This window comes from Rhineura floridana, chromosome 6 (assembly GCF_030035675.1).
Source record: "Rhineura floridana isolate rRhiFlo1 chromosome 6, rRhiFlo1.hap2, whole genome shotgun sequence".
NCBI classification, from domain to species: domain Eukaryota; kingdom Metazoa; phylum Chordata; class Lepidosauria; order Squamata; family Rhineuridae; genus Rhineura; species Rhineura floridana.
The window spans coordinates 4,096,095-4,665,984 of NC_084485.1; the positions used below are offsets into that span (position 1 = coordinate 4,096,095).

Here is a 569,890-nt window from a genome sequence, read left to right on the forward strand (position 1 = left end):
GTGAGATGGGTGTATTTTATCATCCTATTGCTTAATCTATACGCAGAACATATACAGAAAGCAGGATTGGACCAAGATGAAGGAGGTGTGAAAACTGGAAAGAGAAATATCAATAATTTAAGATATGCAGACGATACCATACTACTAGCAGAAACCAGTAATGATTTACAACGGTGCTGATGAAAGTTAGAGGAAAGCACAAAAGCAGGATTACAGCTGAACGTCAAGAAGACTAAAGTAATGACAACATAAAATTTAAAGTTGACAATGAGGACATTGAACTTGTCAATACCTTGGCAGTCATTAGCCAAAATGGAGACAATAGTGAAGAAATCAGAAGGCGGCTAGGACTGGGGAGGGCAGCTGTGAGAGAACTAGAAAAGGTCCTCAAATGCAAAGATGTATCACTGAACACTAAAGTAGGATCATTCAGACCATGGTATTCCCGATCTCTATGTATGGATGTGAAAGTTGGACAGTGAAAAAAGCGGATAAGAGAAAAATCAACTCATTTGAAATGTGGTGTTGGAGGAGAGCTTTGCACATACCATGGACTGTGAAAAGCCAAATAATTGGGTGTCAGAACAAATTAAACCAGAACTATTACTAGAAGCTAAAATGATAAAACTGAGCTTATCATACTTTGGACACATAATGAGAAGGCATGATTCACTAGAAAAGACAATCATGCTGGGAAAAACAGAAGGGAGTAGAAAAAGAGGAAGGCCAAACAAGATGGATTGATTCCATAAAGGAAGCCACAGACCTGAACTTACAAGCTCTGAACAGGGTGGTTCACGACAGATGCTCTTGGAGGTCGCTGATTCATAGGGTCGCCATAAGTCATAACCGACTTGAAGGCGCATAACAACAACTGTCTCAGAGTCCACTCCAGTGTTGGAAGTAAGGTTCAAATGCCAGTTTGGTCAGATTCTGTATGTGAAATGGCTGGCGGGGGGCAGGGGAGGAGGTGCCATGTTCACCTTTGCCTCAGGCAGCCAAATGTCCTGGTTCAGCCTTGCCCCTTTCTCCCAGGAAGCTGCCTTAGACCAAGCTAGATCGCCGGTCCATCTAACTCAGTGGGCAATATTCAGTTAGCTGGTCCCATAAGCACAAGTATTTCCGCTACGCAATGGGACTCTCTTCTTCCTCCTTTCCCCCCAATGCATGTCCCCAAATCTGCTCCAGAGGGTTGGGGAAAACCCTTAGAACAGATTGTATTGTCTCCACTGACTGGCAGCAGCCGTCCAGGTTTCCAGCCAGGAGACTCTCACAGCTCTGCCTGGAGATGCCGCGAATAGAACCTGGGAACCAAATATTCTGCCACTGATCTACAGTGCAGAGCACCCACGGTGGCTCAGTTATTTTGGCAGCTTGAGAGTAAATTAAATGTATTGCAGCAATAATAAATTTTAAAAATGAACAATTCGCTTCACTTTCACAGCAGCCAAAGCCAGCTGCCTGGGACAATTGCCACACTTTTTTGGCGGGCTGGACCTGCACCTCTGCCATGAACTTAGCAAGAGCTGCCTCTCGCAGGCCCTGCGCTCAGGTCCTGCTTGTGGGCTTCCTGTTGGGGCATCCGGTCGGCCACTGTGAGAACAGGATGCTGGACTAGATGGGCCACCGGCCTGATCCAGCAGGTTCTTCTTATGTTCTTACGACACCCATGGCAGAGGCCCATTCATCCAGCTGGGAACACTTGTCAGAACAAAAGTATCTCCTTGAAAATACAGGTGTTGGGCACCTGTTGTATCTCGACAGAACAGCCACACTGAAAGCCCTTTTCTGAGTTACTGTGGAGTGGGCTTCCAATACCTTTGGAACTCACAGAGGAAGGTCTCCCACAGGCTGCAGTGACCTACTGGGTATATAAGAGGTTATATACTGGGTATATAAGAAGGCCCATGAACTTCCCAAACAGAGGTTGGCTATTATCAAAGGTGCTATGGACTTCGAAGAAGCACGGATACAGGGCGATAGGGACAAACGAGCTAAGCGGAAGGCACAACAAATCCTCATCGCGATCATCTTCCATCTGGAAACCTATGTCCTCACTGTGGGCTGTGCGGATCCAGAATTGGCCTCCACAGTCACTTACAGACCCACTGTTAAAAACCTTATCTCGGAAGACAATCTTACGTGGCCACAAGTGACGCCAATTAAATGATGATATAAACGGTAAGGAGGTCTCTCAAGTTCACCTTGCGCAAAAAGATGTAATGCAGGGATAAAAACACCAGCCTACCTTGCAAAGATTATTGTGATCATGAAGCATTCAGACCAAGCTATGTGTAAGTGCTACATTGTTATGATCCTATCCTGTGTCTCTTCCTCGTTCCCCAACACTCAAATTGCACATGGCAGGTTCAAACTAGAGGGGAAAGGATGGCTTGAACACTAGAGGAGCTGAGACCACAAGCCAGTAGCCTTCTTGGCCTAGAGGGGAAGCAAGCAGCTTCAACGTGCAAGGAAGAGACGGGTGGGGTGGGAGGGTTGCATGAATGCTTTCCTGGTGCGTACAAAGGCTGACTATACCAGCATGTGTGTGCATGCTTTGTATGTGGTGCTGGGCTGCCTTTTCCGGCTGCCACTCAAGCCCACCCAGCTGAGGGCTAATCTCCACAAGGCAGAAAGCTCAGGGGAAGTGAGGGCCTCTTGCACTCAGGGTCACTACCGCAGCCATGCCTGGCTTTGTGGCTTCTGCCTTGCCTGTTTCCTCAGGGAGCCCAGAGCTCCTCACGTAGCTTTTTGCTTTTGAGCTGCCTTCCGCCTTCCAGTTTTCTCTCTTGGCAGACTCATATTTTATTTATTTACTTAGTTATTTATTATTTGATTTATACCCGCCCTTCTAGCAGGAGCCCAGGGCGGCAAACAAAAGCACTAAGACACTTTAAGACATCATAAAAACAGACATTAAAATACATTAAAACAAAACAACTTTAAAAAAAGTTTACCGAAAAGATAACAGAGATGGTGCCTGTCTAATATTTAAGAGGAGGGAATTCTAAAGGGTAGGTGCCATTGCTCTAAAGGTCTGTTTCCTATGTTGTGCGGAATGGACCATTGTGGCTAGTAGCCATTGATACCCTTCTCCACGAGTCTGTCTAATCCTCTTTTAAAGCCACCCAACAGCGACACTCTCCTTCTCCTCTTGTGCATCGCAGCACGTGCTGATCAGAATCAGAGGAGGGAGAACTTTGCCATTGTGGTGGGTCTAGCTCTAGTTTTTGTTAGTGCGCGTGTGAATGCCCGAAGCGAGATGCCCTGGTTGCCCGGTAGTAGCCAGACGAAAGGACTGAATACAGACAACAGCTTTCTGTTAAGTGGAGCCTTGACTGTTCCTGAGACACAGACAAAGATCATCCAGTTTCTCTTTCACTACAATACACTACACCCCCCACACCATGCAGTCTCTGCTTCAAGGTTTTTATAGACTGTGCTGAGTCTCTGCCAGCTGCGGCCTCCCTGGCAAAACATGTCCTTGAGCATAGCACGTCTCATTAACCTGTTCATGCCTTCTGTGGAACATGCTGACACTCACAGCTACCAACAGCCCCCACCTTCCACGAAGACATGTTCCATACACTTTATTACAAAGTTATAAGTTTACAGCATCACATTCATTTGTCATTTGTTTTCACACAGTCAATGTAGAATATGTCACTGTCATCAATCTGCTTATTCCTTTCTGCAGCCCATGTACATTCCTTGTTGTTTTGTGTTCTGAGAGCAGTGACTTGAAACCTCTCTGGAGGTTGCCCTTTGGTAACCCTTTCAGACCTTCTCAGTATTACTTGAGGCTCTGCCTCCTGTTTGTTTTCTATGTCTGAAAAAGTTACTTTTTTGAACTACAACTCCCATCAGCCCCAGCCAGCATGGCACTGGCTGGGGCTGATGGGAGTTGTAGTTCAAAAAAAGTAACTTTTCCAAGCTCTGGACCCTCTAGTTCTTCTTCCTCTTGTTTTATGTTATGTTCATTGGCTAAATGTGTCACATCATGTGTGTTTCCCAGTTCCACGTATTGTGTTGTATCCCAGTCTTGTTCCTGGGCTTTTATGCTTCTAATCAGAACCACTCTTTTCGGCTTTGTTAGCCAGACTCTGTAATAAGCGTTCTGAAACCCTAGCATGTGTCCTTCTGCTGCCCTGTTATCCAGCTTCCCAGTCCTTTTACTCTTGGGACAGTGTACCCAGCACTTAGCTCCAAATCTAACTACGTGCTGCAATCTGGGTTTCTTGTTGTACAGTTTTTCATATGGAGACATGTTGATAGAGCTATGAAACAGCCTGTTTTGTAAATAATTAGCATATAGCATACATTCTCCCCAAAACATGTTATTTAACTCAGAATCTTGTAACATGGCTCGTGTCGCCTCCTGCAGTGACCTATTTTTCCTCTCTGCTATCCCGTTCTGAAACGGAGAAAATGGGGCCGTCAATGCATGTTCTATCCCTTTCTGTAAGAGGAATTTTTCCAGAGCTTTACTTGTGAATTCACCACCTTGATCTGACCTTATAGTGCATATTTGAGTACCATGTTGCACTTCCACCTTCTTCACAAATGCTTTCAGCTTTCCTTCTGCTTCGTCTTTAGTATTTAGTAAATATACAGTACTAAACCTGGTGTACTCATCTACTATTACCATGTAGTATTTTGCACCACCCTGTGACCTTTGAAATGGTCCTGCCAGGTCTATGTGTATTGTCTGATATGGTTTTGTCGTGTTGCTCACAGCCTCTTTTCTTATGGGAGCTACTGTGGCCTTTGTCCTATTACAGACTTCACATTCTACATACTTTCCACATTCCTTGAGTGCAACATCTCCACAATACTCAGCCGTTTTACTTATTGTACTGAAATTGGCGTGACCCAGCTTTCTGTGCCATAGGTGCACACAGTTTTCATGCGGTTTCTTATTCGCTATCAGAGTTACACGTTCTTTGGGACTTAGTGTTACATAGTACAACGCATTTCTGAGTCTCCCTGTCAAACAGACATTTCCCTCTTTCGATATTTCACATTTCCTATTCTTGAACGTTATTTCATACCCCATTGCATTCATTTTTGATACAGACAATATATTGCTCTCTAACTCAGGTACATACAAGACATCTGTCATGATAGTATTCAATACACACATTTTTACAGTTCCCCTTCCCTTCACCCCTCTTTAGTGCCATCCGCCAGAAGCACTTGTTCTGTAGTGGGAAGCATTGTATGGAACAAAGTCTTGTCTTTTGTCATGTTGTGGCTAGCCCCTGAATCAATCACCCATTCTATGTTTTCTTTGTACTCACAGTCCTTGTCTTTTCCTTTGACTTTCACTAGCCACGCTTGCGAAGGCTTGCTTCCTTGCCCTCTTCATCTTGAACCACAGTCTCTCTGTAAATGTTTATTAGAACCACAAACAAAACACGTTTTTACTCCATAGCATTATGTGTCAGTCTCTTTGAAAATAGTCCCTCTTGCCTTCCTGTTTCGCTTCTCCCCAAGCTCTTTGTTTTCTTCTTTTCTTCTTTCCCATTCCTGGATCAGTTTTCCAGATATGTACTCCACTGTGAGATTTCCATCTGGCATAGCTTCCAAAGAGCTTATCATAGGATCCCAGGAAGAGTTTAACGAAGAAAGAATAATGTAGACCTGTTGCAGTTGCGTGTGCACTACATTTCTCTCTTGCAACTCAGTGAGAATCTTCTTAATAGTTAATAAATGCTCTGACATCGTCACCTCATCAGATAGTCTTAACTGATATAACTTACGCGCCAAATAGATTTTGCTGCTCGCTGTTTTTCGCACATGAATTTCTCTCAGCGAAGTCCAGATCTCTTTAGCAGTTGGTTTATCCTGGATATGAAGCAGTTGTGAATCATCCACTGCTAGGATCAAATATGAACGTGCCCTTTCATCTAATTGTTTCCATGGCGCCGGTGGAGGGTCTGCCGGTGGGTCTAGTTCAATCACTTGCCACAAATCTTCTTTTGTCAAGAAAGCCTGCATTCTTAGACGCCAACAGGAATAGTTCAGTTCAGTGAGGCGTTCCAAAGGCATTCCTGCTGCTAACGAAACAGCCATATCTGCAGACATTGGATACTTTGTCTTCTCCGTTCAAACGTCTCTCCCACACGCTCCAGCCAGCTTCTGCTTGCTGCTGCTGAATACTCGGCTTGTCTCTTGGACCAGTTAGAGTCCAAGGGCTACTCTGGGCTACCTGGTGGGCTATTTGTCTGGGCTACCTGGGCCCATAACCCCTGTTAGTGCACGTGTGAATGCCCGAAGTGAGATGCCCTGGTTGCCCGGTAGTAGCCAGACGAAAGGAATGAATACAGACAACAGCTTTCTGTTAAGTGGAGCCTTTACTGTTCCTGAGACACAGACAAAGATCATCCAGTTTCTCTTTCACTACAATACACTACACCCCCCACACCATGCGGTCTCTGCTTCAAGGCTTTTATAGACTGTGCTGAGTCTCTGCCAGCTGCAGCCTCCCTGGCAAAACATGTCCTTGAGCATAGCATAACACTCACAGCTACCAACAGATTTTTATTTATTTATTTATTATTGCATTTATATCCCACTTTTCCTCCAAGGAGCTCAAAGTGGAGGGCATGGTTCTCCCCCTCCTAATTTAATCCCCACAACAATGCTGTGAGGTAGGTTGGACTGAGAGACAGTAACTGGCCCAAGGTCACCCAGTGTGCTTCATGGCCTAGCGGAGATTTGAACCCTGGTCTCCCAGGTCCTAGTCCTACACTCTAACCACTAGGCCATACTGCTCGAATGTGTATGCCTGAGATGCTTGCAGTGGGCTCCTCTCCCTGTTTATGGGATAAGACAAAGCTGCCAAGGAGAAAGGCCTCAACCTGCCCCTTTCCACTGTTTCTTAACACATTGCCCCAGGCCAGGTCAAAGGTAATGCACTTCCCTTGGCTCTCTTTCTTTCTGAATAAACCTTTGTTGCAAGTCTCTTCCATATTCCCCTAAACTGCGTCAAGGCTGGGGGGGAAGAGGGGGGAGAAGAGTTGACTTTGGTGCCAGCAACAAAGGAGACTATGCCAAGCATCGTTTCAAAACGTTATCATAAGGCCAAAGAGTTCGGGAGACCCAGACCTTCATTCTGCCCATTTCCCAGCTGTGGGCTCATGAAAATGGCTACTAGGGGTGCCGGCCGCCAGAGCAGGTTATATTTATTTATTTCCTAACCTTCTGCCCCATCCTTCCTCCCTGAAGGAGGCCAACCCAGAAGAGCCCCCGTAGCAGCCTTGCAGCTGTCACTCGACAGAGGAATGTTTTATCTGCAACTCTTTTTAGAATGTTTTCCATTGTTTTACAATGCTTGTCCTTGATTTTGTTGTTAAAATGTTTTGTTGTAAATGTGTTTGCCGCCATGGGCTTCTTCAGGAGAAAGGGCGGGATATAAATTTAATAAATAATAACAAATAAATCTCTCCACAAAGAAATCACGATGAATGCTCAGCAAACAGGTTGTCTGGAAGCAACCTTATACTCTGGTAGCGCACCCAGTTCTCTCTCTTTCAGCAGGCAGGTTGGCATCTCACAGGGCAGGCCCCTCAACTCCTTGTTGTGCAGAATCCTTGTTCTTCAACCCTGTCTCTTACGCTCAGTTATACCAGCAGTTGCAGCTGAAGTCCCCAGGATTCTTGGGGCTTTGTCCTTCACCTGTCCTGGAGAACTAATCCTTGAAGAAGGGTCATATTACACCACTCAACTTCTGGAAGGTTTCATCCAACACAGCCTCTTCAGGAGGCGAGATCTCTAAGAGACTCCCAGACTGAGACTAGGACTCAGCTAGGCCCAAGAGACTGCAAGGTTTTACAGACTGAACTAGGTAGTTCAGGAGGCATATGATCCCCAGACACACTGAAGAACAATTTGATATATTGATATAGGTTTGTGCCCTAGACTTTTATTTCAGACTGTTGCTTGTAATACAGAAGTTCCTTATTATAGCCAAGAATCGCAGTTATTAACAGCCATTTTTAAAGAACCCCCATTAATGTAAAAGTAAAAAGGATCTTGAAATATTTTTTTACATTTTTATTATTTTAACACATAACAGTCAAAAACAAATAATACAAAACAGTACAGATTCCAAGCAATACAGTATATGTAAAAAACGTCAGGAGGAGAACAAACATAAGGAAAAGAGATGTACAAAAATCACAGTCAAATTATAATCTCAGTGTGTCCGGGGACGTCTCCTCTGTCGTCTAGGGCCATTCACATGCCTGAATAAAAGGAAACCAATCAATACGATCCATGCCTGACCTTCCTGGAGCTTGAAATATTTTTTAAAAGGGTGGGTAACCTTTTTATTTTTAGTTGAGGCCCATATTATGCTGTGGAAAGCTGTTGGACGCCACTTTCCAGAAGTGGGAGGGGCCAGACCTACATACAGTCACACACACATACAGAGCTATATCCCATGGAAACAGGCACATTCAATTTTTTGTAATTAATTAATTTAAAATATTTCTATCTCGCCCTTTTCTCCCACATTGGGGCACTCACCATGCACTCATCCACAAAGTTGATATAAAAAAACCCCTCCATCACTTTTTATCTCTCCTGACTGCCTAAAAGCTAAAAAGAACTCGGAAATCCCAGCATAAGAATCCAAATAGTGTCAATGCACAGCTGAACAGCAAGTTCTTATAGGTATTAAACGCTTCAAAATGCAGTTGCATCCTTAAAATTGCATGACTGCAATTGCAATTCTGTCTCCCCCCCCCTTCTCTTTGTGTTATTTTCCCTGCCTGCCTGCTTACCCTCTTTCTTACAGTTACTAAAAGTTCAGGGCTGCCTGCTGGCTGCTTGTGGGGGGGCGGGGGGAGGCAGAAAGCTTAGAACAAACCCTGCCTCATTTGGCTCATGTTTAAAAGTAGGTTGGTGTTCAACTAACTTGTCCCATCTCCCCCCTCCTCCTCCTGTACACGCCCTGCACCCTCATCAAATCCAGAGGGTTGGGGGAACACCTAGAACAGATTTAGGGAGTGCACAGAGGGGGAAAGTCCCATTGCACTAGCAATAATTCTTGTGACGGTGGGGCCCTGATTCAGTGCTACGTTGGACGTGGTTAATGGTCAGTCGATCAAGAAAGCTGCAGCAGACAAGGAGGGCTGATCTAAGCTAGTTAGGAATTATTTGTACATTGCTACTAAAGACCATACCAGCCTTGCCCAGCATGTGCTGGCTAGGACTAATGGGAGTCCAAATCATCTAGAGGGCATCAGGCTGAGAAAGGATGCTCTAAACTGACTCTTGGCAAAATCCAATGGAAGGTTCTTTGCACTGTTGTTGTTGTTGTAATGTGCCTCCAAGTCGACTGTGACTTATGGCGACCCTATGAATCAGAGACCTCCAGTAGCATCTGTCATGAACCACCCTGTTCAGATCTTGTGAGTTCAGGTCTGTGGCTTCCTTGATGGAATCGATCCATCTCGTTTGGCCTTCCCCTTTTTCTTCGTTTAGATAGTTTGGTAGACAGTGCTGGGAAGGAGTCAGTGGTCGTGGTGCACGTTGGCACTAACGACATGGGGAAATACAGCCGTGAGGTCCTGGAAGCAAAATTTAGGTTGCTAGGTAGGATGCTGAAAGCCAGGACCTCCAAGGTGGCTTTCTCTGAAATGCTACCGGTTCCATGCGCAGGACCAGCCAGACAGGCCCAGCTTCGCAGTCTCAATGCATGGATGAGACGATGGTGTCGGGTGGAAGGGTTCGGATTTGTTAGGCACTGGGGAACATTTTGGGACAAGCCGGGCCTGTACAAAAGGGACGGGCTGCACTTGAACCAGAATGGAACCAGACTGCTGGCACTTAAAATTAAAAAGGTAGCAGAGCAGCTTTTAAACTGACTGAGGGGGGAAACCCGACAGGAGCTGAGAAAGGTCCGGTTCGGAATAAACCTCCCCCCTGGGATAAAAACCAAAGAAATGATGAAATTTTAAAAGGGGTAGGCCTAGAAGTAGGCATTGTGAGAGCAGGGGCACAGGATATAAATTCAGAAGAGCAAAATTACCACAGGCCTAACCACAAGTGCCAAAGACACTTGAAGAGAGACACTGCTTACAAGTGCCTGTACGCTAATGCTAGGAGCCTCCGAACCAAGATGGGAGAACTGGAGTGCTTGGTCTTAGAGAAGAGCATTGATATAGTGAGCATAACCGAGACCTGGTGGAATGGAGAAAACCAGTGGGATACGGTTATCCCTGGATATAAACTATATCGGAAGGACAGGGAAGGACATATTGGTGGCGGAGTCGCTCTATACGTGAAAGAAGGCATTGAATCCAGCAAGCTCGAAACCCCAAAAGAGGCAGACTCCTCCACAGAATCGTTGTGGGTGGTGATACCGTGCCCCAGGAGGGACTTAATACTGGGAACGATCTATCGTCCCCCTGCTCAAAATGCTCAGGGAGACCTTGAGATGAGATATGAAATTGAGGAAGCATCCAAACTAGGAAATGTGGAAGTAATGGGTGACTTCAACTACCCAGACATAGACTGGCTGCATATGTGTTCCAGTCATGACAAAGAAGCAAAGTTTCTAGATATTCTAAATGACTATTCCCTAGATCAGTTGGTCATGGAACCGACCAGAGGGACGGCAACCCTGGACTTAATCCTCAGTGGGGACCGGGACCTGGTGCGAGATGTAAGTGTTGTTGAACCGATTGGGAGCAGTGACCACAGTGCTATTAAATTAAACATACATGTAACTGGCCAATTGCCACAAAATCCAACACGGTCACATTTGACTTCAAAAGAGGAAACTTCACAAAAATGAGGGGATTGGTAAAAAGAAAGCTGAAAAACAAAGTCCAGAGGGTCACATCACTCAAAAATCCTTGGAAGTTGTTTAAAAACACTATATTAGAAGCTCAGCTGGAGTGCATACCGCAGATCAGAAAAGGTACTGCCAGGGCCAAGAAGATGCCAGCATGGTTAACGAGCAAAGTCAAGGAAGCTCTTAGAGGCAAAAAGTCTTCCTTCAGAAAATGGAAGTCTTGTCCAAATGAAGAAAATAAAAAAGAACACAAACTCTGGCAAAAGAAATGCAAGAAGACAATAAGGGATGCTAAAAAAGAATTTGAGGAGCACATTGCTAAGAACATAAAAACCAACAACAAAAAATTCTATAAATACATTCAAAGCAGGAGACCATCAAGGGAGACGATTGGACCCTTGGATGATAAGGGAGTCAAAGGTGTACTAAAGAACGATAAGGAGATTGCAGAGAAGCTAAATGAATTCTTTGCATCTGTCTTCACAGTGGAAGATATAGGGCAGATCCCTGAACCTGAACTAACATTTGCAGGAAGGGATTCTGAGGAACTAAGACAAATAGTGGTAACGAGAGAGGAAGTTCTAAGCTTAATGGACAATATAAAAACTGACAAATCACCGGGCCCAGATGGCATCCACCTGAGAGTTCTCAAAGAACTCAAAGGTGAAATTGCTGATCTGCTAACTCAAATATGTAACTTGTCCCTCGGGTCCTCCTCCGTGCCTGAGGACTGGAAAGTGGCAAATGTAACGCCAATCTTCAAAAAGGGATCCAGAGGGGATCCCGGAAATTACAGGCCAGTTAGCTTAACTTCTGTCCCTGGAAAACTGGTAGAAAGTATTATTAAAGCTAGATTAACTAAGCACATAGAAGAACAAGCCTTGCTGAAGCAGAGCCAGCATGGCTTCTGCAAGGGAAAGTCCTGTCTCAGTAACCTATTAGAATTCTTTGAGAGTGTCAACAAGCATATAGATAGAGGTGATCCAGTGGACATAGTGTACTTAGACTTTCAAAAAGCGTTTGACAAGGTACCTCACCAAAGGCTTCTGAGGAAGCTTAGCAGTCATGGAATAAGAGGAGAGGTCCTCTTGTGGATAAGGAATTGGTTAAGAAGCAGAAAGCAGAGAGTAGGAATAAACGGACAGTTCTCCCAGTGGAGGGCTGTAGAAAGTGGAGTCCCTCAAGGATCGGTATTGGGACCTGTACTTTTCAACTTGTTCATTAATGACCTAGAATTAGGAGTGAGCAGTGAAGTGGCCAAGTTTGCTGACGATACTAAATTGTTCAGGGTTGTTAAAACAAAAAGGGATTGCGAAGAGCTCCAAAAAGATCTCTCCAAACTGAGTGAATGGGCGGAAAAATGGCAAATGCAATTCAATATAAACAAGTGTAAAATTATGCATATGGGAGCAAAAAATCTGAATTCCACATATATGCTCATGGGGTCTGAACTGGCGGTGACCGACCAGGAGAGAGACCTCGGGGTTGTGGTGGACAGCACGATGAAAATGTTGACCCAGTGTGCGGCAGCTGTGAAAAAGGCAAATTCCATGCTAGCAATAATTAGGAAAGGTATTGAAAATAAAACAGCCGATATCATAATGCCGTTGTATAAATCTATGGTGCGGCCGCATTTGGAATACTGTGTACAGTTCTGGTCGCCTCATCTCAAAAAGGATATTATGGAGTTGGAAAAGGTTCAGAAGAGGGCAACCGGAATGATCAAGGGGATGGAGCAACTCCCTTACGAGGAAAGGTTGCAGCATTTGGGGCTTTTTAGTTTAGAGAAAAGGCGGGTCAGAGGAGACATGATAGAAGTGTATAAAATTATGCATGGCATTGAGAAAGTGGATAGAGAAAAGTTCTTCTCCCTCTCTCATAATACTAGAACTCGTGGACATTCAAAGAAGCTGAATGTTGGAAGATTCAGGACAGACAAAAGGAAGTACTTCTTTACTCAGCGCATAGTTAAACTATGGAATTTGCTCCCACAAGATGCAGTAATGGCCACCAGCTTGGATGGCTTTAAAAGAAGATTAGACAAATTCATGGAGGACAGGGCTATCAATGGCTACTAGCCATGATGGCTGTGCTCTGCCACCCTAGTCAGAGGCAGCATGCTTCTGAAAACCAGTTGCCGGAAGCCTCAGGAGGGGAGAGTGTTTTTGCACTCGGGTCCTGCTTGCGGGCTTCCCCCAGGCACCTGGTAGGCCACTGTGAGAACAGGATGCTGGACTAGATGGGCCACTGGCCTGATCCAGCAGGCTCTTCTTATGTTCTTATGTTCTCCCTTCTGTTTTTCCCACCATTATGGTCTTTTCTAGTGAATCATGTCATGTCGTGATGTGTCCAAAGTATGATAACCTCAGTTTCATCACTTTAGCTTCTAGTGATAGTTCTGGTTTAATTTGTTCTAACACCCAATTATTTGTCTTTTTCGCAGTCCATGATATGCGCAAAGCTCTCCTCCAGCACCACATTTCAAATGAGTTGGTTTTTCTCTTATCCGGTTTTTTTCACTGTCCAAATTTCACATCCATACATAGAGACTGGGAATAGCATGCTTTGATATCCTGTGATAAACAGTGGTTTGAACAAAACAGCATTTGCCAAGTTTGGACATTTACAACAAACTGTGGTTTGTTCCTTACCAAGAACAGAAGTGTTAAAAAATATCTTCTATTCCATACAAGATAGGGATAGGTGGGTGGGGTTATGTAACTCAAAATGTTTTAAGCATTTATCCTCACAGTCACAATGGCTATGAATTTGGACACTAATTCTAATCCTAATTTTGCATGCCTGGAGGAGGAAGGTGATTCGGGGACCCTGCTGGGGATAATAAAATAGATTTCATGGACCCTGTAAGGATCCAGATTTGGCAGACACTCAAGGAGCTGGGAGAAAACATGAATGCGCTTCATCAGCAACCTATTCCTGCTTTAATGGCTATTTTAGCAGGAAGGGTGAAAGCCCAAGCACAGGATACAGTGGGAAGAGTGTCCTTTCCCCTTCCTCTCCCTCCTGTTTCTGACATGCCAGTAACTTCAGTTGCAGCCCGAAGTGAGGAACAGGAACGGGTTTTGCAGGAGGTGCGTCAGCATTCATAAGGAGGCCCGGTTCTATCTGCCCTTGTAAAAATTGTGGCAAAATTGAATGCAGATTTGTGGGGCAGACCAACTGTGAGGGCTACCATAGGGGAACCGGGAATAGTACTCCAAGTTCTGATAGATACTGGAGCAGCGGTAAATGTTTTAAGTCCTGAGTGAGTAAACAGCGGTTTCCCAGTTGGGCAAACTGTGAGTTTAAGAGGGTATGGAGGCGAGTTTCAGGAGGCTGAAGTGTGGCAGGAGATCCCCTTTTCAATTGGAACTGTGCAGGGAAAGATAGAAAGTGCTTTACGTCAAGGGAGAGAAGAGGGTATTCTTGGGACCCCCTTTCTCTGTTAGAATCAAATCTCTGTAGATTTCGCTAATGGGCTTTTGTGGCAAACGGAGGAGGGACCAGTAGAAATCTCAGCAATACACAGATGTCTTGCCCTTAAGGTGCCATTACCTGTTGCTCTGTCAGCAGAGGATCCGTGGACTCAGGGATTTCCTGAGGTTTGGGCTAAAAACAAAATGGAGTGTGGGAAGGTAGAAGGCAGTGTTTTGACGACAGCTGTGATGACATTTCTGGGGCAGCAGCATATTGAGATGGCAGCAGAGATGAGGAACTTTAAAAGGATCTTTGCACAGCTCAATCAACTGTCTGGGCAGGAGCTCCAAGGGGTCAAAGCGGCCCTCCAAGTGAGTCCTAGCCCCCCCACTAAGCAATGCTGCTCCCACTAGTTTGATACTCTCCAAGCCGCACCTGAAATCTCCCCCCCCCAGCAATCCTCTGCACCTATTTTGAACAATGGTCCCTCCCAGAGCTTGGAAAAGTTTTGAACTACAACTCCCATCAGCCCCAGCCAGCATGGCCACTGGATTGGGCTGATGGGAGTTGTAGCTCAAAAAAGTAACTTTTCCAAGCTCTGGTCCCTCCAGACACTTTTGGTCCCCAAAGTTAGTCCTAGCTAACCTTCACCAACCAATGCTGCTCCAGTCATTTGATGAAAACCCTGAAAACAATGCAGAGAAATAGACCGAAGCGAGAAAAAAATTCAGAGCAGTCACTGAAGCCTACAAAGTTCTGTCAGCTGGGGATTGAGCCAGGACCTTTTGCAGGCACAGCAGTTGCTCTGCCCCCGAGCCTCTAAACTGGGGAGCGCTGAGTTTCCCACTGGATATAAAAGGAGTCTAGGGGGACCATCTCCCTTCAGAAAAGCTGCTTAATGGAGAACAACCAGATTCATTAGAGAAACAGAGGTATTTAGCCGAAAGGGATGCTGGAGGGACAGCAGGGCCTCCAAGTTCTGAAGACGCCTCCAGAAGACTCAGGAGGGGCCATTGCCCGGGGTCCAGGGAGGAGGGTTGCCAAGGCAACAGGTACCCGCCCTCCTTTGTGACATCTCTCATTGCCGGCTTAAAAGCCACCAACTAGGGATGTCCCGTGTGGGGTAGTCAGGAGAAGTGGGAGAGAGTGGAGGTGGAGGAGAGAGAGAAGGAGTGGTTGGAATATGAGGAGAGGAGGTTTTGGTCTATTTATCTTTTGGTTTATTTTATTTTTGTTTTTTATTTATATTTTACTTATATTTTATTTTTGTTTATTTTTATTGCCACATTCAGCCCTCTACGACATCCTGAGGCTGCCCGTCACAGACTGCCCCTGGTGCCCAGAAGACAACCTGCTCCACCATGAGAACGCAAGGCTGTTCTTCTGCAGTCGGGACAAAGTGAAATACGCAACGGTTTGCCCACATTCAATGCATTTAAAAGGCCTCTCTCCCATATGGACTTTCATATGTATAAGCAGGGTTGATAATTTATAGGTTTTATGTCCACATTTGGAACATGTGTGTTTTCTTTCCCCTTGACGCTTTTGGACTCTTTTTATGGGGTTCTTCCTGCTGCTGGACAGGTGGATCCTCTGGTGTTGGCTAAGGGACATATTGATTGAGAGTGATAATGGATATTGATAGCTATTATTTTTATTATTTATCAATTGATTTATGCACCACTTATATGCCAAAATGCCTTCGGTTTACAACATAAAATCGATTATAAAATACATACATAACAAAATACCAAATTACAATTCAATTAAAACCTCCTTAATTAATATATATAATAAAACAAACCAGTGAAAAGCCAAAAATTTAAACAGTTAAAAATAAACAGTCTAACCAATTAAAAGCAGATGTTCAAATGCAGGGAAAGCATACCTAAACAGGTGTGTCTTGAGGAGTTGGCAGATTGCCAATGCAGATGTGTGTTTGAACTCTGATCATGCGCACGGGTGTAGTCGTTCAGGGGATGTTAGACCGCTTACTTTGTGGGGAGTCTCCAGCATCCTACGAGCCAATCAGCATGAAAGGAGAGTGTGTTAGCCACTGAGAAGAGTCTTCCAACTTGCTTCCTTGTTTTCTGTTGATTGGAGCCACTTAGAGTGAAAGGAATTCCTACTAGTTCTTGCTTCAGAAAGCCAAGTTGCAGAGAGTGAGATTTCTGTAATTGCAGAAGAGACAGTGAATCCTGAGGATAGCATTCCATCTAGATCCTCATGCAGTTTGGTAGCAGCAGGAGCTAAATGTGTAGACACGGAATTCAGTAATTCAAGCAATATTTCTGCCAATGATAGAGAAGCACAAGGCACTGTTCAAGCCTGGCCAGATTTTTCTATAATCTCAGAAGGGGGCATGCCATGGCTGTGACTCTCACGAAGGGATTCTGCACTTCTGAATTTCTACTGATGCTTCTTGCTTGTCAGGATAGAGAATCAAAAGGGGTGGGTGAGTTTGTGTAGAAACTAGCTACTGCAGAACAATGAAGTTTACATTAATCGCTCCACCCAGTTTTGCCTCTGGCCCCACCCATCACTGGCATGTGGGCCTCAGAAGGTTTCCCAGAATTGAAATGTGGCCCTTGGACCTTTTTTCCATGCTGCTTTATTCCGGAGGAAGGGCATACAAGGCATGATGACACTCTATGTTAAAGATGACAAAAAATCAAAGTAGAAACACCCCTGCCCCCCCAAAAAGGCACACTTCTCCACAAAATCCCTGCGGGTGGTAAATACCAGTCCCCACAAGTCATTTAGTCCTGGAGACATACTGTTGTCCTGCTGGGGTATGTGCCCAAGGTGATCTTGAGATGGGCAGCATCCAAAGGAGGAGATGTTGAAGTAATGGGTGACTTCAACAACCTTCACATAGACTGGGCACGTGCATATTCATGTCGTGACAAAGAGGTGACATTTCTAGATCCAATACACTTTTGACTTCAAAAGACAAAACTTGCCAAAAGTGAGGAGGTGATAAAAATGGGAATGGAAAGGGAAAGTCAGGAGGACCAAATCTTCCAAGAGGCTTGACTGTTATTCAAAACCACAATAAATAATAAATAAAATAAATAATAACAAGCTAATGGAATGTGAAAAAGGCAAATTCTATGTTGGGGATCATTAGGAAAGGGACTGAAAACAGAACAGCCCATATGGCCATGCCATTATACGAATCCATGCCGCAACTGGACCCCCTGCCTGGCCCTGGCTCCAGAAAGAGGGTACAGGCAATCTTGCAGCCTCTTGCATCAGCTCCTGGCTGTGTCAGGGGGCATAAAAGCCCAGCTGCCTTTGAGGAGTCCCAAGGGTGAAGGTGCTACCCTCTGCCATTTTTTTTAGACCAATCTAGAGGAGATTGGTAGTGGGGAGGGCATATGCTGCATGTGTAGTTCCTGCTCAGGGTGAGAGCCTGTGCAGTAAACTGAATGATAGGAGAAATTGCCAGATGTCTTCAGAGTAAGAGTCTGCAACTGGCAGAAGGCTGGCCCTCCCTGTGTGTGAGATGGGGGGGGTAATAGATATACCCTGTATGAAAGTTACTGAGTGGGTCTGCCTGTTCCCAATTCTCTCAGAGGCCTACTGGGATAACTGGTTCCAGTAGGTAGGCTCTTGCGGTGTCCATATTAGGTGTTTAAGAGTAAGGAGGAACATGGGTGATGCCACTGCAATTTCAATGAACATGGGTAGAGGGAGGTATGGCCATGGGGAGGTGGTGAACTACCATAGAAGATGAGGACAAGGCTATCTACGCCTCGTTCCCACTCCTCTCATGGACGGGTTCCTCACTGCTCATCTGCTGAGCCCAGCAGATGAGCAACTGTGGCCTGTGTGTGCTGTTGTTTAATGCCAGATCAGTACACAATAAGACCACACTTTGGTGTGCATTACTGAGACCTGGGTGGGTGAGGTGGAAGGAATTGATTTGACCCAGCTTTGCCCATCTAGATACTCGGTGCAACACCAGCACAGGCTGCAGGGACGGAGGGGGGGGGGAGGAGTTGCTGTGGTCTACAGAATTTCCATCTCTGTCACCAGGAAACCAGTCTCTCTTGGAGTTGGCTGTGAGGGCTTGCATCTGCTGTTGGGCCAAGGAGACAGTAAACTAGGGTTGCTGCTGGTGTACTGTCCAACCTGCTGCCCAGCAGCTTCTCTGACCAAGCTGGTGGAGCCTGTCTCAGCTGTGGTGTTGGAGGAGCCCAGAATGATCATATAATAAACAGATGGAACTCAAAAAGAAGCAGGCTTAAACTTATTTATTTGTTACATTTATGTCCCACCTTTCCTGTAACGCAGTGATTCCCAACGTTTATGAGTATGGGACCCCCTTTATAACTCAAAACATTTCGTGACAACCCCCCCCCCATGCTAATTGTAATTTTAGACTCTGTTAATTGAAAAAATGGTGCATGGCAAAATCACATCTCCAAATATCCCTTTCCATAAAAAGCTCCATAAAAAGACAGGGAGGTGTTGCTTTCTTTTCTTAACGCAAAGGTCCAATTAAATTGGTATCCTCCTCTCCCCCCACACACAAACACAGTCTGAAGATGTGCAGTCCTGTCTTCCAACACCATTGGTTTACAGTGTTGGACTAAGATCCAGGTTCAAATCCCCACCCAGCCATGTAGCCCACTGGATGACCTTGGACCAGACACAGTCTCTCAGCCTGACCTATTTCATAGGGTTGGTGTAAGGATAAAATGGAAAGGGGTCAACCATGGGCACCACCTTGAGCGACTTGGAGGAAAGGTGGGATATAAATGCAATAATTATTAAATAAATAAATACATTTCAGCTGCAATAACCTGCTGAGCTTTTTAATGATGAAGAAGAAGAAGCAATGTGATAGTGGTGGGGATGATAGATTGTGAAGACAAAAGGATGGATAAATTGAATAGGGGGGCTAGTGCTTTTAGGCCTTGGGATGATCATCAGAATTGATGACTTGGTTAGCGTGCATTTGGGGAGTGAGAACGGAACAGAAGACAGATCAGCGCACACAGACAGAAACACACCTGCCCCTCCTGTAAGCATCTGCAGGCAGGCATGTATTTGGGCCCGTGGGAGGGGGGGAAACCCTCAAGTACTGCAGAGTCTTGTAGAGAGGTTGGGGGGGCAGAGTGTAGGTGGAAGAAAGGAGGGACACTGGCGCACACACACAGCTGCAGAAATGGGGGGCAAGCAAGTCCTGAGCTTCCTCACTGCTCCTTGGCTCCGTCTGGGCTGAAGGCGAGATCTGGGCAGTAGTAAGAGTAATTTTTAAAGGGAGATGGCAGTGAATCAAGAGCCAAGAAAGGCAGGCAGGCTGGCTGCCAGGAAGGAAGGGGGAAAGCAGCCTTTCCTTGCAGCCTTGCTTCTTTTTGCTTCACGAAAAGCCCTCTCCTCTCGTTCTGAGCAAGGGTATCAGCAGCAGTGGCAGTGCTAGGAGACGGGAGTCGGTGATAGTAATTCCCCTCTTCTTTGTGGTAGCGCCACCCACAGCATCCTTTGGCATCTGCCACGTGTTTTATAGGCAGATACCTGCCCCGGTGCGCCTGAAAGACACTCTGGTGCTTCAGTAAAAGTCCTCTCCTCTCGTTTGGAGCAAGGTGTCATCTGCAGTGGCAGTGGGGAGCAGACAGTGTCCAGGGAGGGAAGACTTTTTTTTTTTAATTCATTTCTTTATTGTTCGTGGCCCCCTCTGGATTACTTTGCGGCCCTCCCGGGTCTCCAACTGGTCTCCAACTGTGGCTAGCCAGATGCCCCTGGGACTCTCACTAGCAAAGCAATATGGAGATAACCTCCCTTATTGTTTGCCCCCAGCTTCTGGTAAGCAGAGACAGAACGCCTCTGAACATGAGGTTTACCACTGATAGGCCTATCCGTGAATTTGTCTAATCCTTTCCAAAAGCCAGCTCTTCGGGCACTCTAGGTTGTTTCTAAACTTTAAGGGGCACTCTGGTGATATTACAGGCCGCGGTGGACGGTAGGAACAGTAGAGGACGCCACTCAGTCCCAGGCTATCCAGAGCTCACCTTAAACTGAGCCTGGAAATGCAGTTGTGAACCTCTGCAGAACCCCAGAAGCCTGGCTCAGTTTTCTGCTGCTGACAAAACTGCCTTTAGTTGGCAACTCATAGCATTTGTCACTAGCTGAAGCCCCTCATTTCTGATGAGCCTTGGATCTTACCAACACTGACTCTGAGTGGCTGGGATCTCTTGACATTGCATGCTCTACAGTGGAAGTTTTCCCTATCTGGGAGGCACTTGATTGATTTTAAGTCTAATCTCCCTCCAGATTTCAAAAGTAAGCTCTCAATTGTTCCTGCATTCTGATTGTCTTGGAAAGCATAAAGCAACATTGATTGGCAATTATGGTAAACCCGTTGCCAGTTCCTAAACAGTTTGTCAGCTAAAGTAAATTGTCCCCGAGGGTGGAGCTGAGCTTGCAGACTCAGAGTAACAAAGCAAGAATTTAGATTTGAGCTACCTAGCTTATCATAAATCTCCAGAATCCCATTCTGAGCCAAAACCACATTTATTTGTATTTCATCCATGACAAAATGTCTGAAATGTAAATACAAATGATCCATTTAAGGCTGCATACATACCATACAGTTAAAACACATGCCTTCTCCCCCCCAAATCCTGGGAACTGTAGTTTACCCCTCACAGCACCCTTAACAAACAACAGTTCCCAGGATTCTTTGGGGAGAAGCCACGTGCTTTAAATGTATGGGGTGTGATACAGCCTAACACTGAGGGGTATGTGTTAACAAGCAGCTCTCCTGACCTTAGAATGCACCCTCCATAGTAGCGTCTCCTTTTCCGAAGAGTCCCAACCCAAATTAGACAACCATTAGACTAATTTTTTTTTAAAAAGCACATGTCGATCCTGGCTTTAATCAAGAAGGAGATATGCTGAATTAACCGGTCAAAAACAAAAAGCAATGGTTATGGATGGTCATTCTATTCAAAGATATTTGGGCCAGGAGATACACTACTTGAATCATGTTTCCCATCTGATTGCCACTGATCATATGACGACTTGTGAGTACATTTATTCATGCCTCTCCTGAGGGTCTTATCAGCAGATCAGCTCCCGGGACTGCCCCTAACAATGGAGAGTGTAGCAGAAGACAGCAAGCTGAATACCACGGCCAAGATTACCTTCCTTTCACACACAGAAACCTTTGCAGCCGCCCATAGACCGAGCAGGTAACCATGGGAAAGTTGGATGATGCAGGGTTAGGAGGGGGGATATATTTCAGATTCATAGGTGCCTAGGTGACCAAGCACCCAGGATTTTCCCATCCCTGGGAAAGAGGATGGATGCGGCCTCTTGGAACAGTGTGCGTGTGCAATGGATACTGGGGTGAATAATTCCTTTACCCACAATTCTCTGAGTACAAGGAACCAGTTGCCCAAGATGGCATCTCTGTGCTAACCATCATATAATTCAAAGGGTAAAATTCTAACCAGGTTTGGTTTGAAGGGCAAGAACGGCTAGGGGGTCCCCACCCAACATCTGGGAAGAGACTCATCCATAACCTTTATTTCAACCATGCAATATGAACCATTAGGATGTGTTAATTTCAGCTCTCTCCACTGTCCCTCCTCCTCCTCCTCCTTTATTACATTTGTATACCACCCCATAGCCAAAGCTCTCTGGGCTGTTTACAACAATTAAAAACAAATATACACATTTTAAAACACTTAAAAAAACAATTTAAATGTTTTTAATTTATATGCCCCACTCCACAACTATGGCGAGAGGCAAAGTCGAAGGAGACTCAGAAGCTGTCCCATTCATTTCTGTAGGTTTCTGTCTTCATTGGGTTGCTTGGCTTTTCCTCTGTTCACTTCACACACTTGACAAAAATTCATGCAACAACCAGCCGGCTCGTCTTCAGGGTCCAACAGGCCTCCGTGCAAGTTTATCACTTGAACAAGATAGGGAGCAAGCAGATGGCCTGGGAAAGAGAGTAGGGCCAAGATGGGTGTAAAAAGGGAGATAATTTGGGACATGTTCTCTAGAAAAGAGGGTTTATTTGCCTGAGTTTGGCAATGACATTAAGGGCAGGCTGAGCACTGGGAAAAGGCAGGCGATGGCATCAGAAGGAAAACAGAGAGTTTTGTCCAAGTCGACTCTAAACTGAGGAACAAGGTGCTGGGAAAGGTTGTCCATTGATGGAAGCTTTTCAAGATACCTAAAAAATGCATTTTCCCCACCTGCAGTTAAAGGCACAGGAATTGGGGCTGGTCCATGTAAGCTGGCAAACCAAGTTCTGGGACAGAATGAATAAGAATTGCTTTGCACCGGTAGAAAACAGAAAATGATTCCAGCTAATGCTGCGTGGCCTGCAAAGAGATCTAAGAAGTGGACTTCCCACCCTGTTCAGAGGACAAATTCCTCTGAAGGGGCAGTCTGAGAGTCTCTTGCAAAACACATACACAAATACACACAGAGAGAGAATCTTGTGGCTCCTGAAAGAAAGACTAGCAGGTTTTTATTGTGGAAGATGCTTTTCTGAATTAGAGCCCACTTCATCAGACAAATGAAGTGTTATGTAGCACACATACACAGAGAGAGAGGCAGAGCAAAAGGCAATGAAATGCAAAAGGTGCTGCGTGAGATATGTCTATCCAGGGGTGAACAGAAGGCAGATCAGAATCTGCTGGTAGATCTCTGAGTGATGTGCAGTAGATCAAGGAGGATTCTGATTCCCAATTGTTTAACAATAGCAACAATAAAAATACTGTAGATGGCTGAGCTGAAAAAAGTTTTTTGGGGGTGAAGTTCTGGTTCGTGGATCACAGGGGTTGTGTATCAAGCAAAGTAGATGTGAGACGCCTGCTCACCCCTCATCTATGCAAAGCTCAACGACATGCCAAATAAGCACCGTGACCATCCACAATAGCAGTAATTGGGTATTATTATTTGTGTTACCTGGACAGGATGGGTCTCAGTGAAGGGGAAAGTCAGGAATTGTCAACGACTGTATTGGTGGGACAAGAGGCGTAGCAGTCAGAGTGCTGAACTAGAACCTGGGAGATCAGCGTTCAAGACCCCACTCAGCCATGAAGCTCACTGGAGCTTCACCAGTCGCTGTTTCCCTCAGCCTAACCTAAAATGGGGAGGGAGGAGAACCGTGTATGCCAGCCTTGAACCCCTTGGAGAAAAGGTGGGATATAAATGCAGTAATAAAAGGAGGAAGCAGCTGCAGGGAAGCAACACAGGGCTCAGTTAAGGGAGGCTCTTTCCCCTGGTATTCAGTGCTATATTGCCTCTGACCATGGAGGCTCCATTTTTAGTTATCCTGGCTAACCACTGATAATAGATGTAGCTTATATGTCTAAGAGGCTTATTTTCTATGCCTGTCTGGAACTGGATTTTCTCTCCTGCTTTTGCCATCTTATTCACGTTGGATGTTTCTCCCTCTATCTCCCCTCCCCCTTTCTTCCAGCAAATCTCTGAATGATGATGAGAATAGGAAGCTTTTTGGGAAATGCAATCAGAGCCATGGGCACAACTATAGAGGTAAAGAGGAGGCCTTTCCAGTGAGTTTTTGTTGCATGCTGCCTCTGTGCTAAGACCCAGAACAAATTCTTCTGCAGGTGAACTGGGGATGGGCCAACATTGGAAAAGTTTTCCTCTTTGCAGGAAGTGATCCTGTTTGACATTTTTTTCCTGAGAAAACTGGAATGTGAGCAGAGATTTTCACACTGCGGGGGAGTGAAATCAAATGGGGTAAACTCAGCTTCAGTTGGCAAAACTGAGTAGTAAAGGTTTTCCTGGACTGCATCGCTTTAGGGTGCAGGGCTGCTGTATATCTGAATGCTCTTCCACTGGAGAAGAGGGAATACACTGCATGCAGAAAACTAGCAGCGCTTTAGGTCTGCCTGCCATGCTCATTTTCTATGTACAGGGAGCTGTTTTATTGGGGGGGGGAGCAATCCTGGAAAGGCTTGATCCCCCCCCCATCCATCTTTTCTGTTGTTGCAGAGAAGATGAGCTTCAGCTAGAGATGTGTTTTTCTCAACTGTTTGCTGTGGTACTCAGTAGGGACTGCAATGAATGTTAACAACTCCTCCCCTTGCCCTTTTCCCTCCTCTTTTACTTAGTGACAGCAACCATACGTGGACAGGTATGCTTTATTGTCGTCTTATCTCCCTTGCTGTTCTCATAGAATAGTAGAGTTGGAAGGAGCCTGCAAGGCCACCGAGTCCAACCCCCTATTGTTGTTTGTTTATTCTGTTTCGTTTTAAAAACAGATGTTGTGCTTTTACAAGGATCTGAACTTCTCAGCAATGTTTGAGAATCGAGATTTGCATCGGCTGTCATGTTTCAATGCATGGCCGAGAGATCAGAGCCCCTCATTTTTTCATAGGGGCTGCCCTGCTGGATTTCAGCCATCTCCATCCAGTTCAGCCTTTTGCTTCCAGCCATTCAGCCAGCCCAGTGCCTCTGGCCACACATAACCTGGGCACAATGGCCATGTCTTTCCCCTGCCCTTTGTCCGTAGCACCTGGCATTTCGAGGTAGACTGTCTCTGCAAGCTAATATCCATTGAAAAATCTCTCCTCCATTCCTTTTTAGATCACAATAATGTCCATCAGCACATCTTGTCATATTTCCTAGGGTTGATCCCTCTTGTAGTTGTTATTGTTGTTGTTGCTGCTGCTGCTAATAATAATAATAATAAATACCCAGGAGCAGTCCCAGGTCCTGTGCTTGGTCACAAGGGTAGGCTGTGAATGCTCTGAGAGCTGGGAAAATAAAAGATATGTTGTGATTTTAACAACAACCCCTGCGGTCCTACTGGAAGGAAGGGTGGGATATAAATCAAATAATAAATAACAATAAAACTTTTTGTACATTTATATACAACACTTAGAAATTCCGAATATGAAGCTATATATACACACCTGAAACAAAAATGAATAAATTGTTGTTGTTTGAACTTGCCTTACAGATCGACCCCATCAGTGGCATGTTCATGAATATTTACAAGCTTCAGGAATATATGCAGGTAATTCCACAGTTCCAAGTAAACCCTTTTGCACATCATTGTTATAGATACCTCTCAGACCCGAGTCGTGGTATGGGACCAAGTGGGCAAAGCAGAGGCAGCCTCTTACAGGGCAATCCATTTGTTACTCTGAGCAGGAAGCAAGCCTAAGAACATAACAGAGCAGCCCTGCTGGGTCAGAGCACCTTCTTTCTCACAGTGGCCACATAGAGATGCCCCAATGGGAGGGCCACAAACAGGGGGTGAAAGCAAGAACTCCATCCTGCTGTTGTTCTCCAGTGACTGGTAATTGTCATTGTGGCCTAATGCCTCTGATCACTAAGATTCAATTACCAACCACAGCCAGTAGCCGTTGATAGCCTTATCCTCCATGAATTTGCCTACTCCTCTTTTGAAAATGTACTGCCTTCATGTCGACCCTATGAATAGGGTTTTCATGGTAAGCAGTATTCAGAGGGGGTTTACCATTGCCCTCCAAGCTGGTGGCCATCACTGCCTCCTGTGGGAGCAAATTGCATAGTTTAACCATGCACAGGTACTTTCTTTTGCCTGTTCTGAATCTTACAACATTCGGCTTTATTGGATGACCCGAGTAGGCTCTAGTATTATGCGAGAGGTTGTCCACTGTCCACTTTCTCCACACCATGAATAATTCTATCAAACTCTTATCATACCATTTAGTTTTGAAGCTCTTTGGGTGGTGTTCAACACAAATCAGAGAAGATCGATGTTAATGGGCACAACTACGCTTTTGTGGCTTTTCTTATTTTCTCTTTACCAAAAGAAGCGGAGGGGGAGAAGAATCAAAATCCACTAATTAAACAACATTTAATGGCTACTGGTCACATCTCAGTGGAAGCAGCACAAAACAACAATGATTAACTTTTATATAGCACGACACTTTGCACACATTATCCCTGTGGTCCTTTCAACAATACCGTAAGAGAGAGGGAAATAGTTATCCCCATATCACAAGGCCGACACCAAAAAGGGTGGCCTGCCGAAGGTTACGATCTGAGTTCATGGCAGATCTGAAGTGGGGGCCCTTATATCTGCCTGCATGGTCGGAGGCAGCATGCTTGTGAATAGCTGGAAACCACAGGAGGAGAGAGTGCACTCAGGTCCTGCTAGCGGGATTCCATAGATATCTGGCTGCCCACGGTGAGAACAGGATACTGGACTAGATAGGCCACTGGGCCTGATCCAGGTACAGGGCTCTTCTTATAATCTTATATATGAGTAAAGGGAAGAGACCGCAGCCAACTCAATGGGGGAGTACATGCAGATGGCCCCAAGTTTAATCCACAGCGTCTCCAGCTAGCAGCAAACCCTCTTGATTGCACTACGCAGTTCCCGACAAGCTCCATAGTGCAGCCAATCCCAGTGGGGCTTGCTGTCAGTGCTAATCACTTGATCGGCAGGGTCAATGAGCCCCATTTGCCAAGCAGCAATTAGGAGCTCATATTAAGCACCCGATTGTTCCTTTGGAGTTGTGTCCTTAACTGCCCCAGGCCTGATGCCACGTATGACATCGTGTGGGAGAGGTGGCCTTGATTTGGGGAAAATGGCCTTGCAGGCCAAACTGGGGCCTGTACTGGGCCTGCAGGGCAGAGGTTCCCCACTCCTGAGATAAAAGGATCAGGTGGCACGTGAAAGGAAAGACCTTCTCTGCCTCTGACTGATAATCTGTTGCCAGTCAGAGTGAGAACTCTGAATTTTGAAAAGGCGTGAATCTTCTCTTGTGCCATCTAAATGGATACAGATACAAAAGAACACAGAAACTATATCTTCTTCACTGTTTGGGGGGGGGGAAACGGGACGCTTTGACTTAAAAACATCAAACCAGCAGCAAATTCCAACAGCATAGAACTGCATAAAATATCCCCTTCTCTTATAGAATATCTTTAACAAACAGACGACAGTCTATATGTCTGATGGCTACACTTGTCAGATGATGTTCATTAATCCACTGACTGATTGGGTTCTTTCTCCAGCACCAGTTCAAAGGCATCAAGATATGAATGTCTTCATTTCTCAGGAACAGTCTCCTCTCCCTTGTAAACAACAACATTCTTGTCTGTTTCGTATACTTTGACTTTATAAAGAGTCCCCTTAGGAAGGCACTTCTGGAGGTTTTCCCAGATGAATACAGCAACATTCTCTGTAGTACTGCAAGGAAAAACTGTGAGAGTTAGCTATTCTGCCCTTCTAGTGTAGATTTCTGTCATCTTCACACACACCTCAGATGTTCCTACTCCAGAGAGAGAAGCTGCTGCAGATCACTGCACAATGAGGTACCAGAGTCCTCTGTTGACGTAACCTTTATACCCTTCCACACACATCTTTGAATGTTTTTGCCAATTATTTTTGAGTTTCATAAAACTTTTTTTGCGCTAATCCAAAACAGGTTATCTGGGCACTCATATTAGAAACTGCTGCCGAGGAAGATTTGCCCTCTTCAGTAAGAGTAGACACTGGCAAGGGCTACCCCAGCCACAAGTACTGCAACTGCATCAAAACAGATCCTCCACCCAAATCAGTGTGGTGTTAATCAGGCAGGATGGCTGCACATCTGAGGATAAACCATAACCTTGGCAAAGGAATCCGACAAGCTTCAGAAAGACCAGCTGAGAAATAAGAGATGGAATGCCCATCCCAGGTAACTCCTAATGCTCACTGCTGCCCTTTAATCCAGCTGTACAAAACTCCAAGCATGGCTGTTCCATATGGTGCAGGGCATGGATGATTCCTTGGTTTCAACACAACCAGCTTCTAGCCCTCATTGCTGGCTACAGCTTACAAGTGTGCAGGCACTATGCCTTAGAAGCTAACCTTTCCCCCTCAAGCAATCAACATCTCACTCACTCACGCACCCAGCCCCTCTTTCCATGAGTACAACATCTAACGGTACTCTGCATTTGTCTCTGCTGAGTTTCATTTTGGTAGTTTTGGCCCAAGTCCCATTCTGCCAAGGTCATTCTGAATTTTATTCCTGTCTTCTGAGGCATTAGCAACCCCATTCCAGTTTTGTGTGATCTGCAAATCTGACAAGGATTCTGTCCAAACCATCATCTAAGTCACTAATAAAGATGCTGTTGAGTCCCAGGACTGAACCCTGCTTGGACATTTCCCCCAGTTTGATGAGGAACAACGGGTGAGCTCTCTTTGGGTTCTCCAACCCACTGTAGAAACTACCCGACTGTATTATCACCTGCCCAGAGGTGGGCAACCTGTGGCCCTCCAGATGTTGTTAAACTGCAAATCCCACCATCCCTAGCCATTGGCCAAGCTGGTTGGGGCCAATGGGGCTGGAGTTCAGCAACATCTGGAGGGCCACAGGTCGCCCACCTCGGATGAAGACTGCATGCTATCAAAATATCACGGGGGACTTTGTCAAACGTTTTGCTGACATCAAGATTAAATTATGCCTACACCATTCCCACAATCCACTAAGCTAGTTACCTAATAAGAGAGATATAAGATTAATCGTGCAAGAGGAACAGCCCCGGTTCATCATGAAGTGGGGGAGGTTCGCCTACCTTACAACATTGGCAAAATAGGAGACATCCTTATCCAGATTCTTGTGATCAAGAGGCTCCATAATAGCTTCCTGAGAAAGACAGAAGGGAGGTTGAGCAGCTGTGTCCATGGCCAGTGTGGTGTAGGGGTCAGAGTGCTGGACTAGGACCTGGGAGACCTGGATTCAAATCCCCACTCAGCCACGAAGCTCACTGATTGACCTTAAGCCAGTCACCATCTCTCAGCCTAGCCTACCTCACACGGCTGCTGTGAGGACAAAATGGGGAGGCCACCTTGAGCTCCCTAGCGAAGGGTATTAGTAATAATAAATAACAAACATGTAATTCAGAGCTTGGAAAAGTTACTTTTTTGAACTACAACTCCCATCAGCCCCAGCCAGCATGGCCACTGGATTGGGCTGATGGGAGTTGTAGTTCAAAAAAGTAACTTTTCCAAGCTCTGGATAATTAATAACATGTAAATAAAAATGAACGAAAGCCTGCTCTGTTTGCATACTGGCTGTTGGTTCTTCTTATAGGTGCCTAATTATGTCTATTTCAGTGGGTTGCTTCTGATCAGGTTGCTGCATCTCATGATCTGCATCTCATGTAGGAAGGTGGGAGAGAAATATTTCATTGCTCCAATTCTTGAGTCCCCAACATTCTTGCACAGGATTCAGAAGAACTCTCATGCACAGAAGTCTCCCACTGAGGAACCTTTCCCAGAGTAGCGACACATATTGCTCCGGAGGATACATCCCCGCCACTAAGATCGAGGGAGACAAGCAACTCATCGGCCACCTACCTCTGGCCTTGGCTTAGGAGGCTGATGCATCCCCTGCCTCTTCTCACAAGCCCTCAAGGTTGCGCTCACCGCCTGCCCACCCCCACTCATTCAATGAAAACACAGTGTTGTTACCTCCATGTAGCCTTTCAGATCAGTGAGGTTGATCACCATCCCTGTAATAGGATCAATCTGCAAGACAAACGCAAGCAGAGTCTGAACTGAGAGTTGTTGGCTGCAGTCCTAAAAGCAAAGGCATCAGGAAGGCCCACTGTCTGACATCCACGGGGCTTCTGAGAAAAACTGGCTCAGCTTACGGTCCAAAACTGTATGCAACTTTCTGGCAAATATGGCGACATCCCACGGCCAATGAGCAAGATGGGGCAGGTTCAACGCAAGAAGGGGAACTGCCACGTACCAAGAAGAGAGTGCCACAACAGCTCCTCTTTCACGAAACACACCTAAGTGTGGAGAAAGTGGACAGGGAAACGTTTTTCTCTCACACACTCTCTCTCCTAACACTAGAACTCGGGGCCATCCAATGAAACGGCACACTGAAAAGTTCAGGAGGGACAAAAGAAAGGACTTCACACAGACAGCATGCAGTAAAACTTTGGAATTTGTTGCCACAAGCTATAGCGATGGGTACCAACGTGGATGGCTTTAAAAGAGGAACAGACAAATTCATGGAGGATTATAAGGCTATCAGCAATGACTATACTCCACTCCCACTGTTGGGGGCCTCTGAAGACCGGTTGCTGGGAACTGGAAGTGGGGAGAGGGCTTTTGCACTCAGCTCCTGCTTGTGGCCTTCCCACTGGGACATCTGTCTGGCCACTGTGAGGACAAAGTGCTAGAGTAGCCGGCTCTTGGCCTCATCCAGCAGGGCTCTTCCTATGAGCAGGAAGGAGCAGAAAAGCTACATATTCCATAATGGAACCAGCAAAGACATTTGTCTGTCTGTGACCACCTCTCAGCCTTAGTCCATAACAAAGATGAACAGGTTGGTAACCAAAATCTCACACTGCGTAACGACTCTTTGAATAGCCTGTTTAAATACCAGCCTTAGCAGAAGGCCTTGCCGCCCCAGTGAGAGCCAAAATGTAACTTTTCTGCAGCTCACACTTTGCCAAGTATGTTGGACTTTGATCTCTCACGGTTGGTGAGAGAACATGAGCTCTGCCTGATGGGGAGACTTGTTATAAGCCACAGACGTAAGATTTTGCAGCCCTGATGTGGGAGAAATTCTGTTTTAGACAACAAAGAAAAGTGTATGCACCCTCACAGCACCCTCGACAGCTGCAAGAAATTAGGGAAGCCTGTCTGGAGCTCCCAGTGATGGACGGAAGTTTGCTATGTTCGAGTTTGTTATCAAAAAGTTTGACGTTGCAATCAAAACTGAGAAGGGAGATTGCGGGGAGCGGGAGGGAGAGAAATTGTTTTAACTGACTGGCTTTTCTTCTTTCAGGCATTTCCTTTGCGCTAAGTCCGCCTCCCTGCAAGACACAGTTCTAAATCAAACTGCAGACCAGATCTATTCAAGACAGTAACGTCAGAATTTTACCCTTCAGCTTTCTGGAAAAGCTCTGGAACTTTTCTCACTCAGAAAAGGCAATTATCTGATTCCCAGTACAATTGGGTCTAAGAAATCAGAAATTAATGCCTGGGCTTTTTTAAGGCAAAGGGATCCGGTAAAACAGAAACAACATTACTTCCGGCACGCTTGATGCTTTATGCCCCAAACTGGAAAACTCAAGGCATGAGGCTTCCCTGTCCTCTACATATGTCCCCTTGTAACTCCCTCATAGCCCCTAACAGGAAGCTAGCCCCGTATGGTCTACTCTGATTGCCAGGAGCTCTCCAGGTTCTCAAGAAGAGGATGTTTCCATCACCTGCTAACTTAAAACCCTTCCGCTACAGATCACAGAAGAGTAGAATAGGGAGGGGCCTATAAGGCCATCAAGTCCAACCCCCTGCTTAATGCAGGAATCCAAATCAAAGCATTCCCATGTGGGGGACTGAATCTGGGAACCTGTGCATGCAAAGCAGGGGCTCTGCTGCTCAGCTCTGGCCATTTGGCAATAATCTGGACCACTTTTGTCTTCTCCTCCCCGTATTCTCTCCATGACAAAAACCATCACGGCAACAGTTTCACATCTTTGAGTAATGAAGAAACAACTGCCAGAATCACAAGACGTAGACAATTATAGCTTTCTTGGTGTAGAGATCACCCTTGGACTTCACCTGGAAAGGATGCCCAGTCCCAGTTCTGAAGCTGGAGGAGGGAGGCACCACAGCTTGGAAGCAAGGAAGGAAAGCCCGGATGCACATGGCAAACAGTTTTGTGCCCTGAAAGTGAACCCAGGGGTGTTGGAGAATCCAGAATCAGAAGCGAGTTTGTTGAAGGCAGTATGTCTCCGAATACCAGATGCTGGAGCCCACAGGAGGGGAGAGTTCTGTTGCACTCAAGTCCTGTTTGTGGGCTTCCCAAGAAAGGGCATCTGGCTGACCACCGTGAGAACAGGATAGGATGCTGGACGAGAGGGGCCACTGGCCTGATCCAGATGTTCCCTTCCCCAACATGAAGGAAACCCATTTTTTCCACCCTCAACACTAGCAGTTCCCGAGAAAAACCTCCATCTAGGTTGAAATCCAAAAACCACAGTATGGGCAGTACCTTTACTAAGGCCAAAATGTTGCAAAGCGAAGACTGGATAAAACCCAGGTTGGTAGATAACTAGAACCTAGAAATATCATGCTGGAACCGGTACTTGGACACCTTCTGGACTTTCATGCCTTCTTGGAATTGTAACTGTCATGAGCCAATTTTCTGTTATGATATGCAAGGATGTAAAGAGGAATGTTGTTTCCATTTAATTTAATTTTTGTATATTGTATTGTTTATATTGTATATTATTGTATTTTTATACCTGTTTATTTTTTTTGTATAAATAAACTAATAATAATAATAAAAAATAAAAAATGTAAAAGTAATTACTGACCATGGGCAGATTGCAAAGGAGGGGGGGGAGGGAGGGAGGTTTACTATTTTGTTGTAAGTAGTGTGACTGTGTTCCTCTTTATTAAAATATTTTTTAAAAAAATCATGTTGGTGCCTAAACATCTGAGACATATTGCAAACTCTTGAAAAGACCACGCTTACCTCTCCACGCACAGTTACTTCCACTGGGGGGGAGGGACAGGGGAAAAAAAAAGAAAAATACCAAGTTAGGGTGGGTGTCAAGATAAGATAAACAATTAGGATAACATACACAGAGATACTTATCAATTTCAGGAAAAAACAAACAAAAACCCTTTCTATCTCATCTTCCTCTGCCGGGACCGGGACCTGGTGCGAGATGTAAGTGTTGTTGAACCGATTGGGAGCAGTGACCACAGTGCTATTAAATTAAACATACATGTAACTGGCCAATTGCCACAAAATCCAACACGGTCACATTTGACTTCAAAAGAGGAAACTTCACAAAAATGAGGGGATTGGTAAAAAGAAAGCTGAAAAACAAAGTCCAGAGGGTCACATCACTCAAAAATCCTTGGAAGTTGTTTAAAAACACTATATTAGAAGCTCAGCTGGAGTGCATACCGCAGATCAGAAAAGGTACTGCCAGGGCCAAGAAGATGCCAGCATGGTTAACGAGCAAAGTCAAGGAAGCTCTTAGAGGCAAAAAGTCTTCCTTCAAAAAATGGAAGTCTTGTCCGAATGAAGAAAATAAAAAAGAACACAAACTCTGGCAAAAGAAATGCAAGAAGACAATAAGGGATGCTAAAAAAGAATTTGAGGAGCACATTGCTAAGAACATAAAAACCAACAACAAAAAATTCTATAAATACATTCAAAGCAGGAGACCATCTAGGGAGACGATTGGACCCTTGGATGATAAGGGAGTCAAAGGTGTATTAAAGAACGATAAGGAGATTGCAGAGAAGCTAAATGAATTCTTTGCATCTGTCTTCACAGTGGAAGATATAGGGCAGATCCCTGAACCTGAACTAACATTTGCAGGAAGGGATTCTGAGGAACTGAGACAAATAGTGGTAACGAGAGAGGAAGTTCTAAGCTTAATGGACAATATAAAAACTGACAAATCACCGGGCCCGGATGGCATCCACCCGAGAGTTCTCAAAGAACTCAAATGTGAAATTGCTGATCTGCTAACTAAAATATGTAACTTGTCCCGCAGGTCCTCCTCCGTGCCTGAGGACTGGAAAGTGGCAAATGTAACGCCAATCTTCAAAAAGGGATCCAGAGGGGATCCCGGAAATTACAGGCCAGTTAGCTTAACTTCTGTCCCTGGAAAACTGGTAGAAAGTATTATTAAAGCTAGATTAACTAAGCACATAGAAGAACAAGCCTTGCTGAAGCAGAGCCAGCATGGCTTCTGCAAGGGAAAGTCCTGTTTCAGTAACCTATTAGAATTCTTTGAGAGTGTCAACAAGCATATAGATAGAGGTGATCCAGTGGACATAGTGTACTTAGACTTTCAAAAAGCGTTTGACAAGGTACCTCACCAAAGGCTTCTGAGGAAGCTTAGCAGTCATGGAATAAGAGGAGAGGTCCTCTTGTGGATAAGAAATTGGTTAAGAAGCAGAAAGCAGAGAGTAGGAATAAACGGACAGTTCTCCCAATTGAGGGCTGTAGAAAGTGGAGTCCCTCAAGGATCGGTATTGGGACCTGTACTTTTCAACTTGTTCATTAATGACCTAGAATTAGGAGTGAGCAGTGAAGTGGCCAAGTTTGCTGATCAGGGTTGTTAAAACAAAAAGGGATTGCGAAGAGCTCCAAAAAGACCTCTCCAAACTGAGTGAATGGGCAGAAAAATGGCAAATGCAATTCAATATAAACAAGTGTAAAATTATGCATATTGGAGCAAAAAATCTGAATTTCACATATACGCTCATGGGGTCTGAACTGGCGGTGACCGACCAGGAGAGAGACCTCGGGGTTGCAGTGGACAGCACGATGAAAATGTCGACCCAGTGTGCGGCAGCTGTGAAAAAGGCAAATTCCATGCTAGCGATAATTAGGAAAGGTATTGAAAATAAAACAGCTGATATCATAATGCCATTGTATAAATCTATGGTGCGGCCGCATTTGGAATACTGTGTACAGTTCTGGTCGCCTCATCTCAAAAAGGATATTATAGAGTTGGAAATGGTTCAGAAGAGGGCAACCAGAATGATCAAGGGGATGGAGCGACTCCCTTACGAGGAAAGGTTGCAGCATTTGGGGCTTTTTAGTTTAGAGAAAAGGCGGGTCAGAGGAGACATGATAGATTTGTATAAAATTATGCATGGCATTGAGAAAGTGGATAGAGAAAAGTTATTCTCCCTCTCTCATAATACTAGAACTCGTGGACATTCAAAGAAGCTGAATGTTGGAAGATTCAGGACAGATAAAAGGAAGTACTTCTTTACTCAGCGCATAGTTAAACTATGGAATTTGCTCCCACAAGATGCAGTAATGGCCACCAGCTTGGACGCCTTTAAAAGAAGATTAGACAAATTCATGGAGGACAGGGCTATCAATGGCTACTAGCCATGATGGCTGTGCTCTGCCACCCTAGTCAGAGGCAGCATGCTTCTGAAAACCAGTTGCCGGAAGCCTCAGGAGGGGAGAGTGTTCTTGCACTCGGGTCCTGCTTGCGGGCTTTCCCCAGGCACCTGGTTGGCCACTGTGAGAACAGGATGCTGGACTAGATGGACCACTGGCCTGATCCAGCAGGCTCTTCTTATGTTCTTATGTTCACCTTCAGTCCCTCCCAAAGGCTCATTTAACAGATCCACAGCCAACACAGGAGGTCTGGAGATACCAAATAGTTACAATTTATTCCCCCTTCTTATACCAAACATCTGTTGACTTCCACAAAGGGCATCTTGTAATTTAATGATTTTCCTCTACAGGGAAATAATCTTATTTCAAGAATGCAAAATTCACATGGATTTTGCAAAAAAAACAAGTGTGCAGAGTAGTCTTTTTCTTTCCAATCCACATTAATTTTCCATTCCAATGCAAGGTTTCCAACACATATGCTTTCACAGAAGGTAGAAGAAGATATTCTCCAAAGGAATATCACCTGCACATGAATACCTCCTCCATTATATACCACATCGAATACACCAAGCTTATCAGGCATAAGTACAAACAAGCCCGCTTTAGAAGAGTTTAGTCGGTAAGGCTCTTGGCTCAAATCCTATCCTAATACCAGGAGTTTTAAAACTACACCCTGCTGTGGCTGTAGATGAGTATTCAGGTTAGCTGGTCTTCACCTTTGTAGTTGTGTCCATGTCCATTGGGGTTATTGCATTTCCCAAAAAGTTTCATATTTTCTTCATCACTCAGCAAGTTGCTGTGGAGGGGAGAAGGACTGCATTAAATAATTAGTTACTAGTGCATATTTTCACTGATTTAAATATGTGCGGTGGGCCAGCTTTTGTTTTTCCTACAGTTTTAACACCAGTTTTATACACATTTCAGGCTAGTTTTTCATTCCATGCATGTCCATCACCACAGAAGAAAGCAGAGCTTGTTCTCCCTTTTCTTTTTTGACAAAGACATTTTAGAAGAGCACTGCTCTTCATGACCAGCACTTCCTTTCCAGAGCTTTTACTTGCATGATTTTTAAATCATAGGAATCTAGACTGGGTGATTCAAGGACAGCTCGCAATCAAATATAATGAAAAGGCAAAAAAAATAGTCAGGCTCTTTTAGAGGATGAAAAAATACACGTAACTAGCTGCAGAAATAATTTGGGGAACATTTTCACATGTAAGGATTGCAGTCATTCCTGAAGACATTTACTCACAAGTAGGCCCCACTGAGTCCAACACTGAATATTTCTTAGTAAAAGTGCAAGACCTGAAGAAGCTACAAAGTCAGCCCCCCCACCCCTGATTTGGGGGTAGAGGACAAAAGGGAAAGGTGACGTCTAGGTCCATCATTCCTCTACCGCCAACACTGCAGAGATGCAGGACTGAGAAACGCAGCTGGCTGCACCTCCCTCGCTCATGTCCACTTCATGTTTGGAAACACAGCTCTCCACTTTCACTCTTTTGCATGTTTCCATGAGACACAACAGCATGTCCTAATCCTCACACCATGTAAAGGGGTGAATTAGCACTGAGCAGGTGAGCAAGATACAACTGTGGTTGGTCAGTGGTGAGAGGGAAGGATGTACTTTGCGCATGCTCAAAGGTATTTTCCCTTCTCCCCAATTTCATCATGACTCACTTTGGTATTGCAAGCAGATTCCAAGGCTCAGCCCTAGTATAAATGAAACCTTGGGGAATTTTTTTTTTTTTTAAAAAAACCCAGCACATTTATCTTGCTCTGCAACAAAATGAGTTGGACACACTGTACATGCTCAAAGATACTGTCCATAATCCTTATACCTTGCTTGACAGCTCACTTTTGGTATGACAACCATTCTGAGGCTGAGCCCCTGCACCAACTTTCACACACACACAGCCACACTCCAAGACATACAGGAAAAAAATGTCAACCAATCATCATCCTTTCTTGTATGCATACAATACACTCTGAACACTTCCTATACATGCTTGCTGCTGTGGTGTCGATGTCGAAAACACACACTGTAATTTTTTTAAGAAGTGGGATACCTCCATATTGCTTATTTGCTCAGCACTTTGCACATACTCAGAGGCACTGTCTCCTTTAACCTTAACGTCACATAGAACTAGGAGTCTCAACCACGACCTTGTTGCAAAAAGACTTCTAGGCTGAGCTTTGGTGTACAAGCAGGCAAGGAGGGAGCACACACGCAACGCCACCCCACCCCGGGGGTAAAAAACAACAACCACTCCTGCGCATGCGCACAAACACAGCTCGCCCCCACCCCACATTTTCAGCAAACAGCCAAAAAGGAGCGCTTCTTGGTTATCTTTCCCCCGCGCCCCCGGCACCTGTGTAGCCGGTGGGAGGCACTGAAGCAGACGTAGCGGGAGACCCTAGCCAGGCGGCTAGGCCCAGCGAAGCGCAAAGGCGTCTCCATAGCAACGCCAGGCAGGCGACACTCTCTCGTTTTTTTCCGCCGGGCCTGCGCTTCAAGGTTTCACGGCGGTACTGAGCCTGCGCAGGGCGCCGAGGACGCATGCTCAGTAGCGGCCATTGACACCTCCTTATCTCCCTCTGCCCTCGAGGGAACAGCTTTGTTGCTGTTTGGAAAGTTTGTGCAAGAGCTGCAGAGCCGGTGCCAAGACCAGTCTCCCAATGCATCCACTGCCCTTACGCATTACACAGATGGTCTTTGTGGAAGAAAATGTTAGAAAGATTAGAGTTGCATGGTAGGCGCCCTGAGATTAATTTGTTATGTGCCTTCAAGCCGATTACGACGTATGGTGACCCTATGAATCAACGACCTCCAAGAGCATCTGATATAAACCACACTGTTCAGAATAGGAGGCCTTTGAGAAGTAGGCCCAAGGCCCTCTCAATTGACTTAGGGTGGGTGTTGAGCGATTCCTCAGCGCATTGCCAAACTCAGCCCCCTCCCAATCTGAAAAGTGCCTCTCCCATCTCCCTCCTTCCAAAAGGAAGCCCAGCGTCTCCGCATGACTTTCTACATAATCGCCTGCCTGTAGCTGCTTCTCTCTCTAAATCAGCCGCTTGCGGATGCAGTGCTCCCTCGGTAGGAAGGGCACGTGGCTCCCTCTCTGGCTGTTGCTGAACAGGCCTTGGAAAGCAGAGGCACGTTTCAGTCAGTTTGCAAAGGAGTCATGTTGCTGGTTCAGCAAGACTTCCCTTTAGTATGGAGAACTATTACAAAATGTGGTACTTTCTGAGGTAAAATCTCTGTGTGTGTGTGTTGGTAGCCAGTCTGCTTAATCCCTTCTGAATTAAAGACACAGACACTGATTTCAGTCCAGCTTGTCCATGAAATGTGTACGTAACTACTGTCCAGCCCTGTGAGGTGGCCTTGCCACCCGCCTATCTGAAGAGCAGTAAACCACAAATGCTGGCAGCCAATCAAAACTCCCTTCCCCACCTCTGTTTTTTCCGTTTCAGAGTTGTGTGTGGTGTGCATCCCTCAAAGCCGCTGCGTCTCCAAAGACTCCTCTGCTTTCTAAGCGAGTGAGTATATATATATATATTTAATTGCTGGATTTAACTGAATCTACTGAAAGGGTTAGGGTTAGGATGAATAATTTTTTTTTTAGGTTGAATAATTGTATTATTCTAGACACTATCCTACAAAAGAGTGGTGGGCCTCAGCCACTACCCCACTCCACTAAGACTTGTGACACTCACAAGCAGCATTTGAAAGGAAAACGAAAACCCCAACCAAACATGCAACACAACCCGCACACCTCCCAGAGGCACATGTGCCCAAGAGAACCCTCGGCAGGGTTCCGCTACATCCCTGGAAACGCCTGCTACCAGCTTCCCACCGGCACCATCATCACCATCCCCACCACCATGCCAATGGCACGGAGGACAAAGCACCATCCAGGAGTGTGTCCAGAGATCCACCCTCTCCTCAGTCCAACACCCGGTCCACGATCCACAGTCCACCATCCATGACATGGTTCCCAGTCCGCAGTCCACGATGCAGTCCACCATCCACAGAGCCATCCGTGGAGAAGACTCCCATGCCATCCATCGCAAAGCCCATTCATCTGTCCCAAGCGCAGAGATCCATCCAGAGAGCGGCCATCGCTCCGTCCATCGCTCCGCCCAGGCCCCGGTGAGCAGCCACACCCCCACTGCCCCTTTGACGTGAGCAGGAAAGGAAGATGGGACAATGGAGAGGTATAAAATGAAATCAGGGGGATCTAAAGGTTTTGTTTTATTTTTTTTATTTTTTATCACAATCAATTAAAGCAGGAAAGGAAGATGGGACAATGGGGGACAATGGAGAGGTATAAAATGGGACAATGGAGAGGTATAAAATGAAATCAGGGGATCTACAGTACTGTAAAGAGCACGAGATGCCACACACACACTGCAGCTACTCCAAGAAGGTCTTTCCACACTCCAAGCATTTATAAGGTTTGTCTCCTGTGTGAGTTCTGTGATGCAAAGTAAGGTGGCCGCTCTGACTGAAGCTCTTTCCACACTCCAAACATTTATAAGGTTTGTCTCCTGTGTGAGTTCTGTGATGCAAAGTAAGGTGGCCGCTCTGACTGAAGCTCTTTCCACACTCCAAGCATTTATAAGGTTTGTCTCCTGTGTGAGTTCTGTGATGCAAAGTAAGGTGGCCGCTCTGACTGAACCTCTTTGCACACTCCAAACATTTATAAGGTTTGTCTCCTGTATGAGTTCTGTGATGCAAAGTAAGGTGGCCGCTCTGACTGAAGCTCTTTCCACACTCCAAGCATTTATAAGGTTTGTCGCCTGTGTGAGTTCTGTGATGCAAAGTAAGGTGGCCGCTCTGACTGAAGCTCTTTCCACACTCCAAACATTTATAAGGTTTGTCTCCTGTGTGAGTTCTGTGATGCAAAGTAAGGTGGCCGCTCTGACTGAAGCTCTTTCCACACTCCAAACATTTATAAGGTTTGTTCCCTGTGTGAGTTCTGTAATGCAAAGTAAGGTTGCTGTCTAATTGTTTATAATGTTTCTCTGCTTTTTGATGAGTTCTCCCATACTTATGAATTTTCTTTTGGATTTTGGTTGCACTTATGTTACCTATCCAACAAGGTAAAGTCTTTCGTGATCTCTCCCCCAGGGGATCTCTTTGGTGCATCTCTGCTCTGTCTTGGTTCTCAGAGATATATGGATACTGGGGTAGTTCTTGAGGATATTTTATTCACTGGGGAAAAAAGTTACTTACACCAGACAGTGAGAGCAAAGACCCAAGTGTGTACAGTAGGTACATTCTTCCTGGTGCGGAATTCAAGCGGGGTTACAGCATTCATTGGAGCAGTGCCCAAAGTTGCCACCTTCACCTACCTGGTGCCCCCTCCAGCTCTTCTGGACCCTAACTCCCATCAGGCCCGGCTGACTCCTGGGATTTGTAGTCCAAAACCGCTGGAGGGCACCAGGTGGGCGAAAGAGATGATTTACTGACCGCCCCACCGGTCAGTTCTGAGCTGCATGAGGAAGGTCTTCCTTTCTCTCTGCCCCCAGCCTCTCCCCGCTCAGCCTCACTGAATGACACCCCCCCCGCCCCCACGCGCAGCTTCAGATATGAGGAGAGAGGGAGAAAAGGCCTCCCTCTCCCCCTTTGGGCATCGACCATCCCAGGAAGGCCGCCTTCTCGCTCTCCTCAAGCAACCCAACCATCTACGACCCTCGGGAGAGTGTCCCGGGAGAGGCCGGAGGAGGCTGCGTCGGCACTTCCCGGAGGGGAGCGGGAGGCACCGGTCTGCCTTTGGGGAACAGCATCTAAGGTGGGATTCCCCCTCCACATGTTGCAGGAACTCCCGCAGCCCGGCCCGATGACGTCAGAAGGGCTGGAAAGGGGCGTGGCCGAGGAGCCCGGGGAAAGCCAAGTCGCCCCCCAAACCAGACTCTGAAACTGTGCGCCCCTTGTTTCCAATCGGCGGGAAAGAGCTTACACCAGCCGGGGTGCAAGAATTGCTAGTCGGGCGGTATATAAGTTTTAAAAATAAATAAAAATAAATAAATGCTCCTCCGCCCTCGCTTCCTCCCCCCCACCCTGCGCCCCCCGCCCGCTCAGCCTTAAGACCGAAGCCTAGAAAGCGGGGAGCCATCGCTCCAGGGCAGGACCTCGACTGGCGCGGTGCGCCGGCGCTTTGCTGTCTATTCGCCCCCCCCCCAGTTTGCGCGGCTTCCCCGTGCAGACAGTCCCTTCCTCGCATGATCCTGTTCCGGAGCTTAGGAGCAGCGACAAAAGAGCAGAGTGCTTCTGAGCGCGTGCAGAGCGCATTCCTGTAGCTAACGAAGAACGGTGGCAACAGCAGCAGGAACTGCTGAAAGAAGATGGGGGGGAGCAAAACAAGCAAGGGCACCCTCAGCCAGCCAGGGAAACCGGAGGCGTGCCTTTTGCGCCCCGCCACCCTGCCCTCCCTTATCTACCGCAACAAAGCAAGGGTACTCGGGGGCAGTACAGCGTATCGCCGGCAGAGGGCGCGGGACCGAAACCGCTCTGGCCGGCGCAGGCGGGGCTGCTGGCTCATACGTCACAGTCGGCCGTGAGCGGGCGGGGCTGAGCCCTGGGAGGAGGCGGAGGGGCCTCATTTGCCTTCGGCAGAGACCATAATGCATCACATGGACGAAAGACGCGCTTTCGCCGTGGTCTTCAGCTTCGGGGTGGTGTGACGGGTCTGGCTGCGTCCCAGTGAACAACCGTCGGGGCGCGTCTTCCGTGGCATCCGGTGCACACTTGTTCGTGCCGAAAGGCGAGCAGCACCGTAACCTCAGTGGCGGGCGGCGGTGAAGGGGCTGGTCTTGTGGGGGTTAGTTAGTATACTCTGGTTTCTCTTCAAATCGTATAAATCTTTCGCCTTTTACTAAAGATTTCCGTGGAGAGGAACATTTATGAGTTTTTGACCAATTTTTTGAGGTCCTGCTTCTGCGGGGCTGTCTTTTATCAGTTTAATGATAGAAAAAGCATTCAATGTAGACGTGCTGCTGTGAAGTCGATTTCGAGTTTTGGTAGTCGTAAAGGTAAAGTTTTGGATTTTGGTTTCACTTATGTTACCTATCCAACAAGGTAAAGTCTTTCGTGATCTCTCCCCCAGGGGATCTCTTTGGTGCATCTCTGCTCTGTCTTGGTTCTCAGAAATATATGGATACTGGGGTAGTTCTTGAGGATATTTTATTCACTGGGGAAAAAAGTTACTTACACCAGACAGTGAGAGCAAAGACCCAAGTGTGTACAGTAGGTACATTCTTCCTGGTGCGGAATTCAAGCGGGGTTACAGCATTCATTGGAGCAGTGCCCAAAGTTGCCACCTTCACCTACCTGGTGCCCCCTCCAGCTCTTCTGGACCCTAACTCCCATCAGGCCCGGCTGACTCCTGGGATTTGTAGTCCAAAACCGCTGGAGGGCACCAGGTGGGCGAAAGAGATGATTTACTGACCGCCCCACCGGTCAGTTCTGAGCTGCATGAGGAAGGTCTTCCTTTCTCTCTGCCCCCAGCCTCTCCCCGCTCAGCCTCACTGAATGACACCCCCCCCCGCCCCCACGCGCAGCTTCAGATATGAGGAGAGAGGGAGAAAAGGCCTCCCTCTCCCCCTTTGGGCATCGACCATCCCAGGAAGGCCGCCTTCTCGCTCTCCTCAAGCAACCCAACCATCTACGACCCTCGGGAGAGTGTCCCGGGAGAGGCCGGAGGAGGCTGCGTCGGCACTTCCCGGAGGGGAGCGGGAGGCACCGGTCTGCCTTTGGGGAACAGCATCTAAGGTGGGATTCCCCCTCCACATGTTGCAGGAACTCCCGCAGCCCGGCCCGATGACGTCAGAAGGGCTGGAAAGGGGCGTGGCCGAGGAGCCCGGGGAAAGCCAAGTCGCCCCCCAAACCAGACTCTGAAACTGTGCGCGCTCGGGAGCCGCTGCGGTTGATTCCCCCCCCCCTTGTTTCCAATCGGCGGGAAAGAGCTTACACCAGCCGGGGTGCAAGAATTGCTAGTCGGGCGGTATATAAGTTTTAAAAATAAATAAAAATAAATAAATGCTCCTCCGCCCTCGCTTCCTCCCCCCCACCCTGCGCCCCCCGCCCGCTCAGCCTTAAGACCGAAGCCTAGAAAGCGGGGAGCCATCGCTCCAGGGCAGGACCTCGACTGGCGCGGTGCGCCGGCGCTTTGCTGTCTATTCGGCCCCCCCCAGTTTGCGCGGCTTCCCCGTGCAGACAGTCCCTTCCTCGCATGATCCTGTTCCGGAGCTTAGGAGCAGCGACAAAAGAGCAGAGTGCTTCTGAGCGCGTGCAGAGCGCATTCCTGTAGCTAACGAAGAACGGTGGCAACAGCAGCAGGAACTGCTGAAAGAAGATGGGGGGGAGCAAAACAAGCAAGGGCACCCTCAGCCAGCCAGGGAAACCGGAGGCGTGCCTTTCGCGCCCCGCCACCCTGCCCTCCCTTATCTACCGCAACAAAGCAAGGGTACTCGGGGGCAGTACAGCGTATCGCCGGCAGAGGGCGCGGGACCGAAACCGCTCTGGCCGGCGCAGGCGGGGCTGCTGGCTCATACGTCACAGTCGGCCGTGAGCGGGCGGGGCTGAGCCCTGGGAGGAGGCGGAGGGGCCTCATTTGCCTTCGGCAGAGACCATAATGCATCACATGGACGAAAGACGCGCTTTCGCCGTGGTCTTCAGCTTCGGGGTGGTGTGACGGGTCTGGCTGCGTCCCAGTGAACAACCGTCGGGGCGCGTCTTCCGTGGCATCCGGTGCACACTTGTTCGTGCCGAAAGGCGAGCAGCACCGTAACCTCAGTGGCGGGCGGCGGTGAAGGGGCTGGTCTTGTGGGGGTTAGTTAGTATACTCTGGTTTCTCTTCAAATCGTATAAATCTTTCGCCTTTTACTAAAGATTTCCGTGGAGAGGAACATTTATGAGTTTTTGACCAATTTTTTGAGGTCCTGCTTCTGCGGGGCTGTCTTTTATCAGTTTAATGATAGAAAAAGCATTCAATGTAGACGTGCTGCTGTGAAGTCGATTTCGAGTTTTGGTAGTCTTACAGGTAAAGTTTTTATGAAGCCGTGGCCAGTCGCTTTTTCTTAACCTCAGAGGGAGGCAATGGTAAATCGACTTGAAGGCAGTCCATGCCATTCCTGCCAGGTCATAGTCCAACACCTTAACTGTTACATCACACTGGCACCAAGTATTACTGCACAATAAAAAGTTTCAGTATGTAAATAAATCAACCATGTTTCATAAAGACACCTCAGTCTCCACTGGCCTTCTTCCCAAGGATATAAAACCCTGGGTAAGTGCAGGGACCCCTGGAGATCTCTCTGCGATTAGGGTGGTGAGCAACATAGTGTTTTTTTTTATACGTTTAGTTTAGTAATGATAATATTGGGAAAAGTTGTTTGTTGTCCTTGCATTTTTATCTGTATCTATAACAACAATCAGGGCCGGTGCCAGGCATGACCAGGCCCTTAGGCACCAGCCTACCCCGGGCCCATGGCCCTGTAGCCCAACGCACACACCCCAATACAGGCAGCACGGGGCTAATAAGCCTACCCACGTGCCCCACCTATCTCTCGTGACGTATGAATGACATATGCGCATAGCGCACATGCCCTGAATCAACCAAGATGGTGGCAAGCGCATCAGCCCCTTAGGGAAGCCCGTGCTGCCATTGTGTGTGATGGCAGGCATATGCACAGAGCATGCACACTGACGGGAGAGGTAGGTGGGGCGTGCATATAGGCTTATTGAAGCCCATGCTGTCTGTATTGCGTGTGTGTGCCTGGGAGCTCTTTCTTCGTGACCCGTGGCAGGTCGGGTTCCAGGACCCAACCCTGCCACGGGTCATGGAATGGGAGCACCACCCTAGGGAGGGGACCTTCACTGGCCCCTCTGGGTCACAAGGGCGCTTGCCTAGGGCGTAACCTGGCCGCCCCCTGGCACCAGCCCTGACAACAATAATTCAAGGCTACCAAAAAAAGTGACATACAGTTCCTGGGGGGGGGGATGGATATTGTCTGTATTGAGGGGGTGCCTGGGAGCTCTTTCCTCGTGATTCGTGGCAGGTCGGGTTCCAGGACCCAACCCTGCCACGGATCATGGAATGGGAGCACTGTGACGTCCTTCCCTAGTTCTCCCTGTCAGGTTCCCACCTGCTTGTGGCTACTGCCTTTTACTAGGCACCACCAGGGATACCACCAGTCCCGACCGTCCTTTATATGGTTTCTCACTCCGCTCTAGCACAGATCTCACTAGATCCCCCTGCTAGGCAGCACCACCAGTCGCGTCCTATAACCGATACTCCCAGAGACTTTGCCTGAGTCTCTCTCTAGCTGGTTACTTTTGTGACTTCGTGCTTATGCTGTTCCTAACCCCCTTGTATCTTTATAGATAACGCATACAACTCTGGGTTGCTCTGGATACTTGACTTGTTATTATTCCTCCCTTCACCGCTGCCACCATTAGATACTGTTTCTGTTCAGCCTTCGTAATTACCTTGCCCTCCCTTCTGGTATGTATATTCCCCAGCCAAGGATCAGGCCTTTGGTAAACCAAATAAGTATTTATTAAATATCAGAAATAACAAGATTAGTTTTGGAATGTTTCACAAGCGTATGGTTTCATCTATTCCTGTTTTGTACTTGACTTATTATTAATCAGAACTCCAACTCCCTCTTTCTCCACACTCCTGACCTCCACCCTCAAACACCTCTTTCTCCACACTCCCAACATCCACCCAGATTCGACTGTCATTCTTCCATTTATACTCCCAGCCATTCAAACGCTCAGCCAATCATCCAGCATTCTACTGCTCATGTACTCCCCCTCCTCTTTCACTCCACTTACCATATGTCTTCTATATAAACAGCACTTACCATATTTACCCTACAAGCAGGAACATCACATTCCCCCCCCCTTAAAAATAACAGCAAAGTATTATTCGTGCTCTAGGATTCATACGATGCGTTAACAATAAAAAAACAAGTCTCTTTGGGGAAAATGTCTTTTTTGCACCCACGTCTGGGTCATGTCACTGCAGTCCCGGCCACCTGCCTTGAAAGTCCATCGGCCAATACATTGTCCTTGCCTTTGATGAACTTGAAGTCCACCTGGTAATCTTGTAGAGCCCAGGACCACCTCTGCAGCATAGTGTTATGGTTTTTCATAGTCTGTAACCATAACAATGCTCGATGATCCGTCTCACTGTAAATCTTCGTCCCCACACGTATGGGCGCAACTTGCTCAGTCCCCACACGACTGCTAGGCACTCCTTTTGGACCGACGAATAATTCTTCTCCCTCGATGTCAGCTTGCGACTAAGATACACCACTGGATGTCTGGTGCCTCCTCTCTCTTGTAGCAAGACGACTCCCAGCGCTAGGTCCAATGCGTCCGTAGCCACGATGAATGGTTGCTCGTAATCTGGTGCTATTAATACAGGCCCTTGGCACAAGGCTTGCTTCAGAAGGTCAAAAGCCTTTTGACATTCATCCGTCCACATCACACCCTCAGCACACTTTTTCCTTGTTAGCTCATGCAAGGGGGTTGCGATTTCCCCAAAATCTTTTACAAATTTATGGTAAAAACCAGCCACACCTAAAAATGCCCTAACTTGTTTCTTAGTTAAGGGGATGGGCCACGATTGTATTGCCTCAACTTTGCTCCATAAGGGAGTTATTTTCCCACTCCCCACCTTGTGTCCTAAATAGATCAGTTCATTCAACCCAAACTGGCATTTCTTGGCTTTTATTGTTAGCCCTGCTTTCTTAAATGCCTCTAATACTGCTGTCAGGTGTTGGACATGCTCAGGCACCGACTTCCTGAAAATGGCCACATCATCTATATAGGCCACTACGAAATCTGACACGCCTCGCAACACAGTATTAATTAGTCTCTGAAAAGAACTTGGTGAGTTCCTTAGTCCCATGGGTAAAGTCACAAACTCATATAACTCATCTGGTGTACTGAAGGCAGTTTTGGCTCTGGATTGCTCGTCTAATTCCATCTGCCAAAATCCTTTACACAGATCTATGGTAGAGATAATGGTTGCTGGATGGTAAGTAGTTGTCTTTAAATGTTTTAGACCACAACACTTCCACATACATTGCATCACTTCTCCCATGAATACACTGCCTTGATCCGTCAACACTTCATGAGGGAAACCCAGTCTCATAAAGATTTTTAATAAAGCCTCTGCCACTACAGGGGCTTCCACGGATCTTAGTGCTTAAGCATCTGGGTATCTGGTGGAAAAATCCACCACCACCAATAGATATTTCTTGCCATGCCTTGTGGGTTTGGAAAAAGGGCCCACCAAATCTATTCCCACTCTATAAAAGGGTTGTCCTATTATAGGAAGGGGCTTCAATGGTGCTTTTGTCTTTACTCCACTTTTCTCCACCTTTTGGCGTATGTCACAAGATAAACAATATTGTTTTACGTCTTTAGAAATATTTGGCCAATAATAGTGTGCAGCCAATCTTTTCTTGGTCTTCTTTATTCCAAGATGCCCTGCACATGGGACATCATGGGCTACCTCTAGCAATCTGGCTCTGTATTTGCTAGGTACCATCAATTGTTTCACTGGTTCACATTCATTCTCTCTCTCAGCAGGCATCCACAGTCTATATAAAATCCCATTCTCACACACAATTTGATTCCTCAGATTGTCAGTAAAGGGAATTTTTTGTGTAAGGGCTTGTTCCTTCATTTGCTTCAAACTTGCATCCTTATCCAGCTCTTCCCTGAACTGCTCTGCCTCTTCACTAGAGACCATTTGATACAGTTTGTCTCTTTTAGCAGGCCTGCCAGGGGTTGCTATGGCGACCTTAGGCTCGATAACAGGTTCCACCCTGTTTTCTTCGGCCTCTGTTAACATGGTTTCTGTTGCTTTGCCAAGTTGTTGTCTGGTCACCACATATATTTTTCCTTGTGCCCCCATAACATCTCTTCCCAGTATCACTGGTTCTTGTTGTTGGGCATTAATACCTACTTTACATATTTCCTCCTTTCCTCTCCACTTTAATTTTATCAGGACTATGGGTATGCTTTCTGGTTCACCCCTCACTCCTTGGATTGTCACCATTTCCTGAGGTACTATTTCCTCAGATTTTATCAAATCTGGCCTCAGTAACGTCTGAGCGGCACCAGTATCAAGCAATGCCCAATAATTTGCCCCTTGCACACTCACTTCTTCCCTCAGACTCGAATCAAAGTCTTTTACATTTGTCCAGTTTATCTGGCAGAACTGAACCTTCTTTGTTTCTAACTCCCTTGGTTCTTGCCCTTCCCTGAGCAGGATTACCAATGGGGTTGGCAACCTCACATTGAAAACGTAGGTGCCCCGGTCTACCACATTTATAACATAATTTCTCCTCCATTTTAGGGTACACAGATCCACTCTGGGGTGTCCTGTGCCCTTCAGACTTTATTGGAGGACTCACTCGCTGTGGTACCACATCCTTTCTGCCACCATTATATGGTCTGGGTTTAAACTCTCTTGATGTTTTCCCCACCCAGCCAGTTCTATTGGAGACAAAGTGATCTGCCAACTCTGCGGCCTCTTGAACAGATGTAGGGGAACGGTCTTTGACCAGGAGCCTTATTTCTGGTGGTAACTGATGGTATAATTGATCCAGTATCATGAGGCTTTTCACCTCTTCCACTGACTGAGCTTTGGCACTTCCCATCCACTTTCCAAATATGTCCATCAATTTTGCTCCCAGTTCAACAAAAGACCTCCCTGCTTGGATCTGACAGTTTCGAAATAACTTCCTAAAGTAGTCAGGTCCCAGTCTGAATCTTTTGTACACTGCCTCTTTAAACTCGGCATATGTGATGGGCCTGTCTGAGGGGAAATATTGGTATACCTCTGCCAATTCCCCTTTGATCAGATTTGATAAATATTGCATATATTTATCTTCCGGTAGCCCCCACATCTGAGCTGCCTTTTCAAAGGTGTTGAGGTAAATCTGTGGGTCTTGTCCAGGTTCAAACACCGCAAAATCTTTTGGTGTAACCTTTATTTTGGTTTCATTTCTGTCCTTTCTTGTTTCATCAAAATGAAACTTCTCTCTTTCAAATTTTAACTTTTCCACCTATATCTCAGCATCCAATGCTCGTTGCTCCTTCCTCAAACCCCATTCTCATCCTTTCAGTATCCATTCTCATTCTCTCAATTTCCAACTCCCGCTGTTTTTCCTTCTCTACACCTTCCATCCTCAATCTCTCAGTTTCCAACTTTAACTTCTCTCTCAAATACTCTATATAAGCTGGATTGCTTGAGTACGCTTCTGGGTTCTCTTCTCTGACAGGTTGTTTTTGTTGAACAGATGCGAATGCTATCAATGCTACTCGCAATTCATCTACCCCTTTACCCTCGTGAGGTAAATGGAATGTTATGCACTTCTCCACCAGCTCCTCTCTTTTCATCTTTATATATTCAGTCATGTTTTTAGGAGTTCACTCGCACTTTGCCACACACTCTTTGCCAGTCACTCTCACAAGTAATCTTTATTTGTTATTTCTTTTAGCCACACCACTTTTAGGGACTCTCTAGGGTTCGAATCCCACCGCTACAGCCACCACATGTGACGCCCTCCCCTGGTTCGCCCTGTCAGGTTCCCACCTGCTTGTGGCTACTGCCTTTCACTAGGCACCACCAGGGATACCACCAGTCCCGACCGTCCTTTATATGGTTTCTCACTCCGCTCTAGCACAGATCTCACTAGATCCCCCTGCTAGGCAGCACCACCAGTCACATCCTATAACCAATACTCCCAGAGACTTTGCCTGAGTCTCTCTCTAGCTGGTTACTTTTGTGATTGCGCGCTTATGCTGTTCCCAACCCCATTGTATCTTTATAGATAACACATACAACTCTGGGTTGCTCTGGATACTTGAATTGTTATTATTCCTCCCTTCACCGCTGCCACCATTAGATACTGTTTCTGTTCAGCCTTGGTAATTACCTTGCCCTCCCTTCTGGTCTGTATATCCCCCAGCCAAGGATCAGGCCTTTGGTAAACCAAATAAGTATTTATTAAATATCAGAAATAACAAGATTAGTTTTGGAATGTTTCACAAGCGTATGGTTTCATCTATTCCTGTTTTGTACTTGACTTATTATTAATCAGAACTCCAACTCCCTCTTTCTCCACATTCCTGACCTCCACCCTCAAACACCTCTCTCTCCACACTCCCAACATCCACCCAGATTTGACTGTCATTCTTCCATTTATACTCCCAGCCATTCAAACGCTCAGCCAATCATCCAGCATTCTACTGCTCATGTACTCCCCCTCCTCTTTCACTCCACTTACCATATGTCTTCTATATAAACAGCACTTACCATATTTACCCTACAAGCAAGAATATCACAAGCACCACCCTAGGGAGGGGACCTTCATTGGCCCCTCTGGGCCACAAGGGCCCTTGCCCAGGACCCAACCTGGCCACCCCCTGGCACCGGCCCTGACAACAATAATTCAAGGCTACCAAAAAAAGTGACATACAGTTCCTGGGGAAAAAAGTTACTTACACCAGACAGTGAGAGCAAAGACCCAAGTGTGTACGGTAGGTACATTCTTCCTGGTGCGGAATTCAAGCGGGGTTACAGCATTCATTGGAGCAGTGCCCAAAGTTGCCACCTTCACCTACCTGGTGCCCCCTCCAGCTCTTCTGGACCCTAACTCCCATCAGGCCCGGCTAGCTCACCTGCACTGGCTGGGACTCCTGGGATTTGTAGTCCAAAACCGCTGAAGGGCACCAGGTGGACGAAAGAGATGATTTACTGACCGCCCACCGGGATATATACCGCCCCCTCCATATACCGTGGAGCTTCCCTCTCCACTATGGGGAACCTCATGCCTGGGACAGAATGTGGCCCTTCAGGCCTCTCGGTTTGGCCCTAAGAGCTCTCCTCAGGCCACACCGCTATCTCCAGGCCACACTGCCTCACTGGCTCTGCTTCACGACCCCAGTGCTTTAGCCTAGCTGGAACGTGTCCTTGAACTCTGATAATGCCTCTTGCTTGTCTGGATGGAGGACAGAGAGGAGTGTGCGAGTGTCTGTAGAAGCTAGCCCACTATTCAGAGGTAATTACAGCCATGAGTGGCTGTATACTATCGCCAGCGTGGATTTTTCGCATTCCGCAATGTTAAATTGAAAATACCCCCCATTCCATTCTAAAAACATATCATAAAAAATGACCTTAAAATACATTAAAACAAAATGTTAAAAACATGTATTAAAAACCTTTAAAAAGGGTTAAAAACATTATTAAAAAAACTTATTAGCAAGCAATTCTAACACAGACGCAGACTGGGATAGGTCTCAACTTAAAAGGCTTGTTGAAAGAGGAAAGTCTAAGGCTCCGAAAAGATAGCAGAGATGGCGCCTGCCTAATATTTAATGCAGCCTTTCCCAACCAGTGTGCCTCCAGATGTTGTTGGACCACAACTCCTATCAGCCTCAGCCAGCATTGCCAATGGCCAGGAAAGATAGGGATTGTGGTCCAACAACATCTGGAGGCACACTGGTTGGGAAAGGCTGATTAAGGGGAGGGAATGTCACAGGGTAGGTGCCACCACACTAAAGTTTCGTTTCCTATATTGTGCAGAATGAACCTCCTGATAAGATAGCTTCCCACCCAAATTTAAACCAAAGCTGTCCCTTGCCACATCCACACCAGACCTTTATTTCAGTTAGACAGTCATGGCTTCTCCCAAAGAATCCTGGGAAGTGGAGTTAGTGAAGGGTGCTGAGAGTTGCTAGGAGAGGCCCTGTTCCCCTCACAGAACTTCAATCTGAGCGGCTGACTGTTAAACCCCTCTGGCCACTGGAGCTCTGTCAGGGGAATAAGAGGCTCCTCTCAGCACCCTTCATGAACTACACTTCCCAGGATTCTTTGGGGGAAGCCATGACTGTCAAAAGTGAAATAAAGGTCTGACGTGGGTGTACCCCCCCGATTAGGCAAGCACAGCAGCTGGGAGTCTGGCTTTTAGAACACTGACAGTTGGTTATTACTGAGCATGCTCAACGTTATCATTGAGTTCCATGTAAAATTTCTTAAATTAATTAAAAATCAGCCAGACATTTTTTTAACTTTTAAACTGCAGACAATGAAGGTCAAAATATGGGGCAAGGTCAGTAATAGGATTACAGGTACTCTGTGGACATGGCTGCTTTTTAATTAATTTCAAGAGATTATTTTATTTATTTTATTTTATTTATATACCGCCCTAAGCCCGAAGGCTCTCTGGGCGGTGTACATAAAAGATAAAACAAGCACAATGTATAAGTACAATAAATACAATAAATCAAGAACCAAAAACAAACAAACAATAAAAGAACCAAACAACGTCCAAAATACAAGACAATAGTGAAATACTGTTAAAATACACTTTATGAGAACTCTGACAGAAAAAAGTCCAAAAGGGGTCTGGGTTTTTCCTATCTTTCTTTCTTTACATTTTGAACTCTCAATTCTCTCTGACTCTTTTGTGTATTGACATGAAAATTTAGAGGGTTGTTAAACACACGTTTCTGAGTTCAGGACTATAAGTTTTGTAAGGTTTTGTTTTGAAATGAGCTTATGGGAAGCATCAGAATGGAAAGGGGGGTATTTTCAATTTAACATTGCGGAATGCGAAAAATCCACGCTGGCGATAGTATACAGCCACTCATGGCTGTAATTACCTCTGAATAGTGGGCTAGCTTCTACAGACACTCGCACACTCCTCTCTGTCCTCCATCCAGACAAGCAAGAGGCATTATCGGAGTTCAAGGACACGTTCCAGCTAGGCTAAAGCACTGGGGTCGTGAAGCAGAGCCAGTGAGGCAGTGTGGCCTGGAGATAGCGGTGTGGCCTGAGGAGAGCTCTTAGGGCCAAACCGAGAGGCCTGAAGGGCCACATTCTGTCCCAGGCATGAGGTTCCCCATAGTGGAGAGGGAAGCTCCACGGTATTCTGGGCCCCTCAGCTGCCACCACTCAGGCAGCCAGGTTATTTATTTTTATTATTTTATTTTTATTTATTTTATTTTTATTTGTTAGATTTTTATACCGCCCCACTAGCATAGCTCTCTGGGCGGTGTACAACAAAGAGTACAAATATATACAATAAAATTCCATAATATGATACAACAGAAACATATAAAAGAATAAGAAATCTAAAATTAGTTACAGCAGACTTAAAACAAATTTAAAGTTAGATTAAAATGCCATAGAAAAGAGGAAGGTTTTAACTTGGCGCCGAAAAGATAGCAATGTCGGCGCCAAACACACCTCATCGGGAAGACTATTCCACAGTTCGGGGGCCACCACTGAGAAGGCCCTAGTTCTTGTTACCACCCTCCGAGCCTCTCTGTGAGTCGGAACTCGGAGGAGGGCCTTCAATGTGGAATGCAGTGTACGGGCAGATTCGTATCAGGAGAGGCGATCCAGCAGGTATTGTGGTCCCGCGCCATATAAGGCTTTATAGGTTAAAACCAACACTTTGAATCTGGCCCGGAAGAGTATTGGTAGCCAGTGCAAGCGAGCCAGAACAGGTTATGTGTTCAGACCGCTTGGTCCTCGTTATCAATCTGACCGCCATGTTTTGCACTAGCTGTAGCTTCCAAACTGTCTTCAAAGGCAGCCCTACGTAGAGCGCATTGCAGTAATCCAAATGCGAGGTTACCAGAGCATGTACAACTGATGTGAGGTCCTCCCTGCTCAGATAGGGGCGTAGCTGGGCTACCAACCGAAGTTGGTAGAACGCATTCCGTGCCACCGAGGCTACTTGAGCCTCGAGTGACAGGGAAGGATCTAAAAAAACTCCCAGACTACAAACCCGCTCCTTTAGGGGGAGTGTAACCCCATCCAGGACAGGGTGTATATCCACCATCTGATCAGAGAAACCACCCACCAACAGCATCTCAGTCTTGTCTGGATTGAGCCTCAGCTTGTTAGCTCTCATCCAGTCCATTATCGCGGCTAGGCAATGGTTCAGCACATTGACAGCCTCACCTGAAGAAGATGAAAAGGAGAAGTAGAGCTGCGTGTCATCAGCGTACTGATGACAACGCACTCCAAAACTCCTGATGACCACACCCAACGGCTTCATGTAGATGTTGAAAAGCATGGGGGACAGAACTGACCCCTGTGGGACTCCACATTGAAGAACCCACGGTGTCGAGCAATGTTCCCCAAGCACTACCTTCTGGAGACGACCCGCCAAGTAGGAACGGAACCACTGCCAAGCAGTACCTCCAACTCCCAACTCCACGAGCCTCTCCAGAAGGATACCATGGTCGATGGTATCAAAAGCCGCTGAGAGATCAAGGAGAATCAACACAGTTACACTCCCTCTGTCCTTCTTCCGACATAGGTCATCATACAGGGTGACCAAGGCTGTCTCGGTGCCGAAACTGGGCCTAAAACCCGATTGAAATGGATCTAGATAATCGGTTTCATCCAATAGCGCCTGGAGCTGGCCAGCAACCACTCGTTCCAAGATCTTGCCCAGGAATGCAACATTCGCTACTGGTCTGTAGCTGTTGAGATTTTCTGGGTCCAAGGAAGGTTTTTTCAGAAGTGGTCTCACTGCCGCCTCTTTCAGACAGCCAGGGATCACTCCCTCCCGTAAAGAGGCATTTATCCCTTCCCTGGCCCAACTAGCTGTTCCATCCCTGCTAGTTTTTATTAGCCAAGAGGGGCAAGGATCGAGTACCGAAGTGGTTGCACGTACCTGTCCAAGCACCTTGTCCACGTCCTTGAGCTGAACCAGCTGAAACTCATCCAATAAAACATGACAAGACTGTGCTCCGGACACCTCAATAGGATCAACTGCTGTAAACTGGGAGTCTAAGTTCCGGCAGATGCATAAGATCTTATTCTGGAAGTGTCCAGCAAACTCATTACAGCGGGCCACCAATGACCCTACCATGTCCTGAGGGCCACAGTGAAGTAGCCCTCGGACAACTCTAAAAAGCTCAGCTGGGCGGGAAAGAAATGACTTAATAGTGGCAGCAAAATGTTTTTTCGCCGCCCTCACCGCTCCTAAGTACAGCTTAGTAGAAGCACTTACCAGCGCATAATTGCATCCGTCGGGAGTTCGCCTCCACCTCCGCTCGAGCCGCCTCCTATCTTGCTTCATCGCTCTCAGCTCTGGAGTATAGCATGGAGCTGCATGAGCTCTACACAGGAGAGGGCACGCAGGAGCAATCGTGTCAACAGCCCGGGTCATCTCCGCATTCCACAGTTCGACCAGGGCTTCGACAGGAGCGCCAGTCTTATCAGCCGGAAAATCCCCCAGAGCCCTTTGAAAACCTTCAGGATTCAGTAGTCTCCGGGGGCGGACCAATTTAGTAGGTCCCCCACCCTTGCAGAGGGGAAAAGCCACTGTAAGTCTAAACTTCAGCAAGCGGTGAGTTTAGAGGATCTGTTGCTGGGAGGGAACAGGCAGGGCAGTCAACACACACAGCCGTGGGCATTCTTCAGAGGGGGCAGTCCATGCAGCAGGCTAATGCTCTGCAGGAGCCGTCTAGCCGCTCGGTGACATTAAGGAGAAAGCTGAGGCCCACGTCTGGGAGGTGCCTTTCAGCAGCATGTGGTGGCATCAGCCAGAACAGGAACGCAGCAGAGAAGAATTGGAGCAGCACGAAACAAAGGCAAATACCCAGGACCTTGGAGTCTGGCACCAGGCTCCTGCTCTCTGAGTGCTGCACAGGAAGGACAGCGCCTGGCTCTGTAAGACGGGGAAGAGGCACACCCAAATCGAAGCAGCTGGCTGCAGGGGGAGGCCAAGAGCCGAAGACCCTGGGGACTCAGGACCGGAGGAAACTGCTGGAGCAATGGCTGGCTTCCCGAGGAAAACGCTACAAGCACCCACCAATGACCCTGCCTCCTACAAGGCTGCCAAAGGCGAAGGCGGGCCCAGAGCACTCCTTCTGGGATTGCATGGAGGAGGAGGAGGAATCGCAGCAGCAGCTCAGGCTGGCCAACAGGATTGCAGGCACCTTGCGGGAGTGCCTGCAGCTTGCAGAAGAGAGGGGTCCTCCAGAAGAGCTCCTGGCCACGCTTTCCCGCATTCCAGAGGCAGAGAAGTTGTCCCAGTTCTGGGTCTGCAAGGCAAAGCTGCTGGCCCGGCAAGGCCCAGTTGAAGCTGCTGGTGGTCCTGGGGCTGGGCTGCCTGAAGAGTTGGAGGATGTCACTGTCGATCCTCTGAAGGGTTCAAGCAAGACAGCCGGCGCCGTCCCTGCTGAAGCCTGTTTTCCCAGTCAGGAGCAGACAGAGACCAGTCACCAAAGCGATGTGCAAGCCCTGGCTTGCAAGCCTATCTCTGCAATCAAGCTGCAAGTTCTCTCACTGCACAGAGCAAAACAGCCAAGTGCAAGGCCAGGCATGAAGCTCTTGACTCCAGTGCGGCGTTCCCTATGGATAGAGCGGGCTGCTGCTTGCTACCCACAGATGCTAAAGGACCATGACCCTGTGGTGTCTTCCCTGGATGAAATTATGGCAACAGATAATGGTAGCCAGTTTGTCTTTTGTAAAAACGAAGCTTTACCTGAGGAGGTGGGAATGGATGGCTTTTTGACTGGGCTGCATTGACTCAGGTAAAATTTCAGCTCAGTGACAACAAACGTGCCAACATCTCTTCTCCTACCCTGGCACTTGGCACTCCCTGTTCCTCTTTCTATTAGAGCTGTGCAAATAGACTGGAAATGTATACTTATTGTATAGAACCTTTTCAGAATATAAGCATCTTTATTCTTTAAACAATTCAACTTATCAATGCAGACTGCTTTAGAAAATGGCAAGAAATGTGGTGTCCATCTCCCAGCAAGATTTCTCCATGAGCAAAAGGAATGAGGGGGAATATCCACAGAAAGGCATTGTCTCGTGTCCTTGAGTCCTGCTGTGGTTTCTCTGCTGCCACAATAGATTGAGGGGGGCTTGATGTCCTGCACCTAGCATTGCTAAACCTCCCTGTAGGCCCCTTCCTTAAACTGTCCAACTAACTCCAAGGCATGTGCCCATGATTGGTATGTCACTTGGCTTGACATTTTGTGTAGATTTTCTGGGTTTGGGGAACTGTGTGGATTATTCGCTGTTCAGAGTTTTGCACTCTTGAGTGATGATGGCAATCAGGATGCCTTTAATCTCAAAGCTCCCCTTGGCCTTGCATGGCTTTCTTTGTTCCTCATACTTTGTGTTGTTTGTTCATAAGCACCTTTTTAGAGCTGTTGCTGGCTTCTCTACAAGAATCCACTACCTTGCAAGCATGATCCACCTGCTATCTCTCTTTGGCCCTTGGCAGCACTCTTCTTTCTCAAACAATCTATTCCAACTTTAACTTTTGTTAAAGTAAAAGCTGAGGGCCTTGTTTGGGGTGCAGGGGCCCAGCGATGAAGCTGCTGTCCCTGCCACCTCCTGTTTGTTTTATCTTTTATGTACACCGCCCAAAGAGCCTTTTTGGCTTAGGGTGGTATATAAATTAAATTAAATAAATAAAATAAATAGGTTAGACTGGCCCAGGCCGGGTTATTCAGTGAGCAAAAATGATGCAAATAGGATCTCTTTTAATTGTGCTATCAACCTGCTTACTTCCACTCTGACTGGGGCATCTTGCAGCATGGGGAAGAGATGGGGGCACATCACAGCTGAAGTTCACCCATAAAGGAGCATTATCTCTTGTTTATTACAGAGACGCCTGTTGCAGGTTTTGCTGCTGAGAGCAGCAGTCAGTTAGTGCGGCCACTTGAGTCACAGCTTGTTGATCCTGAGGAGGCAGAACTAGAAAGTGAGGTTCAGAAAGGAGGCCCTGTGCATGAGGAGGAGGAGGGCATGAAGCAGTGCCAGTTGCCCACAGCCACATCTGCAGAACAGCAAGTACCATGGTTTGGCTTTGAGAAAGCTTGTACATTTGTGAGCCAGAGTGGGAAAAATGTTGTTGTACGATGCAATTACTGCCTTCCAAGGATCAAAAATCTGAGATCAGCTGTTTCCTCCTCATCCAATGTGAAGAAACATTTTGAGGTAAGCCTTTGTCATGCTGGTCCTCAAAGAGTGTCCATTGTCTATTTATGTTTAAATTGTGAAGTTCCTCTTCCATTTTTTCTTGGATTCATGCTTTGTTCTTCTTCCTCAGAGGGCACACCCTGAGAAGCTGAGAGCAATTGAAGAAGCAATAAAGGCAAGGAGACGTTGCCTTCCTGAACCAATGCATGACACCCCTCCTCCCAAAATGCTGAAGCAGCAGCAGACAACCCTTGAGAGGTGGGGATCTGGCAGGGAGCCTGTCACCCAGAGCAATCTCGACAGGAGACTCATTGATTTCATTGTAGAGGAGACATTACCACTTCAGACTGTGGACAAACCATCATTCATTAACCTGGTTCGCACTGGACTCCCCAAAGATCTCACCATCATATGTGCCAAGACTCTGAGAGACAGAATTGAGAAGAGAGCATGCCACATGAGAGAAACTCTTGCAAACCGAATGGGTGCTGTGGCATATATAGCAACCACTGCAGATTGTTGGACCAATGGCAAGAAGAGTTACTTTGGGGTAACAGCCCACTGGATCAACCCAACTACCCTGAAACGTGAGGTCAGGGCCTTGGCTTGTAAGCATCTGAAGGGGCGCCATACATACGATGTCCTTTCAAAAGCACTGCATGATGTACATGTGCAGTACAGGATCCACAACAAAGTTATGTGCACTACTACAGACAATGGCTCCAACTTTGTGAAAGCGTTCAGAGTTTTCATGGCCAAAGAACCAGTGGAAGCTGCAGGCACCAGTGACGATGATGGTGATAACCAGGAGGAGGAGGAGGCTGAGGTGGAGTTTGTGCCTATCTGTGAGATCCTGGACACAGGACCTGAGGCAGAGGAAGAAGCTGCAGACTCAGGAGAGGATTTTGTTTTACCACCACACCAGAGATGTGCTAGCCACACCCTCAACTTTGTGGCAACACAAGACATAGAGGCCATGCTTTCTGACTCCTCCAAAAGTAGTCTTCTTGGTCCTTTCAAGAAACAGTTTCGTTCCTTGATGGGAAAGTGCAGCAAGTTGTGGTCCAAGCAGAACCAGTCAGCGCAGATTGCTGAGTATATCCATGGGCAATGTGGTGTGTATCTGAAGGTACCGAATAAGACCAGGTGGAATTCCACCTTTGATGCGTTGAAGCAACTACATGAGCTTCTGTCAACTGTGCCACTAAAAATGCACGCCATAATGGACCGCTGCTCCTTGTCCAGGATCACAGCTGCTGAGATTGAAGTGGTACAGGAATACACAGAGATTATGGAGCCACTAGCCCAGTCCCTAGATATCCTGCAACGGGAGAACGGCATGTTCATGGGGTATTTGCTACCAACGCTCTGCAATCTGGACCGCAAGCTAGAAGGACTGGAAAACAAACCTGAGAGGTACACATACTGTTTTCAGCTGCTGAGAGGTGTGCGTGAAGCCCTAAGAAAGCGGTTTGCAGCTATCTGGGAGGACAAGAGGCTTCTTCTGGCAGCCTGCCTACACCCTCGCTTCAAACTAGATTGGCTGGAATCGTGTCAGGCCACCACCCATACCAACAAGTAAGAACATTAGGGAAGCCCTTTGGGTGGATTACTCCAAGGGAAATGTTGTCTCAAGGGAGGCATCAGAGGGCTTAAGGTGGTAGGCAGGTTCTGGTCCTTTTCTTCCTGGGGCTCCTCATCACAACCTTGGGTTGCTGCAGGTAATCCTTAAGGGTCTGCTGTGCTGCCCCATGAGTGTGGTGACTTGGTCACCTTCCTACCTTCCATGTCATCATCCACAGGCTCAGGCTGGACCCTGAACCAGGGGACATGACAAGCATCAGGAAATGAAGAGCAGATGATGGTTTCCTAACATATATGTGTTAACATATCCTCTCTCTTTCTTAGATACACAATGGAAGCCTTGCTGAAAGCTGAAATAAAGATGGGTGTACTTAATGAGGACAGTGATCAGTCTTCAGATAAAGACCAGGAAGGAGATGACTTAGAAGATGACTTCTTTAACTTTCTGCCCCAGGGCAAGAAGTCAGCAGTGGACACTGCTGAGGAGGAACTGGTGAGGTACCTGAGGTCTCCCAGCAGGGAAGTGTCATCACTCCATGGCTTTCCACGTGTGCTGCGGTGTTTTTTGCAGCACAACACAGGCATGCCTTCAAGCGCCGCAGTAGAACGCCTGTTCAGTACTGGTGGCAACGTAATGACTGTAAAAAGACATTCCTTGTCTGACGTGCTCTTTGAGCATCTTGTTCTTTTGAGACATAACAGAAACATATTATAAAAGCATTTCAAGTGTAAAATTTGATTTCCAGTGTTGCGGTATCATCATTGCTTGGGGGGATGTGAGATTCTGTTATGCCATTATGTTAATCTTACGGATAAAACTTTTTATTCTACTACTCTCTGTGTGTGTGTGTTTATTTTTAATATTGTTTTAGGCTTCTTAGATGTGCAGCAGCCAAGGCCAGCACCTTGTAGGAGTTTTTTTTAAAAAAGTAACTGAAATGTAACGGTAGTGATTACTTTTGAGAAAAAGTAAAGTAATGACTTCCGGGAAGGGTGACTTCGCTTGTGCCTGCTTTTGGGACGGGCTCCCGCCTCAAAAGAAGCTTATTCAGATATAAATCAGTCAGAACTTTTTTTTTTTGACTGATGAAATTTCTCCCGGGCAGGGAGAAACGTAGAGATCAACCTCAAAAGCCTGTTTTTGTTGGGAGGACTGGATTTCATTAATTTATGAGATAAGGTCCAGCCAACAATGCCGGACGGACTTCCGAACAAGCTCTATCTGTTTAAGCGATACGTTTATCTTTTCTTTAAAGAGAGAATGGACTAACAGGCAAGCACCCTTCTTTCTATTATTTTTTTTACTTGGTCTAAATTGTTGCAGCAAAAGGAGATTTGTCAGATTGATCAGCTTTGGACAACTTCTGGGTGAGCTATAACTCTTCTCTGTTATTCACGAAATTAACAGCCTATCTCTGTTTCTGTCGCAAAAAGCTGTCCTGGAAGTGCATTCTAAAGATATGAACAGAAGAGGGATTTCTATTCCTGATTTTTATTCCGAGGAATATTATATTGTCTGGGACTATTCTCTTTTTGGTCTATTTTATTTTGACGAATCTGCTTCTTCACGATGCCACTAACTCTTTTGATGCTGGGAACTAAATTTGTTTTGCATTCTTGAACATAGAGAGATAAGGCAGGCTGCTCTGTTTATACTGTGATGTCATCAAGCCTGGAATATTAACCCAATTGTTGCTGAAATAAGAAGTGGTTCTTCTTTATTTTTGTTTTGCTTTGTTTTCGTGGTTTTAAAAATGGCAATCAAGAAAGTGGCTGAGAATCTGGAAGTAACTATGTTTCAGAAAATAATGGATGAGATTGAGATAACGAAACAAACCCTGCGACAGGGTAGTAAGGAGCTGAAAATTGAACTGAGCAAAATGACGCAGGAGCTTAAAGAAATAGGGGATCCTGTGAGAGAGGAGAATGAGATCAGAGATGAGAAAAGAAAAAATAAAGGGAAGATACAAGCCCTGGAGATTGGAACAAATGTGGAATTGGAAAAAGATCTGGAGTTTATGGATTTTAGAAATAAAATCTACTGTTTGGAATTTAACGTTATCTCTGAAGAAATTAATGAAGATATTAGAGATAAAGTTATCAATGGCTTGGATAATCTTTTGGACTGGAATGACGTGATGGAGTTTGATATAGAGAAAATCTATGGAATTAACTGTAGCCATGTGACAATGGAAAAATTCTCAAGAGATGAGCCAGTGCATTTTGTAAAAAAGAAGAACAGAGATATGACTTTACAACAGCATTTCAGCAACTTATTCAGAATGGATGGCAAGAAAATATTTGGGATAGAGGAAATTCCCATCAGACTCTTATTATATGACTATGGCTACGACAGCAAGATTATTATGGAATACTGATAATGGAAGATTGGACACTGAAATTACTGGACTTAACAGGACTATTGGAGATGGAAGATGGAACTAATAGGGATAATGGAATAATGGCTATTGAAATTATTGAACCTAACAGATTTTGATGAGATGGATTAATCGAAATGTTTATTTGGACTATGGTTATGACAATAAGATTATTATAATTATTAACGAGATGGATTAATCGACATGTTTATTTGGAGAAAAATTGATAGATATATTTCTTAAAGAATTGAAACCTCTCTTTGACTTTTTGTGGAAAGAATAAAGTAATGTTTATGAGATTTGATGATTAATTAAGATAACTACTGGAGGAAAGCGATTTTATAATATGATTTAAGAGACAGGATTGTTATATATTGTAGACCTATAACTGATTTGATCTGTGACAAATGGGAAGTCAATATTTTATTTTATTTTGTTTAATTATTTTTGTTTTGTTTTGTTTTTCGTCTTTGAATGTTTTATGATTTTGTTTTGTATGTTTTATGAAAATTTGAATAAAAATTATTGTAAAAAAAAAAAAAGAGAAAAAGTAAAGTAATCAGTTACTTTCAGAGTAATTGTAACGGTAATTACTACTTTTTGGGCCAAGTAATTGTAACTGTAATTTATTACTTTTTAAAAGTAATCTTCCAAGCTCTGAGCAGATACTACTGGGTATGTTTTCACTAGCCGATTTAGTCCGAGTCGAATACCTTTATTATGATGGATTTAATGCTAGAGCGATGATCACCTTTAAAGACTGGAGCTTAGCCAACGCCTGCTATGCTCATAGAGATGCTTTTCTCAGGCTTAACATCTCTGTTTTGCGAGTCTTTGAGAATGCGGCTCCCCCCTCGGCGCTGATCTCCCTCTCCCCCAATTATCCACACAACACTGAAGTGGAGGAAGTGCCTAACTCCACAAACTTAATAACAGCGGATATGAGCAAATATTTTCTCCACTCATATGTTGAACATGATACAAGTGCCCATATGTTGACTGAGGATGTCGGGGATGTAAGTAAAGCTCAGCCCTCCGGCAACGAGACAGGCTTTTTTGACAAGGAGGAACTTAGATTTTTCAATTCGTTTGGAGCATTACCAGCTGTAGCCCAAATGGAAATTATAGCACGGCTGGAATCCCTAACATCCCGCCTGACATCACTTTCTCTCGCTAAAAGTGGATCAAAAAAAGAAAGCCTCAACGCTGTAATAAAACATTCAGTTCCAACTCCAAGAGAGACCTGCCCAAAGGTCTTGAAGGATGTGCAAGATGGAGTGCCCGGGGCGTGTAGGCTCCATTGGAACCTTTGAAGATCCTGTAGCTGATGTTACTGAAAATAATAATATAGTGTTTTTAAACAACTTCCAAGCATTTTCGAGTGATGTGACCCTCTGGACTTTGTTTTTCAGCTTTCTTCTTACCAATCCCCTCATTTTTGTGAAGTTTCCTCTTTTGAAGTTAAATGTGACCGTGTTGGATTTTCTAGGCAATTGGCCATTTACATGTATGTTTAATTTAATAGCACTATGGTCACTGCTCCCAATGAGTTCAACAACACTTACATCTTGCACCAGGTCCCGGTCCCCACTGAGGATTAAGTCCAGGGTTCTATCCTCTCCCCCATGCTATTCAACATCTATATGAAGCCGCTGGGAGCCATCATCAGGAGATTTGGGCTGCGGTGCCACCAATATGCAGATGACACCCAGCTCTATCTCTCATTTAAATCCTCACCAGAGTTGGCTGTAGAGACCATGTCCAAGTGCCTGGAATCCGTAAGTGGTTGGATGGGAAGGAACAGACTGAAGCTGAACCCTGATAAGACTGAGGTACTGCTTGTGGGCGACAGGGAAAGGTTGGGAGATTTTGACTTGCTGCTTAATGGGGTAAAATTACCCCTGAGAGACCAGGTCCGTAGCCTCGGGGTTGTTCTTGATTCCAGGCTGTCCATGGAAGCTCAGATTTCAGCTATGTGCCGGGCAGCCTGGTATCAATTACATCTTATACGAAGGATACGTCCTTACCTTCCTGTTTATCTGAAAATCTCATAAATTGGGAATAAGTCTGCATCAGTGACACTGGATGTATTGACTGCTTGCCTTGGAGTAAAGGTGACTTTCTCCACTTTGGAATATGGTGCCATACTTCAGCATCCTAGTATTTGTTGTGCCAGCATTAGTTCTGTGCTGCTTGATCTCATCAGTGGAGGCAGACAGTTCTGGTGCACTGGGCCCATTTCCATTCCTGATCCCTGCAGAATCCTGCAAGATGTTGATTCCAATCAGCCCGTTGTTGCGCAGAGACTGCTGAGGGGGTGAGCCTGGAGACACTGGTGAGGAAGGTTCTCACAACAGATGCCAGCTTTTACTGCTGGGGGGTGCATCTGGAGTCCCATGTTGCACAGGGAGTATGGACAGACAGAGAACTGAGTCAGAGCATCTAATGGCTGGAGCTCTGAGCGGTGAGACTGGCCCTTCTAAACTTTGCACTGTGTGTCACTGGATCCCACATCCCTGGACGTCGTCATCATTTTATTACTGTTGTTAATTGTTGTTTTTATTGTTTGTTTTATGAGTGAGGAGTGTGTTGTGTGTATGTCTGTGTGTGTGTGTGTATGAATTTTTTGTGTTTTAGGTGTGCTCTGTCTGTGTGGATTAATGTGGTATGAATGTTGTGTGATTATTTTGTGGTATGAATGTGTTGAATGATTTATGCATATGCAGTCTCATGATTGGAAGGACTGACTAACCCTAGGGTTGTGTACTGGACCTGATTTACCTTTTATAACATTCTGATCTCTATCATCTGGACTTGTTGATTGGCGGAGGAGATAGGGGCATGTGTAAATCAGGGAGGGAAGAGGAGGGAAGGGCTGGGGGCCAAAGTATAAGATTGGGCGGCAGGCGCTGGAATGGTGCTGGGGGCAGACCATGTCAACGTAGAGAAACAAGGGATAGATACATAATATCCATCCCTTGTTCCAGGTCTGTCCAGAACCAGAAGGAAGCTGGGGGACGCAGGATTCCTACTGACCTTCGACTGCTGATGTGTAATGCCAGGTCTGTAGCACAAAAAACATCTATCATTCATGACTTGATCTTGGATGAATGTGCAGACCTGGCATGTATTACGGAGACCTGGTTGGATGAAGCCTCAGCTCCTATTCTTGAGGCTATGTGCCCACCGGGTTTCCGTTACGCACAGCAGCCGAGGGTCGGAAGGCGGGGAGGGGGAGTGGCAGTTATTTACCGAGAGTCGCTGCTCTTTGCCAGACCTCCCCTTCGTGGGACTAGCTTCGTTGATTGTATGTACTGGAGGTTGGGCTCTAAGGGCAGTTTAGGGATCCTGCTCGTGCACCACCCGCCCTGCTGCACGGCAGACTCCCTGGCCGAGGTGCTCGAGGTGATCTCGGACGTGCAAATGTTGTCCCCAGAGCTGTTAGTTCTGGGTGATTTTAACATACACGCTGAGGCCACTCTCATAGGAGCTCCTCGGGATTTCCTGGAAACCATGGCTTCCTGGGAACTGCGCCTTAGTAATACTGAGCCCACCCATGTAGCCGGTCATGCTCTCGACCTAGTATTTGTCCCAGGGGGGGAGGGTAGTGTGCTGAAGTTGGGGGCTAATTCTTTTACCCCTGTGTCATGGTCAGACCACTATCTGGTAAAGATGGATTTCTCGATGCCGCACGCCCTCCGCAGGGGTAAAGGTCCTATTAGAATGGTCCGCCCCAGGCGCCTGATGGATCCAGATGGTTTCCTGACGGCTCTTGGGGAATTGGAACCTGCTGAAGGTCGCCCGGTCGAAGCCCTGGTGACGGAGTGGAACAAGAGGATCGCCGGGGCGTTAGACCGAGTGGCTCCGAAACGTCCTCTCCCCCTGAACAGAACTCAAGTAGCACCATGGTACACACAGTTGCATACTTTGAGGCAGGAGGTGAGACGACTAGAGCGCCGGTGGCGGAAGTCTCGCTCCGAAGATGCTCGGACACAGGTTAGAGCAGCAATAGCTGCCTACCAGGTGGTGGTAAGGGAGGCAAAGAGGGAATTCTTTGCTGCCTCTATTGCATCAGCAGAGTGCTGTCCCAGGAGGTTGTTCCAAGTGGTCCGAAGCCTGGTCGGTCCAGTTGCTCAGGAACCCTTGGAACAGTCTAAGGCCTCCTGTGACAAATTGGCAAAGCACTTTGCTGATAAAATCGAACACCTGAGGAGCTCGATTCCGTGCGCCGTAGATACAGTGAGTGAGCTAGAGGTGACCAGTTGCAAACCAGTCAAATGGGATCGATTTCGGCCTCTTCCTTCTGAGGATGTGGACAAGGTACTCTCATCTGTAAGGTCTACCACTTGACTAAATGACCGTTGCCCATCGTGGCTCCTTATGAGCTGCAAAGAGAGATTGGGTGAGGGGATCAAGGCAATGGTTAATGCATCCCTGCAAGGGGGTGTTATGCCACTAGCCCTCAAGGAGGCTATTATTAAACCCATCTTAAAGAAGTCCTCCTTGGATCCCCAGATCCTAAACAACTTCCGCCCAACTTCGAACTTACCATTCTTGGGCAAGGTCATTGAGAGAGTGGTGGCAAATCAGTTGCAGACACACTTGGATGAAACGGATTATCTAGATCCATACCAATCGGGTTTCAGGACTGGACATGGAACTGAAACAGCCTTGGTCGCTCTGTTCGATGATATGAGGAGGGCACTGGATAGGGGAGAATTCACCTTCCTTGTCCTCCTGGACCTCTCAGCGGCTTTTGATACCATAGACCACGGTATCCTTTTAGATCGCCTGGAAAGTTTGGGATTGGGAGGCACAGTTTTACGGTGGTTCCACTCCTTTCTCTCTGATAGGCATCAACAGGTAGCATTGGGTGATCAAGTTTCAGACCCTTGGCCTCTCAATTGTGGTGTGCCACAGGGTTCTATCCTCTCTCCCATGCTATTTAACATCTATGTAAAGCCGCTGGGAGAGATCATCAGGAGATTTGGGCTGCAGTGTCACCAATATGCGGATGACACTCAGCTCTATCTCTTATTTAAGTCTTCACCGGAGAGGGCTGTGGAGACCTTGTCCAAGTGCCTGGAATCCGTGAGTGGATGGATGGGCAGGAACAGGTTGAAGTTGAACCCTGATAAGACCGAGGTACTACTTGTGGGAGACAAGGGAGGGTTAGGAGATGTTGACCTGGTGTTTGATGGGGTGAAGTTGCCCCTACAGGACCAGGTCCGCAGCCTTGGGGTTGTCCTTGATTCCAAGCTGTCCATGGAGGCTCAGATTTCGGCTGTGAGCCGGGCAGCTTGGTATCAATTACACCTTATACGTAGGCTACAACCCTACCTCCCTGTTCAACAGCTCCCACTCGTGGTGCATGCCCTGGTCACTTCTCGATTGGACTACTGTAATGCGCTCTACGTGGGGTTACCCCTGAAAACAACCCGGAAACTACAACTTGTGCAGAATGCAGCGGCGCGCTTACTTACCAACAGCCGCCGCCGGGACCACGTTACGCCAGTACTACTTGATCTACACTGGCTGCCGGTTGTTTTCCGGGCCCGATTCAAGGTGTTGGTATTAACCTTTAAAACCCTGTACGGTTTCGGCCCAGCTTACCTGAAAGAGTGCCTCCACCGCCACCAACTATGCCGCCCAACTAGATCAGCCTCAAAAGGCCTTCTCTCAATCCTGCCAACCAAAACAGCTAGGTTGGTGGGTACTAGGGAGAGAGCCTTTTCTGTGGTGGCCCCCACTCTCTGGAACTCCCTCCCATGTGATCTTCGACATGCCCCTTCCCTAGAGGTATTCCGCAAGGCCCTGAAGACGTGGCTATTCCAACAGGCCTTTGAGGTCTATGGGAAGGGTAAATCTCCATGATCTTGTCATCTACCATATGCTGCTTATATAATTGTTTTTATACGTATTGATGACTGTCCAGTATTTTTATTGACTGTTATTAATATGACTGCATTTGTTATTGTTATAGTTTATCTCATTTAAATGTACGTCGCCTAGAGTGGCTATTTGCCAGATAGGCGACAAACAAATTAATTATTATTTATTTATTTATTCATCTGCTCCTAGTGGTAGTACATGCCCTGGTCTCCTCTCGATTGGACTACTGTAATGCGCTCTACGTGGGGTTACCCTTGAAAACGGTCCGGAAACTCCAACTGATACAGAATGCGGCAGCACGTCTTATTAAGAACGGCCGCTGCTGTGATCGTATTACGCCAGTGCTAATGGACTTGCACTGGCATCCAGTTGTATACCGAGCCCAATTCAAGGTGTTGGTATTAACCTTTAAATCCCTATATGGTTTCGGCCCAGTTTATCTAAAGGAGCGCCTCCAACATCACCAATCATGCCGCCTTACAAGATCAGCCACACAGGGCCTTCTCTCAGTCCCACCAGCCAAACTAGCCCGGTTGGTGCGGACTAGGGAGAGGGCGTTCTCAGTGGTAGCCCCCACCCTCTGGAACTCCCTCCCATTTGATCTTCGGCATGCCCCGTCCCTTGACATCTTCCGCCGGGCCTTAAAGACCTGGCTCTTCAGACAGGCCTATGGGGTTTCTGGGGAAGGTTAACTTAATGCTGCCACTGTTTTAAAGTTGTTTTAATTGTTATTGTTTAGGTTTTATTGTTATTGGTTTTTTCTAATTATGTATTGTATGTCGCCTAGAGTGGCCGATAACCCGGCCAGATAGGCAACTAACAAATAAAATTTTATTATTATTATTATTATTATTATTGTTAGGGTTGCCATCCCTCTGGTCGGTTCCATGACCAACTGGTCTAGGGAATAGTCATTTAGAATATCTAGAAATTTTGCTTCTTTGTCATGACTGGAACACATATGCGGCCAGTCTATGTCTGGGTAGTTGAAGTCACCCATTACTACCACATTTCCTAGTTTGGATGCTTCCTCAATTTCATATCTCATCTCAAGGTCTCCCTGAGCATTTTGATATCCGCAACCTTTGCACCAGGCAGGCAAAACACCTTGCGGTCTGCACGTCCATCACACACCCCACTGTCTATGTTCCCACTACAAGGATCTCTCCACCTCCTGGAGATATATCCTCGGCACGAGAGGATAGCTGCTCATCCCCCAAGGAATGGGTCCCTTCTAAGGGATCGTTTCCCTCTTCCTCAGCTGGATACTCTCCTTCCCCGAGACCATCGTTCTCCATGATAGCAGAAGAGCTATCATCCTTGGAGTGGGACACAGCTATAACATCCCTGAAGGCCTCCTCCACACACCTCTCTGCCTCTCTCAGCTTTTCCAGGTCAGCCACCTTGGCCTCAAGGAAATGAAGTCATTCCCGGAGAGCCAGGAGCTCATTGCACCGAGAGCATACCCATGACTTCTGTCCAACAGGCAGATAAGTCGTACATGCTGCAGGCGGTGCAAAACACTGGAAAGCCCCCACACCCCTGCTGGCTTCTTACCTGCATAGTTTTGTTTAAGGTTTATTACGTCAATGGGTTGGGGACTGCGGTTTAGTTGAGGTCAGAGAACAGATGGGCAGAGTGGGGGGCTCTGGCCTCCTCGCCTTGCTGCCGAATTAAATGCTGGTCTAAGCCAGCTAAACGTTTGGCCCAGAAAGGTCGTGCTAGGGGAGGTTTAGCGTTTCTAATCTCTACCGAGTTTAATGTCATAATGTCGGAGGTCACGTGTCTGACTCCCGAAAACTGCAGGCTCTAATTATCACTCCCAAGTTCCCCCTTGCCTCTCCCTATCCTTCCCCCTATCCGTTGATATGTATAAATGTTTATTTTCCCCCTTATGGGCTGTCCCTTCGATCCCAAATGTGGCAGGATTCTTTCGAATTTATCAAACTAATTCAACAAAACTACCCAACACATACTTTAATAATAGGTGGAGATTTTAACGCTAGGATGGGTTCCAGTTTTCCGAAATTACCAGACCCACCGGTCCTATGCGTGGGAGATCTGGCTTTTCTGCCCCGCTCATCTTGTGACAAGGTGATAAATACTAATGGCCATGCACTATATAGGCTACTACTTAGTGCACACCTCTTGTGCCTCAACTGTCAGGATGTATGGTTCTGATGTTTCTGAGGATGAGCTAGGAGAGGGGGGTGGCTGGGCTGAGGCGTCTGAAGAAGAGGGGGAAAATCTTGAACAGACAACAGACTCGGTGCTCACGCACTCCCCCCCTAGGAATGTGCTGCAGTTACAGACAGAGAGGGAGGAGGAGGATCAAGGTCGTTCGGCTGCAGAGAAGGGTAGAGAGAAATCGCCTGAAATGTTGGACCAACCCCCCCCACTTCCTACCATCCTTTCCGAATCAGAAGGGGAGGAGGCAGCCGCCCCCCCATCGCCCCATACCCGAAGACAGTTAAAAAGGCGCCAAAGGAAAGAGGAGGGAAGGGGCATAGATGTGGGCAGTTTGAGGCGGAGTGAGAGGATCCGGGCCCGAAAGCCCCCTTGATAAGGGATGGGGAGGGCTGGAAACTTTGTTCTATCAACTCTCTTCCATGCCGCGGGTTTTGGTTCGTGTTAAGAGTTCATGAGGCGGAGAAGCCTATGTCTGGAAATTACTCTAATAAAAACTGATTTGCTTTCATTAAGTGATTCTGTTCTTGAGTCCCAACCCGGGCACGACAGTTTGATAGAACCAACTACTCAACCCTCCTTACTCCCACCACTTGAACGTGACAAGATGGAAAAGGGAGCTGCTGGGGGGGGGGTAAACCCCACTTCTGAGACGGAAGAAGTGAAGCTACTGAGGTCGAGCGTGGCAGACCTACAGTCGGACGTACAAAGCCTGTTAGCAACAGTAAGAACCTTGAAAGTGGACAACCAGAGCCTGAAATCCACAATAGATCGAATGCGGGCAGCCCCTGCAGCCACCGTGGCCAAGATCCCAATTGGATTACCACCCAAATATGCAGGCCAGAGCGATCAGATTTCCACTTTTGTGGCCCAATGTGAGATGTACCTGGACATTAAGGATGCAGAATTCCCCAATGACGCTGCCAAAGTGGCATTTGTGATCAGTCTATTGGAAGGGGAAGCTGCCAAGTGGGTCACCCCCTATCTGATCTGAAAGGATGCCATCCTGGGCAGGTATGGAGCATTTATACAAGCCCTGACCGAAATGTTTCAGGATCCCCAAAGAGCCGAGACGGTGGCTAGGCAATTGAGTGCCCTGAAGCAGGGAAAAGGAACTGTGCTGGAATACACCAATGCCTTTAAGATCTTATCCCAAGAGACTGGATACAATGACTCAGCACTGATGTTTATGTACCGAAGTGGACTGAATGCTGAGATATTGGATGAGCTGGCCACAGTTGCACCTCCAACTGCTTTGCCTGGACTAATACAGCTGTGCCTACAAATTGATCACAGACTAGAAGGAAGACGGTTAGAGAGAAAACAAGAGGTGCAAAAATATTCAGCCTCAGTATCCCGCAGTAAAATCCCTTCGACCCCCAGGACGTCAGGCAACGCGGGGGACAGCTCGGGAGGGGCGCGGACGAAGCTGTCGGAGGAAGAAAGAGACAGACGTTGCAGAGAACGTCTTTGCTTTATTTGTTACAAGCCAGGCCACCTAGCCAGGGACTGTGATCTGAAAGGAGACCGAACAGGGCCGTCGGGAAACGGAAGCACCCAGTCCTAGTGCAGGCCGGAGGACTGGGGGCAGCGCTGTGCAGAGGGCCTCCGTTAACCCATCCCCCCCTAAAAGGAGGTCTAGTATTACCCATTAGGATTACAACTTCCACAGGAGTGCAGTTCAACTCAACAGCGTTGATCGACAGTGGAGCCTCTACCAACTTCATTGATACCGCCCTAGTCAAACGCCATCATATCCCGTATCAGAAATTAGAAGCCCCCTTATCAGTGGAGACGATAGATGGCAGACCACTGAAGTCCGGGGGGGGGGTTACTAGAGCCACTGAGGATTTGAAGCTAGAAATCCCGGGGCACGAAGAGTTCATTTCCTTGTGTGTGACAGACCTGTCTAACTTTGAGGTGATTCTGGGAATGCCATGGTTGATAAAGCATGACCCAAAAATAGCCTGGAGAGAAGCAGTCGTGTGGTTTACGTCACAGTATTGCCACGAAAATTGTCAGCCAGAGAAAGCAATAAAAGCCCTAGCAGGAGCGGTGCAAGAGGTCAAGGAGGTGACCCTCCCCTCGAAATACCGGGACTTTGAGGACGTGTTTAGTGAAACTGAAGCTGAGACTTTACCTCCCGTCGGCCGTATGACTGCGCTATCCATTTGGTGCCAGGAGCGAGCATTCCTGCAGGCAAAATCTACTCCCTCACAGAACAAGAGAGAGTAGCTCTGAAAGAATTTTTGGAAAAGAACTTGCAGCGGGGATTTATTCGTCCCTCACAGTCGCCTGCAGGAGCCCCCCTACTCTTCGTGAAAAAGAAGGGGGGTGAATTACGACCTTGCAATGATTATCACGCCCTCAACCAAATTACCATCCCGAACAGCTACCCCCTGCCCCTGATTCCAGAGTTATTAGATCGCCTGCGTTCTGCCTCAATTTTCACAAAGTTGGATCTGAACGGGGCATATAATTTGGTCCAAATGAAGGAGGGACATGAATGGAAGACGAGTTTCAACACCTCTTATGGTCAATTTGAGTACCTGGTCATGCCGTTTGGGTTAAGTAACAGTCCAGGAGTGTTCCAGAAGTTCATGAACGAAGTGTTTAGAGACCTCTTGGACCAGTACGTGGTTTGTTATCTGGATGACATCCTGATATTTTCAAGGAGCCAGTCAGAGCATGACCAACATGTGAGAACTGTGCTGGGAAGGCTGAGAGAGAATCACCTATATGCCAAGCTGGAAAAGTGTGGCTTCGACCTGTCTTCCCTGGACTTCCTTGGATACCGAATCTCAGCAGGGGGAGTGAAGATGGACCTTCTATGGAGGAAATTTGATAAGGCAGGTATTGATAAAAGATTACTCTGGCTCCTTCAAATTTTACATCACGACACCAACTTAAGAATTCGTCTTGGCTTTAATGGAGTTTTATCCCAAAAAATTCCAATGAGAAAAGGAGTCAAACAGGGTTGTATATTGGCCCCCTTTTTATTTAATTTTTTTATAAATGACATAGTTTCAACCATGGCCTCCCCTGCATTTTTTCCTCCTTCGATCAAAGAAAGGAAGATGTCGGTCTTACTCTATGCCAATGATTTGCTTCTCCTTTCGCAGAATAAGTTTGGCCTAAAACGAATGCTTTTATATCTTCAAGATTACTGTGACTCTCAATTTCTCCAAATTAATTACACAAAATCTAAAATAATGGTCTGTGGTAAATACAGTAAAACCAAATCCAACTGGCTTTTAAATGGTCATACTATGGAACAGGTACACACTTTTAAATATTTGGGTGTATATATTAACAATAAATTGTCTTGGTCACATCAACTGGCCCATATTAAACTACAAGCCCTTAGGGCCTTAGGCCTCCTGAAAAAAAATTTCTATTCTAAGGGTGGCCAATTGCTGAGACCTCTGTCCAAACTCTATGTATCAAAAATTATTCTGTCAATTATGTATGGGAGTGAGATTTGGGGTCCTTCTTTGCGTTTAGCCTTAGAGCCTCTCCAAAATTCCTTTTATAAACAAATTCTAGGTCTACCTAAAGGCACCCTGGCTGCTCATTTGAGAATAGAACTCAATTCCCCTTCCGTAATGGCAAGGATTGATTTAGCGTTTCTCCACTATTGGAAGAAACTCTCTGTTATTGATCCCCCTTCTTTGGTTAAATCATGTTGGGAGGATCAATTGGAAAAAGGGGGTTGGGCTATGAATTTCCCTCCCCTAGGTGTCCAGTACCTCCTTACTCCTAGCTCTCTTACTAGTTAATTCAAAGACTTTGCGTAATCAGATCTATGAGCATGATGTGCAACAAGAGAGAGCAACGATTGAAAATTCCAATTTCTCTAGATGGTTCCCTCACTTTATATTTAATCCTGTTTGACCACATTATTTGGATATTTTGACAAGGGCTCCTCTTCGCAGAGCTTACACTGAACTTCATTTCCAAGTGACGCCCTCGTCATATTTGCAAGGTAGATACCATGGTATCCCATACGATAAAAGGCTGTGTATAGCAGGGTGTAAGGTGCCGGATGATTTGGTACATTATATGTTAGATTGTCCAATGTTTTCCCAACCAAGAGCAAAATTTTTATTTCCACTACTTGGTGTGAAAAAAGATTTTAACAGTTTCCAAAAAGTAATTTTTTTGCTGTCTTCGGTTCAGTCTAATATTGTAATTTCTATTGCAAATTTTGCTTTGGCAGCAAAAAAGCTTAGAGTTAACTATATTAATCACAGTTATTGTAATTAATGTTTTAATTTCCGCATTTCTTTATTTTAATCCAGAACTGGTTATTCCTTTGTTTATGTACATATGTTGTAAATTCTTTTGTAACAGCCTATGGCTATATACAATTTATTAATAAACTTGTCCAAACTTGCTGCCGAATTCGCTCTGCTGCTTAACTTGCCCTGAAAATATTGTAGAGATGGCAAGGCAGTTAGAGCTGGAAGTGGAGGCAGAAGATGTCGCTGAACTTATGGCATCCCATACTGAACCCCTCAGCAAAGAAGATCTTCTTGAACTTGAAGAGGAAAGAGAGGAAGAAAATGTGCCAGATGAGGATGAGACCATTGAACAGCCTGAAGGCCTAACTTCAAAAGTTCTCTTGGAAGCTTTCTGTCATCTTGATATCTCCATGGCTCTTTTTGAAAAGCATGATAGGGACTTTGAAAGAAGTTCCAAAGTCAGTGCAAACATTTCGGGGGCTTACGCCTGTTACAAAGAAATCTACAGGGAAAAGAAAAGAGCTACAGTTCAAACCTCCATAGACACCTACTTTCTCCAAAGGCCAGCAGCAGCACCCAATCAATCTCCCAGACCACCAACATCCACTGATCCATCTCTAGCATCGACATCAGCCCCAAGCCCTACTCCTACTTCAGGTAGTCCATTCAAGGGCTCATCCAAACGGAGCAGGATAATCCAGGTTTTCTATACCCGCTCTGTCATCCGAGAGTCCTCACTCTCGGCCGCACATGTAGCCCAAAGATGCGGCATTCTTCTCGCTTTTTTCCTATCCCCGCCCCTGACACATCCCACTATGTTCCCACTATGTTCCGATTCGTTGGGAAAATATGATGTCTGCTCCTCTCTCCCCTTCCACCTCGATCAGTTCTGCGCATGTGCGCTTGAACGCAGAAGTTTGAATTTCCTGATACTTTATTAGTTGTGGGTGCAATGGAGTTAGCAGAGTTTTTGGCTCTTGTTCACCTCCACTTACAGCTTTTAAATTTCTGCCTTGTGCAGCTGAGGGATGTTTCCCTTCAGTTCATGTTGGCGGAGCAAGAAAGGGAGGCGAAGGAAGATGAGCTGCTTCAGATGATATGGAAGAAAAGCCGCAAGCAACCACATGACCGCAACAAACATAGGGGCTCCTGTTTGCATAAGTTGGCAGTCATAGCCCAAAGCGAATTTGGAGGAAATATCCCTCGCCGGGTTTGGGTTTGCGATCCTGCCAAGATCCTGGTGGGAGACGGAAGTCCTGCAACACTGAGAGGATGATCTATGGCTAGCCAACTTTTGTATGACTCGGGATAACTTGTACGAAACGGCAGAACTTCTTCGACCCCATCTTGAAAGACAAGGAACCAATATGCGTGATGCCATTCCAGTTGAGAAGAGGCTGGCTGTTACTGTTTGGTGGCTGGCAACAATGGAGTGTTACCGGGAGGTAGCGGTGAACTTCGGACTGGGAAAGTTAACCATGGGAGAGATTGTCGTGGAGGTGTGCCTGGCGATAGAGCATGTTCTTCTATCCAAAACTGTTAATATTGGAAATCCTCAGGAGGTAACTGTCAAAACTTTTTCATTGCGTGTGAACAGTGTTGGTATTATAAAGGTTACTGTTATTGTGATTGGACCAGCGCTAAAGCGAAACAGTGCAACTCCAATAAAGCTTGCTTTCCTGTTTTTCAGATAATGGACGGCTTCCTGAGAATGGGTTTCCCTCAGGTGGTAGGGGTTGTTGATGGATGCCACGTTCTGATAATGGCTCCCGGAGGACAGGGTGAGGAATATATCAACCGCAAGGGTTTCTACTCAATTTTACTGCAAGGGACTTGTGACCATACTGGTCGTTTCACTAACATTGAGGTTGGTTGGAGTGGCTGAAATCATGATTCATTTGTTTTTTGCAATCTTTCAGGCAATGGATTCCAGAGTTTTCGTCCCCGGTAATCCCACCATAACTATCAGGGGTGTTCAGGTGCCTCCCCTCATCCTTGCTGATGCTGCCTACCCAATGCACAGTTGGCTGATGAAGCCCTATGGGGGCCATCTAGACAACTTCCAGATGGGTTTCAACCGGGTGTTCAACTGCTGCAGAAATGTGGTGGAAAGAAGTTTTGGGCGTTTAAAGTCAAGATGGAGATGTCTGACAGCTCGCCTCCCTGTTGCCGAAGAAAATTTTGTTAGTGTGGTCACTTCCTGCATTGTGCTATATAACATCTGCGAGAGCAGAGGACACATTCTACACGAGGAAATTGACGTGTCGGACCAATTGCAACTATCAGCATATGAGGAGCAGTTCCGGCGAAGTGACAACTCAAATGCACACAGGGGGAATGCGGTTAGAGCAGCTATTGCCCGGTTTATAATAGAGAACAATCTTTAGGTGTGTGTATTCCTCACCGTAAATGTCTGCTCGATAATGGTGTGTGTTCCCCCAGTCCGTTTCCCAGGTGTTGTGCCCCATTAAACGTTCGCAATATACACACAGTCTGATATCATATATACTATCTGGGGTCTGGGAAGTGGGGGGGGTATGCAGGCCCTCCCGTAGCCTGTGGGGGCCCCGAGGCAAAAGCATAGTTGGCTGATGAAAGGGCAGCAGGCAGCACAAAGAACCCACTCAGGCAGGGGATTCGCACCTCCCGCCTAAAAGCCTTGCACACACCCGCTTCACAGCTGATGAGCAGGCAGCAGGCAGCACAAGGAATTCACTCAGGGGATTCAAACCTCCTGCCCAAATACCTCATACAAACCCGCTTCACAGCTGATGAGCGGAGAGGGGGAAAACTGTCCAGCCACTCAGCCGGGGATTGGGGGATTCCCCAAGACCAGCAATCAGCTTGCGAGGCTGCATGGCTTCAAAGAAGAAAAAGACACCGCAGCCCAGCTTCTCATCGCACACAAACGACACCTACGGTTACCGGTGTCCCCCACCAAACAGCAGCATATCTGCTTGGCATGTCTTACAGAACTGCGCATTCGCAATATAGCAGAAAAGTTATTCCATTTGGCAAGCGGCTTCTTGCATATTTCCTTTTCAGCTCACCAAACACTCCCTCTGGTTACAGTTACTCATAGCCTCCTCCAAGTACATATAAATGTCTGTGGCTAGGCAACCGGGGTGGACCATCCTCTGAGTGAGGCCATGGGGCAACCCCCTCTGAATACCGCTTATCATGTAAACCCTATGCATAGTGCAGCCATAAGTCAGGATCGCAGCTTCTTCCGTTCCTATGGGGGAAAGGCTATAGCTCAGTGACAGAGCACCTACAGCAGCGTATCTGCTTGGCATGCTTACAGAACTGCGCATTCACGATATAGCAGAAAAGTTATTCCATTTGGCAAGCTACACACTACAGCAGCATATTTAATTGGCATTTCTTCCACACCTGCGCTTTTGCAAGATAGCAGAAAACTGATTGCATTTTGCAAGCGGCTTCTTGCATCTTTCCCTTTTCCGCTCGCCAAACACTCCCTCAGATTCCAGTTATGTCTGTGCCATAGTGATATGTGTTTCCCCTTCAACTGTACCCTTCTTGCTTCTCTGGGCACGGGGGGCCCACAACTACAGCAACATATGTTGCCAACATTGTCAAGACCCCCAGACCCTCAAGGTACTGGGTTCATGCATCAGACTCAGACCCCCACCCTTAGGGAAATGAGACTGGAACCAAAAAGCTATTACTTCACCCTTGCCAAGGCTGTGTACGCTCACAACAACCCTGCAAGGTAGAAGGTAGGCTGCCACCACCCCTGTATACTGGTCCACTCAGAGCCAGGGGATCTCTGAGCCCAGAAGATACATAAAACCAAGGTCCTAAAAGGCAAGAGTCACAGTTACACTCCTTGCCAGGCACCTCTGGTTTAACACTTAAAATCCAAGCCTTTAACTTCTTAACCCTCTTTGGTAGTTAGTGACTGAGATTGGTCAGGGTACTGAATCCAGAACCACCCCTTCTCTCAATTGAACACACCAGGTTAAATAGAAGTAGCTTTATTAAGATATATAAGTGCACATATCATATAGCAGCAAGTAATCCTTTAAGACCATTCACCCAACAGGGGTTTAGGTTCTTACAAGAGAATTCATACACACAACAAGAAAATAACAAACTAACTCACCTAACTACTTACACACGAGGTAGTTGGTTGCGTGGCACCTCTCCTAAGAGAGATGGATGTTCAACATAAAGCAATGGAACCAGACATAGGTTGCCTTCCCATAAGCAACCCCTGGAACCATAAGGCAGAAAGGTTTGGAACTCTGGTGCCAGTCAGCATAGGCAGAGAACAGAGAACAAAGGCTATGGCTCTCTAGCCCTATACTTAAGGGAAAAGGATCCTAACGGTCCAAGATTAATTGACCAATCAGGAATTGGCTGATGTAACTTTCTTCTCGATGATTCTCACATTTTCGCGCCTTCAGGCCCCCCTCCCAACTGTGTTTTCCAACTGTACAGGCCAAGGATGACCTTGGGTACCAGGCACTTGCTAATCAGCAAAGATAAACAGGTGCAGCTTGTTAAGGCTTCTCTAACCATCTTCAGCTGGGAAGTGAAACTCAGATTTGCAAATTGGCAAAGGCTTGTCTTTTCCAACTGTAACCGTCTCCCAGAGTCCCTTACGGGAGCCAAAGTATTGCTATTAGATTTTTTAAATAACTCATGACCATTACAAGTTCATGACACGCCCCTTTTTGGGAAGATGATGTCAGAACTCTGGATAGTTCTGCGTCATCACCACAGCAACCAGGGATAAGGGAACAATCAAAAATTCCATCAATATATCGACATTGCACTATATACAGCATTAAAAAAAAAAGAAAGGATTAATACATTTTAAGCGGGTGAGCTACTTCTTGACTTATGCCTTCTAAATATATTCAAAAAATCCAACAAAATTACAAAATAACAGCAAGAAAATTAAGGGACCCCTAAAACACCCAAGAAAAGAAGACTTTATTAAAAAATAAAGAAATAGAATAAAAAATGGGGTAATCCAAAAGCTGGACCAGGTTCAAAAAAAAGGTCATAAGCCATAAAATCCTATAAAAGTCCATAAAACATGTTAAAAGCGTAAAAGAGTAAAACAAGGTCTAAAAACAGTCCAGAGGTCATCGGAGCCGGGAAATCAGTCAGTAAAATAGGCATGAATCAAATATCAGTCAACTGGAACAGGTAAACGAGATAAAGCGTCTTCAGCAACCTCAAAAGCAGGAGTGCAAGTCAAAACCAGGTGTTTCCTAGAAAAATATTGCTTCATCATATTCACATGGTATACTTTAGGTTTCTTATGGGATTTAGGGTCAGTTAGCAAATAATTGGTGTCACTCAACTGGGCCTTGACAATCAAAGGGCCTTCCCAGGCCACCGATAACTTATTGTCCACTTGGGCCTTTAGTACCAAAACTTCCGACCCCTCAACAAATTGTCTTTCTTTAGCTTGAGCATCATAATGGGCCTTCTGCTGTTGTTGAGCCTCCCCCAAATTCTCATGAGCGACAGCCAAAACATCTCTTAGAATATTCTGTAAATTGTGGAGGTAAGTTACTACCGACACAGGCATAGCTTCCAACCTTCCTTCCCACTCATTCTTGAGCAATGACAAAGGCCCCACCAGATCCCTTCCAAAAACTAGCTGGTTGGGGCTATAGCCCAAGCTGGCAGAGGGAGTAGCCCTATAGGCAAACATCAGGAAAGGTAAAGCTACATCCCAATCTTTAGGATGTTCTAACACATACGCCCTTAACATTCGATTAATGGTGGCGTTCATTCTCTCACATAACCCATTCGAGGAATGGTGCCCAGCAGTCGTAATGTGGTGTTCCATGCTAGCAAGTTCCCAAAGTTTTTTAGTTAACTTGGCCACAAAACTCGGCCCTCGGTCTGACAAAATAGTCTTGGGGAACCCCCAACGCGAAAATAACTCTAACAAAGTTTTAGCAATGACTGGGGCAATGATGGAACTCAAAGGAATAGCTTCAGCAAATCTCGTGGCAAAGTCAATGACGGTCAAAATAAATCTTCTCCCAGTCTTAGTCAGATTGAAAGGGCCAATCACGTCCACAGCCACTTGAGCAAAGGGTTCTGCCACAATCTGGGACACTTGTAAGGGTGCCTTGGGGTGATCACGCGCATACCCAAGTTGTTGACAAATATCACAGGATTTTACATATTCTTTAACAGTCTTAGCCACTGAGGGCCAATAAAAATGTTGGGTAACAGAAAACAAAGTCCGTTTCACACCTAGGTGCCCTGCAGTCACAACATCATGGGCCAGCCGCAATACATCCAGGCGAAAAGGTTTTGGCACGACTAGTTGCCTGACTGGCTGCCAGTCCGTGAAATTCCCCCCAGGAACATGTTCTCGATAAAGCAAGCCTTTGTCCCAATAAAATCTCACTTTCACAGTCTCTGATAAGGCAGGAGGGCTTCTCCCAGACTCTTCCCTGCAGTTTTGCAAACTCTCATCCTTCAATAAAGCTGCCTTAAAGGCTTGAGAGCTGGCTGCCGGTAATTTACATTCCTCTGTCTCCCCCACACTGGGTTGCAAGGAGTTTTTTCCCTGTTGTTCGGGCAGGCTCACAGCTCTCCCCTCTGCAGCCCTCTCTTCCTCGCCATCCAGAGGCCATTTCTCCACACAGTCTTCTATAGGTTGTAACAAAGTTTGAGACCTGGTAAGAACGTTTATCTCAGCTCCACGTACAGTCTCTTGATGACTTAGGAACAACAGGTCAACTCCTATTAAAACATCCCATAAATGGTCATCCGAATGAACTATAACTCTATGGCGTCCAGTCCAGCCTCGGTATGAAAGCACCACATCGGCTACGGGCACTTGCACTGTCTGCTGTCCATACGCTGTGACAGCCACTTGTAACTCTGGAACATATTGCTCCGGCTTGACCAGCTGCTCCGCAATACTGGTAATTTCTGAGCCCGAATCTATTCTCCCCATGACCTTAATACAGTTAACATATATGGGTTCGGAAAACTGCGTTTGGACCCATTCTTTACATTCCGATGAAAGGGGTCCTGGGGAGTCTTTCTCTGGAAACAAGCTGTTCCTTACTCCTCCCTCTCTGTCCCCTGACACAGTTTGTACAACACTCACCGGCAGGGCTCTGACTGCAGATCCACAAGGAGTTGCAGGGCAGTCTTGGGAGTCTGGGGCAGAGAGTACAAAATCCGATTCTGCTTCGTCATTCCCCTCTACTGACGACCAAGGAGAAAGTTCAAAGGGTTCCGCTCCAGGTGACTCTAAGTCTCTTACATGCACAACTGGGGCAACCCTTGGATTCTTCCCCCCAACAGGACTGGGCTTGGGCAAGATTTCAGAACAGGAATTAGCCTTATGGCCGGTTTTTCCACATTTAAAGCAAGTTATTTCTACAAGGGGCTTCTTTTGTATTGCAGCCTCTGTCAGGGCGGAAGGTACTTTGGAGTAGCCATGCCCTCCCTTCACTTCCCTCGGCGGTTGCCATGGTTTCTGCATACCTGAAATCTCTCGCCCCGGCGGTTTCACAGGAACGTTCTCAGGTTTCCGAAACAGAGTAAACTTTTCTCCAGCTCTGTTTTTAAACATACGATCTGCTAGCACGCCTGCTTCAGCCAGCGAACGGGGCTGCTGGTCTCTAACCAGAGCCATCAGGTCTCGAGGGAGACGTCTGTAAAACAGTTCTTTAGCAAACAGATCTAAAACTTCCCCTCGAGTTGCAGCTTCAGCCGTGTCTGCCCAGCGCTCCACATTCCTGCCCATCTGCACAGAAAAAGCTGAGAAGCTTTCCCGAGGCTTCTTTTGATCTGCCTCTAAACGTCGAAAACAGTCCTCTGCTGTTAAAGCAAAGTGGGACCTGGCCAGAGCATAGAAGTAATCAAAATTATCTGCATACTCCACTGGCAGAGAGTTCAACAATTCTCTCAATTCGCCTTCAGCGTTAATGCGTAAAGCACTCATCCAGTACTTTTTAAGCACACCTTGGTCTCTACAAGAGTGAGCAAAAACTTGAAAAAAGGTAAAGATGTCATCTGTCTCACGAAAGGTCGGAAAAGATTTTTTATGGAGGTCTGGTCTTCCTCCTCGCGGTTGTTGCAGCTCACGAGCAAAACTTTTCCTACTCCGCCGATCCTCCTTCATAGCCTTGAACTGTAGGGACAACAGCTTCATTTGCTTGGCTAGGTAACGCTGCATACTTCTAGGCAGCTCTTCCCCATCAGAATCTTCTTCCTCCTCATCTTCACTGTCCTCCTCACTTTCCTCAGTTTGCTTAAACACGATCTCCTTGTCATCCGCAGAAGGCTGAGGTATAAACGACAGAGCAGCAGCGCCTTCCTCCAGCTGAACAAGCTGACTAGGCAACGCATTGTCTGCCAGGTGCACATCCTCGGCTCCGTTCTTTTGAGATCTGGTTTTTATCTTTTGTGACATTCTGCACTGACCAAAGTAACAAACGGTTGTGTCAGAAGTCTCTTTCAAATTTACAATTTGCTGCAATGCACTTATCTCACACAGCGTGTTCACTTAAGAGCAGGAATGGCTTCGATCCTCACCGCTGCCAGCCATGTCAAGACCCCCAGACCCTCAAGGTACTGGGTTCATGCATCAGACTCAGACCCCCACCCTTAGGGAAATGAGACTGGAACCAAAAAGCTATTACTTCACCCTTGCCAAGGCTGTGTACGCTCACAACAACCCTGCAAGGTAGAAGGTAGGCTGCCACCACCCCTGTATACTGGTCCACTCAGAGCCAGGGGATCTCTGAGCCCAGAAGATACATAAAACCAAGGTCCTAAAAGGCAAGAGTCACAGTTACACTCCTTGCCAGGCACCTCTGGTTTAACACTTAAAATCCAAGCCTTTAACTTCTTAACCCTCTTTGGTAGTTAGTGACTGAGATTGGTCAGGGTACTGAATCCAGAACCACCCCTTCTCTCAATTGAACACACCAGGTTAAATAGAAGTAGCTTTATTAAGATATATAAGTGCACATATCATATAGCAGCAAGTAATCCTTTAAGACCATTCACCCAACAGGGGTTTAGGTTCTTACAAGAGAATTCATACACACAACAAGAAAATAACAAACTAACTCACCTAACTACTTACACACGAGGTAGTTGGTTGCGTGGCACCTCTCCTAAGAGAGATGGATGTTCAACATAAAGCAATGGAACCAGACATAGGTTGCCTTCCCATAAGCAACCCCTGGAACCATAAGGCAGAAAGGTTTGGAACTCTGGTGCCAGTCAGCATAGGCAGAGAACAGAGAACAAAGGCTATGGCTCTCTAGCCCTATACTTAAGGGAAAAGGATCCTAACGGTCCAAGATTAATTGACCAATCAGGAATTGGCTGATGTAACTTTCTTCTCGATGATTCTCACATTTTCGCGCCTTCAGGCCCCCCTCCCAACTGTGTTTTCCAACTGTACAGGCCAAGGATGACCTTGGGTACCAGGCACTTGCTAATCAGCAAAGATAAACAGGTGCAGCTTGTTAAGGCTTCTCTAACCATCTTCAGCTGGGAAGTGAAACTCAGATTTGCAAATTGGCAAAGGCTTGTCTTTTCCAACTGTAACCGTCTCCCAGAGTCCCTTACGGGAGCCAAAGTATTGCTATTAGATTTTTTTAATAACTCATGACTATTACAGGTTCATGACAAACATGACTTCCCATTCAGTGCTTTTGTGCTTCTGCAAAACACCGCATGCCTTCGTCTGAACCGTTTTTGCCTCTTGCGTGTTTCTTCTAGCTATAAAATGCACAGTATTGCGTATTGCGTTTGTGGAATCTATTGCTTTCCTGACGTGAGAACTACCAAAGCTTTTTGTTTGTACTCAGTGCAGGAGTTATTACTGGAAATGCAATGCATTACTGACCAGGCTTGTCTAGGAGGTCAGAGTTCATGCCTCTATTGTTGTAGGCCAAATGCTGCTGAAAACATGCATGTAGCGCAGTTTCGCTTTTGCGTGACAACAACTTCACGGCCTTCAGCTGGTGCAAAAGTGGAGGATCCCACGATGGAAGCCATGGCTAGCGGGTGACCACGGAAGGGGCGCTACTGGAGAGCTGAGGAGCTCAGAATGCTCCTCACCTTCGTTAAGAGGGCGGGAAAAGCGGAGTGACTAATGGGGAGCACCCCCCTCGTTACTGCTCCAATTTTTCAAGGGGTGGCACGTCAGATGGGCGAGGCTGGATTCCAGCACACGACTGCACAGGCGCGCTCCAAGGTACTGACAATTTACCATCCACCCAAGCAGCATTCAAAATGGGTAAAACAGCAAGCTGTTCTTATCTGGGGGAAAGGATGTCTGTTCAATCATGACCGGGTGAGCTTCTTTAAGAGGCAAGAATAACAATGATATGTGAAGTTTTTACACATATTGGGTAATACATCAGAACTAAGGCAGAAACTTTAATATTGCTATTTAACACTGAAGATTTTTTTCCTTCTTGGAACTAATTAATACAGTTTTGTCTTCATAAAGGTTTTAACTAGAGGCTATATAAAATACTGAACCAAAAAGAAAGGGAAAGAACTTGGGAATGACTCCCGCTTCAATATCTTCAAAAGTTTATTCTTGAAAATAGGCGTATTGTATACTTGTAACTCTTTGATTCTTACTCCACCTACAACATAGTAGAGGGGCTTTTTTACCTTTAGAGATGTTAGATAGCTTTAACAAATAATAATAGTAGAGAATTAATAATAATAATAATAATAATAATAGTCCCTAATTAAAGCCTGTTTATATTGGATTCTGCAGCAGAGACCTCTTAGCAGTATTTCAAACCAATTCAACAGCGTTTTCTGTCTGGGTAGGCAGATGTGAGGGTTTAGCTAAAGGAAAGCATGGTGTGATTAGCAACCAAGGACACATCAACAGCAGCAAGCAGTCCGGGCACATTTTATATAGTTTTAAAAGTAAATAGGATGTTCTTTTAGTAAAACGGACCTGGAAAAAACTGCTTAGTCTGCAGTGTTATACTTTATGGGTTGAAAAACTTTGATGTTTATTTCCATGTGCTTCAGTCAAGATAAGGTTGCCTACCCAGAACTTTTAGAGGCTTGTGGAAAGGGCTGAAACGTGATGAAAGGTAGTGTAGGGGGTTCTCCAACTTGTTTGCCCACTGGGCCCACTTGAAACAACTGAACATTTCTGAGGTTCACCAGTCACGAAATGGAGGTACAAGGGCAGACCCAATCACAAAATGGAGGCAGAGGTTGGCATAATCAGCTGGTAATTGCTGGCATAATTTTGTACTGATACCTAGTTCATCTTTGGGAATGGTTAAATTCCTTACTTGGCTTTCTTTGGTGCCAAGTATGTAGGATTAGAAATTAGAAAATTATCCTTGCTGTTGGGATCTAGCATCTGCCTGTAGAAGGTGCCATATTGTATCAGAATAATCCACTGAGTTTATGTTGATCTCTTCTCCTCTGTTAGGCCTTAATTTGTGCTTGCTATTTGTAGCTCTACATATCAATTAAATGTGAGCATCTTATTCCCCATTTTGTGAAGAAACGCTACTCTACTGGACAGTCTTGCCAATCCTCCTTACTGAGCATGTTAACCTGCACTTATAGGTGGTATTGCTAAGCATTTCTGCAAGTGTAGAGCCAAATAAAAATTCAGTTTGATAAATAAAATATATCTAAAATCTCTTGAGTATATAAACACTATAAATCAAGTATCATAATTAACATATTCCCTAATGCAACTAGTGTACAGTACTTTGTTCTCGGTATAAAGGCTTTTACTTCTAAAAAATTGCAAGGTTGTTAGCATGCAGTTTTGTTCAGGCAGTATAAATGAGTTCTTTTAAATCAAATTAACCTCTTTGAATAGTGGCAAGGTGACCCATTGTTATGATTAATAGAAAATATGAATCTGAACAATAATCATCACCATCATCTTTATTGTTATGGTCAGTGACCAGCATGTATGAATCTGAATAGGATAATATAAAGATAACTACATCTTTACTTGCAAAATCAGTCATTCAATTGCTCCCAAAGATTATAGAACCTTGATTGTATAGAATTTAATTTGTTTATAACCATTTATTGTAACTCCATCCTTTGCCTGATCTTAGTTGGCAAGGGTCTTTCCTTGTCTAGAACATTTAGATATGTTTCAGTTCAGAAGATAATACTCCCCTTTGCACAGATTTTGGATTTGGACTTGGCACAAATCCACATGATGATTGAACCAAAATGGACCAGCTGTTTGCTAGTCAAGGAAAAGGTACTGACAATTTACCATGCACCCAAGCAGCATCCAAAATGGTTAAAACAGCAAGCTGTTCTTATCTGGGGGAAAGGATGCCTGTTCAATCATGACCAGGTGAGCTTCTTAAGGGGCAAGAATAACAATATGTGAAGTTTTTACACATATTGGGTAATACATCAGAACTACGGCAGAAACTTTAATATTGCTATTTAACACTGAAAAACGCACAGCCTCCTCTCCCCAGAGCAGCTTACTTGTCACCTAGGTTAATGTCATTTAGGAGCTGGGCAAAAGCCTTTTTGTTTTCCCAAGCTTTTAACATCCAATATATATTTCCAGTGGTGTTTTGAACTGAAGAATTACATATAAATGCTTTAAATATGTTTTTTAAAAAACACACCTCAGATGAAATCGCACAGGATTATTGTGAAAATAGATAGGGTAACTCTATCTGTACACCTGAGAGGAAAGGCAGCATGCAGACTCAACATAAGCAACACTTTTGAAATCATTAGAAAGTAAACTTGTTCTAACTTCACAACGTAAGGTACTCTCACATCCCTGATGAAACTGTTAAGAATAGGATTGTATAACAGGTGGTACAGAAATATTCCTCATTGTGTTTCCAAGGTGGCAATATAGGAACCTGACAGGCAGTCTCACAACAATCACCTAACATGTAACACTAAAAGAAAATGGAATAAATGTCCTCTTAACTACCTGTATTTATTGTCACAAGATTTTCACTGGAGACCTCTATTGGATAAGCATCAATAACTAGGGTCACAACCTCGGTTTGATAACTGACAATCAACAACGCTAATCTAATATACAGGATTGTTCCAAGAATTACAGTAACGCAAGTGAAGCGCTTTGAATGTCAGAAATGTTAGACAGCTTTAGCAAATAATAATAGAAGAGAGTGAGCACTGAGTGTGTTTGAATGACAGCATGGACTAGGCCACGAAAACGTGCACCCCACTAACAGCGCAGTGCCAGGCGTGTTTATTCAGAAACAAATCCCATTCAGCCTCACATAAAGAAAATCCCACATATTATATATTATCTGTGTCTGTGCTAATATAAGCCTCCAACCACAGCACCCCATTTCCCTCAAGTAAAAGAGACGCTGCTGCTTCGTTTGGCGTTTAATGCCGAATCAACATCAGCAGCACACCTATCATCGCCACCTACTGACCGAGACGCTTCTCTTTGGGCCGCAGCACTTTATAGCAAACGCGGAGCACTGCTGACGTCAGAGGCCTTAGTCTCCGCCCCGTTACTCTCTCGATCGCTTTCTTCCAATACCGAAAAAAGGCAGGCAGTGAGCAGGGCAGCTTTGAGTGAAGCATTGGGGACCTCCTCGCTCGCGCCAAAGTTGAAGTGAAGGAAGGAGGAGAAGGACGTCGCGAAAGGGACCCGGGTAGGATTCTCTCGGGTAGGCGGAAGTTTCGTTCTTCACCATGAGGCCCTGCTCTCTGTGAGCAACTGGAAAGGGCTTCCCCCCTCCTTCCTTCTAAGTCTTTGCTGCCAATAATTCTCGTTTTAACTTTTATTGTCATCCATCTCACATACCTCTTAAAAATGTATTTTTCTCATCATGCTTGTAAAACATGGTGACTGATGGGCAAAACATTCAACTCCCAACTAAAGCTGCAATCCAGTTCATGTCTACTCAGAAGTAAGCTCCACTGGGTTCAATGGGACTTACTTCCAGGTAAGTGTGTACTGCTTTGAAGCCTGCATGCATGTAGAATCATAGCATGTTAATAAAGCAGAGCTTGGAAAAGTTACTTTTTTGAACTACAACTGCCATCAGCCCAATCCAGTGGCCATGCTGGCCGGGGCTGATGGGTGTTGTAGTTTTAAAAAGTAACTTTTTCAAGCTCTGTAATAAAGTTACCATTAGACACAGCCCTATAGCTCAAGCATGCCCATTTGTTTTCCACTGCAATAAATACAGGAATTTATTGATCTTTTAATACGTTTCAGGTGCGAGCTTCCAACTTGCAAGGTCTTGTTTATAAAAATAGCCACGCTGGGATTACTGAGGCTACTGTATCAATCACCTTTGATAATTTTGAGAAGAAGCGGAGTCCCCTAGGATTTGAGAAGCATGACGAGGTAACAGTCACAAGGCAGGTGAGCTACTGATGGATTCCATGAGTTTCTAAGTATTTTATATCTTTTAACAGAACTGTAAATAGACCAGTATATTCTGAAATCCTTTATTTTGGCACATGCCAAGTACTTTACTTGCCTAAGTACTGTCACATCAGACTACAAAAAAAGCTGTGATACATAATGGGCCCTTGTTTCTTTCTCCTCAAGGTGGTGATTGGAGGCAGGAATAAGTATCTAATCAATGGTGTGAATGCAAACAATTTTGTTGTTATGTGCCTTCAAGTCTACTACGACTTATGGCAACCCTGTGAATCAGTGTCCTCCAAGAGCATCTGTCAAGAATCACCCTGTTCAGATCTTGTAAGTTCAGGTCTGTGGCTTCCTTGATGGAATCAACCCATCTCTTGTTTGGCCTTCCTCTTTTCCAATGAGTTGATTTTTCTCTTACCCGCTTTTTTCACTGTCCAACTTTCACATCCATACATAGAGATCGGGAATACCATGGTCTGAATGATCCTAACTTTGGTGTTCAGAAGCTGCAAAAGAGATTTGCATTCATGAGAACAGGGCTTTTCATAAGGCAACTTCCAGCTCAGCTTTGCTGTATCATAATTTATGAGCAATTGCATGGGTGGGGGCATGGGGAATATATCAATAAATGCAGAGTAAGCAATTCTATGTATATATGCATATAAATATTTAACTCTAGTTTTAGTAGCTGCCCAGAGCATGTCAAAGAGGCTTTAACACTTTGTGGGGGATTGGATGGGGCTGGTATGAATGGGCATTAGGCTAATTCACAGAGGAGTATCCATGGTGGGGACTATTCCCAAAGGTTCCATATGGCCTCCAGGATGCCAGTTACCAGGACTAGCGCTGTTGCGCACATGTCCTCCTGTTTGTGGGCTTCCCATTGAGGCATTTGGTTGACCTCGCTGAGAAACAGGATGTTGGACCAGAGGAGCGTTTGGTCAGATCCTGCATCTAGGCTCTTCTTGTTCACCAATTTTAATGAGGGTTGCCAACTAATCAAAGATTTCTTCTGGCACCTTAAAGACTAACAAATCAGAGCTTGGAAGATTACTTTTTAAAAGTAATAAATCACTTTTTATTACATGTTACATATTACAATTACATGGCCCCCAAAAGTAGTAATTACCATTACAATTGCTCTGCCGGTAACTGATTACTTTTTCTCAAAAGTAGTCACTACAGTTACATTTCAGTTACTTTTTAAAAAAACGTCTACATGGTGCTGGCCTTGGCTGCTGCACATCTAAGTAGCCTAAAACATTAAAAATAAACACACGCATACAGAGGTAGTAGAATAGTTCTTTTTATCCATGATAGCAATGGTGGTCTCTCCGCAGGTAAGGGAGGTGGGGAGGGAGGCAGAGGCCACTATTATTTATTTATTTATTTATTGCATTTATATATTGCCTCATAGCCAAAGCTCTCTGGGCGGTTCACAGCAATTAAAAACTATAAAAACAAATATACAAATTTTAAAAATCTTTGCACGTTAAACCAAGTGCAACTCCCCCGCACTCAGCCAGCAAGCTTTATTTATTTATTTGTTTGTTTGTTTGCTTGCTTATTTATTTATTTATTTATGAGATTTGTTAGACGCCCATCTGGCAGAGGTTAATCTGCCACTCTGGGCGACTTACAACCAAACACAAGTACATCCCATATAATCTCTCTCACTCAACCACCTCCCGGACCCTGCCCTGCCACCAACTAAGGGACACTCACCCAAGCAAACATTTTCCCCTGAGATGCAAAAAAGTTAAAATACTGCAAATGCAGCACAGTAGCCAGAGAGGGTGGTGGAGGCCACTTTGTGTGCCAAGTGCAAACACAATATTCACACACACAAACACACATTGTCCTCTTTCACCTCCACAGTTCTTTATCTCCTCCTTTATCCATGTTCTTGCCCTCTGTCCCCTTTTCCCCTCCATTCCATACTTTTCCACCACCATCCATTTTTTTAAACAATTGTTTTAACCACTCCACCCCCTCTCCACCTCCTTCCTCGTCACCTCCTACCCACCCACAGACCATGAGGGAAGAGTGACGCTGCACAGAAGCCCACTTTGGGGCACATTATTTTCATTCACAAATCAGAGGAGTAGAAGACTTCCCCCCCCCCCAAGTAATGCCCAAAAGTAATGCTGGAAACATTACAATTACTCCACAAAAGTAATAAAATTACTCCTAGTTCTATTACAATCAAAATGTAAAGGAATTACCCACTTGTTCCTTAAAAAGTAATGAATTACAAGTAACTTGTTACTTGTAATGAATTACTTCCAAGCTCTGTAACAAATGTATAATGGAATAAGCTTTTGTGGACTACAGACCACTTCATTGGATGCATAAAGTATAATCCTCAATTGGCAGGTATATAACCAACCAACATTTTCCAAAACAACAGGCTGGGGGGGGGAATCAATTCTGATTTTTTTCCTGCTGAAAATCTTGCTTTCGCTCTGGCTCCTTGTACTGCTCTTTCTTCTCTACCTCCCTGTTTAAAAAATATTTGGGCATATTAATCCTGCCATTTAAAAGCCTGCCATATAATGTTTATCATGTGACAATATGAAACACTCTTGTGTATTTCTGACACTACTCTCTCCACATGAACAAGGCAATCTTATGTGAGTTTACTCAGAAGTAAGTCCCACTCACTGTGTCCAATGGGGCTTACCCCTTGGTAAGTGTGGATAAGGATGTATCTTTGATAGGAACACCCCCAGGCCCTTGCTTTGCTTACATCCCATCGTCCCCCCTACACACACACACATACTGCTGAAGGTTCTTGCCTTCCTGCTGTGCAAGATTGCGTTCACTGTCTTGGAAACAGACTGTGTTGCACTAGCTTCTGGACCAAGGGGCATGAGTAATCTCACTATTAGAAATCAAGATTGTGAGACTGAGGTGTTGCCCGTACTACAAAATAGCTGCAATTCAAACACATTAAGCAACAATTCTCATCTGGCCCAATGTTGCGGCATGCTTACATGAGGGTATAATTCCCACCATGTGTTTGTACTGGCTGCTAGTTAGCTACTGGGCGAAATTAAAGGGGTTGGTTTTGGTGTACAAAGCCCTATCCAGCTTGGGACTAGGATACCTAAAAGATCACTTCACTTCCTTATGCACCCAGTCGGTCACTGCTCTCCTCCTGCAGATGCCATCTCATCAGGAGGTCTGTTCCGCACAATGCAGGAATTGGGCCTTTAGTGTTGTGGCACTGACCCTTTGGAATTCCCTCCCCTTAAATGTTTGAGGAGAGCCAGTGTGGTGTAGTGGTTAAGATTTTGGACCTGGGAGACCAGGGTTCTAATCTCCACATAGCCATGAAACTCACTGGGTGACCTTGGGCCAATCACTGCCTCTCAGCTTCATGAAAACCCTATTCATAGGGTCGCCATAAGTCAGAATCGACTTGAAGGCAGTACATTTATATTTTTAAATGTTAGACAGGTGCCGTCTCTGTTGACTTTTCAGCACCTAGACACCTACTGAAGACCTTCCTCTTCCATCAAGCCTCTTAAGTAGAGACCTTTATCCCAGTCTGCATCTGTATTGGAATTGCTTTTAAGATAAGATTTTTTAATTTTTTATTGCTTGTTTGCAGTCCTGGGCTGCTTTGGGAAAGAAGGGCAGGATACAAATTTAATAAAATAAATATATAAATATTCCTGTAACTCGGAATAAACCTTTATCCATCTGATGGAAGTGGGCTGTAGTCCACAAAGGCTTATGCCATAATAGTTGTTCCTCTTTAAGGTAGCACAAGACTCTGCTGTTTTCAATGAGATGAGGCTTTTTGCAATTTGGAAAGTGATGGGCAAATGCATTGAAAATTGTGTGGGACGAACAAACAATTAAGGGGAAGACATGCCGCAAGCAAATCAGGAAGAATGGTCATTATTGTATAACCCGCTTGCAAATGAATCAGAACCAATGCTCAATAAAGACCCAGTGTAGGTGAACCACTGTGTAAGCTCTATGCAAGCAAATCAGGATGAATGCTGAATGAACAGGTTGCCTGGAAGAGCCCTGGGTGCAACCTGACTCATTCTTGTGCAAATTTTGTGCAGATAGTCCCAACTTTAAAAGAATCGTCAGCATCTTCACAAAAGGCAAAATAGGGACAGCTATTGACCAGGGGTGGGTAACAAAAATGGTGTGTGTGTGAGAGAGGGGGGGGAGGGAAAGGGAGAAAGGGGTCCAGTGGCTCATGATTCAAATTAGGGTACCACCACTAGGGTTGCCAGGTTCAGGGCCTGAGACTGATCCTGTATCTTTAGGAGAAGAGAAAGTCAGCCAAGTGCAGGTGTTCTTGCAACCCTGTAATGGGAAAAACCACAAGGTGGAATTCTCCCTCCCCCCTGCACAACTTTTAAAGCTACAGAAGACCTCTTGGTTGCCAGGCCCAACAGTTGTAATAGTGTAGCGGGTGGCGGCACAGTGGGTAGTCCGGGCAGAGCTGGTGCCCAAACTGCTGATGCTATTCCCGGCAGGATCATGTGGTTTCCAATGTTTTGCTGTTGGAAGACCAGTGTGGGGAGCTCTGGACTAAGGCTGGCAAGACCATGCTCAAATCCCCACTCAGCCATGAACCTCACTGGGTGGCCTTGGCCAGTCACCATCTCTCAGCCTAACCTTCTTCACAGGAGTGTTGTGAGGATCAAAGGTCGGAGAAGAATCATGTATGCCACCTTTGGAGAAGGATGGGATAATGTAATAAATAAAATCCTTTGTACAAATAGCAAAGTCATTTCCTTATTTAGCCAAAAAGGCATCATCCACACACAAGAGGGAGGTGTCAGCAGACTCTGTTGAAACTCCGAGGCTTGCAGAGGTACAAATATCTAAAAGCCAAAGGTGAGGGAAAAAGCAACACTGAAGCAGCTCAGTGAGGACTGAGCTTCTCAGTGGAGACGGGTTGCTGGGAGGTGAGGTGTAAAGGGGAGGGAGGAACAGACCAACCTGGAAAATGGGCATAATTGGGTGTCTGAACAGGAGCACCCCACCCCGAAACATGCTGTTGTAGGTCCCACTTGTTATATAAACTAACCATGACACAGTGCAACATATTCCTGAAACTTTTACAAACATTTGAAGTTAATATAATTTATGTATTTATTTAGAAAAAAAATATAGACCACTTAATCAAAAAACAAAGACTTCTAAGTATGGTTCCTCTATATGGTATCAGACCATTGGTTCCTCTAGCCCAGTTTTGCCTACTCTGGCTGGCAGTGCTTCTCCTTGGAGTCTGAGGCAGAGGGGGCTTTCTCTGCCTTCCTATGTGAGAGCCTTTTAACCGCAGATGCCACGGACTGAAACTGGGGCCTTGAGTGCTTCCAGACGGGAAGCTTTTTGTGGGATTGGCGCTCCTAAAGATTTTTGCAGCATGCTTATACTATGCCATTGATGACAAAACGCCAGCCTTTCCCCCATTTAATCCAGATTTAATATTTTAATGGAAAATCTGATAAGTAAACAAACCCCTCAACACTTGTTTACCATTGGCAATATCTCAATGACTGGTTTGCAAGTTGAGCCCCCCTCTGGAAGCCCTCCCCTTTCTGCCCGAAAAGTATGTGCTGTGCTACTGAGCCAACCTTCCTGAACCTGGTGCACCAGGCTGGAGATGGCTGCACAAGAGCTATAGGATTTCCCCACCTCAAAGCTTTTCAAAGCTTGTAACATTGTGCTCCTAAGCCACCATTGAACCTTATGCTGATATCCTGTACCTGATTGTGTCCCTTTATTTATGCCAAGTTCAAGGTTCTAGTTTTGGTGTACAAAGGCCTGTACGGCTCTGGACCAGGATACCTGAAAGACCGTCTTACCCCTTATATACCCAGCTGATCACTGCGCTTTGCGGGTGAGGGCCTCCTGCAGATACCAACTTATCAGGAGGTCCATTCCGCACAAAATAGGAAATGCACCTTCAGTGTGGCGGCACCTACCCTGTGGAACTCCCTCCCCTTAAATATTGGACAGGCGCCATCTCTGTTATTTTTCTGGTGCCTTTTGGAGACTTTCCTCTTTCAACAAGCCTTTTAGGTTGAGACCTATCCCAGTCTGCATCTGTGTTGGAATTGCTTAATATGTTTTTTTAATAATGTTTTTAACACTTTTTTAAAGTTGTTTTTTTAATAATGTTTTTAACACTTTTTTAAAGTTGTTTTTTTAATAATGTTTTTAACGCTGTTTTGTTTTAATGTATTTTAAGGTCTGTTTTTATGATGTTTTAAAGTGTTTTTAGCGTTTCCGTTTGCCGCCCTGGGCTTCTGCTGGGAGGAAGGGCGGGATACAAATCAAATAATAATAATAATAATAATAATAATAATAATAATAATAGTAATAGTAATAATAATAATAATAGTAATAATAATATTTTCACACATACACACAAACCCAACAAGGCCTTTTTTGTTTGTTTCTAACTTCCACCCTAGGCGCTTCTAACATGTGCAGTGTGATGAGACAAACTGCAGAGGGTGCCCTATGACTGATTCTTTGCAACAGATTTCCACCCAGAACGGCACATCCGTCAGTACATTAAAAAGAAAGAAAGAAAAGTGGGTGGTTCGATGATTAGCAGGACCACAAACACAGGACCACATGAAATCATTCTAGGCAAGTCTCGTCATTCTGCACTCGGGCGGCCAACTGTGCCAGTTGCCAGTAAAGTCTCTTAGAATGTGATGGTGCAATCCCCCTCCAATGGCTACCCTCCTTGCTCTCGTTTTTCGTGAGTCGCTGTGGTTCTTAGAATTACACTGTGTACTGTAGGCTGAGATGAAGTGGTTCTCTGGAGAGCAGCAGCAGCAGCAAATGACTAAATTATTTTAAATGCACTCAGAGATGAGTTCATAAGAGGGAGACTCCATTTATTTGGAAATAGGAAATGAAATTCAAGTCAATAAACTCTTCACATCAAGCATAAATCTGATTTTTTTGGGGGGGGGGGGAGTCCTAAGAGAAAGACGCCATTTATTTGGAAATTGGAAATGAAATGTACATCAAAGAACTCTTTTAACATCAAGTGTAAGCCCGATTCTGATTTTTTTTAGTCTGAAATTTGCAGACACTTTAAAAGGCTTGAAAGCAGCTTGATTTCATAGCAGTTTTGTTATCTGAATCTGCACAACAGCTGTCCATTTGCGACTCTGACTGTACCGTTAAGGGGGGTGATGCACAGCTCTGGTGATGGATTCTAGCTGTTGTTAAGAATGACAAAGCAGAAGGAGATGGAGCGGAATCCAAAATAGCATATAGACTACCTTTCCCCAACCTGGTGCCTCCAGTTAGTGGGGGCTGATGGGAGTTGTAGTCCAAATCAGCTGGAGGGCGCCAGGTTGGGGAAGACTGATATAGAGCTTCCTGTGGTCAGTGTGACATGCTAATTAGTGGGAGGGGATCCGAGACTGGGATTTTCTGCCCAGGCAACAAAATGATCTCAGCTAGACCTGCTGGAAGAGGGCAGTTTCCTGAGTCATATGATGCTACTTCACTCTTGTACCAGGGACATTATGTCTTCCCCAGGGCCGGCACCAGAGGGCAGCCAGGTTGGGCCCTGGCTGAGGGCCCCTGTGTCCAGAGGGGGCCCTAAAGGGTCACTGCTTAGGGTGGAAGGGTGGCGCTCCTGTTCCGTGATCCGTGAGAGCATCGGGCTCTGCAACCTGACCCTACCACAGATCACAGAGTGGGACCTCCCAGGCACACACCCCGCAATATAGACAGCGCGGGCTTCAATAAGCCCACACACACGCCCCACCTACCTCTCCCATCAGTGTTAATGCCGTGCATGCATGCCTGCCATCACCCAAGATGGCGGCAGAGGCTTCCCTAAGGGCCTGATTATTGGCAGGCTATGTGCATAGGTAGGTGAGGCGTGTGGCCAGGCTTATTAGCCCCATGCCACCTGTATCGGGCACAGTGTTGGGCTGTGGTGCCACGGGCCCCAGGGGGGCTGGTGCCCAAGGACCCAGTCATGCCTGGCACCAGCCCTGCTCTTCTCGTGGATGCCACCCCAGTTACAAATGGCAGGGGAGGCTGTGCCTGGGGGTGTCTTTCCCCAGCCAAGCTGAGGGGTTGCCCTTCAGGACGAGGGGGAATGGCCGTAGCTCAGAGCACACGTTTCACATGCAAAAGGACCCACTTTTAATCTCCAACGGCATCTCCAGGTAGGGCTGGGAGAGACCCTTGTCTGACACCCTAGAGAGCTGCTGCCAGTCAGTGCAGACAGTACTGGCTTGGTAAATAAAAGGTTGCTTTCTTTGTCCGTATCACAAGACTGCTGGGTCAGATGGCGCTGGGAACATGGAGCCAGGGGTCTGGCCCCAAGGTAACAGGGGAGAGCAGCCTCTCTGAAGCTCCGTGGGGTGGGTCAGTCCTGTCGGCTCTGACAGTATCCCATTTCTGGAGAAGCCTTAGGGTTGGATCTGTGTACTGCGGCCTCTCTCCCTAGCTGTGTGGCAGGAGCTGATATGGCTGCTATATGGCCCCAGCCTACAGGAGTCAGCAACCAAGCAGCCAATGGGGCAAGCCCAGCACCTGCACTTGAGCCAGGTTAGTGGGGTGCAGAAAACCTGACGGGGGGGGATGCTGTAAAAGGGACACAAAGCTTTGCACGGCTGGAACATTCTGCCCAGAGGCATGCTCCTTCTGGGAGTGTCGATTTTGGCCCCCTTCCCTGCCTCTGATGTCAGAGTGGCCTTGCTCCACAGCACCCGCATTTCAGTTGCTGCAGAGATGCCCTGTTGTGTGGGGCACTTGATGATTCTCTGGGGCTGTCCGGCTGAATCAGGTCAAGGGCCCACCCAGCCCAGAGGCCGTCTCTGACAGCAGGAGGGAACAGATGCAGTGGGGGGGTGGAGATGGGGAGAGAAAGGCAGTCAACAGGGCACCCCTCCTGTTTCCCCTGGACATCCTCCTCTGCTGGGAAGAGGTTTAGGCGTCATCTTGAGCACTGCATCCAGTTCTGGACACTGCACTTTAAGAAGGATGCAGACAAACTGGAACAGGTTCAGAGGAGGGCAATGAGGATGATCAGGGGACTGGAAACAAAGCCCTATGAGGAGAGGCTGAAAGAACGGGGCATGTTTAGCCTGGAGAAGAGAAGACGGAGGGGAGATATGATCATAAAACCATAGAATAGCAGAGTTGGAAGAGGCCTATAAGGCGATCAAGTCCAACCCCCTGCTCAATGCAGGAAAATATGTTCAACGATAGCACTCTTCAAGTATTTGAAAGGCTGCCACACAGAGGAGGGCCGGGATCTCTTCTCTATCGTCCCAGAGTGCAGGACAGAGAATAATGGGCTCAAGTTGCAGGAAGCCAGATTTCGACTGGACATCAGGAAAAACTTCCTAACTGTTAGAGCCATACCACAATGGAACCAATGACCTAGAGAGGTAGTGGGCTCTCCAACACTGGAGGCCTTCAAGAGGCAGCTGGACAGCCATCTGTCGGGAATGCTTTGATTTGGATTCCTGCATTGAGCAGGGGGTTAGACTGGATGGCCTTATAGGCCCCTTCCAACTCCACTGCTCTATTATTCTATGTTTCCATTCTATGTTTAGGAAATGAAGGAGAGGGAATATGCCTCCCAAGCAGCTTCAGGGAGGGGAAACAGGTGCCTTCTCTTCCAAGAATTATTCTGGTTCTTTCATAAGCTCTTTATTTTATTTAATTTATTGAATTTATTAGTCGCCCATCTGGCTGGCTGTCCAGCCACTCTGGGCGACATACAAAATAGGTATACAATACCTAGACATTAAAAATGTAAAAACAATGAAGATAAAATCTAGCCAACCCCAAAAGCCTGCCTGAAGAGGCTTGGCGGAAACTCATCATGGAAGGGGCATGGCGGAGATCATTTGGGAGGGAGTTCCACAGGGTGGGGGCCACAACTGAAAAGGCCCTCTCTCTAGTCCTCACCAGTTTGGCTGTTTTGACTGATGAGATGGAGAGAAGGTCTATTGAGGCTGATCTTGTTGGGCGGCATAGCTGATGATGCTGGAGGTGCTCCTTTAGATAGATTGAGCCGAAACCGTATAGGGATTTAAAGGTCAAAACCAACACCTTGAATTGGGCCCGGTAAGCAACTGGTAACCAGTGCAACTTTTTTAGCACTGGAATGATACGATCTCGCCGGCAGCTGCCTTTAATCAGGCGCGCCGCCGCGTTCTGTACCAGGCATTCCAGGCCTATGGGAGGCATGGAGTCAGGGTCAAAAACAACAGCCCTGTGCATCCTGTGTAAATAGTGGATGGCAGGCACTACAACTCACTGTCAACAAGGTGTGGAATTGCCTGTCTGTCACTGGCTTAGGAGGCATCTAGGGAAGTTATTGCCAGTGATGGTGAAATGGAACCCCCATGTTCAGAGGCAGTCTATCTCTGAGAGCCAGTTGCTGGAGGGCAAGAGTAAGAGAGGGGTACGGCCTTTCTATATCTTGCCTGTATGCCTCCTAGGGGCATCTGCTTGGGATAGATCCTTGTTTTGATCCAGCAGAGTGTTACGACAGGACCCTTTGTAACACAGAGCTTTTCATAGACTGTCTTGTGAGGGCAACAACGACCACTGGGAGGCTGCACTCCCTGCCTCCCAGGAAGGACATAATGGGAAAGGGGGTGGGGTGGGGGGAAATTGTAGGTGCTTTATAAGTGTTAAATAACAACTTCGTTAAATAACAACGCGATCCCCCTGGACCTTGGAATGAGATGACCTAAGAAAGGCATGCATAGCTCCATTCCCTGGCCTAGTTCTCAGTGAGGTGGTAGACTTGTATCTAGGTGATGCCATTTCATGCTGCAGGCAGAAGGGGTGTGTGTGTAATATGATGGAATGCTCCACAAGCAAAAAATAATTAAAAATAAGATGAACATGCCAGGAGAAGGCAAGGTTTCTTCTAGCCTACCCTTCTTCCTGATATGCTAGCTTTCTATGCGCAGAGGATTTTTTTGTGTAGAGGAGCAGTCAGACTTGCAATCTGAAGTGGTACAGCCCACACAAAGGTTGACCATCCCAGTGAGGACTAGGCACCTGACAAGTTTAGGTAACCTCAAAGGGTGACTTCAATAGTGAATGACTGACCATTGCTTTATCTGGGCACTTAGCATATATTTAAAAACCCATTCTGTCTTGCCAATTTATAGGCATAAAAAGTCACATAAGGTTTTAAAAAAGATATCATTACACTATCAAAAACAGCTAAACAAAAATAAAAATACAATACACACAAATGAAACCAGCCAGGTGGCACAATACCAGTCCACGAAACATCAGGAGACTCTTCCACTGTGTTCTAAAAATGAGCATTGACCCACTTGACCAGGAATAAATTGCTGAGCATTGGAACTGGTGGGGGGAGGGGCAAGGAAAGCCTCCTATGCCTCCCCCCCAAAAAGGAGGACAAAAGAGGATGCAGATTTGCAAAAAAAAAGAGCTTATGCTAATTCATATGTGTAGAAGCAAATTTAGAAACAATTTCTAGAACTTAAATAGAAACAGTGCATTTCATGCATCCTAGTGGGGATCAGGAGGGACCAGCTGATTGGCCTGCCCATCCTTCTATCCAGGTGCTAAATGCTGATGGGCCTTGATGGTTTCCCAAGGCCCCTCCTGCTTCCCTCTTTCATGGCTCTTTATCCTTAAACTAGATTTGGACAGTGCAGCCCTTCCAACAGCAGACTGCTTCTCTATAAAACAGGGCACATGGTTACCCTAATAGGAACACTTAACGCTAAGGCTGTGCACCAGAACTGGCGCTGAAGCCTGGATCCTGGAGCAAATCAGGCAGATTTGGACCAGTGTGGGTTTTGTCTGGATCAGGTGGAGACCGCCCTGGAATTCCTCAGGTCAGGTTGGCCCACTAGGATGGATCCAGAGCTGCCAAAAGGGCAACCTCTGCAAGGTCTGCTGTGCCAACGCTTCCCTGCAGGGAATGCCCTGGCAAAGCAGCATCCAGCAGGCGGGGGAGCCGAAGGTTAAAAATTCTGATCTCTGCAGGGGACTGCTTTGTCGGCACCAGCAGGGCTGAATGCTGCATTTCCTTTCACACCCCGGATTAAACAAGTTGTTGGGTGGGAGGCAGGAGAAAGGTGACAAAGCCGGGTTGGATCGGGGCTGATTCTAAGCGCTGGAGGGGGGAGGGGGCTGCACAGCCCTACTTAATGTAGTGCACTCATCCTGTGGAGCCTACTTCTACAGGCAGCGCCGGCCCTACCCTTAGACAGAGTGGTGCAACCACCTTATGTGGGGGGAGGGGAGCAGCAGCCCTCAGCTGTTTCTCCGGAGCCTCCATCATTCCCTCTGTTGCTGGCCTGTAGAGAACATAACAAAGACAGCTTGGACTTTGCATATCCCAGAGACTGCCTCTCATCATATGAGCCCTCCCCGCTGAAGATTGTCCAGAAGTGCTCTGTTCAGAATCCCTCCCTCTAATGAAGGAAATGAGAATGCAAAGGGCTAGGAGCAGGGCCTTTCCGTAGTGGCACCCAATCTCTGGAACACTGTAATCAGGGGAGCCAGCTGAGTCCATTCCTTCCTGACTATCAGAAGACTAGGAATGTCCTTATTAGGAGAGGGTGGGTTAGGGTTGTAGAACCAAGACCTGGTTCTGCTGAGTTCTGTATGCTTCAAGCTGGATTCCTGCATTGAACAGGGGGTTGGACTCAATGGCCTTATAGGCCCCTTCTAATTCTACGATTCTGTGATCCTATCTGTTTTCAATCATTGTTTGGATAACTCCTGGTTTTATTTATCCCACCCTTTTTTCAGGGAGCTTCCTCTGCAATTTGATATTCACAACAATCCTGCAAGGTAGGTTACTGAGAGACAGAGAATGGCCCAGGTCACCCAAGGAGCTCCACGGCCAAGCAGCTTTGATCCCAGCTTTCAGTGAACTGGATTTTTAAAATTGTTGTTACATGATTTTGCTATACCATAAACCACTTCAAGAGACCATCTGTGCTTTTAATATGGAGTGATTTTTTCTTTAGAAATAAATCAGGGAAGGAAATAAGTGTCTATGTGGACTGACTCACAAGCAGCTCTTTAAAAACAAATGACATTTATACTTATTAACCCATTTTGCGAGGGGGGGCACAAAAACCAGAGCTCTGGCCAGTTTTACTGGTTTTATTGACTTCTTGCCTTTCCAAGCTGCCCTTCCTTACACAGCTCTAGCCGCTTGGCTGTTTCCCACCTTGCTTTACACCCATGCCTCTTTCTCTTTTCCAAAGCAAAGTGGGAAATTCCCAAGCAGTTTAAGGAAGGACAGCTTGCAAGGAAATGAAGGGAAGGCAGTACATCTCATCGTTGCGGGGGAAATTGTGATCCGGTTACCAGGGTGGCTGTTCAGTCTCTCCCAGCCCTACCTGGAGATGCTGGGGATTGACCCTAGGACCTTCTGCCTGCAAGCAGATGCTCTACCACTGAACTTCGGCCCTTCCCAGCATTTTCGTTCTTACGGTCCTGGGTGTTTAAACTGGACTAGGCTGGACAGCCCTTCAAATAGAGGGCACTTTCAGATAGAGAACTGTCCTCTGTAAATTAGGACACATGGGCGTCTTAGACCAAAAGTTCACACTACATATTTATTCCACTATTATTCCACTTTAAACAATCATGGCTTCCCCCAAAGAATCCTGGGAAGTGTAGTTTGTGAAGGATGTTGAGACCTGTTAGGAGACTCCTATTCTCACAGAATTACAGTTCTCAGTGTGGTTTAACAGTCATTTCCTCATCCCAGAGGACTCTGGGAATTGTAGCTCTGTGAGGGGAATAGGGATCTCCTAACAATTCTCAGCACTCTTCACAAACTACACTTCCCAGGATTCTTTGGGGGAAACCATGTCTGTTTAAAGTGGAATAAATGTGTGGTGTGAATGTGGCCCAAAGGTCAGTCTAATCCACTGCCAAGGTCCTAATGATAGACCATCTAGGTTTCCCGAAGGTAGACTGCATCTGAACTATGCGTTCCCAACTCTTATGACTAACAGCAGCCTAAGAAGAGCTGCTGAATCAGAGAATCAGAGTAGCCAGCCAGATGTGGCGTGTTGGTTACAGCAATGGACTAAGACCAGCTATGAGACCCAGTGTGGCGTAGTGGTTAAGGTTCTGGACTGCGACCTGGGAGACCAGGGTTCGAATCCCCACACAGCCATGAAGCTCACTGGGTGACCTTGGGCCAGTCACTGCCTCTCAGCCTCATGAAAACCCTATTCATAGGGTCGCCGTAAGTCAGAATCGACTTGAAGGAGGTACATTTACATTTAAGACCAGCTATGATGCTCACAGAGTGATCATGGGCCAGTCACAGTCTCCTGACCTAATCTACCTCGCAGGGTATTGTGTTTTCCTCCTTGGAGGAAGGTGGGATATAAATGGAATAATGAATAAAGTAAACGATTGTGAACGATTGTGATAAATCCACAAGCAAGGCATGAAGACAACAGTTATCTCTTGCGCTTTGGTTCCACAGCCAAACTGGCATTGAGAGGTGCCTCTGAACAGGGAGGTCCCATGTGGTCATCACATCAGTTGTATTAGCCAGTTGAATCCTCCATGAGTTTGGCTAATCCTGGAGACGTAGAGAAGAGCGAGAGGAGTGACTTCTGGGCTAGAAACACAAAGACCCAGAGTCCAGTCTGTTTACTTCATAAAGAAGGTTAAAACAGGATTACTGGATTCTGGGGAAGTAGAAATCCCTGTCATCTACACACTCTGGGGAAAGGGGTCTGACAAGCAAAATAGTCGAGCGATACATAATAATTAACAATAAATAAATAATTGGGTGCTAAAGGGCTCTTTAAAGAGAGGAAAAAATACCCAGAGGATAGAATTAGAAGCTAAGCAGCATCAAAACAGAAATAGCAACATGCAATTTTGTTTTAACTTGGAGGTCGATTATCTACCAGCACACGCTGCCCAGAGAAGAGGGTGGATTTCCCAGTCAGGGTTACCACCTTCCCCCTACCCCACCCCAGCCGCTTTCCATAGACAGATCTGCAGCTGTAAAAGGCACAAGGTCTAACAAGCTGAAATCAACAGAGGAACCTTTTCCAGCATTTAGCTGCTGAATGTCTATCTTTTGTGTGCGGTTGTTAAAAGATGTAGAGCCTTGGCCCAGAAAAGGAGGCAGTTCATTTTCCTAATATTTCAGCTGTACCAGATAGGAGACTCAGTAGGGTGGTGCAAAGTGGTTAGAGCCGGGATAGCCAATATGGTGAGAGCTCCAATCATCACTGAGTATTGGCCATTTTGGTTTGGACTGAGATAAGTTTTAATCCAAAACATCTAGAGGGCACCACGTTGACTACCCCAGAGTTAGAGTCTGGGGCTAGTACTGGGGGGGGGTAGCAGAGTTCAAATTTCCTTGAAGCTCGCTAGGTTATCTTTGAGGCCAATCACTCTCTCAGCCTAACCCACCTCACAGGGTTGTTGAGGATAAAAAGTGGGACAAGAATGATGTATTGTGTGCTTGATCTCTTCAGAGGAAGGATGGGATAATGTCATAAATGAAAGAGAATATTTACCTCCCTGATGCGGGGACTGGGATAAAAATGTAATTTAAACAATAATAAATCTCCAAGGATTTACCCAAGACCTTCTCGGCACACACTGGAAAAGTATTTATCTTTCAAGGAACTCAGGCAGCATACCTGGGGATTATTCCAGTTTATCCTAACAACAACCCTGTGAGGTAGGCTCAGCTGAGAGAGGGTGACTGGCCCAACATTGTTCAGTGAGCTTCATGGCTGAGTGGAGATTCAAATCCAGGCACGTCCATGGCAGGTCAAGCACTCTGACCATTATAATACATTCTCCTGAGACCAATCAAGAATTCACCTTGACAGCCAACTTAAGTATCAGAGTGTGAGGCTTTTCCTTCTCAGGAATCAAGGGGAGAGGGCATTTTCTGCTTGGTTTGGGAGTTTTTGCCACTCATTCTAACCCACCCACTTGCTTCCACTGTCTATCAGGCTCTGAGCATGGCCATTCTCTGCCCCCATGAGATACCACCAGGCTCTGCCCCTGAGCCTGACATCTTGGGAAACAGGCCACATCCATGCTATACATTGAAAGCAGCATTATGCCAAACTGTCATGGCTTCCCCCAAAGAAGTGTAGTTTGTTAAGGGTGCTAAGATTTCTTAGAAGACCCCTGTTCCCTTCACAGAGCTACACTTCCTGGAGATCCTTGAGAAGAGGAACTGATTGTTAACCACTCTGGAAGTGGTAGCTCTAGGAGAGGAATAGGGGCCTCCTAACATCTCGTGCCACCCTTAACAAACTACAGTTCCCGGGATCTTTGGGGGAAGCCATGATGGTTTACAGTGGTACCATACTGCTTTAAATGGAGCCTCGGAAGACCTGGAGAACAGGGCTTTAAGCAAAAAGCTACAAAGTGGATGAGCAGAGCTCAGCAGAGAAATGAAAGCCTTGCATACACAAGTTTAGTGGTTCAGTCCCTGCCGCCCCCAGTTTTAAAAAGTGGCAAGTAGGAAGTAGTGAGAAAGCCTCTCTACCCAAGCAGGGTAGACAGGAAGACTGAAAAGCATCGTAAAAAACGACTTTAATAATGTGTGATGTCCAAAATTAGCCATACTTAGAGAAGACCCATTGAAATAATTGGACTCAAACAAGAGTTTGACTGCATAATGCAAGGCTAGCACCTTCCTAGCAAAAGGAGCAGATAAACTCAGGGTAAGAGGCCATGAGAGCCAGTGTGGCCTAGTGGTTAGAGTGTTAGACTATGACCTGGGAGACCAGGATTTGAATCCCCACACAGCCGTGAAGCTCATGGGGTGACCTTGGGCCAGTCACTGCCTCTCAGCCTCAGAGGAAGGCAATGGTGAAACCCCTCTGAATACTGCTTACCATGAAAACCCTATTCAAAAGTTCATCATGAGTCGGAATCAACTTGAAGGCAGTCCATTTCCATAGGAGCCACCCCTCTGCAGTTGCAGTGCTGTCCACTGTCCAAGACAGTATGCTGGGAATCACAGGTGGGGACTATTTATTTTTTATTTTATTTATTTAATTTAATTTATATACCGCCCTAAGCCCGAAGGCTCTCTGGGCGGTGTACATAAAAGGTAAAAGCAAGCACAATATATAAATAGAATAAATACAATAACTCAAGAAACAAAAACACACAAACAATACGAAAACCAAACAACATCCAGAATAGAACATAGTAATAAAATACTGTAAAAATACACTTTAAAATGCCTGGGAATATAAAAAGGTTTTCACCTGGCGCCGAAAAGATAGCAGCGTCGGCGCCAGGCGCACCTCATCGGGGAGACCATTCCACAGTTCGGGAGCCACAACTGAAAAGGCCCTATTTCTAGTCACCATCCTCCAAGCTTCTTGATGGGATGGTACTCGGAGGAGGGCCTTAGATGTTGAGCGCAGTGTACGGGTAGTTTCATATTGGGAGAGGCGCTCCACCAGGTATTGCGGTCCCATGCCGTGTAAGGCTTTATAGGTCAAAACCAGCACTTTGAATTTAGCCCGGAAACAAATAGGAAGCCAGTGCAGACGGGCCAAAACAGGTGTTATATGAGCGGACCTTCTGGTCCGCATCAACAATCTGGCCGCTGCATTCTGGACTAACTGTAGTTTCCGAACTATCTTCAAGGGCAGCCCAACGTAGAGCGCATTGCAGTAGTCCAATCTAGAAGTTACCAGAGCATGAACGACTGAGGCGAGGTCGTCACTGTCCAGATAGGGACGTAGCTGGGCTACCAATCAGAGATGGTAGAAAGCATTCCGTGCCACTGAGGCTACCTGAGCCTCTAGAGACAGGGAAGGGTCGAAAAGAACTCCCAAGCTACGAACCTGTTCTTTCAAGGGGAGTGTAACCCCATCCAGAACAGGGTGAACATCCACCATCTGGGCAGAGAAGGCACTCACTAACAGCGTCTCAGTCTTGTCTGGATTAAGTTTCAGTCTGTTAGCTCCCATCCAATCCATTATCGCGGCAAGGCAACGGTTTAGTACGTTAACAGCCTCACCTGAGGAAGATGCAAAGGAGAAATAGAGTTGCGTGTCATCAGCGTACTGGTGACAACGCACTCCAAAACTCCTGATGACCGCACCCAGCGGCTTCATATAGATGTTGAAAAGCATGGAGGACAGTACCGATCCCTGTGGGACTCCACAATGGAGAGTCCAGGGTGTCGAGCAGTGTTCCCCAAGCACTACCTTCTGTTGACGACCCACCAAGTAGGAGCGGAGCCACTGCCAAGCAATACCCCCAACTCCCAACTCCGTGAGCCTTCCCAGAAGGATACCATGGTCGATGGTATCAAAAGCAGCTGAGAGATCAAGGAGAATCAACAGGGTCACACTCCCCCTGTCCCTCTCCCAACAAAGGTCATCATACAGGGCGACCAAGGCTGTTTCGGTACCAAACCCAGGCCTAAAACCGGATTGAAACGGATCAAGATAATCAGTGTCATCCAAGAGTCCCTGGAGCTGGCCAGCCACCACCCGTTCCAGAACCTTGCCCAGGAACGGAACATTCGCCACAGGTCTATAGTTGTTCAAGTTATCTGGGTCCAAGGAGGGTTTCTTCAGGAGCGGTCTCACTACCGCCGCTTTTAGGCAGTCAGGGACCACACCCTCTCGCAAAGAGGCATTGATTACCTCCTTGGCCCAGCCGGCGGTTCCGGTCCTGCCAGCTTTCACCAGCCAAGAGGGGCAAGGATCCAGCACCGACGTGGTCGCCCGCACCAGTCCAAGGATCTTGTCAACATCCTCAAGCTGCACCAACTGAAACTCATCCAATAAATGAGGACAAGACCGTGGTCTGGATGCTTCATTGAATCCAACTGCTATAATATTGGAGTCTAAGTCCCGACGAATGCAAGCGATCTTAGTTTGGAAGTGTCCAGCGAACTCATCACAACGGGCTACAGATGAATCTATAGTATCCCGAGGGCCAAGATGTAAAAGCCCTCGTACAGTTTTAAAAAGCTCCGCTGGGCGGGAGAGTGATGCCTTAATACTGACAGCAAAATAACTCTTTTTTGCTGCCCTCACCGCTGCTGTATATCGCTTAGAGCAGGCACTTACCAAGGCATAATTGCATTCGTCAGGAGTTCGCCTCCATCTGCACTCAAGCCTCCTCCTCTCTTGCTTCATCGCTCTCAGCTCCGGGGTATACCATGGGGCTGCATGAGCTCTACATAGGAGGGGGCGCATGGGAGCGATCGTGTCAACCGCCCGGGTCATCTCCGTATTCCACAGTTCAACCAGGGCTTCAACAGGAGCGCCAGTCTTCTCAGTTGGAAAATCCCCTAGAGCCCTTTGGAAACCCTCAGGATCCATTAGTCTCCGGGGGCAGACCAATTTAATAGGTCCCCCACCCTTGCAGAGGGAAAGGGTCGCCGTAAGCCTAAACCTCAGCAAGCGGTGATCTGTCCATGACAATGGGGTAGATGAAAAATCCCCAACCTCCAGATCACCATCTCCCTGCCCAGTGGCGAAGATCAAATCAAGGGTATGTCCCGACACATGCGTCGGGCCAGTAACAAACTGAGACAGCCCCATGGTTGTCATGGACGCCATGAAGTCCTGAGCCGCCCCAGATAAAGCAGTCTCGGCATGAACGTTGAAGTCCCCCAGTACCAACAGTCTAGGGGACTGCAACAATATCTCCGAGACTACCTCTGTCAGCTCATTTAGGGAATTTGTTGAGCAGCAGGGCGGGCGGTACACCAACAAAATTCCCAACCTGTCTCTCTGGCCCAGCGCAAGGTGGAGACACTCCAGACCAGTCGTCACCTGTACAGGGTGCTTGGAGAGTGAGAAAGAACTCCTATAGACCACGGCAACCCCACCTCCCCGACCTTCGGCTCTACCATAATGCTGAACCATGTACCCAGGTGGGCAAAGCTGGGAAAGAGCAACTCCTCCCATATCACCCACCCAGGTCTCGGTTATGCACGCCAGGTCTTGCGCTCAGGTCTTGCTTAAAGGCTTCCCATTGGGGCGTCTGGTTGGCCGCTGTGAGAACAGAGTGCTGGAGTAGATGAGCCCCCTTTGGCCTGATCCAGATGTGGGTCTTCTCTTGTGTTCAAGGCTGTGTACAAACCGTACATTCACAACCCATTTAAAGCACATTACTTCCCCCAAACAATCATGGGGAATGTTGTTGTTAAGGATGCTGGGAATTGTAGCTCTGTGAGGGGCAAACTAGTTTCCAGGATTCTTCAGGTGAGGGGGATATGCTGGATCTGGCCATGGACAAGGATGCAGTGATTCCTAGCAGCCAATACAATGGTTGTGCAACTGGGCTCGGGGGTTTGTGTATATAGTGCTTTTTGTGACCTTAGTCCTTCAGGTCCTCTTCTGCTATGTTCCTACAAGATTGGGCAGGTCAATCTTAACAGTACTCAGGGAGAGTTGACGCTCCAGGACCCTGCAATCTGCCTGGATCTCTGCAGGGCTGCTGGTTCCCCCTACAGCCCACTAACCCTCCCAACCTCTCTGCCTCAAGATCTTGCCCCAGAAGCAACTTAACTTTTGGAAGCAGAATAATATGTTATGCAAAATAAGTAGTGGTTTGTATATGATTTTCATAATTTATTTTCATTTCAGAACAGGTGCTCTGTTGGCACAGATTTTATCTGAGCCAGCACCTGGCTGTGTGGACTGCTGCAGCTGGCTAGCAGGATGGAAGGTGGGCCAGGCTGAAGATCAGCTGCTCTGTGGATCCCTGAATCACCTGGACTGTGGGTTGCCAGATAGGGCCTTCTGTGCCCCGGTCCTAGTGGGAAAAGTCTAGGTAGCCCTGACCTGCAGCATAGTTGGCAATGCCCACCCAGCTCTTGAGTCATGCCCAGAATGATGTGTACCAAAGGGTCACATTTGGCAGCTGAAGATGGGCATGCCTGTCCCACGACCTGATGAGCTCTTCATATTTGGGGAGATGCAGTGAGAGAAAATGAGCAGCGTGAGTAAGCTTCCTCTGATGGCTAGCACAACCCACAACTTTCTCAAAACGTGCACCTTTCTACCACCTACTGGGGGAACGGGGGGGGGTACAAACCACAAAGCTGTAAATTGTTCTGTGTCATGCCAACCTAGCTCTGAAACAGTGCAATATTTAGAATTTCAGACCTCACAATGCACTCATATTATTAAAGTGACTAATGTGACGGCATTTGGGGGTGAATAATCAGCTTGAAATCTATCTAGCAAAGTGGCTCCATTCGGTCGTGGCGGGGAGACAGGTAAGAGGCGGAATGAAAATTGCAGCATCCTCCAGGCCCACAAGGTCCATCTGAGAAACTGTGTTCTCAAGCAGTAATACTAAGTAGTAACAGCCCTTGATGCAAGGGAGAAAACAGTAAGCAGTGGGTGCCTGCAGGAGGCTCTGCCCTGCCTGCATCCAGCTCCCTCCTGCTGCCATCCACCCCCAGCTCTGCCCTGGTTTTGCCTCTGCCATGTTCTGCTACAAAGGCAGCCTGGCTGGCAAGCAGGGCTGCAGCTGCCACACACGTGCAACCTGGCCTAATCTGAATAGGTATGTGTGTGTATCTAGATAGACCCATACATATGCGGTGTTGTTTCGCCAGAAAGGGGGGACGCGCCGGCGACAGGAGAGGCGTTTTGCAGACAGAGCTCTGGATGGAGAAGGCCTGGAAAGCTACAAGGCAAGAGAAGAGGGAGAGGGAGAGATGCTTGCAATTATTCTCCAGCCAAACCCTTCCAGCAGATTGCAGTCATAGCAACCGCGATGGGTTGTCCCAGCCGGAGTCTGCAGAGCAATAAAAGGAGAGTGGGACAGAGTCAGAGAGAAGGCAGCCTTGCCTTGCATCGCTTGGCCTCGTGCTGGGCAATGGGGGGGGGGGCTGGCATTGGCACAAACAAAGAGCAACTTGCAGTCCCTGCAGCGCTTAGCCCCCCTCCCCAACACACACACACACACACACACTTTTGTAAATGCTTCCTGACACGCATTTCATTCTAGCCAGGGCTGACTTTGCAAGTTTCCCATCTTCCTCTTGCCTTCTTCCATGCGACAAAATTATACACGAGAGGAGAGACAGGTTGGGAACTGGATTAACAAACCATCAACAGATTTCAGAGCCAGCGTAGCATGGTGACTAGGAGAGCAGACTGTGAAGCACAAAGTCCCAGGTTCAAATCTTGCTTCTGTCATGCACTTACACGGTGGGCTTGGGCAAGACATTCACCTATCCTTTGCACTGGGCTACCTTAAAGGGCTGTTGTACAGCGTACTAAGACTGGAGACGTAATATAGCATAATATAGAAGAGGAGTACCTCTCTGTCGCCTTTGGTCAAATGGAGGATGCAGGTTTTTCAACTGGTGCAAAAACCTGCAAAACCTGTTTGCTGAGTTGAAAGTGGGATGAGTGTACACAGCAGGATAGATAATCAAACTGCCCTTCACTATCTGGAGAGAGTCAAAACCTATAATTCTAAGACAATATATGCCATGTGCTTTAATGCTCAGGAAGCACCTTAAAAATGCTTAAGGATGGTTATGATTAGGTTTAAGCTCTCCAGCTGATTCCTGCATGCAAACAGAAGCAGGGGGCAGATTTGGGGAGGGGAAGATATAGAGAACAAAGGAAGCTGTTCATCCATCTGGTCCAGTTCTGTCCACTCTGAAAAGCAGAGGATCTCCAGGCTTGTCTCAGGCAGAGGATCTCATCACTTGCTATGAGCAGCTACATACACACCACACATTTAAAGAACATTCTTCCTCCCAAAGAATCCTGGGGATTGTAGTTGGTGGTTAAGGGTACTGGGAATTGTAGCTCTGTGAGGGCTAAACTACAGTTCCCAGGATTCTTGGGGGGAGAAAATAAGCTTTGATGTGCTGTAAATGGAGATGACAGGGTTTGGACCTGGAATCTTCTTAATGCAAACCATGTGTTCTGTCAGCACACTATGGCCCTTACCCTGGAAGAGCCTTCCCCAGCACATCTGGCTGGGGCTGATGGGAGTTGCAGTCTACAACATCTGGACGGCATCACATTGTGGAAGGCAACCCTGGTGGAACATAGGAGTCTGCCTCCTACGGGGTCAGAATATTGTTCCATCTAGGTCTCCAGGGTTCACCATTGCCAGCTACCTGACTGTTTTAACTGGAGATGTCAAGAACTGGACTTGGGATCTTCTACATGCAAGACACATGTAAGGCCTTTCCAGATGATGCGATTTCCCCACTGTGCAGCTATGGAGAATTGTTGTCCCAATTGTTGTGGGTATTGCTTTTTTATGCACAGGATGCCCTGTCCAGTTCAGGGCAGTTTTAGCTCCACATTGTCCACATAGACTATAACAGAAGTACCAAAACATCAAAGGATGGATGAAATGTGTATCTAACAAATTGATGCAAGTGCCAAAATTGGGTCAGCCAAAATTGGGGAAGATGATTTTCAGTGCTCTTTTGTCATAGACTCCTTTTCCATGGGGCCTACAACCTCACAGCAACATGCGCTTGAAGGCTCTTCCACTCCTATTCACACTAGGGTTGCCAGGTTCATGGCCTGAGACTGATCCTGTATCTTTAAGAGAAGGGAAAGTCAGCCAAGTGCAGGTGTTCTTGCAACACTGTAATGGGAAAAAGCCACAAGGTGGAATTCTCCCCCCTTTAGGACTTTTAAAGACACAAAAGACGTCTTGGAGGCCAGTCCTGGCAACCTGTATCTTTAAAAGTTGTGCAGGGGGGAGGGAGAATTCCACCTTGTGGTTTTTCCCATTACAGTGTTGCAAGAACACCTGCACTGGGCTGACTTTCCCTTCTCTTAAAGATACAGGATCAGTCTCAGGCCATGGACCTGGCAACCCAAAACCTCATCAGTGCTGAACTGCCTTCCTCCTCTCTTGCTTAGTTACATCCTGCCCACACGCCACACCCTGTGCAGTCCCTAATAAGAATATAACAAAAAGAGCCCAGCACTCTAACCACCACACCACCCTGGCTCTCTAATAGTTAACAGGCCTATTTCAAGAAGAGGTGTGGTACCCTATGCAAAACACTCCTTCAAGAACTACAAGTCCCAGAATGCCTTCTGGTATTTTCTGTGCACAGAGGGGCCAACAAGTGTGGGAGCCAGGGGTGTAGTTGTCCAGGGTCTCGGGGGTCTGAGAACCCTTACTTTTTTGGGAGCAGGGTCCCTGTGTCTCCAGCATCCTGTGAGCCAATCGGCATGAAAGGGGAGTGTCTTAGCTGTTGAGAAATCAGAGTGAAAGGAGGGTGAGTCAGCCACTGAGAAGACTCTTCTCAGTAGCCAACACTCTCCCCTTTCATACTTATTCACTGCTATAGGATGTCTAATGCAGGACAAGGCATTAACAAGGATCTCATTCTCAACCTCACAGCAAAAAAGGGGAGGGGGCGTGGCTATGACTAACATGAAGGAACCCTCTGAATTTGCCACTATACTACTGGTGGCAGCAGGAGAGAGGGATAAGCATCATAATAATGAGGGGCAATGTGCTCCCAGAGACAGCCGGAAGGAACTGGTGCTGCTGACAGGCCCCAGCACTTTCCAGGAGCAAATGAGTTTGACCTCTGGTCTCCAGAGTGCACTGAAGAACCTGCACATGGTCCCAGGCCAGGGCAGATTGTCCCTCATGTATAGTGAATATATGTATGTGCTCCATTGCTGCCATGTCTGATTAGATACTAGAAAAACAAGTCAGGCAGCCGGAAGAAGCTTAAAGAAGGGGAACTAAAGGACACTAAATGGCACCAGTTAATCCTCCAGTTTTTCCTAGCAGAAAAGGCCTTTTGTAGGGGAGGAGAAGGGGGTGGCATGCATGCCACGCTTGCAGCGGGCCCAGACCCACACGCTGCTCGGGCCCTGAAACTCAGCAGGAGCTCAGGGAAAGGCTCTGCCCTTCCCCAGAGCCTGAAGGAGGGGGCTCTCTCCTGTTCCAGGAACTGTTTCCCAGCAGAAAGCAGGACTGTGGACTCCTTCCGTTCGGTCCCTTTACCCCAAAGCTGTCCACTGGCAGCTGCACAAGGTCTTCCCAGGCCCTCCCCGTAAGGTCCCTTAGATTGAAGATGCCGCAGGTCGAACCTTGGCCTTTCTGCAAGCAAGACAGGTGCTTCCAATGCTGACCCATGGCCTAACTTTCAATGGCCTTCAGCGCGGCTAGCATCACTGAGGAGTTTTGGTTGGCGAATGATGGTGGTTTGAGGACAGAGCTGAAGAGGGTTCGATACTTATCCCACTTTCCCCGCAGCTATAACAGGTTTCACAGGCTTTCTGATAGTTCAAAAGCCTGAAAAACCTGTTTGACAAATGGTAAGAGTGCAGCAAAATAAGCCTTGTGTTTACACCATGGGAAATAAAACCCTCCCCCCATCACTTTCAATCCTAAAAAAGAAAAGAAAAAGAGGCTCCAGAGAAAGCAGTGATCCAGTGGAGTAAGTTACTGGCATTGGGTCTTGTCTTGGTCTGGGAGTGTAGCTGTAAGCATCACCATTTCGAAAATCAGTGTGCACCATGTCATCAGAACGCTATCAAAGGAGGCCTGGGGTGTTCCAATTTTTGGAAAAGGATCTGTGTTGGAAACCCACCCCTGGAAGGAAGCTCTGTGCAGTTGCTGATTGTGGAAGGAAAGGCACTTTTCACATGCTCAGAGGTATTCCTCTCTCTTACGTAATACCATCTGAAGTTGGTTTTCTCAGAGAAAGGAGGGAGCGAGGCCAAAGGGCCTTAGATAAAAGAAGGTGCAACAAACCCACTTCCCCCAAATAGCGGACTTTTTGTGATAAAGAATGTGACGGAAATGCACTGGAAAGTATGGCATAACAGCACATCTTTTGACGCAACTACGTCTAACCACTCCACAACAAATCGGAGTGAATGCTCATTAAATAGCCAACGGCGTCTAATCTCCCTGCAAACAAACCAGGGTGAATGCTCAACAACAGGTTGTCCAGAAGCGCCCAGAGACGGCTACTGCCAAACCCACCCACTCCTCAGCCTGCTGTAGACTTTGCAGAACCTGCCTTGTGGACAGTCATCTGAGTCTTTGCAGGAACAGGCCCTGAAGACTGGCATTAGAGCGTTAATCTCATGCTGGGCTAGAAGGAACTGGCAAGATGCCCCCCCTTCCTCCTCCGCTGGGAGACCCTGTGAAGCCGGCATCTTGCTGCACAGAGGAGGGACTGGCGCTCTCCATGCCATCTTTAGCATTCAGTTCTGCGCTTGACTTCCCTAGAGCATTTCTGACCAGGGCCTTGTTAATTCTGCAAGAGTAAAGGTGCTGTGGACACCTTGGCCTGGGGCAGCTTCTCTGCACGGTGGGAGTTTCTCCCCTCAGTGACTGCCCCATAACCCTCTGTCCTCTCTCTTCTTGTTTGGGTGAAAGAGGAGGCCAGGAAGTAGCAGAATGGATGCTTGCAATAATTATCCAGGCAGCCCCTTCAAGTATAGTGCAACCATAGCAACAGACACATGTTCTGTCCCAGCCAGAGTCCGCAACCCAGCCAGGGAGAGACACACAAAATTAACCTCTTCAGGGCTACGAATTATCCAAAGCACAGTTCTTTTCTGACCCAGAGGAAGGCTTCCATGCTGATCCCCCAGGGAGGGGGGAAGCATTTGCAACCTGAAAGGCAAGATGCCACATCATGTGGTCCCAAAGGTGCACCCAGGATTTCTTGCAAAAATATACATAGATCAGACTTTGCCATGTTGGTGCCCTCCAGATGTTTTAGATGACAACTCCCATCAGCCCCAGCCAGCATGGCAGTTGTCATTCAAAGGATGTCCTGCCCTCCTCAAGGGCTATAAATACCTCAGTCTCCAAGGAGAGGAATAGATGGGCCTCCAGACAGAAGTCATCCACCCACCTTGGGATGAAGTGGGCAATTGTTCAGACTAATCCTGGTTCCTGGTTAGCCGGATAACAGGCTGCCTACAGACTGGAATCCCTGCGATCCGGCTGGTGCCGTCGCAAGGTTTCACTTCTCAAAAGTGTAGAACTCTTTTCAGCACACTCAGCTTCCTTCTCTGGTTGTTCTGGGGGAAAAAATAATAATAAGAAATAAACCTGACTTTACGATGGACATCTCTGAAGCATTGCCAGGAAACCCCCTCGTGGAACATGCACACGCCACAGGTGCTCCAGACGTTCCTTGGGGTTTTAGGTTCCTCCTCTATTTTAAAAATCAAACAAACCATCTCCTTGGAAAACCAGAAGGGGAGGATTGGCAGCAGGCTACAGACAAGCTGTACAGGTGAGGTGTGAGGCAGGCAGGAGGGGGCCGTCAAGTCCTCCCCACAGAGCCCTAGCAACAAGGCACAGAGCTAAACATGTTGGCTTTCACTGAACTCAGCCCTCAGATAGTTCTGGACACAAGAAGCCAGGAATCCCCTCCAAAATTTCAGAACTACCAGGCTTGAGTTGCTTTTGACCAGCTAGATGGAACTGTTTGCTAATATATTCTGGTCAGATTTTTAAAAATTTAGCTCATCCATGCTAGTCTAATCTATGTACAGTATATATAAGTTCATCAACAAACACATATGAGCATTTAATATCCTCCTGCAGCAACCTCAGAAACAGCAACCCCCACTGGTAGGGCAGAAGGTTAACTGGATTTATGTCCCAGTTTAGTCACCAGCCCAACTAGGGAACTTCCAGGCTGCCACTATTTGCAGGTGGCATTCAGTTACATACTGGCAAATCCAGGTTGCACAATTCAAGTTGATTTGGAGCTTTTGCACAACAGACCCACTCCCCCTCACTGGATTTTTTTGTGATGCGGAAAGGCACTGGCAAGTGTGGGATAGTGATTGTTTGATGCAATGTAACCTAACCTCTCTGCAAGCAAATCAGAATGAATGCCCAATAAATAGTTGACATAATCTAATCAATATAAAAGCTCACACAAATTAGGATGAAAGCTCAACCAATAGGTTGTCTGGAGGTGACCGTGGTCTTGAGCAAGCTCATTGTCCTGTGGGGCTTAGTTTTCCCCATCTGTAAAATGGGAGAAATAATAACCAAGGGGAACTGGGAACTGGCTTGAAAAGCATTTTGATATTTTAATATGACAATATGGAAGTTACAGTATTTTCATGTTTTATGGTGAAGAATTGTGCATTTTGTATGCATGTCTTAAAGGTGTTCAATATGTTTCAATGTTTTAGAATTTGTGATGATAACAGTCTTAAAGTTTGACACTCAAGAAAGTGTTCTTCACTTTAAATTAATATTTCTAACATATATGTTTTCTAATACATAGTGGAAGAATTGATTGTAGGTATTGTTTATGACAGCTGAGATGTGTGTTTTATAGATTTGTAATAATGATTAATCAATAAAATGTTTTAATGCTTTTTATTAATCAGTAAATGCTTTTGAAAAGGCACCTTGCATACAAAAAAAGTGAGGAATTATTTTAAAGACTGAGAGACTCCTGCAACTAAAGCATTGAGTTGCTTGAGTTAATATGTGAAATCCACAGCACTGCCCCTTTTCCCCATTTGGTCTTCCTGTCCTCTTACAATCCAGGCCCACACTCCACATTTATCTACCCATAGATATTGCCAGGTCCAAACCCTACATGAGCTGTTGTAATTTTAAGAGCTGCATGGAGGGAGGGGGAAAATCTACCAGCTGCACCAAACCCTATAGTGACAAGTGAAGCAAGGGATTTTCCCTTTTGGGGTAACCTTTAAGAATCCTCTCATGGTCTTACCCGATGAACCTACAATCCTGATTCTTGTACGTTCTCTTCCAGCAACCCCTTCCTATCACTGGGGTTCTTCTTCCAAGTGGGCAGAACTGTCACTTCCCTCCAAGGATCAGATCTGTTTTAATCACACTTTCGCTGCCGCAGTTAGAACGCTTGTGAACGTTCCATGGCATAAAAGCAACTCAACAGTGGGAAAAGCCATGGATGACACGGCAGCTATGGGGCAAGCATAGCCATCTGACGGCATATTTTCTGTGCTGCTCTTAAACTATAGCTCCTGCAGCAACATGTAGTGGGGTAGGGCAAGCCAGAAACTGAAATAGAAGCAGGAGCAGCAATCCAAATTAAAGATAATGTCGCTAAACTTTTCTTATCTCTTCCCCATCCAATGTGGTGATTCTCTTCCTATTACTTCTCACACATCTCCAGGTCGCCCCAGCCTCTGACACCCTGCAGTGGCAGCTGATGGCTCCATGTCAGTGGGGCAATAGAATCTGCTCTGGGTTTTAGCCTGAGCTTTCAAGAAGCTCTCTAAGGTGCTGAAGCTGAAGTACCCTGGACAGCTCCTTGAAACCCCTGGAGTGGATTCCACTGCCCAACTGACATGGAGCCAGCATTCACCACTGCTCCCTGGAGAGGCATTTGTTGCATTATTTTACTAGGTAAAGCCCTGAGCTCACTCACAGGGAACAACAGAAGGTTTCTGCCTATCACACGGGGCAACCAGTATAGCCAAAAGTTGGAACAATTAACAAGACAGAGCCAGATGGAAGAGGGGAAGGCAGGGTGGTGAGGAGGCTTAGATTTAAAATCTAAGCAAATAAAATAACAAAGCAGACAGAATTCTTCGAATGCAGCCAATTTTTAAACTAATGTCTAGTAAAGGACACTGCAGCCAGGGGCAACTGCCCCCCTCCCCATTATTATGATATTTGCATGGCCTGGAGAGCTCATCCTATTAGCATCTTTTTCAGCCATTCTTGCTATGGTGCGCTTACTGCAGAGCGGAAGGGAGCAAGCTGACTGCACATGGCACACAGGTGCATCCCACCCACAACAGCAGTCGTAGGGCTGAGGGGCACCAGCGCTCTGGTGTCTGTCTGGTCCTGTTTTGTTTTCAGCCTGTGTTGCACGGTGCATGAGGGAAGCTGGGTATCTGAATCATTCACAAGTGTCAGTTGTAGTTTGGCTAGCCCAATACTCAACCCAGCATGTTAGGAGACGGGAAGGGCCCTAGCTCAGTGGCAGAGCATCACCGTTGCATGCAGAAGGTCCCAGGCTCAGTCCCCATCACCTCCAGGTATGGAAGGGAGAGAAAGGCCTCCGCCTGAGAGCCTAGAGACCGGCTGCCAGTCAGTGTAGACAATACTGAGCTGGATGGACCAGTGGTCTGCTTCAGTATAAGCAAATTCCCTTCATGTGTTGTTCTTAAGCAGATACAAAGGTTAGCTTGTACAATTGTACAACTTCAGAATCATCCCCCACCCTCTCCTTTGGGTCATAGCTTCTTCCTGAAATTTTTGGGTTACCTCCAGCATAGAAAATTTAAGCGCCTCAATGCCACTGTTGATGCTTACCAACTCCAAAGCAACCTGTTGTGTGTATGTGTGTACATATATGTCAGACTGATCTGAATTTGCTTGCATTGGCTGCCTGTATTTATTTATTTATTAAACTTGTATACCGCCCCATAGCCGAAGCTCTCTGGGCGGTTTACAATAACTAAAAACAAATACAAGGTGCTGGTTTTAACCTATAAAGCCTTATATGGCTTAGGACGACAATACCTGATGGACCGCCTCTCCCGACATGAACCCACCCGTACACTACACTCAACATCCAAGGCCCTCCTCCAGGTGCCTACTCCGAGGGACGCTGGGAGTCTGGCAACAAGAGACAGGGCCTTCTCAGTGGTGGCCCCCAAATTATAGAATGTTTTGGGTGATGAGGTGCGCCTGGCGCCAACACTGTTATCTTTTCGGTGCCAGGTCAAGACTTTCCTTTTCTCCCAGGCATTTTAGCATGTGTTTTTAAACTGTTTTTAATTTTTTTTAAATTGTGTTTTTAAATTGTTTTTAATTTTTTTTAATTGTGTTTTTAAATTGGTTTTTTTTGTGTTTTAAAATTTATTTGTTTTTATTGTTTTTAATTGCTGTAAACCGCCCAGAGAGCTTCGGCTATGGGGCTGTATATAAATGTAATAAATAAATAAATACATAAATAAACTTCTTGCTTGCCCCACTAGCATCCCAGCAGGTCAGGAGTGAAGTACAACTATGTTCTATTTTATTTATAAAAACATGTAGATACCTCCTATTACAATCTGTCACAAGGTGTTGCACAGGTTTAAAAGATTTTTAAAAAGTAACATTGCAATAGAAATAAAATAAAACAGATCACCCCATGGGCTTTATTACTTAATTCCTGGCATTAAATGCCAGAAGAGGCTTGAGCATACAGCTATGTTATTAACAAGTGCCAAAATATCATCAGTATGGGCATTTGTTGGAACTCTGATGGGAGATGATTCCATAAGATGGGCGTCCCCCCCAAAGAAGGCCACCCCCCTGGTTACAGGCACAACCAAAAGGGCCTCCAACGCTGGGATAGAGCAGTAGAGTGAGGCCCTTCTGCTTTTCAACGCAACCCCAAATGTGCATGACAGATGCCTAGAGGGAGCGGCGTGCGGGGAGGCGGTAAGAGAGTCCTGTCTGATGTAGGTTTCACAAAAATCCTGGTGCTCTGTTGTGAAAAGCTCCACTCAGGCAGGAATTGTAAAAGCAATTTACCCCCATTTAAACAAAGCAAAAATCTAATGACATAGTCTTAACTTGCCATGCTTCTCAAAGATGACAGGCTCACATGGACAATGGTGTAGCTGGAGAGCCCAGGCACGGCAACTTCTGCTCCCTTGTAAGAAAGGCCTGACCCTGGATAGTACCTTTAAATCCACTTTTGAAGCTGGAGATGAGTCAGCTGTTCCTTCTTCCACCTGCTCCTTCCCCATTCCTTTGGCCTGCCCCCCCCTCCACCTCTGCTGCCCATTGAGAGACACACCTGGAGCTTGCTGGCTGCAGCAGGGTGGAGAGGGAGGGTGAGGAACAGGCCAAGGACGGAATGGCCGGGTGACACCACAACTGGCTCGTCCTCATCTCCCAGTTCAAGGGTGGATTCAAAAGTCCAGGAGGAGTCACCAAGCCACATTCTCTGGCCAACCTGGCTGCTTTGTATTACCTGCAGGAAAGAAAACAGCAGCGACACTCAGGTGCAGCAGGAGCTGTATGGCATCTGAAAGGCGAACACATACATCTGGGCATAAACATTTGCATCTGACAAAATGGCTTCCAGCCCACAAAGTCTGCCAACCCAGAATAACCTCTCTTTTTTTTGCTGTTTTGCTAACATAGCTCCTATCTCTCTGGCATCAGCTAATGGTCCAAGACATTTTACTGTCCGAATTCAAGCCTAGATAGTGCAAGCACACACACATGCATGCTAGGGTGAACACTTTAAAAATTCTTGCTACACCATCCAAACACCAGTCCCTACTCTCCAGGAATAGGGAACAGGTGGCCCTCCAGGTGTTGCAGGACTCCAACTCCCATCAGCCACAGCCAGCATGGCCAATGGTCAGGAATGATGGGGGTTGGAGTCTAGCAACCTCTGGAGGGCCACAGATCCCTCTGGTTATCCCCTTCACTCCTGTCTGAAGCAGGTCACTTCACCTTGCTGCCTGGTATAGCCAGCCCTGTCTGGAACTTGCATTATCTGAGAGGTATGCCCCATGGTCCATTCACAGAGGATGCTGGTCTGCAGCAATCAGATCATGCAGGAGCTGTATCTTAATATTTTTTGTTGCATGGCAAGAAGAGATTATGGGGTGCTCATCTTACTAGACACAGTACTTCCAGTAGTGTCTCCATGTCGGTGGGGCAGTGCAATCTGCTCCAATTTTAGTCTGAACTTTCAAGGACCTGTCAAGGTGCTTCAGCACCTTTGAAAGTTCAGACTAAAACCTGGAGCAGATTCCACTGCCTCACTGACATGGGGCCACCAGCCACCACCAGGTGCTTCACTGGCACCTGTAAAATAATTGCTTACTTGGTTTGCATGTGCAGTTGGGCTGGTTTTGCAGAGGCTGATAAATACCTCTCTGGGCATACGGAATAACAGGAGGTAATGATCTGCGCAGGAATCCTCTAGCCTTCATCAAATACATATAAAACTGTATAGAGCAGCCTTCCCCAACTTGGTGTCCTTCAAATGTTTTGGACTACAACTCCCATCATCTCTCACATTGTCCAGGTGCATGCAATCATCTTTTCCACATGCTCCTACAATTGGCCATGCTTTCAGGGGCTGCTGGGAGCTGCAGTCTGAAACATCTGGCTGGGACTTGGCTGGTATATAAAAACAACAAAATGGATCTCTACAGCAAGCCAGTTACTTATCTCTAGTTTGCACTTCAAAAAACTCCAGCAGGTGCTCCTATTTCTGGGAACCTGAAAAGAAAGAGAAGATGTTTTGCAGTACAGCTGAGCATCCCTCCTTGGAACATAGATTTTTGTCGTAATAACAATATTTATTTATTGTTTATTAACAACATATCTATATTGCCCTTTATTTTAAAAAATCTCAGGGCAATGTTCAAGAAAATATCAAAACAAAAACACATTAAAACCCAAAATTACAGTAAATGAACAATCAAATTACAACATTAAGAACCATCCGCATTAGCAAAAACAAGTCAATTAAAAAAACACACTGAAAGCTGGGTAATAAAAAATCAGCAAGTGCTTTGGTGTGCAGGTAGGTATGTTAGGGTGTTACAGATTATGCTTGTCTTACCTGTATTACTTAGAATATTTATATAGTGCTTTTGAACATTCAGAGCACTTTGCAGATATTATCTAGCAGTCCCCACACCAATCGTGTCAAGAAGACCCCTGTTATTATCACCCATAACGCAGGTGTGGTCATTATGCCTGAAGCTATCTTGTGTGTTCATGGCAGAGATGACATTCCAGCCAGGGCTTCATCATGCAGAGATAACCAATGTGGCGTTCTCCAGGTGTTGTTGGACTACAACACTGAGTTGAGCTCCCAGCCAACATGGCCAATGGCCAGGGATGATGGAGGTTGTAGTCCCACACAAAACCTGAAGGACACCGTGTTGGCTAGCCCAGCTTTATGCGGCACAAACCTTGTATGTTTCTTGGAAGTAAGTCCCACTATGTTCAATGGGACTTACTCTCAGGTAAGTGTGCATACTAGGACTGCAGTCTTTACCACCATACTACACTAGCTCTCAGATGTATTTCTTTTTCATATTTACATCGCACCTTAGGAGGAAACAAAACCCCTTATTTCCACCAATATACCCCTCTGCAAAATCTTAGGTATTTCTAATAGGTTTTCTCATGCTATTCATCGCTCTAGAGTCATGCTGTTTATTACACTTATTAGCAAAATGCCCACCATTACGATGTTGTGTGTGTTTAAGTGAAGAAATGTAAAGAGCTGTGTTTGGGATGACTGTTAAGATGGAAGCTAACTCTGTCTCCTGCCCCTGGTCACCCCCATCCTGGCACAGCCATAGAGATTGCCCCTAACATATCGCCCCACTTCTTCCTCTGCATTAACCAGCCCTGGCTCTGTTTCTCAGTCACTTGAGGAAGTGATGGGTTGTGGCCCAGTGGTAAGAGCACCTAGTTTACTTGTGGAAGGCCTTGGGTACAATCCCTGGCATCTCCAGGTAACAATGGGAGAGACCCTGGTCTGAAATCCTCAAGATCCACTGCCAGTCAGTGTAGGTAATACTGAGCTAGATGGACCAACAGTCTGACTTGGATTAAGGCAGCTTCCTAGGTTTACTTGTATAGGTTCTTAATTCTTTACCAAACACATTTTCATCTTTCTGTCAGAAAGTAACCCAGCACGTGCACAAAATGAAACTTTGAAAACATTCAAATGGTAATACAGATAAAAATGTTCTGCCTTCAAGTCGATTCCGACTTATGGCGACTGGCCCAAGGTCACCCAGTGAGCTTCATGGCTGTGTGGGGATTCGAACCCTGTAGTCCAACACCTTAACCACTACACCACACTGGCAGTAAACATCAAACAAAGAGTGGAGAGATAAATAATGCACGTCGCTCACAAAATGAGTTTCAGCTAAGATGAGCGAGTAGGGTCTTAATGACATGTCTTGGATAAGCAATGAGGTGGCCTGCTGTGCCTCTTTAGGATGTCTGTTCTGCAATAGGAGTGCCATCACAGAGAAAACTGTACTGACCATTTTTTCAAAAGGAAAGGGTCCCTAAACCTTCATGGGGGAGGGAAAATATAAATGTCGCCCCATATAGAGACCACTAAGACATGTTTTACTGTAGCTATGTTTTGTGATGTCATGGCAAAAGCAGTGTAGGAAAGTGGGTGGGAGAGATGGTTGAGCTGCAAGCCAAGCACATGGCAAAAGCATCACACTTTCACTTTCAGAACGATAATTTCATTGCATTGGGTCACTTCCATGGATTACATGAAATAGCAACAGCAACAAACTTCTGAGCATGTGCAAAGTGCTTTTCCTCCCCAAATGAATAACCACAGTGATCCTCCCCACATCTGGTACTGGGTTACTTGACGTTTGGCCTCTCTACAACATTTCTTATCAGGGCTAGCTCCAAGTTTGAGTGGGCCTTTTTTTAATGTTGATGGGCTCTCACAGCTTCACCACAGCCTCCCAGGGAGAAAGTGGGCTAAAAGAACCCTCCTCCACCTGGATGTGGCTAGCATTGTGTGTGCGAGGCATCTTTTCTATAGTGTACCATGTCATCACATTAGCTCCCACCTGCAGTCTGCAGTGGTCAGTCCAAATGTAGGCCGACCTTCTCACCTGATGTTTGGGGGAGAGGGGGAGGACACCAGGCCTTAGAAAGGGCCAATTATGTTATTTTATTTAAAAATTGGCTGGACATTTTCTTCTCCCTTTAATAGCAACTTGAGCCACTGAAATTAGTAGGCAAAGCTTTCCATGACATGATACTTATCCCCTGCTACTGTCTTTTGATCAAACTGCTTATCAACAGGAAGCGTGACTAGTAAAAATAAAAGTTAGTAATCTTAGTTTTGGGTCACTGCGACATTTCCTTTTCTTTAACTTTCCACTATTTATTTATTTATTTATTTTGTTCAATTTTTATACCGCTTGAAGCCAGAGGCTCTCTGGGCGGTGCACAATAAATAATTATAGCAGGAACCAAAGTGTTAAGGGAATGGATGCATGGAAGGAAGTAGTTCTGGGGAACACCAGCAGAGAATGGAATCCTGGGGAAGGGCAGCAGCCATTTTGTGACCAGATGTTTCAAGACTGGCCTAGTGTGCAGTCAAGGTTTGTTTGTTCCATGTTTCAGTCTCCTGTGACATCATTTTAAAGAGCCTACTGCTGCTGCAAATGTGAGAGTCCTCACAACCTTCTAATCATAGTGACCCGCAATTTGTAATTGGTGGATTGAGGCGGAGAGACGCGTTTCTACCTCTTTGATCCAATTAGTAATATGCTGGCCCTCACTGTTTCCTTTTTGCCTGAAGAGGTCTGCATTACGCAACTGATTTACTGAGGCAAAAGCTTTTGTAGTCAAAGGCCAATATAATATTTCAACACCAACCTGATGCCCTTCAGAGGATGTGCTGGCTGGGACCGATGGGAGTTGTAATATGATGGTGATATTCTGCCCCAGTGAGCAGTCAAGTTGCCATATTTTGCACCAGATGCAGCTTCCCGGCCAACCTCAGAGGCAGCCCCACATGGAGCACATTGCAGTAGTCCAACCTGGAGATTACCAACACATGGACAACAATGGTCAGGCTGTTCTGGTCCAGAAATTGCCAGATTACCAGCTGAAACTGGTAGAAGGCACTCCTAGCCCCAAAGATCATCTGAGCCATTAGTGACAGAGATGGATCCAGCAGCACCACCAGACTACAGATTTTACAAATGTGGGAACTACTCCAAATCAGTACAAAGTTGGGCTACTACACCACAGTCATAAATGTGCAAAAATGTTCATTCTCTCAACAATATCAGAGACCGTGGTCTGTTTGGGACTAAGTCATTACCTGTTGGAACCAACTATGAATTCAGGCCAGGGATGCAAAGGAACAATCTCCATTGGCAAGCACAGCTTGAGCAGGGCAACAGGAAAAGGCACCAAATTGTAAAAACTGCAGACTTTTGACTGCAAAAGATGAATCAGGAATGTATCTTGAGCATGCTCCTGATTCTTCTTCCTTTTCATTGTGGCTTGAACTTTCCCTGTACTTTATGTCATATATGATGTCAAGCCAGAGAAATGTGAGCATGGTTTGCCCAAAATGGCCTGGTGGGCTTAATTTGGCCTGTGGGTTGGAGGTTCCCACCACTGCCCTAAATCATATCTTTGCTAGCTGCAGGTGCCCCTCCCCTCCACCATTCAGATAATATCTGTAAGAGGGTCCATCTGTTCACGTGAGCCACAGAGGCCAACTGCACAATTCCTTCTGTTTACTATTTCAGGATGGGCTTCTGCTGAAACATACAGATCATGGCCAAAGTCAGAATTTGAACTCAGGTCCCGCTCTAACACATTGTCTACATAGCACATGGTGGCCGAGTACATTTACTCCAGAAACACCAATACATCTTGACATGCAAAGTGCACCTCTGAATTGATGTTAGATACAAGTCCTCTTTGGATGTCAACAGTTAAGAGCAGATGAGTGTTGAGTGGGGCCCTGCCAAGTTGTCGCTTCCCTTGGTGCCTCTGCATACAGCGTGAATCTCCAAAGGGAGCTTTTGCATGTACAGGCTTCTAAGTGATCTGGAATCCTGAAGGCCTATATTTACAGGTATGGAGAACACACCAGTGGGCGATGGGACCATGCATAGCAGCCTTTTCCCTTGGCATCCAAAGGTACAAACTTTGTGTGTACAGGCTTCCATACAATCTGGAACCCATCAGGACTCCTTCTGTTTTGAATCTGCAAGTCTTCCATGGTACGTAAGGTGAACAAACAAATGGGAAGCAAGATCACACTGAGTAGACCCTTCCCCTGGTATCTTCACGTGCACAGGCTTTCATGCACTCTGGAGATCACATATGAGTCCTCTAGGAAGACTCCTTTCCTTCCTTCAGATGTTTATACTGTACACACAGATGGCTGGGGCTACTCAGTGTGGACCCATCCTGTTCGTAGCAACTTCTCTTTTTAACACTAAAAAAATGCCTGAAGAGGGCTGTAGTTGCTCCTGATTTTTTCCTAATGTGAAATTCAAGGCAAACTAGGAAGGTCCAGCTCAGGGCTTATTTCTTCTAAAGCTCCAAATTCCCAATTGCTCACAACATATATTGCCCCATGATAGATAACTTCTGTGGGATTTCAAGCTAATTTTAAGATAACTTTTGGGTGTGTGTGAAGCTTTATTACTTAAGGTATGGGGGGAAAGCTGCACTTGAATAGTGCAATCATCTATCTATCTATCTGTCTGTCTATCTATCTATCTATCTATCTATCTATCTATCTATCTATCTATCTATCTATCTATCTATCTATCTATCTATCTATCTATCTATCTATCTATCTATCTATCTATCTATCTATCTATCTACCAGAAGTAAATCTCATTGTTTTTAATGGAGGCTACTCCAAAGTCAGTGCAGATAGGACTACCACTTTGAAATGAGCCCCCTACACAAACATGCAGTTAGCAGTTAAAAGGGAAGTGTGTTACAAGAAGTGGAAAAACCCACTAGATGGGTCTTATGGGGCACAGCGACATCCTTCTCTCTCCTGGAGCTTTGGATGCTTTTCAAATGATGGTGGATGTCCTGAGTGCTGGTTTGCCGGGCCAAGAATGCTTACTCAGAGGCTGGCCTTGCCCCACTGCTGACTGAAGGGAACTCAGATCGCCCCCAGGAATTTCCTATCCTTGTCTGGTTCTATCTAGGGCTCACCACAGAAGGTGCGTCTGCCTCGCGCCTTAGAAAGGTAAGTCAAATGGAGAAGGGACAGAGGACGGTGGGTGGAACAAAGACTTTTGATCTGTTTAGACCTGTGTAAACCATTTAGCAGGGACTATTATTTGGGAGAGATTGCAGGGAGAAGGCAGTGGGTTTCAGTCACTGAATTCTAAAAATGAGAGGTAAAGGGTTCCTGTTCCCATCCTTCCTCACCCTGCAATTCCAAATTAACTAGTGAGGGCGAAGTACTCTGTACACATACAGAGATCAACTACCAACCAAGGTTATGTTATGATTAACAACATCACAGTGATTTCAATGAGACTTCCTAGTAATTATGCATAGGATTGTACTGCACCTAAATTATTCACTGTCAAGGTCCCAAATTCCAAAGTCCGTGGTAGCATTTTGCACCTGCTCAAGGGCACTGCGCCTTTTAATCCTTTCCATGTCTTAGAGGTTGGCCCCTAATGTTTTCACTCGTATACCTGAGTGGTGAGGAGGAAGCACTCTGCACATCTTCAGTGAGCACCGTTACTCCCTGGGATCCAGCGCGGAGCCATTCCTACCCACCCACCCCCATGCTTGGCAAGGAAATTCTGCACATACTCGCAGGCACTGGCTACTTTGTTATTATTTCACTGGTTCTCTCAGCCCAAAAGGCTAGGTGGCTTGAGCCCGAGGCCAGTAGGAAGGTGCGGTACGTAGGTTTATTTGCTGGGGGGCCCCTGTGCCCCAAACAGGAGGACGGCGTACTTTCACGGGCACCTGTCTCTGCAAGGGGGGGAGGGGGAGGCAGTGGGCCGGGGGGGCAGCTTCTATCCTCGCGCGTCCCTCCTGCCCCAGGCCCGCCTCCTGAGCCCTCTGCGCCGTGCTGTGCGCCCGGGCGGGCCACCTTGGCAGCCGGTCCGGCTTTGTCCACGCCTCCCGTCCAGCCAGCGGGGCGCCCTTCTTCTCCACGCTCTGGCTCCGAGCGCCCCCTGTGGCCGGCTCGCTGTCCCCGGGGCGCCCCTCCCTCTCTGCCTCAGAGCCAGCCAGCCGCTCTGTCCTTGCCCCAGCGCCGCGTCCCGTCCCTCGCCAGCCAGCCAGCCAGCCGCCGCGCCCCGTCCGCCCAATCCCTCGAGGGGGGCGGGGGCCACCAGTGCCGGCAGCCCGTCCTTGCGGGTTGCGCCCCGGGCGAGGACGAGGCGCAGGGGGGAGGCGGCGGCGGCGGCGGCTCTAACAGGTGGGATCCCACGGCGAGGGGGCGGAGGAGGCAGGCACGGGAGGGGCAAGGAGGAAGGAGGGACGAGCCCACGCCGCCTGCCAGGCGAGTCGGTGTCACCGCCACAGGAGCGGCTGCTGCTGCCAGCGCCGCCGGTGCTTTCCTAAGCGCCGCTGTCCCGGCCGCCTCCGTCCCGCCCGCCGTCCCACGGCTCCTGCTCTGCTCACCAGCCGGCTCCTCCCTCCCTGCCTGCTCGCCTTCGCCACGCCACGCCAGGCAGGGCGCAGCGCTCGCTCTCTTCCTCTCCGCCCGGGACAGGGGCTCGCTCGCCTGCCCACCCGCCATGCCGAAGCCGCCGCCGCCGCTCCTGCTGCGGTCAGCCAGCGGTAGCCGCCCCGGGGACAGCGAGCTGGGCCGGCAGTTCCGGGACTGGTGCCTGCGCACCTACGGCGACTCGGCCAAGACCAAGACGGTGACCCGGAGCAAGTACCAGCGCATCGCCGAGGTGCTGCAGGGGGGAGCCGGCGCCGGCAGCGGTGGGGAGAAAGGCAAGTTCCAGTTCTGGGTGCGCTCCAAGGGCTTCCGCCTGGGCAACGGCACTCGGGAGTCGCCGGCCGCGGCGGCGAAGATGGGCCAAGTGGTGGTCTATGTGCCGGTGAAAACGGGAACGGTTAGTGCTCCCCGCGGCTGTCTGTCCGTCCATGTGCCGTGTCTGTGTCCTCCTTCCCTGGGCTCCCCGACACTGCATTGCCCCAGGAGGGGTGGGCGGAGGGGGGGGTGCCCCGTCCGTCCCGTCCCGTGGCGCATGGCGAGGAGGGCGCGCCGAAGCCAGACAGGCGCCTGCGCCTCCAGCCGCGCCCCCTCCCGCTCTTGTCCTCCCCCCTCCCGTGGCATAGCAGGAGGTCATGTGGGGGTGGGGGGAGCCGAGGGGCTTGAGGCGGTGGGGGGGGGAAGGGAGGAGATGACTGCGCTCTCCCATTGCAAGCGCTCCCTTTTGCCCTTTCGGGACTGTCCCTCCCGAGAGTACCCTCCACTCCCCCACCCCCAGGAGGTCATTTTGGGTGGGAGCGGAGGGACTCGAGAGTGGGAGGTGCCCCGACCCCCCTTCCTCGCCTGCTGCTCCGGGCGCCCTCTGCTTCCAGCTCGGTCGCTGCCCAAACGAGCGCACCCCCACCCCTTCTCCACACGTCCCACTTCCTCGAGCTCAGCAGGAGAGGGAGGGAGGGAGGGGAGGGGGCGTCTGCCTGACTGCCTTTGCCTGGGGCAGCCCCGCTCTGCTCGCCCATCCCAGCTGCCTCTCCCTGCTCGTGCCACCGGGTTTTGGGCAAAATCTCTCCCCCCTCCCCCTGGTCAAAGCAGGCGTGCGGGAAAGCTAGATGGCTGCCCTCCTCCCACAGATGTGGGGCGGCCGGGCGCTCCTCCACCTGCTTCCCCTCGGCTGCCCCTTGCCCCGCGCCTCCTCGGAGGAAGAAGCCGTCACCCCCCGCCCCGCCCGTTCACTTTGCCGCTTGCCCGTGGCGGCGGGGGCGTGTGCACCGCTCCGCCCCCTCGCCAAAACGCGCCGGGCAGGGCGCAGGTTGCGGCGTGGCCGCAGCTTGGCCACGGCTGGGCGGCGGCCTGCTGAGCTGGGTTGGGGCGGCTTCCCTCCCGCGGCTCCCAACGCTGCTCCCGCCCGTCCCGCCGAGCGGCTTCTTCGCTTGTGGCGCCCGGAGGAGCCCTCATTGTTCCGCTCCTGCCGGCTGCACAGGCGAGCCCGGAGGACGCTGCGCCGCCCGCCCGCCGGCCCAGCTTCCACACCCCCTTCGCCTCGCCGCCGTCCCAGCAGGCTGCTGGCCCGGGGAAGGAGCAACCAGTCGAGCAGCCCCCCTGCCGCTCCCTCCGAGGCTCATTGTTCCCGAGCCTGCCTTGCAAAGGCCAGGTCTCCCCCACCCCGCGAGAACCATTTAAACTTTCCGCTTGCTGCAAGCGGGTGGTGTGCGTATGGAGGAGGGGGGCGCGGGAAGCGAGCTGCCTTGTGCATTTCGCAATGTGCATCCATCCTCTGCTCTCTCGCTCCCTCTCCCGCCCCCGGCCCGTTTGCATCCAGCCTTCCTCCCCTCCTCAGCTGGCTGTGCCAGGGTGGGGTTTGGCACAGTAGAAAAGAAGGGTTGGGGGCTGTTCTCTCCCGCTAGCTAGCTAGCAAGCTAGCAGCTCTCCCCCACCCCAGCCACCGACCCACCCACCCTTGCGAGCCAGCCCGTCCCTTGCACCATCTGCCCAGGAGATTGGGCGCCTGGCAGACAATTGGTCGGAGATGGCCTTGCTGGAAAAGTGCACTTCTGTGGGCCTGTCCCCTCCCCAGGAAGGCACCCGCTTAGCACTGCTGCTGCTGCGCTCAAGGGTTGGCAGGGAGAATATTCTCCACAGGGAGGAAAAGTGTCTAGCGGAGGAGGAGGAGGGATGACTTATTTATTTAATATTTCCCCTCTTCTCTCCTCCCTCCTCCAGCTCTTGCTGCTGCCATCACGAGGGCACAGGAGGGTTTTCTAGGCTAGGGGGATGGTGCCATTGAGGGCAGCCCATCTGTGGCAAATGGTCCCAAAAGCAGGCCTTGCCTCCCATCTGGCCTCCCTATTAGGGCGCAGGGACTTTCCATTCTCCCTTTTCCTCCAGAACGCAGAGAGTGTTTCTGGGTTAAGTGTTTGGGTTGCGGTTGTTGTATGTGCATGTGTCTGGTATATTTTGTTTCGTTTTTGAAAGGGTGATTGAAACCCTCCCCCATCTATATTCTATCCCCTGGAAATTCTGCAAATGTGCACACCTACCTGCTGAAAAAACCAGAACCCTAACCCTCTGCTTGTTTTTCCCCTTGCTCGTAATACATCCTGCTTTTCCAAATGACGTGCTTGTTTGGGGACTCCCAAGAGGCATGGACAGTCTCTGTCCCCAGAGGTTTTAGATTGTGTGGTGCATGCATGCTCTCCCCCCCCTTTCTCTGCTGCTGTGTCATTTGGGACACCCTGCGGTCTGCAAGTCTGTTTTGCACGATGAGAAGCTCAAGCTAGGGAAATCCTGCGTGTGTGTGGTGGGGAGAGGAGTGAGCCCCTGAGCCCAATATTTGCTTCTTCGTGCAAGATCCACCACACATCTAGACTCCTCTAAATCAACAAGCACTGTTTTGGCCTCTTGGGGTTCAGAGGAGTTGCCAACTAGCCAGTTCAATTTCCAGAGATTGCAGTGCCTGCAGACAGCAGGAAGGAAAGAAAGAAATGGCTGCTGGGGGTGGGGGTATGAAACCCAAAATGGCCCAGCCCCTTTGCCATCTGTGTGGGTCTTAAACCCACCTGCCCAGCTCTTCTGCTTCCTAGATTGCTGCCAAGTTCCCCTCTCCCAATATTTGTGTGTTTACATATGTTTGCTTTTAGCTTTTACGTTAGTCAGAGGGCATATAACTATATGTGCGTACATTTATAAATGAGTTTGCATATGTAAAGGAGCCATTGCTCTTTAGGTAGCAGTCCTAACAGGGCTGTCCTGTGACATTTCAGTCTAAGTAGGAAAATCCAAGGGGGCACCCCTCTTGGACTTGATGGCCTTATAGGCCCCTTCCAACTCTACTATTCCATAATTCTATGATTCTTTTCTTCCCTTTAGTAAACATGGGGGTTCATAGTCCACACATTCTCCTGCACAAGCCCCCTAGAGATGAACAGCCCCCCCCCCCATTCACCGGCCCTTTCCCCGGTACTTAAACGTCCACTTTACTTGAAGAAGAGAGTTCTGATGCGATGCAAAGCATGGTTATCATTTTTGATTGTGTTTGTGTATGGGACGGAGGAGGCAGATCTGCAAACCTAGAATTAGGTCACTATGCCTTTCTTTCTGAAAGGGACTTTTTTCCCAGTGGCTTGTGCCCTGAGGCTAAGTGGGTGGTTCTGCCCTGCTGCTGGCCTCCTGATTTCCATGTTGACCATGCAACAGGGGGAAAAGGAGGCAGGTAAAGGCCTTTCCCCTTACAATATTAAATACTGTATTTCTCACTCCCTTTAGGCTTGGGTGGGGTAGGGGCCCTAACTAAGACATCAGCCTCCTTCTGGGGGTCTTTGGTTAAGTGAGGCCCTCTTCCATCCCATTGCGCCCTCTGTAGCAAAAAAGTGCAGTGACCTTGCTGGGGGGCACCCCACTCTGTGACCTGTTGCTTGGAGGGTTTGCATTGCCTTTGCTTGCTGGGGTGGCGGTGGAGAGGCCAGGAGGGCAAGACGCTGTGGAGATGCTGCTAACGGGGGCAATTAGCTCTGCCAATTAGTAGCACAAATGGTACTCGTGCGCAGGAGGTTGCCATGGAGCTTTCCAGCCAACTTCTCTCTCTCTTTTCTCCCCCCTTTCCCCTCCCCCCCCCTGCTTTCTGGCAGTGGCCACTTTCCTCTGGGGTTAGAGTGTTCCCACTGTCACCGTGGTGAAAAGCTGCGCTCCTCTAGGGCCTGCATCCAGAGTGAATGTCCTTGGGTTTTGCAGACAAAGAGGTTGAAAATTCAGGCGGGGCAGCTGAGTAGGGAGAGCCCTTTGCAAGGTGCTGTTCAGTGTCTGCAGGTTGTCACCAGAAAAATGAAGTCCAAAGAGATAGGACAGGAACAAAAGAATGTGTTGCGGGAACCGGCAGGAGCAGGGATAAGATCTTGCCTCGTGACGAGAGCTCTGGCTTTGCTTGCGGGCAAAGGGAGCCCTGCATTGGCTGGGGGGCATGCCTTTCGTTGAGCAGAGGAGAGAAGACATCTTCGGCCTGACGTGGCTACGTTTTGTGCTGCTGGCCTAACTTTCCCCTTGCCCCTCCCTCCCCCAAGCCTAGAGTGGGCCTAATCGGCTTCAGGTGGGTTGGGACGCTCTCACTTTCTGCGTCTGGCTGAGCGCTGGAGGCACCAGATGGCCGGGCTTTTGGAGAGCGGGGTGGGACAGGCAGCCAGACCTATGTCTGGCACTGAAACTCTGGATGTCATTTTCCCAGACGACGGTCTTCACCCCCCCCCTTCCTCATGTGAGAGCACCAGACAAAGGCCTGGTCAGGGCTGCAGCCTTCCCCCCCCTGCATCTGTGTGCATGGTATCTGGTGCAGAGAGGCCCTCGAGAAGCCTCTGGGCAATTCTGGAGTGCAAGCAATCGCCCTCACCCGATGCTTAGTTTCTGATGGCGCAAAAGGTCGTCTGCACTTTAGGCTTTCCATCCATCCTTGTAAAATCCCAGATTTGTGGTAACTGACTATAGTTCCTCAGGTTAGATGGAACTGTACTCTGCGTGTGGTCAGTGGTGCTGCCTTCACAATCTCAAGGGCTGAGGCCTGGTTCAAAATAAGGCAAGCTGTGTATCCTCAAAGGCATTCTGCTGCTGCTGTTTGGTTTCATAGATTTTTGGGCTGAGTCCTTGCAAACACTGGCTCAGATTAAGCCCTGCTGTACATGCTCAGAGGCACTCTTGTTATAAAAAGCATCACAGATTCTGCCTTCTGCCCAGATCCAGCCTTTTGTTGTTCAAGCTGCTCTTGTGAATTAACACCAGCCTTTCCCAGTCTGATGCCGGCCAGCTGTTTTGGACTACAACTCCCATTGGTCAACACTGGCTAGGGCTGATGGAAGTTGTAGTCCAAAATAGCTGGAGGGCATCATGTTAGGAAGATTGAATTCGGGTAAACGGGAGTGCAGGGTTTCATGTGGTTACTTGTGTAGAGCCAGGGTTTATGAAAATACTAGATTTTGGATCCATAGTTCACAAGACTGAGAGCTAGTTCTTTTGAATGGGGAGTCTTTCCCGGGAAAGGGTTTTCCTCCAGTTCCCCCCTCCTGCAATACTCCATCATCTGACCTGAGCATAAACTGTGAGAATGGCTACAGTGCAGGCAGGCTTTCTGGATCAATGCTATATTTCACCTGGTGTGTGTGGTGTCAGCTTGTCACGGTTATAGAACACAGGCCAGCCTAGCAGGAGAGATTCATATTTCTGACTGGCTGTGATGCAAGCTTGCAGGGTGAGTCAAAGTGGACTGCAGGATGAGACATGGCGAGGGCGTTGTGTTATGACGGACACTGTGGGCGCCACCTGGGATTCAGGGGGTGCATGCTTGCTTTCTCTTGCTTCTTTCTTGCCCTTGTCTTCCCAGCTCCAGAGTTTTCTATGGCTGCCACAGAAGTTTTTCCAAGTGGTATGGGCCATCCGGAGTGTGGGTGATTATACAGTCGAGGGGCAGCCAACGTGGAGCCCTCTAGACTTGCTGGTCTACAAGTTCCCATCATCCCTGACCATTGGCTGTGATGCCCGGGGTTGATGGGAGTTGTAGTCTAACAACATCTGCAGGGCACCATGTTGGCTGTCCCTGTTGTAATAAGCTCAGGCCATTAGTCAGAAGTGCAGTGACAGATGGGGAGCTGAGGACCCATTTGGGGAGCTGGCGGGGTGTGTGTTCATAATCCAAAGCTGCAACAGCCTCAGAATTACACAAAGTCTTATGTCGATCAAGAACTAATTTATGAAACAAGTTCAGTAAAATGAAAAAATTGCACTATCTTGCTGAGGCCTATTCAGATGTAGGCTTTATGGAGGGCCTCACCGAGGAACAGATGGAAGGAGGGGTGGTGGTCAGGGGCTTGGGACCTCTGCTGTCCTGCAACATGGACTTTAAAAAAGAAAAGACCCACGCCCCAAAAACCTCTTCCCAAAGGATCAGGAACTGAAGGATCCCGCCTATTGAGAAGTACCTACTGGGGGGGGGAGAGATAATTAATCCAGGGTGTAGATTGGGGCTCATAGCATGGAGAATCCCACAATAGTTTTGAAATGGATGATCTTGGAGTCTGTTTGGATTCCCAGCAGCATGTGACTTTGTGCTGTATTTTAAAGCCATGCCTCTGCTTATACTGAACTCAGTGGCCACAAAACAGCAATTGGACTCCCCCCTGCCTCCCCCTCCATAGCAATATTTTGCATACCTACAATGAGGTCACAAAGGGCTGTGCTGCTGGCTGGGGTGTGTGGTCCAAAGCACTTGGATGGCACCGGGTTGGCAAAGGCAGATTGAGCTGATCAATTGGTCTAAAATTCAATGGAGGGGGCAACAGATTTCTTAAAAGTAATTATAATTACATAATGTAAGCACTTAAAATCCAACCATGGCAGGCACCTTACATCTCTCACTTAGGAAAATTGCCTCTTCTGATATGAAACCTGGAAAGTTGTCTTAGACCAGGCCAGAATACCTTTGCCCATCAGACCAAGTGCTGCCTACTCTGACTGACACTGGCTCTCTGTGGTCTTGGTCTTTTCCATAATCTTCTACCTGATCCATTATTTATTTATTTATTTTGTTTAGCTGGAGAGGGTGAGGATTGAATTTGGGACCTTGCGCATTAATGCTTTCCGATTGAGCAATAGTGCCTACCATGACACACTCCTGTATCCACTAAAGAACAAAGAAAGAATGCTTGTTTTCTTCAGAATTATTGCTTTATTCATATGCAGATTTACATAGATTCAGTCAATTTAATCTATTAAAACTCAGATTGACTAATATTTCTTTAATGACAATTTGACTTCTTCTGCACTCTTGTAGCTGCCCTGTAGAATCCAGTGTCCCAAGAACTTCATTTATTTTGTGATAAAGCAAGTTCCTAGTCCTCATGGGGCAACCTTTTCCAGCCTAACCCTCTCCAGACTGATCCTTGGCCATGCTGCCCAGAGCTGGTGGGAATTGGAGTTCACAACTCAGGAGGGCACCAGGTTGGGGAAGGCTGTGTTAGGTGGGCCTACCCTACCACCTTGCCAGTTTGAGGACTTGGAGATGGGGCGACGTCTGACTAAATCAAGGAAGTCAGAGTGGGGCGGAGCAAGGTTTCCAATGATGGAATCACAAGCAAGAATGGCCAGATCTGCTTCATTTGCATAACCTGTTCAGATAGTAGAATTTATCCTGGGTATGGCAAATAGCTCCTTTTCAGCGGTCTGTTTACTGCGCTTAACTTGCCCTTTTGCAAATCATGCATCTCACATTTTGGAAGGGATGTGCTAGTTTTGTGTTTGGTTGTGTACATAAAATATATAACAAATATATGTGATTAAGTGGCCAGGCTGGCAATTAAAAAAAAATAAAAACTGCAAACATCTTTCTGCCATTTTCATTTTTTTTCTCAATTAACTTACAATGCCAAATCTTTTGATTAATTTCCCCCCCAAAAACAAGCTGAAGAACATCATGCAGCTGCCTGCTTTCTCCTGCTTGCTGAAAGGGCCTTGCTCCATGTCCTACCACCAAATGAAGAATAGTGGCTATGTGAGACGGGCCCTTCTTAGTTGTGGCTCCCAGACTCTGGCCCTTCCCTTAGAAGCCTTCCTAGCTCTAGAGATGTAGAAGTAATGGAAATTTTGAAGCCACGGAAAAAACCCATTTTTGGGGGGGGGGAAACAATGGACATTTTCAGAAAAATGGAAAAGATGCAATATTAGCACTTTTTACAGATTGAAAGTCACTTTGTTAATTCAGGAACATAAAATGTAATTACGTACAAGTTGGTTTGGTGTAAAATCACATTTGGTATATTTAAAGTACATTTTATTCAAACAATTATTACAAATTGATATTTTTAAAATTTTTACTTTTTTTTGTAACAAATGTAGCTACAAGCTCCTGAACTGTAAGGGACCTCTTTCGTTTTGCCAGTTTATGAGGAGCAGGCAAAAAACAATTAAAAAAAAAGAAGACGAAAACATCAACATTAATAACAAAGAAAAATATTTATGTCTCCACTAGTCCTCCAGTGTTAAGCAGACATAAAGCATCCATTCCCATAAAAGGAACAGAGAAAAATGGGGGGGGGGACCAAGATTCAATGAAACATTTTATTCATGCTAAAATAAAACATTCCATAATCCATTTTTTCAATTTTTCAGAAAAAACAAAACAAAAAAGGCTTCTTTAAAAAATGGAAAAAATTTGTTTTTTTCTGAATTTTTCCTGTTTTTTTCTGGGCCTTCACATCTCTACTTAGCTCTTTCCCTTTTGGTTTTCCAGTGGCTTTTAAAAGATAATGTTAAGTGGGCCTGCCACTTTGCCATTTTGAGATTATTATCTGCCTTTTTGTCTTTTTTTGCTTTGCCACTCTTCTTGTTTCATTTGATGTTTTGCCCTCTGCTTTGAGTGACCATCCCTAACCAAGTGCTCTAGATGCTTTGGACTACAGCTCTTCCCCCAACCCCAGCCAGCAAGGACAATGGTCAGAGATGGTGGATGTTGTAGTTGAAAATATCTGGAGGGTACTAGATTAGGGCAGGTTGGCTTTGGGGGTGTGGGGGTGACTGTCAAAAAGCAGCTTACAGACCATAAAAATAAAAAAAAATTACTCAGAGTAAGAGGTAAAACCATTAATATTTGTTACCATATTTGCTGCTAAACTTCACAGATGTAGGCTTTTAGCATAATGATTAATCCAGCCTGAATGCTTGAGGTTTGGGGTACATTCTTGGTTCAGTGTTTTATGCAGTATCTGGAAGTCAGTAGTGGAGCTCATGTTTTTCACAAGGAAGGTCCCAGGTTCAGACCCCAGCACCTCCAGTTAAAAGGATCAGGGAGTCAGGAGTGGGAAGGAAGACTTCTCTCTGCTTGAGAGCGGAGTGCTGCTGCCAGCCAGAACAGAATGCATTGCTCAGCTAGGTGGGGGCGATGATCTGACCTGGAATAAGGCAGCCTCATAAATACCAAAGACAGATGTGGGGTACTGTGGTTCAAAGCTTGCCTGTGGGCATGCAGACTCTATGGCTTGTGCTGGGGTGGCACTAGGAGGGCGATTGGATGCCAGTCTTGGGCTCTTCTGCCCAGTGGAGGTTAGAGAGGCACCCCCTGCCTGACATCTCTGTATATATTGGAAGAGGCCAAGCGACTGGGGGTGTTCCTGCTTCATCCTCCTGTCCCTACTGGTAAAAGATTAGTTACAAACCCCTCAGGCCAACAGTGATAGGGATATTTTGGTCTTCGAAAGCTTAGTAGAAACTCAACAGAGGCCCTAACTAGGAGAGTTTCTTTTGGAGTCTTTGGGCCTCGGTTCCTCCACCATCTCCTCCCACTGGCTTTGTCTAGCTAAGCCATTATGGACGTGAACGAGCACCCTGTGAATCTTGGAGCTCCGCATCTTGCCGTTCAGCTAGAGCAGACAGGTGGACAGTGGTTTATTTACTTATTTATTGCATTTATGTACCGCCTCATAGCCGAAGCTCCCTGGGTGGTTTACAACAATTAAAAACAAGTATACAAATTTAAACCATACCAAATTAAATCCCATAAAAACCGATAGGCAAGTTAAAACACATGCTATCCAAATACTGTTAAAAATACCTGGGAGAAGAGGAAAGTCTTGACCTGGCGCCGAAAAGATGACAGTGTTGGCACCAGGTGCACCTCGTCAGGGAGATCATTCCATAATTTGGGGGCCACCACTGAGAAGGCCCTCCCTTGTTGCCAGACTCCCAGCCTCCCTCGGAGTAGGCACCCAGAGGAGGTCCTTGGATGTTGAGCGTAGTGTACGGGTGGGTTCGTGTCAGGAGAGGCATCCCATCAGGTATTGTGGTCCCAAGCTGTGTAAGGCTTTATAGGTTAAAACCAGCACCTTGAATCGAGCTCGGAAACATACAGGCAGCCAATGCAAGCAGTTTGAATTTCTTCTATGGAGAAACTGAGGCAACCCACAAGGATGGACAGGGGCATCTTTGCTTGGGCTCCACTCTTTGGCTTCAAAAACAGCTTCATCACTGATGTAGCGCAGCCTTCGCCAAGCTGGTGCCCTCCAGATGTTTTGGACTACAACCCCTATCAGCCCCAGCCAGCAAGCATGCTCCAATTGGCAAAGGCTGGTGTGGCATAATGGCAAAGTGACAGAAGCCTCCTGTTTGAAATGTTGCCTGTGGCTCTGGACATACGAAGTAGCTGTCTGCCTCCCGTCTGCAGCATGGTGAAAATAATATGGGTCTACTTTACAGGGTTCCTGCAAGGATTATTGAGATAATGTATGTGAAGCAGTTTGAACATTTCAAAATGCTAAGCGGCTGTTGTGTATTTCTTCAATCTTCCTCATGGCTTCTGCATCTGTCCCATCCTTCCCTTGGGAGAACAGGGTTGCACTAAAGGCAAATGCACACAGGAGAGAACCACTGTGCTATTTTTGCAGTTAGTTAGGTAGAAGCCTCAATGGGGTGAATCCTGTAAAGCCAGCCAGTTCTTTTATTGCCAGTAATGCTAAGTCTCTCTCTCTCTGTGAACAAGGAGGTTGCCAATCAAACTGTAGCTGTGCTGTTGTCACAGTGAGTGTGAGCAGCTTGCAAGTGTTGCAGTGGCGGAGGAGTCTGCTAGTATTTAGGATATAAAATGGCATTTTCCTGATTATTTGCTGTGGAGACCATAAGATGTCCTCCTGCATGGCCAAGCCAACAGCCAGGATAGGCACCGAGACGTTCATGTGCAGAGAGCATGATGGCAACGAAGATCCATCAGTTGTTTCTGGTTCCAGCAAGTGAACTTCAGAGGCTGGTTTTCTGGCTGTTGTAGATTCTCACGTTGTTAATGAATCCTTTCTCAATAGCCATTTATTCTGGGTGCTTGTTGCTGAATCCCATGACAAGGAGTGTCAGACATCAGTTATTTATTTAGGAAATGTATAAACTGCTTGTCCAAAAAACACATAAATCTCCAAGCAGGGTACAAGCCCAATTACATATAAAACATGAAGTAAATCCACCAACCAATTCAAAAATAAATACACATAAAACCGTAATTAAAAACAAAGATAAAATCAAAAGATAATTGAATTATTTACATCCAGTCAGATGTTTTGGACCACAACTCCCATGAACCTGTGCTGGCTGGGGCTGTTGGGAGTTGTAGTCCAAAACATGGATGGAGTGTAGCTGAGGACATTCAAAGTCTGAAGATGCATTTCCTTGCTCCCTTAAAGAACGTGCCTGTCATTTTGAGTCAATGCTCCCCAGACTTCGCATCTGTAAAGCGAATTCTTCCCTCTCATTTCTTCCTCTGCACCCCTCATGGTTTATTAAACCTCTGTTATCTCCATTCCTCCCCCCAGCCCCAGCTAGAGTGTCAATTGTTAAGCTGTTCTTCATAGGAAAATGCTCCATTCCCCACATAATTGTGCTTGCTGTCTGTTGTTACTCTTCTTGATGTGTGGTGACTAGAAACGGAGTGCACACCATATTCTAAATCTTAACATACGGCAGACTTCTGTATAACATCCCAGTGATTATTTTAGTCAAGAGCGGTTGGCTCAAGTCTCTTGCAGCCGGTGCTCAGCAGAGAGCAGTGGATCTGAAATCAGAGATCACAGATTTAGAGGAGACTTGGGGATAATCTAGTTCAGCCTTCCCCAACCTGGTGCCATCCAGATGTTTTGGACTAGGGCTGTGCTGGCTGGAGCTGATGGGAGTCATAGTCCCAAACATCTGGAGAACACCAGGTTCGCGGAGGTGGACTAGTCCAACCTTGTGCTCAAAGACAGCACTTCTTGGACAAGCCCAAAATTGTGTTGAAAATGTTTTTATGCAAACCGCTTGAAGGTGTTTACAAGTGGTATACAGATTCCTTTTAATAAGTAATGTAAGCATCTGGTTGGCCACTGAGAACAGGATGCTGGAGTAGACAGGGCCCCTTTGGCCTGATCCAGCAGGGGTCTTATGTTTTTGTGCCGCCATCTGTTGAAGACCAGCTTTCTCCTTCTAGAGTGGCTGTGGAATCATGTTCTTTTTTTGAGGCTTTTGGAAAAGTATCTGGCTAGGATGATTTTAGCTTCATAATGTCTTGGGCTCAAAGGGTTTTAGCAGCTTCAGGACATCACTTGCTTGTACACTGAATGGTCTTCCTGGCTGCCCCCAGAACACCATATCACTCATGTGGTCCTTGGTGTGTGTGTGGGTGCTGAGTGATGGAGCCCCTGCTCTGCATGCAGAATGCCCCAGATTCAGTCCCCAGAATCCCCACTTCAAAGGAACCAAATAGCAGGGGACGGGAAATGCCCTGCTCTGCCCAAGACCTTGGAGAGCTGCTGCCAGTTAGATAGAGCCAGCTATACTGGGTGAAACAGACTGACCTGCTGTAAGGCAGCCTTCTTTCTGCCTAAGTGCAGTGCTTCTCACTGTTCATACACTCAGCTGCCCGTCACTGACTACACAGGAGTCAAGTATAGATGACTGGTTGCCATTTTTCCCCCTGAGCACTTGAAAATTGCTGAGGACTTTGGTGGACTGCTTCATCATTTCTCTGCCTGTTGTAGTAATTGTAATGTGCTGTGCTAGATGCTGTATGTATTTTTAATTGTTTTTTTATTGCTTCTTTTACTATATTTTATTTTACTGTATTACAATTTGAATTTTAATAAAAATTGATATGAATATTTAATGCCATGTGGGCACACCAGGGACCACCTGAATGGAGCTTGTGGAACTCTGGTGGTCCAGGGACCACAGTTTGAGAAACCTTGATATAGATAAATCACATGATGAAGCTGGCATTTGTGAACCTATTTATTTATTTATGATAGCCAGGGCTAGGGAAATGGAGGGTTTAAATAATAGCTTGGTTTTTGTTTATTACATTTTCTTCAAGCATACGAGGTCCCCCCACATTATACCTTCACATCAACCCTGTGAGATAGGCTCAGAGCTAGTGACAGGCAGGCAGGCCCAAGATCCATCAGTCTGAGGTTCATGGCTGAGTGAGGGTTTGCAACCCAGGTCTCCCAGTCCTAGTCCAACACTCTTAACTACTATACATACTGGCTGTATTTTTAATGACATACTGTCCCTTTCACAAACCTGATGCCCTCTAGATGTTTTAGACTACAGCTCCAGTCAGCCTCAGCTAGCACAGCCATGCCACCTTCTGCTGATGCAAACTGTGGTCTAAAACATCTTGAGGGCACCAGGTTGGCAAAGGCTGATGTAGCTGCAGATCTTAAGATGTACAAAGAGAAGATCCCTTCAAATGCTGTGATCCACTAGTCTCAGAATCAAAGAAGAGAATCGAAGTCATTTTCCCCAAACGGCGTCACTGCTAGAAGCCACTGGGACCAGATCCCACAGTGTCTGCCCTAAAACAAGGTCTGTCTCCTTGTTGGCTTCCTTTGTCTAGCTTCCTGCGGCCTGCCTCTCTTCCTCCTTCCCCTTCCTTTGCTGCTGTGAGCTTCGCTCTCTTTGTTGCTCAGATGCCAAGAATGGGCAGCGGTGCCATTCTGCACGCAGATGCTCTGCAGTGAGGCTGCCTTCCCCTACGCCCTCTCTTTGTGCAAAAATGCTTCTGAGGCCCTTTATCGTACCCATGGGACACTTTCCTTACCTGGAGGTGTGCAGGACTTTGCATTGCGGTCCAGTTTGTTGCATGCCAGAACAATCACTTGCTCTCCTCTTTTTACCTGCGCAAATATTTCTCTCTGTGTGTGTGTGTTCTGCCACCCCCTCCCTGCCCAATCCCTTTTGCTCCAGCAGAAGCCCTTGAGCTTGTGGCGGTAACAAAGGTCAGTGTGGGCTGGGAAGCACAGTCCTGTCTCCTAGCAACTGGATCCTGCCTCTGACTGAGCCTTGTGTGGGACACTGAGAGCATCAGTCACACGCTGCTGTTGCTGCTGCTGCTGCTGTACCAAAAAAAAAATGCTGACTACCAGGAGAGGATAGAAGGATCAGGCCAGCCACACACACACACACACACCCCAGCTTTTCAGGCACTTAAGGAAGCTCAGGCTTTTCTAAAGCAAGCAGAGTCATCTGCCCAAGCCCTAATCAAAGCTGCAGTTTAATTGCTTCTCGCCTGCCTGCCCTGCTTCTTCAGGGTAAACAGATAGCCTATTGGCTGGCAGCAGGAGGTCTTGTGCCAGCTACCTGGAGAGGAGCACTCCTGCATTATTGATGCGCGTGGTCCTACTGGACAAGGGACGCTGCCTGCATTTTTCCAGAAAGCCACTGGAGGAGCACGCAGCTCTTGGGGTCATCCTCTGACCTCTCCTCCTCCTTTGCCCTCTTCAGCTTCCCCTGTTGCCTCTCAGCCTCTTTGCAAGCCCAAAAACGGTTTCCTCTGCTTGGGGGAGGGGGGGGTCTCGACTCCAGCAAATGAGGCCTCCATTTTAAAGTCTTGACACTTCTAATTTTTGTTTCCTAATCCCTCACTTCAGACTTCTAATTAATAACTCAGCAATTGGTCCCGCTGGAGTCTCCTCGGTTTCTGTTTGTACAAAAGTATAACCTGTCGGTTGCCAACTTTCTTCTCCCGTGGGCGGGAGACGGGGGAGAGCCGGGGAGACTGCTGGAGCTCTTCCCTGCCTTTTCACACCAGGCTGTTCCTTCTGACTGCATCTCTCTCGCTCTCTTTCAGCAGAGTTTTCTGTTTTGTTGCTCAAATATTTAGGCTGCATTCACACTGTACATTTATTCCACTATTATTCCACTTTAAACAGTCATGACTTCCCCCAAAGAATCCTGGGCAGTGTAGTTTGTGAAGGGTGCTGAGAGTTGCTAGGAGAGTCCTAATCTCCTCACAGAGCTACAAATTTCCAGAGTCCCCTGGGAAGAGGGATTGGCTGTTAAACCACTCAAGGAATTGTAGCTCTATGAGGAAAATAGGAGCCTCCTAACAACTCTCAGCCCTCTTCACAAACCACACTTCCCAGGATTCTTTGGGGGAAGCCATGAGTATTTAAAGTGGAATAATAGTGGAATAAATGTCTGGTGTGAATGTGGCCTTAGTTAATTTTATTTACCCATCTTTAAGGTGCTGCATGACTATGGGAAGGGGCAGGCTGGAGCTCAGTGGTAGTGCACAATCTTTGCATGCAAAAGGTCCCAGATTCAATCCCCAGCAGCTCAGGTAGGCCTGGGAAAGACTCCGGTCTGAAATTGTGTCGAAGGCAATATGGAACTAGATGGAGTCAGGCAACTTCCTGAGTCTCAGGACCTGGCAGTTGCCACAGGTTTCTCCACCCCCCCCCGTCCACCCCCCCCCCCCCAAAAAAAACATTTTTCAATGATAGCTTGAGCTGCAGACATTATCTGGTCATAATGCTTATTTTATGTCACGCATCTTCTGTGAAAAGCATCCAGTAGCGTAGTGGCAAATTCAGAAGTGCAGGTTCCCTTCATGATAGTCATGCCACCTCCCCTCACAGTCACACCCACTTTCCCTTGCTCTCCCTGTCACCTTGCGAGTCCACACTCTACTACAACAGACATCCCTAGGAGCCAATCAGCATGAAAGGGGAGGCTGTGTTAGCTGCTGAGAAGAGTCTTCTCATTGGCTGACTCACCTCCTTTAACTCTGATTGTCTCCAACTAGCACGAAAGGACAATAACTCTTCTCAGGGGCTAACATGCTCCCTTTTCGTGATGATTGGCTCATACATAGGAACCTGGCTGGAACTGTGCTCCCAAAAAAATAACAGGTCTATGACCCTGGACAACCATGAAAACATCACATTGCTGATTTCTCCAGATCATATTGCTGTTATAGGTGCAAGCCAGGCCATTTTTCCTCCTTGCTGGTCAGTTGGAAACAATTCTTAAAAACCCTGAGCGGTGCTGCTGTGGGTAGGAAGGAAATCTTGATCTCCTCCTTATTGAACTTGCCTTCCATTTCTTCTTGGTGCGAGAGCTTCAGAGTTGCCTGGCTTTGCAATAGCCACTAAAGAAATGTTGTTGCTGTTTTTAAATTAACATCCAGCATCCTTAAGCTGAGGTGCCTTGTCTTCTTATAGCCCATGTGACTCTAGGTTCCATCCCAGTTTAGTGGTTACTGAGTTTGTAGGGAAGATTAACATTAGGACACAAAAAGAGCCTGACTGCTGGATCAGACCGAAGGTCCATCCTGGCCAACCGGATCCTCCAATATTCATAATGCAGGGAATGAGGACAGCGGCCCTCACCCTGCCAAGATCTCCAGCAACTGGTGTTTGGAGACATGCTGCTTCTGATGCCTGAGGTAGCCCATAGCGCACTTGACTAGTAGCCATTGATTGAGGTTGTACTCTGACAGAGCAGAAAGTTACTGCTGCCATTATTACTGAAGAATAGACCTGGGAGGTTTAGCTACCTGAAGTTCTCGGCTCCCCAAAGTGAGGACATTCTGTCATTGGAAGTTGTGCATTAATCTCCTAGCAAGTGGCATATGTTGGCTTCTGCTAATACAGCTGTAAACCTACAGATTTTTCATCAACTAACTCTCTGGTTTTTAGATGATTAATTGATTAATTGAATTTAAAATGTATGTATTGAAAGGAAGTACCTTTGATCTTTTAAGATTCAAAGTAGGGTTTTTTTTTAATTTGTTGACAAATGCAACTGATTCCCTGGAAAACACTGATTAAATTTATTCCTGGCCTGCAGCAAAGTCAATCCATCCTCTCTTAGAGCATGTAAAAAGCAAAAACACATCACCTAAGGTTTAACTCTTGCCACTGAAGTCCAACCATAAGAAATACTGATACATAATTATACAGCTACCAGAGTGGCTTTATACTATATTATACTATAGCCAGCATGGATTTTTCGCATTCTGCAATGTTAAATTGAAAATACCCCCATGCCATTCTGATGCTTCCCATAAGCTCATTTCAAAACAAACCTTACAAAACTTACAGTCCTGAACTCAGAAACGTGTGCTTAACAACCATCTCAATTTTCATGGCAATACCCAGAGTTCAAAGTATAAAACAAGAGGGGGGAAATCCAGACCCCTGTTGGACTTTTTTCAGTCAGTGGTCTCATAATTGGTTGAAATTAATTAAAAATCAGCCATGTTCACAGAGTACCTGTAATCCTGTTACTGACCTTGCCCCATATTCTGACCTTCATCTTCTGCAGTTTAAAAGTTTAAGAAATGCCTGGTTGATTTTTAATTAATTTAAGAAATTTAGCATTGGAGTCAGTGATAAGTGTGGGCATGCTCAGTAAGTACCAACTGTCAGTATTGTATAAGCCAGACTCACAGCTGCTTGGCCTGGCTAATCATGTGGCCACACCTATGCCAGACCTTTATTTCACTTTAAGCTGTCATGGCTTCCTCCAGAGAATGCTGGGAAGTGTAGTTTGTGAAGGGTTATTGTTATGTGCTTGCAAGTTGATTTCTACTTATGGCGACCCTATGAATCAATGGTCTCCAGTAGCATTTGTTATAAACCACCCTGTTCAGATCTTGTAAGTTCAAGTCTGTGGCTTCCTTTATGGAATCAATCCATCTCTTGTTTGGCCTTTCTCTTTTTCTACTCCCTTCTATTTTTCCCAGCATTATGGTCTTTTCTAGTGAATCACGTCTTCTCATGATGTGTCCAAAGTATGATAACCTCAGTTTCATCATTTTAGCTTCTAGTGATAGTTCTGGTTTAATTTGTTCTAACACCCAATTATCTGTCTTTTACGCAGTCCATGGTATGTGCAAAGCTCTCTTCCAACACCACATTTCAAATGAGTTGATTTTTCTCTTACCCACTTTTTTCACTGTCCAACTTTCACATCCATACATAGAGATCAGGAATACCATGGTCTGAATGATCCTGACTTCAATGTTCAGTGATATATCTTTGCATTTGAGGACCTTTTCTAGTTCTCTCACAGCTGCCCTCCCCAGTCCTAGCCTTCTTCTGATTTCTTGACTATTGTCTCCATTTTAAGAACATAAGAACATAAGAAGAGCCTGCTGGATCAGGCCAGTGGCCCATCTAGTCCAGCATCCTGTTCTCACAGTGGCCAACCAGGTACCTGGGGGAAGCCCGCAAGCAGGACCTGAGTGCAAGAACACTCTCCCCTCCTGAGGCTTCCAGCAACTGGTTTTCAGAAGCATGCTGCCTCTGACTAGGGTGGCAGAGCACAGCCATTACAGCTAGTAGCCATTGATAGCCCTGTCCTCCATGAATTTGTCTAATCTTCTTTTAAAGCCATCCAAGCTGGTGGCCATTACTGCATCTTGTGGGAGCAAATTCCATAGTTTAACTATGCGCTGAGTAAAGAAGTACTTCCTTTTGTCTGTCCTGAATCTTCCAACATTCAGCTTCTTTGAATGTCCACGAGTTCTAGTATGATGAGAGAGGGAGAAGAACTTTTCTCTATCCACTTTCTCAATGCCATGCATAATTTTATACACTTCTATCATGTCTCCTCTGACCCGCCTTTTCTCTAAACTAAAAAGCCCCAAATGCTGTAACCTTTCCTCATAAGGGAGTCGCTCCATCCCCTTGATCATTCTGGTTGCCCTCTTCTGAACCTTTTCCAACTCTATAATATCCTTTTTGAGATGAGGCGACCAGAACTGTACACAGTATTCCAAATGCGGCCGCACCATAGATTTATACAACGGCATTATGATATCGGCTGTTTTATTTTCAATACCTTTCCTAATTATCGCTAGCATGGAATTTGCCTTTTTCACAGCTGTCGCACACTGGGTCGACATTTTCATCGTGCTGTCCACTACAACCCCAAGGTCTCTCTTCTGGTCGGTCACCGCCAGTTCAGACCCCATGAGCGTATATGTGAAATTAAGATTTTTTGCTCCAATATGCATAATTTTACACTTGTTTATATTGAATTGCATTTGCCATTTTTCTGCCCATTCACTCAGTTTGGAGAGGTCTTTTTGGAGCTCTTCGCAATCCCTTTTTGTTTTAACAACCCTGAACAATTTAGTGTCATCAGCAAACTTGGCCACTTCACTGCTCACTCCTAATTCTAGGTCATTAATGAACAAGTTGAAAAGTACAGGTCCCAATACCGATCCTTGAGGGACTCCACTTTCTACAGCCCTCCATTGGGAGAACTGTCCGTTTATTCCTACTCTCTGCTTTCTGCTTCTTAACCAATTCCTTATCCACAAGAGGACCTCTCCTCTTATTCCATGACTGCTAAGCTTCCTCAGAAGCCTTTGGTGAGGTACCTTGTCAAACGCTTTTTGAAAGTCTAAGTACACTATGTCCACTGGATCACCTCTATCTATATGCTTGTTGACACTCTCAAAGAATTCTAATAGGCTACTGAGACAGGACTTTCCCTTGCAGAAGCCATGCTGGCTCTGCTTCAGCAAGGCTTGTTCTTCTATGTGCTTAGTTAATCTAGCTTTAATAATACTTTCTACCAGTTTTCCAGGGACAGAAGTTAAGCTAACTGGCCTGTAATTTCCGGGATCCCCTCTGGATCCCTTTTTGAAGATTGGAATTACATTTGCCACTTTCCAGTCCTCAGGCACGGAGGAGGACCCGAGAGACAAGTTACATATTTTAGTTAGCAGATCAGCAATTTCACCTTTGAGTTCTTTGAGAACTCTCGGGTGGATGCCATCCGGGCCCGGTGATTTGTCAGTTTTTATATTGTCCATTAAGCTTAGAACTTCCTCTCTCGTTACCACTATTTGTCTCAGTTCCTCAGAATCCCTTCCTGCAAATGTTAGTTCAGGTTCAGGGATCTGCCCTATATCTTCCACTGTGAAGACAGATGCAAAGAATTCATTTAGCTTCTCTGCAATCTCCTTATTGTTCTTTAGTACACCTTTGACTCCCTTATCATCCAAGGGTCCAATCGTCTCCCTAGATGGTCTCCTGCTTTGAATGTATTTATAGAATTTTTTGTTGTTGGTTTTTATGTTCTTAGCAATGTGCTCCTCAAATTCTTTTTTAGCATCCCTTATTGTCTTCTTGCATTTCTTTTGCCAGAGTTTGTGTTCTTTTTTATTTTCTTCATTCGGACAAGACTTCCATTTTTTGAAGGAAGACTTTTTGCCTCTAAGAGCTTCCTTGACTTTGCTTGTTAACCATGCTGGCATCTTCTTGGCCCTGGCGGTACCTTTTCTGATCTGCGGTATGCACTCCAGTTGAGCTTCTAATATAGTGTTTTTAAACAACTTCCAAGCATTTTTGAGTGATGTGACCCTCTGGACTTTGTTTTTCAGCTTTCTTTTTACCAATCCCCTCATTTTTGTGAAGTTTCCTCTTTTGAAGTCAAATGTGACCGTGTTGGATTTTCTTGGCAATTGGCCAGTTACATGTATGTTTAATTTAATAGCACTGTGGTCACTGCTCCCAATCGGTTCAACAACACTTACATCTCGCACCAGGTCCCGGTCCCCACTGAGGATTAAGTCCAGGGTTGCCGTCCCTCTGGTCGGTTCCATAACCAACTGGTCTAGGGAATAGTCATTTAGAATATCTAGAAACTTTGCTTCTTTGTCATGACTGGAACACATATGCAGCCAGTCTATGTCCGGGTAGTTGAAGTCACCCATTACTACCGCATTTCCTAGTTTGGATGCTTCCTCAATTTCATATCTCATCTCAAGGTCTCCCTGAGCATTTTGATCAGGGGGATGATAGATCGTTCCCAGTATTAAGTCCCTCCTGGGGCATGGTATCACCACCCACAACGATTCTGTGGAGGAGTCTGCCTCTTTTGGGGTTTCGAGCTTGCTGGATTCAATGCCTTCTTTCACGTATAGAGCGACTCCGCCACCAATACGTCCTTCCCTGTCCTTCCGATATAGTTTATATCCAGGGATAACCGTATCCCACTGGTTTTCTCCATTCCACCAGGTCTCCGTTATGCTCACTATATCAATGCTCTTCTCTAAGACCAAGCACTCCAGTTCTCCCATCTTGGTTCGGAGGCTCCTAGCATTAGCGTACAGGCTCTTGTAAGCAGTGTCTCTCTTCAAGTGTCTTTGGCACTTGTGGTTAGGCCTGTGGTAATTTTGCTCTTCTGAATTTCTATCCTGTGCCCCTGCTCTCACAAAGCCTACTTCTAGGCCTACCCCTTTTAGGCCTACCCCTTCTAGGCCTACCCCTTTTGGTTAATGACTGTGCCGAGATAAATCCTTGACAAGTTCAATGTTCTCATTGTCAACTCTTGATGTTCAGCTGTAGTCCTGCTTTTGTGCTTTCCTCTTTAACTTTCATCGGCATTCATTTCAAATCATTACTGGTTTCTACTAGTAAAATGGTATCATCTGCATATCTTAAATTATTGATATTTCTCCCTCCAATTTTCACACCTCCTTCTTCTTGGTCCAATCCTGCTTTCCATATGATATGTTCTGCGTACAGATTAAATAAACAGGGTGATAAAATACACCCCTGTCTCACACCCTTTCCGATGGGGAACCAATCAGTTTCTCCATATTCTGTCCTTACAGTAGACTCTTGTCCAGAGTATAGGTTGCGCATCAGGACAATCAGATGCTGTGGCACCCCCATTTCTTTTAAATCATTCCATAGTTTTTTGTGATCTACACAATCAAAGGCTTTGCTCTAATCTATAAAGCACATGGTGATTTTCTTCTGAAATTCCTTGCTCCTTTCCGTTATCCAACATATGTTTGTGAGTTCTTAGGAGACTCCTATTCCTCTGAAAGAGCTTCAGTGGCCAGAGTGGTTGAACAGTGAGCTGCTCTGACTGAAGCTCTGTGAGGGGAAAAAGGCGTCTCGTAGCAACTCTCAGCACCCTTCACTAACTACTCCTCCCAGGATTCTTTGGGAGAAGCCATGACTACCTAAAATGAAATAAAGGCCTGGTGTGGATGTGGCCAGGGACAGCTTTGGTTTAAATTTGGGTGGGAGGCTACATGTGCCTGCTGTAGAATAAAAAGGTGGGGAAAATGCTGAAAAATGATGATAGTTTTCCTTTTGGAAAGGAAAGGGGCTTCCCCTCTGCCCAATGACCACCCACCCAATCTCCTCCCTTCCCCCTTCCTCCATACCCCAGGTCAATTTCACCTAACCTAAGCATCATTGCACAGGATAAATCCCATTAAACTCAAAAAGCATGCAAATGATCAAGCCTGCCCTCCCCTCCTTCTCCCTCCCTATCCCCTCCTTCTTGCCCCTTATGATTGCACAGGAGTAAATCTCATTGAACTCAATAAGCATACAAATGATCAGACCTGCCTTTCCTTCCCGTGTCCCCTCCCCCCTCCCCCCATGGTCGGTTTTACCTGTCTTAAACATGATTGCATGGAAGTAAATCCCACTGAATGCAAATGATCAAACCTGCCTTCCTCCTCTCTTCCTGCTTGCTCCCATCTCCCTCCTCCCCTCTGCCTTTGCTCTTCCCCCCTCCTCCTCTACCCCTGTCATTCCTTCTCCTTCCCTCCCTGTTCCCTGTGGTCAGTTTAGCTATCCTAATCATGATTGCAGGGAAGTAAATCCCATTGAACTCAGTAATAATAATAATAATATTTAATTTGTGTGTCGCCTATCTGGCAAATAGCCACTCTAGGTGACGTACATTAAAATGGAATAAAATACAATAATATCAAATCAGTCATATTAGTTACAATAAAATATTGGACAGTCATCAATACCTTCATAAAACATTTACATTTACAGTATATAATAGATGACAATTCATGGAGATTAACCCATCCCAAGGATCTCAAAGGCCTGTTGAAATAGCCACGTCTTCAGGGCCTTGTGGAATACATCCAGGGAAGGGGCATGTCGAAGATCAAACGGGAGGGAGTTCCAGAGAGTGGGGGCCACCACAGAAAAAGCCCTCTCTCTAGTGCCCACCAACCTAGCTGTTTTGGTTGGTGGGATTGAGAGAAGGCCTTGCGTGGCTGATCTGGTCGGGCGGCATAATTGGTGGCGGTGGAGGCGCTCTTTCAGGTAAACTGGGCCGAAACCGTACAGGGTTTTAAAGGTTAATACCAACACCTTGAATTGGGCCCGGAAAACAACCGGCAACCAGTGTAGATCAAATAACACCGGTGTAATGTGATCACGGCGGCGGCTGTTGGTAAGTAAGCGTGCCGCTGCATGCTGTATAAGTTGCAATTTCCGGGTCGTTTTCAAGGGTAACCCCACGTAGAGCGCATTACAGTAGTCCAATCGAGAGGTGACCAGGGCATGTACTACGAGCGGGAGCTGTTGAACAGGGAGGTAAGCATGCAAAAGATCATTCCATTCTCAGCAAACTTGCACAGGATCCCATTTCTTACCTCCCAGATTAAAAAGCAGAGAAGTTCACTAATAGGCAAAAAACTTTGCAGTTTAAAAAGGTACCTATAGCCAACAGATACTTCTATCAAACTTTAAAAAGCAGGGAAATTGGGCAGCTATAGTGAATGCACCAAGGGAGCAGTAGACCTGACCTCCTCTCTGAGATATCGTACTGCCCTTCATATGTGTAAAAATGCAAACACAATTTGGATTGGTCTTTCAGCTTGGAAGAACTTGGTAACGTGTGCCTCTGAGCATATGGTGAGTGGTAGCAACACCTGCAATCAGCCCAAATAACAGAAGCAAGACGTGCTGTGCTGATCTTGTTTTAGCAGGGAGGAAGTAACAATATTAAGACAGTTGATATAGTTCTGATAGTCATTTTAAATCTGATTTACTTTGCAATCTTAGTGAAGTTTCCTATAGTAAATCATTTTCTTTTGCTTCTGTTTCTGTGAATATGTGAAGTACAGCAACACTTTGCAACACTAAAAAAGCTCCAAAAACAATTGTGGAATAATGGCACTGACTATTCTGGCAAATAGTTTCCAGTGGACACGAGGAGTGCCTCAGTTTGCACAAGATAAAACAGTGGGAAGTGAAATATATTCTAGAAAAATTCTAGGTGTGCTCTATGTTTTTAATTGACCATCCCCACCTTTCCTTAAGTGGAGTGGTTTAAGCATAGCAGGCGGAAAACATGCATCTTGGGCAGGCCAAGTTTGTTTTTTCCAACAGCTAGAGTCATTGTTTAAGCAGCAACATATTGTAATCAGTCTGATTTTACATCAAACTGCAGTTTCAGATTCAACTGTTAATGCACCCAAAATAGAAATAGAACATAACCTCCAGTTTGAAACACAAAAGGCTGTCTTCACCATCATATGACACTGACCAATAAAAAAAGGCTTTGAAATTAATAAAAATAAATTTGACACAGATTTCTATGATGAATAATGAGAGAAATATAATTTTCTAGGTTAGATTCTGTGTAGAAACAGAAGTAACACAGAAAAGAAGCAAAGGAGGACACCAACAAACATACAAACGTGTAATTCTCCATCTTTGGAGATGGCAGGTGTTGCCACCACTCAGGGCTGGTTCCAAAGGGTGGCCAGATGGGGCACTGGCTAGAGGGCCCCTGGGGCTACAGGGCGCCCTGAGGGGCCCCTCTGCTCCCCTTCCGCAATTTGCAACAGGATTGCTGCCGTGGATCGCACTGTGAGAGCTTCGGGGCTCCGCCATTCCCTTGCTTAACCTACCTTGTTCTGTGGTTGCGCACGCAGTAGTGCCCTTAACAAAGATGGCAGCTGAGGTTTCCCTAAGGGACTGAAGCCTCTGCCGCCATCTTGGTTGATGGCATGCATGCGTGCTGTGCGCATGCATCCCTGCCTTGAACAAGGTAGGTTAAGCAACCGCAGAACATGGTAGGTTAAGCAAGGGAATGGCGGAGCCCCGAAGCTCTCGCTGTGCGATCCGCAGCAGCAATCCTGCCGTGAATCGCGGAAGGGGAGCGCTGGGGCTGGGGCAGGCTTATGCAGGGCCGGCCCTGGCACCACTCACTATATGATCAGAGGCACATGTTATCAAATTCTTCCAAGCTACACAGGAAGTAGATTGGACTGTGAAAGAGCAACCAAATTGTGTTTGCATTTTTGCAAATTTGTATCTCAGAGAGGAGGTCAGGTCTCCTGCTTCCCTGGTGCATTCACTATAGGAGCCCAATTTCTCTGCTTTTTAAAGTTTGATAGAAATATCTGTTGGCTATAGGTACCTTCTTAAACCGCAAGGGGTTTTTTTGCCTATTGGTGAATAATTTATATAAGATTGTATAATGCTCTAACACTTCTTTTTATTAGCTCTAGCCAATCAGATCTGGACACACAGATAGAAAGGAAAACAAGTATCCATGAATATCCTAAAGCATGATGTACAGTTTAGCTTTAGTTTTCCCCTCTTATGAAAGGCTAGGACTGGCGAGGGCAGCTATGAGAGAACTAGAGGTCCTCAAACGCAAAGGTGTATCACTGAACACCAAACTCAGGATCATGTAGACCATGGTATTCCCAATCTCTATGTATGGATGTGAAAGTTGGATAGTGAAAAAAGCAGATAAGAGAAAAATCAACTTGTTTGAAATGTGGTGTTGGGGGAGAGCTTTGCGCATACCATGGACTGCGAAAAAGACAAATAATTGGGTCGTACAGCAAATTAAACCAGAACTATCACTAGAAGCTAAAATGATGAAACTGAGGTTATCATACTTTGGACGAGATGACATGATTCACTAGAAAAGACAATAATGCTGGGAAAAACAGAAGGGAGTAGAGAAAGAGTAAGATCAAACCAGAGATGGATTGATTCCATAAAGGAAGCCACAGACCTGAACTTACAAGATCTGAACAGGGTGGTTCATGACAGATGCTCTTGGAGGTCGCTGATTCATGGGGTCACCATAAGTCGTGACAGAGTTGAAGGCACATAACAACAACAACACGGTTATGGTGTTGCAGCTTATGTTAGCCTTCCCCCCCCCCCCGGCCAATCTCCAGGGCTTTGAACATGTTTTAGATTCCTGCATTGAGCAGGGGATTCAACTCAATGGCTGTATAGATCCCTTCCAACTCTACTGAACTATGATTCTGTGTACCTGGCATGACTTCCAGGAGGGTAACCACTTCCTGGTTGCTTTTCAGAAATTACTGCCTTCCTTTTTTTAAGATGATTTTAGCAGCTGCATGGCAAGCAGAAATACAATAGGTGCAGCTTTCACCACAATGACCCTTCTGTGATAAGAATCTTTACCTGTTGGCTTTTTGCCTGTCTTGCACCTATGAAAGGGACAGAGCTATTCAGAAGAAAAAAGTGACAACCTCAGACAAAAGCCTCATTTATCTCCATGGGACTAATCAAGAGTAAGTGCTTTTGGGATAGCAGATCATATCCCTGAGGTTTAATAATAGCTGCCTCCCATCTGGGGTGCAGTGTTGATTAATCAGCTAATACCTTGAGCAGCCCTACTCACTCAGGTCAGTTTTTAGCAGACACAGTACAGTATTTTGAAACTGCGTTGCACTGCGTATGTTTTAATAACAGAAGGACTTGAGTGGGTGAAATGTAGCTCTTGAAAGAGCCCAAACTATCTCAGAAACCCAACCCAATAAATACATCTCCCTCCCCCAAACATACTTATCTGGTTATTATTTCTCTTTGGCTGGCTTCTTGTTATCCCAAATTTGAGTCCTAATTTGAGTTTTTTCCTGTATCCAACAACTTTTACTCTGCCTTTAAACTAAGATTGTATGTCTCACATTTTCATATGTTAAGCTTGGCATTTGCAGAAGGAATGGCCATTGTTCATTTGCATTAAAAACTATTGCTGTCATTCCCTTGTGAATCTTTTCTAACCTGTCAGTGTCTTCCTTTAACTGTGATGTGCTGTTGTGGTTATTAATAAAACAACAGTCCCAAGGAGTACACAATGTAGTCTTGTTTTTTGGGGGTGGGGTGGGGTGAGAGTGGAAATAAGAACATAAGAAGCAGCCATATAGTGAGTCAGACGCTTGGTCCATCTAAATCAGGATTGGCTACACTGACTGGCAGCTGCTCTCCAGAGTGTCAGGCAGGGGATATTTATTTATTATTTGATTTATGTCCTGCCTTCCTCCTAGCAGGAGCCTAGGGCGGCAAACAAAACCACTAAAAACCAGAGCTTGGAAAAGTTACTTTTTTGAACTACAACTCCCCAGCCCAATCCAGTGGCCATGCTGGCTGGGGCTGCTGGGAGTTGTAGTTCAAAAAAAGTAACTTTCCCAAGCTCTGCTAAAAACACTTTAAACATCATAAAAACAGACTTTAAAATACATTAAAACAAAATCTTTAAAAACTTTTTAAAAAAAGCTTTCAAGACATCTTTAAAAAAAAGGTTAAAAACTTGTTTGCTTGTTTTTAAATGTTTAAAAACATTAAAAAGCAATTCCAACACAGACACAGACTGGGATAAGGTCTCTACTTAAAAGGCTTGTTGAGAGAGGAAGGTCTTCAGTAGGCCCCGAACAGATAACAGAGATGGCGCCTGTCTAATATTTAAGGGGAGGGAGTTCCACTACACTAAAGGTCCGTTTCCTATGTTGTTCCTATTCCTAGCCGTACCTAGAGATGCCATTGGAGCAGAACTTGGAAAAGTTACTTTTTTGAACTATAACTCCCAGCAGCCCCAGCCAAAATGGCCTTTGGATTGGGCTGATGGGAGTTGTAGTTCAAAAAAGTAACTTTTCCAAGCTCTGCATTGGAGATTGAACTTGGGAACTTCTGCATACAAAACAGATGCTCTGCCACTGAGCTATGCCCTTCCCCTAAATGGTAGATACAACAGAGGTAGGATAAGGCAAGGATGAAAAGGGATGGATGAAGGAGGCAAGTAGATGCAGTGACATGTATGGAAGTTTCATTTCAGCCAGAGATGGAGAGTAAACATGGGAAAGGCATACAGCATACCAGATGGAGCATCACGTGGGGAGAGTAGAATGACAACATCGCTTCTTAATAACTGGAAACAGTTCTGCTCCTGAAATCCAAAATGGCATTGGCCTTTTGTGTTGCAAGATTACCTGATTTTCTATAGCAAGTGGTGGAAGTTGTGATGCTCTGAGGTTTCGAAGGGCACTTTCCTTGTGCATTAGAAAGAGGGAGCCGTGTGGGGCTTAACGGATTCTGATGCAAAAGCTGCTTTCATCCCACACCTAAATACCAGCAGAAGCAAATCTCCTGAAGGCTCAGTACATAAGGCAATCAAAGACTTGTTTCCTGAAGAAACAGAAGAATTGAGAACTGTTTTGTGCTCAAAACATCCAGGTGTTTCCCATCAGAGTGGCACCCTTTGGATGATGCAGTTCTCATTTCTGCCCGAAGAATCTTTTAGTTATGGCACAGGCACTAATGCAGGTGGTGAGGAGGCAGGCCTTGCTGACATTTTAAGAATTGTGATAACTGACCTGTCCTTCAAAAAACTTATTTTATACTTTTAAGTACTGACTTTGGGGTTGGAGTTGCTACACTTTTGTTGGTGCTTTCATAAATCGCTAGTGGATTCTACCAAGCAGAATGCAATGTATTCTGTCACCAATGTTGGACAGTGTTTAAACTTCCTCTATTGATAATTTTAGTTTTCATTTTTATTGGTGTTTTATGTCCAGTGGCTAAAATGATAAGATTAAACTGAAAGGAGCTTTTCCCACATGCACCCTGCCTCTCTGCCAAGGTTGAGTAAGTTGTTAGCTGGCTTGCCAGCCCACATATATTCTTGCATTTAGGGGCTATTTGCTCCTTGTGGGACTCAGATGATTGAACAGTCTACCCAGTCCCTTCTCTCCTCCCAGTCTAATTGCCAGTAAGGTTAAGTCCCACTGATGTATGGACTGAAGGAGAGTCCATTAAGACAACTTGCCAGGCCTTAGTTGTAAGAGCAAGACAATTGGCATGGTAGAGTAGGAGTAGCCTAAGAAGAAAAATTAAGCACAACTCTGGATGGTTTATGCACGTGATGGAAATTGCTGTACAAAATGTGCCCTCAAAGGAGGATAATCCCAAAACATGTCGGGCTTGAAATAAAACTTTCTTCAAGCACTTGGAGTCCCTTCCTCTCTCTCCCCACCTCCATTATAAGGTTAGCTTTAATATATCAGATCAAAGGTTAAATTAGTCGTTCTGCCTGGGAAGGGACTTTGAACTATTGCTCAGTGCTTTGCATGCAGAAGGTCCCAGGTTCAAACCCCAGCATCTCCAGGTAGGGCTGGGAATGCTGCCATCCTGAAACCTTGGAGAGTCACTGCCAGTCAGTGTAGGTAATATTGAACTAGATGGACAAAGGGTCTGACTCAATATCAAGCAGCTTCCTATGTCCCTTTTTTGGGACAGATATGATATCCATTAGATCATCCCTATCCTTGTTGATGCTCCCAGAATTGTAAAGGGTGATGGGGTGTGTGTGTCTTCTGTTTGAGGTAGCCATGCTGATTCTTCCTCAGAAAGGCTTGTTCTGCTATGTGTTTCATACTTCTTTAATCATGTTTTGCCCCAATTTACCCGGCATGGAAGGTAAGCCAACAGGGATACAATTTCCTGGCTCCCTCTTTTTAACCTTTCCTTCGTCTAGTAGTGAGGCTGGCTCTAGTGAGAAGTTGGCAGAGCTTGGAAAAGTTACTTTTTTGAACTACAACTCCCATCAGCCCCAGCCAGCATGGTCACTGGATTGGGCTGATGGGAGTTGTAGTTCAAAAAAGTAACTTTTCCAAGCTCTGGCAAGTTGCATATATTTGTTTACACTGAAGAAGTGGAGAAAGGTGTGTGTGTGAGAGTGAGAGAGAGGGTTTGTTCCTCCACACACACCCTTTCAAATGTCTCCTAGGATAGCAATTAGTGAAAGACGTTTAAAGAACCTGAGCACAATAGAACTTTGGCCCAACTTTGGCCTGGGCTAGGGTTGCCAGGTCTCCTGTTTTTGCTCGGAGACTCTGGTTTTTGGGGGTCCTCTCTGGGTGAGTCACCTGAATCTCTGGACTCTTAGCTTTCATTTTAAAAAAAAGTTTCTCGGTGGTCTGGTTCAAGAGATATAAACCAAAATGTCAGCTGCCCCCCCAACTTCTGTTAGTACTGACTGCTCTAATCCCCACCCTTGCAGGTTTTTAGCCAATAAGTGAAGTCAGGGCTGTGATTGACGAGATATTTTTATTATTATTATTATTAAATTTTATTTATACCCCGCCTTTCAGCAAAAGGCCCTCAAGGCGGCTTACAAAGAAAAATAAACACAGGTATAAAAGTACAAACTACAGTTCCCATGATTCTGTGGTGGGATTCATGTGCTTCAAATGTATGTTGAATGTGCTTTAAATGCATGGTGTGGACCTGCCCTTGGTATGCTGTGCATTCATTAGTGAATTGAAAAGAACAATTTTAAAAGATATTTTTGTAAACAGGGGAAGGACTGTAGCTCAGTGGTAGGGCACATGCTTTGCATGCAAAGGTCCAAAATTCAGTGTCTGGAAAAGATTATTGCCTGGAAGTCTGGAGAGCCAATGCTAGTCCATGTCATCAGTACCAAATGGCCTGAGTTAAGGCAGATTCCTTTGTCCCTAAAGAGCAAACAGTGACTCTGAAATTTATTTATGTATTTTACTTAACAGCATTTATATACCACTTTATTGGTTGTTGTTATGTGCCTTCAAGTTGATTACGATTTATGGCGACCCTATGAATCAGCAACCTCCAATAGCATCTGTTATAAACCAACCTGTTCAGATCTTTTCAGGTCTGTGGCTTTCTTTATTGTAAAAAAATATTGTTAAAAAACCTCAGAAAGAATTAAAACAATGAAATTATTCGCAAAAACAGTTAAAAGCAGGTATTTAAAAACCTTCAAAATAATAAAACTAACAATGAGTTAAAAACAGATAAAAAGCATAATAGCTTCTACATGCCTGGGTAGGCTTGCCTAAGCAAAACAAGTTTTTTGCAGGTTCTAAAAAGAGTACAATGATGGGACCTGCCTAATGTCAATAGGCAGGGAGTTCCAAAGTGTAGGTGCTGCCACACTAAAGGACTGATTTCTTACAAGAGCAGAACAAGTACTATGTGGCACCCCTAACATGGAAAGCACACCTTGAGCTCGGTCTGGTATTATTATTATTATGGTTTATATATTTATTTATTTATTATGGTTTATTTCTATGCCGCCTTTTGGCCAAAAGGCCCTCAAGGCAGCTTACAAAAAATAAACACAAATATAGAAATACATTTCAATAAAAACAGTACAATTTACGAAAAGTAAATAACAAGGTAATGACATTATTAAAAAGCAACAACAACTTTCAATGAAAATACAATGACAAATCACACTTTCCTAACACTTTCCTAATAAATTCCTAAGAATTAGACAATGTCTACTAATTCTTGCATCAATATGTTGACATATTACCCTTTTTGTTTGTTTTAATTTTCTGTTAAACCAATCTAGTGGAGATTGGTGGTGGGGAGGGCGTGTGGTGCATGTGTAGTTCCTGCAAAGGGTGAGAGCCTGTGCAGTGAACTGAATGGTAGGAGAAAGTCGCCAGATGCCTTCAGAGTGAGAGTCTGTAACTGGCAGAAGGCTGGCCCTCCGTGGGTGTGAGACAGGAGGGGGAGTAGATGGGCCCTGTGTGAAAAAGTTTGAATGGGTATGACTGTTCCCAATTCTCGGCTGATAAGACAGCTGTGTCCGTTTCTGGACCGGGATAGCCTGACCACTGTTGTCCACACACTGGTAACCTCTAGGCTGGGTTACTGTAATGCACTCTATGTGGAGCTGCCCTTGAGGTTGGTCCGGAAGCTGCAGCTAGTGCAAAATGCAGCGGCGAGACTGCTCACTGGAGCAGGGTATCACCAACATGTCACCCTGCTGCTGGAAGAATTGCACTGGCTGCCCATTAGCTACTGGGCAAGGTTTTAGTTTTGGTGTACAAAGCCCTATACAGTTTGGGACCAGGATACCTGAAAGACTGTCTTATCCTTTATATACCCAGCCGATCACTGTGCTTTGCAGGTGAGGGCCTCCTGCAGATACCATCTTATCAGGAGGTTCGTTCTGTACAATATAGGAAATGGACCTTTAGTGTGGCAGCACCTGTGGAACTCCCTACCCTGTGGAATTCCCTCCCCTTAAATATTACGTAGGCGCCATCTCTGCTGTCTTTTCGGCGCCTTTTGAAGACTTTCCTCTTCCAACAAGCCATTTAAGTTGAGACCTATCCCAGTCTGCATCTGTGTTAGAATTGCTTTTAATATGTCTTTTAATATCTTTAACCCTTTTTTAAAAAAAGATGTTTTTAAAGTTTTTTTTAATGTTTTTAACGTTGTTTTGTTTTAATGTACTTTAAGGTCTTTTTATGATGTTTTAAAGTGTTTTTAGTGTTTCTGTTTGCCGCCCTGGGCTCCTGCTGGAAGGAAGGGTGGGGTATAAATAAAATAATAAATAAATCAGAACATGATACCACGGAGGTGTCCTGCTGGTCTTGCATCTGCCAGTCCTAATACAGGAAAAGGAGCAGAAGCAGTCCTGCTTTTGCCAACATAGTTGGTGTCCACGGTAAGCAGTACTTCAACTTGATCACAGGGATGAAGCGGCCAATGTTCTGGCTCTTGTAGGTTGTTGCAAAGGGGAAAACAACGGGCTTGGAGAGGAAAGAAATAGAAGCCTGCTTGGCATGGGTGGGTCTGCTTGTGGGAGAGATGGAAATGACGGGCTCGGAGAGGAAAGGGGTGGAGGTGTGCTTGGCATAGATGGGTCTGCCCGTGGGGGAGGCCCTAGTGCTGGAGCTCATACCATCGGAGAGTTGGTATGGGTCTGCTATCACGGCATGACGAGAGGCCAGTGGGGAGGGTGACGGCAAAAAAGATGCGGTGGTGAAGACAGGCAGTTGGCGCTTGGTGGCTCTGGAGCTTTCAAAGGTAAAGGTGGCACAGCTGCCCCTCCACTGAACTGGACAACAAAAAGCCGAGCAGGGAGGGCGGCGGCAAGAAAGACGCGGTGGTGGAGACGAGCAGGTGGTATTTGATCACTCCAGAGCTTTTTGAAAATAAAGGTGGCACAACTGCACAGTAACTCTGCTCTGCACAGACTCTGAGTGGCAAAGGTGTTCAAAATAAAGCACCAGCAGCTTGTCCGCTGCTCTGTCTCCACTGTCTTCATGCTGCCGCCATCTTTTCCATGATTTTTCTGGTAGTAAATCAGTAACCAGTACAGATTTCAGAGCAGAGGTCTTATGTGCTGACAGGGTCTCATCTCAGCAATCGTGCCATAGCATTCTGCACTAACTGCAGCCCCTGGGTCAGCCTGTGCTGCATGGGGATTTCTGTGTTCTTGGCTGACTGGCTGCCAGGTTTTTTTTAGTTTTGGTTTTTGGTTAGGAACCCTGACTGGTTGTGAGTTGCTGAGTTTTCTGCCTTACTGATATGAATCTTGTTGTAGATGGTATGGTATTGCATTCAGTAAATCATCACTGTCTTTTCTTTTTCTATTTGCATGTCATTTATCTCTGACCTCGCTCCCTTATATCCATAGAAGCAACCACAGTAGTTCCATGTGCTCAGATCAACCCCCTTAAACCCACTGATGATGCAGCTTGTTTGCGTGATGGTTTGTTTCTTGCTCAATAGAGAATTCATATACTGGGAAGTATGGCTTCAACTGCTGTTGTTCCCAAGTTACTGACTATGAAGGTAGACCAAGCCATCTGTGCTTTCTCTCTGTCAATTATAACTCACTGGAATTGGGTTGGATGTCAAAGTGAGTTTATAGTAGGGTAGGCAGAAAAGGGTAGAGAATCTTTTCAAACCTCTCTCTGCTGTGAAGAGTCAAGACTGTAAAGAAGTTTGGAGCAGCCATGTTAAAAGGCAGGCAGGACATTCCAGGCAGGGGGTTGCCAATTCCCCTTTGATATTGATATCTTTGCAGAGGTCAAGCTTTACCAACAGCACAATCCTGACCATATCTACTCAGAAGCAAATCCTTCTGAGTTCTATGGGGCTTAGTCCCTTAGTAAGTGTGTTTAGAATTGCTGCCTTCATGGGCATCGATCTTTACTCCTGAGTGCTCCCATCTAACACCTCCACAACACTAGGCTCCCTTCTTTTTATAATGGCTTTCTGGTGACTGGCCTGGCCTGAGGGCACTTAAACCTTTCTTGCCAGAAGCAAGTAGGCTAGATTAAGTGTTCCCTATCCAGGCTCGCTAAGTAGGTGAGAAGGAATGATCCCATCACTTCAGCTGAACCTGGGAACACTCTCATTTACCTAAGATTTCTGTCATAATTTCAAACCAGAGAACTTATTTTGTTTGAGTGGTATGCTCCAAGCAACTGTGGTTGATGCTTAATGTATCATGCTTAATGACATCACTAAGGCCCGCCCCTGTGACATCACTAGGGCCAGCCCCAAAAATCTCAGCGTTTGGGATGCTTCTGACCTGGCAACCCTAGTCTGGGCATTTGGCATTTGACCCAGATCATCCTGCCTTGGGATACTGGGTGGGTGGAGCAGACATGTGTGCATGTTGACTCAGAAGTAAGATCCAGTGACTTCCCATGGGACTTACACCCAAGTAAGCACTGAGAAGATGGTAGCATTAGATTGCAGTCCAATGCAGCGTTAAGTGCACCTAAGGCCACTGATTTATTTCAGTGAGCACAAATTTACTACTTAAGATACTTACATACTGTGGCATACATAAAAATGAGCTATACATAAGATAAAACAATAAAAATCATAAAAGAAAAAAAGCCTTAATTTAAAAAAACACTGAATGCTCCCGACTTTCTTTGGGATCAGGCTGTGTGTGCTGTTCCTGATTCTCTCCCCAACCCTACACCTTTAGTGTTACCCATTCCAGAGTTCGGCTTCTCACCTCCCTTCTCCCTCCCCCTCCCCACTATCAGCCAGTGCCACAAGTGCTGGGAACATTTTCACTGTTAGGTGTGAGGCTTTCGGGGACAGGACGGGGGAGAAGGACCCTTTTTCCTCCAGCTATTCAAGCAGAGAGTTCAAGATTTATTTTGCAGGTTGATCCTGTTCTGGAGGCTGCTTTGGGTTCATGGTACAGGATGGCAAGCAGAAACCAGGCTGATCTTTTCAGTCTAGGTTTGCTGGGACGTGATTCTGTGCCATTTGATTGAGCCATCTGTTCCTGTGGCATCAGAGCTGGATTTATGAATGTTTCTTTGTTACCCTTTCCAGTTGCTGAAGGGAATTTCCACACATTCCCCCACCCCGCCATACACTAACAATCAGATTAAATATTTGGGGGGGGGGTGTCTCAAAATGTGGATGTTGTAAAGCAATTGAAGGTGTGCTTATGGAGTTTTGTGTGTGAATTATTATTTGGCCAAGTCACTGCACAGATTGCTTTTATAAACAATAGCTACACATGAGATATATGATAAAGCAGGACTTTTTTCATGGAGTAAAAAGTCCTGCTAGGGTTGCCAGTTGCCCGGGGGAGAGCGGTGGGAGAAGCTGTGGTTCGTTTATACCTTGATATGCAGGGTTTGGTGCTTATTAAAAGTCACAGTTATGGTGGCAGGTTGAGAAGTTGGCAACCCTCAGTGCTCCTGTGAATGGCCTGAGTGATGATGATAGTCATTGATCATCTCCTGCAAAAACCTTATAATTGTGGGTGGCAGTCGAGGAGGGGGAGTAATGAGGTATGATCTTAGCCAGTCACAAGATAGTGGTTCACAAGAGCAGTCACCCACTGCTTAAAAAAACGGGCTATCCCAAATTACTGTAACTATTATAACAAAAGTAGGTATCTTTCTTATGGTATTTGTCCATAAGAAAAAAACTCCAAAACTCACAGTTGGGCAATATCTTTCTTTGGACCAACCAAAATGTCCCAACAGCATGCCAAGCTTTTGAGTTCTCCAGAACATCAGGCATGATGTTACACAAAGGAAGGAGTGAGGTGGGGTTGGGAGGGAAGAGGAAAAATTAGAAAACAAAGAAGCACAAAAAAATGAGTCTGGATGTTGTAATCCTCCTCAGGTCAGCTTGTAGGCTCAGCTCCAAGATGGAGACTGCAGGCTGAATAAGTCCCTCCTGGGTGCTACGGATACAAGTTCCACGCCTGGGATTTTGGGATGGTGAACCAATGGCCGATCCCCATTTCTGAGAAATTAAAGTCCCAGGCCTTAAATGAAACATACGGGTTCCTATAGAGCAAAGGTTAAAGAGAAATATGGCAGTCTTTAATTTAGCAAAGCCTGGAATTAATTTTGGATGGTGTTGTTGTTGTTATGTGCCTTCAAGTCGATTACAACGTATGGCGACCCTATGAATCAGTGACCTCCAATAGCATCTGTCATGAACCACCCTGTTCAGATCTTGTAAGTTCAGGTCTGTGGCTTCCTTGATGGAATCAATCCATCTCTTGTTTGGCCTTCCTCTTTTTCTACTCCCTTGTTTTTCCCAGCGTTATTGTCCTTTCTAGTGAATCATGTCATTAAGTGCCCAAAGTATGATAACCTCAGTTTCATCATTTTAGCTTGTAGTGACAGTTCTGGTTTAATTTGTTCTAACACCCAATTATTTGTCTTTTTCACAGTCCATGGTATGCGCAAAGCTCTTCTCCAATGTACACCAATGGATGGTGTACCAGTGGGCAAAAAAATAGGACACCCATTTTTTTCCTAGCTCAACTAACTGTAGCAACATGATTCAAAACCGGTGTGATGGGGTGATGAGGCGGAGGTAGGGGAGAGGGCACAGAGTCAAAAGCAGGACCAGTAGCTTAGGGTTTTATTTTTAAATTGAGGCTCCTACTGTAGCTCTGTTCCCCCTCCATTGCTGGAGGCTGTATTGAATAGGAGTTTTTGAGAATCGCATGTAGGGAGGGTGCAGCTGCGCTGAGGTCCTGCTTGTGGGCTTCCGGGGGGGGGGATCTGACTGGCCATTTTGAGAAGAGGATGCTGGACTAATGGCCTCCTTTGGCCTGTTCCAGCAGCCAGGGGTCTTCCAATAACTCAGCCAGTTTGGAAATGCATGTTTCCAGTTCAACAGATTTTGAGGCACCAGTTTTAAACTGGCATGCATTTAAATAAATGGGCACATGCAAATGAGCAGCAGCTTTCTTTCTCAGGACAGGAGGGGGATACAGCAGCAACTGGGATGGTGTTGTTGTATAATGGTCAAGGCAGTGACTGAGTTTGAGATCCTAGTCTTAGCCAGCTTTCAACTCACTGACTGGCCTCTTTCTCTCTCTGTAATGTGGGGATTAATAATAAATGCTAATAATAATTTGTTGAATGTATATATCCTGCCTTTTGGGCTCAGCAGACACACATGCAAGATTTCAATCCACAGTAATAATAATAATACTGGTTTCTGAGATACAGAAAATAATTGTATAGATATGAATGATGATTATGATGATGATGGAGGTATCCAGCTGTGTCTGTTAGTTTCTTGCGGTGCATTAAGACTGTAGCATTTGTACCTCACGCTGCAGAATGCTGCCCCTTGCTTCTGTTGTGGGGTGATGTTATCTGATTTGGGAAGAGCACCTCATAACTTTTCTTGTATGCACTGACAACCCCTAATTGTTAAAAAAAAAATCAGGTCTGTAGGGTACCACAGATGTCACTGTTAGCATTTCAAAATGTCTCTGAGATGGGCAGGTCATCAGATCTGCTTGCTCACTCTTATATTTTAATCGTGGAACATTCAGTCTGTGTTCATTTCCCTCTGTCAAATGTTGAGAGCTCTGTAGAATTTGTAAAGAGCAGAGTGCCTCTGAGGATGTGCAGAGAGATTTTCCATTGCTACCGAGAAACCCACGCATTGCACGCTGGGATTAGGAGTAAGTGCTTTCTAGGTCATAGTCTGAGACTTCTTCCTGGCATGCTTGAACCCTTGCACCTTTCATGGTAGACAGACCCACAGCTGCGAGAAGGAAGAGTGCCTTTACCTCCTGTTCCCGTGATTAGGGTCGGCGTGCAACCCTGGGCTCCTTGCAGGATGGGAATCCTGTGGACGGCACGCCTGGGCATTTGGCTGGCTCTGCTGAGCTGTTCCCATCTCAGCAGAGTGATGGGAGTTTAAAATGTGGTCAGAAAACAAGAGGGCCTGCTCACTGCCAGGAAACGATTTTTTTGTTGTTGACAGGAAGTGGAATCCAGCTGGTATCAGCCCCTTGCCTCGGGCTAGAAAGCCGTTATATCTGGAGTCCTGCAGAGCGGAGGCCACGGATGGGAGAGCTGCAAGCCCCTTCCCCCTTGTATCTTAACCCATGCCCTGGCCATGCTAAGCTTCTTACAGCCCTCTCCTCCCAGCCCTCTCCGTTGGCTGGAGCTGGCCGAAGACTTCTCTCCTTGGTCCCTAGGGAGGGTTGCCATCTGTGCCCTGAGAAACACCTTCTGTTTTGTGGGCATTGGGGCAGGAGCGCCTCCAAGACGTAGCTCATTCTTGGGGCTCTAGTTTTGCTGGTTTTCCCAAAAGGTGTGCCCAAAGGTCTGTCCATGAAGCAGCTCCTGGCTCTTGCTTTACAGATATTTGATTGATTGGCATTTGGCAGGAAAGGTGGTGGGGGGGTCTGTGGCCCATAGGTTACTCATTTACACAGAGGTTGGCTGCGCCTACCACATTTGTCTCTTTTGAGAGATGCTCTCAGCTTGGGAAACTGGAGGGGAGGGTCTTACGATGCCTGGAGAGGGGGTGTAATCTGTGCAGGGTCAGGGTTGAGGTTACTGGCAGAGCAGTCTTGCACAGATCCGATGGCAGCTGCCTGCACATTTTCGAGGAAAACAAGCTCTTGTTGTCAGCATCCAAGATTGTGTTCGCGTAAACAAAGGCAACCAGCCCTGGGTAAATTCTGCAGAGGTGTTTCAGGAGGTGTGCCTCGCTCCTCTGTCGTACTCTTGTTACATAAAATTCCCTCAAGGAGGAGCATGTTCAGCGAAACACAGGGAGTCATTATTTAGCTTTCCAGACAGTAGCTGGTTTTTCTCTCGTGGTGGCTGGCCCAGAGACATCCCGGGCAGCGGGCAGAGGTGAGGATCACATATGCAAGCGATCTGGGCTGCTCTGCTGTTCGAGAGAGGAGCCTGCAATCTTATTTCCTCCGCCTCTCTTTAATAACTCCTCCCTCAGGGTAGATCTAGAGCGGTTTCTTATTTTACAGCCTCCACGAGGAGGCTGCTGAAAACCACCTCTCTCCTCAGTGGTTAAGGAAAGAGGTCCCGATTCTGCAGCTCTTGTGCCTTCTGACTCCATTGAAATGCGTGGACTTTGTGCTGTGCGCAACCACTGCCCATTTCAAATAGCACATGGCACTGTGATTCCCAGTGAGAGTCCATAAAACGTGTATTTTCATCCCAACCTTTTCATGCTTGCACAGTGGGAATGGTTAAAGAACACTAAAAAGGCACGCGTCTTTTGCTCTTGCCAAGATAGTTTAAAAAGTGGAGCAGTGATTTGGATGGGCCATAGCTCAGTGGTAGAGCATAGCTGCAGAAGGTCCCAGATTCAGTCCCCAACATCGCTAGGTCGGTATCTGAAACCCTGGAGAGCTGCTGCCAGTCAGTGCAGACAATACTGTACTCGATGGACCAACTGGTCTGACTCAGTACAAGGCAGCAGGTCCCTATTCAAATTAGCAGTGGCTGCTGGCCATCAGTGGAGCTGGCTGCTAGGAAGTCATGGGGGCGTGGCTAATGAGGTCACAGGCATGACCAGCTATTCTGGTTTTCCAGCCAGTCTCTCACCTTTGCAAAGATGCTGTGGACACTATTGGGGTGGGTGGGTTATCAGTCTAACAGGTTTTGTCAGTTCATGGACTTGTGCAGTGGAACGTCCCCCTTCTCTCGCCGCACACACTCTCCCCAAATCTCCTCTGGGGGGTTGGGGGAACCCCTAGAACAGATTAAGGCGGTGTACAAAGGGAAGGGGCAGGAAGTTCCGTTGCGGAAGTGGAAGTCTTTGCGCAGACAGAACGCGTTAGATGGATGCCATCCTGTGTTAGTCAGAGTGCTTCCTATTCAGAATAACACAGAGGTGAGTGTGGGATCAACGTTGGAATGCTTGCTTAAACCACACACTGAAAGGATTGGGAGAAACAGCTCCCCTTGCATCATCTTTTGCCACTGCTGTGAACAAGCGTGGAGATTTTAAAGCATTTTCAAACTGAAAATGGAAGTGGACTGCCTTCAAGTTGATCTCTCCTTATGGTGACCCTATGAATAGGGTTTTCATGGCAAGGGGTATTCAGAGGGGGTTTACCAGGGATGGTTCCAAATGGCGGCCAGGTGGAGCACTGGGTGAGGCCCCCTGGGGCTGCAGGGGCCCCTCTGCTCCCCTTCTGCGATTCGCGGCAGGATCGCTGCAACGGATTGCACGGCGAGAGCATCGGGGCGCCATTCCCTTCCTTAACCTACCTTGTTCTGCGGTTGCTCATGCAGTGCTGCCCTTAACAAAGATGGCAGCTGAGGTTTCCCTAATGGGGCTGAAGCCTCTGCCGCCATCTTGGCTGATGGCACGCATGCATGCTGCACGTGCGCATCCCTGCCATGAGGCAAGATGGCGACAGAGGCTTCAGCCCCTTAGGGAAACCTCGGCTGCCATCTTTGTTAAGGGCAGCACTGTGTGTGCAACCACATAACAGCTGAGAAAGGTAGGTTAAGCAAGAGAATGGTGGGGCATGCGATTTGCAGCAGTGATCCTGCCACAAATCACGGAAGGGGAGTGCCGGGGCCTGTGGCAGGCTTGTGCACAAGGGCCCCAGCATGTCTGGGGCTGGCCGTGGCCCGGTTTACCATTGCCTCCCTCTGAGGCTAGTCCTCCCCAGCTGGCTAGGGCATGCTCAGCTTGCCACAGCTGCACAAGCCAGCTCCTTCCTTGCCCGCAACTGCCAGCTGGGGGGCCACTGGGCTCCTTGGGACTGTGCAGTTTGCCCACGGCTGCACAGGTGGCAGGGCACATAACCCCTGAGCCACTCACTGTGGAGGTGATCTTTAGCTGGCCCTTGATGCCCAGGAGACACGAGTAGGGATTTGAACTCACAGACTCTGGACTCCCAGCCAGGCTGTCCTCATTTAAGTGCTTGGCCTAAAATATAAAGTGCTGACTTCAGTCTGTCATGAACAGACCAGAGCGGTGATAGTTATTCCAGATTGGGGAAATCCAAAAAGAAGCACATAATCATGAGGATCATTATATGTATCCTATGAAGGATTCAGAGAAGTCGGGAAAGCCCTGACACACTTGTGATCTGAGAGGTGTGACCCAGAATCCCCTGTGACACTGGAAGGGATTCTACCCAGCGGGCTTTTTGGAATGCACGATTCTTCCTTCTTGGTGCTTGTAAGGGGATATAGCCACCCAAGGGACTGTGTGGCCAGCCAGGGAGTAGAGAATCAAAGTTTAGATAGCAAATCTTATGTTTAAAGGCTGAAAGGACTGGGTATATTACGCTGAGATAAAAGATGGCCAGAGTGGGATGAAACTTCCAGTTTGCCCAGAGGAATACATGCATGTCAGAAGTAAGAGAGAGGGGACAGTCCATGGAGAATTAGGGCAAGAAACAGTAGGCTGAATTTTAAAAAAGCCAAAGCGACACATTTCCTGGAGTTTGCCTTCCGGTAATATAATGCATTGATTTTTTTTTTTAAAAAAAATCTGTTTGAAACAACATATGATCTGTAGTATCATTATCTATATACTGTGCTTGAATTTTAATTTTATGGCAGACAGTGTTGCCCTTCGGCCTTAAAGCCCTTCCCGTTAATCTCAGATGCAGGGTGGCTCAAGTGGTGAGGCGGAAACACTCTCTAGATGCTGCCCTTTATTGTAAATATTTAACATGTCTCATAACTGAACCTTGACAGTGAAAACAGGTTATTGGGCTGAGCCCTTTTGGGGGGGGGGAATTTGCAGAAATTAAACAGGGGCAAGTCCCCCGTCCCCCTCCCAGAGATATAGTGAAAGCCTAACTATTTAAATTTGTTTCTCTTACGCAAAAGGCACAGGAGCTCTGCCAGAAGATGCAGTGGCAGCCTGTGGGGAAAGGCACTCTGCACATCCTCAGAAGCATACATTACATTACATGTTTATTTATTTATTTATTACATGTATAGCCAAATAAGGAACAGATCTAAGGCTTTAAACTTAGTTGACAGAGAACCAGAAGAACCATGGAGTGAAGTCAGAGACATTATCAGGGAAGAATGCAAAAAGACAATACCACTAGCTAAAAAGAGAGAAAGTCCTCAATGGATGACTGAAGAAACTCTTAAAATGGTTAAAGAGAGAAGGAAAGCGAAAGGAGACGGGAACACAGTTAGAACCCTAAATGCAACAATACAGCGACTAGTACGTAGGGACAAAGAGAATTATTATAATGGTTATTGTACAGAAATAGAAGAGGACAACAAAAAGGGCAGAACAAGAGCCCTATTCCAAAAGATTAGAGAAATTAAAGGGAAATTTAAACCAAGGGTGGTGGTTGTTATATGTCTTCAAGTCGATTACGACTTATGGCGACCCCATCATTCAGCGTCCTCCAAGAGCATCTGTCGTGAACCACCCTGTTCAGATCTTGTAAGTTTAGGTCTGTGGCTTCCTTGATGGAATCAATCCATCTCTTGTTTGGCCTTCCTCTTTTTCTACTCCCTTCTGTTTTTCTAAGCATTATTGTCTTTTCTAGTAAATCGTCTTCTCATGATGTGTCCAAATTATGATAACCTCACATCATTTTAGCTTCTAGTGATAGTTCTGGTTTAATTTGTTCGAATACCCAGTTATTTGTCTTTTTCGTGGTCCATGGTATGCACAGAGCTCTCCTCCAACACCACATTTCAAATGAGTTGATTTTTCTCTTATCCACCTTTTTCACTGTCCCAACTTTCTCATCCATATATAGAGATCAGGAATACCATGGTCTGAATGATCCTGACTTTAGTGTTCAGTGATACATCTTTGCATTTGAGGACCTTTTCTAGTTCTCTCATAGCTGACCTCCCCAGTACTAGCCGCCTTCTGATTTCTTGACTATTGTTTTCATTTTGGTCTTCTGGCTGGCCACTGTGAGAACAGGAAGCTGGGCTAGGATGGACCACTTACGTTTTTACACAGAAATAAACATCTTTGTATAAAGAACATAAGAACATAAGAAGAGCCTGCTGGATCAGGCCAGTGGCCCATCTAGTCCAGCATCCTGTTCTCACAGTGGCCAACCAGGTGCCTGGGGGAAGCCTGCAAGCAGGACCCGAGTGCAAGAACACTCTCCCCTCCTGAGGCTTCCGGCAACTGGTTTTCAGAAGCATGCTGCCTCTGACTAGGGTGGCAGAGCACAGCCATCATGGCTAGTAGCCATTGATAGCCCTGTCCTCCATGAATTTGTCTAATCTTCTTTTAAAGCCATCCAAGCTGGTGGCCATTACTGCATCTTGTGGGAGCAAATTCCATAGTTTAACTATGCGCTGAGTAAAGAAGTACTTCCTTTTGTCTATCCTGAATCTTCCAACATTCAGCTTATTTGAATGTCCACGAGTTCTAGTACGATGAGAGAGGGAGAAGAACTTTTCTCTATCCACTTTCTCAATGCCATGCATAATTTTATACACTTCTATCATGTCTCCTCTGACCCGCCTTTTCTCTAAACTAAAAAGCCCCAAATGCTGCAACCTTTCCTCGTAAGGGAGTCGCTCCATCCCCTTGATCCTTCTGGTTGCCCTCTTCTGAACCTTTTCCAACTCTATAATATCCTTTTTGAGATGAGGCGACCAGAACTGTACACAGTATTCCAAATGCGGCCGCACCATAGATTTATACAACGGCATTATGATATCGGCTGTTTTATTTTCAATACCTTTCCTAATTATCGCTAGCATGGAATTTGCCTTTTTCACAGCTGCCGCACACTGGGTCGACATTTTCATCGTGCTGTCCACTACAACCCCGAGGTCTCTCTCCTGGTCGGTCACCGCCAGTTCAGACCCCATGAGCGTATATGTGAAATTAAGATTTTTTGCTCCAATATGCATAATTTTACACTTGTTTATATTGAATAGCATTTGCCATTTTTCCGCCCATTCACTCAGTTTGGAGAGGTCTTTTTGGAGCTCTTCGCAATCCCTTTTTGTTTTAACAACCCTGAACAATTTAGTGTCGTCAGCAAACCTGGCCACTTCACTGCTCACTCCTAATTCTAGGTCATTAATGAACAAGTTGAAAAGTACAGGTCCCAATACCGATCCTTGAGGGACTCCACTTTCTACAGCCCTCCATTGGGAGAACTGTCCGTTTATTCCTACTCTCTGCTTTCTGCTTCTTAACCAATTCCTTATCCACAAGAGGACCTCTCCTCTTATTCCATGACTGCTAAGCTTCCTCAGAAGCCTTTGGTGAGGTACCTTGTCAAACGCTTTTTGAAAGTCTAAGTACACTATGTCCACTGGATCACCTCTATCTATATGCTTGTTGACACTCTCAAAGAATTCTAATAGGTTACTGAGACAGGACTTTCCCTTGCAGAAGCCATGCTGGCTCTGCTTCAGCAAGGCTTGTTCTTCTATGTGCTTAGTTAATCTAGCTTTAATAATACTTTCTACCAGTTTCTACCAGTTTTCCAGGGATAGAAGTTAAGCTAACTGGCCTGTAATTTCCGGGATCCCCTCTGGATCCCTTTTTGAAGATTGGAATTACATTTGCCACTTTCCAGTCCTCAGGCATGGAGGAGGACCCAAGGGACAAGTTACATATTTAGTTAGCAGATCAGCAATTTCACCTTTGAGTTCTTTGAGAACTCTCGGGTGGATGCCATCCGGGCCCGGTGATTTGTCAGTTTTTATATTGTCCATTAAGCTTAGAACTTCCTCTCTCGTTACCACTATTTGTCTCAGTTCCTCAGAATCCCTTCCTGCAAATGTTAGTTCAGGTTCAGGGATCTGCCCTATATCTTCCACTGTGAAGACAGATGCAAAGAATTCATTTAGCTTCTCTGCAATCTGCTTATTAGTACACCTTTGACTCCCTTATCATCCAAGGGTCCAATCGCCTCCCTAGATGGTCTCCTGCTTTGAATGTATTTATAGAATTTTTTGTTGTTGGCTTTTATGTTCTTAGCAATGTGCTCCTCAAATTCTTTTTTAGCATCCCTTATTGTCTTCTTGCATTTCTTTTGCCAGAGTTTGTGTTCTTTTTTATTTTCTTCATTCGGACAAGACTTCCATTTTCTGAAGGAAGACTTTTTGCCTCTAAGAGCTTCCTTGACTTTGCTCGTTAACCATGCTGGCATCTTCTTGGCCCTGGCGGTACCTTTTCTGATCTGCGGTATGCACTCCAGTTGAGCTTCTAATATAGTGTTTTTAAACAACTTCCAAGCATTTTCGAGTGATGTGACCCTCTGGACTTTGTTTTTCAGCTTTCTTTTTACCAATCCCCTCATTTTTGTGAAGCATTCTGAAGATGCCTACTTCATACTTACTTAAAATTTCTTCTTCCTTATAATGTGTAATTGGATATACAACTACACTAAATTGAGAGGGGCCCTCTGAAATGTGTTTTGCACAAGGGTCCACAACAAAGTATGGTTCCCGCTGAGTGTATTTCTTCAACTGTGAAGCACATAATCAATATTTCTCTCAGCTCCCCAACCCCATTCCATGACTACACATTTTACAACTGCCTCTGCATTTGTTTGGGGGGAGCTCCAAAATTGTTTGCCAACACTGATAAAAATGATAAAAATACAGTGAGCATTTTAAAAACTCATTTAAATCATGGCAACATCATGACTACAGAAATAAAATGTGGTTTGTTTCTGATGCCCTGCTCCTAAACACTTTCTCAGGGAAAGCACATTTTCCGTAGAACAGTATAATACATTTTAAAAGTAAAAACCAGATAAGTGTTTTATTTTTCATTCAATTTACAAATGAGCATTTCTAACCATGTAGGAAGCTGCCGGGACTTTTTTTTTAAATTAAGAAGAAAGAGAGGATTCTGCATCTCGCCCCTCCTTGAGGGGCCCCTGATACACCCATGATGGTTAAGGAGCTGCGCCTGTTTGCTGCTGCCTCTATCATCATCTGCCACTCCTTGGGGGGGTGTCATTTTTGGGGGGGGGCTAGTATGCGGGCTTCTGTACTATAGCCCCAGGCCGGGCTCTAGCTGCACCCCTACTAGTGAACGCCCCTTCCGCAATCTGCGGGTGAGACCAATTGGTATTTGAAAAGATGCCTCCTCAGAGAGGTGCGCTTAGTTGCAATTCCTCCTCGGCAAACCCGAGTTTGTTGCCTGGTACCGTGTGAAGCGCCCACGCTTTGTTCCCGTACAAAAGTATTAGCAATCTCACTTGGACTGTTTTGGAGAATAATTGGGGGGGGGGATGGGGTGGCTTGTTAGGCCTGATCCGCCGCGCCCACAGGAGCCCCATTAAGGAGGCGGGGAAGCTCCCCCAGAGCAGAGCGCGTGTATGTTTTGGGGCGGCGGGGGGGGGGGAGAGAGCGAACGGAGAATAACAAAGGGCAGGTGGCTGGCGCGGCAGGTGCGTCTGGGCAGGCGGGTGCGTAATTGGAGACGCCAGGGAGGGCTCCCCACCTCGCCCGTAGTCACGGGGGGGAAGGAGGAGAGGGGGCTATGTCCCGCCACGAGAGGCCTTTCCGCAGCTGCCTCCCTCCCCTCCCCGCGCCTGGCCTGCCTTCCTCAGCCCTGCCCTGGCGCTGCCAGCTGGCGAGTGTCTCCTTCCTGCGCGCAAAGGAGGGGGAGCCCAGGCCGCCTGTCCCAGGCGGTGACAGCCAGGAGAGGGATCGCTGCCAGGTCCCCTCCCCCCGTTCCCATGGTTACCTTCATTACCTGCTTGGCAAAGGCCTGGGGTGGCGCTGCCCGGTCCCGCGGGGCGTTTGCACGGGGGATTGGCAGCGGGGCTGTCGCCGAGCCTCGGCTTGCCTTGCAGCCAACGTGGCCGCCGCTGTTCGCCCTTTTTTCTTCCCGGCGGCTTATCTGGCGGGACGCCTTGCCTGGCTTGACCAGCTGCAGGGCTTCGCTTGGAGCTGGGCCTCTCCGCCCCAGAACCTCTTGGGACGCCCGCGGGGATGGGGTGGGGGGCTCAGCCTTTCAGGCCAGAATGAAGGGTGCTGCTCTTTCCAGCTCTCCGCCCAAGCCTTGGCATCCTTCCTCTGGCACCGAGGTAGGACAGGGGAGGAGGATTCCAAGCTGGATTGAGCCATGGCATCTTATTGAGATGGGCAGTGTTCCGCTGGTCAAGGGGAGGACTGCATAGGAACCATGACCCTGAATCCCAAGGCATAGGGGCTGGTTGTTGTGTTTACTCAGTGGCCAGCCAAATTCTTTCTGCAAATGCTGAGGCACTAGGGATCCAAGAGTGTGCTTGTGCTATTTTGTACAATGGAGCAATTAAATGTGTTTGGCATACAAATGGAGTGGGAGAACTTGAGTCCAGGTGCCGCCCCCTGGGGGCAGCATCTGTGGGCTGGATCCAGTTCTGCCCACCCAGATCTCCGCCAGCCTGCCTCAGTTCTTCCCGCCCTTCTTTCACGTTGCAAGGAAACTGGTATCTGCAGCCATTAAAGGAATAAAAGAACTGTGTGTGTGGACCTCAGAAGCAGGACTCTTACCTGGCCTTCCTTTTCTGTCCTTTGATATACACACACCTGCTTGTAGCCTGATCCTGATTGTTACCAAGAAATAAGTACCACTAAATTTAGAGAAGCGTATTCCCAAGGGCTGCATATAACTGTAGCCTTAATTCAGCTTTCCCTGATCTAGTGCCCTCCTGATGTTTCACTCGGCTACAACTCTCATCAGCCCCAATCAGCACAGGCACACTGGCCGGGACTGATGAGAGAGGTACCCAGAACATCTGAGGGGGGGCAGAGTGGCAGAGGCTGTCTTGGTAGATCTGGAGTAGCCAACAATTCCTACTACCCTCACTCAGGGCAACACCTATCTCATCACAGGGCTCCCTCTCACTCTCCTGCCAACTAGTTTCCTCTGAAGGCTTTGACACGCAGTGGAAAATTTTGAAGCGGGTAGGAGGATGGACTCTGGGTCAGGATACCCAAAGAGGTAGGCTGCAACCTGGATTGGGGTTTGGCAGGCTCTTGGTCTTGTCTGTTACTCGACTAAGCATCCTACAACGTAACCCTTGTTCAGGTTAGGCTCAGATAGGAGTAGTCCTCTTTAGGCCTGTAGAGCTAGCTCCAGACAAAGCACATGGGTCAAGGAAAAGATGTGTTTTGCATGTGTTTTAAATTGTTTTTATATTGTTTTAAATTTTAAAATTGTGTTTTAAATTGTTTTTAAAATATGTGTTTTAAATTGTATATTTGTTTTAATGTTTTTGATTGCTGTAAACCACCCAGAGAGCTTCAGCTATGGGGTGGTATACAAGTGCAATAAATAAATAAATAAATAAAAGAGGCGGCCTGCTTGACCCAAGCCTCAATCTCTCTCCCTGCCTCTGTTAATCTGTTGCAGCATATATAGGGAGTCTTGTGGCACCTTAAAGACAGACATTTTCTTTGGTTGTAAGCTTTTGTGGACCAGAGCCCTCTTCATCAGATGCCTGAAGTGTTATTCTGTTAGCAGATGGGTACAGAGAACATTTCCCCCCCTCCTAAACGCTGAGGCCCAAAGCCATGAACTTCAAGACATTATTTTTTATGCAGAGCCCAAATGTGCGCATTTAAACATTTCAAAACATTCTATTCACAACACCAGCTGTTGGTGATCATGCTGTCTTTCTAACTATGCTATGCTAGCTTAACACTTGGAGCGGAAGAGATGGGCTTTCCCTGTTGAAAGAGGGAAAACACTGGTGCCAACCATGGAGGGTGTTGTAGTTATATATGGCTTGGTAGTGGAGGACTGGCATCCTGTTGGGAAGAGGAGAAGGATTTGAGAGTGCCATCCACTTGGGAAGGGCAAGTAGGGTAGTGGTATCACTGAAGGTAGAGGGAAGGAGAGAGCACTTGTTTGAGGAGGCCCTGGTGTCAAATGGAAATGGACTGCCTTCAAGTCAATTCCGACTTATGGGCGACCCTATGAATAGGGTTTCCATGGTAAACGGTATTCAGAGGGGGTTCACCATTGCCTCCCTCTGAGGCTGAGAGGCAGTGACTGGCCCAAGGTCACCCAGTGAGCTTCGTGGCTGTGTGGGGATTTGAACCCTAGTCTCCCAGGTAGTAGTCCAATGTATTGGAATAACTGGGTGCATTGGCACCATGTGTGTGTAAGGCTGCCACATTTGTTTGCAAAAGTTCTTGGACCCTAGCCCAGCCTTTCCCAACCTGGTACTCCAGGTTGTACTGGCTGGGGCTGATGGGACTTGTAGTCCAAAACATCTGGAGGGCACTAAGTTGGGGAAGGCTGTTCTGGTCTGAGTTTGTGCAGAGTTCTCTTCCTTGCCACCGAACCAAGGGCAATGGCGTAAATAATACTTCTAAGGGCAAAGAAACAGTGGAGTTTATCAGACTTGAACTGGGGAGACCTGGATTCAGATCTACCCTCATCCATGAAGTGTACAGGGTGGCTTTGTGCATAAACATGGCTTAACCTTGGAAGAAATAGGGCAGTCAAATGTGTTAAATTAGCCAGGTGTCATTGAGGATGGACAGAGTGCTTTTGTTCTGCAGTGGCAGGATGTCTTGTACAGAAGCTGGGAGACTAAGTAATGTGTGCATTTATCAACTCTGTCCTGCTGATTTGTGCCAACCACCTCCGAGGGCCTTTTTCTTAAGGCGAGCACCATGTTGCAATACAGTGGGTATGTGTTAGTGTTCTCAGCACACAGCCTTCACAAAGCACACATGAACTCTACATGAAATCAGAGGCCCACCTGCCATGATGTGCGCATGTGCGTCTTGCACACTGTGACAGCTACCACGTGCACACTGACAGCAAGATGACAACCCTGTATGGGGGAGCATTAGAGAACAGTGGCTAATGGGTGGAAGTAAAGACAGTACTGGTCTCAGACAGATGGCCTGATAGCATGGGGATGAGGGCGAAGGAGCAACCAATTTGGACACAGGATGGAGGAGTGCTTGAAGAGATGAAGCCGAAGGAGGAGTATATACTTAGGGTTGGAGAGCAGGAGAATAAGTATCACACTGGGCTCTAATAACGACTATTAGCCAAGACAAATGGTACTTGCAAAAAAAAAATTGAGGTGTGCCAACCAGTCATATCTTCTTTTAGGATGTTCAGTTCCATCCTACCTTTCTTTCTTTCTTTCTTTCTTTCTTTCTTTCTTTCTTTCTTTCTTTCTTTCTTTCTTTCTTTCTTTCTTTCTTTCTTTCTTTCTTTCTTTCTTTCTTTCTTTCTTTCTTTCTTTCTTTCTTTCTTTCCATAAGTGGGAGAGAGGTGAGGGGGCAATAGGAGTGGGAGAAGTGAGGCTCTTGGGGAAATGTGAAATGACATGATACAAGATAAGGAAAGAGACTACAGCTCGCTGTGTGGGTGGGGGAGAGAATGCTGCCTGAGAGGAAAGGATAAGGGGGAAGAGGCTTTGGGGCCTGAGTAAGGGAGATGGCTGAAAGGCAAAAGACAAAAAGGGCAGTGGCGCTGTAATGCTGCAATGCTACACACACACGTTGATATCTCTCTATTTCATCTTATTTTGCTTCACACATAAATGCCATTTTCCAATCAATAAAAATACCTTAAAAACATAACAAACAAGTCATAGATCATATCTTATTGTCCATCCTTGTACTGTGTCAATTCCATGGAATAACTGTCCTTCCCTTAGTTTTTATCCTTAGTGAATGCTGGATGCCCAATTTGACCCATTCATATACGATAGAATCATAGAATCATAAGGCCATCAAATCCAACCCCGACTTTATGCAGGAATCCAGCTTAAAGCATCCCCGACAGGTGCCTGTCCAGCTACCTCTTGAATGCCTCCAGTGCTGGAGAGCCCACCAGCTGCCTAGGTCATTAGTTCCATTGCCATACCACTCTAACAGGAAGTTTTTCCTGATGTTCAGCTGACATCTGGATTCTGGCAATTTGATCCCATTATTCAGAGTCCTGCACTCTGGGATTATGTTTTTCAACCACTCTGACATTTGTACAATGGAGCACAAAACTAGTAGTAGTAGCAGCAATAATAATAATAATAATTTATTTATTAAGCTTATTAAATCAACTCATTTGAAATGTGATGTTGGAGGAGAGCTTTTAATTCAATTAATAAGACTTGCAGCTTGCCTCCAATCAAAGCTATGAAGCCTCCTCTTTATACAGAAAATTGAAATTGTAGTAATTTAAAGTGGCATATCAATGGTATGTTACACTGTTAAGTTCTTATTTGATTTACATGCCACTCAAAATGTGGTGTTGGAGAAGAGCTTGCAGATACCACGGACTGCGAAAAAGACCAATAATTGGTGTTAGAACAAATTAAACCAGAACTGTCACTACAAGCTAAAATGATGAAACTGAGGTTATCATACTTTGGACACATAATGGGAAGACACGATTCACTAGAAAAGACAATAATGCTGGGAAAAACAGCAGGGAGTAGAGAAAGAGGAAGGCCAAAGAAGAGATGGATTGACTCCATCAAGGAAGCCATGGTTCATGACAGATGCTATTGGAGGTCACTGATTCATGGGGTCACCATAAGTCTTGATTGATCGACTTGAACGCACATAACAGTAACAACAACAAAGCTTATTAAATAAATATACTATATTTAGGGCTAATTAAACTAGAGGCTAAGGCAGAAATAAGATAACCTGTGACTTGGCACATTATCTGTGGCGAGTATTGTCCCCCACATTTTCAAACCCAGAGGGAATTCAGGTAAGAGGGTTCCTCTAGTCTGGTTGGGGTCAGGGAATTGGCTACTGTGGCATCCCAGTGTTTCTGGCCCTGAAAGCAGCCCAACCTTGGGGCGAGGGCTTAGTCAGTTATTTTGGCTCCTTCCTCACAATCCTCACATCACTCCTTATTCCTCCAGTGATGTGGTATGAGGTAAAGACAGCTTCTTGTTTTCTGCCATTTTAGAAGAGCCCTTTTGAAGGATGGTTTGCTGGGGCCCTATTTCTGATGTAAACCATTTGTTTCCCCTTCCACCACCACCCTGGCCCTGCAAGAGAATCTAGCCAGCATTTTGCAGGGATTTGGCATCCCAAAAGCGATGACAGAGAGACTGAGACAGAAGTTTGGTGGGTTTTTTGGCATTTTTTGTTTTATTCTGTACCTTGGAGTCAGATTTATTTTATTCATTTGTATAACTGCCCAATCTCACAAAAATTAAAACGATAAATATAGTACTAAAAACAAACAGACCCAGAAGTACTTAAAACCAATAGGTTTTCATTTGGTTTCTGGATTTTTCTGTGTGGAACAGCATTCAGTCACGTGAGCCCCCCTGGAGCCTCAAGTGGCACCAGTTTAGCTCCACCGTGATGGCTGCCCCTAAGGAGAGCCTGGCTGCTGGCTCAGGACAAAGGGCCCCCGTCTAGTTCAGCATCTTCCTGTTCTCACAGCGGCCAACATCTTGTCTTTTAGTGAACCCTAAACCAGCCACCCTTTCCCCAAATGGCTACTGCTTCCTGTATGTGGTAGCGAAACCACTGCATTCAAGAGGCCTCTGGCCATCTGCCATATTTTCATTTTTCACCTTGGAAGCCTGCGTGGAATTTAACCAGTTTTTATCCCCACACCAGGCCTGTGAGGTACGATAGCCTCAGGATCTTCCAGTGAGCTTTCTTTCTTTCTTTCTTTCTTTCTTTCTTTTTCTTTCTTTCTTTCTTTCTTTCTTTCTTTCTTTCTTTCTTTCTTTCTTTCTTTCTTTCTTTCTTTCTTTCTTTCTTTCTTTCTTTCTTTCTTTCTTTCCTTCTTTCTTTCTTTCTTTCTTTCTTTCTTTCTTTCTTTCTTTCATATATATCCCACCTTTCCTTCAAAGAACTGAAGGTGGTGTACATGATTCTCCCTTCCCCATTTTATCCTCCCAGCAACCCTGTGAGGTAGGTTAGGCTTAGAGACTGTGGTTGACCCAAGGTCACCCAGTGAGCTTCGTAGCTTATCAAAGGGGATTTGAATCCTGGCCTCCCAGGCTGTAGTGCAACACCCTAAGTGTTAATGCCACACTGGCTCTGTCCCTGTCTGGGGAGAGATTTGTACCTGGGCCTTCATAGGCCTATGTTTAATGCACTCTCTGTGGCTAAACCACACTGGTTCTTCACAGTTAAATGGAGGCTGGATACAAATAGCTGCCAGTCTCGAGAGTCAGGTGGTCGGAGGGGAAACGTGACGAAGACAGGGAGTTCAAGCAAAAAGAGGCAGAGCAGGAGAGGGAGGAAAGCGGGAATCGAGGGGGTGTGCACAAGAACCTGAAGCTGGTTTGTTTATTTATTTATTACATTGATCCCCCACCTTTCTTTTCATGCTAGAAACCCAAGGCGGCTTACATATGGTTCCCAGGCATTCTCCCATCCAGGCACTGACCACACCTGACCCTGCTTAGCTTCAGCAGGGTGCTGGCCTCATGGGCCTTCAGACCATAGCCTGGGACCTCAGGCTGCAGTCCTACACACACTTCCTAGGGTGTAAATTCCCCTGAACTCGGGGATTTCCTTATGGGTAGACATGCTAGGGGCCACCTTTGTAAGGCTGTTGAGAGGAGCTGGCAGTGGGCGCTTCCAGACTGTCCCTATTTTGGGGTGGGATTCAGTCACATACCGATAAATTCAGGTTGTGCAATTGTAGTTCATTGGGAGGTCTTGTGCAGTGAACCCACTTGTCAGACTTTCTGTGATAAAAGTGCACTGGAAAGGGGGGGTAGCATTTTCTTTGACACAACATCATCTAACCTCCCCTCATATAAATCAGGATGAATGCTCATTAAATAGCCACGAATGTCTTATCTCCCTGTTAACAAATCAGGATGAATGCTAAATAAACAGGTGGTCTGGAAGCCCCCAGTGTTGCCAGGTGATCAGTTTGGCATTCTTGGACAAACTTTCTTGGTTTCAGAACTCTAGGACCACATGCACATCATACATTTATTCCACTTTAAGCAGTCATGGCTTCCCCCAATGAATCCTGGGAAGTGCTGAGAGTTGTTAAGAGACTCTTATTCCCCCTCCCAGAGCAATCATCGCCAGAGTGGTGGTTTAACTGTCAGTCCCTCTGAGAATTGTAGCTCTGTGAGAACAGGAGTCTCCTAACAACTCTCAGCACTCTTCACAAACTACACTTCCCAGGATTCTTTGAGAGCAGCCATGACTGTTTACAGTGGGATAAATGTATGTTGTGAATGTGGCCAAACTCTCATATGTGAGGAGAGGAACAATTCCAACTATCACATACTTTTGCATGCCTTTCTCTTTCTCTCAGAGTAGCATCATAAGCCCTGTTCCTCGACTGTTTTATCTTTTATTTATATTTGATTTATATCCCGCCCAACCCTAACTGTCGCAAAGAAGACTAACAGTGCAATCCTACACGTGACTGCTTAGAAGTAAGTCCCATTGAGTTTACTGGAGCTTACTCCCAGCTAAGAGGGAATAGGATTGCAGCCTAAGTTGGAAATAGGGATGCATAGTTGGGCTGCCACAGAACAGCTTTCTTTGGCTCATCCCATTCGCTGGATGTCTTCAAGCAGAGGCTGGACAGCTATCTGCGGGAGATGCTCTAGCTGTGGATTTCCTGCTGTGAGCAGGGGGTTGGACTCGATGGCCTACAAGGCCCCTTCCAACTCTATGATTCTATGATTGTGGAATCTCATCTGGAGGCTTTTAAGAAGAGCAGATGAACATCTCCAAGTTACGATTTATGTGTAGGGCATCCAGAGCTTGGAAGGAGGTTGGACTAGATCGGTGTTTTCAAGAGCATGAGTGAAGCTTAAGCGACCACCATTCTTGTCTAGGACATTTCTGAACAGCAACGGTCACTTGCTATGAGAAGAAAGGATGCTGACAAGTGTTCAGCATCTCATCTGAGTGCACAATACTTTACAGGAACTTTTACACAGCAAAAAAGAAAATAAAGATGGGTTGCTGCCCCAAGCAGCTTACAGGAGATAAAGATGCTGGAAGCTTTAATGCTACATCCAAGGAAACAGAAAAGACAACAGGGCTTGAGCAGTGATCTGTAAAACTATTAACATATTTGTCTCCCTAACAGTCAGAGGTAGTGCAGTGTCTAAGAAACTGAGCTGTTACCCAGAAAGTTCCATGTTCGAATCTCTTCTCTGCCTCGAATTGAGCAGGTTGTCTTAGGCAAGCCTACATGTGCACAAAGAGGATGATGATAATAATGACTAGGTAAGTTGCTATTATCATGCCTGCTTCCCGGTTGGTGGTGATCTGTGACAGTGCCTTCTCGGTGGTGGTTCCCCATTTGTGGAATGCCATTCCTGGTGAGATGTGACTGTCTTTCTCATTATTGATTTTCAGGAGAAATTTAAAAACATTGCTGTTTACCAACATAGCTGAGAGATACTGGCCATGGCAACCGTGAAATTAAAAATTGTGAGGGTATGTGATTGCCTTTAAATGTTCTACATTTTAGATGGCTTTTAATTGTTTTTAATTGTTTTAAATATATTTTTATTTGATTTGAAATTGCATGGTTTTAACATTTTGGTGTTTGCCACCCTGGGCTACTTTGGGAGGAAGGACAGGGCACAAATTGAATAACCAAGTAATTCCTTCAGTGCAAGAAAAGGGCTTGCCTAAGATACCCTACTGAAATGACAGGTAGCCTAGGATTCTCTCCACCTTTTTCATACAAAATAAATTAATACAAAATAATATTTAAAATGGCACAATAAGTGCAAAATTGGTATAGTGTTTTTATTGGTCCTACTTGATTTGGAAGTGAAGTATTCATGAATCTTTTATTTCTTCAGACATGCAAGTTTCTAGGTTGCACAGAACTTTCCATCAGCAACAGTGCAAAGGAAGCTAAGTGGCCAGTGCTATGCACAGTTAGGCATGCTGAAGTCTGTTGAAATCACTTGCCTTGATTGTACCTGTGGTCTGTGAATCTCCTTCCTTATAGTGCATATAGAGTGAACCTCTGGAAGATCCTGCTTTAAGCATGGGGTGGGATTAGATGGCCTTAAGTCTTGCCCTCATCTATGACACAGTTTGTTTCACTTGATACTGAAAGAAAAGACTTCTTGAATTAAATCACTGGTTTTTTTAAAAATCTTTCAAAGGTATGTTTAGGACAGGTGTTTGTTAAATGCATAAACATAGATGTGGCTTTATACAGAGTAAGACCAATGGTCTGTCAAGCTTAGAATTGTCTACATTGGTGGTTCTCAAACATTTTCCCCCACAGATCATTTGAAAATTGCTGATGATCTTGGCTGACCGCTTAATTATTTTTCTGCCTTTTGCAGCAATTGTAATGTACTGTGCTATATGCTATGTGATTTTTAATTGTATTCTATTGCTTTTATTTCTTACAAATTTGCATTCCATTGAATTCAAATTGTAATACAATAAAATGCAATTTAAAAAATAAAAGAAGCAATAAACATACAGTTAAACATCAATATGAGGTAATGAGGACATGTCATAGACCACTTGAATGAAACTCGCGAACCGCTGGTGGTGCATGGACCACAGTTTGGGAACCCCTAGTCTACACTGATTGGAAGTGGCTCTTCAGAGTTTCAGACGGGGACTTTTCCCTACGAAAGAACCAAGGCTTGTTAAAAAAGCAACTAAATATGTAGTTGTGTACGCAGTTGCATGATTATGTAACAGCCCTCCTGGGTTAGACCAAAAGTCCATTTAGTCTGGAATCCTATCTCCATCAGTGGCCAAACTCATGCCTTTGGGAAGGACACAAGCAGGGGACAAATGCAGCAGCCTGGCCTTGCTATTGTCTCCAGCACTTGATATTTAGAGGTATACTGACTCTGAATGTGGAGGTTCCATTTAAATAGCACAGCTAATAATTTTTGATTGACATCCTCCAATTTGTCCAACTTCTTTTTTTAAAAAAAGGGTATCTAAGCCAGTGGCCATCAGCACATCTTGGCAGTGAATTCTGTGTCATTTTTGTGAATTAGTAGTTTCTGTAACTGCAGACAACTGGACACTCATGTGCGCGGACAAACTCTGAGCCAGCTGTAGATGAGAGCCAGTGACACCTTAATTGCACATTTACCTTGAGCTCTTCAACACCTTTGTCTGACTTGTTGAAAAATTAGCCCCTTAGCAGTGTGATTTCCATTCTCTATACATAGAATTCTTGCCTCATTCCTTCAAGTTTCCATTTTCCACCAGGAGCTGTGGGTGGAGCAGCAGGAGCTGGCTAAGGACCAAGAGATACCTCCTCTCCCTTGGTAAGCCTTGCCAGGATGAGCCAGCACTCTTTATGCCAGCCAGATAAGATGCTCAGCGGCATTTGCCTCTTCTGTCCTGCTGCCATGTGGCTGGTTTAGAGCATCCAGTACTTGGAGTCCAAGCTTAAGCTCATTGCTACTGCTTGGCTATGTTTAAGAGAGAGAGAGAGAGAGAGAGAGGGAGGAAGAGAGAATGAATGTGAAATCTGGGAAAGGTCAGAGGAGAGCGACTCAGTGCTGTTCCTTCAGGAATCCAGGCTGCAAGGTGAAAATGTGCCCTGCTTATTGGTCTAGACGTGTGTGTGTGTGTGTTTTGATGGATGCACCTCTAAATCGTGCACTCTTGATTGCCCTTTGCAGCAGGGCTTGCATTTGGCACTGTTTAAATTCAGCTTCAGCAGGAATTGGATCCACTCGGTAGTGCCTGCTTTAGGGGTATCTGTTTAGTTTTGTGTGTACATGGGGTGCAGTTGGCGGCTGTGGTATGCTGCTGTAGTAAGGGATGGAGAAAAAAAACGCTCATATATATGTCATTTATCTTCTAAGAATAAATGGTAGATATTTGCTTAATAAAGCCTACATTCACTACCTTCAATAGCACAGAAAGGCACTTCTTTTGATGATACGCAACTTTGTTTAAATTACTCAATTAAAAGGCAAGTGTTCAACAACGAATAGTTCTTTCACTGACTGAGAGCCAACATTGTGTAGCCAGTGGTGGTAGGGAGTCAGCCCAGAAAGTAATCCCAGTCTGTTGCGGAGCTTGCTGTAAATAGGATTTCTTGGTTTGATCTTCTTCTGCTCTGGTCTACCCCCTTTTGGCTTTGATTTCTGGTGTTGGCGGCGGCAGCAGCAGCAGCAACCATCACTCTCCTTGCCCTGATAGGAACCTTCAGAGACCCCTGCCCTGCCCCTCTCCCTATATGCTCAAACCATGGCAGGAGTGGACTGCTGCCTTTCTCCCTTGCCTTCCCTCCCTCCCAACTGCCCTCTCTGTATTACCCCGCGGCCTTTTTCTTCACCTCTGTCACCCATTTGTGAGACTAACTTGACTTGCCTGCGTTGTTGTAGGGGGCAGATGGCCTGTCGGAGCCCGAGGGCATCGCTCTCAAGCGCGTCGCTGTGGTGGAAGATTTCTTTGACATCATCTACTCGATGCATGTGGAGAGCTCGGCGGAGCCAGGCAAAGCACCCAAACATGCTGGGCAGAAGAAGACCTACCGGGCGGTGAGACTTTGTCCTTGCACTCCTCAGAGGGGCCCAGATGGCTCCGAGGCCACATCTAGAATAGGAAACAGGCTCCTGCATGTGAGAAAGGGGAGGAAGGACTGGGCAGGATGGGACAGAGTGGGCATGAGTGGAAGGGGAGGAGATGTCTGTGGCAGATGTGCACAGAGAAGGGAGGGGGCCAGGCATGAGGAGGTGGGAGGCGGGGAGCAGAATTGTGTATCAAAAGGAAATGCTTCCTAAACAAAGGAAGGACCTCTTCATGCAGCACACGATTAGCCTGTGGAACATACCGCTTTAATGCTCAGGGTTTATATAACGCTTTCAAGAGTTTCACATGCATTATCTCAGGTCCTTACAACAACCCTGTGAGGTAGGTCAGTATGATGATGATGATTAAGACCACATTGCATATGGAGAAGGTAGGGGTCTGAAGCTGGAAAGGTGGTGGATTGCCTCATGAATTTGTGGCGGTATTCTAGCTCATACACTGCCCTGGTTCTGTTATAATGGATATTGTAGTGGGATATTAGCATAAATGGCTTTAAAAAGAATTAGGATAAATTCTTTGTGAACATCCAATGACACTTCTGCGCGCTTCAAGAAGGATGCAGACAAACTGGAATGGGTTCAGAGGAGGGCAACAAAGATGATCAGGGAACTGGAAACAAAGCCCTATGAGGAAAGACTGAAAGAACTGGGCACGTTTAGCCTGGAGAAGAGAAGACTGAGGGGAGATATGATAGCACTCTTCAAGTACATGAAAGGTTGCCACACAGAGGAGGGCCGGGATCTCTTCTCGATCATCCCAGAATGCAGGACATGGAATAATGGGCTCAAGTTGCAGGAAGCCAGATTTCGACTGGACATCAGGAAAAACTTCCTAACTGTTAGAGCCATATGACAATGGAACCAATGACCTAGAGAGGTAGTGGGCTCTCCGACACTGGAGGCATTCAAGAGGCAGCTGGACAGCCATCTGTTGGGAATGCTTTGATTTGGATTCCTGCATTGAGCAGGGGGTTGGACTCGATGCCCTTATAGGCCCCTTCCAACTCTACTGTTCTATGATTCTATGGATTGATTGATTGATTGATTGATTGATTGATTGCACTTGTATACCGCCCCATAGCCGAAGCTCTCTGGGCGGTTTACAGCATCTATGGATGTTGGAAGATTCAGGACAGACAAAAGAGAAAGCTTCTTCACACATCACATAGTTAAACTACAGAATTCGCTCCCAAAGAGGCAGTGATAGCCACCAACTTGGATGGCTTTAAAACAGGGTTAGACAAATCATGGAGCATAAGGCTATCAATTGGCTACTGGCTATGATGGCCATGCTCTGCCTCCCAAATACTAGTTGCTGGAAACTGCAGGATTTATTTTATTTTATTTTATTTTATTGATTGGTTGATTGATTGATTGATTGATAGATTGATATCCTGTGCTTCCTCCCAGCAGGAGCCCAGGGCGGCATGGACTAGTGCTCTTTCCACTCAGGTCCTGCTTCTGGGCTTCCCTTGGGGGCAATGGGTTGGCCACTGTGAGAACAGGATGCTGGACTAGATGGGCCCCCTTTGGCCTGATCCAGCAGGCTCTTCTTATCATATCTTATCTGCTTAAATGCTAAAAAGAGTTGGCTGCTCTAGGGCTACTGTGGTAACCATGCATGCAAACTTTGTGTTTGAGAAGGAGAAGGATATAATGAAGGCCAAGTATATTTCAGCTTCACAAGCTTGGAATTGGGTGCTGGGTACGGAACTCAGCATCTTGAGAACTTGAGCTATCTGTTTTTTAAAAAGCAAGTTTCTAGTTCTCAAGGCTTGCAGACACAGCCTAGCTTGGAAGGTGAAGTTCAGCAGCAGAGCACATGATTTGCATGTAGAAGGTCCCAGTCCTTGGCATCTTCAGTTCAAGGCCGTTCTCTGTCTGAGGCACTGGAGAGCTGCTGCGAGGCAGAGTAGACCAGGGTGGAGAGCCTCTGTCCTGCAGGCCTAATTAGGCCTGCCAGGCCATTTCAGTTAAGCCACCCACACCTCTATAATGACATCAGGTGTGGAGCAGGTAAGGGCGGGGTTGGCTGAAAAGGTGTTTATAGGCACTGCCAATTAGCTAATCAGTGGCGCTTTTGAGAGGGGCTTCTGAAGACATCTTCAGAAGCGCCTCTTAAAGTGCTGTCATGCCCTGCGCTTTGAATGGGGCTTCTGAAGATCCAACAATCAGCTGACTCCTGTGGGCAAAAAAGGATTACCTGACATCATCATGACGTCAGGTGGTAGACAGCTTTGCCCACCTGTCAAAACTTGTACTGTGACGGGTAGGGAAGATAACAATCTGGCATGCCGGGCTAGAAAGATTCCTCGCCCCTGGAGCAAACAGCGCTAGGCTATTATTACTATTGGTAACGACACATGTTTTCCAGTTCCTTCCCGTGAAATATCCTCCATCTCTTTCCATCCATCCATATTTCAGTCACAGAGGCTGGACCAGAGATGGCCCGCAAGGGCTTGCTAGTAGAAGAAGATTGGGGTGGCTTCTGCCTCTCGATTCTCTTTTGAACACAATTGTACCTTGGGGCCTAGAATGTCTTGCCTCATTCTTTGCTGCTTCGTTGACTCCTGGGATACCGAGGAACTGGGTGCAGGCAGCGAGGCTTTCCTAGGCCTGCACAGCGTGAAGCTTTTGCACTGTGGTTTCCTGCAATATTTGGATTTCTTCTTGGAAAACTGCAAGGCTACCACGGTCTCCTCCTCTGCCAGCAATTTGCTTGCTGATAGAGATCCATTAGGTTATGTGTGCAGCTGAACACTCTCTCTCTCTCTCTCTCTGTGTATGTGTGTATAGAATCTCTTTAGCAGAGCTCAGCCTCCACAGGGCACAGGGCTGCCTGCAACGCAGGCCTGTTCCTCTTTTCCCTAGCTGGGCTCTGTTTCTGGCATCATTCCCAGGGAGCAAGGCACTCCTGTTCATGCCCTGCTGCCTTCCTTAACAGCGGCTGCAGGCTGGACAGCCTGGAGGCTGCCCCTGTCATTGCCTCTTCGCTCAGCTAGCAAAGCTATTGTATGTGCCGATTCTCTCTGCCTATCGGCAGGTGACCTCTCCATAATGGAGGAGGGCAAGGCCACCAGTACAATTACAATTCAGGGAACTTTCTGCTTCTTTCTCTGGTAGACGGCTCTGGCCCTCCCCCAGTTCCTTCAATTTGGCTCTCAGCCTCAGGAGACCAGGCTGGATCTGCCTGCTTTTCTCAGGCCTGCAAAGCTGCAGCTCTGTCGTGCTGATCTCATCATATTAGCAGGCCTGCATCCCCTCCTGACCTGGCAGGACTCTTAGCTGTCTTCCTTCCCTGGTGCCTCCATTGATGCTGCTGCTGCATCGGCCAGGATTGATCTTGAGAATTCAGGGGTGAATCCTGTCTCAGTGGGAGGGGCTCTGGTGCCACCTTGTTGGTGCTTGCCCACCCCAGCCCATTTTGCCTCTGGGCTGAACCACTTCAGACTACAGGTGATTGTTCACATGACAGAATGGTCTTCCATATCAAAACAGTAACACTAAATTTTAAAATCACTGCACAGATAAAACTAGAAAAGATTTTTAAGCTAGCCTTCTACCTGGTAGGCCACTTTCCTGCATGTGGGGATTTCTGGGAAGGAGGAGCACTTAATGTGAGCTCCTACCTATAGTCTGAAGTGGTACAGCCCACGGCTCAGGTTTACTACCTCTGTGAGAAGTAGGCCAGATTCAGTGGAGAGTTTGCCTTTGTCTGCCGCTTCCAGAGAGCAGCCAGTCAGGCGGGTCATTTGGAGCTGGAGGTAATTCGCTGTTGGCCAGGTAGACTATGAGATATAAATTAACTGACTGCTTGCAAGGAAGGTGCCTCAGGGACTGCTGGAGTGAGAAGCTGGGATGGAACTGCCCACGCAGTCTGGTGTCCCTAAAACGGGGAAGTGTGAGAAATGTATTCCTTCTAAAGAAATCACCGAGGTGGCAGAGCAGTCAGTATGCCACATAGCCACTGGCCTCAGGAGTGGGTTTTGTGATAAACTACATAGACACAAGGAATTTATCCCTAATCAGGCCTCCTGGATGGGATGACACCTATTCAGTGTCTACTTTCTAAAAAGAGAGGTGCTGGGACTCAGTAGGGTGGCCACTTACGGATTGCAAAAAGGGAAAAAAGAGGAAACATGTCACCACAAAAGATGGTGTGGATTTGCAATTTTTTTTTGCATATGCTAAATTATACAGGTGCAAATACAGAAATAATTATTAGAAATACAGTACATCCCACCACTGTGGGGAAATCTTAGTCTGTTGTTGGGATGTTGATGGGCAATTTCAAGGGCTGCCTGTGCCTCCTTCTTATGGTCCTTTATCTTTAAAACCACTTGGACCAGACAGCTCTTCAAACAGAGGACTCGTTCAAACAGAGGACTGTCCTCTGTAAGGTATTACACATGGGCATCATGGGACTCGGAGACTGCCTGGAGTCTTGCTCTCCAATCCGGAAGCCCTTCTCCCTAATATCACCTATATGGGAAGTACCTGTGCTTATTCACTGAGGAGGGCGAGACACTCTGGACATGCTCAAAGGCAGTATTACTCCATATGTTCTAGGACTTAGCCCTGGAATTGAAAATCAGCCACAGACCCATCCCAGCAGCCCATTATTGTCTGATGGTGACTTTCTAAGATGTGAGGCAAGGTCTCCCCTCCCTTCTCCCGTTTCTGTTTCTTGACATACCAGGGACTGAACCTAGGCCCGTTTGCTTGCACAGTGTATATTTTGCTACTGATCCATCAAACCCTGGCATATTTTTCCATACAGCGACTGGGAAATGTTTTCCGTAACAAAATCTGCTAAAAGCTAGGGTACAAACCCTTTAAATTAATAAGATAAAAATAAGCAATTGTTTGGGGACAAAGAATCACGCCAGATTCAAGACTGAGTTGGACAGTTAAAGAAAAAGATTTTTGATGTTTTGCTCTGTGGCCAAACAGATGCTGTAATCTCCTGCTTCAGATAGTTGAGATTCCTGTGGAAATCATGTGGGATTTCATCGAGTCAGTGTCATATGATGGGTGTAGTGGTGAACTTGAACCTGGAGGCCCTGGTTTGAATTACCCACTTAACCATGAGGCTCATTGTGAGTGACTTTGGGCCAGTTACTTTCTCTTGGCCAAACCTACATCACAGGGTTTTTAGTCTTATAACATAGGGTAAATCCATATATGCTAATCTAAGCTCCTTGGAGGAAGGGTGAGATATAAATGCATTTAAATAAATAACAACAGATTCAGTAGCTTGAGAGCCAGTGTGGTGTAGTGGTTAGAGTGTTGGACTATGACCTGGGAGACCAGGGTTCGAATCGCCACACAGCCATGAAGCTCCCTGGGTGACCTTGGGCCAGTCACTGCCTCTCAGCCTCAGAGGGAGGCAATGGTAAACCACCTCTGAATACCGCTTACCATGAAAACCCTGTTCATAGGGTCGCCCATAAGTCGGAATCGACTTGAAGGCAATCCATTTCCATTTTCAGTAGCTTGAGATTCATGCTCGGGGCCTAAGGGCCAATTCATACACCGGCTCTGCCAGTTCTCTTTTCCTAACATGTGAGTGGCCGACTCACAGCAGGAATAGGGTACTAATGAGCTGGGAACTAGAGAATTTCAGCCACAGGAACTTTTGTGGCCTGTTAAGTTCATTTTCTTCCTGATCATGGAAGCTGCTATAGGCTACAGCCCAAATAAGCCAAATTCTGGCTGATGCCACATTGCTGTCAAGAACAGATTGCTCGTGCAAGGGGGAAGAGAGAGGGTATAAGTGGCTGTAGGCAGCATGTGGACTTCCTCTGACAGCCACATTAGGGATCGGGGAGCTATTCTCCTTGTCAAAGTGGCTTCTCCTGTGGCTCACAAAACGTTGCTGCTCTTGTGATGCTTTCAACAAAAAACTGGAAAAAGCAAGATGAGGGCCTGGCTGGGATGCAATTCTCAGCTCATTTTCCGGCTAGCCAGGCAGCCTCCTCTCGTCCTCTGAATTGTGTTCCTTCCTTGGGCAGCTTCTGAAAGGGAATTGCTGACACATGCCTCGTAGGCTGCTTGAGAGAAGAAGGCTAGGCAGGCTGATCAGTCAGCCAAAAGGTGTGTGGAGTTGTGTGAAGTCTTTGGAGAAATGGCAAGTGCCCAGGGAACCATCTTGGCATCTCCCAGCAGTGTGAGACCAGGTCCCCCCCCCTGCTCTTTGCCCTGATGCTCTTTGCTTGCCAGCAAAAATTGGATTCTGCTGCCACTTAGTGGATAATAGGCATCTTTAAAAAACATAAATCGGGGTGGCTGGTTTTTGTTTGCAGGAATCCCCCTTTTAAAATCACCAAAAAAATTTAGTCCTTTGTCCTATAAGGATACAGACCTTCTTTCCTTTTCTGATTTTTAAGAGTAATCTTATGTGATATATATCCTCATTTATCTTTTGCTTATTTTTTTTAAAAAACACACATATATACATTCTTTTCTCATCATGCAAACTGAAGAGGGTTAACTGGAGCAGGAAACAGAGGGTGTTTTCTCCAGTGTTGCTCTAAGAAAGTTTAGTCTCTAACGTGACTCTTTTCCTGCCTCCCCTCTTCTCCAACCCACCCCTTCTTTTTAACTTACCAATATGGTTAATGCTGCATATCACATTGGAACTGGGTATTTATTTATTTGAATGGCATCCTTTCCTATAATGAAGCTATTTAATTTGAAAGCTCTGGCAGATGAAATTCTCTTTTTTTTTTGGACCTGTGAAGAGAAACAGACACAGACTTAATGATGCACATTATCATGTGCTGATGCCAATTTTTGCCACAGAAAAACAGGCCGTTATGTGATCTCTCCTGCCGGAGGTGGTTCTCCCACTGTGAAAAATGGGGCATGTTGTGTGGGTTTTTTTTGTAAGGCTGCAGTTCAAATCATATGAATCTGCTCGATACTAGGTCAGACCAATGGTGTATCTAGGTCAGTGCTATCTGTTTTGACTGGTAGCAGTTCTTTAGGGTTTCAGGTAATTCCTTGATACCTGAGAAACATTCAGCTGGAGGTGTCAGGGACTGAACCTGTGACATTCTGCATGCAGAATACGTAGTCCCTTTCCTAAAACAAAACCAGGCTTTCTTCCTGTTATTGCCTGGTCTCTTGTAGTTTGAAAACACGAAGCAAACTTACATAAGAATTATAAAGGTGCCTTAACATGAGAAGCATATTTATTTATTTACATGGTTTGTTTACCGCCCCATTAACAGTGTCCTCTGGGTGGTTAACAGTATAAGTAAGAAACGTAAAAAGAATCACCAACTGGAGTAAATATATCTAGGATCAGGGTGCGAGAGTGTGGCTATGCTAGGGCCAATGCCACGTTTCGGCTTGACTTGACTTGATTCTAACCAATAGGGGTGACTTAGCGGATGAAGTGGCAGTTACGGGAACTCTGGGGGAACATGACCATGTTACACCTGAGTTCTTGATTTTAAAGGAAGCAAAAGCTGAGAGTAGCCCATACGCGTACCCTGGACTTCAGGAAAGCCAATTTTAATAAACTCAGAACAATGGTAAGGTTCCATGGCAAGTGACCCTAATGAGAAAAGGAGTCCAAGATGGGTGGGAGTTTCTAAAAATGGAAATTCTAAAATTGTTGTGTTATGTGCCTCCGGGTTGCCATAGGTCGTAGTCGACTTGGAGGCACATAACTACAACAACAAAGGCACAATTACAAACGAAAGGCAAAAGACAGAAGAATAAGCCAATGTGGCTACACAAAAAGCTTAGAGATGACCTAAAAACAAAAAAGGACATACAGGAACTGGAAGGAAGGCCAGGTAACAAAGGAAGAGTACAGACAGATAGCACTGAATTGCAGGGACGGTGTCAGGAAGGCTAAAGCTGAGAATGAGCTTAGGTTGGCGAGGGATGCTAAAAGCAACAAAAAAGCTTTCTTCAGGTACGCAGTACCAGAGTAAAAGACAGAGAAAAGAAATCGTGGTACAGCTACTCAATGACGATGGGAAAATGATAACAGATTACAAAGAAAAATCAGAAGTGCTCAATTCCTACTTTGGTTCAATCTTCTCCCAAAAGTGGGTCCATGACCCTCTCAAAAGAGCGTCTATGACAAATGGTCAAGGAATTCCTGCTTACGTTGAATGAGTTCAAATCTCCAGGGCCCAAGGAAGTGCATTTTTGAGTAATGAAGGAACTTGCTGAAGAACTCTCAGAGCCACTGTCTGTTATCTTTATGAAATCGTGACGGATGGTTGAAGTGCCGGATGACTGGAGGAGGGGTAATGTTGCCCCTATCTTCAAAACGGTCAAAAAGGAGGAACCAGGAAACTACAGACCAGTCAGTCTGACATCAGTCCCTGTGAAAATTCTGGAGCAGATTATAAAGCAGTCATTCTGTAAGCATCTTGAAAACAATGCAGTGATTACTAGAAGCCAACATGGATTTATCAAGAACCAATCCTGCCAGACTAATATCATTTTTTGATTGAGTAACCTCCCTGGTAGACTGTGGGAATGCTGTGGACATAATATATCTCGACTTCAGCAAAGCTTTTGACAAAGTGTCCCATGATATTCTGATTAGCAAGCTAGCTAAATGTGGGCTGGATGGAACGACTATCAGGCGGATCCATAGTTGGCTACAGGGTCATACTCAAAGAGTGGTTATCAATGGTTCCTTCTCAAAGTGGGGGAAGGTAATCAGCAGGGTGCCTCAGGGCTTGGTGCTGGGCCCAGTGCTCTTCAACATTTTCATGTTAATGACTTGGATGAGGCTGTGCAGGGAATGCTTATCAAGTTTGCAGATGATTCAAAATTGGGAGGGATAGCTGCTACCTTGGAAAACAGAAACAAAATTCAAAGTGATAAGATGGAGCATTGGGCTGAAAACAACAGAATGAAATTTAACAGGAATAAATGCAAAGTTCTACACCTAGGAAAAAGAAACCAAATGCACAGTTATAAGATGGGGGATCCTTTGCTCAGCAATTCTATATGCAAGAAGGATCTTGAAAGAAATGGGCATGTTTAGCCTTGAGAAGAGAAAACTGAGGGGCAATATGATAGCACTTTTCAAGTACTTGAAAGTTTTTCACACAGAGGAGGGCCAGGATCTCTTCTTGATCATTCCAGCGTGCAGTACAAGGAATAATGGGCTCAATTTACAGGAAGAAAGATTTTGGCTGAACATCAGGAAAAACTTCCTAACAGAGCCGTACAACAGTGAAACCAATTTCCTAGGGAGGTGGTGGGTTCTCCAACACTGGAGCATCCAAGAGGCAGCTGAACAGCCCCGTTGGGTATCCTTTAGTTTGGATTCCTGCATTGAGCAGGGGAGTGGACTTAATAGCCTTATAGGCTCCTTCCAACTCTACTATTCTATGATTCTATGATTCCCCCCCCCATATTTTAACATTGTAAACCACCTTGGCTGTCTTGACAGAAAGGTGGTATATAAATGCAGTAAATAACATCACTTTTGTGATAATAGATGGAAGTTGATTGGCAGTAAATTCAGGTCTGGCACAATATAACATGGCACGTCAGATATTTAACAAAGAGAATTTATTGCCCTCAGAGGTGGAGGTGCTCTCCATCTTAGGCAGCTTTATTGATGGAGGATAGGGCAATTAGTGACAATTAGCTGCTGTTGGTTAATTGGAACCTCCATGTTCAGAGGCAGTGCATGCTTAAATAACAGGTATTTGGGGGCAAGGAAGGGGGGATAACTGTTTCCACCTTGCTCTGCCAGTGAGCTTCCCCAGGGCCACTGCACTCCTAGACATAGTCCTGGACTAAATGAATCCTTGGTCTGATCTAGTTTTGTTTTGAGAAATCAGACCAATAGAGACTTCTTCCTAGGCTTTGTTCTTGGCCCTACTTATCTCATTTCCCAAACGTGATCTCAGGCAGTTCATGCAGGCCACCGTTTTCAAATGTCTAAAAACCTTGATTTGCTCCCAAGACGCAAGTTCAGACTTCATTCGAACGGGACACAGGTGGCGGGCCTGGGAAAGCCTCCTTGTTTGAGGTGCTGGAGAACTGCTGCCACTAACCCAGGAAGCTGCTCTAGACAGAGTTCATCAATCTTGGCATTGTCTATACTGACTGGCAATGCGGCCGCATTTGGAATACTGTGTACAGTTCTGGTTGCCTCATCTCAAAAAGGATATTATAGAGTTGGAAAAGGTTCAGAAGAGGGCAACCGGAATGATCAAGGGGATGGAGCGACTCCCTTACGAGGAAAGGTTGCAGCATTTGGGGCTTTTTAGTTTAGAGAAAAGGCGGGTCAGAGGAGACACAACAGAAGTGTATAAAATTGTGCATGGCATTGAGAAAGTGGATAGAGAAAAGTTCTTCTCCCTCTCTCATCATACTAGAACTCGTGGACATTCAAAGAAGCTGAATGTTGGAAGATTCAGGACAGACAAAAGGAAGTACTTCTTTACTCAGCGCATAGTTAAACTATGGAATTTGCTCCACAAGATGCAGTAATGGCCACCAGCTTGGATGGCTTTAAAAGAAGATTAGGCAAATTCAAATTCATGGCTACTAGCCATGATGGCTGTGCTCTGCCACCCTAGTCAGAGGCAGCATGTTTCTGAAAACCAGTTGCCGGAAGCCTCAGGAGGGGAGAGTGTTCTTGCACTCGGGTCCTGCTTGCGGGCTTTCCCCAGGCACCTGGTTGGCCACTGTGAGAACAGGATGCTGGACTAGATGGGCCACTGGCCTGATCCAGCAGGCTCTTCTTATGTTCAATGGCTTGCCAGGGTTTCCAGCCTTACCTGGAGACACCGGGATTGAACTTGGGACCTTCTGCATGCAAAGTGGAAGCTCTACCACTTAGCCCAATGTTTTATTTGAGAGAGGGAATGCAGGGCTTCTCCAACAGCTCAACTGAGAGACCAGCTACTTCTGGCTCCAACTTGATGTGAACTCTTCCGATTTCAGCTGGTTGTTTCAAGAACTGTAACTTTCAGAACTAGACCCTAAACCTGCTGTTTTCCTCTTCCCTCCCAATCACTTTTCTTTCATGTTGCATCTTTTAGATTGCATGCGTGAGGGCAGGGACCGTCTTATTACTGGAACGTATAAGCCCTTTTTTTGGCAGAAAATTGGGCAGAAATACTTTAAACAAAATAAGTAAATAAAATAAGCAAATATTGTCCTAAAAGCTGCCACCATCACTCCCACAATCACCCTTCCAGCTTACTGTGCTCCATGGACATGGAATAAAGCAGCTTCCTATATGCTTCTGCTTCAACTAAAGTCATGACTTTGTTTAATGGCCTTGGATGCAGGTTGGTGTCCCTTTGACCTCTATCTGTAAAATGAGGCAAATGGAAGCAATCATTTATTTATTTATTATTTGATTTATATCCCGCCCTTCCTCCCAGCAGGAGCCCAGGGTGGCAAACAGAAACACTAAAAACACTTTAAAACATAATAAAAACACATTAAAACAAAACAATGTTAAAAACATTTTTTAAAAGCTTTAAAAACATCTTTAAAAAAAAGATGCTGTGAGCATGAAGTGGGGCGGGCGGGTAAGAATTGTAAATTACTTTGGTGATAGATAAAGTAATAATAGTTATAGTAATAATAATGATAATGATGATGGAAAAGGACTTCATGTTGTCACTGGAGGTTAGACTAAGTCCAGCCTGGCACTCTTGCCACTTGAATAATCAATCAAATTAATCAGTATTGGAAATCTTGCAGTGGACCAAATACAGAAGGAACACGAATGACACAAACCGTAGCCTCTGGCCAATCTAGCAGCACTTCCGGTGAGGCTACTCTGTGGTTCAGCAGCTGCTCTCTAGAATGAGAAATTAGCCTGTCTTTCATGAAACTGGGGTAAGAGTATCCTCAAGGAGTGGAGTGTGGGAGCTGGGATGGGAATGAGGGTGGCTGCAGTGCTGTGGTTTTTAAAGTCAGCACCTTCGCCTCCCCCACACAAAACAAGGACTCATCTACCACCCAAGTGGTGCTAGCCCTTCTGCAGTCCTTTTCGTATTTAATTACACAAAGCCTGGCATAGACTTAGGGCCCCATAAATGTCACTTTCAGATGCCTTCACAGAAATGGAAACTGGCCAGATTTTACAGAATATAAGATTCTAACCATCATGGTGGCAGAGGGGCAGCTGACAACATGTGAGCTTATTTTGAATGTGGAGTTTTTTTATCCTTTGACACAAAATTAGGATTTCCTGTGTGAGGTTTGTTTGGGTGGGTTTGCTTTTTGGGTTGTGCTGTTGTTAATATTTGTAAAAGTGTTACCACTTCTCTTTATAAACCATGCTGTCATGGTTAGCCCTGGCCTTTGACACCTGTGACCTGTGCCTGTAATTTGTTTCAATTTTTTTATACTGAATTTTAAATTGTTGTAACCCATCCTAGGACCTGCCGGTGAAGCGTTGGTAATTAAAAAGAAAAAAAAGCACAGTAGTGTGCATGGTGCTGTACAGCTAGGCACTGAACCTAAAGAACTTCCCATTCTCTCCTTCAGTGAGGCTCAACCTCAGGAATGTGGCTGAGAGCAAAAAACCAAAAGAATAAATACAAGATTTGGAAGGGTTATCTGCATCATGAGGGGCCTCCGTGGCGCAGAGTGGTAAGCGGCGGTAACGCAGCCGACGCTCTGCTCACGGCCAGAGTTCGATTCCAACGGAAGGAGGAAGTCGAATCTCCGGTAAAAGGGGTCCAGGTCCACTCAGCCTTCCATCCATCCGTGGTCGGTAAAATGAGTACCCGGCATACGCTGGGGGGTAAAGAAAGGCCAGGGAAGGAACTGGCAATCCCACCCCATATATACGGTCTGCCTAGTAAACGGCGCAAGACGTCACCCTAAGAGTCGGAAACGACTCGCACTACAAGTGCGGGGACACCTTTACCTTTATCTGCATCATGAAGCCCATTCCCTGCCAGACACCTACCTAAAATGTCTTTGCTGGGTAAAGATAGAAATGTCCCTGGGATTGGCCTTTCCCCCCTTAGCCTGGAGAGGAGAAGATGAAGGACTGACAGGATAGTTGTCTTCAAATATTTGCAGGGTTGTCATATGCAAGAAGGAGCAGAGTTGTTCTCTGTTGCTCCTCAGGGCAGGATTAGGACCGATGAGTGGAAGTTGGTGGGAAGAGCATTTAGATAAACTTTATGGGAAACTTCCTAACCGGGGTGGGTGGGAGGACCTTTTTCAGCTGCTTTCGGGCAGCCTTCCAAGGGCCACATGCCAGTGCTTGGTGGGGCCACTGGCAAAATTGGGCAGAGCACAAACGTAAAAAGCAGAGTATAAATCCCTTAAATAACTGATAAATAGTCTGCAGGCTTCTTTTTAATGGACAACTTCTGTATATTGAACCTCTACTAAAACAGCAAGGTAAGATGTGTTTCGCTGGGTTCTTCATGTGACACTGACTGCCTCATCCAGGACACGGACAGATGCATTCTTCTTGTCCCTCCTCCAGATTGCTGAGACCTATGCCTTTCTCCCAAGAGAAGCTGTGACCAGGTTCCTGATGAGCTGCACCGAATGCCAGAAAAGGATGCATTTCAATTCCAATGGCGTGGAGCCCAAAGGTAGGACTGAGAATGGCCTCTGTCTGAAGCCCAGGAGAGCTGCTGTCAGATGTTGTGGACAATACTGAGCTAGATGGTCTAACCTGGTATAATGCAGCTCTCTGTGAAAAGTCCAGGTGGTCAGCCAGTAACCTCCAAGCTCTATACAGTGGGGCACCCCGTCCTTGCTTTGCTGCTGAGGGTACACATATGGGTGTAGTCATCTGAGATCCTGTTGGCTCTCAGACCCCTTACTTTTTTGGGAGCCAGGTCACAGCAGGATACCTATGTCTCCAGTGTCCTGCAACCCAATCAACATGAAAGGAGAGTGTGTTAGCCACTGAGAAGAGTCTTTTATTAGTTCCTACTTCAAAAAGCCAAGACAGGTTGTGCAGAGTGAGAATCCTGTAATTGCAGAGGAAGAGACAGTGAATCCTGATGGTAGCATCCCATCTACACATTCCTGCAGCAGTTGATTATTTTTTTCCTGTTTGTTCTAGCAGGTCAGCCTGTGCAGATGTAAAGCATGTACATCTACATCATCAAGAAGTTTGGCAGCAGCAGGAGATAAATGTGTAGACGCTGAATTCAGTAATTCAAGCAATATCTCTGAGAGTGAGAAAGGACAGTCAAATGGTGAATAATGATAGAGAAGCAGAAATCAGTATTCAAGCCTTGCCAGATTATTCTATAATTTTGGAAGGTTGTATAATCTTATAATGGGGGTGCAGCTGTGAAGAGGTGTGGTTGTGACTATCACGAAGGGACACTGCACTTCTGAATTTAACACCCAGAGACTTTACACATAGGGAACACTGGCAAAGGAGGGCATAGTGGCTTCCTCAAGAAAAATGATTTCCATCCGCTGTCCATTGGCTTCACGAATTGTCTTTTCCTTCCTCTGTTAGGGTGGCTGAAGGTTCCTAACTCTGATTTTCCTTGCTTAGCAATGATCTTACAGTCCTATACCCAGGGGAGTGGTGGTGTGCCTGCTGCAATTCCAGAGGAGGGCAGGGAAAGGGCAGAATTCAGCTACCAGAAAACCTCATTATGGGGAGGGGGAAGCAGGCTCTCCACCGTGGTGGCTATGAACAGGTGCTTGAAACTGTGTGGGCTGAAATGTCAGAAGCCAGTGCTGTGGCCGAATAAGAGTTCCAGCGGGTGGGTTCACTGGTACCTTGCAAAACTGACATGGCCCTTGAATGGCTTGCAAAACCAGAATGCAAAATAGGAAAAAATAGTAAAAGCTGCAGAATAAAATTGGGAAGGAACTCTGCAAATTTACTAGATTTGTATAATTTATTGGTCTAATTTATTTAGAACTTAAACTTTTCTAGCGCAGAATATGCACAGGCCTACTCATACTGTAACAATGTGTAACATGAGGTCAGTCTGAGGTGCTTTTGTGCAAGCTGCTGCTGGAAATCTTGGCGATCCCAGCTTCCTCTGACCGCCACACCAATTAAGTTTCTAGTCTTCATAGTTCTGGTGATAAATTTGATTCCCCCACCCCCAAGCCATAAAAATCAGAAATGAGGTCAGTTAAAAACACACCAAAATGCATTATTTGTTTTAAGTAAATGTCTATTTCAAGGAGTACATGTTCAAGCTCTACCTTTATGTTGGGTTCATTCAATCATCTTGGCCATGTTACTACTTCTCAGCCTGTAAAATGGAAGATGTTCTTTTGTATTTATGTATTTTATTTCATTTTTTTAAAAAACAAACAAACTCACCCTTCATCCCACAGGATCACAGGGCGGTATTTGGCAATCAAATAAAACACTTCATTACATTAAGACCAATAAGCAAAAGCATAAAACCAAATAGCAGCAGCACCTTATCTAAATACTCTTAACTACAGCTACACTTCTCCTGCAAATGCCTGCCTAAAGATCTATGTCTTGCGCTGTCTGCAAATGTCATCAACAAAGGGGACAGCCATATTGCCACAGGGATGGAGTTCCATAACTAAGGGTCATCACAGATAAGGCCTCTTCCTGGGTCACTGTATAATTATTGTTATTGTTGTTTATTATTATTATTATTAATAATAATAATAATAATAATAAAATATAACAACAACAATCATCATCATCACCATCATCATCTTTATTTTTTACCCCGCCCTTCTTCCAAAATTGGAACTCAGGGTCGCTTACAGATAAAAGTGGATACATGTAATAAAAACATACAAAAATCTGCATTAAACTAAACTTAAACTATTTGCAACATTAAAACATTAACATACACTCAAAATACTTAAAAACAATTTAAAAATAGTGCAATTAAAACTGTGAGCAATATAGCACACCTCTAAAGGCCCTGTCCTAAGCACCTTCTGTTCCAAAAGCCCGTTGGAATAAAAAAGTCTTCACCTGCTGACGAAAAGCCAGCAAGGAGGGAGCCATTCTTACCTCCCTAGAAAGGGAGTTCCAAAGCCTAGGGGTGGCCACCGAAAAGGTAACTGCTGGGACCATGGGAAGGACCTCCCTTGCAAATCATAAAGGCTCAGGCTGGCAGAATTGGGGAGAGGGACTCTTTCAAGCAGTAGTGTAATGGCAAATTCAGAAGTGCAGGGTCCCTTCATAATAGTCACAGCCATGCCCTCTTCTAACATTATACAACTGTTTATAGAATAATCTGCCCAGGCTTGAATGCCACTTTCTGCTTCTCTATCACTATCACCATTTGATGGTCTTTTCTCACTGTCAGAGATATTGCTTAAATTACTGAAGTCAGTATCTACACATTTATCTCATGCTGCTGCCAAACTGCTTGAAGATGTAGAAGGGATGCTGTCATCAGGATTCACCGTATCTTCTTAGCAATTACAGACTTCTCACTCTCCAGAACTTGGCTTTCCGAAGTGGGAACTAATAGGAACCCCTTTCATTCTCATTGGCTCCAATAAGCAGGAAACAATAAGGAAACAAATTAGAAGGCTCTTCTCAGTGGCTCACACACTGCCCTGTCATGCTGATTGGCTCATAGAATGCTGGAGACCTAGGGACCCTGTTGGGACCCGGTTCCCCAAAAAGTAAAGGGTCAAAGACTCCCTGAGACCCTGGATGGCTATACCGTTGCTTTCAAGTATTTGGGACCTAAGGGCTTCAAATGACAGAGTCAAATCCTTAAATTGGGTCTGGTAGCAAAAAGGCAGCCAGCGTGCTGATGACACTGCACCCCAGATCCCCAGATGACAGCTTCCAGTGGCTTCCTATGGTGTTAAACAACATGGGTGAGAGGACAGAATTCTGTGGGAACCCATACTTTTGAAAAGTCCCCTAATGCTACCATCTGATAACAGCCCTAAAGGTAGGAGTGGGACCCTCACAACATCATGTCTCTGACTCCCAACCCACCGAGCTGACCCAGAAGGATACTGCGGCCAGTAGAATCCAACTAACATATAATACTGTTATCTTTTCGGGGCCAGGTCAAGACTTTCCTCTTCTCCCAGGCATTTTAGCATGTGTTTTTAAATTGTTTTTAAAAAAATGTATTTTAAAATTTGTATATTTGTTTTTAATGTTTTTAATTGCTGTAAACCGCCCAGAGAGCTTCGGCTATGGGGCGGTATATAAATGTAATAAATAAATAAATAATAAAGCCTCTAAGAGAGCCATAAAAACTATATGTTAGAGGGGAGCTGCAAAAAGAAGACAAATGAAGCTTGTAAAGGTGTTTGGAAACTGAAAGAGCTAAAGAAATGGTTAATGGCTAATAATATTGAAGTCTTGAATATCAGGATTTTCTAAGGCCCTGGTCAGTAACTAGTTTTCCTTAAGAGCCATTATGAGACGAGAATGATGATTGTGAGGCCAGTGCCTAACCTCCCCCACAAAAGTGTCCGGACAGCAAGCTCTCTTGCCATTTTTTCCCCTCCACATCTTTTTTTCATTCCCAGGTTAACCCAGATACTAACGAGGGTTGACCCAGATACACCTATTGTAAGGACTGACTCAGATTTTCATATTTTTAAGTCTGCAAGTTCTGAAGAATGTTTGTGTGGAATGCCAACCTGCATCATCAGTTTGGCATCTGCCTGGTTCATGAGAACAATTTGCAGTTAATTTCAAATGTGTCCCATGCTAATCAGCAAAATAACAGTGGCTTCCTGCCTTGTGATATATTTCTAGTGTGCTCATTGGCTCTGAGCAAGTATTCTGTATTTGCTCTGCATCCTCCTCCCATTGCACTGAGAATTTGGCTGTAGAGGCATCCTGTTCTCACTGGGCTCCATAAAGAGACCAGAGCAGAAACACCAGTGAGGGTAGCACAGGGGCAATATCCAGGGTTAGTCCAAAGTCTACCTTGAAACCAAGGAAGTCAGGCAAGAATCAGGGTCAGATCAATCCAGGGTCAGAAGCCAAGCAGTCTGTAAGCAACACAGGTAAGAGGCAAGGCAAGAGACAGGTTCAGGGTCCACAGGCAATCTTTAGGCAGGCCAGAGCTGGTATATTTATTTATTTAATACATTAAATTTATATCCTACCCTTCCTCCCAATAGGACCCCAGGATAGCAAACAAAAACACTAAAACACTCTAAAACATCTTGAAAAACAGACTTTAAAATATATTAAAACAAAACAGCTTTAAAAACATATTCAAAACAGCTTTAAAAACATTTCTTAAAAAAAGCTTTAAAAACATCTTAAAGAGCAATTCCAACACAGATGCAGACTGGGGTAAGGCCTCTACTTAAAAGGCTTGTTGAAAGAGGAATGTCTTCAGTAGATGCCAAAAAGATAACAGAGATGATGCCTGTCTAATATTTAAGGGGAGGGAATTCCAAAGGGTAGGTTCCGTCACACTAAAGGTCCATTTCCTGTGTTGTGCAGAACGGACCTCCTGATAAGATGGTATCTGCAGGAGGCCCTCACCTGCAGAGCTCAGTGATCGACTGGGTATATAAGGGGTAAGACGATCTTTCAGATATCCTGGTCCCAAACTGTATAGGGCTTTGTACACCAAAACCAGAGCCATGAACTTAGCCCGGTAGCTAATGGGCAGCCTGTGCAGTTTTTTTCAGCAGCAGGGTGACATGGGGATACCCTGCCACACTGAGCAGTTGCACCACCACATTTTGCACCAGCTGCAGCTTCCAGACCAACCTCAAGGGCAGCCCCACATAGAGTGCATTACAGTAATCCAACCTGGAGGTTACCAGTGCATAAACAATAGTGGTCAGGCTATCGCAGTCCAGAAATGGCTGCAGCTGTTTTACAAGCTGAAGCTCGCAAAGGCACTCCTAGCCATGGAGGTCACCTGGGCCTCTAGCAGCAAAGATGGATCCAGGATCACCACCAGACTATGAACCTGCTTTTGTGGAGGGAGTATGATCCCATCCAAAGTAGGCAACTGACCAATTATCCAAACCCAGGAGCCACCAACCCACAGTGCCTCCACCTTGCTAGGATTTAGACTCAGTTTATTGGCCCTCATCCAGCCCACCAGGCAATGGTCCAGGACTTGCACGGCCTTTCCCAATTCAGATTCAGAGAAATAGAGCTGGGTATCATCAGCATACTGTTGACACCTTGCCCCAGATCTCGTGATGAACGCTCCCAAGGACTTCATATAGATGTTAAACAGCATTGGAGACATGGTGTTACACTGTGGCACCCCACAGCACAACTGCTAGAGAGCTGACAGACAATCACTCAATGCTTTTCTCTGAAAATGACACTGAAGATAGGATCAGAACTATTATAAAACATTGCCTCCAATACCCATCTCACCAAGTCGGCCCAGGAGGATATCATGACACTGGTATCAAAAGCCGCCAAGAGATAAAGTAAGAATAATGGGTGCACTCCCCCTGTCTTTATTCTGATAAAGGTCATCCCCCAGGATGACCAAGGCTGATTCAGTCCCATAACCAGGCCTGAATCCAGACTGGAATGGGTCAAGATAATCTGTTTCATCCAAGAGTACTTGCAATTGCTATGCCACAACCCTCTCAAACATCTTCCCTAAAAAGAGGGTATTTGCGACTGGGCAGTAGTTGTCGCAAACCAATGCGTCCAGGGTGGGCTTTTTTGGGAGTGATTGGATCACCGCCTCTTTCAGGGTGGCTGGGACCACTCCCTCCCACAGCGACGCATTGACCACACCCTGGATCCACTCAGTCATACCACCTCGGCAAGCTTTAATAAGCCAAGAAAGGCAATCACAAACACCTTGGCCACATCAACTGAAACCGATCCAAAGAAGTTGCAGCAGATGTTGCACTGGATACTTCACTGGAGACTACAGTAGATGTAGACTGGGCATCAAGATTGCTGTGGAGGCAAGCAACTTTACCCTCAACATGCCTTGCAAACAATTTACAGTGGGCCTCTGAAGGGTCTAAAACTCCATTTCCTGGAGTTGATGTCCACAAACCCCTGACAATACAGAATAGCTCCTCTGGGAAGACTACTTGAGGATGTGATGGAGGCAGTGAAGTGGGCCGCCTTCGCCACCCTCGCCACCACACAGTAGGCACTTCTATGATGATTTACTCATACCTGATCAGCCTCACAGCACGTCTTTCGCCAGTTGCGCTCTAGCTGTTGTCCAGCCTGTTTCATTGCTCTTAGCTCATTGGTGTACCAAGGTTCAAACCAGGCTCCACAGTGCTGGAGAGGGTGCTCAGGGCCAATAAGAGCCTGACGAGTCTTGCTGTTCCACAGTGTGACAAGGGCTTCAACAGGGTCACCTGCTCTATCTACTGGGAACTTCCCCAGAGCATTTAGGCATCCAGTGGATTCCATCTGTTTCCAGGGGTGGACCATCTTAATCTGTCCACCATTCCTACAGAAGAGGATTGGAGCCTTAAATCTAAACTTCTCCAGGAAGTGGTCTGACCATGACAATGGGGTGACATCCACCCCGCATCTTCAGAACATCCCTTCCTCCAACTGGAGCAAAAACCAAGTCAAGGGTGTGCCCTCACCTGTGTTTTGGATCAATGGTATGTAGATGTTGTTCCAACCTGACACTGGAGATTTTATCCTGGAGTTGCTGAACCTCACCTGACTCCCATTAATCACCTGGAGCCAGCTGCTTTACTCTTGAGGTGTCCGGGCCTGTAGTTGGGCATTCTTCTGGATGAGCTGGGTCTCCATCTGGTGTTTGAGGTAATGCCTCTCCCTTGGGCTTGGGGGCTGTTCACCCAAACTTGCCCCAGGTGCAGAAGGCCTGTGCTGACCTCATCATAGGACCCTAGCCTCTCACCCTAAGATGGCGCTTGAGCCAGGGCTATGTCCAAGACCGGAGCCTTCTGGTCTTCCTCTGATGAGGATTCCCCTGCTTGGGACCTCACAAGAAGTTACAGCCAGATGGGGACTACGCTGATGGCGTGTGATTGTCTATGTCTGTGTTGGAGTTGCTTTTAAATATGTTTTTAAAGCTTTTCAAAAATATGTTTTTAATGATGTTTTGATATATTTTAAAGAGGAACATCCTATTCATAGGGTCGCCATAAGTCAGCATCGACTTGAAGGCAGTCCATTTTTCAATATATTTTAAAGTCTGTTTTTAAGATGTTTTAGAGTGTTTTTTTGTGTGTTTTGTTTGTCTCCCTGGGCTCCTTCTGGGAGGAAGGGGGGGATATAAATTTAATAAATAATTGATCGTGTCTTGCATAGTATGAATGAAGGTCCTTGTCAAGAGAGTCTCTTCTGCAATATCCAGAGGGGGATAGCCATGATAGCTTGTTCCAGCAAAAAAACCCCCAAGAGTCTATATATCACAAGACTCTGTTATTCTTCCACAACAGGGACCCTTAAAAATAACCTACAGAAGCCAAACAATTAAAAAAAAGTTCATATGCAAGCTTTTTGCCACTTCACCAGGAGGGACAGGATAAATAAATGACCCTTTTGTTCCAAAGCTTCATGCTGTTGTGCAGGGAGAGGGTGGTGATGGAAGTAGCCTTGTCACCTGTGAAGGAGAGATGGATCAGATTATACTTGATCAACTTTCACAAAGGACATTGGCTAACTCCAGTAGTATTTAGCTATCGAGAAACCCCAGGGAATTGCAGCTAGACGCAGAACAAACCATCTACATTTGCTTGCAGTGAGGCGTACATACATTTTCTCCTTCACATTTGAGATGCTTCTGTCACCAGGCAGCTTTCCCACAGTCTAAAGACTGGGACTCTTTAGGCCAAGTAGGCTCATTAGGGTTAGCAACCCTAGCAAACAATACTATTATCTATAGGATGCATATTAAAGGCAAATGAAGAAATGTAGTGTTACTGAATGGAAGAAATGTCAGAGCCAGGCTGTGGCCATGGGTGATGGGCAGGCTTACCTAAATCCAGACCGTAGAGTGTGTGTTCTCTAATTGAGATCCCTGGAGTGAGTTTCTAGCTCCTGAAGAAGATCAGGCAAAAAAGTACTTCTCTGTTGACTGTACAAGGGAGAAAGGACAGGCTCCTGATATTTGTACCAGGCTGGCCAATCCACATGGTTCATGTTCCCTGTCAATCTGAGGGGCTGGGGTAATACCCCCATCCCTTCTCTTCCTTACGTTCCTGAGCATAAACAGTCTACAGTAACTTGCTAGGCACCGGAAGATTCAGCTGTCCTCATGCATCTTTTGTTGCAAAAATTAGATCGATCACCCCACTCCCATGTTTTATATATTAGATTAAATATTAGACAGGCACAATCTCTGTTATCTTTTCAGTGCCTATTGAAGACCTTCCTCTTTCAACAAGCCTTTTAAGTTGAGACCTTATCCCAGTCTACGTCTGTGTTGGAATTGCTTTTTAATATGTTCTTAAACCTTTTTTTTAAACAATATATTTTTAACCTTTTTTTTAAGATGTCTTCAAAGCTTTTAAAAAAATGTTTTTAAAGATGTTTTGTTTTAATGTATTTTAAAGTCTGTTTTTATGATGTTTTAAAGTGTTTTTAGTGCTTTTGTTTGCCGCCCTGGGCTCCTGCTGGGAGGAAGGGCGGGATATAAATCAAATGATAAATAAATATATATAGCAACTGAAAAGGTGCACATGCTTGTACCTAGTTTGGGCCTTAAGTTTGGGGCGTGGATGAACCGAAGCAGGTGTTGCTTGGCCTCCCAGCTTTTAAAAGACATTTTTCTTCCTCTGTTTACTTGCAGAAAATGAGCCTCCTTCCTCGCTGGTCTCTGGCATCATTGATTACAACATGCCTCTCACCTCCACCTACTTGAAGCAGATGAAGCTGCGGGTCATGAATTCCCAGGAGCAGGTGAGCTTCTTTCCTCATAATTTGTCAAATCGGTGCTAATCTAGCAAGCAGGTGCAAAGGGTGCAGCAGTTATTAAATACTACCTTTGTTAGGACCAAGCCGTGTTCACAAAAGCAGTGTGTCATCTTTTGAATTACACAGAACTCTCCTTCAGGCTGGATGTAATGAATAAATAAAGCTGAGAGGAGGGCCTCTGGGTGAGGGTGTGGTAAGAAGCCCGAGGTGGTAATGGAGGAAGCTCTTGCATGTTAGAACGGTGTGCTTTGTGCAAAAAGTCTTGGGTGCCACCAAAAAGAGAAGCAAATGGTGTTGTTTTCCTTTGGAAATATGAAAATGAGCAGGAATCTGAATCTCTGTAGTAGTACTAGTAAGTAGAACTCCCCCATATAAGGCTGAGCTCAGCAGTAAGGAAAAATTTGCTATATCCAATAGTAACAAAAGTGGAAAATAAATTTTGAAAACGTGTTAGGTACTCAGTTGATTAAACAGATTGGTGGCTGGAGGTCTGAATGTTGCTTCTCCATGGACAGAGGCTACAACCCTGTATCCACTAGCCTGGGAGAAAAGGCCCATTGAGCACAGTGGGACCGACTTCTGAATTGACATGTATAGGATTATATTGTTAGTCACCTTTCTCTGTGGGGTAGAAAGTCTGAATGGTATGCTTGTCTTTTGTCCTCAGCTCCGCTGCAGCAGTTAAGTCTGTGTACACATTAGTGGCTTAAAATGCACTGAGGTCATTTTTCCATGCTGTGTTGTAAGTTGCATTTGGACTTTGCTGTACACATTGGGGGGGTGTCTTCACCTGGCGCACATTACCTGTTTGTTTTTCCGTCCCCACAGCACATTCCCTGGAACTCCTGTTCATGAATCTGTCATCTGTGCATGCGCAATGGCTCTCTCAAATATACACATCTGGCTTAACTGTGACATGAATGTGGCTTAAGTTTTCCAGTTGGATTGAAGCTGGCTTGATTTAAAAAACACATCAAACAACAGTATTTTTCAAGAAACTGCAGGATCGATAAGGATTATGTCTAATATTTTGTGCATGTGGCTTCAAAAATTAGCAGTGGGAGCGCACTGGAAGCAGAGTGAAATGGCAATGTGTATACAGCCTAAGTATGAAAGGGCTGAAGCTGGTATACACTTTTAAAGTGAGAGGTACAGCTTTAGCTGAGCCACAGAACAAATTTTAGCTATGCTACCTGAGGAGCCAGAAGGGCAGAAAAGGTTTTAAATTAAAGTGTAAATTAGTCAAGCGTAAAGCAGGCCAGGGCCAAATTGCACATGATGGGCAGTTCTGTGATTTGGGGCAAAGGACCAGTCAATGGGAAGAGCGCTGAATCCTTTATTGGCTGTGTGTCCTCCAAAAATCCCACCCAACCCAGCAGCTTTTCTCCCCACAGACAGAAAATAGTTGTGTTTGTTGCAAGGATACTGCCAGGTCTTACAGACTAACATATTTATTATTTTTGTGTGTGTATTGGCCGGGGGGGGGGCAGGGAGGGAGCCGTTGTTTCCTATAACTACAATTTGTTGTACCTGCAGGGGAGGACATGTATGTCCTAGTTTTGTAATTTGATGGATCTGACTGCATTGAATTAAGGACAGTGACTGAAAGAAAACATGACATGGGCTGCATTTTATTTTATTTTATTTGGATTGGGACTGGCAAGAATGTAAAGAGTACTTTTTTGAAGGAGCCTTATTTTTCACTTCAGGGTTTCCACCAGGATTCACATTTGTTTGTAGGAAGAAAGAGGACTTCCACCTTTTTTTTGAAACACAGAACAAGCCAAGCCAGGCTAAAAGAGGATTGTTTTGTTTAGGATGAGGAGAGCAGGAAGTAAGTCAGGGGGTAGTCTATTAAAATGGACTAATCCCTCACAATCGCTTGGCCTGAGATTCACCCAAATGTTTGTGTTGTTGTTGGTAATGCCCAATTTGTGTTTGAGGCTCTGACACTAGTAGCTCCTGCCTGAGGGGCTGCTGTGTCTAAGTCATTTTTAAAGCATCCTATTCTGCAGTTGTGTCCTGTTGAGTCATATCCCCTGTGCGGTATCTTTTTCCTTCCCCCAGAGTGAGGTGTTTCAGTGGGGCATGCCCTCCTCCCCTAATGACAGCTGGGCTCAAGACAGAGTGGGACAAAAATGGGGAGGTGCTATCATCTTCATCCTGATTGTGGGATTCCCAGAGATACCTGACTGGCACTGTTGAAAATGGGATACTGTGCTGGAGGGGCCTTTGCTGATCCTGTAGGGCTCACATGTACGTTCCGGTGCCCAAGCATAAATACAGAATAACTTTTCTTAAGAAGGGGTATGGTCATGTTCAGAGTCTGAAATATCATATTTGGGGTGGTGAAGGCATTGTTTTCCCAAGTCATGCTGGTTCATGACCCTGCAACTTTATTTTCACTGCTTGTGCTATGTGCCTTTGGCTTATTTGCTTCAGTAGCTGGAAATGTTTTATTCTGCTATGAACCTGCCCTTTTATTGTGGCATCCAAGGTATCATGAAGGACTGGTGGTCGAATGGTTCCTTCTTACAGCAGGGGGGTGGTTTCTGGTCCTTTCAGTTCTACGCTTCCATGAGAAGTAGGCTAGTGCTTTTGTGTATCTCCATTTCAGTGGGGTTGAGCCCATTATAGCTCTTGTGGTATATTAAGACGCTTCCAGACAGGAGTTTAGTGTAGAGCTGGTGCTACTCATGCAGCACCCATACAATGTTGTCATGAAATGGTAGCCCATACTCTTCAAATATTTAATCCGAATTACCCCTTACCGCAGAAAATACAGCGTGTAAAAATTGCCTGTTATGCATCTGCAGTAACTGCCAGTGGAGAAGCTCAATAACACATTTTTTTGGGGGGGGGCATTTTGTCATGATTGTGTTGGTGGGTGGTCTCTGATGCAATACCGCTATTTCTGTTTGCTCCTCATCTGAGCACAACTTTGCCCTTTTGTTTTTGGTGGCCCCCAATACCAAACTAGGACTCCCATTTCCACTGATTGCTGCATGCTAAGGCACAGCTAGTCTGAAGGAGTACGCTCAGAATCTCCACACACTAAATCTGGGGGTTTATGTCAGAGACTGTATTTGCAGTATGTAGGCTGGATTTTTCTTTTTACCTTTTTAAATACAGGGGTCTTGTGCAAGACCTGTTTATCATGATTTCAATATTTCATTGATGCAGTGTTTTTTGGGTGGTGATGGGGAAGGCACGGTGGTGTCTTTGAATCTTATGGAGTCCGATGGAACATTCCTACATTTTGGGTGATTTTGCCACTGTTCCTGATTCTGCCAAATCAGGCGGCAGCTCGATATACCTGAATATCACTCTCGTGCAAGATCAAAGTATTAAGAACAAAACAAAAGAAAATCAAATTGAAATTGATATCTCCCCACCACCACCCTGATCTCATAAATGGGGCATGCCACCATTTTGCTCATTGTGAAACATGATAGCTAAGGGCTAGTAATGTATGTTCTTACGGGCATCCTCTGTGGCAGCCCCTAAGTTGTGGTACTCTCTCCCCAGAGTGCGGCATCTGGCTTTGCTGTACAGGTTTTGGCAAATGGTGAAGATGCACCACTTTACCTTGGCCTTTGACACCTGAGATGTATATTTTTAGGTCCCATCCTATTTTTGTGATTATAAGTTACTATTTTATCATCATCATTATTTATTACCCGCCCTTCACCCAAAGGTCCCAGGGTGGGTTATAACAATTTTAAAATACAACAACTACATAAACAAAATAATTTAAAAACAACCTAAAATAGGGTGGGTCCTAAAAAATATATGTCTCAGATGTCAAAGGCCAGGGTAAAGAGGTGCACCTTCAGTATTTGTCTAAAACTGTATGGTGACGTTGAGAGACGCATGTAAGTGGGGAGGGTGTTCCACAACTTAGGGGCTGCCACAGAGAATGCCCTCTCCCCCTCAAAATTTCTGATGGTGGTGGAACTACCAAAAAGGCCCTGTCTGCTGATCTCAACACCCAAGAGGGTCTGTAGGGAAGGTGATGGTCTTTTAGATGTATAGGACCGTAGGGCTTTAAACACAAACATGAGCATCTTGAACTGGACCTGGAAATAAACTGGAAACCGATGCAGCTGCTTTAAAACAGGGCTTATATGAAATCTAAAGGGAACCCCAGCCAGTAATCTGGTGGCTACATTTTGGACTAGTTGAAGTTTCTGAATCGTCTTCAATGGCAGCCCCATTTAGAGTGCATTGCAATCTGGAAATTGCCAGAGCATGGAGTACTGTGGCCAAGTCATCTCTGTCCAAAAGGGATCAAAGCTGGCAAACCAGCTGGAGCTAGAAAAAGGCACTCCTAGCCACTGAGGCCACCTAGGCTTCAAGTGACTATGTTGGATCTGGGAGTATCCCCAAGCTGCACACCTGCTACTTCACGGGGAGGGCAACTCCATCCAGAACAACCCATCTCCCCACCTCTCACACATAAGAATTTTGGACACATAACATCTCTCAGAATGTAACCTCAATTTATTGGCCCACATCCAGTCCATCTCTGCCTCCAAGCACCAGTCCAGCACCTCAAGATGGAACAGAAAGACAGAGTTGGGTGTCGTCTGCATACTGATGACTCCTCACTCCAAATCTCCTGATAACAGCTCCCAGCGGCTTCATATAGATGTTAAATAGCATGGGGGACAAGACGGACCCTGCGGAACACCACAGGACTGCTTCCATGGTGCCCAACAGTAGCCTCACATAGCTACTTTTGGAAGCACCTCAGGAGGTATGAGCGGAACCATTGAAGTACGGTGCTCCCAACCCCCACCTCTTCGAGACATTCCAGAAGGATACCTTGGTCAACAGTATCAAAAGTTGCTGATATATCAGGGATGCCTGAAGTTGGACTGCCACTACCTTCTCAAGCACCTTGACCAAAAATGGGATATTCGCCACTGGGAGATACTTGTTTAACACTTCTGGGTCCAGGAAGGTTTTCTTAAGGAGGGGATGCACCACCATCTCCTTCAAGGCGGATGGTACTCTGTCGTCCTTCAGTGAAGCACTGATCACTCCCTGGACCCACCCAGTCAGTCCCCTATGGCTAGATCTAAGAAGCCAAGACAGGCAAGTGTCAAGGGGGCAGGTGGTTGGCCGTACTTCTTCAAGCAGCCTGTCCACATTCTCATGCTGCAATAATTGAAACTTATCCAGTACAGATTCATTCATTCATTCATTTAATTATTTATTATTTGATTTATATCCCGCCCTTCCTCCCAGCAGGAGCCCAGGGCCAGATGGAAGAAACAGTGCTCTGGATGCCTCCATTGGACTTGTTCTAACTGTGGCATCCAACTCTGTCTGAATCTGAGTGATCTTGTCCCTAAAGTGCCTCCCAAAATTGTTGCAGCAGGTCTCAGAGGCTGTCAGAGCAATGCTCTCTTAGCTAGATGACAAAAGCCAGTTCAGCACTTGGAAAAGCTCTGTGGGATGGCTCCTTGCAGGTGCAATGGTGGCAGAGAAGTAAGCTTTATTCGCTGCCAGCACTGCCATGTGATAGGCACAGTGGTGCAGCTTTACCTTTGCTCGGTTGGGTTGAAATCGAGATTTACACTACCTGCGCTCCAGACGCCGACCCACCTGTTGTATTGCACGCATGTCACTGGAGTTGTTTTAAATTGTTTTTAAGGTTGTGTTTTAAATTGTTGTAAGCCACCCTGAGAACTCAGAGTGAAGGGCGGGTAAATAATAATAATAACAATAACAATAATTAGTATTAGTATTATTAGTATTAGTATTAATAACAACAACACAGAAAAATCAGATCTTGACAACCTGTTTGTAATACAGGGTTTCCTGTCTGGGAGTGCCCTTAGCTTCATTCCATAGAAGCATTTTTTAAGCCTTCTTAGGCAGCAGCCAAGTCATTCTGTTAACACAGCATACAGCAGTAGCTGTTGTTGGAACTCACATGCTGCATGTCCCTGGTAGGCTTCGTGTTGGTTGCTATGGATTTGTAAGACCCAGTAATGCTATTTTTAAGAGGCAGAGTTGCCACGGCAGGGCCCAGCCCTTCTTCTCTTGGCATCCTAAATGCTCCTCTGGCTTCAGTTGGAATTTAAGGTGTGTTAGGAGTGGAACAGGGGACACATCTAGTGTAGGAGTCAAGTTGAGAGAGTATCTTCAAGGAGCAATTTTCTTCAGACCAAGGGCATGAGGGCAGAGCAGTGGGAGTAGAAAGACTGGATAACATGGAAGGCTACTGAAGTGAATGGGAGCTTATTAACATTGCTTTGTACTGGGGAGGATTAATGCCCTGTGCCCTCTCTTCCCTTCCCCTTCCTGAAAGGCTAGAGGTGAAACTTTGTATTGGGGAGATCTTGGGACTGCTATTTGTACTAAACATTTACTAGTCCCAGCTGTGTGTTGGTGCTGTACAGAACACAGGTGAAAACAGCTGACATGCTGGGACAAGGGACATGAACTCCCCCTTCTCCTTAATAGTACTGTGATCTTCCTACAATAAGGTTATTTTTTTGAAAATCGTTGTTTATTTGATTTACACCCTGCCTTTCAGATCTAAATGTCCCTGAAAACATCTCTAAACACATTAAAAAATTAAACTACTAACCTTTTTTTAAAATAACATGAGTCAACTAGGGGGGCAGAGCCCCCCTGCTCACTTTGCTCACTAAACCCAACCCCCGAACATGCACACCAGGCACCCCCAGACAAACATGGACACACAGGGTCTCTCTCTCTCTCTCTCTCTCTCTCTCTCTCTCTTTCTCTCTCAGGGCTTTTTCTGAAGACCAAAGGGTGAGAGGAAGTATCTGTGAGAAGGCATTCATTAAAACATTTCACTTTAGGCGCCAGAAGACAAAAGATCCATGTAGACTACTTCCCCCCCCCCCTCCTAAATGCTGTCATGCAAAGCTTGCATTTCTGCAGTTGGTTAGTTAGGACAGCTGTCTGCAGATGTGAAGTCTAACACAGAAATATCCTGCTATCTATCTATTTTTTCCCAGAGGTACAAGGACATCAAGTGACTGCCATATAGTCATCCTGAGTCAGTGGCGCTCTTGGAAACCCAAGATCTCTTCGGCTTGACCACTGGGCTCTCCCTTAATCATGTTCACAAAAGGAAGCTGCTGTATAATTGTTTGGATCGTGTTTTTTTCTCCACTGTTCTTTGCTGTCATTTAACTTTTGCCAAAACCTTTGCCCTGCAGAAATAAGAAAAAATGGGCCAAAGGAGTATTATTGCAAAACATTTTCTATATAGATATTGATATAGATACACACAGATTTGTACACATACATTATTAGAGGAAGTGACAGTAGCAGTTTGTAGTTTGCCTGAAGTTGCAATAACGTGTCACCACTGGTGATGGCATGTCAGGACTCCTTACATTCAATGCAGGTATTGCGTATCTGCAGGATTCCTGTGCTAGGGTAATCTCTGGAGGGTTGCTGCCTGCTTCTGCTAACAGTGGAATGGTTGCAGGGGGATGGCCAGTGGGGGTTCAGCCGTGGCCCTAGTTATCCCCTCCCCTAAAACAGTCATTCAGGTGTGGGTGCCTCTCCAATGTCTTCCGTAGTGAAGACTGACTGACTTAGGGAATTTGTATACCACCTTTTAGCACTGTGCCACCTAAACAAAACACTGTACAATTAAAATAACTACATTTAACAATATTTTTTTCTAAAAAGCCCTAAAACAAGCAAAATCAATGTAAAAACACCAGAAAAAAATAATTACAAAAATGACATAAATCAGACTGGATCAAGAATTCATTTTCTCTCCTTTAATATCTCCCTACTGTCCTTCAGTAATGCTTCCCCACCTTTGCCATTGGTTCAGCTGGCTTTGTGGATGGCTTCCTGCAACTGATTTATTATACTTTAATAATATTAAAATATTTTAGCAATTGTACCCTCTAATTCTTTTTGTGCTTGACTTATTGTCAGTGTATTTTGTTTTGCTTTCATCATTTGGGCAAGACCTTCCACTTTTTAAAGGAAGCTGCAGTCATTAACCAAAATGGAGACAATAGTCAAGAAATCAGAAGAAGGCTAGGAATGGGAAGGGGAGCTATGAGAGAACTAGAAAAGGTCCTTAAATGCAAAGATGTATCACTGAACACTAAAGTCAGGATCATTCAGGCCATGCTATTCCCTATCTCTATGTATGGATGTGAAAGTTGGACTGTCAAAAAAGCTGATAGGAGAAAAATCAACTCATTTGAAATGTGGTGTTGGAGGAGAGCTTTGTGCATACCATGGACTGCAAAAAAGACCAATAATTGGGTGTTAGAACAAATTAAACCAGAACTATCATTAGAAGTTAAAATGATGAAACTGAGGTTATCATAATTTGGACACAACATGAGAAGACATGATTCACTAGCAAAGGCAATAATGCTGGGAAAAACAGAAGGGAGTAGAAAAAGAGGAAGGCCAAAGAAGAGATGGATTGATTCCATCAAGGAAGCCACAGACCTTACAAGATCTGAACAGGGTGGCTCATGACAGATGCTATTGGAGGTCACTGGTTCATAGGGTCACCATAAGTCATGTTTGAGTCCAAAGAAACCAGAACAGGAAGTTGAGCAAGCAACTACACCTTTGTCACAGCTGCCACACACTGGATAAACATTTTAATGGAGCTATCCACCACGACCCCAAGATCCCTTTCTTGGTCACTTCACTTGTATGGATTCTGTTTGGATTCTGTTGACGAAGCTGATTGGCAGGAGGTACAGGGCAGATAAAATATAGTACTTCACACAGCATACAATTAATACACAGAAGTATTTATCAGAAGATGAGTGGATTATCACTGTTGCGCTGTGTGTAGTTGTGTTGCTTAATTTCGTTTAAAAGCAGCACAACAGCAGCAGATGTTGAAATGCGAGTGTGCCAGCGTGTGCGTGCGTTTGCCTAAGAAAGCAGGCTTTTACCCTGCATCAGCATCACTGAGACTGGAGACTTAGTAAAATAAGAAAAGCTACTTTATTTATAGAAATACATAGTAGATAGAAAAGGCATACTTAGTTCTAACTAACTAGCTAAGTTGGAGGCATAACTCCCAGGTGCGGGAGTTAGCCCCATGCTTGGAGAGAGAGCAGAGACAAAGGGATGTCTCCTCTCTCCCGGACAGTCCAAGGACAAAGAAAGGGAAAGGGCAGGAGGAGGAGGGGCAGGTAAGCTCCCTAAAGACGTATCAGTCTAGTGACAGAAGGAAGTCAGTCAGAGCATCACAGGTAAAAGGTAAACAAGCCTGTCCATCTGGAGGACCCTAGCTCTATCTTCCCTCTGGAGCTTAAACAAAAGAACAAAACAGGAGTTGCTCTTGCCCCACTTCCAACAATCACTAACAAGAATGACTTCCAGAAAGGATTAGACCAGAGGTGGACAATCTGTTGTCAGAGGACCTGTTTTCATGTGGGTGGGAAGAGACTGCAAGTGAGAAGAGCCAAAAGGATGGAGTGATGGAAGGAAAATAGGAAAACGAGCCCTCCGCCAGCAATTAGTTCAGGCCTCTGGCAAGAGTGATCTTTCCCTCTCCTGGCAGCCTGTTAGATGGCCGGGGGCGGTGGGAGAGAGAGAAGAGCACCACTTTTGGCTCTGATCCCATCCCCCACTGGCTTTGCAGCACCCAACAGATTACTTCAGAGGGAATGCAATCCTCAACGGAAAGTTTCCTACCTCTGGATTAGACAAATTTGTCATGATACCTAAACAGAGCTCTGAACCATTACTGTTCAAAGGCCGTATCCCTCTGAATAACATTGGAGATGGAGGCAGGTGCCTTCAAGTTCCTCTTGTGAGCTTCCAGGAGAATCTGGAAGGTTGCTCTTTGGATCAGAATGCTGGACTAAGTACTTTTTTGTCTGACCTGGCAAGGCAGCTGTTATGTTCTTAATTTTCTGCAATTCACACAATGCTTAAAGCTGTGAAAAACGGATTCCCAAATTGTGTTTTCCTTTGGCTGCCATTACTGCGGTAGACATTAAGTCCACTGGAGTGGCTGTTGCAGGACAGAGCCAGAAGACAGACAGACAAAAAAGTCAATAAAAAGAAATGCAGCCAGTGGATCCAGTTTGGAGCTGCTGCTGCTGATGGCGAGAGTAAGCCAAAGGGAAAAGCGATAGTAGGTTCCATGCTCTGCATACAGAAGGTCCCAGGTTTAATCTCTAATCTAGAACTATTTCAGCTAGTAGGGCTGAGAAATACTTTGGTGAGAGGCTACTACTATTTGAATTAGGCAGTACTGGGTTAGAGGGGCCGGTGGTCTGACTCTGTGGCAACGTCTTATGTGTGTAGGGTAAGTCGGACAGTTGAAATTTCAGTGGCTTTTATTTTTAGTTAGCAGTGCATACAAGTGAGAAACAAACATAAAAAACTTCCAGGATCCCATTACTGTAGGACAGTAATTCCCTAAGTGCTGCCGATCAAATAGGGGATCACATGGAGGATATTATTTATGACATTTATATACCGCTTAATCATTGGCATTTCTAAGCGGTGCACATAAAAATAAATTGTACAAAGAATAAAACAATCAAAAATTGCAGCTTTCTGGCCTTTCAGTGGCCTTACATGGACAAGGGAAGCAGTAAAAGCACAGAAGATGGCAGCAGGGAGATGCTTGTAAGAATCTGAGCAGAGATTTGTCAGGAAATGACAACTCAGCCAGGGAGCAAGGGGGTAATGAAACTCAGGTGTCTGAGTACAGCCTGGCACTGGGGAGTGAATGCATGGCAGGGAAAGGTGTCTCCAACTCCTCAGATAAACACATATTTCCCTCCCCACTGCTATGCTCCGCCATCTCTTCTCCTCATCCTTTCATAAGGGCTTACTTTCCACCAGCTACCTGGCCTCTGGTTCCCATTCCTGTCTCTGTGCCTTTTGCCACATTGGTTCCTTTGTTGCCTCAATCACTTGTTCTTCAAGACCCTCCTCAAGATCCAGTTCTTTTGTGAACCAAAAATTTACAAGCTTTCCTCCTGTCACCTGACTGCCCCCTCCGTTATCCTCAATAAAGTAGCTCTTGTACAGGCTCAGATTGTATAGGATGGTTGCAAAGTGCTCCTATGCTAGTCAGAGCCACACCGTGCCAGGGCACCAGTAAGTTTACCTTAATGTAATAGAGGGTCTGCTCCAGAACCAGGAATAAGATGGCATGGAGCTAAAATCCTAAAGAGCTTCTGTTGGAAAGGTTTTGGTATGGGCAAGGCTCAAGCTCAGTAATTGCTTGATCACCATTTCTGGCGCCAGGGAGGAATTGTGTTTTAGGTCACACATGGACGATTTGTCTCCTCTTGTATGTGGCTTGGCTTCCTTGCTTGTGTTATCTAGAGGTGTTTGCTCTGTGGCCACTTTTCTGCAATGTGCCTGTTCTCTCCTTGTGGCAGAGCACATGGATATGGTCTGGAGGATGGGGAGAGGGAGTGGGTTGATAGTCCTGCCTCTTAGCAGAGGGTTCAGACTGGACAGCATTTAAGACCTAATGCTTGTGAACAACAGCGTGTCGTTAACCTGTGGCTCGACTGTACCACTTCAAATTGCAGGAGATGCTCAAATGATGAGATGTTCTCACAGTGGCCAGGGGGCGGGGAAGGGTTTTTTCCTGTACATAAAAAATGATAATGTCTGGAAGAAGTCTGGGCTAGAAGACTTCTCCCTGACATTTAATGTGCACAGAGAGTTTTTGTTTGTCATGGAGGAACACTCCATCATGTTAGCTTCCATCTGAAGTGGTACAGCCCATCTCCCACCTGATCTACTCTTTGTGAGAACTGGGTCTTTTTCTAAGCGAAGTAAAGAGTTGAGGCTGAAAGACAGTGCGCACTTTAAGCAGGAATTCAGAATCTGAATTCCCTACACATGCTGAGACTGTTTACTTCTTCCTGTTGGAAAGGAGTGTCTCTCTGATCTTCAGTAGAGTTCGTACATCTCCGTACCCAGAGAGCAGGGCTTAACTCTGTCTTATGAATCCCTTTGTATTTTGACTATATGTATTAGGGATCAAATATTCCAGAGGCTCAGGAAATTTGGATTGGTGAGGGGATGGAGCTGGATTCTCAAGCTTGGGTGTGTGTAGTTTCTCTTGGCTGCCATGCCCACCCTCTGCAGAGGGTGGAGTGATAGATGGCACTGTAGAATGTTCCTCGCAAGGGGGCTTGCTGTGGCCACTTCTTCTATGGGTGCTTCCCATGTTCAAAACAATTATGCCTGTGAAGCTTACCAACTTTTTTGTAGGGTTCTGTTATTTCCTCAGTGGGTTGAGTTCTGAATATTTGCATCAGTTGGCAGTAATGTTATGCCTCTGGGTGACAGTGGAGAGGACCCACCTTCCTTTCTGGTAGTCAGCACAGCAACTACAACAGAGAGGCTGCCATGGAAAGAAAGGATGGGCAATTTTTTAAAAAAAGTGTTGATGGGACGTTTTGTTTTAATCTATAGTTTATTAGGGTTTTCCCATTATTATAATAAAACAGTACAATTCTTTATTCCCTCCCTTCCCTCCTTCTTTCCTCCAAATGTTTACATTTTCATTTTTGATGTTTAGTTGTTTGGAGTGTTAGATTCACTTGCTCAGATAAGGGTTAAGAAAAATGAGCATCAAATGTTCTGCTTGGGTGATGAACTATTAAGTTGGTGAAGTTTCCATCCCTGCATTGCATTGTGCCGCCTACTAGTTTTGCTTGACACAGAGTTCCAAAAATGTGTTCAAAATCTCTTATGTCAAAGGCTGCTAGCTGCAGAAGGTCTTGTATCCAGTTTTCTGTGCTTGATGTGGCCTGATTTCCACTGCTAAGGGACTGTTTGTTTTGGTTGATTGGATTGTTGATAGAAAGATGTATAGCATCTCTGCAGTAGCTGCTGGTATGTGTTCCCCCCCATAGCTACAGCCTCTTGGGGAGGATGCCAGCACTCCTGCTCTGCCAGTGTTTTAATCAAGGATTGTTTGATGGCAACATAGTGCAGTAATGCTTTGTCTCTCTTGGGCTAATTGTCCTTCTTCCCATGAATGTTTGTTGGTGCTAACTCCTGTGGTCCTCTTCCCACCTTTTACTGTTCTTTTTTCTGAACCACCTTATCTGCATTTGACCCACTTACCCACTGCAACTAGACTCTCCCTAATCACATTCCCACTGCCCATTAGCTGTTCTTCTACTCTTTGCATGGCATATGTCCAAACAGAACATAGCAGAAGCACACTGACTGCTGTCCCTGCATCGCATTCCCAAAGCAACAGTGTGGACAGTTGCACCTTGGCTCCTTCTAGTCCAGCTGAACTCACAGCTTTAAATTGTCAGCTCTCTGCCTACAGAGAACAGGTCTCATCACACACATTACTCATTTGGGGGAACAAACATATTTTCATCATAGGCCCCCATTGAGAGAACGTCAACTGATCTCCATCATCCTTGTCTATTAGCAAGCAGTCAGCTTAACAAAGGATGGACACCAACAGCCATCACATCACCCCCTTTCCCGAAGAAGATTTAGTTCTCAGACAAATTCTAAACATCGTGCAGCTTATCCTAGAAAAGATTATAAATTAACAAAACAAACAGAAGAGAATAGAAGGTGATTTACTATTTGCATGTTAACAGATATATTTCTTTCTCCAGTCAAGAACTTCAGCATCCCTGTTATCAGTAAAGAGAAAGCAGTCATGAGTCAGACGTGAGTCACCTACATGGTCCGTCTAGCCCACACTTTCTTGTCTGCTCCGGCTGGCACTGCTGTCATGAAAACATTAGAGCCTGACTGCTGGATCAGGCCAAAGGGGCCCCATCTAGTCCACCATGCTGTTCTCACAGTGGCTGGCCAGATGCCTTTCGGAAGCCTGCAAGCAGGACCTGAGCTGCAACAGGCCTCTTGCCACTTGCAGTCCCCAGCAACCGGACAGACAAAAGAACGGACTGCTTCACACAGTGCTTAATTAAACTTTGGAATTTGCTGCCACAAGAGGTAGTGATGGCCACCGGCCTGAATGGCATTAAAAGAGGATTAGATAAATTCATGGAGAGCAAGGCGATCAGCGGCTACTAGCCACAATGGATGTTCTCTCTCCACTGCTGGAGGCACCAAGTCCCTAAATACCAGCTGCTGGGAATCGCAGGTTGGGGGAACGTTGTTGGGCTTCCCATAGGCATCTGGTTGCCTGTGGGAACAGGATGCTGTACTGGATGAGCTTCCCCTGATCCAACAGGCTCTCCTTATGTTCTTAACTGGTATTCAGAAGCATACAGCCTCCATCAGTGGAGGTAGTATATAGCCAGCATGCCTAGTGGTCATTGGTAGCCTTTTGTTGTTATGTGCCTTCAAGTCGACTACGACTTATGGTGACCCTATGAATCAGCGACCTCCTGTAGCACCTGTCATGAACCACCCTGTTCAGATCTTGTAAGTTTATTTTATTTAATTTTATTTATTACATTTATATACCGCCCCATAGCCGAAGCTCTCTGGGCGGTTTACAGCAATTAAAAACATTAAAAACAAATATACAAATTTTAAAATACATTTTTTTAAAAAAACAATTTAAAAACACATGCTAAAATGTCTTGGCACTGCAGAGCAGCATACAGATTTCCTGAGAGAAGACCAATCCCACATGGTTACTAAGCACCAATGAATTCAATGGGCTTACCTACAAGTAAGTGTGCATTAGACTGCAGGCTTGCATTCTCACACATCAACCGAAAGAGTGAAAACATTAGATCCCAAAAGAGGGACTTCCTTTCTATGAAGTGCTAGTTTGCCAGAGAGGTTTTAAAGGGATGAAAAGTGGTCAGAGACAATGAAGGTGGTTAGCACAGTTCAATAAAATCATTTTTCTCACACAGCTTCTCTAAGATCTTGCAATGCTTACATTTTACTTGTTTTCTTCTGTTCACGAAGTTTTCAAGCAATTCAATTCATAGACCTCATATTTTAAAAAAGCAGATGTGCGTGTGTGTTATGTGCCTCCAAGTTGATTATGACGTACGGCGACCCTATGAATAAGCAACCTCCAAGAGCATCTGTCATGAACCACCCTGTTCAGGTCTGTGGCTTCCTTGATGGAATCAATCCATCTCTTGTTTGGCCTTCCTCTTTTTCTACTCCCTTCTGTTTTTCCCGGCATTATTGTCTTTTCTAGTGAACTGGTTTTTTTGATTCTTTTTTAGCTATAAGTATGAATGGTTTTAATATTGGAATTAGTTTAATTTTATTTTAATCTAGACTCTGTATGTTTTAATTATATGTGTTTTTATCTGGAAGCCGCCACGAGTTCCAGTTTTGGAAGGATGGCGGGGTATAAAGAAAGACAATAATAATAATAATAACCATCTCATTAGTTTTTATTTATTTATTTATTTATTATTTGATTTATATCCCGTCCTTCCTCCCAGCAGGAGCCCAGGGCGGCAAACAGAAGCATGAAAAACACATCAAAACATAGTAAAAACAGACCCTACAATACACCAAAACAACTTTAACAACATTTTTTTAAAAAAGCTTTTTAAACATCTTTTAAAAAGGGTTAAAGAACATACTGTTTTTTTTAAAAAAACATATTAAAAAGCAATTCCAACACAGACACAGACTGGGATAGGTCTCAGCTGAAAAGGCTTGTTGAAAGAGGAAAGTCTTCAAAAGGCTCCGAAAAGATAACACAGATGGCACCTGCCTAATATTCAAGGGGAGGGAATTCCACAGGGTAGGTGCCGCCACACTAAAGGTCCGTGTCCTGTTGTGCGGAACGGACTTCCTGATAAGATGGTATCTGCAGGAGGCCCTCACCTGCAGAGCGCAGTGATCGACTGGGTATATAAGGGGTAAGATGGTCTTTCAGGTATCCTGGTCCAAAGACATTATGTGTCCAAAGTTTCATTATTTTAGCCCCTTTTAAAGCTGGTTGATGGTCGTATTTACATTTTTTGTAGCAAATTTCATCGTTTAACAGTGTGCTCTTTTGTCTATCCTAAATCTTCCAATATTCACCTTAACATGGAATTTGCCTTTTTCACAGCTACCGTACACTGGGTCAGCATCTTCACTGAGCTTTCCACTGTGACCCCAAGGTCTTCTTCCTGCTCTCATTGCTTCACTGCTTACATTGAATTACATTTGCCATTTTACTGTCCACTCACCTAGTTTGAAGAGAACCTTTTGGAACTTCTCACAGTCCCTTTTTGTTTTAAGCACATTCAACAATTTAGTATCCTCAGCAAAGTTGGCTGCTTTACTGCACATCCCTAACTCTAGATCATCTGTGAACAAGTTTAAAAGCGCAGCTCCCAATACCGATCCTTGGGGGACTCCACTTTCTATATCTCTCTATTGGGAGAACTGTCCATATATTCCTACTGTCTTTCCCATTCCTTAAACCAGTTAATGATCCTGTAAGCGGGCCTGTCCTTCTACTCCATGACTGCTAAGCTTTACTCAGAAGTCTTTGGTGAGGGACTTTATCAAAAGCTTTTTGAAAGTCTTAAGAACACAGTGTTGACTGCATCACCTTCATCTTGCTTGTTGTCACTCTCAATTCCAAAAGGTAGTGAAACAGAACCCATGTTTGTTCCACTTCAGCAAGACTTGTTCTATATCCTTACGGCAATTCTGTCTTTCATAGGGATGGGACCCGTCAGCCTGTGCTGCTCAAAAGCATTGACCTAACAGGCTGGTATTGATTTGAGTTCTTCCTCTGAAAGCTCCTGCTTTTACTGATCCGTTTTCCCCCCTTGGAAAAACAAATGATATTAATTGTTAATTTTTAATGAAATATAGATATTTTGAAAGGAAATGGCTAAATTAAAGGAAATACCAATAAATTGAAATAGCAATATTTTTTTAAAAAAGTCAATTTCCAAAAATAGCAGCAGAAAATCACTACATAAAAATCTGATCCACAATGACAGCGAATAAATGAATTAATCTAAAATTTGGTACCAAGTCTGAATTGGGTGGAACTCTAGTACATCCCTAATCTTTAACATTGCCTTCTAGTACTTTCCCCAGAATAGACGTTAAGCTCACTGGCCTGGAATTTCCTGGATCCTCTCTGGATCTCTTTTTAAAAAACCCAGTCCTCAGTTATTCAGGTTGGGGATGAGTTAAATATTTCTGTTAGAAGACCGACAATTTCACACTTTGAGTTCTCGAAGAAGTCTCAGGTTGTGCTGTGGGGTGCCACAGGGTACCATCTTGTCCCCAATGCTGTTTAACATCTATACGAAGCCATTGGGAATGGTCATCAGGAGATTTGGGGCAAGGTGTCAGCAGTACACTGATGATATCCAGCTCTATTTCTCTGTAACATCTGAACTGGGAGATGCCGCTTAGAAAAGTTACTTTTTTTAAACTACAACTCCCATCAGCCCCAGACAGCATGGCCACTGGATTGGGCTGATGGGAGTTATAGTTCAAAAAAGTAACTTTTCCAAGCTCTGCCCTGGACCAGTGCCTGAACTCTGTGGTGGGCTGGATAACATGTCATAAAATATCAAGGTGAAATCACATCAATTAAAAACAGTAAGAACAGTAAGTCTTATGCCACTTATTTGTCCCAACTTGGCATGATTCCATTGAACATCATCAACTTTTTCATGCTTGTCAGTTTTCTTGGAATGTTACTATCTTGACTCATTTGGTGTCTGTTCACTTTTTCCTCCAGACTTCTTTTTGATATTGGAAAGAAATAGAGAAATATTAAAGCTGCTTAGAGAAATATTACATAATAGATTACAGTTTTTCATTATTTATAAAATATTATACCCTAATCTATTAATTTATTGTTGAATTGGCAGCCAGCTAGTCTATTCGACCTTTGCAAAGCCCCTGGCTGGTCTTGCAGCCAACACACATCACAGGGTTGTTGTTGTTATGTGCCTTCAAGTCAATTATGACTTATGGCGACCCTATGAATCAGTGACCTCTCAATAGCATGTTATAAACTACCCTGTTCAGATCTTGTAAGTTCAGGTCTGTGGCTTGCAGAATCGAACCATCTCTTGTTTGGCCTTCCTCGTTTTCTACTCCCTTCTGTTCTTCCCAGCATTATTGTCTTTTCTAGTGAATCGTGTCTTCTCATGATGTGTCCAAAGTATGATAACCTCAGTTTCATCATTTTAGCTTCTAATGATAGTTTTGGTTTAATTTGTTCTAACACCAATTATTGGTCTTTTTCGCAGTCCATGGTATCTGCAAGCTCTTCTCCAACACCACATTTTGAGTGGCATGTAAATCAAATAAGAACTTAACAGTGTAACATACCGTTGATATGCCGCTTTAAATTACTACAATTTCAATTTTCTGTATAAAGAGGAGGCTTCATAGCTTTGATTGGAGGCAAGCTGCAAGTCTTATTAATTGAATGTTAAGTTAATTTATTTGAAACAAATATAGTTGAGTTTAGGCCAGGGGTGGCCCGTGTGGGGCCCATCAGTGGCTACCCTTTTGCGAGGAAGGGTGGGATAACAATTTAATAACTAAATAACTAGACACCCAAATCTCTATCCAGCTGTCAGCTGCCTTAAGCAACCACCACTAACCCTAAAGTATGATGTCAGAGTAACATTCTCCACCTACAGGCGGCAAAGCAGGAGACAAGCAGGTCTAGTTCCATAAGACACAACCCATCAGGAAACTGGCCTGACCAAGAGTCAGTGAAATAACAACAGCTCTCATTCATTCCAGTGAGGCTTGGACGGTGGATCGTGTCCCTTTGCTGATTAATGCCATTTGAGTTTTCTGCCTCGGGCTGCCCCGTGAACCCCACTGAGACTTGCTGCCAAGTATGCATGAACCTGAAAGTGGGAGCACTTCCTTAGTCTCCCCCCCCCAAAAAAGTGCCATAGTCTGTGGTGGTATGCATGTGCGTCCGTGGCACGATGCTAATAATCTGCCAGGCGCGCCAGCCTTTTTCCCTGGGCGCATCTTTGGCTTTCCTTCTTGCGCGATGGTTCCTACCTGCCTTCCATCACCCTCCTCAGCAAGGAGTCCAGGCCGCTCTTTAGAAAATGGACGGGCTCCTCTCTCCCTCCCTCCGCGTGCGTTTCCTCCCCCCCCCCCCGGCACAAACAGCGTCTCCCTTTGGCTTTCGCCTCCTTGCGCGCCGTGTGTGTGTGTGTGTGCGTGCGCGTCGCTCCTCTACGGCAGGGCGTGCGCCTCCTCCTCTTTCTGGTCGCCCCCCTCCCGGGGTGTGTGTAGGAGGCTCAGGCTGGCTGTGTCCCCCCTCCCCCAGCCTTCTCTTCCCCGGCGCGCTCGCTCGCGCTCCCTCTCCCTCCCCCTGATCCGGGAGTGACGCGCTCCGCAGTGCCAGCCCTCCTCTCCTCTCCCCTCCCGGCGGGGCGCTCCTCCTCGGGCAGCAGCTGGCTGTCAGCCTTCCCCGGAGCGCCCCCTTCTCTCTCGGCCAGGGCTGGCGCAGGCCGGCGGCGGGCCCCAGGCGCCGCAGCGGCCCCGCAGCAGGTAGGCAACGGCTGGGGCCGGGAAGGAAGGGTGGAGAGAGGGGACGGGCCGCTCCGGCCACAGGGAAGGAAAGGAAATGAAGGGAAGGGAAGAGAGGGCCGCCCGTGCGCCCCTGGACGCGCCACGCTCTGTGCGCCCGGCTTCGCCGACACGGCGGACGAGGAGGAGTGGCGTGGGGGTTGGCAACTTGTGGGGGTGCGGCGTGGGTCGTAGGGCCAGCCAGCCGGCTCGGGGGCGTCGACTTGAGCCAAGACTAGCCTGGCATGGGGGTGTGTGAGAGAGAGAAAGATAGGAAGGAAGGTTTGTGCGCCAGGATGTGGAGCTCCTACAAGCCCCCCGGCCCCGGGGTGTGTGCCGGAGAATTGGGCGTGCGGCTGGCGGGGCTGTTCTTTTTGCGCTCCCTTTCGTTTCACTTTCTGCAGCCAAAGCGCTTTACACTCCGGGGCGGCCACACATGGGCCGGGGGGGGGGAGCCTGAGCATGGAAGGTGCGGTGGAAGTTTTTTTGGGGGGGAGCGCTGAAGAGCGTGCGCCTAAAGGGGCGCGTCCTTTATTGGAAGGGGGTGCGCTTTTGTTTGCTTGCTTGCTTGCCACTATAGGAATTCCTTGGGAGTCTTGGGCGGGGGAGTGGATTAAGACCAGACTGATGCTGGGTGGAGACTGGGAACGACTGGGAACGAGGAGCGCGCTCAAGGGAGCGGGATGGGTATGTGTCCGTTTGGAGTTCGCCAACGGGCCGCATACACTGGGCGCTTGGAATGCACGGGGGGGGGGATCAACGGTAAGAGGTTGAAGAAGAGTGTTCCGCGATGCCGGGGCGGGGGAGGCGTGTGGAAGAGGAAGGGGGCGAGGGGGCGTGTGCATGCCGGGCTGAACTCGTGGAAGGGCTGCGCGTCCTGCGATGGTTGACAGGTTGCATCGGCTCTTGTGTGTACCCGGGGGAGGGGAGACAGGCCTTATAGGAGGGCCCGGCGGGTGGCTGCTTGTGTCCCGCAGCCCGCCCCTAGACGCTGGAGACCGGCCCGGGTTTGCTTGTCTCCAGTCAGGAAGTTGCGAGGACTTTGTTTGGAAGGAGGGGTGCGTGCGTGCGTGTGTGTGTGTACACTTGGGCACTTCTCTGAGGAGTGTTACTATAGCTGCTGGAGAGTTTCCTTTTGTGTTCCTGCGCTTCCTGTGACATGTCCCACTGGAACGTGTCCTATAAAGTGAACGAGTTTGTAGCGCATCGCAATTCTCCTGAGCAGGTTTTGTGTGCAAGAGGAAGACGCGGGGTTTGTGGGCGCGTGTAAAGCGTAGTTACGAGGCGTTGTGTGTCGGGATGGGTTGCCTGACAGTGGGCGGGCGGGCGGGCGGGCGGGCGGGGGCGGGGGGGTCTCTCACTGAGCGGCTAAGTTGGAGGCGGCTCTGGGAGTTGTGAAGCTGGAAACGCGTGGATCGGGGCAGGTGTGCGGGGGTCCCGTTGGCTCGAGGGAGGGGGGGGCGGAATCTCGCCGTTTTTGAAAGCTCCCTCGTGCGTTCTGATTCCAGACCGGCCCCCACGACTCATCCACCTACCGACCCTGCTTTCCAGCCAGTCACCCAGACCGAACCGCCTCGCCTCGCTTCCCTCCTCCCCGCTCCAGCACCCGGACACCCCCCACCCCCAGCGCGGCCTCTCATTAGCGTCTCTAATGAGCCCGGTGCCTGGAGAAAGGTTAAGGTTAGCGCGTCCTTCTCTTCCCTCCCCTCCCCGGAAGAGCACAAAAGCGCAGAAAGAAGAAAGTGGGGAGAGGCGGGGAAGGCGGATCAGTGGGGAGCGCCAGACCCATCCATTCGCCCAGGGAGCTGACTCTCCTCCTTCCCAGCATCTATTTTCCCTTTCCCACCCTGGGCCCAAGGAGAGACACCCCCCTCCCTAGCCGCCCCGCCATCATCTTCTTTCCACCTGGAGAGGAATAGGAGGGGCGGGGGTCTCCTCTCTGTCTCTCTCTCTGCCATGGCGCTGCTGCTGCTGCTGCTCTTTCAGCTCTTCCTCCCCTTTTGGGCGGGGGTGGGAAGACTGGACTGGAAATAGATTTCTCCCTCGAGGTAAAGCTGGGCTTTATGGGTCAATCCCTGCTTCAGGCAGCGACCTCTGGGCAGAAGCAGCTCCCTCAGTGAAGATTTGTCTGCCTGAGCCTGGGGTGGGGGAGAGAAGGGTTGGTGCAGAAAAGGAAGGGGAAGTGTCCCCAGCCAGAGAGCTCTAAGGTTTGAGTGTATCTATTCCCTCAATAAGGAGAAGGCTTTTCAAAAGCAAGCCTGGGGTGCCTTGATGTTGTGTTGCTCACAGTTTTCTAACTAGGAAATCTCTCTCTGTTTTTGGAAACCCTTTCTGGCTGTGCTGTTTACTTCCTGTGTTTTTTTCTTTCCCCCTGCGGGGTGGAGGAACAATGGAACAGGCATCACATGTTAATAATTTCTTGGCAGTCATGTCACTTCCCTTAATATTTGGTGGAACAGGCAGTGGACTGTTGGAAGGGCACAGGTTGGGCAAAGGGGAGAGTTTGCACCTGGAAAGGTAAGGAATGTTGCCATTAGCTTTCAAGATAGTTGTATAGGTGTTAACTACCAAATACCCCTTTTCCTGTGCATCTGGCAGGGAATCATGGTAGGTTTTGTTGGATCCTTTTTTGCAATGTTAAATTCAGTTCATGTTTGTGATTTCAGCCAGTCCCCATCTACAATGCAAATAGTGTTCCTGATTTATCATTTAGGTAGGCACTGTTAAAATGTGCAACGTTTTCTCCAGATAAAGCCTCTCCTAGTTATAAGACTTTTTTTTTGAGTGCCTGGATTATAGTCTTCATATTGTTCACCCTCACAACAGTCTTGTGAGGTGGGACATTTGCTGCTCCCATTTTCCAGTGGAGAATGGAGACTGATTAATAGTGGTTTGCCCAGGATAATCTGATGAGTCCATGGCAAAGGGAGGACTTGAACCTAGACTAGGTTTAGGTCTCACTGGATTGTAATGGTACATGGTTGTGTAGAAGCGAAGATTGCATGAATAGACTCATAGCTTTTTAGGTCTCCCAAGAAGACCCACTTGATTATTCCCTCTTGAGAAACAAGTTTAGACAGGAGGGCATATAAAGATGTGTTTTCAGTTGCTGCCTAATATCTGTGAGATGCCAAAATCTGAGATGCCTTTGGGCGTATTGTGCAATCTTTTCGTTTAATGCGTACTACATTTCAAGTGTCCAAAAGTGCTTTTGGTGACCATGGTTAAGCTTTGAATATGTGGTAGGCTTGGCTTTTAGTCAGTGGCTTATTTGCCTGTTTTTCAATTCATTTTCAATTTTTTTATTTGTTCTGAGATTGAAGGGTGTGAATGGGTTAGCAATCCAAATAAAATTAATCCCATCTTTCTTGGCTTTAATGGACTTTGGAACTGGGTGCCAGTTTTCTCCTGCTAAAGGCTGAGCAAAGCCTGCCCATTTCAGGAAGGGCAATTTTGAAAGTCTACCGACAGTAGAGTTTGCTCCTTTTTTGCCTAGAGCACTGACATTTGGAATACATTCTATGTTTGTTTCTTTTATTATCCTGAAAAGAACAGAAATTGAGGGTGATAGACAATTCAGCCAACATCAAGCATGCTTATGTGAAGTCTATCAAGATTCCCCACTCCTTATATTTCAGGAAAATTTGATTAGGCTTGTGTGTCTATATTATTTGTTGAGGTCATTCACCAGTTGGGAGTTCTCATACATCTCACCCTTGAGCACATTTACCTGGAATGGCTGGAATAGCATGCACACTTACCTGGGAGTAAGACTCATTGAACGCAATAGGTCTTTCTGAATAAACATATATAGAATTGCACTGTAGTGTTTACTTGGAAATAAGTTAAGGTGCAATGAATAGGTCTCTTTCTTAAGTAACAGTGTTCAGGATCAAGGGGTTAGTCAAATTTCTTTATTATGTTTTTAAGTAATGAATCAACTGTTAATATTAAGCTGATTACAACAATTACCTCTGTCTCAATGCAGGTGGTATTTTGAGCATATTATTTAATGAAGGTGATTATTTCTTTATAATAAATAAAAGGCATATCATGTATTGTTTTCAAAATCCTTTTAATGCATGGTTTGTATGACAACCCCCCATCCTGCCCCCAACAAGGCTATCAGCACTGAACATTCTTTCAGGGCTGACAGCTCTGATTAAAATACATCTGCAGCTAATGTATTGTAATTGATTAATCAAGTAATGCTTCCAGCTCCATTTCTTATATTTTAACGTCTTAGCTGGTACAGCGTTCCTGAGCAGCTTCTCTTCTGTTACACCCAAGAGGGGTACAGTTTCATGCAACGGATAATGATGAGAATAGGGCTTGCTCTGAAGAGCAGCACACATTAGCCAACCTGTCAGAAAGGCTTTCGGTGCATGTGATTTGTATGGTATATAAAAGCAGGTAGCCACATCCTTTGTCCTTTTGTGTGGTCTTTGGGTATGGCCACTGGGTTTCATTGGTGAAACGGTTGGGCTTCCAGGTGTAATACTGGTTGGTGTAAAGGCCTCCAAGTGCTTGAAATGCAAAGCGTTTCCCTTTCTGTTGAATGCACTTTTCTGGAGGCAGGTGCAGTTAAGTCAGGGTCAAATGTGGCTCAGTATCTTCTAGGCATGTTCACAAGGCTGTGTTTAATGCTTGAGAACTTGGAGAACAGGTGATATTTACTGTTTATTTCCAGAGCCAGCACACTGTCCAATGCTCCTTTTGCTGTCCTGTTCTCGGTGGTTGTTTTTAAAGACAACAAAATGAGTACCCTAAAGAAGAGGTTGGAATACGTTGTCACAATATTATTGGATATGTATTCAATCCCTCATCTTGCATTTGATTTTAAAATCATTTTCTAAATAATTAGATTGCCCACATGCCTCCTTATTTGCCCATTTCCCACAATTTCCCCATTCCCTTTTCTTAAAAATTTGGACTACCGCCAGTAACTTAAGCTGTGTAGAAATGGGCATGAGTACCTTGGTTTTGTAGTTTTTAACATTGCATTTTGCCATGGGCTACTTTTAGGAAAGGGGAGTAATATATTTTATACATAAAACTGATACACCTGAGAGCTGAATAATGCAGTGGTTAAGAGACTGAACTATGGATTGGGACATTCCTGGTTCAGATCTTGCCTCTGACATGCGCTTGTTAAGTGGAAGCACCTCTTGCCCTCATCCGACCCTCGCCATGAAAATCCTATCAGTCCAGCTATTTAAAAAAAAAAACCCAACACTGACGTGAACGCAAGTGGAAGATTAAGTTCAATGGGACTTGCCCCAAGTAACTGGGTACAGGATGGCAGCCTAAGGCTGCAATCTAATACATGTCTACTCAGAAGTAAGCTCTATTGGGTTCAATGGGACTTACTCCGAGGTAAGTGCGTATTAGATTGCAGCCTTAGTTTTGCAAATAGTTTGGACCTCAACCCACTACCTGTAATCTGCAAACAATACTTTGGAGTTGGTGTAAGCATCACTTGATAATGTGTATGAATTGCTTTGAAAGCACCATTCAAATACTCAGTATTATTATAATACATATAAAAGCCAGTTCCCAACATTTTGCCAAACTCCGTTACTGGCTGATGCCAGCAGATGGGCAGGGCAGAGTTCAACCTTGCTGGAGTGGATGTTGCTTCACCAGTATGTTTCCTGCAGGGGACGTCTGGCAAAGCAGACCCCTGCGGAGAGTAGGATTGCTCAGCTGCTGGACCCCAAACCTGCTAGGTGCTGCTTTGCCTACCTTGTGGGTCAGCTTTGACAGGTGGATGGGTCTGCCCACCCATTGGTCACCTGACACCCTTCCTTCCTTCCTTCCTTCCTTCCTTCCTTCCTTCCTTCCTTCCAGTAGGAGCCCAGGACGGCAACATTTCATCAGATGATTGCCTGTCCACCTGCCAAAGTTGGGAGTTTCCCCACCCCTGAGGCTGTGATGTAGGTGAACAGGTGGGGCTGTCCAGGCAAGGGGGAGGATTGCCTCTCAGTGAGTAGGGATGTCACAGGCCAGGGTGCAGGCATAGCACCATTCCTAAGTACAACTGATCTTTATTTATTTATAAATTTTATGTTCTGACCTTTGTTATAGATGATCTCATGGTGGATTGCAGCCTATAACTTGACGAACAATTCATAAGAAACCATTTAAAAACCATGAGCCACAGATAGCATTGATACTCACCACAGTGTGCTAGTTATACTTGGGAGCGTAGGCCAGTGATGGTTCTTCAAAAGCCACCCAGAGGGGGTGAATGGCTGCTGTTCATTCCTGTGGGGAAAAGCAAAAGCACAGTGGCAGAGGGCAGTGCTCTAGTGGGGTCAGATTCTTCTCATGCGCTCTCTTAACAATAAGGAACTCGCAGAGAGGCAGTAGCGTCTCTCTCTCTCTCTCTCGTTGTCTCCCTTTTAAAGGCACGCTTTGAGGAAGGAGCAATTTTCTTCATGACCCCCACATTCACCAACCAAGCCTGGGGGTCAGCAGCAGGAAGTAGGAGTGTTCCTCATCTGCTCCTCTGGGCTTGGAAGCCATGTTTGGAGTGGGGGCAGGGCCAGGTCTTGAACAAGAGACCCCGTGCTGTGCTTTGCCTTTCCATCCCTAGCGCATGCACACTAGCCGGTCAAACTTGGTGGGCCTTTTGCAGGCGATAACCACAGTAAACTCTTCCAATGGGAGGTTGGTGCCCGAACTTCCTGTGCATAGACAGGGCGCCATATATGCTGCACAGGAAAGGGACCTGTATTAAAAAACAGGACCGGGCTTTTCTGCATTTCTTGAACAGCTTCTCTCTCCTCTTCCGCCCCCCCTTGCCGAATTCAAAAGCAGCATTTTGTGTCTGCGATCTAGTTCAATGCAAAAAAGTTAAAATCCCACTAGTTGTGCCCAAGTGTTTGGTTGTACTTAAAGGAGCTGGTTGGATCTCTGTCCAAATATTTTTTCTAATGCAGTTGCAGCAGTGCAGACGCAGCTCGAGTCCAACTGTGTGGGTGCAGTCAACAGCACTGATCCTGCTGCCCTACACAGGTGCAGAGGAGAGTGGCAGGAAATCCATACTGGGATTTTTCAAAAGCAAGCCGCCTCTCATATAAAGCTCTTACTGTGGTGTGGCCGTGCTTCCCGACTGCCCGGTCTTTATCCTATGGGAGGACTATTGTGTTGATGGCAAAATGGGCAATAAAGAGTTGCTTGCATTAAAAGAAAGCGAAGTGCCTAAACCAGGGGGGTCGACTGTGATGAGGAATAATGGGGGTGGGTGGGAAGGAGGAGATGGACAGGGCGTTTAGGACTTTGGAATCCTAATAAGCCCGGCCCCATGGAAAGTAACCCTGACTGTGACAGGGCCAGGTTATTGATAGCTCTTCCTTCTTACCAGGCAGGGTTACATTGTGAGTTCTCTGATGTGGCGCCTGTAGCAAAATTGTGTCACTGAAGATGGTTTTGTGTATGTGGGGGTCTGTATTCCAGAGAACGAAAGAAGACAGGCTTCAGTTGAAGGCAAATAGAAAGTAAGAGTGCAAATTGAGGACTTTCTTCATGGTCCTTCCCACTGCCAGTGCACTCCTCCCCCCTTTTTGAAAAAGTGTCTAAATTACTTTTTCCCCCTTTTGTCCTCAGGGAAGTTGGAAGACTTAACAGACGTGTATAAAGCTCTTTCCCATGCTGGGGCGGGTGGGGGGGAGGGAGCGTCACAGACATGCAGTGAGCCACCACAACAGGTGCCTACTTTTCCCTCCAGGTGGAACAAGATGGCGAGGAGTGCTGGAGCAGGTGCAAGGTGTGTGTGTGTAGTTGTGCCTGGAGTGCCCTCGCCTTTCTTTGGGTGTTGCCTTGTGAATGTACCTGGCAGGGGTTTGGTTGCGCTTTCAGAAAAGGAGGTGAGTAAATACTCCGTGAGCAGAATCATACAATCCGTTGAATGTTCCTGGCGGAACTTTACGGCAGGGTGAGAGGATCTCTCCTGCAAGCTGGACGTGGGGAGGGAGCCGGGGGAGCGGAGAGGGTGGAGGGAGGTTAGGCAAGGAGAGGCCAGGGAAGAGATTGTGCAGGCTGATTAGGGCAGCTGCTGTCGCTTTCATCTGTGTCATCCCTGGCATGGCATGGTTGCTGTGGAGGCCAGCCCAGAGAGGGGCTGTGGTAATGGATTTGTGCTCTATTTTCTAATGAAAGTTTCATTTGTAGTTTGTTTACATACAGGAAAGAAGAAATTAGCAGGGAGAAATCTCCCGAGAAATCTGGGAGGGAAAGAGAGGCACTCTCAGGCTGAAAGGAAGCAGAGGGGGTAGGTTAGACGGAGTGGAGTTTGAGGCCGGGGCAGCCAGATAAAATGGGCTAATTCACATGGAAGGCGATGCATTCCCCCTCCTGTGCCCTTTCGTCTTATCTTGTGGAAACCATGTGTGAGGTGCTCTTGTGAAGGAGCCCAGCATGTTGGATACTTTGGTCACTCTGTGGTTCCAAGGGCCAGCCGAAGCCCATCACAATGAGCGTGTGCAAAAGCAGAGTCAAGCATGCCGTGCTGGGAAGATTGGTCTTGTGAACCAGTTTTTGTTTTTGGACAGAACTGGCGAAGATGGAATACTCAGAATCTAAAGCAAAGTCCAGCTGCTATTTTGTATTTGTGTGGGGGGCATGTGCAGACATTTTCCAGTTATTAAAAAGGATACAAGATTGCTGGTCGGGGTGGGAAAGGAGAAGCGGCACTTCTCTTACCTACTGAGGATAAGAGAAGGTTTTAAGGAGGTTAGCAAGCAGCCGTTCCCCTGGCCACCCTTTTGTAGCTGGGAAGACAGCTGGTCTTTCTCTAAAGGTGTTAAGATACTTCAAGTGTCTTCTTAACGTAGGCAAGTTTGGGCAAGTGGCTAGTAAATAAAAACGTTGTGAGCTGGTAACTTTTGTGACCTTGTTTGCAAGTTGTTTTTTTTTAACTACAGGGAGGTTGAGTCTGGTGAAACATTAGGAAGTACCTTCTGACTGCAGGAGTCATTCCATTGGATTGTCCTGCTGAGGGAGGCTGTGGAATATCAAGAGAAAGTTAGCTCTGGATCTGTCAAGGATGGTTAAGTAAAGGATGTCCTTTCTTGGGATTGTGGGTGGGTGGGGAGCTGTTCTGGATGATCTGCTGAGTTCCCCCTAAGCATGTTTCCAGTTATTAAGCATGCTTGTTTTCCAACCTTTTCAGCTTAATGCTTCAGTACAGAGGATGTTGCGTGTGTGTGTTTCTCTGTTCATGTAAAGTAAAGCCATACTTATCTGCATGGGAGGTTTGAAGGGGCATTGATATACTCAGCTGATGTTGTTCCAACCCATAGCCTTGCATGCACTTGTGGCTTCATCTCACATGGGTCTCCCTGTTCATACCACACAGGTGGCTGTGATTTTGAGTCCGGCATAGGCCACGTTGCATGTTTGGCAGGAGTAGAATTACAAGCCTGAAAGAAAGGGGTCCTGCATTGCCCATCTTGTGCTTGGCTTATTACCAGGTCAAAAGTTTAGGAAGTTGCTGTTCAGCTGTGCCATTACTCCCAAAAGCTGTTGGGAGACGTTGCTGATGTTGGGACCTGTCTGGCTGTGCCTCTTATCACAGGAATCCTTATGGCATGAAGAGGGCACAGACAGCAGTTGTGGCTGGCACAGAAAGGGCTTCACAAGGTATCCTCCCAGTGTGTGGGCTCTTACTGGTTATGACAAGGCACGCTGGTGAGATTCTTGGCAAACACAGAGCTTAGCTGGTAGTGACAGGCTGCTTCTGAAAGCAACAAAGAAGCTTACAGAGAGATGAGTTTGGGGGCTGGTTTCTCAGCTCCGCAACTCACCTCTATGCAGCATTATCAGGGAGCTTTTGATGCCTTTGCTGCTTTGGTCTGTCTTGTCAGTGCTTTGTCTAAAGCAAAATGTGTGTGCTTAAGTTGTGTGGGGAAATTGAACATATGAAGCTGTCTTTAGTTGAGTCAGGCTGTTGTTGCATCTAGCCCAGTACAGTTTATTCTGACTGGCAGCAGTTTTCCAGAGTCACCAGTAGAGTCCCCCCCATCACCCACTACCTGAATCTTATACTGAACATGCATCTAGAGTGCGTGCTCTACCACTGAGCTATGGCCACTTCCCAAATGTTTTGACTCACAAGTTCCATTATCAAATGGTCATTGCAGGTAGTACCAACTCTGGAGGCAGGATCATTATGTAAGATTATCTCAGCAAACATGGGAAGGTGGCCTTCTAGAAAGGATGAGTGCAGGGCTCTGTGCTTGGCAAGGGTCAACAAAAAATAGGATAACTTGTGGCATACAACATTATGAAAGAGTGAGAAAACCTGGTTGCATACTAGGCGACTTGATTAGCACAGACTAGACTGTCTGAATAGCAGGTTGCTGTATGTAAAAGAGGGCCACAGAAATAATAATACTAATAATAATAGTTGCTGTTACTGTCATCATCACCACCACCACCTGCCCTTCACCCAGAGGTCCCAGGGCAGGTTGGTTACAACAGTTTTAAAATACCTAATGAAAACAGTTAAAAAGAACCTAAACACAGTTGATGGAACGATAGTAAGTTGCCATGGTGATGTCATTGCTATGAAAGCCACCTCTCAGCTGAGCTACTTTAAGAAATATGGAAGGAGCAAGGCAGGGGAAGTGTGTCTTCTAGCCTTGCCAGCCTTGCAAGAGTACAGTGTTGAGTCCTGATCACTCCGATTCAAGAAAGGCAAGGGAGGGGCAGGCAGTAATTCAAAGTAGTGCAGCAGAAACTGTTGGAAGCATGGAGAACAAAACATGGCGTGGGGGGCAACAGGTGGAAATTGGGTTCACCTAGCTTGGAAATGATAATACTTTTTTGCACAGCATATGCTGACTTTTAGCTGCCTGCTACATATGTGTTCATACGGATGCCAAAATGACAAGTTAAAGTTGGCAAAACTTTGTAGGATCCTCTTGCCATGTGGCTTTAGTTCATGAATATTATGCGACTTGAACAGTATGTGGGGCAGGAAGGTTGAAAAGCAACATAACCAAAAGATGTACTTGCTGTGTACAGAAAGGGTTTTGAGAATGGGACCAAGGGGGAATTTGCACTGAGGATAAATTTTTGGTGGTTCTCCTTTGCTACTGTGGATAAGATGAAAAATCTTTGGCATAAGCTGCAATGGAAAATGTTTAATCTGGATGTTAGGGAGAACTTCATAGCTGCCAGATTGTTGGTTGCCTTGGGGCATGGTGGTGTCACTGGAGGTCTTCAAGAGCAGGTTAGACAAGCGCCGGTTGCATAAGTTCAAGTTCCTGGGACAGGGCTCTGTTTCTGTGAATTTATATAGGAGCCTGGGTGACCAGGCTGTGACATATGTTCCTGGGCAGACTGAGAGCCATTGCACTGGCTGTTGGGATTCTTCCAAGCTCAGTTTAGCAGTGCTTGTAGCAATCAATTCCCCCAATGGAATTTTAACATGTCCTTGTATGTGTGTAAGAAGGTCTGAAATTCCTGGGGTACATCTGCCCCCAATCTTTCTTTGTGCTTATGTGCCACATCTGAAGCCTACGGTCCACTCTGTGCACAACTTGATCCAAAGCTAGACTCTGCCCAGTTGCCTGACAAATATGGACAGTAGTGGGACCAGTGCAGGCTGTATTATTTATTTATTTATTACATTTATATCCCACCTTTCCTCCAAGGTGTTTAAGGTGACATACATGGTTATCCGCTCCCCATTTGATCCTAACAACAGGTTGGTTAGGTTAAGAGAGAGTGACTGGCCCAAGGTCACCCAGTAGGCTTCATGGCTGAGCGGGGATTTGAACACTTTTTGTAGTAGACTAATTGTGTGGGGATGCCCGTTAGGATACTTTCTTTTTGGGGAGATTTGCATAGAGACCGAGTTGGGGAATTGGGCAGCTTTGTGTGCAAGTCTTACCTCAGTCATGAACTTCCTAGGTGGCCTTAGATTAAGCTACACTTTCTCTGCTTTAGTCCTCTACATTTGCAGTACGGCGTATAATCATATCTCTTCCTTTCAGAATTATTGTCAGGATTAAGACAATATATTTGAAGTGTTTTGAACATTTAAAGCGCTGTAAAAGTGCCACGTAGTAATTGGAGTGTTCTCATACTTGAGATGGAGCCGATGTTGCGCCACCCATTCCCAAGAGAGAGGCATCAGCAGACGACCACCTCCTCCTCCTCGTTAAGCTCTCTGGGTGGTTTACAACAATTAAAAACATTCAAAACAAATATACAAATTTAAAAACACTTAAAAAAAACAATTTAAAAACACGTGCTAAAATGCCTGGGAGAAGAGGAAAGTCTTGACCTGGTGCCGAAAAGATAACAGTGTTGGTGCCAGGCGCATCTCGTCAGGGAGATCATTCCATAATTTGGGGAAAGCCGTCTCCCTTGTTGCCAGACTCCGAGCTTCCCTCACCTTCCCATGCCTTGCTCCTTTGGAAGGGTGAGATATGTTGTTGTTGTTGTTGTTGTTGTTAATAATAATAATATAATAATATAATAATAATAATATATCCCACCCTTCCAAAGGAACCCAAGGTGGCAACCCTGGAGTAACCCCAGGGTTTGCACATGTTCAAAAAAAAATCTTGAGGGGGGAATCTCCTACGGGAGCAACCCCCATCCCATATAGTCCCATAATAATTCAGTGGCATGGAACAAAGCAGACAATCAGGTGTGACAGAGGACTGGAAAGAAAGGGCTGAAACAGGAGGGGACGCACACACAAACGCACACTAGATATAAAAACAATAAAAGAACCATCCAATTTTGGATAGGTGACTTCCTGTTTCACACTGAGAAGCTATTTTTAAATTTCCCCAGGGATGGAAGAGAGGTGGTCATAAACATCAGTGGACAAAATAAAGAGTTCAGTGTAGCTTGGGTAGGGCATCAGTGTGTCTACCTTTCCCCCAAAAAGCTCAAAAGGAGCAAAGGGAAGAGTGCATGCTCTTTCTTGTTCAGTCCTTATTTTGCATGGAATATTAAAAAAAGTTTGCTAATGCAAAAAATAAAATGAAATTGCTAATGCAAATTCCAAACAAAACAGTTCATTGTCCACAACATTGCAGGTTGGAAGGGGCTGTTGCAGAAAGAGTAACTTATGTACTTATGAAGAACTGTAGTTCATACTGAACGCGGCAGGTTTGGCTCTCGAGTAGTTTGTTTAATGTGTTTAATTTATTAGTCGCTCACTACAAAAAAGTCTCGAAGTGTCTTACATGAAATAGGAGCCAAAGGCATAACATAAAAACAAAAACAATACATACAGAAAACAGAAATAAACATTTATAATAAACTGTCAAATGCCTGGGGAAGGAGGTTTTTATCTGTGCCCAAAGGTTGTTACTAATGACACCAGGTGGACCTCACTGGGCGAGCATTCTACAAGCAGGGAGCCACAACTAAAATGCCCTCTCCCTTGTTGCCGCCCTCTGAACCTTTATCAGGGTAGGCACCACCACGCTTGCAGGTTGGGCTGGGAGTGAAGCTGAAAGTAGCTTACAACAGCGCTGTTGTGCTATTCGTTGTTTTTATCCCCACACTGCAGATTAGGCTGAGAGAGTAGTATACAACAACCAAGGCCGGCTCCAGATATGCTGGGGCCCTTGGGCACCAGCTTGCCCTGGACCCTGGCGCATGTGCGCTCACACACACACAGACACACGTGCGTGCGCACGCACCTACCTGTCTCTCGCAGGGAGGAAGCTTTTTCTGGCTGCCCGTTTGCTGGCTCCATCTTTCCTGTCTGTTGCGGCTGCATGGGCTGCTACGCGCGTGCATCGCTGCCATCAATCAAGATGGCGCCGGAGGCTTCATCCCCTTAGGAAAACCTCGGCCGCCTGCACAGCCTCAAAAGATAGGAGAGATGGGCAGGCGGAAGAAGATCCCTCTCTGCAATCCTAGGATCACAGAAAAGGAGCACTATTCCCCCATCCTATTGAGAGGCCCCTCAGGGGCCTCTGTGGCTCCAGGGGCTCTCGACCAGGGCCTGACCTGGCTGCCCTTTGGGACCGGCCCTTACAACAACCCTAATTTATATATTTTGCAGCAGAGGTGGGAAGATTTCTTAAATTTGAAAGGAAAAAAAAGACAGACCAAACACAAAGAATGAAAGGGTAAATAGTGTAGTTCACTGCTGTACCTCTATTGCAGGTAGAAAGGCTGTGGTGAGAGAGAGAGAGAGAGAGAGAGAGAGAAGCTTGCAACAGACGTGCAATGTAGTCTACTGCTAATATTACAGGGTAGACGATGGGCTACTTAAATTGCTCCCTCAGACCTCCTCCCAAGCCAAAAGCAAGCACAATTGCATGGAGAGGCCTCGTGCTCCATTGGCTTGCATGCAGGCTGGCTGCACTTCTTAAATATTCAAATTCTAAAAATAAAATATGTACATGAAGCAACACCCAAGTTAGAACAGAGAGTCTTTAATGCTGATGTCTGTTTTTTTCAGCTGCTTCAGGCACAGGGAACACACACAAAAAAAACCACCCCAGAGATGTACTGCAACATTTTACTGCAGGGCCTCCTTTGTTTGTTTGTGAATGAAAAGTGCTTGAAGCAGAGAAGTGCTACCTACGTGCTTTGGGTTGATCATGATCAGTAGGAACTCTGGTGCAGACGTAGCCATAGGAGAAGCTCTTGGACCAGTTTTATCTCCTCACCACCACTGGCACAATCTGGATTGGCTTCTGCTGGCTGGTAGATAACAGCACCTGAGGAGGAGAGGGTGTGACCCCCTAGGAGCACATGGCCTATTGCTAAGATCATTTAGCTTCTGGGCTGGGATAGATCACGGCCTTCAGCAAGCTGTTGTACAGTAGGGCCCCGCTTATACGGCGGGTTCCGTTCCGGACCACCCCCGTAAAACGGAAAATGCCATAAAGCGGAACCACGATGACATTAATGCGCTGCGTCGCACGAAAACGGCTCAAAACATCGCAAAAGGGGGAAAAAACCCTTTAAAATGGAAAACGAAAGCCACTGTATCAGCGGAACGCCTTAAAGTGGAACGCCGTAAAGCGGTGCCCTGCTGTACTCCCAACTCCCATCAGCCCCAGCTAGCATAGCCAATGGATGATGAGAGTAGTCCAACAACTCCCGGAGGGCCACAGACTCCTTGCTCCTGGGATATAATGTATCTCCCTGTCTGTGCCATGATCTTTTCCACCCCTCAAAGTGCGGCTTTGCAACGGGAGCCAGAAGTGGGATATCCATGTTACTCTGTGTAAGAAGAATCCCTTGGAATATGAGCTCCCTCTTCTCCCCCCCCCCCCCACTAACCTGGCCAAGTTTAGTGTATGTGCAAAGTCAACTGTGTGTGCCACATGGTGCAAGGTGGCTCCTGCCATCTGTGTGCTTGCTGCAGGGATCCACGCAGGGCGACTTCTAGCAATTTATTTGTGTGTGTCATTCTAGCCTTCCACTTAGGAGCTCGGGGTACTGTGTGGTTGCTTCCCCCCTCCAATTAATTTACCCCCTTTGTGAGCAGCCTTAGGAGGCCGCCTTGCTTTTTGGAATTGGTGTAAGAGCACTCACAGGACCTAACTATATATTAACAGCATGTGTGCCAGAATGTGTCAGGTTGTGCTAAGTTCTTAGAAAGTGGAGTGGAGTGAGGACCTAATGTGTGGCATGGGTGCTAAAGTGCGTGCTGAATTCTTTACTCCCCACCCCCTGCAGTTTCCCCCCCAGCATCACTTTTCCCCAGATATTTTTGACTTGAGGGGAATTGCCTTATGCCTCAGAGGCCCACCGGGAGACACATGGTGACAACACGTGGGGGAGACAGAGAATCATAGAATAGTATTTATTTATTTATTTATTTATTTATGAGATTCGTTAGACTCCCATCTGGCAGAGGTTAATCTGCCACTCTAGGCGACTTACAACCAAACACAAGTACATTCCATATAGACATAATCAAAATCCTAAAAGATCCTAGTAGAGTTGGAAGGGGCCTATAAGGCCATCAAGTCCAGCCCCCTGCTCAATGCAGGAATCCAAATCAAAGTATTCCCGACAGATGGCTGTCCAGCTGCCTCTTGAATGTCTCCAGTGTCAGAGAGTCGTATGGGTCTAACAGTTAGGAAGTTTTTCCTGATGTCCAGTCGAAATCTGGCTTCCTGCAACTTGAGCCCGTTATTCCGTGTCCTGCACTCTGGGACGTTCAATGGTAACTGGAATTCAGCGGTAACTGGATTCTTACACATCATATTTAGCATGTAATTAGTTTTGTAATTAGAGCTACCTAGACAAGACCCAAGAACCCAGATACTGCTATGATGGGCATCGCGTAAATGGTTATGGTAATTCAGGTTTGTAAGGTTTGTGGTGTTGACAGTGAAAGAGGTGGGCACAACATAGTGGTCTGCTCCTTGCGTGCAGTTGGAATGCAATTGTTTTGTATAAAGGATTGCTGGTATGGTGCAGAAATCTTATTTTCTTCCTTATTTTGGATTTCTATGGCACTTTCAACAAGAAGAGTCCTCTGTCGTCCTTAATCAGTTCATGCTCACAGTATAGTCATCACTAGTATCACAGTGATGTCTACTCCACGTTAAAAAAATAATAATGAAAAAGCTTTTGTTTCCCATGAGTAAAGGTAGAATTCTGCAGACTGCTTATAAGCTTATGTAAATTGGACATGTTTTTGTAAGTTCTCCTGTTCTGCCAAATTGTTTTGGTTTTGCAGCTCAAGAGCAAGGGCAAAGAGTGATGAAGGGCACAGAAGCTCCATCCCTTACTACAGGAAACCTTGTGCGCCCATAAGGGCTAGAAACTTGCTTTTAAAAATAATTAAAGCTGAGATTCTCTGGAAACTGAACTCCGTGCCCAGTACCACACTGTAGACTGCTTTTGTGCTCCCATGGAATTGCTGCATACAAGCAGCCCTGACCTCTCCCAGTTTTTACAGACAAGGAACCAAAGCTGAGAGGCAGGGATTTGAGTCAGGGCCTCCTGGTCACGTAGTGCTAAAGCAGGCTCCTGACACTTTACCTTGCATGTCTCCACCTTCCTGATCACACCCCTTGGTACATTTATCAAAAGAAAAGTGCGTGCACACTTACATCAGCAGAACCTGTTAGGTCCTCCCTGTGCTCTGTAATGGGCCACACGTGCTATAATTCTGTGTGTGGAAAGTCCGCATGAGCCTGCGACTTGTACAAATTTTATTCTGGAGGAGGTTCTTTAGGCCGTTTTGTCCTATGTCCAGTTTTGTAAGCCAGGCAGGCATGAGGCTGTGCAGAAGCAGTAAATTCCAGGAAACTCCCTGTAAGGCACATCTCAGTGGGGATTTGAAGGGGGGGGGAGGCAGGAGGCAGGATGAAGCCGGCACTTCCTGCCCTGTGTGAGAAGATATGTCTGCAGCCAGCAGGACAGGAAGAGGAAGAGTGAGTGCTGAGGCCTGTTCTGAAGATGTTTGTCCTTAAGAGAAAATACAGAGGGAGGGAGGAGGGGGAATAGAGCAGCTATCCAAGGCAAAGGTGCCTGTTTGGGGAAGGGAGGCCAGAGCCCAGACCCTCGTTGTTTCAGGCTTGAGGATGGTGCCTTGGAAATAAAGGAATTGTCGGGGAAAGGATGGAAATGATAAAACAAGCCTGCTGTGGTGCTTCCCTGTTTTAGAATAATATGTGCAATTTTTGTTGACCCAGAGCAGACAAGGCGACACATGGAAAGGACGACTGAAACAGCCGGGTTAGAATGAGTACTTTGTAATTTTCCTTACGGAGAAAGGCTTGAAGCCATTCAGATTTAGGATGAACTATGAATGAAATCGGATATGTTACACATTTATAAAGTCACTACTTTGTGAAATGCAGCAATCCTTTGGGTTGCCTTCTGAAATGGAAAAGCAGCAGGTGGAAGTCAAGCAGAAGGAGGCATTTCTTCACTCAATACATAGATGACTTACAGCAGGTCTTGCAGGGGGAGGGAGGGGTCAGTTTTCTAAGAGAGGCACAAGCAGATAGGCAGCAGCCTCCCAGGGGTTTGAAAAAATGTTCGATATGTTCTAAAATCAACCTTTTTTAAAAAAAAAAAAAGTGCCCTGAGTGAGATTTCTCCCCGTCTTACCTATAGAACTCCATTGCCACAGGATGTTGAGAGAGCCAATAGCTTGAACTGCTTTCAAAGATAGGTTCGATGTAAAAGTGAAGGATAGATTTGTTAGTCAAAAGCACAGCCTTTGTCTGCAGATACTGTTCACCTCTGACTGCCAGATGTTAAAACTTACCAATAAACAGATACAGGGTTCAGCTCCAGCCCAAGACTTTCACTGGATCATGTGGTCTGAAGCCTGCCTGCAAAGCTAGGTGGGCCAGTGTTGGCCTTGTTCTTAGTTTTGAGCTGTCTCTGAGCAGCCATTCAAATCAAAGACAAGGTCAAACAGAGCAAAAAACCCTGTTTGTACGCCCAGTAGCTTGAGCTCGTTATTAGGTATGTGGTTTGTCTGTCATTTCAGGAGGGAAAAAGGGAGATGCAAAACCCATTAAAGCAAATGCCTTGGAACAGGGGTTTGCATCGGGCCCTTGCCGCAGGGGTCTTTTAAGGAGGGGTCCCTCTGCTTTTCCGTTCATTCAGCCTCTTAACCACTGCCTTTATGGCAACGCTGATGATTTTGAAATCTCGTGGCTGACCTTTCCGGCTCTGGAAGCCATCCAAGGCCTGTGTCTTAAAGCACAGCGAAGGTTAGGAGGGGGGGGGAGAGAAAGAGGGTGTGTGCACGAGAATGTCCTCTTGACCGCGGGAGTGGGAGACAGGAATGCAGTCAATGCCATAGGAAGCGCTGTGGAATTGCCAGGCAAGGCTCCCTGCGACCTTTGAGAGGGTGTGTTTGTTCCCCTTCCAGCAACCAAGAATCCATAGGCAGAGTTTTGTTCAGCCGGTGGCCTAGCAGGAGAACTGATAAACAGTCACCTGCCAGTTGTGGCACCAGAAGAGGCTAAGAAGCAAGATTTACTTGAAACATCCCCTGCACAAAGCCCATTGACACAAGCAAGAGACGGGAAAGGGTGTGCTTGTTTTTCATTTTATTGAAGCCTGTGCAGGGGACCCTCCCAGTGGGATTCACACTGTGTCTGTATGTACTTGGCGAGACAAGCCGGCTCTCTTACCTCTTTGATAGGATGCTCTCCTCTGGCTTTTGTGCAGGTCCAGAGGCTTTAGGAATCTAAAGCGCCAACTAGAATAGTTGGCTCCAAAACACCTACCAGTGGCTATGCTACGATTTGGGGACATGGAAACATGAGAATTAGATGCTCTGATCATGAAAATGTTGGAATTGCCGTGCAGGATCAGACCGAACGCTGTCCACTTCAGCAATCTGTATGCCAACAATGGGCAGCAAATGCCTTGGAGCAGCTTTCTTCAACCTGGTGAACTTCAGGTGTTTATGACTGCAACTGCCAGGGATGGTGGCGGCGGCTGATGGGAGTTGTAGTCCAAAACATCTGCAGGGCATTAGATTGGAGAAGGCTGCTACTGAGCGACTCCATGCTGGTTGGGGCAGTGGCATTTGCCACAATGCACTCTGGGTTTGTGGGAACAGCACAGTGTGAATGACAGATGTGTGTCCTTAAATCCCCATGTGTAGGCACCTGGGACCCTCATAGCTCTCTCTGCTATGTATAGAACGAGGTGCATTGATTTGTGGCAAGCAATTCACAATGTAAAGTGTGGACCACTTTTGCCGTTATGGTGAGGAAGATCACTTTCCGTTATTCAGCACCAACCTCTGATACTTGGAGGCCTACTGCTTCTGAGGAAGCAAGCTTCGCAACAGAAGTTGCATGTGTTTAAATAAGAGGTTCCTGTGGCGCTTTAGTATTGTGCTTGCCTAGAGGTTCATGGCATGATCAACTGATAAATATAACAAATAAAATATAAATATTTATTTATTGCTGCAGAAGCTTTCATGGATCAGAACCAACTTCATCAAATGCCTGAAGACTTTCCTCTTCTCTTAGGCGTTTTAGCATGCGTTTTTAAATCGTTTTACATTTTTTAAATTGTTTTTAAAAGATGTGTTTTAAATTTGTATATTTGTTTTTAATGTTTTTAGTTACTGTAAACCTCCCAGAGAGCTTCGGCTATGGGGCGGTATACAAATAAATAAATAAGTAAATAAATAAAGTGACAGCATGAGCTGCAATCTTTTCTCTACCATTAACTCACTAGGTTGCCTTCGGCAAGGAGTTTTTGCCTCGCTCCCTCCCTTGTAACATTGGGGCAATATTACCAGCCTATCTTATAGAGTTGTTTTAAGGTCATTCTGATAACGTATGTGAAGTGCTTGGAGCAGGTGGAAATAGCATTAAATATTAGTATAGCCATCAGTAAAAATAATTTGTTAAATAGGATTTTAATAGCATTTTAATGGGGGCATTTTATATGCCTTCTCTAATTTTACTTAGCTACTCCTCTCTGGGTTTCCTATTAATATTCTGTCTCTGCTGGGGTGCCTAGATAAACCTCTGGGCCAAGTCTGGGGAACCTCTGGCCCTCAATATGTTGTTAGACTACAACTTCGATAATCCACGGCCATTGGCCATGCTTGAGCACACAGCTTTAACTTAGTTATTTATTACTACATTTATATCCCAGTTTTCCTCCAAGGAGCTCAAGGTGCTATACATGGTTCTCTTACCTCTCCATTTTATCCTCACAACAACCCTGTGAGGTAGGTTAGGCTGAGATACAAACATAAAATACATAATTATAAAATGATATCAAAAATTTAATATGTATGTAAACAGTCAATGTAAAATCCCTATATTTTCATATAATAATAAAGATGGCCAGGAAAATATTAAAAAAATCAGTGCCCATACACAATGAAATACAAAATATATGATATAATCAAGACAATATCAATGTGAAGATAAAGGGCAACTTGTAAATCGTGGCCCATACACATAAATCAATGCCCATATGTAATTAATTGCAAAATGTATATAATGTATGTAAATAAATGTATGCAAATAAAGATTTTTCAGAATTAGGCATGCGTACCAAAGGCACCCATTCCCTTTGGTAATTAGGAAAAACGGGGTGAGGGGAGCAGAACACAGTGTTTTTAAGCACTGCTGTAGTTATTTTCAGGAAGGTAAACATGTTAGACTTTTGCAGCAAAATCATTCAGAGTGTTGTGGTACCTTAAAGACTAGCAAATTTATTACGGCATGAGCTTTTATGGGTTCACATAAATGGGTTTATGTCTGACAAAGTGGGCTTGACTCCATGAAAGCTTATGCCATAAGGGATTTGCTAGTCCTTAAGGTGCCGCAAGACACTCCAATTGTTTTTGCTGCAATTGCTATGGGGTACATTTTACAAAAACAAAAAACACCACTCTTAAAATGCACTGGTAATCTTTTCCCAAAACGTGCCTCTGCCCCCCCCATGCCTAACTATAGAATGGCACCACTGCTGATTCCTTGGTTGTACCCTTCCTCAATGCCTCTCTTAACTTACATCGTCTTTGCCTATTGGTCCCCTCGCCCATCCGTACCATATTTATTCTATTTCATTTTTCAAATTCATTTGCTGCTGTCATGCCCCAAATAGCCATGGCCCTCTCTTGTATATTTTTAAGCCTTCTGGGCAGAGACTGCATCACATCCACATTCTCTATAGCGCCAGGCAACCTGGTGGCTCTAAATAAATGCAGGAGAGGTGCTTAGTGTTGGTGGCAAGAGGTTGTATTCATCTGTGGGAGATCCCGGGGTCAAATCCTCACTTCTCCGAGAAGCTCCCCGGATGACCTTGTGCAGGTCGCACTTTCTTAATCTATCTTCTGGGACTGTTGGGAGGATAAATAAGATAAGACTTAGACATGAGTGCTGTGTACCCTGGGGGGAAATGCTGCAGAGACAATAGTTAACATTCGGGATATTAACAAAATCTCCTGGTTCTGGTACATATAGTGGCCTCCAACCATAGCAGCTTATATTTCCACACTCAAGTTCCTACGAGTCTTACATTGTCTGCTACCTGCTTCTAGCAACTGATCTCAGCCTGGCCTGTTTAATTAGGTAATATGCACAAGCAGTGCCCCATTAGGATAGCTCGTATAGGCAGGCTGCTGCCGACAGGCCTCTGCCATGGGGAGGGAGGTATGGAGTGAATGCCAGGGAGGGCAAAAGCCATCTGTCCCTGGTAGCAGGCCTTGTCTAATTGTCCTTAATTATGGTCTCTGCAGTCCTCAAACAGGAAGCCTCAGTGGGAAATGCGCTGTGTTGGGGAAGTCTGGAGCCAGGATTTGTGGGGAGAGGAGGATTGGTGGCTCAGTCCCCCATTTTTTAAACTTTTTAACTCTTTCTTGCTTTTGTCTAGGATGAGACATCAGTGAGCAGTGAGGACTTTGATATGAATGACTCCACATGGATGTCAGCTGACCAGCATCTTAACTCCCGTTTGAGCCCCAGCCAGGAGGAAGGGATGCGCAGCCCACAGAATATCCACAGCCAGGAGGATGGTGAGTGGACACCAGGGCCCTTTTCTGGGGATGGGATGGGATGGGGTGTAGTGAGGGAAATTCCCTTCCAAACTTACTTAAGCACGCAGTTTTGGTCAAGTACCCCACAGACAGGGCAGAACTTGTGGGGTTTTTCGGCAGTCAGTTTGGTCGTGGGTTCTGTGCTCTTCAGCCCTTTAGATCTTTCTGTAATAAGTGCAAATTACGCAGCTCTTGATGTAATTAGTGCTCTTTGGCCATGTGCGCTCATTGTCACTGACTCTAGGGCAGTGATGGAGGCCATTCTTGCAACAACGACATAATAGCCTCAGTCAATCTTCAGTGGCAGTTCAGTAATTCTTGTCGTGCAGTAACAGCCACTCCATCATTATTTTATGTTGTTGTTATGTGCCTCCAAGTCGACTATGACTTATGGCGACCCTATGAATCAGTGACCTCCAAGAGCATCTGTCATGAACCACCCTGTTCAAATCTTGTAAGTTCAGGTCTGTGGCTTCCTTTATGGAATCAATACATCTCTTGTTTGGCCTTCCTCTTTTTCTACTTCCTTCTGTTTTTCCAAGCATTATTATCTTTTCTAATGAATCCTGTCTTCTCATTATGTGTCCAAAGTATGATAACCTCAGTTTCATCATTTTAGCTTCTAGTGACAGTTCTGGTTTACTTTGTTCTAACACCCAATTATTGGTCTTTTTTGCAGTCCATGGTATACGGAAAGCTCTTCTCCAACACCACATTTCAAACGAGTTGATTTTTCTCTTACTAACTTTTTTGACAGTCCAACTTTCACATCCATACATAGAGATCGGAAATACCATGGTCTGAATGATCCTGACTTTAGTGTTCAGTGATACCTCTTTACATTTGAGGACCTTTTCTAGTTCTCTCACAGCTGCCCTCCCCAGTCCTAGCCTTCTTCTGATTTCTTGACTATTGTCTCCATTGTGGTTAATGATTGTGCCAAGATATTGATAATCCTTGACAAGTTCAATGTCTCGTTATCAACTTTAAAGTTACATAAATCTTCTGTTGTCATTATTTTAGTCTTTTTGACGTTCAGCTGTAGTCCTGCTTTTGTGCTTTCTTCGTTAACTTTCATCAGCATTCGTTTAAAATCATTACTGGTTTCTGCTAGTAGTATGGTATCTTCTGCATATCTTAAATTATTGATATTTCTCCCTCCAATTTTCACACCTCCTTCATCTTGGTCCAATCCTGCTTTCCGTATGATATGTTCTGTGTACAGATTAAATAAACAGGGTGATAAAATACACCCCTGTCTTACACTCTTTCCGATAGGGAACCAATAGGTTTCTCCATATTCTGTCCTTACAGTAGACTCTTGTCCAGAGTATAGGTTGCGCATGAGGACAATCAGATGCTGTGGCACCCCCATTTCTTTTAAAGCATTCCCTAGCTTTTCATGATCTACACAGTCAAAGGCTTTGCTGTAATCTATAAAGCACAGGGTGATTTTCTTTTGAAATTCCTTGGTCCGTTCCATTATCCAACGTATGTTTGCAATATGATCTCTGGTACCTCTTCCCTTTCTAAATCCAGCTTGGACGTCTGGCATTTCTCGCTCCATATATGGCAAGAACCTTTGTTGTAGAATCTTGAGCATTACTTTATTTGCATGGGATATTAAGGCAACAGTTCAATAATTACTGCATTCCCTGGGATCCCCTTTCTTTGGAAGTAGGATGTATATGGAACACTTCCAGTCTGTGGGCCATTGTTTAGTTTTCCATATTTCTTGACAGATTTTAGTCAAAATTTGGACTGATTCAGTCTCAGTAGCTTGTAGCAACTCTATTGGTATGCCATCTATTCCTGGTGATTTGTTTCTTCCAAGTATTTTAAGAGCAGCTTTCACCTCACATTCTAAAATTTCTGGTTCTTCATCATATGGTTCCTCCGTGAATGAATCTGCCATCCTGGCATCTCTTTTATACAGTGTATTGCTTCCATCTTCCTTTTATTTCATCTCGGTCAGTCAGTGTGTTCCCCTGTTGATTATTCAACATCCCTACTCTTGGTTTAAATTTCCCTTTCATTTCTCTAATCGTTTGGAACAGGGTTCTTGCTCTACCCTTTTTGTTGTCCTCTTCTATTTCTATACAGTAACTATTGTAATAGTTCTCTTTGTCCCTACGTACTAGTCGCCGTATTGTTGCATTTAGGGTTCTGACTGTGTTTCTATTTCCTTTTCCTTTTGCTTTCCTTCTCTCTTTAACCATTTGAAGAGTCTCTTCAGACATCCATTAGGTCTTCCTCTCTTTTTAGCTAGAGGTATTGTCTTTTTGCATTCTTCTCTGATAACCTCTCTGACTTCATTCCATAGTTCTTCTGGTTCTCTGTCAACTAAGTTTAAAGCCTCAAATCTGTTCCTTATTTGATCTTTATATGCTTCTGGGATGTCATTTAAATTGTATTTTGGCATTATGATTGCTTAGTTGGTCTTCTTTAGCTTTACTGTGATTTTTGATACGATCAGTTCATGATCTGTACAGCAGTCTGTTCCTGGTCTTGTTTTTGCAGAAAGTATGGAACTTCTCCATCTTCTGCTACTAATTATATAAGCAATTTGATTCCTATATTGGCCATTTGGTGATGTCCATGTGTACAGTCGTCTTTTCGGTTGTTCAAAAAATGTGTTTGCAAGAAACAAATTATTGGCTTCACAGAATTCAATAAGTCTTTCTCCTGCTTCGTTTCTGTCTCCTAGGCCCCATTTCCCAACAATTCCTAATTCTTCTCTGTTATCTACTTTTGCATTCCAGTCCCCCATGATTATCAGCACATCTTGTTTTGGTGTGTGATCAATTTCTTCCTGCACTTCTGCGTAAAATCTCTCCAATTCCTCTTCTTCTGCATTTGCCGTCGGAGCATAGACTTGGATGATGGTTATGTTGATAGGTTTCCCATTTAATCTCATTGATATCACTCGCTCAGACCTTGCGTTGTAGCTCCTAATTGCTCTTGCTACATCACTTCTCACTATTAAAGCAATCCCATTTCTTCTTAATTTCTCATTTCCTGCATAAAATATTTTATAGTTGCCTGATTGGAAATGTCCCATTCCCATCCATTTTAGTTTGCTCACACCAAGTATTGTACTGTTGAGCGTTCCATTTCTTGCTTGACAATTTCTAACTTTCCCTGGTTCATGCTTCTCACATTCCATGTTCCTATTGTGTGCGTGGGACAACTCCGGACTCTCACATCTGTGCGCATCAGCCTCTGGGCTTCCTTTCGGCTTTGACCCAGCTGCGTCATTAGTCACAGCGCTACTCGTACTTGTCCTTTGTTCTTCCCCAGTAGCTCGGTGAGTGCCTTCTGACCTGGGGGTCTCATCTTCCAGCACTATCTCGTGTTGCATTTTGGACACTCTGTTCATACGGTTTTCGTGGTAAGAGATATTCAGAGGTGGTTTACCATTGCCTTCCTCTGCGTTTGGATGCATCTTAGTCTGGTGTCTCAGCTTTGACCATTCCGCCTTGGGTGCCCCTGCTAGCCTCTTGGTCTAGACTCCTGACGGCTTTGCTCTCAGCTTCTTCAGCACTCTCAACCCCCCTCACCACGTTAAGGTGTGCATCTGAAGAGGAGGCATTATTTTATAACCAGCATTAAATTCTTTTTTAAAAAATGGTTTTATTTACATGAAGGGGGTGAACTGGAGATTAAAATTCACTAAGAGAGGCAGGCACCCCAGCTATATACAGTATGGACTTCCCAGTCTTTCTTCTGCTGAATTAAAATTTGGTCTACATATGCAGTAGAATGATGCTGTGGTCAGAGCGGACTGTGCTACTTTAGGCTGCAAATGAGGGGTTGCCTTATGTGTAAAAAACTAGCACACAACAGAGGGAGCATTAAATGCAGGGGAACATTAAAAACAGTGTTTCCTGTCTGTACACTGAAATGGTGCAGTCCACTCCACCAACTCAGTTGTTACTTCATTCTTCCCTTTATGTAGAGAGGCTAAAGACAAGTCATTGTGTAAACTAGGGAATGACAGCTGGGTGTGACCTTGAAGCTCATGGCTCACTATAGCTCAGTATCGGGATATGTTTAGAGCCAGTGTGGCGTAGTGGTTAAGGTGTTGGACTACGACCTGGGAGACCAGGGTTTGAATCCCCACACAGCCATGGAGCTCACTGGGTGACCTTGGGCCAGTCACTGCCTCTCAGCCTCAGAAGGAGGCAATGGTAAACTACCTCTGAATACCATTTACCATGAAAACCCTATTCGTAGGGTCACCATAAGTCGGAATCGACTTGAAGGCAGTACACAGTTGGAAAATATAAATATATGAGATAGTTTCATTTGTTAGGAAAATAAAAAAAAGAGCCAGGGTGTGGGTGTTGTATGGATTTTGTTGCATTGCCCTCTCGCGCTATTTTGGCTGTAGGGGGGGGGAGTCAGATTTTTCTTGCCCCTAAATTTTTATGGAGAATAGAACTAGCCCACAAGACCACATAAGACTGGCCATCCCTGATGTAGACAGTAGCAGGATTCTTATTTCTTGCGTGTGAAACCAATGCTTCTTGAGAGAAAGTAAAACAAAGTGATTGCACGTCCAAGTGGCACCATAGCCCAGGGGTGGAGCACATGACTTATGTGCGGAATCCCCCTGGTTCAGCCCCTGGCTTTTTTAGATGCAGGACCTCATGTAGCAGGGCTGGGAAAGATCTGCTATCTTGAAGAGCTCCTTCCAGTCAGCATAGGCAATGGAAGGCTTGGTGGACTAATGGTCTGACTTGGGAAAAGGCACTTCCTTATAGATGATGAACGTGTGGAAAGAGCTAGCGAGACGACTTTCGACACAGAGGGACAAGCTGGGCAATATATTCACCACACTTCTTTTGGGGGGGGGAATGGAAGCTGTGGGGGCACCTTATTTGGATTGGGGCTTCCTTATTTGGATTAGGGTACAGCTCACAGGAAGGGGGTTTAATCTTTCTCCTATACCATTTTCCCACTAAAAAATTGCCCACCTCAGAAAGATGCCAGGAGAATCACACAGTCATATCATCTAGTCTCAATGTGCACGCACCTTGAAATCTGTAAGCACCTTGAAAACAATGCAGTGATTACTAAAAGCCAACATGGATTTATGAAGAACAAATCCTGCCAAACTAATCTCACCTCATTTTTTGATAGGGTAACCTCCCTTGTAGACTGTGGGAATTCTGTGGACATAATATATCTTGACTTCAGCAAAGCTTTTGACAAAGTGCCCCATGATATTCTGATTAGGAAGCTAGCTAAATGTGGGCTGGATGGAACAACTATCAGGTGGATCCACAGCTGGCTCCAGAATCATACTCAAAGAGTGCTTATCAATGGTTCCTTCTCAAACTGGACAGAAATAACAAGTGGGGCACCACAGGGCTTTGTCCTGGGCCCAGTGCTCCTCAACATTTTAATTAACGACTTGGATGAGGAGGTACACAGCATGCTTATCAAATTTGCAGATGATACAAAATTGGGAGGCATAGCTAATACCGTGGAAGATAGAAACAAAATTCAAAGGGACCTTGATAGGCTGGAGCATTGGGCTGAAAACAGAATGGAATTCAACAGGGATAAATGCAAAGTTCTACACTTAGGAAAAATAAACTAAATGCACAGTTATAAGATGGGAGATACATGGCTCAGCAATACGACATGCGAGAAGGATCTTGGAATTGTCATTGATCACAAGCTGAATATGAGCCAACAGTGTGATGTGGCTGCAAAAAGGGCAAATGCTATATTAGGCTGCATTAACAGAAGTATACCTTCCAAATCGTATGAAGTATTACTTCCCCTCTATTCAGCACTGGTTAGGCCTCATCTTGAATACTGCGTCCAGTTCTGGTCTGTGCACTTCAAGAAGGATGCAGAGAAACTGGAACAGGTTCAGAGGAGGGCAACAAGGATGGTCAGGGGACTGGAAACAAAGTCCTATGAGGAGAGACTGAAAGAACTGGGCATGTTTAGCCTGGAGAAGACTGAGGGGAGATATGATAGCACTCTTCAAGTACATGAAAGGTTGTCACACATAGGAGGGCTGGGATCTCTTCTCGATCATCCCAGAGTGCAGGACACGGAATAATAGGCTCAAGTTACAGGAAGCCAGATTTTGACTGAACATCAGAAAAAACTTCCTAACTGTTAGAGCCATACAACAATGGAACCAATTACCTAGAGAGGTAGTGGGCTCTCTGACACTGGAGGCCTTCAAGAGGCAGCTGGACAGCCATCTGTCGGGAATGCTTTGATTTGGATTCCTGCATTGCGCAGGGGGTTGGACTTGATGGCCTTATAGGCCCCTTCTGACTCTACTATTCTATGATTCTATGCACAAATATTCCAGATAGAATAAGGACCTGATAGGTAGCTGTCTAAATTTGATAGGTTTCAGGATCTTGTAGGGGTTATCCAAGCAAATGAGAAAGGGGACACATCTTGAGGTCTAGTTAACAGGCCTTGAGATTTAAAAATGTGACTTTTAAAAATTCACTTTCTGAGCAAATGGAACATTTTTCACAGTAATGTTTCTTTTGTTGCCACGAGGGCTAGGAACTTGGTCTTAAAACAAAAAATCCTGCTCCTCTGCCCTATTGGCAGTTGCTTGTCTGAGTAAAAAATGTCGTGGAAGAATCCATGCTGAGTTCTCTCCCCTCCATCTTCACCTTGTTGTAAGTACAAATTAAATAAGTAAGTAAGTAAGTAAGTAAGTAAGTACAAGTGGAAGGGATGAGTGGCAGTTTTCCACAGGTGGAATCTGGTGGGTGCTTGTGCCTCGGCCATACTTGTGACTTCCCAGCCATCCTGGCAGCAGTCAGGACAGAACAACACCTGTGGGTCCTGAGCATGGCTAATTCTGCTGTGGGCCATTCCTCTAACCTGTGTAGGTGCTGAGACGGGGGACCAATTCCTGGAAGGCTCCTGCCATGCAAGGCTTGCTGCTGGTTGTGGCTTGAAGGGTTTGCAGGAGGGAAGTGAGTTAGTGGAGGGGGGTTAATCTCACTGGGGAGGGGAGTGCAGGTAATTAAGAAGGGTCAAAGGTGAGCTGTGTGGGATGCATGGGAGGAGGCCAGCTGGGAAGGGGAGGTGTGGCGTTAACCCAGCAGAACTTGTTAGCTTTTGCGAGTAAATAAGGGGGAGGAAGTCGAGGAGTTTGGGTCAAAGTTCATCTCCATGGCATTTGGATTGACTCTTGTTCTGGTTTCCTGGAGAGTTTGAATCCTTCATTGTCCCCAGAGGCCTCTGCACAGAGGCAGCTGGAGGAGCCTGAGAGAAATTGCCTGGTCCCGGAGAGCACCGAGATCTTGTGCTGCTCTGAGACAGAGGTGGGGTAGCAAGAAAAACCTCCCTATGTTTAAAGCAAGAAAGGGCTATTGTCTAGCACGCTCCCTGGCAGGGCCCATGGCAGCAGGGCCTTGTGGCTTTCTCCCTCCCCACACACACTGAGACTTCTGCAGAGTCTGCACCTTTGACAAAAGACGGGCAGGGTCTTAATGTGCCCCACACATTGGGAAACTTTCAAGCACACTTCATCTTTTTGTTTCGTATGTCATCTGGAAAATTGCTATTTGGCAGTGGATAAATTGATAAACAAAGGAGATAGACAAGTAACAGAAGCAGCAGGGAGCTCTCAGCTTAGGATAGGCCTACACAGTTTGTGAGCCACAATGCCGAACCGTACAGTCCACCACGATGGTCTGTGTGATGCTCAACTGCCTCCCCTGTCACATTGTGGAGGTTGACAGGTCCATGCGAAAGGAAAGTCATGTAGCAATCCTTGAGCAACATGCGTGCAAAGCCTTCCTCTTGTCTCCTCTGTTCTCTAAGCACTCACTCTAGTTCCTCCTTCCTGCCTTATACTCAGCCATGCTATTGGTCCATCTGGCTCAGTATCGTCTGTGCTGACTGGCAGCAGCTCTCTGGCTTTTCAGTTAGGGATCTGTCCGAGTCCTACCTGGCGATTGTACCAACGGCCTCCTTTTCACCCACTCCAGTTCCTAGGCACATTGCTGTGGCTGTGATGGAACAGATAAAAGGGCTAGTCATAGACATTTTGCCTTTCCAAATGATCTGAGAGTTGTGCTCTGGCATCCTCTGAGACGCTGCAATCCTGAGTAGCACTTTTGGGATAGCACATTGTTGCTACCTTAAGCACAATACTGCCTTAAGCAACTGCTTAGATTGCTGTCATGGTCCAGCTGACCCTGAAGGGAGGAAAGCATGCAGTCTTTAATGCACTTGATGGCTTGTCTTTAACTGAGCCCTTGAGTAGTTTTGGACACATAGAGGAGAATCCCATGGCCAGCTGGCCTCAGTCTTGGGTTGTGCAAGGAACTGTTTTTAAAATGATTGCTGGAGGAAAGTCGACAGGAGCTGAGGAGTGTTTGGGATAAATCATCCTCGTGGAGGATCATTCAAACAGCGGAGGGGTAGAACTAGGCATTGAAAGTGCAGGGGTGCACGATAGCATTTCAGAGGCTAAAGCATCGTAGGAGAAAACACACAAGCCAAAGGCACTTGGAGAAGGACATGCCATGCAAGTGTGTATATATATGCTAACGCTAGAAGCAGAGCTGGCCTTAGAGCTGGCGAGTTGCCCCGGGATGCTGAGCTGAGCTCAGTGGACATGTTTTTTTTAATATACTGTCTGCAGTGAGCTAGGATGGCAAAAAGCAAGTGTCTGTAATTCCCCCCCCCCCCAAGGTTCCCTCCTCCGGGTGTCTCAGAGGATGGCAACAAGGGAGAGGGTCTTCTCAGTGGTGGCCCCCCAATTACGAAATGATTTCCTTGACGAGGTGTGCCTGGCGCCAACACTGTTATCTTTTCAGCGCCAGGTGAAGACTTTCCTCTTCTCCCAGGCATTTTAGCATGTGTTTTTGCCCTGATTTTGCCACATTGCTCACCAGAATTCTTGGTATTTCGTTTAAAGTTTTCATAAAAAGAGGAAATGGTATATTAGAGTGTAAGATGACACTAGGGATAGGATCTGTTGGCTGGTGCTGGTTCAAAAGCATTCATGTGACAAAACAGGCCAGTGTCGATTCGAGTTCCTTCTTTGTCCACTGGCCGCTGCTTTTACTGATCCATTTTTCCCCTCGAAAAAAATATTGATGTTTTGAAAGGAAATGGTGCTAAAATTATCATTGCTGATATTTTAGAGGTGGATTTTTTTTTAAAAAAAATTTTTTTCGTAAACAGCCATAAAAAATTACTACATAAAAATCTGATCCACAATGATAAAAGAATAAGTGAATTAATAGAATATTTGGTACCAGTCCAAATTGGGCGGAATTTTAGCACATCCTTAGATGACTCTGAATCTCAACATGTAATGTGACATAATGGGACCCCTCCCCAGCCACGATGAAGTAAATATTTTACATAGTTGTGTATGAAACAGAATAGATGCTAATTTGAGGCTGTAAAATGTATCCTTAGGAGGCTGGAAGGGAGGGGCCTGCTTATTATCTAGGCCTGCAGCCCAACTGTCAGGGAGTCTAAGCCAATCATGGTAACGTAAAATCATTCTTTACCTCTGGGCAGCAATAGAAATAAAATTTGTGAGGCAGGCTTATGATTGGCCCGGGCCAAGGTACCCTCGGTTACAGAGTTTCTTGTAATGAGAGAAGGAACAGGAAAGGCTGTAAGGAGGGATTCTGTGACAGAGCAGGCAGCCTGTTCTTGTCACAGAAAGAATTACAGGCCTGCTGGGGAAAGACTTCAAGGAGTGAGTGAGGCAAGGTGCCTCTGAAGAGTAATTTTCTGTGGCAGTTACCACAGAGAGAAGCGTAGGAGTGGTGTGAGGCCAGGGAGGACTCCTTCCTGAGTGAGAAGTGAAGAAGGCTAGCAGCAGGCCAGAACCAGAACTGAGCCCCAGGAAGCAGAAAGAAGCTCTGCCAGAAGGCTTTTGGCGTTTGGAGGCGATAGGAGAAGCACAACCCGATCCCTGTTCCCTTAACCCCATGTAAGGAAAAATGAAGCACCACTTTCATTCTGCTTGATCCAAGCGCAAGGAGGGGCTGCAGGTGATAATTCTCACGTGTAGTCCGTGCATGCAGTAATTCTCACATGTGGCTGCCAGCTTTATACACACAGGCATGGGTCCTTGTCAGGAGCAGCAGCAGCAGCAGGCCCCCAACATCACACCTACACCGGACCCCAGAAACCTTCTGGGTGGCCCTGCAAAGCTGACCATTGGGGAAGGGGATTCCGGCCCTGGCTAGAAGCCTCTGAGCCAAGATGAAGCTGGAATGGTCAGGAATAATGGAAGCTGTGATCCAGCAACTTTTGGGGACCCAAAGGTTGGGAAAGGCTCCTCTATAAGGACAGGGAAGGACATAGTGGAGGTGATGTCGCTCTGTGCCTCAGAGTACATTGAATCCAGAGAGCCAGAAGTCCTGAAAGGGGCAGATTCCTCTGCAGAATCATTGGGGGTGGTGATACTGAGTCCCATGAGTAAGGCTGTGAACACTCTAGACACCTACCAAAAAGAGTCTCCATTGGCTACACTTGGAGGGGGAATGGGTTGATCTGCCAATCAGTTGTAAAATCTGTTTGGAACAAGTTTTATGTGGCACCTGTAAGAGTGCCAGTTCTGCAGAACAGCAGTTCAGTGAGGTGGCAGATATTTTGCATGCACAGGGACTCGGGGAGTGAACATGGGCTCTCCATTTCAAAGGATTTTGTGGGTGGCGGGCAGGAGAGTCACTGCTAGAGTGGTATGAGTTGGGCCATTGGTTCATCTAGCCCAGTCTTCTCCAAATGGTGCCCTCCAGGTATTTTGGAAAGCAGCTCCAATCCAGCTGGAGGGTACCAAGTCAGGGAAGCATCTAATCCAGTGGGTCTGTGACCTGCAGTGTTGCAGCTGATTTCCAAAGCAGTATGGCAACCTTGTCTGCCTAGTCCAGGTCTCATTCCTGGGAACTCTTCTTGGTTTTCCCACGTACATCAAATCAGTCAATCATATATATTTATATACAACATTTGCACAATAAAATTGCTCTCAAGTTGGTTTATGGCAAACTGAGTAACAGCAATTGTAAACAGCAATTCAGCATTTCAGATAAATTTAATAATAAATCATTTCATGATTACCATTAACACATTCACTGAATAAAAATATGTCAACAAAAAGGAGTAACTGGAGTAGTCACAATAAAGCACTAGATGATAGATAACTAACTGTCAAACAATTAAAGCATGATTAAATTCAATAAATTCAATCGCCTACCATTACTATAAGGAAATAAATAGCTGAAAACAGCCTTCACAGACATCTGAAGGTGCAGTGCGGATGTACAATATAAAATCCTGGGGAGATTTCTTCCATGTCAATCAACTTCGCTAGAAGCAGAATTCGGAATAAAAATAAATTCCTGAAGTACCTTCTTCTCATCCCCGCCCATCATACTGAAAAAGGGTTGGGTTCTTGTATGTCCTCCACCAACTCTACGCAAAAGGAAAGAATCTTAACACACTACCATGAAAAATTGCCTGCCTCTCATACAGAAACCGTTCAGCCCACAGTTCCCTTCTGGGACACCTTTTACGCTTCATCTCCCCTCCTCTCATCAGGCTGAAGAGAAATACCACCTCGCATTCAGAAATCAAGCAGACCTTGCTCTTGGGACAACCTCCAAAGGGGAGACACCAAAAGGCAAAGTTCTCTTTGGCGCTGCTCACAACCATCTAGTTTAAATACTTAGTTTAACACAGTTTGGAATGTTGGGGGTGGAGTATTCTCAGTGGGCTCGATGGTTCACAGCTGGCTCTCTTCGCTACACTCTTCTGCAGTAAGGCACTGAGAGCTGGAAAAGGGAGAAAGATGGCCTGTGTGTGTGTGAGTGTGAGTGTGTGTGTGTGTGTGAGAGAGAGAGAGAGAGAGAAAAGATTGGATTATCAAAGTAAAAAGAGCCTGTCTTAGATCAGATCTAGGGCACATCTCATGAAGGCAACAGCCCTCCACTATGGCTTGTTCTCAGCACCTTGTGTTCAGAGGTGTAGGCTGCCTCTGGATGTGGAGGTTCTCCTTGAAGTGCTAGAGCACCTGCAAAACGAGACAGACCTGGGCAGAGAGAGAAAATAACAAAAGATGTATGCTGCAATTATAGAGCTATAGCCAGCTAAGTTCTACTCAGAGTAGACCCACTGAAATTAATGAACCTAAGTTAGTCATGTCATAAGAACATAAGAATCGTAGAATAGTAGAGTAGGAAGGGGCCTACAAGGCCATCAAGTCCAACCCCCTGCTCAATGCAGGAATCCAAATCAAAGCATTCCCCACAGATGGCTGTCCAGCTGCCTCTTGAAGGCCTCCAGTGTTGGAGAGCCCACTACCTCTCTAGGTAATTGGTTCCATTGTTGTATGGCTCTAACAGTTAGAAGGTTTTTCCTGATGTTCGGCCAAAATCTGGCTTCCTGTAACTTGAGCCCATTATTCCATGTCCTGCACTCTGGGATGATTGAGAAGATATCCTGGCCCTCCTCCGTGTGACAACCTTTCAAGTACTTCAAGAGTGCTATCATATCTCTTCATAGTCTCTCTCCAGGCTAAACATGCCCAGCTCTCAGTCTCTCCTCATAGGGCTTTGTTTCCAGTCCCCCGATCAACCTTGTTGCCCTCCTCTGAACCTGTTCCAGTTTCTCTGCATCCTTCTTGAAGTGCACAGACCAGAACTGGACGCAGCACTCTAGATGAGGCCTAACCAGTGCTGAATAGAGGGGAAATAATACTTCATGCGATTTGGAAACTATGCTTCTGTTAATGCAGCCTAATGAAGCATTTTCCTTTCTTGCAGCCACATTGTACTGTTGGCTCATATTCAGCTTGTGATCAATGACAATTCCAGGATCCTTCTCACATGTCGAATGGTTGAGCCAAGTATCCTCCATCTTATAACTGTGCATTTGGCTTCTTTTTCTAAGTGTAGAACTTTACATTTATCCCTGCTGAATTTCATTCTATTGTTTTCAGCCCAATGCTCCAGCCTATCAAGGTCCCTTTGAATTTTGTTTCTGTCTTCCATGATATTAGCTGTACCCCCCAATTTTGTATCATCTGCAAATTTGATAAGCATGCTTTATATCTCCTCATCCAAGTTGTTAATAAAAATGTTGAAGAGCACTGAGCCCAGGACCGAACCCTGTGGTACCCCACTCGTTACTTCCGCCCAGTTTGAGAAGGAACCATTGATAAGCATTCTTTGAGTATGATTCTGGAGCCAACTGTGGATCCACCTCATAGTTCTTCCATCCAGCCCACATTTAGCTAGCTTGCTAATCAGAATATCATGGGGCACTTTGTCAAAAGCTTTGCTGAAGTGAAGATATATTATGTCCACAGCATTCCCACAGTCTACAAGTGCAGTTACCCAATCAAAAGATGAGATGAGATTAGTTTGGCAGGATTTGTTCTTCATAAATCCATGTTGGCTTTTTGTAATCACTGCATTGTTTTCAAGGTGTTTACAGATTGACTGCTTTATAATCTGCCCCAGAGTTTTTCCAGGGATTGATGTTAAGCTGACTGGTCTGTAGTTCCCTGGTTTCTCCTTTTTGCCCTTTTTGAAGATAGGAACAACATTAGCTCTCTTCCAGTCATCCGGCACTTCACCAGTCCTCTATGATTTCGCAAAGTAGACAGCAGTTCTGAGAGTTCTTCAGCCAGTTCCTTCAATACTCTAGGATGCAGTTTATCGGGCCCTGCCAATTTGAACTCGTTCAAAGCGATTAGGTATTCCTTGACCATTTGTCTATCAATCTCAAGCTCCAATCCTGCACCTTCCACTTCATGTTTCCCGGGAGGGTCATAGACCCTCTTTCTGGAGAAGACTGAGCCAAAGTAGGAATTGAGCACTTCGGCCTTTTCTTTGTCATCTGTTATCATTTTGCCATCCTTATTGAGTAACTGCCACCGTTTCTTTTCTCTGTCTTTTACTATGGACGTACCTGAAGAAAGCTCTTTTTTTGCTTTTAGCATCTCTCGCTAACCTCAGCTCATTCTCAGCTTTAGCCTTCCTGATGCTATCCCTGCAATTCCGTGATACCTGCCTGTACTCTTCCTTTGTGGCCTGGCCTTCCTTCCACTTCCTGTATGTGTCCTTTTTTGTTTTCAGGTCATCTCTAAGCTTTTTGTGAAGCCACATTGGCTTCTTCTGTTGTTTCCCCCCTTTTTTCCTTGTTGGAATTGCTTGCAATTGCGGTTTTACAATTTCCTTTTTTAGAAATTCTTTAGAAAGAGCCCTGCTGAATCAGGCTGAAGGCCCATCTAGTCCAGTAGCCTGTTTTCACAGTGGCAAACAAGATGGCTACAGGAGGCCCACACATAGGAGCTAAGCACCACAGCAATCTCCCCTTCTGCAGTTTACAGCAGAAGCATACTGTCTGCATCAGTAAAATTAATGTCTATTCATTTCAGTTGGTCTACTGGAGTATGACTAATGTTGGATACAGCCCATAGTTCTCATGCAGCGATAGGAACAATAGGTGGCCCAAACCAAGAAAAATGTGACTTAAGGCCCCCTCCCCCCCATTGATATTACTGCCTGGAAGTCTTGGGTTGGGTGTTAACCTTCTGCGAGATGCTTATAAACCTCCAGCATGGAGCCAGGTAGTGCTAATGGATTTGGCAGAAAAGGTTTTTCAAAAAGACATTGGGGAGGAAAGGGTTTGGCCTCAACACAGCAGGTAGAATTCCGGTGATGCAAGGCTTGGGACATGAGTACCACAGTGTGTGTAGATCAGCATCCAGCCCACTTGGTATCAGAAAGGCTGTATCACTTCACGCAATGGCCAGTGCAGGCTCCTCGCCCCCAGGAAGAATGTTACCAAATATTCTGCGGATGAGCAGAGCCTTGGGAACCATTACTGAGGATCATTTTGTGCCTAGTTGGCAGGTGCATTTTTGGGATGCCCTTAACATTTGCCTTAGGGTATCCTAGTGATTTGTTTACTTAAGTAATTTGTATCGTGCCTTTTTGCATAAGACTCAAGGTACCTAACAAAAATAATACATAGTAATGAGTGAAGCATTAGGTCATTGCATTTTAATGAGCCACTTACTAAAAATACATAAAACAGCAGTCAGCGTACTAAAAAAGGGAGGTCACTTAGCATAAAAGCCATAGCCATTGTGTGGGCTATTAGAAGTCCAGCTGAACTTAATGGACATCGATGCTTAAAGAAGAAATAAAGAGGGTGTTTAGGGAGGGAGTTGCCCTCTGTGGAGGGCCACCACAGAAAAAACTTTCTCTCTAGCACCCACCTCCACATGCAGAGGTTTTTTGGGCATCTGGAGAATATCTTAATTGACAGGCAAATGCATGTGGGAGAAGATGGTCCTCCATATATCCTGGTCCCAGGCCATTCTGGCCTTGGAAGGCCAAGTCTGGTTCCTTCCATTGTGCGTACAAAATAACAGGCAGCCAGTGGAGATCTGTCATCACTGACATGACATATTCACAGTGGTCAATCCCAGTTAACAACCCAACTACCATATTTCCAGGCGCTTTTGAAGAGCCGCTCCATGCACTGTGTTAGAGTAATCTAGTCTGGCTATTTAGCATGTGTTTTTAAATTGGGTTTTTTTAAGTGTTTTTAAATTTGTATATTTGTTTTTAATGCTTTTAATTGTTGTAAACCGCCCAGAGTGCTTCGGCTATGGGGCGGTATACAAATGTAATAAATAATGATAATATTACAAGGGCATGGATAACTGTGGCCCAGGTCATCTCTCTCCAAGAAGGGATGCACCAGGTACTCTGAGATGCCTCCTGTGAGCTAACTGGCTCCATTTCCTGGTCCAGCCTACAGTCTCATTCCTACTCTTAAATTGCACACTTGGAACCCTCCCGTGGCATCTCTTGCTGCTGGTTAACTTTAAATGTTTTATAAGCATTATTATTATTAGAATTGCTTTATGTGTGTGGTGCCAAATGACACTTGAGGGGTTTTCCTTAAAAACAAGGAAGGGCAAACTTTAAACATTTTTGTGTGTGTTTTGGTAAAAATGCACAAAGGAGCAATATGGAACAGTCTCCCCGACGAGGTACGCCTGGCGCGTACACTTCTATCTTTCCAGCGCCAGGTCAAACCCTTTTTATTTTCCCAGGCATTTTAATATATTTTATTAGCTTTTAATATGTACCAGATTGTTTAATTGTTTAATATGTTTGCCTTTTAATGTCTTTTATGTGATTTTATTGTGTTTTATTTACTGTTCTGCACCGCCCAGAGAGCCTTCTGGCTGTGGGCGGTATAAAAATTGAATAAAATAAATAAATAAATAATAGAAGCAGCATCCCTCTGCATGCTTGTTGTTGGGGGGGGGCAAACAATGTGACCTTCCCAGAAACGGGACACTGGGCTAGATGGCATCCCGATCTGATTCAGCAGGGCTCTCACATTCTTAACAAGGATTCTTCTAATAGCTCCTACTAATGGTTCAGTGATTATTAATTAATAACATTTAATCTGCTGCTGCTCCATCAGTGAGCATGGCAATTAAGAAAAACAAAAAAGTTGGTAGGTCACAGCTCTGAGGAGCTTACCATTTCCAACTTTCAACTGGGGGACAATCCAAGGAAGGAAGGAAGAGGGATGGAGGGACAGAGACAAGAGATCATGAATGCATTGAGTTTGGGTACATGCAGGCTTGGCCTGACTTCCGAGGGTATGGGACTGAGGGGCTATGCCCAAACATCACTGCAGTCTTGGATCCGGGGCAGGGTGAGGTGCTATTACACAGGCGTTCTGGGAGTTCCAGGGATAAGGGGCCGCGGGAAAGTTGTTTGATAACAGAAGCCTGTTGGGCTGCTGGAGGTGGTGTAGAGGGAGGAGCACAGGTCACAGACAAGGATATGGTAGCCAAGTTTTTCACAGAGAGGAGAGGGCTGAGGTGTGACCATGGAAGGCCAGAGAGATGAAAGTGATTAGTCAAGGCACAGGGGGACCCAAGAGGGAACCAGGGGTTTTGTCGAGGGGGCAGAGGGGTCACCTTTTTTCAGTGCTGCACAGGGAAAAAAAGTCTGTGGTGAGGGATGGGCAGGAACAATGGCACTTCTAAGGGAAGGGAGCCCCACATGAATGTCCAGATTCCTTAGCAACTGTAGGTGCGAGTGTTGGATATCCGAATATGGATTCATCTCAGTGAAACCCAGACTGAGATTCTTTGAGGTCCTGAAATACCAACAGCACAGTTCTTTGCTGTGGTTGCAGGGCTGTCTTTCCCCAGAAGGCAAGAGTGTTTTGGGTTTTTTTCACCAAATGAAAAGGCAAAGTTGAATCTCCCCAAGGCCTGGAGGGAGCTGAGGGACTCCCGCTACTGCCCCATCCTGCTATCTCAAGAGAAGCAGCAGTTGCTGTTCCTCTTGGGCTGGGTCAAGACCTCCCCATGACTCCTGGCTCCACAGCCTCTTTATCTTGGTTGCAGTGGGAAAGTCCTAAACCGGTGCCTGGAGGCTGTGAAGGGCTGGACGTAGGCGAACAAACTGAAATTTAATCTAGACAAGATGGAAGTGTTGCTGGCCAAGGGGAAAACTGACCCAGGGATAGGGTTGCAACCTGTTCTGGATGCGGTTGCACTCCCCTTGAAAGAGCAGGTCCGCAGCCTGGGAGTTCTTCTGGATTCTTCCCTGCTTCTGGAATATCAGGTGGCTGCAGTAGCCAGGGGTGCTTTTGGCCATCTCAAAATGGTCTACCAGCTGCATCCATTCCTGGAAGCAGCTGACTTGGCCATGGTGACACATGCATTGGTGATATTGAGGTTTGATTACTATAACGCACTCTACGTGGGGCTGCCTTTGAAAACGATTTGGAAACTGCAGTTGGTCCAAAATGCAGCAGCCAGAATGTTAGCTGGAGCACGGCGCAGGGAGCATATCACCCTTGTGCTTTATTGACTCCACTGGCTCCCAATTTGTTTCCGAGCCCAATTCAAAGTGCTGGTTTTGACCTTTAAAGCCCTAAATGGCCTTGGACCAGTGTACTTAAGGGACCGCTTACATCCACATGTTCCTAGCCTGGATTTAAGATCATCTACCTCTGGTCTCCTGCATGCCTGGAATGAAAGAAGTTAGATTGACAGGCATGCAGGAGAGAGCCTTTTCAATTGTGGCTCCCAGACTTTGGAATTCCCTGCCCCAAGAAGCCCGCTTTGCTCCCTCCCTGATGGTCTTCCGGAAACCTGTAAAAACTATTTTGTTCCAGAGAACCTTTGGTTGGGACTGACGGGTCAGCCTGACACTGTTTTAAGCTTTTTATCTTTATCTTTTAAGTTATTTTATTCTCTCTTATATGTGTATGCACATATATACATGCATGTATGTTTGTATGTGTATGTATAATGCATTTTATGTATTTTAATAGTATTTTATGCATTTTAGTTTACTGTAATGTTTGTGTGTTTATTGTGTATTTTATTATATATGTGTGCGATTTTATTGTAGCCACCCTGAGTGTCCTATTGTAGGGTAGAAGGGCGGGAGAGAAATATTTTAAATAAATAAATAAATAAATAATAAAAGTTACTTGTAACACAAGCAGCAGCATGCAACATGCATATGCATGGCCCAGTTGACCCCACATTCTGCATTCAGCATAAATTATGTAAATCAAGCACGTTTACTTTGGAAATTTCCTGATCATGGAAGCAAAATAAGTTTCACAAGAGATTATGAATTTTTGGCATAGGTGAAACTTAGGAGGGAACGAAGGGCACAGAGATCAAGCTGAGAGTTGTCGCTAAATGAAAAATAATTTAAGTCCTTTAACTTAACATAGGTTGGATACAGGCAATACTTTTTAAGAGAGCTGAAAGTTATATAATAGAGCCACCATTGTTCATGATGCACATGCTCATTTCTTTATCCCACCACCCCTATCTCTAGTGAAATGGGTTTTTGAAAGGCTACAAACACGTGCCTTGCCATAGAGGAACAAGTGTGCATGCCACAAGCAGTGATGGCTGTTTCATACCCCTTCCAGCTCTCTGGAAAAACCCATTTGTCTCCAGCCTTAGTTTGCAGCAGTAGAGTGCTAGGTCTGGTACAGAATGTAGACATTCCCAAGGGTTTATTGTTCAAGCTGGGCAGGAGGCTGTGCTCAGCTTCTAAAATGAGAGGTGCCCAGGCTTCGGCTCAGCCTCAAGACCGGCTCTGAGCCTTGGAACACAGAAAGTATCAAGATGGACGAGCGTACCCTTGGCTCTTGTAGAGTTTACTTTGTCGCCACTGAGTAACAATTCGAGGCCAAATGGTTTTGGCTTTCCAACCAGGTTGGGCCTCACTATTTCCCTTTTTAGAAATGAGAGAATTATAATATTTCTGCTCCAGTGCAGGATGGAATGTATTTATGTTTCGGAGAGTCTTGCTATGCAGGAAGCCTACCGGGACTGTGTGTCAGGGCACTGAGTGCCTTGGGCAGAGGGTGGCTAGCATCTGCCACTCCTCTGAGCAGCACTGTTGGCCTTGGTGGGTTCAGCGCCAGCAGTGGGAAGGGAAGAGCTGGTAGGCGACCAGTACGGGGAGATGCCTTTTTTCATATGCAGAGGGCAGCTCCCAGCACAGTGCTCTTTTGTCCCTTCTTCCTCCCCAACCCCCAACTCAGTTGTAGTCATGTTTGGGGCACAGTTGGCAGCTTTCTCTCTTGCTTTCAGCACTCGCAGGATTTGGGTGTGCTGGCAGGGGCTGACGGGAGCTGTCGTCTAAAGCATTTGGAGGGCCCCTGGCTGGGGGAAGACTAATACGGGCTGCATGCTCACCATACATTTAAAGCACATTTAAAACGCTAGCTAGCTGTCTGTCTGTCTGTCTACCTAACCTAACCTATCTATCCTAACCTAACCTAACCTATCTATCCTAATATAATCTATCTGGGAACTGCAGTTTACCCTCACGGAGATACCATTCCCAGCACTCTTTTAACAAACTACAGTTCCCAGAATTCTTAGGGATGAGGGAAATGTGCTTTAACTGTATGGTGTGCATGCAGCTTTAGACTTTGGCAGGGAGAAAGGGCGGAGCTCTTGCCTGTGATGCAAAAAGGTTTGCATTGCCAAAGGGAAGTCTGGAAGGAGCTTGGCCAGCCCTGCGGCATCTTGAAGGAAGGCAACCTGCCGGGGCCCAGATGAAGCGAGGCCTTTCCAGCAGCCGTAGTGGGACATTGCCTGCTGGTGTGGGACAACAGTTCCCAGTGGTCAGGGGTGTGTGTGTGCTTCCGCTTTATAGCTCGTGACTCTCCGGTGGCCCTTCTCAGCCTCCCTGGATTCGCTCTCCCGACTCTGTCCTGAGCAGCCGGCATGCTTTGCCATCTCTCCTCCTGCCTGCTCTCATCCCTCCTGCCAGTGAATAATTTATGGCGCTTTGCATCTCGCTGGCTGTTGCTCCAATGAAATGTCTGTGGGATGCTTTGGAAGCTCCTGGCGGTCTGGTTTGTAGCCAGACAAAGTTCTAGACCACACTGAGGAAAGGACGTTTCTCCATGGAAACTGAGGCTTCCGTTTTTCTTCAAGAGGGGAGAACCTGTTGGAGGTGACAGAGCAAGTCCTGAGGCGTCCGAGCAGCAAAGGTTGTCTTGTTTGTCCCCTCCCTCCCAGGCAGCACCAAAGCCGAAGGTCCTCCAGGGCTGCCTGGGGGGTGAGGCAGGCTGTTCAGGAAGAATCCCACCCATCCTTTAGAAGGTGCTGATTGGTGGATTATTCTGGAGCCCGTGAGGACCTTGGGTGGTGATTGGTGGGGCTGCCTCGAGGGAGGGCCTGTTGTCCTCCTGCAGGGTTTTCTGCCTGTTGCATAAGCTCATTGTTCTTCAGAGTCAAAAGGGTTGTTTGTCTCATGGCAGCGTGCTTCCCTCTTCACCTTGCCCTGTCCCACCCTGCTCCTTTTCATTCAAGTAAGACTCCTGCAGCAGACCACTTCCCCCATCACCCTTGCTGCCAGGGAGCAGGTGCTGAGGTCACTACCTCCCCTACTGCCACGCCCCCCCCCCCAGTTGAGCCTCGCTGATCTCTGCAAATCCTGCACTGCAGAAGCAAGGATAAGCCAGCTTCCTCCTCCAAATGCAAGCCCTTTTCCCAAGTTAGTCTCCACTCCACCACCGTGCTGAGGCTTCCAAGAGCCTTTTTGCTGTGGCCCCTCGATGATTTCTCCCTGCAGTGTAGCAGAGATACGGCAAGGCTGCTGCTTCAGTGGGGATGCCAGCATTAGCCGCCTCCTTCCCTCCCACCCCCCTGCCAAGTTAGGTTGGACTTTGTAGCTAGCATGCACCGCTGCCTTGAATCAAAGTGTGATGGTCCAGCCCATCATGTGTTAAGCCTCCCAGCAAGGCTGTGCAGGAGCCTCTAGTGTTAAAGGCTGTTCCTAGCACAAGCCTGGTCTTGGTCTCACCTCTCCCTTTCTCTCCACCCCCCTACCGCTACCTCCCTCGATCACTGTGCCTTTGCTGCCACATTCACTCCCGAGTGGCAGCAGTCTGTCTTGGGGTATTGGAACCTGCCGCCAAAGTGGATTATGTGTGATACTGAAAGACAGACCTGGCCTGTGTGAGGTTTTAACAGCACCCCTAAAGTTGGGTTTTTGCACGTGGGTGTTCCAGTTCATAAAATTGAGGGTTGCTGCCATTCAGCTCCTGGCCACGTGTAGAGCAGGCATGTGTCTTCATCCATGTAGGGTGGTGTGCTTTGTAGCTGTGCTGACTTGTGAGGCTCCTCATTCCACGTAGTTTGAGCACTTGGCTTTGCCCACGTTGATTCTGGCTTGTCTTCCTCCCCCCTCCTGCTGTACTCCTGTGCTCTTGCCAGCTGTTGTTTGCTCAGGACCACATCATCTACGGCCCTCCATTTGTCTGTGCAAGCGTGGGTGAACAGATGAACATAAGAAGAGCCTGCTGGATCATGACAGTGGCCCATCTCATCCAGCATCCTGTTCTCACGGTGCCAGCCAGATGCCGTGGGAAGCCCACAAGCAGGACCTCAGCACACAGCAATCCCTCCCCTCCTGTGGTTTCCAGCAACTGGTATTTGGAAACATACGGTCTCCAGCCATGGAGGCAGAGCATAGCCATGGATAGCCTTGTCCTCCATGAATTTGTCTAATCCTCTTTTAGAGCCATCCAGCTTGGTGGCCATCACTGCCTCCTATGGGAGCAAACTCCCATAGTTTATGTGCTGTGTGAAGAATTCCTTCCTTTTGTGTTTTCTGAATCTTTCATCATTCAGCGTCACTGGATGCCCTCAGGTTACGAGAGAGGGAGAAACGTTTTTCTCCATCCACTTTCTCCATGCCGTGTATAATTCTATACACTTGTGTCATGTCACCTCTGACTCGCCTTTCCTCTAAGCTAAAAACCCTCAAATGCTGGAACCTTTCCTCGTAGGGGAGAGAATGACTAGTAATCCTACCACGTAGCCAGTTGATAAGCTTGTCCTCAGTCTTGTTCAGGTAGGTGGTGAGGAGAATTTTACCGCACTTTCCACCTGACCAGAAACAGGCGAAGGAGCTCTGGGGTGGTAAAAGGAGCTCTGGGGTGAAAAGCTGAACAGGTGCTTGTATGCAAACTTTGGGAGGTTCATTGGAGGTGCCAGCGACTGACCCTGGGGCCTTGGGTATGTGACCCGTGTGCTCTGCTGCTGCACTTTGGGCCCACCAGTCATTTTGTCTCAACATGTTCCCCTTGACCGTGGGGTGTCTCCACCTTGTAATCACCTGATAGTTTCAGCCAGGAAAGGAGAAACAAGGGTCTCTAAAGGATGTTTCTGATTTTCCAGGGAGTGTAACCTACCAGAGCCTACCAGCTCTTCCCTTCCCACTGCCGGCACTGAACCCACCAAGGCCAACAGTGCTGCTCAGATGAGTGGCAGATGCTAGCCACCCTCTGCCCAACTGTTTGCTTGCCCAAGGATTCTCCTCTAAGCAGCCTTGAGACTAGCGCGTGTGGCTACTTGTACAGGGCAATTAGATGGCAAAGCTGCCGTGAGGAGATCTATTTTGGGAACGGGCCAATCTGACTTCAGACCTGCTATGCTCTGTATTCTGAAAAGCTTCCAAAGTGCAAGTTGAACAAGGAGGTTGGTGAGTCACCCTCCTGGTGGCCCATGTTGTGTCAGAGCACTCGCAACCTTTGTCCTGCCCCGTGTCCCAAGATGGCTACAGTACCGCCACTGGCTGTGTGGAAAAGCAAGGTTGTCCTCGCTGTAGGTCCTAAGGAATCTTAGCTGTTGTCCCGGGCGCTGTTATTTGGGTCATCTCTGGGCTGGGTAGAGATTAGTGCTGGAAGAGCCCCTGGGCTGCATCCTGCATCCCAGAGAAGAGCAAGACTAATCATCTCCTACATTGAGCAGGGGGTTGGACTTTATGGCCTTATAGGCCCCTTCCAACTCTATGATTCTATGATCTCATTCAAAGGGGGGAGGCAGAGGAAACTGGCTTAAGCACTTGTTACAAGTGGAAGCATGTAATGGAATCCCAGTGGGTCTTTTTGAAAGGAAAACAAAAGCCACTTTGCCGGGGTGTGTGTGTATCTAGATGAAAGAAGTGGGGGAGGGATGATTTTGCAATGGCCGCTAGCTTAGATGGTTTTAAAAAAAAGATTAGACAGGTACACTGAGGAGAGTTCTATCAAGAGCTACTAGGCTTGACCACCAAATAGAAACTCTATATTTAGAGGCAGTATACCTCTTGAATTCCAGATACTGTGGAAAGGGTGATGCCTTCATGCTGTGATGGGGAGCTTCCCAGAGGCATCATGCTAGGCAGGGTTAGAAACTGGAAGCTGGGCTTCATGGGACCCATCCTGGTGTGATCCAGCAGACAGGCTCTTTGTCTGTTCTTCTCGGCCCTTTTGCAGCTGCTCCAGATGAATGTGTGAAACGGTCGAGCATGATTGGTTAACTGGGCTTTATATGGGACAGTGGGCCCTCTTCTGTTGGGAGGCTGGATGAGGGAAATGTGTGTGTAGGAGGGATGGATTCAGGCCACAGCAATCCAGAATAATAAGGCAGCCTTTGGAGTTCTTTGTATTCACCACAGTTGAAGAAGGACTCAATGCCTTTTTCTTCAGGACAATAAATTATGCAGACTGGCAAAATTTCCTTACTTTGGATAAGTTATTTAGCTTTGCTTGGTCTAGTAGGAGGGAGTGATGTGTGTTTATGTGAGTCTGCACTAAAATATAGCATTTTAAACCTCCACGTTTCCAAAATAGAAAGCCCAGATTCTGGATTAGAAGCCATTATTTCAGAGTATAACATAAAAAGGTAAGAAAAGCCATGCTGGATCAGGCCAAAAGGCCATCTAGTCCATCATCCTGTCCTTACCAGATGCTGTTTCAGGAAAGCCCACAAGCAGGATCGGAGTATATTATTATTATTATTATTATTATTATATTATTATTATTATTAATAATAATAATAATAATAACAATAATAATAATAACAACAATAATAATAATAATATCCTGTTCTTCCTCCCAGTAGGAGCCCATGGCGGCAAACAAAAACACTCTAAAACATTGTAAAAACAGACTTTAAAATATATTAAAACATCTTTAAAAACATGTTAAAAAGCAATTTCAGCACATTCGCAGACTGGGATAGGTCTCAAGTTAAAAGGTTTGTTGAAAGAGGAAGGTCTTCAATAGGTACCAAAAAGATAACATTGGCACCTGCCTAATATTTAAGGGGAGGGAATTCCACAGGGTAGGTGCCGTCACACTAAAGGTCCGTTTCCTATGTTGTGCAGAACAAACCTCCTGATAAGATGGTATCTGCAGGAGGCCCTCACCTGCAGAGCTCAGTGATCGACTGGGTATAAAAGGGGTAAGACGGTCTTTCAGGTATCCTGGTCCTTGAGCCATGAAGCTCAGTGGGCGACCTTGGGCCAGTCACTGCCTCTCAGCCTCAGAGGGAGGCAATGGTAAACCCCCCCAAATACCACTTACAGATCGTGCAGCTAGTGGGTGTCTGTGATATCTCAAAACAGGAATGCTGTTCCACAGAGCAGGATCCCATTGGGGACAATGGGTTCTAGCCAGTGCTAGTCCTACTCAGAGTAGACCCATTAAAGTTCATGAACATGGCTCACTTAGGTCCATTCACTTCATTGGGTGTACTCTGAGGAAAACGTATTTCATTTATTTATTTATTAGATTTATATCCCGCGCTTTCTCCCAGTAAGAGCCCAGGACAGTAAACAAAGGCACTAAAAAAACTTTAAAACATCATAAAAACAGACTTTAAAATATATTAAAACAAAACATCTTTAAAAACATTTTTTAAATGTTAAAAATGTTAAAAACATCTTTAAAAAAAAGGTTTAAAAACATAATAAAAAGCAATTCCAACACAGCCACAGACTGGGATAAGATCTCTACTTAAAAGGCTTCTTGAAAGAGGAAGGTCTTCAGCAGGCACCAAAAAGATAACAGGACGGCGCCTGCCTAATATTTAAGGGGAGGGAATTCCACAGGGTAGGTGCCGCCACACTAAAGGTCCGTTTCCTATGTTGAGCGGAACAGACATCCTGATAAGATGGTATCTGTGGTGATCAACTGGGTATATAAGGGATAAGATGGTCTTTCAGGTATCCTGGTCCGAAGCTGTATAGGGCTTTGTACACCAAAACCAGAACTTTGAACTTAGAGTGGGAGCTAATGGGCACCCAGTGCAATTCTTTCAGCAATGGGGTGACATGTTGGTGATACCCTCCCCCAGTGAGCAGTCTCACTGCTGCATTTTGCACCAGCTGCAGCTTCGAGACCAACCTCAAGGGCAGCCCCACATACAGTGCATTACAGTAGTGCAACCCGGAGGTTACCAGTGCAGTGGTCAGGCTATCCTGGTCCAGCAACAGCCATAGCTGTCTTATCAGCCAAAGCTGGTAAAAGGCACTCCTAGCCACGGAGGTCATCCAAGGCTTGCACAGGCTCTCCTGATTCAGATGTTATGGAGAAATAGAGATGGGTATCATCAGCATACTGCTGATACCTCACCCCAAATCTCTTGATAACTGTTCCCAAGGGCTTCATATAGATGTTAAACAGCATGGGGGACAAGATGGTACCTTGCGGCACCCCACAGCACAGCTGCCAGGGGGCCAAAAGACAGTCACCCAATGCTATTCTGTGAGAGCGACCCTGGAGATAGGATGGGAACCACTGTAAAACAGTGCCTCCAATACCCATCTCACCAAGTCGGCCCAGAAGGATACCATAGTCAGTGGTATCAAAAGCTACTGAGATCAAGAGTAACAGGGTCACACTTCTCCTTCTCCATCAGGATGACCGAGGCCTGAGAATGGGTCAAGATAATCTGTTTCATCCAAGAGTACTTGCAATTGCTGAGCCACAATCCTCTCAGTCATCTTCCCTAAAAGGGGGGCATTTGCAGCCAGTCGGTAATTGTCACAGACCAATGGGTCCAGGGTGGGCTTTTTCAGTAGTGGCCGGATCACCGCCTCTTTCAGTGTGGCTGGGACCACTCCCTCCCACAAAGATGCCTTGACCACCCTGGATCCACTCGGTCAACCCCCCTGAGCAAGCTTTAATAAGCCAAGAAGGGCAAGGGTCAAGAGGACACGTTGCTGGCCATATTATCGCAAGTCTATGAGCCTCTGCAGAATCCAGAGGGCCTAGAGCTCAGTGTTAGAGCATCTGCTCTGCAGGCAACAGGGCCTGAGTTCAATTCCCACTGGCATCTCCAGGCAGCTCTGGGAAGAGACTTCTGTCTGAAACCTTGGAGGGTGGCTGCCAGTCAGTGTTGACAATATTGATCTAGGCAGACTGATGGACAGGTTTGGTATAAGGCAGCTTGGTATGAAGGACAAGGGTCGAGAGGACATGCTGCTGGCTGCATCGTTGCAAGCATCTTGTCCACATCATCAGGTAACAACACTTTCCCCACTTGTGATTCCCAGCAACTGGTAGAATCATAGAATAGTAGAGTTGGAAGGGGCCTATAAGGCCATCCAGTCCAACCCCCTGCTCAATGCAGGAATCCAAATCAAAGCACCCCTGACAGATGGCTGTCCAGCTGCCTCTTGGTATTCGGAAGCATGCTGTCTCTGATTATGGAGGCTGAGCACAGCCAACATGGCTGATAGCCATTGGTAACCTTCTCCTCCATGAGTTTCTCTAATCCACTTTTAAAGCCATCCAAGCTGGTGGCCATCACTGCCTCCTGTGTGAGCAAATTCCATAGTTTGACTATGTGTTATGTGAAAAACCTCTCCTGTCTCTCCTGCATCTTCATTCAGCTTTGTTGGTTGTTCCAACTATGAGAGATGTGTGTGTGTGGGGGGGGACTTCTTTCTATCCACTTTCTCCACATTGTACATAATCTCTATGCCTCTATCATGCCCCCCTGATTAATGGCCTTTTTTTCTAAACCAAAAGCCCCCAATGCTGAAAAACCTTTCCTTATAGGGGAGTTGCTCAAACCCCGTGATCATTTAGGTTGTTCTTTTCCAGTTCTGCCATATCCTTTTTGAGGTGAACTGTATGCAGTATTCCAAGTGTGGTCTCACCATAGATTTCTACAATGACGACATAATATTGACAATGTTATTTTCAGTCCTTTTTCTAATAACAACATAGAATTTGCTTTTTTCACAGTGGCTACAGTAATATGTTTAAATAGTTTATTGTAGCCCTCCTTCCAGCCCCCCCCATCCACCCAATGTTTTGGGGGTGTAGGAGCACAGCAGGAGATCCTACTTGACTTTTATCCATTAGTTTCCATTTTCTTCTTCTCCCCCCCTTCTCAATCTTACACTGTAAGCTCATCAGGGCAGAGCCTTTTCTGTTGCTTGTTGCTCTGTGGAAATGACACTACAATAAGCATTGATGGTAACAGAAATTCTGACACTGAGTAGACAGGGAAGAGCGATGGAAGCTGGTGTGGAAGGGAGGATCCTGTGTAGTGATCTTTCAGTTCATTACTGTTAACCTAAAAAGCAGCCCTGCTCTTCTTTCTCTTGCTGTGGGTCTGGGAAACAAAAAATATGGCTTAGCTTCCCTATTTCAATACTAGACATCCCCTTTAAGGGTGGAAGGTGAAGCATCCCTTTGCCATCCTGACTGGTCCTTTCGGGGGGGGGGCTTGTATAGGAGAAGTTTCTTGTAAATTCTGTGCTTGGCCTTTTTCTTTTATGGCTTTTGCGATCCTTGCAATTAGACACAAGCCCCCCTCTTTATTCCCCACTGCCTCTGGTTATTTCTGGCTGTGGAGAAAGCCAACTCTGCAGGGAACAGGGCCAGTGAACCTTCTCTCCTCTGACTGCCTGTACTGCAGGCAGTGGACGGATGAGTAAGGCTAGATGAGCCACAGCAGTGTCCGTCACCACAACACACTCTTGGCACTCCAGCGGCAGCCTGGGGGCTGCTCCTCATCCACTGGAGAAGCCAGGAAGCCTGAGAGGACAGTCCCAAGGCAGTCCGGACTTTCTCCCATTGGCCTTTGGGGAGGCCTGTCATTGGCCAGGCACAAAGGAGAGGCTCTGTTGCTGTGGCGATGCTGGGGCTCACTGCACAGCAGCCTGGTGTGCAACTCATGCCTCCACAGCCAGGAATAATTCTCCTTAATCCTTCAGAGAGGCATCATTGGATAAAGCTGGGAGTCTCCCTCCGGGAAGGAGTGGAGAGCAGGGGGAGGGAAAGCCTCTCAGACTACCAGCCTGGCTCTTCTCCTTCCCACCCTCCTCCTCCTCCTCCTTTCTCTGCTCCCTGGGGGAGGTCTACCCCTATTCCAGTAACTGTGTCTGTGTGGGGGTAGCACATGGCCCAACGCAGCTAGGTAGGCACTAGGCACAACATGCAAATTTGTGCGAAAAGGGCAGAGATTTGTACCATTCAAGAACTGGCAGATGGGTGGTGAGAGTGTTCAAGAGCCCAGAGTACTGGCATGATATTTTCTGCCCCTCCCCTCCCACTTGCATATGGACTAGGATGATGGAAGATGCTTGGAGAGCACAGTGAGGTTCCTGGGCTGAGGAGGGAGCTGACCCTGGACTTCTCACATGCAAATGAAACTCTTCCCACGTTGGTGCTCTTTCTAACCAGCTGTCCCTTACCAGGCATAAATAAAAAAAATTAATGCGTAGAAGTGTATAGCCAATGGTGTTTTAAATCTCTGGAACTGTGGCCAGTATTTCAAACAGGCTCTAGGGAGAAGTTGCCTCCTGCCAGGACCAGCTCAGCTACACAAGCAGCCCGTGGTAGCTGTTTGGAGGCAGTGAAGCTGATGAATGTTGCGCCCCCTGGATCTCAGGGGATATCTCGGGCAGTGCCTGGCTGCTGGCCCGATTGTTGTGCCTTCACCCAGTACTCTGTGACACTCCAAGAGATCCAGACGGGAGAAGTCTGGGCTTCCCCTTCACACAAAGAAGGAAAGGAGTGCAGAGCTTTCACTGTAAGGGCGAGCGTGATGAAACGGCAACTGTAGAAAAACATGGTCAATGGCAGCTTTCAGTTGAAAGCAGATGTTCAGACTGTGTGGGACTCCAGTCCAGCCTTCCCCAAACTGGTGACCTCCAGATGTTCTGGACTACAACTCAATCAGTCTTGGGCATCACTGTCCCAAAACATCCCGAGGGCACCAGGTTGGGGGAAGGCTAGACTAGAGTCCTTTTCTGTTTCTACATTCTACAGGCATTGCCTGGCCTCTGCTTTGCCTGTAATTTCACCTACCATGGCTCTCTGCCTCAGCTGGAGAAATTGATGCCAAAATTATTTATACACCTCCGGCGCATGATTGCATTTGATATGTGGCTTGGCTTATTTACATGAGTCATCTGATCAAAGGTCTCTGGGATGGTTTAATTCCCCCTGCCCTCCCCTGATGGTCTCTTGAGTAAGTAGCAAAATTATTAGGCGAAACCTAGATCTTGGGGTACACGTCTCTGATCATGGGTGCAGCTACGTGGGACAACAAAATCTGTGCTCTGACATGAAGCTCGCTAGGTGAACTTGGGTCCAGGGCTGTGGAGTCGGTATGTCAAACCTTTGACTCCGACTCCTCTATTTCTCTACTCTCCGACTCCGACTCCGTCTCCTTCATAAATGGCAAATGTATATTAATGTATTAATAAATTAATATTAATATTAAAATATTAATTTTATTTTGAAGTCGGAGTCAGTACATTTCTACCAACTCCAACTCCACCCAAAATTGCTTCCGACTCTATGACCGACTCCGACTCCACAGCCCTGCTTGGGTCAGTCACACTTTCTCTGGCGGTTCATGTTGACAGTGCCATGCTAGGCGGACCAATGACTTCCTGCGTTCCTATCCATAATTTCCCTTCACCTCCACCCCCTTGTGTGGCCAGAGGTGGAAGGAATGAGGGGCTGAGTCAGCAGCTGTCTCTCATCACCCAGAGCACATACTCAGAATTGCTGAGCCCAGATCAGTTACCTTTTGAGTACCCTTAAACCACCCTCTTAAAACTTGCTGTCCAAGTAGATTCCCCCACGGCCCTGTCCTTCCAGCAGCCGATGAATGAAATAGGAGTTTCAGAATTTACTCCAAATTAAATAGCATGGAGTACAAAGCGCATGTGGCATCTGAGCAGATCGGGAGAGCTGGGCAAAGATGCCAGGCGTGAGGTTTGGGTGCTGGGGCAGCAGCAGGGAGAAATGGCTCAGTGTGTCAGTGGCAAGAGCCCTGCAGAGCCATGTAGACTTCAGAGATGGGGGGGGAAGAAGGAAGGAGAGTAGCCGCCCCTCTCTGCCCCCCCAGCTCCCGTCTGTCACAAGGACGCAGGGCTTTCTCCACCAGCAGCAGCAGCCTGACCCCAATTGTCCTGCCACCTGCGTGAGGAAGCCAGCAAGAGGAAGTTGGGGGCCACCATCTGCAGCTCCTTTGTTCCGCGCCCAGCTCTCAGCTTGTGCAGGAAGCCGCTATCAGCAGGCCCTTTGCCCTCTCCCTGTGTGCAGCCCCTCCATGAAGCCAAGGTTTTAGTGTGGCGTGGAAGGCAGGGGGCATGGGTGGGCAGGCCAAGAGGCTTCAGTGGGAGGGTGTCTGTTGAAATGTGTCCCGCTCAGCCCTATAGGAGACTCTGCCCCCCCCCGCCCGGCACCAGAGTTTGGGGCCTGAAGACAACAAGCATAGGGTGAATGAGTATATCACATGCTTGCATCTTCCTCACAGATACAGATGAGGCCCGAAGGCCAGGAATGTCTCCCGTTGAGCTGCAGTGGCATTGTCACCATTTGAGGAGAAGGGGAAGGCCGTACCCTTCTTTGGTACCCAAAGACACAGCCCTGGATTAGAGGGGATGGCACAATGGCATTGTTGGGTGGCTGCTGGTGTGTGTGTGTGTGAAAGGAGACAGAGCTCGTCGCTGTGTGTGAGATGCTGTACGGCCCCTGCACTTGTACACGCAGAGAGACCTGCTCTGTATGATGGATGCCAGGGCTGGAAGAAATGTGTCTGAGGGGGGAAGGTAAGGCAAGGCGCGCAGGCTATCTCCATGGGAACCAGGGGAGCAGCAGAGCCTGGCAACCGTGGGGGAGAGGGGAGGAGGAGGTGGTGCATCCGCAGGCTGGGTGGGGCTGGATGGGAAGGCCCCAGAAGTAGCAGAGATGCCTGGACGCTGGGAAGGGTGGGCGATGGCCTTGGCAGGGGACGTTGCTCATGCTCTTGTTCTGCAGATGGGGGGCTAAGGCTGAGTGACTGACTGAAGTTGCAATGGAAGCCAAATCCACTGGACCAGAGGGAATTGGCCAGAGCCAGAGAGGCACCTCCAGCATCAAGCACAAACACTCGTGCTTAGGGGCTGGGGGCTTGGTCCTTGCAAAGCAGCAGGAAGTGAATTCATTGTCTCCTCCGCACTCTAAACAGATGTTGCTTGGATTCCACTTTGCAGCAGACCAGTCAAGAGGCCTGTTGAGGACGGGAAGGGACAGGGTGATATTCCTAAGGAAGAAGATCCACAGTTGGAGCCTCTGGAGTCTAACGGCAGATGCGCAGAGTTGGGACTCATAGTGTCCAGGGGCAGGGAAGCTGACTGGTGGTATCAGCCTCTGTGTAATTCCAAAGGACTATAGACATGTGAAGTCTTAGAGGTGCTTTGCAGATGTTATCTCATGAACCGTTACAAGTGCCGATATTGCTATCTTCGCTTTTCTTTCTTTTGATATTTCTATAACATCCTTCGCCTTACAGTCACAGGGCAGTGTACACAACATATTGAAACACACCAGTACAGTAATACCTCGCATTAACCTACTCAATGGGACCAGAGCGAGTACCTAAACCGAAAATGTCCTTAAAGTGAAGCGCTACCTTTTAAAACTTTTTCCCCCTCTCCTTCATGTGGAGCCTCAAAGCCCCGCGCTAAAGCCTCTGCTGCTGCGCTGCCGCGCCTCTCAGCTGATCGCGATTGCGCCTCCCAGCTGATTTGCGGTGCGCAATCACGTCTGTTTCCACCCCCGCGCGCTAAAGCCTCTGCTGCTGCGCTGCGTTTCTGGAGAAATACAGGCATATGGAGCATGTACGTTATAGCGGGGCGACGTTAAGCGGGGTATGCCTGTATGTATTTATAAAACTAATGAATACATTGATGCAAAGTAAACACACCATACACTGGAGTAGGGTTGCCAGGTCCATGGCCTGAGACTGATCCTGTATCTTTAGGAGGAGAGGAAGTCAGCCAAGTGCAGGTGTTCTTGCAACCCTGCAATGGGAAAAACCACAAGGTGGAATTCTCCCTCCCCCCTGCACACCTTTTAAGGATACAGAAGACCTCTTGGAGGCCGGGCCTGGTAACTGTATCTTTAAAAGTTGTGCAGGGAGAAAGGAGAATTCCACCTTGTGGCTTTTCCCATTACAGTGTTGCAGGAACACCTGCACTTGGCTGACTTTCTCTCCTCCTAAAGATACAGGATCAGTCTCAGGCCCTGAACCTGGCAACCCTACACTGAAGTAACATAAAACAGCAATGGACACAATACAGAACTGACCTCAGGCACACCTCCTCCCCTCCAGAAGCCTGGCAAAAGGTGCACGTTTTCTTCTTCCTCCTCAGGGGGAGGTGGTGCCACAGTTTTGGAGCTGCCATTGAAAACCCTCTACCCTGGGCCTCCGGGCTGCATTGGCACTTTGGTGAGGTGGGTGCTGATGCCAAGAGAAGAGTGAGCTTGTGGGTGTTCTGATTCTGCAGGAACTGCTGCTGCCACCTTTATCCACTGCTCTGCCGTGGAGCGCAGGGCTCGGTTTGCGGCAGCCTCCGGTCTGCGGGCTTTTTAGTAACCAGGCCCCTTCTCTTTGCAGATGATTCCTCCTCGGAGAGCTGCAGTGGGAACGGCTCCTCCACCCTCAACCCGTCCACCTCAAGCAGCACTCAGGGGGATCCTGCCTACCCAGAGATGAATGGGAATGGAGCTGCCGCCCCCATGGATTTCAGTGCCTCCTCCGAGGACCAGCCCATCAACCTGTGTGACAAGCTGGCGCCTGCACACATCACCCCATCCTACCAGTCAGACAGTTGTAGCGCGGACGGCCTGCGGAGCCGTGCAAAATATGGAGCCAAAAGCACAGCCGAGGTGTGTGTGTGAGCAAAAAGGGGTGACTGCAGCGGGCATGGCAAAATGTCAGGGAAAGCGCCTCTAGGCCTCCTGTTCCATGGCAGTGGTGGAGTTTGTCCATGGCTACTGGCAGGAGGCCTGTGCCTTGATTGGTGGTAGAGTTAGAAGAAAACCATGCAGAGCTGGAGGCAAGAGCAGATGGACCAACTGGGAAACAGGAGGAGATCAGTAGCTCTGCTAAGTAAGGAGGCATTGTGGCCTGGCCTCAAATTAAATTTTGAGCAGGCCATGCGTTGCATTTCCTCTCCACCGCAGCCCTCCCACCAACTATGGTAGGACCAGTGCCAGGAGATTTTCCTAAGTGCAGGGCCTCACACACACACCCCATCTCAGCTAGAAGCATTTCCTTTTAGAGCAGAAAGGAAGCAGAGTGGTTGACCTTTGGAGAGCCTGGCCTGATGTCCTTTCTTTTGGGTGGCTGGAGCTTTTGGCAGGAATAAATGCCCAGTGGGAGCAAAAACTGCAAGGAGCCTTGTGGCATATTTACAGATAGTAACCAGTTGACTGTGGCATGAGCTTCTATAGGCGATATGTCTGGCACATCAAATGCACCATCTGTTTCATGGACCTTGTGGAAAGTGGGTTCCTGTGGCAGGAGATTCGTTGTTGTTGACCCATCCTCATGGTGGCTGGACCTTTTGGTGACTGTCATGACAGCTAGATGGAATGTTCCATGTTTAAGGGCAGTCTACCTCTGCTTGGGACAAACGGCAGGGAGGGCATCTCCTTCATGCCTTGCCTGTATGCTTCCAAGAGGCATCTGCTTGCTGGGTCTTAGTTCAATCCAGCATGGCCGTCCTCAGGTTCCCGAGATGGAAGACAAGGACGCTTCAAATTCTTCCATATTTAGACTTGGGCTGGCTTTCCCATGCGTTTACTGCAGGAGTGGTATGGGTAAAGCCTCCTCCATTACATTTTAGTCTTCCCAGTTTAGACAATTCAGAACCCAAGCGAGGACTGAAGCCTCTTTAAGTTGAAGGGCCCATATCAGCTGCAGACTGAAAGTGGTTTCAGAGTGGCTGTATGATATAGCCAGCATGGATTTTTCGCATTTCGCACTGTTAAATTGAAAATATCCCACATACCATTCTGATGCTTCCCATAAGCTCATTTCAAAAGAAAACTTTATACAACTTATAGTCCTGAACTCAGAAACACTTGCTTAACAACCCTCTAAATTTTCATGGTGATAATTCACAACAGTCACAGAGAATCGAGTGTCCAAAATGTAAAACAAGAAAAAAATCCAGACCCCTGTTGGACTTTTTTCTGTCAGTGGTCTCCTAATTGATTGAAATTAATTAAAAATCAGCCATGTTCACCGAGTACCTGCATTGCTATTACTGACCTTGCCCCCTACTCTGACCTTCATCTTCTGCAGTTTAAAAGTAAAAATAAATGTCTGGCTGATTTTTAATTAATTTAAGAAATTTAACATTGAAGTCTATCACAGTGTTGGGCATGCTCAGTAAGAACCAACTGTCAGTGTTCTAAAAGCCAGACTTAAAAGCTGCTGGGCTTGGCTAATAACGGGGCCACACCCACACCAGACCTTTATTTCACTTGAGACAGTCATGGCTTCCCCCGTGTAGGGCAGCACAATATCTCAGAGAGGAGGTCAAGTCTCCTGCTCCCCTGGTGCATTCACTATAGCTGCCCAATTTCCCTGCTTTTGTGAATATAAATTAAGGAAAGCTACGATTTTAAAGGGGAAAGATGAAGCACGTTTGCCCCAAGGTCCACTGAACAGGTACATCTGTAGCATTTTAAACAGCACCACGTTACGGCAGTTTAGGCATCCAGTCCTATGTGCTGCTCCCCCTACAGAAGGGAGAGCCTCCTTCAGACTGGAGGCTCCCAGTGCTGGAGACAGGAGGATGATGGGCTTTTGCCTGTTGGCAGTGGAGGACTTTCTGCGTTAGGGATGACGTCTCCCGCTGGATTGGCAGGCATGGTCCAGAATCTTTTGCGTCCTCTCCAGAAGAGGAGTCATCTCTCCCTCCAGTCCGACCCTGCCTGTGGTCCTATTGCTGCCTTGCAGCCCAGGGGTGCTCAAGAGCAGCTCCAAAGAATTGCCCCCTTAACATCAAAATCTGCCTCTCTTGCCTTTCCTTTCCTGGGATGCCCCTGGTGCTGCTCTTGTGGTACTGGGAGAGCTCCCGCAAATAGCCCATTTGTAAGGTTAAAGAGCCTTTGTGGCGTTATGATGAGAGCATCAGTCTCGGACCTCGGAGACCAGGGTTTGAATCCCCACGTGGTCATGAACCGCACTGGGTGCCCTTGGGCCAGTCACAGCCTCTCAGCCTAACCTATTTCACAGGATTGTTGTAAGGATAAAATGGAGAGTAGAGAACTATGTCTGCCACCTTAACTCCTTTCAAGAAACACAGGATATAAATGCAATAAAAATAAATAAAATAAAGGGCTTTTGATGAGGTTCCTAATCCCTCTAAAGCAGTGGTTCTTCACCTGTTCCACTGCCAGCACCCCTTGGATTTCCAAAATAGGCTCTCACACCCACTGAAGAAATACAGTTCATTTTTAAATTTAATTTAATTTTAATGTATGTTTTAGCCTAATTTAGCTAAGATTAAATGATTTTTTAAAATCTCTTGAACAACGCCTCGCACCCCTAGAAAAAGTGTCTCGCCCCTCCGGTTAAGAACTGCTGCTACGGCATGGGAGGGGAACCTTTTTGGCTCCATGGGTCTTTGCACAGGGCTTCCCAAGCACCCGCAGCCAACTGGTGATCAGCTGATGGATGGTGGAGCCGAAACATGCTTTTTGCAGACATCAGCTATGTGAGAGACTTCCCCTCAGGGAACTTGCTCACACAACCATTCCAGCTGCCTTCGACTCGCCCAGCCATCATCTGATGGGCTGAAGAGCTAAAGTTTACCTTTTGAAGGCATCAAGTGCACAAGAGAGTTCCCTGTGGGGATCTCTCTCTCTCTCTCTCTCTCTCTCCCTCCCTCCCTCCCTCTCCCTCTCCCCCTCTCCCTCTCCCTCTCCCTCTCCCTCTCCCCCCCTCTCCCTCTCTCCCCCCCTCCCCCCCTCCCCCCCTCCCCCCCCTCTCTCCCTCTCCCTCTCCCTCCTCTGATCCATTAGGCTGAGAGCCAAAGTCTGCTTCCCCTTGCCAATAGATAATCAGGAGCACACTTTAGGGTTCCCAATTGTGCATTGGCAGCCCCGTTAACTGCCTCACATACGACATCAGGTGTGGGGCAGATGGGCGTGGTTTGAGGAAAATAACCCTGCAGGCCAAATTTGAACCCCTGGCAAGCCAAGTTTGGCCCATGAGTTGGAGGTTCCCCACATCTGCTCTACAGAGACCTGAATGTTTGTGCGCATGTGTGTGTACATGGGAGGGAGTGGTCGTCAGTCCACAAGAAGAGATCTGAGGGCCCCAACAGGCTAAATTAGATTGATTATGTCCAGGTGAAGACTACAGAGTAGTGACTCCCTGTCTCCTTCCTCAGTCACCTCCGTACAGCTCCGGCAGTTACGATTCTGTCAAGACAGAGGTCAGCGGCTGTCCCGAAGACCTGACCGTTGGGCGAGCTCCTGCCGCTGACGACGACGACGATGACCACGAGGACCACGAGGACAATGACAAGATGAACGATTCGGAAGGGATGGACCCAGAACGGCTAAAGGCCTTCAATGTATGGGCCCAAACTCCGTAGCATGGCAGGCGGGCATATGGTCTCGGCAGCATAGCAGCCCCTCGCCTTGCTCTTCCCTTGGGAGGGGGGGGACCCTTGTGAAGTCGAGATGTTAGCAGCATCTCCAGCTGAAATAATCTGTAGTGGCAGGTGATAGGAGAGGCCCAAATCTGCCCCTGAGAGCTGCTGCTGGTCAGAGCAGACCAGCCTTCCCCATGCTGGCGCCCTCCACATGTTGGGCTTGGGAACCAGGCTGAGGAAGGCTCAAGTAGACAGTGAGGCAAGGCAGGCTGATACTCTGTTCAGGTATGGGGCAGCTTTCTATGTTCTGTAATTTCTGCAGATGTTTGTACGCCTCTTTGTGGATGAAAATCTGGACCGCATGGTTCCCATCTCCAAACAGCCCAAAGAGAAAATCCAGGCCATTATCGAATCCTGCAGCAGGCAGTTCCCCGAGTTCCAGGAGCGAGCTCGCAAGCGCATCCGCACTTACCTCAAATCCTGCCGTCGCATGAAGAAGAATGGCATGGAAATGGTGAGTTTGTGGTCTCAATTTCCTTTTGTATTTCCTGATAACAGAGCTGGCACCAATTGCTGCTGTTTCTCATTAATAATCTCACTGTTATAGATCCGCATAATCACCCTATGGGGTGGTGTGTTCATGATACTCCTTTCTCAGAATAAGAAAGACTTGGATACCCAGTGGGTCAAAAGCAGAGATAGAGCTTCAGCCCAGATCTCTCAGGGACTCAAGTCCAACTTTCACTATCCCCTGGGCATAAAAGCCTTCCATCCCCTGACTCTTCTCACTGGCCCTGATGAGCGCCCTACATAGGTATGGATTGCAAATAGTTTGTTTACTGTCACATGAGTGGAAATAGCTCCTTGGAAGCAAGCTCTTGAAGCTGGTTAGTTCTTCTGGAAAGCTCAGTGGCTGGCAGTATTGTTGACCATCTCCTTCTGGCCCACCTGGCTGGGATGGGGATGGGGGTGCCATTTTGCAGTGACCTAGAGGTGGAGGCCCCATTAGGTGGTGCTGTGAGACTGCTGTTGAACCCCTTGGAATTTGATTATGGGGCCCCAAAGGGGTCTGATTTTCAGCACGCAATTCAACAACTTCATGAAACTGCTGTGAGAGCTTGTTGAGAGATTTGGCGTATGGTGTCACCAGTATGCTGGAGATTCTTGTTACATTCCTGTGTCTCTGGGATTATCACCTCCTGATTCCCAAATGCCAGGATCAGGAAATGCCAAGGAAGTCCTCCTCAGCCTTCTTGCATGTTGTATTGCTGAGCCAAGTATCTCCCATCTTATAACTGTGCATGTGGTTTCTTTTTCCTAAGTGTAGAACTTTGCATTTTTTCCTGTTGAATTTCATTCTGTTGTTTTCAGCCCAATGCTCCAGCCTATCAAGGTCCCTTTGAATTTTGTTTCTGTCTTCCATGGTATTAGCTATGCCCCCCAACTTTGTATCATCTGCAAATTTGATAAGCTTGCTCTGTATCTCCTCATCCAAGTCGTTAATAAAAATGTTGAAGAGCACTGGGCCCAGGACCAAGCCCTGTGGTGCCCCACTTGTTACTTCCACCCAATTTGAGAAGGAACCATTGATAAGCACTCTTTGAGTACGATTCTGGAGCCAGCTGTGGATCCACCTGATAGTTGTTCCATCCAGCCCACATTTAGCTAGCTTGCTAATCAGAATATCATGGGGCACTTTGTCAGAAACTTTGCTGAAGTCAAGATATATTATGTCCACAGCATTCCCACAGTCTACAAAGGAGGTTACCCAATAAAAAAAATGAGGTAAGATTAGTTTGGCAGGATTTGTTCTTCATAAATCCATGTTGGCTTTTAGTAATCACTGCATTGTTTATAATCTGCTCCTCAGTTTTTCCAGGGATTGATGTTAGGCTGACTGGTCTGTAGTTCCCTGGTTCCTCCTTTTTGCCCTTTTTGAAGATAGGGACAACATTAGCTCTACTCCAGTCCTCCAGCACTTCACCATTCCTCCATGATTTCGCAAAGATAAGACAGCTGTTCTGAGAGTTCTTCAGCCAGTTCCTTCAATACTCTAGGATGCAGTTTATTGGGCACTGGAGATTTGAACTCGTTCAAAGTGATTAGATTTTCCTTGACCATTTGTCTATTAATCTCAAGCTGCAGTCCTGCCCCTTTAACTTCACTTTTCCTGGGAGGGTCAAAGTCCTTTTTTGTTTTCAGGTTATCTCTAAGCTTTTTGTGTTTCAAAGAAATAAACTTTATTATATGCAAGATGTTAAATGTGATAGTACATAAATAAGTTGTTATTGTCCCTATCCTACCAAGCTATCCTACCCCACTAATCCCAATGAAATCTCCCCCAAAACCTCAGTTCTTCTAACTAATGTTCTCTTCCTGATCCCTTGTTGTTGTTATGTGCCTTCAAGTCGATTTTGACGTATGGCGACCCTATGAATCAGTGACCTCCAAGAGCATCTGTCATGAACCACCCTGTTCAGATTTTGTACATTCAGGTCTATGGCTTCCTTTATGGAATCAATCCATCTCTTGATTGGCCTTCCTCTTTTTCTACTCCCTTCTGTTTTTCCCAGCATTATTGGTCTTTTCTAGTGAATCATGTCTTCTCATGATGTGTCCAAAGTAGGATAACCTGTTTCATCATTTTAGCTTCTAGTGACAGTTCTGGTTTAATTTGTTCTAACACCCAATTATTTGTCTTTTTTGCAGTCCATGATATCTGCAAAGCTCTTCTCCAACACATTTCAAATGAGTTGATTTTTCTCTTACCCACTTTTATTATTATTATTATTGTCTTTATTTATACCCCGCCATTTTTCCAAAACTGGAACTCATGGCGGCTTCCAGATAAAAAATACATATAATTAAAAACATACAAAGTCTACATTGAAATAAAATTAAACTATTTCCAATATTAAAACCATACACACATATAGCTAAAACTTTCTGTCCAACTTTCACATCCCTACATAGAGATCGGGAATACCATGGTTTGAATGATCCTGACTTTAGTGTTCAGTGATACTCTTGATCCCTAATCCTGTCTAATTCTGCCAAACCCCAATGGTTTTTCTTTTGCAAAACTCCCCTCTGAATTCTCACTGGCATACTGCCTCCCACCTGTCAGTCATACCTCCTCTGAACCTCTTAACATTCTGTTAACACTTTCTTACCTGAACACAGTTGCAAAACAGTTTTATAAATAATTCTTATTTTGTTACAACTCCCTTTGCTTATATCGTATTTTGGGAATGCTTTGGGGATCCTGTATCTGCACTTGAGTCTATTAATGGATTGGATGTAACAAGCTGAGACTTTATGTAGTCAAGACAAAGTTGCTTTTAGTCAGTAGGCAAGGTGATCCAGTTTTAGGTGTAAAATGTGTTTTAGAGTAGGTTGCATTCCCTTTGAATGATCAGATTCACTGGGAGTTCTCTTTACCTGGATTTCGGAGTATGCACATGGCAGTCACTGAGTCTGACTTGGTCTGCCTCTAACAAATTTATGCCATATCTTACTTTTCTAGCAACATCTACGTACAGAAGAGCAGTTATGCTGGCATGCTTCAGTGTTTCACCCTTTGAATTTTAGATGGCATATTTCACTATTTTCCTAGATGGTGGGTTTGCCAAAATTCCCTTCAAGGATAGGTGCTGTCCTTGCAGCCATATAGAGCTTGAAACCATATAAGAACATAAGAAGAGCCTGCTGGATCAGGCCAGTGGCCCATCTAGTCCAGCATCCTGTTCTCACAGTGGCCAACCAGGTGCCTGGGGGAAGCCCGCAAGCAGGACCCGGGTGCAAGGACACTCTCCCCTCCTGAGGCTTCCGGCAACTGGTTTTCAGAAGCATGCTGCCTCTGACTAGGGTGGCAGAGCACAGCCATCATGGCTAGTAGCCATTGATAGCCCTGTCCTCCATGAATTTGTCTAATCTTCTTTTAAAGCCATCCAAGCTGGTGGCCATTACTGCATCTTGTGGGAGCAAATTCCATAGTTTAACTATGCACTGAGTAAAGAAGTACTTCATTTGTCTGTCCTGAATCTTCCAACATTCAGCTTCTTTGAATGTCCACGAGTTCTAGTATTATGAGAGAGGGAGAAGAACTTTTCTCTATCCACTTTCTCAATGCCATGCATAATTTTATACACTTCTATCACGTCTCCTCTGATCCGTCTTTTCTCTAAACTAAAAAGCCCCAACTGCTGCAACCTTTCCTTGTAAGGGAGTCGCTCCATCCCCTTGATCATTCTGGTTGCCCTCTTCTGAACCTTTTCCAACTCTATAATATCCTTTTTGAGATGAGGCGACCAGAACTGTACACAGTATTCCAAATGCAGCCTCACCATAGATTTATACAACAGCATTATGATATTGGCTGTTTTATTTTCAATAAGAACATAAGAAGAGCTTGCTGGATCAGGCCAGTGGCCCATCTAGTCCAGCATCCTGTTCTCACAGTGGCCAACCAGGTGCCTGGGAGAAGCCCGCAAGCAGGACCCGAGTGCAAGAACACTCTCCCCTCCTGAGGCTTCCGGCAACTGGTTTTCAGAGCATGCTGCCTCTGATTAGGGTGGCACAGCACAGCCATCACGGCTAGTAGCCGTTGATAGCCCTATCCTCCATGAATTTGTCTAATCTTCTTTTAAAGCCATCCAAGCTGGTGGCCATTACTGCATCTTGTGGGAGCAAATTCTATAGTTTGACTATGCGCTGAGTAAAGAAGTACTTCCTTTTGTCTGTCCTGAATCTTCCAACATTCAGCTTCTTTGAATGTCCACGAGTTCTAGTATTATGAGAGAGGGAGAAGAACTTTTCTCTATCCACTTTCTCAATGCCATGCATAATTTTATACACTTCTGTTGTGTCTCCTCTGACCCGTCTTTTCTCTAAACTAAAAAGCCCCAACTGCTGCAACCTTTCCTCGTAAGGGAGTCGCTCCATCCCCTTGATCCTTCTGGTTGCCCTCTTCTGAACCTTTTCCAACTCTATAATATCCTTTTTGAGATGAGGCGACCAGAACTGTACACAGTATTCCAAATGCAGCCTCACCATAGATTTATACAACGGCATTATGATGTTGGCTGTTTTATTTTCTATACCTTTCCTAATTATCCCTAGCATGGAATTTGCCTTTTTCACAGCTGCCACACACTGGGTCGACATTTTCATTGTGCTGTCCACTACAACCCCGAGGTCTCTCTCCTGGTCGGTCACCGCCAGTTCAGACCCCAAGAGCATATATGTGAAATTAAGATTTTTTGCTCCAATATGCATAATTTTACACTTGTTTATATTGAATTGCATTTGCCATTTTTCCGCCCATTCACTCAGTTTGGAGAGGTCTTTTTGGAGCTCTTCGCAATCCCTTTTTGTTTTGACAACCCTGAACAATTTAGTATCGTCAGCAAACTTGGCCGCTTGACTGCTCACTCCTAATTCTAGGTCATTAATGAACAAGTTGAAAAGTACAGGTCCCAATACCAGTCCTTGAGGGACTCCACTTTCTACAGCCCTCCATTGGGAGAACTGTCCGTTTATTCCTACTCTCTGCTTTCTGCTTCTTAACCAATTCCTTATCCACAAGAGGACCTCTCCTCTTATTCCATGACTGCTAAGCTTCCTCAGAAGTCTTTGGTGAGGTACCTTGTCAAACGTTTTTTGAAAGTCTAAGTACACTGTGTCCACTGGATCACCTCTATCTATATGCTTGTTGACACTCTCAAAGAATTCTAGTAGGTTACTGAGACAGGACTTTCACTTGCAGAAGCCATGCTGGCTCTGCTTCAGCAAGGCTTGTACTTCTATGTGCTTAGTTAATCTAGCTTTAATAATACTTTCTACCAGTTTTCCAGGGACAGAAGTTAAGCTAACTGGCCTGTAATTTCCGGGATCCCCCCTGGATCCCTTTTTGAAGATTGGCGTTACATTTGCCACTTTCCAGTCCTCAGGCACGGAGGAGGACCTGCGGGACAAGTTACATATTTTAGTTAGCAGATCAGCAATTTCACCTTTGAGTTCTTTGAGAACTCTCGGGTAGATGCCATCCGGGCCCAGTGATTTGTCAGTTTTTATAATTAAGCCTAGAACTTCCTCTCTCGTTACCACTATTTGTCTCAGTTCCTCAGAATCCCCTCCTGCAAATGTTAGTTCAGGGTCAGGGATCTGCCCTATATCTTCCACTGTGAAGACAGATGCAAAAAAGTCATTTAGCTTCTCTGCAATCTCCTTATCGTTCTTTAGTACACTTTTGACTCCCTTATCATCCAAGGGTCCAATTGCCTCCGTAGATAGTCTCCTGCTTTGAATATATTTATAGAATTTTTTGTTGTTGGTTTTTATGTTCTTAGCAATGTGCTCCTCAAATTCTTTTTTAGCATCCCTTATTGTCTTCTTGCATTTCTTTTGCCAGAGTTTGTGTTCCTTCTTATTTTCTTCATTTGGACAAGACTTCCATTTTCTGAAGGAAGACTTTTTGCCTCTAAGAGCTTCCTTGACTTTGCTCGTTAACCATGCTGGCATCTTCTTGGCCCTGGCAGTACCTTTTCTAATCTGCGGTATGCACTCCAGTTGAGCTTCTATTATAGTGTTTTTAAACAACTTCCAAGCATTTTCAAGGGATGTGACCCTCTGGACTTTGTTTTTCAGCTTTCTTTTTACCAATCCCCTCATTTTTGTGAAGTTTCCTCTTTTGAAGTCAAATGTGACCGTGTTGGATTTTCTTGGCAATTGGCCATTTACATGTATGTTTAATTTAATAGCACTGTGGTCACTGCTCCCAATCGGTTCAACAACACTTACATCTCGCACCAGGTCCCGGTCCCCACTGAGGATTAAGTCCAGGGTTGCCGTCCCTCTGGTCGGTTCCATGACCAACTGGTCTAGGGAATAGTCATTTAGAAAATCTAGAAATTTTGCCTCTTTGTTGTGACTGGAACACATATGTGGCCAGTCTGTGTCTGGGTAGTTGAAGTCACTCATTACTACCACATTTCCTAGTTTGGATGCTTCCTCAATTTCATATCTCATCTCCAGGTCTCCCTGAGCGTATCCCATGTGTTCTGCTACTGTAGATTTTATTAAGGGGCTAGAGAACACATACTTTATTCTGTTATGAGGCAACTTCCTGTTAGATCCTTAGAGACCCTTTTGAGTATCTTCCTTGAGGAGTAGCAAACCTATTACCAAGCAGGTGGTGGTATGTATGAATGTTCTATTATCTCTTAGACCTGCTGTGATTGTTAGCTCTCAGCTTGTCACTGTCAGTAATTAATTCACTAATAGGCAAAAAAATCTTGCGGTTTAAGAACGTACCTATAGCCAACAGATATTTCCATCAAACTTTAAAAAGCAGGGAAATTGGGCAGCTATAGTGAATGCACCAGGGGAGCAGGAGACCTGACCTCCTCTCTGGGAAATTCCATGCTAGCGATAATTAGGAAAGGTATAGAAAATAAAACAGCCGATATCATAATGCCGTTGTATAAATCTATGGTGCGGCCGCATTTGGAATACTGTGTACAGTTCTGGTCGCCTCATCTCAAAAAGGATATTCTAGAGTTGGAAAAGGTTCAGAAGAGGGCAACCAGAATGATCAAGGGGATGGAGCGACTCCCTTACGAGAAAAGGTTGCAGCATTTGGGGCTTTTTAGTTTAGAGAAAAGGCGGGTCAGAGGAGACATGATAGAAGTGTATAAAATTATGCATGGCATTGAGAAAGTGGATAGAGAAAAGTTCTTCTCCCTCTCTCATCATACTAGAACTCGTGGACATTCAAAGAAGCTGAATGTTGGAAGATTCAGGACAGACAAAAGGAAGTACTTCTTTACTCAGCGTATAGTTAAACTATGGAATTTGCTCCCACAAGATGCAGTAATGGCCACCAGCTTGGATGGCTTTAAAAGAAGGTTAGACAAATTCATGGAGGACAGGGCTATCAATGGCTACTAGCCATGATGGCTGTGCTCTGCCACCCTAGTCAGAGGCAGCATGCTTCTGAAAACCAGTTGCCGGAAGCCTCAGGAGGGGAGAGTGTTCTTGCACTCGGGTCCTGCTTGCGGGCTTCCCCCAGGCACCTGGTTGGCCACTGTGAGAACAGGATGCTGGACTAGATGGGCCACTGGCCTGATCCAGCAGGCTCTTCTTATGTTCTTATGTTCTGTGAGATATTGTACTGCCCTACAAATTTGCAAAAATGCAAACACAATTTGGGTTGGTCTTTCACAGTCCAATCCACTTCTTGTGTAGCTTGGAAGAATTGGGTAACATGTACCTTTGAGCATATGGTGAGTGGAGGCAACACCTGCCACCTTCAAAGATGGAGAATTACATTTTTGTATGTTGGTTGGTGTTCTTATTACTTTGCTTCTTTCCTGTGTTACTAATGTTTCTACAGAGAATCTAACCTAGAAAATTATATTTCTCTCATTATTCACCGTAGAAATTTGTGTCAAATTTATTTTTAATAATTTCAGAGCCTTTTTATTGGTCGATGTCATATGATGGTGAAGACAGCCCTTTGTGTTTCAAACTGGAGGTTATGTTGTATTTCTATTTTGGATGCATTAACAGTTGAATCTGAAACGGCAGTTTGATGTAAAATCAGTCTGATTACAATATATTGCTGCTTAAACAATGACTCTAGCTGTTGGAAAAAACAAACTTGGCCTGCCCAAGATTTTATTTATTTATTTATTTATTATTTGATTTATATCCTGCCCTTCCTCCCAGCAGGAGCCAGGACATTTATTCAGCCTGCTATGCTTAAACCACTCCACTTAAGGAAAAGCTGTCATGGTCAATTAAAAACATAGAGCACACCTAGAATTTTGCTAGAATATATTTCACCACCCACTGTTTTATCTTGTGCAAACTAAGACATCCCTCATGTCCACTGGAAACTATTCTGCAGAACAGTCAGTGCCATTATTCCACAATTGCTTTTGGAGTTTTTTAGTGTAAATTTTGCAAAGTGTTGCTGTACTTCACATATTCACAGAAACAGAAGCAGAAGAAAATGATTTCCGATAGGAAACTTTGCTAAAATTGCAAAGTAAATCAAACATATTTAAAGTGAACTATCTGAACTAATATCAACTGTCTTAATATTGTTGCTTCCTCCCTGCTGAAACAAGATCATAACAGCACGTCTTTGTTTCTGTTATTTGAGCTGATTGCAGGTGTTGCTACCACTCACCATATGCTCAGAGGCACGTTACCCAATTCTTCCAAACTGCAGAGGAAGTGGATTGGACTGTGAAAAGCCAACCCAAATTGTGTTTGCATTTTGACCAATGTGTAGGGTGGTACAATATCTCAGAGAGGAGGTCAGGTCTCCTGCTCCCCTGGTGCATTCACTATAGCTGCCCAATTTCTCTGCTTTTTAAAGTTTGATAGAAATATCTGTTGGCTATAGGTACGTTCTTAAACCGCAAGATTTCTTTGCCTATTAGTGAATTAATTACTGACAGTGACAAGCTGAGAGCTAACAATCACAGCAGGTCTAAGAAATAAAAGAACAAGGTTTTTTTGCCTATCGGTGAATTTCTCTGCTATTTAATCTGAGAGGTAAGGAATGGGATCCTGTGCAGGTTTGCTGAGAATGGATTGATCATTTGAATGCTTCTTGAGTTCAGTGGGATTTACTCCCCTGCAATCATGCTTAGGATAGGTGAAACTGATAATGGGGGAATGGGGAGGGGAGGGGGAGGAAATGCAGGGGGAGAGAGGTGAAAGGGTAGGGGCAGAGCTTGGAAAAGTTCCTTTTTTTGAACTACAACTCCCATCAGCCCCAGCCAGCATGGCCACTGCATTGGGCTGATGGGAGTTGTAGTTCAAAAAAGTAACTTTTCCAAGCTCTGGGTAGGGGGGAGGAGAGGGATAAGAGCAGGTGGGAGGGGGAGGGGAGGAAGAGGGTAGGTTTGAACATTTGCATGCTTATTGAGTTCTGTTGAGCCCCAGCTCCCCCAGATAGACCAGGGAGAAGTGTTGGAGGAGGAGGAGGCTTTCGAGGGCATTGAGGGAGGGGGAGATGTCAACATCCCACAAGTTCGCACAGACAGCCCTGCCATTGACGTGGATCCCGCTCTGTCTGCAAGTGCTCCAACAGAGCCATTGGGAAGCAACCTCTCGTGTGCGCCAATTCCACACCCCCCCGGGATTCCCAGCCTGGCACTTCAAACACTTCCCCACCAACCTGCTCCCTGCCCCCCCCTGAGGTTGAGTCTGCACCTAGCAAACCTGTGCTGTCAGATGTACCGCTGGAGGATCTTCCCCCCTTGCCCTGTGCGAGACAATGGAGAAGCGGAAGGGTGACAAGGTGGTACTTTGGAGGAGTCAGAGGTTACGAGCGGAGACCTTTCCTGTTTAAGGTGACCCCCCCCCCCCGGATTGGGGAGCTGAGTCAACTTATTTATTTATTTATTGCATTTGTATACCGCCCCATAGCCGAAGCTCTCTGGGCGGTTTACAACAATTAAAAACATTAAAAACAAATATACAAATTTAAAAACACATTTTTAAAAAGCCATTTAAAAACACATGAAGTCCAGACGCTGCAGCGCATGCCTAGGTAGTGAGGTAGAGCTAGTAGTGAGTCAGCAGAGACAGGTCTATGAAGCTCACTGCTTTTGATGTAACCGTTACTCTAATAAAGCAAGAATTATTTCCAACCTCACCTCTGTCTCGTGTCGCGCGTTCTGGGCAGGACAAGTACAGAGGGATTTACTCCCCTGCAATCATGTTTAGGATAGGTGAAACTGACCATGGGGGGGAGAAGAGGAGGGAGGGAGGGCTGTAGTGGACAGGGGAGAAGGAAGAGGGGAGGAGAGGAAGAAGGGAGGAGGAATGGAGGGGAGAGGGAAAGGAGAGAGGGAGAGGGGGGATGAAAAAGGCAGGTCTGATCATTTGCATGCTTACGGAGTTCAAGGGGATTTCCTCCTGTGCAACCATGCTTAGAACAAGTAAAACTGACCATGGAGGAGAAGGAGGGGGCGGGGGCAGGAGAGGGAAGGGGAGAGGGGAGGGGATTGGAAGGGGAGGGAGGGAGGGGTGAAGGGAGAGGGAAGGGGCAAAAGGAATGGCGGAGGAGGGAGGGGCAGGTTTGATCATTTGCATGCTTTTTGAGTTCAGTGGGATTTACTCCTGTGCAATCATGCTTAGGTTAGGTGAAACTGACCTGGGGGAGCGGCAGGGAGGGGGAAGGAGTGGGAAAGGGGAGGGGAGAAGTTCGGGGGGGCGGGCATAGGGCAGAGGGGAAACCCCTTTCCAAAAAGAAAACATTTTGAACACTATTGTTGTTTTTCAGTTTCCCACACCTTTCCCACATGTAGCCTCCCACCCAAATTTAAACCAAGGCTGTCCCTGGCCACATCCATACCAGATCTTTATTTCACTTTAGACAATCCTGGCTTCTCCCATAGAATCCTGGGAAGTGTAGTTAGTGAAGGATGCTGAGAGTTGCTATGAGAGGTCCTATTCCCCTCACAGAGCTACAATTCCCAGAAGAGGTGCTGACTGTTAAACCCCTCTGGCCGCTGGAGCTCTGTCACGGGAATAGGAGTCTCCCCTCAGGACCCTTCACAAACTACACTTCCCAGGATTCTTTGGGGAACGCCATGACTGTCTCAAGTGAAATAAATGTCTGGCCTGGGTGTGGCCCCCTTATTAGCCAAGCTGTGAGTCTGGCTTTTAGAACTCTGATGGTTGGTTCTTACTGAGCATGCCCGCACTTACCATTGACTCCAGTGTTACATTTCTTTAATTTTTTAACTTTTAAATTGCAGAAGATGAAGGTCAGAGTATGGGGCAAAGTCAGTAACAGGATTACAGGTACTCTGTGAACATGGCTGATTTTTAATTAACTTCAACAAATTGTGAGACCACTGACAAGAAAAAGTCCAACGGGTCTGGATTTTTTCCTCTTGTTTTACACTTTGAACTCTGGATTCTCTCTGAGTGTTTTGTGTATCGCCATGAAAATTTAGAGGGTTGTTAAGCAAGCGTTTCTGAGTTCAGGACTATAAGTAAGATTTTGTTTTGAAATGAGCTTATGGGAAGGATCAGAATGGCATGGGGGGTATTTTCAATTTAACATTGCGGAATGTGAAAAATCCATGCTGACTATAGCATATAGCCACTCTCATGGCTTATAATATTGGTTCTAGTGTGGCTGTGATCTTTGTACTATATATTTTGTAGTCTATTGAAAGGTTAATTGACCATAATGAACATTTGAATGGCTTTTGTCCTGGGTGGCAAGGAAGTGGCTGTAGTTAGGAGCACGTCAGTACAGCATCCTTTCCGGGAAAATGCAGATATGGCCACTGTGGCATGTGCCTAGGTCACATCAAGGTGTGATTACTACAGCACACTTTACGTCGGGCGGCCTTTGAAGAGTGTGTAGAAATTTCACTTGGTGAATATAAGGGGCAGTGCAGAGGAGGCTTTTTCATCTGGCATTGGTTAATCCTACTTTTGCTTTGTGGGCACAGTACAAAGCGCCTTTAAAGCCCTAACTGGTTTGGAACCAGGATATTTAAAGGTTGATCAGTCTGTGGCAGGCTTGCAGGGTGGGGCTCTTTCAGCCGTGCCACTAAGGGTGTGTGGAACTCCCTCCCCTGAGAGGCTCTGTGGGCTTTTCAGCACATGGTTACAGACTTTTTGTTTTTAACTGGAAGTTTTATGGATAATTTATTGTCCTTAACTGATGTGTTCTATGCTGCCTTGGGGGTCTGTAGAGGCCAAAAGAAAGGTTGTAAATATTTTAATAGATAACTGTCCAACCTCCTCCTTTGACTCTGGGCTTGCAGAAGTCTGCCTCCTTACCCACCCACCAGCCCCCTTGTTTTCCAACGGCTGACATTCCTGACTATCTATGTCCCCAGACCAGGCCCACCCCGCCCCACCTGACCTCAGCCATGGCCGAGAACATCCTGGCAGCCGCGTGCGAGAGTGAGACACGGAAGGCAGCCAAGAGAATGCGGCTGGAGATCTACCAGACGTCCCAGGTATGGGCCCTGGAACTGGCATAGCATTTGGCACTGACTGCAGAATGCCATGCCCCAAAGGTGGTGTGATGTTGCTACTGTGGCCTGCAGAAATTGTTTGACCAGTGGCAACTCTAGGACAAAAGAGACAAGTGAGCACAGCGTAGGCGACAATGAGCCAGCTGTGAAAAATGGTCTCCAGGCTCAGAATTTCAACTTCTTTGTGTGTGTGTGCTTTAAAAATATGCTATATGGAAATTCCTCATTTGGAGGCCACTAAATTCCAGTTGCTGAGGTAGGCGTGGGCTGTTGCAGGCAAACTAGAAGCACCTAGCTGGCCCTTGTGGGGAATGGGATGTTAGTCTACATGGGCCTTTGGTGCTGTATTTTGTGACTGAGCACGCAACGAGGGTGGCACTAATTTGAAGGGAAGAAGGAGCATCTGGATGTTTGCTCCAACGCATTCCTCCTCTTTCTCAGCCCTAGCTGGCTGGAGGAGCTCTTGAAGAGGCCAGCCTCAAGCTTTTCTCCTGACTTTTGGAACCTCTCGCTGCAGGATGAACCAGTTGCCCAGGACAAGCAACACTCCCGAGATTCCGCTGCCATCACACATTCGTCCTACACACTGCCAGCCTCCTCCTTCTCGCAAGATCCCGTTTACATCAATGGGAGCCTGAACTACAGTTACCGGAGCTACGGAAACCTAGGAGGCAGCCTGCAACCTGCTGCTTCACTCCAGACAGCGAATCACAGTAACGGTAAGAAGAGGGCTGGCTGGCAGAGTTGCAGGATGCAGCCATGGGGGAATTCCTTCCCCTGGTACAGGGGTGATGAACCTCTGGTCCAAGCCTTCCCTCCTCAATCTCTCTCTCTCTCTCCCTTCCCACCTCCAGCAATTAGGCTCTTAAAAAGCTTCCACCGGTGCCATTGGGAGCTTTTTAAAAGCCTTGTTGCTGTGAGGAGGCAGCTGAGCAGGGAAAGGGGAAAGAGAATGAAATAAATGAATGGGGGGTGTGCACACGCATGTGAGAAAATGAGGGTGTTGGGTGACTCTGGCCTTTGGGTCTGGCCCCTCTCAGTACTGGCGTGCGGCCCCTGGGAGGTTCCTCACAAGGAAACGAGGTCCTCAGGCTGGCAAATGCCCTAATAGGACTTGGCTGTCTTCTGCCTCTGCCCAAGCGTTGTCTTTCAAGGGCAAGTCCAGGCAAAGGTCTGTTAAGTTCGCCCTAAGCAAGCTTTAATTTAGGAAAATGTCCTTGAGTTTAATAAGCCTGTGCTGCGGCCCCCGGCCATGTGCATTCGCCATTCATTGTGACCCAGGCCACCCAGCATTCCTGTGTGCATGACCATTTTGTGAGTCCTTTGGCCAGACCTGGGAACGTGAACACCATCCCTGATCCTGAAAACGGAGGAGCATGCTTTGGAGTTAATATAATGAGTATTTGAGACCCCCAGGATTGGCCAGTGGCTGAGATGAGACACTTCTGTCAGCTCCAGCCCTCCTTCCTCTCTAGCTTGCCCTCGCTGGAAGGATGTGGAAGATGCCTTTCTGAGATTAATGCTTCTCATCTCTTCCTAGTGCCTCTTAACCCTGAAGCAAGATCCCACCCTGGGCGTCAGCCACTGGAACCTAATCCCCTCAAGTGAGAGGAGAAGAGGGTGATGTGTTTTCCTCTCTTAAGATTGTAGGCCCTGTAGGGGAGGGTGTTTGGCCTCCCTCTGCTAGAGAGCTCCGGGGCCTTTTGTCTTCCTGGGTTCCTTCTGGTTGATGAGCGTAGTTGAGAGATTTCTCTTGGCACTTTCCCAGCTGGGCTGCTTTCCCTCCATCCAAGGCTTCTTGTTCTGTCTTTTAACTCCCAAATGGGCCAAGTTCAGGGTGTTGGCTCTATATATATCAGGACCAGGTTACTTAAGAGACCGCTTTATCCCTTACATATCCATTAGGTCACTGTGGGACAACGTCTCCTGTAAGCCCCAAAGATATCAGGCGCCCACTCCACAGTCACTTCGAGCAGCGCTGTCGAGATATGAGGGGCACCCACTACTTGCACTTTCCAGAAACCATTCAGGACATTTTTGTTCCGACAAGCTTTCCTGGCTGGATGAATGTGTCTGTTCAGTTCTGCTGTTTTTTTGTATTTTTAAGTGGTTGTTTTTTTAAAAATGTTCTGTTGTGTGCTGCCTTGAGATGCCTGTAATAATTTTTGTTATTATTAATGTATGAATATCCTCCTCCCTGCTCATGGCAGGTGGTTGTCCTGTCAGGCTTGCCAAAGCTCCTCTTCTCTTCCTGCTCCCCCCACGGGTGTCCACGCCTTTTTTGGGTGCTTCCCCAAGAGGCAGGCACACTGGTGTGCATCGGCAGTGTCGGGAAGGAACGCGGGTCCCAGAGCAGAGCACCAGCACCTGTTGCAGGCTGTGGCCCATTGAGCAAACGTGATCTACACAGATGTGTTTCTGTGTTTATTCAAAGATGTGTGCCCGCTTCATCCCTTGGTTCAAAGTGCCTTACCATAGTCACATTAAAACCCAAACCAAGGTAAAACAATCTCAAAGATCACGTGGGTTGTACTCTGTAGAGGGGCTGGTGAGCTACACCTGTCTCTGCGACGGTGGCGGTCTCTCCTTTCCTAGGGCAGGCTCCTCTGCAGGCCGTCTGCATCCTGTGCATTTCTCTTGCTCTCCTCTTTCAGGCCCCACTGACCTCAGCATGAAAAGTGGCGCGTCCAGTACCACCCCCCCTGCCAACAGCACGAACAGGGGGGTGCCAGCCGCCCAGCTCAGCCCCACTGAGATCAGTGCGGTGCGGCAACTGATTGCTGGCTACCGAGAGTCCGCAGCCTTCCTCCTTCGCTCTGCAGATGAACTGGAAAACCTCATTTTACAGCAGAACTGACTGCTCGCCTCCCTGCGGCTCCTGTGCCAGAAGACACTGTCCACCTCTTGCACGAGGCTCCCTCCGATAATCTGCTCAGGACTGGCCATTCCTCTGCCCACCAACCATCTCCAAGCTGGCACAGGCTCTTGCTTTTTTAAAGGTGGAATCCCAAAAGATCTGTTTCACTTTGGGGCCCAAGCACCTGCCTTTCGAACCGGCCCACGCCAGTGCGTTCCAGCAACCCAGAGGAGCCGCTCTGCAGCCTGGAGAGATGTAGGACTATTGTTTGGGGGTGAGGGAAGAGGAGGTGGGGGGGAAGAGCCGGGGGTGTGTGTGTGGAGCTACAGGCACAGTCAGAATTTACTTTGTAGAGCCCTTTTTCAGCACCTCCCTGCCACCCTTCCTGCCTCTTCCATGTCTTAGAAATTCCATATTTATTGAGAAACGGGCCCTCCCTTGCCAGGATCACCCCCTCCCTCTTCCCCTCCCTTCCCTAATTTATTTTTTTTAAATGATGTCTTGAGTTTGTACAGATTTGCCACTTTTCTGTCTGTCAGATGAGGAGGAGGTTTAATCCTGCACCGTCACACATTCCGTCACACCATTCCGCTTCCGGATGCTGGAAGTGAGGATGATGTGATCAGCTACCCAGGCAGCTGCAGACCCTCTACGTGTTCCACCTTTTCACCCAGCAGCCCTTTGGCAGCACAGGGGCCAGCCCCCTCCCTCTCCCCTTCCAATTAGCAGGACTTGCTCTGGTCACTTGAAAGGAAAGCCCCTGGGGCCAAGTCACAAAGCAGCTGCCTGCTCTTCTTCCTCCTCCACACTCTACCTACCTCATCACCCTGCATTGTGGGTTTTTTCCAGACTTGGCTCCTGCTGGTGCAGCCACAGGGGAGACTCCAGCTGTCAACCCTCAGGGGCTGCTTGAGCCGGCAGACCAGGCCTGTTCCTTGCTGCAGGGGGTACCTCTCCCCTAATGCTTTTTGCAAGGGGCTTGCTTGAGGCAGGGTTGCATTCGCCACTGGAATGGGAGCGCAGTGGCGAGTGGGGGAGGGCAGCATGAGAAAAGCAGCTTCCTGTTCAGGTCATTCCTGGAAGGTTTTCAAAAAGGCATTTTGCAGCCTGCAGGCAAAGGCCTCCTGCAAGAAGCCCACCGTTTCTGATGCGTGGATAGAGACGGAGCCACTTTTTTCCTCCTCAAGTAGTTTCCCCCTATGCCCCCCAATGCCCACCCACCCACCCACATAATGCTCTTGCTTTTGCTCAGTGCAATATTTTTCAGTGCTGCTAAAATCAGGAATGGAGGAGCTCAGGCAGCAGCACCGGACCACGCAACCTGCTCAGCAGTAGCAGAAGAAACCAGGAAACCTGAGGCCTAAACAACTGGGTGAATTCTCTTCGCCTCCCCTCTGCTCCCAGCTGGCCAACGTGACTAAACCCACGTCTCCCTGCAGTGCCACAGCTTACTAGGGAACACACCACCACAAAGTACCAGCCCTTGCCAAGTTTGGGAGAAACCTGCGGCGCCGGCAGTATCGCCACCAATCATTTCCTCCTTCGAGCTCCCCCGTTTAGGGCGTTTGCCATAGCCCAGGCATTCTGGGGCACTTTCTTCCATGGAACTGAGCACCTTTTATTTGCCTTATTCCATGAGGTGAAGAAAACGCAGCACTCCCTTCCGAAAGCCAATGTATATGGAAGCTACTTTTGTTCAGTTGAGCATGGTTTCCTTCCGTATCGTTCCATACATATGCTTGGGATCAGACTGTTAGTTTTAAGCCACATTTCGTACACAAAAGCTCTCAGGAACAAATTACTGCAGGCCCCCTCCCAAGAGTACGTCCTTGGCAGTTGCTGCTGCTTATGATGAGGTGGTTGTTTCCCCGTGAGCGTGGCTTTGTTGCACATGAGAATTTCTGATCCTAGTTCACACCCTGTAGTTTCCTTACTTTCTTGAGCGATACCCTGGGGGTTCCAGGGAAACGGAGGTCAGCCTTCTGCTAAAAGTCCTCCTGTCAACCCCCCTTTTCGCTTTTTCTCCGCAGCAGAGGACAACCCATGTGTGCTTGACCTGCTGTTTCTTCTCCCAACTTTGATTTTCTGTAAATATTTATTATTGTGAAAGGCCCAGGAAAGAAAGTCCTTACCACACCACCTTTGTGAAAATCTTAACATTAAAGTGTGGCAGAGACAATCGCTGTCCTTAAAATCCTGGTGTTCAAGTCCTCGTGTGCAGCCTTTGCTTTGCTGAAGGCACCACCAGGAACATAGCCATGAGACAGGGGGCTGGTTACCCAGAGGCTTATTACAATGGAACAGCAGACTGCTTTGGTAAAGTTCCCCAGGTGTAATGTTTAAAAGTCTCTTCTCTAGATCACTTTGGAACTTGGCTTAGTGTGCATATGTCACTGCTTTTGTTTTTTAAACCACTGGTAGAATGTTTTGAGACTGGCGTGGCTAATGAAAAGAGACCGACAGAAAGCCAACTGGGGCTCACAACCCGCATCTGGGCTGGGTTGAGTTCAGGAAAGTATAGCCTCTAGTTGTATTTGGGCCACAGAAGCCATTTTATGTTTATAGCCCTAATTGTCTTAGGACATTTCTGTGGTCTTCAACTGATCCCTGTTGAGTAGGGGACCCTTCTTTCTGCAAAAGGTTAGCCCTCCTGTGCTCACAAACAGGAATCGAATCCCTATGAGAACTCTGGCTTGGCAGGTCTTTCAACAAAGAAAAAAAGGGGGGGGGGAAATCTCTACCCACAAGTCCCTTTCCCATAGCAGCATTTTCAGCCAGGGAAAGGCATTCATAGGATTCCAAATAGAAATCCCCTCCTCCCAAACACACACACACACACCCAATCTTGAAAGCCACCTTCTTCTCATAGATGGCTGTAACGTTTAGTACCAGTTCATTTACAAAAAATGCTGCTTTGAACTCAGAGGGTTAAATAAAATTTTGATTTCTAATTTTTTGTAAAACTTTTTACAAGGTAGCCTAGGGATTTCACCAGAATACAAACTACAATCTGTCCATGGTCTGATTTTTATATAATTTAGTGGTGCTTTAGAAAGTTTGGTTTGGTTGTTGTTTCAGAGCTGTACAGCTCAGTTCTTCGCCTGTATCTACCCAAGACCAATGTGAACCTTTGTACTTTTTGCTCCTGACTTTGGACTCAGTGAAAGTGTACTGTTTACATGTACAGAATTCCCAGCACCCCCCTCTGTGTTCTGCAAGTCCTGCTCTTGGCGAGGAAGACACACCTCACCCTCGATCATCTGCTTAGCAAAGCCACCGTCTCTCTAATCTGTATCCCATCCATCTCTGTACGCAAACACACACCTATCCTGTTCCTGGGATGCGCTGCAATGAAAAGGGTTTCACACCGTGTTCTCCTCAAGTGACCAGTTAAATGTCAGGTTCTTTAAAAGGTAGAGATAAGATGAAAGCAAACATCTAGGCTCTCTCTCACTAGTCTCAAATCACAGGATCACACTATTCACTGGCTTCTGCTCCCATAACCACCAAGGCACAAGAAATGGGCTGTGAGGCATGTGTGACCCAGGAAATAACCTCCAGCAACTACCAATATGGTATATAGTCCAGTGCTGTTAAAATCCCAAGAGGCACCCATATGTTCCTAGACATGCTACAGAGGAAGGAAATGGCACTTAAAACCAGCTTGAGAAGGTGACACTTTATTGCTTAAATCAGTTAAATTCTAAAAAGACCTTCCTGACAGGCACCTATGCAACTTCATGTGGCTCTTTTAAGCAGATGAGCACTTCCTCCTCCATGTGCTATGGAAATACTTTGTTTTATATACAGTGGATCTTTTTCCAGTAAATGTGGCTTAATATTTTACTTCTTAGAACGTGTGTTTGTTCTATGTAACGCAACTTAATTCTGTTCTGTTTGTGAAATGAGTAGCACAGGCCAACCTCCTTGTCCCATTCACTTAAAGACCAACAAGCTGTTTAAATCCAGCGGTTATTTCCATCCATGGTATTACTTGCTAAATGCACTGATTTCATAAGTATGTGGAATTTTTTTGAGTCTGTATATCACATTATAAGACTGAATCTACTTAATAAACACTGTATAACAAACAGAATGCATCCTCTAGCTTCCAGTATGGCTGCAGTGGCTTCTTTTTGCCCTAGCTCCCAAGCACCTGTAAATTACACCCATCTGTAGGCCTACTCAGAGCAGTGTGTTATCTTCCAATCCATGCATCCTGGCTACAGTACCCACTGCTATTCTCGTCCTTGCTAGACTCATTGAGCAGGGCAGCTTTTTTAAGTTGCCTGGGTTCAAAGTTGCAGTAGTCCTCAAAGGATAATGGGCTGCAGCCCTTAGGTCAAGAGTTCATGATGGAGTTGCAGCCTTATCTCCCCCCCCCCCACAGAGGGTAAGGCTATGCTCTGCCTCTGAATACCTGCTGCTGAGAATCACAAGCAGGAAGTGTGCTCAGGCCCTGCTTGCAGGCTTCCCATTGGCTGTTGTGAGCTGGACTAATGAGCCTTTGGCCAAAAGGTTGTCTTTTGTCTCATGACGCCAAGTAGATGGGCACAGCTGGTAACCACTGATACAAAACCAAGGGAGGGGGATAGCTCCAAGCATAGCTTTTCATCACTACAGGAAGCAGTCACCCCTTAGTCTTTTTCTAAGGACCACCTTCTGCTCAGCCACTGGAAGGGACAAACATGCCAAATGCTGCCACAAGTGAACCGGCTGAAAAAGGCCAGCAGTTGCTGAATGTGGCAATGGCTTCAGGGTGCTATGTGAAGCAATGTTGAATCAAAGGATGTTCTGGGAGCCCTTACAGAGTTGCAACAGACAGCAGGGTGCAACACTCATTGGATGCTGCATCTTAACGTTCAGCAACAGCACATGAGGATCTGGATCAAGGCTGGCACCAGCCTGCCTCACTGTAGCCCAGCCCCCCCCCAAATACAGGTAGCATGAGGCTAATAAGCCATGCATGCTTGCCATCAACCAAGAGGGTGGCATCAACCCCCTAGGGAAGCCTCCCCCATCTTGGGTGATGGCATGCATGTGGACACAGCGCATATGGTATTCACACTGGCGGAAGAGGTAGGAGGAACATGCGTGCAGGCTTACTGAAGCTGGTGTTGTCTGTATTGGGGTGCCTGGGAGCTCCCTCTCCATAATCTGCAGCAGGATCGGGTTGTAGGACCTGACATTGCTACCGATGACAGAACAGGAGCACCACCTTCCCACCCTAAGGAGGGGCTCTAGAGGGGTCCCCAGCCTCTCACGCCAGCCCTGGTCTGAATCATGCGGTGCAACTACTTTAAATGTGTCTTGTGCTTGCCCTCAGAATCAGCAGCTTACAGGTAAGAAAAGTATGTTGCAGCAAATGCAACACAATCTTGAAAAAATGGACTGCATTCAATTTATTTATTGTATTTATATACCACCCCATAGCCAAAGCTCTCTCGGCGGTTTACAGTAACTAAAAACAAAGTCAGTCCCGACTTATGGCGACCCTATGAATAGGGCTTTCATGGTAAGCGGGATTCAGAGGCAGTCATCTTCTGAGGCTGAGATGGCCCAAGGTCACCTAGGGAGCTTCATGGCTGTGAGGGGATTAGAACCCTGGTCTCCCAGATTGTAGTCTGACAGCTTAACTGCTACACCACACTGGCTCTTACTGACTAAAAAAACAGGTGAGACCTTGCGTCGGACTACAGTCCACTTCATCAGATGGACTCTAGTTCATGAAAGCTTATGCCATAGTAAAATCCTTCAGGTGGCACTACTGGAGCCAAAGCAGAGTTCATGAGGACCTGCCCATTCCTATCAATGGAGAACTGCCGTCTTAGATATTACAAAGGATGAGTGTGAACTACAAGTCCAAATACTAGAGGAAGCATTTCAGAAGGAAGATTATGACAAGTTCACTTTTTCAAAATGTTTATTTTTTTCCAATACCACACGGGACATACAACACCAGGGGTCATCAGAGAGGCCTCCCCCTGCACCAGACCAGCCTGTCTGTACACAATAGTGGCCCTGGAGGATGCAGAGTGAGGGGCCACAGCTCTGCCCCCCATCTTTGGTAAGCAGATTTCCGACCATCAGCTTAGTTACCTTTAATACCGCAATTCATTTCACGTCCTTCTCTTTCCTCCGTTTCCAGCTAAAAAGCTGCCACACTGATTTAAGAGTAAACCATTCTGGAGCTGAACTCCAGATTAAAGGAAAAGAGGAGCCTGGTCAAGGAAGAGGTAGGTAGGAGCTGAAGGAAGGAGAAAAGGAAAGTGACAGACTTTCACCACCTATCTGCTTCCTCCCTCCTCAGTGGGCACTTCCCAAAGATGACACGCACCGGCTTGTCTGCTCCCACTCGGTAGGCACACCAGTTCCTGGGCACTTGCCTCCAGCGCTCTCTGGAGTTACAGGAGGGCAAGCAAGAAGCAAAACTTCAGAGCCTGAGCAGCTGGGCAAGACCTGGAACAAATGCTGTCCTCCCCCCCCCCCCCAAAAAAAAACAACACAGCAGGAGAGGCAGTGTGAGACAGGTCAGACTTTGCAAGAGGCAGGGCAGAACACAGCAGCTCTGATTATGGACAGCAATTAGTAACCAACACCACTTTAATGCAATACTGCTGCAGCCTGAAAAATAAAGGAATTTTTAAAAACCCTTTTATGTACATAACATCAATTTACAGAATTGCCCAGTACTGTGTACAACATATAAATACATGATCCAACAGGTGCATAGAGGGTACATATAGGAGCCAAACATTTTACTTTTTACACCCAAGAACAAAAAGCTTAAAATTATATATATATATATATATATAAAAATGACACTGCCTAGAAAGTAAGAAGTTATACATAGCCCCATCCTCTCTGGTGATGCAAGTCCTCTGACAAGGAGGCTTCCAGCTACAGAAGACGACCGCTAAAGCCTCCGCCTGACAGCTGCACACAGCCAGGCTCCTCCAACACAGAAGGTGGACAAGCTCACTATTCCAATGGCCAACCCTCATCCTGCATTCAAACTCTGAAGCCCACAACCACTTATTTCCTGCTCTCTCTAAATGGAGGGATCTCAAAAAACCTATTCCTCCACCCCAGGCCAGGGGAGGAAGATGGCAGGACGGGAGAATGGAAGACTGAATTCAGCTCCACCTGAGCAAGCTGGGTCCACTTAGCCCAGCCCTAAAAAATGGAGGGCGCTAGCTCCAGTTCCATTGGAGCAAACCCACCCTCCTCCCTTCCCTTCAAGGGCTGATGGAACACAAACCACCAGTGCCAGGGCGGGCCCGCCCACAAGCAGACTGTTCAGCAGTTCCTGTGGGGAACAAACCCTCATAAACTGGGCAGTCCCCACGGCCAATTGCCAATTCTAGCAGGGAAATCAAAACATACATTGTTAACATTGCCTCTATTATGACCTGAATGATATTTTGTGTACACATTCCAGGATCCTTGTTATCAAAACAGACACGCTAAATACACAGCTTTTCCTTCCAGGGCTGTAATTCATCATCTTACCACAAGGCACAACACACAAAGCTTGGAGGGGCCAATACAGTCGTCATGACAAAATGCCCCACAGCCTTTACACATAATCATGGCTTTAAGGCTGCATGAACACTTGAGTGAAATTTCTTCCATGCTGCTGCTATCAGCAAACATCTGTGCGGAGAAAGAGACGCCACGGGATGCAGCAAAGTTCGCTTTGTGGTTTAGCTGCATCATACTTCCTGCAAGACTTCTGGGAAAAACTGGCACATTAGAGGCATAATTAAAACTGGCAGAATTAAGCTGCAACTTTGAAAGCTTCCCATAAAACGCCTGCTTGATGTTGAGCTGAGAAGGGACGGAGGACGGCTCCAGCGGCTGGGCAAGTCCTTTCCCTGGCTCTCTTGGCAACTTGAAAAAGGGCAAGTCCCGGCCCAGAGGGATGCTTTGCAAGTGCTGCTCCACCAGCTCCACAGGGCTAGGTGAGGCCTCCTTCCTCTTCTCCACATTCCTCTTAGCTGGGCTGGAGCACACCAGGACATTCTTGTTCTCAACTCCTCTGCCGCCTCCAGCATGCAAGCGCTGCTTTGGAGGCCAGTCTTCCCTGACGGCTTGCATGCCACTTCCAGACACGGCCGTCTTCGGTGGCGGCACTAGCTTGCTGTGTGAAAGCATGCCCAGCATGGGGAAGGGCTCCAGCCCTTTGTGATGCTGATGCTGCTGCACTCTAGCAGTTGCACTGCAGGGGAAGCTGGAGCCAAAGACCTTCTTCCCATGAGCGCCGTGGCTCTTGGGAACAGAATCTGGGCCTACGCAGGGGGCCACGCAAGGCGTTGCGGTTGCTTCCAGCTTCCCTTTTGGGCTCCCACCGGCAACAGATTCTGCAGGGACAGCAGCAGAAGAATCCGGTTGATCTTCACAAGGGCAGGGAGAGACCGTCCCTCCTCTCAGGCCCAACTTATCAGGTCTCTGGGAAGTGCTCGCTGGAGCATCAGACTTGGAGCTCAACGGAGGACTCTTCCCCAAGCCCTTTGGCTCTTTCTCTACCCTCTTCACAGGCAAAGATGTTGGGCCAGCAGTGCCCTGCCCTTTGGGAAAGTCCCTCAAAGACCTTGGTGCACAGTATCCGTTTCTGACTGTGCCAGGCGCGTCCATCCCCTCATCCGAAGGGAGCTTTTGGGAAAGGGAGGTCTTGTTTGCCACTGGGAAAGAACCACACTTTGAAGAGGGCCTGGCTAGAGAAGAGGCTGCAGCTGCTATGTTGGTGCTGCTCTGAGCCCCTGAAAGGACTGTTTTCAGAGGCAGCCTTCCTCTGAGAAACGGCACCACACGAGGGTTGCTTGCTTGTACAGACAGATGCTTGGGGGTCTCCACCAGTGGTCTTTCCTGGCCTTGTAAATCAACATGGGGAGAAGATTCACAAGCTTCCTGGAGGAGAGATGGCTGCGGTCTCCAGCACTGTGGCTGACAGACGTTGGTGGTCCCTGCTTCTGAAGGCAAGTCCTCCCTGCATGAGGGAGTGTCAGTTCTTACAGAACCTTCAAATCTGATCCCATTATATTCCCCCAGGTGGCCCCTGTTGGGATCAGCTCCTTTCTCTGTCGCTTTGCCGCCATTCCAGTCCAACTCTGCATTCTCATCCATTAGCTCAGCTTCCAAGTCAGATGCTGTCTCGGTTGTCTCGCTCAGCATGCTCCTGGTTTCCTCGTCACTAGAGGGGTTGGTGCTTGGCACTGGCTGTGCCTGCTGGCTACCTGTCCCTGCCCCTGTCCTCAACAGCACCTCCCAGGGAGGAAGGCAACTCTTGGAGGCAAGGCTGCCATGGGAAGGATTCACGCCTTCGGACAGTGGAACTGGCTTTGACAGAGAAGCTTCATTCTTGCTGCTGCTGTGTAGCCCACTTGCCATTTCTCTCCCACGCCACTGTGAAGCTAGCTCCATCCCAATACTGCTGGAGTTCTCTTGATCTGGATCTGGGAGGTGCTCCTCTGCATGAGAGCCAGGCACCACGTCAAGCCCATCCTCCTCACTGCTCTCCAGATCTATGGTACGGCTGGAACTCACAGAGGTGGCTTCCTTCACAGGAGAGCTGCAGCTCAGAATGAGAGCATCACCACGTTCATGCCCTTCCATTCTACTTGCCCTTTCAAGGGGATTCACTGGAGGACCCTGTAGCCAAGAAAGGCTGCGTTGGCCACTTGGAGGAAAATCACTTCCCTCCTTTCTGTCATCACCCTCTTGGGAAGCAGCACTTGGAGGCGGTTCACAGCTTAGGCCACCTGAGAGCTGCCCAGCGCTGTCCAATGGTGTCTCTGTGGCTATGCAGCCTAGGGGCAAGTCAGTTACAGCATCACCCAAGTGGCTGCCTCCTGCAGCCTCTGCAAGCTGGACAGCACATTCCGCCCCAAGTGAAGTGAGGCTGGCAGCTTGCCCAAAGGCAAGGGCTTCCTCAGCCTCAGAGGCCTCTTGCTCATAAGCAGGCAAGTTCGTTTTAGTCAGCTCAGAGCTAGTCTCTTCTTCTAGGTGGGAAGGCGACAATAACTGTGTTCGCTGTAAATCTGACACACACTTCCTGCGAGTTCTCTTCGATCGCCAGCATTTGGGGTGGTTACTGGGTTGCCGGATCCTCCTGCCGCCGCCGCCGCCACCTTCATCCGTGCTCCTGCCACCTCCTCCTGGCCCACCCCCACCTCCAATGGCGGTGGCAGGAGCAGCAGCCTCTCGCTGGATCCTGCTTTGCACAGCACAGGCCTTAACGTCAGCAGAGGCTGAGTCCCTGTTCCGGTCCTGGCTGGAGGGTTCTGCATCGGGGATAACCCTAGGACGTATCTGGTAGGCTGGTTGACCTTTAACCACCCAGGGGGGTTTGATGCGGGAAAGCTGAATCTGAAAAACAACCAGACAACAAGAATGAGGGTTTTTCACAAGACTCTGGCCCTTGTGTGCATGTGTGTGCTTTAGGAATTTTTCTTTGTATGCTGTATAACTATTGCACATTTTAAAAACAAGTAAGCAGCTAGTAAGCAGGCCTTGATGAGGCTCTGGAAATCCTACAAACGTATCAGTTTAATAACCACAGCTCCCCTCTCAAAGAATTCTGGGAAGTGTAGTTTGGTGAAGGCACTGAGCACTCTGTGCATCCTTCTCCTCTCAGAGTGTCCTGGGAAGAAGGAATAACTGACAAACCAGTTTCCAGTTTTTGTTGTATGGTATTTTTATAGTGGCTTTCATTATTGTTGTAGTTGTAAAGCACCTTGAGCTCTGGACAGGCAGCATATAAAAGCTTTAAATTAATTAAGTAGGATGAATATGGCCAAGAAGAAGATTCCAACTCAGGCCTTTTCTCATCCAGAAGGTGCAAGGCTGAAGCTCTGCTAGCTATACCCAACAGGTGAGGAAGGGGGCAGCCCCAATGTTTTCCAAGAAGGATCAACTCTGCGGGGGAGTCTTAGGGTTGTCAGTGGCATGGGTGCATCTAGACCATCCTGCGCCAAGATTTTGTTTGAAGTAAGCGTCACGGGAAACCCTCCATTTGCAGAGCAGCAAATGCAAGAGAGATGAAGGGCTTCCACAACCCCCTCGGAAAGCTTTTCCCAGGCTCAGCTGCTTGCTGACCTTCCTTCCTCCCCCCACCCCCCAAGCTGCTTCAGGAAACTCCAGCCCTGCTCCCCAGAGGCAGCTATCTGGTATGAGACTGTTATCTACCCGGATGGGTGGGACTTTGGGTTCCTCTTTGGTGGGCTGTGGCTTTTCTGGGTGAACACTTTCAATTGTGTTACGAAAGGACTGACGATCTTCGAGCCGGGGCTTCTTCTCGGGGAAAGAGGCAGAGGCAGCCTGTTCAAAGCATTTTCTCTTCTGCTCCTTGGACTCCTGATCATGCGGCTCCTGGGAAAAGCTGGGGATTCGGCCCGATGCTGTGGCCACTGACATCACATCTACCTTGCTCAGGATCCTGGTTGCCTCAGATGGAATCTCTGATTTTGGAAACAGCCGGCTCCTCTCACACAAGTCCACCTCTGGTTTCATCTCCCTACGACTGGGGGAGTCTGGCTTCATGGCCAATGTCTCTCTGGCAGCCTCTGCTTGTTCTGCCTGACACAGTTTGTTCAAGCTCCCCCGGGTCCTGCATCGGAGGGCACGCTTCTTGAAGCGTCCATCTCGCTGCCGGGTGACAGGGCCACGTTGCACGCTCGCAGGTTCCTCTTGGGAGACTGAGGTAGTCCTGTTCTCTGTGTCATCTGGTGCTGCTTTTTGCTGCGGAGGCTCCTCTCTGGTCAAGCCCAACCTGTAGGGCAGGGACAGAAGGGGAAGGAACCCTGAATTAGTTAACTATTCACTAATAGGCAAAAACCTTGCAGTTTAAGAACATACCTATAGACAACAGATATTTCTATCAAACTTTAAAAAGCAGGGAAATTGGGCAGCTATAGCGAATGCACCAGGGGAGCAGGAGACCTGACCTCCTCTCTGAGATATTGTACCACCCTACACATTGGTCAAAATGCAAACACAATTTGGGTTGGCTTTTCACAGTCCAATCCACTTCCTGAATAGCTTGGAAGAATTTGGTAACGTGCCTCTGAGCATATGGTGACTGGTGGCAACACCTGCCATCTCCAAAGAAGGAGAATTACATTTTTGTATGTTTGTTGGTGTCCTTCTTTGCTTCTTTTCTGTGTTACTTCTGTTTCTACACAGAATCTAACCTAGAAAACTATATTTTTCTCATTATTCATCCTAGAAATCTGTATCAAATTTATTTTTATTAATTTCAAAGCCTTTTTTTATTGGTCAGTGTCACATGATGGTGAAGACAGGCTTTTGTGTTTCAAACTGGATGTTATGTTCTATTTCTATTTTGGGTGCGTTAACAGTTGAATCTGAAACGGCAGTTTGATGTAAAATCAGACTGATTCCAATATGTTGCTACTTCAGCAATGAAAAAACAAACTTGGCCTGCCCAAGATGCATGTGTTCAGCCTGCTATGCTTAAACCACTCCACTTAAGGAAAGGTGGGCATGGTCAATTAAAAACATAGAGCACACCTAGAAATTTGCTGGAATGTATTTCACCTCTCACTGTTTTGTCTTGTTCAAACTGAGACACTCCTCGTGTCCACTGGAAACTATTTGCCAGAACAGTCAGTCCCATGATTCCACAATTGGTTTTGGAGCTTTCTTTTAGTGTTGCAAAGTGTTGCTGTACTTCACATATTCACAGAAACAGAAGCAAAAGAAAATGATTTCCGATAGGAAACTTCACTAAAATTGCAAAGTAAATCAAACATATTTAACGTGACCATCCGAACTATATCAACTGTTTTAATATTGTTGCTTCCTCTGTGATAAAACAAGATCAGCACAGCATCTGTCTTGTTTCTGTTATCTGGGCTGACTGCAGGTGTTGCCACCACTCAACATATGCTCAGAGGCACGTTACCAAATTCTTCCAAGCTACACAGGAAGCGGATTGGACAGTGAAAGGCCAACCCAAATTGTGTTTGCATTTTGACAAAATGTGTAGGACAGTACAATATCTCTGAGAGGAGGCCAGGTTTCCTGCTCCCCTGGTGCATTCACTATAGCTGCCCAATTTCCCTGCTTTTAAAAGTTTGATAGAAATATCTGTTGGCTATAGGTACGTTCTTAAACCGCAAGGGTTTTTGCCTATTAGTGAATTTCTCTGCTTTTTAATCCGGGAGGTAAGAAATAGGATCCTGTGCAATTTTGCTGAGAATGGATTGAGCATTTGCATGCTTATTGAGTTCAGTGGGATTTACTCCCATGCAATCATGGCTAGGATAGGTAAACTGACCATGGGGGAGGAGGAGGGGAGAGTAAGGGGAGGAAGGAGGGAGCAGAAGGAGGGGATTAGGAGAGTGAGGGAAGGGGGAGGGAAGGGGGAGGGAAGGGGCAAAAGGGGAGTTATTGGAGGGAAGAGGAGGGTAGGGTAGGTTTGATCATTTGAATGATTATAGTGTTCAGTGGGATTTACTCCTGTGCAATCAGGCTTAGGATAGGTAAAACTGACATGGGGGAGGGGCAGGGAGGGCAGGAAGGGGGAGGGGAGGAGATTGGGTGGGTGGACACTGGGGAGAGGAGAAGCCCCTTTCCTTTCCAAAAGGAAAACCTTGTGAACAGTATCATCATTTTTCAGGGTTTCCCCACCTTTTTATTCTAGAGCAGGCACATGTAGCCTCCCACCCAAATTTAAAACAAAGCTGTCCCTGGCCACATCCATACCAGACCTTTATTTCCCTTTAGATAGTCCTGGCTTCTCCCAAAGAATCCTGGGAAGTGTAGTTAGTGAAGGGTGCTGAGAGTTGCTAGGAGATGCCCTGTTCCCCTCAGAGCTTCAATCAGAGCATCTGACTGCTAAGCCACTCTGGCCATTGGAGCTCTGTCAAGGGAATAGGAGTCTCCTCTCAGCACCCTTCACAAACTACACTTCCCAGGATTCTTTGGGGGAAGCCATGACTGTCTCACGTGAAATCAAAGTCTGGTATGGGTGTGGCCCCCTGATTAGGCAAGCCCAGCAGCTGTGAGTCTGGCTTTTAGAACACTGACAATTGGTTCTTACTGAGCATGCCCAGCCTTATCATTTCAATTCAATGCTAAAGTTCTTAAATTAATTAAAAATCAGCCAGGCATTTTTTTAATGTTTAAACTGGAGAAGATGAAGGTCAGAGTATGGGGCAAGGTCAGTAATAGCAATGCAAGTACTCGGTGAACATGGCTGATTTTTAATTAATTTCAACACATTATGAGAACTCTGACAGAAAAAATCCAACAGGGGTCTGTTTTCTCTCTCTCTCTCTTTTTACACTTTGAACTCTCGATTCTCTCTGACTGATTTGTGTATTGCCGTGAAGACCTAGAGGGTTGTTAAGCAAGCGTTTCTGAGTTCAGGACTGTAAGTTTTGTAAGGTTTTGTTTTGAAATGAGCTTATGGGAAGCATCAGAATGGCATGGGGGTATTTTTAATTTAACATTGCAGAATGGAAAAAATCCATGCTGGCTACAGTATGGCTGTATAATATTATATTACTATTTACTACTAAAACTGGGCTGAGTAAGCCTGACACCTTGCCTGAGCCAGTAGCCAAGAACAACTGGGACACCTAGGGATAAACTGAGGTGGCAGAATATTTATAAAACAATTTTGTATCAAATCCTATGGAATGTAAAGAGTGACAAGTGCTTGCCAAGTCAATGTATTGCCTTTGCACTCGTTGGCCAGAACTTTAATTGCCTTGCAAATTAAACAACCGACATTACCCAACATTAGTAACTTCATTAATTTAGATTAGTGTACTCAAAGTATGACTTGAGTGGGTATCATTGAGATACTTGTTTTAAAAAATGTAAAAGCTGGAGGTTCAGAGATGGGGAACCGGAATGCCCCTAATAGGGTTAAACGTCTGCAGTCTGCCCCCTCAAAACTCCCCAGAGCCACTACAGCATGGAAGCAGGTGAAGTTATTTGACTTTTTAAAAACAGAAACACCCCCTTACTTCTGCCCATAGTAGTCCTCAAAGAATCTCTCCTTCCACTGCTCTGTCCTCTTCTCCTTCTCCATTTCTTGTCTTAGGCGCATCTGCATTTCATGAGTGAACTCCCCTGCAAAGAAACCAACAACATGAAACCCGAGGAAGCATCAAAGTGGATGGAGAAAAGATACCTTGAAGGTCTAACTCTTGAGAATGACTCCTTCAGATTTTCAGAGCTCTTTCCTCTGGACACTGACACACATCAAATCCTAAAGCCCTATATCAGGAGCATTTTTAAAAATTAAAACAGTATATATCCTGCATTTTCCTCTAGAAAATAGTGGTCAAAGGGGCTAACAATAAGTTGATAAAGAACAATTGCAAGATGCTTTGATTTTAGATTGGCTTTTTGGCCTAGGAGGTGAAAGAACTTTGAGCTATGAAGATGATCCAAAATGCTCAAGAGGTGAGAGATACTCCACAGTGAAAATGCAGAGGGATCCCCACACCAAACTGGCCATCACCAATGCCTTATAATCCATCAGAAGCTTCCCACAGATCTTTCAAGCCATCTGACATAATCCAGGAGAAAGTAGAAGGCTTTCAGGGTCTTGCACTCAAATAGGCGTTGATGTTAAAATGGAGAGAATTAGATTTCACTATATCTGTCTACAAGGAGGAAGGCTGGAAATGAAGATGGATGGTGGCACTGGAGAAAGCAGCTAATGTTTTTTTGTAAAGATTGTCTGGAGTCTGTCTTCCCACCAACTGCATAAGTCAAAACAGACAAGACAGCCTAACCAGGAGCTATGAAGTGGAGTGACTTCCCAAACTTACCACCACAAAACAGGCCTCACGCAGCTCAACTCTGTACTGTCTCCTAGGAGTTCTGAAGCTTCTGTGCATAGGTGGTGGCCAGTTACCAAAGAGCTACCAAAATCTCTTTCAAGCAGTGAATCATGCTCCCAAACTGGAATAATGGGCTGAAGTTACAAGAAGCCAGATTTTGGCTGTACTTCAGGAAAAACCTTCTTTGCCAATGGAACCAGTTATCTAGGGAGGTGGTGGGCTCTTGTATGCCTCAAGTGTTACATAGAAGAGGCAGCTGGGCAGGTACCTGTTGGGTATGTGTTACGTTGGATTCCTGCATTGAGCAGGGGTTGGCCTTACAGGCCCCTTCCAACTTGACTATGATTCTATAAGAAGAACCAGGGCACCTACCATCAGCCAGTCTCTCTCTCCAGCTCTGGGCAGCATGGGTGAAGAACTCGTTATTCAGAGCACTCCCACTAAGGCGCATCAGTCCATCCGTCCCAGCCTAAAAGAAAATAAAGCACAGTGGATGGGAAGTGTGCACACCTGTCCCAGAAGAGAGGGCCAGAATTAAGACCTGGCTGCTGGGGATCCATACCTGCCTGTCCACTTCAGGAAGGAGGAGAAGGAGCTGCTGCTGGAAATGTAGGGGCAGCGCACTGAAGGTCCTGGAATTGATCAGCGCTCGCAGGTTTGTGTTGACGAGAATGGAACCAGGCGTCTCAAAGTCTACATCTTCTCCCCTGTTCCTCTTCATTTGCCCTGCAGTTTCCAAACAGCCCCATAAAGCCAGAAATATTTACACAGCCTACACTCTCACTCTCTCACTCACACCCACCCACCCTGGTAGGTGGAAGCCCTTCAAACACAGGTGATTTCAAGCAGGCTTCTAGAAATCCACACAGCCAGTAGCAGGAGCAGATAGAGGCAACTGGGCCTTTCAAAAGCAACCATCACCTAAATACCAAGCATAACAGCATCATTCCGAAAGCAGTTGGAGCACATCTAGAGAGATGTGCGGATGAGCCACTCATAAGCTCCTCTGCAGAGCATAGCAGCTACCCTCAAGCAAAATGACAGGCAGAGTGAAAGAGAGCAAGAAAGCACTAGCATGGGGCTGGTTGCTTCTGGCAGCTAATGCCTCCCCATCCTATACTTCTGGAGACAGCTGTGTCATCTACCCCCAGACCTTTAAGAAAGCACCACCAACTCATGCTAAGGGGACCATGCATGCTTTATGAATGGCTTTTATTGCTAAAGTTATATGGATAGAGGAAAATGTGCAGCCTATCATTTCATCCCCAATCAAATTATTAAATGAAGATTCTAACAGAAACTTTAAATATATTCTTGCACAAGCACAGCACCAACTCTCTTCATTCCTGCTCTTTGAGGATTTACACAGAATTTATTTACTCACAGGAGTATAGAGAAAGGTGAAAATTATGTAATACTCCACTGTTCTGCTCATAGAGCACCAAGGGTAGTTTACATAAGAAAAAGCAATGTAATTAACAAAAAAACTCATCAATTACAAAAATATAAATTTAACACAATTAAAGCAGCAAATTAAAAAATCAGTTTAAGATAGCGGCAGAACTACATATTAAAAGCCTATTGAAAAAAACATGTTTTCTGTTTCTGTCTAAAAGACAGCAAAGAACAGCAAGTTGCAGGAAGCCAGTTTTCGACTGAACATCAGGAAAAACTTCCTAACTGTTAGAGCCATACCACAATGGAACCAATGACCTAGAGAGGTAGTGGGCTCTCCAACACTGGAGGCATTCAAGAGGCAGCTGGACAGCCATCAGTCGGGAATGCTTTGATTTGGATTCCTGCATTGAGCAGGGGGTTGGCCTTATAGGCCCCTTCCAACTCTACTATTCTATGATTCTAAGAAGGAGCCTAACGGTCCACTGATAGGGTATTTCAGAAGGGCACAGTTACTACCGAGAAGGCCCTGCCTCTCATGTTCCATCTAACTTGGTTCACGGTGATAGCATAGAGAGCAGGGCTTCCAAAACCGACCTTAAAGTTTGGACATGCCTACAAAAGCCTGGTCTCCTTCTATTTGAAAGTGAGAAGTCTCGACACGGACACCAGAGTACACCTACCACTTGTGGGTTTCCGGAATCCTCGGAGCAGCTGAGGAGCGTCTCTGGCAATTTCTGTCCTGCTGCGTAAAGCAGTGCTGCACAGGGCTGAGGAGCTGCTACTGCTGCTCTCACCACCACCTTGTCTCCCTGTGGATGCTGAAGCACACACACCTGTGAGCTGGGAGCACCCCCCTTCACAACATTAACCACTCCCTGTATTCCCCCATGCACCTCTGCATTATTGAACACAACCTTCTAACAAAGTAAACAGGAACGGTCAGGTTAGGTCAAGGGCATGGACAGGTGAGCAAACTCCATACTACAGAAACCCAAATGTTAGCATAACGTACCCAGTTTGCATAATTTATTCTGACTCCCATTATCTTGGTTTCTGTGGGCCGTGGAGATGGGAAGCAAGAAGAGGCACAGAAAGCAACAGACAGCTGAACCGGGCAGAGCAACCCCACCCAGTCCTCTCTGGCTGCAAAGCCTCCTTTTCTCATTACCATTATGCATAGTAACCATAACTTCCCTTCCAGTCTGTCTTTTAGATTCTAAGCTTGCTGGAAGGGCCTCTCTTATTTTTTTGGTCCAGCACCTAGTGTAAGCACTATGATAAAGGATTAAGATGATTTGATGTTATTTTAGACAGAAATGTCTCTCACTTATCCTTGCAACAATGCTATAAAGGCAGATGAAGGTGAAAGATTTTAAACTGCTCAAAACTTTTTTCTGCCATCTCATTTTTGTGGATTTTGCAGGTTTTTTTGGAAAATTTAGTAAAAATTATCTAAAAAAAGATTATCCTAAGAACATGTTATGAGTAAGGATTTGAACAAGGCTCTTCCATGTTGCGGCCCTACAAACAATCCACAACTGAAGTGGCTAGGTGGTGGTGGTGGTTGCTGTGGCTATTGTTTTTATTCCGTTAGGGATGGACCTCCCAGCCTTGGAGACACGACTCCCAGGAAGCTACGTTCTGGACAAGTTACAGTAAACAGCACAAAGCTCCCTGGCAGATGTAAGAAGGACCAAAGAAATCTCTATTGCAGATGGTCCTCAGAAGCACTTGTACGGGGGCTGAGGCGGCCATGCAGTAATGTTAAGTCACAGAAGCGGGGCGGAGGGGGGGCAAGGGAGTTGGTTCACCTGAAGACGTTTCCATATGAGCACCGTTTACTTTCAGAGGAGTCAGAACTACACGAGGAAGCATCACACCTGTCTTTTTCTTCTGTTTGCTTGCCTGTGTTCCAGAGAAAACCAAAACAGAGAGACAGCGTTGGTGGGGAAATGTCAATGCAGGTTAAAGGGACAAGCAGCCTCCCCTTCTTGGCAAAAAGCCAAATGCTTTGATGTCCGTCACTTAGCAAGCTTATTCGTAATAGTAGATGCCAACTCAGCAGGGGGATAACACCGTTCCTTTTCCGGAACTGGTCATAATATTCTGATTTATAATGACAAGCGGCTTGTGCAGGGATCCACAACTGCACTCGCCAGGTTGCCCATGGTAACCATGTTTTCTGATCTGCCGCATGCAGAATGCTGGAATCTCCTCACTGTAGTTGTGCTGAGCTTTAGCAATACTTGGAAAGCTGTAAGATGAGTTGCTTTTGAAGTGGTTCCAACTGCTGTTCCCCCCGCACAGGCTCAAAAATCTAGGGGACAGACTGTAAAAACCAATACAAAAAGATACAGGCATAACCCCATCTCTCTCAGCGAGCAGTCGTATCTCCAGTGTGGCATACTGGCAACCACACATTTTGGATGGTTACAAAGACTAGCCAAATTGTGTGGACCTGAGCATGTTACATCAAATCTCTATCTATGGAAGAAAGCACAAAATGAGGAAGTACGCTGGCCAAGTAACAGAACTGCTACCAAATAATAGTGATAAAAAGGGGTTTCACTGTAGCAGATAACAGAGCAAACTTCAATAATGGCAGAGAAGCCCAATACTATTTCACATTTTATAAACAAGTCATAATGTCTATAATTTAGGAAGTATCAGTACTAGTCTACTCCAATGATCAGTTCTCACTTGGAATACTGTTCTGGATGCCATGATTCCATAAGCTCTTACACAAAGCTTCCCCCCCCCCCCAAAGGAATCAGAGACTGACCTTATCGGCCTCTCCACTGCCACCTGACTCTGTCCTTCCCCACTATATACCTGGCACATCCTGACCTCCCAATTTGACCTTGTCCATCTAATGCAGGTTATAGATTACCATGCCACATCTGGTGCGCATCTATGTTAAGAAGGCATGCCTGTGTGCACCTGTGCCACATGAATGGCCAAAGGTCTAAAAGGCAAGCCATTTAGGGAAAAGGTCAAGGATTTCTGCATGCTTAATGTTGGCAAGGGAACTGATTAGCCCAGGGGGGAGGTGGGCTCTCCATTGCTGAAGGTTTCCAAGTAGAGGCTGCAGAGCCACCGGTTGGAGATGCTGTACGTCTGGGTTCCCTGCATCAAGCAGGGGGAAGGGGCGGTGGGCCACAAGATGGCCTCTAAGGACCCCCTCCAACTGCACAGTTCTAAGATGTATTAATAGCACAGTTATCTGCACTACTCACTGAGGATAACACAAACAGAATATGCATGTATTATTTATATTCAAGGCTAGACCCAAAAAAGTCATGAGGCAAGCCAGAGAACCACTGCTGGTTAAGCTCTAGGATAGTTTATCTGAGTAAACTACACTGGAGTGGAATTCCCTGATCACCTCAACTCTGCTGGTTCACCCCAAGACGCACCTGCATATAGATGAGGCTTCGAACACATGAGCAGACAGATGAAAATTGTGAAGGCGCCATCGTGCAGATCACTTGCACAATGTGGACTTCCTGTTGTGTTTCATCTCCATACCCCAAAGAGCTCAGTGGTGCTCCCGTATGAATTACAGAGTGCCTGAAGGAGCTGATTCATGAGGTCTTTCTAGGCAGCAATCGTAGACCAGATGCCAAATTCTGCATTGCTGCTATGCAAATATCCAGTCAACTAGCAAAACAACACTTCCACCTGCTCAGCATCAGCCCATCCAAAAATCTTTTAAAGGCCCTCTGTCCCAATTCTATCTGTGACCCACATAAGATGATCCTGGCTGCTGGATCATGTCACTGGTCCATCCTGTTCTCACAGTGGTCAATGAGATGCCTCTTATGGGAAGCCCGCAAGCAGGACCTGAGCACAACAGCCCTCTCCCCTCCTGCAGTTCCCAGCAACGGGTATTCAGAACCATACTGCCTCCAACAGTGGAAGGAGAGCATAGCCATTGTGGCTAGTAGCCATTAAAGGTAAGTCTTTTTAGGAGAGTTAAGAATTGCAAAGGTAGATCAGTCAGCCTCTGAAGCTGCAGGTTTCTCCTTCTACTCCACCAGGGCTCTGCTAAGCCCTCCTTTTACTTTTACTCCATATTTTCCTTAAGAGATTTATATACCCTTTCCGATGCATTCACCCTTACCGCACTCCCCACAAGCTCCCAGCCAAAGGCCCTCCCTACCTGCGAGGCTGCTCTATGGCACTCCCGAACAGCAGGCACACTCTTGCTCTGAGTCTCAGTGGAACAAGAAGCACTTGAGGAAGTATCATCTAGAGATACTGGAAAGAAAAAATAATCAACATCCATGAAAGAAAGCAGCAGCTCAAGACTGGCTAATTGCCTGCCCTGGGTTTTTATTTATTTATTTATTTATTTATTTTCATTTCTAGACCGCCCATAGCTAATAGCTCTCTGGGCGGTGTACAAAACGAGATTAAAATACAATATAGAATAAAATCAGTAACAGAAAGGAACACATTAATGGATGGGGTTGCACTCCCTCTGAGGGAGGGGGTATGCGATTTGGAGGTACTTCTGGATCCAGCTCTGTCACTGGAGGCCAAGGCAGCCTTGATGGCTAGGAGTACTTTTTACCAGTTTCAGCTGGTATGACCGCTGCAAGCTGTTCCTGGACTGGGCCAGCTTAATCACAGTAGTCCAAGCATTACTTCCCATGTGTCTGGACACTTTAGCTAGTGCAGAATACTGCAGCATGACTGCTAGCAGGAGTGAGATGCTGGCGGTGTGTTACACTTCTGCTTAGAGATCTGCACTGCCTGCCAATTTGTTACCAGGCCAATTCAAGGTGTTATTAGTATGTGAAGGCCTTAACAGCTTGGGACCAGTTTACTTGAAGGATTGCCTTACCTGATATATGCCCACTTCCATCTGCAGAACTGGCACTTTTACAAGTTCCACATAATGGTCATTCTGCACTTGTAAGGAATCAATACTTTAGTGTGGAAGCACCTATACTCTAGAACTCCCTACCCATTGAGATTAGGCTGGCACCTCCAGTATAATGTTTTCAGCGCCTGCTAAAAAACCTTTTTGCTTCGTCAAGTCTAGCCACATATGCAATGCTGGCATATATTTTAATATATAACTATTTTATAATCTGCATTTTTAACTGCTGATCTTATTTACATTTTAGGTCAATGTTTTTAACCTCTAATTCTTATCAGTAATTTTAATGTATATTTTATGTAAACCACTAAGAGGCTTTTATGACTAAGCGGTATACAAATTCTGTCAAATAAATAAAGATCTGGGCAGGCAGACACTTGCCATCATGATCGCCGCTCGTGGGGCTGGCTTCATTGGAGCTGCTGCTTTCCCCATCCTCCAGCTCCTCTCCTTCAGGCGCAGACAAGTTCCGAGACCACTGAACAGCATCTTTCTAGAAGAACCAATCAAAACTCTCATTAATATTTCCTCAGAAGCAAAAGTGGTAAATCACAAGGATACTACTGAAGCCAAGTCCAATATTTAGTTAAATGGGCTAACACACACATTACTCTTGATCCATCCACTCTGATGAGAAGTGCTACCTTAAGCACTAGTTTTTAGAAGAAAACAGGCTATGTGTCAGACTAATGCTCAAATGCTACAAAATCATCTGAGAGCTATGCAAGGTGAATAGCAGGTTAGAAAAATTCACTGAAGTGAGACTCTGGGTCCAGCCTGCAAGAAATTCTAGACCTCAAGCCCTATCACGTGCCAGGTATTCATACAACATTTGCCAGCCAGCTAAACCTTTGCCAAATCTCTGGGCAAGAGGAAGAGCAGTTTGGTCTTCTTACCTTGAGAGTGAAAAGGCTGATGCGCCCAGGGAGTTTGTAGAAAAGTCCATCGCAACTCCTTGAATTGGAGTGAAGCATGGCATTCAGGCAGGCCAATGGGGATGTGCCACTGAAAGAAAGAAATATGTTAACTGGATCTGCCACCTCAGACACACATTGATTTCTAGTTAATAGGAAAGTTATGGAAACTCTGGTACTCCAACTATCCCAACACAGCACTGCATGATACACACAGCAATGTTGACAAGACACTTTCAGACTGACTTGATACAACATAAAGACCCCACCCTCTTAATCAATCTCCCTACTCAAAACAATCACTACCAAACCAAGTACCTCAGTACTTGCAGAGTCACTGTGTTTTCTTTCATGAGCTGTCAAGGTGTGCTAATGTAATCTCAAATTATATTCTGGACAAATAATTTTCAATTGTCTAGTGAAGGCTATTTTTACAAGACGGATTCTAAAATACTGTTTTAAACAGGTGACAGTGAAGGGCAGAAAGATTTTCACTATAGGCCACCTCTCCCCGTCCCTATATATTGCCCAGACTGCTGTTGGGAAGAAGCGAGCGCCCTCTGTTTGCAGGGGGACAAGCATGCAAACTATACAATTGTGTTTCATGGGTTTCTCCTAGAAACTGCTACCGGTTTTGCTTATATGCTGGCTCCTGACTCAAACTGGAAAGCCCAAGCCACATCCTTGATTCCACATGTGAGAACAGAAGAGATGTTCTAAATCTTAAAAAACAGAACTGAAAGCTCTTCTAAGATCTGTTTTTCACTTTCAGAAATAAAATCCTCAAGATGTTTTGAGTTTTAACTTATCAAGAAAGGAATCAGGCCTGAAACAATTCTTGGCTTCACATTCAAGACAATGATCTTTGCTCGGTAACATAGTAGGAAATCCCACCTATATCTTTTACTAGTTATAGGACGCTCCTCCACTCTCCAAATCCAAAAGAAATGACAAACACACACAGTCACTGAAGTACCAATATTCATGCTAATCTCTGTCCCTAATACCTTTCAATGGCATTTCTTCATTCAGATAAAATTAGCCAGGACCAATATATCTAAAATTAGGGTATACAGCTATGAAGTAATACCTGATAACCAGAAGAATCTATCACTCTACAATTCATTTATTTCTGTAATTGAAGCTCCTTAAATAATGTAACCACCAACAGCATAAAGCAAGATAGATCTGCACAGGCTAAACTGCTAGAACAAACAGAAAAAAACCCAACTGCTGCAGGAGCTCTTCTGCTGAGTATAATTTAAAGATCAGCAACATACCAATTTGCCTTACGTGTTTTAAAAGGACAGACAGTATGAGTTCTGCTTTTTATACACGATGACATTAGAAATATAACCTCAACAATCCACCCCCAAATTCTCTCAGGAGCTCCTCCCCCCAAAAGATAGAGAGGAAACTGCTACTCCTTTCATGCTCTTTCCTGTTCCACTGCTCCTAGAAGACAGGGAGGGAAGGCTGCAATTACCTGCCCCTCTTTTCCCTCCTAGACTCTCTCTACCAGGAAAAGAAAGACAGATAGGAGAGCCACAAGCCAGACCAAGGCTGCCTGGGTCTGCATTTCAATGTCTCTCCCTCTGGCAGGGAACGAGGTGAGCAAACACAGGCAAGGAGCACCTGGTGCCTGGAAGAGATTCTTAGTTACCACAGGTGACCAGGAAAATGGCTTTCCACAAACAGAACGTAAACTGATGGAAGTGTTATAATTTGATCTTTTATTTCAGAATGCTAAAGGAAAGAAAATGAAAATATAGGCTAGCCTCTTTGGAATCACAGCACAAAACTGCACTGGCTTAATGAACATGCTATAAATGGATGAAATGTATTTCTCTGAGCCCCCTTTTACAGAGCAACATTCATAGAAAATACATAGCAAGGAAACAGAACTCTCGGGGGGGGGGACAGTTTGAAAAGGTGCCAAACCTTCAAAACAAGAGTCAGTAAAATTATTTGAACCAATAGAGAAACACTACTTTCTACCATTTCTAAAGAATAAACAGCACAATTAGTACTCATACAGCTGTGATCTGTACAACAACCAGACTGGCAAAAAAAAAAAAAAAAAAAAACCTAGCCAGAGGAAACATTCATTTTAAATTTCTGAACACAATTGTTGTTTTGCAGAGGCCCCATCTTCATTTACCTTCTGTGGACACGCAGTGGTTCCATAGCAATGCCGGTTACGTGTGGAGAGGAAACAGCGTATAAAAAGAAGTGGGAAAACAGAGTGAAATAAACACAAAATAGTCAAGCTTCAGGTGGCAGATAAGCCATTTAGGACAGAAGACAGTAAGTGTGTGCAGACAGCTTGGGACATTTTACTTATGAAGCCCAAATCAAAGTCCCTCTCTGATCTGCAAATAACTTTCTACAGAATAAAATGCAAATAGAGACTAGAGATATATCTAATCAAGTCTACATTTTTGTTTCCTGAATTTAGGCTCCTGTCTCACTTAAAGGTGTTGAAAAATGCAGGATTAAATTCTGAACTTTTTTTTGCAGAGTCTTAAAACCAACAGCCTCAGCCCAAAATACAGCCTCAGAGCATACCAAATAGTACATTCCAGCATTTGTTGCAGCTATGTTGTTTACAGAGTCCTCTTCAAATGAATCTGCCCCACATCTGTTAACAGACTGTCAGAACAAAGCCTACACTTATTTGTAGTCTACTGAACATGTGCAGATCAGGACAGGACCTGCCATTATAATCCCCCTTCCCTGCACATGCTCTGTTTCCCCAGATTTGCTATCTGAAAAGGGGCTCTGAGGACTCACATATTCATCCTGGTTCAACAGTAACAGATTCCTGCATGTGACCCTGAAGGAGTGACTCCTTGGAGCTACAGGGTTCCAACAAATTCTGGCTTGGATTGGAACTTTTTTTTGGGGGGGGGGGCACTGTTGAACATACCCAGCCTCTCCAGCACACAGAGAATTCAGAGTGAGGTCAGACTCTTACTTTCTACCAGAATTAGAAGGAAATAAGAAATACCGTGAACTTCTCTCTATAGTTCTGATCTTCCCTTATGCCTGGCTTAAAGCAATGGTCACTTTGCACCAGACATGGGAAGTCAAAAGCTGTGAGATACTTGTGCTGCTTCTGCACAGCTCAAGCTTCTGACTTTCTATGTGAAGTGCAATGTGACACCTGCCTTATACCAGACATGAGGGACGATCAGAACTGTTGAGACTCATGCTATTCCTCCAAACCCTGATGCAACGTCCAAATACCCCCCTCCCCCACATTCTCTGTGAGTGCCAAAAGGTGGGGCGGGGGTGTATGTCGGCGTCTTAAATCTGGCACGAACTGCAAGACTTCTCCACCCACCAAGCTAAGAACATAGAACCCTGCTGAATCAGACCAATGGAACTTCTAGTCCACAGTGGCCAGGCAGACATCCCAATGGGTAGCAAGCCGGACCTGAGTACAACAGCACTCTCCTCTCCTGCAGTTTCCATGATGAAAGAATTCAAGGGAGGTGAGAAGATCTTTCACTTCATGTTGGGAGTCTAAGGGAGGGGTAGGTTTAGCCAAAGTCAAATGCAAACTATTCCTGTAGTAAATATATAGCTTGACTCAACAATAACATTCACACGGATAAATGTAGACACTCAGGTTTTTACTTTGCTTGCCCCTGGGTGTGTGTGATGCTATCCCATAATCCCTTGGAAAAGGGCTCACATGGTGAACACAAGGAGCAATGTTCATACAATCTAACAAATATGCCAATGGACAAAACTAGTAAGACTGACCAAACTACAAGAACTCTCTGACAATTTCACAACAGTGTGACATAGCAAACTCCATCTGTTTTAAACATTGCATTTAGCCTTGTCAAATGCACCAGCTTATCATGACAGGGACACTTACTGTGGTAACTGCTTTGTTAGAAAATTTGTTTAAATGCTTGCACAACTCAGCCTATGCACTGCTTGGGATTAAGCACAGCATACTAACACCCTGAAATGACACATGTTCCAATCATAACCTCATCCACAATGAAGGCATGGCTGTAGCTGGCAATCAGGATTTTAAATAAAAGCACCACAACTCTAACCAAGGGCACAGTTCTTTGTCCAAGTGGTCCAGGAAATCTTGCAATTGTAGCTAAAGGACCACATATGATACATTTTCAGGACAAATGCAGGTTTTTAGAGGAAACAAAGAAGTCAACTTCATCCCACCCCACACTTTGACTTAGACAGGAAGATCACTACCAACCTCATTTCTTTTAGGCCCTCTGTTTCTATGACCTGCAAAATCTGTTTTGGGGTCATGGGTCCATCAGAGTAGTTTTCCAGCACCTGAAAAGATAAGAAATATTCCAGGTTTTAGTATGAAAACCCATGCCTAAGATATTCAAACAGAAAACAAAGGGTAAGAATCTGGCTTAAGTCTTTTTACAATGCTCCCAGATATTCAGGCCACAACAGCCCAAGTGCAAGCCTATGCCTATTCAAAATGAAAACAGTGGCTTGGCAAACTCTTTCATTGTCTAAAGGCCAAGCTAGAAAAGAAATGGGGAGATCCATGGGACTGTATCCCCAGACCTTTTTGTAAAAGCACTCATGAGGGGTGGGGGGAGGAACTGGGCCATTTATCTATTCCCCCTTGCACCTTTCTCCAATATAAATTGCTTCCCTGTAGGATCCTATGTGCTCTACTTGCCCAATCATCCACCCTGGCCCTAAAACCATGGTTGATTGTACACTGGGGGAACAGGTTTATCTTGGTGCAATAATCCAGACTATGAAACCGTCAATGTCTCCTACTGAAACAACTGACTCCCCAACAGGCAACCATGGACTATGAATCATGGACATGAAAGGGTGCACTTTTCTTTTGGTGCCTTCATTTTTCTTAACATGTATGCAACGTAAGAAGGTGTACATTACTGATTTGCCATATCTTTTAAAAGTTATTGACATCAATGACTAATAGCCACAAGACACTGTGAGGGCAAGATTTTCAGACATGGGCAGGATAATTCCCCAATTCTGACAGCAGCAACAGTAAGCCCTAGTTTAAAGGATATAAGCCCTTCAATTTGAGTCAGGAGTCAACTTGTAAAGCTTTTCTTGAGAGAGGTATTTGGTTTTTCTTAGTATCTACTTTCAAAGATGCTGAAACCAGCCACTGCTGAGTGAAGGACCTAGTTTTTATCAAACATGATGACTTTTCTTCTTAATAAAAGCATGAACTGCCTTCAAGTCAATTTTGACTTATGGCGACCCCATGAATAGGGTTTTCGTGGTAAGGGATATTCAGAGGTGGTTTAGCATTGCCTCCCTCTGAGGCTGAAAGGCAGTGATTAGCCTGAGGTCACCCAGTGAACTTCGTGGCTGTGCAGAGATTCGAACCCTGGTCTTCCAGGTTGTAGTCCAGCACTCTAACCACTATGCTACACTGGTCTATATACACCATATACACATAGATTGTTATGTTATCCAAGCAAGGTTATGGGAAAACAGATGACTGTTTGGATATTCTGTAGGTTAACTGCACATATTATCGTAATACACTCCACAGTGTGAACCTACAGCTCTTACTTCAGGACTTTCAATACTTTAGAAAACAGAGAGTGCTGAAATAAATAGTTTTAGGTCCATAACTTTCAGTCTCACTAAAATGACATGTTGATAACTCTAAATGTTGCGTGTACCCATGCATATGAGAACATCTAGAAAGGAATTGCTGCAAAGCTATGCCAGGGAGTAATGGCTGCAGGCCCATTTGAAGAAGTGAAGCAACATCAATGGGGTGTCTCTGCTGGAAAGGAACACTAACCATTGGTCACTAACCATCAGCGGATCCCCACCTCTGAAAAGAAAGAAAAGCTCAACTGGAATCAAGCATCCTGCTGTCACGCTGCAACCAAGAATCTTCCTACACTTCCCATGCGAGGTAAAAACAAATTATAGCCAGTCTTTAGCCCTGCAACCTGCAGAAACTGATACACTCAATAACTATGTATTTAGCTTGGCTACAGACTAGGAACTAGAAGCTATGAAGTACACGGCTAAATGTAATGCAAGCTCCCAGAGAATCTGAATAAGTGATCTAAAACAAGGTGCTGAGCTACATGGCACTGGGGCAAGCCATTCTAATTCTGTGCAAAGACAACTGCTAACACAGTCTTAAGTGATCCAGTCTCCTTAAAGCATAAAGAGAGACTCCAGGGCAGTTTTCAGGGCGCTGCCCGGATATGCGCTGATCTTGGCATCACAGCATTTGTCTTCATCTGGGTCCTGTGTCATACAATGACACACAAAATGTTTTCCATCTTGAGTTATGGTGAAATGCTCAACTACAGCTGACTTCATGGGAAGCTTCTTTGACATTTTGAATTTGTATTTTAAAAAATTTGTCAATCAAAATTTATTTTGAAGCTGGAGTTGCATTTCTACCGACTCTGACTCCACCCAAAATTGCTTCTGACTCCGACTCCACGACTCAGACTCCACAGCCCTGGTTTTCAGAAGAGCTAGTCTTCCTTACTGAAAAAACGAAACTACATCCTGATGAAAGGGTTGAGCAAGACACTTGGACACCTTTGACACAAATCACACTAAGAACATTAACCCAGGAAGAAATGTAGCTGGCAGTCACACATCTATGGATCATAAGTCAGCTTTCTAAAAGTTACACATGGGATTAAGCAGAACATAAGGACCTGAGAATGTGGGGGAGGGGCATGAATACATAAACATCAAAGAGAAGTATGTTTTCAGGCGACACACTTTTTGCAAAAAGAAAATGTGTTGTACCTAAACTGTAATGATTTCTACTTTCGGCAATGTTACAAGTACTGCACACCATGCCTATAACCATGTGAATAAGTTCTCTGGATGTCTGCTACAGTCAACATTCATAAAAAGCACAGGAAACAATCCACAAGACTCTTTACTGAATATGAATGCTCAACAGAAGGGCTTGGCAGATTGCTCCCTGCAGTTCACTACAGCACAGTTCACATCTGAAAGGTCAAACCCTGCAAAGGAAAAAACCATTTTAGAAGTAATTTTTACTAAAGCATATATGAGTGAATATTCTATGGGATTTCATTTCTCAATATCAGATCTCATATCAATATGGCACCAGCCCTCCTGTTACCTTATCAGAGCACATGTTATTATCACCACAAAAGAACATTCAGAAGCAGTTCTTTGATCAATGCACAAGAATTTCAAAACAGAGCAAAACGCTGGAGATACTCTCAATTTATGCTGACCCAAACACCATGGGATCCTAGGCTCCTCCTCCTCCAATTAGTTTGCTACCAAAATTAGCAGCTTGACCTTGGTATGTGTTGATTATCATTCCAACTGTATTTAAATGACTTTCCTTAGAATTATTTATTTATTTATTGGCCAGTTAGTTAGTTAATCAATTAATTAATTTTATATCCCACCCTTCCTCCCAGTAGGAGAATTAACAGGCCAGGGGACACTAAGAAGGTAACATTTCAAAAATTATTCTTAGAGATGCACAAAGCTGAGCCTTAAAGATCTGTTTTGATTGGATTTATAGTCTGCTTGAGAAGCAACCCACCAACCAGGTGTGGGGACAGAAAGCCTAAGTAGATAATCCAACCAGAGGGTAAGCCGGCAACAAATCAGAAACAGAAAGGTAATAATGCAGACCAAGGAGCAGTAAGCCTTCTCCACAAAGAGAGCTGCTGTGTCATTAAAAGGGCCACAAAATCTGGGTAAGATGAGCAAGAGGGCCTCCTGGTATCACCTGAAAGCTTTTTGCACACTGTTTGGTTTAAGTAAAGGTTAAACAGCAACAACAACATATGCCAGGTGTCTAAGCAAAGTGTATGACCCACAAAGATTAGCATTCCTGTAAAAGTGCAGATGGAAGCATCTCAATGAAGGAGCCTGCCTTGCTGTTCATTATCACTTGCTACACCTGAAGAAGGAACAGTAAGAGACTCTAATTCAAAATACTATAAGCTGACAACCCAGCTTACCTGAATTCTCCTAGTTCAGTCATATCAGTACCTCTGTCAAATACAATCCTAAAATAATTTTCATTTACATAGATGATTTTAAATGTTGCCCTATCCATTTAGCTCAGAATGTGTTATCAACTTTTAAAAATAACAGCACTGAAATATTCTCTGCAAAAGCTTTTAGACTGGTTCTGAAACATGCTAAACTTAAAAACAAAACCCAGAAGGAAGGGCTTTATTACTATGGAGCAGCCACCAAGAAATCCAAAACCATCAGTGACACAGAAAACTGATAATTGCCCTCACTTGTTGCTGGCTGATATTTAGTGGTCTGGTGCTCAACTCAGATTTCAATCTATTTAACAGGTGACACACACAACTCAGAGATGGTAGCTGTTATAGAATAAGAAAGCTAGGCACCCATGGTTGAGTTGCAATTTGAACCCAGGCCTCTCCAGTCCAGTCCCTACACATTCCCCACTGCATCACAATGCTTAGTACTAATAACAAGAACTCACTGAACATTAGGGTCTTATGATCCTTTTTTCCTTCCATCCAAGATCTTCAAAGGCAGGAATATATTCTTATCAGAAAAGTAGAAGTCCAAATGTTTCTGTGAGCTTCAGAACTGCCAAAAACTTTGGTTGTCATTCTCCCTGTCTCCCTTCAAGTCCTCTAGCAGATATAATTTGTCCGAAGAAGCCTGAGAGTCTCTTGCTGTTTCCAACTAATGCCTGGAATTCCCTAAGGCTCAGAATAAAGCAACAGGTAGTCACTTTGAACAAGCAGCAGGGAAAGTCAGAAACAGCAAAGATACTCTCACTGGTGCTTCTGCAAAAAACAGTATGAAGTAAGAGACTAGAACACTCTGTCCCTGTCGCTAAAGTTCTTCACACATCAACAGACTTGAGAGGGAGGGCCACCATCTCTTGTGCTTGACACAAAATGAGACCCCCTCTCCCTGTGAGTTCTCTGCAATGGACAGATCACACATGAAAGAAGGTATCTCACTTTACATTGGGGAGCAGTTTCCAGAATTAAGTTTACAGTTGCCACTGCCATTTTTGTAGACCCGTATGGATAGAAAAAATATCACCATGTGAATATTCCTACACTAAATACTAAACTAGAACAGAACTAAACAAGTCCACACTCCTTTACTAGTCAAGGAAGCACACAGAGTTCAGAAACAAAACCACCAGCTAAAAATAAAAAATTTCAATCCTCAGTCAATAGTATGCAAAAGACAGTTATCCAGACTACAGCTGCATACAATTTGTATAACTCTACAGCTTTTTTTTTACGTGGAAGAGAAACATAACTTCCTGAACCCAGCCTCTGAAAGTACCAGTAAAAGAAGACAGCTGCATGATCCAGCCTGCAAAAAGCTGAGCATGACATATGCAATGTCAGTGTTCCTCTCCAATTTGAAGTAGGGGAGGGAAGTGGAAAGGTATCATACACCCAGCTGCGGAATTCATCCCCAAACAGGTATAATCATGCTCTAGTTCTCCATATCCCCCTCATATCTTTCTTTCTCAATACTACTACTACTACTACTAGTAGTAGTAGTAGTAGTAGTAGTAGTAGTAGTAGTAGTAGTAGTAGTAATGTAGAGAAGCATAAGGCTTTATGAATTTTAAAGAACCAAAAGTGAAGACAAAAGAAAAGAAAAAAAGGCCATGTCTGTTTCAGATTTCAAAATTTGAATGCCAGGGAGAAGTATTTTGCAACTGTAACAACCAAGTAAATTCCAAAAACATTCTTCAGAATACAAAACAGTCTCAGGCCCATCATGTGCAATGAGGCTTACGGCCATGTAGGTGTCCACACAGCTGCAGCTTAAGAGCGCTCATACTGTATCTAGTCAAGTCAGTATAATATTGAAGTCATCAAGAAGATGGCTCTGCTCAGAGGTGAAATGTTACTAGTCTATCTACTCCACAAAATTAATTCCTCAAGTCTCTGAGAAAGCAAGCCAGAAATTCTGCCCATACCTGGAGGGGAGATATTTTAGAATAGATACTGAGACATCTAATCAACACCTACTAAGTGTCGGCAGCTTTTTCAGGGAGAACGCCTACTTCTCCCCACCACAAATCGAAACACGTGCATTCGCCTCCAAGGGCCTACACTCATCGCTCTCTGTCATTAATATCAATCTTTGTATCTCCCTCATGCCTGCCTGATACTATGAACAAAAAAACGGAACTGAAGAGTCACTTTCTTGTGGAAAATAACTCCTGTGAGCCTTGAAAACCCCATGAAAAATCTATTCATGTGTCAAAGAGGACAGGCAGCTTCCTCCATGTTTAAGTTACTTCCTTATAAAAGGAGGACAGTAAAAATTACCTCCACTAACCATAATATATGAACCTGCTATCATGGAGAACGATGGTCTCGGGGAAGGAGAGCATCCAGCTGAGGAAGAGGGAAACGATCCCTTAGAAGGGACCCATTCCTTGGGGGATGAGCAGCTATCCTCTCGTGCCGAGGATATATCTCCAGGGGGTGGAGGGATCCTTGTAGTGGGTGATTCGATCATTAGGAACACAGACAGTGGGGTGTGTGATGGGCGTGTGGACCGCAAGGTGTTTTGCCTGCCTGGTGCGAAGGTTGCGGATATCGCCCGTTGTTTAGATAGTTTGGTAGACAGTGCTGGGAAGGAGTCAGTGGTCGTGGTGCACGTTGGCACCAACGACATGGGGAAATGCAGCCGTGAGGTCCTGGAAGCAAAATTTAGGTTGCTAGGTAGGATGCTGAAAGCCAGGACCTCCAAGGTGGCTTTCTCTGAAATGCTACCGGTTCCACGCGCAGGACCAGCCAGACAGGCCCAGCTTCGCAGTCTCAATGCGTGGATGAGACAATGGTGTCGGGTGGAAGGGTTTGGATTTGTTAGGCACTGGGGAACATTTTGGGACAAGCCGGGCCTGTACAAAAGGGACGGGCTCCACTTGAACCAGAATGGAACCAGACTGCTGGCACTTAAAATTAAAAAGGTAGCAGAGCAGCTTTTAAACTGACTGAGGGGGGAAACCCGACAGGAGCTGAGAAAGGTCCGGTTCGGAATAAACCTCCCCCCTGGGATAAAAACCAAAGAAATGATGAAATTTTAAAAGGGGTAGGCCTAGAAGTAGGCATTGTGAGAGCAGGGGCACAGCATATAAATTCAGAAGAGCAAAATTACCACAGGCCTAACCACAAGTGCCAAAGACACTTGAAGAGAGACACTGCTTACAAGTGCCTGTACGCTAATGCTAGGAGCCTCCGAACCAAGATGGGAGAACTGGAGTGCTTGGTCTTAGAGAAGAGCATTGATAGAGCGAGCATAACCGAGACCTGGTGGAATGGAGAAAACCACTGGGATACGGTTATCCCTGGATATAAACTATATCGGAAGGACAGGGAAGGACGTATTGGTGGCGGAGTCGCTCTATACGTGAAAGAAGGCATTGAATCCAGCAAGCTCGAAACCCCAAAAGAGGCAGACTCCTCCACAGAATCGTTGTGGGTGGTGATACCGTGCCCCAGGAGGGACTTAATACTGGGAACGATCTATCGTCCCCCTGATCAAAATGCTCAGGGAGACCTTGAGATGAGATATGAAATTGAGGAAGCATCCAAACTAGGAAATGTGGTAGTAATGGGTGACTTCAACTACCCGGACATAGACTGGCTGCATATGTGTTCCAGTCATGACAAAGAAGCAAAGTTTCTAGATATTCTAAATGACTATTCCCTAGACCAGTTGGTCATGGAACCGACCAGAGGGACGGCAACCCTGGACTTAATCCTCAGTGGGGACCGGGACCTGGTGCGAGATGTAAGTGTTGTTGAACCGATTGGGAGCAGTGACCACAGTGCTATTAAATTAAACATACATGTAACTGGCCAATTGCCAAGAAAATCCAACACGGTCACATTTGACTTCAAAAGAGGAAACTTCACAAAAATGAGGGGATTGGTAAAAAGAAAGCTGAAAAACAAAGTCCAGAGGGTCACATCACTCGAAAATGCTTGGAAGTTGTTTAAAAACACTATATTAGAAGCTCAACTGGAGTGCATACCGCAGATCAGAAAAGGGACCGCCAGGGCCAAGAAGATGCCAGCATGGTTAACGAGCAAAGTCAAGGAAGCTCTTAGAGGCAAAAAGTCTTCCTTCAGAAAATGGAAGTCTTGCCTGAATGAAGAAAATAAAAAAAGAACACAAACTCTGGCAAAAGAAATGCAAGAAGACAATAAGGGTTGCGAAAAAAGAATTTGAGGAGCACATTGCTAAGAACATAAAAACCAACAACAAAAAATTCTATAAATACATTCAAAGCAGGAGACCATCTAGGGAGACAATTGGACCCTTGGATGATAAGGGAGTCAAAGGTGTACTAAAGAACGATAAGGAGATTGCAGAGAAGCTAAATAAATTATTTGCATCTGTCTTCACAGTGGAAGATATAGGGCAGATCCCTGAACCTGAACTAACATTTGCAGGAAGGGATTCTGAGGAACTAAGACAAATAGTGGTAACGAGAGAGGAAGTTCTAAGCTTAATGGACAATATAAAAACTGACAAATCACCGGGCCCAGATGGCATCCACCCGAGAGTTCTCAAAGAACTCAAAGGTGAAATTGCTGATCTGCTAACTAAAATATGTAACTTGTCCCTTGGGTCCTCCTCCATGCCTGAGGACTGGAAAGTGGCAAATGTAACGCCAATCTTCAAAAAGGGATCCAGAGGGGATCCCGGAAATTACAGGCCAGTTAGCTTAACTTCTGTCCCTGGAAAACTGGTAGAAAATATTATTAAAGCTAGATTAACTAAGCACATAGAAGAACAAGCCTTGCTGAAGCAGAGCCAGCATGGCTTCTGCAAGGGAAAGTCCTGTCTCAGTAACCTATTAGAATTCTTTGAGAGTGTCAACAAGCATATAGATAGAGGTGATCCAGTGGACATAGTGTACTTAGACTTTCAAAAAGCGTTTGACAAGGTACCTCACCAAAGGCTTCTGAGGAAGCTTAGCAGTCATGGAATAAGAGGAGAGGTCCTCTTGTGGATAAGGAATTGGTTAAGAAGCAGAAAGCAGAGAGTAGGAATAAACGGACAGTTCTCCCAATGGAGGGCTGTAGAAAGTGGAGTCCCTCAAGGATCGGTATTGGGACCTGTACTTTTCAACTTGTTCATTAATGACCTAGAATTAGGAGTGAGCAGTGAAGTGGCCAAGTTTGCTGACGACACTAAATTGTTCAGGGTTGTTAAAACAAAAAGGGATTGCGAAGAGCTCCAAAAAGACCTCTCCAAACTGAGTGAATGGGCAGAAAAATGGCAAATGCAATTCAATATAAACAAGTGTAAAATTATGCATATTGGAGCAAACAATCTTAATTTCACATATACGCTCATGGGGTCTGAACTGGCGGTGACCGACCAGGAGAGAGACCTCGGGGTTGTAGTGGACAGCACGATGAAAATGTCGACCCAGTGTGCGGCAGCTGTGAAAAAGGCAAATTCCATGCTAGCAATAATTAGGAAAGGTATTGAAAATAAAACAGCCGATATCATCATGCCGTTGTATAAATCTATGGTGCGGCCGCATTTGGAATACTGTGTACAGTTCTGGTCGCCTCATCTCAAAAAGGATATTCTAGAGTTGGAAAAGGTTCAGAAGAGGGCAACCAGAATGATCAAGGGGATGGAGCGACTCCCTTACGAGGAAAGGTTGCAGCATTTGGGGCTTTTTAGTTTAGAGAAAAGGCGGGTCAGAGGAGACATGATAGAAGTGTATAAAATTATGCATGGCATTGAGAAAGTGGATAGAGAAAAGTTCTTCTCCCTCTCTCATAATACTAGAACTCGTGGACATTCAAAGAAGCTGAATGTTGGAAGATTCAGGACAGACAAAAGTACTTCTTTACTCAGCGCATAGTTAAACTATGGAATTTGCTCCCACAAGATGCAGTAATGGCCACCAGCTTGGATGGCTTTAAAAGAAGATTAGACAAATTCATGGAGGACAGGGCTATCAATGGCTACTAGCCATGATGGCTGTGCTCTGCCACCCTAGTCAGAGGCAGCATGCTTCTGAAAACCAGTTGCCGGAAGCCTCAGGAGGGGAGAGTGTTCTTGCACTCGGGTCCTGCTTGCGGGCTTCCGCCAGGCACCTGGTTGGCCACTGTGAGAACAGGATGCTGGACTAGATGGGCCACTGGCCTGATCCAGCAGGCTCTTCTTATGTTCTTATGTTAACCAAGTAGTCTATTTTAATATCAGGCTTATGACAGAAGACAGCAAGAGAAAATTTCAACTATTCTCACAGTATTTCTTCTCATAATGGGGGAAAGTGCAATCTGGCTGCAGTAAGGACGAGTCCCAGCTTCCACCCAGACATAGTATCCTGCTGCATTAACACAGGGACATTACATAAGAATGACCCAATGCTCATGTGGCCTATTCTTTCATTTTCATCCCCACCATCTATGAAACAAAATTAGAACCCTCTTTGCTTCAGCCAATGGGAGGACATCCTGAGCAGGAGAGACAATCCCTACATGGCATCTGCTGCCTCAGAAGTTACACCAACCTCTCATTGGGACAGGAGCTGGGAATCCTATATGGGAATGACAGCAGCATAGAAAATTCCTTTTCCTTTGCTGGGAGGTTTAAAACGAGGAAACAGATGTATCCTGGTCAGTCTGAAGATGTGAACCTGTGTGTACACACACTGTCACAGGCCTGTTCTAGTAAAAAAAAGTTATCGATCAGCTCTAAGGGATTCCTCAGTTATGCCTCCATTCTCCAATTTTGCAGAGGAGAAACTTCTCTCTTTACCACATATTGTGGGAGAGGATCTAGCAACTTTTAGAAAATACTTCTCCTCACCGTGAAGTGCTCCTGCCCATAGAGAGCTAGATGAACATGGTAATGGAACTCTAGCTCCTCTTTCAATCACTTATATACCATAGTGGCCTGAGAAAGTAAGAAATAACATCCATCTTTGGAAACACCAAGCACTCTTTCATTTTGTTCTGCCCAGCAAGCCAATATATAATGTTTTAATTTGTTTTAAAGTGCTTTTTGTTTGCTGCCCTAGACTCCTTCTGGGAGGAAGGGTGGGGTATAAATTTAATAAATAAAAACAGAATGTACTAACTGTGTGGTGTGCCTCCATATTATGGTGCAAAAAGTCCCAACCATCCCTGTTTGGAATATGCGTCCCTTTCCATTCTCTCAATGCACTCTTTGTCTATTCCCATAAGAACATACAGGAAAGCAATGTGTTCTTTGCAACAGATATCTCACATGCTTATGCCAACATGAAGTTAAACAGTGGATTACTCTTCACTCACAGAGAAAAAAATATTTATTAGAAAAACGGAGGTAGCTGGCTCTCAGTTTGGACATTCATTTTCACACTCTGAACCTCTCTCTTCAGATAACTTCCTTCTACCACATCCTCCTTGGCTCTGGTGTGGAAAAAACTGTACAGCCATATCCTAAGCTGTAGACAATTTCTGTATAACTGATTTCAAGTCCTACGAAGTAAGTATAAATGGGAAAGTTCTCAAATTACTTTCACCCTGAGGTACTGCTCTGTGGAGAAGGAATAAACTACAGGTCTTGGCTGCACTAAGGAATTTCTCAATACACAAAATGGAATTCCAGACTAATGCCTCATTATTTCCTGAAAGCTTTCTCTCTTCCCACTATAGGGTCCTTCTTAGAAAGCTGGTGTACTGTAGCGGCTAAGAGACCAAGCTACAAAAAAACAAGTTCCAGGTTTGAATCTCACATCTGCACTGAACTTTCAAGATGGCCTCAACCAAGCATGTCTCTCTCAGCCTCAGTACTACCTTATAGGTCTGCTGCAAGAATTACAACATGATAAGATATTTGAATATTTTGAACACTCAAAAGCATCATTAATATGTTAAGAATATTATTGTAAAAACAATCAAAGAGTCTTGTGGCACCTTAAAGGCAAACAATTTTATTACAGCATATGCTTTTGTGGATTCAAGTCCACTTCATCAAGTATCCACAAAAAGCTTATGTCATAATAAATTTGGCTTTAAGGTGCCACTTGTTTTTGCTGCAAGAGGCTAAGGCTGCAATCCTAACCCAACTTTACCTGCAAGTAAGCCCCGCTGAATTCAAGAGGGCTTACTTCTGAGTAGACATGGTTAGGATTATGCTTTAATACAACTACTCCTCTGGGTATTATTATTATATTTCTCCCTATTCTGTGGATAGTGAAACGACTACTTGTTCAAAGAAGCAGTCTTTATTGTGGAAGAACTAGTGCATCATTAGCACAGCCTCCATGGGAGATGGAGGCCCAGAAGTTACTTTTTTGAACTACAGCTCCCATCAGCCCCAGCCAGCACGGCCACTGGATTGGGCTGATGGGAGCTGTAGTTCAAAAAAGTAACTTTTCCAAGCTCTGCTCCTTGGAAAGCTGATGTACTGCAGAAGCTGCGAGACTGAGCAACAACTAAGCAAGTCCCTGGCTCACAGAAATGTGATGCTAGCATCTCTGAGATGTGACTACACTTGGAATATTGTATACAGCAATGGTCATCTCACCTTAAAAAGGATATTGTGTAGCTGGAAAAGGTTCAGAAAAGGGCAATGAAAATGATCAGGAGTCTGGAGCAACTCCTTTAGGATGAAAGGTTACAACTTTGCAGGCTTTTTAGTTGAGACAAAAAGCAAGTAAAGCGAGACATGACAGAAGTGCATAAAATGATGCACAGTGTGGAGAAAGCGGATAGAGAAATGTTTTGCTCCTTCTCTCATCACACTACAACTGATGGATACCCAATGAAGCTGAATGTTGGAGGATTCAAGACAAATAAAATAAATTATTTCTTCACACAGCATAGTTAAATAAGATGTAGCGATGGCCACCAACTTGGATAGCTTTAAAAGATAATTAGCCATTCATGGCAAATAAGGCTATCAATGCCTACTACCCATGATGGCTATGTTCCACCTCCATGCTCTGAGGTGCTATGCCTTTGACTACCAGTTGCTAGCAATCAAAGCGGGGGGGGGGGAGATGCTCTTGTGCTCAGGTCCTGCTTGTTGGCTTCCTATAGGCAGCTGGTTGACCACTGTGAGAACAGATAGGTCTTTGGCCTGATCCAGCAGCCAGGCTCTTCTTATGTTCTTATAAGTGAAGCTCTGTATCAGAGGTGGGGGATCTTGTGGCCTTCCAGATGTTGTCAGGCTTCAGCTCCCATGAGCCCCAGCCAGCATGGTAAATGGCCTCAGATGATGGGCGTGGTAGTCCAGCATCATCTGGAGGGGCACAGGTTTTCCCACTCCTCTATATAGTCTCTTCAGGGCCTAAAAGTCTGACATTAGCTGGCCCCCAAATGTCTGAGCCTAGAAATTCCAAGTTTTATCCTTGCCCCATCGCCTTACCCTCACTTCCAGGCTCATCCCGGTGGGAGCACGTCTGTGACTCCCCACATAAGCCACCTGGGGTTGTTTTATGGGGAGTTGTGTTCGCACAGGTCCTCCCCATTTTCCACCTAGGAGGGCCTTTACTAAGACCCCTTTACATTAACTGACAAAAACTGGTTTCTATGCCGGAAGCACCTCCTTCCTCCCTATCTGTCCCCTCCCGCGCAGCTGCTCCGCACTATAGGAGCTGATGCAGGGAGGAAAGGGGCAGACCCTACCGCACTTACCTACCCTCTTAACATGGGCTCATTTATTTATCACTGTATTTGTATACCGACATTTCATTAAAATAAATTCATAGCGATTCACAACAAATAAAAAAACCGTCATACAGTAAAAACCATTAAAAAAACAAAGGTCAATGAAAACAAAGCCCACTTATTGATAAGGAAGGGCCAGCATCCCCCACCCCCACCCCCACATACATGAGGGGCTTTCCAGTCAACTCCACCCCCCTCACCAGGCGGGCGGCCTCAGCCCACGTGCGCTCCTTCTTCCTCCTTTGCTTCATCTCCTTCATCTTCCTCTGAGAAGAAAACAAGCTCGGCGGTGACGGCAGCTACGGGTGGGGGAGGGGCGGTCACGGCACGGAGGCGCGCGCGGAGGAGGGCGGGCGGAGAAGGCAGGGCGGGCGCGCGCGGCCGACCGTTACTCAGGCGCGGTTGCGTTGGGGGAGGGGCGGGCGCGCACACTAGCGAGGAGGCTGAGGCGAATCGGGGGGGGAGGAGGAGGCAAAGTAAGAGGGGGAGGGGAAGAGAGAGAGGCGAGACCGAAAAGGCCGCGCGCGCTAACGGATGCTACTGCGGCGGCAGCAGCAGCAGCGGCGGCGGCTCAGTCCCGACATAACAACGGAGGGGAGAGGTCAAAGGTCTTCGAAAGGGTGGGCGGGAAAGGAAAAAGGAGGAGAAGGGGGGCCGGCCGGATGGACAGAGCTAGAGAAGAGGTAGTGACGGAGGCACTCTAGGTCTGAACGGTGGCCGCGGAGGGACAGGCCTCTCAGAACCTGACAGCCCAGAGGCGCGGCGGGGGAGGGGACGGAGGGGGAAAGGGCTCGCTCGGAGAGGTGCGAAGGGAAAACAAACCGCTGAGGATGACGGGAGCTGTAGTCCCCTTAGGAGGGGGAACAAATGGGCGGGAAACGCTCCGAGCCTGTGTGTGTGTGTGTGTGTGGAGGGAGACGGGCAAGAGCCGGGCGTGTGAGGCGAGGGCTGGAGCTACGCGTCCCAGAATGCGCCGGGACGGGGAAAATAACGCCTCTCCCGCCCACAGAGAGAAAGGCTCCCTCCACTCCAGCGCTTGGGGTTGCTGAGAGGCGGCTGTCGCGGTGCATGATGGGTGGCGCCGCAAAGTGAGGGCGGGAGGTAGACATCCGGGTCCTTCCGTGGCCTGTGGGGAGAGGTGGCGGCGAACGCTCGTGTGGACGCCTAAACCGGCTTAGGCCCGTTAAAAGCGGCGGAGAGCGGGAGAGGCCCACGGGCCGGCCCAACATGTCACCACAATACCGTTGTCCTAGGGGTAATCCTCTTCATCTACCCCCATACCCGCCACCCGGGCTCCCCGCGGACCGCCGGCACGCAGTGACTGGATGTGGCCGGCGCCGCTTTCTGTGCTGATGCTGCTCGGAGGGCTTTATTTTTGCGAGGGGGGCAGCGAAACTTCGGGAGAGGAAGCAGCGCGTGGTGGAGGATGAGACCCGCCACACCAGCACCCAGCCACAACCTCGTCCCTCCTCCTCTCGCCTGCTGCCGCTGTGAAATAATGCTGAGTGGCAAAGCAAAAGCCAGCCCTGCTTCCTGCGCTGGGCTAGAAGGGAGACGTAGGGCGAGTTACATTTCGGTTAAGCCCTCCGGTAGTTAATAGCCACAAAACAGTCAATTCATTTTTGCAACGGATACGAAAGAAAGTGTAATACATGTTTTAATAATTTGTATTTAAAGCAGTAAAAGAAAACATGAAAAAAGGGGGGGCAACTCAGATTCTGTCACAGCCAAAATTATTTGTTCAAAAGCAGTAGCATTGAAGAGCCTGTTCCCTGATCTGGGCCTTTGCAAGAAAATCATGTATTTGGCACCACTGAATAACACTACTGAATAGATTGTTTTAAAAAACATTTTACTGATTTTATCTGTTGCACTGATAATTATTTTATGTATGCTTGATTTGTTGATTATATGATTTTAGTTGTTTTATCAGTAACTATTATGTACACTACTTAGTTTTGCAATTAAATGGTTTACAGATTTTTCCAGATAAAGTAAATACCTGTAATTGCCCCTCATATAGGCAAATGACTTCCTTTGGGGAAGGCATGTGCTACACTTGAGGGCAATCTCATGGCAGCAGGGGTGGGGGGAAGCTTGTCCATACGCAGCCAGGGCAGAAACCTACATAGAATTGAGGAATATGCCTCCTCATCTTCTTGAGCCCTCTCAGGGTTATCACAGTCAGAGGGATCTTGGTGGTCATCTAGTTCAATCTAAAGTCCAGGATGCAACTTCTGCATCCCTGGCAAATGCCCATGCAGACTTTTCTTAAAATACTCACAGTAAAAGCGGTTGTGGGAAAGAGAAAATGTTTGACACTTTGACCACTTCATCAAAATAGGTCCAGGAACTAGGATTGCAAAGGCAGAAAGAGGCAATACAGAGCGTCACCTCTTCTTTTGCCTAACCCCAAACAGTGAGCTTGGTGGAAGAAGGATGGAGGTGAGTGTGAAAAGCGGGCCAGGCCCTGCTCAGTCTGAGATCATGGCCGCAATAACATGGGAAGTGAGGAAGCAGAGGAGAGGGGCAGGAAAAGATTTGGAATTGTTCATTCTATACCTCTTTCCTTAAAGCCTGACAGGACTTTAGCATGCATTTGTCATGCTAGTTAAAAGCCAAGTGGAAAATGGATCAACAGGAACTCAACCAGTATGCCATCAAGGGCTTAAGAGACGCCAAGAGTTAGGATTTTACTAGTTTTCTGTGTCTCCCATCAATGTATAAACACCTTTTTCAAAAGAAAGAAAAGCTGTGAATGTGAAACATCATCTGTAAAGTTGTAACTAAGAACAAAGGGGAAGGGAAGGAAGAGGCTTTATTATTATTTTACATACAATAAGTCCAATTGATTTTATTACACGTTTTCAGGAGCACTTTTACATTCCTAGACAAGAGAGATGATAACAGATACAAGCTGCAAAAATCTATGGACAGAAAAGAACTATTGACAAGGTTGTCCCAAAGCCTGGGAAATCTCTCAGAAGATAGTTGGGCCCAACGTGTTCATTCTGCTGGGTATAGCTCCAGTGAGAGACCCATAGAAATGAATGGGAGGGCTGTGCACTACTGTACTCCTGCACTGCTATTCATTTCAAGGGGGATCGTGCAGAAGTCATACCCAGTGGATTGGACTTGTGGTGTCAAATCAGGACAGACAAATCAACACCACCCCAACCTTCTGGAGCTGCTCATCAACGTATAGTTCAAAGGTGCTGAGCACCTACCCAGCTGACCAGCATTATGCAAGCATAGGATCACAGCTCTTGCATTAGCTTTGTTTGTCTGCTCTGGAAGGACAGCACTGAGATTTGTGGCTTCCTTTGAAGCCACAGTTAAATTGTCAGATATCACAGACAGGAGACAAATTTGCATTGATTTATTTAGTGATTTTCTGAATCTTAGTGATCGAGTCTACAGATTACTGGAGAGACTCTCCCTACAACAGCCTTCACCAACTTGGTACCCTCCAGATGTTTTGGACAACTATAAGCCCCTGCTGTGCTAGCTGGGAATTATGGAAGCTGTAGTCCAAAACATCTGGAGCGCACAAGATTGATGATGTCTGCCTCGGAATTCATCCTACCAGTTTATATGCTGGCACAAAGGGGTGTGTATCATGAGATTCTGAGCAGTATTCAAAAGTTTCACCAAAAATTCCATGATGTTCAACACATGGCAATTAAAGCAGTGTGTTTAAAACAGGTGTGGGGACCATTTGGCCTTCCAGATGTTGCTGGACTACAATTCCCATAATCCCTGGCCATGCTTGCTGGCACTGATGGGAGGTGTAGTTCAGCAACATCTGGAGGGTCAAAGGTTCCCCACATCTGTTTTAAACACACTGCTTTAATTGCCATGTGTTGAGCATCATGGAACATTTGACCCAAAGAGCTACTTTTACTGAATGAAGCTTGAGTGAAAAATCTAATCCAATTATACAGGTCAAAGGGAAGGCAAAGCCATTGCAAGTTAGCTCCTAAGGTTGTACTCATGCTTTCCTAGGCCTGAATGCAGATGTGGGTAATCTTTGGCCCTGAACTACAACTCCCATCATCCCTGGCCACTGGCCATACTTGCTGGGGCTGATGGGAGTTATAGTTCAGCAACTGGAGAGCCAAAAATTCCTCACCTTAATGACTATCTTTCACTCCAGACAAGCTAGGCCAGCCTTTCCCAACTAGTGGGCCACCAGATGATGTTAGACCACAATTCCCATCTTTCCTGACCATTGGCAATGCTGGCTGAGGCTGATGGGAGTTGTGGTCCAGCAACACCTGGTGGCCCACTAGTTGGAAAAGGCTGAGCTAGGCAAATCCAACACATCAGCATATCAGGATAATTTTGCAGGCTTGTCAGTTTAGAGGAAACTCCCTTGTCAGGAAAGAGGGGCGAAGAGTTGTGAATAAGAATATAAAACACTTAAGAGGCTATTGCCCCCCCCTTCTCTTCCATCTCCCTTGTTTCCTGGCCCAGTGGTTTCACCAAGCTAGCATGAAGAAGTCTTTAAGCATCAGTCTGCCTAGCCCATTCTTACAAAAAAGCAACTCCCAAAATATTGTTTTGTTCTCAGCACTGAATGTTTCCCCCCCCCACAGAGCCCCAATGGGATGACAGAGACCACAGATGCACAGAGATGTACCTTTGTTTAAATGACTGTATTTGGATTCACAACGACACCGCCTCAATATCCAAGCCATACAATCCTTTCCTTAAGTAACAAAGCAAAGGGGATTAAAACACCAGGGCAAAACGTGAAGATGGGAGTGGGGGGGAAGGGAAGGGAATGACAAGCTCTTTTAAGCTGTAAGAACCAAAGAAAAAGGCTCTTTGTCAAGAACAGCCCAGCTTACCACAAAAGGAAGATAATGCCGGGTCCATCCAGCCAATGCAACAAGCAAAGGCAAACACTTCCTCTCTCACCCAGAGGCCACGCTCCTCCATTCAACAGAAACAGTATTTTTGAAAAGCAGCAAACTGGCCCGGTTCCAGAAATGCACTCCATGAGTTCAAAGCAGCAGGGCCTGTTTGAGCAGCTCTAGGCCCTCCAAGTCACCAAGCCAGCAAGATGCTGCTTGGAGTGCCCTTGCTCAAGGGGTCAGAAACCATGGAGTTTGTGCACGCTGGAAAGGGTTACTCAGAGAACACTTAATAAAAGGACACAAGGCAAAAGCCATACACATGAGAATATTCCTACAACCAAGCAGGTTCTCGTACATACGTACATGCACACGCGGCAGGGTCTAGGAAGGGGGTGGGTGGGCACGTTAAAAGATTCAGAGAGGAAGCTTGTGGAAGAAGTATTCACAGTACAACAGTCAACAGTAACCGAAAAATAAAATATTAACAACTGAATTCTCAATATACATCAACTTTAAACTTACAAACCAAACTGCAAAATGATACACGGGGGTGAGGTGGGGGTGGCACTTTCTTCAGCCTTTTCACCCCGCTCAGCAGCAGCTTGCTCCCCACACATTGCTTATCAACCTGCTTTACTCTGAAAGGTGTGGAGGGAGAGAGAAATAAGAGACTCCCTCTAAAGCAGGACTGGAAGTGGTTGCACGTCCCTTTCCCCTCAAACTCTGCTCAAACATAAACCTCATCAGGGCTCAAAAGATGAAAAAATCCTGCATTTTAGACAAAATGAGGAGCAGCAATTCTGGGCTCAAGCCATCTGCTGGGAAAGCATGGCTGAGAAACGGTTTCACTTCCGTCCTTCTGCAGGGGAGAGCAGGAACAGCCTCAAGAAGTCACACAAGCCAACGCGGGCAGTGGAAGACGATGAAGCAAGAGCCACAATATGCCCCAAACAGAGATGTCTGCTGGAGCAACGCTAGAAGTTGGGACAGTGAGCGGAGGGAAGACGCGACTGTGGAGCTGGCAATGGTCGTACAGACTTACTCTTGGACAAGTTGGGTCCTGTCGGTTATGGCTGAGATCTCTAGGTGCTCTGCCTAGAACAACTCCTGCCAATCCTTGTAAACAGGTAGAAAGGATTCATTAAGTTTCTATTGCTTCTATCCAGAGGAGAGAAATCAGGTTTTCAAAGCCCTCATTTGGTCTGCATTTTAAAAAGAAATACAACTAAGGAGTTGGGGGGTGCATTTCACTATCGCCTCTTCCATGGTTTAAAGACACACACCCCACACAAAGAAACCTCCCAAAGGTGCCAGTCTTTTGACCGAAATAAAGGAAATAGATCATCTGCCACGGCTAGATAAGCAGTCCTCGGTCACTTCTCAACCTCACTAGATTTTTAGCATCATAAACCCCAGAGTGTTGGTTCCGCTGAGATGACTTTGCCCTCCATCCCATTGCCCTAAGAGCAAGTAAGCCAAGTGCAGCAAGAAGACTAAGAGGAGGAGGACTGAAGATAGCAGCATGGTGAGGTGACACCCCCCACCATGCTCCTTGTTGCTTCTAACACATACTAATGTAGCTCATGCATTTCTGATTCCCTAACTAAAGTCCCTTAGAGACCAACTGCCAGAAGGAAAGTGAACTCCATCCTGCAGGGCAGAAGTCCACCTGGAACTTGTCCTGCTGGACAAAGGTCAGCTCAGCTGCCCAGGAGGCCATCTTCTTTTGTCTCAGAAGGAATCATTTTCGGACTCCGGCTGCCAAGTCCCCTCTGAAGGTTCTTACTTGCCTCAGCTCCTGGAAGGCAAAAACGTGAGCCATGCCCTTGACGGGGCATTCGTTTTACTTGGGGACCAGCCCACGAGACTGGGGATAGAGATGAGAGCCAGAGGAGCTAGAGGAAGAGCCTCCAGATTTCCTTCCTGTTTTAGGCCTGAAAAACATAAAACCAGAAGAACGTGTGATCACAAAAGAGCAAAATGTCTAAAAACTCGTCAAGGACTTTGCTGGGGACAAACAAAGAAAGCCGCTTCACTGGTTTCTTGTGGGATAGTCTATTTTAAAAGGTGCTTATTGCTACCAAGGTTACCCACCACATGGCTTTCGGATGGATGGGGCTGTTCCATTTAAGAAAATGACAAGGTTTTCTCTTGACAGTCAAGCAGATGCTGCTTTTAGAGAAGGGGAGAGGACATGCCAAGCCTCTCCTCTTTTCTCCAAGGCTAATACATTTTGGAAAATTGTTCACCTCTGCTAAATACCACCTGCTGTACAGAAACCATTCCCAAAATTTAAGTGGTCCAGCTCTGGCAAATAAAGCCCAAACCTGACTGTCTAGGGCCTGGGCCTGCAGAACCGCATATAGTCTCCTTCCCACAGTTGGAGCTCACCTGGATTTTGACTTTTTGTTTGACGTACTCTCAAAAGTGGAGGCATCCACTTGTATCTCGTCTTCATCTTGCAGAGCAGCTTCCAAGGCTGCTTGAACTTTGGGGGCAATGGCTGGGCCCTCATAGTCCCGGGTTGTCCGGCTGGGCATATCCAGTTCCAACAATACAATGTTTTCTGCCTATGGGTTCAAAATCAACAGAGTTCAGACAGACACACTTGTAGACAAACAAGAGTAGACTGCTTTACTATTTAAATAGCATCATCAATGCACATGGTGTTTTGTGGAACATTTTATTTATTACATATATATCCTGGCTTTCCTCCAAGCAGCTCAAAGCGCTGTTCTCCCCTCTCCATTTTATCCCCACAACAAACCTACAAGACAGGTTGCGCTGACAGCTAGGCTTGTATTCAAAGCAGTGCTAAGTCCCTCGTTCCATTAATGTAAGGATTCACGCTTGTGCAATGGAACTTCCCCTCCCCCCTTAAATCTGTTCTGAGGGTTCCACCAACCCTCCAGAGCATATTTGGGGAGGGTGCGGGGTGGGGGAAAGGGACGAAGGTCTGTTGTGCAAGCATAAATCCTCGCGCTAATGGAATAAATCTGCTGGATACTGCCCAAAGTGACAAACCCAAGGTCAACCAATGATTTTCATGGCCAAGTGGGGATTTGAACCCAGGTCTCCTGGATCCTACTCCAATACTCAAATCACTACTGGCTCAATACATATCCCAAACCCTGCCCTGAGGAGTTTCCAATCTAAAATTCAAGGTGGTGGTGATGGGGCTACAGAGAGAGGTGAGGAAGAAGGATGCAGAAGTTTACATGGGAAAATACGCTTTCATTTAGGGTTACATATGCTTAGGCTGTTAGCATGCTGTTGCTGCCCTGGGCTCCTACTGGGAGAAAGGACAGGATATAAATCTAATAAATAAATAATAAAATATCATAGGGTGAATTCTGAACAGGGTTTTGAAGGAAGAAAGTGTGTGTGCATCAGATATGGCTTGTGGGAGTTCCAGACACAAGGGTCAGGAAAGGAGAAAGGCGACATTTAAGGGAGCAGGAGATCTTTGAATGGTTGTGTGTGTGTTGGGCTGCCTTCAAGTCGATCCTGACTTATGGCGACCCTATGAATGCGGTTTTCACAGTAAGCGGTATTCAGAGGGGGTTACCACTGCCTTCCTCTGAGGCTGAGAGGCAGTGACTGGCCCAAGGTCACCCAGTGAGCTTCATGGCTGTGTGGAGATTCGAACCCTGGTCTCCCAGGTCGTAGTCCAACACCTTAACCACTACACCACAATGGCTCTCAGTGAATGGTGGAGGGTAGTAAAACTGGAAGAGCAAAGCTTATGAGCAAGGATTTATCAAGACATGAGGGCTCTACTACTTATGTTGCAAATATGGATTTATTCATTAAAATATGTATCCCCCCACCATCTCGTGCCAAGTCACTTTGAAGCAACCTACAACCAAATAATAGTATCAACAACACAATTTAAACAGTAAGACAGGACCAGCAGTCAAAAATTAGTACAGGCCTGCAATAGGAAAACAATAAATCTCAGAAACTTTAAGGACCTCAAATGCCCTCTGACATAAAACGATGGTTACCTGCTGTTGCAAGAGTAGCAAGCGAGGGAGCAGCACTCCAAAACTTTGATGCCACCATGAAAAAGGCCTGCAGGGAGTCTCCTTTAATAAAATATCTGAGACCGGAACAACAACCACCACTCATAAAGCGTGTTATGAGGATGACTTGCTTTGCTGCCTGGTGAAAAGGGTGTCTAGAGTGCCCTCCTCTTCAAGAAGCAAAACATTTCTCTACTGAAATATTTCTCAGTAGTGCACATGCTTTCTTCACAGACGATCCCATATACAATCTCTGTCAACTCCAGTTAAAGGATCTCAAGATGACAGAGAAAAGCTTTTGCCTGAGACCTTGGAGAGCTGCTGCCGGTCTGAGCAGACATTACAGAGCTAAATAAACCAATGACCTGACTTGGTATAAGGAAGCTTCATATGTTTGTATCACACCTTAAGTTGGTAGGGGATTACTTTTTTTTCCTGTGACCAGCATTTTTTGTGGACCAGACTCCCATTTAGTTTCTCCTTCCTCATCTTTAACAAATACCTAAAGCCTTCTTTTACAGCAGCGCTGGGAAACCATTAAGGGGAACGGCTGTAGTTCAGTAGCAGAACATTTGCCTGCAGAAGGTCCCAGGTTCAATCCCTGGCATCTCTAGGTAGGGCTAGGAGAGACTCCTGCCTGAAACCCTGGACAACAGCTGCCAATCATAAAAATGTAAGAAGAGCCTGCTGGATTGGGCCTGTGGCCCACCTAGTCCAGCATCCTGTTCTCACAGTGGCCAACTGAATGCCCATGGAAAGGCCACAAGCAGGACCTGAGTGCAAGAGCACTTTCCCCTCCTGCAGCTTCCAGAAACTGGTTTTCAGAAGCAGACCTCCTCTGACTATAGTGGCAGAGCACAGCCACCTTGGCAACAAGGAAGAGGGCCTTCTCAGTGGTGGCCCCCAAATTATGGAATGATGTTGTTGACGAGGTGCGCCTGGCGCCAACACTGTTATCTTTTCGGTGCCAGGTCAACACTTTTCTCCCAGGCATTTTAGCATGTGTTTTTAAATTGCTTTTTTTAAAAAATGTGTTTTTTACATTTGTAATTTGTTTTTAATGTTTTTAATTGTAAACCGAAGAGAGCTTCAGCTATGGGGCAGTATATAAATGCAACAAATAAATAAATAAATAATGGCTAGGAGCCATTGACAGCCTTCTCCTCCATGAATTTGTCTAATCTTCTTCTAAAGCCATCCAGGTTGTGGCCATCCCTGCCTCTCGTGGGAGTGAGTTCCACAGTTTAGCTATATGCTGCGTGAAGAAGGACTTCATTTTGTCTGTCCTGAATCTTCCAACACTCAGCTTCATTGGACGTCCACGAGTTCTAGTATTATGAGAGGGAGAAAAAAATGTTCTCTACCCACTTTCTCCATGCCGTGCATAATTTTATACTTCTATTGTGTCGCCTCTGACTTGCCTTTTCTCTAAACTAGAAAGCCCCCAATGCTGCAACCTTTCCTCATAGGGGAGTCCCTCCATCCCCTTGGTCATTCTGGCTGCCATTTTCTGAACCTTTTCCAACTCTACAATACCCTTTCTGAGGTGAGGTGACCAGAACTCCACACGGTATTCCAAATGCAGCCGCATCACAGATTTATATCAGCAGATTTATTTTCAATTCCTTTCTTAATGATGCCTGGCATGGAATTTGCCTTTTTCACAGCTGCTGCACATTGGGTAGACAATACTGAGCTAGATGAAACAATGGTCTCATTCAGTATAAGGCAGCTTTGGATGTACCTAGGTACTAACCGTTGCCCTTTCACTGTTTCAGGTGTTTAAATATTATGCTGACTGTCATTTTGTCAGCACCATTTGTTGGTGGTCTGCGATAATAATACTGATTTTGTTAGATTATTGTTCTGAACAACGAGCTGGTCTAATAAAAAACATTGTATCTGTTCTAGGTTTCTCAAAATAATGTTCACAGACATATTAAAGAAAGAAGGAATAAATGTTTTTTGGTCGGGGAGGCAAAAGGATGTCCAAATTGGAAATACTTATTGGAAAATGCAATATGACCAAAGTATTTTGACTTCAAATGAACCATCACAGTAAGTGGAGTAGAAATCTATTTGTTCCTGAAGAAGATGATATGCTGAAACATGTTTAGCATATCGTATTTGCTAATGCATATTTCCACTTCAGCAAGAATTTGACCATTTGCTTCCTTTTTCAGCTTTCCCGCCCCCCTGGTACTGCTCCATACCTTTTCTGCTCAATAAGGATGTGTTATTTATGTATATAGAGCCATCAGTATATCTGGCACTTCACAGAGAACAAGAGGTCAGGTCCCTTTTCTTTTAAATCTTGTACCAAGCAGAGAGTTTTGTTTTAGGAACGATATCTTGCTATGCAGAGTGATGGGCGACAGGAACCATGGGAAGTCAGGTGTGCGTGCAGATATGGGAACTCGGGGATGGGGATTGGAGACAGAAAGCAGAGGATAAGAGCAGACTCTGACCAGATGAGCAGAGTGCACTGCAGGGTATGAAGGTATGTTTTCACTCTCTGGGGCTTAGGCAGAGGGGTTGAAGCTCCCCCAAAAAGCTTGGGCTCTCCTCAGCCAAAGATCTTACAAAAACATACATTATACATTTCATATATAAAACTGCCTGGAAGGGGCAGAAAGAAGCATCCAGGTCCTTCTTCCTCCAGCTCAGAAGAGGTTCTGCATTAGAGGGGGATGGCGGAGGTGTGTCTCTCTGTGCCTGCCAGGTGGCTGGAATGAAGGAAGACTGGGCCGTGGGGTGGGGGGGAGAGAAGGGGCAGTGGCAGAGAGGGGGGGAGGGAGCAGCCTTGCCCACTTTTGGCCCTGGTTCCACCCACTGTCAGTTCTGGTCTCTGGATGATTTTTCTTGTATGTCAACGGCCCCTCGTAGGGAAAAAAAAATTCCCCACCTTGGGTACACAGACATGGTCATGCCGTATGAGTTCAAAGAAACAGCCCATCTAACATGGAACACCTGACCAAAAGTTGCAAGCCAAGGAAAGGGCCTCAGGAAGTTTACCTCCTAGGCTCAGTGGCGATATTTGTCTCTCGTTATGGATGCCAAGCTTCTGGTAGGCAGACGGGAAGCCCTTTCTAAAGAAAGACACTGTACACCTGACTGGTACGGCCACCCAGCCCTCTGTGTATTGATGCAGGCCTTGGCCACTGCAACACTGTGCGGCAACAATAGTGATAAGATATGTATGCCTTGTGTGAAGTGCTTCTCCTTAAATGATATCCATTCTAGTGGATAAGCCTTATGTATTTGGGGAGAGGGCTAGCTTCTTCTGCTATTTACCCTCTGCACCATTCATGATTCATTTTATGCAGACCTGGAGTGGAAGCTTACCCTGTAGCGGGTCTCGGGACGAACTATCATGGACATCCTAGCGTGCTGGCTCAGTGGCCTCTTGTATCCCACTGCTGACACCGGCCTTCTCATCATTTGTTGAGTCCTGGTAAGGGAAAAGGACATCAAGCCCCCTTGCATGAGCCAACCCCATTAAGAACATAAGAACATAAGAAGAGCCTGCTGGATCAAGCCAGTGGCCCATCTAGTCCAGCATCCTGTTCTCACAGTGGCCAACCAGGTGCCTGGGGGAAGCCCACACGCAGGACCCGAGTGGAAGAACACTTTCCCCTCCTGAGGCTTCCGGCAACTGGTTTTCAGAAGCATGCTGCCTCTGACTAGGGTGGCACAGCACAGCCATCACGGCTAGTAGCCATTGATAGCCCTGTCCTCCATGAATTTGTCTAATCTTCTTTTAAAGCCGTCCAAGCTGGTGGCCATTACTGCGTCTTGTGGGAGCAAATTCCATAGTTTAACTATGCGCTGGGTAAAGAAGTACTTCCTTTTGTCTGTCCTGAATCTTCCAACATTCCTCCATGAGCCCATGGAGTCTCTACAACCATCCTGTCAAACCCCCCATTGCCCAACCCCATTCCATTCCCCTCACCACCCTCCCTGTTCCTCTTCACACCTGCCAGTGTACCACTCTTCGCTCCCACGCCACGTTATCATGGGTACACAAGCCCATGTCCAGCACCGTGAGAAAACTGGCAGACCAGTTCTAGCTGCTACCGTGAGACCAAGGAACACTGGATGGCTTGTAGGAGATGAGGAGAGCCAGTCCCACGATTTAACCAGCAACTCTAGGAGTAGGAACTAAGACAACCTCTCACTTCCCATTATGCCAGGGTCACTGCACCATGGTGCCCATGAAAGCCTTCATTGGCACCCCCAAACAGGAGACCCAGACTCTGAGCTTCCATTAAAAGAAAGGTCTCCAGCACTCCTAGAAAGAAAGTTATGAAGCAAACTGTGCAGGTACCCTTCTAACTGAATTCTGTGAAATGAGCCAGCCTGGCTGCTCCTGCCTTTCAGTGTTTTTAGCCAATGAGGGAAGTCAGAATTTGACTGATAAGTGAGTTGTTTGGACATCAGACAATAGGAATTCCTAGGGTCCCAAAGAGCATCTGTTTTCCCTCCCCTTTAGTGTAATTTTCTTCCTTCTGTTTTATTTTCTAGTAGTCCTTGAAATCTCCACAGTTCGCCCTTCCCTTTTCTATAGCAACCAGGATCTATCTTTCCTGCGGTGGGTTCGTCTGAGATCAGGTACTCCTTAGAAATTATTTTCTGCAAACACCACTACACAATGAGGGGTGGATGTTTTATAATTGCCCCTACCCCCAAAAGGCAAATGAGAAAATCCTGCAAAGAGGCTTAGGCATGTCTACGGCTGTGCAGGAGCTAAAGACCAGGGACTCATTAAGAATTCACTGTATAGTTAACTTACAGTACAATGGTATACATGACTATTCAGAAGTAAGTCTCTTTGTGCTTAACGGGTAATTGGGTACAGGTTGGCAGCCTAGGCTTTGGTTTAGGATTGACATCGGGGGAAAACAGGGTTCTTGTGCCTTTAACAGCTGTGCAATAGGCAGAAATTCAAAAGGTTAAGTTTTTTCTAATATGGAAATACAATTATGGGAAAAGCTTCACCGTGACTGTGCTCCAATTATGATTATACCATGACCCCCACGTCAGCCATTTTGTGTATACTACACTGCCATGGCAGTCATTTTGTGATTAGTGCCCAGAGAGTGCACTTTCTCAAAATTTGAAATGTGCTCACTGGTCCACAAAGATTGGTGACCCCTGCACTATGCAGATGAGTTAACAAGCCACCGGTGACAATTGTGTGAATGCTGAATTTTGTTAGAAACCACCAACAGCCAGAGTTCTTGGAGACCAATCCTGAGATGCATTTGTTTGAAAAAAGAAAACAAAACCACTTATGTACGGAGTAGTCAGGAGGTCTTGCCTCTTTCTCCCTCTCTTGTGAGGGAACCAGCCTTCTCTTACTCTTCGTCCCTGGCAGCTGGGTACTGAAAAAGCTCTGAACGCAGAAGGGCTGCAGCTCAGCTGCAGAGCATGTGCTTTGCACGCAGAAGGCCCCAGGTTTAATCCCTGGCATCTCCAAATAGGGCTGGGAGAGATTCCCTGTTTAAACCCTGGAGAGCCACTGCCAGTCAGTGTAGAGAGTACTGAGCTAGATGGACCAATGGCATGACTCAGTATAAGGCAGCATATTATTTAGCAACTGCTGCTAATAACGTATTTAGCCTTTTTAATACTTTAATTAATGTATCTAGCCTTTTTAAATTACAGCTATTCTGCCCTTCTTACATGAATGCTTTTCTTCGTGCATATAGAACAGGAATTAAAGCATATCTACATTTTGTGGGAAATTACGTTCGTGCAGACACAGGCACGTCTTCCAGTTGGACATTAAGTCTCAAACAAGAGTTATCAGGTGTAGCCCTCAAGCCAGCAACGCCAGTGGGAAAACAAGAAGAGCTGGCCCACAGCATCTGGTTCACTTGATTTTCCTGTGAGATGGATCCTGTAGAAAAGACGGGAGAACAGACTTCTTTCCCTGTCAGCAGATCTAAATTTGCTCAATGAAGGCTTTATATAGCAAAGACATGTCAGCAATTTCCTGATGCTGATCTTGGGAGACTTGGAAGGAACAGGCCCAGCATGGGATCGCCTGATAAATATCTCTTTCATTAATTGCAAACACTATGTACCTGTGTGAGTTTCTGCAAGACCTGCTCCCTGCATTTCTGGCTGATTTCCACCTGGCCTGGAAGGGTGGGGCCCTGTCTCTCTCCAGCTACAAAAACAGCAACTGCTGAAGGGGCCAGAGACCATCTACCTGTGTGAGTTTCTGCAAGACCTGCTCCCTGCATTTCTGGCTGATTTCCACCTGGCCTGGAAGGGTGGGGCCCTGTCTCTCTCCAGCTACAAAAGCAGCAACTGCTGAAGGGGCCAGAGACCATCTACCTGTGTGAGTTTCTGCAAGACCTGCTCCCTGCATTTCTGGCTGATTTCCACCTGGCCTGGAAGGGTGGGGCCCTGTCTCTCTCCAGCTACAAAAACAGCAACTGCTGAAGGGGCCAGAGACCGTGTGTGTGTGTGTATGTGCACGTGAACCTGCTGCTCGGGATGTCTATAGACTACTGGGGTTAGTTGTTTTTGGGGTCAAGATTTAATTTTGGAGATTCATTTTTGCTGTTATTTGGACTACAGCATATTTTTGTTAGACACTGTTGTGAAGTGTGTGGGGATTGCTTAATTGTATATTTATTGAGATGTTTTCATTAGTTCGTTGTTTATTATTATTGTTTGGCTACTTATATACTGTGTATATTTATATTTCTTTGTTGTATTATTTCTCTGTTGTACACCGCCCAGAGAGCTATGCTAGTCGGGCGGTATAGAAATTTTAAAATGAATGAATGAATGAATATGTGAGAGGAGCCATTTGTAAAGCCATTTGCAAAGAAATCTGGAATCTCCTGGATACAAGATAATACTTGGTGCTATTTCGTTCTTCCCTCCCCCACAAACTACACTTTTCGGCCAGCTTCTTTCCATCTGTCCTCATTTGTCATGCTTTGAGAGCCCTGCCTTGACTTGATCTCACAGCCTAGGGCAAAACATCCCAGCTGGGAGGATGAACGTTCAGGTCTTGGTGCAATGTACTGCCATTACTATACTAGGTCAAGCGCACTATATTTTGTCACCCCAAGAGTTAGCACTGGGCAATCCAAGAGGTGCCCCCTCCTGATCCTTTGCATGTTGTAGAGGATGCTGGCACTGGATAAATTCAAGGCGGATAAAGTATGCAGAATATATCATATGGAAAGTGGGATTGGACCAAGATGAAGGAGGTGTGAAAATTGGAGGGAGAAACATCAATAATTTAAGATATGCAGACGATACCATACTCTTAGCAGAAACCAGTAATGATTTGAAACGAATGCTGATGAAAGTTAAAGAGGAAAGCACAAAAGCAGGACTACAGCTGAACGTCAAAAAGACTGAAGTAATGACAACAGAAGATTTATGTAACTTTACCGTTGACAATGAGGACATTGAACTTGTCAAGGATTATCAATACCTCGGCACAGTCATTAACCACAATGGAGACAATAGTCAAGAAATCAGAAGAAGGCTAGGACTGGGGAGGGCAGCTGTGAGAGAACTAGAAAAGATCCTCAAATGCAAAGATGTATCACTGAACACCAAAGTCAGGATCATTCAGACCATGGTATTCCCGAACTCTATGTATGGATGTGAAAGTTGGACAGTGAAAAAAAGCTGATAAGAGAAAAATCAACTCATTTGAAATGTGGTGTTGGAGAAGAGCTTTGCGCATACCATGGACTGCGAAAAAGACAAATAATTGGGTGTTAGATCAAATTAAACCAGAACTATCACTTGAAGCTAAAATGTTGAAACTAAGATTATCATACTTTGGACACATCATGAGAAGACACGATTCACTAGAAAAGACAATAATGCTGGGAAAAACAGAAGGGAGTAGAAAAAGAGGAAGGCCAAACAAGAGATGGATTGATTCCATAAAGGAAGCCACAGACCTGAACTTACAAGATATGAACAGGGTGGTTCATGACAGATGCTCTTGGAGGTCACCGATTCATAGGGTCACCATAAGTCGTGATCGACTTGAAGGCACATAACAACAACAACAACAAAGCTTATCAATAGCTAGTAGTCAGAATGACGATATGCAGCTTCCAGGTTTCAGAGGCAGAATGCTTGCCTGAACTAGATCTGAGGATCAACAACCTCTGGGCGAAAATTCACTTTTTATGTAGTTGGGGACAGAATCCCATGTTGTGGTCTGCAGTATTCAATGACTGGTATTTACATCACAAGACCTATCACATAGAATCTAAGACCTGAGCTATTACCTTGCAGAATCAAAACCAGAGCTCCAGCTAGCCGGCATCCAGTCTCAAACACCCTGAACAGCAGAACAGTGAGGGTATGAGAGCAGAGCAAGAAAGGAAGGGGGGAAACAGAAATCCAGCAGCCCTGGAGAGAGCCAGCAGTTGATTGAGAAAAACAGAGCTATGCTTGGATTTCATGTCCAGAGCCATTGGGAATGACTAAGATTAACTGAAAATCTAAATAAATACCACTGGGTGTGCCCTCCTCCCCATCAGCTAAGGTCAAGGGGACAACTCCAAGGGGGCCAATAATGATAATGATAACAGCAACAACAACAACTCACTCCAAACGGGTGATGGGGTGCAGTTTCCACTGGTCTTCCTCCTCATCAAAGAATGACCTGTTCATGATCTTGTTTTTCTCTTCCAAGGGAATAAAGTTTTCAATAATCAGGTGCCTGTAGAGATCAAGGAAGGAGAAGGTAACGTTGTGGGAATCAGTACCTCTGTTTTTTGCTAGAAGCCACGCTGCAGGTAGCCTCAGTAAAAAGAAATATTCATTGTGAGGCCCAAAGGCAGTCGCTTTGCAGCCCATTCCAAGTACTGGGCCTCCAGAGGAAAGAACAACAGCAGGCTGACACCTACTTCAGCTTCAGCTCCCGCGTGAGCTCATTCTGCGTTTGCTCCAGCTCTTGACGTTCCTTGATGTGCTCCTCTTGGAGGTCATGGATTTCAGCCTTTACAGCTTGCAGCTTGGAAAAGAGCTGAAAGAAAGAGAGTCAGAGCCACGGTCTGCGGCAGGAAAAGCCAAGCTTATCTCTGCATCACAAGACAGACAGGTGAGCTACTGAGCTCTTGCATAGCCCCCATTCATTTCAAAGGGATTGTGCTCCATATCATTTCTCTGCAGCCCTTTGTGGCAGATTAAGCCCTGGTCTGAGAACTTCCTTAAAATACACTCTTGTAATCTTGAGGCCGTAAACTTTGTTTTAACCAAGTGCAAAAGTTACTCTGTCCAGCTCCCTTCTTTAGATAAGGGTTTTTCTAACTAAGGATTGGGCACACAGAAGCATTTATGAAACCAGGAGTGGGGAACCCTTTTCAGCCTGAGGGGGCATTTCCATCAGGGCCACATTCTAGTGGAGGGCAGCGACAAAGGGAAAAGCGGGCAGAGCAACAAATGAAAACTACACCTTTGTACAGTAGGCTAGTCTCTACTAACACTCTCATACCCCTCTCTGTCCTTCATCCAGCCAAACAAGAGGTATTATCAGAGGATACAGTCCAGCCAGGCAAAAACACTCAAGGTGCCAAACAGGGCCAGTGAGGGGTGTGGTATGGGGAGAGTTCCAAGGGCCACATAAAGAGGCCTGGAGGGCAGTATTTGGCCTCCAGGCTGGAAGTTCCCCACCCCTCTCTGAAGCCAACTTGACTCTCTTTGCTAGCAAAATATTAATTCTATTACAGAATTAAAAAATCAAGTACATAAGTGATTACATAGCATTCTAACAAATTATATTTTAACAGAAAAATTTATCAAAATTATGGCTTATAGAAATAGAACTTGTATAAATTATTATGGCTTACCAGTTCTCATATCACAGTAGTGGAGAGCTTTCCAGTCAAGGAAACTCCAAATTTTAATATCAGCAATTTGCCTTTTTATATCCTTATCTAATAATGCAAGTGCATATATTTCTAATCATTACCCACAGGACTGGCGCCAGAGGGCAGCCAGGTTGGGCCCTGGCTGAGGGCCCCTGCAGCCCAGAGAGGCCCCTGAAGGGATCCTCCTTAGGGTGGGAGCAAGGCCCTCCCATGTTTTCTGGCAGCGTCTGGTCCTGCAACCCGACCCTGCCTTGGATCACAGAGAGGGAACTCCCAGGCACTCCCCAATACAGACTGCATGGGCTTCAATTAGTCTGCCTGCACATCCCACCTACCTCTCTCATCAGTGTGACTGCCATGCGCACTGTGAGTGCATACCTGCCATCATCCAAGATGGCAGTGGAGGCCTCCCTAAGGGGCTGATGCCCCAGCCATCTTGGTTGATGGCAGACATGTGCATTATGTGCACATGTAGTTCACACGACATGAGGTAGGTGGGGTGCATGAGTGGGCTTATTAGCCCTGCACCGCCTGTACTGGGTGGGTGGGGGGGGGTGTTGGGCTACCGTGCCGCGGGCCCAAGGCAAGCTGGTGCCCAAGAGCCTGGTCATGCCTGGCACCCATCCGGATTACCTACCTCTTTCATCTCCTAGCTTAATTACAATTAATAGAATCAAATGCTTGCTTAGTCACAAACTATATCAAAGCAAGAATAGTATCTGCTGCAAATAATTGGCATAAATAAAATATAAACAATTACCATTTTTAAACACATATGTGGATATAAAATACCTAGACATAGTAATTGCCAACCGATTATTTGTGTGTGTGTTTGAAATGAAATGTTACGTTTCTTATTTGCTTAGAAGAGGCCTTTTTCTTAGAAATGCTTAGAAAATGTGCATCTGGTCCAGTTATCAGAAAGCTGAAGCTTATAGCCCAGCAATGACTGCTTCTCTTAAAAAAAAAACTGCTGGGCCTATTCTTTATGGAGAGAAGTCTGCTGTGCCTGGTTTGGGTGGAGGAATGTGGATGTTTCAGCAGACCTGACACCTCCTTTTTTTTGTCAATTATTACCTGTTCAAATTATACAGGGAAATCAGTCACTCCTTAGCACCAACAAAGCAGGAAGCGCAATTTTGATTTTGGCTATACCAGTGGTAATTTCCAGTACAGCATAAATGTGCCACCCCATCTTCGGGGAGCCTGCTCACCTTTTTCAGTTTTTTTGTTTTTATGTCCACTTCCTGCTGCAGGGAACTGTAGGTCTCTTTCAGCTCTAGCGTCTCCTCGTCCCGACTTTCCATCTGCTGCTGAATTTCTCGCTCCCGTCGTTTCTGCAGAAAATGACAAAGACGAATTCTGCTAGGAATTCAGCACTGATGGCATCATGCCTGGTGCTAGCGGGCGGCCAGGTGGGGCACTGGCCAAGGGCCCAGGAGCACACAGGGGACCATCATCAGCCTGGGCCCAACTCTGCCACGCTGGTGCTTCTCCTCCTTTCTCCGCCACATTTTCTCCTCTCAGAACCAGCTCGGCTGCTCACCTTTCTGCGCCCTGATGCCCTGCTCAGCGGGGCCTCCCCCACATTTGTTCACTCACTTGCCCGCTCACCCAGGTTGACAAAGCTCATGACTATGTTGCCCCCTAGATGGCCTGGCTCCTGGGGGAGGGCTCTGGCAGTGGTCAGGGGCTCTCACAGTCTTCAGCGTCATCCCTGCTGCCAGGGCATAACCTGGGCACTTTCCACTCACCCCCCTTTCCCAAGACCCCAGCTCTGCAGGGATTTGTGTACACTCTTGTTTACTACCTCCCCGCCACCTCCATATGTCTTACAGGGAGAGGCTTTTTTCTTTCATTTTTTGCCCATGTAGTAGAACAAGATTTCTTTTTTATTTCCCCATCTCTTTTCTTTCTCTCATATATATACTTTTTTGTGCACTCTCCCTAATGTAAAGTCCAGCGGATTTGTTCTCCCTCTATCCAGCCACCCCCACCCCCCAGTTAAGAGTGTGAAGTAGGTTTCCGCTGCTACAGCTGTGCAGCCTGAGCAGGTTTACTCAGGGAGTAAAACCTCTTGGGTTCCGCTGTGGGGGAGGCTTTCCTTTTTCCTCTGTTTTAAAAAAACCTCCCAGTTTAAAGCACATGCATAAGCAGGGCCGGCTCCAGCCATGTGGGGGCCCTTGGGCATCAGCTTGCCCTGGCCCCCCGGTGGGTGGGTAGGAGGGTGTGTGCGTGTGCATGCGCATGCGTGCCCCCCCACGGACCCCCTATCTGTCTAGTCTTTGCCATTGCCCTTAATGAAGATGGTGGCCGCGGTTTTCCTAAGGGGAATGAAGCCTCCACCGCCATCTTTGTTGATGGCACACGTGCATGCTACGCGCACACCTCTCTGCCATCAACTAAGATGGAGGGAGCGGCTTCAGTACTTTAGGGAAGCTGCGGCCGCCATCTTCATTAAGGGCAATGCTAAAAAGCCGGCTGACAGGTAAGCGGGAGGCATGGGGGGGGGGCATGGATCGCAGAAGGGGAGCGGAGGCCCCCTCAGGGGCTCCTGTAGCTCCCGGGCCAGTGCCCAATCTGGCCGCCCTTTAGAACCGGCCCTGTGCATAAGGGTCCCCTGCAGTCCAGTTGTTTGAGCAGGTTCACTGGGAAGTGAACCTCACCGATACTCAGTCATGATGCTTAGTCCCGAATGTACCCTGGCAGAGTCATGGATGCTCCACAGCCTAATCCTTTGCAGTTTTTCTTTGGGAGTAAGTCTCCTGGTTCAACCATGGGGCTTTACTTGTAGGTAAATGTGTGCTTAGGATTGCATGGGTTTACTCAAGAGGAGTCTCACTGAGAACATAGGCTTATTGCAACTTTTCAACTAGAGCCTTTGCTTATTCAGGAGTAAGAGTGCAATCCTAACTCCATTTACCTGGGTGTATGCACCTTTGAATTCTGTAGAACTTACTTCTGAGTAAATGCAGTTAGGGTTGCATTGTAATGCTTGCTTGCACACTGACTAGCCTGTCTGCCTGCTCACTTACTCAATAGGGCTGCAATCCAATACACACTTACCTGGCAGTAAGTCCCAATGAACCCAATGGAGCTTACTTCTGAGTAGGCATGTATTGGATTGCAGCCTAGGCCACTTACTTTCCCACTGTCTGCCCATAATGCTTGCTTAGAAGGGACAGACATCCAATTAAATAGGACTTAGTCCAAATTAAGTGGGTTTAGGACAGCAGCAAACAACTGCTGCCTGTGTTAAGTTCTGAGGGTACTGAAACTTTTTTCAGATTTATTTTCTGTACATTATATCAGACAAGGATATACATTACACTAGGAGCAGGCAGACAGAGAGGTCGTTATGAGAGAGAAAAAGAAAGGCTTCCACAGAAGGCGACAGAAAAAGAAAAAAAGGTAGGAAAGGGAGAGGAGAGTCAATTCCCCAGGTAAGGAGAATCTTACTTAACCTTAAAGTAATAAGCAAATCCTATGCATGTCTACTCACAAGTAAGGTCAATTTGTTTTGATGGAACTTACTCTCATGTAACTGTGCACAGGACTGCAACTTTAATATTTCAATGTTCATTTGGAGTGAAAATGGGTTATGGCTTTTAAAATAATAATTGTAAAATGGCAAGATTTTGTAAACTGAAAGAAAAAATATTTCTTGTTTTGGAACTTCAACTATAAGTTGCTTCAGCGTGGGAAAATCTGGGGAGTTTCTTCAAACTTCATCCAGCAAAGAGCAACTGTTCTGAAGGTGATGACTCTTCTCAGATTGCCTGTTCATTTTTATTTTTATAAATGACAGAGAAGATAGAATCATAGAGTTGGAAGGGGCCTTGTAGGTGACACAAGGTGGAAGAAAGTAAGCAAAATGTAAAGGAAGGTGAGAAGGTCTAAAAAAGGTAATACCAGCCGGTGAAATGCAAAGATGTATCACTGAACGCCAAAGTCAGGATCATTCAGACCACGGTATTCCTGACCTCTATGTATGGATGTGAAAGTTGGACAGTGAAAAAAGCAGATAAGAGAAAAATCAGCTTATTTGAAATGTGGTGTTGGAGGAGAGCTTTGCGGATACCATGGACTGCGAAAAAGAGCAATAATTGGGTGTTAGAACGAATTAAAGCAGAACTATCATTAGAAGCTAAAATAATGAAACTGAGGTTATCATACTTTGGACACGTAATGAGAAGACATGATTCATTAGAAAAGACAATAATGCTGGGAAAAACAGAAGGGAGTAGAAAAAGAGGAAGGCCAAACAAGAGATGGATCGATTCCATAAAGGAAGCCGCAGACGTGAACTTACAAGATCTGAACAGGGTGGTCCATGACAGATGCTCTTGGAGGTCACTGATTCACAGGGTCGCCATAAGTCATAACTGACTTGAAGGCATATAACAACAACAGCAGCAGGTGAAAGAAAGTAGATGATGAGAAAAAAAGGATACGAATATCTGAGGACATGTAAGAAGGCCTGAGCAGACAGGAAAAGATAAGTGGTGGGGCCAAGAGTAAGGAGTATGGTCTGACAAGGAGAGGAAGGACTCAAGGGGCCACAGGTGTTCTGTGCCCAAGGGCCCTGAGAAACCTGGAGCCAGCCCTGGTAAGCTTACATTCCAGTCATTTACTGGGGATGGTAGAATTTACCAATCAAGATTTAGATTTCTAAAGGATTTTACACTATTTCAAATAATATGAACAGGAAATATTGGGAGACTCAAGTATGCCCGTGTCTTGGCACTGCAGAGGAGCATACAGATTTCCTGAGACAAGACCAATCCCACATGGTTACTAAGCACCAATGAATTCAATGGGCTTACCTACAAGTAAGTGTGCATTAGACTGCAGGCTTGCATTCTCACACATCAACCGAAAGAGTGAAAACATTAGATCCCAAAAGAGGGACTTCCTTTCTATGAAGTGCTAGTTTGCCAGAGAGGTTTTAAAGGGATGAAAAGTGGTCAGAGACAATGAAGGTGGTTAGCACAGTTCAATAAAATCATTTTTCTCACACAGCTTCTCTAAGATTTTGCAATGCTTACATTTTACTTGTTTTCTTCTGTTCACGAAGTTTTCAAGCAATTCAATTCATAGACCTCATATTTTAAAAAAGCAGATGTGCGTGTGTTATGTGCCTCCAAGTTGATTATGACGTACGGCGACCCTATGAATAAGCAACCTCCAAGAGCATCTGTCATGAACCACCCTGTTCAGGTCTGTGGCTTCCTTGATGGAATCAATCCATCTCTTGTTTGGCCTTCCTCTTTTTCTACTCCCTTCTGTTTTTCTCCTTTCTGTTTTTCCCAGCTTTATTGTCTTTTCTAGTGAATCATGTCTTCTCATAATATTTATGTATTTATTTATTATTTGATTTATATCCCACCCTTCCAGCAGGAGCCCAGGGTGGCAATGTCCAAAGTATGATAACCTCAGTTTCATCATTTTAGCTTCTAGTGACAGTTCTGGTTTAATTTGTTCTGACACCCAATTATTTGTCTTTTTTGCGGTCCGTGGTATCCGCAAAGCTCTCCTCCAACACATTTTAAATAAGTTGATTCTCCTCTTATCCACTTTTTTCACTGTCCAACTTTCACATCTGTACACAGAGATCAGGAAAAAGCAAATAGGAAGAGAAAAAAGCACAACCCACTGAGAATAAACCTAGTACAATCATTAATGAAATTAAAAGGATCTGCAAAAGTGCACCATTAGTTCTGCTAAATGGAACATCCATATTCAGAGGCAGTGTACATTTGAAGACCAGCTGATGTGCAGCAACAGCAGAATGTAGCTATTGTCTTCAAGCCGCACATGGGCTTTTCTGGAGGCATCTAGTGTTTCACTGTGGGAAACAGGATGCTGGAGTAGATGAACTACTGGTCTGATCTAGCAAGGCTCATTTTATAAAAATTTTCTTTAAGATTATAACATAATGTAAATTTCAAGCCTTTTTTCCACATATTTTCCCATTGATCCATTTGTATGTTATGACCAAAATTTTTTGCCCACTTTACCATGCACTCTTTTACTTGTTCTTCCTCCATATCCATTTTCAATAAAAGTTTATACATTTTTGCAATTATGTTTTCATCATTTGTATACAAACCTATTTCAAAATCAGATTTACTTATTTCAAACCCATACATTTTCTTGTCCATTTTATATCTTTCTAACAATTGTAAATAGGCAAACCAATGAAAACTATATCCTTCCTTTATCAATTGTTCTCTCTCTTTCATTGTGTATTCTCCATGTACATTTTCTAATAGTTCTTGATAAGTTAACCATTTCTCTTTTCCAGACATTTCTCTTCTATAAAACGCTTCTTGACTTGAGACACATAATGGTATTTTCGAATAAAACCTTGGTTTGTATCTATTCCATATTTTCAACAGAGAACGTCTTATAAAATGATTGTTAAAGTCTACGTTTACTTTTACTTTGTCATACCATAGATATCCATGCCATCCCCACTTCAGATTGTGGCCCTCCAAATCCAATAGTCTTTTATTCCTCAATAAGATCCATTCCTTTATCCAGACTAAACAGCAGGCAGCAAAATAAAGTCTCAAATTTGGTAATCCCAGTCCTCCTCTTTCTTTAGCGTCTTGAAGTAATTTAAATTTAACTCTTGGTTTTTTTCCTTGCCATACAAATTTAGAAATATCTTTTTGCCATTGTTTAAAAGGTAAATCAGAGGATATTACAGGTATTGTTTGAAACAAAAACATCATTCTCGGTAATACATTCATTTTTATCACAGATATTCTACCCATTAATGACAGTTGTAGTTTGTCCCATCTTAGCAAGTCTTTCTTAATCTCTGTCCATAATTTTTCGTAATTATTATGAAACAGCTTTGAGTTTTTATTTGTCATGATGATGCCTAGATATTTCAACTTTTTTTCTATTGTAAAATCTGTCTTGTCCATTAACTCTTTCTGTTCCCTTAAAGTTAAATTTTTCACCAACATCTTTGTTTTTTGATTGTTGATCTTAAATCCTGCTAACGGTCCAAATTCTTTTAATTTGTCCATCAATATATGAATTCCTTCCAAAGGGTTTTCTAGTACAATTATCAAATCATCAGCAAATGCTCTCAATTTATATTCTTCTTTTTTTATTTTTAATCCCGAAATCCTTTTATCTTGCCTTATATCTCTAAGCAGCACTTCTAAAACCAGAATAAATAAAAGGGGAGATAATGGACATCCCTGTCTTGTACCCTTTTGTATTTCACATGAATCCGTTAAGTCTCCATTAACAATTATCTGGGCCTTCTGTGATGTATAAATCGATCTGATCCATTTTATAAAGTTGTCTCCAAAATCCATTTGCTCCAAAACCTGGAACATAAATTTCCAATTCAAATTATCAAATGCTTTTTCAGCATCTAAAAAAATCAAAGCTGCTTGTTTATCATTTCGTTGTTCTAAATATTCCAACACATTCAAAACATTCCTGACGTTGTCACGTAATTGTCTTTTAGGTAAAAACCCTGATTGATCTTCCTGAATAAATTGTTGCAATATTATTTTCAATCTTTCAGCCAAAATCATTGTAAAAATTTTATAGTCATTATTCAGTAGAGATATTGGCCGATAATTTTTTGTTTTAGTTAAATCTTGGTCCTCTTTAGGTATTAATGTTATATTAGCATTTTTCCAACTATCCGGTATCTTTCCCTCTTGCAAAATAGAATTCATTGTAGACTGTAAGGGTAGCAAGAGTTCTTCCTCCAAACATTTATAATACATTGCAGATAGCCCATCTGGTCCTGGCGCCTTTCCTAATTTAATTTTATTTATAGCTTCAGATATCTCTCTTGACGTAATAGGGCCATTAATAACTTGTCTCTGAAAATCTGTAATTTTCGGCAAATTCTGTTTAGATAAATACTCTTCTATTTTTTCAGATGGAATTTCTTGACACTTATACAATGTTGAGTAATATTGATGAAAAATCTTTTTGATTTTTACATTATCTGTCAGCGTCTCATCTCCTTCTTGTATCTTTAAAATAATATTTTTTTGACGTTCTTTTCTTAATTTATATGCTAACCATTTCCCAGGTTTATTTGCAAATTCAAAAGTCCTTTGTTTAGCAAAATTTAATTTCCTTTCAATTTCTCTAACTGTCAACATTGATACTTGCTTCTGTAACATTTTAATTTGATTTACAATAGAAACTTTAGCTGGATTCTTTTTCAATTCTTCCTCTTTTTGTTTTATTTCTTCCAAAATTAATTGCATTTTCTGTTGTTTCTTTTTTTTTAATTCAGAATTACATTTAATAAAGTATCCCCTCATAAATGCCTTACTAGTATCCCAAACAATATTTTCACTTGTTCCTTTATATAAATTATATTCAAAGAACTCCTTTAATTTCTTCTTACATTCTTGTACTACTTTATCATTCTGTAATAAAGATTCATTTAGTCTCCATCTAAATCCAAGATTTTTTTTTTTTAAAGTTAATATCACAGGATTGTGGTCCGAAAAAGTTTTTGGTAATATATCCATTTTAAAAATATCCTTCGCTAAAATTTTTGACATCCAAATCATATCAATCCTCGAAAATGTTTTATGTCTTTCTGAAAAATAAGTAAATTCCTTTGCATTATCATTTATATATCTCCAGGTATCCACCAATTCTAAATGTTCCATGAGTTCAAAACAAATCTTCGGTAATTTACCTTGTGTCTCTTTGATATTTTTTTCAGAAAGCCTATCAATTTTTGGTGAGATTACCCCATTCCAGTCACCCATGACACACCAATGCTCATATGAAAACTCTGACAATTTTTCCATAAGTCCTGTATAAAACCTTGTTTTATCTTCATTGGGGGCATAAATACCCACTATCAAAATGTTTGTACCTTGTACAGTAATTTCAACCCCCACAAATCTACCACTATCGTCCAATAATACCAATTTAGGAAGCAATTGTGGGTTAATATAGAGAACAACTCCATTTTTTTTTTTTGGTCCAGCTGAAATAAATTCTTCACCCAAATTTTTACAAATCAAATATTTGGAATCTTTCTTCTGAATATGAGTTTCTTGTAGACAAATTATATCCAATTTTAATTTTTTCAAATAATGAAACACTTTCTTTCTCTTCTGCGCCGTGTTGGCTCCATTTATATTCCAAGTTAGGTATTTGTAATCCATCATTAAGCGTGTATTTTAAAATTTGCCTGATGCTCCTTTTGATCCATCATCTTCCTTCCCCTCCTCTGCATATCCTTGTTGGCTTTGTTTCCCAGGAACTATATCCATATCTTTGAGTTTATCTTCTTCCATATCTTTTGAAGCTTTTCTCAAGAAGTCCCTTGCTTTTTGAACAGTATTCAGTCTGTATTTCTGTTGTCTGAATGTAAAAATCACTCCTTCTGGAACGTCCCACCTAAATTGAATTTTGCATTGCTTAAGTTTTTCTGTAAGGAAAGCATATTCTTTTCTCTTACGTAAAAGTCTAATAGGAATTTCCTTCATCACCAGTATTTCCTTACCATCAATTTTAAAGGTATATTTAAAGTGTTGCTGTAAAACCATATCTCTGGTCGTCTTCTTTACGAAATGAACAAGCACATCTCTTGGAATTTTTTTCATTGTTGCATATCTGGAGTTAATTCTATAAACTTTGTCTATTTCAAATTCCATCCTATCTTCATTCAAGTCCAGAAATTTTACTAAAGCATTAACAATTTTATCTCTAATGTCTTCACCTGTTTCCTCAGGGATTGCACGGAATCTCAAACAATGCTCTTTATTTCTCATTTCAGTCACAGCTAAATAGTCCAAATTTTTTTCTAGTTCCAGATTTAGTATATCTGTTCTATTCTCCAAGGTTTGTACCTTTTCTTTAGTATTTTTTGCATCTTCCTTTATTTGCCCAATTGTCCCTTTAATCTCATCCACTTGTGTTTTAATATAGTCTTTTATATCTGTCAATTCAGTTTTCATTTCCTGTTTCATTTCCTGTTTTATAGCATTAATCCCTTCCATTATTTTTTGAAACATTTCTGGGGGTATATCCTCTTCCTGTGTATCAATAGAACCTCTTCGCCCCTGGGCCTTGGTTATTTTTTTAGTTGTCATTTTCAAAAAGAGGCCTTTAATTTCTAATATTAATCACTGTTTCAGAACCTAAGGGCAGTCTATTTCTTTTCTTTTTTTCCCTCCACCAAAAAGAAGAGTTAATATTCCAGGCCTATTATTGAAATCCAGCCAGCACAACACAGTCCTTATCTGCTTCCAAGAATGCAAAACAATTCTGGTTGCCAAGACTAAACAATTAGTAGCATATACGAGCAGCGGATTCATCCAACAAGAAATAGTCCAAAGAGAAAAATAGTCCAAAATATAATAATTACCTCTCATCCGTTTTTAAACTTTAAAAGTCCAAATTCAAGCCAGCTTTTTGTCGTAAAAAAAGTATATAAGTTGTTTATATTTTCTTTCTTCCTTAATTATATTTAAAAGAGAAAAAGTATGACTCACCCAGGTTTCTCAATTGCTGATTCATAAACAAATCCCTTTTATTGCAGTAATTTAAGCCGAATGATAAGGTTTAGGCAGAAGTGGGCTCGCTGGTTAAGAACGTTTTTTTTTGAAAAAAGAAAAAACGCTTCGCTTTATTCCAGTTCAGCTTGCGTGGAATTCCTGACTCCGTCTTCAGCCGATCGGCTTGCCTTCTTATCTCAGGAATTTCCTGATCAATTCCAGCCGCCGACAGCTCAACGAAGTCTTGTGGAAGATCTGATCGGTTCTCCTATACCTTGGAGAACATTTAAGCCAGTCCAAGATTCCTCTTGGCTGGCTTTTAACCTGAAAAAAGCTTCCTCTGAGGCAGAGCTCCCTCAGAGACAACCACCAGCCAGCACCACTTCCCGGAAGTCAGCAAAGAGCAACTGTTCTGAAGGTGATGACTCTTCTCAGATTGCCTGTTCATTTTTATTTTTATAAATGACAGAGAAGATAGAATCATAGAGTTGGAAGGGGCCTTGTAGGTGACACAAGGTGGAAGAAAGTAAGCAAAATGTAAAGGAAGGTGAGAAGGTCTAAAAAAGGTAATACCAGCCGGTGAAATGCAAAGATGTATCACTGAACGCCAAAGTCAGGATCATTCAGACCACGGTATTCCTGACCTCTATGTATGGATGTGAAAGTTGGACAGTGAAAAAAGCAGATAAGAGAAAAATCAGCTTATTTGAAATGTGGTGTTGGAGGAGAGCTTTGCGGATACCATGGACTGCGAAAAAGAGCAATAATTGGGTGTTAGAACGAATTAAAGCAGAACTATCATTAGAAGCTAAAATAATGAAACTGAGGTTATCATACTTTGGACACGTAATGAGAAGACATGATTCATTAGAAAAGACAATAATGCTGGGAAAAACAGAAGGGAGTAGAAAAAGAGGAAGGCCAAACAAGAGATGGATCGATTCCATAAAGGAAGCCGCAGACGTGAACTTACAAGATCTGAACAGGGTGGTCCATGACAGATGCTCTTGGAGGTCACTGATTCACAGGGTCGCCATAAGTCATAACTGACTTGAAGGCATATAACAACAACAGCAGCAGGTGAAAGAAAGTAGATGATGAGAAAAAAAGGATACGAATATCTGAGGACATGTAAGAAGGCCTGAGCAGACAGGAAAAGATAAGTGGTGGGGCCAAGAGTAAGGAGTATGGTCTGACAAGGAGAGGAAGGACTCAAGGGGCCACAGGTGTTCTGTGCCCAAGGGCCCTGAGAAACCTGGAGCCAGCCCTGGTAAGCTTACATTCCAGTCATTTACTGGGGATGGTAGAATTTACCAATCAAGATTTAGATTTCTAAAGGATTTTACACTATTTCAAATAATATGAACAGGAAATATTGGGAGACTCAAGTATGCCCGTGTCTTGGCACTGCAGAGGAGCATACAGATTTCCTGAGACAAGACCAATCCCACATGGTTACTAAGCACCAATGAATTCAATGGGCTTACCTACAAGTAAGTGTGCATTAGACTGCAGGCTTGCATTCTCACACATCAACCGAAAGAGTGAAAACATTAGATCCCAAAAGAGGGACTTCCTTTCTATGAAGTGCTAGTTTGCCAGAGAGGTTTTAAAGGGATGAAAAGTGGTCAGAGACAATGAAGGTGGTTAGCACAGTTCAATAAAATCATTTTTCTCACACAGCTTCTCTAAGATTTTGCAATGCTTACATTTTACTTGTTTTCTTCTGTTCACGAAGTTTTCAAGCAATTCAATTCATAGACCTCATATTTTAAAAAAGCAGATGTGCGTGTGTGTTATGTGCCTCCAAGTTGATTATGACGTACGGCGACCCTATGAATAAGCAACCTCCAAGAGCATCTGTCATGAACCACCCTGTTCAGGTCTGTGGCTTCCTTGATGGAATCAATCCATCTCTTGTTTGGCCTTCCTCTTTTTCTACTCCCTTCTGTTTTTCTCCTTTCTGTTTTTCCCAGCTTTATTGTCTTTTCTAGTGAATCATGTCTTCTCATAATATTTATGTATTTATTTATTATTTGATTTATATCCCACCCTTCCAGCAGGAGCCCAGGGTGGCAATGTCCAAAGTATGATAACCTCAGTTTCATCATTTTAGCTTCTAGTGACAGTTCTGGTTTAATTTGTTCTGACACCCAATTATTTGTCTTTTTTGCGGTCCGTGGTATCCGCAAAGCTCTCCTCCAACACATTTTAAATAAGTTGATTCTCCTCTTATCCACTTTTTTCACTGTCCAACTTTCACATCTGTACACAGAGATCAGGAAAAAGCAAATAGGAAGAGAAAAAAGCACAACCCACTGAGAATAAACCTAGTACAATCATTAATGAAATTAAAAGGATCTGCAAAAGTGCACCATTAGTTCTGCTAAATGGAACATCCATATTCAGAGGCAGTGTACATTTGAAGACCAGCTGATGTGCAGCAACAGCAGAATGTAGCTATTGTCTTCAAGCCGCACATGGGCTTTTCTGGAGGCATCTAGTGTTTCACTGTGGGAAACAGGATGCTGGAGTAGATGAACTACTGGTCTGATCTAGCAAGGCTCTTCTTAAATCCATAGTGGTGCTCATTTCATTTCAAAGATGCTTGCCCAGGAAATGTTCCCAGTGCATTTTGTCCAAATGGTATAGACATCTTCCAAAGGGAAGAGGCGCTATGAGTTTCCCAGGACCTCAACTTAAGGCTCCTCTACACCAGCAGCGGAGAATGTGTGGCCCTCCAGATGTTGTTGAACTCCAACTCCCATCAGCCCCAGCCAGCATGGCCAATGGGCAGGAACGGCGGGAGTTGTAAATCCAGCCTCATCTGCTTTGCACACTCTGGAAGCACAACAACCCGTTGCAACAAATGCGCTCTTCTGTCTCCACCTCACCTGCTCAGCAATCTCCTGGCGCTTCTGCTCCAAGATTTTCTGCTGTTCGTTTGTGTGATCAACAATATTTTTCCCTCCAACAAGGAGCTTGCTTTCCATTGCCTGAAAAACAGAAAGGGGATTGGGGGGGGATTCACAATAACCAGCATAATAACTAAAATTAGTATCTTACAGAGCTTCACAACTACTTTCCTAAAAAAATGCTTTTCCCCCTCATGCAGTTGTTATATGAATGGTGTCTCCTTATACAAAGTTTGACTTTTGGTCTGTGTTTCCCACAAGTATCTGTTCTGACTTACTACCAGTTTTATAAAACTCCAGTAACCCAGAGATAACAAGGACTGAACCTAAAATCTTATGCTTGTGCTGTACCGTTGAGCTATCAAATCCCACTCTTAATGAGGCTCCCTGCAGTTTGCCATCTAAGGACTTGGATCAGGTCAATACCTGCATAGTTTATTTTTAACCAGGCATTTCTGTTAATAACAATAAACCCACCATCAGAAGAAAAAAATATTCTTTGTTCATCCTTCATATCTGATTGAAACTTCATACAATGGGAAGCTGCTCCACATCCAGCTCATGGACCTGAGATGGCCAATGAAGCTACAGAACAACACTTGATCAAATCCTGGCTTAACATTCCTGCCTTAATAAGCCAAGATATGGAAAGGTTCCACACAACTGCATCCAGCCCCTTTGCTCGTCCCTTCATGCGAGCGGGGAAACAAGCCAGGAAGTCACAATTAAATGTTTTTAATCTTTGACACTGAATCTCTCCCAGCCCACTTTCCATTATGTATTAACAGGAAAACTATAGTTAGCGGCTTCCAAAAAACCAAGGGTATGGAGCCATGGTTTAAAGTTGGCTTGCGAGTTCTGGCTTGTTTGGGAGCCATTAACCTTAGTTTCCTGGCTCTCACATAACAACTGTAGTGAAGTTCTTGGCTTGTTTCCCCACTTGCACAAAGAGGCTGTGTGCAAGTGCACAAAGCTCATACATATCCTAGCCTCTGAAACCAAAATCTGATTGTGCAAACCAGGCCAATGAACCGTGTCATTAGTCTTTAACTGATAGGTGGGATCCGCTCACTACTAGGTCGCAGCCTGATCCAAGGTGAGTCATAATGGCAGCACTACCTCCACATGATAAATAATAAAGAAGTAGGTCCCCCAAATGTGTGTTTGAGCTCAGGGACCCTACACCTCTCCATCTGCTGGCAGTAGTGCTCAAGTTATGAATAATATGGAGAGGACAACTTCCAAATTCAGAATGCCAGAACCACCCTTTCAAAGAAGAATGTCAGGGCCAGTTTTCATCTCAGCCTCAATACACCTTGTATTTTTAATCCTTGTCACCAAACCTTCCCCAGCCCACTTTACTGAATCCACGGAGTTTGGTAAAGAGCCTCCTACCTTGATTTTGGCACCTAGCCTTTCAGCTGCTTCTTTCTCCCGCTTCAGGTCTTCCATCTTTTTCTCCTTCTCCTTCAGCAACCTCATCTTGTCCTCGGCCACCAAACTATGGTCCTCTAGGATAGCCTTCTTCTCTATCTCCAGCTTCTCTTGTTGCTCTTTCCAGTAGTCATCTTTGTCAGCTCCTTCGTCCTCCCCTTCTTCCTCCTCCTCCTCCTCCTCTTCCTCCTCCTCCCCTCCGACACTAAAGCTTCCATCTCTCCTCCTCTCTTTCTTCTTCCTCTTGCCCACGGACCGCTTTTCCAGCTGTGCCTTGAGCCTTGCAATTTCCTCCTGGAATTCCCGCAGCAGTGCATCCTTGGGATCTTCATTCACTCTCGGCTTGTTCTTGATGTTCTTGGCACGGTTGGCGTACCGCAACGTGGTAAGGGTCTCCTCAACGTTATATGAGGCAGGGCCAATGTTGGCCACCATCACAGTCTTGGCATTGCCACCCAAGGAATCCTGAAGCAGCCTGGTTAGCTTGGAGTCCCGATAGGGAATGTGAGTGCTTTTGCCATCCACTAGGGCAGAGATGACATTGCCCAAGGCAGAGAGGGAGAGGTTGATCTTTGTTGCTTCTTTCAACCTCTCCCCTTGGGCCCCGGTCTTAGACTGGCGCTCACTACCTGCAAGGTCCACAAGGTTAAGTTTCCCAACACGGATGTGGTTCTCCCCATCGAGTCCCACTTCACTGCATTCAATTGTGATCACAAAAATGGCGTGAGAGCGAGAGCTGTGCTCATTCATATTGGTAGCCCCAACCGAGCGATTCTGGTTTCCCACGTTCATGACATGCTCTATTTCCTTGACGCTCTTTGTGACAAAAGACGACAAGTCCTTTACGTACACTCCCGTATCTGGCCTCTCCTTCAGCTCCAGCCTCTTGGACTGATCCTTTGATAACAAGTCCCTGATTTCTTCCTGGTAGATCTCCAAATAAGAAGCCCTCACCAGGTACTGCTGATTCTGGGACCGGGAGATGTGCGTGAAGATGTGGTCAAAGGAATTGGGGATGACGCCTCTTTTCTCAGGGTCACCACGCACACCCTCCATCGTGTACGTTTTCCCCGTCCCGGTTTGCCCATATGCGAAGATGGTCCCATTGAAACCCTGCAGCACCGAGTCCACCAGAGGCCGGAAGGTCTCATCGTAGAGTTCAAACTGTTTGGAATTCCAGTCATAAACAGCATCAAAGGTGAAAGTCTTTGGCAGCTCATGAGAAGTTCCCTTGGGGTTCTTCACGGATACCTGCCCCAACTTGACATCCACTTCAACGACTTGTTCGTAGGAAGCTACTTTCTCTTTGCTGTTCATCGGCCGACATCGCACCACAACCCTGACTGACTCCGAGCACTTTAACTTCGACATGACAACAGGTGAGCACTAGGACAAATTCAGCTGGTGGCAGAACCAAGAAGGCCAAGGGTTTTGCCAAACCTAGGAAGAATCAAAGGCAAGAATTGAGGGCAGAGATAAAATAACAGCTAAACGGCTAGCACTGTACAAACTTTCTGGCTTTAACAGTGGAGGCAAAAGTTCAATCTCCAACCCAAACATGAAGCGTCTGGGCAAACCAGGGCAAGTCACAATCCCAAAATCTCAATTTCCCAACTATAAGCCAAAAAAAAAAAAAGCAACCACTTCTCTCTCAGGGTTACTGTGAAGTAGAACAAGAAGAAGAAATAACAATGTATAATGTTGTTTGTCTTCTAAATTGCAGGAAATAAATGCTTCCTATTTCCATTTGATCCATTTTTGGTGACCTGAAACAAATGGCCTGGAACTCAAGCTTCATTAAAAATAAGAAATATCACTTTTGAAAATTAGATCAGCCACAATGGCTTCTGAGTTCCAGAACATACACACCATCACCATATTTAATCACACTTCAAATAAATAAATCTTACTCTCCGTGCAAAGCCATCTGGTAGAACAGAACTGCAACACAAATGTGTACAGATTTCAAGTGTGTGCCTATATGCATGTTAAACCACTGGGTATAATAGTACACACATTCTCTTTTCTTAATATTATAGGGGCCAATGAGAGAAACAGGGGGTCACAGTGTCTGTGACAGCTGGCAAATGGGGACCAGCTTTTGCCCCGAATAAACAGCTGCCCTGAAAAGTGGGCACAGTGTAAAGAGAGAATTGTCACTTGCAGGTGATGTAATTTCCAACTCCACATACCAAGCCAGCCACGTTTGGCTTTGTTTGATCTGAGCAGCCTGAGCGAATGTTTGAAATATTAAGATAATTGAAAGTTTGAATAAGCAAGAGAGCTATCAGCAGACAAAGAGCTTATGGAGGGGGGAGGGTAGAGCGGGAAGTACTACAGTATCTAGAGGAGTCTTTGCCAACCTGGTGCCCTCCAGATGTTTTGGACTACAACACCCATGCTGGCTGTGGCTGATGGCAGTAGTGGTCCAAAACATCTGGAGGGTGCCAGGTTGGCAAAGGCTGACCTAGAGAAGACCCAGGCCACTCAGTCCGGTTCTCCTGTGCAACACAGAGATCACAATGGCTCTCCTAACATACCTTCCCTTCCCAGGGAAGCAACTGCACAATTCTTAACATGCCTGCCCCAGACATCTTGTTTTGCCCTCGAATTGTGGAACAGTGAAAGGTCACAGATCTCCCTGCGCAAGTGAATGAAGAGTCCTCCCACTGTCCTTTCCTCTCGGCTGTGCCAGCTTTTGCTGCCTGCACCTTAAAGCTGTCTGAAAACTCGGGGGGGGTGGGTGCTTCAGTTTATCCTTAACTGTCTCCTGTGAGGTAGATTAAGTCAAGAGACGTCTCCCTGTGAGCTTTGAGGCTGAGCGAGGCTCTCCTGGTCCAAGGACAACACTCTGTCTAGCAGAGTGCACCTCTCCTGGAATCAAACCCAAATATTTTAGGAACATACTAAGCTGCCTTATACCAGACCTGTCCATCAAGCTCAATATTGTCAACACTGACTGGCAGCCACCCTCCAAGGTTTCAGACAGAAGTCTCTTCCCAGAGCTGCCTGGAGATGCCAGTGGGAATTGAACTCAGGCCCTGTTGCCTGCAGAGCAGATGCTCTAACACTGAGCTCTAGGCCCTCTGGATTCTGCAGAGGCTCATAGACTTGCGATAATATGGCCAGCAACGTGTCCTCTTGACCCTTGCCCTTCTTGGCTTATTAAAGCTTGCTCAGGGGGTTTGACCGAGTGGATCCAGGGTGGTCAAGGCATCTTTGTGGGAGGGAGTGGTCCCAGCCACACTGAAAGAGGCGGTGATCCGACCACTACTGAAAAAGCCCACCCTGGACCCATTGGTCTGTGACAATTACCGACTGGCTGCAAATGCCCCCCTTTTAGGGAAGATGACTGAGAGGATTGTGGCTCAGCAATTGCAAGTACTCTTGAATGAAACAGATTATCTTGACCCATTCTCAGACCCTTTCCACCACCACCCTAGCCACAGAGTATACCAACCGAGACAACTGTAAACATCCCCAGTCCAAGCATGCAGACCAAATGATGCAGTGTTAATCTGCTAAATTTCAAAACGAACAACATTACTGAAAACTGGGATTTGTTGAAAGGGGTGCCACAAGGAAGAAGAACCTAGGAAGTTCCCTTATATAGTCAGAGCAATGGACCATCTAGCTCAGTACTGTCTACCTACACTGACTGGCAGCAGCTCTCCAGGGGTTTAGGCAGGAAGTCTCTCCCAGCCCTAGCCGGAGATGCCATCAGAGATTGAACCTGGGACCTTCCACATGCAAGGCAGATGCTCTAGCACTTAGCCATGGCCCCAGCACACCATGTAAGCTTTTCCCTGATGCGGCAATTTAACACGCCATCCAGGAACTCTTAAATTTCAAGATTCTGGAAAACTGCCCTAATGCTTTTGCTTTCCTTCCTCAAGTCACTTTCATTAGTCTTAATTAATAGCATAATAAAACTTAAAACGGGACATACTGTTGCCAGGAAACCACAGACTCTGGCCAGAACTAGTGTTACAGAAAACGCATGGTTGGCACTGAAAACAGTAACTCCTTGCCACCGCCTCCCTCTCCCACCCCATAATGCGTTGTGCTAGAAAATGCCTAACATGACATCATCACACTTCACCCGTCCACTTCACTGTCTGCTGCTGGTGGGGCAGGGAAACCCAAAAGCACGATGACATCATGTCACACCTTTTGTAGCAATACAGCAGGCCCCCGCTTTTCGGCGGTCCGCTAATACGGCGGCTTTCAATTGGAGTAAGGCCCCACTCATACGGTGCTTGTTCTGCTTTTATGGTGTTTTTTGAGTGTCGGGTGCCATTTTATTGACGGAGTTCCGCTTTTCGGTGGGTTTCGCTTTTAGGCGGGGGTCTGGAATGTAACCCGCTGTGTGATTGGGGCCCTACTGTACATGTCACAGAGAAGGAGATATGGGTGACAATGAGACCTCTCTGGAATACATAGAGCCATTCAAGAGGGCATACCTCTGTCCCACACCACCGCCCCTTCAAACTCCTTGCCACTTAAGGGGTGGGATGCTGGCAGCCATTAGGCCCTGCTTGGACATATAAGAGCTCAGCCAGCCTTTGGGTTCTTTGAGACTGACACCTGTCTTCCCTGGGAGCACTTCTAGGTTATTCCACCTGGCACTTTCACCTGGCTCCCCCGCTAGGTGACTGCAGCTGAGGCTCTGGAAAATGGAAATGGACTGCCTTCAAGTCAATCCCGACTTATGGCGACCCTATGAATAGGGTTTTCATGGTAAGCGGTATTGAGAGGGAGTTTACCACTGCCTTCCTCTGAGGCGGAGAGGCAGTGACTGGCCCAAGGTCACCCAGTGAGCTTCGTGGCTGTGTGTGGATTTGAACTCTGGACTCCCAGGTCATAGCCCAATACCTTAACCACTACACCACACTAAGTGTAAAGGTAAAGGTGTCCCTGCACTTATAGTGCAAGTCGTTTCCGACTCTTAGGGTGACGTCTTGCAACGTTTACTAGGCACACCATATATATGGGGTGGGATTGCCAGTTCCTTCCCCGGCACACTAGGCCCCTCCAAATTTTGCTCCATACCCTACAGCCACACACCCAGCCAGAGCTGGGCACTGAGGGGACATGCTGGAGGTGTCTGCCAGAGGAATGAACCTGCCTCATTCACTGAATTGGAGCAAGGCAACTTTGGTATGGCGGTCGCTGCACCCCCCCTCCTAAATATTTGTTTGCTGACCCATCACATTACAGGACCGTGCCATGTGCAATGCTTAGTTTATGCCAAGCCTCAGCCAGGACTCGGCTCTGGCATCTTTTCCAGTGCAAAGCTTAGCCCTGGGGCATCTGATTACAAACAGATGAAAAGGCCCCTTTCCCTCACTACAGAGGTTTAGGGGAAAGGCATTCTGGATCCCAGGGCAGAGGTTTCCAGGCAGAGCTGGCACGTTTCTCCACAAATTAAATACTGCCCCTGTGAACCCAGTAATTGAGGGATCCTGGTTAACCTTCTGATTTTGCTTTCATCTTTCTCCTTGGAGGGCTGCTATAACCCAGGGGAGGGGAACTGGATCTTTGTCATCTGCCCCAGAAAAAAGTCAAAAAGAAAAAAGTGAATCCTGCCTGTCTAACCTTCCAGCGCAATAAGCCATTGTTTGCATCCTTACAATGTTACTGCAGAAGAAACATTTCCAGACAGGTTTCCTTAGAGCAGCCTTTCCCAAATGTTGGGTCCCCAGATGTTGCTGGACTACAATTCCCATCATTCCTGACCACAGGCCACACTGGCTGCAGGGGCTGATGGGGGTTGTAGTCCAACAACATCTGGGGACCCAAAGGTTGGGAAAGGCTGCAGAGTGTTGGAGGGTTAAGCATGTCATTCAACTTGGTGCAAGACCCAAGATTCAGAATACCACAAGTGTGTCATGGCAGACATGCATCTTCCATAACCCATATTCGAGCCTTCCCCAACCTCGTGCCCTCCAGGCACTTTGGGAGTTGCAGCCCAAAGCATCTGGAGGGCACCAGGTTGGGGAAGGCTCTAATATGGGTTTTCCATCTGCATGCTAGAAGCACAGCTGGAGGAACACATAAGCCTGAGAAAGTTACAATGAAAGACAGACTGGATGATCCACATGATCCCTTCTAGCTTAAAGACACACACTGAAGTATACTCAGCACAGATGAATTGTCCCTTGAAATACCCTGCCATATGAACAGCAAGGCTGGTTATTTATTTATTTATTTATTTAAAATATCTCTATCCCGCTCTTCTACCCTACAACAGGGCACTCAGGACGGCTACAATAAAAACTCATACATACATAAGAAAATACACAATAAAAACACAAAACATTAGTTGATTAAAATGCATAAAATGCATTATGCATACGCATACAAACATGCATGTATATATGTGCATGCACGTATAAAAAAGTGAGACTTAAAGAACTTAAGATTTAAAAATGAAGAATAAAAAGCTTAAAACAGTGTCAGGCTGACCTGTCAGTCCCAGCCAAAGGCTCTCCGGAACAAAATAGTTTTGACAAGTTTCTGGAAGGCCATCAGGGAGGGAGCATGAATGATATCCATGTAGATTTTCTTCCCTCTTTCAATTAACAGTTTAGACAGAGCGAGTGACGTAGGGTACGGGCTGTTGCTCAGTGGCACAGCACATGGTTTGCATGCAGAAAGTTCTAGTTTGTAACAGAAGCAGAGTTTTCAATATTAAACTTTGGGGAGCCACTGCTAGTCACAGCAAATGCTATTGTGCCAGATGGGCCAACAACCTGCCTTGGTGTAAAGCGGCTCCTTACCTTTGGTGAGCGGTTTTTTTAAACCTGATCCAGTGATTGTGAGGACACAACTAGAGGGTGATAATTATTACAAATTAATTAACATGGAACATAATCTTGTACACATGCAAGCAGGTGCTATGAAATTAGCATTGTTGGCAGCTAAAGATTATTTTTTTTGCGGGGGGGGGGGGAGAGGACTAGCATTCTTCAGATAACTTTTCCCAGAAGCTCTGGAAACCATATTACTGGAGGAGAGAAAAGCAAGATTCCCAAGAGGCAACTAGGTTAGCAATGTGTCACCTTGTTTACTTTGCCAAAAGAACCTGTGACAGGAACCTTCTGTGAAGCAGGTTTTGACTTACTTTAACACGGGCTACTGTGTATTAATTGCTTCCATATAAATATGTACATTATTAGCAGCTAACCATTCCATGGCTGACACAGTCCTCAGTGCTGAATGCGTGGCCCATCCTATTTCAGACAACTCTTTAAGTCACAGCCCTGACCGGAAACAGCCCTCACTCTTATGAACTCCAAAGCAATCTGGCGAGATCCCAAATTGACTGTAATCTACTGCACTCCAAGTGCCAGACTGCATTTCCAATTGGCTGCAGTATAGAATACGGGAAGCAATTCAGACCCTGATTTCTTGGAGCGCAAGATGAAGTCATGCCTGAAAAACAAGTCCTGGTATCGTTTGAAATTAAACTGATGCAGCAGTTCATTCATCAGAGAATTACAGATATCAGAAATGAAGGAGACCAATTAGTTCAACTAGCCTGTGCCTTTAGAATCGACAAGCCAACACAAGATTGCTACCTATCGAATATATTCCGAGACTGTCTTTAATTTTCTTTTAGCAGGCCCAACAAGGAATTCACGCTGTTCCTGCAAGTTGGAGGCGGACACTTCAAGAGCTTGAAAGAACAACCCTTTCCCATTTTTGCTACTTAAACCAGTCAGGTATATGAAGATGTAATTATGTTCCTTCTTAGCCCCATTTGGCTCTTGCAATTATTCCATGTAATAAATGGGCAATTTATGTCTTTCTTCCCTCGCTGTCAGCAGATTTCCCTCTTTATGATAAAGAGGTGTCTCAGAATATTCCAGGTGTTTACAACAGGGAATTATCACGAGGCATTTTTTGAAGCTGAACTGATTCTACTGAGTGCACATCACAAATTAAACCTCCAGCTGCAGATTTAAAAACATGAGTTTTTATATTGGTATATCTGGTCTCTGATCTATGGGCCCAAAGAAACTAGAAATACAGACATGCCTTAGATAAAATTTATTTCTTTTTGCCATTCCATTTGTAAAGGGTTGGAAACAGAAACTAAACACTCTTAAGAGAAGCAGAACAATGGTGATTTGGCTTCTCTTCCAAAAATGAAACCTTGCTGTCTTTGACCTTTAACATGGCTTGAGAAAAATCACCTACCTCAAAATCTATCCACATTCTGACTTTCCCAGATGCCTCCCTCTCATATAATTATCACAGTCAGCTACAAAAAACCCACTCTGATTTCATCCGCATGAAATCAACAGGAAAAATACAAAAGACTCAGGTGAGGTCTTTGATCAGGGCCATCATCTTTTGGGTAGGTGCACAGACCTCTTCCTCACTTAGAACAGAAAAACAACTAAATCTAAAGATGGACTGCTGGCAAGTGATGGGTTGCACCTCACAAGCACTGGGAAGAATGTGTTTGGCCACAGCATGGAGAAATTCATCAGAAGAGTTTAAACGAAGTCCTAAGGAGGAGGGAGATGTAAACTTGGTAACGACAAAGAAAGGCTTGGACACAGTAGGAGGAACTGAGGGCTCTAATGGGGCCCAGTAATAGTCTTCATAAAAATGTAGGGAGGAAGCCAGGCTGTAAATCACATGGTGTTCAATGTCTGTATACCAGTGCCCAGAGCGTGGGAAACAAACAGGACGAACTTGAACACTTAATACAGGAGAGTAAATACCACCTGATAGGTATAACTGAAACTTGGTGGGATGACTCCCATGACTGGAACACAGTGATTGAAGGATATAACCTGTGTAAAAAGAACAGAAGGAACAGAAAGGGAAGTGGAGTCACACTCTATATTAAAAATATATATCCCTGCACAGAAAACAGGAGAATGAGCTTGGTAGCTCCACTGAGAGTATCTGGATTAAAATGGGAAAGGAATAAAAGGAACATGGTGCGTGGAGTCTACTACCGACCACCCAATCAAGGAGAAGACGAAGATGAAACTTTCGAAAAGCAAATTGTCAGTGTTTCGAGGAGGCATGATGTAGTAGTAATGGGGGATTTCCATTACTCAATATCTGTTGGGAGACAAATTCTGCCAAACATGACCCCTCCAAGAAATTCCTGATGTGTTGCAGATAACTTTCTCCTACAGAAAATGGAGGAAGCAACTAGAGGATCGGATATCCTTGACTTGATTCTTACTAACAGAGATGACTTGGTGGATGAAGTGGCAGTTACAGGAACTCTGGAGGAAAGTGATCATGCTATACTAGATTTTAATAAACTCAGAAGAATGGTAAGTAAGGTTCCATGGCAAGCGACCCTAATGAGAAAAGGAGTCCAAGATGGATGGTTTCTAAAAAAGGAAATTCTACAGGAACAATGGCAAACAATTCCATCAAGGAAAAAAAGGGAAGACAGCAGAAGAAGCCAATGTGGCTTCACAGAAAACTTAGAGATAACCTGAAAATAATAATAATAATAATAATAATAATAATAATAATAATAATAATAATAATAATAATAATAATAATAATAATAATAATTTAATATCTTTACCCCGCCCTTTTTCCAAAACTGGAACTCAGGGCGGCTTACAAATAAAAACTACTCATAGGTAAAAAACATACAAAAATATACAATTAAAATAGAATTAAACTATTCGTAACATTAAAACCATGAAACATACACTTAAAATACTAAGACAATTTAAAACATTAAGAATAGGACCATAGAACAATACAACAGACCTTATGAGGCCCTACCTTAAACATCTTCTAGTCCAAAAGCCTGTTGGAATAAAAAAGTCTTTGCCTGCCGACGGAAGGATAGCAAGGAAGGGGCCATTCGTGCTTCCCTAGGAAGAGAGTTCCAGAACCTGGGGGCAGCCACCGAGAAGGCCCTATCTCGTGTCCCCACCAATCGCGCTTGCGAAGGTGTTGGGACTGAGAGAAGGGCCTCTCCTGAAGATCTCAGGGCCCGGGCAGGCTCATATGGGGAGCAGAGCTTGGAAAAGTTACTTTTTTGAACTACAACTCCCATCAGCCCCAGCCAGCATGGTCACTGGATTGGGCTGATGGGAGTTGCAGTTCAAAAAAGTAACTTTTCCAAGCTCTGATGGGGAGATATGGTCTGACAAATAGCCTGGACCTAGGCCGTATAGAGCTTTATAGGTCAAAACCAGCACTTTGAATTGTGACCGGAAACAAACTGGCAGCCAGTGGAGCTGTCGTAACAAGGGGGTTGTATGGTCCCTGTAACCAGCCCCAGTTAGCACTCTGACTCAGAGCTTGGAAAAGTTACTTTTTTGAACTACAGCTCCCATCAGCACCAGCCAGCATGGCCACTGGATTGGGCTGATGGGAGTTGTAGTTCAAAAAAGTAACTTTTCCAAGCTCTGCTCTGGCTGCAGCTCTTTGTACCAGTTTAAGTTTCCGAACAGTCTTCAAAGGCAGCCCCACATAGAGCACGTTACAGTAATCTAAACGGGATGTAACTAAGGCATGCATCACTGTAATCAAATCAGGTGTCTCCAGGAACGGGCGCAGCTGGCGCACCAGTCTTAGCTGGCCACTGCAGAGACCTAGGCCTCCAAGTTCAAAGCTGAGTCCAGGAGCACACCCAAACTGTGAACCTGTGTCTTCAGGGGGAGTGTAACCCCATCCAGCACAGGCTGAATCCGTATTCCCTGATTTGCCTTTCGACTAACCAGGAGCACCTCTGTCTTGTCTGGATTTAATTTTAATTTGTTCACCCTCATCCAGTCCATCACTGATGCCAGGCACCGGTTCAGGACCAGGACAGCTTCCTTGGCTTTAGGTGGAAAGGAAAAATAGAGTTGGGTGTCATCCGCATACTGATGACACCGAACCCCAAACCCCCGGCCAACCTCACCCAGCGGTTTCATGTAGATGTTAAATAACATGGGGGACAAAACTGAGCCCTGAGGGACCCCATATGTCAACGGCCAAGGAGTCGAACAGGAATCCCCCAGCACCACCTTCTGAGTTCGTCCCTCCAGGAAGGAGCCGAGCCACCGCAATACAGTGCCCCCAAGTCCCATCCCAACAAGGCAGTCCAGAAGGATACCATGGTCGATGGTATCGAAAGCCACTGAGAGGTCCAGTAGAACCAACAGGGACACACTCCCCCGTCCAGCTCTCTGCGTAGGTCATCCACCAAGGCGACTAAAGCCATCTCTGTCCCGTAGCCAGGCCTGAAACCAGACTGAAATGGACACACAAAGTGGAAGGAAGGGTACAGACAGGTAGTATGGAATCGCAAGGATGGCGTCAGAAAGGCTAAAGCTGAGATTACTGAGGGATGCTAAAAGCAACAAAAAAGCTTTCTTCAGGTACATCCATAGTAAAAGACAGAGAAAAGCAATGGTGATACAGCTACTCAAATAAGGATGGCAAAATTATAATAGATGACAAAGAAAAGGCAGAAGTGCTCAATTCCTACTTTGCCTCAGTCTTCTCCAAAAAGAGGGTCTATGACCCTCCTGGCAAACATGAAGTTGAAAGGGAACGACTGTAGCTTGAGATTGATAGACAAATGGTCAAATAATACCTAATCACTGAACAAGTTCAAATCTGCAGGGCCCGATGAACTGCATCCTAGAGTATTGAAGGAACTGGCTGAACAACTCTCAGAACCACTGTCTATTATCTTTGCAAAATCACGGAGGATGGGTGACGTGCCAGACAATTGGAGGAAGGCTAATGTTGTCCCAATCTTCAAAAAAGGCAAAAAAGGAGGTACCTGGGGAGTACAGACCTGTCAATCTGACATTAATACCTGGGAAAATTCTGGAGCAGATTATAATAATAATTATTATTATCCTTATTTATCCCCCGCCATTTTTTCAAAACTGGAACTCATGGCAGCTTCCAGATAAAAAATACAAATAATTAAAAACATACAAAGTCTACATTAAAATAAGATTAAACTATTTCCAATATTAAAACCATACACACATATAGCTAAAAAAGTTCAAACTAGTTTAAAAATGATATAGTAGACATTAGTAATGCAGCACCCTCCACGCCCTATCCTTAGCCTTCAATTCCAAAGGCTTGTTGGAATAGGAAGGTCTTTGCTTGTCAGCAGAAGGACTGCAAGGAGGGGGTCATTCTTACCTCCCTAGGAAGGGAATTCCAAAGCCTAGGGGCAGCCACCGAGAAGGCCCTCTCATGCGTCCCCACTAGTCGTACTTGAGAAGATGTGGGTATTGAGAGAAGGGCCTCTCCTGAGGATCTCAGGGCCCGGGCAGGCTCATACAGGGAGATACGGTCTGATAAATAGCCTGGACCTAAGCTGTATAGGGCTTTATAGGTCAACACCAGCACTTTGAATTGTGTCCGGAAACAGACTGGCAACCAGAGGAGCTTTTTTAACAGGGGTGTAGTACGGTCCCTGTAACCAGCCCCAGTTAGCATTCTGGCTGCAGCAAAGCAGTCAGTCTGTAAGCACCTTGAAAACAATGCAGTGATTACTAAAAGCCAACATGCATTTATCAAGAACAAATCCTGCCAGACTAATTTTATATCATTTTTTGATTGGGTAACCTCCCTGGCAGACTGTGAGAACGCTGTAGACATAATATATCTCGACTTCAGCAAAGCTTGTGCCCCATGATATTCTGATTAGCGAGCTAGTTAAATTTGGGCTGGATGGAGCAACTATCAGGTAGATCCACAGTTGGCTAGACAATCATACTCAAAGAGTGCTTCTCAATGGTTTCTTCTCAAACTGGGAGGAGGTACTGAGCAGGGTACCGCAGGGCTTGGTCCTGGGCCCAGTGCAACATTTTTATTAATGATTTGGATGAGGAGGTGCAGGGAATGCTTATCAAATATGCAGATGATACAAAATTGGGAGGGATAGCTAATACCTTGGAAGATGGAAACAAAATTCAAAGTGATAGGCTGGAGCATTAGGCTGAAAACAACAGAATGAAATTTAACAGGGATAAATGCAAAGCTCTACATGTAGAAAAAAGAAACCAAATTCCCAGTTATAAGATGGGGGATACTTGGCTCAGCAATACTAAATGCAAGGAGGATCTTGGAATTGTTGCTGATCACAAGCTGAATATGAGCCAACAGTGTGATGTGGCTGCAAAAAAGGCAAATGCTGTTTTAGGCTGCATTAACAGGAGTCTCCAAATTGCATGAAGTATTGATTCCCCTCTATTCGCCACTGGTTAGGCCTCATCTTGAGTACTGCATCCAGTTCTGGACACACAATTTAAGAAGGATGCAGACAAACTGGAAGGGCTTCAGAGGAGGGCAACGAGGATGATCAGGGGACTGGAAACAAAGCCCTATTTGGAGAGACTGAAAGACCTGGGCATGTTTAGCCTGGAGAAGAGAAGACTGAAGGGAAATATGATAGCCCTCTTCAAGTACTTGAAAGGCTGCCAAACAGACGAGGGCCAGGATCTCTTCTCGATCACCTGAGTGCAGGACAGGGAATAATGGGCTCAAGTTGCAGGAAACCAGATTTCAACTCAGCATCAGGAAAAACTTCCTAACTGTTAGAGCAGTACAACGATGCAACCAATTACCTAGGAATGTGGTGAGCTCTCCAACACTGGAGGCATTCAAGAGGCAGCTGGACAGCTACCTTTTGGGTATGCTTTCAGTTGGATTCCTGCACTGAACAGGGGGTTGGACTCGATAGCCTTATAGGCCCTTTCCAACTCTATGATTCTATGATAACGTATTTGTTACAAGGCAAGATTGTTCACATATGTAAATACTTTAATCACTCCACTCAAAATCTTGCGTATACCTTATTCAACAGATGGTCTAATAAAATATATCACCTCAGCATACTTTGTACTTTTTGCTTTCTGAAAATTACACGGCAAGTGCCCTTATGTGACCTTGCCAGACTAAACTGTCAGACATCCAATGACAACCAATACAGCCAAGCCAGAAAGCAACTGCCAAATTTGGTACATTGCTCCACTACCACAACCACAAGTCAATGTGTTCAGGAAAAGGATCATAACCTGATAAATGTAAGAGGTGACACTGAGTACTATAGAAACACAGAGAAACGTGGATAGATGACCATTAGAGAAACACACAACAGGCTCTCCGAAAACACACAGACCTGGGAACATAGACGAAACAAGCTGCTTTTATTTGCAGAATTGGGTTCTTTCCACTGCCTGAGGAAAGAAGCACCTTTCTTGCCTTAATAGAATCACTTTTTTGTAGCAACAATTACTGCACAACCAAGAACAATACAGCCAACCAGCCCTTCAACACATGAGCAATGAAGATAATTCCATCTGCATATTACACCAGCATGCACGGCAAAGAGCTCCCTTCTAGAAGAGCTATAGTGGTGATGCCTGATCTTCTTTGTCTATATTCAGCCTGATCCTATGTGTTTACTCAGAAGTAGGCCCTGATAAATTCAATAGCACTTACTTCCAAGTTGTGTGCACATTATTACAATTTTAGATGTGTGTTTGTACATGCATACATACAAGAAGCTTCAATTGCCTTTCCTGACATAATCACATGTTTGGACCCAGAGAGAACTGTATGTCTAGGAAACTGCCTTACAGTTAAGTCAGGCCACTGGCGCTTTCAGTCCAGTCTAGTCTCCCATAACTGGTGGCAACTCTCCAAGAGCTCAGACAGAAATAGTTCCTCTTCATCCCTTGATACCTGAGGTTTTTTTAGACACCTGTAAATACCAAGGATTTGAGTAGTGGTCCTCTGGCATGCAAAGCGTGTGCAAGATGCACTCCTTTCGTTCTCCCCCTTCAACTATCAGATTTGTAAGTTGTTCCCACACGCAGGCAGGCGTGTCGTAACATGTAACACTTAAAACTTTAAAGGATACAAGAGGGCCATCCACAGCCAGGGGCAGTTTCCAGTCTGAGGAGCCTGGCTGCTGGATTCAGGCCAAAGGTGGGGAGCATCTAGTCCAGCATCCGGCCAACCAGATGCCTCTATCGGGAGCCCACAAGCAAGGCCTGAGCGCAACTGCGCAACCATCTTCCAGAGGCATACTGCTTGTGACTGTGGAGGCACAGCATAGCCATCGTGGCTAGTAGCCACTGATAGTCTTATTCTCCTCGTCTTTGTCTCCTCTTTTTCAAGCCATCCAGGTTGGCGGCACTCACCACCTCCTGTGGGAGCGAATTCCATAGTCTGTTTATGCCCACATCAGGGAGTACCAGTGACGGGAGTGGGTGGGAAGAGAGGGTCGCCACGGGATGGCAGGACCGGGCCCTTGCGCTGGCCCTCCTTCTGCTGGGCGAGGCAGAGAGGGGCCACCTGGGTGTGTGTGCGCGCGCGCATTCATCACGCTCGCGTGCCCTTGGCACACACTCACAGATGCACCCACGGGCACGCGCACGAGGGGGGGAGGCGCTCCTCTGGCAACACCCACCGGGCGCCTGCCAAGGGGCTGCCTTCCCCCCACCCCCAATACACACACACACACACATTCAGAGATGCGCGTGCGAACGCGGCGCTCCCCCTTGCACATCCCTCTCTTGCACACTCAAGCAAGGCGCAGGCGCACGCCTCTCAGAGGGCCGCCGCCGCCTTGCACGCACAGTAGGGGTGGGGAAGGACGAAGGGGGCGGGGAGGGGCGCTCATTCACTCACCTGAGCCGTCACCATGGAGCCCCCCTCCCTCCCGCCGCTGCGGCAGGGACGGCGGCGGCGGCGGCGGCACCGGATACAAGAGGGGAGGTTGGCTCCACCGCTCACTTCCTTGGCAACGGGGCCGCCCTCCCCCAAGCCATCACTTCCTTAGTGACGGGCTTGTCACGGCAACGAGCCTGGCTTCCTCCGCGCCCTGCCCTAGCAACGGCCCCTCCCGTCTCCTCGGCAACGGAGGAGCTGCAACATCCGGGGATTCGCGCGTGTGTACCTGAGGGGCCGGAGGCGGCTACAGGGAAGGCTTTGCCTCTGTCTCTAAGGCTGGTCTAGGAAAGCTGCGGCTCCCCTGTGCTTAATAATGTGTTCGAGAAAGATCTGTAGAAGACTTGAATACAAGTCTTATCTAAATTATAGCCCAAACACCGTTAAAATCCACAAAATGGTTTTAAAAAACACACCTGAATGTACGTGTAACCCCGGTGTTGCTGGACTACAACTCCCATCCAATACCTGGCCACTGGCATGGCTGGCTGGGCGTGATGCGAGTTGTTTGTTGTTATGTGCCTCCAAGTCGATTACGATTTATGGCAACCAAGAGCATCTGTCATGAACCACCCTGTTCAGATCTTGTAAGTTCAGGTCTGTGGCTTCCTTTATGGAATCAATCCATCTCTTGTTTGGCCTTCCTCTTTTTCTACTCCCTGCTGTTTTTCCCAGCATTATTATCTTTTCTAATGAATCCTGTCTTCTCATGATGTGTCCAAAGTATGATAACCTCAGTTTCATCATTTTAGCTTCTAGTGACAGTTCTGGTTTAATTTGTTCTAACACCCAATTATTTGTCTTTTTTGCAGTCCATGATATCTGCAAAGCTCTTCTCCAACACATTTCAAATGAATTGATTTTTCTCTTATCCGCTTTTTTCACTGTCCAACTTTCACATCCATACATAGAGTTTGGGAATACCATGGTCTGAATGATCCTGACTTTAGTGTTCAGTGATACATCTTTACATTTGAGGACCTTTTCTAGTTCTCTCATAGCTGCGCTCCCCAGTCCTAGCCTTCTTCTGATTTCTTGACTGTTGTCTCCATTTTGGTTAATGACTGTGCTGAGGTATTGATAATCCTTGACAAGTTCAATGTCCTCATTGTCAACTTTAAAGTTACATAACTCTTCTGTTGTCATTACTTTAGTCTTTTTGACGTTCAGCTGTAGTCCTGCTTTTGTGCTTTTCTCTTTAACTTTCATAAGGATTTATTTCAAATCATTACTGGTTTCTGCTAGTGGTGTGGTATTGTCTGCATATCTTAAATTATTGATATTTCTCCCTCCAATTTTCACGCCATCGTGGTCCGATCCTGCTTTCCTTATATGTTCTGCATAAGCCTCAAATCTGTTCCTTATTTGATCTGCATATTCTTCTGGGATGTTATTTAAATTGTATTTTGGCATTATGCTTTGTTCTTCTTTAGCTTTACTCTGATTTTTGATATTACCAGTTCATGATCTATACCACAGTCTGCTCCTGGTCTTGTTTTCGCAGAAAGTATGAAACTTCTCCATCTTCTGCTACCAATTGCCGCCCTGGGCTCCTGCTGGGAGGAAGGATGGGATACAAATTAAATAATAAATAAATAAAATTATATAATCAATTTGATTCCTATATTGACCATTTGGTGATGTCCACATGTACAGCTGTCTTACAAATTATTGGCTTCACAGAATTCAATTAAGTCTGTCTCCTGCTTCATTTCTATCTCCTAAGCCCCATTTTCCCACAATTTCTATTTTTCCCGTTCCCTACTTTTGCATTCCAGACCTCCATGATTATAAGCACATCTTTTGGTGTGTGATCAATTTCTTCCTGTACTTCTGCGTAAAATCTCTCCAGTTCCTCTTCTGTGTTTGCCATTGGAGCGTAGACTTGGATGATGGTTATGTTAATAGGTTTCGTGTTAAATCTCATTGATACAACTCACTCAGACCTTGCGTTATAACTCCTAATTGCTCTTCCTACATCACGTCTCACTATTAAAGCAATCCCATTTCTTCTTAATTTCTCATTTCCTGCATAAATTTTGTAGTTGCCCGATTGAAAATGTCCCATTCCCGTCCATTTTAATTCACTCACTCCAAGTATTGTAATGTTGATATGCTCCATTTCTTGCTTGACAATTTCTGACTTTCCCTGGTTCATGCTTCTCACGTTCCATGTTCCTATTGTGCGTTGTACAACTCCGGACTCTCCTCGCATCTGTGCGCATCAGCCTCTGGGCTTCCTTTCGGCTTTGACCCAGCTGTGTCATTAGTCACAGTGCTACTCGTACTTGTCCATTGTTCTTCCCCAGTAGTTTGCTGAGTGCTGTCTGACCTTGGGGTCTTATCTTCCACCACTATCTCGTGTTGCATTTTGGATACTCTGTTCATAGGGTTTTCGTGGTAAGAGGTATTCAGAGGTGGTTTACCATTGCCTTCCTCTGAGTTTGGATGCATCTTAGTCTGGTGTTTCAGCTTTGACCATTCCACCTTGGGTGCCCCTGCTAGGAGTCTACCCTCTTGGTCGAGACTCCTGACAGCATTGCTCGCAGCTTCTTCAACACTCTCAAACCCCCTCACCATGTTAAGCTGTGCATCCTAGAGAAGGGATGGGAACTGTAGTCCAACCTTATCCTGAGGGTCACAAGTCCCCCCTCCCTTGCCAAGGTGTGGGGCGCATGGGGAGATGTCAGCACTAGGCCCTTGGCAAGGATGCCTGATGCTGACCCTAGACCTAGCTGACTGAGAGTGACTGGCACAAACTTCTCTGCTAGGTTGGACTAGCTCCCCACGCCTCAGCCAATATTCTAGACCAGCACACTAGCTGGTGCCCTTCAGACCCTTTGAACTACTACAACTCCCGTAGTCTCTGACCATTGGCTATGCTGGGACTGACGGGAATTGTAGTCCACAATGTCTGGAGGGCTCCAGCTTGGGGAAGGGGGCTGTAAGTGCCACATCAAACTTGTTCCTGTCATCAAAAATGCAGGGAAAGGGCTGAAAAAGCCAAAAGACCTGGTTTAGATGATACCTCTCCCACAAGAGGCATTCTGCGTGAGAGGAAAAGGATTTTTTTTTAAAAAAAACAACATTATTAAACAATCTTGAGGTAGGAATTGTTCTCCATACTGTTTGTCAGCAGCCACAATACTTGAAGTCAATTTGAATTAGTGATCATAATTAGAAATGTCTGGGGTTTTCAAAGCAAGAGGCAGGCTGTGTGGGGTGCAGTTTGGGACTGGTGGCCTCTCATGTGGACAATAAAAAGTCAGCAGTCTGACACTCCTTTTTGACCTTTAGCTTAATGACCCCTGCAAACCAAACATTTTCCAATTAGTCTTAAAAATATCCAGCATACCACAGAGATTGCTTACTCCATTAGGTCCTATAAATCTCTCACATGATCTGCTAAGAACATCCTCTTAGGAATACCACCAGCAACACATCAAGTTAATCATTACACAGATGTAGAGATGCCTTTGATGCACGATTCCTTGCTTCACAATACTGCAACTCTCCAAAGCTGAAAATCTTTCAGAAATGTAAGATTATTGGGGCTAGCACATGGGACTCTTAATGGCAGTGTTGGGAGGTTTGTTTATTTTTAAAAAAATACAGTATGGTGCATTTTTGTAATATTCAGTACATATGTTTAGCAATTTGACCATGTTAGGCAATTTTAAGTGTATCTACCTGGAGCCTCTGGAATAGATAAAAACAAGAACATTTTTAATCTGTTAAAGATTCACCTTGAAGTATCTCAGGTGATCCCAACTATCAATGGTCTGTACATTACTCATGAACCAAACCAGTATTTTTCGCTAAGAGTCTCCACTTATATAATCTTTCAACCCATGGTTTTAAGGATCAGGCTCACATGCTTCCTCCTCCGTTTTTGTGGATTGATAACCACAGTTTCCTATGCTGTCCAAATCAGGAAACTATGGTTAGTGCTACCTCCAAACCATTGGTTCATTTGGGATTGAAAATGTGTGGAGAGAAAATTGCATTATTTGAATGATCATCCAAACTAAGCCAGTGAAGGTGAGGCCCCCTGTTCTGCCCAATTTACCATCTACACACCAAGAAACATTATGTGTCCATCTGAATTCAATCCATTTTCAAGTCTAAGGCAAATTATTTTCATTTATATTCATCCAACCACATGCCCAAATAAATCTATTTCTATATTATCATTTATTGTCCTTATAATTATTCCAGCCTCTTTACAATCCTAATTCATCTTCTTGACTGTACTCTAGATGATCTTCATTATTGTTTTACAGCTAGAGAAATAGGATCGTTTAACCGTCATTCCAAAGTAATTGTATGGTGAATTCATGTCTATGTGAGCAATAGTTCCAGGTCTGGTCACTTTTTTTCTACTTGCTGCAGTGCAGCCTCACTGTCATGGGAAATGCCGCCTGATCATTCTGACACGGAATGGTTCCACATGATCTCAGTCCTACAGGACAAACAAGGCTTCTAAGAATTCAAATTTGGCATTGGCACCCACTGATGTAATTCTGGTAGAGTGGATGTGAAGGAATCAACATAATTTATGTGAGTCCTGGTGGAGAAAGCATCAAGTGAGTGGACATACATGAGTATACTGATAGAATACATTTTTAATTGTGATTAATGTGTTTAAGGGACTTTCTGGAAGAGACTAGGGAAATTGCATCTGAGGCCATAAAACCTTCAGTACTGCAGATTTTGGCCTGGTGCCCACTGCCTTATGCTTGCTGAATGCAATTTCTCCATTACGTCACTATCTTGCTGTACACAATTTCTTTGTCCCTGCTTTATTAGAAAGTAAAAGGTGCCCTAACAGAATGCCAATCATGAGCTCAGCTGCATGTGCAAAGTAGGATTCCAAGGCAGTGAAGGAGTTGAGAAGGTGAGACTGAACTGAAATAAACACAACAAAAAACAGACAACTAGAGAGACCTTTTCGTGATGTTATGGCAAGATTATTCATTTCTGTTCTTCAACGTCAGTTTCCAGCAGATTTTTTTAAATAAAGGTAAAACATAACGCAGATCATACAACCCAAACAGCAGCAGTTAAAAGAGGGGTGCTCACCTCTCCCACTGACCACCTACCTCAACTCACACAGCAGAGCATCAGAAGGCAACTGCAGCTCATGGGGAGATTGATGCAGGAGCAGGCCATTGCTTCAGGTACTTGGGTCCCAAGCTGTATAGGACTTCACAGTGAACACCGGCATCTTGAATAGGGCTTGGAAACAAGACTAGGAGCCAGTGGACAAAGCTGGATCTAACACATCCTCAAACTATGAGGCTGAACCATCAGGAGGAGTGGACCCCCCCCCCAAAGAAAACAGATTGAACACTACTCTCCTCCAATAGTTGAACTGTCAACCCATGGAACCTCCATTTTGTCAGTTTGTTGAGCTTCACTTTGTTGGCCCCATCTAGCCTTACCAATCCTGGGCACTCCCACTACCATGACATTTCACTCCAGATCCCCACAAGACCTCTCCCCCAGCGTACTGTTTCTTCATCATACAGGATTGATAATGAGCTCTCATATATGTTTGATTGTATTCGCATGTCTTGCACCACCTGCATTCTAGCCATTTCCCAACCTGCTTAGTTGGCCCAACCGCCCGAGTAAACAAGAGCTAATTGGGCTCTTTGCCACAGGAGAGGACAGCCCAAGGAACAATCATGCCAACTACAGTACTCAAGTCACCTCTATATTCTACAACGAATAAGGCGTCAACAGAAGCATCTGCTAATATCAGCCAGAAACTCCTCGAGAGCCCTCAGGAATCTCCCAGATTCCATCAGTCTTCAGAGACACACCATCCTAATGGGCCCACCACCTTTCAAAATGGAAGTGGCTACTCTACACACTAGATAGTGGCCTTTGCTACTAATGGCTGCTTGTGTTCTTATATGAAAGTGCTATAGAAGGTAGCTAGGCAGGGAAACTACGCTCTGCTGCAAGATTTACCCCCAACTCATTCTGAACTAGAGGACAAGCTGCCTTCATGCTTGCCCTCACTAACACATTACAACAGAATGAACTAAGAAGGTGTGCTGCCATCTACATAATGGCATTCTAGGAATATTTATTATTTGATTTATATCCCACCCTTCCTCCCAGCAGAAGCCCATATTAAGTGTTGACAGTGATATGGACCAATGGCCTGACTCCATGTAAGACAGCTTCCTATGTCCAAGTAATTGGTGGCCAATTGACGCTGTTTAACAGGTGGATTGCCCAGTGTGCTAGTCCTAGGCCAACACCACCAACACTGCTGCCTTGAACTCCTTAACAGCAAATAGTAGAAATCAATGGAACTTCATTCCATCAAATGCATTTAGAGTTTTATGATATCTGCCTGGAAAAATCCAATTGCTTAAGGTTTGCATTACATAATGCTATAGTACTACTAAATGCAATTTAAGACTAGCAGTTTCTGGGTAGTTGGACAAACTCTTCAACTGCACAGAGAAGCACTTAGTTAATCTACTCTGCACGAGAATCTGTTGCTTTTAAAAACAGATGCTTGCATATATATGCAGAGCTTGTGTAGGTGAAGAGAGCCCGTGAACTCATTTCTAAGCTGTGTGCTACTGCCTAATCAGCTCCACGGAAGAGTCTGGAGATTCCTAACTTGATGGGGTGAAGGCTGGCCATCTGGACCAACAACTTTCTTTGTTCTGAAAGGAGAACGTCATCACATGTAATTTCAACAGGTAGACATCCACTGCAGCCAAAGCTTGGAGAAACATTTCAAGTTAAAAAGTTACAAAAACAATAGATTTTTGTTTTTTAATGGAAGTAATTACAATGTTATTCTCTGTACATTTATTGCTTTTAAAAAGATTAAAATATGGCTTCTGATATTGTGCATAGCACACAAACACCCCATATGTTCTCCATCTTGAGCCAGCCACATAAATGAAGTTTGAACAATTAATTGTGGGGCTGCTCCTCACAATTTCCAACAAACATAATGGATAAACGACTACTATATCATGGCACGGATGTAACTGTACCCCTGCAAATTCCATGTGGTCAACATCATTAACATTATTAACAGCACAATCCTACGAGCATCTACTCAGAAGCAAGTCATACTGAGTTCAGTGGGACACTTCCAAGTAACTGTGTATAGGATCGTAGCCTTAAAAACTAATTCATTAGCGACATTTAAAAATGGAGAATGGAATTTCCTTGCACATCTTACTATCTATAGAGGCAAGCTATATTTAAGATATAGCACAGAATTTCTCTTTTGCTTCAAAAGGGCTCTCATGCCCTTTAGGAAGCCTCCAGATATGAATGTTGATGCTTCAGTGCTGGCTAAGAGGCAATGGGCTTTACATATAAATATATAAACTACAGAACAAGTTCATATACATTATAGAGGTTTACAAAATTATGAATGGTGTGGAGAGCAAAGAGGGAGATTCCCTTTACCTCTCATAATACTGGAACCCAGGATCATCTAATGAAATAAACTGGCAGTAGGGCTTAGGTCTGACAAAACAAATGAGTTTTGTCACAGAGCATAACTGAATTTATGGAACTTGCTTTCACAAGATGTGGAACTAGCCATGAGTTTATCCGGCATTGGACAAATTAGTGGAGGATATGTCTATAAATGGCTATTAACGATGACAGCTAATCAGAACCTCAGGATAACAGTATATAAAAGATAGTGGAGAAAGGCAGGTGGGGAGGGCTGTTGCCTTCAAGCCTTGCCAGGGACTTCTGGCTGGCTGCTTCTGGGAACAGAAGTTTAGATCCAGATAGACCTTTGACTGCCCCATCAAGAAAATGCTTATATTTTTAATAAAGCCTCTATACTTGCAGACAAATTTCAGAAGAGTAACATTTGTTCTTGCTGCTCCAGACCAAAATATTATGACACTTATTAATCTTTGGAATCAAAGTACTATATTCATTCAGAAGCTCAACAAAGCAGAAGAGAGGATCCCACCTACAAGAAGGCAAAGATCATCTCCTATCACAGCCTCAGCCTTCCTTGTTTCGTATTTTCTATTAACATTATTCAAAAATTTATTGGGGATTTTTTTCATTTCTAGCAATTTACATGATTGATCATCATTGTCCACATTATGGATGTCTTTTCAGTCAATGTGCCAACATCTGATTCAGTGGCAGAATCTACCAAACTAGTATACTGGTGCTGGATTTCTCTTATGTCTGGTGCTTGTCTATATCTGCAAGACTGAAATTTTAACCAGACATCTGTTTCAATGAGGGAAAAAAGTTTCCAGCAAATATAATGCTGCAGTTTCAGGTTTGTAGCATAGCAGCGATAATTCACCACACTAATAGTTAAGTGATGAAAGGTAGTTATTACCTGTCATTCCTGTGTTCACATTGTTTAGTTCAGCCTTCCCCAACCTGGGGTTTGCCAGCTGTTTTGGACTACAACTCCCATTAATCCCGAGTCACTGCAGACATCTGGTGGGCACCAGGTTGGGGAAGGATGATTTAGATATTCATAAACAGAAATTCAAGCAGCTCAACATTCCCAGCTTGCTTGGTGGGAAAAACAGAGTGAAAGTAGAATTTGCTTAGAAAGATGTACGCTACTTAATGAAGTGTGCTCTCTTCCTGTTAGTGCATCAAGCAAGAATTGAATGCAGAATTGCAATTCTGAAGCACAGAAGATACCTGGGCATTTCTAAAACTGAAAAAGGCAAAGCAAGAAACAGTTCAAAGTAACTTTGGTGAGCATTCAGATTTCCTACAGAGGATCGCTGCATCCTCACTACTGCCCTATCAACACACAACCAGGCATAAGCTTGCAGTGGCTGCTTAACAAAGTGCTCACTGGTCTGCTCTCAGCATTTATCCTGCTTCACTGAGGGCAAAAAAGATTGCAAACTTTAGAAGAAATAAGAGTGGGAATTGTTAATGAGACAATGTCTTTTCATAAGATGGTTATCTGACAAGAGGAAAACAAAAAATACTGGAGGCAATAATGGTGCCACAAGTAACCAAGCCATCAAAAGTCCAACTGCAATACTGATCACCTGGTTTGAGACTCCTCTTTGATTGGTGTTTTAACTGTTTTTTTTACAGTTTTAACTGTTGTACTATTTTAATGGGCTTCTGTAACACCGTAAAAAGATACAGGCTAAAAGTGCAGTCTATGCAATTCAAGCCTAGTAAAGCAAGTAGATACCTTCAGAAACAAGAACTCTTCCTCTTATTCAATCTTAATATATGGACTCTGACATACAGATAGTTTGAACATGCAGTCAGCAGCCAGGACAGTTTGACAATCAATGTTCAGAATGCATGGGGCAGAAAATTATCAGGGGATGAGATGCTGCTGCTGCTGCTGCTGCCTCTATACAAAATCTCTACTGATGTGATCAGGAAGGAGAACAAGACCTGGACCGGACAGTCTGCAGATCTGCTAGCTGTGGTTTATTCTGTGGGAAATTATATAGGTAATTTAGTGGTTGTAATTCAGATGTACAAAACAACTTTTATCATAATTTCAGAGAAAGGCAGAAGAACTTTTGATTTTTTTTAAAAAAACCAGGATCTACTATCTTTCAAAAGACTCAAAGTAAATATCTGAAATTCAAAGCGGACTAAGTGGCTATTCCTTTAAAAGATGATGAGTGTACACTAAAAAAGACTATTTGTTCTGATAGCTCCTATAACCAGAGTCCCAAGGGACCCTGGAGGAGATCATCTAGTCCAACTCCCTACTCAGTGCAATAAAATGTCAAGATGGGAGACCAGACTGGGTTTCCAAAGGGGAGAGCTCAGAAAAATTGATTGCTTACCCATTGCAAACAACTCAAATTGTAATTGATACACTGGGCTCTCAACTAAGTTTTAAATGTGTTCAATAAATGTGGATATTTGAATCCAGAGTGATTATGGTATTTCAAAAGGTTATTTCTTGTGTTTTATATTGTGTACAGTGTTTACACTGCCTATTTTGCAAAATATGAAGCTGCTTTAAAAACTCTCACATAATATGTTTATTTTAAAGGGGAAAAAACACCCCATTCAGGTTTCAGCAGTCTTGTTAACTGGAGATTACTGCAGCACCACTGCTGGTCCACAAGGCACCATGGTTGCTAGGACTAACACCTCTCTGGAGATGCAAAAATGTGTCACAGAATCATTCTCTTAGTCTTCCCACTCCCAGCAGGGGTAGGGGGAAGAGAATGGGGGTTAAGTCCATTTTGCAGCTTAGTAAACTGAAGCACACAAGGCAAATGGCAGTCAGTTGCACAATGCAGAATGAATCTCCTTGTTCCCAGTTCTTAATTACAGAACATTTCATGTTGTGGATCATACAGTTGTGAGAATACTGTGCATTAAGGAAGCATCAGATGAGTCATTAATTCCAGGAGAGGTAGCAAGACAGCACCAAAAGGGGAAGAGATAACCAAGTAGCATAAAGTAGCAAATTGAGTGGATGGGCTGATTCAGCCACAACTGTGAGAGAAAGGAATATTTCCTGGAAGTTAGTCAGTCTCCTTCTCCTTTCAGGTCACATTCTGATAACATTCAGGAAATGCCATCAGGATGAATTGGCAGGATCTAAATACAGGTAATGCTTACTCTCAATAAGACCTTGCATTTATCAGAGGCATATGTGGATAGTCAGATAGAGGCATATGTCAGATCCAAGAGCATCTCTTCCGCTATGGGCTACAATTCATCTCGCAATGTGGGTGGGTGGTCCATGCCAAAAAAAGAGGACGGTCTCCTGTGCACATCGCGTTCTCGTTTCACGAAGGCAGTGAAAGAGGAAACACAGTTTCCAATGAAATGGTCAGACTGGCCGAGAATGTACAAATCTACCTGGGCCACTTCAGGCTGCAAGTACACCACTTTTATCTGAAAAGGGAAAACAAGCAGAGCAGTTATTTAAACTGACCCTGGACAGATGCAACCACACACAAGAAGTTGTAGGGTCAGCCACAAGATGTCCATCTGCGCACTTTGTCCCTCCATCTGAACTTGTTCCACCAAGGTACGCCTTTGCATACCGCTTTCACGTTCACAGAGTATGACTGAGAAGGCATCCAAGTAGAAAGTGTTTCTGGATGTAGACTAAGGGCAGAGAATCTTTTCAGCACAATGGGCCACATATTTATCTCCCCCCCCCCAAACGGGCCTGCCCCTATCAATCATCTGATATCATAATGACACCAGGTGACTGATGGGTGGGTGGCCCACCCACCTATCAAAGTTGACCCACAGGGGTTGGGGGAGATAGTAACCAGTGAAGGGCACCAAGCAGGATTGAACTCTTTAATCCTACTCTCTGCAGGGCTGTGGGCAGCATTTAACCTTCCCCTCCCCCAACCAGTTGATGAGCTGGAGGTTAAATTCTGTTGCTTTGGTTGTTGCATGCATCCTCCAGCAATGATAATGGACCAGGCAGGGCAAGGTGCATAATAACAGCCTTGAGGATGGAGCCAATTACCTCCACACACTGTGAGCATATGCAAATACAAACCCACACCTGAGTTATTACAGGTCAGGGATCCAACACAAAATGATACTGGCCAGTCAACCTGCACAAAGGCCTGGCCAAGGCAACCAATTTATACTCCTGTTTTACAGGAGAGGCACATAGGGGCTGAAAAGTAAGTGATTAGCACAAGACTAACCCAACTCATCTGCCACCCAGGTACTGACCAGACAACAAACCCTTGTTGATCTACTGCAGATCATGCAAGAGATCCTGATCGACCTTCCCCTGCTGCCACTCTGCATTTGGCACCATCAAATGAGGAGCAGAAGGTGTGACAGCCTTCAACGCAGCAGCACTCCATTCCCCCATCACCTTTCTGCCCCACCTGTTGTCAATTTCTGCTGCCAATGCAAGGCTTTTTTAAAAAGTTCCTCTAGGTGCATTGATCTTGATCTGCTGCGGTTTAGGCCAGTGCAGACTTCAGGCTTGCAGGATCTACTTTGGTTTTTACCAGGTGCAAATGATACACCCCTAGAATTAAAAAAAAATCTCAGCCCAGAAATTTTTCTTCAGCACCAGAACTAACTTCACAGTATTTCAACACAAATACCCACCCCAGGTCAATCACCCCAGGTTTCTTCATTTCAACAATAAAATAGGGAAGTCATTTTGTTGTTGCCATTGCTAAACAACTGGGAGTCAGAATTCCTTTCTGATCTACTTCAAATCAATCAGAAATCCAACAGTAGACCCTGATCTTCCTTCTGCCCAATGCTGCTGTAAGCCACCTTGAGAGCTTCCATCAGGGTTGAAAGGCAGGATATGAATCTTTTAGACAGACAGAGGAAAGCAATCGAGCTTCCAGTATTTGCACCAGTAACTACTGGTTAGTCCAGCTGCAGGAGGACATTACCTTTTGTTTGAAAAGCTGCTGTATATCCTTCGTGTAAGGTTCAGAATCACTGGCGATGTACACAGCTTTTGCTTCTATCTTCTTCACCCAGAGTTTAAGGGCTCGCTTTATCTCTTTCAAGCTTGGCAGACACATGTCCATGGTAAGGAGTGCAGCAGTGTTCCGATCATAGCCCACACACTGTGGCGAAGCCATTAAATGGGACCCAGCAGTGCCATCTTTCAACATATTACATGCGTTTTTCTAAGAGAAGGGGGAGAAAATGCAACATCCCACCAAGGTAAAAGGACTTCATAGCACCGGGGATGAGAATTCCAAACAGCTGGCCAAAACAGGTAAAAAACATTGCTAATATCCCTAAGTGCTCAGTGATACCTAGCTTCAGATATGTTTTCATACCAGAAGAGTCTAGATTTAACTATGCACTAAGGCTGTCAATGACTGCAAGTTAAAATGGCTGTGTATATTGTTTCAGGATCAGATACAGTAAGCCTCTGAATATCTCCAGCTGCTGGGCAAGAGGTGAGGGGTATTGTCCTGCTTGTGGGCTTCCCAGAAGCACCTGGGTGTCCACTGTGGGCAACAGGATGCTGGACGAGACAGCATTTTGTCCTGAACCAGCAAGGCTCTTCTCTTTTTTGTTTGGAGATAGAAGGTGCCAGTCAGACTCTACTGCAACGCTACCCACATGCACTGTACCCATGAAAGTCTATGAAAGAACCATACCCAGTCTGAACCCACGCGCAGATGAATTCCCACGTAGGGTCTGACCAGGAACAAATTGATATAGGACTCGCCCTTGTCCACCATCTCATCAGACCATACCATATACCGATGCAGGGACCGATACTCCTCCAAAACAGGAAACTGGGCTGGTGCGCCCGGAAGAGCAACCACAGGATGTTCAGAGGATGGAAACCTGGTGAAAGATACAGCAGACAGACACAAATAAGCAATGCATACTTTCCATCAGTTAGGCCAAGGGAAGGGAACACTAGGGAGTCTGTCTGACTGTCAGAGCAAAGCAGAGGAGAGAATTCCATAGCTGGGAGAGTAGGGCTGTCCTACACCACAGGGGTTAAGGAAGCAAAGGAGCTATATGGCAGCAGAGCCAACAGCAGGTAGAATTTAGGCAAAAATTATGCCACAAATATCATCGTTAGTCTTATCTGCACAACTTGGGACGAGGAATGAAACTGAAAACAACTTCCGGAGGGCACCATGTTGGCTACTCTTGCGATTGTTCTGGGCCCTCATATTGTCACTGGTATTGTCATTGGTTTATTTAAATTGCTGTAAGCTGTCCTGAATGGTGAATGTTCACTAGAAGGATGGGAGAGAAATTTTTGATCTAAATAAATAAAATTAGCAGTTACCTTAGGACAGAGATAGAGAATGCCCTATGTATAGCGTCGCTATATATCACTCTTTAAAGGGGGGCTCAAACAGCTGGTTCAATCTCCTGCCTCAAAGCATTGCCAATGAGCCTGTGGAGCCCTCTCTTCTTTCTGGAAAACCTTTAAGGAAGGAAGAAGCTACAACTTGCTAAGGCTGTTTGCTCTAGAGCTCTTCGGCTCTCATTTTTAGGAAACTATATCGTAAATTCTTTTTTTAAAAAAAATTAAGCACATACAAGAAAGGGCTGAATAATAATAAATCACTAAAAAGTCTTTTTTTCATTCCCCCCCCCCAAAAGACTTACAAAGAATATTTCAACCAAAATAAAGTTACTTCATATTATCCATTTATGCTGTTATAGTCTTTGGCTCATAAGAACTTGCTAATCCCCCAAACACTTTGGATCACCTCCCAAGAATCTGCATACTGGAGTTTCAGAAGACTACATGGACCTCCCTGCATTTGAAACTAAAGCAGGGATCTCTGAAAAACCAACAGACTAAGCGACCAGGCTTTAGTTATGCATGAATTAATTTGTCTTACACTGTCAGACCTTTGGTCCACACACTCCAGCTGGCAGCAGCTTCCCAAGGTCTCAAAGGTAGAAAGGTCTTTCTTAGTTCTGCTGACCAAGACCCTTTTAACTTTATGCCTCCCAAAGAATATTGGTAATGGGTCAACATAAAAAAACCACCCAAAATAAAACTAACTAGAGTTGCCAGAAACTGAAGCGTGGGACCTTGTGCTTTTCGCCTGAGCGGTAGCTCTTTCCCACAGATTTATCCATGGGTTTAGGGCACAATCCAATCCACCTTTCTGCAGAGCTGGGATGAGTTGGATGCTGCGGTGCGCTGGCTGCAGAGATGTGGCTCCGCCAGGGATGGCCAGCGGGCCAGCGGAAGCCTCTAGAACAGGGCATTTTGGAGGCACAGTGTGGTGGAGCCGCACCCAAGGGGGACTGGTGAGAGATACTCCTCATATCTGGACCACTCCCCTGGGTCCTGATCCCCTTCCAAACTCCACTAGACAAAAGGCCGATGCAATAAAACAATTTTTTAAAGTCCCATTGTAGCCTACGGGTTTACTCCCCAGAAGGCCTGTTTGGTGGAGCTTGCACGCATGGCTTCCAATGGAGCCCACGTACAGTCATGCCTGCGGCTCCCAAGCAGGAGGATCCCGTGGAGCTTTCCGCCGGCTCCTCTGCCATCGCCCCACCAGCTCTGCTGGCTTCCTAGCAGTTGGATTGCTCTGCCCGACTTAGGGGTGTGCATTCCCACAGTGATGAGTAAGGATAAGACTAAAAACCGTATTCAAAAAAAGATGGCCCATTGTAGCCATCCAAAACCTGGCTTCTAGAAGCCAACCAAGAGCAATACTTTCATTCATAACCAGAGATACCTAAATAAAATTCGATAATAAGCAAACTTATTTAGGTTTTATTATAATCTATCAGGCAGATAATTAAGTACCTACAAATTCTTTAAACTGATGGGCAGTCCTAGTTGTAAGGCCACTGCTTCTTCTCCCAACCTCAACAGAAAAGGCAATGAGGTTTCATCTGCTCGGGTTTTTTCTTTGTTGTTACATTTTGTCTGTTTATCTCGTTAACCAACTTTGTTGCTATTTGTGTGGAAAGGCAGGATCCTTGTCTCTCTTTCCAAGAACTTGTTATAAGCCAGAGTTGCCATGGGGAACGTGCCTAGTGCCTACCCATGCCCTTCTCCCAACGGTATCCCCCAAGTGGCACTTGCTACCTTCGGATCCAGTGGTCCTTGTAAGAGGCACTGAAGGAGAGGCCTCCAAACAGCTCCGACCTATCGAAATCCACAGCAAACTGATCCCAAAAGGGCCCAAAGGGGTTTCCGTCCTGCAAAAGCAAAGGCAGCTGCTCATTCACCACAGCAGATGAAGGATGAGGCAGGGCAGAGGAACAGGAAACTTTGCAGTTCCTGGGGGAGCCACAAGCTCCTTCCTGATGTGTCCTGGTTCCCTAGCCCCACACTGAAACCTGCATGTAAGTTTACCAGAAACATTCCAAGGACAGAGAGGATGAAAGGAAGATAGGTACAAAAGCATTGATTGAAATGATGCACAGCGGGTTACCTAAAACACAGTGGTCCAAGCAATGCCAGTAGCAGAAAATTTGCTGAAGTCCAGGGTTACAGCAGGCACCTCAGGGGCAAGAAGGTCTCCTACCTTCATGGGGCAAGTCCTTTTGTCCATGCTCCTCTGAGCTGCTGCTTCAAAGCAGTATGCCACTCTCTTGCCAGGAGGCCAGTGGATGGGTGCCAACTTTTCCATAAATTCCTCCAAAGTGATGACTCGGTGGTACTCCTGGAGAGGTGCAACCTTGAAGTATTCTTTGTAGGGAACGTGTTGCTACAACGCAAAGGAAACAGAGCTTGAGGCACTTGCCCACACATGTAATGTGAGCACAATTGTTCAGCAGTAGTGAATCCACAACATACTAAGGGAAAAGTGACTGACTCTCTGACTCAAGGGGGTTAGGGATTTCCAAAGACCAGTCCCCTCCGGTCAGTCAGATTTGCAGGCTTGATGGACTCTTGATTCTTTCACTACACACAAAGCTTTAGCTTACAGCAGAGGCCAGGAGTGCTTTTAAGATCTGTACTTGGCTAATTAAAGAAGAGGGGCCAGAGCAAAATGGTTAAATAAATAAATAAAAGTTTTGCATGTTCAAGGCATATAAAATGTAGCTAGCAGCCAACACTAGCAGACACAACTCATGTTCAAGGAACTATTTCTTGAGCCCATTTATGTCTAGCATTAGAAAAATACTTAGCATTGCAAAAGCAAGAACCCAAATATCTCAGAACCACTCATATTTACATTTATTGTTAGTTGCCAGGATGGTTATTGGAAGAAAATGAAAATATTTAGAGGGGCTAAATAAGGATTTATGGTACAGTAGGGCCCCGCTTTACGGCGTTCCGCTTTATGGTGTTCCGCTGATGCTGCAGCTTTCGTTTTTAATTTAAAAGCTATTTTTTCTCTTTTGCAACATTTTGCACCGTTTTCACACGACGCAGCCCATTAAAGTCAATGGGGTTCTGCTTTACAGCGTTTTCCGCTTTACAGTGGGGGTCCAGAACGGAACCCGCCGTACAAGCGGGGCCCTACTGTACAATCAAATCTGGTCCATAGCTATCGCTAGAAAATTAATTCAAAAATTAAGAGGTTCAGTAGAGGACATAACAAAAAGATTAGTTTTCAATTAGGTGGCAAAAATATTTTACATATAAATAGTGTCAATATTCAAATGCCTCCAGTGAAATACACCACTATTTGGAATTCTTATTAACTCTTCAGTTTCACTGGAGAATATCAGAAGATAAGACCCTGAGGACACCATCCTGACACTTACAGACCAAACATACAGCTTTACGGCGTTCCACTTTAAGGCGTTCCGCTGATGTGGCGGCTTTCGTTTTTAATTTAAAAGCTATTTTTTTCTCTTTTGCGCCGTTTTCACGTCATTTTCATGCGACGCGGCCCGTTAAAGTCAATGGGGTTCCGCTTAACGGTGGGGGTCCAGAACGGAACCCGCCGTATAAGCGGGGCCCTACTGTATCTTTAAAAAGGACACGTTATTCCCTCCAATACTACTAATTATTATTATTCCTAGGAATTGAGAATGCAACAACCCAAATTTGTAACAATTTGTGTGTTTGTGTTATTTCAAATTCCATTCTTATTTCCTTATTTCAGTCTGTGTCTGTGTTGGAATTGCTTTTTAATATGTCTTAAAACCTTCTATTTAAAAAAAGATGTTTTGAAAGCTTTCTTAAAATGTTTTTAAAGATGTTTTGTTTTAATGTATTTTAAAGTCTGTTTCTATGATGTTTTAAAGTGTTTTTAGTGCTTTTGTTTGCCACCCAGGGCTCCTGCTAGGAGGAAGGGCGGGATATATATCAAATAATAAATAAATAAATTTCTTTCATGTTATTGACTTATGTGTTTGTTATTAAATATATATATTTTAAAAAAGAACTTCTCACATTTGTATAGGGAGGCCTGTGATACCGGTACTCAATCCACGGAGGCACAGCTAAGGTCCGATTTACCATCTTTGCAAACGCCAAAGAACCCAGAAAATGGTCTGCTTGGTTCCCAAATCTCCCTAGAAATAAGAACATAAAGACCCATTTCTTAGTTACCAGGCTGGGGCAGAACAAGAAGCCTCAGGAAGCTTTATACTGTACTGAAGAACAACACTCAAAATGGTGCAGATTTTCCTTCATTATGCTGAGTTACTCACAAAGCTGAAGCATAAGGCAGACTCATAAACACTAGGTCTCTAGAACATTCCCAACCACAGAAGCCTTCAGAAGTTATTTTTTCCCATAGGATTGTATACCCATTTGAAAAGAAAACCTCTGAAACAAAGAAGAATCTGAGGGGATGAAAGAGCAGGAAACAACAACCCATTCAGGTAGTAATCAGTGGCAAGCAATAATTACCCCCAGATAACCAGGGAGGAAAGTGTTACAAAAGTTGTAAAAGTTTATAACACAAGAGACTAACAGAAGAAGGTATACTTGAATAGGAAGACTTATCACCTCTGTGGATTTATTTGCAAAGTTGGCAGAAAAGTGTATCAAGAAAGGTGGCAATGAGAGGTCTGGTGACCCGGAGGCAATTCTTACACGTGGCAAATAATCAAGTAGCCTTTATTACAAGGCTGTAATAAAAATCACAGCTGCTGTCACATCAACTGAGAGTTTTGGCAGGGAGTTTATAATTTATAATTTTGCAGCCTTTTTTAAAAACAACAACAATGGTTTTAGGACCATTATATTTTTTATTTTAACATTTATCTTCTTTTTATGCCTAATTATGAAGCATAATTATGTAACAGTGCTGTATAGACCAGAGGTTGGTCAGGAACCAGAAGTGGGTCACTCTCTAAGCTACAATGCAATCCACACCTTTGCACTGAGCCTCATTGTATTTTGAGTTGTGAAGGCCTAGGGGGAAAAAGTGGGGAAATTAAGCAAACCCCCCCCCCCGGGGTTTTCCAAAAGAATTTGGACTATGACATGTGAAAGGGTATAGACGTTTTTAGAAGTCCATGATAAATGTGATGACAAAAATGAAGAAACAGAAAATGACAGTGACGGCTCCGGAAATGAGACTGACTAAATTTCATGAGGTATTGAATGAGACAGTTTTCTTCCCTCTTTTTCTCTGCTCTTTTTATGGAAATGAGTGTGGTGTGTTTGCTTGACACTGTGGATGACTAGACGAGACATAATAATTTCCAGAATTCATAGTTTCTTTCTTTTTTATTGTAATATTGGTGGTTTCTCCTGTTTTTATTTTTTATTTTGCCTGCTCCTCATAAAGTGGCAAAATGAAAGAGATGCTCAGTTCCTTACAGTTTAGCATACAGTCTGTATTGTCTGAATAAAGTGTCCCTTTAATATACTAAGCATAATAATTTAATAGCAAACCAAGTTTTACATGATATATTTTCTGTCCCTAAAATAATTTTTTATCTGTAAAAGGTACTAAAAAAATAAGTATTGCATTTTTCAATTTTTCACAAAATTTATGTTAAAAAGTTATAAGTGGGTTATATGTTGGGACTAAAATGAAAATGGAAATGGACTGCCTTCAAGTCGATCCCGACTTATGGAGACCCTATAAATAGTGATTTCATGGTAAGTGGTATTCAGAGGGGGGTTACCATTGCCTCCCTCTGAGGTTAGTCCTCCCCAGCAGGCCAGGGCCTGCTCAGCTTGCCATAGCTTGCCCCTTCCTTGTCCGCAACTGCCAGCTGGGGGCGCAACTGGGCTCCTTGGGACTCTGCAGCTTGCCCACGGCTGCACAGGTGGCAGGGCACGTCACCCCTGAGCCACTCACTGTGGGGTGATCTTTAGCTGGCCCTTGACACCCAGGAGACACAAGCGGGGATTTGAACTCACAGACTCAGGACTCCCAGCTAGGCTCTCCTCCCCACTGTGCTATACCAGCTCCTTGTTGGGACTAAAAGAGAGTCTGAAATGGCCAGCCCGTAATTTAGTTGCAGCACCACCTGTTCTGCTAGCAAAAAGTGCTAAGTCTAATCCCAGGCATCTCCAGGTAAGGTTGGGAAGGACTCCTGGCTTGAAAACCTAGAGAGCACCTGCCAGTCAGGGTAGACCAGGGGTTTCGAAACTCTTTTCCCCATGGGCCACTTGAAAACTGTTGAGGGTCTTGGCGGACCCTCCTTAATGATTTTTCTGCCTGTTGTAACAATTGCAATTCCACAGAATTCAAATTACAATGCAAAATAATACAAGAAATAAAAATTTGAATCACTATGAATATTCTGAAGCAATGGATGAACTGCTCCCCCGTCTTCAGCCGCAAATCCACATGCCATGGGACCACCTAAATGAAGTTCACCGACCACAGCCTGGGAACCCCTGGCACGGGCAGCACTGACTGACCTATATGGACCTATGATCCAAGTGGGCGCACAGCAGCTTTCTATGTTCCTACTATCTGGGGCACAGATTGGAAAAGTTACTTTTTTGAACTACAACTCCCATCAGTCTCAGCCAACATGGCCACTGGATTGGACTGATGGGAGTTGTAGTTCAAAAAAAGTAACTTTCCCAAGCTCTGATCTGGGGTGATTTTAGGATGTTTTAATTGTTTTTGATGTATTTCAAAACTACTGTAACCCACCCTAGGGCTTCTTTCTGGGTGAAGAGCGGGTAATAAATGTAAATAATAATGGTAATGATCACAATAATAATTAATACCAAAAAGAACACAGGAAAAAAACCCAACAACAAAACACACTTAAATTTTAAACTGTTTAACACGGGGGGGCGAGGGGGAGAAGGAACGGGACTCTCCCCCCCCCGAGTTCCCCTATTAAGAGGCGCCTACCACAGGGATGGCGAACTTGTGATCCTCCAGGGGCAGCTGGACTCCAACTCCCAGCGGCCAGCACGGCCCAAGCGGACTCAGAGATGATGGGAGCTGTAGTCCTGCAACATCTGGAGGGCCGCCCCGCTTCCTCACCCCGGGCCCACAGCTAACCGAAAGATAAGCGCCTGCGAGAGGCGGGGGGAGAGAGAAAGAGAGAGGGAGGCAAGGAAAGGTGGTGCCTACAGCCGCGCCCTCGAGCTGCGGAACAAGGGAGGCACACCCGCGCCTCACCCATGCAGGGGCAATAGAGCAAGTATCCAGCAGGGTCCAAGTCACTGCTGCCGCTGCTGCCGCCGACGCCGCCGAGATAAAACAGGACGAGTAGCAGCCGTAGGCCCGCGACGCCAACCGGCCCCTTCCCACAGGCAGCCATGCCTTCCTCTCCTGCTGAGGCAGAGCGGCTGGAACAAGCGGTGTCCTAGGCAGGTAGGAGCGGCTTCGCTAGGCCCGGGCGGGCCAGGCCAGACCCGTCTCCATGGCGACCAACCCTGTTCCCGCCATGCCCCGCGCTCGCGAGGGAGGCAGGGAGGGCGAAGCGGCCAGGCCGAGGTAACTTCCGGTCTGCGCCGGATGTGGCGCCATGGAGGCCTTGAGGAGCGCGAGCAAGCCCGCGAGAGGAAAGTAAAGACGGCCGAAGCGCTGCCGCCGCTTGTCTTCCTCCCTCCTCCTCCTCCTCGCTGAACTTTTCCTCTTCCCCTCAGCCTCCGGCCATGGGGCCTCCGCCGCTCCTTCAGTTACCACAACAAGAACCGAGCACTCCTCCTCCTCCTGTATCTGAAGGCGCCGGGACGAGCCAGCAGAGAGGAGCGATTCGCGGGGCCGGGGTGAGCGAGCAAGCAAGGGAGCGGGCGGCACTAGTGAAAGTACGCATGCGCGGGGTTGGTGGGTGCTCGGGGCACCGTTGCGCCCCCCTCTCTCACCCCCAATTAGGGGGCTCTGCGCGGCACCCCTAGGTATTGGTGGTGATAACAATAGCATGCATATGGTGCCAAGGGTCGGAACAAAAAGGCAAAGTGCCTGCCCCAAGGAGCTTCCAGGCTTAAGGTGGGAAGCGGGTGGGCCACAGGGCGGCAGGAGGAGAAGATGGGCGAATGCAGTTCTGTCGGCTTAGACATCGTTTGAGGTGGAGGTAAGGACCGAGGAGAGCATTAAGCCAAAAGCTCTGTAGGAGAAGTGAGTTTTGAGCCTGAGTTGAGGGTGTGTGTGAGCTAGGGATGTCCTTGTAGGAGTTCTTGTGAGGAGCCACAGGCCCCAAGGGGGTGGCAAAGAAGATGCCAACCGTTGCGACTTCTGCAAGGGAGGCTCAGCGGAGCTCCTCTGTGTCCATGGTTGGCATGTAGAAGGCTCCAGGATCAATCTCTGGTGTGAAGAGTATCCGATAGGAGATGATGGCACAGACCTTTCTCTCTCTACTTCTAAGATTCTGGAGACCTGCTGGCAGTTGGAGTGGACAATCCCAGGGTAGCCATAGTCAGTCAGTAGTCTGACTTGGTGTAAGGCAAATTCCCAGATTCTGTAGCCGAGAGAGAAAATACACAGTGAGTGTGGTGCTGCAAACTCTGGTTGTCTTTTTAAACAAACAAACAAAAAAACTCACTTAGAATCACAGAATGGTAGAGTTGGAAGGGCCTACAAGGCCATTGAGTCCAACCCCTTGCTCAATGCAAGAATCCAACTTAAAAGCATATCTGACAGGTGACTAGCCCGTCTCCTTCCATTAAACTAGGCCAAGCACCTCCTATGACTCTTAATTCATAAGGGAGTCCCTGAGTCTTGGATTCAGCAGAAGGGATGTGTCTCAGTCCCACAAACATCATTTCAGCTGCTCAGAGCCCTTGACTGAGTAAGGAAGGCCGCCCTTTGATCCTGCAAGCTCACTGTCCTTAGGGCTGATGGGCAATTCCATTTCTGCTGGGAGAGGGAAGAATGAAGAGCACTGGAGCTCTGGCTTTGTGCCCACTTCCCGAAGAAGGTCACGTGGCCTTCTGCTTTGATCTACTTGGATGGAAACACTTGGCCCGGCGGAATGGCAGCCTGCCCTGTCAGCTTGCCGGTTTCCTAGGCAGATGTGCAGACACAACAGTCATATTAAAAATAAATAAGTCTTGGCATCCCTCTGACAGGTGATGCAAGTTGAGAATTCCACTTGAACCTAGAACAAGCTTTCTGAATGAAGAAAGCAGCGAAATGACAGGACTCCTGATTGGTAGGGATGAGGATTTTGTCAGAAGGTTGGGTCTTCTAATTTCTTCGTCCAGAGGAACCTTTTTTTTGTTTCAATAACCTTTTTTTAACTGTTTTGGGAGGTATAATTTTAGTATGAGAAAGCCGTTGAGAGGTGATAGTCCATTTACAATAAAGAGCTCTGGCATGGCCATCTTCTGAAAATGGGACATGCTGTTGAGTGCCATCAGTATGCATGGTGCTTTGTAGAGTATAGTAGGACAGGTTACTGCCCCAAGGAGCTTACAATCTAACGATGTAAATGGCAAAACAAAAATAAGGGAATGCTTCAATTTCCCAGCTGTAAAATGAGAACAATTATTATGTACCTCATAGGCCAACATGAGGTGCTCCGTCTCAAGAGTCATAAAGAAATTATACGCTATCACTGTGGTGACACGTAACACCAAACTGTTTTTGTAATAAATATCAAGGTGCATATGCAGCCTATCTTATGCATGTCAACACTGGTAGTCTTTGCTTCTTCCAAAGAGGTAAGAGGTATTCAGAGGTGGTTTACCATTGCCCTCCTCTGAGTTTGGATGCATCTTAGTCTGGTATCTCAGCTTTGACCATTCTGCTGTGGGTGCTCCTGCTAGGAGTCTAGCCTTTTGGTCTAGACTCCTGACAGCATTGCTGTCAGCTTCTTCAACACTCTCAAACCCCCTCACCACGTTAAGGTGTGCATCCTAAAGGTGGACATTATTGGTTAGGACACTTTAATGCCTTTTTTGTTCTTTCATCCTGCTCTTCTTTCAGAAATCTCACAACAGTTCTAGAAAGTGCTTATGTTGTCTCCTAGCTGAGGAGTGGTCAGGTCTACCCCCGCCCCCAACCTCCTTAGCTTCACCATTGCTACAGGACTGGTGTGCCTAGATTAGTCATGCTTGTTCCAAAATATATTTTCCCAACAGCATTAAAAAAAAAAGTGACATCTGTTCTTAGGAACCTCCAGTAGATCAACAGAGGAAGGAGACTCAACAGGGGAGATTCATGAATCAGTATTTACTGTCTTATTCTGAAAGGTATTGAAGGTCATCCCTAACATCTCTGCTGCAAGGGTGGAGTTTGGATCCAGTGTTCAAGTGGGAGTATTCCAGGCCTTATAGCAGGAGTGGCTAACTTCAGACCTAGGGGCCAAATGTGGCCCTCGGAACTCTCTCCAGGCCATATCCCTCACTGGCCTTGCTTCGCCGCCGCCCCCCCAAGAGTTTTTGTCTGGGTGGAATGGGCCCTTGAACACTGATGATTCCTCTTGGCTTGCCTGGATAGAGAGGGGTGTACCTACTGTACAAAGGTAAATGTTACATTTTCAGCTCTGACCACTTTTGCCTCTGGCCTCGCCCATCACTGGTAAGTGGCTTCCAGAAGGGAATGTGGCCCTTGGACTGAAAAAGGTCCCCCACCCCTGCCTTACCTCATGCAGCTTGCCTATTTGAAGCAAAGTATTACTTAGGAGGATAACTGCGGAATAACATAAATGCCAGCTCCTTTATTAGCAGGGAATGTCATACACTGAATCGGAGGCACACCGAGCCAGCAAGCGAAGCTTCGGGCTAGACTGTGTCTTGAGGCAGCTTTTTTCCTTTATGCAAAGAGATCTACACTGTCATTGTAGGAATTGCACATGGTGGTAATAGCTTCTCTTCTAAGGCTTTAATCTCAAGTGCTTCTTTAAAAATCTTAAATGCTCCTTAGAGTTTGATGCTGACATCCAGGAATCTACATATATTCTTTTACTCAAAATAGGGTTGGTGCCTAAAACTAGATAAAGGGGATTTATAATCCTCCCCCTGCTCTGTGCATGTATGTATTTACTTAAGTGTGCAATTGGTCCTTCCAGGTAGAAATCTCTTCTTGCTGAAACCTTTGAAGATTGTTGGTGGATGTGATTGTACCAGTGAGATGCCCATGGGCAGGACTTCTGCTTCGTTTGGCCCTCCTCTGCCAGGCCTGCCATGACAGCATTCTTTACCAGCGTTCCCAACTGGATTCAAGATGCAAAGCAGGAGGAGGAGGAGACAGGCTGGAAACTAGTGGCCCGTCCCAAGGGCCGAGAAAGCGAGAGCCAAGGGAAATGCCAGTATGAGCTTCCGGGAGCCTCCTTCCCCAGTGTGGATAAGCTGAGAGGAAACCCGGAGCAGAGACCATACTGCTGCCCTCAACTGCACTGTGGCAAGGCCTTTGCCTCCAAATACAAGCTCTACAGGTGTGTGGGGTAGTGGCTAGAGTGTTGGACTGGGAGTGGGGAGACCCAGGTGCAGACTCAGCCAGGTAGCTCACTGGCCAGTCAATATGTTTCTTGACCTCAATTTTATTGCGGGGGCTGTTCAGGAGATAAAAATGGGTGAGGAAACCAGGTGCACTGCTTTTGAAGTCTGGTGGAAAGGTGGGATACATATTTAATAGACTGATATATTCTGGTTGCCACCTGTCTTTACAAATCCTAGGTGGCTATGCAGCAACTTGCCCCAGGTGTGTGTGTGTGTTTCTGTGTCCGTGTCCCCATCCAGTGCTTTGGTCCTGACTATCTTTTTAAAAAATAAGAGTGTCATCAGAACTGCCTCCTCCACTGGGATAGGGCCTGCAGTGTGAGGGTAGGTCATGGGCTGTATCTTCCAGTGGTCAAAAGAATCAGCCCAGCGGAGCTTACCACAATAATCTCCAGGGGCAGTTTAAAACGTTCCAAGGAATGCTTCACCGTAGGATAAGGGTGAATGAACCACTTTCCTCTGTAAGCCCCAGCGCAAATGCAGGCTTAGTAGCTAAACATGAAAAGAGGTATTTGGGCGAGAATAGGTGGTGATGATGAGCAGATTTTTCTGGGGGTGACATAGGCTAATTGTAGGAATGGTAACCATAAGGCCATAGATGTAAACTTTGGGGCTGCTAGTGAAATGCACCAGACCTCGCCATACAAGGTTTCATGGCATCCTCCTCCTTTTATGATCTGAACAGCATAAGATGTTGCTTGGATGTGTGGTATTAAGTGTTAAAACGCTTTGACGTCTTGCTCTTCTTCAGTACCATATCTCTAAAACTGAGCACCCAACAGCACAGGAAGAGCGACTTGCCCAATCCATGGGGCCCAGCTTTTTTTTTTATGATGGGGAGTGTGGGGGGGATGCAGACAGGACAAGCAAGATGTTTGTAACCTGTGCTTCTTTTCCCGGCAAGGCACTTGGCCACCCATTCTGCCCAGAAGCCCCACCAATGCATGTACTGTGAGAAAATGTTCCACCGCAAGGACCACCTCCGTAACCACCTTCAGACGCATGACCCCAACAAAGAAGCTCTTCACTGCCCTGAGTGCGGCAAGAACTACAATACCAAGCTTGGCTACCGGCGTCACCTGGCCATGCACGCTGCCGCCAGTGGCGACCTCAGCTGTAAAGTGTGCCTGCAGGCCTTTGAGAGCACCCAAGTGCTGCTGGAGCACCTCAAGGCCCACTCGCGGAGGCCGTCGGGCAGCGTGAAGGAAAAGAAGCACCCGTGCGACCACTGCGACCGCCGCTTCTACACGCGCAAGGACGTGAGGAGGCACCTGGTCGTGCACACGGGCCGGAAGGACTTCTTGTGCCAGTACTGTGCCCAGCGGTTTGGCCGCAAAGACCACCTGACCAGGCACATGAAGAAAAGCCACTCCCAAGAACTGCTGAAGATCAAGACGGAGCCAGTGGACATGCTGGGCCTTCTCAGCTGCAGTTCAGCCGTCGCAGTGAAAGACGAGCTGAGCCCCGTCTTGTGCATGGCACCCCGGGATGTGATGAACAGCAAGAGTTTCCCTGGGATGCTGCCAATGGGCATGTACGGCGCACATGTCCCCACCATGCCCAGCTCAGGAATGCCGCATTCTTTAGGCCCCAGTCCTCTGCCAATGGGAATGAGCTATCCCCTGGAATCATCCTCCCCACCACAACCTCCCCCAAAGTACCAGCTTGGATCTACCTCATACTTGCCTGACAAGCTACCCAAAGTGGAGGTGGACAGTTGTTTGTCAGAGCTCCCTGGAGGCCTGTCTCTTGTGCCTGGTGAGCCATCCTCGTCCTCTCCTCAACCTGCCACCCTAGAAGAAACTCTTCTCTCCAAGAGCCCTGCTCTGCTCTCTGAGGCTCTCTGTGCTGCTAACATGGACTTCTCCCACCTCCTGGGCTTCCTTCCCTTGAACCTCCCGACGTGCAACCCTCCCGTCTCCTCGGGTGGTCTGGTCATGGGCTATTCACAAGGAGAGGCTCAGTCACTCCTCACCACTCTGCCACCGCAAGAGTCGCCAGGAGCCACAACCTCCCTTGGCTTTGGAGCGCTTCACTCATTGCCCTCCATGTTCTCTCCTGGCTTGGGGGCCACGACCTTGCCACGTTTCCACCAAGCTTTCCAATGAGATAGCCAGAGAGAACAGAACTGGCCTGAGTGTGTAGATGGGGTACTGCGAAGGTGCCCAGATTTGTTATCCTTCCTACTGTGGGGTGGGAAAGCTTTAGGAAGGACTGGAACTGCCATATCCATTTCGGTGTATACCTCCGTCCTAGACAGTGAGTAGGTTGCAGCAAATTAGGAATTCAGGGATTTCCCCTCCTTTTTTGTTTGGTAAATCAGGTGCCACACTCCACACAGAGCTACATTAGGGCTACCATCTGCATTCCACTTTAGGAGGTGATTGAGTTGGGGTCTGCCTCAAGTTAGGGCCCAACATTTCCTCTGCCTTTCAGTGTCTCAGTCCATGGAGCAGCAAGAGGCTGAAAGAAGCTGCTGTTGTCCCTTATGCCCCCCCCCAATCATCTCTGCTGGTTGTGCCCACAGTGCTTGGTCTGTGGCGATTCAACACTTCCTTTCTTCAGAGCCGCTTCATTAAGACTTCATTCCAATAGCATTGTGTTTCAGAGCCATCCGTCTTCCCCTCTCCCCCCCCCTCAAATCACTGCAAATCAGGAAGTGCCAGGAACACTGTCCTTGTTTCTGGTATAGCTATTACACTGTTTACACAATGAACTCGAGTCACCCTGATTTCACTTCACTACTTCCATTTCTTCCCCTGTGGGGAAAATAAACGGACTTGGGACGGCCTTTGCCAATTTGGCCAACTGCTCTATAGATTGTGCCCCCTCAAATCTCAATGTGGTCAGAAGGATGCTGCAGCCCAACAAGTCCAGCTTGCTTTTGTGTCTTCGAGAGCACTGTTCCCCAAAGTACGTGCAGGTACAGAGAGGGGTGGGCGGTGGCCCTTTCTGTCCTAATGGACGCTCATTGCTTGCGGGCTTGTTTCCACTTCTCTAGCTTACTGTTCAGCAGTGAGAGCTGCCACTCTGCCTTGCAGTTGACACTTGATCGTTGACTGTTGAAGCACAGCGGGCTTGCTAGGAGTAGCATCGCTTCAGCCCAGTAAGTGCAAGTCCTGAGAAGAAGTTTACTTATGCCGAGCCTCCCTGCACCTACTTGGCACTGCTTGTTGGAGAAGCCCATCAGGCTGTGCTTTGCAGGAGCCAGCCCACAGCGCCTAACATCTTAACTTCATGGGCAGAGGAAAGGAGCTACAGCCAGCATGAAGTAGTCTCACTCTTTCAGTGGCTCAGCAAGATATATGCCACTTGTCTCTCGTGGGATGTTTTTGGTAACGCTTGTGGGAGGCAGCTTTTAACTCAACTGTGTCTTATCTAAAGAATGCCTTCGCGCCCTGTTCCTGCAACATGTGTGCGTTTCCCACAACCTCCAGATCTCCTGTGCTCCTTCCTGTCTCTTTAAGCGCTTGGAGCCCTTCCTAAGGCACCCCACCCACCTGCCTCTTGCACAACCTGTGTCTAGTGTTTTCCCTGCGTTTCAGGGACGTGGCACTCAACTCAAATGAGGGCTGCTTTGTAGAGTTTTCTGAGAAAAGCTGAGGTCTTGCACCAAAGGATGAAGAGAAACAAAATGTGCCATGGCTGTGGGGGTTACTTTGGGACACTTTGGCAGCACCAGGATCTGGTCCCTGCATGCTTTGTCACTTGATGAACTTGGGCCCATTAGGGCTTATCAATTGTTCCTGAGTTTCTGCTTCTCTGTCATACATTTGCATGCTGTGTTTGCTGCTTCCATTCTCCCTCCTGCTTACAATCCGCTTCTCTTTCCCCTGCAGCTTCCAGCCTTCCCCAGGCACTTACCTGGACTATTCTGTCTGTATCACAGCAAATACCTCATGATGTAGGTTCCCCTACTTCCCTGTTCTTATGAACTCGCACTTGGTAGCCTCATTTGGGGGTCAGTCCACCTGTGTTGCACTTCAGGGTATCTTCACAAGCCCCAGATGTGCACTTCTTCATACCTCAGATATATATTGGGGGGGAGGGGGCTAAGACTCTGGGGTCTGTTACTCTTTTACCTGCCCAGGTATGATACGCCTACCTCTGCACTCATTCCAAGATGCAGTCAGTGGCTTCTCTGGAGCTCCTTTCTCTATCAGCAAATACATAGGAAGTTCATCTTCTACTAGTTCATGTTCCAGTTTGCTTTAAGGTCTAGGTTCTTCCTTGTTGCCTTCCAGTATTTTGATATTTTCTTTGTAGGATATCCCCTCCTACTGGAGGGACAGGATTTGTAGGCTTAGCTGGCCCTTCTACACCTGTTTTTTTCATACCAGTTTAGTATTTTGTGTAATACTTACCTCGGTAATTGCATGTGGAAGTGAGTTCCACAAGTTGTGCTTCCTGATCTGTTTTAAGACGTTGCCTTTCTAATTTCAGTGAGTGCCTTGCGCTGGGTAAATAGGAGAGTGTCTGGGCTTCTCCTTATCATTCAGTATTTTTAAATACCTCAGTTGCATTTCCTCTTACTCTTTTCTTCCAGAAATTGCTGCACAGTCTTTTATCTTATGCAATCCTCATCACATCCCTACCTCGACACTTAAGATAAAGTTTCTACACTTTGCTTCTTCAGATATGACATTTGACTTCTGATCATGACTCTTCCAGCTTTTGACATCTCCTGCCTTGTCTGTTGATGATACCTGCTTCCAGCCTTATGTTCTGGGAAAAGTCTGACCTAGGAGAATATTTTGGGTTCTGACCCCTGTTCTTTTGAATGACCGTGTCCCTTTGACCTGTATCTCTTTGCTTTATTGCCCAACCTAAGATATAGGATAGGTAAGATTTGCCCCACTAATAATTCATAGCAGGCTTGGATGCCAAACTTTATACCAAAATGTTACCTTGCCAGTAATTTGGGGAGGGAGTTGGGAGAGGAACAGTGAAGTTTTGTATAATTATGGGTGCAAAATGCCACCCAAACAGCTGTAACAGGTCAGACAGTTGATCTGTCCAGCCTGTTTTTCTGTTTCTGACAGAAACCAAATCAGCATTGTTGCTTAAAGCTTTGTAACAATAGAACAGTGTTAAATGAAAATGGGGATTTGGTGGTGGTTGACCGCACCTAATCTGCTAGTTCATACACCTGTTGCTCAACCTGTTTGTCCTGTCCCACTATAAAAAGGAAATTGTGGTATTTTTTTTTTAAAAAAAGCCCACTTGGGAGTGAGTTGCTCCTGGCCAGCGTAAGCGGCAGAGAAATGTGGGGCATGACAGTTGGGCAGAAGAGCTCATAAGCCCCCTGCCTCCTGTTCCAAGGAAAGAGCAGTAGAAGCACATAGCCACGTGCTGTCCCATCCTGTCTACTCTCAGACTTCCACCATTTTAATGCTGGGCGCAGGCTAGAGTTATTTGAGAAGCTGAATGTGAGGCTGTAGAGCTGTCGTTGCACACAATACATGTACTGGGTTGTTTTTTCTGTTCTGCCATGCTTGGTGCAAAGGAAATGTCCTTTTTGGGGGCTTAGGAGAACATGAAAGGGTGGCCTTTTTTCCCTCCTTTCTACACAAGTAGCCTGTTTCAAGAAAGGTATAGCAAAGGTATTGCTATCTCTCTCAAAACCAAGAACCTATAGATGCTCACGCTTTACTTACAGTGATCCTGTCTGGGCTATAAGAGCTTCTGTGAATAGCAGTCTCCCAAAGAAAATTAACACATTATGTATGTAAGGTTTGCCATCCTGTTCCCGTTGGCCAGGATGCTTTTTGCAGGAGGGCGATACGCCCACAGGTTCAAACTAAGGCAGGGAATTCTCAAATTCTGGACTGGTGGTTCTTGCCAGCAGCTGCCACCTTTTCCCATTATCACGAGCTTCTCTCTGCCTAGAACCAAGTTTTTTTAGGGTGGTGGGGGCGCTTTTTTCTGTAGTTCCACTCAGGAGTGAAATTGACTGGACGCGAATCTGCTTGTTAAGAAGTCTGGTCACTGTCACCACTAGACCAAGCGGCAGAGGCTACAGGAGATAGGAATGAATAGACTCCTCCACAGTGCCTGGGGGCAGGGATTGTGCTGCAATGAAAGCAGGGGATGAATCGCTATCCCTGCTCTCCTGAAACTGCAGTCTGGACACAGCCTTGGGTGTTCAGGCCACTTGAAGCATTGAGATAGGTGGCCTCTGCCTCTCGTCTGGTAGGTGTTTATCCTGATTCCTTTTTTGGGGTGAGCAACTGATGGGGGCCCTTTTGGCCATTATTGCATTTAGTGGCAAATAGTTCAGCAAACCAATAGAGGGTGGAAATAGGGACACTTTCTTTGTGTTAAACTGCTGTACGTTAATTTAATTGAGCCCGATTACTTGGAAAGGTGACCAGCTGGCCCATATTCACCCTTTCCAACTGATGCGTTGGTGCTTTTTAATACTTCAGTTATCCTTCCTCTTGATCCTAAATGCGGTATCTAGAAGCTTGTCTTGCTGATTTTACATGGGGCTTAATTTCATATGGTGTGTTTAATAGTGCGATCCATTGTAAAGCAGAATTTGTCTTTGAGCTAAAGAGATTTTCCTCCTGCTTGTCAAGATTTCAGCTTTACCAAGACAATGCCTTCACCACCACCCCACTATTTTCCCAGAGCTTATGATTGCTTTAGGACATCATGATGAGGTGATCTTGCAATATCTGTGCCCTGTTAAATGCTTTTTGTATCCTTGCGTGGCCTAACCTGATATTTACCACTCTTTTATGAACCATTGAAGACAAAGGTTTTTTCTGGTGCGGTTGGTGCCAATGCATGCCACACAACGACTGGTAAAGTCATCACCTGAGGATTTCTATGGTCTCTTAGTAAAGGGAGGATTGGCTGGTAGATATGCAGTTGCCATTTCTTCATGGCAGTTTGAGCCCCGTTGGCATACCTTTGTAGCTTCCTTGTTGAGGAAACTGGCACTAGGGCTTGTCCTAGCTTTATTGGTGTCAGTGTTGCAGCAACCCTATCCTTCCCCAAAAAGGGCTCGCTCACTGTCACAAGGGTCTGTGTTCCCTTTAGCATTGCAGTTTCTTGCTGTACAAGCCTGCAAACTGTTTTGTGAACGCAAGTACATCACAACTATATCCAAAGTTTTAGGCTCTACTATTTGACTAAGCTGGTTCTTTCCCTTGCAGTTAGCAGTAAGTCCAGCGGCTTTATTTTACCCACAGAGGCCTCTTCTCAATGTAAATAGTAAAACTCATCGGGTTATTTGTACTTTCCCTTCCTTCAACTGGCACATCCTAAACGCTTAACTCATTTTTATTTTCTTACTGAGATAGCAAGTTGCTTGAAACTTGAGAATAAAATCTGACGCACTCTCATGTCCCTGGAGATTTTGAGCCCATCCCTGTGTGCTCAAAATATGCCTTTGCAGATTTTTTTATTCCTTGCTGTGGTTATGGGATTGCCCTTTCAAAGAAGAATATGCCCCTCACAGCAGTGGGATTCACTTTCAAGATGCCACTATTTCCAGACTTGCTCATTAGAAATGGAAGAGATGTACAACCTCCTGGGGTTAAAATTTCAGCTGAATTACAATAAGAGAAAAAGTAATATCTTCTGTTTTAATGTTACACAGGAACCTTTGGTTAAATAGATATGTCAATTATGATGAATTATTGTGAGTAAGCTCTGCATGGAGGGTTTTGCTTGTGTTGGTGATCCTGGGAGAAAGATGGCCTAGACACAAAAATTGCAAAAACAGAATAGTTGCAAATGGAGTTTTGGGGAAGAGTATGGGCAGAGAGAGAATGAACATCTGTTCTTGACCCCTTTGTGTGTTTGGCTTGCTTTATGACTTTATGCATTTTCCACCACAACAGCTATAACTTGAAGCAGCTTCAAATGCTCCCTCTCAGTATCCACCCAAACGAAGAAATGTCAATAAACTCAACATCCCTTTTCTGCTGCTCACACTTGTTGAAACTGATGGGGAGGTTCTCTCCGCTTCCCCACCCCCCAAAAAACTAGATAGCTTTCAATAGCAAGTTTCACTTGCCCAGTTTTACGGTGTGCTCTCAGCCTCCAGCTAACGTCTCATTAAAACTTGGGATTTTTGCCTAGTCTTAACTAAGAGCTGTGGTGGTGGTAGTGGTTTTTTTAAATAATGCTTTATGTAATGTGTTTTTACCAAGGTTTTACTGCTAAATAGGATGCTTTGACATGGAGCAGGCTGGGGACAGCCCCTTCCCTTGTGACCTACTACCTCAAGGCCACAGATTATCTCCCATGTACCTGCTCCTTGTGCTGGCTACCACATTTTCTTAATTCTCCTGTACCCCTATGTGCATGCAAAGGATTATAAGGGAACAGGGCAACTGCTGTCACCTGTGAGAAAAGTGGGGGCAGTGGAAACATGGAAGGTAGAGGATGCTTAGTAGCCTGCACCTCTCCAGTGAGGAATTAAAGCTTGTGGATGCCCGTGTCTTGGGTTGTCATAGGCTCAGGGTCAGACCGCTGAACTCTGGTTGCTCCTGCAGAAGCCTTAATAGCATACACTGTGATTCTGGAGTGCTTTGCACTGGGAGGAGGGAGTCATGGTTCTTGCCTTGTTTTGGAGGTTGAAACTTAAGACACTCTAGGGATGCTCTGTTCCTCGAGTCATTTCTTCATGGGAAAGCTGCCTGGTCCTCTGAACGGGAGCAGGTGAAGTGATGTCATGAACAGCCAGTGAAGGTGCAAATGGCCATCCTGTCCGAGAGCGTTTGTCCCTTATGTTATCTGCTCTCCTGCTTACAGCTGTGGTGCAACGACTGGACTACGACAGGCTCCTCTGGAATTTCTCCCATTCCTGCACCTTGTAAGAGGGAGCTGACCTCTCTGAGCCATACCAGCCCAATCTCCCATGCTGGCCAGCCTTCCCTCTGTTAGAGCCACCAAGGCCCTCTTGGCCTCAAGCTGGGACTTCTCAAACAAATCTAGCACTTTTTCTAAATGCAGCAAACAACCTCTTTATCAGAGTATTGTAGGACTTCTTACAAGTCCAAGTTTTTAAAACTAAAGATTGAAGTGCCATTAGGAAATGTACAGTTCAGCATTGTGCAGTTAACTTTTCCTTTTATCTTAACAGAATTAAGTCCAAAATGAAAGAGGGTGTGTTTTTTTAAAATGAAATTGCTTATTAAAAATGTTTGAAGTATGAGCTATACTGTTTGTTTGTGGTAGTGGGAACACTTATGCATAGCGCAGGTGGGTACCTAAGAACCAAACTGCCTATCACCCAGCTGGAGCCTTTAGTTTTTCCCTAGAAACGTGGCCTGTTTAATAAATAGAGGAGCTTGAGGCAGTTAGGGAAGAGCAGGACTTAATCACATGGTGTGAGAGCAAGAGGGAACCTAATTTTCAAGTTAGTATGGGGACTGCGAAAAAGACAAATAATTGGGTGTTAGAACAAATTAAACCAGAACTGTCACTAGAAGCTAAAATGATGAAACTGAGGTTATCATACTTTGGACACATAATGAGAAGACAATATTCACTAGAAAAGACAATGCTGGGAAAAACAGAAGGGAGTAGAAAAAGAGGAAGGCCAAACAAGAGATGGATTGATTCCATAAAGGAAGCCACAGACCTGAACTTACAAGATCTGAGCAGGGTGGTTCATAACAGATGCTCTTGGAGATCGCTGATTCATAGGGTCACCATAAGTCATAATTGACTTGAAGGCACATAACAACATGGGGATCCTGCATCTTGCCACATGTTGCTGGGCTCAGCATTCATCATGCTTGACTGCTGCCCATGCTGGCTGCTATGGCTGATGAGAATGGAAGTCCAGTGATAGTTGGAGCTCTGCAGGTTCCCCAACCCTGTGCTAGAATCACTATTCAGGTAAGTGCCTGCCAGTTTGGAAGTGAAACTGAGCTGCCCACAAATTAGGGAGTGGATACTAGATACTCTCGTATGTGGACTGAGTATGGCGGCTAGTGGTCTCAAATTTCACTGTAGATGTTACAGTGTACTGTCAGCTGGAAAACTCAAAGGTGCAGGGGATTGGCCTATTGAGCCCTTCTGGAGGAGGAAAGAACTCGCTGGAAGGAACCCTGAACAAGCAGTGCTGCTCTTAAGAGGTGGGGATGGGATACGCTACAACATTTTGTTTTAGGGCCCACTTTTATTAAGTGGCATGAAATGTGGTAAATAAAAGTAGAATCTCTCTCCAATCAGAAGTCTAGAACTATAGGTCATAGGCTTCCTCTCCAAGTCATCCTTTTGGCTTCTGAAATACTATCTCAAACAGCCCATACATTTTCAAGTTTGTATTGGCCACAATAGCAGACCAGAAATAATTCCTTACATATAAAAGCCAAGATTCAAGAGACTAAAGTGCAAGTCTAACACCCCTTGAGTTTTAAGAAAGTGATTCCAGATAGATAACACAGCAAAGCATCCTTTTTTATAAAAAGCAGTCTTTACACTACTCCCTACAGTTCTGTGACCAGAATGGCTGGATTTCCTGACAACAGGGCAAATGCAAGAAATCCCACCTGTTGCGCTGCACCTTGAAAATCTGAACAAGTCACTTGTAGCTAAAGTTGCGCAATCCAAAACAATGACAACAACAGCATATTTATTTACAGTTGGGCTCAAACAATACATTAAAAAATATAAGAAACAGTGGAAGGATAGAGCAGATCTGGTTAAAAAAAATCACAGGGAGAAAGGACTCGGTCAGGTATCCTATTGCTAAATCAAATTGGAGTTAACTAAGGAATCCATAGCAAAAGTGACAAATACCACACTTCCTGATTTGTTAGACCTTGATACTTGAGCTGGTGTGGCTTTGGCGTTATGGGCAATGAAGCATGGGGCAAGTAGCAACAGCTGTTAGAAATTCCTCATTCTCTATGATCATGGGACTGTTATTTGCTTATGCCATAATATGGAGAACCGAGCAGTGGAGTCTTCCCTGCAGTTATTACAAGACAAAGTGGGGTGGGGTGTGTGTGTTAAATTAAAACACACTTAAGAGATCTCATAGATAAGAAATGCATGTGTTCCTACAGAGATTAATTTTCTATGGAAGAAATCCACAGAACTCCCACCACCTACCACCATGGCACACCCACTCTTTTGCTAGAACCGCACATTCATAAAGCAGCAGAATTTGCAGGGAACTTGGAATTAAGCCATTCCACAATTAGGTTTGATTTTTTTTAAAAGTAGCTGAAAATTCAGTCTTTTAATTCTGATCACTTACAGCAAGATTTTGCTACACAAAGGAGGTACTTTAACCACCTTAAAGGAAATGCCCAACGGAGTGCAACAATCTCTGAGAAGAGACAGACCCATTGTGCTCAGTTAAAAAGTAATCTGATGGTATAGTCTACAAAAGGAGTAAAACCCAATTTTTGTTCTTGGTAATTGGAAAAGGCACAGGGGGTCCACTGGTTACATTTTAGGAGTTGGACTCTGACCACCTATCTAATTTACAAAGAGGTCAAGAGTAAAACCACCAATACTTATGCATTTCTGGAGGAACAGACAGAACTGAAAAAGTGACAAGATGGGGCACCAAGATTGCAGGGGAGTGGGTGAGAAAAAGAACAAATTATTCCTTTTTTTTTTTGAAAGTAAGAAAAACCAGAACTCTTCTGGTTTCTTTTCCACTCTTGCACATTACAGCAGCAGTTCCCAACAAGTGAGCTGTGGATTCCTTGGCACATGAGCAGCGGAGCAAGTTTTTCTGAACAGTCTCTAACCTCACCAAAATCCAAGAGTTACATGGGGGCAGTGAGAGAGATTCCCTGGGATTTTTCCAGGATTTCCAAGTAGCCTCCAGTTTGCAGGCCTATGACATTTTCAGCAGGCGGTGGTTCCACGTTATCAGTTTATCCTCATTCAAAGCAAGTGAGTGGGGGCCAAGACAACAGGCGTCTGTTGCTGTCTCCACTGACACTCCCTCAGCATTAAGTGGGCACAAGAGGCAGAGTGGAAGGTTGCACAGTTTGAGAGACGTCTGTGAGAGAACTGCACTTGCCTTGTGAAATGGCACCTCCAGAGTACCAGAACGGACAGCTGCTGGAAGCAGAGTACAAGAAGGTGGCAGTAGACCATTTCCAGGAATGCTGACTTCCAATTTCTCTCTCTCTCTCTCTCTCTCTCTCTCTCCACTGTCTTGTTCCAAGAAAGGGCACAGCAAAACGTTATCCTGTGCAATTACTGAAGAATCTCCCTGAACTCTTGACAGTTTCATAAATTTGTATCCATTGCAATCTCGTATTATTGTAATAACAGAAAATGAATTAGACAAAAGAAAAAGAAAGTTACTCATTGAGGAGGGACGGTTTTCAGCTAAAAAAAACCCTTATAACCAGAACAGGATAAAAGTTAAAATGCAAAGTATCTATACCCTTCCTCACCAGGAAATCCAATTCCACGGACGCTGTGCCAAAGATTACATTCCAAAAAATTGAACTATTTTTATTTCTTGTGTCCCACTCCAGTGGGATTTATTTCCTTGGGAGAAACGGGAGAGTTCCCCACTTCCTTCCAAGGAGGAAGCTGAAGGGACAGCTGCTTTGTGCTATGTGATGCCAGGGCATCTTCAGTCTATTTTCACAGCGGCATAAATCTTGCGGACAAACATGTAGGCTGCATAGAAGCCAATGGTCCCCGTCAAGAGCCAGAAAGACAGCACCATGAGGGCTGTGTAGCCAAAGTATAGCAAGGAGGGAATGAACTCGACAATGTCCAGCTAGAAGAGAGAATCAAAATGAGGTCAGGCACACTTCAAACCCTCCACACTGGCCCACACTAGCCCTCTTCGCCCAAGGAAAAGCAGGACAGGAACTTCCCTCACCACCACCACCCCAAACTGTGAAGAGTACAGTTAAGGTAAACAATTTACCACCTTAAGGAAATGTCCAACATTTCCCCGTCTTAAAGAAGTGGCCAGAAAATGGCACGTTTTCCCATTAGACAGCCCCCAGACCAGATATCACATTCCTTTTAATAGCTACTGAGTCGATAAGGACAGTAGGATTCTGAGCTGGTGCAAACAGCAACGTACCTTATTTACAAAGTAGAAGATTGCATAAATTAACACATAGAAGGCAGACCCTCCAGACACTAGGAAAGTCCTCCACCACCACCGATAATCCTGGTAAACAGAGGAGACACATGCTGCGTTATTCTGTCAAAGTGGAGGAAGCAAGCAGAGGATCCTGGACTTGATTCTCACCAACAGAGATGATTTGGTGGATGAAGTGGCAGTTACGGGAACTCTGGGGGAAAGTGACCACGCTGAGTTCTTGATTTTAACAGAAACAAAAGCTGAGAGTAGCCATATGTGCACCCTGCACTTCAGGAAAGCTGATTTTAATAAACTCAGAACAATTGTGAGTACGGTTCCACGGCAAGCCACCCTAATGAGAAAAGGAGTCCAAGATGGGTGGGAGTTTCTAAAAAAGGAAATTCTAAAAGAGCAATGGCAAGCAATTCCAACAAGGAAAAAAAAGGGGGGAAACAACAGAAGAAGCCAGTGTGGCTTCACAAAAAGCTTAGAGATGACCTGAAAACAAAAGAAGACACATACAGGAAGTGGAAAGAAGGCCAGGCCACAAAGGAAGAGTACAGGCAGGTATCACGGAATTGCAGGGATGGCATCAGGAAGGCTACAGATGAGAATGAACTGAGACTAGTGAGAGATGCCAAAAGCAACAAAAAAGCTTTCCTCAGGTACGTCCATAGTAAAAGACAGAGAAAAGAAACAGTGGCAGTTACTCAATAAGGATGGCAAAATGATAACAGCTGACAAAGAAAAGGCAGAAGTGCTCAATTCCTACTTTGGCTCAGTCTTCTCCCAAAAAAGGGTCTATGATCCTCCTGGGAAACATGAAGTGGAAGGTGCAGGATTGGAGCTTGAGATTGATAGACAAATGGTCAAGGAATACCTAATCGCTTTGAACGAGTTCAAATCGACAGGGCACAATAAACTGCATCCTAGAGTACTGAAGGAACTGGCTGAAGAACTCTCAGAACTGCTGTCTATTAACTTTGTGAAATCATAGAGGACTGGTGAAGTGCTGGACGACTGGAAGAGAGCTAATGTTGTCCCTATCTTCAAAAAGGGCAAAAAGGAGGAACCAGGGAACTACAGACCAGTCAGCCTAACATCAATCCCTGGAAAAACTGAGGAGCAGATTATAAATCAGTCAATCTGTAAGCACCTTGAAAACAATGCAGTGATTACTAGGAGCCAATATGGATTTATGAAGAACAAATCCTGCCAAACTAATCTTATCTCATTTTTTGATTGGGTAACCTCCCTTGTAGACTGTGGGAATGCTGTGGACATAATATATCTCGACTTCAGCAAAGCTTTTGACAAAGTGCCCCATGATATTCTGATTAGCAAGCTAGTTAAATGTGGGCTGGATGAAACAATTATCAGGTGGATCCACGGTTGGCTCCAGAATCGTACTCAAAGAGTGCTTATCAATGGTTCCTTTTCAAAATGGGCGGAAGTAACGAGTGGGGTAACACAGGGCTCAGTCTTGGGCCCAATGCTCTTCAACATTTTTATTAACAACTTGGATGAGGAGGTACAGAGCATGCTTATCAAATTTGCAGATGATACAAAATTGGGGGGCATAGCTAATACCGTGGAAGACAGAAACAAAATTCAAAAGGACCTTGATAGGCTGGAGCATTGGGCTGAAAACAGAATGGCATTCAACAGGGATAGATGCAAATTTCTACACTTAGGAAAAAGAAACCAAATGCACAGTTATAAGATGGGGGATACTTGGCTCAGCAGTACGACATGTGAGAAGGATCTTGGAATTGTTGTTGATCACAAGCTGAATATGAGCCAACAGTGTGATGTGGCTGCAAAAAAGGCAAATGCTATATTAGGCTGCATTAACAGAAGTATAGTTGCCAAATCGCGTGAAGTATTTGTTCCCTATTCAGCACTGGTTAGGCCTCATCTTGGGTACTGTGTCCAGTTCTGGTCTCTGCACTTCAAGAAGGATGCAGACAAACTGGAACAGGTTCAGAGGAGGGCAACAAGGATGATCAGGAGACTGGAAACAAAGCCCTATGAGGAGAGACTGAAAGAACTGGGCATGTTTAGCCTGGAGAAGAGAAGATTGAGGGAACACAGGATAGCACTCTTCAAGTACATAAAAGGTTGTCACACAGAGGAGGGCCGGGATCTCTTCTCAATTGTCCCAGAGTGCAGGACAAGGAATAATGGGCTGAAGTTGCAGGAAGGCAGATTTCGACTGGACATCAGGAAAAACTTCCTAACTGTTAGAGCCATACGACAATGGAACCAATTGCCTAGAGAGGTAGTGGGCTCTCTGACACTGGAGGCCTTCAAGAGGCAGCTGGACAGCCATCTGTCGGGAATGCTTTGATTTGGATCCCTGCATAACAGGGCCCCTTCCAACTCTACTGTTCTATGATTTTGTGAAAGCTCTCTACATCCCTTGTGCCCCCCCCCCACATGTTGGGGCAGCCATAGATGGCCCACATGAGCTCTGCTAGCGGCAAGTTTGAAATGGTACAAAGCTGTAGGCGGTAACTTAGATGGCTTTAAAAGATTAGAAAAAATCATGGAGGGTAAGGGTATCAGTGTCTACTAGTAATGATGGCGATGCTCTGTCTCCATAGTCAGAGGCTGTATGCTTCCGAATAACAGTTGCTGGAAACTGCAGGAGGGGAGAGTGCTCTTGCACTCAAGTTCTGCCTGTGGGCTTCCCATGGGCAACTAGTTGGCCACTGTGAGAACAGGATTGTGGCCTAGCTGGGCCATGGGCCTGATCCAGTAGCTCTTCTTATGTTCTAGTGGATTGTGCAGGCTTGATATCCTCAAGTATGGTGGACAGTAGATCAACTTCACAGGACAGTTTGGCGGCCAGGCTACTTTCATTCCTGCAGTTCTCTTGAAATTAGGCTAGACTTCACAAGATTCTCTTGAAGGCAGATCATCCAGATACACGGCAATGTGAATTTCCCTCAGAAAAACATAAACCAAAAACGCTTCTTGCACATAGAAAATTAGCATGCCAGGGAGAAAGTAAAGCTAACTTTACCCCATGATACGCTAGTTTTCTTTGTGCTAGGAAGTGTTTTGTCTTTTTGTTGTTGTTTGTTGTTATGTGCCTTCAAGTCGATCACGACTTATGGCAACCACATGAATCAGTGACCTCCAAGAGCATCTGTCGTGAACCACCCTGTTCAGATCTTGTAAGTTCAGGTCTGTGGCTTCCTCTACAGAATCAATCCATCTCTTGTCTGGCCTTCCTCTTTCTCTACTTCCTTCTGTTTTCCCCATCATTATTGTCTTTTCCAATGAATCATGTCTTCTCATTATGTGTCCAAAGTATGATAACCTCAGTTTCATCATTTTAGCTTCTAGTGACAGTTCTGGTTTAATTTGTTCTAACACCCAATTATTTGTCTTTTTCACAGTCCATGGTATGCACAAAGCTCTCCTCCAACACCACATTTCAAATGAGTTGATTTTTCTCTTATCCACCTTTTTCACTGTCCAACTTTCACATCCATACATAGAGATCGGAAATACCATGGTCTGAATGATCCTGACTTTGGTGTTCAGTGATACATCTTTGCATTTGAGGACTTTTTCTAGTTCTCTCACAGCTGACCTCCCCAGTTGTACCCTTCTTCTGATTTCTTGACTATTGTCTCCATTTTGGTTAATGACTGTGCCGAGGTATTGATAATCCTTGACAAGTTCAATGTTCTCATTGTCAACTTTAAAGCTACATAAATCTTCTGTTGTCATTACTTTAGTCTTCTTGACGTTCAGCTGTAGTCCTGCTTTTGTGCTTTCCTCTTTAACTTTCATCAGCATTCGTTTCAAATCATTACTGGTTTCTGCTAGTAGTATGGTATTGTCTGATACAAAGGAGGATCTGCTAGCCAGAGACGCAATCCTCAGCAGCAGAAGCGAGCACCCTTAGTGCGGTGTCCTCTGGTAGATCCTCAGCCACAGAGTCAAGCACCTCCTGCAAGGGTTCTTGGAGGGAAGCTTGCTCCTTTGCACACCAGGAAGAGGGAGCCAGTGGCAACGAGCCACCTTGCTCCACTCAGGGCTAGGGAAGCCAGGAGGGACAAATCGGAGTGGATGCCAGAAGGGAGGCCCACATACATCATACAAGAAGGAAACTCTGAAGTGGAATGGAGAGAAGGACAGAGGGGGGACTCAGTTTGGAAGGAAGGGATGGATTATCTTGATGAGATCCAACCAAGAAGGCTGGAGAACAGGGGTACCACAGGTAGTGGAGGGAAGATCTGCCACAGGGCTGAAGATGGAGAAGCTAGACAGACAAAAAACGTGGCACGGCAGAGGTAGGGAAACAGGAAACGAGGGAAAAGCAGGTGAGGGGAAGCTGGCCTTTAGAATACTGAGTTACACCTTGTGTTGATGAAGTATTTTATATTGTACGTCGCCCAGAGTGTCCGTTAAGTCAGACAGATGGGCGTCTGATAAATAAAATTTTATTATTATTATTATTATTATTAAAGTTAAAGTGGCTCAGGTGTGAAGACCTTGCACCATGACACTGGACTTTCAGAATCTGAGAAATGTGGGTGAGGAAGCGAGCGTGTGCAAGAGAGTGTGGCCTTGTATATTTCCCCTGGTACCAAGGAATGCTCCCCGTTATTGGACAACAGCATCTCTGTGTGTATGCGTGAGACAGACAGAGAAAACATTAATATTATGTGATTGCCACAGGAGCAGCAGGACATGGCACTGACTTCCCAGGTTAGGCATGAGGTTGGGGGGAGGGGAAGCAGCAATGGCTCTACTCTGATTTTGTGCTCTGCTATGCTCTCATGGCAAACACTGTTTGCTATCTCACACACCCCAGGGTGTGAGTGGGCCCTTGACACCAGTCTTAATTTTTAATTCTCCAGAACTCAAAGCAATAAACATCATCTATAAAATGTTAAATATTTTATTATCAACTTTTTATTATCATTACCAATTCAACAGAGAAGGGGGAGGGGTGGGCAGAAGGGTGGTGGTGGTATGACTCAAGAAGGGACCCTGCACTTCTAAATTTGCCACTACAGCACTGGCTGAGAGACACTGGGACACGTTACAGAACTGGGTTGCGTTCCCCGCCTGCGCCTCCCTCCCCCAACGTCCATCTGTCATCTTACCTCAGCACAGAGCTGGAAGTACACCATGACAATGCTGATCTGGGAGCAAGAGACCACAAGGATGATGAACACCAGGAAGAGGAAGCCAAAGAGGTAGTAGAACTGGTTTTCCCAAATTGCCTGGATGCAAGAGAGAAGGGGGGGGGAGTGCAAAATAGGAGAGGACATAAAAATGATGGAACAGGCCTTGAGAAACAAGCAAACGATTGCTGCTGAGGCACATCTACACCAGAAATCTCTACACATTTTACTCCACGTTGACCACCACGGCTTTCCTCAAAGATTCAGGGGGAGTCACAGGCTGCTGGGGTTGTTGGTAACCCTATTACTCCCTGGCCCACCCTTACAGAACTACAATTCCCAGGGTTCCGAGGGAAAATAAAATGACCGTTAAGCCAGTAAAGTCTGCAGTGCAGATACTCCAAAGCAGTGGTAGGGCATCCTAGAGACAGAACCACTTTGCTGTGACACAACAGCTTCCTTCGCTATGTGCATGAAGTGGATTGGGAAAACAGTCAGCGTAGAGAGAGCCAGGCGTGCGGCAGAAGATGAAGCAAGCTTACTAGCTGGTAATGAAGGACGATGAGGAATGTAAATACTAGATCCTGACAGATGGGTTTGAAACAGGAATTCAGGGTTTTAATATTAACAAGTTTGACACAAAACCCTAACAAGAAGTAGTAGTAATATTCCAAACATATACTGGGGCATCAAAGGATGCAAAAACTGCTATAGCAACAGTACAAGACAGTTTCTGGAGAAAGAGCAGGGCACAATCATTTATATTTGTTAGATTTTTTTTTAAAGCATTGTATTGGTTTCTCTAATCTGCCAGCCAGAGACAGCAGGACTGTCACCAGGCCAGGCAACTTCTCACTGAGGTGCTGTACTGTTTCAGACTGTGGCTGGGGGCTCATGTAAACAGAACAGGCCCCAGTCCAGCGATTCCCTGTGCAAAGGAAACTAGTGCATTAGGGAGCAGGGTGCTAGCCTATCCTCTTCCTTGCCATGCCAGCTCTCTATTCCGGGATTGTGAGTAAGTAAATAAGTAAGCAAGTATATCTGAATGAGACATCCAGGCATACTAGCTCTCACAGGCAGTAAAGGCAAGGTGCAGAGCGGCCACCGGAGTAAGAACAAGGCTTTAGTCTATACTTTGCTGCTACAGACTTACATTTTCCCTTCTGGAACCACAGCTGGCTTATCCCACCATTTGAAAATATGCAAAGAGCTTTGTTGCCTTCTGGCAATAATTCCGTTTGCTATCATTCCCATTTTGCCAAGACCGAATGAGCACAGCTCACCAAAGGGCACAGTGTGTGCTCGTGGCGGACGGGGCTTTCGTTCTGGAATTTTGCTAGCCAAGTGGCTGCACTGTGCGATGGGGGTGGGGGTTCCCATGCACTGATGCAAAGCATGCTGGGTACAGCTCTCAAATCATGTGAGGAAACAGAGGATAGCCAGCAGATTTCTCAGACTGGATGCTCCTCAACTGACACCCTTAGAAATGCAGCTCCCCCAGGTGACTACTTTGGTTGCTTGTGTTGTCGACTTGGCCCCAATACAGGCCTCCCAGAACAAAGCTTGATTTTCTATTCAGCTGGAGCATTTCCTCAAGGATATGATGATGATTCAGGATCCCTATTATCGTGGTGAAAGATACCTCTCTTCTTCACAACAGCAAGAAAGCAGTCACTTCTCTCAAGGCATTCTCCAAGAGGAGATCGTTGAAGCAGCATCTGCCCATTACAACAAGCCAAGTCTCACAGCTCAGTCCTTTGGGACTGCTGTGACCAATACAAAAAGACTCTGGAGGGTCACATCTTACCCTAGAGCTCAACAGGCAGAGCCTGGAAGACTTGATGAGTTCATAGGAGAAAGAACCATCCTCCATCCCACATGGGCTCCATAAAACACTCTTGCCCGGGAGCCACCCACCCCCAACATCACTCCTTAAAGGCCCTACAATGCAGCTCTCTGGGAACCCCACTTCAGAAAGTAAGAGGATGGCAATGTTTCTTACACTGAAGATGAAGAAAAGTTCAATGAACATGGCTCCAAAAGGCAGAATTCCAGCCATAAGAATCCTAAAAGATGAGAGGAAAAATTGGTTACTATAAAATACGTTTTGTTTGAGTGAGATCCAACTGACTATCAATTCATTCCTGTTGTCTAGACTACTGCTGTGTGTGCTTCTGGGGGCTGCCCCATTTCAAATATAAGAAGAGCCCAGCTGGATCAGATCAAACGCCATCTAGGTTAGCATCCTGTGTCTGACAACAGCCAGCCAGCCAGCCACTTTCCAGAAAGCCCGTAGGCAGGGCACAAAGGGAACTGCTCAATGCTGTTTTCTGTCCCCCCAGCAATTGGTGTTCCATTGGGTTGCCAAAGAGACTAGCTATCGATAGGCCTATCCTCCATTTCTGAGGCTGTAAGAAACTTAGTGTTGCACTACAACCTAGGAGACCAGGGTTCGAATCCCTGCACAGCCACGAAGCTCACTGGGCGACCTTGGGTCAGTCCCTGCCTCTCAGCCTCAGAGGAAGGCAACGGTAAACCACCTCTGAATACCCCTTACCATGAAAACCCTCTTCATAGGGTCGCCATAAGTCAGGATCGACTTGAAGGCAGTCCATTTCCATTTTTCCAAGGAACTTATAGGACAACATACATATGTCTATGAAGCTGCTGCTTCACACTGCCATTATTCTGAGCCATGCAGCCCAGAACCATCTACCACTCTGACAGGCAGCAGCTCTCCAGAGCCTAAGGCAGGGCGAGGTCTTTCCCAGCCCTGTGAGCCAAGACCCTTTGAACTGGAGATGCCAAGGTCTGGCCCTGGGACCATCTGCCTGCAGAGCATGTTCTGTATTCTGGCACTGAGCTGCGGTCCCCTCCTCTCCGTTATACAGACACTGTATACGTATGCTGGAGAAAGTGCCTGAGCCCCATCCAGGGTGGCTGTGGTCGATCCAGCCAACTGGGGTGCTGGCAGCAGTAGCAATCTGACAGGACAAGCTGTCCAAGAGGCAGAATGATTTGCCCTCACCGGAAAGTATTCCCTTCCAGCAACTGGACAGCACATCCTTTCATAAATAAGCCTCTAGGCCAACTCAAAAAGAAGCCATCAAATTCTGGGTGGTTTGCTTGGATATTATCCCAAACCAACCACCAGCAGCTCTTGTGCCTCAGCTGGCAGCAGAATGGCCCTACAGAAGGACCCAGGCAAAGGCAGAAGGCCCAGGGATCTTTCCCAGCCTTTCTGCAGCAATTTGCTCACTAGCCTTAACAAGCCACCCAAGCAAAGACTTGGCCCAGCTGGGCTGGAAACGGTTCTCCTGGACACTCACCCAACAAACCGGTTCATGTACCACCTCTGTTCTGGGATCTGCCTTGGAATCTGATTGGTCCGCACGGGGTTGTCGTAGGGCTGCTTGCGAAATCCAAAGTAGTAGCCCAGGTAAACCAGGGGCAAAGAGATACCAAACCACATGCAAAGGAGAGCCACCATGGTGGGGAAAGGCACCTGCAGGCGGGAGTCCAACTCTTAGAACAGCTGGCCAGCAGAAGAAGAAATTGAGAGGGACCCAGCCAGGGGAGCTCTACCTGGAGCCATCCCTGCCTGGCCTCCCACTGCTCCCCCATCACGGCATTTTTAAAATCTATTTGTTTATTATTTGATTTATATCCCGCCCTTCCTCCCAGCAGGAGCTCAGGGCGGCAAACAAAAAAGCTAAAAACACTTTAAAACATCATAAAAACAGACATTAAAATACATTAAAACAAAACATCTTTAAAAACATTTTTTTTTAAAAAAGCTTTAAAGACTTTTTTTTTTTTTAAAAGGTTAAAAAAACATATTAAAAGGTTTAAAAGCATATTAAAAAGCAATTCCAACACAGACGCAAACTGGGATAGGTCTCAACTTAAAAGGCTTGTTGAAAGAGGAAAGTCTTCAAAAGGCGCCGAAAAGATAACAGAGATGACGCCTGCCTAATATTCAATGGGAGGGAATTCCACAGGGTAGGTGCTGCCACACTAAAGGTTCGTTTTCTATGTTGTGCAGAACGGACCTCCTGATAAGAGGGTATCTGCAGGAGGCCCTCACCTGCAGAGCTCAGTGATCGACTGGGTATATAAGGGGTAAGACAGTCTTTCAGGTATCCTGGTCCCAAGCTGTATAGGGCTTTGTATACCAAAACTAGAACCTTGAACCATCATGAACAGTCCGCAAGGCAACACACTCGGCTGACATTACTGTCCCCTCACAGGCAAGCTCCTGGGGCCACATGCCAGTTAGCAGGTGGAGCCAGAGGCAGTAAAGGCAGAGCCACGGAAGGGACTCTTACTTTGTACAGTGGGCTCCATCTATGCACAGCCACAGCCCTCTCCAGCCTGGCAGGCGAGAGGCATCGACACTGTCCGAGGACTTCTTTCTGCCGGGCAAAAGCCATTGAGGAGACTGGTAAGGGGGATATGACCTGCAGAGACTCCCAAAGGCCAGGCAGGCCCCGAGGGCCACATCCAGGCCTGAGGTTGCCCACTCCTGATTTAGAGGCAGCATGTTGTCTTCCCACGTGCTGACTCTTGCCCACATATTTCAGTATCTAAGCTGAATTCCCAGGACCACCATTATAGGGAAAAGGCAGCGGGAGAGGTTAAGATATATTCTTGCTTCATTATTACATACTGAAAACCTCAGTAAATATATTTTAAAAAATCTAAAACAAGATAGACAGGAGAAAAGAACAGAAGGCAGCATGATATGGGCAGGAGGGGGAAGGAACTAGTCTAGGTCCAAGACAGAACTCAAACAAGCTGGCATCCTCCAGATGTTTTGAAGTACAACTCCCATCAGCCTCAGCCAGCAAAGCCAGGTTTTTGTATACAAAAACATCTGGAGGGCACCAACTTGGTGAAGATTAGTTTAAGAGGATTTGCCTGACAGAAAACATGAAAGCGAGATGACACCAGGGAGTATACAAGGCTCCTAATTCCTAATGGCTAAAATGTCTCCTGTCTGGGTATTTACAGAACATTACATAACACAACATTTAGAAATTGTTCTTAAATGTCTTTTTAACAACCGCAGAAATGACAATACCCTATCAAGTGTGTGGGGGGGAATAATCTCCATTCTCAGAATGTGGAGTTGTAGAATCTATAATATTTATTAAATTTTATATACCGCTTCACTGTAAAAAAATCTTTAAGCGGTTTACAAAGGCATTAAAATTATTGATAAAACAGCTAAAACAAGTAATTAAAACATTTTAAAACAAAACTTAAAAAGCAACAGACAAAAAAAGTGAAAACACATCAGCATCTATGCATTTGGATAGGCTTGTCTAAAAAAAATTGTTAAGCAGGTGTTGGAAAGAATACAGTGAAGGTGTCTGCCTGATGTCAACAGTCAGAGAGTTCCAAAGAGTTGGTGCTTCCACACGAAAAGAACGACTTCTTACAGGTGTGGAATGGATATTATATGGCACCTGTAACATGGCCTGTTCCGCAGACTGAAGTGTTCAAGTGGGCACATACGAGGTAAGACAAATAAACTGGTCCTAAGCTGTTAAGGGCTTTATATACCAACAGAAACACCTTGAACTTGGCCCAGTAGCAAATCAGCAACCAGTGCAGACCCCTGTGCAGAGGTGCTATATGCTGACAGGCTCTCAACTCCTGTCTGCAATCTGGCTGCAGTTTCGAGGTCAAGTGCAAGTGAAGCCCCACATAGAGTGCATTGCAATACTCTGGTCCTGAAGTCACCAATGCTTTAACTAGTGTGGTCAGGCTCTCCTGGTCCAGGACAGTTGTAGTTGTCTTACTAGGTGCAGCTGATAAAAGGCACTGCTAGCCACTGCAACTACCTGGGCATCCAGTGACAGCTGGATCCAGAAGCACCCCCAGACTCCATACTTGCTCCTTCAGGGGGAGAGCAACCAAGACCAGCAGCAGGCAGGACTAGGCCCTTGGGCCCCAGACTGTCCCAGGCCCAGGTCATCATGCTCCCCAATACCCCCTCCCGATGCAGGGGAGTGGGCTTAAATAGGCCCACCCACCCATCTCCCACATCACCGGGACGCCAACCCCTTAAGGATGCCCCCCCCCCGCCATCTTGGGTGATGGTAGACATGTGCCGACAGCACGCTGGCAGGGCAATGCAGGAGGTAGGAGGGGTGGGGTGGGGTGGGGCTATTTAAGTCATGCTGCCTGCAACCGGGGGGGTAGTGTTGTCTTGGAGGGTGGAGATCCCTCTCCATGATCCACAGCAGCGTCAGGTCGCTGGGCGTGATTAATCCCACAACCCAATGCTGGTGCAGATCATGGAGCTGGAGGAGCCCATCCTAGTCTAAGGAGGGGCCCTTGGCCAGTGCCCAACCCGACCAATAGCTGGCGCCAGGGCCTGAGTGCAACCCCATCCAGGACAGGAAACTGACCAATTTCTTGGACACGGGAACCACTCACCTACAGTGCCTCCATCTTGCCAGGATTCAAGCTCAGCTTATTTTACTTCATCCATCCTATCACTGCATCCAGGCACCGGTCCAGGGGCTATACAGCCTCTCCTAATTTGGATGTTATGGAGAAGTAGAGCAGAGTGTCATCAGCACACTGATGACACTTTGCCCCGAAACTCCTGATCACTCCCAGTGGCTTCATATAGATATTAAATAGCACTGGGGATGGGATGGTACCCTGCTGCACAAGACAACTGCCAGGGAGCCGAAAGGCAATCACCCAATGCTACTCTCTGGTAGGACTGGAACCAGTATAGCACAGTGCCCCCAATTCCCATTCCATGAAGCCGGTCCAGGAGGATACAGTGGTCAATGGTATCCAAAGCCACAGAGAGATTGACAAGCAGGAGCAAGGTTACACTCCCCCTGTCCTGCTCTCTATAAAGGTCATCCATCAGGGTAACCAAGGCTGACTCAGTCCCATGGCCAGGTCTGAACCCACACTGGGTACTGCCATAACATATAACAACAAATTTAATACACTGTGTATTAGGGAAGGCAAAACAAAAACGGGGTGCTTAAAAGAAGCAGGTCAACATTTGCTATGTACCAGAAGTTCTGAACATATAAACAAGACAAATATAAGAGGGAAACAAGACTAGACCAAGAGAGGCGTTTGCACAGAGAGCAAGGAGAGGGCTGGGAGTTGGGAAGATACACACCGCTCCCGACGAGTGCTTGCCCCAGATGAAACAGTTCAGGACAAAGCATATCCCAAAGACAACTCCTGGGTACAGGGTGGCTGTCTGCAAAGAAAAAAGCAAACAGGGCTGAATAACAGGATGTCAGTACAGCTGATCCAAGGATCCTGATGTGACATGGGATCATTTCAGCACCAGGCACAGAAGGCAGCAATCTGAGAACTCTTGTGAGAAATGGTGATCAACAGGCCAATCCATGAATCACAAAGCCCCCAGTTCAGATTTCAGCTCTGCCATGGATCAGCCCCACGGGCAGTCACTGTTCCCCAACACCCCTGCCCCAGCAATTCCACTCCCAAGAGTATGCCACGGTCACTCCTGACAGCCACTTAGCTCCTTTTACAAGGCTGCCATAGCGGCCGCCACATTGTCAGAATCAGATGAGGCTCCCTGCAGTTTGGCTCCAGTTGACACCTACCCTGCCCCTCCCACCCCCATCCCCAAATCCCTTGGAGCCCTCGCAGGTTTGCACACCACAGCATTACTTACGCAGAAAGCCCCTTTCTTCCATCGGTGGCCTTTCAGTGTCCGATATAATCGGCCAGCAGAGAAACCGCCAAAAACCCTAGCACGGGACAAAGGGGTGGGGGAGACAGGAGGTCATCTCTCATCACGAGTCAGGTAGAGGCACGATGACGGGCGCAAGGGAGAGGCCGCACCTACCCCATGAACATGAAGAGGAAGCAGGCAGTGGTCATCAGGGCGCCCCGGCTAGAAGGAGACAGCATCCCCAGCATGGCCACAACTGCAAGGCAAGAGAGGAGGAGGAGGAGTAAGGCCGCCCTCTCAAACCTACCAGGTTGCAGGAAGCCCAGGGGCCACAGTGGGCCTAGCTGTGCATCACTTTCTCCAACCAGCCTCAATTAATCCAAAGGCAGTGCTTGTATACAGAGAAGAGGGATAACAGCAGAATATTCACAGAACACATTTGCTCACCAATGCACTCTTTATTTATTTTTTAAAAATCTACCCACTTACTTCTTCAGAGACTCAGTCAAGGCAGCTAACAGACCGTCATGAAAAAAAGAACGAAAGCAAATGTAATTCCCCCAAAAGTTCCAATATACATTTAAAATGAACAATTGTTAACAGCACTAGGGGGCTGCCTTCCTAATTCCCTAGGACACAAAGGGGTCCTTTCAGAGAGAGAGAGAGAGAGAGAGAGAGAGAGAGAGAGAGAGACAGACAGAGAGACAGAGAGACAGAGAGAGAGACAGAGAGAGAGACAGAGAGAGAGAGACAGAGAGAGAGACAGCGAGACAGAGAGAGAGAGAGTATATATATATATCAGCAAATAGCTCCATGAAGAAATTGACACCGGCCCGAGAACCCAGAAGGAGCCCTGACAAATGCAGACACACCTGGGAATGGGGCGATGAAGATTAGGGACCGTTTGCAGAGGCAGGTAGCAGACAAGAGAGGCTTGTGGTAGAGGATGGAGAAGGAGAAAAGGCAGGATAAGGGGAGCCTCTTGCACTGCTTGAAGTGCAGAGCAGTGGATGCCAAGGGAGGTTTAGGGGATGTTGAACGCCTGCCTCCTTCCCAGGGCCTGGTGAATGGGCAGCAGTCTCTTGTCCTTCATTGACTGTCAAAACAGATGAGCGGTGGTTTCTCTAGAACCGTTAGAACTGTGGTGCGTTCTGTCCCCCAAGAGATGCCTTTAAGGCATCGCTGCAAAACTATGGAACTGAAAGAAGCTGCCTTGTCTAGCTCCCTTCACGAGGCAGGGTCATCGTGATCAATTCATGTTGTACCGACAGAGTGCATGGGGCTTTGCTGAGTACAAGAGGACAGGTCTCTGCCCCAGGGGGTCACAATCTAAGATTCAACAGAGGGGAAAATGAAGAAGAGGAGGGGGTAAACAGGGAAGTAATACAAAAGTGCTCCTGTTGCCCTTGCCCTTTTGTCACCCTTGCCTAGGCATGGGAACTAGAGAGTGGAACCAAAGGGTCATTGAAAAAGGGAGTTTGTTAAGCGAAGCGTTTTTTCTTCTCCCAAAAAAAAAACGTTCTTAACCAGCGAGCCCACTTCTGCCTAAACCTTATCATTCGGCTTAAATTACTGCAATAAAAGGGATTTGTTTATGAATCAGCAATTGAGAAACCTGGGTGAGTCATACTTTTTCTCTTTTAAATATAATTAAGGAAGAAAGAAAATATAAACAACTTATATACTTTTTTTACGACAAAAAGCTGGCTTGAATTTGGACTTTTAAAGTTTAAAAACGGATGAGAGGTAATTATTATATTTTGGACTATTTTTCTCTTTGGACTATTTCTTGTTGGATGAATCCGCTGCTCGTATATGCTACTAATTGTTTAGTCTTGGCAACCAGAATTGTTTTGCATTCTTGGAAGCAGATAAGGACTGTGTTGTGCTGGCTGGATTTCAATAATAGGCCTGGAATATTAACTCTTCTTTTTGGTGGAGGGAAAAAAAGAAAAGAAATAGACTGCCCTTAGGTTCTGAAACAGTGATTAATATTAGAAATTAAAGGCCTCTTTTTGAAAATGACAACTAAAAAAACAACCAAGGCCCAGGGGCGAAGAGGTTCTATTGATACACAGGAAGAGGATATACCCCCAGAAATGTTTCAAAAAATAATGGAAGGGATTAATGCTATAAAACAGGAAATGAAACAGGAAATGAAAACTGAATTGACAGATATAAAAGACTATATTAAAACACAAGTGGATGAGATTAAAGGGACAATTGGGCAAATAAAGGAAGATGCAAAAAATACTAAAGAAAAGGTACAAACCTTGGAGAATAGAACAGATATACTAAATCTGGAACTAGAAAAAAATTTGGACTATTTAGCTGTGACTGAAATGAGAAATAAAGAGCATTGTTTGAGATTCCGTGCAATCCCTGAGGAAACAGGTGAAGACATTAGAGATAAAATTGTTAATGCTTTAGTAAAATTTCTGGACTTGAATGAAGATAGGATGGAATTTGAAATAGACAAAGTTTATAGAATTAACTCCAGATATGCAACAATGAAAAAAATTCCAAGAGATGTGCTTGTTCATTTCGTAAAGAAGACGACCAGAGATATGGTTTTACAGCAACACTTTAAATATACCTTTAAAATTGATGGTAAGGAAATACTGGTGATGAAGGAAATTCCTATTAGACTTTTACGTAAGAGAAAAGAATATGCTTTCCTTACAGAAAAACTTAAGCAATGCAAAATTCAATTTAGGTGGGACGTTCCAGAAGGAGTGATTTTTACATTCAGACAACAGAAATACAGACTGAATACTGTTCAAAAAGCAAGGGACTTCTTGAGAAAAGCTTCAAAAGATATGGAAGAAGATAAACTCAAAGATATGGATATAGTTCCTGGGAAACAAAGTCAACAAGGATATGCAGAGGAGGGGAAGGAAGATGATGGATCAAAAGCAGCATCAGGCAAATTTTAAAATACACGCTTAATGATGGATTACAAATACCTAACTTGGAATATAAATGGAGCCAACACGGCGCAGAAGAGAAAGAAAGTGTTTCATTATTTGAAAAAATTAAAATTGGATATAATTTGTTTACAAGAAACTCATATTCAGAAGAAAGATTCCAAATATTTGATTTGTAAAAATTTGGGTGAAGAATTTATTTCAGCTGGACCAAAAAAAAAAAATGGAGTTGTTCTCTATATTAACCCACAATTGCTTCCTAAATTGGTATTATTGGACGATAGTGGTAGATTTGTGGGGGTTGAAATTACTTTACAAGGTACAAACATTTTGATAGTGGGTATTTATGCCCCCAATGAAGATAAAACAAGGTTTTATACAGGACTTATGGAAAAATTGTCAGAGTTTTCATATGAGCATTGGTGTGTCATGGGTGACTGGAATGGGGTAATCTCACCAAAAATTGATAGGCTTTCTGAAAAAAATATCAAAGAGACACAAGGTAAATTACCGAAGATTTGTTTTGAACTCATGGAACATTTAGAATTGGTGGATACCTGGAGATATATAAATGATAATGCAAAGGAATTTACTTATTTTTCAGAAAGACATAAAACATTTTCGAGGATTGATATGATTTGGATGTCAAAAATTTTAGCGAAGGATATTTTTAAAATGGATATATTACCAAAAACTTTTTCGGACCACAATCCTGTGATATTAACTTTAAAAAAAAAAAATCTTGGATTTAGATGGAGACTAAATGAATCTTTATTACAGAATGATAAAGTAGTACAAGAATGTAAGAAGAAATTAAAGGAGTTCTTTGAATATAATTTATATAAAGGAACAAGTGAAAATATTGTTTGGGATACTAGTAAGGCATTTATGAGGGGATACTTTATTAAATGTAATTCTGAATTAAAAAAAAAGAAACAACAGAAAATGCAATTAATTTTGGAAGAAATAAAACAAAAAGAGGAAGAATTGAAAAAGAATCCAGCTAAAGTTTCTATTGTAAATCAAATTAAAATGTTACAGAAGCAAGTATCAATGTTGACAGTTAGAGAAATTGAAAGGAAATTAAATTTTGCTAAACAAAGGACTTTTGAATTTGCAAATAAACCTGGGAAATGGTTAGCATATAAATTAAGAAAAGAACGTCAAAAAAATATTATTTTAAAGATACAAGAAGGAGATGAGACGCTGACAGATAATGTAAAAATCAAAAAGATTTTTCATCAATATTACTCAACATTGTATAAGTGTCAAGAAATTCCATCTGAAAAAATAGAAGAGTATTTATCTAAACAGAATTTGCCGAAAATTACAGATTTTCAGAGACAAGTTATTAATGGCCCTATTACGTCAAGAGAGATATCTGAAGCTATAAATAAAATTAAATTAGGAAAGGCGCCAGGACCAGATGGGCTATCTGCAATGTATTATAAATGTTTGGAGGAAGAACTCTTGCTACCCTTACAGTCTACAATGAATTCTATTTTGCAAGAGGGAAAGATACCGGATAGTTGGAAAAATGCTAATATAACATTAATACCTAAAGAGGACCAAGATTTAACTAAAACAAAAAATTATCGGCCAATATCTCTACTGAATAATGATTATAAAATTTTTACAATGATTTTGGCTGAAAGATTGAAAATAATATTGCAACAATTTATTCAGGAAGATCAATCAGGGTTTTTACCTAAAAGACAATTACGTGACAACGTCAGGAATGTTTTGAATGTGTTGGAATATTTAGAACAACGAAATGATAAACAAGCAGCTTTGATTTTTTTAGATGCTGAAAAAGCATTTGATAATTTGAATTGGAAATTTATGTTCCAGGTTTTGGAGCAAATGGATTTTGGAGACAACTTTATAAAATGGATCAGATCGATTTATACATCACAGAAGGCCCAGATAATTGTTAATGGAGACTTAACGGATTCATGTGAAATACAAAAGGGTACAAGACAGGGATGTCCATTATCTCCCCTTTTATTTATTCTGGTTTTAGAAGTGCTGCTTAGAGATATAAGGCAAGATAAAAGGATTTCGGGATTAAAAATAAAAAAAGAAGAATATAAATTGAGAGCATTTGCTGATGATTTGATAATTGTACTAGAAAACCCTTTGGAAGGAATTCATATATTGATGGACAAATTAAAAGAATTTGGACCGTTAGCAGGATTTAAGATCAACAATCAAAAAACAAAGATGTTGGTGAAAAATTTAACTTTAAGGGAACAGAAAGAGTTAATGGACAAGACAGATTTTACAATAGAAAAAAAGTTGAAATATCTAGGCATCATCATGACAAATAAAAACTCAAAGCTGTTTCATAATAATTACGAAAAATTATGGACAGAGATTAAGAAAGACTTGCTAAGATGGGATAAACTACAACTGTCATTAATGGGTAGAATATCTGTGATAAAAATGAATGTATTACCGAGAATGATGTTTTTGTTTCAAACAATACCTGTAATATCCTCTGATTTACCTTTTAAACAATGGCAAAAAGATATTTCTAAATTTGTATGGCAAGGAAAAAAACCAAGAGTTAAATTTAAATTACTTCAAGACGCTAAAGAAAGAGGAGGACTGGGATTACCAAATTTGAGACTTTATTTTGCTGCCTGCTGTTTAGTCTGGATAAAGGAATGGATCTTATTGAGGAATAAAAGACTATTGGATTTGGAGGGCCACAATCTGAAGTGGGGATGGCATGGATATCTATGGTATGACAAAGTAAAAGTAAACGTAGACTTTAACAATCATTTTATAAGACGTTCTCTGTTGAAAATATGGAATAGATACAAACCAAGGTTTTATTCGAAAATACCATTATGTGTCTCAAGTCAAGAAGCGTTTTATAGAAGAGAAATGTCTGGAAAAGAGAAATGGTTAACTTATCAAGAACTATTAGAAAATGTACATGGAGAATACACAATGAAAGAGAGAGAACAATTGATAAAGGAAGGATATAGTTTTCATTGGTTTGCCTATTTACAATTGTTAGAAAGATATAAAATGGACAAGAAAATGTATGGGTTTGAAATAAGTAAATCTGATTTTGAAATAGGTTTGTATACAAATGATGAAAACATAATTGCAAAAATGTATAAACTTTTATTGAAAATGGATATGGAGGAAGAACAAGTAAAAGAGTGCATGGTAAAGTGGGCAAAAAATTTTGGTCATAACATACAAATGGATCAATGGGAAAATATGTGGAAAAAAGGCTTGAAATTTACATTATGTTATAATCTTAAAGAAAATTTTTATAAAATGATGTACCGTTGGTACATGACTCCAGAAAAGCTGTCAAAAATGTATAGTAATGTCTCTAATGTTTGTTGGAAATGTAAACAACAAGAAGGATCTTTTTATCATATGTGGTGGTCATGTAAAAAGGCGAAATTATTCTGGGCACAGATAGGTAGGAAGATGCAAAAAATTTTAAAGATAAATATTCAGTCAAAACCAGAATTTTTTTTACTGGGTTTTATGGATAAACAAACAGAAAAGAAATATGGAAGAATATTATTATATATGATTACGGCAGCAAGATTATTATATGCACAAAAGTGGAAAATGGAATCAATACCAACAATGGAAGAATGGCTACTGAAATTAATGGACTTAGTAGAAATGGATAAATTGACGTGTTTACTTAGAGAAAAATCGACAGATACATTCCTTAAGGATTGGAAGCCTCTCTTAGACTTTTTGTCGAAAGATCAAAATAAAATGATGATACTGGGATTTGATGATTAATTAAGACAGCTTATGGAGAAAAGGGATTCTGTATGTACATATTAAGGGACAGGTTTGATGTATATTATATACTTATAGCTGATCTGTGACAAATCGGAAGTCAACCATTTTATTTTTATTTTTTTGTTGTAGTATTGTTATGTTTTTTCTTACTTTGTTTTGTTTGTTTTTTGGAAAAATTTGAATAAAAACTATATAAAAAAAGAAAAGAAAAAGGGAGTTTGTGAGGAGGGACCTGAGCAAAGAAAGGGGTCCCAAGCCCACGGGACAGCAAGGGAGAAAGCGTGATCTGGTCTGGTGAGGGAGCAGGAGGCCATCAGACAGCAGAGAGTGGTGGAGCTGGAAGAGTCAAGGTCACAGATGGGGAAGAGTTGGGGCACATGGGAGAGAGGTTGGGGGGCAAGGCCATGGTGGCCTTTTTTTGGAGTAAGGGCACATCACACACACCATGAAATCCAGACCTCGGCAGCATCAGCTCATTCAACAAGATGTGCTCTTGACTAGTTTGCAGGGTTTCTGTCCCCCTTCACTTATTCACACAGAAGAATGCTCAGGCTCTGCACAGGATACTCACAAATAACAATCAGGATCATGCAGAAGAGCTGGATTCCGGAGCCCAATAGGGAGCTGAGGATCATGGGATACTGAGGCGGCCTGAAGACATCACCATGCACCAGTTTCCAGCCGGATTCCTCCATGGTGTCTTCCTGTGGGGAAACCCAACACACACAGCAGGACTGAAACTGGGCCCACAAAAGGTACTGTGTGCGTTTAGTCTTGCCACCCAGATACATAGCACTCCTTTCCGCTCTCCCCCATCCTCTATGGGATCTCCCTTCTTCAAGGTGAGCTATCAAATTTCTCAAGAGCTTAAACTGCTGCCAGGTACTGCCTGCACCTGGAGGGGAAAAACACTCCAGCACAAGGAAGGTAGCAGGGCCTAGCAAGCTCCGCCAAGAAATGTGCTGAAAGTGGTTAAGCCCCACAAGGGACACACAAGCTGAGGGTTAACAAGCAATCTCTCTTCTACTCTGCACAAAGATAACTGGTGGAGTTTGCCACCACAAGATATGGTGATGGCCAGCAGTTCTTTAAAGAGGGGATCAGGCCAAACCCATGGCAGAAATGTTATCAGTGGCTGCTAGGCATCATGGCTACATGCAGTCTCTAGGTTCAGGGGCAGCATGCTACTCTAGGACCATTGGCTAGGGAGCAAGCAGAAGAGGGTGACCGCCCTCAAGCCTTGCTCAGATGTGCTTCCCAGAGGCATCTACTTGGCAATATGGGAATCCAAATGCTGGGCTTGGCTAGATCAAACCCAAAGGCCTACCAAGTTCTTCCTATCTGCTCAACCAGTTTTACTGGCTCCAGCCTTTCAAAAGAAGATTCTAAAAACATTCTCAGGGCACAAAACAGCATCTCTCCTCCCACCTCACCCCACCCCAAGCACAGGTTTCTCGTACAATGTCATCTTCCTTGTTGTAGTTGGCAATATCCTTCCGAAGCGTCCGGATGATGATCATGCTAAGAATACCTGAAATGCACAAAACCTGGAATTAGCCAATTGCAGCTTAATCTGCTGAGCACAGAAGAGTCTACACTCCGAGACACATGAGCAAGGGCTGTAAAGGGAGACGGATCTGTCTACACACAGTCCCTGCAGCGCACCCATGCCAACAACTTCAGCCTTGCCCACAAATAGTAGCAATGGGGGTGAGAGTGTTGGTTTATCATAGCAAGAATTGCACTTTTGAGTCCCAGGCCATTTACATTTATTTATTAAATTTGTATCCTGCCATTCCTCCCAGGGAGCCCGTAGGCGTTGCTCATTTTTGCATTACTGCATTAGGACGTGGGTGCCCACCAAGAGCAGTGAAAGCTGCCACTTGGATAGGCCCTTGTGAGCAGGAGGCAGGGCACCTATGCCAGTGCAAGCCATTTTTTTTCTCACTGACTTTTTAAAATGCATCTCTCCTGGGCTGTCATGTTGGATAGTGCAAGCAGGAGAGGAGTAAGGGGGCCAAATTTTCAGCAAAGGAAACAAGATGCATATACCTGTTCTTAGATATATTCAAGATTAAGTTGTAACACAGAACACCCCACCAATATTTTATAATGACCACACCAGCGTTAATGCCCTCACACACATTTTTAACCTGTTAAACCGTGACTCTGTGCAGCAGTGGAATGATTGGACTGCTATGTATGATTCTTTGGAATTCTTCATATAGTCCTCACCATTATATTCTATTATAAGCAGATGACATCTTTGTACTCTAAATAATGTGGGGGGGGTTGCATCAGTTCTTTATTGAACGTATACGTACTATTATCCTCACTTTTGCATTGCTTTCATTATCCGCTAGGAGGTGATCTTGTTTCTTTTCTGCCCAAGCAGGAACACACTCCGGGTTGCATTCAACACAGCACTAATGCAATTCTTCCATCAGCTCACAGTTTTCTCATTGTGCAGTGGACTGATCTCCCTGTTCTCCCCCTGTGCACCTCTAAACCTGTTCTGGAAGTTCCCCCAACCCTCCAGAGCAAATTCAGGGCAAGCATGGGGGAGGGCAAAGGAACCCTGTTGTGCTAGCCTAACTCTAGTACTGGTGCAAAAAGTTGAATATCGCCCTCAGCGTGCAGGATCAGTGAATTATCCAAAGACACAGGTATGCTGAAAAAGTATCACGTATGGTGTTCAACATGTTCTGTGGTTCTCAACCTAAACTTCTTGAAATAGCATCCTGCAATATATTTGATCACAGCTGAGGGACAAGCTATGTTAGAACCAGCCCTCCCATCGCTCAGCCACATTTAGAAGCAGCAGAACGGAAGCACAGGCAGTACCATTCAGCAACAGGAGCTCAGAACATTGATGGACACATTTCAACAGACAAGCCACTAGTGGAGAAAACTTGTTCTCCTTAAAAAATTTTTTAAAAAAGACCAGCTAACATGTCCTAAACATACAGCACACATTTGCAATTGGGTTATAATGCTTGTTTACCCTTGCAGCCTTTCAGAGTCTACATATGAAGCAGAATGAGGCGATACATCGTGTAATGTGCCACTCCAGGCAGGAGACTGTATTTTGTAATGATCCCGGCCACACGTTAAGAGCTCCTTGCAAAGAGAAAACTAGCACAACAGGGCAAGGGGTAGGCTAGAACATTTAGCCCTTGAGTGCTAAACACGTGTATGTGTACATGTGTGTGTGTGTTTAAAAAAATATTACCCACCCTTCACCATGAGGTCCCAACAATTTAAAATACAACCTTAATGTTTATTTATTACATTTATATACCACCCCATAGCAGAAGCTCTCTGGGGGTTTACAGCAATTAAAAACCTTAAAAACAAATATACAAATTTAAAAACACATTTTTTAAAAAACAATTGAAAAAAAACTTTAAAACAATTTAAAACAACTTAGACTCACAAAAAAGTGGGTGGGTCCAAAAAATATACATCTCATATGTCAAAGGCCAGGGTAAAGAGGAGAGTCTTCAAGATTGGCCAAAAATTGTATCACGAAGTGGGCAGACACAAAATGTATCTCTCTTTGATGAGGGAGGGTTTCCCAAATTCTGCTGCATGTTTAGACCTAGCCAGGATCATCAGGCCACATGGTGAGGCCAGGATTTGAATCTAAGCCCATTAGGCTGCCTACCTCGGATTCGTTATTCTTTTAGACATCGATACACACATGAACGATGGTCTACACTACTATTCACCTGGCAAGCCCCCATTCCTGCCATATAGCAGCAAGCTGATGATCTCCCCACCACCACCGAAAACCCCCTGGCTTCTCTTACCTGAAAGGAAGAATACAACTACGACGGAGTTAATGATGGAGAACCAATGGATCTGCACGTCACTCATCGTGAGATAAGTATCCCAACGAGAAGCCCATTTGATATCACTTTCCTACAGGAAGTAAAGTCCAGGTTAATAGATTGATCTCTCTGCCCTGAGGTGGCCCACTACGTCTCCCATGCTGGAGATGGAAAACTGAGGCTAAGCAGTAAGCGACTTAACCATCAACCCTCTAATAGCTCTAAACTGTTTTACTGCAGAGGTCTCCAAAGTGCTTTATAGCATCATGGAGTGTAATTAATAAATAAATACTAAAGAGTTCTATAAAACTAAATTCTAATAGTAGACCCACTGAAATTAATTGCTGCAGATTAGTCATGCCCATTCATTTCAATGGGTCTTCTCTGAGTATGACTCATGTTTGGAACAACCAGAAATAAAGCAACACAGAACAATTCTTAAGATCAAGAGAAGACCCACTTGACTCCACCCACTGGACAGAGAAGAAGCAAAGAGGACTGCAAATTCTGACCCCATCCATCAAGCAGAGGTCTAAAGACTGCTGGGGTGTGTGTCATATTTACTTAATTATTTGATTTATATCCTGCCCTTCCCCCCAGCAGGAGCCCAGGGCAGTAAACAAAAGCACTAAAAACACCTTAAAACATCATAAAAACAGACTTTAAAACGCATTAAAACAAACAACTTTAAAAACATTTTTAAAAGCTTTTAAAATCTTAAAAAAGGTTAAAAGCATATTGTTTTAAAAAAGGTTTAAAAACACATTAAAAAGCAATTCTAACACAGATGCAGACTGGGATAAAGTCTCTACTTAAAAGGCTTGTTGAAAGAGAACGGTCTTACAATGGAATATTACACTCCATTTTGATAAAAACTGGGATATATTTTTTTTAAATACATACATAATTATTATTATTATTTATTGCAATGAACGAATGGACAGAAAAAAACAAATTTCATCCAGTTCCTATTTTCATTTTGACCAAAAAAGGCACATCAACCAGAAATGTCATAGCAGAGTCCTCAAAGCAGAAATGGAGCAGAGCTTTCCACAACATGGGAGAAGGACTTGCCAGATAAGGGGTGCTTATGTAGTGACGGGTAGAGGTTGGAACCTTGCAGGCCCAGGCCCCAGGTACTCAGCCAGCTGTGGCTGATACTGTTCCACCTGTCCCTTCTCTGGAGGGGATACATAAGCTGGCTGGCTGAGGTGGCTTGGGAGACCCAGTGCCTGCAGGGGGAAGAGGACCATCACCGCCCAGGGAGGGAGAGCCATCTGCCTGCTTGTGCTGCTGCTTGGCTATCATCACCGCCCTCTCCTTCTTGGGCTTCTGCTCTGCAGGTTGGCACCTTGCAGGACCAGGCCCCAGGTACTCAGCCAGCTGTGGCCGATATTGTTCCACCTGTCCCTTCCTCGGAGGGGATACATAAGCCAGCTGACTGAGGTGGCTCCTGCTTTGTTTGCCTTTTTGTGGGTCTTGAATCATGTGCCTGGGAGAGAGGATTCAGAGCCAAGTGGGGAGACTTGAGGGGGCCCCAATTAGTGTAGTGACGGGTAGAGGGAGATATGACATAGGGAGGACTTGCCAGGTAAGGGGAACGCGGCCCAGGCAGTTAACGGCTGTGCCTTGTTCCTGTCCTCCCCACACCCGCAGGTTTGTTGGTTGCCCTATCAGCCAGCTCTCAGGCCTCTGGATGCTGCTCCTAAACGCCAGATCGGTGCATAATAAGATCTCCCTCATTCATGATTTGTGGATGAGGCAGCCGATCTGGCATGTATAACCGGGACCTAGGTGGGTGAGCAGGGGAGAATCAGTCTCTCCCAGCTATGTCCACCAGGGTACCTGGTCCAGCATCAGGGTAGACCTGAGGGTCTGGGAGGAGGGGTTGCTGTGATCTATAGAAGCTCCATCTCCCTCTGCAAGCACCCTGTCCATGTGATTACGGGTCTGGAGTGTTTGCACCTTACGCTGGGTCAATGGGACAGACTGGGGATTCTGTTGGTGTACCGCCCACCCCACTGCCCAACAGACTCCCTAGCTGAGCTGATGGCGGTGGTCTTGGGTGTACTGTTGAGATCCCCCAGACTGTTGGTTCTGGGGGATGTCAACATCCATGCCGAGGACACCTTATCCGGGGCGGCTCAGGATTTCATGGTCTCCATGACAACCATGGGACTGCCCCAATATGCCATTGGCCCAACACATGTAGCAGGGCATACTCTAGATCTGGTTTTTGCATCTGGACATGGAGCTGGTGATCTGACTGTGGGGGGCCTTACATCAGTCCCTCTGTCATGGACAGATCACTGCTTGCTGAAGTTTAGACTCACAGCAGCTTTTCCCCTCTGCAAGGGTGGGGGACCTATTAAGTTGGTCCGCCCCCAGAGACTAATGGATCCGGATGGTTTCCAAAGGGCTCTGGGGAATTTTCCGGCTGATAGGGCTGGCGCTCCTGTCGAAACCCTGGTCGAGCTGTGGAATACAGAAATGACCCGGGCAGTTGACATGATTGCTCCTGAGCATCCTCTCCTGTGTAGAGCTCGTACAACTCCATGGTATACCCCAGAGCTGAAAGCGATGAAACAATATCGGAGATGGCTTGAGTGCAGATGGAGACGGACTCCTGGTGGATGCAATTATACACTGGTAAGTGCCTATGATAAGTTGTATTTAGGGGCAGTAAGGGCAGCAAAAAAACAGTATTTTGCTGCCACTATCTAATCATCAATCTGCCGCCCAGCGGCGCTCTTCAGAATTGTCCGGGGGCTATTACACTCTGGCCCCAGGGACAAGGTAGAACCATCTGAGGCCCACTGTAATGAATTTGCTAGGCACTTCCAGGATAAAATCTTTAGCATCCGCCAGGATAGTGATAGCAGGTGAATCAAGCGAGGTATCCAGAGCACAGCCTTGTCCTGATTTCTTGGATGAGTTTCAGTTGGTGCAGCTTGAGGACGTTGACAAGGTGCTTGGACAGGTCCGTGCAACCACTTCTGTGCTGGATCCTTGCCCTTCTTGGCTAATAAAAGCTAGCAGGGATGGAACAGCCAGCTGGGCCAGGGAAGTGATTAATGCCTCTCTGTGAGAGGGGGTGGTCCCTGGCTGCCTGAAAGAGGCAGTAGTGAGACCACTCCTGAAGAGACCCTCCCTGGACCCAGCAAATTTTAATAACTATAGGCCAGTGACAAATGTTCCATTCCTGGGCAAGGTCCTTGAACGAGTGGTTGTGGGCCAGCTCCGACACTCTTGGATGAGACCGATTATCTGGATCCATTTCAGTCAGGTTTCAGGCCTGGTTTTGGCACGGAAACAGCCTTGGTCGCCCTGTATGGTGACCTTTGTCAGGAGAGAGACGGAGAATATGACTCTTTTGATTCTCCTTGATCTCAGCGGCTTTCGATACCATCAACCATGGTATCCTTCTGACTTCCGGGAAGGGTGACTTCGCTTGTGCCTGCTTTTGAGACGGGCTCCCGCCTCAAAAGAAGCTTATTCAGATATAAATCAGTCAGAACATTTTTTTTTTTGACTGATGAAATTTCTCCCGGGCAGGGAGAAACGTAGAGATCAACCTCAAAAGCCTGTTTTTGTTGGGAGGACTGGATTTCATTAATTTATGAGAAAAGGTCCAGCCAGCAATGCCAGACAGACTTCCGAACAAGCTCTATCTGATTAATGCGATACGTTTATCTTTTCTTCAAAGAGAAAACGGACTAACAGGCAAGCACCCTTCTTTCTATTATTTTTTTTACTTGGTTTAAATTGTTGCAGCAAAAAGAGATTTGTCAAATGAATCAGCTTTAAAGAACTTCTGGGTGAGCTATAACTCTTCTCTGTTATTCACGAAATTAACAGCTTATCTCTGTTTCTATTGCAAAAAGCTGTCCTGGAAGTGCATTCTAAAGATATAAACAGAAGAGGGATTTCTATTCCGAGGAACATTATATTGTCTGGGACTATTCTCTTTTTGGTCTATTTTATTTTGACGAATCTGCTTCTTCACGACGCCACTAACTGTTTTGATGCTGGGAACTAAATTTGTTTTGTATTCTTGAACATAGAGAGATAAGGCAGGCTGCTCTGTTTATACTGTGATGTCATCAAGCCTGGAATATTAACCCAATTGTTGCTGAAATAAGAAGTGGTTCTTCTTTATTTTTGTTTTGTTTTGTTTTGGTGGTTTTAAAAATGGCAATCAAGAAAGTGGCTGAGAATCTGGAAGTAATTATGTTTCAGAAAATAATGGATGAGATTGAGATAACGAAACAAACCCTGCGACAGGGCAGTAAGGAGCTGAAAATTGAACTGAGCAAAATGACGCAGGAGCTTAAAGAAATAGGGGATCCTGTGAGAGAGGAGAATGAGATCAGAGATGAGAAAAGAAAAAATAAAGGGAAGATACAAGCCCTGGAGATTGGAACAAATGTGGAATTGGAAAAAGATCTGGAGTTTATGGATATTAGAAATAAAATCTACTGTTTGGAATTTAACGTTATCTCTGAAGAAATTAATGAAGATATTAGAGATAAAGTTATCAATGGCTTGGATAATCTTCTGGACTGGAATGACGTGATGGAGCTTGATATAGAGAAAATCTATGGAATTAACTGCAGCCATGTGATAATGGAAAAACTCTCAAGAGATGAGCCAGTGCATTTTGTAAAAAAGAAGAACAGAGATATGACTTTACAACAATATTTCAGCAACTTATTCAGAATTGATGGCAAGAAAATATTTGGGATAGAGGAAATTCCCATCAGACTTTTATTATATGACTATGGCTATGACAGCAAGATTATTATGGAATACTGATAAAGGAAGATTGGACACTGAAATTACTGGACTTAACAGGACTATTGAAGATGGAAGATGGAATTAATATGGATAATGGAATAATGGCTATTGAAATTATTGGACCTAACAGATTTTGATGAGATGGATTAATCGATATGTTTATTTGGACTATGGTTATGACAATAAGATTATTATTATTATTAACGAGATGGATTAATCGATATGTTTATTTGGAGAAAAATTGATAGATATATTTCTTAAAGAATTGAAACCTCTCTTTGACTTTTTGTGGAAAGAATAAAGTAATGTTTATGAGATTTGATGATTAATTAAGATAACTACTGGAGGAAAGTGATTTTATAATATAATTTAAGAGACAGGATTGTTATATATTGTAGACCTATAACTGATTTGATCTGCGACAAATGGGAAGTCAACATTTTATTTTTTTGTTTAATCATTTTTGTTTTGTTTTGTTTTTTGTCTTTGAATGTTTTATGATTTTGTTTTGTATGTTTTATGAAAATTTGAATAAAAATTATTGTAAAAAAAAAAAAAACCATGGTATCCTTCTGGGAAGACTAGCTGAGTTGGGAGTGGGAGGGACTCCATGACGGTGGTTCTGCTCCTACTTGGCGGGTCGGCTCCAGAAGGTGGTGCTTGGGGAACATTGCTCAGCACCTGGACTCTGCAGTATGAGGTTCCACAGGGGTCAGTTCTGTCGTTGGGTGCGGTCATCCGGAGCTTTGGAGTGTGTTGCCATCAGTATGCTGATGACATGCAGCTCTATTTCTCCTTTTCATCCTCTTCAGGTGAGGCTGTCAATGTGCTGAACCGGTGCCTGGCTGTGACAATGGACTGGATGAGGGCTAATAAACTGAGGCTCAATCCAGACGAGACTGCGATGCTGCTAGTGGGTGGTTCTTCTGACCAGATGGTGGATGTCCAACCTGTCCTGGATGGGGTTGCACTCCCCCTGAAGGAGCAGGTTCGTAGCTTGGGGGTTCTCCTAGAACCATTTCTGTCACTTGAGGCTCAGGTAGCCTCGGTGGCACGGAGTGCCTTCTACTAACTTTGGTTGGTGGCCCAGCTACGCTCCTATCTGGAGAGGGATAACCTGGCTTCAGTTGTCCATGCTCTGGTAACCTCCAAATTAGATTACTGCAATGCACTCTATGTGGGGCTGCCTTTGAAGACGGTTCGGAAACTGCAGCTTGTGCAAAATGCAGCGGCCAGATTGGTAACAGGGACCAGAGCGTCCGACCATATAAAACCGATTCTGGCCCGCTTGCACTGGCTGCCTGTATGTTTCCAAGCTCGATTCAAGGTGCTGGTTCTGACCTATAAAGCCTTACATGGCTTGGGACCACAATACCTGATGGAATGCCTCGCCCGATACAAACCCACCCGTACACTACGTTCAAGATCAAAGGCCCTCCTCCGGGTGCCTACTCCAAGGGAAGCTGGGAGTCTGGCAACAAGGGAGAGAGCCTTCTCAGTGGTGGCCCCCAAATAATGGAATGATCTCCCTGATGAGGTGTGCCTGGCGCCAACACTGTTATCTTTTCAGTGCCAGGTCAAGACTTTCCTCTTCTCCCAGGCATTTTAGCATGTGTTTTATACGGTTTAAATTTTTAAATTGTGTTTTAAATTGTTTTTATAAGATCTGTTTTAAATTGTATTTGTTTTTAATGTTTTTATTTACTGTAAGCCGCCCAGAGAGCATAGCATGGCTATGGGGTGGTATACAAGTATAATAAAATAAATAAATAAATGGGCACCACCACCTAAAAAGCTCTGCTTCTTCAACCTGGTGCCCTCTAGATGTTTTGACTACAAATCATACTAACCCCAACCAGCACAAGCATATTGGCTGGGGCTGATGGGACTTGCAGTCCAAAACACAAGGGCACCAGGCTGGAGTGGCTGTTCTAGCAAACGTCAATTTTTCTTCAAATGTGGGACCCAAAGCGGGACTTGTCCAGTTAAGGCTCAACTCATGGTGGGGAATTATCATTTTTAAATAAATATACAGAAGGTGTTCCCTTAAAGACAGCTGAGGCAGGGCTTGACCCTTGGCGCTCCACATCCCAGCATTGGCCCTCACCCTTCTCTTCGTTCAGGCTTCCCAGTGTTTGGGAATCTGCATTCAATCACCACACCTGCTACAATGAGTCCGTGGGTTGTATCCAAAGTTAGTCCTACTCAGAGTAGATCCGTTGGAATTAAGGGGCCTCTGTTAGTCATGTCCATTAATTTCAATGGGTCTACTCCGAGTAACACTGGGTAGAACCCTACGTCTCTTCCTGTTCCCCAATCCCTCACCTCCCAATGCACAGAGTAGGTGAAGAGCAACTCGTTTTCCTTCATGGGATCAATCTCCTGAGGAGCTGAGTTGGCAGCTTCAGGCAGGACACAGGCACCCTTCTCGTCGGCCTTCAGATCTAGAGAGCAAGAAGCTCACATTAGGAGAAGGAGAAGACTCTCTCTTGCTGAATGCCCTGACTCCAGAGGCCCAGGTCCCCTCTCCCCACCAGCCTTGCACAGGACCCCCCCCCGGCTGCACTGCCCTCACCCATTCTTCCTCTTCCACAAACGTGTCTATCCCTTCCTATTCCTGCTGTGAACGCAACAACATCTGAAGCAGCCTTAAACACAGTCAGACTCTTTATCCATCCCACAGTAGGGACCTCTGCATGCCTCCGCTCTCCAGGCGGTGCTGGAGCACCAACTCCCACCAGCCTCAGCCAGCATGGCCTACAGTCAGGGATGATGGAAGTGGTGAGGGCCAACAGCATCTGGAGGGCCAAGAGGCCACACCCTTGAACGGGCTCTCCGGGGCCCAGGCAGAGGTTTTTCCCCCTCAGCCCGCTACGTAATATTGGAGACATCAGGGACTGATCCAGGTATTCACTGTTGCATTGCCTTCTGAATGCAGAGCATGCGCTTCACGGGTCCCCCTCTCCCCTAAGACTGGACAGAGGACATTAAGGGCTCCTGGAAAGAACCCAGAAGGCCAATCAGGAGCTGCTGCCTTCTCCAAGCACATTGTTAAAGCAGACACTCAATGTAAGGGGATTCCCTCCTCCCCTCCGCCCCATATTTCCTGGCCCAAAATGTCCCTCTTGGTTCCGGGTCCTCCCTACAGACATTTAGTCCTTGCTCCGCTGGTAGGCAGCACAGGATGCCTCTTACCAGCAAGCTTGATGCTCTGCGGGATGACTTCAAAGCGAACCACCCTGTAGGTTGGCTGATGGTTCTCTTCCACGTCCTCTCTGTGGTAGTAAAGGATGAAGGAGAGGTGGTTGTGCAGATAGAACTGGAACAGATTGGATATTAAGAGAGAGGTTAGAGGCCCCGGAGCAGGAACACACAAATCAAGTGGGGTGAGGGGAATTTATCACTCCACGTGGCTTGTGGCTGGGACTCCTCAGCCTCAGAGATCTCCTGTAGGAGGCCAGCACCGTGTACCAAGGGGGTCCATCTGGGAAGCCACATCAAGCTATAGCCACTGGGATGCTCCCTGCAAAAGATTATTCTGATCGTCCAATTCCAAAGGAGGAGGATTTTTATTGTACTAGCTATTGGCCTTGACAATGTTAAAATATGCTCCATTGGGTACAACGGAGTAAGAATGTTATAATAATGAAACTGAAATCCAATGTAATTTTATGAAACATTTAACACAATACAACAAAGTCCAACTTAAACTAAAAATCTTAAAACCCTTAACCATAATCTGTCACATTTCGCTAACTCTGCTCGGACTTGCCTTGCACCTTGAGCATATAGCACTGTTCTATATGCTATATATGGATAAGCATCTTCTAAAAGAAAGCAAATGATCTAATGTTCAGAATAGGTTGTTAAACTAGGCAAGGTATTTTCCACGAATTTTTCCCTTGGGCCATCATATAAAGGACATTTCAGTATATAGTGGGTTGTGTTTTCCACCTGTTTTAAATTACAGATACAGATCTGCTGGGAAGCTGGAAGCCAAACTGTGAATTAACTGTTCACATCAATTCACTGGTCAAACATTCATTTTGCGCTCAAGAATTTGCAACCAACTGACAAGGAATGAGGTGCCTCAATTTAGAAAAAGGGAACTCTAGGAAGCAAGAGAGAAAAGAAAGGGATCTATCGCTGTAAAGAGAACTAAAAGTCCCACCAATGGAAGTCCTCCATCACGGTAAGAGGACAAACCAGATCAGTATTGGGAGAAGTGCAGATTAACCTCCTGCCTGTTTTTACCAGGATTTTTGCCAGGGACTCTCGGCACGTTTTCAAACTGCCATCAATGTCCAATGCATTCCCCCAAGTATATAAACAGGCCCTCTGCATTAATGCCAGTCATAGCCTTGGCTTCCTTCTGCACAGCTCTCCCCCAACTTAAAAACTGACTTGCATGTTCCCTTAGCAAGGGAACACTTGCAATCTTTCCTTCTGCTCCTTGTTTCAATGACAGGAGGAAAGAAGCAGGCCCCTCTCTTCTGGAGGTCCGCACAGGTGCTGAGGGCTGAACATTCCTCATATCACACCTCCTGTTGTGCGTTGCACTCATGGCGAGTGAAGGAACACATTTGAGCTCCCTCTGCAAGTCCTGGAGGTCAGGAGCCCTTGCTGCGTTTGTGAGAGGCTGCAGCTGCTGCCTGTTGGGAGCCAAATGAAGCAGAAGATGGACAGAACAATCTCCAGTTACTGCTGCTCTTGTCCCCTTGCTCACCAGCTTCTCCACAGAGAAAAGGCCACAAAGGGCATACACACAAACTCCCTGTCCCCCTGTGACTCTTCAAGTACATGAAAGGTTGTCACATAGAGGAGGGCTGGGATCTCTTCTCAATCGTCCCAGAGTGCAGGACACAGAATAATGGGCTCAAGTTGCAGGAAGCCTCATTTCGACTGAACATCAGGAGAAACTTCCTGTTAGAGCCATATGACAAATGGAACCAATGACCTAGAGAGGTAGTGGGCTCTCCGACACTGGAGGCCTTCAAGAGGCAGCTGGACAGGCATCTGTCAGGTATGCTTTGATTTGGATTCCTGCATGGAGCAGGGGGCTGGACTCGATGGCCTTATAGGCCCCTTCCAACTCTACTATTCTAAATCACTCCTGCAGCACAGGAAGAGGCGAGGCAACATGGGCTCCTCCATCACCCCAGCAGAGACTAATCGCCCTTCAGCTCCTCCTCTTCTTCTTCGTCTAGAACTGGTTATTCCTTCAGTGGATATTCTATCTCGTCATTAAATGACTGCTGGAATGCACTTGCTCTCTTGTCCTTTCCTCTGTTGTATGGGATCTTATTAGACTGCAAGCCTGTTGGCAGCGCCTCATTTATGGTTTTTTTTGAGTTCTTCATACAGCACAAAAGAAAACTTTAGGTGCCTTACAAATAACTAATAATTCCTAACTCTCACACAATCGCCAGGCAGCGGGCCACCTGAACTGTTCTTCAGAGTGCAGGAAAAAGAATGCAAGTTACACTCCACCTTCTGTCGAGGCAGAACAACAGGTATGTTTGTTGTAAGCACCCTCCGAGCTTCGTTCACTGACCTTCAGTAGGATTTTACTATCCCTTTCCAGTTTCATGTGTGTGTCCACACACATGGGCCTGTACAGATTTCAGTATGCGCAAGACACAATTCATAGTAAAGTTCTAATGCCTACGCTTGGTACATTCAAGGTTCAATTGCAAAATACAGTGTGTCTTACGGGGACTTGTAGCTTTGTTTTCTGTAAGAACTGAAACAGGCGCCCCTGTGAAATTTGCAAGTAAAGCTACAGGGGTGATGCCCTTCCACGGATGCCTCTGACGCCACCCTTTCCCTTCTCCAGGTAAAAACAGGCACCTTCACCTTAGTAGTGTCCATGAACCCAAGCCGGTAACCGTGCTCAAACTGTACATCTTTATCCTTGCCCTTCTCTTCCTCCTCGTGGTTCGAATAGAACTCCAGCCGTGTGGCCACAGGCAAGTTGTCGGCAATGCTGCAAAGATAAACCCTCGAGTCAGGACTACTTGCTCACTGATCCCGCTAAGAGTTGTTCCATCCTGTGCCCAGAGGAAAAGCACTCACAGATGGACATAGTATTCCTCCCGGATCCGTTCAGCGATCAGCTTGCTCTCCTCCTTTGTCAGGACTGCAGGCTTGCTGGGAGTGTTGCACAAAACCTCACACTTCTTCTCAACATTCATGAAAACCTGGAATGGAGTGTTGACAATCCGGTCCCCTCGAAGGACCTCACCTACAAATGGAGGTCAGAGAGAGAGAGAGAGAGAGAGGGAGAGAGAACGTACACTCTCAATGGCAGAGCAAAGCCCCAGGTTTGAATGTTTTAAGTTGGATTCCTGTAACGAACAGGGAGTTGGACTCGATGGCCTCACAGGCCCCTTCCAATTCTACTATTTTATGAAACCCTGGCATCTACAGCTTAAATCATCTCAAGTATTGGGCTGCCAGTCAAAGCAGACAATACTGGACAAGATCAGGAGTCAGAAAATTGTGGCCCTCCAAATGCTGTTGGATTTCAACTCCCATCAGTCTTAAGCAGCTCGGTGAATGGTCAGGGATGAAGCGAGTTGTAGTCCAGCAATTTTAGGAGAGTCACAGGTTCCATATACTGTTCTAGAGTCTGTACAAGGCAGCTTTCTATGTTGCATCATCCAAATATACCATCCATGTTAGCAGGACGACAAAGTGCTGTTTGCATACTTTATTTGTTTTTACCAGGGTTTTTGTGTGGCACCGGCACCCTCCCTTCCCTAGGGAAGCCCACCTCCCATGAGAAAAGCATTCCATATAAGGAGAGCCAGACATGATCAGCCCCAGTGAAGAACTGATTGCCCACTGCATTTTAAACTACAGGCAATCCTAGAGCCAAGGGAAACGGTGACACGCTGGAGCCAGGGCCCTGAAAAGAGAGCTGGGATGCGTGCCCCCCCACCCCGCCCAGGACATTCTATTTATTTCTTTATTAAATTTATATCCTGCCCTTCCTCCCAGCAGGAGCCAAGGGCAGCAAACAAAAACACTAAAAACACTCTAAAACATAATAAAAACCACTTTAAAATACATTAAAACAAAACAACTTTAAAAAAATCTTTTTTTAAAAAAAGCTTTAAAAACATATTAAAAAGCAATTCTAACACAGACGCAGACTGGGTAAGATCTCTACTTGGCGCCTGTCAAATATTTAAGGGGAGGGAATTCCAAAGGATAGGTGCCACTGCACTATAGGTCCGCTTCTGTGTTGTGTGGAATGGTCCTCCTGATAAGATGGTATCCGCAGGAGGCCCTTACCTGCAGAGCTGGGTATATCAACTGGGTATATAAGGGATAAGACGGTCTTTCAAATATCCTGGTCCCAAGCTGTATAGGGCTTTGTACAGCAAAACCAGAACCTTGAACTTAGCCCAGTAACTAATAGGCAGCCAGTGCAATTCTTTCAGCAGCGGGGTGATATGTTGGCGATACCCTACCCCAGTGAGCAGTTGCACCACTGCATTTTGCACCAGCTGCAGCTTCCAGACCAACCTCAAGGGCAGCCCCACATAGAGCGCAATACAGTAATCCAGCCTGGAGGTTACCAGTGCATGGACAACAGTGGTCAGGGTATCTCAGCCGAAGCTGGCAAAAGGCACTCCTAGCCACGGAGGTCACCTGGGCCTCTAGCAACAAAGATGGATCCAGGAGCACCCCCAGACTACGGATCTGCTCTTTCAAAGGGAGTACGACTCCATCCAAAGCAGGCAACTGACCAATTATCCAAACTCAGGAACCACCAACCCACAGCACCTCCATCTTGCTAGGATTCAGACTCAGTTTACTGGCCCTCATCCAGCCCACCCCGAGTACAGGCAGCGGTCCAAGGCTTGCATGACCTCTCCCAATTCAGATGTTATGAGAAACAGAGCTGGGTATCATCAGCGTACTGCTGACACCTTGCCCCAAATCTCGTGATGACCGCTCCCAAGGGCTTCATACAGATGTTAAACAGCATTGGGGACAAGATGGAACCCTGCGGCACCCACAGCACAACTGCCAGGGGGGCAAAAGATAATCACCCAATGCTATTATCTCAAAACAACCCTGGAGGTACAATCGGAACCACTGTAAAACAGTGCCTCCAATATCCATCTCGCTATGTTGGCTCAAGAGGATACCATGGCCAATGGTATCAAAAGCCACTGAGAAATCAAGTAAGAGTAACAGGGTCACACTCCCCCTATCCTTCTCCTGATAAAGGTCATCCATCAGAGCAACAAAGGCCGATTCAGTCCCATAACCAGGCCTGAACCCAGATTGGAATGAGTCAAAATAATCTGTTTCATTCAAGCATACTTGCAATTATTGCACCCAACCCTGTCAATCACCTTCCCTAAAAAGGGAGTATTTGTGACCGGGTGGTAATTGTCACAAACCAATGGGTCCAGGGTGGGCTGTTTCAGGAGTGGTCGGATCACCGCCTCTTTCAGGGTGGCTGGAACGACCTGTTGACCACACTCTAGATCCACTCAGTCAAACCTCCTTGGTAAATTTTAATAAGGCAAGAAGGGTAAGGGTCAAGAGAACACATCGTTGGCCGCATCATCGCAAGCACCTTGTCCATATCATCAAGGCTCATCAACTGAAACCGATCCAAAGAAGTTGCAGCAGACATTGCACTGGATACTTCACTGGGACTATAGTAGATGTGGATTGGGCATCAAGATTGCTACAGAGGTGAGCAACTTAACCTTCAAATTGCATTGCAAACAATTCACAGTGGGCCTCCGAAGGGTCTAAAATTCCATTTCCTGGAGTTGGTGTCAACAGACCCCTGAGAATACAGAAAAGCTCCACTGGATTGCTACTTGAGGATGCGATAGTGGTACAGACGGTGGCCTTCTTCACTTCCCTCACCACTACACATCAGGCACAGTTACAATGTTTTACTTGTGTCCGATCAGCCTCACAGCACATCTTTCGCCACTTGTGCTCTAGCCGTTGTGCAGACAGCTTCCCTTCCCTTAGCTCACTGGTGTACCAAGGTGCAAACTAGGCTCCACAATGCCAGAGACGGCGCTCAAGGGCAAGCATGTAAACAGCCTGATGCACCTCGCTGTTCCACAGCATGACAAGGGCTTCAACAGGGTCACCTCTTCTATCTACTGGGAACACCCCCAGGGCATTCAGGAATCCAGTGGATTCCATTAGTCTCTGGGGGTGGACCAACTTTATCTGTCCACCACCCCTGCAGGGGAGGACTGGAGCCGTAAGTCTAAACTTCACCAGGAAGTTGTCTGATCATGACAATGGGGTGACATCCCCCACTCCCCATCTGCAGACCACCCCTTCCTCCATCTGGAGCAAAAACCAAGTGTGGTGTGCCCTGCCTTATGCATCACGCCATTGACAACCTGAAACAGCCTCATGGTCATCATGGAGGCCATGAAGTCCCCAGCCAGAACACTAGAGGCAGCCTCAGCGTGGGCACTGAAATCACCCAGGACTATAGTTCTGGGCTCCTCCAATACTACTGCCGAGATGGCCTCTGACAGCTCGGTGAGAGAAGCTACTGGGCAGCAGGGTGGACGGTACACCAGCAGGAACCCTAGTTTACTGTCTCTTTGGTCTGACATTAGGTGCAGGCCCTCACAGCCAGCTCCAAGACAGAGTGGTTCCTGGTGACAAAGATGGAAGTTCTGTAGACCACAGCAACTCCTCCCCCCTCGTCCCTGCAGCCTGTGTTGCTGTTGCACCAAGTATTCAGGTGGGCAAAGCTGGGTCAGATCAACTTCTCCCAGCTCACCCACCCAGGTCTCGGTAACGCACACCAAATCGCCACCCTTATCCATGATCAAATCTGGCATTAAACAGCAGCACACACAGGCCGCTGGGCACAGCAGATAAGCAATGAGGAACCCATCCATGGGAGGAGTGGGAGCAAGGAACAAGGCGCAGGCATGTCGCACACCGATACCGCAGCTTCAGCCACTGACACTGCAGTACACACAGGGAGAAGCGGACCAGAGCTTGATACCAGGCATTGTGGCCTTACCCAGATTTTCAGCTTTATATGTGATTGTCCGAGGATGGCAGAAGGGTAAGGAATAATACTCGTAAGGTAGCTGCGTTCGTGAACTGGTGAGCTTCACAGCCTGGAAGGAAATGAGAGAGATGCTGTCAGCAACCATCTTCCCAACTCCCCCAACAGCACTTTCCCACTTTCCATTTTTTCAACAGTAACATTTTTACCAATGCCGTGTTCCCTCTTCTTCCTCCACCAAGAGAAATTATGTATTGCCGAGGAAACAGACAAGACAGGATACTGGGCTTGAGACACCACTGGTTTAGCCCTATAATACCATTTTGTTTTGATTTTTGCTCAGGAGTTGACAAAACTTAATTAGCACTGGTTTCGAAGCTTCCAGGGCAAGATAAAACCCACAGTTTAGGGGGGGAAATGCAAAGAAAAGGGCCATGGGAGATTTGAGTCTAAGCTAGACCTGCCCCCAAGTGTCTGCAAACAGCCTCAGAACCATGGATTAATGGTCTTGGAGAACTTATCCTGTAGTACTTGATCCCACACACACACCTCAAAAATGCTGAAACACAGACAGAGGAAACCACTGCAGTTTTCAACTTGTTATCGCTGCAGGGAAAACATTCTGGGAACGGAACTGACTTTTTTTAAAAAAGGACCCACAATACTCAGAAAAATCCAGCATTTCTACAACGCTTTAGAGACGTAGACGTCAACCTTTTCAGACTTAAGATGAGGTTTTACCCCCAACCTGCAACATGGGTTCCAGTTTACTTTTCAATGTAAATGTCCCTTTTCTTGCACACCCTTTTTTTCCTGGCATATCTGGAAATGGAAATGGACTGCCTTCAAGTCGACCCCGACTGATGGCGGCCCTACGAATAGGGATTTCATGGCAAGCGGTGTTCAGAGGGGGTTTACCATTGCCTCCGTCTGAGGCTAGTCCTCCCCAGCTGGCTAGGGCCTGCTCAGCTTGCCACAGCTGCACAAGCCAGCCCCTTCCTTGTCCGCAACTGCCAGCTGGGGGGCAACTGGGCTCCTTGGGACTATGCCGCTTGCCCACGGCTGCACAGGTGGCAGGGCACGTAGCTCCTGAGCCACTCGCTGTGGGGGTGATCTTTAGCTGGCCCTTGACACCCAGGAGACACGAGCGGGTATTTGAACTCACGGACTCTGGACTCCCAGCCAGGCTCTCCTCCCCACTGTGCTATGCCAAATTGTTCCTGGCATATCTACACACATCAAATCTCTAGAGGAGGGGTGGTTATTGTGGTGGTCCTCGGATGTTGTTGGACTCTAATTCCCATCAGTCTCAGCCAGCATAGCCAACAGTCAAGGATGATGGGAGTCACAGTCCAACAACATTTGAAGATCATCAGGTTGCTTCTCCTGCTTTACAGCATTCAAAGCACCTGACATACATAATCATTACAACATCCCTGTAAGGTAGGTCAGTAAATTTTCTCCAAGATTTCACTGTTTCAGGACACCTCAAGCTTGTGGTGAGGCAAGACAGAAATGGTTTTAAATGAAAATAAATGCATATGGGAAACCCAAACCAGCCAAAGCTGAGAAATGTTTAGGTCCCATAAATGTCAAGGGGAACTCTCTTCTCACTGAAATGAAGGGGATATGAAAGAGTTTGACTTTGGTGAGATTGTGGCTATGATGCCAGTAAATTATGGTCTGCGATAAGGCAGTCAATGGGGATGTTACCACAGGATAAACAGCATGTAAACAGGCCCATAATCATTTGAGTCAGGCTCAAAGACGACTGTAGAAACAGGGGTCACAAAACTTTTTGGGCATGTCTGCAAACTGGAGGAACTACTATGGGCTCCACATGTGCGCTGTAACTTTTTCCTCATCAGCTGTAACCCATGCCCCAAATTACCACAGGCTTGGGGGGGGGAGCCTTCTACTGACTAAAGGAGGCTTCTTTCAATAGAGAGAAGGGTGGGGGGATAGGATCCTGTGGGCACTAGGAAAAGCCTTTGAGGGCCCATATGTGCCCAAGGTGGCAGGACATGCTATAGAACAGAGTTCACCAGCCTTTTTGAACCAGAGGGCACATTTCAAATTTTGAAAGAGTGCTGGCGTCACAATGGCTGCCCGGGGGCATGGCATAACACATAAAGTTAGAATCATGGTGAAGCTTTCCCCATAATTGTAGTTCCATACTAGAAAAGGCTTGACCTGTTGAACTTCTGCCTGCCATACAGCTGTTAAAGGCACAAGAACCCTGGTTTTCCCCCAGTGCCAACTTTAAACCAAAGCCTCTTTGCAGAGTTTTCACAATTGCCTTTTTGGGAGCAGGGGGATTTTTCAACATTCACCCACACTTATTGTGAAGTAGTATTTGTGCAAAATAACTTCTAGGCATCACCTGATCTCAGGCAAACCCAGCACAGGGAAGATGCATCCTGATTGCTAGGGGAAAAGGATGGGCAAAGTAGATTCCAAGGCCTAGAAAAAAAGACAGAAGCAGGAAAAGGACACTAAAAGGGAGGGCAAAACAGCTGCTCTTTAGGAACCCAGGGATTCATATTTCCTGGTCTCCAAACAACTCACTTATCAATTGCAGTTCTGACTTCACTTTTTGGCTAATAACGCCAACAGGCAAGAGTAGCCAGGCTGGCTCATTTCACATAAATTGCTTAGAAGCGTACTTGCATGCTTTGCTTCATAACTGTCTTTCTAGGAGGGCTAGAGACTTAAAAAAAAAAGCTCAGATTCTGGACTACCTGCTGATGGTCTCTGAAGGCCTTTGTGGATGCCATGGCACCTGCAGGCAACAGCTTGGTGACCTCCACAGTAGAACATCAGAGACGTATTACTCTCATTAGTGTCCGATAGCTACAACTCAACAAAAGATTCTTTGGAACTACTGGCATTACTTTGCACGGCACTCTCAAGTTATTTCAAGGTTCCCTCTAGGGATGACCCGCTGTTAATTTGACCTGTCAAATATTGTCAGTTGATCATCTAGTATTTGATCATGGTCAAATGTTTCCAAGAACTGCACTGTGTAGATGTCAGCCTACCTTTCCCCCCCTGAAATTTCATTATGGTATCCTTTTCTAACAGCAGCTTGACTGCTAACCGTACAGCAGTTGGGGCAAACTTAGATGCACAGCAAAGCGTCTCCTACTGGCTGCCTGCTGGTACTACAAGCATCTCCAAACAGGAAGAGAAGCATTCATCAGTGGCAACGGCCACTGTCAAGTGGGCAGAGGGTTGGTGTTCTGGCCTCAACACACGTTGAGGCAGAGCTTGGAAAAGTTACTTTTTTGAACTACAACTCCCATCAGCCCAATCCAGTGGCCATGCTGGCTGGGGCTGATGGGAGTTGTAGTTCAAAAAAGTAACTTTTCCAAGCTCTGCGTTGAGGTGTGTATCTATCCAGGCTGATAGACTCACATCCAATCCACACTTTACGTGACTTAAATCTTCTATTTTTATTGATGAACAATCTCGAACAGCAACCAATAAACACTTAACTGCACAAAGTTGATTAAGAGGATTCAGTTGAACAAAGTAGATGGAATGGGTGCGTGATGAAAAGATAATGCACAGCCAAGCCCTCCGAGCTGAGGAGAACCAGGCCTGAGGGAGGTTGTCTGCCTTCTAGAAAGAACCACCACAAAACATATAACTAAAGACCTTTTTCAGGGCAGCCAATCGAGGCATGATCACAGACAATCAGACCTAATCAGTTGCTAACAGATTTCCTGAAGAGAATTCTACCTACTAGCCTGCAAGCAGTATATTAAACAACAATGCGTAATTGGGGCGGAACAGATGGAACCAGGGAAATCCAGAGTCAAATCCTCGTTCAGATGTAAAGCTCATTAGATGACACTAAGCCAGTTAGCCTGCCTCCTGTGTGTGTATCTCACACAGCCTAAGAGAAACCTTTCTGAACTCCTTTAGGAGGAAGGGTAGGATGTAAATTTTATAAATAAAATAAATAGTAAATAATACACCTATGTATGCCACCCTGATTTCTGTGGGGGAAGGACAGAATAAAAAATTAACAAAATTAATCAAATAAAAAAGTTCTTATTCCTGTTTCACAGCAATGTTTTTTCTAACTGGCATAAGTATCATTGTTAATTATTATTTGACCACATATTTGACTTTTTTTTTTTTTGCTGATTAAGTGGCCAATTGCAGCTTCAGCCTACCTTGATTTCTACAGGAGCCTTTTGGTGGAAGTTGATGGGTGCGACCCCCGGCACGTAGAAGCAGCTCACCCCATGGCACAAAAGCAGTAGCACCAGCGGACACGTGAGCCTCTCCTGCAATGAGAAAGTGGATTTTGCCACCAGAGCCAAATACATTCACAGAGATGCAAGCAATTCCCAACACTGCTTAGCTGTTTGTTTTTTTAAAACACACAACAGGGCCACAAAGCTAGGCCAGTAATTTTGGTCAAATCTGCAAGAGCTGCAGAAGTGGCAGACAAAGGAAAACCAAGAGCAATATTCAATATTCTTGCTGCTACTAAAAAGGCTTCTTTCTTTAAAAGGGTGAGAGAATTCTAGCAGATGAGAGAGGAGCCAAGTACCAGACGCCGCCTCTTAGATGCACTCAAAGAGTTCAGGAATCTGGGCCCTGCCTTACAGCGTTATGCTCACTAATGAAAGCGAAACAGGATATCCAGGGTATCAAAGCATGGCTCTCAGGCCTCACTATTTCTTCTGCTGTCTTAACAAAAGGTGGAGAGAGAGAGAGAAATCCAGTCTACCACTTGATACAAGACAGGGGGGCCTCAGGACAGCCACGTTCAGCTCCCAGGCCTGGGATTCTTTAAAGTGACACACCACCAGCACACCCTTTTGCTACAACAGCCCACTTCTTCACGCATTTCAGCTCCAGGACAACTTGGGGAAAGGAGGAAAGAGGACACAAATTTGGCATGGGTCTCTAACAGCCTATTCTAAGCTCTAATACAAAGAAGACAAAGCTAACAGGTATCCATACAACATATAATGCAACTGCTCTGAGACATGGCAATAAAGAGAGTGGTCACCCAGCTACACAAAGACACTCACAAATTTTAACACATCAGCCGTTGCACAGTCTTCAAAAGCAGTAGGTAGAAAACAATTCCGTTCCAATATTTTATACCAGGAGCACACAAGAGTAGCAAAATAGTGTTTTTACAAGACACTGGCAGCCGCATGCACAAATTAATTGCAAGCAATCAGAGTCTCTGCTACCAGGGTCACCCACCTGTTTAGGGTAGTGGGCACATTTGGATTTTTGACCAACGTTCAAGAGCACCAACCGCTCTGGTTGTTTCTCTTTCCTGGATCAGCCCCCATCCCCACAAAAGAGCGCATTCACAACCTTCACTTTCCAAGCAATCTGGGTAAAACCCAGATCCAGTATAATAATCAATGTGAGCCTTGAAGGAGGAAGCAGGAAACAGTGTCAGTCTTCCAACTTCTTCCTCCAGCTCTATGTACTTCTCAAGCGAGAAAAAGATAATCAACCTCAGTAGTACCTCACAATTCAGGCGGCGGCAGCGGCGGTGGGGGCTCAGAGGATCTGCATCCACCAGGAAAGAACTCAAGGGTGTGGCGCTGTTTAAAGTTCTTGATAGTAAGAGCAGTTCAACAATGAACTGAGTTCAAGGCGCTGATTTTGGTGTATAAAGCTCTGTATAGCTTGGGACTAGGATACCTCGCCCCTTATATACCAAGTTAATCACTGAGCTCTGCAGGCTATGGCCTTCTGCAGATACCACCTTCTTATGAGGTCCATTCCACACAATATAGGAATCGGGTCTTTAGTGTTGTGCCCCTACCCTTCGGAATTTCCTCCCTTTAAATATTCGACAGCCTCCATCTCTGTTGGCTTTTCGCTGCCTACTGAAGATCTTCCTCTTCCAACAAGCCTCTTAAGCAGAGGCATTTTATCCCAGTCTGCATCTGTACAGGAACTGTTTTTAAGATAATGGTTTTATCGTTTGCTGTTTACCAGCCTGGGTTACTTTCAACAAGCCTTTTACGTAGAGACCTTATCCCAGTCTGCATCTGTGTTGGAATTGCTTTTTCATACATTTTTAAAGATTTTTTTAAAAAGATTTTTTAAAAGATGTTTGGTTTTAATATGTCTTTAAGGATGTTTGGTTTTAATATATTTTAAAGTCTGGTTTTATTATGTTTAAAGAGTGCTTTTGTTTGCCGCCCTGGGTTCCTACTGGGAGAAAGGGCAGGATATCACTCAATCAATCTTTGGGAAAAAGAGTGGGATATAAATGTAATTAATTAAATAAACAAGCAAGCAAACCATGAAAAAAATCCCCCCGGGAGTGGGTGGGTTCTCCCTCACAGGTGGCCTTCAAGCACAGGCTGGACAGCCATCTATTGGAAATACTCCAGCTTTGGATTTCTTCGATAACTGGAGGCAGGGGATACCACACAGAGTTGGCGGGGGTGTGGTAGTTATGATTCTATTTATTTATTATTTGATTTATATCCCACCCTTCCTCCCAGCAGGAGCCCAGGGCAGGAAAGGTGTGCTGAACCTATTATCAGAACCACAGATGCTGCTCTGAGTTTTCATAACCTATGGCAGTCTTCTCCAACCTCCCCAGAAGCTGGACTTCTGCTGCAGCCATGATGGCCAATGGTCAGGGATGACAGGAGTTATAGTCCAAAACATCTAGAAGGCATCAGGTTAGAGAAGGCTACTCCATGGGATATCTGTGGAACAGTGTCCTCCTTTACTCTGCCGAAGAGTTCTGCTGTTGTTATGGTTATGTGCCTTCAAGTTGACTGCGACTTATGGCAACCCTAAGTATCGGCGACCTCCAAGAGCATCTCTAAACCTCCATGTTCAGATCTTGTAAGTTCAGGTCTGTGGCTTCCTTGATGGAATCAATCCATCTCTTGTTTGGCCTTCCTCTTTTTCTACTCCCTTCTATTTTTCCCAGCATTATTGTCTTTTCTAATGAATCAGGTCTTCTCATTATGTGTCCAAAGTATGATAACCTCAGTTTCATCGTTTTAGCTTCTAATGACAGTTCTGGTTTAATTTGTTCTAACACCCAATTATTAGTCTTTTTTGCAGTCCATGGTATGCGCAAAGCTCTCCTCCAGCACCACATTTCAAATGAGTTGGTTTTTCTCTTATCAGCTTTTTTCAGTCCAACTTTCACGTCCAAACACAGAGATCGGGAATACCATGGTCTGAGTAAAGAGTTCTGTAAAGGAGTCCAAAAAAGCACCTTACCGGTCTTAAGGTGCTTTTCAGGAAGAGATGTTTGGCAGCTCATTTTAAACAGAGGCAAGATCTTGCCCAAGTCACATCCATTTAACAGAGCCTGAGGCAAAGTTCCTCACTGATTGTGTCCTGTGTAAATGTAATGCCTAAAAAAGTTTCCAAAAATGGATACAAAAAAGAAAAAACCTGAAGGGGATGGTCATACATAACTATTTAGATCTGTCTCAACCATTTAAAAAAATATTAAATGAATGCAAAGAGGTAAAACAAGTCATAATTATCTTATTTTCGAACAGAAAATATAAGTAACATGGTATTGCATGATTTATTATTATTATTATTATTATTAATTATATTTATATCCTGCCCTTCCTCCAAGCAGGAGCTCTGGGTGGCAAACTACTCAAAAGACATGCTGATGAACATTCAGAATACATCATACCATTGAATCGTAGAGTTGGAAGGGGCCTGTAAGGCCATCAAGCCCAACCCCCTGCTGAATGCAGGAATCCAAATCAAAGCATTCCCGACAGGTGCCTGCCCAGCTGCCTTTAACGTCTCCAGTGCTGGAGAGCCCACCACCTCCCTGGGTCATTGGCTCCATTGTCGTACTGCTCTAACAGCTAGGAAGCTTTTCCTGATGTTCAGCTGAAATCTGGCTTCCTGTAACTTGAGCCCATTATTCCATGTCCTGCCCTCTGGGATGATCGAGAAGAGACCCTGACCCTCCTCTGTGTGACAACCTTTCAAGGACTTAAAGAGTGCTATCCTATCTCCCCTCAATCTTCTCTTTTCAAGGCTAAACATGCCCAGTTATTTCAGTCTCTCCTCATAGGGCTTTGTTTCCAGTCCCCTGATCATCCTTGTCGCCCTCCACTGAACTCATTTCAGTTTGTCTGCATCCTTCTTAAAGTGCGCGTCCAGAAATGGACACAATACTCAAGATGAGGCCTAACCAGTGTCAAATAGAGAGGGACTAATACTTCACGCGATTTTGAAACTATACGTCTGCTAATGTGCCTAAAAAGCATTTGCTTTTTTTCCACCACATCACACCATTGGCTCGTATTCAGCTTACGATCAACAACGATCCCAAGAGCCTTCTCACATGCAGTATTGCTGAGCCAAGTATCCCCCATCTTGTAACTGTGCACTTGGTTTCTTTTTCCTACAGTGACTTGCAAAAGTAATCAGACCCCTGACCAATGCTCTCACATTACTACATTACAAATGGTACATTGTAATTTCGTTCTGTATTTTATTTTGAAACACTGAAACTCAAAATCAATTATTGTAAGGTAACATCGGTTTTATGTTGGGAAATGTTTGTAAGAAACATAAAAAACTGAAACATGTTGCTTGTATAAGTATTTAACCCCTGCACTGTGGAAGCTCTCAGTTTACACAGATGAAAGAAATTGCCCTATCGAGGACACAATTACCTTACCATTGGCTTCCAACTGTGAACCATTAAAGTTGCTGTCACATTGTCAGGGTAAAACCCCCACTGTTGAAGGATCATTGGCCAGGCTGTGGATCTGAAAGAAAATGAAGACCAAAAGAGCATTCTACAGAAGTGAGAGATAATGTAATACAAATGCATAGATTAGGAAAAGGGTACAAGATAATATCCAAGTGTTTGGATATCCCAGTGAGCACAGCTGAATCAATAACTGGGGAGTGGAAGCTGCATCACACCACCCAAGCACCTCCAAGAAAAGGCTGTCCCTCAAAACTCAGCACTTGAACAAGGAGGAGACTTGTGAGAGAAGCTACGGAGAGGCCAACAATCACTTTGAAGGAGCTACAGAGTTCAGTGGCTGGGAGTGGAGTAATGGTCAACCATAAGAACATAAGAACATAAGAAGAGCCTGCTGGATCAGGCCAGTGGCCCATCTAGTCCAGCATCCTGTTCTCACAGTGGCCTACCAGGTGCCTGGGGGAAGAGCTCTGCATAACACTGGCCTGTATGGGAAGGTGGCAAGAAACAAGCCATTACTCAAAAAGTACCATCTGAAAGCACGTCTGGAGTTTGCCAAAAAGCATGAGAGTGCCTCAGCTGCGATGTGGGAAAAGGTGTTGTGGTCTGATCAGACCAAGATAAAGCTTTTTGGCCAAAACTCAAAGCGCTATGTGTGGCACAAACCTAACACTGCCCATGCCTCAAGACACACCATCCCTACAGTGAAGTATGGTGGTGGCAGCATCATGCTGTGGGGATGCTTTTCATCAGCAGGGACCGCGTATCTTGTTAAAATTGAAGGAAGAATGGATGGAGCAAAATGACAAGGAAATACTGCAAGAGAACCTGCTTCAGTCCACTACAAAACGGAAGCTTGTGAGGAAATTCCCTTTCCAGCAGGACAATGGTCCCAAGCACAAGGCCAAAGCAACATTGCAGTGGCTCAAGAACAAAAAGGTGAATGTCCTACAGTGGCCCAGTACTGATCTCAATCCCACTGAGAATCTGTGGCTGTCTTTGAAAATTGCAGTTCACAAGCAACGTCCAGCCAGCCTGAACGACCTGGAGCAAATCTGCCAAAAAGAATGGGCCAAAATCCCTCCAACACTGTGTGCAAAGCTGGTACGTACCTACCCCAAAAGACTTAAAGCTGTTATTGCAGCGAAAGGTAATAATAATGTGTGGGGGTTGAATACTTATACAAGCAACATATTTCAGTTTTTCTTACAAACATTTCCCAACATAAAACCAATGTCACCTTACAATAAATGATTTTGAGTTTCAGTGTTTCAAAATAAAACATACAGAATGAAATTACAATGTACCATTTGTAATTCAGTAATATGAGAGCATCGGTCAAGGGTCTGATTACTTTTGCAAGGCACTGTAGGTATAGACCTTTCCACTTATCCCTGTTAAATTTAATTCTGTTGTTTTCAGCACAATGCTCCAGCCTATCAGGCCAATGAGCCATCTAGTCCAACACCCTATTCTCATAGTGGACAACCAACTGCTCATGGGAAACCTGCAAGCAGGACCTGAGTGCAAAGAGGAGACCTTGATGGTCTTCTAGTCCAGGGCCCCACCCAGTACAAAAATATTACATCTACAGCCTCCCTGATAACTGTCCAGCCTCTGCTTACATATCTCCATCAAAAAGCTCAGCCACCCTGAAGGCAGTCTGTTCCCTATCAAACAGTTCTTACATTTAGACAAAACCTGCTTCCTTGCAATTTCCTAACCTCTGGAGCAAGCACAATTATAGGCATGCTTACTCAAAAAGTAAGTTCCACTGTATGCACTGGGGCTTCCTAACGTGATGCCCTCAGAACCCGCTGGGAAAGTGTTGGGACAACTGATGAATGGTATGGCCTACCTTGGAGAGTCTCTTCACGCTCCCAAAAAACTGTTCACAAAAGCTTTATCAAATTATGCATTACGTGGAAAAAGTGGAGGTAAGTTTATGGAACTGATTGGCAAGCGATTCAGGCCAGACAAAAGCAAGCACTTTTGCACACTGTGTATAGTTAATTTATGGAATCTGATGCCACAAGGTCTAGAGATGACTGCTAGCTTGGAGGAATGGGTGAAACATTCAATTCAGTTTGCATTTCAAGCCAAATACATCAAATACACACTTTCTGAAGCAATATGAGAACCAAACCACAGTCATCCTTTGACATTTGCACTTATTTGAATTTTGCAATACAGTTCACCAACCAATGTTTTCAAAAACACATTAGGGGGAAATGTGCAAAATGCATTATATAATGCAAAAGTGCTTGCAACAATTTGTACATTTTTCAAAACTGCATACAAAAAAGTGTTTATTAGGAGAAATTTACACTAAAATGCTAGAGAATTTTCCTGAGGATTTTTCGAAATAAACAAATTTGCAAATCGCTGCAGAAATGTGGAGAACTGAGTTTCAAGTTAGAAACATAAGAAACAGAGAGAACTGAAATTTACAGATCTTTCCATCCGTAATGGTTTGAAAAGCAAATTAGAGAAATTCATGGAAGAGAGCAGACAGATCAATGACTATCGGGGATCTCCATGTTCAGAGCAAAAATGCTACTGAATACCAGTTGCTGGAGAACAACAGGAGAAGAATGCCCCGCTGTCTTTCCCAAAGTCTCTAGCTGGCCTAGAGATGAACTTCTGGTCTTGCATTTACCAGAATAAGGCTTCCCCTCCCCCACCCATCCCAGATAATCCTCTGTAGGAAGTAGATGAGCTAACTCTTACATATCTTCTCGCATCACTACCAATTACAACTTGTAGAAATAACATTCTTGGTAAGTTACAGTAGAGGGAAATAACTGTGTCACAGAACTAGAATACCTGCTACACAGAACTGTTTGCCTTTCTCCCTGTGGGCTCAGTCTTGAGAAGATCAAGTGACCACAAAGTGCACAGCCCAACATAATTCCATTGCCATGACTCTGAGCCCATTAAGTTCAAGCCCTTATGATTCTTATCAATTTATGACAGTTTTGGTGTGCATTGCATTGAAACTCGGCACTTCTGGTTGCTAGTGTGCAGAACAGAAAGCAATGCTACACCTCCGTCTCCAGAAAGTGGCACAAACACTAGCAAGTGGCCCAAACACAGAGTTTGCAAAGAACATGAACTCTGTCTCAGGCTGTGCAAGTAATTCCTGCAGCATGGGGGACAATGTGGATCAAGAGCATAGCAATTCAATTTCCTACAGGCAGAAATACCATCCCAGCTTGTCACACACTAACAATTTCCTAAGTTGGCAGGAGCCTTGGGCTAGAGCTGTCTAAATACAGCAGGAGCCCTCAAAAGGGCAACCTTCCCCTAAGGCACAGAGCCACCCCAGCCAGCGTAATCTAGCTGTATGAAACAAGCTCTCCAGTGACAGATGTGGGATTCAAGACTGGGACACACACGGTCCCTCAGCAGAAGGAGGGAACAATCAGGCAACCTTCTGAAAAGCACCAAGCTGGGAATGAGAAAGGGTTTCCCAACAGCAGCAGGCATTGCATTTTTTCTTCCCCAGGTGTCAGCTTTCCAGTTGTGGGCTACTAGCCATTTGGAGTCCTCTCAGCACCGCCAGCATGTTGTTGTCAGGGCGGCAGTCATTCAGGGTCTCAGGGGGGTCTTAGACCCTTTACTTTTGGGGGAGCAGGGTCCCTATGTCTACAGCATCCTACGAGACAATCAGCATGAGAGGAGAGAGTGTTAGCCACTGAGAAGAGTCTTCTAACATGCTTCCTTGTCCTTTCCTGTTGATTGGAGCCAAACAGAGTGAAAGGAGGCGAGTCTGCCACTGAGAAGAAACTTCTCAACAGCTAAAACTCTCCCCATTCATGCTTATTATCTCCTAGGAATATCTGTTGTTATGGGAGAAGGCACTAACAAGGATCTCATTCTCAACCCAGCAACAAAAAAGGGTGGCTGTGCCTATCATGACGGGGCCCTGCACTTCTGAATCTGCTGCTGTTCTGCTGGCTGTTGTTAAGGTCTTCCTGTATTTTCCGCTCGTCACACGGAAGTATCTCAAAGCGGCATACAAAGCAAGAACAGAGTTAAGAAGAAAGAGGTCAGGAGCTTCCGCCTCGGGGCTCTTGAGGAAGCCCGGCCGCCCGCCCCGGTCTCCGCTGAGGGGGAGCGCTCGGCGCTGTACAGCGGAAAGCCGGCGCGGCGCGGCCTCTGCCCAACGACCCCCGCCAACCTAGTGGGAAGAAAGCAATGGGCGCGCAGAGGAGGGGAGGGCAACCGAGAGGGTCCCGTCAGGCGCCCCCCGCCCCGAGGCGCCCCCCCGGACTCGCAGCCCCCCGCCCCTTTCTCCTCAGAGGCTTCCCCCTCCCCTCAGAAAGGCGGGAAGGGGAGGCTGCGGGGACGAGGAGGAGGAGGGGGTCCCGGCCTCCACACTCACCAGCGCCCCTGCCGCCGCCATCTTGGATCCACGTGTCACTGCTGACGTCAGAGGAAGTGGCTCGCGGTTGGCCGAGGCGACTTAGCTCCATTGAGACGCCGACAGGCCGCGGCTGGGTAAGGTCTCCCTGCGCGGTATCGGCCTCTGTCATTCTCTCCGCTTGCTCCGCTCTCTCCCCTAGAAACGGCAGTGTCTTTCTCCTCTAAGGAAACGTCATCTCGCGCGAAGAGTTTGATCATTGTTTTTTTTCGGGGGGCGGGAAGAGATAAAGTGACCCTTTTCCCGCATCCCCATCTTGGTTATTGGCGGGACGGACCTCCCCCCCATCTTCACTGAGGGCGAGGAGACGTCAAGCGCGGCGCCATCTTTCTCGTGGGTGAAACCGCCAAGTTTGACCGAAGCGCCCTCTTTACTAATGGCAAACGTACCTTCAGGCAGCACCGAGCGCCGTGACTGTTGAGGGCATCTTGATCCACGAGACAGTAAAGCTGGCGGGGGGGGGGGTAATCGCCATCTTTGATAAGGGCGGGAGGCCTGTTGCGGCAGAGGGCCTGCGTTTCTGGGCACCGTTATTCCCGAGGGATGTTTGACTTAAAGGGCTGACCTCCAAATATCCACTGGATTGTCCCCCAATCCTCTGTACCAGATTTGGGGGGCTCATAGCAGCTGCAAGAGAAAGAGATATAAGAACATTGGTCCATCCCAAAACATTTCCCCCCCACAGACCACTTGAAAATTGCTGAGGGTCTTGGTGGATCACTTAATGATTTTTCTGCCTGTTGTAGCACTTGTAGCAGGCTGCGCTAGATGCTGTATGATTTTTAATTGTATTTTAATTGCTTTTATTTCTTATATTGTATTCTATTGTATTCCTAGGGGCTCCAGCCCTGCTTGTTTTGCTCTCCAACCTTGCCTACCCCCTGGGCCGCCAGAGCTCCCCTTCTCCACCCGCAGCCCAGGGGTTGCCAGAGCTCCCCTCCCCTTCCACCCCCATTCCAGCAGTTGTCAAGGCCGGCCTCCCACCCACCTGGTGAGGCCAAGCTCTGGGCCCAATCTTTTTTTTTTTTAAGAGATGCTTTGCCATCACTGTGTGACAGCATAACGACATACAAAAACATAATCTAGAGAGACAATTTGCATTCAATAGAATTCCAATTATAATACAAAAAATACAATATATAAGAAATAAAAGAAGAGCCCTATTCCAAAAGATTAGAGAAATTAAAGGAAAATTCAAACCAAGAGTAGGAATGTTGAATAATCAACAGGGGAAACACACTGACTGACCGAGATGAAATAAAAAGAAGATGGAAGCAATACACTGAAGAACTATAAAAGAGATGCAAGGATGACAGATTCATTCATGGAGGAACAGTATGATGAAGAACCAGAAATTTTAGAATGTGAGGTGAAAGCGTCTTTTAAAAAAAGACAAATAATTGGGTGTTAGAACAAATTAAACCAGAACTATCACTACAAGCTAAAATGATGTTATCATACTTTGGACACATAATGGGAAGACATGATTCACTAGAAAAGACAATAATGCTGGGAAAAACAGCAGGGAGTAGAGAAAGAGGAAGGCCAAAGAAGAGATGGATTGATTCCATCAAGGAAGCCACATAGGGTCTCCACAAGTCGTAATCGACTTGAAGGCACAAAACTTAGTTGGTAGAGTACCAAAAGAAGTATGGATTGAAGTCGGAGACATTATCGGGGAAGAATGCAAAAAGACAATACCTCTAGTTAAGACCTCAATGGATGACTGACGAAAATCTTAAAAAGAGAAGGAAAGGAAAGCAAAAGTAGACAAAACCCCGGTCAGAACCCTAAATGCAATAATACAGCAACTAGTACGTAGGGACAAAGAACTATTATAATAGTTATTGTATAGAAATAGAAGATAATAAAAAAAGTAAAACCAGAGCCCTATTCCCAAATATTAGAGAAATTAAAGGGAAATTTAAACCAAGAGTAGGGATGTTGAATAATCAACAGGGAAACACACTGACTGACTGAGATGAAATAAAAGGAAGATGGAAGCAATACATTATATAAAAGTGATGGAAGGTTGGACAGATTTATTCACGGAGGGACTCTGATGAAGAACCAGAAATTTTAGAATGTGAGGTAAAAGCTGCTCTTAAATATGTAGAAGAAACAAAGCATCAGAAACAGATAGCATACCAATAGAGCTGCTACAAGTTACTGAGACTGAATCTGTCCAAATTTTGACAAAAATTTGTCAACAAATATGGAAAACTAAACAATGGCCCACAGACTGGAAGCGTTCAATATACATCCCAATTCCAAAGAAAGGGGATCCCAGGGAATGCAGTAATTATCGAACTATTGCCTTAATATCCCATGCAAGTAAAGTATTGCTCAATATTCTACACCAAAAGCTGTTGCCATATATGGAGTGAGAAGTGCCAGACGTCCAAGCTGGATTCAGAAAGGGAAGAGGCACCAGAGATCAATCGCAAACATACGTTGGATAATGGAACGGACCAAGGAATTTCAGAAGAAAATCACCCTGTGCTTTATAGATTACAGCAAAGCCTTTGACTGTATAGCTCATGAGAAACTATGGAATGCTTTAAAAGAAATGAGGTGCTGAGTTGAGACAATGAGAGCTGTTTGTGCCAAGGAAGCATCTTAGGTGCTAGCTGTCCCCCTAGACCAGGGTGGGGAACCTTTTTGGCTCCACAGGCCAGATCATTATTAGGATTGGCCTTGTGGACCAAATTTGATAGGTGGGCAGGGACACTCACCTGTCACAATGACATTAGGTTATTTGGCACTTGCAGGCCTTAAGACACTGCTAAAAAGGAGGTATTTTCTTTGTTTTAGCAACAGTTTCAAGGCAAACCCCTTCCTGTTTCAGTAAGGGGTTTGTATTGAATTCTGCCAAACTGAGCAGGATTTAACTGCTCACTCATCAGCTGAGCAGGTTGAGTGTTTTTTTTTTTTTTTAAACCAACTACATTGTTTGCACATGACACTTCCCTACAGGGAATTGGCTTGGCTTGTGCAACCAAACTGAGATGATTTAACTCCTGCTCACCAGCTGATGAGTAGGGGGGTTAAATCCTGCTGAGGCGGCCTACGCCACCCCCTGCCCATCAGTTAACACAATCAAGTAACAGGTAATATGTCAGTGTGGTTTTGGGGAAGGGGGACCAGAGGTTCCGCACTCCTGCCCTAGTCATCTGATGTGGACTTGGTCTCTTGGAGTCTTCAAGCAACACCTCCACCTATGCATCGATAAACAAATATTACAAAAACATCTATAAGCTGCTAATGACCTCCTTCCAAAGGGGAAGTACTGTGCCCCTGGCATTTCTTGAATCTACTTAGAGAAGTGGGTGTGCATAAAAAAATAGGTTAAAACCAACATTTTCAGCTGGGCTCAGAAACAATCAAACAGCCACTGAGGGCAAATGCTGGTGAATTTTATTCACTATGGCAGTTTTTGGTTAATAACCTGGCCAAAATATTCTGGTCCATTTGAGGTTTCTCTTTTCTGTGGTAATTCTGCCTTGCTGTAACTGAGAAGACGTGAATGATAACTTTTTCCAGAAGGGGAAACAGCTGATGTGCCAACTGAAGCTGATGAAAGGTGTTCCATTTCATGGATGCCAGTCAGGCATCCTGAATCAAATCTATATCTAATAGCACCTCCCCCACTAGCTGCTGACCTGATCTTTAAGGTGGAGGTCAATCCCATATTAGCACACAGTAAACACAACCTCAATAGTCTTTTAGTGTTACATTTGAAAAAGCTCATAGCTACACCCATGGGGCAGAATCTCCAGTATTTTAAGGCCTTCAAGTAAGAACCTGAAAACCTTCAGAAAAGCAAGTGCGGTGTCACATTAACTTTTGGCACTATAAGAACATAAGAAGAGCCTGCTGGGTCAGGCCAGTGGCCCATCTAGTCCAGCATCCTGTTCTCACAGTGGCCTACCAGGTGCCTGGGGGAAGCCCGCAAGCAGGACCCGAGTGCAAGAACACTCTCCCCTCCTGAGGCTTCCGGCAACTGGTTTTCAGAAGCATGCTGCCTCTGACTAGGGTGGCAGAGCACAGCCATCATGGCTAGTAGCCATTGATAGCCCTGTCCTCCATGAATTTGTCTAATCTTCTTTTAAAGCCATCCAAGCTGGTGGCCATTACTGCATCTTGTGGGAGCAAATTCCATAGTTTAACTATGCGCTGAGTAAAGAAGTACTTCCTTTTGTCTGTCCTGAATCTTCCAACATTCAGCTTCTTTGAATGTCCACAAGTTCTAGTATTATGAGAGAGGGAGAAGAACTTTTCTCTATCCGCTTTCTCAATGCCATGCATAATTTTATACACTTCTATCATGTCTCCTCTGACCCGCCTTTTCTCTAAACTAAAAAGCCCCAAATGCTGCAACCTTTCCTCGTAAGGGAGTCGCTCCATCCCCTTGATCATTCTGGTTGCCCTCTTCTGAACCTTTTCCAACTCTATAATATGCTTTCTGAGATGAGGCGACCAGAACTGTACACAGTATTCCAAATGCGGCCGCACCATAGATTTATACAACGGCATTATGATATCGGCTGTTTTATTTTCAATACCTTTCCTAATTATTGCTAGCATGGAATTTGCCTTTTTCACAGCTGCCGCACACTGGGTCAACATTTTCATCGTGCTGTCTACCACAACCCTGAGGTCTCTCTCCTGGTCGGTCACCGCCAGTTCAGACCCCATGAGCGTATATGTGAAATTCAGATTTTTTGCTCCAATATGCATAATTTTACACTTGTTTATATTGAATTGCATTTGCCATTTTTCCGCCCATTCACTCAGTTTGGAGAGATCTTTTTGGAGCTCTTCGCAATCCCTTTTTGTTTTAACAACCCTGAACAATTTAGTGTCGTCAGCAAACTTGGCCACTTCACTGCTCACTCCTAATTCTAGGTCATTAATGAACAAGTTGAAAAGTACAGGTCCCAATACCGATCCTTGAGGGACTCCACTTTCTACAGGCCTCCATTGGGAGAACTGTCCGTTTATTCCTACTCTCTGCTTTCTGCTTCTTAACCAATTCCTTATCCACAAGAGGACCTCTCCTCTTATTCCATGACTGCTAAGCTTCCTCAGAAGCCTTTGGTGAGGTACCTTGTCAAACGCTTTTTGAAAGTCCAAGTACACTATGTCCACTGGATCACCTCTATCTATATGCTTGTTGACACTCTCAAAGAATTCTAATAGGTTACTGAGACAGGACTTTCCCTTGCAGAAGCCATGCTGGCTCTGCTTCAGCAAGGCTTGTTCTTCTATGTGCTTAGTTAATCTAGCTTTCATAATACTTTCTACCAGTTTTCCAGGGACAGAAGTTAAGCTAACTGGCCTGTAATTTCCGGGATCCCCTCTGGATCCCTTTTTGAAGATTGGCGTTACATTTGCCACTTTCCAGTCCTCGGGCACGGAGGAGGACCCGAGGGACAAGTTACATATTTTAGTTAGCAGATCAGCAATTTCACCTTTGAATTCTTTGAGAACTCTCGGGTGGATGCCATCCGGGCCCGGTGATTTGTCAGTTTTTATATTGTCCATTAAGCTTAGAACTTCCTCTCTCGTCACCACTATTTGTCTTAGTTCCTCAGAATCCCTTCCTGCAAATGTTAGTTCAGGTTCAGGGATCTGCCCTATATCTTCCACTGTGAAGACAGATGCAAAGAATTCATTTAGCTTCTCTGCAATCTCCTTATCGTTCTTTAGTACACCTTTGACTGCCGTATCATCCAAGGGTCCAATTGTCTCCCTAGATGGTCTCCTGCTTTGAATGTATTTATAGAATTTTTTGTTGTTGGTTTTTATGTTCTTAGCAATGTGCTCCTCAAATTCTTTTTTAGCATCCCTTATTGTCTTCTTGCATTTCTTTTGCCAGAGTTTGTGTTCTATCAAGAACCACTATCAAGGTTGCAGATCCTTAAAAAAAAAACCCAAAAGAACTGTAGGCTCAGTGACTTGGCAGCATATCCCATGCAGGATGCAGTGACTTGCTTTTGAGCACATGAACATAGGTCATACTGCAATTAGGAATCCACCTATAATATACTATCGTTTTATACTGGCATCATAACGCACAAGGCCACTTTCGAATCCGTTCTTCCAGAATTACCACTGTCCATAGCCAGAAATCACAACAAAAAACTTTTGACTTCTTAAAATATTTATCATTACAAAGCATACAGAAATGTTTATCAAAACATTTCAAAATACACAGAGTAAATATCCTTAAATAATATTTGACATCATCCTTGCTTTGCAGACTCTTAAATTTAGGCACAGGAATGAGGACAAAACGGGCTGATGTGTAAGGGTGTTTTAGTTTATCTGTGGAAAACACTTCCTCGGCTTTCACCAACATTAAAAATGTAAACCTCCCAAGCCGTGGAGGTGCTGGATTTCACCTGCTCTGGGACCAGCTTGTGGCCAGTGCACCAGACATCACAGAGGCAATATCAGAATGGACTGACATTATGGGTAAAAGTGCAAGGTTCCCTTCTCCCTCTTTGTCCTCCTTTGGATAAATAGAACTAATCTCATATTTGGGGTCTAGATATAAAGATTTGATTTTTTAAAAAGAGGCTGACAAAACAGCAAAGCAGATGGGTGGGAAAAGAGCAAACAGTTAACATCTTTTCTGAAACACCCCTTTTAATGTGATTTTATTTAAAAATGGATAATTGGGCATGAAATATGGACAATATCCATCTTGAATTTGAAATGGCAGACCCTAGAAGCATGAATGTTTAACCAGCTACTTCTTATTAATCTGCTGCTTGATCTGCCCCAGGCCCAGCCCTCTTGGGCACCTGCCAAGACCCATACTCCTTCAGGGGGTCCATTTTCAACCGCCAGAATCTGCTGGCCTGGTCACTGTCTATTCACCTGCCTCCTTGAGCATGCAAGCCATGACAACAGAGACAGAGCACCAGCCTTCACTTGCCTTCCAGGCTCCCTCTAGAACTGTAGGGAGATTTTTCAAGATGCCAGGTTTATCTTGAGCCTGCATGGTACTAAATACACACTGCAAATACACCGATGCAGCAATTTTGCTGTCCCAAAAGGAAGGAAAAGCAAATAATGAACAATTGAATATTTAAGTTCCTATGACTTCCAGTGGCTTTTAAAGAGGATTAGACAAATTCATGCAAGAAAGGGCTATCGGTGGCTGCTAGTCACAATAGCTATGTTCTGCCTTAGTGGTTCTCAAACTTTTTTCAAACTTAAAAATTGCCGAAGGTCTTGGCAGACTACTTAATGGTTTTTCTGCCTGTTGTGTACATTGTAACGTGCTCAGCTAGATGCTGAATGATTTTGATTGTATTTTATTGCTTCTTTTATTTATTTTATTGCATTACAATAATATTTATTACAATAATATTTTATTACTTCCACTGCTGGAGGCAGGATGCCTTTGAATACCAGTTGCTGGAATGGCAAGTGGGGAGGGTGGTCTTGCTTTCAGGTTCCACTTGTGGGTTTCCCATGGGCATCTAATTGCCCACTATGAGAGTAGAGCGTTGGACCAGATGGGCCATGGGCCTGATCCAGCAGTCAGGCTCTTCTTATGAACGCTGCGTGACTTCTCTAGGAAATCCTGGCCTGGAGAGATTCAGGTTTTCCTTTTAGTGATGTTGCTTGCAAATAGAAGTACAAAGGTGGATCTAGCAAACAAGAGATGGGTTTTGAAACAGATGCTTCTCCAGAATTTCCGAAGTTCACCCATTTGTGGACACACCAGTCAGCTGACTAGTTACATATCACCAACTGGCCACCTGCTATTTGACTGTAGTCAAATATTCTATGAAACTAAAGATAGCTTTTTAATGCCCTTTTAAATGCCATCATGGCATCATCTGAGAACAAAAGCAGGAGAGTGTGTCCTCAGCTCCTTCCTCTTCGGCCCTTCAGAAATCTGGCTTCACAAACACAACTGCAAGTACCATATTTAAAATCCGACCTGTCTATAGTTGCTCTGAAAAACCATGAAGAACAGTTTGACCTTTTGAATATTGTTGGCATACACTGATATCTATATAAAATTTCATAAGCTTTAAATACATTGATTAGAATAATTTAGAATGTAATGTCATTGCTACTAACTTGGGGCTTTGTGACAAATGTAAGCCAATTAGGCTCACCACCTGTTCTTTATTTCAGGGAACAGTTTCTTACTTAGAACGAGCATTTTATATTGCTAAATAAGCAACCATTCCTTGCATTAAGGAAGAGGTGGCAAGCTTAGCTGGAATGCCAATAATTAACAGTACTGTATTTATAACATTTGCCTAGTTGATTGGCCACATATTATTTTTAACTGATCAAATGACAAACAAAATCTCCCCCCACCCCTCTCCCTCTGATGCTCACTCACACACACACACACAAAATCCAGGCACTTCTAGAAGAACAGCCAACAGCTTTCCGGCTGGCGACAAATCCTTGAGACAAAAAGTGCACTGCCATATTTCCGTGGAAATGGCATCTGCTGAATGCAGTTTTGTTAAGGTATTTCAGCTACAAACATGACAGTTGCTTATGTTGGATCAGCTGGAGGGCCCGTCGAGTGCAGTTTTGTCTCCCAACAGTGGTCAATGCCAGGTTTCTTGTTAGTTCACAAGGTGGAGACAGGTGCTTCTGGCTAAGCCACTTGGGAATCTTGACATCCATCAGACCCGCTCTCTAGAGCATCTTTCTGCAGTGCTCCACTCTCTTGTCCGTCCCCGCATCTGCTTTAAGGCTGTTGCTGGTACTGACTTTCAGTGGCAGTAAAGAAATCTTCCAGGATGCTCTGATTGCACTCAAATGTAGGGCGGTCCTCAGGCTTGCGCTTCCAGCAGCGCATCATAATTTCATAGAGCTCCTCTGGGCAGCCCTCTGTGCGTGGCATCCGATAGCCACGCTCGAGGGCACGGATCACTTCCTGGTGAGACATCCCTGAATTCAAAAGAAGAGAAAGAAACTGAGACACCGTCGCTCAGGGGCAGAGCATCTGTCCTGCATGCAGAAGATCCCAGGTCCAATTCCCAGCATCTCCACATAGGGCTGAGAGAGATCCCTTGTCTGAAATCCGGGAGAGTTGCTGCCACTCAGTGTAGCCAATACTGAGCTAGGCAGACCAATGGTCTAACTCAGAATAAGGCAGCTCCCCATGAACTGCAGAAGTTAAACAAATAAAAGTGGACCAGCCTGCTCATCGAATACAATCCCCTCCTGCAAGCAGAAAAGGGTGGACGTTGAAGGAGACCACTGGATCACCCATCTTATTTGAAGAGGCAAAGCTGCCTTACACTGCATGAGACTACAAGTCTAATCTCATTAACAGCAGCCCTCCAAGGGCTTTCCCCAGCCTTGCAACCCGAGATTCTTTGAGCTCGAGGTGGAAACATCCAGCATGCAAAGTGCGCGGCCTCTCGCTGAGCTATGGGCTATCCCCATGAGAATCTGACATTGCCGTATCAGACCACTGGCCCGTCCAGTCCAACACACTCTACTCTGGCTAGCAGTGGCTCTCCAGTGTCTGTCTCAGACTTGATCCCTTTAACAGCTGTGCTGGCTGGGGCTGATGGGAGTTGTTCAAAACATCTGGAGGACACCAGGTTGGTGATGGCTGTATTACAGTCAGGCCCCCATCTGCACTATATATTTAAAGCGGTATCATACCACTTTAAATAGCCATGGCTTCACCCCAAGAGACCTGGGAACTGCAGCTTGTTAAGACTGCTAAGAGTTGCTAGGAGGCTCCTATTTCCCTCACAGAGCTACAATTCCCAGTGTGGATTAACAATCAATCCCTCTTCCCAGGAAACTCTTGAGAATTGTAGTTCTGGGAGAGGGAGAGAGGTCTCCTAATAGCTCTCAGCACCCTTAACAAACTACAGTTCCCAATATTCTTCGGTAGTTAAATGTATAGTGCAGATGTCAGTTGTGGCGCATCAACTGCCTGAAAAAAACCCTCTCTCTTTACAAAAACATGTCTGGACACCTGGTGGCAAATGTAACCGCCGGCAAGTAACTATTTTCAAGCTTGAGTTAAAGTCATAAACACAAGGTTCTCACCCCTTGGCCGCTCAGTCAAATGGGTGAAAGCATGTAATCAAAATGGTTTTCCTAAGGTGATAGGCTTGTTAAATGCTTTAAATGCTGTTTTAGTCTCCAATGGATGAGGAAAATTCAGAACTCTAAAAAAAAAAAAGCTGAACTATTGCAATATGTGAGTTTCAATGATAGTATGGTCTGGGTAGAGAAGACGGTGTATAAGCAGACGGTCAGATGATTTGACAGGGGGGTGGCCCTGCCCACCTTTTAAAATTAGCCCATGGGCATGGGGGGAGATAAAGATCTGGCTGGCTGGGCCAAAATGGCTTCACTAAGAAAGACTAGTAAGAAATACTAGTTCCTTTGGGATTTTCAGGGATCATCACCACACACCACATCTCCTCTTCTCCACGGGATACCCAGCCACACATTTAAAAAATTGTGGAGATACAGAGAGACTGCAAGGCGACATTTCCTACTACACACCTGGGTACGGAGTCCGTCCGTAGGTAATTATCTCCATCAGGAGAATCCCAAAGGACCAGACGTCAGATTTTATCGTGAAGGAGCCGTAGTTGATGGCTTCGGGTGCGGTCCACTTAATGGGAAACTTGGCACCTGCCCAAAATGGTCAAAACAAGCCAGGTAAGGCTCAGGAAGAAGACAGGGTATGTTCAAGAAAGAGTGGCTTTCAGGCAGGTAGCAGTTTTACTTCCCAAACTGTGGGTTGCAAGACTGTTTCTCATTTTTCCAGACTTAAATCCAGTTCACATTTCCACATCAGTTTGCAATTTTTTTTTAGTCCTCATGAAAACTCATCAGCGTTTTGCTGCGAGCCTCTCCTAGCATACTCATTTTTGTATGCAACTCTTTCTAATGTGCACATCAATTTCCCCTAACATAATGCACTTTCGTATGTCATTTTCACCAGTATATGAATTTTTATGCACTCTGACCTGGTCTGTGCATTTTCGTACTCATTACTTGGCTGGAGAACTGCATTGCAAAATTTGGAGAGGTGTGAATTTTGGAAAGGCAAATTAAGTGGGTTTGCATTTATATGCACACTGAATCAATTTTTCTCCCCCATCTCTATTATTAAGTGCCTAAGTCTAATGCACACTGTTCACAAGAGGGTGAAGACAGGAGGGATGGCTTTGGCAACCATCGTACAAAGCATCTTTTTGCACCTTCCCGGGCTGTGTATTCGTTATCATCAATCACTCGGGCCAAGCCAAAATCAGCAATCTTGCACACCAGCATGGCTGAAACCAGGATGTTGGCAGCTCTCAAGTCCCGATGGATGTAGTTCTGTTGCTCAATGTAAGCCATCCCTTCCGCTATCTGCATCAAAGAGAGAAAAAACATTTGTGACAAGGGAGCGATGGACCATAAAGAGCGATAGCTGGAGAAGCTGGATGGGCAGATCTGTCAATTTTGGTTCCTCGTGAGTTTTTCATTTTTCTAATCCTTAGTTCAGTTTCCCACATTCCCACATCAGTTCGTGATGTCTTCAAAAAAAGTCCTCCTGAAAATTCAGCATTTTAGTGCTAATTTCTCCTAATGTACACATTGGTGTATGCAGTTTTGCCTAATATACACATTTTTGCAAAGCAATTTCCCCTAATACTCATTTTTGTATGTTATCTTCACTAGCATATGAATGTATAATATGCGCACTGTACCCTGTATATGCATTTCTGTAAAAATTGCTTAGCTGGAAAAAATGCACTGCAAAATTTGAAGAATGAATTTTGACGGATGGCTGCTTTTCAGTTTGCATATTGGTTTGGAAAGTTCAAATTAGGGAGGTTTGCTTTTAAATGTCAACTGAATTGAATTTCTCGTCCATCCCTAGTTGGGAGACAGCCTTATGATGTGCTGAAGGCTCTACTATGGGTTCAGATCCCTCCCCAGCTCTTTCCGTCTCTGCACTAGCTTCCAGAAAATCACTGTTCTGTGAGAGTGACCTGCAGCATCTGCACATTTTCATAAATAGATTTTCCTCCAAGTGCATAAGAATCCCACCCCACCCCTTTCTTGGAATTTGCTTCCAGGCGATGTTAATGCTCAAAAAATGCAAACCAGCACAGCCTTCGCAACAGAACTCAAAACAACTGCTCGCTCTTCTAGTAGGAGAAAATCCTCCCATCAGAGGAAAGTGGCACCAAAGTGCAGAATTGGCATGCAAGGAGAAGAGCCAAGCGAGAGAAAGTAGCAAAGGCCTGAGATTGGATCTCCCTTCTCTTCATTTCAGATGCACCCACGGGTGAAGAAGGCCTGGTCTGGTATGGGACCATGGCACTGGCGGGAAGGAGATCAGCTCTTTCCCACAGCACTGTTGCGGGTTTTTTCCTAATAAAAATGCTCACCCCAGGTGCCGCTAGAACAGGATGAACATCCACTATCTGGGCAGGTAAAGGGCTCACCAACAGTGTCTCGGTCTTGTCTGGATTGAGTTTCAGTTTATTAGCTCTCATCCAGTCCATTATCACGGTCAAGCAATGGTTCAGCACATCAACAGCCTCACCTGAAAAAGGTGAAAAGGAGAAGCAGAGCTGCGTGTCATCAGCGTACTGATGACAACGCACTCCAAAACTCCTGATGACCGCACCCAGAGGCTGCATGTAGATGTTGGGACAGAGACGATCTCGCCTCAGTTGTTCACGCTCTGGTAACTTCTAGATTGGACTACTGTAATGCGCTCTACGTAGGGCTGCCCTTGAAGACTGTTCGGAAACTCCAGCTAGTGCAAAATGCGGCAGCCAGGTTGTTGACGAGGACCTATCGGTCTGCGCATATAACACCTGTCCTGGCCCGCTTGCACTGGCTACCCATCTGTTTCCGAGCTAGATTCAAGGTGCTGGTTTTGACCTATAAAGCCTTATACGGTGTGGGACCTACCTTGTGGAACGCCTCTCCCGCTATGAACCTACCCGTTCACTTCGTTCAGTATCTAAGGCCCTCCTCCGGGTACCAACTCATCAGGAAGCCCAGAGGACTGTTGTTAGATCTAGGGCCTTTTCTGTGGTGGCCCCCGAACTCTGGAACAGCTTACCTGAGGAGATACGCCTGGCGCCTATGGTACTTTCTTTTAGGCGCCAGGTTAAGACCTGGCCATACTCCCAGGCATTTTAATGTTTTTATGTTTAATTTTTTGTTAGTTAACTTGCTGCTATGTGTTATTGATTTTATTATATTATTGTATTTTAATCCAGTTTTGTACACCGCCCAGAGAGCTACTAGCTATGGGCGGTCTAGAAATGAAACGAAATAATAAATAAGTAATAATACTGGGGAAAGCTTTTTACACAAAGAAGCTTTTGTCACTTATGTAATTCTGTAGATTCTTTTGTAATTTTCAAAAATCAATCATTCAGATCAAGGATAGAGATTCCAGGGCCCTAGATGTTGGATTCCAGCTCCCATCATCCCTGACCATTGGCGATGCTGACTAGGGGCTGATGGGAGTTAGAGTCCCAAGAACAACTTCAGGGCCACAGGACACTCCTCTTCCAACAAGTTTTCTAAAATGTTTTTAAAGATGTTTTGTTTTAATGTATTTTAAAGTCTATTTTTATGATGTTTTAAAGGGTTTTTAGTGCTTTTGTTTGCCGCCCTGGGCTCCTGCTGGGAGGAAGGGTGGGATATAAATCAAATAATAAATAAATAAATAAAATCTTTATCCCAGTTGGTATCTGTCTTGGATTTGCATTGTTGTTGTTTCAAACTATTTTGCACGCACACGGACCCCTGCATGCCTTGCATGCCAACCCCATCACCTAACCCTAGGAATGGCAACCCCACATTCCCCCATCCTTCTCACCAAATCCCCCAGTGCTGCCAGGTGTTGCCACACGATCACCTCTTCCTCCTTGCTCGCCTGGCATTGGACCACTTCACAGCTGCTCACACTCATCACTCAAGTCAGTCAATCACCAGCCTGCCTGCCTGCCTCTTGCACCTTGCAGCAACTCCTCCAGGAGTTGCCTGGACCTGGAATGCTGAAGCGTTCACACTGTGGTTCACAGCGCCACCTGTCGGTGTTGATGCAAACTGCAGTGTGACAACCTGTAGCGTGAACGACTTCTTCTTTATGTTACAGAACATAATTGTTTCCTAAAATATTTAAGACATTTATATGTCACTGAATCATTAGCATTTCTAAGCTGTGTACATAAAAATAAACCATGCAGAAAGCAAAAACAATAAAAATATCATGAAAATGCCTGCTGGAATTTATGCAGTTTTAATTGTTTATATATAAATGTATGGTTTTATACATGTAAATCGCTTCAGGATGCCCCCTGGGAATCGATCCATAAAAAAAAATAATTTGCAGCAGGGAAAGTGAGAGACATTTGTGATACAGATGAGCCTTGTGGCAGACAGGTTTGTTTGTTATTATATTGATAAACCACCTTATTTTATTTATTTATTTGTTTATTATTTGATTTATATCCCACCCTTCCTCCCAGCAGGAGCCCAGGGAGGCATCCTACCTTCTAAACTTTCCTTCTAAAGCACTCAAGGTGGAGTTTGCCGCTCTGTCCCCTGCCCCCCCCCCTCTATTCTAGCCTCACAACCACCCTGTAAGGAAGGGAGAAGAGACAACGGGCTGGTTGAGACATAAAGCCTCCTCCCCCTTCCTCCCACAGCACATTCATGAGGAGGTGTGCCAAAGCTCCTGCTTCGATCAACTACAGCTTGCTATACCATTCAAACCCCAGGAAACCTTGGTCACAGCCCAAACAACCCAACTTCAAATCCAAACAGCATTATAAACCCAATTGAAAGAAGAACTTCTTCAGGCCATGTATGTGAAGATGTGCCTTGTGAGTGGCTTATCAATGGTCACATACAGGGCCAGCACCAGGCATGACTGGGCCCTTGGGCACCAGTCTGCCACAGGCATGTGGCTCCTGCCTGTTCCACCTACCCCTCTCCTGTGTTCTGCTGCTGCATGCGCAGTGCACGCAGGAGCAAAACGCAGGAGAGAGGTAGGTGGAGCGAACGGGCAGGCAGCCTGGAAGCTCTGTCCCTGCAATCTGCGACAGGGTCCCCTCGGCCAGGGCCCGACCTGGCCGCCCTTTGGCGCCGGCCCTGGTCACATAATGTCATGGGCAAGGCGAGATTTCAACCCAAAACTTCCAGGTTCAGACCCTCGCAGTGAGCAATTACCTCACAACAAAGCGAGCTATGAAGACCTGAAGCGAGGGGGTTAACTGTCATCCCAAAACAAGATGGATGGCCCACTGGGCACACCTGCTCTTTTTAGCACAGCCCTGAGCAACAAACGGCCAGTTGTTCTGCAGCCCGGGTAGAACAGTTCCTCCTCGGAGGAGAAGGCGACCCAGAGGAAGGAAATGACCATGGACCCTTTCCAGGTTCTCTCCTTCCTTCAGAGTTACACACACACAAAACAACAAAGCAAACTCCCCTCCCACAAGCACTCCACACACCGTGGCAGGCAGATTTGCACATTCAAATCAGCCTCCCTACTCTTCACTTGTCAAACTGGGAACAACGTAGTCGCACAGCCATCGCCCAGCGACATTTGAAACCCCACAAGAGAAGAGGGCGCTGGCTGTTAAATTCACCTCTTTATTACTGGAGGGTCTCTAGACCTTTCCACACCTGCAAGACTACCCAGGCAATGATGGAGAAGGAACCTGTGGCCCTCCAGGGAGTGTTGGACAGCCCCTGCAGCAGGCATGGCACAAAGGTCAGAGATGATGCACGAAAGCCCCAAGGACAGTTTTTGTGCCACTGCAGAGATTAGCCACTCCTCAGAAGAGCCATTTTGGGCGGCAGGAATCTGGGCTAATCCACAGTGTGCATTAAGGGGCACAGTGAAGCCTCACAAGAATCATAAGAGTGGTAGAGTTGGAAAGGGCCTGTAAGGCCATCCAGTCCAACCCCCTGCTCAATGCAGGAATCCAAATTGAAGCATACCCGTCAGGTGGCCGTCCAGCTGCCTCTTGAAGGTCTCCAGTGTCGGAGAGCCCACCACCTCTCTAGGTAATTGTCGCATCACTCTTAACAGGTAGGAAGTTTTTCCTGATGTTCATCTGAAATCTGGCTTCCTGTAACTTGAGCCCATTATTTCATGTCCTGCACTCTGGGACAATCGAGAAGAGATCCTGGCCCTCCTCTGTGTGGCAACCTTTCAAGTCCTTCAAGAGTACTATCACATCTCCCCCCAGTCTTCTCTTTTCCAGGCTAAACATGCCCAGTTCTTTCAGTCTCTCATCATAGGGCCTTGTTTCCAGTCCCCTGATCATCCTTGTTGCCTTCCTCCGAACCCGTTCCAGTTTGTCTGCATCCTTGTTAAAGTGCAGTGTCCAGAACTGGATGCAGTACTCAAGATGAGGCCAAACCAGTGCCGAATAGGAGGAAACCGATATGTGATTTAGAACCTATACTTCTGTTAATGCAACCTAAAATAGCATTTGTCTTTTTTGCAGCAACATTACACTGTTGGCTCATACTCAGCTTGTGATCAACAAGAACAGAAGATTCCATGAGCAATGTCATCTCCGGATGCTTCTAGGCACAAACAGTCACACACAGGGCAAGCTGTGGCTTGTGCGGTATAGATCTGGGCTCTCCCCACACCACCACTGCCTCCACTGGGACAGTGGGTGGCCAGATGGAAAAGACAAGCATGACAAGCTACACCTGTTGAAATTCCATCTTCTGCACACCTTAGCAGCCTTGACCCCTCTTGTATCTGGCCACCCTACTAGCGAGGGAATTGACCCACACTGTAAAGATCTACTCTGAGGACTTTCCATACTGGTACTGCCCCCGCCCAAGGACGCCAATCTGAGAAAAGAAATTGCATCACATTCCCTTCCAGGGCTGAACCCTGGTCCTACACTAGGTGGCCTGGCCCCCAGTGAGGGAGCGAACAGCAGCAGCCTCCTTGTTCCCAGTCACGGGTGAGATCCTGCAGGTCACTGTCAGGGACAGTATGCCTCTGAATACCAGTTGCTGGGGATTATTATTTAAATTTATATCCCAAACAAGAAGTGATAAAACAATTTTTAAAAAATCCAATGTAGATGCAGACTGGGATAAAGGTCTCACCTTAAAAGGCTTGTCAAAAGAGGAAGGTCATCTTGACCTGTAAGACCCTCTCCCTGCTCGCTGGCCTCTTTCCACCTGGCCTGCCCGGGTGGGGCCTTGACTGACTGCAGCTGCAAAAGGTATCACTACCTGAAGATGCCAGAGACCACCTGGACTGTGGGGTGTTGTTTAGGGGCTTCCGTTTGGGTAAAAGTTTGATTTCTGATGGTCGGTTTTTTGTTTTGCTGTTATTGGGATTATGCTTCTGTATTTTATTGTTGGGTTTTATTAGGAATTAGAAGGATGTATCAATTTATTGTATGTTTTTAATGATGTTTTTGTTAACTTATTGACCATTTGAATTTATTTCTTACAGTGAGTTGTGTAACTTTTTTCCTGTTCATGTTGTGAGACGCCTTGTGCGCAAATTGTTATGGAAAGGCGGCATACAAATAAACGATGATGATGATGATCTTCAGTAGGCACCAAAATGATAACACAGATGGCGCCTGTCTAATAATTAATGGGAGGGAATTCCAAAGGGTCGGTGCCGTCACACTAAAGGTCCTCTTCCTGTGTTGTGTGGATTGGATTCCTATACTGTGCAGGATCAGGTCCTGCTTGTGAGCTTTCCATAGGGAGCATCTGGTTGACCACCAGGATGCTGGGCTAGATGGGCCTCTGGCTGATCCAGCTTCAGGACTCTTCCCGGGATCGCACTCACCTGGGCAGAGAAGTCGATCAATGTGGGCAGTGGCTGTTTGTGCCCTTCATCGCTTTTCAGGAAATCCAGCAAGCTGCCTGCAGATGGAGGAAAGAAACTCTTCAGGGCACAGCAGGCCATTGTTCTTTTCAGAGGGCCCCCACCCCACCCCAATCTTTCCCTGGGAAGAGAGACCTACAGCTCAGAGTGGAAGAGCACATACTTAGTTTAGATGGAAAAGGGCCCAAGTTCACGTAGACACGGGCCACCAGACTGCTCAATGGCTGTGGCTTATCCCACCTCACCTCCCTGTCATCAGCCTTCCCCAGCCAGCACAGGGCTGATGGAAGTTGAAGACCAAAGCCGCTGGAAGGCACCAGGTTGGGGAAGGCTGCCCTAGAGCATATTTAGCATTAAAAAATTGCAGTGAATTGTGGGAAGGGAGCCTCTCTAGCATGCAGCCCAATTCTCTCCACAGCTACTCAGGAGCAACCTTCCTTGTGTTCAGAGGGGCTTGAAAAAATAAAAATGTACTGCCTACAAGTCGATTCCGACTTATGGCGACCCTATGAATAGGGCTTTCATGAGGCTGAGAGGCAGTGATTGGCCCAAGGTCACCCAGTGCGCTTCATGGTTGTGTGGGGATTCGAACCCTGGTCTCCCAGGTCGTAGTCCAACATATAGGGCTGCAGCCTTAGAAATAAAGACACTTCTGCAGATGGTTTATTTTCTTTCTTGGATCTCTTCCTTCAGTTCCCCATGCTGCATCTTCCCAGCCAGGCTCACAGCTATCTCTTCCTCCCAACTGTGTGCCTCGTCCTATGCAGCTTCCGTGGCACGTGGTACTGTCGTCTGTGTGGTTAGTGAGGGGCTGAGCACCTCTCAGCAGAACAGGAGGAAGCAGTGCCAGTCCTGCAGGACAGCAAGCAAGCGCATAAAATCTGATGTGGGGAACAAAACAGTAACAGGGCTTCTTAAGAAACCCAGGTTTTATGTAGTTTTTTAAAAAAATGTTTTTAAGTTTCCGGCCTTCCTGATTGCAACGAGAAGCCTGGAAACAGACAGACCAGCCTTTGCCCACCGGATCCCTCCGGATGTTTGGGATGACGACTTAGGGGGAAGGCCGTAGCTTAAGGGGAAATGTCTGTAGCTCAGTGATAGAGAGCCCGCCTTGCATGCAGTCGGCCCCAGGTTCAATCCCCTGCCTGAAAGTTTGGACAGTTGCTGCCGGTCAGTGCAGGCAGGAAAAAAAGTGCTGCCTCCTCTCCGATTTGGATTCTGGCTACCGTTGTGCAGCCTGCTATATTTGGCAATTATGTTTGAAGCCAAAATGGACAAACGCTTCCTGTTACCGCTCTGGCTTCTTTTCGTGCAAAAATGGGGGAGACGGTGGTGAGGAGGAGTGAGGGTCGCCTCTCCTCCGAAGACCACAAATAGGCAGTGAGGGAAGAGTGAAAAAAGTAACTGGGGGCAGGTGCTTTTAGTGAAAGCTTTCATCCTCCCTGCAAAAGGCCCTTCTGGGCTGAAAAAAATGGCTGTAGATCAGCCTTTGCCAACCTGGTGTCCTCACAGGAAACACAGGAAGCTGCCTTACATTGAGTCACGCCTGTGGCCCATCTAGCTCAGCAATGTCTACCCTGATTGGCAGCAAGAAGTCTTGAACACGGGACCTTCTGCATGCAAAGCAGAAGCTCTGCTACTGAGCTACGGTCCCAACCTGGTGCCCTCCAGATGTTTTGGGCTACAATGCCCATCAGCGCCAGCCAGCTGGCAGACACCAGGTTGGAGAAGTCTGCTGTAGATCATTCAGCTCACTTCTGGTGCTCACCTTTCTCCATATATTCGGTGATGATGTAAATGGGCTCCTCCCTGGTGACCACGGCATTCAGCTTGACCAGCTTGTCATGTTGCAGGGTCTTCATGATGTTAGCCTCTTCTAGGAAAGCTTCCACAGACATGCTTCCTGGCTTCATGGTTTTCACTGCCACTTTTGTGTGCATGTTGTAGGTGGCTGGAGGGGAGAGAGTGGGGATGCTTCAGAGCCACGGAATCACATCTTATTCCCTGCCCTACCACCAAGACTGTTATGCATTCCACGATTTCCATAAAACGTCACAAAAAAGCAAAATATAATATGGGCTGCAAAATTCTGCATCCTATTAATCTTAGCTTTAATTAACAATAGCTTCTAGTCTTTATGACTAAAATGACAAACTCAAAAGGCTATAGGCACTGTTTGGTGAAATCCAGGGTCAAAAAGCCATCCGGCGGAGCTTTTTAAAGTTGTCAGAGGGCTATTACATTCTGGCCCTAGGGACACGGTAGAACTATCCGAAGCACGCTGTAATGAATTTGCTAGGCACTTCCAGGATAAAATCTCTTGCATCCGTCAAGACTTGGACTCCAGTGTTATAGCAGTTGAATCAAATGAGGTATCCGGAGCACAGCCTGGTCATGATTTTTTGGATGAGTTTCAATTGGTGCAGCTTGAGGACGTTGACAAGGTGCTTGGACAGGTGCGTGCAACCTCTTCTGTTCTGGATCCTTGCCCCTCTTGGCTAATAAAAGCTAGCAGGGATGGAACAGCCGGCTGGGCCAGGGAAGTGATTAATGCCTCACTGTGTGAGGGAGAGGTCCCTGGCTGCCTAAAGGCGGTGGTAGTGAGACCACTTTTGAAGAAATCTTCCCTGGACCCAGAAAATCTTAATAATTACAGGCCGGTAGCAAATGTCCCATTCCTGGGCAAGGTCCTAGAAAGAGTGGTTGCAGACCAGCTCCAGACACTCTTGGATGAGACCGATTATCTGGATCCATTTCAATCGGGTTTCAGCCCCGGTTTTGGCACGGAGACGGCCTTGGTCGCCCTGTATTATGACCTTTGTTGGGAGAAAGACAGGGGGAGTGTAACTCTGTTGATTCTCCTTGATCTCTCAGCGGCTTTTGATACCATCGACCATGGTATTCTTCTGGGGAGACTTGCGGATTTGGGAGTTGGAGGTACTGCTTGGCAGTGGTTCTGCTCCTACTTGGCGGGTCGTCTCCAGAAGGTAGTGCTTGGGGAGCATTGTTCGGCACCCTGGGCTCTCCAATATGGAGTTCCGCAGGGGTCAGTTCTGTCCCCCATGCTCTTTAACATCTACATGAAGCCGCTGGGTGCTGTCATCAGGAGTTTTGGAGTGCGTTGTCACCAGTATGCTGATGACACGCAGCTCTACTTCTCCTTTTCATCCTCATCAGGTGAGGCTGTCAAGGTGCTGAACCGATGCCTGGCTGCGATAATGGACTGGATGAGAGCGAATAAATTGAAGCTCAATCCAGACAAGACTGAGATGCTGTTAGTAGGCGGTTCCCCTGACCAGAAGGTGGATGTGCAACCTGTCCTGGATGGGGTTGCACTCCCTCTGAAGGAGCAGGTTCGTAGTTTGGGAGTTCTTTTAGAACCATCCCTGTCACTGGAGGCTCAGGTAGCCTCGGTGGCACGGAGTGCTTTCTACCAGCTTCGGCTGGTGGCCCAACTACGCCACTATCTGGACAGGGGAAACCTTGCTTCAGTTGTCCATGCCCTGGTAACCTCTAAATTAGACTACTGCAATGCACTCTATGTGGGGCTGCCCTTGAAGACGGTTCGGAAACTGCAGCTCATGCAAAATGCGGCGGCCAGACTGATAACCGGGACTAGGCGGTCCGAACATATAACACCGATTCTGGCCCGCTTGCACTGGTTGCCTATATGTTTCCGGGCCCGATTCAAAGTGCTGGTTTTAACCTATAAAGCCTTGTACGGCATGGGGCCACAATATGTGATGGAACGCCTCTCCCGATATGAACCTACCCGTACACTGCGCTCAACATCGAAGGCCCTCCTCCGGGTGCCTACTCAGAGAGAAGCCCGGAAGGTGACAACAAGAAAAAGAGCCTTCTCAGTGGTGGCCCCCAAACTATGGAATATTCTTCCTGATGAGGTACGCCTGGCGCCAACATTATTATCTTTTCGGCGCCAGGTAAAAACCTTCCTCTTCTCCCAGGCATTTTCAGCATTTTAGTAGTATTTAATATGCATTTTAGTATCTGTTTAATTATGTTTTAATTTTTGATATCTTTAACTTATTTTAAATTGCTTAATATGTGGTTTTAATTGTATGTTAGATGTTTTTACCTGTTGTGAGCCGCCCAGAGAGCTTCGGCTATGGGGCGGTATAACAATTTAATTAATTAATAATAATAATAAAACTAGCACATCAAGTAAAACGGTTCTAAACTCTCTTGCTAGGTTTCTTCATGCAAGGTGTTCTTTTTACATGGTGGGGGAAGAGTCTTTAAAAAATGCATTCCACCACGCTGCTCCACCAGGTGGCTTTTGCTCAGTCCAAAGCATGAATGCCCCTACGAGAGAACCGTGCAAAGTCTCAGCCCACTCCCAAGAAAATTGTGCCATTGAATCCAACTGAAAAACCACCAGGCTCTCCACCTGTACAGTGAAGGAAGCTCAGCCACCCAAATATACCACACCTGCAGAGCTCACGCTTGCACAATCCAGATCACAGCATACCCCCAACACATAGGAGATGTAAGCAGGCAGGATGCTTACAGCTCAAAACCACCACTGCACCAAGTCAAGACACAACATAGTCAGCAAGTAGATTAATCAGTGGGCCACCCTGGGGGAAGGGCCGAGGGTCAGTGTCCCCCCACTCCTACCCCAACACATGTAGACTGCTGTGCTGACATGTCGCATGTTCACAGCTGCCACTTAGTGACCCTTTCCTCATCAGCAAATGCGCGGCCTCAGCTCTCCCTCAAACGGCTGAATCTGGCCCAGAGGCCACCAGTCGCTGCTCCATTAGGAAGAGAAGAAGGGAGACTAGGGTGGAAATCCATGCACAAAGGGCAGGGGTGGGAACAGGATCAGGCCAACGGGCCAGATCCTGAGTTCCCCCCTCCTCAGCAGACCAGTTTTATTCAACACACCATGAACATATGGAATTTGCTACAATGGATATTAGCCCTGATAACCAATGGAGCCTCCACGTTTGGAAGTAGTATACCTCTGAGTTCCAGTTTTCATTCCAAAAGAGATGGCAGTTGCATTCATGCAGGCTGGACCAGAGACCCCCTTGGTTCCACTGTATTCTGATGTTCTTACCCATCCAGACTTCTCCAAATTGCCCAGCTCCCAGCTTCTTCTCCAGCTTCAGAGACTCACGGGGGATTTCCCACGCATCTTTCTCCCAGGGTTTCTGAGGTTTTGGCGCGATGCATGGGTACGTCAGCTTTTGGCACAACCCTTCGCTTTGCCCTGAAAGAGAGCCAGAAAGAGGATGACCCCCCCCCCAAAAAAACCAGGCTTTTCCATCATGCAGGATTCCAGGACAAGGCTGCCTGGTCTTTACATCCCATGCTCCAAACAGGCCACAAATTTTGTGGACCGCAGAGAACAGCAGCCCTGGAGTCATCATGGAGAGACCTCTAAATGAACAGATTGCAAATACAGAGCTGGTTAGGACAAGAACACAAGAAGCTAACGTATGTTGTCCATCTAGCTCAGTATTGTTCACACTGACTGGCAACAGCTCTTGGTGGTTTCAGGCAGGGGACACTCCCAGCCCTAACTAGAGATGGGGGTGGGGTATCAAAATGACACAGTCTCCCCCACTTGAGTACTGCGTCCAGTTCTGGACAACGCACTATGGGAAGGATGCAGACAAACTGGAACAGGTTCAGAGGAGGGCAACAAGGATGATCAGGGGACTGGAAATAAAGCCCTATAAGGAGAGACTGAAAGAACTGGGCATGTTTAGCCTTGAGAAGACTGAGGGAGAGATGTGATAGCACTCTTCAAGTACATGAAAGGTGGTCACGCAAGAGGAGGGCCAAGATCTCTTCTTGATCGTCCCAGAGTGCAGGACACAGAATAATGGGCTCAAGTTACAGGAAGCCAGGTTTTGGCTGAACATCAGGAAAAATTTTCTAACTCTTAATGGTATGACAATGTGACCAATGACCTAAGGAGGTGGTGGGCTCTCCAACACTGGAGGCAGCTGGACAGTCACCTGTCTGGTATGCTTCAAGTTGGGCTCCTGCTGGGAGAAAGGGTGGGATACAAATTAAATAAATAAACAAATAAATAATAAATAAGTTGGATCCTGCATTGAGCAGGGGGTTGGACTCGATGGCCTTAGAGGCCCCTTCCAACTCTATGATTCTATGATTTTCCCAATTGCGTGGTGGCCTTTTGGAAGAAGGGGTCAGATTCCAGTGGTGCAGAATGCAGAACACCCCAAAAGAGACATATTAGATCTCATTCCTTGCTTTCCTCTGCTCTGCAAGTTTAGATTTTAACCCTGGTGCGAGGAAATGAAGGGCTCCCCCAACACAGGCCAAGGAGCAACCAACACTGGCTTACCCTTATAATGGCTGACCAGTTCCTGCAGGGTGTTGAAGGTGTTCCGAAGGGAGATGTAGAAGCCGCCATTGTCCATTGTCCGGATCTTGTAATGTTTCACCGTGTCCAATTTGTTCTCATTATTAAAATCTCTCACAGACAAGGAGTAGCACCCTGCGCCAAGAGAGAGGAAGAGGGCAACCATTTCACCAGCTCCTCCAAACATGCTGCTGGGATTTTGGATTCAGCATCCAGTCCCATTATACATGGGAGGAGGGGTGTTTCTAAGGAGCCAGCTTCAGTGAGAAACAAAGCAACTGAAAGTAGCTGCCATACAGACATTGCCTCAGGTTAGGCACAACGGCCTGGTTTGCATGTAACACTATACCATGGTTTGTTTAAGCCAGCCTTCCCCAATCTGGTGCCCTCCAGATGTTTTGGACTACAACTCCCATCAGCCTCAGCCAGCACAGCTGATGGAAGTTGTTGCTCAAACCATCACGAAGTACTGGGGAAGGCTGATTTAAGCAGTGGTTTGTTTAGCAAACCACATGTTAACCATGAGTTTGTCCCACAGATGATCAAACAAGCCATGGTTTGTTTTCCAGTTGCTCTTGCCTCATGCCTTTTTAGCTTGGCAAGTGTCTCGAGTGGGCTGGCTAAGCAAACCATGGTTCCCACCTAATACCAAGCCATAGTTTAGACAAACTAAAGTTAGTAAGCCAGCAACCCATAATTTCCGATGGTAGTTTGTTGGCCAGAAACAAGTCATAGTTCAGCTGCTGGGCAGGGTTTAGACAATCAAACAAGTTATGGATTAATAAACAACAGTTTAATACATTATGGTTCAGTGTGTTACATGCAAACCAGGTAAGAGTCTACTTTTCACATGTTCAAATTACACATTCTGTTACGCACAATTGTATGTATCTTTTTTCACCAAGTTTTGTTTTTAAAATGAAAAGCAGCCTTGGGAGGCTACAGTCTTGCATTCTTCCTCCAAGTCTGGCCGGGGGGGAGCAGTCAGAAACAGAAGCGCGATTAACCCCTTCTCCTCAAGGTTGTGTGTGCGTGTATGTGTGCAACAGCAGCCCCCCAAAAAGATGCTTTTCCTCCCCATGGAAGAAAAGCTATAGGGACCTGGCAGTATAAATCAGGGAGATATTCTTGCCTGCAGGTAAACACGTTAATTTTCTTTGTCCCACTCCGGTCCCAAGTCATCATTTGATTTTCAGAAAAGTGCCTCAAACATAGGACTATCACACAAGTAACGAAAGCTTGGATGACTAATCATAAGAGTTTTAATTAGAGCTGCAACCTGGTTTTTTTAAAAATGTAATTGGCTAAACGTCAAATTGTAGTTGATCAATCTATCAGTTAAATTTGCACATGATTTCAGTGTCAGTCATTATTTTTATGCTTATTTCCCAGTGAAGAAAGTATATTTGTTAACAGTACCAGAAAAACTAAAATAATGGCCAAAGTTGAGAGAATACTAGTGGCCATCATGACGTCTTGTGGCAGTGAATTCCCTAAGGCTGAAATCCTAGGCACATTTATCTGGGTCTGGGAATAAACTCCACTGGACCCAGCAGAGTTTTACTGGTGCCATGCTCACCAGACGTAGCTCCTGAACCTTTTTCAAGGCCAGACCCAAGTCTTGGCACATTTGATGAACAAGGGCATCCCAGCATCCCCAGCCCCAAAATCTCAGGGCCAGCACGGCACAACAGAGGGAGTGGAACAGTCAGACCACCCTCTCCATCCTAACACTGGCACTCAAGATTTCAGAAAGTGTTATGTATTCCACATCACTGGAAGCACAGGTGTCCTCAGTGGCTAAGAATGCTCTTTTCCATCTACGTCTGTTATGACAGCTATGTCTATTCCTGAATGGTGATAGATAGGCCACTGTGGTGCAGGCTTTGGTAAACACTAAACTGGACTATTGCAATGTGCTCTACATGGGGCTATCCTTGAAGTTTGTTCAGAAATTGCAGCTAATGCAGAATGCTGTGGCCTGGCTTTTGTTTTGGTTGCAATAGCTCCACATCAAATTACACAGAAAGCTGCCAGTATATCACTGAGCTAAGTCCAAGGTACAAAACCCTAAATGACCTAGGACCAGGTACCTGAAGGTCTACCTTCAGGTCCCTTATATACCAGTCAGATCACAGCGATCGTCTGTAGAAGCCCTTCTGACTGTCCCACAGTTTCTATGTGAACTAAGGGAGTTCCCAAACTGCGGAGCTTCTCTCAAGTGGTTCACAGCATGTCTGTGGATTTGTGGCACATCCATCAGATTAAGTATTTGTATTGATTTTTAATTGCATTTTTATCATTCTTTTATTTCTTATGCATTGTATTTTATTGTATTAGTTTGAATTCCGTAGACTTCAAGCTGTAATACAATAAAATACATTATAAGAGATAAAAGAAGTAATAAAAATAAAATTAAAAATCATACAGCATCTAGCACGGTGCATTAGAATTTCTAAAACAGGCAGAAAAAGCCCACCAAAGTCCATGGGGGGGGAGTCTGGGAACCAATGAATGAAGGCTTTTAGCATAGTTGGCATCAGTAATTTGGAACAGTATTCCTAGTGAAATCAGACAGCCCCCAACGATTCTAATATTCTGTCACCTGCTGAAAACATTGCTTCGCCAAGGATTTTTAGAGAGTAAATTTGATTAAGAGTGTTGGTGATTTGTGCTAGATTTTATGATCTTAGAATTTTACGGCATTTTAAGAATTTTATTGTATACTGGTGGTTTATAAATCTTTGTATAAATAAATACAAAAGATATATTCATACCAAGCCAACACAGAGATGTAACCACATATTCAGCTGCTCTCTGCACATGCACAATAACTCCATTTCACCAGCACACATGCGTATACAGCCATCTCTGCTTCTCCTAACAACAAGGCCTACAATGAGCCAGCCTACCTCACCCACACCATCACTGCCTTGACTCACCCAGTTCTAGATACTGGGGTTGGAGGCAGAACAAATTTGCACTTTCCAAAACAATACATTAGAACTGAAACACAACTATCCCTCAAAATCCGCCCTTATCCAAAATTTATCATGCAGTTCTCCACCCAAAGAACGTTTACAAACATGCATGAAGGAAGGAAGTGGACTGCCTTCAAGTCGATCCCGACTTATGGCGACCCTACGAATAGGGTTTTCATGGTAAGCGGTATTCAGAGGGGGTATACCATTGCCTTCCTCTGAGGCTGAGAGGCAGTGACTGGGCCAAGGTCACCCAGTGAGCTTCATGGCTGTGTGGGGATTCGAACCCTGGTCTCCCAGGTTGTAGTCCTAGGATAGGACAGCAACAACCCTTACGCCCTGGATGGGCTGCCTTCAGGTCAGTCCCGACTTATGGCGACCCTACGAATAGGGTTTTCATGGTAAGCGGTATTCAGAGGGGGTTTAGCATTGCCTTCCTCTGAGGCTGAGAGGCCGTGACTGGCCCAAGGTCACCCAGTCAGCTTCATGGCTGTGTGGGGATTCGAACCCTGGTCTCCCAGGTCGTAGTCCTAGGATAGGACAGCAACAACCCTTACGCCCTGGATGGGCTGCCTTCAAGTCAGTCCCGACTTATGGCGACCCTACGAATAGGGTTTTCATGGTAAGCGGTATTCAGAGGGGGTTTAGCATTGCCTTCCTCTGAGGCTGAGAGGCCGTGACTGGCCCAAGGTCACCCAGTCAGCTTCATGGCTGTGTGGGGATTCGAACCCTGGTCTCCCAGGTCGTAGTCCTAGGATAGGACAGCAACAACCCTTACGCCCTGGATGGGCTGCCTTCAAGTCAGTCCCGACTTATGGCGACCCTACGAATAGGGTTTTCATGGTAAGCGGTATTCAGAGGGGGTTTACCATTGCCTCCCTCTGAGGCTGAGAGGCAGTGACTGGCCCAAGGTCACCCAGTCAGCTTCATGGCTGTGTGGAGATTCAAACCCTGGCCTCCCAGGTCGTAGTCCAGCACCTTAACCACTGTACCACCCTGGCTCTCACAAACATGCATATATTGGGGAAAGTGTTCATTAAAATGAATACATTCGAGAAAACAACATCCAGAAATGCATTACATTACGAGAAAATGCTTGCAAAAATCTGCACATAAGTCATAACTGTTTATTAGGAGAAATTCTCACTAAAATGCTGTTAAGAATTTTCATGAGGATTTTTTTATATAAAAAAACTGCAAACTGCTGCAGAAAGGTAGAGAAGTGAATGCCCCTTCTATGATGAGCTTCCGCCGGGCCTTGAAGACCTGGCTCGTCAGGCAGGCTTTTGGGATGGATTAGGTTTTTACTTTTACGGTTTTAAATTTTAACGTTTTAATGTATTGTCTTAATCTTGTACGTCGCCCAGAGTGGCTGGACAACCAGCCAGATGGGCGACTAATAAATTTAATAAATAAATAAATAAAATTTAAGACTGTACAAAACAGTCTCAATGCGTGGATGAGACGATGGTGTCGGGTGGAAGGGTTCGGATTTGTTAGGCACTGGGGAACATTTTGGGACAAGCCGGGCCTGTACAAAAGGGACGGGCTCCACTTGAACCAGAATGGAACCAGACTGCTGGCACTTAAAATTAAAAAGGTAGCAGAGCAGCTTTTAAACTGACTGAGGGGGGAAACCCGACAGGAGCTGAGAAAGGTCCGGTTCGGAATAAACCTCCCCCCTGGGATAAAAACCAAAGAAATGATGAAATTTTAAAAGGGGTAGGCCTAGAAGTAGGCATTGTGAGAGCAGGGGCACAGGATATAAATTCAGAAGAGCAAAATTACCACAGGCCAAACCACAAGTGCCAAAGATACTTGAAGAGAGACACTGCTTACAAGTGTCTGTACGCTAATGCTAGGAGCCTCCGAACCAAGATGGGAGAACTGGAGTGCTTGGTCTTAGAGAAGAGCATTGATATAGTGAGCATAACCGAGACCTGGTGGAATGGAGAAAACCAGTGGGATACGGTTATCCCTGGATATAAACTGTATCGGAAGGACAGGGAAGGACGTATTGGTGGCGGAGTCGCTCTATACGTGAAAGAAGGCACTGAATCCAGCAAGCTCGAAACCCCAAAAGAGGCAGACTCCTCCACAGAATCGTTGTGGGTGGTGATACCGTGCCCCAGGAGGGACTTAATACTGGGAACGATCTATCGTCCCCCTGATCAAAATGCTCACGGAGAGCTTGAGATGAGATATGAAATTGAGGAAGCATCCAAACTAGGAAATGTGGTAGTAATGGGTGACTTCAACTACCCGGACATAAACTGGCTGCATATGTGTTCCAGTCATGACAAAGAAGCAAAGTTTCTAGATATTCTAAATGACTATTCCCTAGATCAGTTGGTCATGGAACCGACCAGAGGGACGGCAACCCTGGACTTAATCCTCAGTGGGGACCGGGACCTGGTGCGAGATGTAAGTGTTGTTGAACCGATTGGGAGCAGTGACCACAGTGCTATTAAATTAAACATACATGTAACTGGCCAATTGCCAAGAAAATCCAACACGGTCACATTTGACTTCAAAAGAGGAAACTTCACAAAAATGAGGGGATTGGTAAAAAGAAAGCTGAAAAACAAAGTCCAGAGGGTCACATCACTCGAAAATGCTTGGAAGTTGTTTAAAAACACTATATTAGAAGCTCAACTCTAGTGCATACCGCAGATCAGAAAAGGTACCGCCAGGGCCAAGAAGATGCCAGCATGGTTAACGAGCAAAGTCAAGGAAGCTCTTAGAGGCAAAAAGTCTTCCTTCAGAAAATGGAAGTCTTGTCCGAATGAAGAAAATAAAAAAGAACACAAACTTTGGCAAAAGAAATGCAAGAAGACAATAAGGGATGCTAAAAAAGAATTTGAGGAGCACATTGCTAAGAACATAAAAACCAACAACAAAAAATTCTATAAATACATTCAAAGCAGGAGACCATCTAGGGAGACAATTGGACCCTTGGATGATAAGGGAGTCAAAGGTGTACTAAAGAACGATAAGGAGATTGCAGAGAAGCTAAATGAATTCTTTGCATCTGTCTTCACAGTGGAAGATATAGGGCAGATCCCTGAACCTGAACTAACATTTGCAGGAGGGGATTCTGAGGAACTGAGACAAATAGTGGTAACGAGAGAGGAAGTTCTAAGCTTAATGGACAATATAAAAACTGACAAATCACCGGGCCCGGATGGCATCCACCTGAGAGTTCTCAAAGAACTCAAAGGTGAAATTGCTGATCTGCTAACTAAAATATGTAACTTGTCCCTTGGGTCCTCCTCCGTGCCTGAGGACTGGAAAGTGGCAAATGTAACGCCAATCTTCAAAAAGGGATCCAGAGGGGATCCCGGAAATTACAGGCCAGTTAGCTTAACTTCTGTCCCTGGAAAACTGGTAGAAAGTATAATTAAAGCTAGATTAACTAAGCACATAGAAGAACAAGCCTTGCTGAAGCAGAGCCAGCATGGCTTCTGCAAGGGAAAGTCCTGTCTCAGTAACCTATTAGAATTCTTTGAGAGTGTCAACAAGCATATAGATAGAGGTGATCCAGTGGACATAGTGTACTTAAGACTTTCAAAAAGCGTTTGACAAGGTACCTCACCAAAGACTTCTGAGGAAGCTTAGCAGTCATGGAATAAGAGGAGAGGTCCTCTTGTGGATAAGGAATTGGTTAAGAAGCAGAAAGCAGAGAGTAGGAATAAACGGACAGTTCTCCCAATGGAGGGCTGTAGAAAGTGGAGTCCCTCAAGGATTGGTATTGGGACCTGTACTTTTCAACTTGTTCATTAATGACCTAGAATTAGGAGTGAGCAGTCAAGCGGCCAAGTTTGCTGACGATACTAAATTGTTCAGGGTTGTTAAAACAAAAAGGGATTGCGAAGAGCTCCAAAAAGACCTCTCCAAACTGAGTGAATGGGCGGAAAAATGGCAAATGCAATTCAATATAAACAAGTGTAAAATTATGCATATTGGAGCAAAAAATCTTAATTTCACATATACGCTCATGGGGTCTGAACTGGCGGTGACCGACCAGGAGAGAGACCTCGGGGTTGTAGTGGACAGCACAATGAAAATGTCAACCCAGTGTGCGGCAGCTGTGAAAAAGGCAAATTCCATGCTAGCGATAATTAGGAAAGGTATTGAAAATAAAGCAGCCGATATCATAATGCCATTGTATAAATCTATGGTGCGGCCGCATTTGGAATACTGTGTACAGTTCTGGTCGCCTCATCTCAAAAAGGATATTATAGAGTTGGAAAAGGTTCAGAAGAGGGCAACCAGAAGGATCAAGGGGATGGAGCGACTCCCTTACGAGGAAAGGTTGCAGCATTTGGGGCTTTTTCGTTTAGAGAAAAGGCAGGTCAGAGGAGACATGATATGCATGACATGCATGATATGCATGGCATTGAGAAAGTGGATAGAGAAAAGTTCTTCTCCCTTTCTCATAATACTAGAACTCGTGGACATTCAAAGAAGCTGAATGTTGGAAGATTCAGGACAGACAAAAGGAAGTACTTCTTTACTCAGCGCATAGTTAAACTATGGAATTTGCTCCCACAAGATGCAGTAATGGCCACCAGCTTGGACGGCTTTAAAAGAAGATTAGACAAATTCATGGAGGACAGGGCTATCAATGGCTACTAGCCGTGATGGCTGTGCTGTGCCACCCTAGTCAGAGGCAGCATGCTTCTGAAAACCAGTTCCCGGAAGCCTCAGGAGGGGAGAGTGTTCTTGCACTCGGGTCCTGCTTGCGGGGTTCCCCCAGGCACCTGGTTGGCCACTGTGAGAACAGGATGCTGGACTAGATGGGCCACTGGCCTGATCCAGCAGGCTCTTCTTATGTTCTTATGTTCTTAAGGAGCTGAAAGAGCTGACAGGTCCTCCCACCCCTGGTGCACACTCCTCTGCACTTACCCCACCACTACTTTAGGGGGCTGTTACCTTTGGTTGTCTCACTGTCTCGGATCATGAAGGAGCCTATAATGTTGCCAGGAGCCAGGAGCTGCCGCTCTCCATCCTTCCGGCTGACACCTCGGAAAAACCATCTAGGAGGGTAACATTCACAGAATGGCTGGGTGAGCAAACTTTCTTGCTGCCCCTCCCCAAGTCCGCATCTCCCAGAGCTGGCTAGGAAAGGAGGCACCTGAGCATGAAACGCAGAAATAGTCTTGCAGCTCCCAGACCAAGAAGGGCTTGCATTCAGTAAGGGTCTGCATTGTCAGGGTCTTCCGATGAGAAGACTTTGGTAGAGAGAGCAAATGTTTCTTTGGTGGGCACTGAGGAGTAAACGTTGCTGGCTGAAACTGAAATTGGCATTGAAGAGGGTGTTGGACTCAATGGCCTTATAGGCCCCTTCCATCTCTACCCTTCTATGATTCTATGAAATGAGCATTCATGGTCTACTTGGCTGTTCTTTTGCAAGATAAATACTTACATGTGTCACTGAGGAACCACCAGCGAAGCCATAGGAGGTTGCCTTCTACCACATCAGACCATCCGTCCATGCAGCTCAGGACACTTATAACAGGGGTTGGGAACCTCAAGCCCAGGGCCAAATGCAGCCCTCCAGACTTCTCTAATTGGCTCTCAGGACTCTCCTTAGGCCACACACCCTCTCCCCAGGCCACACCCCCTGCTGGCCTTACTTTGCACCCTGCTTGAGTGTTTTTGCCTGGCTAGGATGCGCCCTTGAACGCTGACAATGCCTTCTGCTTGCCTGAATGGAGGACAGAGAGGGAGGGTGAGTATGCAGAGAAACTAGCCTATTGTATAAAAGTACATTTTACTTTTGTTGCTCTGCCCGCTTCTGCCTCTGGCCTAGACCACCAATGGCATGTGCTTCCCCCAGAAGGAAATATGGCCCGTAGGCTGGTCTACAGAGATTGGCAGAAGCTCTCCAGGGATTTCAGACCAGGGGTCTCTCTCAGCCCTACCTGGAGATGCCGGGAATTGAACCTGAGACCTTTGGCATGCAAAGAAGAGGCTCTCACCACCAAGCTATGCCTCTTCTGTGGTTCACACAGGCCAGAGATAGGCAACGTGGTGCCCTCCATATGCTGTCAGTCTCCAGCTCCTATCAGTCCCAGCCAGCATGGTAAGGGGGTGATGCTGGGAGTCCACAACACCTGAAGGGCACCCCATTGCATATCCTGGACCAAGGAGAGAGGACAAAGACCTGAAAGGTGTAGAGGGGATCGCTCATTCAAATTCAGCAGAAGAAAATGGGTTCGTCTCCTCCAAAACATCAGCACTGTGACAGGAGGACTACAACCAAATTAAAGACAAAGAACCGAGGCTAGGGGGCATCTAAGAAGGCAATCCAAACCCCGGCCAGGCAGCAGCAAGATGTGATGGGACAACCAGGGCTGTGGAGTTAGAGTCGGAGTCGTGGAGTCGGAAGCAATTTTGAGCCGGAGTCGGTAGAAATGTACTGACTCCGGCTTCAAAATAAAATTAATATTTTAATATTAATATTTTAAAATAAGTCAATATACATTTGCCATTTATGAAGAAGTCGGAGTCAGACAGTAGAAAAATAGAGGAGTCAGAGGTTTGACGTACCAACTCCACAGCCCTGGGGGCAACACAGCCACCGACATCGGCAGCCCGGTTGCTCCTGCCAGCTGGGATGGTAGATGCCTATGCCAGCCTGGAATGGGCCCAATGCCATCAAGCCACCCTCCCCACACCAGGAATGCCCTGCTTTGGGGCTTTCCATAAGTACTTCTGCTTCTCTGGCGGGCATAATGGGGAACTTTGCACTGGCAGGACTGGGCCAAAGGGCACTTTAGTCCAATCCAGCCCACCCACCCCGCAGCCCAGTGAGAAGGTGGCTTTAATTGCCGGCTTAGAGGTGCGCTGTGCAGAGAAGATCCATTCCCCGTTGGGGGAAGGGCTCTAGCTCCTGGCAGAGACCATCTGCTCTGCATGCAGAAGGACCCAGGTTCAGCCCTGGCATCGCCAAGTAGGGCTGGGAGGAATCCTGGCCTGAAACCCTGGACAGCTGCTGCCAGTCAGTGCAGGCAATACTGAGCTAGGTGAACCAAAGGCAGCTTCCCACATTCACAGCTGCTGAGCAGACTCACTCCTCTGTCTCCAGGGAGTTCACTCTGGCGACGTAGTTGCTGGGGATATAGCCTTCTTTGCCTGTCGACAGGGCCTTTGCTCTCCACCACGCGTCAGACCTGCAAAGAGAAAGAGAGAAGGAAGGGGCAGAGTATATCAATCTCTCATCATTGACAGGCATCAATCATGCTGTCTGCGTGAAAAGTTCAAACACGGGTGCGGAGGGAGGTATTCACAGCAGAGGTTCTCCAGCAACGCAGTTCCCTCGCTCCTGAAGTTTGCCAAAAGCCCAAATGTATTTTTTTTATTTATTTGTAAGCCGCCCTGAGTTCCAGTTTTGGAAAAAGGGCGGGGTAAAAATAAAGACATGATACAAGACTGTCAGCTTGGGTAGGCAAAGGTTTATTTTAGCACTATATTTTCAAATGTCCGTTTCTATGTATCTTAAAGTGCATTTCGGTCCTGGGCCCAGTGTTCTTCAACATTTTTCTTAACGACTTGGATGAGGAGGTACACAGCATGCTTATCCAATTTGCAGATGATACAAAATTGGGGGGCATAGCTAATACCGTGGAAGACAGAAACAAAATTCAAAGGGACCTTGATAGGCTGGAGCATTGGGCTGAAAACAACAAAATGGAATTCAACAGGGATAAATGCAAAGTTCTACACTTAGGAAAAAGAAACCAAATGCACAGTTATAAGATGGGGGATACTTGGCTCAGCAGTACAACATGTGAGAAGGATCTTGGAATTGTCGTTGATCACAAGCTGAATATGAGTCAACAGTGTGATGTGGCTGCAAAAAAGGCAAATGCTATATTAGGCTGCATTAACAGAAGTATAGTTTCCAAATCACGTATAGTATTACTTCCCCTCTATTCAGCACTGGTTAGGCCTCATCTTGAATACTGCGTCCAGTTCTGGTCTCCACCCTTCAAGAAAGATGCAGACAAACTGGAACGGGTTCAGAGGAGGGCAACAAGGATGATCAGGGGACTGGAAACAAAGCCCTATGAGGAGAGACTGAAAGAACTGGGCATGTTTAGCCTGGAGAAGAGAAGACTGAGGAGAGATATGATAGCACTCGTCAAGTACATGAAAGGTTGTCAACACAGAGGAGGGCCGGGATCTCTTCTTGATCGTCCCAGAGTGCAGAACACGGAATAGTGGGCTCAAGTTGCAGGAAGGCAGATTTGGACTGGACATCAGGAAAAACTTCCTAACTGTTAGAGCAGTACGACAATGGAACCAATGACCTAGAGAGGTAGTGGCCTCTCCGAGAATGGAGGCCTTCAACAGGCAGCTGGACAGCCATCTGTCAGGAATGCTTTGATTTGGATTCCTGTATTGAGCAGGGGTTGGACTTGATGGCCTTATAGGCCCCTTCCAACTCTACTATTCTATGATTTTCTGCACAAATACTTTTCTGCACAATGTTATGGATTCATCAGAAGCTCTGGAGAAAAGGCAGGTTAGAAACCACCCTCTACATCCTCTGTGAGAATACAGGCACCAGCTTTTAGCATGTACTGGCAAATGGCAAACAAAAACAAAGCTAAAAGCTGAATCTTGTACTTGGTGGTGGTGCTGGTGTGTCAAGACTCCAGACTGCAGCGGTTCAGGAGCCATCATGGACAGGCTTTCTGTGGCTTCATGTATCTATTCTAGACAGTTGTCTGAATGGACCTCATGTCAAGGATCTGTAAATGCTATGGACTTAAACAGGATTTACAATCATTCCCTCTTCCCAAGGACTCCTGGGAAATGTAGTGGGGCAGCGAGGGATAGAGAATTCTCAGCACACACTACAATTTCCAGCATTCTTTGGAGGAAGGAACAGCAGGTAAAGAGGTATGCAACCAGTGTAAGTTTACAGTACAGACATGTCCTCTGAATGCCTCCACATGCCATCCCTACCTCAGATTTTAGAATGTGGCAGTGTACCGCACACATATATATTTATTAAAAATATTTATATGCTGCCATATAAACAAGTGTCAGAAGTTTAGAGCAACAACAGAAACAAACTAATATATATCATATTTACCACTTACAGTGCACGGCGGTGGAAGGGGAGGAGCTTCTCCTGAATTTCCAACATGGTGGTGCCACACCAAACTGAAAGCAGGCAAAAACACCCCTGCAAAGTTGTCCCAAGACTTACTGGGATCCAATGTAGGCAGGAAACGACAACAGGCTGCAGTCTCATCGAAATTGACATACAACAATGGAACCAATGACGTAGAGAGGTAGTGGGCTCTCCGACACTGGAGGCATTCAAGAGGCAGCTGGACTGCCATCTGTCAGGAATGCTTTAATTGGATTCCTGCATTGAGCAGGGGGTTGGACTTGATGTCCTTGTAGGCCCCTTCCAACTCTACTGTTCTATGATTCTATGAAATATTAGCTCTCAGATCAGCTCCTCCACCACTCAAGAAACAGCTAAAAGCCCAGTACTTACTTCTCCAGGACTTTGAGGCGATCACCCTTCTGAAACTCCAGGTCTTCCTTATGTATGGCTTCATAGTCGTAAAGGGCCAGGACGATGAATTCCTCCAATCCTGCAGGAATGAGCAAGGGTTGCATTCAGACAACCTTAACATTTACCCTGGACACAGGGGCAAACCTCACTTTGCTGGGGGTGACATCTGCATGCCTGATAGGGAGCAGAGATGTTTCAGCCAGCCTTCACCAACTGGGTGCACTCCAGATGTTTTGAACTACAACTCTCATCTTCCCAAGCCAGCACGAGGCTGATGGGAATTGTAGTCCACCTGGAGGGCACTGGGCTGGCAGAGGATGCTCCAGGGCATCTTAATTCAGGGGAAAGTGCTCCAAGAGGCTAGGAAGAATCTACACCACCTGCTTTTTGCTCTGTCATGCAGGCCTTGGTTATATATCTATGAACCTGCCTTCTACCAAGTCAGACCACACATACGTACATACATACCATCAGGTCCCTGGGGCTGTACCGTGCTGGCCACTTTGCCACCCTGGAATGGAAGAGAATGAAAATGGTTTCTTGAGACAACAACGCAGAAAAATCACATCCATCACCATTTTTGCAGTGCTTGTTCCTGTAGCTAGAGAATTCCTACTAAATCTCTCCATTAATCTCTCCATATGTCCTGTAGATATCGCAACCTGTTATCTTGTCTTCCCCATTGTGCACTTTATAACTTCACTGGCTCTTCCTTGCTTCTTGAATGCCGAAAAAGACAGAGCTTGGACTATTATTATTATACAAGTTAGTCACTTGTTACACAAAGATCTCCAAGTGACTTTCAACATATTAAAAACATAAATGCATAATTTAGATTTAGTTCCGCCTACAGGTTAATCAGGTGTCTATAAAGTGCCCCCCCATCTAACATTACACTTCACTAGCACAAGGCTTGAGTCCAGCTCCTTAAAATGCAAGTCCTCCATTTATTTATTTTTAAGCTTTTAGAAATTTCTGTACCACCCTTTGGGTGTGCATCTAGGGTCGTTTGCATAAAAACAAAGCAGAATACAATGTATTTGTCTGGTGCCTGAAAAGTAACCTCTCTTCAGAAACAAAGTGGGAGACAGCTGAAAGTGCAACTTGGCAACAGGAGAGGCAGGCATATGCCTGTTCTCAGCTGACACCGACAAAATCCAGAGGTGTAGCAGCTTGCAGAAGTCAGACCCCGGTGAAAAGAAGGCACTTTACATGATCAGAGGCAACCTACTTTTTTAGGGCTCGCTCCCTCACCTGAAAACAGAAAAGGGCAACCAAAGTGATCAAGGGGGTGGAGCAACTCTCCTATGGGGAAAATTACAATGTTTGGAGCTTTTTAGCTTAGGAAAAAAAGTAAGGGAGAGTTGCATGATAGAGGTGTACAAGGTTATGCATGGTGCGGGGATAGCAGGTAAGAAAACGTTTTTCTCCCTCTCTCTCATAGGATTAGAACTCATGGACTTCCAATGAAGCCGAATGTTGGAAGATTCAGGACAGACAAAAAAAAAATACTTCTTCACTTAGCCCACATTTAAACCATGGAACTGGCTCCCGCAAGATGCAGTGATGGTCACCGACCTGGATGACTTTAAAAAGAGGATTAGACAAATTCATGGAGCAAAAGGCTATCGGTGGCTACTAGCCAGGATGGCTGTGTTCTCCCTCAATTGTTCGAGCCACCATGTCTCTGAATACTAGTTGCTGGGAATCAGGAGTGGGGAGAAGGTGCTGTTTTACTCAAGTCCTGTTTGTGGACTTCCCATTGAGGCATCTGGTTTGCCACTGTGAGAACAGGATGCTGGACTAGATGGGCCACTGGCCTGATCCAGCAGCAGTGCTCTGCTTATGTTCACCTTCTGGGGCTGAGCCTGATTCATATTAAGCCCTATCCCTGGGGCAAGAAGGAAATACACACACCCTAGAGTAATGTCTCTAAATTATGCTAAGCAACCAGAAAGCGCTCACAGTTTCCAAAAGCAGCAGCTCCTCCTATGGATGCTGGTCCTCAGCACTCAGTTAAATATCTCTCCTGACTTTTTCTTTGACACTGGCAAGGAAGTCTCTGCCTTTGGACTTACAGGTTTGTTCCTGGATGTGGGGTCTTGCACATAACGAACCGGAGGACCAGAGCTCAAACTGGGTCCTGAGCCCTTACCATCAAAGCTGATTTCTTTGGAATTCATGCAACCCATTCTGGGAAGAGACAGAGAGAGAGATTTTTTTAAATCCAGGTTGTAGGGGAAAATAAAATTATTTATCTATTCCATTTATACCCCACCTTTCTTTTCTTGATAGAAACCAAAGGCGGCTTACATATGGTTCCCAGGCAGTCTCCCAACCAGGCACTGACCAGAACCGACCCTGCTTAGATTCAGCAGGGTGCTGGCCTCGTGCCTTCAGATCATAGCCTGGGAACAAAATATTCTTGTCATGTTCATCTCATCCCCTTATTTTACTGCATCAAGATGTTACTGTCCATGTAGGGACCGCCTGAACCCTTATATCCCAGCTTGATCACAGATCATCTGCAGGAGCAACTTTGGTGGTCCGCCGAGTTGGCAAGGCTCATTTAACATCAACACAAAATTGGGTCTTTGGTGCCATCCGTCATTGTCTGGAATGCTCTGCCAACAGAGATTCAGCAGGCACCTTCTGTTTTAACTTTCAAATGCCTGCTGAAAACCTTTCTGCTCCGCCAGGCTTAGGCAGGCAAGAAGATACCTTTTGCAACAGCTGAATGTTTGTTGTTGTTGTACTTTTAATGTTTTTATTGCAGGGTTGTTTGTTTAACTTATAAACCGCTTTGATGTTTTAAACAAAATACCAGTAAAAATATATTTATTAATAAATCTAAATAAATAAATAAGTGTACTGGAGATGGGGGATTTGCTGGGAGATGGAACCTCACTTAAAGCTACCTTCCAGTTTGTGGCAGAAGTGAAATTTAAACTGAGAACTTCCTAACTCACAAAATTAGGCACGATGGTATGGTGACCTCAACCCTCAAGACTGTCCCTGAAATGTTCCATCATCACAGGCTCCAGTGTTTTTATCAACTGTCAGGTGGGCATATAATTTATTAGAACTTATCACCAGCCAAAGAAGCAGCAAGTGGCTGAAGGGCCACAGCTGAGCGATAGCGATAGCGCACCTGCTTTGCATGCACGAGGTTCAAACCTCGGTATCTTCAGTTAGGACTGGGAAAGATTTCTATCTGAAACCCTGGAGAGCTGCTGCCTGCCAGTCCGTGTAGACAGTACTAAGCTATATGGACCAATGGTCTGACTCAGTATAAGGTAGCTTCCTATGTTTCGCTGGAAACTTATAAAACTGTGCAACTTTTACAGATGGAGGCCATAAACTGCAGAGTTTGCATCCATAACTCCGAAAACCTGAGCATGGGAATGTCAGTGTCAGAGATAGAACTGTATCTAATTTGCATCAAGAACAGACACCTTTTCTTTTCTCCTTATAACCAAAATCATAATATTCTGAAGGTTTCAAACTCATCCCCTGGCCCTTCCTGTTATTATTAGTATAGGCAAAGCAATATTTAAAGGACTTTCCCAAACAAAGAGATGTGTGAGAGGAAACAGAGTATTGTCTCATATATGCTTTCAGTGGGAGAGAAGTCGCTGGCAGGAACAAGAACCTCTTCCTCACAGAATTGTCAGTATTCATCCTCCTGTGGGACTGCCAGGCAAGGGCAAAATTTGCGGTTCAAAACCTAGTTCCCTGTCCACAGAAAGCAAGCACTTCAGGAAGAACATCTTGCCTCCTTTCCCAATGTCTTTTCTGTGCGCAGGGAAATGTTGGCTGTATGCAGGTGGCGGCATTATATCATGTGATCCTACACTTACATCCTGAAGTGGTACAGTCCACCGAGAGCTGTACCACATCATTAACATGCTGGAACCCTTTGCTTACAGACTAGAGTTACCATCTCAGCCAACAGAAGAAACCAGGGATGACCACCTTTGAATTTTGTTGACGTCAATTACATTCCCATCCTGAAGAACAGCCCCGGGGTACACAGTCATATTCCATGGATTTCCAACCTCACATACAGTTCAAATCTGTAAATAAATACCGTAAGTAAATCCTACGGATATTTACTCAAAAGTAACTCCCACTGTGTTCAACGGGGCTTGCTCTGATTGCAGCCACAAGAACATGGCTCATTCGAGATCACTATTATATTCCAGCATCCTTGCATGCCCACTACCTCTCCATTCACAGGCAAAACGACCCTGCTGTGGTGCACATGATCAGGATGAAAAGCAGGCAAGTTTAACCCAGGGATGGGGAACCAAATGTGGCCTTCCAGGCTTGTCTATCTGGCACCTCGGACGTTCCCCAGACCACAGCCCTTACCAGGCTCCTCAAGTGCCTTTGCCTTGCCAGAAATATTTGAATATTAGGCAAGCACCATCTCTGCTATCTTTTTGGTGCCTTTTGAAGACTTTCCTCTTTCAACAAGCCTTTTAAGTTGAGACCTATCCCAGTCTGCATCTGTGTCAGAATTTTTTAATAATGTTTTTAACCCTTTTTTAAAGTTTTTTTAAATGTTTTTAATGCTGTTTTGTTTTAATATATTTTAAGGTCTGTTTTTATGATGTTTTAAAGTGTTCCAGTGCTTTGTTTGCCGCCCTGGGCTCCTGCTGGGAGGAAGGGCGGGATACAAATTAAATAAATAAATAAAAATAAATAAAGTGTCCTTGAGCTGTGATAATACATTTCACCCGCCAGGATGAAGGATGGAGAGAGAGAGAGAGGTAGGTAGGGTGTGTGTGTGTTTAATTAATATACTGCATTTCATCAGGGGCTTTCTCCCCTCTTTTAAATTATGTCAGCCTACTTGCTCTCCCCATCATCTGTACACTCCTCAGTCCTTCCCACACGTGCCTTCTCCCACAACAATGTCCCTAGGAGTCATCATCATGAAAGGGGAGTGTGTTAGCTCCTGTGAAGAGTCTTCTCAGTGGCTGACTCGCCTCCTTTCACCCTGATCAGCTCCAATCAGCAGAAAAGGATGAGGAGACTGGGACTGGGACCCACTGGGACTCTGCTCCTAAAAAAGTAAAGGGTCTAAGACTTCCCTGGGACCCTGGATGACTGCACCCCTGCTGTGAGTTACCAGACATTTTGGAGACAGTGCTGGAAGATGCAAGGCTTGGTCCTCAGCCTCAGTACTTCAGTTCCCAAACGCTCTCAGGAAAAATACTCACCCTGCAGTGTTATTTCCTCCTGCAGTGTCATGTCTACAGTAACCACAGACCTAGGAGGGGACTAATGAGGAACGGCCATTTCCTTCCACCCTGGCGCCATCCCCTCTAGAAACGCCCGTTCCAAAAGCAGAAGGCTCTTTCAACTTTGGCTGAATTGAGACACATGGCACGCAGCAAACAGCTATTGGCAGCTGGCCCAAGGTGGCCCCACAGAGGCCAGCATTTGCATCATGAAAGAAATTTCCCCCAGCAAAGTGAAATTTGGTTAAGAGGAAGAGAACTTTTCCCCCCTCAGGGCACAGGGAGGAACAGCCCCAGTGCCAGTTTCAATCCGTCTCCTGCCACCAGTATTTTATGCTCCTGTATTGACACAAGACAGCTGTTGCCACCCTGGTACCCTCCAGATGTTTCGGTCTACAACTCCCATCAGCTCCAGCAAGCAATGCTGGGCACCAGCGTAGAGAAAGGCTGACATAATGGCTCCAAAGCATGTTGTGAGGGAAGGCTATTCTCCAAAGGTTGTCACATAGAGGAGGGCCGGGATCTCTTCTCGATCGTCCCAGAGTGCAGGACACAGAATAATGGGCTCAAGTTGCAGGAAGCCAGATTTGGACTGAGCATCAGGAAAAACTTCCTAACTGTTAGAGCCATACGACAATGGAACCAATGACCTAGACAGGTAGTGGGCTCTTCGACACTGGAGGCATTCAAGAGGCAGCTGGACAGCCATCTGTCGGGAATGCTTTGATTTGGATTCCTGCATTGAGCAGGGGGTTGGACTTGATGGCCTTGTAGGCCCCGTCCAACTCTACGATTCTATGATTCTATGAAATGCTTTGATCCATCAGCCACGAGGGCTACATTTATTTATTTGCTTCTATTCTCCTTGATTGTAAACAAACTTTTAAGCCAAACTGTGGTCCCTGGGCCACCAGTGGTCCATGAGCTTCCTTCAGGTGGTCTGCAGTGGCTCCATTCATATTGATTTCTAACTGTATATTTATTGCATCTTCCATTTCTCGTGTTGCATTTTGTTCTATGGAATTTAAATTGTAATTCAATAAAATACAGTATAAGGAACAATAAGAAGCAATAAAATACAATTAAAATCCATGCAGTATCTAGCACCGTAGATTACAATGGCTACAAGAAGCAGAGAAAATGACTAAATGGTCCACCAAGACCTTCAGTAATTTTCAAGTGGTCCATGGGGTGTGTGTGTGTTAGAGCACCACTGTTCTAAGCAGTTCACAAAAAAACATTGAAATCGGTAATCAATAAAAAAACAAGCAACTCAAAACACTGTCAAAACAATTAAAACAGCAACAAACTAAACTAGAAAGATTAAAACACACCAACATCTACATGTCTGGACAGGCGTGCCTAAACAAAAAAGTTTTATGCAGGCACCAAAAGAATACAGTGAAGGCGCCTGCCTGGTGTCAATAGGCAGGGAGTTCCAAAGGAAAGGTGCTGTCACACTTTAAAAAAAAGTTTCTTACAAGTGTGGAACAAGTACGCTGTGGCACCTGTGAAAGGGCCAGTTCCGCAGATCGATACACTCGAGTGGGCACATATGGGGTACAGCCTCCATGGTCAAACATCAGATGCGGCTGAATACTAGTTGCTGTAGAGCTAGTGGGAAATGGCTCATCCTTTCATGTCACGTGTGGGTGTTTCTCAAGAGGTGTCTGGTCAGCCACTGTAAGAAGCAGGATTCTGAACAAGGTGAACCCTTCTAATCTTCTTATTGGCCATGATAGTTAGGAATGAACCTCCATGATTAGAGAATGTATACCTCTGAGTATCAGATGCTGGAGGCCAACAGCTGGAGAGAGCTTTTTCTGATTTTTCTTCTAGTTCAAATCTAGCTCAAGTAGGTGCAAGCAATGTGTCCTCTGCAGCAACAATGGTTGAGCCATGAGTAAAAGTCAAAGAAGTTCACTAAGGTACTGCAAGATTTGGAGTCTTCTGTTCTGACCAGTCTGGTAGTCTTTTGAATCCCGGCAAAGGATCCTTGAAATGAAAACCCAACTTTTCAAGCCTTTGCATAAAAAAGAGAAAAGATTGATTGCAACTCAGAGGATTGCGGGGTGGGGGGACAGCTCTCTGACCCAAGGAAGTTCTCTTGTCCCAACTGCCATTGAAATGAACAGGAGCTGCAGAAGGGAAGTCAAGGATCATCCTCCCCGACAGGCTAGCTTTCTACAGGCAAGGTGTTTGGGCATAGGAGGTGCAATCAGGGAAGTCGAGGATCATTTTCCCCGACAGGCTAGCTTTCTACAGGAAAGGTGTTTGAGCATGGGAAGTGCAATCAGGGAAGTCGAGGATCATCCTCCTTGACAGGCTAGCTTTCTACAGGCAAGGTGTTTGGGCATGGGAGGTGCAATCAGGGAAGTCGGAAGGACAGGGAAGGACGTATTGGTGGCGGAGTCGCTCTATACGTGAAAGAAGGCATTGAATCCAGCAAGCTCGAAACCCCAAAAGAGGCAGACTCCTCCACAGAATCGTTGTGGGTGGTGATACCATGCCCCAGGAGGGACTTAATACTGGGAACAATCTATCGTCCCCCTGATCAAAATGCTCACGGAGAGCTTGAGATGAGATATGAAATTGAGGAAGCATCCAAACTAGGAAATGTGGTAGTAATGGGTGACTTCAACTACCCGGACATAGACTGCCCACATATGTGTTCCAGTCATGACAAAGAAGCAAAGTTTCTAGATATTCTAAATGACTATTCCCTAGATCAGTTGGTCATGGAACTGACCAGAGGGACGGCAACCCTGGACTTAATCCTCAGTGGGGACCGGGACCTGGTGCGAGATGTAAGTGTTGTTGAACCGACTGGGAGCAGTGACCATAGTGCTATTAAGTTAAACATAAATGTAAATGGCCAATTGCCTAGAAAATCCAACACGGTCACATTTGACTTCAAAAGAGGAAACTTCACAAAAATGAGGGGATTGGTAAAAAGAAAGCTGAAAAACAAAGTCCAGAGGGTCACATCACTCGAAAATGCTTGGAAGTTGTTTAAAAACACTATATTAGAAGCTCAACTGGAGTGCATACCGCAGATCAGAAAAGGTACTGCCAGGGCCAAGAAGATGCCAGCATGGTTAACGAGCAAAGTCAAGGAAGCTCTTAGAGGCAAAAAGTCTTCCTTCAGAAAATGGAAGTCTTGTCCAAATGAAGAAAATAAAAAGGAACACAAACTCTGGCAAAAGAAATGCAAGAAGACAATAAGGGATGCGAAAAAAGAATTTGAGGAGCACATTGCTAAGAACATAAAAACCATCAATAAAAAATTCAATAAATACATTCAAAGCAGGAGACCATCTAGAGAGGCGATTGGACCCTTGGATGATAAGGGAGTCAAAGGTGTACTAAAGAACGACAAGGAGATTGCCGAGAAGCTAAATGAATTCTTTGCGTCTGTCTTCACAGTGGAAGATATAGGGCAGATCCCTGACCTGAACTAACATTTGCAGGAAGGGATTCTGAGGAACTGAGACAAATAGTGGTAACGAGAAAGGAAGTTAAGAATGTAAGAACATAAGAAGAGCCTGCTGGATCAGGCCAGTGGCCCATCTAGTCCAGCATCCTGTTCTCACAGTGGCCAACCAGGTGCCTGGGGGAACCCCGCAAGCAGGACCCGAGTGCAAGAACACTCTCCCCTCCTGAGGCTTCCGGCAACTGGTTTTCAGAGCATGCTGCCTCTGACTAGGGTGGCAGAGCACAGCCATCACGGCTAGTAGCCATTGATAGCCCTGTCCTCCATGAATTTGTCTAATCTTCTTTTAAAGCCATCCAAGCTGGTGGCCATTACTGCATCTTGTGGGAGCAAATTCCATAGTTTAACTATGCGCTGAGTAAAGAAGTACTTCCTTTTGTCTGTCCTGAATCTTCCAGCATTCAGCTTCTTTGAATGTCCCCGAGTTCTTGTATTATGAGAGAGGGAGAAGAACTTTTCTCTATCCACTTTCTCAATGCCATGCATAATTTTATACACTTCTATCGTGTCTCTCTGACCCGCCTTTTCTTTAAATGAAAAAGCCCCAAATGCTGCAACCTTTCCTCGTAAGGGAGTCGCTCCATCCCCTTGATCATTCTGGTTGCCCTCTTCTGAACCTTTTCCAACTCTATAAGATCCTTTTTGAGATGAGGCGACCAGAACTGTACACAGTATTCCAAATGCGGCCGCACCATAAATTTATACAACGGCATTATGATATCGGCTGTTCTATTTTCAATACCTTTCCTAATTATCGCTAGCATGGAATTTGCCTTTTTCACAGCTGCCGCACACTGGGTTGACATTTTCATCGTGCTGTCCACTACAACCCCGAGGTCCCTCTCTTGGTCGGTCACCGCCAGTTCAGACCCCATGAGCATATATGTGAAATTCATATTTTTTGCTCTAATATGCATAATTTTACACTTGTTTATATTGAATTGCATTTGCCATTTTTCCGCCCATTCACTCAGTTTGGAGAGGTCTTTTTGGAGCTCTTCGCAATCCCTTTTTGTTTTAACAACCCTGAACAATTTAGTGTCGTCAGCAAACTTGGCCACTTCACTGCTCACTCCTAATTCTAGGTCATTAATGAACAAGTTGAAAAGTACAGGTCCCAATACCGATCCTTGAGGGACTCCACTTTCTACAGGCCTCCATTGGGAGAACTGTCCGTTTATTCCTACTCTCTGCTTCTTAACCAATTCCTTATCCACAAGAGGACCTCTCCTCTTATTCCATGACTGCTAAGCTTCCTCAGAAGTCTTTAGTAAGGTACCTTGTCAAACGGTTCTAGGCTAAATGGACAATATAAAAACTGACAAATCACCAGGCCCGGATGGCATCCACCCGAGAGTTCTCAAAAACTCAAATGTGAAATTGCTGATCTGCTAACTAAAATATGTAACTTGTCCCTCGGGTCCTCCTCCATGCCTGATGACTGGAAAGTGGCAAATGTAACGCCAATCTTCAAAAAGGGATTCAGAGGGGATCCCGGAAATTACAGGCCAGTTAGCTTAACTTCTGTCCCTGGAAAACTGGTAGAACATATCATTAAAGCTAGATTAACTAAGCACATAGAAGAACAAGCCTTGCTGAAGCAGAGCCAGCATGGCTTCTGCAAGGGAAAGTCCTGTCTCAGTAACCTATTAGAATTCTTTGAGAGTGTCAACAAGCATATAGATAGAGGTGATCCAGTGGACATAGTGTACTTAAGACTTTCAAAAAGCGTTTGACAAGGTACCTCACCAAAGACTTCTGAGGAAGCTTAGCAGTCATGGAATAAGAGGAGAGGTCCTCTTGTGGATAAGGAATTGGTTAAGAAGCAGAAAGCAGAGAGTAGGAATAAACGGACAGTTCTCCCAATGGAGGCCTGTAGAAAGTGGAGTCCCTCAAGGATCGGTATTGGGACCTGTACTTTTCAACTTGTTCATTAATGACCTAGAATTAGGAGTGAGCAGTGAAGTGGCCAAGTTTGCCGACGACACTAAATTGTTCAGGGTTGTTAAAACAAAAAGGGATTGCGAAGAGCTCCAAAAAGACCTCTCCAAACTGAGTGAATGGGCGGAAAAATGGCAAATGCAATTCAATATAAACAAGTGTAAAATTATGCATATTAGAGCAAAAAATATGAATTTCACATATACGCTCATGGGGTCTGAACTGGCGGTGACCGATCAGAAGAGAGACCTCGGGGTTGTAGTGGATAGCATGATGAAAATGTCGACCCAGTGTGCGGCAGCTGTGAAAAAGGCAAATTCCATCCTAGCGATAATTAGGAAAGGTATTGAAAATAAAACAGCCGATATCATAATGCCGTTGGATAAATCTATGGTGCACCCGCATTTGGAATACTGTGTACAGTTCTGGTCGCCTCATCTCAAAAAGGATATTATAGAGTTGGAAAAGGTTCAGAAGAGGGCAACCGGAATGATCAAGGGGATGGAGCGACTCCCTTACGAGGAAAGGTTGCAGCATTTGGGCCTTTTTAGTTTAGAGAAAAGGCGGGTCAGAGGAGACACGATAGAAGTGTATAAAATTATGCATGGCATTGAGAAAGTGGATAGAAAAAAGTTCTTCTCCCTCTCTCATAATACTAGAACTCGTGGACATTCAAAGAAGCTGAATGCTGGAAGATTCAGGACAGACAAAAGGAAGTACTTCTTTACTCAGCGCATAGTTAAACTATGGAATTTGCTCCCACAAGATGCAGTAATGGCCACCAGCTTGGATGGCTTTAAAAGAAGATTAGACAAATTCATGGAGGACAGGGCTATCAATGGCTACTAGCCGTGATGGCTGTGCTGTGCCACCCTAGTCAGAGGCAGCATGCTCTGAAAACCAGTTGCCGGAAGCCTCAGGAGGGGAGAGTGTTCTTGCACTCGGGTCCTGCTTGCGGGCTTCCCCCAGGCACCTGGTTGGCCACTGTGAGAACAGGATGCTGGACTAGATGGGCCACTGGCCTGATTCAGCAGGCTCTTCTTATGTTCTTATAAGTCGAGGATCATCCTCCCTGACAGGCTAGCTTTCTACAGGCAAGGTGTTTGGGCATGGGAAGTGCAATCAGTCATGCTGTTCCACACTTGCAGGCTAAAATGTGACAGCCCGAAATGGTTCTCCTCAGTTTGCACATCAGCATCTGATGACAGCAATATTTTGGATATACAAGACTGAGATTTAATTCCGGGCATCTCAAGTTGGTGGCATGAAGATCACTAGTATGAGTGACGTCTGCAAAATAAAAACCCAAACCAACAACCCACCTGCAATAAGACAAAAGAGGGGAAAATTCACCCCCTCAAATAATACAGGTCACTCATGCAAATTGGTAAAGTACCCATGTAAACAGGAAGGGGAAGGCAGTGTTGTCACTAGGCAAGCTACACTAGGTGGGAATTCCCCTCCCGCCCGCCCCCCCCCATCCTGCAAAGATTGGGAAAGAACTAGAGTATGACCCAAGAGTAGGGCCAACTCCGGGTTTCCGGGGGCCCTCGGGTACAGGCTATCTCTGGGCCCCTTATCCCCTTGCTTACCTCCTCCAACCACACCCCTCCTCCTCCCTCTTGCCCAACCCCTTGAAAGTAAAAGAAATTTTGACAGATATATCCACCCCTACCGTCCAGGAAATACAGTACCACTTTCTGAACTTTTGAAATGACGAATGCCATTTCCTCATGAATGAATGAACACACCACTCTCGCACATCTAAAATTAACCCTTGGGTCTCTCAACTCTCGCTCTCTCTTATTTCACACTTCCTCTTTTGGCTATACAAATATATCAGTGATGGCAAATATTTGATATTATCGCAACATCCATAAGCTGATTCAGGACAGACAAAAGAAAGTCCTCCTTCACACAGTGCAGAGTTAAACTGTGGAATTTATTCCCACAAGAGGCAGTGATGGCCACCAATTTGGAGGGTTTTAAAAGAGGACTTGAGGAATTCGGTGAGGATAAAGCTATCAATAGCTACTCACTAACCCTCATGGCTATGCTCTGCCTCCACTGTTGCAGGCAGTTTGCTTCTGAGTACCGGTTGCTGGAAACCACAGGAGGGGAGAGTGTTCTTGCACTCAGGTCCTGCTTGTGGGCTTCCCAAAGGCAACTGGTTGGCCACTGTGAGAAGAGGATGCTGGACTAGATGGACCCCCTTTGGCCTGATCCAGCAGCCTGGCTCTTCTTATCTTCTTATTTAAAAACCAACAACAACAAAGAACACAGGCCTGCTGGATCAGATGAAAGATTTATCAAGTCCAGGATCCAGCCCCCCGGCCCCCAGGATCTGGTACTCTCACAGTACATGCTTACTCAGAAGTCAGTCAGTGGGGATTACTCCCTAGAAAGTGAACTTAAAATTGAAGCCTGAGGTAGACTGCCTCCAGAGATGGGGTTTCCATTTCAAACATTGCTAATAATAAAACAAGAAGAGCCCTGCTGGATAAGCACAGCTGGATGGGGCCAAAACATCTGAGGAAGGCTGGCTTCAGCCATGATGAATCTGTTAGTCTTTAAGGCGTAGACTCTTTTTTGTAGTGAAATAATGGCCATAGGTAGGAAGTTGCCTTACACCATGCCAGGCCTTTATCTACTCTGTAGTGGAGGCTGGCGGCTCCGATGTCAGTGGGGCAGTAAACCCGCTCCAGGTTTTAGACAAAGCTTCCAAGGAGCTGTCCCTGGACAGCTCCTTGAAAGACTAAAACCTGGAGCAGATTCACTGCCCCACTGACACTGGATCCGCCAGCCTCCACTGCCACTTTAGACAGCAGCAGGTCTCCAGAGCTTTGGGCAGAAAAGAGGACTTTCTCATCATCTGATACTGGAGATGCCAGAGACTGAATCTGGGGGCTCTGACATGCAAAGCAATGAGCCCTCCCATGTTAGATGTTGGAATTAATGTGCACCCACTGAAATCAACACTTATCAGACCATCATAATTAAGAAGTCGTGCCCAAGTTCACTTTTTTCCTCCTCCCTCCCTGCCCCTTTTCCTTTCGTGTCATGTCCTTTACATTGCAAACATGAGAAGAGGGACCATCTTACCGATTGTTGTAAAGCCACTCCAGGGGCCTTTTTTCAGCATGATAAAAATACCTTAAATAAAATAAAACAGGAGTTCTGCTGCTGACTTTACCAAACCCGTCTGCTGCCAGCATAGCACCCCTCAATTATACCCCAGGAGCAACATCTGGCTCCCACCACAATGCTGCCTGAGAGGCACCTGGGCCAACCATTTCACCTTAAAGGGCTACTCTCAACACAAAGCAGAAGACAACTGGGGAGCGGAAGAAGCTTATGCCATGGTCAGAACAATGCGTCTGTTGCTGCCGATACAAGATGACTCCCCCCATTACATGTTTTCTGCATTTGCGATATACTTGGGCTGAAAGGAAGCACATAGCAGCCAGCTGGGGAGAGCCGACACCAAACCACAGTGTTTTTAATGAGAAACGGGAAGCGATCTGGTGGTCATCAGCTGGGGGAGGACTATATGCAACCATAACCACAGGGGAAACTTTGCCCCCAAACATATTTGTGACAAGGAGCCAATGCAATGCCGAGTTGGAGGTGGGTGCTCTGTGGAAATTCACTCAAGCTCTGTCTGCTTCACCACCACCATGTGAACACAGGAAGTTGCCTTGCGCAGAGTCAGAACGTTATAGCTCTCCTTGCAGGGAGGACCCTGTGTGTGCAAAGCATGCATTCAAGCATGGAACTCGTGCCCCTTTGCCAAGATCTGGTATGGCACCATACGGTCCACACATGAGGTGCAACACACAAACATAGGACATAAGAGGCCGCCTTACACCCAGTCAGCAGTGGCTTTCCGGGTTTCAGACAGGGGTCTCTCCCAGCGCTATCAGGAGACGCCAGGGAGTGTACCCGAGGCCTTCTGCACTACAAAGCAGATGCTCTAGTGCTGAGCTATGGCCCTTCTACCACCAGAGGTGAATCAGAGCTGACCCTACCCAGGGGAGGCCATGGGAGGTTGCAGGTTCAAGGTGCTGTTAATGGAGGCACAGCAAGAGGCAGGCAGGCCTGACACAACGTGGGCACAATCCATTTGCACAGCTTCCGTCCATTTCAGTTTTAGGGCTTGCGCAAGACAACCTCTTGGTGGAATGCATCCCTTCTTCATTGGCCAGAAGGCAAAAGCGCAATATGGATTATTTTTCACCCACCCACAGGCACCAAAATGTCCTGACAGGAAAGATATGCATGTGAGTAGCACAGAATGCTATAAAACGCAGCAGGCTGCAGCACTTACTCATCAGTAGATCCGCTAGTAGGCACCAGCAGCATGCACTTCAAGAGCTGCACCCCACGGTCCCCCACAATGCTGCAAGGAATGCTGGGGACGCATCTCTTCGACTGGGCCGTGCAATCACTTGGGTAAGCTAATTGTCTAAGGCAGGCCGAAGATGGAGTGCTGGATATGAACAGTCTTCACAGCAGAACTGGTACTGTTAAAAGCACGCCACTGTTGTTGTTTTTAAAATGCCTGCATTATGAAGATTACCTGCTTTGAACGCCAAAACATGCTTTTTTGCTAGAAAATGCATTTTAACATATTGCACACTTGCAAAGGTAGAGGTAGGGTCAGGGGGAAAATGCAGTTCAGTTCTCATTTCATGCCAAACCTATCAAAGCCACACTTTCTGACACAACATGAGAACTGAAACACAGCCGTCCTTTGAAATTTGCATGTATCCAAATTTTGCAACACAGTTCACCAAACAAAGAATGTCACAAAAATGCATATATTAGAGGAAAGTCTGCATAAAAATACTTGTGAAAATAACATACAAAAATGCATTATATTAGGAGAAATTGCTTGCAAAGATGTGTACGTTAGTAAAAACCACATGCAAAACATGTGTTTGGAGAAATTCGCACTGATATGCTGTAGAATTTTCATGAGCATTTTTTTAAAATTGCGAATTGCTGTGGAAATGTGGACAACTGAATTTAAGATTGGAAAAAAGAAACAGAGAGGGCCAAAACTGACAGATCCTTCCATCGCTAGGTAGAGCACCTGCTTTGCAGCAACAAAATGCAATACTCAGCATTTTAACATATTTAACAGGTTCAATTCCCAGCATCCCCAGTCAGGCCACTCAGTGTAGAGATAATACTCAGATAACGCTGAACAAGATAGGCTAATAGTTTGATTATGTATAAGGCAACTTCCTGTCTACAAGTGTAAGGAGGAAAAAATGGGGGGAAACACCTCAGTGCCACGAGATGGTGTTCTGCCTTAGGAGCTCCAAGTCAACCTTTGGTTCCCAGCAGTGGTTTAACAATAACAAAGAGACAGAAGTATTTTTGAGAAGTTGTCTTTTGACTCTTTAGATTTGCAGACAAAGCAGCCTCACTGCAACCCTGGAAGATGTGCATCCATTAACCTTTTGCATGATGAAGGAGAAGCACCTCAGAACATAAGACTCTACAAAGAAAGTGCTTCTTCCTGAAGTGCATGATTTAATCCAGGAGTTGCCAACCTGGGCTCCCATCAACATCCCAACGTCTCGGTAAATATCCCCTCAAAAATCTACAGTGCACAAGATGGGAGTTGGGGAATGTTTGCACCGTTCTGTGTTCCCATCTCTTTTTCTGCCCTTTTAGATGCGACACCTATTTCGTGTTATGCCACACACCCCATGGCAGTCATTCTATGACTGGTGCCCATGGAACTTTCTGAAGATTCCAAATGTGCCCAATGGCCCAAAAAGATTGACAACCCGATTTAATAGTTTGAATTCACTGCCGCTGTGGTAATGGCCATTGCTACCTTAAAAGGGGATTAGATCAAGAGTTCTCAAACTTTCTACCCCCAGGGCCCACCTGAGAGGACTGGAAATTGCTGAAGCTCCACCGTGTCACAAAGTGGCAGTGCAAGGGTGAAGCCAGTCACAAAATGTCAACGGACAGAGGTAGAATTTGGCATGAATCAGCTAGCAGCTACTGATGATACCAAATTGCTCTTTAGAACTTGTTAAATTATTTGCCACAGCAACTTCCTGGGGTCAGGGAGCTCTATAGTTCAGCTGTCCTCAAGCTAAGCACAGACATTGGCTCTGGAGGTATTATGATTCAGCCTCCCCATTTTAGGCAGAATTTGATGACCCAAAGTCTCTAAGTGGAAACGTTTTTAATTTTAATTTTACATTTTCTCCTTCTGCCTCTTAAAGTATTTTAATGCATCTCCTAATATATATATATATACTAGGGGGGTTCTGCCCCCTGCTCGCTCTGCTTACCAACCCCCAACTCCCCACCCGCTCCACTCACCAACCCTAACCTCCTCAGCCACCCCTCCAGGCAATTCCATTCCCCTTGCCAACCCCTACAGGCTCCTCTCACTAACCTACTTGCTTCACCTGTTCCTCCACCACCACTGGTGCCGACGCCACCCTGGACAAACAGTACTGCCATGCAGCACAGCTAGGTCCCACAGTGCAGTGCAGCTAGACTACAGATGGGCCTCCCATCCACCCGCCACTGCCCCACACCGTGGCCTCCCCTGGATAAACACCGCTGCCACACAGTGTGCTGGCCAGTCACTGAGGCAGACCATGTGAGTGGCATGCGGGGGGAGGCATTCACTAGAGAAACTGAAGTCTGAGTGCTGGAGCTGGCTGGAAAAAAGGAGCCGGGTGGGAGGGGGAGGCGGCTGGTGCCATTTTACGGGCTAGTACTGTAAAGTCTAGGTGTTCGCCACGTCCCCACCCACCCCCACCCCATGCAACTTGCATATGATATTGCCAAGTCTCCACTATTCACTAACAAACCGATCCTGTAAAACAAGTGTGGGGAACCTTTGGCCATCCAGATGTTGCTGAACTATATCAGCCCCAGCAAGCACAGCCAATGGCTCAGTGGCACAGCATCCATTCTACACTCTCCATTCTCCAGCATTTCCAAGTCAAGTTATGAGGGTCATGAGAAGTTTGCTACCTGACCTCAGGTTTAGGAGTTGAGTGGGCTACAAAGAAATCCAGGAGATATTTTTCAGAAATATGGACAGCATTTTCTCCTTCTTTATGCGCTTCCATCTAAACCTGGGTTTTAAGTGAGTTTTCATATAGCAACAAAACATGTGTTTGAGCCCTTGACATGAACACACGATAAAACATGGAACAGAAACAAAAGATACCTTCAGAGTTTTACGTTCACACAAATTGCCTGCTTTTAAAAGCATCATCTTCTCCCAGGCATTTTAGCATGTGTTTTTTAAATTGTTTGAAATTTTTTAAAGTGTGTTTTAAATTGTTTTTAAAAGATGTGTTTTAAATGTGTATGTTTGTTTTTGATGTTTTTAGTTGCTGTAAACCGCCCAGAGAACTATGGGGCGGTATATAAATACAATAAATAAATAAATCTAGTTTAGACTTCATGTGTGAAAATATCCCTAGGTCCATTTCTCACATTACGTGGGGCTGTCTTCCCTTGTCACACTATAAACCATAGTTAATGGTTTTTCCCATGATCTTGACAACTTTGCTGCCCCACACTTGTGCTGGGGGAAACAAACCATAAGCCCTGGCGTAGCATTACATCCAAATCAGGGATTGTGGTTTGTTTCTCTCCCAACTTTTTAGACAGGCCTTTTAACATCAGTTCTTTTCTTCCAACCAATGCAGTACTTGTTGATGTTTTTAATGATGTTTTTATTGGTTTTTAATTTTATCATGACTTTGTATGTTGTAAGCTGTCTTGATTTAACCTTTTTGAAAAGTGAGGTTTATAAATACTTTAATAAACAAATAAATAAATAACCCCAGCTTTGCTCTTGGTTTACCATTCATGGCCTGTTGGAACAAAACAAACCATGTTTCTTGGGTCAGATGCAACACCAGGCCACACAGGGCTGTACCCTAAATATGTATGTACTTTGTATATGTCCAAATATGCAATTTGCCCAGAAGCGTTCATACATATGAATTAACTTATGCAAATTTGTGTTGGAAGTAAACAAGCCAGTTAAGCCGCTGGGCAGGGTTTAACATGGCTTAATACAGTGTTCTTCAACCTTGGGTCCCCAGATGTTGTCGGACTACTATTCCCATCATTGGCTAAGCTGTTTGGTGATGATGGGAGTTGTAGTCCAACAACTGGGGTCCTAAGGTTGAAAAACACTGGTTTAATAAACCATGGTTTAGCATTATGTGTGAACCAGGCCAATGATTAGCCTTTTCTCATACATAGGGGTTTTTTTTATATAAATCACTCCCCCTCCACGTTGCTGTTAAATCTTCTGGAAGAAAAATACAAGTACTATGATGGAGGTCACTGATTCATAGGGTCGCCATAAGTCGTGGTCGACTTGGAGGCACATAACATCAACACAATGATGAGACCTGTATTTTTTTTCCCCTGAGTGGGGGGATGACTGCAGCTTTTTTTGGGGGGGGTAGTTAGACTGTAAAAACAAGCACAGGGGGAAAGGGCTGGGCACTCCTACCCCAGAGCTCCTACACAAAATCAAGATCACACTTTTCCTTCATTGTTTCAGTCTTTAGGATATCTTTGGTGTGTATTTCAAAATCATGACGTGTAGAAGAACCTTAGTGACACCTACCCTGTGGCACACCCTCCCCTTAAATATTAGACAGGTGCCATCTCTGTTATCTTTTTGAGGCCCATTGAAGACCTTCCTCTTTCAACAAGCCTTTTAAGTAGAGACCTTATCCCAGCCTGCATCTGTGTTGGAATTGATTTTTAATGCACTCTTAATCCTTTTTTAAAAAAGATGTTTTTAAACTTTTTAAAAAATGTTTTTAAAGATGTTTTGTTTTAATACATTTTTAGGGATGTTTCGTTTTAATATATTTTAAAGTCTGTTTTTAACAAAAGGACTAAAAACACTCTAAAACTTTAGTGCTTTTGTTTGCCACCCTGGGCTCCTACTGGGATGAAGGGTGGGATATAAATCTAATAAATAAATAAATGCAAATAAACCTTAGAGCACTAGAGGTAGGACTGCTTCACACACTGCAGCCAGCCTTCCTACCCCTGGCTCACATTTTCATGAGCACACCGAATGAAGAGGATGAGGGGGTATCGCACGTCACTGAGAGCTAAACCTGGAGTTTAAAGAGGATGGGTGGGAGAAACGCTACTTTCTGGCTACCAACTGCAGAAGCTTTCACCAACCTGGTGCCCTCCAGAGGTTTTAGACAACAACTCCCACAGCTGGGTCTGATGGGAGTTGCAGTCCAAAACCTCTGGAGGGCACCAGGTTGGCAAAAGCACAGCAGTGTGTCCAAAGTGTGACAGAGTGTAATGAATCTGCAATTAATGAATCTGCACAGCCCTATAAAGTGGAGCATACAGAAACAAGTAACTGCAAATGGCCACAGGAATGCATTGAATTTCAGAATGGCCATTGGAAGGCATCCAGAGCAGACTGAGGGGTTGTTTACATGGTGGGTTTCAGGGCCTTTCTGCACAAGACTTGGACCAAACATTAATGCACATTATTCTCCCCAGAGAATCCTTGCAGAGCTACAAGCGGAAGCGACCCGTAACAAACTAGAGGTCCCAGTATTCTTTGGGGCAAATTATGTCATTTAAATGTATGGCGTGTGTGTTGTATGGTCGCTGGAAAGCATTGCTGCAAGGCTCACATTCGAAAGTGGATTCAGGAGCTCCTGTCGGGACTGTCGCTGGCATGCACTGGGATGGCTTGTATCTCTACTACGCATTTCCAACATGTTTTAAAACGTCCTCTACTAACCACCCTGAAAAGGGAAGCGGCTGCTCAGGAGCCCCGGAGCCTGAATTACTTCCCACCTGAGAACAAGACGACCCAGAAGACCCGTCCTCCGCCCCGGAAGGGGGGATGAGTGAGGACGCGGGAAAAAACTTTGTGAATGTTCTAGAGCGGTCTCTTCACTGCCTGACCACTTCACAAGCTCCAGGGCTGACCCTTAGCTGTAAAAGAAAAGCAAGTCCCCGGGCTAAACCTTGCTCGTGCCTCCCTCGCACGACGCGCCTTCTTCGCGGTTGCCCCCTGCCGCCGTCCCTCCCCAAGCCCGCCGCTCACTTGTCGCCCGGCGTCCGATCCTCCCCCGACGGTGCCTTTTCAGCAGTGGGGCCGCCCCTCTGCGCTCGCTGGTGCCGGTGCCGTCGGGGCCCGGAGCATCCTCAAAGCAGGTCTTCTTTCTGCGCTCCTCGGGTGCGACCCCAAATGCCCAGCAAGAGGGGGGGAAAGGTCTTTGCCCCGCGCAGGTTCCCGCGGTGCCTCCTCCTCTGCCTCTCCTCCGATCAGCCCGACCGGCGGGCGCTGGAAAGGAACGGCCACCGTCGCCCGCTCGCCCGAGCACAAGCAACGCGCAAGAGGAGCCCAGCCGGCAGAGCATGGACGGGGAGGCCCCGGCTTAAGAGCCGCCCAGCCCGGCCCGCCTCTTTCCCGAAAGCCCCGCCCACCAGCCTCGGACTGCCCTTCCCGCCTTAAAAACAGGACGCCCCCTCCGCGCCGAGTGGAACCGACGGGGAGGGCCGCCCACTGGGATACGGGCCCGGGCATCGACGGCGACTAGCCACGGTGGCCACAGACTCCCTCCACTGTCAGGAGGGAGGAATACCTTCCCGTTGCTGGGACTACAGGCGGGGAGAGCGCTGCTGCCCTCAGGCTTCCCATGACGGGCCTCTGCTTGGCCGCGGCGTGATCACCATGCTGGACCCGATGGGGTCCCCGTTGGCCTGATCCAGCTACTAAGGGGCTCTTCAGGTGTTCTTTAGGGTTCCCTATGCATGAAAGGGTGCCCGGAAACTCACGCCCGCAGGACTGCGCTCCACAGAGCCCCACTGTAGCGCTGGCCTCTCACTTTCTTTCATTTATAATCCGCACTTTCGTAAGAATATACATCAAGGCAGAGTGCAACGTATAAAAATAAAATAAGTAAAAGCAACCATAAGAACTTTATTACAAATCTCAATAAAACATCAAAGACATACTGGAGCCCCTTGTTCCCTTCCCCCCCACACACACACTTTCTGTAGGCTGATCTGCATTTTAGGTTATCTCTAGCAGTTGGTGGCGATTATAGTGGCAGAAGCCATGGGGGGGGGGTTCTACCTCCCCAGGACCTTACAAAGAAAGGCAATGGGAAAACATCAAGGAAACGGGGGGGGGAGATAATGGCAAGGGGAATGGAGGTGTGAGGACAAGGATGGGGGGAAAGTGATGTGGAGGACTAGGAGCATATAACCAAAGTATTTATTTATTTATTTAAAATATTTATATCCCACCCTTCTGCCTTACAATAGGGCACTCAGGGCAGCTACAATAAAAATGAATATATACATAATAAAATGCACAATAAAAACACAAAACGTTACAGTAGATTAAAATGCATAAAATACTATTAAAATACATAAAATACATTATGCACATACATACATGAAATGCAAAAGTACACAGAGAGAAAGTAGCTTTGGAGAAAAAACTTAAAGGGGGGGAGACTGCATGCCCCAGACATAAAAGGCCAGCAGCCCTTCGGATCTTGGGAACAGCTGCACCAGCAGCGCTACAAGGATGCCAGCATGGTTAATGAGCAGAATCAAAAAGCTATTAGAGGCAAGAAGGCTTCCTTCAAAAAATGGAAGTCTTGTCTGAATGAGGAGAATAAAAAGGATACAAACTCAGGCACAAGAAATGCAAGAAAACAAAAAATAATTTGAGGAGCACGTTGCTAAAATCATAAAAACCAACCAAAAAATCTTTAAATACATTCAGAGCAGGAGACCGTCTAGGGAGGTGGTTGGACCCTTGGATGACAAGGAAGTAAAAAGTGTGCTAAAGCAAGATAAGTAGATTGCAGAGAAGCTGAATGAATTTTTTACATCTCTCTTCACAGAGGAGGATACAGGACAGATCCTCGAACTTGAACTAACGTTTTCAGGAAGGGAGTCTGAGGACCTGAGGCAAACAGTGGTGACGAGAGATGATGCTGTAGGCTTAATAGACAAAATAAAAACTGACAAATTGCCAAGACCAAATGGCATCCACCAGAGAATTCTCAAAAAACTCAAATGTGAAATTGCTGATCTTCTAACAAAAATATGCACCTTGTCCCTCAGATCCGCCTCCGTACCTGAGGACTGGAAAATAGCCATTGTAGCGCCAATCTTTATAAATCCAAGTCCAAACATATTTATTGTACTAGCCTATAAAGGGATCCAGGGGGATTCCAGAAATTATAGGCCAGTTAGCTTAATGTCTGTCCACGGAAAACTAGTAGAAAGTATTATTGAAGACACCCAAGCATAACAGAAGGGAGTAGAAAAAGAGGAAGGCCAAACAAGAGATGGATTGATTCCATCAAGGAAGCCACAGACCTGAACTTACAAGATCTGAACAGGGTGGCTCATGACAGATGCTCTTGGAGGTCACTGATTCATAGGGTCACCATAAGTCGTAATCGACTTGGAGGCACATAACAACAACAACTATAGAAGAGCGAGCCTCGCTGAAGCAGAACCAGCATGGCTTTTGCAAGGGCATGCCCTGTCTCACTAGTCTGTTAGAATTCTTTACGAGTGTCAACAAGCATATATAGAGAGGTGATCCAGTGGACATACTGCACTTAGACTTTCAAAAAGCTTTTGACAAGGTACCTCACCAAGGACTCCTAAGCTTAGCGGTCATGGAATAAGAGGAGAGGTGTGGATCAGGAATTGGTTAATTGGGGGTGAGCAGTGAGGCGACCAACTTTGCTGATGATACTAAATCATTCAGGGTTGTTAAAACAAAAAAAGATTGCAAAAAGTTCCGAAAAGACCTCTCCAGATTGAGTGAATTGGGGCCAAAATGGCAAATGCAATACAATGTGAGCAAGTGTAAAGTTAAACATGTTGGGGCAAAAACATCTTATTTCCACATACACACTCATGCCGTCTGCATTGGCAGTGACTTATCAGGAACAAGACCTTGGGGTCTTAATGGATAGCTCAGTGAAGATGTCCACCCAGTGTGCCGCAGCTGTGAAAAAGGCAAATTCAGTGCTAGGGATCATTAGGAAAGGTATTGAAAATAAAACAACTGATATCATAATGCCGTTGGATAAATCTGTGGTGCGGCCGCATTTGGAATACTGTGTACAGTTCTGGTCACCTCATCTGAAAAAGGATATTATAGAGTTGGAAAAGGTTCAGAAAAGGGCAACCAGAATGATCAAGGGGATGGAGCGACTCCTCAGTGAGGCAAGGTTGCAGCATTTGGGGCTTTTTAGTTTAGGGAAAAGGCGAGTCAGAGGCTGCATGATAGAAGTGTATAAAACTATGCACAGCATGGAGAAAGTGGATAGAGGAAAGTTTTTCTCCCTCTCTCATAACACCGGAACTCGTCGACATTCAATGAAGCTGAATGCTGGAAGATTCAGGACAGACAAAAGGATTTCTTCATGCAGCGTGTAGCTAAACGGTGGAATTCACTCCCACAAGAGGCAGTGATGGCCACCAACTTGGGTGGATTTAAAAGAGGATTAGATAAATTCATAGAGGATAAGGCTATCAACGCCAACATGCTCTGCCACCATAGTCAGAGGCAGTCTGCTTCTGAAAACCAGTCACTGGAAGCCGCAGGAGGGGAGAGTGCTCTTGCACTCGGGTCCTGCTTGCGGGCTTCCCCCAGGCACCTGGTTGGCCACTGTGAGAACAGGATGCTGGACTAGATGGGCCACTGGCCTGATCCACCAGGTTCTTCTTATGTTCTTATGTTCTCACAGGGGGACTGGAGAAGACCTACCCTGGGAGGGAGTACATGAGCATCTGGGTGCTTTGCTTGCTCTCCTGGAGTACGGTCTCTTGAGACAGTTGAGGTCATTACTAAGGCTTGAGCACTGGGATCACCCAGAGGCCAGAGAGATGCTGCCTTCAGTCTTGCAGCCTCTTACATCAGCTCCTGGCTGCATCAGGGGGCACAAAAGCCCAGCAGCCCTTGAGCAGCAGGTCTGCCATTGGTGGACACACCACCAAAGGGGTGACACCAAAGAAGATTGCCCCTTGGGGAACCACTTTGGGAGTCCCAAGGGCAAGACCGCTACCCCCTTCTATTTCCCCCCTTCCAAACTAGAGGAGGTTGAGTGTTGTGGAGGGCGTCAGGAGCATGTGATAGGAGAAAGTCAACAGGTGCCTTCACAGCGAAGGCAGTCACTGGCAGAAGGCTGGCCCTCCCTGGGTGTGAGACGGGGCATGGGGGGCAGCAGATGTGTCCCAGTGTGACAGGAACTGGGCGGGTCTTGTGCCCTTCCACTAACACTGTTCCCAGTTCTTTCAGGTGCCTACTGAGATAAATGGTTGTAGTAGATTTTGTTGCTGAGGGAGGTTCTCACAGTTCCACCCCGATCCTCGATCTGTCTCCGACTTGCCAAAATCTATCCTTGAATCTCCCCACAGGCTCCATGTCCTTAAAATCACACGTTGGCAACCCTATGGACCGCCTGGGCCATTCCCCCCCTTCCCCCACAGTAAGCTTACCAAGGTGGTGGGAGGCAGGGAACCCACAAGCCTGGCTGATGCGCAGCCACTCACCATCTTCTTTCTCCCAGAATGCCTCTGGGCCATGATGTAGCGGGAAGGGTGGGAGCAGAACAGTAGTGAAGTGGCAAATTCAGAAGTGCAGGGTCCCTTCATGGTAGTCATAGCCACAGGCATCATTTTTTGCTCCTGGGTTGAGAATGAGATCCCTGCTAATGCCTCCTCCCACAACAACAGACACCTCTAGGAGCCAATAAGCATGAAAGGGGAGTATGTTAGCCACTGAAAAGAGTCTTCTCAGCGGCTGACTCACCTCCTTTCACTGACTGGTTCCAATCAGCAGGAAAGGACAAGGAAGTATGTTAGAAGACTCTTCTCAGTGACTAACACACTCTCTTTTCATGCTGATTGGTTTGTAAGATGCTAGAGACATCAAGGCCCTGTTGGGACTCTGCTCCCCCAAAAGTAGGGGTAGTAAGACCTCCCAAGACCCTAGACGACTACACTCCTGGAGCAGAGGCATTCTGGGGAAACAGAAATGGCAGGGGACCACTGCCTCAGCTGCCCCACTAAACATGGCGGAGGAGGAGAGAAAGGGATGTTGGTGACTGGCATCAGCCCTGGTGCCCTGTCCTCTGGAGCATGGTTATATGCCTACCCATGCCAGTTCCCAACGCCAGGGCTGCTATCAGCCGCTAGGCATCACGTGTGCAAAAGGAAGGTGCTGTGCATGCAGCTGCGAGTCACAGCCTCGCAGGAACACCAGATCTCTGCCCTCCAAGGGTGGCCAATACGATGCCCTTCAGGCATTGAAGGACCACAGCTCCCAACATCCTTGGGCTGCTGGCTGGAAATAATTGGAGGTGGACTTTGGTGGAGAAGAAACAAGGCAGGGCTGGAAAATAACTCCTTCCTGGAATCTTGGAGAGCCTCTGCCAGCGAGTGTGGAGTGGGGGTAGGGGAAACCATTTTCAGTCCAAGGGCCATATTCCCTTCTAGGTAAACTTCCAGGGGCCGCATGCTGGCAAAATTGAACCACAGGCAAAACTGAGCGGAGCAACTACTGTAAATTTGACTGTTGTACAGTAGGATAGTTGCTACACACATTCCTCTCTATTCTCCATCTAGACAAAATGGAAATGGACTGCCTTCAAGTCAATCCCGACTTATGGGCGACCCTATGAATAGGGTTTTCATGGTAAGTGGTGTTCAGAGGGGGTTAAGCATTGCCTCCCTCTGAGGCTGAGAGGCAGTGACTGGCCCAAGGTCACCCAGTGAGCTTCATGGCTGTGTGGGGATTCTAACCCTAGTCTCCCAGGTCCTAGTCTAACACCTTAACCACTACACCACACTGGCTCTCCCATCTAGACAAGCAAGAGGTATTTTCTGAGTTCAGGGATATATTTCGGCAAGGCAAAACCACTCAGGGTACTATGCAGGGCCAGCGATGGGAATGGTGCAGAGGAGAGTTCTGAAGGCTGGATAGAGCGTCCTGGAGGTCTGCATTTGGTCCCCAGGCATAAGGTTCCCCACCCCTGATGTAGACCCAACTGAGCTAGATGGACCAATAGCCAGACTCAGTTTAAGGCGGCTTCCAAGTTTCCCAAGGTCTAGAGGGCATCAGGTTGGCTACCCTGCCATGCACTTTTGCATTTTACAAATTAACAGGGCCCTATGTGCTAAGTATGCATGCCACAGACATCAGAAATACATTACAAATAAGGTACATGCTAAATTATTATTATTATTATTATTATTATTATTATTATTATGTAGACAGAATGGGTATTTGAAGGAAAGGTGTCCCCTGCAGGATGCTGCTGGAGAGGGGAGGGCAAGCACCACCACCCCAGATTACCTTATGCCCCTCCTCACTGGATCCCTGCGGTTACTCGAAGGAAATGCACTGTTCATATACAAATCATAAACGGTAAATTCAAATAAGGCTGCAGTCCGAAGCAGGCTTACTTGAATTTTAACTCTAGCAAAACCAACCAGACTTCAGAGAAAATAAGTGTAGGAGGAGAATGTTAATGTGAAACAGACTATTATTCCTCCTTCAAAAGATAAATGGCCACCAACTTGGGTGGATTTAAAAGAAGATTAGATAAATTCATAGAGGATAATGATCCTCTTCTGATGTTCCTTCTAGCAACCCCATAGAAGTCTTGCCAGCCGCTCCTGCCCAAGTTGCCCCAGAGAGTCTGGCTGGTGTGTGGGTTGGAGCAAGGGGTGTGTGTGATGTTCATTCTGCCACACAGCTAAGTTCTCTCTGGGGAGAAGAAAAGAGGAAATACCCCACCTTCCCTCCCTAGTTCAAAAAAGCATGACCGTTCTGGAGCCCACCCCCTCCCAGGCCACAGAGGTTTCGTCTTCTGGGGTCACTGACTGATAAGGAAGGGAGTATTGCTGGCTTGCTTCTCTGTTTAATGTTTAAAACAGAACCATGCACAAAACAGAGGGTGGGGGAGGCTGGCCATAGGGGCTGCACTACTTTGAATCAGAATTACTGTGGAGAAGAGTTACAGGCTACAGCAAAGCCAGACTGCAGTAGCGGAGGTCTCATGCACACAAAGTGCATCAAAGCTCCTGGGGCTTATGTATTCTTTATTTCTTACTAGGGGCTTTGCCTCTGCTTGCTTCGCTTGCCAACTCTGTCTACTGTTGCCAAACCTCTCTATTTCCCTGTTATGTAAATTTGTATAGATATTAACAGAGATTGTCAACCATATGAGATGCGTGTGTGCCTATGTGTGTAGTTACCTGAGTGGCAGGCTTTTACCCTTCATTAGGATCACTGAGACTTAAGACTTAGTAAAATAAGAAAAGCTACTTTATTTATAGAAATACATAGTAGATAGGAATGGCATGCCTAGTTCTAACTAACTAAGTTGGAGGCGCAACGCCCAGATGTGGATCTTGCCCTCATGGCTCAGGAGAGAGAGCAAAGACAAAGACGTCTCCTCTCTCTTGGACAGTTGAAGAAGAGAAGAAGAAGGAAAGGGCGGAAGGGCAGATAAGCATCCCTAAGCATATCAGTCTGCTACGGAAGGAAGTCAGTCAGAGCATCACAGGTAAAGGTAGGCAAGCCAACCATCTGGAGGACCCTAGCTCTATCTCCCTTCTGGAACACAAACAAAAGAACAAAACAGGAGTTGCTCTTGCCCCACTTCCAGCATTCCCCCCATGGGTCGCCAGCGCTCCTTCAGAGCTGCCCCCCTTGGTCTCCCACTCAGGCCCAGGTCACAGCCCTCTCAGCTGGCACAGCCTCCGCCTCTACTTCCCCCTGCACAACCTCCACCACCGCCTCTCTCACTGCTGCCATCACCACCATCACCCCTATGCCCCCCCAACTCATCTCTAAGCATCATACTACACATGAACGCTTCTGCGCAGAAAAATATAATATAGGAAGATTTACCGCTTAATACCCAAAACAGTCTCAAGTAAGCGGCATACAAAAAACAACAAAATATGACAATACCACCATGCCACACATTCATAGGGAGAGAGCCTTTTCAGTGGTGGCCCTCACTTTGTGGAATTCCCTCCCAAACGACCTCCACCACATCCCCGATCTGTTGAGTTTCCGCCGCCTTGAAGACCTGGCTTTTCAGGCAGGCTTTTGGGGAGGGTTAGGTTTAATTATTATTGGTTGAGATTTTATTGTTTTAATGTATTTGTATGTTTTTCTTTTGTACGTCGCCCAGAGTGACTGGGAATCCAGCCAGATGGGTGACTAATAATAATAATAATAATAATAATAATAATAATAATCCCGACTTATGGCGACCCTACGAAGAGGGTTTTCATGGTGAGCGGTATTCAGAGGGGGTTCACCATTGCCTCCCTCTGAAGCTGAGAGGCAGTGACTGGCCCAAGGTCACCCAGTGAGCTTCATGGCTGTGTGGGGATTGGAACCCTGGTCTCCCAGGTTGTAGTCCAGCACTCTAACCACTAGGTCACACTGGTGGATTTATTTAGTGGTGGATTTATACTGGACCGTCTACACATCATTCTGCTTTACACTGGGGAATCATTGCAGAACAACTAAGCAGAATGATGTGTCAATGGTACAATATAAATCCATCACTAATGACATATTGCAGTCTACAACAAACAAACAAACCAGCCTGGAGGGGCCCATATGACACTGGCTGATCATGCTCCTGTTTTAAAGGCAGGCAAGTACTCTGTGCAGATGGCATATAGAATGGCCGAAGGAGCAGAGAGGGTAAATCAGTGGCTTCTCTGAAGCAGATCTGGGGAGTTTTTATTTCAGCCAATGGCACAGGATTGGCCCTCTGGTGTCACTTAACTGTCCACACCAGGAGGATTCTGGGTTGTGGCAGGTGCCAGCCATTCCCTCCTCTGACCAGTATCCCTAATGGTGCAGGAAACTGGGAGCCACAATCTAATCCACTTGCCACCTGCTATAAGCCACATGCATGATATTCCACCAAATGGAAGATTTTTTTACATTTTGTCATTTAAAGAGGAGCACCGCTTTGTCCAAGCCAGTCTCAAGAAGATTTGGGGCATGGTGTCATCAGTATGTTGACAATACCCAGCTCTATTTCTCTGTGACATCTGAACCAGGAGAGACCATGAGTGTTCTGAACTGGTGTATGGATGCAGGCAGGATGAGGGCCAACAAACCGAAACTGAATCCTGATAAGACTGAAACTCTTTGGATAATGGTTCCTGGGTCCATAATTTGGGAGTAGTGCCTATTTTGGATGAGGTTGCACTCCCCCTAAAGAAACAGGTGCATAGTTTGAGGGTGCTAATTGAATCAACTTTGTCACTAAAGGCCCAGATAATAGCTGTCCTTTTCTAGGCAAGGATAGTCTGGCCACTGTAGTAACATGAAATAGTAACCTCACAATCAAATTATAGCAATGCACTCCATGTGGGTCTGCCCTCATACCTGGTCAGGAAGCTGCAGCAAGTGCAGATTTTGGCAGCTAGGGTGTTAAGTGGAACACCCAACTATGCAAGTATTTCAACAGTGCACTGGCTGCCAATTAGCTACTAGGCCACCTTCAAGGTTTTATATTTGACATATAAGGCCCTAAACATTAACTCATGGCTGGGATACCTAGCTGACCACCTCCCTTAAAAATACATCCAGATGAACCTTGAGCTCTTCCGAGGAGGCCCTGCCAACGAATGTTCCGGTTTATTCTTTGTCCCACTTTAATTGCACCATAGCACAAGAGCACCTCTCCATATGGCAGTAATGCCATAACATTGGGGAAGCATTGCAGAACAATTTAAAAAAGTTCAATTATGTGTGGACAATCCTGTATAGATCCACCACTAATGCACTGGTATTGCATCAATGACATGTTGCAGAATTTAAAAAAAAACCCACCTGTTTGGAGGGTTCGTTATTGGATTTCCCCCCAAAAGGGTAAATCCAGATTAAATGTGGCTGGGGGAAATAGGCTGCATTTTGATGCCAACAATGTTGCATGGACCTTGCAAAAAAATAGGAAACATGCAATAAAGTCATAAGTGGGATTCAGGTGACCTCCTCTGACTTGTTGAAATGATTCAGGGGGGGGGGCTGCAGGACCACGCTGGCTACCCTGCACCCCAATGCACAGCAGCCTTGCCCTCTGCCTTCTGCATGTTCAACCAGTGTATGAAGAGGCCCAGTCTCTGGGCTTGGGGGAAGAAAATTGTGCGAAGTCAACTTGTTTTCAAAGTGGATGACCTGGTGCACAGCAGCAGGCAGGGGTAGCGGGTGCAGAAGGCAGGCTTTCCCAGAGGATGAACCCTGAAATGTGAGTGATGGTGGCACTCCTTCTGTTCTCTTATGCTTAGCTAAGAACTTGCTATCTCATTTTGGGAAATAACTGGAAGGAGGGGAAATCCAGGTGCCATCTGCAAAAGGAAAAGATCCAGGCTGGTGGCTGCAGTTTCCTTTCATCATGGGGAAGAGAATTTAGTAAGTACATTTGGGTCATTGTCAGTGACTTGCTTGTGAGCTGTCATTTGTGGGACACCCAGATTGGCTCCTTTATTTGGCAAGGGACATAATCCACCCAGAACTTCACCTGGGCAATGTCCTGTTGAAACAAGAGTTGCACATTCATCACACAATTTGGTACAACCAGATGCAGAATTCAGTTCACTGAGAATCTCAGCAGCATGGCTCCAAATATGGCTCCAGATGTAGGTTGGTAATCATGGAACCAGGCAATGATGATAGATTAGGATTTCTAGTTGTTGAGCGTAGTGAGGCTTCCTTTCATTTAAGTACATAAGAACATAGGAAGCTGCCTTGTAGTGAATCAGGCCATTGGTCCATTTAGCTCAATATTGCTGGAGATGCCATGGGGGATTGAACCTGGGATCTTCTGCATGCAAGACACATGTCCTATCCCTGAGGTACAGCCTTTCCCCTTTCTTAGCTCTTTCTCATGAGTTAGGCAAAGCAGAGTAAATTCTTTAAAAGAGGGAAGGCAAACCTGTAACCCTCCAGATGTTGTTGGACTACAGCTTCCAGCACCCCTGTCCACTGGCCATGCCGACTGCAAGGGCTGATGGGAGTTGGAGCCCAAAAACATCTGGAGAGGCACTGGAGTCCTCCTTGCTGTTTCCTGTAGGCAAAGGCCTTCTAGCGGTGACATCACACAAGAGGGAGAAGAGGTGCCTTAGCAAGTAAGTCAGGGGATACAGAGAAAAGGTATTGCCTGGTTTTGGGAGAGAGCTGGAGCGCTACTGGAAGTGCTTCACATCTGGAGGACTGCTGGAAGCATGAGTTTCCCCTAAAATACACATTTTTGTAAAGCAGTTTCCTCTAATAGAATGCATTTTGTTTGTTGTATTCATATATGTATTTATAGGCACTCTTTATCCTAGTCTATGCATTTTAGTACATATTACTCAGCTGGAAAACTGCATTGCAACATTTGGAGAGGTGTAAATTTCAGAGGATGGCTGTGCTTGGTGTATTGTTTCAGAAAGTGGGAATTGTGTAAGTTAGCCTTTGAATGGAACCCAAATCAAATTTCTCCCCCCTTCTTTGCACATGACACCATCCTGTCTCTGATCCAACATGACAAAGCTGCCGGCTCCCTGCTAGAACTCAGCTGCAGCAGTAAAACAACTTATGGGCAACAGCTGGGCTTTTTTTAGTGCTGAGGCAGAGAAGGTGCAGCTTGGCAAACCACGTCCACTTCCCCACTGCATGAGAAACTCTGTTGAGCCGGGCTGTCGAGCCATTGTTGCTGGCATATTTTTTTCACAGCCCACCTATCTGAACACACTTTTTTCATTTAAAAGAAGGAACTAGGAGAAGCTCTGAATGCACAGCTTAATCAGCAAGCCTTTGGTCTTCTGATGAAAACAAGGTTGCACATTTCTCTGTCTAATACACTGTTTTGCATGCCCCATTTCTCCTGTGAAAAATTCCACGGGGGGTGGTCCTACCCGGCTTTCATTTCCTTTGTAAGGAGGTCAGTGGAGGCTTACAGGTGGTTTGTAACATTTCCATTTATTTACTAGTATACAGGTTGAGCGTAGGTGGAGGAATACCCCTTAAAAACCCCAACAGGTAGCCAAAGCCCACTGGTGTTGCATCAGGTCTTCTACAGCACGGGACCTCCAGATGCTGTTAGATTGTTGTTGTTATGTCCCTTCAAGTCGATTATGACTTATGGCAACTCAATGAATCCGCGACCTCCAAGAGCATCTGTTGTGAACTGCCCTGTTCAGATCTTGTAAGTTCAGGTCTGTGGCTTCCTTGATGGAATCAATCCATCTCATTTGGTCTTCCTCTTTTTCTACTCCTTTCTGTTTTTCCAAGCATTATTGTCTTTTCTAGTGAATCATGTCTTCTCATGATGTGTCCAAAGTATGATAACCTCAGTTTCATCATTTTAGCTTCTAGTGACAGTTCTGGTTTAATTTGCTCTAACACCCAATTATTTGTCTTTTTGTTAGATTACAACTCCCATTATCTCTGATTTGGCCATGCTGGCTGGGGTTTGTGGAAGCTGGAGTCCAGCTGGGCTCCTGCTGGGAGGAAGGGTGGGATATAAATCAGATAATAAATAAATAAACATCTGAAGGGGCATGCAGGTTTCCCATCCCTGTTCTAAGATAACAACCATCACCTCCAATGTGCTTCTAGAGCTCAAAAACTCAGTTTTATTTCAGTCCCTAATATCCAATTCAGTCTGTCTATTGTTCTTACAGATTTCTTAGCATGGCTGTTGGGGTAGATGAATGATCTCTTAGCTCTTCTAAACTGCTAAATTTTAAAAATGCCAGCCACAATGCCAGCAATCAGCTAACAAAGGGAATTTATTTATTAAATTTATATGCCTCCCTTCCTCCTAGAAGGAGCCCAGGGCAGCAAACAAAAACACTAAAAACTCTCTAAAACATCTTAAAAAGACTTTAAAACACATTAAACAAAACATCTTTAGTAAAAAAAAAAGCTCTGAAAACATCTAAAAACATCTAAAAACACAGATGTAGACTGGGATAAGGTATCTACTTAAAAGGCTTGTTGAAAGAGAAAGGTCTTAAGCAGGTGCTGAAAAGATAACAGAGATGGTGCCTGTCTAATATTTAAGGGGAGGGAATTCCAAAGGGCAGGTTGTGAGGAACGGACATCCTGATCAGATGGTATCTGCAAGAGGCCTTCACCTGCAGAGCACAGTGATCAGCTGGGTATTTAAGGGATAAGATGATCTTTCAGGTATCCCAGTTCCAAGCTGCATAGGGCTTTGCACACCAAAACCAGGACCTTGAACTTAGCCTGGTAGATAATGGGCAGCCAGAGCAATTCTTTCAGCAGTGGGGTAACATGTTGGCAATACTCTGCCCCAGTTGCAGCTTCTGGAACAACCTCAAGGGCAGCCCCACATAGAGCATGTCAGACCTCCTCTCTTGCACTGGGCCCGGCACAGATTTCTCACAATCCTACCACTAGGCATCACTACCTGACACACTGGAAAGCAATGCTGCCCTGAGACTTTTGTCTTCTCCTTTGACAGATTGCTATTGTCCAGGTACACTTTCAGGCCAACCCCCCTCCCCCGTGTCTTTCTGTCTTTAAAAACTACAGCCCTGGGTTGCCTTTGGATACCTGCTGCTGTTACACTATGCCTTCACTGCTGCCAATGTAACCCCTATGGGTTATATTGGTTTGGTCCAGTGGGTGGAGAAACCTTATGGAAGGATTGTATTAAGGAGCTGAGTACAAACCGTGAGGAAGCTGAAGAGAAAAGGAGCTGTTAATGCCAGGGAGTAAGGACTAGGCCCTTGTCACCTTGAATCAGGGCTTTGAAGTTTGCAATTGGAAATTTCTGAATTTTCTCTACTGGACTTTCTGCAAGCGACTTCTTCAATTATGTCTTGCTGAATGCATTGGACTTTGGGAATTATTATGTTAAGAAGATATATGATATATTCTGTTGGCATACATGGTGTTATGTTCCTTTCAGTTATTGTTAAATATATAAATATAAAACAAACATTGAAATTGTGTTTGCAGTATCCGTTTCAACAAGCCCCATAGGACCCAAGAAAGAGGTACACCACCATAGATACTAGTTCCAGCTTTGGTTTTTTCTCTGCCCACCCTTCTCCTCTGTATGAACCCAGCCAAGGATCAGACATGTTGTTAAACCAAACAGATTTATTAAATAACACTGGGAATAAACAAGATTACTTTGAATTCAGTTGCCATGTGTGTGATTACATATAAATGACCTTCAACATATTATAGTTTCTCTTACTTCATATACTTTAGTCTTAAACCTGCCTCACTACCCGTCTAAATATACATCCACCCCTCACCCTCTTCAATCCAAAACCAGAACTGAACCCGACCAGCTGTCATTCTCCCATATATACATACATTCAACCACCCAGACGCTCAGGCAATCACAACACAGCATTCCTCAACATTCCATCACATGTACTCCCCCCCCTCCCAACTCACTCTACTTACCATATTTAACCTACAAAGAAGGTGAGTCAGCCACTAAGAAGACTCTTCTCAGTAGCTAACACTCTGCCCTTTTATGCTTGTTGGCTCCTAGTTGTGGGAGAAGGCATTAACAAGGATCTCATTCTCAACCCAGCAGGGGGAAAAAAAGAGGATGGGAGGGGGCATGGCTACCATGAAGGGACCCTGCACTTCTGAATTTGCCACTGCGCTCCTGTGTATCAGGGAAGGGGAATCTGTGGCCCTCCAGGGACTCCATGCTGGCTGGGGCTGAGGGCAATTGGAGTCCAGCAAGATCTAGAGGACCACAGGTTTTCCCATCCCTACCCTATATGAAGCATCTTTTGCTTATCGTTATTTTATAAAATTTGCTTCTTGCTTCATGCAGCCAAAAGGCATCCCAAAGCAATTTACAAGAAAAGAAAAATACAAGATTTATGTAATCAAATATCCATATGGCTTGGGACCACTGGGAGGAAGGGCAGGATATAAATAGAATAATACAGTAAATAAATAAATAAATAAAATACCTGATGGAACGCATCTCCTGCCACGAACGCACCTGTACACTACGCTCAACATCAAAGGCCCTCCTCTGGGTGCCTACTCTGAGGGAAGCTCAGAGGATGGCAACAAGGGAGAGGGCCTTCTTAGTGGTGGCCCCCAAATTATGGAATGATCTGCCTGACAAGGTGTGCCTGGCACCAACATTGTTAACTTTTCGGCGCCAGGCATTTTAGCATGTGTTTTTAAAATTGTTTTTAAAAATGTGTTTTTAAATTTGTATATTTGTTTTTAATGTTTTTAATTGTTGTAAACCGCCCAGAGAGCTTCGGCTATGGGGAGGTATACAAATGTAATAAATAAATAAATAAATAAAAGCCAATATGAACATACTAAACGTGTTTATCCCAAATCATCAAAAGCAAGAATATCTACCCCTGCTTAAACCAGAACAGACACCAGAAACAGCTACTAAAAGAACAGACCAAATGCCCAGGAAAATTAAAAACAAAGAAAAATGTTTAACGGATGCCAAAATGATGACAGTCAGCGCCCGGAGAGCTTCCCTGGGGAGAGCATTCCATAATCAGGGGGCCAATCCAGAAGAGGCGCATTCCCCTTATTGCCACCCTCCAGACTTCTCTGGGGGGGCAGACAGAATAGGGTCTCCAACCCTGAGTGTGTAGATAGGTTTATATGGAGAAATACGGCCCTCGAGATATCAGCGTTTCTAGCTGTGCAAGGCTTCTGAGGGCCAAATGGCAAAGGGCCATCAGTAGCTGAGCATCAGGCTTGCATGGAGTCAGTGGGGACAATACTGAGCTAGCTGGATCAAGGTGTGGCTCAGTATAGGGCAGCTTCTTATGCTGGTTCTGAAAGCCAGACAAACTCTCTCCAGGTGTTGTGTCCAGGAGGCAAGGCAAGAAGCAGGTAATAAAAAATATATTTATTCTAAGTACAAAGCAACACAAGCATAAATTGTTTTTGAAAAATGTGTTTTTAAATTTGTGTATTTGTTTTTATGTTTTAATTGTTGTAAACCGCCCAGAGAGCTTCGGCTATGGGGCGGTATACAAATGCAATAAATAAATAAATATAAATAAATAAATAAGGAGTATATTTACCTCGGCCTGGACATAATCCACTGTGCTTCCCACCTCTTTTTAATGAGCTACATCCCTTCAGCTGACCTTCAGCTGGCCATTACTCTCAGCTGTCTCAAAGAGGTCTTAAAGGGGGACTCCACACCAGGCCACCCTGCTCGTTGGCTGTGCTTTGCACTTTCCTTGAGTGCTTTGGCCTGGACAAAATGTATCCTTGAACTCTGATCACACCTCTTGCGTGTCTGGATGGAGAACAGAGGAGTGTTTAATGGTGGGTAGGAGCTAGTCTACTGCACAAATTATGCACCACCCACTTTTTCCTCTGGCTCTGTCCACTAGGGCCATGTGGCCCCTTGAAACATTGCCCAAAAGGAAATGTGGCCCTTTTGGCTGAGAAAGATCCCCCACCCTTGCTTTACAGGTCAAAACCAGCACTTTGATTTGGGCCGAGAAACAAAATGGCAGCCACGGCAGGCAGGCCAGAACTGGAGCTTTAAATCCAGACTGCTGGTGCTGGTCAGTAATCTTTGATTGCAGCTGATGCTCAGAGAGCACCACCAATAGACTATCCCTCAGCAGAGTGGAGAGTGGGTTGCCGGTCTCAAATGGGTTGGAGGAGGGCCAGACTCAATTCCAAGCGGCTGCATGGATCAAACCCATAGAGTTTCACTTTAAGAAGTTAGCTTCACCTGAATTTGATTCCTAGCCATCAATTCTGCCTCAGATAGACAATAAAATCCAGAAGGAATTCAGGGAGACGAGCCTCTGGGTTGCATGAATTGTTTATATGGAAGCTGAACTGATTTTGGAACTTAATGTTGCTTTGGACTTGAAACAGCTGTTTGCTGCAAATTCTAGCAGTGGACAAAGATTTTAATACAAATAAACTTGGAACTCTGTGGGAAAACAGCACTCTTTGCCACAACTTGTCTGTGAAGGCTATTCTGTTACTAATGCCTGGCTTTTCCTTTTAGATTTTAACCAAGTGAAGCAATGTCTTGAAGTCATTGGTACCACCCAGTTGCAGAAATGTTACACCTGCTATTAAATATGTCTCTGTGTTTGTTTTCTGACAGTCAAGGCAACCAATTTGCAAACAATGTTCAATTACCGATTAAAACCACAACTAGTGGAAGGAGGATTGTGAGAGTCTTACTGGATTTTGATCTTGTTCCACAAAGGATGGATATCTGGACATGAGACCATAAAAACCTGGCCGCTGGATCTAATCAAAGCCTCATCTAGTCCAGCATCCTGTCCTCAAAGTAACCTCTACTGGGAAGGCTGCAATCAGGACCTGAGTGTAACAACTCTTCCCCCTCCTGCAGTTTCCAGCAACTGGTGTTCAGAGGGATACCACTTCCAATACTGGAGATAGTACATAGTCAACGTGACTAGTACTAGGGTTGCCAGGCTCAGGGCCTGAGACTGATCCTGTATCTTTAGGAGGAGAGAACGTCAACCAAGAGGTCTTCTGTATCTTTAAAAGTTGTGCAGGGGGAAGGGAGAATTCCACCTTGTGGTTTTTCCCATTACAGTGTTACAAGAACACCTGCACTTGTCTGACTTTCTCTCCTCCTAAAGATACAGGATCAGTCTCAGGCCCTGAGCCTGGCAACCCTAACTAGTACCCATTCATGGTCTTATCCTCCATGAATTTGTCCAATCACCTTTTAAAGCCATCTTGTGGTGGCAAATTCCATAGTTCGGCTCTGTGCTGTCTGAAGAAGTACTTACTTTTGCCCAGGCCTGGCATCAGCAGTTGGCTAGGTCAGGCACTGGCTGAGGGCCCCAGCAGCTCAGAAGGGCTCCTCACAGGTCCGACCCAGTTGTGCCACCACAGACTGCCCTCTTGGCTGGGCCCTTAGATTGCTGTTTTAGTGGTGGGGGCACGACTATTGAATAGGAGCCAAGCACTGCTCCCATCCAAGGTGGCCGCCCACCATTGTAATTTACCCCAACATGTGATGTCCCAGCTCATACATTAGGGGTGAGGAACCTCTGGCCTATAGTCCAATCTTGGCCCACCAGGGGGTCTAGTTTGGCCTGTGGAGCCATTTCCCCTAAATCACAACCACCTGTGGAACATAGAACATAGTAAACTGCCTTCTACCTGTGAGCCCATTGGTCCACCAGCTCAATCTTGTCTACACTGACTGGCAGCAGCTCTCTAGGGTCTCAGGCAGGAAATCTCTCCCAGTGATTAAATCTGGGAGTTTCCGCATGCAAGCAGGTGCTCTACCACTGAGCTATGGCCCTTTCCCAAAGATTTGTGCAGGGAACGCACTAGTGAACCAGACTCTTGCAGAAAGCAGGATGGCTCTCTGCTCATCAGCAGGTGAGATGAGAGTTCAGTCTTGCTTCACCCTCCCTGCAGGTCAATTTGGACAGGTGGGTAGGACCACCCACCTATCACCCACCTGATGTCATCAAGATGCTGGATGATTGACAAGTGGGTGGCAGTTGGCCCATGAGTTGGGGAGATAAAAATCTGGCCTGAGGAGCCAAAATGGTTCCCCGCCCCTGTCATAGATCTATAATATGTGTATTCATAGATCTAGAAGCCAGGGCATTGCATTTTGGGTAAAATAAGATGGCTGGCAGCCACCTTAACTTATTTTAGTACTTTGCTGGTACCAAGCTTGGCTGCCACTCAAAAGTGGCACTGTTGCTACATGGTGGCGAGACCTGGGTAGACCTGGTTGCTGATAAACTTACATGGCACATCAACCCCCTCCATTGTTTCTCAACGGGCAGGTCTGCTCTCTGTCTATACCTGGCATCCAAATAATGTCTTTTCATGCATTGATGCTTTACCTGGTTCCATTCACCCAACTCCAGCCCTCAATTACACCGCTGCAGCAAAAAACTTTACTTACTTACTTATACCCCACCCTTCCTCCCAGTAGGAGCCCTGGGCAGCAAACTTCATAGCTGCCCCCCTCTGCATTTCTGTAAACAACAGCCGCCCTATTACAGCAGGATAACAACATTGGGATACGCTACAGGGCTGCCACACACCAGCTTCTCTTCCCTCCAGGGTATAACAACAGTGGGCTGCTTTGCATGCCTGGCGAAATCTACACTTTCTCAACCCTAGCCCCGCCCCTTGCAATTAGAGTATAACAATGATAGATTTTATCTGCACTGGCATCAACAGTAATTTTTTTAATGTTTACAAACTTGGGGGGGGTGTCACATTTTTCTTGAACAAAATGGCGTGAGTTAGAAAAATAGCGACTTCCAATCTTTGCTGGTGCCATTTGTTTTTGAGTGGCCGCATTTTCCCCAGTCACAGCGACACTAAAATTCTAGATACGTGGATTGTTTTTCATGGGGCAGGCAGGAATGACTAAAGAGAGAGAACAGGCTCCTAACTCACTTCTTACATTGACACTTTTGTCACTAGGGCCAGCCCACTATTTATTTATTTATTAAATTTATATACCGCCCCATAGCCGAAGCTCCCTGGGCGGTTATATCGCCTTGTGCTGCAGTCTTACAGAGTGAGCGCCCTCAGCAGCTTTCCTAAATTTATAGTCCTTTGCTGATTTTCCCCAGCTATTGCTGCAGCCAATTAGATTGGGAGGGCCCTGTTTAAAGAACACAAGGGGAGAGGTGCCTTAACGGTTGGGCTGTGCCAAGTTCCAGTGAGAGAAATTTAAAAGTGGGTTTTAGATGAATTTTTCTCTAGCCTTGAGGATTTTTGTCAGAGGAGTGGGCAATGGGTGGTGATTAAGTGGGAACTAATGGGATTATAGGTCAAGACCAGGAGCTTTAATGTAATTAATATTTTATTATGATATCTCTATACAGTTCCCCTCACCCCCTCCAAAAAAGTGGTTTACATCACATTGCAAAAATGCAAAGTTTTGCGCAGATGCTGGAATGGTGTTGTAATCATGTACTTCTGGTGACTCACGCCCTAGCCTGGTCAGAGGCCTCTGCAGGGTTGGCAGGTACCAAAGGAGAACCAACCTGCACCCCCTCCCCCTCAACTGGCAGAAGGCCAGGACTCTTCTCAGAAATGGCAGGCGGGGAACTTCCTTCTCTGTAATGCAAATGGCTCCATGTTTACACTTTGATGCAACCCAAGAATCTTTTGCTGCTCAGTCAACTAAAAATTGGGGAAGGAGAGAGACTCCGGGCTCTGAGTAGAGGATGTGCACTTAGCAGTCGGACGTCATCAGCATCCCTTGTCGCCTTGCACCAACAGTGCTCAGGCATGTCATGGCAAAAGGCAGGACCCCCAGACAAGGCCAATGAACAATGGTGACTGTGGGGCAGTCAGGGGACCAGAAGGATGGCTTTAACAGATGGCTGGTAGCTAGTGAGAAGTGACGAACAGAGAAGAAGCATCATCAGAATCATTCATGAATTTCTGAGATGCCTTCTTCATGCGTCTGAAATATATTATATTTATAAATATATCATAAACATCTGATTTATAAATATTTCATAAAACAGCTAAAAATAGTTTTTTAACACAGTACAAAAAACATCTGATGAGTGGTTTAAAAGCAGTACAAATTGCACACCTAAGGCAGAAACCTTTTCATCCACCTGGCAAAGCTTGTCAAAACAAAAATATCTTTAACTGTTTCCGGACAGTGCAGGTAACGACTCCACATAACAGCCACAATGAAAGAGCCCTGCACCGATTATTGAGCTGAATATGAGCCAATAGTGTGATGTTGCTGCAAAAAAGGCAAATGCTATTTTAGGATGAATTAACAGAACTATAGTTTCCAAACTGCGTGAAGTACTAGTTCCCATCTATTCGGCACTGGTTAGGCCTCAGCTTGAGTACTGCGTCCAGTTCTGGACACCGTACTTTAAAAAGGATGCAGACAAACTGGAACAGGTTCAGAGGAGGGCAACAAGGACGTTCAGGGGACTGGGAACAAAGCCGTATGAGGAGAGACTGAAAGAACTGGGCATGTTTAGCCTGGAGAAGAGAAGAATAATTGCACTCTTCAAGTGCTTGAAAGGTTGCCACATGGAGGAAGGCCAAGATCTCTTCTTGATTGTCCCAGAGTGCAGGACATGGGCTCAAGTTAGAGGAAGCCAGATTTCAGCTAAATATCAGGAAAAACCTCCTAACTGTTAGAGTGGTGCAACAATGTAACCAATGACCAAGGGAGGTGGAGCACTGGAGGCATTCAAGAGGCAGCTGGACAGCCATCTGTCGGGAATGCTTTGATTTGGATTCCTGCATTGAGCAGGGGGTTGGACTCGATGGCCACACAGGCCCCTTCGAACTCTACTATTCTATGATTCTACAAAGGTTGTTTTTCTCTGATGAACAACTAAACACCAATATGGTATCAACACACGTGTCAAAGTTGAAAATGAATTTTCACACACCAAAGGTGAGTCCTACATTATACAATTTGTACATGCGTGGAAAGGCTTCCTTGTACAGGTACAATGTTTTAGTAAGCTTGTGAACTGTGAGTTCAGTTCTCCTCAGGCAGCTGTTTCTGGAACTAACTACCTGGTCTCCTTTGCCATGCCAGGAAAGCAATTAAGAGGTTCTACTTCAAGATTAAATTAATACCTATAAACATCACTTTTCATGGGAAAATGCTTGCCAGCATGTCACACAAGAACTATACGTCTCTCTGATCTACAGGTGCTAGAACTAACTGTACAAGCACACGATCTCTGTTCCACAGACAGGCCCTGGGCCAGCCAGCTAACGCTGCTTCTGATGGCTCTACCAGCAAATGTCACACACCCTATCTTCACAGTACATAAGTATGCATGAGAAGAGTTAAATAAGGTGCATTATTTACAATCATTTGCACAGTTGGACAGGAGGTCTGAAACTGTCTAAAAGTTGGACATTTGCACAGGAAGTCTAAAACTGTTGCAACAAAGGCTCTAACCACATTATCCTCTTCAAAGCCACTTTGAAATGGAACCAGCTTGAAAAGACTGAAAGGATATATGTTTCAACTTTTTAAACAAACTGGGAAAGAAATGTCCCCCCAATATTCCAGCTCCGCATGACCTGGGCTACCTTAGTAAGGTCTCATGAGGCTTCCTGGGTCTGGAGAGGCAGCTCACTCACTGCTCTGCTTCTCCTCAGGTCCAGCCCTGCATAGTCTAGGCACAAAAGCCCAGGCACACCCACCAGATGCACTAATAAGACCCACAGAGGCTGGCTGAGAATTACAGGGGAGTGGGAGATGTTTTGCAGTGCATGACAATACTGTCCATCCTGCCTTTTCCTCCTCCCTTTACAAACCCTTAGGTTTGCCAGCTCCCTCCCCCATCCATCAAGATATGTGTTCGCTTCAGTTACACCTTAAACACTTATATTTGCTGCGTTCCCATTCCCTTGGTATCTTTGCCCTGCCCCCCTCTTTGGATGCCTGAACTGTATGTCTAGAAGCTCAGCTGAAGTTTTAAGTTACTGGAATGCTAGAAAGTTGGAGACTGAAGGAAAAATTCATTGGGGGGCAGAATTATCATTTGGGGGGCAATGCCCTCATTTCTTTCCCTGTTGCTACACCCCTGGACTGTATTTCTGACCCACACAAAGAAGTGCTTAAAAGAGAGGACAGTGCCCTCTAGTGGGTCTTCAAAACATTACTGAATGGATTCATACTGAAGCAGTTCCTCAAGGATGGGGAACTTGTGGGCTTCCAGATGCCGTGAAGATACTGGCCTGTTTTAAAAATAATAAAAATCCAGGATATAGTTGGTTGGGGAATTAATGGGTTAATTTGTTGCCTCACTCCTAGCCTCACCGATCCAGAAAAACGAATGGAAAGGAGTCACAAATTAATTAGAGGAGTTTGGTGCAGATAAGGCATGTCTACCACAGGATCAAGACAACTTCGAAACGTTTGTGATTGAAATGCAAAACAAAGACAACTCTAGGCTTTAATTAGCCAGTGACTTGCTTTGACATTCAGATCAAGATTCTTCATAAGTCTTTAGCTGTTAGAAAACAGTCTAGTTAAAAGAAAGTTGGCTGCATTTATCCCTCTCTTCTTTTCTGTACTTTTGCTCTTGTTGGGATTGCTTTGGGTGCGTGTTGTAACCATTCATATGTTAAAACCTTTTCCCTAAGAACCACGACAATTAAACCTCATGGTCTTTATTATTTTAACCACCCCATGTTTATGGGCCAGCCCCCACACTACCAGGAGAAGTTCTCAAGGAGACACAAGGTGACTTTCACCTGGTGGCAGCAGAAAGTCTAATGGGAAGAGTGGATGAACAGAGGGTCCCCCTCTGTTTGGCCAGATCTCCCTTCCCATCGTGGCCCAGGCATGGCCCAGTGGTCACTGGTGATGGGAGATGGAACTCCGGGGCATTTCAGGGCCACCATTTCCACATCCTGCATTAGGAACGGGCACTGAGTTGGGAGAGGGAAGAGTGGCCCCACTGCACAAGCAGAAGTCTGCTTGTACAAATGTTGGACTGCCTTCCAGTCGATCCCGACTGATGGCGACCCTACGAATAGGGTTTTCATGGTAAGCGGTATTCAGAGGGGGTTGACCGTTGCCTTCCTCTGAGGCTGAGAGGCAGTGACTGGCCCAAGGTCTCCCAGGGAGCTTCGTGGCTGTGTGGGGATTCGAACCCTGGTCTCCCAGGTTGTAGTCCAACAGCTTTTAGATCCTGCCTAACGATTTCATTGTTTGAGGGCCCTTGTTTAGAGCTGAAAAACAGTCTATCTAACATCCCAAAACAAGCTCTAATCTAAATTCTTAAAAATAAAATCTGTCATGTCACAAATTGTAAAAGCTTGAATTTCATATATGGGTTGAAGTTAGGCTTCATCTTGAGTACTATATCCAGTTCTGGACATAACACTTCAAGAAGGATGCAGACAAATTGGAACAGGTTCAGAGGGGGGCAACGAGGATGATCAGGGGACTGGAAACAAAGACCTATGAGGAGACACTGAAAGAACGGGGCATGTTGAGCCTGGAGAAGAGAAGACTATGAAGAGATATGATAGCACTCTTCAAGCACTTGAAAGGTTGCCACATGGAGGGTCGGGATCTCTTCTCGATCATCCCAGAGTGCAGGACATGGAATAATGGGCTCAAGTTAGAGGAAGCCAGATTTTGGCTGAACATCAGGAAAAACCTCCTACCAGTTAGAGCCGTACGGCAATAGAACCAATGACCTAGGGAGGTGGTGGGCTCTCCAGCACTGGAGGCCTTCAGAAGGCATCTGGACAGGCACCTGTCAGGAATCCTTTAATTTGGATTCCTGCATTGAGCAGGGGGTTGAATTTGGTGGCCTTAGAGGCCCCTTCCAGCTCTTCTGTCCTATGATTCTATGAATGGAACCAGTTCTTCAGGCTGACTCTGGGAACTGAGGCTATGTCATGAGATACTGGTTTTGCAAATTGAGTCATCTGGATGAAAAAGGTGGATGTGAGTTGAGGGCACTATGCTTGAGTTTGAAGGACAGACTCTAGCTGAACACCCTACACCTATGATCACAGAGCCGGGGTTGGGTGGGGAATGTAAAACACAGAATTCAGCCATAATGAAGACTCAGACAATGGCATGAACGACAGGGGGCATATTCTGCATCCAATTATACATTTAATGTTTAAAGCGAAGCTGCCCCCATGGATAACACATTCAAAAAAGGATCCTAACTAAGAATCAGCATCTTCAGCCTGGGGGCTGTAAGCTCAGAGGCACTCTCAGGAGGAGCCTGCCACAGTTGTTGGGATCATTAAGTCCTTTAAACATAAACACTTATGAATGAGGGAAGAATCACTTTAATACAAACTGGCAATTACGTTCCACCACTGCAGCTTAAATTGTATTAGGAAAAGCAACTGTGCAGACTCTATGCTGAGTGGGCAGGGGTGTGTGTTAAAACTGTGCAAAAAGTAACCAGCTGCAAACCTATCTAATTGGCATCTCCGTGCCAAGAAAAGCTGAACTCTGCAACCTCTGTACATTATGCTAATTTATAAAATTTCTCATTTTGCTTAATTTATTTTGCTACTTCTGTCTTTTTGCATAATTCCTTCTGTTTCCCACCCCCCCCCCAGTCAGTGGGAAGAACAAGGCTCTTGAAGCTCTACCCCAAACCACTGGAAAACATGTTGGGCCACCTATCCAGCTTCTGACATTCCAGCAGGCCTTGCCCACACATTTTCAGGCACAAGGACTAGAAAATTTGTTTTTCTTAAACTGAAGCTGAGATTCTCAGAAAGCTGAGTTTTACTCCTAGTAGCACCTACTTGTGGATTTACTGTGCTCCCACAGAACTGAAGCACAACCCCGAATATTATCTGCCTCTGCCCAGCACTCATCCTGAATAGCAGGGGTGGGGAACCTTTGGCCCTCCAGATGTTGGTGGACAACAGCTCCCATCACCCGACCATTAGTCATGCTGGCTGCAGCTGATGAGAGTTGGACTCCAGCAACATCTGGAGGGTACAAATTACCCTCCTTCATTCAAAGTGCTTTACCTGCATCAGGTGTGGGGAACCCTTGGAGTTCCAGATGTTGGTGCGCTATGAATCCCATCCTCCCTGGCCACTGGCCATGTTTGGTAGGGCTGATGGGAGTTCAGCAACATATGGAGGGCCAAAGATTCCCCACTCCTGATCTACATCAACAGGTTGTAATCCTCATAATAACCATGTAAGGTAGGTCAGCACTATTATTTCCCAATGTCCCTCTCATCTAACTACACCTGAGAAGCCTGTTAAGGCTACCTGTGTTGGGCTGTTGACCCATAGGCATTACTGTCTCTAGTAGTTTTCCATAAAGCCTGCAAGTTTGGAGATGTAACACTGTTATGTCTTTGCTGGCTTGAGAGCAGACACTCCAAGGCCAGCCGTTGTCATGGTAACGTGAGATAGCAACTGGGAAAGTTCTAACAGAGTCTGTAAGTTGTGTCTTCTGAATATTGTCTCTGAACTGAGAGGTTGTCTTCTGTGTTTATCTTTGGAGAGAGATGTACTAGAAAGGGGGGGTGACTGAAGAAACTCTACAAGTATTTACTCTTAAGCCTGTTGGCCCTAATGTCTTAATAAAGACTCTTAACCTGATTTAATGCATCTGAGAAGTTTCTTGCTCAACTTAACTCCAACGTAACGTATGCTGTTTCACGCAAGAACCGCCAGCATCAACAACCTGGTGGTTTCATAGCAACGGTGAAATTCAGCCAGGCATCTTCCAGGTGCAGTGCACAGACTCTCAGGCTGCACTCCCACTTACCTGGGAGTAAGCCCCATTGAATTCAGTAGGACATACTTCTGAGTAGACATGGTTAGGATTGTGCTGTTAGCTCTTATTTAATAATTGCTTCTTTGTTTTATTTAAAATATGTAAATGCCGTCCAAATCCCACTTAACTGGGTGCAATGCACACTGAATTCAATAGGACTTACTTCTGAGTAGATACAGTTAGGATTGTTACACTTTTTATTTTAATTTAAAATATTTAAATACACCCCAATAGCCATGTCCGGGGGGTGGCTTGTAAAAATACAATAAATCAATTAAACACATACAAACAGCAAAAGAAAACCAAAAAAGCCTACAGCCCAGTCTTCCCCAACTTGGCACCTTCCAGATGTTTTGGACTACAATTCCCATCAGCCTCAAATGGCTGCGGCTGATAGGAGTTGTGGACCTCCAGTTATTTGGCACTACAGTTTGGGAAAGCCCGCTCTAGGGAGAAGGCAGCTCCCTCCAGAAGTGGCTGAAGAACAGCACTCACTAATGCTGCAGCATTGCCTATATCCAACCACAAAGCAATCATTGCCAGTGGACAGGGCCAAAGTGTGACATTGTGTTAACTTACACCTGGCTTCAGCAACCTAAAATTTGGCTCAAGTGAAAGTGCTGACCTCTGCACTTCCATGGCTTCCCCCACCCCCATTTCCTGCTTTTCCTCTTTGCATAGTCCTGCGGACGCAGAAGTATGGAAGATCACATGCAGACAGTTTTCACTGCAACTGTGACAC

The 569,890-nt window shown here is 45.7% G+C and overlaps 10 protein-coding genes, 1 long non-coding RNA gene and 2 other non-coding genes across 23 annotated transcripts; 7 read left to right on the plus strand and 6 right to left on the minus strand.

Annotated features, from left to right (window-relative positions):
* The first annotated feature begins 21,328 nt into the window (after window positions 1-21,328).
* On the plus strand, window positions 21,329-27,262 carry LOC133386492 (6-pyruvoyl tetrahydrobiopterin synthase-like). Its single transcript, XM_061630148.1, has 5 exons — window positions 21,329-21,426; window positions 23,676-23,749; window positions 24,334-24,356; window positions 25,185-25,241; window positions 27,236-27,262. Exons 1-5 carry the CDS (start codon window positions 21,329-21,331, stop codon window positions 27,260-27,262), a joined length of 279 nt encoding a protein of 92 aa, XP_061486132.1.
* On the minus strand, window positions 25,116-37,632 carry LOC133386527 (6-pyruvoyl tetrahydrobiopterin synthase-like). Its single transcript, XM_061630190.1, has 6 exons — window positions 37,485-37,632; window positions 35,832-35,911; window positions 32,707-32,729; window positions 29,679-29,735; window positions 28,781-28,851; window positions 25,116-27,410 (listed from the first exon to the last, which is right to left on the minus strand). The coding sequence occupies exons 1-6, from the start codon at window positions 37,571-37,573 to the stop codon at window positions 27,269-27,271; spliced, it is 462 nt and encodes a 153-aa protein (XP_061486174.1). The 5' UTR covers window positions 37,574-37,632; the 3' UTR covers window positions 25,116-27,268.
* Window positions 37,633-41,949: 4,317 nt separating this feature from the next.
* LOC133388201 (U5 spliceosomal RNA) lies at window positions 41,950-42,065 on the plus strand. The gene has a single exon (XR_009763684.1). It is a non-coding gene; the product is annotated as a U5 spliceosomal RNA (small nuclear RNA).
* A 1,893-nt stretch (window positions 42,066-43,958) lies between these two features.
* On the plus strand, window positions 43,959-44,074 carry LOC133388202 (U5 spliceosomal RNA). Its single transcript, XR_009763685.1, has one exon. It is a non-coding gene; the product is annotated as a U5 spliceosomal RNA (small nuclear RNA).
* Window positions 44,075-55,523: 11,449 nt separating this feature from the next.
* On the plus strand, window positions 55,524-56,881 carry LOC133386528 (cytoskeleton-associated protein 2-like). The gene has a single exon (XM_061630191.1). It carries the CDS (start codon window positions 55,605-55,607, stop codon window positions 56,700-56,702), a length of 1,098 nt encoding a protein of 365 aa, XP_061486175.1. The 5' UTR covers window positions 55,524-55,604; the 3' UTR covers window positions 56,703-56,881.
* Window positions 56,882-87,826: 30,945 nt separating this feature from the next.
* LOC133386529 (uncharacterized) lies at window positions 87,827-101,800 on the plus strand. 2 transcript variants are annotated; one of them, XR_009763186.1, is made up of 3 exons: window positions 87,827-88,070; window positions 88,625-88,774; window positions 101,573-101,800. It is a non-coding gene; the product is annotated as an uncharacterized LOC133386529 (long non-coding RNA). The 2 variants fall into 2 exon arrangements; XR_009763185.1 differs by lacking the exon at window positions 101,573-101,800 and adding an exon at window positions 95,242-95,755 and having other exon boundaries at window positions 87,832-88,070.
* A 26,649-nt stretch (window positions 101,801-128,449) lies between these two features.
* On the plus strand, window positions 128,450-309,787 carry NOL4L (nucleolar protein 4 like). 2 transcript variants are annotated; one of them, XM_061630792.1, is made up of 11 exons: window positions 128,450-129,378; window positions 187,614-187,769; window positions 201,283-201,394; window positions 210,494-210,603; window positions 252,412-252,553; window positions 285,828-286,099; window positions 289,621-289,806; window positions 290,150-290,341; window positions 302,712-302,834; window positions 303,370-303,571; window positions 305,507-309,787. In XM_061630792.1, exons 1-11 carry the CDS (start codon window positions 129,052-129,054, stop codon window positions 305,707-305,709), a joined length of 2,025 nt encoding a protein of 674 aa, XP_061486776.1. In that variant the 5' UTR covers window positions 128,450-129,051; the 3' UTR covers window positions 305,710-309,787. The 2 variants fall into 2 exon arrangements, with proteins under 2 accessions (XP_061486776.1, XP_061486777.1); XM_061630793.1 differs by lacking the exon at window positions 305,507-309,787 and adding an exon at window positions 304,393-304,467.
* A 1,827-nt stretch (window positions 309,788-311,614) lies between these two features.
* Window positions 311,615-347,484, minus strand: ASXL1 (ASXL transcriptional regulator 1). 3 transcript variants are annotated; one of them, XM_061630797.1, is made up of 13 exons: window positions 346,633-346,683; window positions 335,520-335,743; window positions 332,974-333,056; window positions 328,716-328,824; window positions 328,201-328,312; window positions 327,094-327,191; window positions 324,743-324,836; window positions 323,612-323,749; window positions 322,096-322,259; window positions 321,906-322,002; window positions 320,709-320,814; window positions 316,897-317,479; window positions 311,615-316,077 (listed from the first exon to the last, which is right to left on the minus strand). In XM_061630797.1, the coding sequence occupies exons 3-13, from the start codon at window positions 333,027-333,029 to the stop codon at window positions 313,213-313,215; spliced, it is 4,422 nt and encodes a 1,473-aa protein (XP_061486781.1). In that variant the 5' UTR covers window positions 333,030-333,056; window positions 335,520-335,743; window positions 346,633-346,683; the 3' UTR covers window positions 311,615-313,212. The 3 variants fall into 3 exon arrangements, with proteins under 3 accessions (XP_061486781.1, XP_061486778.1, XP_061486779.1); XM_061630794.1 differs by lacking the exon at window positions 335,520-335,743 and having other exon boundaries at window positions 346,633-347,484; XM_061630795.1 differs by lacking the exons at window positions 335,520-335,743; window positions 346,633-346,683 and adding an exon at window positions 346,131-346,260.
* Window positions 347,485-351,075: 3,591 nt separating this feature from the next.
* KIF3B (kinesin family member 3B) lies at window positions 351,076-395,863 on the minus strand. The gene is made up of 9 exons (XM_061630798.1): window positions 395,706-395,863; window positions 380,013-381,491; window positions 378,597-378,698; window positions 366,403-366,525; window positions 364,226-364,344; window positions 363,925-364,038; window positions 358,665-358,770; window positions 353,686-353,864; window positions 351,076-353,228 (listed from the first exon to the last, which is right to left on the minus strand). The coding sequence occupies exons 2-9, from the start codon at window positions 381,420-381,422 to the stop codon at window positions 353,138-353,140; spliced, it is 2,244 nt and encodes a 747-aa protein (XP_061486782.1). The 5' UTR covers window positions 381,423-381,491; window positions 395,706-395,863; the 3' UTR covers window positions 351,076-353,137.
* A 6,671-nt stretch (window positions 395,864-402,534) lies between these two features.
* Window positions 402,535-417,138, minus strand: POFUT1 (protein O-fucosyltransferase 1). 3 transcript variants are annotated; one of them, XM_061630801.1, is made up of 7 exons: window positions 416,648-417,138; window positions 413,539-413,660; window positions 411,716-411,898; window positions 411,274-411,386; window positions 408,848-409,040; window positions 408,122-408,364; window positions 402,535-406,625 (listed from the first exon to the last, which is right to left on the minus strand). In XM_061630801.1, the coding sequence occupies exons 1-7, from the start codon at window positions 416,835-416,837 to the stop codon at window positions 406,437-406,439; spliced, it is 1,233 nt and encodes a 410-aa protein (XP_061486785.1). In that variant the 5' UTR covers window positions 416,838-417,138; the 3' UTR covers window positions 402,535-406,436. The 3 variants fall into 3 exon arrangements, with proteins under 3 accessions (XP_061486785.1, XP_061486786.1, XP_061486787.1); XM_061630802.1 differs by having other exon boundaries at window positions 416,696-417,133; XM_061630803.1 differs by lacking the exon at window positions 413,539-413,660 and having other exon boundaries at window positions 416,696-416,777.
* PLAGL2 (PLAG1 like zinc finger 2) lies at window positions 416,525-430,132 on the plus strand. 2 transcript variants are annotated; one of them, XM_061630800.1, is made up of 4 exons: window positions 416,525-416,890; window positions 417,166-417,288; window positions 420,531-420,896; window positions 421,865-430,132. In XM_061630800.1, exons 3-4 carry the CDS (start codon window positions 420,646-420,648, stop codon window positions 423,066-423,068), a joined length of 1,455 nt encoding a protein of 484 aa, XP_061486784.1. In that variant the 5' UTR covers window positions 416,525-416,890; window positions 417,166-417,288; window positions 420,531-420,645; the 3' UTR covers window positions 423,069-430,132. The 2 variants fall into 2 exon arrangements, with proteins under 2 accessions (XP_061486784.1, XP_061486783.1); XM_061630799.1 differs by lacking the exon at window positions 416,525-416,890 and having other exon boundaries at window positions 416,956-417,288.
* A 1,406-nt stretch (window positions 430,133-431,538) lies between these two features.
* Window positions 431,539-485,593, minus strand: TM9SF4 (transmembrane 9 superfamily member 4). 3 transcript variants are annotated; one of them, XM_061630804.1, is made up of 19 exons: window positions 485,319-485,593; window positions 480,899-480,989; window positions 476,403-476,516; window positions 472,231-472,330; window positions 468,267-468,435; window positions 468,048-468,177; window positions 465,387-465,510; window positions 464,517-464,635; window positions 457,374-457,485; window positions 455,022-455,092; window positions 454,133-454,265; window positions 447,020-447,101; window positions 446,846-446,921; window positions 446,318-446,401; window positions 442,485-442,660; window positions 441,158-441,221; window positions 439,135-439,254; window positions 434,003-434,092; window positions 431,539-433,687 (listed from the first exon to the last, which is right to left on the minus strand). In XM_061630804.1, exons 2-19 carry the CDS (start codon window positions 480,971-480,973, stop codon window positions 433,538-433,540), a joined length of 1,989 nt encoding a protein of 662 aa, XP_061486788.1. In that variant the 5' UTR covers window positions 480,974-480,989; window positions 485,319-485,593; the 3' UTR covers window positions 431,539-433,537. The 3 variants fall into 3 exon arrangements, with proteins under 3 accessions (XP_061486788.1, XP_061486790.1, XP_061486791.1); XM_061630806.1 differs by lacking the exon at window positions 480,899-480,989 and having other exon boundaries at window positions 485,319-485,592; XM_061630807.1 differs by lacking the exons at window positions 480,899-480,989; window positions 485,319-485,593 and adding an exon at window positions 474,602-474,681 and having other exon boundaries at window positions 476,403-476,490.
* Window positions 485,594-491,514: 5,921 nt separating this feature from the next.
* On the minus strand, window positions 491,515-543,258 carry HCK (HCK proto-oncogene, Src family tyrosine kinase). Of its 2 annotated transcripts, XM_061630808.1 has the most exons (13): window positions 542,910-543,257; window positions 524,197-524,311; window positions 522,587-522,629; window positions 522,098-522,197; window positions 519,654-519,752; window positions 517,510-517,613; window positions 509,576-509,728; window positions 508,316-508,468; window positions 505,001-505,183; window positions 503,194-503,270; window positions 496,589-496,742; window positions 495,885-496,016; window positions 491,515-494,297 (listed from the first exon to the last, which is right to left on the minus strand). In XM_061630808.1, the coding sequence occupies exons 2-13, from the start codon at window positions 524,308-524,310 to the stop codon at window positions 494,095-494,097; spliced, it is 1,515 nt and encodes a 504-aa protein (XP_061486792.1). In that variant the 5' UTR covers window position 524,311; window positions 542,910-543,257; the 3' UTR covers window positions 491,515-494,094. The 2 variants fall into 2 exon arrangements, with proteins under 2 accessions (XP_061486792.1, XP_061486793.1); XM_061630809.1 differs by lacking the exon at window positions 505,001-505,183 and having other exon boundaries at window positions 542,910-543,258.
* Between the last annotated feature and the right edge of the window lie 26,632 nt (window positions 543,259-569,890).

What these genes read in the sequence shown, in the direction of transcription:
- LOC133386492 (XM_061630148.1), top strand. Translation starts at nt 21,329, where the DNA reads ATGGAGAGTGTAGCAGAAGACAGCAAGCTGAATACCACGGCCAAGATT. An exon ending in GCCGCCCATAGACCGAGCAG is followed by an intron (nt 21,427 to 23,675) that starts GTAACCATGGGA and finishes CCTTTCTTCCAG; the next exon opens with CAAATCTCTGAATGATGATG. An exon ending in AGCTTCAGGAATATATGCAG is followed by an intron (nt 25,242 to 27,235) that starts GTAATTCCACAG and finishes TTCTTTCTCCAG; the next exon opens with CACCAGTTCAAAGGCATCAA.
- LOC133386527 (XM_061630190.1), bottom strand. Translation starts at nt 37,573, where the DNA reads ATGGAGACGCCTTTGCGCTTCGCTGGGCCTAGCCGCCTGGCTAGGGTC. An exon ending in GCCTCCCACCGGCTACACAG is followed by an intron (nt 35,912 to 37,484) that starts GTGCCGGGGGCG and finishes TCCCCTCCACAG; the next exon opens with CAACTTGCTGAGTGATGAAG. An exon ending in TATTTTGCCAATGTTGTAAG is followed by an intron (nt 27,411 to 28,780) that starts GTAGGCGAACCT and finishes TTTTCCTTGCAG; the next exon opens with TACTACAGAGAATGTTGCTG.
- LOC133386528 (XM_061630191.1), top strand. Translation starts at nt 55,605, where the DNA reads ATGCAGCAGGCTAATGCTCTGCAGGAGCCGTCTAGCCGCTCGGTGACA.
- NOL4L (XM_061630792.1), top strand. Translation starts at nt 129,052, where the DNA reads ATGCCGAAGCCGCCGCCGCCGCTCCTGCTGCGGTCAGCCAGCGGTAGC. An exon ending in TCATGAATTCCCAGGAGCAG is followed by an intron (nt 210,604 to 252,411) that starts GTGAGCTTCTTT and finishes GCTTTTGTCTAG; the next exon opens with GATGAGACATCAGTGAGCAG. An exon ending in GAGCCAAAAGCACAGCCGAG is followed by an intron (nt 286,100 to 289,620) that starts GTGTGTGTGTGA and finishes CTCCTTCCTCAG; the next exon opens with TCACCTCCGTACAGCTCCGG.
- ASXL1 (XM_061630794.1), bottom strand. Translation starts at nt 346,692, where the DNA reads ATGAAGGAGATGAAGCAAAGGAGGAAGAAGGAGCGCACGTGGGCTGAG. An exon ending in GGGCTGAGGCCGCCCGCCTG is followed by an intron (nt 333,057 to 346,632) that starts GTGAGGGGGGTG and finishes TTATCTTTTCAG; the next exon opens with GTGCTGGAAAACTACTCTGA. An exon ending in ATTCCGGAAACCCACAAGTG is followed by an intron (nt 322,260 to 323,611) that starts GTAGGTGTACTC and finishes TGGAAACTGCAG; the next exon opens with GGCAAATGAAGAGGAACAGG.
- KIF3B (XM_061630798.1), bottom strand. Translation starts at nt 381,422, where the DNA reads ATGTCGAAGTTAAAGTGCTCGGAGTCAGTCAGGGTTGTGGTGCGATGT. An exon ending in GGCTAGGTGCCAAAATCAAG is followed by an intron (nt 378,699 to 380,012) that starts GTAGGAGGCTCT and finishes TCTGTTTTTCAG; the next exon opens with GCAATGGAAAGCAAGCTCCT. An exon ending in GCCAGGAGATTGCTGAGCAG is followed by an intron (nt 366,526 to 378,596) that starts GTGAGGTGGAGA and finishes CATTTTCTGCAG; the next exon opens with AAACGACGGGAGCGAGAAAT.
- POFUT1 (XM_061630801.1), bottom strand. Translation starts at nt 416,837, where the DNA reads ATGGCTGCCTGTGGGAAGGGGCCGGTTGGCGTCGCGGGCCTACGGCTG. An exon ending in CGCAGCTCGAGGGCGCGGCT is followed by an intron (nt 413,661 to 416,647) that starts GTAGGCACCACC and finishes TCTTATTTCTAG; the next exon opens with GGAGATTTGGGAACCAAGCA. An exon ending in ACAGGCCTCCCTATACAAAT is followed by an intron (nt 411,899 to 413,538) that starts GTGAGAAGTTCT and finishes TTTGCGTTGTAG; the next exon opens with CAACACGTTCCCTACAAAGA.
- PLAGL2 (XM_061630800.1), top strand. Translation starts at nt 420,646, where the DNA reads ATGACAGCATTCTTTACCAGCGTTCCCAACTGGATTCAAGATGCAAAG. An exon ending in TCCAAATACAAGCTCTACAG is followed by an intron (nt 420,897 to 421,864) that starts GTGTGTGGGGTA and finishes TTTCCCGGCAAG; the next exon opens with GCACTTGGCCACCCATTCTG.
- TM9SF4 (XM_061630804.1), bottom strand. Translation starts at nt 480,973, where the DNA reads ATGATCCTTCAACAGTGGGGGTTTTACCCTGACAATGTGACAGCAACT. An exon ending in ATATAAAGCTGAAAATCTGG is followed by an intron (nt 468,436 to 472,230) that starts GTAAGGCCACAA and finishes CTCCATTTGTAG; the next exon opens with GTGAGGTCCTTCGAGGGGAC. An exon ending in AACTTTTCTTCATCTTCAGT is followed by an intron (nt 439,255 to 441,157) that starts GTAAGAAACATT and finishes TCTTGCATCCAG; the next exon opens with GCAATTTGGGAAAACCAGTT.
- HCK (XM_061630808.1), bottom strand. Translation starts at nt 524,310, where the DNA reads ATGGGTTGCATGAATTCCAAAGAAATCAGCTTTGATGGTAAGGGCTCA. An exon ending in ATTTGGAGAAGTCTGGATGG is followed by an intron (nt 505,184 to 508,315) that starts GTAAGAACATCA and finishes TCTCCCCTCCAG; the next exon opens with CCACCTACAACATGCACACA. An exon ending in CGAATACACAGCCCGGGAAG is followed by an intron (nt 496,017 to 496,588) that starts GTGCAAAAAGAT and finishes CATTTTGGGCAG; the next exon opens with GTGCCAAGTTTCCCATTAAG.